The 570,432-nt window shown below is 42.7% G+C and overlaps 1 protein-coding gene and 2 long non-coding RNA genes across 11 annotated transcripts; 1 reads left to right on the top strand and 2 right to left on the bottom strand.

The window, feature by feature from the left end:
* Positions 1–109,562: 109,562 nt before the first annotated feature.
* On the top strand, positions 109,563–306,166 carry LOC106732876 (uncharacterized). 6 transcript variants are annotated; one of them, XR_012904900.1, is made up of 6 exons: positions 109,563–109,737; positions 117,957–118,026; positions 122,955–123,100; positions 124,111–124,217; positions 217,206–217,313; positions 224,133–225,439. It is a non-coding gene; the product is annotated as an uncharacterized LOC106732876 (long non-coding RNA). The 6 variants fall into 6 exon arrangements; XR_012904901.1 differs by lacking the exons at positions 217,206–217,313; positions 224,133–225,439 and adding exons at positions 296,658–296,740; positions 299,572–306,166 and having other exon boundaries at positions 109,564–109,737; XR_012904898.1 differs by lacking the exons at positions 217,206–217,313; positions 224,133–225,439 and adding exons at positions 202,588–202,666; positions 203,814–205,472 and having other exon boundaries at positions 109,567–109,737.
* Positions 130,461–456,314, bottom strand: LOC142829946 (uncharacterized). Of its 4 annotated transcripts, XR_012904895.1 has the most exons (6): positions 455,977–456,314; positions 442,023–442,095; positions 375,490–375,600; positions 337,527–337,591; positions 133,050–133,197; positions 130,463–131,502 (listed from the first exon to the last, which is right to left on the bottom strand). It is a non-coding gene; the product is annotated as an uncharacterized LOC142829946 (long non-coding RNA). The 4 variants fall into 4 exon arrangements; XR_012904896.1 differs by lacking the exons at positions 337,527–337,591; positions 375,490–375,600; positions 442,023–442,095; positions 455,977–456,314 and adding exons at positions 131,743–131,972; positions 241,195–241,238; positions 272,894–273,292 and having other exon boundaries at positions 130,461–131,502; XR_012904894.1 differs by lacking the exons at positions 337,527–337,591; positions 375,490–375,600; positions 442,023–442,095; positions 455,977–456,314 and adding exons at positions 241,195–241,238; positions 272,894–273,245 and having other exon boundaries at positions 130,468–131,502.
* A 45,180-nt stretch (positions 456,315–501,494) lies between these two features.
* Positions 501,495–509,357, bottom strand: PLK2 (polo like kinase 2). Its single transcript, XM_014579979.3, has 14 exons — positions 509,084–509,357; positions 508,368–508,475; positions 508,106–508,222; positions 507,800–507,929; positions 507,457–507,544; positions 506,998–507,093; positions 506,556–506,754; positions 506,318–506,465; positions 505,747–505,844; positions 504,963–505,086; positions 504,473–504,713; positions 504,236–504,365; positions 504,031–504,141; positions 501,495–503,897 (listed from the first exon to the last, which is right to left on the bottom strand). Exons 1-14 carry the CDS (start codon positions 509,312–509,314, stop codon positions 503,706–503,708), a joined length of 2,013 nt encoding a protein of 670 aa, XP_014435465.3. The 5' UTR covers positions 509,315–509,357; the 3' UTR covers positions 501,495–503,705.
* Between the last annotated feature and the right edge of the window lie 61,075 nt (positions 509,358–570,432).

Raw genomic sequence — 570,432 nt, 5'->3', positions numbered from 1 at the left:
GCTGAGATGCTTGCTGTGGTGGACTCCTGTGTTAGTGCCTAGATTATGCACTACATAATATTACATTGTTCAAAGATGGGAGCTAGGGAGTCCTGCTGTTTATATTACTCCTTCACTTTCATCCCTTGGAAATGAAGCACAATGAACAAAAGAATAAACACTAACAGTCCATGTTCGCTAAGAAGCCCCTCCTCCCCCATCTATTTTGTTAAAACTGTTTTGAAACTGCAACTGATCCATGCCAAGTGTGTTTCATGTGGAAAGGAGGAGAATTAAATGTAAAACGTGAGATTGTTGCATGTGTCAAAGAACCGGGCTATTGCATTTCTGGGCCAAAAAGGTATATCCTTCACTCCTACATTTGGGAGCCAGATAGATTAACAAAATGGCTATATCATTCCCCAGATAAGATTGTCTAGCCTGCAAAAATGTGGTTAGATCAATTTCCTCTGTGTTAAAAATACCCCCGAAAGCTTGTGTTTTCCTTGGATGTGTGTGCTACAGAAGTTCTTGAGAGATCAACTTCGCAGCACACTGCTCCTGCCACAGGAGATGGGGAGCACCGGAGAGGTGGCGCCAGGAATGGAGCAGTGGGTATAGAAAGCCGGAAGTTAGTTAGCTGAGAATGGAATCCAGATTTACATTTGGAACAGTGAATATGGAAATTAGATCTAATGATTGAAGCAGATTGCACAATCTGCAAAGTATTACAGCATCATTGGTAGCAGGGCTTTGCTTCATTAGCCCAGGATCAGTAAATAAGTTGAAAGGTAGAATTCAGCCCAAGAAATGGAAGTTCTGTAAGAGCCTAAGGTTGTTCTCATAATGGAGAACATATGACACCAGTAATTATACAGCTAATAAAATTATGGGCATTTTAAAATTGCTTTTTTGTGTACTAACTCTAATCTGCTATTTTTATAATGTGCTTTTGTTTGCTATCACAGTCTGATGTGATCTGGTCCCTGGTTGTATGTGAAAGGTCAGTTCTAACCACTTTAGGCAATTTTGCAGATATAGTTCCAATGTAATCCAGAAAAGTAATATTGCTACCCCTTGTTGTTGAACCATGCAATAGTAACACTACCCGCTATTTTGATATATTTGCACAGTCAGGTCTGCTCCTTCCATGGTAGTTAATAAGGGGGCAAGAGAGAGGCCCTGTTAGTATCTTTTAAAAAGCCCCTTTATATGTGTGCTAGGGATGTTAAATTTAGATTAATCGGCTCATAGAATAGTTGATTTGGTTTGCATTGACTATTCAGTCGATAAGGGCTAGTTCAGCCCTGTTATCCCACAGCAGTTGCTATACTTCAAAGGTGAAAGCACTGCGGGAAGCATGGGGCCAGCGAGGGACTCAAGCAGTCCCCCACTGGCTCTGTGCTCCCCAAGGCATTTCAAAGTGGCAGTGCTGCATGGAGCCCAAGGTCAGCTGGGGACTGATTGAGAGTCTCCAACTGATCCCGGCTCCACACGGCACTGCTGCTTTGAAGCACCCTCTTCACTTCCCCCTGCCTCTTTCTGACAGAGGCAGCAAGAGGAAGCGACTAGTCAACTAGTGTGCTTATTGGATAGTTGACTAGTCGTTCACATCCCTAGTGTGTGCATGTGCATAATATATGATGATGTTGTGCATTCTTGATATGCTAACTTGGTAACTCTCTCCTCGCCTCCCTCCCCCCCTTTGGTGACAAAGGTAAGTGATAGGGTAAAACCAGCATGTCAATATATGTCCAGAGTCATCTTTCCCTAATGGATCTAGAAGGATCCTTCTGTATCTGACTCAAACCAAGATAAGCAAAGCCTACTCTGAAATCTCTCCTATTGCCATTGCATTCCTTCATATTGTCAGAGAACATTAAATAGTTCTGGGTTGTAATGTCATGGTGTCATTTTGGATCATTCAATGAATGAAGGTTGTAGCCATACTAGACAGAAGGAAAATGAAGCAATATTGAGTTTCTCTGAAAACAAATGAAGGTTGTCACTTTTAATCATTTAACTGACTCCTTAACATTCCCTTTTGGAGATCTCACTGTGAACATTAGCCGTGATCTAAAAGGGTTGTTAGCACTTATTTGGCTAATACTCAGGTTTATATATGGCATAAGTTTTATCAGTTTGCATATTGCCCCTCTAAAAAGATCTGAGTAAAGTCTTGTATTTTCTTCATTCTAGGTCTCAATTGTTACACTCCCTCTCTTCATGTCATTTCTAGCCCTTTAAAATATGTGACTAATTACTGCAATTTTCTGAGTCCTGCCTCTTGAACAATTACTGTTCATTACAAGCATCAGTACCTCATTGAAGTAGACAGCCTGTGACTGTGTGCACTTAATAAACAGTGAGTCTTCATTTTCTGTGGATCCGATTGAAAAAGGCCTAGGTTTGTTGCCTTTCTAATGTTTCCTAATGACCCCTTAGGGAGTTATGAATTTTATATATTAAATACAACCCAACTTTTCATCATTTCAGTAGAAGCCACTACTGAAATGTATGTGTTTTATTTATTTTATTGCAAATAGTCTCAGTATTTAATCATGAGCACAAATTCCTCTGGAAGGGAATTCTTAAAAACACAGATTGCACACACACTACATGTTGGTAAAATCTTTCTTGATTCCTTAATCATATAATACAGATGCATACAGGTGTGCTCAATTTATTATTATTTTTATGATGTTTCGGTACCCTAGCATGTAGAACTTAAGACTGTAAACTTTTTAACTTATGAGTAACATTACAGGTCTGTATGTATGAGAGTCCCTCAAGAGCACTACTTATGGCCTTGCTACTGTACACATTTGTTTCAAGATCAGGGCTGGAGATATGAATGTCTTTAAGCCCAAAGTAACAATGCTGGATTTATGCACAAACTAAATAAACTACAGTTTAGGGTCTCAGATTATGAAGAGCCTCTAAATAAAAAAAAAAAAAAATTACTAGTTTTTAGTTGCATCCTTGCCTGTGTACTGGTATTTATGTAAATATAAAATTGTATTATTGCTATTTTCATTGTCATTACTGTTAGCATTACCAAAAAAAGTATATTAGTCTATGAGGTGTCTCATGGTATGTCCACACTACAGTGAAGACTGAAGCTGCTGCTATCAATCTTCTAAGATTCGAATTAGCAGGTCTAGTGAAGACACATTAATTTGAACTGAGAGGGGCACTCTGGTAGATGCCAGTAGTCCTGCTTTCACGAGGGGTAAGGGAAGTTGAAGGGAGAGTGTTTTCCCTTTCACGTCCTGCAGTGTGGACAGCGCCAAAAGTCGAGTTAAGTAACTTCGACTTCAGTTATAGAATTAACATAGCTGAAGTTGCGTATGTTAACTCGACCATATACCATAGTGTAGACTTACTCTTAAACTTGACAAAGCGTAGGACCTCATCATGTCTTCATCCACCCCTGAACTTCATTTTTAGAGACCCAAAAGAAAAGGTTCTCCTGCTAGGCATTCTACAACTGATAAGGAAATTTGTCCCTTCTTCCAGGGTACTTTAGGGTTATTGATACTGTCTGGACTTTCTTCTTTTGTTCAAATCTTCAGATGTGATATTGCCAGGTGACACCTCTAGGTTCAGATTTGAGTTTAGCCCAAACTGGTGGTGGTCCTGAAATTGAGCCAAGACTGGCAGGTGCTTTAGAAATGAGAAGGTTAGTATAGCTAAGGTCCACTTCAGTAAGATATTATTCATTCTATGACTGGTACTTGTAAATAAGGTGCAGTCCTCAGGCTGTGTTTTCTCAAGTGTTCTGACGAACTGTGTAGAGATTGGGAAGGCACATTTCATAGTTTCTCTTTGTCTAGAATAATTGCTCTAAAAATAAACATCAAGCTGTTAGGTTCTTAGGGGTTTGCTCAAAAGTTCTGGTTCCTGCATGCAGCTTCAATAACAGGCGGTGTGCTAGGGAGCTCAGGGTGGGAACAGGAAGGAACAGAATCCTGCCTCCAGCTCCTGGAACTGCAGAGGGAATAGATTGTGGCTGTTTCTAGCCACAGAGTAACAGTAGACTCTGCAGCCAGTGTACATGTCCCTCCCTCCATGAGTATGGCAGTTTGAAAGTCCCACATAGCTTCAGTTCTGCTGGTGATGTCACATTCCCATATCCCCAAAGTAACCCTGCATGCCACTGCATAAGGATACATACAGGACCCCTCCTACACTCCAGTTCTTTGTCCAATGTGAGCTTTATGCATCGGGCTCTTTCCTGTATAACAGGAACACACAATTTCTATTGTCTACCAATAGCGAGATGGAGGAAGGGTGGGGGTTGGATTTGCCTTTCAGCACATACATCTACTGTAGGTGTTTTTTGGCTTTGGTTGTGACCAGCTTACCATTTATATGAATTGTCTTGTGTATCTTTCAGACTCTGATTCTATCCATCTGTTTACATGATACCAGGATGTTCACTTAGACCCAAACTGCCCCTGGATTAGCCCATGCCTGCCAGAGGTGATTTGTTCTGTCAGAAAACCTCAGGACGGGCTCAGTCTGTTGCTGATTCACAACTCCCAACACCTTGCTTGTGGTTTGTCACATCCATAGCAGTACAGTTAAGGGTGTTCTTTATTTGTAAACTGCAACATGTTTCCAGTCATTGAATTTCACTTTCCATAAGCTTGATGACAAAACAGAGGCATTGAATGCAGAGGAATTACCTACAAGGTTGGGGGTGGGGAAAGGAGATGAGAGAAGGGAAGTAAGTGGGTAAATTAGGGAGCTGCACATAAAATGTCCTTTTTGAACTAGGAAAATTCTGTTTAGAAGATAGAGGCTGAGTCACCATCTCTGATAAAATTAACCCCCCCCAAAAAAATATATTTATTAAGGGCAAAAATAAAGGGAAGGTTTGTCTGTCCATACTGCTGCCCATCATTGTAGTGTTTAAGTGCCTTTTAAATAAAATGAATAGCGAAGGCCCTCATGGACTTCATGGATTCTCTGGTTCTTCCTCCTTTTTGGGGTGAAAAACTCTGTTTGGAGATGTTGTTTGGTTTTCATTGGTTGATTGACTTCTTTGTTACAGATTTTTATTTATCTTTCAAGGGAGGTACTATATGTGTCAATTCTTGTAATATGGAAAACTTGTTTGTGGTTTGTATTTTTTAATTTGGAGGAGGGAGGTTTTGCAGTGTTATTTGTCTGATCACCTCTAATAATTCCACTGAGAGTGCTTTTTCTCCAGCTGTTACTTGCTTTTCCAGGTAGGGGTATCAAATTTCCAGCCCGTGCGCCCTCCCTGGCTGTAGCAGTTGCACAATCCAACCCAGAAATCCCAGCAGGCTAAGGAGGGGCCTCCTCCCCTACTGCCTTGCCTCCTTCCCTACTGCCCCACCCTTCCCCCTCAGTGGCACCCCATCCCCTGAGGACTGAGCCTGGAGGATTACTGGGGGGGGAAGAGCCTGGCATGGGGTAGCAGCAGCAGTCGGGCCCCTTCGCATTCCCTGCGATGGCAGGAGCCATGGGGAACAAACTTGGTGAGTGCACTTGCTTCATTTCCTCATTGCAAGCACAGTGGAGGGGTGCTTCACCCCTGCTGCCACCTGAAGTGTCATTTGGAAGTAAATTGGAATTGTGGGTGCTCAGCACCTCTGAATGATAAGGATAAGGGAACTGCGTGTGACTGCATTTTGCAAGGTTTCCTGTTGTCTATAAGGCAATGATATATACACCATTGCAAAAATAAGGAAAAGTGGGATGTCTAGTGTCAATCAGTTTAGCTCGCTGGTCCACTGATTTTTGAAAGAGTGATAAAGATAACAAAGGCCAAAACAAATGTAAGTGTCTGGTAGTGGTGAAGGGAAGGCTTTCTGATGATGTTCTAAAGGTATACTGTGTGTAACACATTTTCTTTGTTTAATGGATCTTCTAGGATCCACTAAGAAATCTTAAAACTTTGCCTTCTGTGGGGAAAACACATCAGATATCTGAACCTTAATTGAAATCCCGACACTCAAAGGAAATGCCTATCCTAGCTCACCTTGGAACAAGAAGTGTTTCCAACAAACATGAGTAGATTTTTACTTCCAATTTTGTTCTTTATTAGCACTTGAATTCTTTAGATTGAGCGCGCGCGAGAGAGATTTAATATTATACTTTCCCCTGATACAGCTTTTTCCTTTGGGGAGAATCCCAGACATTTTAATAGCAACATTTCATAAAACACAATGAGAAAATATTGCTTAGATCCAGTCCTCTTCCTTTGTAGACTGTCTTGTGAATTGTTTATATTTTCAGACCTTTGTGGATATCTTCCTGGCTGGCTTTATTAGGACTAGGTTATTATAATTGCCCGAGTTGGAAGCAGGCTAATGCTGGGACTGTCTATGGACTGTTTGACAACAAATGATGAGTTTTACCAGCTGGCAAAGCTTATTTTGAGACAACGTGTAAATGATCCCCCTCTGCAGAGCACCTGAAGAAGGGCTTTTATTATTTTTTTTTCTATAACGCGTAACCTCTGGCACTTCTGCTATTAATCTTAATGGAGGAGGGATTTTCCTTTGAACTGCTTTCAGGAAGCTTTAGGCCCCTCTTAAGTCCCAGTTCATTACTAAAATGTGTTGGTTTGACCTTTTTTACTCTTCTTATACCCAGGCAGCAAGGTGTTTAGCATATGTAGGCAAGTCTGATCTAGAGATAGTAAAGAGAAAATATGTTGAAGACCTGCTATATAGAGACGGGTTTGTAAAAAGAAATACATTGACAGTTTTCCCTGAAAAGAAAGCTCTCTGTCATATGCTTCTAAATAGCAAAACACCATGGGTGTCTTCCATACTTTGAAGGAATTGGAATGAATGTCATTTTCATTTCTAGGATAAGTCTTTCATCACAGATATTGTCCATCCACATTATTTTTTCTCCACTCATCTGGACAAGTAGGTTTTGCCCACAAAACCTCATGATACTCTCTCCATCTATATTCCAAAATAACATAGTCTGTGTCTACACTACAAGCAGTTATTTCAATATAATGTTGCAATAATGTCGAGCTAGAGGACTTCTTACTCTGATTTCTGTAACTCTATTTTACAAGGAGTAAGGGAAGTTGGAGGAAGAGTTCTCTTTTTCAGATGCTTTAGTTTTATCTTTTGCATTTTAGCTAAAATTATGGGGTATTTTTATTAGAAGCATGGTGTATAAAAGAAATTGGCCATTTGGTTTAATAATGAAAAGTGAGACACCTGCAAAATCCTCTGAATACAAGACTTGGGTGATATTGGAGATTGCTTTCAAGGGCGCATCAGTATTAATAAAAATGTCAGTTACAGTATATGAAAGATACTACACATTCTGAGTAACTTGCTGCTCTCTACAAAACCAGAATTAATCCTGCAACAACTAGGTAAGGTATGGTATGAATTTCAACTTCCAGACCTCTACTCCATAGCCTAGGCTAAACTGCCTCTCAGTTGAAAAGAACACAGTATGTATTTTAATGTACTGCACATGCAGTCTATTTTTATAGTATTATATTGACTGACCTGTGCACTTATCTGGACTAACATGCTGAGTTTTGGCCATCTCCCATTGTTTCCTCTAATGCTTTTCGCTCTGTGCTGAACAAACGACCGCTAGAGCTTAAGTTTAAAGCCTATATGCAGGAGTGTTTCTCATTCTTCTTCCTCATTTTATCTAATTCTTCATTGTCTCATTCTCCCTGCTCTTCACCCTCTACCTCTACATCACTGTCACTCCCTGGGACCTCTTCACCCTGTGTCCTTCACTTCTTAGACTTGCCCCATGCTCCTCTTCAGTTCTCTTTCTGTGTGAGAGAGATGTCCTCTGTTTACATTATTCTTAATGTTGCTCTCAGGATGAGTGAGAACTTTAGAACCCCATTGTTCTGACCCCTTCCCTGTCTCTTCCTTCCTAGTAAGAGGAACATGAGGAGGGGAAAGAAGGTACCTACCTGGTTAAGGAAGCTCCTCTGAATAGCAGGCATTTCTCTGTATACCATATGTAGCAGCAGGCTACTCAGCTGCACATCAAAGGAATGGAACTTTGCACCTCATGGGGAAATTGTCTAAGGGTATGTGTACACTGCAGTGAGTTACCTGCATCTGGCCTGTACTAGCAGATTTGAGTTTGAGGCTTGGGCTAAGGAGCTGTTTAACTGTGGTGGAGGAATTTGGGCTTGGGCTGAAGCCTTGCCTCTAGGACCCTGGAAGCTGAGCCCGAACATTTACATTCCAGTTAAACAGCCTGAGCGTCTTAGCCCAAATCAGCTGGCATGGGACAGCTGCAGGTGTCTAATTGCTGTGCAGACATAACCTTAGTCCCAAATGAGTTGGGTGCCTAAGATCCATTGGCTCTCAGTGGAAGTTGGGCACCTAAGGCACCTCTTGTGCCTGAGAAAATCTCCTACTCTATCTTTTAAAAACCTAACTTCTAGATTGAAAAAAGGTCCACAAAATGGCTGTAAAGATATTTGGAAGTCTGGCCTCATGAGAGATTGTACAAGTGAGAGTCTAGAAAGGGAGAGGAGGAAGGGACTTAATTGATGTTGTGAATTCTGAAAGGCACGGTCAGAGCTACCGAGCCTCTCCCTTTGACCCTTTGTCAGAATATAAGAATAAGAGACTGTTATGAAATGAAAAGCCATTATATTATGAAGAGAAAAAGAAAAGAAAACATTACTGTATGCTATGTTTGGTCCCTGAACCTCTCTGGGATGAGTGGGCTAATTCTTCCAAGCAGCAAGTGGACACAGACCAAAATTGCATTTGCAATCCTATTTTTCATCTCAACTCAGGGATTTTACTGGAATTTAGTGCTCTTGGAAGATCGATCACTCTAGGATTGCTCCCCTGATAGAGAGAGAGGATCAAAACTGAATCCTGAAGAGGAAAGGGAGTGGTAATGGGATATGAAGCCTTTCACCTCTAGGTTTCTGGTTGAAATCTAGCCAAAACTAATAGTTCAATAAACTATGTGCAATCAGTTTTTCATCTCTCATTGCGTCTAACACCCCTGATTAGCCATTCATTGACTCATAAATAGCGTTTCCCTCCCTCTCTCCCTTCCTCTCCCTCCCCCCACCTTCTGTACTAAATCTGATTTGTCAGTTTAATAATGTGTTCACTTTTTTCACTGTATTCCTTTGGTATATATGGTCATGCCAATTCTCTTCCAGAATATGATCTGAAGAAGTGGGTCTGGCCCACGAAAGCTCATCACCTATTAAACCATCTTGTTAGTCTTTAAAGTGCTACATTGGTTTTTTTTTAAATGATGTTACTGATAGAGGAATAGTAATAGAGAGGTAGCCATGTTAGTCTGATCTTGCTAAAACAAAAGGAAAAACAATCACCAAAATCAGTATGATTGATACCCCTATTGGAGGTCTCTGCAGAGTGGTTAAGGATTGAAAATACAAGGGAGGGTGAACTACCTGCACATGACTAGAGGTTATACTTCCAGATTGGGAATGTGCTGCAGTGGGAGTAGCATGCTGTAATTCTGCCTGCTTTATGAAAAAGCAAAGGCTTCAGTTTCCAGGGATATTGGCCACTATCTTTGAAAGTACTAAATACTTTTTTTTCCTCAGACAACCAACCCCTATTACAAAGGGTCAGATGTATCAAGTTTTTACTCTGAGAAAATTACCAGTGATCTCAGTGGGAATTTTGATTAAGGACTGCAGGATTTGGAAAATTCTATTTGCATGTTTTGGATCAGTTCTTTTTGCCTTAGCTCTGAATTTCTTGGCTTTTGTTTCATATTTTGTGGTTTAAAAATACAAATAGGTTTGTATATAAAACTTGTATTGTTCTTTGTAACTCCTGGGAGACATTAGTGAAGTTAAAGGTCATCAGGAGAGGAGACTATATATGGAGTGTATCTTATTTGCTATCATTGATTATCAGAGCTTTGATTATCATTCCATTTCTGATCCAAAGCCTTGTGTATCTTGGGGAGAAGGGGGGGGGAGCATTATTTAATTGCTGTGTATACATGCACAAAGAGGCCTTGGCTTCCTGTAGAATCTGGCTCAAAATAACATGCATCTGCATAAGGGGCCAGAATCAAGACCATAAAAACACTAGTATTTCTTGACTCTTCATGAACTAGCCAATTAGCCCGTCATAAGAAGGGATTTTCAGGTCTCTCCTCCACGTCGGTCTTCTCTCCTGAGCCTCTGGTCTCTCGCTCCGTCTCTCTCTCTCTCTCCCCTCCTCCTCCTGCCTCCTTCTCTCATTGTCTCTTCTCCTTCTCCTCTTTCCTCTCACTCTCTCTTTCTCTTCTCCTCCCCCTCCTGCATGGGGAGCACAGAGCCCAAACGGGTGTTTGCGCTGCTTGCTCCCACACAGCAGCCCGGCTGAGTGGCTGCCTATGAGCTCCAGCTGCCCCCCTGCACCATTTCCCTTCACCCCAGCACTGATCCGGGGGTGCTGCATGGGGAGCGTGGACCTCAAATGGCCGCTTGCGCTGCTTGCTCCCGCGTGGCGGCCCAGCTGAGTGGCGCAGAAGTCAGCCGAGAACCACGGCAGGAGGCAACAGTGCCCCCCAGAGGCAACACCAAACACTGCAGTGTTACAGAGTCTCAGACATTGGGCTACTACATATATGATGCTTACTTTACACCCTCGGTATAGTCTTTTTTATATGGGTAATCTATCAATTCTGTGGAAGCTTAATCTGACAAATCATGTAAGTGGGTAGAAAACAGATACACAGGCACCAAAATCAATACCACAATATAGTTGGTGTTTCTGACTTTTCACTCACTCTGGGGAATTGGGGGGGAGGAAGGGAAGAAGCTATAAGTCATCCTTCCTGACTGGGACATGATCAAGAATCCACATTTTCATATAATTATTTTACTCATATAGATTCAGGTTTGTGTGTGTGCTAAAGCAGTGTTTTAAAGGTAACCTTCTCCTAGTGATGCACTGCATATCCCTTTGTCCAATTTGTCAAAGCTTTGAAAGAGACTGACCATATACAGGCATGTCTAAAATTTTGACGTTCCCTCTATTTCCCCCATTAACCCGCTGCCCCCATAAGAAGTAGGAAATAGAATCAAGGTAAATAGCAAGAAAATGTTCTCAAAGCTTTATCAGTTCTATCATGGATAATAATAGTAAGCACATCTGTATTTTCCATGACATTTCTGAATGTATAGATAATCTGCTGGCTATATAGAGCAGAGCCTTACTTATTAACCTGAAAAAAGGTATTAGATGGTTCTAAACGGTAATTATTCTGGACTATACAATTAACAGTTTATTAAAACTGTTATAATTTATTAACCTTTCATTAGTGGTGCTTTACAATAAAGTACCCATAAATGTAAAGAGATTCTGCAACTGTGTATTTTCTCGTTTGCCTCACATAAGTTTCTATACTGATCTAAATGTAATAAATAGGTTTTATTAAAGTAGAATCTAGTCAAGCAGCAATCAGATTCTACTGTAATAAAACGTGCACCCACATAGCTGCCTTCTTACCTATTAAAAAAAGTATAAAGTAGGCTGGGAAAAAATCCATATTGCTAAATGCATGTCTTGCAAATACACAGTAACTGCAAATAGAGACCTTTTCTTTTCAGACCCAAATTCCATGAAATTCCTCTACAGATGTGGGAGGCAAATGGTTTTTTTTCTAGTGAAAGGATTAAATTAGTATTAAGTATAATGTAGTTCAGAGAGAGAGAAAAGGCAGATTTCCTTTTTCTGTTTGTCATTCATTAATGATAGCAAATGATGGTAAAATAAAAACCCACAGGAAACAGTAGAAAGACAGGTTTTCCGATACAGTACATTAATGTCTTTTAGTCCCCAAATGAGTATCTACAAGGAATGAGAGACAGGAATGGAGATCTGTATTTTCCACCCTTTCTTTCTGCCTCCATTTTAAGCTGCTATTTGCATTGTTGCCTTGCCTTGGAGGGGACTGACTGCTAGATTTCTTGCTTTATGGAGAGCTTTCCCTGTTCCGGATGTGTCTCATTGGAGCTCAGCACCTGCTGGCTCCCAGGGCTCTGCAGAGTGCACTTTATTTTGCCCTCTGATAGCAAAACTCTGCTTTGTGTGTAATGAAACTAATTACTGCTGTTACTGGCAAGGTCAATGAACAATATACTGAGTTCTATGTTGATCATGCATATTGAGTTGTATGTTGATCAGCATCGCATATGGGTCAAAGCCTATTGTTTTCTAGCTTTGCTGTGTGAGTTCACTCATGCTTAACTAATCCTACTGGTTTTGACCCATATGAAGCCTTATAAAACAGTGAAAAACTCTTAAATATCAATACAAAGCAATCTCTCTCTCTCTCTCTCTTTTCCCTTTTATTTATTTATTTATTTAACAACTGAAGCAAAAGCTCCCTATCTAACCTTGGGCAGTCATCAGTCCATGTCAGTCATATTTCTTTCCCACCAGACAGTCCCTAGATTACAAGCTGCAACAGCTCAGAGGTACTTTCCATTATTTCCGCTATCAGGTTTACCCTTCCTTCTTTTGAAATCATTTTGCCTCTGTTATATTGAGAGCAAGGGGAAAAATAGGAACCATATGGAAATTTCTAAACTCTTTCCTCCTGTGCTAGCCACAACATTTTGAAAGGATCCATGTCTACTCCTGTGGAGATTATAAGTGAGCATATGGTCTGAATTAATGTTGGAGTGGGTTGGAAAGGGAGGGATGAAAGCCCTTGATCTTCAGCTTTTGGGTAGGATTCAAACCCATGTCTCTTTCTAAAATGGCACATTGGAAATGAGAAACCCCATATTAATCATCTGTGAACAGCTGGCCCTCTTCACTTCTAAGGGCTGACTCCAAAAATGTATTCTCCTCTTGCTAGAGGAGTTCAATAGAAACAGTGCAGGTGTCTGATTTTTTTAGCAGCACTTCAGCATAATTGGGTGAAGGGCTCTGAATGATCCTACCAGGTGTTTGCTTTATAGATTTCTTCCCCCCCTACCCCAGGCTTCTCTGCACAAACCAATTCCATTCTTGAGTGACTCCCTGCCCTCCTGTAGCTGGGTTAGCTTTCATCAAATGCCTGTCAATAGAGATCCTTGTCAGCTAGAGAGAAACAAGAGACACTTTCTCTCACTCAGATGTGTATTATAGATGGGTCTGAATGCATCTGGTAGGTGGATCCAGCTCTCTGTTGCTTGCTGCAATGGGGCCCAGTCAGATCCCAGATGACTCTCCCTCCTCCCCCAACTTAGACAAGCACTGCACTTAGGTACACCTCTAACAGAATGGATAGTTTCTGCAGCAGTTAGGCATGTTGCATGTAGCATCCCTGGCACAAAGCTGCAAAAGCAAGGCAAAGAAAAGTCCCCTAACAATATGTACCCTCATCTCCTCTATGCACAGGCAGGCACTCTTCTCTTACTGCACGGTGCAGATCTCGGACCCTACCTGTAACTCTGTCCCCTAGCTCCTCCCACGGTTTTTCATTGGACATATTTAGTGTGGTAGTTCAGTACGTGGCAGAAGATAGTCTGGTAATGGGGATTATGGAAGATAATCTGCACCTGCAGCAAAGTGGGGTTGAGGTTGTGGCACATGGTAATTTTGGTAGTGGCAAGGCATTTGCAAATTTAAAATATTTGCAGGCCATTGTTGTGTAGCTCTTTAATTTTTTGTCATATGTTCATCCCTCTGTTCCTTTCCTTATTTTTGTTGCTCTTTAACTTCTTCCTGTTTGTCAATATCTTTTTACTGTTGTGGTCACTTGAACATATTGCTCTCTGTGTGGCTGTCCAGAGAAAGACCGTGATTCTGCTTATGTGGTCCAAAAGTGGGAGGTTCCATGTGCTAGTATTGCATTGCAAACTTAGCTAATTTGTTGTCTCCATCTCAGCAGCCATATGGGGGCAGGAGAGGAAATCATAGGCACAAGTCATCACAGCAAACTGTTGTAACATGGTGGGAAGTCAGGCCCATTGTCAAATGGACTGGAAGAGAGACTTGCAATAAGTACTGCTTAACGGCATGCAATGTTTCCTCTTTCTCTGTCCATGTGTGGAATACATTTTATATGCATCAAGGTATGTGTGGATGTATACCACCAGTCAAAACACGTGCTGCCAGCAGTGGGTGCTGTGGGCACTTTGCTAATCATCTAAGCAGTATTTGAATCTTTCCTGGATGGCCGCCCAAACACTCAACTTGCAGGGTACACTTATGTCAAGTAACATTTGCATCACTTCTGTGAGTGACAGTGACACATCGTCACAATACATCACAACAACACACCCACCAAACCTTTCATCTCTAGCGTTTGTAATATAGAGTGATATGCAGTTAAGGTATAGCCTAGAGGCACCATCCAAGACTGACTAGGTACAATGCATAATAAGAAAGACTCCCTGCTCTGATGAGTGTGCAATCTAAAGAGACAGGGCAGGCAAAGTGAGGGAGGGGAAATGGGCCCAGGTTGCTAAAGAGACTTGTCCAAGATCACATAGGAAGTCAGTGGCAGAGCTGGAAGTTGGACCCTGGTACCGAAATCTTCATCTAGTGCCCCAGCTTCTGGACGATGCCATCTCAATCTTCGGTCTTCCGTAACCTTGCGATTCTGATAGATGTCACCCTCCGCTATGCAAGGCTGAATGTTGCTGGCCTTTGGGGTTCCCTTCCCATTCCATGGATTTAGAAAAGCTCACATTTAAAGTTAACTTACACTGACATTTAAGGAAACACATCTGATACATGGACCCCTTATTACAAACCACTTTCCTTCATCAGCAGTTTGGAATGACTGATCCCTTTTAAATTGTCTGGTCTGTTAGTGTCTGAGAGCTCTGCTTCAACGGCTGCCCTAATTACTGTGAGCCACATGCGCGAACGCCCCAATGTCATGGTAGTGACATTGGTCTGATGTATTCCCCTAAGAATTTTCAGCCTGAGAAGGGAGGTAAGGGCACTAAGGAGTTTGAGCATCGACTAGTAATGTATTAAATGGGAAAATAAAAACACATTGCAATACAAGGCAGAAATCAGCTGTAGAGAAATATTTGCTACAGGTGATGAGGTAGATGTGGGAGATGCACAGCCTGTTGGATGACTGCCAAGCAGCCTGAGAAGAGCACCTGTATGAATGATAAGCATAGCATTCCTTATAAGCTTATCCCTCCTTTTAATCAAGGGGGGAAAATCTGAGGGGAATGCACAAAAAGAAGGGAAGGCACATACTTGTGAAAATGGGTCCTTATGAGCCACTTCTTTTGGGTCAGAGTGTACCAGGTTGCCTTTACCCCGGGTCTCTCCCTGGCCCGGCACCCCTGGGCTCCGGGCCCTGCTCTGCAGGCCCTAAGGCCAAATCACTGTCCCCGTAGGCCCTGAGGCAAAATCTCTGTACTGCAGGTCCAGAGGCCTAGTCACTGTTGCTCCGCTCCGAGTCTGGGAGCTATGCAGTGAGGGGTTGGGTAAGGGGGCCTGGGCCCTCCCTCTCCTCTGGGCACCAGCCCAGGACCCTATCAATGGTGGGTGGTTCCCACCACTGGCTTGGTGGGGAGCTCTCCCTGAAACGCGCTGAGCCCACCGGGTCACTTCCTGTGCCCCACCCTGAGCTGCTTCCCGCCCCGTCCCCCTGGCTAATGCAGACCTTACCGTCATATCCAGGTCCCACGTCGGTGGCTGGGTTGGTTGGTCCTATGGCGATTGCGCGTGTGGTGACGGCGGCCAGATTAGCTGCAAGTCGTGGCCAGTGAGGCAGTAGAGATTGTCTCGGGGGCTGTGTTGGCGGCTCTGGCGGCAGTAGCTGCAGCTTGGGTGCTCTGGCAGGAGCTCTTTCCCCTCCCGAGGTCAGCCCCAACTGAGCTTTTCTGCAGGCTTTTATACCTAGGCTGCACTGGAAGCATACTCAGCAGGGTCGTGGGAGAGGGTCGTATTCCACCACATAGGTGTGCTCTACTTCCGCTTGTTCAGTGTGGGGCTGGCATGCCCCGTCATACAGGGGAAAATGTATGGAATGGGATTGATATGAGCGACTCCATGCCTCATTCTCAATGCACTTGTTTAAACCCAGTGAAGGAGGGTGCCATTGTGTGTGATGACTGCTGGCCTATGTAAAATGAGTTATTCTACTGATTTGGGGGAGCAAGGGCCAGATTTCAAAGGTATTTAGATGCTTAAATGTGCAGCAAGGTGTTTAGTGGAATTGTCAAAAGTGCCTACCTTTTTTAGACACCAAATACCCAGCTATTTTCATGGACATTTGGTTCTTATTCTGTTTAAGCACTTTGGAAAATTCCAGTAGGTGCTTACTGGCATCTTTAGGCACCTAACCGCCTCTGAACATCAGGTCTCTAGGGTTCTTTCAGTGGAGCACGGAATTATCTCCCCCTACAGATGGTCTAGCAAAAATAGGGGTAAGTACCTCACAAGGCAGTGTGGGAAAGGGCAGGGAAACATGCACAACTAGTACCTATTCTGTATCTACACTATGGATAGGGGATTTCGTTTCTCTTCACTGTCCGTCTAGTATCTTTTGTGAATACGAAACTCAGATAGAATTTCAAACAGATGAACATGTCTGATCACTTAACCAAGAGATGGGCCTGCTTTATTTAACCACACAACAGGTACTGCAGAGCATAAGTTTTTGACATGCTGTTTTTCCAATATGTCTCAACCCATTCTGGATGCTCAGAGCACCTCCACAACCCTCATAGTTCATGCTGTCTGCCCATTGCAGTCTGTGCTGGTGATTTACTATCAAGGGACACAATGTTCACCAAAGGCACTGAACAGCTATCAGACAGTAAATCCTCTGGAATTATTCTCATCCACCTTGTCTAGGTTCACAATGCGGACTTAGAGGCTGTGATCTTAAGACCCAATTACTAAACTCCAGGTCCCTTGATCACTGCATTCACCTAACGTTACATGCCATCTAAAATTAAATCAAGTGCAATAGAATCACTGGCTGAATGCTACCACATCTATTTAGACAATTCTCCATAGGTGAGATGGAAAGTGAGGACTTACAAGGGAATTGATTAGGGATAATTGCCCCTATTATGGCTTTCTCAGTCATACCTATACCACGTGCTAGAGGACAACATTCAATTTCTCCCAGCTGACTAATTCCCCACTGCTGGGGAGCTGGTACCTTTCTCAGACTGGTTCTTTTGTTTGCTTGCTGTAATGAGTGGTCTAGATCAAAGCACATTAAAAAATTGTTAGTGCACATCAGCATGTTCCACATGACAGTTAGATTACATCTACACTGTGGTATCCTGAAATAGTATTCCATGTCTTAAGAGCAAGCCTGTTATATCGAAGTTCACTATTCCAATGTCCCTGCACCTTGACAGCATGAGCCGACAGCATGAACTATCAGGGTCGTGAAGGTGTTCTGAACCTCCAGAATGGGTTGAGACATATTGGGAAAACAGCATGACAGAAACTTATGCTCTGCAGTCAAGGCCGGCTGGAGACATTCTTGCGCCCCAGGCAGCGAGCATGCGCTGCATGTGCAGCTCTGCCCCTGGGAAAACGGCGCATGCGTGGCCTCGCCCCCCAGTGCTCTGTGCACCTTACAGCTGCAATCGGGCGTGTGGTACCTGATTGAAGCTCTAAGGGGCAACACTTGTCCGGGTGTGTGGTGCTCCTTACAGCTGCCATCAGGTGCCCCCCATAGGTTGGCGCCCCAGGCAGCTGCCTGGCTAGCCCTCCCCTCTCTTAATCCAGCCCTGTTTGCAGTACCTGTTGTGTGATTAAATAAAGCAGGCCCATCTCTTGGTTAAGTGATCAGACGTGTTCACCCGTTTGAAATTCTATCTGAGTTTAGTATTCACAAAAGATGCTATCCCTTGTCATTGCACGAGGGATAAAGGACGTTTCAGAATAGCGCTTTATTTCTAAATTTGGCACTGTGTAGATAGCACTATGTTTCAAAATACACTATTTTGAGGCAATGGTGCTGTGTAGATGCACCCTTAGAGCACAAGTGCAGGATAGATTCACACTCCAGTTTGCTGCAAACTAAGTGTTCATGTGGACAAGTCCTCCAGTCTCTGGTTGCAAAGGTCAGGTGGCTCAAACATTGCAGTGACCAGGAGAGAGAGAGAGGACTGAATCCATTATTGGCTACTGAGAGCTTTCCAAGGCTCCAGGAGGCTTCCAGGCCAAATATCAGCAAATTTAGAAATTCCAAGTGAGGATACAAATAAACAGCCTTTCCCCCCCCCCACAATTGGAACCATTCATCCACAACTCCCACTAAACAGGTATGGCAGAGTTGCAAAAATTTTGGTAGTGCCCAGAGCCATACTTATGCTCTTCTTAAACCCTGCTTCCACTACCACCGGCCTAAGGTTCTGAGGCGTTTGGGAGGTGGAGGGGCACTGGGAGTGAGTTTGAGTGCTGAGAGCAGACTCTGGACTGAAACAGGGTACCGGGGGGCAGGAGGAGGAGCAGGCTACAGGAGGGAGTGTGTGTGCAGGAGGCATGAGAGGTGGAGCTGTAGGAGGGCTTGGGTGCAGGTGGAGGTCTGGGGTGAAGGCTCTGGGAGGGAATGTGGGTGCAGAGTGTGTAGTCTCTGGTTCGGGGTCTGGGGCTGATTCTGGCCTGTGGCATAGGGTGGAGGTCCTGGGTGCAGGCTCTGGGAGGACATTTTGGGGCAAGGGTGGGGTGAGAGGGTGCAGGCTCTGGAGGGAATGGTATGCACAAAAGGGTCTGGGAGGAATAGATGGAGGTGCCACACTTCCCTGGGGGAGAGTCTTGGGGTGCTACTGTCCCCACAAGCTCCTTCCATGCACTCCCCCATGTGTCCCTCAGCCCCACCTGCCATCCCCGGGCAAGTTAAAGCACTCAAGGGGGAAGGGAAAGGCCTGTTGAAATCACCAGCAGCACAGTGGGCTTATAGTAGCAGAAGTTGCTCTAACCATACTGTGCTTCTGGCACGCACAGGCGGGGTGTGGGGAAAGTGCATGGGACAGCAGGGAGCCAGGGGACGCAGGGCCAGGTGGTGAGTTTTGCTGGAGCCCCGCCCTAGGCTAAGAATATTCCTGGTGTTGGAGCACCATATAACTTGCTGCCTATGCCACTGAGTTCAACCAAGAGCTGCAATTGTTAAGCACCTCTGAAAACCAGCCTCCTTAATTAGACAATCTAATTTTAAGCACCCAGGTTTTGAGAGTTTTGCTCCGTCTGCATGGGACTCATGTCACTGTGGAAATGCAGCTTCCACTACAACTGCAAAACTTGTTAGCTGGAGTGCGTAGAAAGAAGTGATGCTGCTTTAGCTGACTTATGCTTGTAAACTCTTTGGCTATGTCTACACTGCAACACTATTTTGGGATACTGGAAGTATACCGAAATAGCTATCCCATGTCTTCACAGCAAGCCCATTATTTCAGGCTTGCTATTCCGACGTCCCTGTAAACCTCATTCTATGAGGAGTAAGGGACATTTCAGAATAGCTCTTTATTTAGAAATTTGATGCTATGTAGACCACATCAAATGATGAAATAAGCTATTTTGAAATAGCATCAAAATGAGATATGCAATTTGCATAGCTCAAATTGCGTATCTTATTTTGCTTTACAGTACAGTGTAGACGCACCCTTTGTGTATTTTATTTGGAAATGTGTGTTGAGAGTGCCCAGAGACTTGAAAGAGCACTTTTAATATGGAGTTAAGACTAAAATGTAAACATCCAATGTATTGAGAGAGGGGTGGAGGAAAATTTATGAAGCTGAGATTACAGGGGTAGCACAGCATGTAAACCAGTGCATGAATGTGTGAATTGGAATTTTGCTGGAATGGAATTACTCCTTTTCCTCTTGCAAATAGCACCATGATGGGATAGCTAAATGGTCAAGATCTTTAGAACCCCCTGCTCTTATTGTCAAGTATCCATTTAGCAGTCTGCTACAACATTGATTTGAAGGGGGCTAAAATGAACTCTGTTTAGATTATAAGCTCTGAACTATGGTGTTCCGTTGGCAGTTGGACAATCCAAACATAGAAATGTTCTTAAAGCAACACTTTTAGGAAAATGGCACAATATAAAGGAAATCATCTTTGAGTCCATGAGTCTAGATGTAAAATGAAATAGCAAAATTGCTAATAGCCATTGTGATTCTCACTAGCCCTTGCAAGAAGTGTAGATGCAAACTGGCACCAGCTCCCAGAGGTGCTCCTGAGAACCAGATAGAAATTTCCTTCAGTAGCACTGGATGTGTGAAAACACGAATAGTTTCCTGACAGCATGGACATATTCTGATAGTCTAGCCTCATTGATTTTTGAGGCAAAAAAAAGAGCATTGTGATCCTTGAGTGTTATCCCCTGCAATTCATGGACCTAGAATCTTACTGACCCATTCTTGCATCCAGACTAGGGATAATTAGCGAATAATTTACTAGTAGAGTAGTCGATGGAATTTCCATCAACTACTTGACTAGTCGAAAGGCACTTATGCGTTCCGCCTTTAAAATGTACAAGAGTCCCTGCTGGGGTGCATTTCGAAGTTGGAACGCTGTGTGGAGTCCAGGTCCAGTGGGAAGTCTTGCTGACTCCAGGCTCCACGCGGGCACTTCCGCTTTGAAATGCACAATAGCCACCGCTGGGAACTCTTGTATATTTCAAAGCTGGTATGCCACACAGAGTCCAGGGCAGGCTGGGGAATCCCCAGCTGGACCCGGGCTCCCAGCTGTTTTGAAATGCCTGTGGAGCCCGGGGTCATCTGAGGAGTCCCCACTGAGCCTTGCGCTGCTGCTTTGAAATGCTGGGGGGATCAGGGAGGAGCCCAGGATCAGCTGGGAACTCCCCAGCTGACCCTGGGTTCCACATGGCATTTCAAAGCAGCTTGGAGCCCGGGATTAGCTGGAGACTCCCCAGCTGACCTCAGGCTCCACACAGTGCTGCCAGTTTGAAACGCCGTGGCAGTGCTGCACAGAGCCCGGGACCCTGTGCGGTGCTGCTGCTTTGAAGCAGCTTTGAAGCTCTCTCTTTCCTCCCTCTTGATGCTTTTATTTGGTGGAGGCAGCAAGGGTGGGGGGAAGACTAGTCGACTAGTCCTTAACATCCCTAATCCAGACCATAACTTCTGGTGGGACTAGAGCATTTAATTGATATATATGTTAGTTTACAAGTGAGTGCAGCATCATGATAGCTCATGAAATGATGGCATTTGTTACTAATTGTGATTATGCTAATTACATAGTCTGCATCTCTTTCAATCCTATGCAAAAGCAAGACAGTGTGGTGCATGGAAAAGCCCTTTGAAATAAGTGTTGTGAAGTTGCATTTGGTGTTTAACTGGTTAGCTATTTATAGAGAAGACTCTGGCATCCTTGACTCATTTTTAGATTACAGATTAAAAGGCAAAGTGTCTTTCCCCTCCCCCCTATCCATAGGGTGAGGTCCACTCCTCACATTGAGGATGTACTCTTACAGTGAGCATTGCCAGCTTCCTGTCAGAAATGATTAGAGAGAGAAAAGGAGAAGCTGCCTTCTCCTCCTTCCCTGACGTTAATGGGGAGATAGAGGGAAATGTCAAACTCTGAAATGCATCAGCCTTCTAGACAAAGGGCAGGTCCTCAGCAGGATTTGCCCAAACACTTCATTTTCTTCTTGCATTCGCTCTCTTCACATAAATCATGTTCTTCCCTACTCTGCTAAGTCAGAAGGTGATTTATGGACAGTTGTGCTGGAGTTGGTAGAACAGGCTGCAGCACCAAAAAGACTTGCTATTTCCTAACTATGGCTGTCATGCTCTCTAGTGAAAAGATGAGCTTTGCTGAACTGTCAAGCTTAGGGAAGATCGGCACTTTGGATCCTGATTGGAAGATCTCTTCTGGGAGTAATTTTTTTTAGAAGTGCTGATAATTGGTATTATCACTAATGTTAACACCATGACATTATTCAGAGTGGGGGGACAAAATTGTCCAAGTCATTCATTGTGAGTTCAGGAGTGGAGAGATGTGTGTGGGGGGGAAAGGGGGAGAGAGAGTGGAGGGGGTGCATTTTACCTATCTGTGAAGTCATGAGTTTTTGTGGTAATTTAAAGTCACGTGTTTCTTTAGTACCAGGTTGAGAATGTGTGTTATCAACTTACCAAAAGGCATGTCCATTTTCTCACAGACTGAAAACTTTACTGAGAACTTTTAAGTCATAAGGTTTCTAGCCTATATAAACAGCATCGATGTAGCATATCTGGTCTAAATTCTGTGCTGGGGGAATAGGAGAATGGAGGGGAAACAGGCAAGTGGGGAAGGCAAGTAGGGATGGTGCTGGGAGCAGTACTCTCTTCCTAGAAGCTAAGTGTATGAGAGTGAATGTTATCTCTTTCTTACCCCCAGCCTTGATCTAACTAAGAGTGTACTACACATCTGGTTTTAGCATATGCCTATGAGCAACAGTGGAGAAAAACTGTTCCTGCAATGGTGTTCTGCAGGTGTCTGTGCCAAATGCTTCATTTGCATAACTGGTGGTATCTTCATGCTCTTCTGACTTCCTCTGCTGATGCACTATAGCTGGTGGTTGATATGTCCCTCTAGACAAACAGCATATGTGCGGACACTTCTGCTTCATTGCCATAATTACTACTTGTGTTATGACAACCCCTTTGGGTTATTCTGGTCATGGAATAGGGGTTCACTGTGTTAGGGGTTAGACAAGTACATAAAATGATGGTCCCTGTCCTGAGCAGCTTACAATATAAAAATAAGACAAGACGCAAGGGGTGGCTACAACAAACAGGGAGTACGAGATAACCAAGCCTAGGATTACTCCATAGCAGTTGTAGTAATACTGTGTAGTACAGCTAACTTTAAGTCCTACATACATCTACACAAGTGACATCATCACAGGACCTAACCACATAAGCCACAATTTCAGAGGCTCATACAACTTGCACATCTGTTAATGTGAATTGTGCCATCAAGTGCCAGCAATGCCCCTCTGCCATATATATTGGCCAGACTGGACAGTCTCTATGACAAAGGATTAATAGACACAAATCAGATATTCAAAATCATAACAGACAGAAACCTGTTGGGGAACATTTTAATGTGCCTGGGCTTTCATTGATGGATTTAAAAGTGGCTATCTTCTTACAAAGCGATTTCAGGAACCAACTAGAGGGAATGGCTGCAGAAATGGCCTTCATATGCAAATTTGACACATTTAGCCAGAAACAGAACAAAGACATTTCTTGTATGGGCCGTTATATTCAACACCCAAATGACATCAAAAGCTAAGTATCAGGCACTTACAGCTCACTCTATTAGCCTCATTTAGCATGGACACTTTAACTGGCAAGTATTTTTCTCCTCCCCTCTTCCCTTTTTTTTTTTTTTTTTTGCTTTATATGTGACCCTCTGTGTCTCTTGCTCCATACTTGTCATCTGAAGAAGTGGGTTGTGCCCCCAAAATCTCATGATACCATCTAAATTTGTTGTTAGTCTCTAAGGGCATGTCTACACTACAGTGTTATTTCGAAATAGCTTATTTCGAAATAACACATATAAACACAAAATGCATTTCGAAATAGTGTTTTGCTACTTTGAAATAGTGCGTCCACACTGAGTGGACACTGAATTGCATTGAAGGCTGGCCGGAACCAGGTCCAGCAGGGCATCAGGTCAGGAGTTTATTTGTGTGGCTGCTGCCTGAGTCTATCTGAGGCTTGTGCTTAAAGGGACCCCCATCCCGGGCAGCCAGTTCTCAGCTTTCTCTGTTTGCTTGCCTAACTCAATGAGGCACAGCAAAGCATTTGTGTCTCTGCGTGCTCTGGTTGCCCTCACTTGGGACACCAGAGCACTCTGCAACATGGAGCCGGAGCTGCCCCTGGGCACTCTGGTGCTTCTCGTGAATGTGTTGCTGCGAGCCTGGCTGCACTTTCTGCAGGCTGCCATCCAGGAGGTCCATCGGGGGCTGTCAGTATCCAGAAGGCCCTACGGGAGAGCTTCCACCCTGAGGAGCACTAAGAGCCTCCTTGGTCTGCCCCACTGGGGGCTTGTGTTTCATTCCTCCACCACATCGTTCTACTTATCCTCCCAGCCCCCTTTCCTGATGTCAAATAAAATACACATATTTTCATGAACACAAACTCTTCTTATTTAACAAAACTGGTGGGGGGTGGGAGATGAAACTGGTGAGACTGGAGAAAGGAGGTGGGAGAGGGGAGGGGGAAGCAAGGGGAAGAAGGGGGAGGGGAAGCTCAGGGTTGGGGTTCTTGCTGGACCAACTTGATTTTCATGCGAACCTGCCCCTGGGTTCCCATGTGGCCTTTGGTGGCCAGGCTGGCAGCTATCTTGCCATAGATGGCCACGCTCCTCTGTCTAGTGCGGAGATCATGGACATTTGGGGCATCCCCCCAAACCTAACTAAGGTCCACCCTGATCTCCACCTTGGACCAGGAAGGCGCTCGCCTTCTCCAGGCCCTGGCAGGCTCCAGGGAGCTGGCAGACTGCTCTTGGGGAGCGGCGGAGGGCTGGCTGCCAGTGGCTTGCTGGCTCATGTTTTGGGGCCACTAGGTCAGGGGCAGTGACTGCTGGCTCTGGGCCAGCAGGCTTGGAGCTGACACAGGTACTGTGTCCAGAGTCAACCCCTTTAAGGGCTCCAGGGAGGGGGAGGGAGAAGAGTGTTCTTGTTTGAGGCTGGAGTGGCCACCAGGGCACCCTGGGAAGGCTGGAGGCCCCCTATTTCGAAATACGTGTCTACACAGCACTTATTTACAATTTTAGCTATTTTTAATTTGGCGTTATTCCTCATAGAATGATGTTTACCAAATTAGAAATAAGTGCTCCACTATTTCAAATTTATTTTGAAATAGCGGTTTGGCTGTGTAGACACTAAGAAAGTTAATTTGAAATAACGGCTGTTATTTCGAATTAACTTTGATATGTAGACATACCCTTTGATGCTGCAGGCCCATTTGTTTTTTAACTTTTTGTAAGACCTACGTTATTATTACTCTGCCTACCACCTGTTAAAGCACCATACTGAGCGTAACTGTAGGAGGTGGTAAAAACCTGTTGTATAAATAAATGAATAAATATTGAACATTAACATTTCTTCCATCCCCCCTTTTCACTGACAAAAAGCTTCTTGGCGTGGGCTTTACATCTGTATCTGGAGCTCACTTATTGCTTTTAGAAACAAGCCCTGTGCCTCAATACTGCCTTCTAGCTGCTTCTGTGCGGCCTCAGTTAATAGACAAATTGGTACAATTGCTGTAGAGCCACTACTGTTCGTGACTCTTGAATGCAAGTTGGGTCTGTGGAGTGTCCCCCTCTTGGGAGAGTGTTCCTCCTAACTTCCCCTCTGCCATGGATTTTATTACTGTACTTTGGTGGGTAACACATGGTTCCTATCCACTTGGGCATTGTTTCCATTTTACACCAGAGCATCTCAGACACTTGTGCACAGCAGGTTGCTGTGATTTGTCTTAAAGCACATTAATTTGCTAAATGATAAAACATGAAAGATATCAACGACAGATGAATAAATCAGTCATTTTTCTGTATTGAGTGCCATATTTTCCCATGCAGACCCAGATGGGCTTATGGATTTAAAGCAGAAAATTTCTTGCCATTATTCTAACATCATGTGTCAGAATGATTTGGAGTAACATGGCTAGTTCTGGTGTTGAGACTTCGCAAAGGATATTGATTATTTGGAAAGGATTCAGAAAGTACTATAATAATACTGTCAAGGTCTGCATTATAGTGGCAGACTTAAGCATCTCACTCCACTTAACAGATCCAAGAGAAGGTTAAAAGGTGACTTGATAATGGTTTATAAGTACCTACACGGGTGATTTCTCATAACAGAGGACTCTTTATAAGCAAACAAAGACAGAACATGATCCAAAGGCTGGAAGCCAACATAAGGAAATAAATTCCAACTAGGAATAAAGTACACATTTTAACAATAAGTGCAATTAACCATTGAAACAACTTAGAAATGTGGCAGATTCTCCATCCTATGAAACTGTAAATAAAGCCTACATATCCTTCTAAAGAGAAGCTATAGCTCAAACAACGAGTTTATGGGCTGTAATAGACGAATTATTGGGGAAACTCTATGGCCTCTTTCACAAGAAGTCAGAATGGTCCTGTTTGGTAGTTGCAACAAAATAATGTCCCATTACCAGAATTCTGGTGGCTGGCTTCCTTCTTCACCTTAATTTTTGTATGCTTTTCAATAATTCTGTGTGCCACATTGACTTGTAAAATCTAACTCCTACACTATTCCATCTCTAAGTAATGTGATTTGGTTTATTGAGGTTTTTGTTAACCTGCATAGTCAAAACAAACAATGCAGAGTTATTTCCATTGATTCTGTAGCACCAGGCTCCTTGGTAGAGAAAAAAACATTTGAAATTTATTCTCTTTCAAAATCAACAGGGGTATCATTAACGTGGGGTAGAGGTTAGGAAATTGGACAGAACAAGGAGAGAAAATATTTAACACACACACACTTTTAGTTTGCAAAATTATTTTAAAAGTTTGTGATGCTATCAAAAATCCCTCACACTCTACCAGGATTGCTGATTTCTAATTAGGGGTACACTTTCTGATAAAATAATAATCATCTACAGCTGCAGTTGAGATTCAATCTTCTAGAGACAAATATTTTTTAGCATTTCCTTATTCTCCAGTAAATGTGGAAGTTTGTACAGTATACAATAAATGTGGAATTCCAAGCTAAAGCTAATACAAGATATATAATTTATTTTTTCCCTATTGTAAATCAGTGCTTATCTGATTGGATTTTGCAAAGTATTTAAAAGTTGGAAATAAATACATTTTTGGATGCATGTTATGGATATTACAGATTCCAGAAATGGAAATGTATTCCATTAAACTTCTGGCAATTTATAAAACAAGAAAAAATGTGGATGTAATGGTATCTCTATGCAGCCACCATAAAATGGAGACTAAAAGTATTATTCCTAATTTACTACCAGACAAGCGGTATACAAATAACCACCTTTGTTCAGCTTTGTAATTTTCAGTATGATGCCATTATTCTAGGACAGCAATGTGGGGTTATAGATGAAATAGCAAGTTGTCTGCATCTATTAATTTTCAGTAGGAATACTACAATCTTGATAAATCTGTGCGGAATCTCATGTGTAGAGTGGCTAATGTTTCCTAAATACATAAGCAAGACTTACATTTAATGTACCGAGCATCTTGTATTAGCATATCAAATGTCTGTGGTGCAATCAACTAGTCTTCTCTGTACAATGCACAGACAAGACTAATGCAGCCAAAGTCTAATTTTTTTGCAGAAGTTAGGTTGCTTCTAGGTCACTTCAGCTGTTATCAGAACTCAGCTTTTTAATCTTGACAAGAAAAATATAATGTGCTTTTATACAAAGGTAATTTTTTACAGTTGTCCGTGGTTAAAGGAGATGCCCCTGACAAGAATTTCATTGTTGCATGGGAAACAATATTATACTCTAGAGATTCATATGATGAATAGATATGGCCAGGAATGTGCTGTAATAAGTGAATATTGCACTTTGGGAACTGAGACACACAATAAAATGTTGTAATAAGGCACGCACTTGTACACCAGAGTGTCTGATTAGTCTTCTTGAGTTTAATGTATTTAAAGGTATGATTAATATCTGAAAGATCTTAGGTGGTGGTGATGGGCAGTCAGCATGATGACTTATGATTTAATAATGCTGGAATAATGAAATATTGTCAAGGAAATATTTGCTTGTCTATTGTTTCCCTTACAGAATCAGGGAGTAAAGTCCAAGCTGTTCACTTTGATCTTTGTTTTAATCACAGGAGCTTTCTCTCCTTTGACTCTGAGCACCTATGGAATCCTTTTAGTAACTTTCCAATTTATATTGTCAGGACTCCTCCGTGTTCATAAGGACTTAAAAATAAACAATCACATACAGGGCTTGTGAAAATTGCTAACTTCTGAGACATGGAAGCATCGGTCTGCATTAGGTACAATATGGCTAGTAACAGCACTGTCTTTCCTGCTAAGCTGCCTCCATCATGATTGGGAGAGACCAACTTTAGGCATGAGAAGATAGTTCTGTTTTCATGCTGATTTAGTCCTTGCTTTGTCTGCAAAGAGTGTCAACAAAGCTGCTACATTTTGAACCTCTCTAGTCCGGCATGCTCAGGACCTGATGGGTGCCAAACCAGAGAATGTGCCAAACCACGAAAATCGATATTGTCTGGCAGCATTACCAACACTTCCACTGCTTACTGGGCTCTTAGAAGAAATTTAGGGGTAAATTAGTGCTAAATAACAGCACAGAACAGAGATCTAGGACTGGGGGCTATAAACAAATGTTATGGGACTGTGGAAACTCGGCCACACCCATGGTAAGTAGACATCCAGCTAGCTAAAATCAGACTGGACCATGAATTTTGCCAGACCAGAGAGTGCTGGGTTAGAGAGGTACAACCTTAGTTATAATGGCGTATTTTTGTGCTATGAAAATTGTAATCAAATAGTCATTTGGGGATATTATTGCACTTCCCCTTCTGGAGTGAAGACATGGGCTGAAGTCCTGGTCCGATTGAAGTCAAGGTGGGTTTTGCCATTAATTTCACTGCTGGTTTCTATGTGGTTGTCTGACAGCTCTGGAGCCTTCCCCCAATGGCTACTTTTCATGAGTGCTAAATTTTCAATAACAATAAAACAAAAAATGGTGTGGTCATATTTGCACTAGGGAATTAAATTCTTATGTGTGCTACCATCAGTTCAGTTGTTTTGATAGCACTGGTAAGAACCCTACTGTAAAAAAAGCTCTGGCGGCTTTGTGGCATGTATATCACTGATCATGCGGTGGGATCCAGTACTGCAGAACTGTGTGTCCCTGAAGAATCCCATTGACTTCAGGGTTCAGGCTATGGTAATCATGAATTACTCCATATTCTGTGTTTTATCCCCTTGTACCTGTATATTGTGTGATCTTTGTGGGAGGTACCTGGTATTTGTTCAGTGGAGGTCATCTATTGAATAGCTCCATGCCTATGACAGTGTACGATGAAATGGATTAGAAAATGGAGAGGAGGAAAATAAGTGTCTTCCCCCTCTCCTGCTGCAGCCAATTATTACCTCTAAGATTACACCTGGAGAAAACATGAAGAATGTTCTAAAAAATGAGAGACGGTGTGAATGGGAAGGGAAGGGTGAGAAAAATCATTCTGAAGTGTGGAATATGGGGAAGAAAAGAACAAGAAGGATCCTAAAAAACAATAGCACAATTGTTCTTGCTTTCCACAATGAAAGGAGATGGAAGAGAAGAACCATGGAGAGACATGGGGAGAAAGTGGCAAAGACAAAAAGTAGGAGGAAAGAGAATAAAAAAAGAGGGAAAGAAAGCTATACTTCATAGTGGAGTCCTTGGGAGCCTTTCCGGAGTTAAGGATTACCGAAGCAGGCTTTCACGTATGTGTGTAGGTAGAATATTTCACACAGATATCTTGAGTCCTTTGATGTACTGTTCATTGAGAGGTAAAATGTCTCCTGATGCTTGCAAGATATTTGGAGATGTGAAGTACTGCATATTTCATATTCCTACCAGAATACCCCTGACCTCTTTGTGTTTATTAATAAGGAACTTCCATTTTTGCCAGCTTTTAAGAGTGTTTAGGAAACAAAAGATTCCAAAGACAGAAGGCATTTATTTCACCTTCTCTGTCATTGATACAATGGTGGAAATGAAACTTTGTGAAAGTGCTTGGACTGAAATTAGGATTAATATTCCTTACTATGATGATCTGTTGGAATGACTGGCATTTGTACAATGGCATATTTGTGTTGCTCAGTGTTTTGGAGTGAAAGAAGAAAGAGACAGTTTAAAGAAACAGTTGTTGCAACTGTAACTTTTGGTGCCCCTTCCACTGCTTTTGCAAGCATTTGCATTACATCAGAGAATATTGCAAACTGAACAAACTCCAAATAACTGTGGAATTGAATGTTGCTTTAGTCGCTCTTCCGGGATTCATATTAGCAGGCATAATGAAGATGCACTGATTCAAACTGAGAAGTTGCTCCTGTTGGCGCCAGTAGGAGTCATGAGGAGTAAGGGAAGTCAACCTCCCGCTGTGTGGATGGTGCCAAAATGTGGTTTAAGATACTTCGACTCCAGCTATGTAATTTTTTCTGTATATTTTAGGTCATTAATCATTTTTAGAAAAAATGTATGGTTCTGAGTTGCTCTATGTATATACAGGATGTTTACACTGAGATTGAACCCTTATTTCCCTACATGAGAAGCCATGAAAAAGGTTCTTAAAACTATCTATATCCTAAACATTATTAATTCTGCACATAGGATTAAAAAATGGAGACCTTATGTATGTAGATTCAGAGAGGTGGTGATCAGGTTTAGATATGGATGAAAGTTTGCTGAATATAACAATATAAAACACCAGTTAAGCCCTATGCCAAAATTCCAATAGAGTGTTTAAATAAAGCTATTTGATGCTGATAGCCCTCACAGCAGTAATACAATAGTTTTGATTGTTTTTTTTCCCCAGTGAGATTTCTGCTCACCATGTGTTAAAATTACATTGAAGTTCTTAGCATCTATAGTTTTTTCTTGGCCACTAAATCATAAAGACACTAGTTGATTTGATTCAGTTTGTTATGGATTATGTATCTGCACGTGACCAGTGTTGGTAAACTACTGTCTTGACATTCAAAACTTAGATGTGAAATATTGTTTCTCTGACAGCAGTTAGGTAGGTGTCCTGCCATTGGAAAGCAATAAACGTTACAGTGCTATGCATGCTCAACATTTTAAAGAGATTTAAAAGGCAGGCATTACAACTCTCAATGCAAACAATTTTGACAAATGCAATATGAAAATGATAGCCAAGACATGTCTTTGAAAAGAATTACATTATCTTCTACTAAACATGCTTTGCAAGGCTCCATTTGTTTTTAAGCAATAAAACAATGTCAGATCTGTTGGTTTAAAATCTATTTGTAATTATGTTAAGTCATGTTTTAATCACTCTGGAGGTGTATTTATCTCAGAGTTCTGTCCCTGCCTTTTTTGTAGCCTTACTTGGTTGTAACGTCTCTTGGGATAAGTCACACTGGATAATCTATCATGCATATCCATGACAGAATCAGTGGTGCTCTCTGTCTGTTCTTAATTCACCCTATTTTGGATGGTAACAAGAGAGCTGTCTTCAGAGCTTCAGGTCTCAGCTGCTCTTTTGCAGTTGAAACATGTCGTGCCCTGGAAAATGCTGTGATTGAAATTGGGCTTCTCCCTTCATCATATTACTCCAGGAATGCAGGTGGCACTGGAATTATTTTGGTAATCTCTTTGGGTGGGAGATCAGTGGTGTAAGTGAGCACTATCGCTTGCAGTACCTGCTTCTCAAGATTAGAACTGCAAATGTCTGGCAGAGCACTTTTGTTTGTCACCCAGAACTCTCTTTCGCCTACAGGAAAAAAATGAACCTCTAGCTCTTTATTTTTCTTCAGAGGAATTACTTTCATTTGCAGGGACTCTGGGGCCTTGTCATGTTAGTAAACTCTTTCGAGCACTTGTTGTGGTGGACTCAGCTTTTCTCCTATAAGAAGCATTGCCTGTTTGGAAACAACTTTGCAGAAATAAGAAATGTGACCTTTTGTTTTTAAATACAATGAAGTGATTCAGTCATTTTCACACACGCACGCACCATATGAGGCTGCTTTCTGATGATTGCCGCTCTCCATCTGCTAAAGGTCTCTGAGGGCTGTATCCTGAAAGAGACAAATCAACCCAGCTAGATAGAAGCACCTTTATTTTCTTTGTGTCCTGAGGTGCCAGGTCAGGTTTGCAGGCTGGATCAGTAATAACATACAGCTGTTACATAGCACTTTTCATCCATATTTCTCAAATAGTAAATTCTTAGTAGTTATCCTAACCCTAAACACCAGATCATCTCTTAGACATGTCTTTAACATCAAGCTGTACTCTGTTCTCTTTACATCAATGTGATTCAGTTGGCAATAGAGCATTGCTAGAAGATTGCAGAGGTTGAAAGTTATGTTGTCCACGACTGATGTATTTAAGGTGGTATAAAAAGGAGAAGAACATTAGAGAAACCCCCTTAAAACATGCCTTTTATGTAATAGCACTAAGTCTTCTTGGCTGTTAATGATCCTCTTTGTGATTTAATACAGACACAGACTTAGGTATGAACAGAGGCCCACCCAGTTAGTTTAAGTTAAAAAAAAAAAAAAAAAAAAAAAGCCCAACACAGCAATGCACAGTGGTAAGGCAAACAATTACTCTTCTGCCTTTTTTTTTATACCAGAAGTCTAAGCGTCAGGACGGGAATACAATCATGACTCTTCAGATTTAAAACCTGCTCTGACAGGAGCCTTTGAAAGCAAATCTGAGTTCACAAGTTCGCAGCAATCAAAAATACAAAAGACCCTTCAATAAGTTAAAATGGAGTTTTATGTATATTCTCTTGTCATGAATTTGTTTCAAGTGAAAAGGAACTTAAAAAGGAAAAGCTAGTTTAAAAAACAATCATACAGAATTTGAGCCAATGTGGTTCCCCCCCCCCCCTTATCTTCCCAAATTCTTAAAGGACTTAGAAGCAAGTGTCCTAGTAGTTCCCTCCTGCCCCACTCAACTCACTTCGGGATTTGTGCTCCTAAACACTGTAGGAATTTTTGAAAAAAGTCACCCATAGTTTTAAAACAGAGTTAATAGCAAAGTACAATGTGTAAAACAATATGCACAGGACCTAAACTGAAACCAATGGTAAAATTCCCACTTCTAGTATAGGAAGTACATATTTATCACAATTACCCCATTGCATTACTCATTTTCCCTAATAATTAATTTAGCTCTCTCTTCTGCAGTCACTCATGAAGGCTACATCTACACTGCACAGTTTTTTCAGAATAAGCTATTTCAGAATAGTTATTCCAAAATAGTTTATTTCAAAATAGCATATCTACACTGCAGAGAAGCCTCAAAATTAGTCCAAGGCAGGTTTCCCTAATGTAGACATGCTGTCTCTATTTAAAGCCCCAGAAGGAATAACTTCAAAAAAAAAACCTCACAAAAAAATCTCACAAAACTAAGTGATTGGGCAACAAAATGGCAAATGAAATTTAATGTGGATAAATGTAAAGTAATGCACATTGGGAAAAAATAACCCCAACTGTATATATAAAATATGATGGGACCTAATTTAGCTACAACTAATCAGGAAAGAGATCTTGGAGTCATCGTGGATAGTTCTCTGAAGAAGTCCACGCAGTGTGCAGCAGCAATCCAAAAAAAAAAAAAAAAAAAAAAGCAAACAGGATGTTAGGAATCATTGAAAAGGGATAGAGAATAAGAAGGAGAATATCTTATTGCCCTTATATAAATCCATGGTATGCCCACACCTTGAATACTCTGTACAGATGTGGTCTCCTCATCTCAAAAAAAGATAAATTGGCATTAGAACAGGTTCAGAGAAGGGCAACTAAAATAATTAGGGTTTTGGAATGAGTCCCATATGAGGAGAGATTAAAACGACTGGGACTTTTCAGCTTGGAAAAGAGGAGACTAAGGGGGGATATGATAGAGGTATATAAAATCATGAGTGGTGTGGAGAAAGTGAATAAGGAAAAGCTATTTACTTGTTCCCATAATATAAGAACTAGGGGCCACCAAATTAAACTAATGGGCAGCAGTTTTAAGACAAATAAAAGGAAGTTCTTCACACAGCGCACAGTCAATCTGTGGAACTCCTTGCCAGAGGAGGCTGTGTAGGCTAGGACTATAACAGGGTTTAAAAGATAAATAGATAAATTCATGGAGGTTAAGTCCATTAATAGCTATTAGCCAGTATGGGTAAGGAATGGTGTCCCTAGCCTCTGTTTGTCAGAGGGTGGAGATGGATGGCAGGAGAGAGATTGCTTGGTCATTACCTGGTCGATTCACTCCCTCTGGGACATCTGCCATTGGCCACTGTCAGCAAACAGGGTACTGGGCTGGATGGACCTTTGGTCTGACCCAGTATGGCTGTTCTTATGTTCTTATAACTTTGAATGGCCCTGGTGAGGGGCTATTTTAAAATAGCAGGAGTAGAGCATCTATACACATCTTATTTCGAAATAGCTATTTCGGAATATGCCTTATTCTTCGTAGAATGAGGTTTACAGAATTTGGAATAAGCTATCTGTATTTCAGAATTATTTTGAAATAACAGAATTGCTGTCTAGACCCTTGCATAGTTATTTTGGAATAATGGTTATTATTCCAAAATAACTTTGCTGTGTAGACACACCCGAACTGAGCTATATTCAAAGTGTGAATCTTCATATTTTGTAATAGCAATAATAATATTAAATACATGGCTCATCTGATTCCCATGTCTTAGGTACAAATAAATAATTCAAGTGTTTTAAAATGTGTAGTTCTTTCTATGTAAGCTCAGGCCTATCAAACATAAGTTTCCTAGTTTAATTAAAGCTGAAGGATATTATAGAGGAAATGGAAAACAAGAAAAGGTCATTTGTTGTCTTACTATTTGTATGATAGTAGAGCTTAAAGGCCTGGCCCCATTCTAAATATACTAATACTACACTGTTTTGAAGGAAAAAATTGGAAGACTTAAGTCTTCTGGATTCTGGCCTTAAGGTGTAAAATGATACAGTTCCCTTTGAAATAAATGGGGTACGCTGAGGATCTAGCCCTCTAATAGATAGACCAATTTTTTTCTGGGATATCTATTAGACTTCTGTGCAGTTTCCAAAATGGCAGGGTCCCAGCATTCTGGGGCCCAATCCTAGAATCCTCTGAGCACAAAATTCTCAGAAATCAATGGAAGCATCATGTGCATAAGGCTTTTAGCATAAACTCCAGCTTGACTACCTCAATGTAAAGACAGGTCAGTGCTAGCACACTGAAGTAATACCAGCTCAATGACAATTCGTACAGTACTGTGCTAATTCTACTGTTCCAACTTTCTAATCACACAGAACTGAACAACCCTTCCCCACAGCCCTGCCCCCGCCCCACTCTAGGCTGTGGCAGAGAGGTTCAAATGCTGGAGAGGGCTCAGTGCTGAGACAGGAGGCTGGAGGTGTAGCAGGAGGAGTGGGGTACTGGCTCTAAGAGGGAGTTTGGATATAGGAGGGGGCTGGGGTAGGGGGTTTCGGGGTGGGAGTCCATGGTCCAGGAAGGGGCTCAGGACTGGAGCAGAGGTGCAGGCTCTGGAATGGAGTTAGAATCGGGGAGGGGGTTCCAATCTTGGGCAGAGGGTTGGGAGGGTGGGAATTTGGGGCATGGTCTCCAGCCGAGCAGCACTTAAACTTCAGGTGGCTTCTGCCTATCCTGGCTCCATGTGACTCCCAGAAGTAGCTGGCATGTCTAGCTCCTAAGCGGAGTGGTCTAGGGAGTTCTTCATGCTGCCTGCCCCTGTAGGTGCTGCCCTCAAAGCTGGGGGCACAGGCAGCACATGGTGCTTCTCTGTTCACCCTTCTGCCTAGGAACCACAGGGACAGTCTTCTGGGAGCTACATGGAGTTAGGACACACAGGGAGCTTCTCTGAGCCCCATTACACAACCACTCAGACACTTTACGGCCCAGTCAGCGGTGTTGATCATTGCCACCAGTATCCCTTTTCAACTCGGTGTTCCAGTCAAAAATGGGATGCCTGTCAATCTAATTTCATCCCCATTCTTTCTCTGGCCAAAGTAAACTGCCCAGCATCTGTGTTGTTTGTGCACAGAAGGAAATTCAGATCATTGGGAGGTCACATTCTTAGACATGTAAATTCAAAGTGAGATTTTTTTTTCACTATGCAGTTAGTGAATAGAGTCCTCACCAACACAGTAAGTATAATGATGATCAACTCTTTTGTTGGATGACACCATCACTTCTCCACTAAATTATTATAGAGCTCTCAGGTTAGGCCATTGCCACAAAAGAGGCAACTGGATCTCTGATAGCTTAGTAAACAACACATATGTAGCTGCCCAAGACCTTGCTGCCCTTGTCTTGATTTTCCAAGATGTGTGCAATATGTGGTGTGAGCTAAGCCCATGAAAAAGAAATACTACTCCTGAGCTATGGGCCTCTATCTGATATTGTCTTATGTGACGTTGACTAAACCTTTCTGTGATTTCAGTTTCTGTTCAGCCACGCTTACTTTCCCCTGCAATTTGGTGTTAATATTTGAGCAGTGTGTATGGGCTGGAATTTTATAATTTACATCCTAATCTGTCAGCCCTGTAATCAGTCTCATTAAAGATTCATGAGGAAGTGCTATAAGCCCTAATTATTAAGTACTCCTATTAAAGGATATTATCAATTTTTTCAAATGCTTCGATTTCCTGGGACAATTACTAGCTAGGTATCAAAATAATTTCCTCCATTTTTATGGTCAGTAATGTGATTTGCAGGCTTAAACATTCTAAAAAATGTTTTTGCAAACTTCCAGTCTTATCTGTTTTGCAGGCTTCTGTGGTTTGTATACCCTTATTAGACCAAGCTGACAAAAAGGAAAACTGTGCCTTTGAGACACTGAAATGAACATCTGATTAGTTTTGAGGGTGCTCCAAAGTAGATAAACAGAATAGATGAGAAATGTTCTCAGGACAAAGATAAATCACTTGGAATGACCATTCCTATAGCAGTGCAAAGCATCTGACTGGAAAGTTGAAAAATATGCTGAGAAATGCTTGGATTAATAAATCAAACAAGATGGTTGAGACATGAGCTAAAACTTGTCTGGACTTTTTAGCTTATAGATTGCACTTGAAAAATGGAGAGTTTGATGAACTATGAAGTTTTAGCAAGAGATTTTTATTTTTTTCCTTTTTTCTTTCAGTACTCCCTGAGACACAGGATGTTTTTCCTTTAAATTATCTAATCAATATTTTCATTTATTTTTGATTAGTAAAATGGACAGCAATAAAAAGTATAGGGGGCTTTTTAGTTTAGCATATACTATTTAGCAATAGTAATTGATTTGTGTTTGACCACAAAAGTAATATAATCACCTTTTATTTCAAAACTGCATTTCCAGTTACTCACTAACTACTATTATTGTGAAACTGCCTTTTGATGAAGGCACAGCAGCAAAATGAGGAAAAGACACATCATGGAATTAAGCAGCAGGTCACAACTTTTATTAAACTTTAACACAGGGGAAGGATCCTAACTGCCTATCACCCAGACTCTCCTGTTTTAGGAATGTAATTGGTTCGACAGGGCTCCTTACTATATAACCCATAACTGGTGCCAGAGATACAGGGCTCCATATATATATATATATATATATATATGGCTCCATATATAACTAGTAACATGAGGTAGTCTCTTCTCAGCCTATGTCACCAGGATTCAGGTCTCTATAGGTGTGTCTACACAGCACAGGTATTTCAGAAATAATTTTGAAATAATTGGTGACATATTCCAATTTCTGTAAACCTCATTCTATGAAGAATAATGCCTCTTCTGAAATAGCTATTTTGAAATAAAGCATGTGTAGACGCTCCACTTCTGCTATTTTGAAATATCCCCTCACCAGGACCATTCTAAGTTATTCCTCCCCAGTGTCTCATGGTGCTCTAGATCTATATAGCATGTCTGCATTAGGGAAGCCTGCCTCGGACTAATTTTGAAGCTTCCTTGCAGTGTAGACATGCTATTTTGAAATAAGCTATTAGTTCCCATAATAGAAGAACTAGAGGACACCAAATGAAATTAATGGGTAGCAGGTTTAAAACTAATAAAAGAAAATTCTTCTTCACACAGCTCATAGTCAACCTGTGGAACTCCTTGCCAGAGGAGGCTGTAAAGGTTAGGCCTATAACAGAATTTAAAGAGAAACTAGATAATTTCATAGAGGTTAGCTCCATAAAAGGCTATTAGCCAGGGGATAGAAATGTAGTCCCTGGCCTCTGCTTGTCAGAGGCTGGAGATGGATGGCATGAGACAAATCACTTGATCGTTGTCGTTGGTCCACCCCCTCTGGGGCACCTGGCGCTGGCCACTGTTGGCAGACAGGCTACTGGGCTAGATGGACTTTTGGTCTGACCCAGTACGGCCATTCTTATGTTCTTATAGAATAACTATTCCAGAATAGCTTATTCTGAAACAACTTGGCAGTGTAGATTTAGCCTGTCTATTCTGGCACCTTTCCTGTGGTGAGGGGGACACAGGATGCCCCAGGGAAGGAACTTCTGCCTGTGAATACCATGATGTTACCTATCACATGAGTCCAAAGGCCATACTGCAAAATCTCAGGTCTTTCACTTCTGGGAACTGTTCATTTTCTTAAGTGCATGGAAGTGGTCTGAAATTTGCAATACATAAACCCCATTAAATCTCAGTAAGGTAGTAAGTGCCACCTACTCAAACCCCTGTGGCTTGCAAGTGCTGTAAGGAAGACAATCAAACTCCTTGTTCCTCTGTAACTGGCCCATGGAAGAAAACATTTCTTCTTGCCTGCAGGTGGGTGATTGGCTAGACCTGTAGCTTCTATCAGGCTGCATTCCCATTCCTAATTTGGGTGTCTAGAGTGAACTGCTGCCATGGAGCCGAAAGAGACTCCACATGGTCACTGCATTGGGGAATGTTGGCCAGTCTTTTAATACATTAATATGTTATCCCTACAAGCACCCATTACCTCTAGCTGACCAATGAGTTCCAGAGACTCCGAGTGAGAAGAACTACCTACTGTCCTTTGGCAAGTGTCTCCCTCCCTTGGTACTGGGATTGTGCCCCTTTTACCATAGTCCCATCAAGTTCCCCTACCTATTGATACGGGTAGGTGCCATTTTAAAATTGCAGATTATTTCTGGCCCTATTTCTGGCCATATTGCCAAAGTTTTCAGTAGTGACTAGTGATTTTGGATGCCTCCATCTTTGAATGCCCAATTTGAAACACCTCACAGAGACCTGTTTTAGAAAGTGCTGAACATCTACCTCTGAAAATCATGCCCCTTTAAGGTGTGTGAAACTGAGCAGCACCCAAAATCATGGGTCACTTTTGAAAATGTAAGATAAGAGGCCATGATTTCACCTATAGAAAGTTCTTGGGAATTTTGCCAATAACTGTAGTGGGGTCAGGATTTTACTCTGCGTGTTTAGATAAATACTTTTCATAAGTAGCTTATGCTACTTGAATTCATGTTTTGTTTGAATAAAAACAACTTATTTTTAAATTAGTTATTTTGCTAAGTTAAAATAAAATCTGAGTGGCTGTAATTATCCTACTGAAGGTCAATTTAATTACTCTTAATGTGTTCAGTAAAAATATAGGACAAAGAACATGAATTTAGTTTTAAGAGAAATTACTTGAGATTCTCCAATAAGAATAAAACAAGTGCCACTCTACTAGTGGTTCTAAACAGGATGAATTATGGAATGTTGTTTTCCCATTATAAACAGAGTGTGAGGCACAGAATTTTCTACATCAGAGAGAAGCATATTCTTTGTGTCCTGTATCAAAAAACTTACTCCGTGTTAGCTTTGATAGATACAGTCTATGGACAAATAGATTTAAAAAAAAATGAACGGAATGTTTTTAAAAGGATGAGCATCACTTGTTTGTCTAGAGCTAAATTATGCCTCCTCCCTGTATGTGTTAGTTGGGGAAATGGCTCTGGAATCCACCACCTTCCCATGTATCAGTGTATAATTGTCAGAAATATAATGTGGACTTGGATTAATTTACAAAGTACATGAGTAAACGAGAGTCCCATTATGTTCACTACATTCCCTGTTTACAGTGCATATGTATTATAGACAGGCTATATTCTTCCATAGCTAAGGATCCACTGTAAAAATTCTTTTTAGGCCCTGATTCAGCCAAGTGCTTACACACTTTAAACACTTGTTTTAAGCCTGTTCCTCTGCAGGAAAGCATAGGGTTATGTCCTGTTGAAGTGAGACATTGGCACATGCTTGTGTTTTTTGGCTCAGTCCTTTTATAGCAATACCTTGCATGAACTTTGCAATGCTGTGAAGAGAAAAATCTAACCAAGCCCTTGAGATGCAGCTTATTTAACAATAAACAGAACAAAACTCTATGATCTGAAATTTTGACATGAGAACATAGAAAAATTTCTATAGCTCATACTTTAGAGAGATCTTACTACAGTTCCCGTGGCAGAGACTTGTAGTTCTGTAACTTGGGGACCAAGGTTCCAATTTCAGTTCCACAGTGGTGGTGGTTTATTATGGAATGGGGATAGCCTCTTCATAGTTGAGGTTACAGCCATAGTCTCAATCTGTGGGTGACATTTGATCCATTTTTCTACTGCAGTTTCTAAAAGATCTGTTCAGCTTCAGAAAGAAGTACTGTAATTTAAAATCCTTAATCTCATAAAGGCCATCCGTAAGCTATTGTTTCTTTGTCTCTATCTGCCACTGAATTTGCATGCGTTTCCACAATTTGACACTTCTGGCAATATTGTGAGAAATATAGGACAATTTGTTTTAATGTACCTACACACACAAAATTATGAACCTATATATTTGTGTTATTGCATATAAGAGCCTCTTGATAATTACTTGAAAACATACTTACAATCCATTCAAATGCTCTTTAGTAGTATCTTGTGGGTTGCGGTTGAAGGACTTTGAATCCCTAGAATATAGGATCAGTAGTCACCCTGCACTAAAATTGAAGCATCAGTGACCTTCTTCCTATGATCAAAGTTGGATCATTTCTATGTGGAATGTAAATAGTACCCTGTGATTTAGGTGGTTTGTCACTCTTGCTAACGTATTGAACCATGAATCTAAAAAATTCAAAAGGATAGTTTTAATGAACAGTTCTTGAGTTCTCCAAAGACTGAAATTTACTTGAATTAAATATTAGTAGAAGTGCAAAGATAAAAAAATAAAATAAAAAAGAGCAACCAACTTATTTGCTGGGAATGTCCCCAGTCCTCAGGTCTTTGGCTAATTTGTAAACAGAAAAGGGCTGTTTTAATAATAATAATAATAATAATAATGTAATTGCTTAATAATTTCCTGCTTCTTCCAGTTCTAGACACAAGTCAAAATAAAACTGCCAGTAGAAGTCAAAGCACTCTCTTCTTGTTCTTCTCCTCCTCCTTCTTAACCCACCACCGCCCAGTTCACTATTCAGCTTGCTGCTTTGCTCAGATATTTTAAGGAAACTTTTGTGGCTCAGTTACACAGCAGGTGGATTTTCCATATAAGTTAACTATAGAAGACTCAATCTGTAGAAAAATCCACAATAGTCTACCTTAATGGAGCCAAGTGGGAAAACAGACTGCTGTTGCTTTTTTTGCCATCTGCTCCATATACTGTAAATATCTCTATCAACAGGGAGCTAATGTTACCACTTAAAATCTCTAGCTGTGCTTTATTTAAATACTTTCAACCAAATGAATATGTAGAAGGTGTGGCAAAGTTTGGGCTAAGCCTTGTGGGTCCTGCGCTTTCTGGTGGGTTCTTGTGGGTCTCAGAGGCTTGCAGTGTCACTAATTACTGCCATGAAGGCAAGAGTACCCTGCTACCAGAGCCTCTTTCATCATTGGCTGGTCCAGTGTCCTTCTTTCTCCAGTCCCTGCTGGCCCTTCCAGCCAGAGGGGAGGGTTGGGGGGAACCGGTCCCACCCACTTGCTCTGGGTTCCAGCTCAGGGCCCTGTAGGAGGGGGCAGCCCCAAGCAGGCCATGTAGCTTGGCCCTTGCCCCCTGAGCAGTAGCAGCCCCTCCTTGGGCCACTTCCCCAAACCCTCATGCAGTACCTTGTTCCTGATATCGCGGAGCAAACCTCCACATCAGCTCACTCAGGTGTGTTTTCTTGCTCTGGGCTACTCCCTTCTCCTTGAGTTCTCCTCTATTCCATCATTTTTCTCCTTCCCCTAACCTTGCCTGGGGAAGTGTTTTTATAGTGCACACATCTACCTTCCGGGTGAACTGGTTAATCACACGGGTCTCCAGGATCTCATCTGGGCTACGTATATCAGGGCGCAGCCACTTCCGGGTGAGATGTACCAACTCAAACAGCTGGCCCTTTGGGGATTTTCCCTCCTGTTATTTCCAATCCTGGTATCTCTGGGATCCAGCTGCAGTAATCACCTTGCAAGGGCCAGGATCTCCTCCTTCAGCCAGGGGTAGTCAGCTGCCACCTCATCTGGCAGATCATAGTAGGCTCTCTGGGCTTTCCCACAGAGGAATGGTGTGAATATGCTGGCCCATTGCCCCTCTGACAATGCCTCATGGTGGGCAGCCCGTTCAAAAGCCAGGAGATATGCCTCTATGTCGTCTCCCTGTGTCATCTTGGGCAGGCAATTAGCAATTCTCACTGTTGCCAAACCCCCTACCTCTTGGGGCCAGTCAGTGAGTACACCCAGCCGGTCCACCACTTACTGGAGGAGAGCTCGATCTGCTGCTGCCTGGTTCAGGAGCTGCTGGTTTGTCTCCCATTGTAGCCTGGTGGCTTCTTTCATGGCCTGCCCTGGCACCCGGATGGCCTCCTGCTGGGCCACTGTGGCCTTCACTAAGTCTTCCATGGTGCTCTGATGTGAACCCTTCACCAATCTGGACACTGTGTAAGGCGCGTGTGTGTGTGAGAGAGCCATAACCCCACCAGTGTGTTCCCCTTTCTCCTTCCAGCTTGTGGGTTTTTTTGGTTGGTTGGGGGGTTTTTTTGTTTTGTTTTTTGGGGGCAGAGGAGGTTGCAGACTACCCTGCTGTGCTATGAACCAATCCCACTTCTGACACCAGTTGTGGCAAAGTCTGGGCTAAGCACTGTGGGTCCTGCACTTCCTGGCGACTTCCCGCTGGCCCTTGGCTGCACGCAGAGTTCCGCATTCCTCCTTTGAAATGTACAAGACCCCAGAGGAGGAATGTGGAAGTGCCTTTCGACTAGTCAAGTAGTTGATGGAAATTCCATTGACTACTTGACTAGTAAATTAACCGCTAGTTAACATCCTCAATTTTCATCAGCAATGCCAGCAGTGATGTCCCATTTGTCTGTTCCTTCCACAATCATCTCTCTACCGTTTTTCATGCAACCTCTCACTTCCATATGTGGGTGGTCCTCTCTAGTCTTGCTTGTAACAACAGTGCCCTCTTTCTTCAATTAGGCCTCAATTCAGCACGATATTTAAGAGTATGTGCAGTCCCATAGATTCAAATACTTCAGTGGAACTATGCATGCATTGTAAGCACCTTGCTGAACTAGGACTTTATTCTACCTGAAAACTCACCTCTTTGTCTATCTGACTTGTTTTAGATATGCTTAACCAAAAATAAATAAATAAATCCAGAACCAGTACACCTTTTCAGTGAATGACCAGGATGTAACTTTAACTTCCCTCACTCATTATACTACCTGTGAAGTTTCCATATCTTCTGTGAAACACCTCACACATTTTAGGCATTATAAAGTGTAAGGAATAAAATATTTTTCATAAACGTAATAAAGATATAGGTACAGTTTACTGAGGGTCTGGTCCTGCCAGATGCTGAGCAACATCAACTTCTTTTTTTTATCTTGCAGCACAGGGCCCTAGGCAAAGAATCTGGCAAACCTATAAAAGGCCATGTAGGTAGTGGAGATATTGGTGTGAGCGGTACAAGGAAGGAAGGTTTCCTAGAAGGAAGTGGGTTTTAAGGTGGGATTTGAAGGAGAGAGAAACAGGAGACTTCCAAGTGGAGGTTTGCAGTATGAATGAAAGGGAAAGCTGTCGATTCCCTTCCTATTTCTCTCTTCTTCCTGGCCCCTCTGCCTCTGTCCCCACTCTCAGGAAGACAGAGCAGGAGGAAATCAAGGCAGACACAGGTAAGGATACCTTGGAAGCGATGACAAGAAATATTCAACAAGTGACTGGAACCCACTGGAGAAGAGGAATCAGGGTCAAGCTGTGAGAGAAGCAAAATGACTTTAAAGCAGTGAGTACATTGGAAAGGCAGGAGCAGTGAGAAGGAGAGCGGGTTTCAAGTGTTCAAAGCAAATGATAGACCAGGACAAGAGTGTGCACTTACAGTTGGAAAGGGCTGATTATAGGGAGGCTGAAGAGGAGTGTATGATGTGATATGCAGAATGTGCATATTAAATGTTGGAACATGTGAAAAGATCCCCTCTTGTCTGTGAAGAGACAGAAGAAAAGCTGAGCCAGACTCCTGAATAAGTAAGCAAAAGAATTAGCAGTTCAATTGGGGTGCCCAACCTTTGACCTGTGGACTATACACAGCCTACCAGTGCATTTCATAAGGCCCACAGCTTGCTTCAACACAATAGACTAATGTTTGATTCATTAGTGTTTTGTTGTTGTGTTTGCATCCTTTTAGTTTACACAAAGACAATACTGTACATAGGTTGTTTCTATCTAAATACAGGCAGTCCCCGGGTTACATACAAGATAGGGACTGTAGGTTTGTTCTTAAGTTGAATTTGTATGTAAGTCGGAACTGGCGTCCAGATTCAGCGGCTGCTGAAACTGACCAGCGGCTGACTACAGGAAGCCTGAGGCCCTGGGCTTCCTGTTGTCAGCCGCTGGTCAGTTTCAGCAGCGGCTGACTTGGGGACGCCTGGGGCAGAGCAGCTAGGGTGCTGCCGGGTTGGTCCAGTAGCGCCGAGGAGCGGCGCTGTGGGATCAACCCAGCAGTGCCCCAGCTGCTCTACCCCAGGTGTCATCGGCGAGAAAAGCCTGGTCTGCTGGGAGAAGGCGCACTAGCTGCGTGCCTCCCGGCCCCCCCCCCCAGCAGACCAGGGAGATGCGGGTGGCGGGACCGCCGAGACGCGCCGCGGTCCCGCCCGCATCCTCTGCGGCTTTGCTCCGCGTCTCCCTGGTCTGCTGGGGGAGGAGCCCCCCCCAGAAGACCAGGAAGACGTGGAGCAAAGCCGCGGAGCACGCGGGCAGCGGGACAGCCCAGACACGCCGCGGCTGTCCCGCTGCCGGCGTCCTCCGAGGCTTTGCTCCCTGTCTCCCTGGTCTGTTGGGGGGGACTCCCCCCAGTAGACCAGGGAGACGTGGAGCAAAGCCGTGGAGCACGCCAGCAGCGGGACAGCCGCGGCGCGTCTGGGCTGTCCCGCTGCCCGCGTGCTCCGCAGCTTTGCTCCGCGTCTCCCTGGTCTGCTGGGGGGAGCTCCCCCGCAGCAGACCAGGGAGACTCGGAGCAGCTTTTCTCGCCCCGGAGGACATGGGCGGCGGGACGGCAGCGCATCTGGGCGTCCCGCCGCTGCCGTGCTCTGGGGCGAGAAAAGTCCCGTTCGTAACTGCGGATATGACGTCAGTCGGATCTGCGTAACTCGGGGACTGCTTGTACATACAAAACAAGCTGAACTTAAGATAAAAACAAATACAGGTGATATTAAATCATACTAAAATATGTAGAAGCTGTCTTGCCCACACATGGCTATGCTTCGGTTTATGTGGCCCACTTGTGTAATAAGGTTGGGCACCACTAAATCAGAGAACAATTTGGTCAGCAGTGCAGTCAGGTAAATCATTGAGTTAGCAAACTAATATTAGAGTTAGGCAGAAAAGTGTGTATACAATATATCATAAATACCTTTGTGACAATGTATTTAACGCAAACACCTAAATTTGGGAGTGTGCTTGCATTTAACCCTATGTTGTATCCTGTGTCGGTTGACTGATCACGCAAGCAGCAAATAAACAACGTACTTCCTCAGCTCACGAGCCTGTGAGTGCTGGGTAGCAGGGAGTGAAGAGTTGAAGTTGACACTAAGGTTGCATATTCAGGAAATGACAGGAAGGATGGTGGAGCTGTCAGCAATGATAGATGAAGGAAACAGAGGAGCGGGATTACGAGGAAAACTAGAGTGAAGTGTGTTTTTTTAAGAGAATGAATGGCATTGGCTCTAATCCATGGAAACTAGACAATGAAAGGCAGCACCCTTGCTTTGTATAATTAAAAAACACTTCCACAAAACCTTCAGAAAATCCAGAGTTTGAATATACATGTAAGGAAGCCACACCCTCATGGTTCAGCAAATGTCAATAATACTTGGAATCACTTCAGCAGTTCAGTTTGTTTAATAACATAGCCCCTGTCCCATTGGCACTGCCTTCTTTGGAAATGCAAACCAAAATAAGTACTTGGTCAAGATTTATTTTTGATCAGTTCCCTTTATTCCAGGAATGTCAGTGTTATAGATTAGTGGGGCCTATGAAAACATACCTCAATTAGAACCATGCTTCTTTAAAATAAGGTTTTGAAGATTGTAGTTTTGGTTATTTTTGTTATGGGCTTTCTTTCTCTCTCTCGCTCACTCTGTGTGATTGCTTATTACTGACTTAAGCAGGCAACATTTTATCCACAAAATGTAATGGGAGTCTAAAGTTTATCAGCATTAAAATGATCAACTCTTTCTATAGTTAGCAAAATGGGAGCAGTATAATTTTCTAAGGGATAGATAGTAGACTATTTCCCAGTTTTCTCAGAGTTTTTTAAAACCTCATGCCAGAAATGATTTTATCTGGAAAATAGACGAATAAGTAATGATCTTCATATAAGGCCAACTCCAGACTGTGAATCAATTGCTGCAACTGAGGTGATAGCAAAAATTATTTTAAGCTTCTTTGTGCTTCCTGATCCAGATCCAGTACAACTCAGATGGCTGTACTGAGGGTTGGACCTTACGTACAAAGCAGAACAGTTTGAAGGCCCCAAGAGATTAGGATAACAGCTAGGGGTTGCATGGCAAAAGGATGTCCTGGCTCCGCCCCCTTTCCCTGGTGATGATTCCTGCACTAGCTGTATGTGGATGACTGATGCAGCAGGGGAAGCTGTTTTGGATTCAGTACCAATAGAAAATTGCTCTGTGTATGATTAAAGCTGGCTATAGGCAGCTTAATTAAGGATCTAATGTTGGAGCCCATGTGACAGTGTTGCTTGACTTGTACTACTGCAGCCTTCTATCAAAATGAAGGTTGTTGGTCTAAGAACTATACTGGTAGTGATGAGTAGGAAGGTAATTAACATCACAGCGTGGTATTAAGAACTGGGAGATGCTCCGTGAAGGCAAGAAGTTAGAACTAGTTGCAATGGGAAAAGTGCTATCTGTAGTGGAAGACTTTGAAGAAACTGATGTGACAGTCAGGAGAACCAGCGAGGAAGATGGCTTTGATACAAACTGATGTTCACTTGTACTGACCATTAATCTACTGATTTTTTTTAACCTTTCCAGCCACCAACATAAAACAAATCTTTGTGTGTTTTGTCCAGCTCTTAGACTAAACCAAATGTCTCTTGGTTGAAATGACCTTTTGGTGTTTGTTGATGATATGCTGTCTCTGCTGTTCGCTTGTCAGAACTCACATTGATATTTTTCTTTCAGGGGCTGCATACTTTTTAGCTGCCCTTTTCCTCCTCTTTTGTAATTGCAAATCATATGTGTCAGGCTAGAAATAGCATGTTGTTTTGAATTAGCATCCTCCTGATTACAGCCTCCCTTTGTGCTTACCTTAGCTTGCATCTCATCATCAGCTGACTAAAATTAGGAATAATATCATAAGGAATATAGTTGGGTTATAGAAGCCTTAGGTTAACTTAATTAGTGTCATCCACGAGAGTTTCACTGCCTAGTGCTTGTAAAACTGACTTGCCTTCATCAACTGCTCTGTGTTTTCTCTTAACAGCCCATATCAGAATGCAACGTGATACCATTGTCAGGTAAACATCCTAATCACTGGCTAAAATTCTGCTGCTCTTGGATGCTTTACACACCTTTCATTTAACTTCTATGTAAACTGAATATATGAAATACATAAGAATATTTTCTTCATTTTGCACTTGATGTGACAGCCTGGGCTTTATCTGACTTAATGAGTTTTAGATTCCTCTCCTCCCCTCATCGCTTATATCTTTTAAAAAGGTTCCTATCCTTAGCTGTAGTAACTTTTGCCATGGATTAAAAATACAGTCTCCTCACTAACCCTTCTGCCAGGTGGAGCCATCAGCAACAGGGTTAGGTTCAAATCTAGGGGTTCCTCTCCATTCATCCAAACCAGACCTGACCAAGTCCATATCTAGTAACCTGGGGAATTCACACACCACCCCTGGACCCCTCTGAGAGGCAATGCACAGAGTCTGAGTATAGAAAAGAAACTTCCCTTCCTTTTTATTAAAATTAAGTTGGCATGAGAGGAAAACACCACAAACAGAGTTCATAACCAAAACCATGAGTAACAGACCCGCCCCAAGTAGGTTGGGCAATGTCCTATTCCTCTCAGGTTCTTAAGTCCAGCAATTAAATGTGCCCTTCATGTGGCCAACCCTTCTGTGTATCTCACTCACAGTTGCTGCCCTTCGTCAGGCCAGACCCAGAGTTCAGAGGTGCCTCCACAGAGTTCACCTCCCTTCCTGAGTGGGGGGAGAGGAGGTAAAGAAGCATCTTATTCACTCTGCTGGTCACTCGCCATCCACCTGCTCGCTGCTTTCTGCCGCCGTCCTGCTGGCCATTCACCTCACCTCTCAGCCGCCACCCTGCTGGTCACTCATTATGCTGCTGCCTCTCTGCTGGCCGCTCATCATGCCCCCGTCACTCTGCTGGCCACTCGTCTTATCTCTCCATCACTGATCTATTGGCGCTCAGTCACCATCTGCTGCCAAGCACTTTTTGGCTGTAACTTCTGCCCATTGGTCTCAAATGATTTCAGCTCCCAGTGACTTCAACTTGTAGCAAGCAGGGTAGAAAAAAATCACAACACCAACACAATTAACAGAAGACAGGCACCTAATGATACCTATTGAGTTCTTTTAATTGAACTCTGATATTGATTTATATAAAACTAGTCCACGCAGAGGAAGCCATATAGTCTTCAGTCTGGAACAACCTTCCCTCACTCCTTCCTTCATAGAGCTCTGAAAGTCAAGCTCCTCCTGCATTTGCAAGTTTATTTCTGCTTACTGTATTTACATATCCAGGGTTTTTTTCCCATTCCAGCTAGCTGTAATGGAAGCATTCCTTTAGATCCTACAAACATCATTAAACAAAATTAGGCAACTTCTCCTCACCACAGCATAAGTAATCAAAGATAGCAACAACTCCTCCACTTTGACCCAAAATGGCAGCTTTTCTCATGGGTCTTCACAGTTGTTAGGGTGGAGCATTGGCAACTAGGAGCCAATCTTAGTAGTGCTTGGATGTTCTCTTTAAAGTCGCCCAGATTTCCGCATATAGTCCTGTGAAGTTTTTTTGAGGAACCACTGTTCCCAGTCCCTATGCTGCTCCCCTTGTTGCTAACTTAGGATTGTAACTTTTTTTTCAATGAAATATTTACAAGACAGGCTAGAGTTTGACATCATATAGGACAGTAAAATATTAATCCTTCCATTTTTGTGCTGTCAGACTAGCTGAATGCAGCTGTCACAAAGTTTAGGGCACTGTTGACATAAGGACTAAGCATTAACTCTCCTATTTGCTCAGTCACTGGGCATTTTCTTTGTCAGTTTATATAATATTTGCTATTGATGTCCTGACGTTTACATCTGAATTCTACAGTGGCTCATGTTCTCTTGTGTATGCTTGTCACTTTGAAGATTGTAATTTTTTTTTTTTTATTGACTGGTTTGTCCGAAAGGAGCCTTGGCAAAATCACAGCTATTTTAACATTTTCTTGCCAGTGCTTTAGTCTTGAAGTGCTCTAACGTCTACTTATTCAGTCTGAACCGCAGTGGTTCAGAAAGCTGATTTTTATGGTCACATCTTTAAACTCTGATATCTTAACCCCATCAGGGTTACTCATCCTTTTCTGATTTTGTTCTATGTTGCTCTGCTCCATCATCAATGAATATGGGTCCCATATGACTTCTCTCAAGAGCTTAGACTGGGTGGATGTGTGTGGGGGGGTGTCTTTCAGCTAATTTTCTCCATTTAGTGTGGATGACTCTGGGAAGGGGAAGGGGAAGGGCTGCTTCTTGTCTAAATTATAGAGCTCTATTAAGAATGTTCAAGTTCTGAAGTTCAGAAGGATAGAGTCTATTGTAGTTATCACCAACCCATAGGTCGGGATCTATTGGTAGATCTTGGAGCCTCTGACAGGTGATCCTGAATGGTTTGGCCAGGAAGCTATCAAGCGCTAGCACTTCAGTTGCCCCTCCACCCACTGTCATGCTTCTCCTGCCCTTTGCCTTGGAGTTAATCCTCTGGGAATCTCCTGCTTGCAGTATAGGTTGTGGAAGGGAGAAGGGTCAGATGCTGATATCAGGGTGTCTCTCCTCCCCCCATTTCTATACCCTATCTCCACACAGAGAGAAAGGAATGGAGGGAGCTGGCAAAGCAAATATCTGTCATGCTCACAAACACACACTGTTCTTCACTCTCATCTCCCAACCCAACATATACATGGGTGGTTGTTTTTATTTATTTTACTGCTTGCAAAGTGTGTGGTTTTTGGTTTTTGACTGGTCTATGCATTTCATAATTTTCATGTCTCTCTTACTCTTAAATTTAATTCTTTGAGCAATGAGTTCTAAAATGCCTAACCTGTCATAGCTGGAGTAATTATCCCTGTGGTAATTGCTGCTCCTGGAAGTGGCTGGCATGTCCCTGCAGCCCCTTAGAAAGGCAGAGCAGGAGGTCTCTACATACTGTCCTTGACTGCAGACACTGCTTCTGCAGCTCCCATTGATCAGTAATGGGGAACTGTGGCCAGTAGAAGCTGTGGGCTCAGTGCCTGTAGATGAGGGCAGCATATGGCACCATGGAGCCATCACTGTACATGCCAGCAGCTTTCAAGACTGGTGCAGACCCAGGACAGGAGTAAGCCTGCCTTACCCCCCCACTGCTCCACCACCTGGAAGCTGTCTCAGTTAAACGGTGCCAAGCCAGAGCCTGCTTCCTGAACCCTGTCCCAAGCCTGAACCTCCTACACCCAACCGCCTGCTCCAAACATGAGTGCCCACATGTACCCAAACTGAGGGTTACCAGGTAGCTTCAAAAAAAATACTGGACACACTTGATGGGGAGGGGGGAAGGGACTGGCTGGGAGGGGAGCGGGGCTGGCCAGGAGGAGGGGGGGATTGGAAGCAGGGCTGGCCGTGGGAGATTGGGAGGAGGAGAACCAGCCGGCAGGAAGCAGGGCTGGCTGGGAGTGGGTCTGGGGGAGCAGGGCTGGCCGGGGGGGAAGAGGGCAGCAAATCGGCTGGCAGGGAGCAGTACTGACCTGGGCACATGCAGATCCCAGGGTGCTGCCAGAGGTAGTGAGTAAAGGAAACCTAGGTTGGCAATTAATAATGGGTTCCAATGCTTAGAGATTTGATTGTAGTGTCAAGGTAAGTGGATCAAGATCAAGCCTCAGGTTAGGAGAATTGTAGTTCAGATAACACCATGGTTAGTATCTTCAAAATATCAAAGAAGAAAGAGGTGTGGGGGGAACTAAGTCCTTAGTTCGAGTTAACTGTTACACCTCATTCCACGAACTAGGGGGCTAGTGTAGACATACCCTGTGTCATGGCCCATAATGGGATAGGACCATTTTCCTTTGCTGTCTTTAACTCAAACTATTATTTGTGTGATGGTAGCATCTCTAGTTCTCTAGATGAGAAAGAGACTCTGTTGGCTCCAATGGACTCAGTATTTCATCCACAGTAAGAGACGGTTCTCACCCCCAAAAAGCATACAGTCTTAGTAGACAAGACAGAGAAGTGATTGGTCCAGCCTCATGTAGTGGGTGAATTGAAGAGTTGGGGGTAGCATATCCATTCTGGCAATGATGATTAAATGGGGGTGTGTATCTCAAATATTTTCCATCTCTAAGAGGTTTTTTTTTTAAATTCTGTTCCTATGCAGGGAGAGATGATCAGAATAAATATGCATAATGAATATTATGGATTCAAGCAGATGTATAATGAGTTGTCTAAAAGTTGTGATGTATTGGCAAAAGTGAGAGAATCATGCATGGCTAATGCAGTGCATTAATAGATCAGCTATTCAAGATGCTGTGCCAGGATCATCATTAAGGATGCATATTGCATGCATGATGCTTCTATCTTTGGCTGAGTCTGTTCCACGGGGCATTTATATATCTAGTGTGTACAGATAAAACAGTTGCCTTATTGCCAAAGTTGCCTTATTTACTGAGCTCCCAAATGTGCAAGTGTTGCTAAGGCTAATCTATATTGCACACCTCTTGTGGTGGCATATGGAGTGCCTGTAGTTACATACTGCAGTGTGTTGTTCCATGTGCCAGTGAAAGCCTTTAGGAGGGAAAGGCAGAGGGCGGGAGGTGTTATGCTTAAAAGAAGCACACGGGATCTTTTTCAGAGGGATAAGACAACACGCCACATTTATTGACAATATAACAAAGTCACACACACACATACCCCCGATGGAATAGTTACCAGTCTGTTGCTCGGCCCAACCTATTGGTCAGATAGGTCGGGTGCGAGGAAGGAGCCGGGTTCGTGTCAGTCCAGATTAATGCTCCTCTTGGTCTTGATCTTAGCAGGACAGAATCTGAAGAACCATACAAGACACCCCTTCTTTTATAGGATTTTCCTTTCATGCATTTTGCCTTGTCAGGCCTTAATTAGTCATTTAGCATCTCAATTAATCTTACTATGACATATGCTTATTGGGTAGAAGTTGTTCTCATAGTCATCTGATATCAGTATGCTGATGACCCCTCCTGGGTGTTGTCCTTCCTGTGAAAGCTGTTATTGGTTTCCTATCAAGGAATGCTTGCCACTAGCTTCAGGGTTCGTGAGTCTGCCCAGGTAGTCTGCATCTTCAGTGTGCTTTGATTATTATTTGATACTTCTGAGTCTCCGCCCCCCGACCATTTGAACATGCAGTGGCCTTCACACTTATCTCTCCTAAAACATTCTCTCTCTCATTCACACAAACAATACATTTTCAGAATTGCAGTGTGGGACAACGGGATACTTCTAGTTATTTTAACAAAGTTGCAAAGTCTTTCAACATTAAACTTCTTTCTATCTAACACTAACATCACTATGTATTACAATATTCCATCCCTTCACTTTAACATGCTAATAGCAAACAGAGCTGGAGCTAAATTAACAAAGCTGCCTGTCTGAGGCCTACAACTTGTATTTAAGTTTAATCCAAACCTTTTTTAGAACACAGATTTATTATAACTGACTTCTTAGTTACAAAATTCCAATTCCAATGCTACAGAGGGACCTGCCAGAGTCTTGCCCTGCTACCTGCCTCTGCCAGAGCCTTTCCAAACTGCTGAAGTCTTTGCTGCTGGATAGGGTTATCGGATGATTTCAAAAAAATACCAGACACACTCGATCTCAGATGGGGGGGAGTGGGAACCGGCTGGGAGAGGAGCGGGGCTGGTCGGGGGGAGCAGGGCTGGCCAGGGAAGATGGGGGGTGGAGGGGAACTGGTCCGGGGGAAGCAGGGCTGGCTGGGAGGGGGTTGGGGAAATGGGGCTAGCCGGGGGGAACCATCTGGCAGGGAGTGGGGCTGGCTGGGAGTGGAGCGGGGGGCAGGAGAGGGGGGAGTGGGGCTGGCCGGGGGGAAGGGAAGGAACCGGCTGGTAAGGAGCAGGGCTGGCCCAGGTGCACGCAGATCCCTGGGTGCTGCCCTTCCCACGCACGGTCTTGGCGGGGCGCACAGGCGAGTCCAGCCCCAGGGATTCCATCCCACCCCCGCCATCCTCCTCTCTACTGTGTAGTTGCGTACTGCCTGGCTGGTAGACACACTCATGCAGTGTGAGTGTATCTACCAGCCAGGCAGTATGCAACTACGTACTGATACTCATGATAATAATAATTAGCAAATACTGGATATTTATATGTCCGGTATTTTCTCAATTTGTTTCCTGTACAGAAAGCTAAAATACTGGCCTGTCTGCTTCAAAACTGAACACCTGGCAACCCTACTGCTGGAGCCCTTCCTTGACATGGGGAGAGGCTCCTGCAATAGGGAGCTGTGGGAGCTTTTGGGCCGCAGCAGCTCCTTGTTGTAAATGTCTTCTCTGCGGCAGAAAAAAACTCTGGCGGTGTGGAGACAGCAGCTTGCAGAGCGGAGAGCCTTGTGGAAAAATACATCCCACAGGGTTCAGGAGTTTCTTGACTAGTCTAGCCATGCTTGCTGTTTACCCTGCTCTTCATACCCTTGCTGCGGGGACGTGAAGTATGTAGTTTGCTCATAGAGGAAAAACTCTTTGTGGCCCCAGAGGTTTCTTGCCTTATGAACTTTAAGGTTATTGGGCTAAGGCCACTGCCTATCATACAGAGCAGTGTAGCCCGATCATTTCCTTTTATTCCTCCTGCAGTCTGTGCATGTCTATCTGTTGTCTTTTATTTCATACTTAGATTATAAACTGTCTGGAACAATGACCTTTCTTTTAATCAGTATTTGTACAGCACTTAGCACAACGAGGTCCTGAGCCATGACTAATGCTCCTAGCCTCTACAGTAAAACATACAATTATTAATAATACTAATGATCCTTGCACTTTGGTCAATGGGAAAACATAATACTAAGCCTGTAAAGACCCTGTTTGTGGTTTTAATACCAGATCAGATTCTGTTCTCAGCTAAATTTCTTGCAACCTAGTGATTTTTGTGTGGATAAATGAAGGATGACTGTGGCCCATAGTACATAATTTGGGGGTTGGGGAGTTTTGTTGGGGGTAAGTTTGTTGTTTAAAGTGTTACTACCTACTTGTTTCTTTTATTTCAGGAAAGAATTTGAGAATTTTTAAGTTTCTAATTTTACTTACAGATATTTCAAATATTTTCCCCTTGGTTAAATATTTTGCTACGGGGCAGAAAGCTGTGGGAACATTTGTTGTGCCCTAATGAACAATGCAGTTAGTTTTTTCAAGTAATACACAAATCACCAGGGTTTGTCTGTGTAAATGTCAGATATGTAAGGCAATTTTATGCTTATTTCTCATACTTATTGCAAGAGAATGAAGTCATGTAATATTATTGACTGGCAGTATGCAGCCCTACATGCTGAATTGTAAGTGCTTATGCTAAAATCTAATCATGGAGGTATGAGTCACTTGGCAGCCCTCTTGCCTTAGGGATAGACGTGGTGATGTAGATTCCCACAGCAGGACTGGGTTCAGACTGAATATTAAAATAGCAGTGCACGGGTAATGAAATGCTGTCCTCTTGGAAGTGCTGTCATTCAGATGAGATGTCAACCTCTAAATCCCAGCATGATGCCTTTGGTGAGCTCCTGGAGCTCCTTTCCAAACAGGCCATGCTACAATCCTTTGATTTTTACCTGATTTTTGCCCTGCTTTTCAGTTCTGTGTGGCCATACGCCTCCAGCTTTTTCTTGACTAATGACTTCTCCAGCTCTCTCTCCTCAGTCCCCTGCTTTATCCAAACACACTGCTAATAGCACAGAGCATGTGGCACCTTGCAAGATCAGGCCCTTGCTTACATTGATTGGACTTTAGTCACTCCTATTTGTGATCTTGTCATTTATCGACTGATTTTTTCATAAACCACAAATGTACAAAGGATATCATGTGCCTCTGGTCTTTTCCCATTGTACCTCCTATTTGATAATCCTTCAAATACACATAGCCATACCCTTACATTAGTGAAAGGTGGCAGCAGTCCCTTTTTGATATCTCCTGGGTGAAATTGAAGACATAAAATTAATTGTTGAATCAATTCTTGGTGCTCTAATTTTCTTTTAATTACATTAATGTTCTCCTTGAACTCAGATGATATGCAAGCTCACTGAGTTTACTTGATAAACATGGTTTCCCAAGGAGCTTTGGCTGTAGACTCTATTCTGGAATGTCAATAGCTTTTTTTCAGGCTGGCATTAATAAGTTGTGCAAAATACGAGAGCCAGGGTGCATTCCGAGAGTTCAGAATCAATACTCAGAAAGTGACTGGCATGCAGCATATATCTGCCATACACATATCTCATTTGCAAACCTTGATAAAAATGTTCTCGTCCTGCCTCATCAGGTCCTATGAAATGCTTTACATTTTTTCCCATGCCTGTTGCATTTGAAGTTTTTTTTTCTACTTTGTATGTTAGATCCGGATGATGTAGTGGTTATGAAAGGAATTCAGGGAGGTGCTTAATTAGTTAACAGGTATTTGTGCTGGCTTGCTAACAGCTATCTAACATTAATGTGCTAAAAATGCTCTTTTGTGCCAACACTTAGAATAGGAAAGAAAATGTGTGTGTGGCTGCCACCTCTCAGATCTGACCAACTGTGATTTTGCCTGCATTAGGAAGTTGTACTGGTCATCTGAAGAAGTGGGCTGTGCCCACTAAAGCTCCTGAAACCATCTACATGTTTTGTTAGTCTATAAAGTGCTACCAGACCAATTTTTTTTTCTGTAACAGACCAACTCGGCTACCCCCAAAGCTTCTTGGTTTTATATAGTTATACGAAACGTGGTACAACTCTCCTAATATGGAAGCACTTATGCCACCAATATAGCTTTTTCTCGTGAATTCCAGTGTACGCTTGGAAGGCGTTGATAGTGTAGTTATGCCAAAGTACTATACCACCAAAGCAGTCCTGGTGGGGATGCACCTTATACTGAAAAATTTTACTTTTGCCAATACAGTTTTTTCTAGCATCCACATCCACCTCCAGCCTCTGTGCAATAAGCTATATTGACTAAATAACTTCATCTGTGCTATGGGGCTTTTACCAATTCAGCTATATCAATCACAGCTACATCTCGTCACACCGCTGACCGACATTCCTAGCCTGGCCAAAGTTTGTAGTGTAGACCTGGGCTAGCTATATTGGTAAGTCAGTTCACAGTGGTATTACTGCTTCCAAATGGAACTTCCAAAGCTTGCTATATTTGGGTTAAAATCCCACCCTTAATTGAAATAGTCACACCAGTAAAACTTAAGTGTAAACTAGCCCAAAGGCGAAAGGGTGGGCCAGGAACAAACCCCATCCAATTCTTTAGCTTGGTCTATTCTGAAAAGTGTTATCAGCATAACTATAGTGTCCAGGGATATGAAAAAACCACGTCCCTGATCAGCAGCAGCTATGTTGATGGAAGAGGGCTTCTGTCAGTTTAGCTAGTGCTGTTCTGAGGGTGCAGGATGGATGTGATCCTACCCGGAGGAAAACATTCCTGTCTGTGTAGACTGCATCTGCACTAGGGGACTATATTGGCATAGCTATCAGCAGTTAATATAGTTGGAGTGTAGCCACTGCTTTTTGCAAGCAACTAGCAGCTATGGGGCATTAGAAAGGAGCAGGGCCTACCCTGTACTTTCTACCTATACCTGGCCATTTTAAATGGCCAGGGTGAGAAGCAGGCTTTTTTGCGGAGTCCCTTCCCATCACCCCTGTGTATCTACTCAGGAGTGAGATAATTGGTCTGATTTTTAAAATCAGAAATCTGGGTTAGATTCTGTTCTCAAGTAAAACATTGTAAAATATGTTGCATTAGGCTTACAATGCTGTAATGTAGGGGTTGACATACACTGTTACAGTGAGACATGCATTAATTTGATCACATCTGTGAGTGTTGTGAAGTGCCTGGAGTGACATTACAATACAATGTTACAACTTAGTTTGACAGATATGTTGTTTAATACTATGAATTTGTATGTGCTTACTATATTAGTAATTTCCTCCCTTTGCCCCCTCTCTCCCCGCCGCCCCTGCTTAGAAATTCTTGGCCATGCCATCATCCACCTCCCATGTATAGCTGTTAGCAGTGTCATAGAGATTGTTCAAATGATGATTTTGGCATTACGATTAATCACATTTACAGTAACTTGCTTGTATGCATCAAGACACCTATGACACTATAGCAACAATTTATTAATGATTATTGTTTGCTACACTGTTTTTTGTTGCTATCTAAAAAGTGACTAACCAGCAACATCCCATTCAATAATTTTGGTGTGTTAAACCTGTCACAACAGGAGCAGGATTTCAGACTGGCTAATAAGCAGTCTCTTATGCACAGCATTCTTTTTTAGAAACTTCCTTCACCCGTGTCCCTTTCTCAATTGCTTTGGCTGGAGTTAAGCGTTGGTCTTTTTTTTAGACCTGTGTGTGTGGGGGGGGGGAAGGGGGAGGCGTGGTCTGATAAGAGCCACATCTAGTGGCTGGGAAGCAAGGAGGCTTCTCTTTTTCAGTGAGAGCGCTTGTGTTTTGAATAGATCAGTCTGCTCTGCCACTGCTATATATGGTGGTCTGGGTTTTGAAAACCTTGAAAAAGCTATCTCCATTTTGGCCCCAATATTGCTGAATAATAGTTTTTCTAAGGGTGAATGTATACCCAAAGGAGAACAGTAGATGTTGATTGGTGGAGGAGAAGAGACGGATTAGATATGACAGGGATCTTGAGACTACACTAAGTAGTTAAGTAGGCCTCACATAACTACTTACTGTCCGGTTAATAAAAATGGGAGTTGCACAGCAAAAGCTGCCATATTGCATGGCACATGTGCTATCCCTGAGATGCTGAGTGCTTTCTCAAAAGAAAACAATCATCAATAGATAATGGGAGCTCTTGTGCTTTGCAGGGAATTTTAAGGAGGGAAATGTTTGTTCTTTAGCTGCTGATTTTGAAAAGTTTCTACAGGCTGGTGTGTGTATTGTATTTAGTAGGTGGGGAGAGTCAGGTAGGGAAGCTGGCTCTGTCAAGTAGTGTGAAATTAACCAGACACCTTGTATGTTGGGAGCTTTTATAATAATAATAATTAATAAATAATTTAAAGTATTTTTTATTTCTGGTCACCCTTTTGAATCTGAAATATATCAAGTTGCATTTTTACACATATTGCCTGAACAACCATTAATATAGAACTGCCTGTGAGTGCTGGCCAGTCCTGTTTCTACTTTGGTGCTTGTATGGGGCTCAGTCCAATCTCTCTTGTTCCAGTGTCTACCTAGGCTGATTGTTCTAAGTATCTCAGTTCCCAAGTGCCTGATGACACTTATTTTTCTTTTGTCTTTATAGAGCAGTGCATTGAAGCATTTGTTCCATTTCTAACATGTTCAGCATGACTACAAGAGCTGCTAAAAGCAAACCCAGTGCTGTTCTGCTACATGCACAGTTTGTAGATCCAGAGAGAGTGCACCGAGAGGTTTCATGTAGGTAATGTGCAGGATTCATGGTCTATCTACCACTCCAAAGGCAAATACCAGTGTAGGATTGATAAATCTGCCTCTTGCTATGTCTCTACACCCCCAGCCCAGGAATAATTCTTCTTATGAAGGTTTTGAGCTTAGCCTTTGTGCAAGCACTGCTGCAATGTAATTAATAGTTAAAGCGCCCTGGACTTCACAAGCAGGAATATAGAGAAAATGTTGGTCAAACCTTGGGTCTGCTGAGCTTTTCAGAAATTCTTTTTAAAAAGTCTGAATTTTGCTGTAGTTGCTCTTAGTCTTTACCAAGCCTCATGTCTCCTTCATATTGTGGCCTAGCAGCCCACAGTATGTCTATCTGATAATTAAAGCCACCTGTGAAAATAACAACTTTTCATTGCACTCCTGTAATTTTTACAATTGAGGAATATATAGAATTTTTTTTGAATTTGTTAAAAGTACATTGCTTCTTATATCCTCTGATGTCAAGTTTCAGATCTGAGACATTTTTGTAGACAAGATTCTAATCTAACATAGTTAAAAACTGGTTTGAATAATGGAAACACTGACCCAACCATAGCTGTGCTGTGCTATATTTGGAAATGTGAAAAAATGTGTTTTGACAGTTTTATTTAAATGCTGGAACGATAGCCATAGTGCTCCAGCAGAAAATAATTAGATTAAAAAAAATAAATATAAGGCTAAACTCTGATCTAAAGTACATGCAAGTCTGGAGTTACACCACTGAAATAAATGGAGTTACTCCAGACCTACACCGGTACAACCGAATGCAAAATTTGCCTTCTATCATATATCTAATAAACACCTCTTCATTCAGATGTCTTTCAGAAAGCATTTCTTGTTTTGTTATGACATGGGGGGAAATGTGAGGTGCATAATTACCATGACTATATACACATGTTATACAAGTGAGCCTAGCTAGCTATTTGTGCATCCTGTTGTTTAATTCATACATGGGATCTCTGTAATTATTTGTCATTAACTCGCACAGCTATCTGCCTATTTGTGTCAAAAAATCAAACAGTATGCATGCCATAGAGACACTAGCCACTTGCAACATGTCTAAAAGTTTTCAAAAATAGCAACCTAAAATTAGGCTTCTCAGATCCACATTTAAAGTTCTTTGGAACTTTTAAGTGCTCAGCACTTTTGAAAATTAGGGCAGTTATTTTAGTGACTAGGAATGGACATTGTGTCTTCAGCTGCACCTTTTCTGGAGGGAGATGGTCCCAATAAAGAGGGTACTATTGGCCAATAAAATTCTGGATCATCCACTTTTCTGGGGATATTTCCTTCATCCAGGGAGTTCTGCTACCCCATCCTTAGATGCACTCAGACCAAAGCCTCTGGAGCATCTCAAAGGGAGACAGGTTTATTTACCAATGCCTATTGCTTGCCATTGCATCACAGCCTGCATTGTCTATGAATCTGATGATGAACCCTAGGAGAGGGACCGGCCAGACACAGATCTGCTGCTCCCACATATAGAAAAGAAAAAGTAAGCTCCTCTAAGTCTACTTCAATCCCCAAGCAAGCTCAGAACTCTCAGGTTTAAAGTTATGGCTGCAGTTCAAAAAGCTGCCAGAGAATGTATCCAGAAGTATTGGCAAGACTTGTGCAAAAAAGATTCAGCTCTACTTTGAAAGAGGGGAAACTCTGTGGTACCAATAACAGAATTAAAGCGGCTCTTGGTCCACCTTGTAAAAAGATTGCAAACCTGAAAGCAAAAGATAGTATCTCTTAACCAATGGACTGAACATTATAAAGAACTCTATGAGTGTGCCATTATCCATGACACTTCCTTGGTTGCCATTCTCTTGCTTCCGCTAATGCAGGAGCTGAGCCAAACATGAACTCTAGAAGATGTAGAGAAGGCTACTAAAGAGGTCGTGTCTGGGAAAGCACCAAGCAATGATTAGATGCCTCTGGAGCTCATAAAGACTAGGGAAGAAAGCTTGCGAGTGACCTCTACACACTTTTCTATGCCTTTGTGTTTGGGAAGAAAGCCATATACCCCAAGATCTAAAAGATGCAAAATTACTCTATATAAAAGGATAGTGAGCAGGTTGCAACAACTGTTGAGGGATATCTTTGCTCAGTATGGTCAGCAAAGTGCTTGCAAGGGTCCTGCTGAAACAATTCTAAATACTTTCTGAAAGGAGTTTGCTCTAAGATTTTGTTGAAAATTGCTGTCCACAGGTGTTCTGCCTATACTAGGAGTTACAAAAGTGAATGAAGGTAACCAATCAGTATGAAAATGAAACGGCATAGTAGCTTAGAATTGATACTGGTATAAAGCAAGGCTGCATCTTATTGCCTACCAGCTTCGGTATCTTCTCCTTTATTCTTCTTAAATTCACCTTTGGAAATGGTTAGTTTGGTGTACAGGCAGTCCCCGACTTACGCGGATCCGACTTATGTCGGATCCGCACTTACGAACGGGGCTTTCTCGCCCCGGAAGTCGAGGTAGCGGATTGCTACCTGTGAGCTCCGGGGCGAGAAAGCCCCGTTCGTAAGCTGCTCCGGTGCCCCTGGTCTGCTGGAGACCGTCTCCAGCAGACCAGGGGCACCGGGCGGGTTCCCGCGCTTCTGAGGCTTTGCCAGAGCAAAGCCTCAGAAGCGCGGGAACCCGCCGCTGCTGCCGCTTGAGTCCCGGTGCCTGTGGTCTGCTGGGGACCGTCCCCAGCAGACCACAGGCACCGGGACTCAAGTGGCAGCAGCGGGCGGGTTCCCGCGCTTCTGAGGCTTTGCCAGAGCAAAGCCTCAGAGGCGCAGCACCCCGCTGCTGCTGCGGCTCTGCTTCCCGTGTCCCTGGTCTGCTGGGGGGGGGGGGGGGGCCCCCAGCAGACCAGGCTTTTGTTTTGGACCCTGGAGCAGAGCAGCTGGGGCGCTGCGGATTGGTCCTGCAGCGCCCGCTCTGGGCACTACTGGACCAACCCGGCAGCACCCCAGCTGCTCTGCCCCAGGTCCTGATTCAGCCGCTGCTGGTCAGTTTCAGCAGTGGCTGAATCAGGACGCCTGGGGCAGAGCAGCTGGGGTGCTGCTAGGTTGGTCCAGTAGCGCCGAGGAGCGGTGCTACTGGAGCAACCCAGCAGCACCCCAGCTGCTCTGCCCCAGGCGTCCCCAAGTCAGCCGCTGCTGAAACTGACCATCGCTGACTACAGGAAACCCGAGGCAGAGTTGCTCTGCCCCAGGCTTCCTGGAATCAGCCGCTGATCAGTTTCAGCAGCAGCTGACTTGGGGACGCTTGGGGTTCTTAAGTTGATTCTGTATGTAAATCAGAACTGGTGGTCAGTTTCAGCAGCGGCTGAATCTGGATGCCAGTTCCGACTTACATACAGATTCAACTTAAGAACAAACCTACAGTCCCTATCTTGTATGTAACCCGGGGACTGCCTGTACTAATTGAATGAAGAATGGACGGCAGCTTGTTTAACATCACGTGATTTCAGAGCAGAAGGCATGTCACCCAGCTTGCCATTCAGGGTCTGCTTCTAATTCACCTGATGAATTGCAGGTCATGATAAACAAGTTATCTGATACATGCACTAAGTTTGGCATGCTAATCAGTATCCCAAGGTACCAACATTTTACCTACAATCTGTGTCAATAATGACATGCTGGACTATGTGGATTGCTTCTGTTATCTCAGCTCAGTTCTTACCAGATCTCTTATCCTTGATAGGGAATTTGATGCTAGACTTGGCAAAGCTGTCACTTTTGGCAAATTTACCTCATGTGCGTGGAACAAGTGGCTAACCTTGAACACAAATGTCACTGGTTATCAGGCTTATGTCCTTAGTATCCTCTTTTATGCTTGTGGAAGCTGGGTTATGTTCTCAAAGCAGGAGTAGAGACTGTAACCCAGTTTTCACCTCCACTGCCTTACAAAAATGCTCGGAGTTACTTGGGGCCAGCAGATCCTCAGTAACAAGATCCATCAGAGAACTGGCCTATAGTGTATGTGGATTGATAAGTTTCGCTGGTTGTGATGTACAGCGTGCAGGCCATAAGATCATCTGCCAAAGGCTGTGCTCTATGGCCAACTTAAGAATTGCCTATGATGCAGAGGAAGGCCAAATCTCCAAGACAATGAAAAGATCAGGCGAAGTTTCAAGAAATTCTTCATTCCCACTTCATTCCCATATTCCTGCTCCCAGTCATTCAGTTTAGAGAAGCAATGTTAAGACTGGTGCAATCATGGTAGAGATCCTGGCTGAGGTTTGCAAGTGAGCCAGGAAGCAGAGTATGATTCAACTGCCATCTGGCGAGTGGACTTGTAGTCGCTGTGGGAGAGCTTGCTGCTCATGCAACGGACTCTTTGTCCATACCATTGCTAAGTACCGCTGATGGACTGGCTTTGTCATGTCTCCTTTCTTCTGTCAAGAAGTTGGAGGAATGGACAGAAGCCTAAAGTTGGGCTCATTTTTGAAAAACCTTGATCCTGGCGTATTGTTCAAACTGAAGATAATTCTGGATATAGTTCGTTGCCCAGATATATAGGCAGACAATTTTGAAAACACACCATCCTATCTGTAATTCTGTTCCTTAATGAATCTTGTGTACATTGCCAAAGCACCTTCCTGGACATGTGGTGTCTTTGTCAGGGTGATGATCCATCTCTCTTGACTATAACATCATTAAAGCTTACCTATTATTCTGTGCTTGGCTGCTATATTTGGTGATACTGTGCTTGGGCCTGTCTGGTATTAATAATTTTAAGCACATGTATGTTATGTCATGGTGAAATATTTTGTAAGCATGAAATCATCTTTCAAAATAAATTATGCAACCCCTGAATTACAACCAACCCAGAGAGAGAGAGAGAGATCGTTGTGCCCTAACAATCTTTGTCCAAATTGAGTAGATGCAATACATTCAGTGTGAAGAATGGGACACAAGCATGGAAAGAGATATGAACACAGTAAATGAGGGATGGAGGGTGAAACAAGAGAGGTGGTTTTCAGGACCAATTTGGAGGCTGGGGAAGAAGGCTGGCACTAAGGCAGGTGGAAGCTGTTACAAATGTAACCAGCAGCAGGAATAAAAGTGAAGAGGTAGGTGAGACAGAATCTCAGGAAAAAAGGGACTTGACAGAACTCGGAGCCTGAGAAGGGTGAGTATAAGAAACAAAGACTGAGATGTAGGTTGGAGCAGAGCTGTGCACAGCTTTGAAGACAAGAGCAAGGAGCTTGAATGTTATGTGGAAAGTGAGAGAGAGACTGATGGGATTTAAGGATACATATGGATATGGGTATATGAGAGATGTTGGGCATTGTGGCTAAGGCATATTTTACATTTGGTTAGGCTTAGGGGGAAGAAAGAAAGCAGTGGGAGCTGATGAGGTCAGGGAGGAGAGTGCAGCAAGGAGGGAGAGAACCAGAGCATAAACTGGTGACGTGCCATTTGGGACAGACAGCGAGGGGTGCACTTTCATGGTACTATCGAGGGGAGCTGTTGAGGTCCCAGGTATAAATCTGGGGCAGGGGAAGCTTCACTAGGAAAAACTGATGACTAATCATGATTGAGTAGTTTCCTGCTGAACTTATCTGTTTGTATTAACTTGCGCCTTCATTTGAACTGATTTGCTAGTGTCATCCTGTTCCAAATTGATGCATCTCCATCTAACATGGGCATTGTCAAGAGCTGAAATGCAACTATATTACACTTGTGTCTCGTTTCAGTGTTACTTGCATATTGAGAGCAAATGTCTCAGGTTTAATATACAGCATGAGCCCAACCCTTTTTTGAGACCAGGAGAAGATGTAACTTTTGTGTGTGTGTGCTGCTTCATACGAACTATATCACAACAATTATACAGCTAAACTTATAGCAGAAGGGGGTGACAATTAGGTAGTGTTGAAGGAGAAAAGGTACATTCTCAGCTGAGATGTGAAAGGGGATGGAGTGGTAGTGATGTGGAGAGATGCAAGATCACAGGAGCTGCAGAAGTAAAGGCTCTCAAATTAGACAGAATTGTGTGGAGGGATGGCGCGGTGGCTATTTTGACATGAGGAGGCAGGAATTAGAGGTAGGATTAACCAAGTCCAAGGGATGCTTTTTTTTAAGTAAGCAAGAGCAGATTTGAATTTGTTACTAATTTGGGTTGCTGGAGGATGTGAGTGGCCTTCAGGCTTTGACACCTGTCTCACAATTCACCTTATATTGCCATGGAGCTATTCTGTATGTAGGAATGCTACTCTGCAGGCCAATAGTTTTATGTCTCTCCCTCCCTTATCTCTTAGATTGTCTCCTTGGATGGTTTTGTGAACATGCAAGGGACCTGCCTTTCTTTCCTACGTATAAAGTGTTTATTCATATTTCACTGATGTGCATCCTATACTACTGAAGAAGTTTCCCAGACATGATGCTCTGCTTGCTAGAAATGCATACCGAGTATCAGCTGTGCAAGCTGATTACCTCCAGATCCCATGCTGCTCTGCTTAAATTTCTCCATGGAAATGGAATGCCATGTTAAGATTAAGAAATCAAATACTCCAGAGGCACAGTGAGTACCAAAAGCTAATGCAGGAAAGAAATCCAGAGCACAGACCTGGAGGGACTTCAGGTAAGGAGAAAGGAAGGAAAGAAGGGGCAGAAAGACACAGAGAGGGGAGCTGTCTTCTCCTAATTGTCAGCTATGTCCTTCCAGTGCTGTGCCAGCCTTTCAGGGTTAACTTTATAGTGCAAATGTTTCAGGAGAACATAGATTGGAATACAAAGACCTGCACAAAATAGGCCACGTTATATGCACAATCCCTGATGTAGCTTTATTGATTTTGTTAGTGATGCATTTGGTCTGGTATGCTTTTTTTTAAAAATGTATGAACATTCACTGATAGCTTCATTTTCTGGTTTAGCTGAGAATATTGGTGGGCAATTGGTGGGAAATTGAGGAGAATATGTAGCAATCGTAATTCATACAGACTGCACGTTTAAGGCAAGGTGTGTGGAAAGAGTGTGAAATCTAACATCACATATACCATATACAAGGGGACTTCATGACTTCACACCCTGGATTGGTTCAGGGAGCCACAATTTTCATTCTCTCGGTGCATTGAAAGTTAAAACCATTACTTCAGATTTGTGGGCAGTGAATTCTAAGGAGTCCTTATAATGTAAAGCTTTCTCACTGATGTTTACTTTTGTTCAGCCATGTTTACTCACCTCTCGTTTCTTTGTTTCTCTCTCTGTCCAGCTGGTGCATTTTCTCAAATTTTTCCCTGCTCCAATAGTAAATCACAAGCAAATACTGCACAATGTACACAGATGTTCCTTCAGCCCCCGTGGCAGCCTAGCTTTGTGGGCTAAATACAGGAATGAGCACATGGAACTCATTCTAATCCAAGCTCTGACACTGACTCTCTGTGGCCTTAGTCAAGCTCTTTAATCTCTTAATCTCAGCATCTACATCTGTCAAACACTGAAATAATACTGACTCCAAAACAGGAGTTGGGAGACTTATTTAGTACTTAGAAATCCTACTATAAAACAGGAGTGTTAATAGTCAGCAGCGTGTGCATACAGGGTTCTGGTGCCTCTTGCTTCCCACATTCCAGTTTATTTGGGAACTTCTTGTTAAAGTTTTCTAAACATTGGTGACTGTGCATGGTGTCCAGCACTTGCAGTTAGCCTCCACATCAGCAGCAGACACCTAGACATAAAATGAAGATCCCTCACCATCTGTCTTTTCATAGTCAGTTTGATGTTGGAGTGCCTTAAGGAATCACTGGGTCACTCCAATCCTTTGGGCTGCCCTTGTGCAGAGTGTTGTGATTTTTAGTGAGCAGAAATAATTATTTTTGTAGTGGGGGAGGAAGAAAGGGAGCAAAGCATTGCTATTCCAGCTCCCCAAGATTAGGGCTGGTTGAAAATTCTGTCAAAACAAGTTTTTAACAGAAAACTGGGATTTAGATTAAACAAAGGTACATTTTTCCCTTCTTTCCCTTCTTTTTAGTTGTAAATTTCTGGGTTCCTCTTATTCCTTTCCAGCTCATCTGACGAAGTGAGTTTTGACCCTGAAAGTGCATGATTCTATATGGTGTATATATATAGTATTGGTTAGTCACTAAGATGCCACAGGACTGCTCATTTTGAAAATTACAGACTAACAACTCGGCCACCCCGCTGAAACTTTTTATCATGAAAAGTATTTGTTTTCCATGGAAAATTAAATTTTCTTCAGAAAATAAAAGACTTTCAATTGAACACAAAAAACAAAATGAAAAAAATGGTCAGAAACAAAAGAGAATTTTTTCTTTCCAAGCATCAAAAAATGTAATGGAAGATTTTGACCACGGGGAAAAAAAAATCGCCCTACCCAACATATATCAAGGCCAGCCTTGACAGGAGATGCCTTTTGAAATTTATCCTGAAAAAAGTGAAGTCAAATCAGTAAAATGAAGGTAAATTTAAGGTCATTAGCATGGTATTAAATGTTGTTATAGTTGTAAGACTCTTTAGCGAAGGGGGAAATTAATCTAAAAAACAAATCTCTGTGTGTGTTGGTCTATGAGTAAAGAAGTGTATGTTGATGATATGTCAGAAAGTGGTCTCTCTTTACAGTACTGGAATATGCCAGACACAGACTGTGGGCTTAACTCTACACTGCTGCTCACTCTGTATGGTTCAAAAATGAATGTAAGATGCTACTATCAGGCAGTGGCAGAATTTTGTACACACTTGCTGTGTAGATTGCACAAAGAGTAGGGCAGTGGAGATGCAGGCTTTGTGACAGCAGCTTGTTGTATGGCTTGTTGCAGACTGTCCCCAGAAAAGAGTTCCTGGAGATGGCCTGTCATCATTTTCAGAAGAAAGAGTTGGAATTCATTCCCCCTGATGGTTAGCCACAGCTGGACTTTGATGACCTTTAGTACATGATGTAAGATGCAGCTGTTCAACTGAGCATTTTAATAACAGTTGAGATTTTTTTGGCTGTAGCTCATGGAGGTGTATGTGTAGTGTGGGAACTTGTCCTGTTAAATTATTTAGCCATTTTAATATATTTGATCTGTTTTAAAACTTTATATATTCCCCGAGATAGAGGTGGATTGAGGATAACAATGGTCATGGAAGGCGGGGGTTGGTCGCACTCAGAGAAAGAGAGAAGAAGGGTCAGTCGGCTCCTGAGAATAGGGAAAATGCTCAATATGCATGAGGGGTGTTGGTGAAAGCTTACATGAATAGAGTGATCAATTTGCTTGAGAATGAATGAGAGATGCAAAAGAGGAATCATATATATAGTAGCCCAGTGACTGAGAGTCTGTAACGCTGAAATGCTGGCTGTTCCCTCTGGGCGGTGCTGTTGCCTGAAATGCTGGCTGTTCCCTCTGGGCAGCGCTGTTGCTGAAATGCTGGCTGTTCCCTCTGGGCGGTCCGTGCTGCATGGGGAGTGTGTTGCCCAAACGGCGGCTTGCTCCGCTTGCTTTCCCGCAGTGGCCCAGTTGAGCGGCGCAGAAGTCAGCCGAGCGCCACGGCGGGAAGTGAAGGGGGGAGGGGCAGTGACGTGCATCATGACAGTGGCTCCAGGCCCCACCCCCTGGCTGTGAACGTCACTGCCCTGCCCCCTTTCGCCTCCCGCCGTGGCGCTTGGCTGACTTCTGCGCCGCTCAGCCAAGCCGCCACATGGGAGCAAGTGGCACAAGCGACCATTTGGGCTCCGCGCTCCCCTGAGTGAGAGGCAGGAGGGGGAGGAGAAGAGAGAGAGAGAGAGAGAGAGAGAAAGACAGGAGGCAGAGGAGGGCTGAGAGAGAGAGAGACGGCGCGAGAGACGGGGGGCTCAGGAGAGAAGACCAACGTGGAAGAGAGACCTGAAAATCCTGTCTTATGACGGGCTAATTGGCTAGTTAATAGAATATCAGTCTTATGAGGAAGTGAGCAGCAGAACAGGTAGGAACAATGCTGTGCAGAACCAGAAGGGAGAAGATCTCCCTCACCTGAAATTCATTGCACATACCCTCTGATTACTAATATTGCAATAGGTCTATGGCAGGGCTACTCAACTTTGGAAGCCCCAGGGGCCACAAAGATACTCTCAGCACATGCTGAGGGCCGCAACTTAAGTGTGGTTGCATATACATGCAAATAGCTTCTTTCACACTGACGGGCATGAATACAAAGCACTTCCCACAAAGGCCTGGTGATCCTGGCATCTCCTCCCTGGGGGCTAGAAACACCGACACCGTGTACCTGTCTCTTCCAGCCAGCCATCTGCTTGTGTCTTTTAATGCTTATCCTGCCTCAAAGATGCTTTGCCCTTGTGAATCATGTTCCCAGTGGAGACCATATTCCCACGGCTGTGTTGAGTGCTGCATAAACCCAAACCACACCGTGGGCCACTAACAAACAGGCTGCGGACCAATACCTGGTCTAGGTATTGACTTCTGAGAAGAAAATGTACTGATTTGTTTTAGGCCTGCTTGGGTAGTTGTGTGCCTCCTTTTTCTCCTATTTAATATTCTAAATACTATACCGCAGAAAAACAGTAAAAACAAACAGGTTTGACTGCATACTTGTGTGTGTTTCCTGCCTCTTTAAAGAATGACCATTGTTTGATAACTGAGAAACCAACCACTGAATGATAATGTGGGTCAAGTACACCTTGTCATCAGCATGCTCCTTCTTCTTTAGCACATTGTCACTTCATTTCAGCTGGGTGAGAAAGGAGTGAATAATACAACCTCCTTGTCTCACTCCTTTTATGTCTCACTTTTTGTGGGTGAACTTCATTTCTGTGTTGCAGGTCTGTACTAAGCATCAGCCCCACTCACATACTTAAGATGAGTCTTACTGGTGGAAAAGCCCTTTGCTCTGTGGATTTCATCCTAATTAAAGGTAGAGGCTCAGGATTGTAATCTGGCTCTCCGTTTGATGTAGCAACATAGTCTGTGGTTGAAACAGTAACTTTTATTCACAGTTCCCCTTCTAGTCAGGGAAACTTGATTTAATTACTTGGGTCAGCACATGGGTCACATCAGCAGACTTCAGAAGGATTTATAATTAATCATGTACAGATCAGGCATCGTTTTCAATTCATACTTTGCTTTGATCTTGACATTTTTTCTATTTCAGACAGTATCATTTACTTAATGAACAAATGGCAGATTCATCTTTTGATGTGGACCCTATGTTGTTCATCTGGTTTTACCGTTCCTTTAGACCTGTCTTTCTCATCACATCTTACTGTTACGCATTAGCATGGTCTACACTTAAAACTTATGTTGACCTAGAGCTGCTGTTGAAGGCTATGAAAAGTTTCTTGCCCTGAGCAGGGTAGCTAGGTTAAACTAGCCCCTGGTGGAGATGTGCATATGTCACTGAGGGAGTTCTCTATTGACCTCTCAGGGAGGGGTGGGGCGGTTAAGTACATCAACTGAAACAAATGCTTCCATTGATGTAGGAATGCTCTACAGCTATGCTATGGTGCTACAATCTTATGGCTGCAACACTGCAGCTGTGTTGCTATAGTGTGTAGACATACCTTTTGTCTTCACCAAGAAAGGTGAGTTTTCTTTTAACTATGTGGGATAAGCAATGCATATTAGCTGTCCCACTCTAAAAATGTGGTGGAGACGAAGCACTGTAGTTTTACCATAAGCTAAACTAAACAAAGGCAACCACAGGCAGCACAGTGGTGCTGCTGACCTCACTGAGTTACCTCATGGTAAAAACTATGGATCCCTTGTCTCCTTTTTTGATTTTGCAGTGGTAACTACAGTAGACTTCCAATAATCCGGCACCTTTGGGACCTCACCTCCCTGCTCGGTGCCTGGCAGCACCCCAGCTGCTTTGCTCTGTGCCGCTTTCCCAAGTCCGCCACTGCAGCTGCTGAAACTGACGAGCGGTGGACTTGGGGAAACTGCGGAGCAGAGCAGCTGAGGTGCTGCCAGGTTGATCCCGCAGCGCCACCCCTCACCCCCCTGCTTGGCAATAACTACTGCAAACTGGGGGGTGGGGAGCCCGCTCTCCTCCTGGAAACTCTCGGCGGCAATGTGGCACGTCCCCCGTCTTCCTGCCCACCTCCCACCCCCTGGCCAGTCGCAGTGCGGGTCCCAGCAGACACGGCACGGGGGTATAATCCCCTTCCCCTCTTCTCCCTTTCCTTTTCCCAGCCGTGAGTGCCCATGGGGCTCACAGCAGCTCCAATTGTCCAGCTGGCTGGAGCACTTCTGCATTCCAGTTGGTGCCGGACTATTGGTAGTGCCGGACCACTGGATGCCGGACAATTGGAGTTTTACTGTATCTTCCATTTTGTTAAAAAAAAATCCACCTTTTCGCTAATGAAGGCAAACCAATAGCTCCCATTAAGAATTACTGTAGAAATTATTGCTCCAGGCTTAGACAAATCTTCAGCTGTAAGTCCAGCTTAATTGAAAAATGCAAAGGAGGCAAGCTTTCCTTGCCTCCTTAATTTATTTATTTATTTATTTATTTATTTATTTATTTGCTGTGTTCAGGAAAGCTACACTGTTCTCATTATAGTGTTCTACTTTGTGCCTTTGTACATAATTCCCATTTCTCTTCTCCTGGGCATATATTTCCTATCTATTGTTGGCTTGGTAGGAGTGACATGTAACTAACCTCAAAATAAAGCACCAATGGCAGCTGGCTGCTGGTATACTGGCTATCCCCCCATTGCGTCCTTTTAGTTAAGTGAGCATTTCCATGATGTGTGCAAGAACAAACTCCTGACAACTGAAGCAAAATATTTTTTGTCTGGAAGCTCAGGACTACAAAATTTTGGCCTGGACAAATGACAAATGCTTGCTGCCTTGCTGACCAGCTTGTAAAAATCCAGGGACACTGACTAACTGGTTCATCTAACTCCTGGTTTTAAATGAACTCTAGCTTTCTACCTCAGTCTCCTTGTAATCAACCACTGCCCAAATAGTAGAAGAAATAGTTTTCTTCCATGGCACTTGTATTTCTAAAATTACTCTCTGGCTCTGTTCAGACAGTTGCTTTCTAGTTGCTCTTCAGGAAGACCATGCATGGCTAATTACCTGTGGCTACAAAAAAGTGTATGGGGAAGAGCCTTCTTAATACATTATCCAAGGATAAATGATAATGAGGCACATAGGAACTGTCATACAAGATCAAACCAATGGGCTATCTAGTTAGGTTGTCTGCCTCCACGAGTAGCCAGATCTGGAATTTTCAGAGGTAATCTTAATAGCCCATATTTGATATATAATAACAAATGAATGATCTAAGTTTCTTCTTCACATTGTGCAGTTAATGGTCAGCTTGTATCCTGAAGAATGTGGATTGATACCCCTTATAAATGTTTCTCTTAGCTATTGCATCTGCAAATTATATTGTTCACCTAAATAACTCCTTTTAAAAATTCTACTATTTCTGCTATGTGTTGTCATGAATCTCTCTAGCTCAATTATGGTTTGTTTAGAAAGCAATACTTCTAAAGCTAATAAAGATTTTAAAGTCATCAGGTGTCTCCTTATTCTTATACTAGGAGAGACAGTAAATGGAAGCATGTACCACTTACTATTTTATAATAGCATACGACTCTCTTTCATGGATCCCCTATTATTTATTGTCACTCTTCTAAATTAAGATGTTTGTCTGATCTATTTATTATTATTTTATTATTTGTATGTATGGCCTAGGAACCCCACCCTTTCTAGAGGGCATGTGCATGTAGGTAGATGTTGGTTTTTGCCTTAATCTACTTGCATGTGTGAGGTAATAAAGGATTAGGAGGCAGGAATCCTGCTTGTTTCCTAGAGAACTTATGGTTGTGTAAAGGTTCAATTTTGTGTGTGTCTAGTTCAGTGCACACATCAGATTGCCGTATCCGTATACAAAATACAATAATTCAAATATGAGGAAAATCAATTCCACCTTATTTTTTCTAATGCTAGTCTCTCTCAGGTTTGCATTAAATTCCCTCCTGTTCAGCCTTTCATGCTGTGCATTACCATAAACCAACATTGTATCTGCCAAACACTAGAAGAATTGTAGAGTAATTACTTTTGTTGCATAAATAACTGAACGATAGACAGAAATGGCATTGCTACCATTACAATAAGAACATTGATCTTGGCTGCATATGCTACCAGCTTGAATATGAACCAGCCGATAAAATAAGAGTTGGCCTGAATCAATGAAATCTTACATTTGGATTGAGAGGGAAATACAGACTGCTTTATGAATAGAATTGTTTTTAATGTTACAAAAGATTTTACAGAGGCTACGTAGCTGAAGAAAATATTTTTATTAAAATATTTTAGTATTTTTAAAGAAGCCTAGGACAGCTGGACAACTTTCATTTTATTTTGTCACAGTTCAGAGTCTCATTTAAAGAGGATGGAGAATATTTTCTCTCCCATTGCTCTGAATTACTCTGTATGGAGGAAACCTAAATCAGACTCACAACCTATATTTGCTTTGCTTCCTCCCTCATAACTGAGATGATGCTTATGTTTCAAGAAGTTTTACATGAAAACTGGTCCATGAGATGGAGGATGATATATTAATGAGGTAAATTGCAGGACACTTTGGGGGCCATATTCTGATACCAGTCTCCAATCCTGCAAATCCTTATGCACAGCGGTAACACTATCTACCTGAGTAGTCTCAGTAAATTCAATTAGACTGTTCGCCTTCATAAAGTTGCTTATATGTGTAAGTGGACCTCATCTGCACCAAAGTGGCACCACATTTACACTGAAACAAAAGAAAGGACTAAGCAGCACTTTATAGAATCATAGAATACTAGGACTGGAAGGGACCTCGAGAGGTCATCGAGTCCAGTCCCCTGCCCTCATGGCAGGACCAAATACTGTCTAGACCATCCCTGATAGACATTTAGCTAACCTACTCTTAAATATCTGCACAGATGGGGATTCCACAACCTCCCTGGGCAATTTATTCCAGTGTTTGACTACAGTTAGGAACTTTTTCCTAATGTCCAATCTAAACCTCCCTTGCTGCAGTTTAAGCCCTTTGCTTCTTGTTCTATCCTCAGAGGCCAAGATGAACAAGTTTTCTCCCTCCTCCTCCTTATGACACCCTTTTAGATACCTGAAAACTGCTATTATGTCCCCCCCAATGTTCTCTTTTCTAAACTAAACAAACCCAATTCTTTCAGCCTTCCTTCATAGGTCATGTTCTCTAGACCTTTAATCATTCTTGTTGTTCTTCTCTGGACCCTCTCCAATTTCTCCACATCTTTCTTGAAATGCGGTGCCCAGAACTGAACACAATACTCCAACTGAGGCCTAACCAGCACAGAGTAGAGCGGAAGAATGACTTCTCGTGTCTTGCTCACAGCACACCTGTTAATGCATTCCAGAATCATGTTTGCTTTTTTTGCAACAGCATCACACTGCTGACTCATATTCAGCTTGTGGTCCACTATAACCCTAGATCCTTTTCTGCCGTACTCCCTCCTAGACAGTCACTTCGCATTCTGTATGTGTGAAACTGATTGTTCCTTCCTAAGTGGAGCACTTTGCATTTGTCTTTATTAAACTTCATCCTGTTTACCTCTGACCATTTCTCCAAATTTTCCAGATCATTTTGAATTATGACCCTATCCTCCAGAGCAGTCGCAACTCCTCCCAGCTTGGTATCATCTACAAACTTAATAATCGTACTTTCTATGCCAATATCTAAATCGTTGATTAAGATACTGAAAGAGCCGGTCCCAAAGCAGACCCCTGTGGAATCCTACTTGTTATACCTTTCCAGCAGGATTGTGAACCATTAATAACTACTCTCTGAGAACGGTTATCCAGCCAATTATGCACCCATCTTATAGTAGCCCCATCTAAGTTGTATTTATAAAATTACCTTACCCATTACAAAGATAGCTTCCCCAATTATCACCCCTAGTATCATTATCTCATAGATATTAGCCCTTCCCTCCTACCCCCCTTCTGGTCTAAATCTGATTTGTCAGTTTTATAATGCGTTCATTTTTTTTTTCATTGTGTTCCTTTGGTATATATGGTCATGCCAATTCTCTTCATGAATTTGATCTGAGGAAGTGGGTCTGGCCCACAAAAGCTCATCACCTAATAAACCATCTTGTTAGTTTTTAAAGTGCTGCATAGTCCTTTCTTTTGTTTCAGCAAGATCAGACTAACACGGCTACATCTCTATTACTATTCCACATTTACACTGTTACAGTTGAGATCAAGATCTGGTCCAGGGTGTTGAAAAGCTAGCAAAAACCATTTCCCTGACCCTGCAAAAAGAGAAGTCTGCAGCCTGATTCCCCACTAAGGTCAGCAGGGACCTGCGTGGATTTGGGAGACTGCCTGTATTAATCTATGTGTAGATTTGTGGCTCATGTTTGTCTAACCTGCAGACAAGACTTTCACATGAGGCAGTGTGCTCATTAAAACAGTTCCAGTGTAATAATTTCATTCTTACAAGTTCTAGGTGGAATTTTTTTCTTCCATATCATAGTTTCAAAAACCTTTCTTTTTCATGTCTGATTTCCTTGTATAATGTTTTTCTGTTGTCATTTCTGAATCCTCTTTAATGAAAGAGAAACAAATGTTCTCCTTGAGACTGACACGTTATTCCAGGAAATCTATTACAGACAACTTCTTGCCATGGAATCACATTTCACAGGAGATTTTATGCCAAACAGATGCCTACAACTAAAATATCTTAACTGCTGAAATAGTGTTTTATCTCCGTTGGCAGCTCTTCCCTTAATACCCAAAACCACGAAGCTAAAAAGCTTTCATAGGCTAATGTTTTATCTTGAAAACATTGTCAAGTTTCCAGAGCAGTGGCCTATCTCTTTGTTGAAGGTTTGCATATATTAGGAATAAGTGAACTGCCCCCGTTATAGTTTCACTAGACTATGCTTACTAACATGTAGTAGGGAAAGCACAGGCTACAGACATGTGCAATCTGTCACTTTCAGTGTGGTAATCTTAACAGATGATGTTCAATTGCCGTCTGCATGTTATCTTTTGTGAAAGTCCTCTTTTGGCAGCCCAAGCCAGACCTTTGTTTAGCTTGAATAGTATGGCTTTGAACAAGAGGAATATGGTATTTGCTAAAAAGACAAGATTGCTAAGTTGTATTTAGAAAGAGGGAAGTACTGTGCTCAAAGTAGTCCATGGCTGTCTCATCTTCCTTCAGGGCCGGGGCACCTTTGAAAACATGTGTGGAGCCAAACAATCTTAGGTGCCGACTTCCCCAGTTCCCAAGAGGAGCTTGACTTCCACTCGGTCCCAGGCTCCCACCCTCACTTCTCCTTTCCCTTCCAAGTCCCCCCACCTCTTCCTGCTCTGCCACATTCTGCCCTGTTTAAATTGAAGTCACTCTTTCTGCTCTGCCCCATTCTGCCGTGTTACCTGCCTCTTCCTGCCCCCACTCCTTCCACATTCCCCCCAGCACTTCTTGAATGCCACTAAATAACTGATCACCACAGGTGTAAAGCTCCAGAAGGGAGGCAGGAAGAGAGAGGAGATGATCAGCGGGCCTGCCAACAGGTAGGAAAGCTGTGGGGAGGGAGGAACTGATCTGTGGGGCTGCTCACGAGTCCTGAGCACTTACTAATTTTTCGCCATGAGTGCTCGAGCCCCAGAGCACCCACAGAGTTGGTGCCAAGGTGAGCAAGAATGAACAAGGTTTGTCTCTACATTTGAGCTCTCTTCCAGAGTGGAAGATGAAATATAGAATGTAATTAATGTTTTTCTCCAGATTGTTTTAACCAAAAATTCATTTTTCTGGGTTCTGAAATGATTTGTGAATTCACATCAAATTTGATTAATAGTTTTAGAAAAAAAGTTGTAAAAAAGCAAGGGGGAGACTTAAGTGTAAATGTTTAGATTCAACTATTTTGTTTCAAAATGATTTGTTTTGATATCTACACTTTGCATGCAAATTTTGGCCATACAGAAAAGGATGATTAACACCTACAGCCAGCCAAATCAAAATGAAAAATTAGAAAAGAAATAAAATAAATGTTGAGTTGACTGAAACGTTTAAAAACAAAACTTCTTTTGAATAGGTAGATTTGAAATGATTTTTTTTCAATTTGAGAAGAAATTGTGGAGGTGATAAAATGGTTTTGGTTCAACCGGAACCAGATAATTACAGCTGACAGAGCAAACTGAAAAACTAGGTGATGAACTGCCTGCTCACCCAGTCCTAGCCCTAGAATGATGGGGAAAGAGACTGACCTATAAGCATAGACATCTACAAGGGCCCCCAAAAGTGCTGATTCAAAATAGTCACTTGCATTGCTTGTGACTGAAGGCTGCCTTGATGCACACATGGAATTCCTCTTAATGCTAGTTAGGGTTAAGCAGGGAGCAGGGGACAAATGTATACCTTCTATAAGTGGTCATAATTCTATAGTGACATCCACTTGTAGCAGGGCTGAATTTCCATTTGTGGTTGTTTTTTTCCACATGTGAATTGTGCACATAATGTTCTACATTCAGATGATTTGTGTATACAATTATCTAGTGTAGTTCAAAAGCAATTTATAGAAATTAGGTCCAAAAGACAAAGCAAAGTAAGTTCCCTAACTTCCTGGTTTTGCTACAACTTAGTGTTTTCAGACCCCAAGGCAGAGGTAACCAAACTATTTTTCTCTCCAGATGGTATCAGGAATAAATCAACAGGGGCATAGCTCATCTATTTGAGATAATAATGGTAGTCCGTCGTGTCCGACAATGACTTCTTGAGCTTGCACAGGCTCATCAGTTGTGGACTCACATGTGGCTGAGGAGTCCAAGCCTTGAATGACATGGGCGTTCACAGTGGGGGCAAAGGAATTGTCCTGGCTCTGTTAGTGTGGCTACTACTGTTGCTTTTCTCCTCTCGTGAGCATCAATCAGGCGTATGTGTCACTGCTCTTCCAAGTTGTCATACGCGTGTCATACAAGAGTACGCCAGCCTGTTCGGTCTTCTGCATGTTGCTCTAGCTGCTTTGGCTTTAATCCAGCATGAGCAATATTGGCCTTTATGCAGTCTTTATACCTCTTGCGAGGCCTATCTTGATTCCTTTTGCCTTGGGAGTGTTCACCATACAGGATTTGTTTAGGAATTCTTGACTCCTCCATTCGAATGATGTGCCCTGTCCAACGAAGCTGGGCTTTCAGAATCATGGCTTCAATGCTTGTGGTTCTTGCTCTGTCAAGGACTTCCAAGTTCGTGATTCTGTCCTGTATTTGGCCAGCTATTAGTCAGATTCCAATGTGCATAACTTTTAAATAATTCTTTAGAACTCAAGGCATGAATTGAATTTCTTTCACAGCAAGAATGTGCATGAACCTAATTACATGCCTGTTTTTATAGACTTTTATTCAGTATATTGGCAGGAATTGTATTACTTTTGCATCTGCTAAAAATTCTGGACTGGTATTATGTGTCACACTTGTGGGTAATAGCAAACTATCTGAAGGTAAGAAGGTAATTTGACCCATATAGTATGTGGGAAAAGTCTGCATTGTTCTATCAGGATCTGCTCTTTAACTGTGCTGTGGATATTTTGGCACTCTGTGAAATTAAGCTGCATATTGTTAGATGAAAGGAGACACGTATGCCAAGTGCACAAGTGGAATACAGATAACGGTGCTTTCTAATTCCTACTCAGCTGTGCCCTTTACTACAATATTTAATAGATTATGTCGACCACATTTTCAAATGCTATAGTTTCTAAATTGTGACTACAAACATTGTATGCTAGACTCACATTTACACCTGCAAATAGGACAATAGTTGTCAAATTACCAAGTTTACATGTGTATTATGTTCATCAATGATATGAGATATGTATCTTTATGGGAGAGTGCTTAAGATCTTAACTGGGAGGAAGGCTGGTGGTATAAAAATGCAGTATAATTCTGGAGAAGTAACTCTAAAACATTAAAGGAATGAATAGAGAATGACTTTTGTACATTTTGAACCATCCTATAGAGTTCCGTGACAGGGAATTCCGTTCTTTATAACATTTTGTAAAATAATTTTATATATTTTGTTGACATTTTTCTGTAAGGGCAGGATGTGCTTTATATTGTCCTTTTAAACAATATCTTTATATTAAATACATTTTTAGGGTGGAAGTGAAGCGCTGTCTGAGAATTCTAGTTCAGTTGGGGTTTTCAGACATGTAAGGCTATACTGTCAAATGCTAGTACTTACATTGCACCTGCAGCAAATGCACATTTATCCATCACACAAGCAAAATCTATGTTTATTCACACACAATGGATAACTATATATTTTCAGGGTAGTTGTCCCACCTCCTGCCCACACCCAAACTAACCTTTTCTACTAGTCCTGTGAAGGCCAATGTGGTGACCAGTTCTACAGTGAGAGGGACCTCTGAATGGCTTCTCAGGCAGCTAACTCCCTGCAGAGCCCTGTGCAGATCTGAAGTGGAACAGAGGCCTTTATGCCATCTCTCTGCCCTGGGAGTGAATGTGAGTTCTCTGTGAATAGGGGTTACATATTTGGGCCCTTAACATATAATGGCCCATGCATGTAATTATGTAACTGCCCAGAATGGCTGCACCATCCTCATGAAATAATTCACATCTAGCCAATGAAGACCCTGGCAGAATATATTTTGGGATGCATCCTGTTTACAGATCTCTGCTAACCCTATTAGTCCACTAATTCTGGTGTTGTTTATTCCTGGGTATTGTAGTAACCCACTAATTTGTCTTTCTCTAATAGGAAGCAGAGATGCAAGCTTAATACTCTGATTAGGAAATTATTCTGACTTTCTCTAGCAATTTTCTCCATTAGTGCAAATAGTTGTAAATCAGATCCACGGGGCCAGGCTGAAACCTGGCTGACGTCATAGTACCTGGGCTTAGTTTACAAACATTAGGAGGAAGTTTGATCAGCACAGATGTGTATCTTGCACTTAGCTTTGTGCAATTACAAGTGTCAGGGCTCTGGGTTGTTGGTGTTTTCTGGGAATGTTATGTCATTAAGCTGAATATGCCAAAATGCAGGCACACTCTAGGGCAGAGTGCATATTGGCCTAGTTTGACCAGGGTGGGGAGAAGTACAAGAACACTTACACCCCCCACCCACTTCCCTACGTACACCTCCCAGATGCCAAAGGGCAGCGTGCAAGAGTAGTGCAGCCCCTGTGTTCTGGAAAGTGTAGTGCTCCTGACCTGTGGGAGCCAGGTGGGCAAAAGGGAGTATAGGGAAGGAGGGGGCCGTATCCTTTCAAGGAGCTGTTGTGATCTGCAGCGCATGACCAGCCTGCTCATAGCTGGAAAAAATACATCCTTCTAACAGCAACTAGTAGGGAGGGAGGAATTCCTTGCCAGTTCCTCCTGGGACACTGCAGCTCCACATTGTTCCCTGCTGGGCCAGAATCCAGCCCTATATCTCCATCTGAGTCAGTTGCTTCCCTCTAACTTGCTGCAGAGAACCTAGTGACCTAGCAAGGCAGGAAGCACAAAGTCTGTGAAAGGGCAGAGTCCAGCAAGTAGGGTACGTCTAGACTACAGGCTTTTGTCGACAGAAGTTTTGTCGACAGATACTGTCGACAAAATTTCTGTCGACAAAGAGTGTCTACACTACATTCAGTTCTGTCGACAAAGCAAGCTGCTTGGTCGACATGGTAGTGGAGATGCAAAGGACAGTTTACATGCAATAACACCTTCTGTCGACAGAAGGTGTTATGCCTCGTAAAATGAGGTTTACCAGCGTCGACAAAACTGCTGAGTTCTGTCGACGTTATGTCGACAGAACTCAGCGGTAGTGTAGACGCAGGTATAGTTTTGTCGACAAAAGTGGACTTTTGTCGACAAAACTCTGTAATCTAGACACACCCGTAGTGTGGAGGGATTCATTGCTTAACCATATCGAGCATGTGCTGTTCCATTGCTTTTCTAGTAGCTTCTCTGTGCCAGCTTCTGGCCAGCTGCCATGTTCCTTTGCTGGTTCACTGGAAATCCCATGAGACACCAGGATGTATCTTGTGCACTTGGAGCCGTACAGGAGAAATCTAGCATGTACCTGTAAGAGAGCCTGCAGTGAAACAGTTAAAAATGAACCCAAAGGCACGACTATAGTATTTTAACCAATAATATTCTTGTTAAATAAAATGTGATCATATAGTCACATCAGTGCTATAAAACTGTCAATAGTTTCCCCATATGGCTTTCCTTATACTTTCATTGTAACAGTAGAGTGAGCATGGCCAGCAAGGCGGGGAGGAAGGGAGGGAGAGTGTGAGTGTATGAGACCAAAACACCACAGGCCTCAATTACATGTTTTTTTCTAAAGGAAAAATTAGTGTTGCTGTGTTCTTCCTAGCCCCTGTCTAACTAATCTTCACCTGCTCAAATACCTATGAAAATAAGTCAGCTTACCTTTGTACTAGATGCCTGAGTGTCCAGAGGGACAAATGCATTGCAAGTGTTTTGTGAGTTTTCTGATTGGGGCCTAGTGGGAAATATGGCACCAAGAGAGCAGGATTCTATTTTTTTACTGTCTCGCAGACCTGCTGTGTGACGCTGGCTAAGTCTCATAACTTCCCTATATCTCTTTTTCCCCTTATTTAAAAATGAGGTGGTAATGATGCCTTATCACATAAGAGCACTGTGATGCTCAGTGCATTGACTTTCCCCTTCAGTGCTTTGAGCTCCTCACATGAAAGATGCTATAGAAGTGCAAGAATTATTATATTGTCATTATAAGTGGTACACATGAGAGTAATTAAAATCCTGTCTGTTGCTTTAAATTCTCTCTGCCAGCAGAGCATATGCTACAGTTATATTCCAAGGATATTTACCTTTTTTACATTGCAGAATGCCACAAGGCAATTTCCACTGATAAAGACAAATCTGCAGCTCTTTTTGTTGAGGGAAATGGTGACAAAAGGGATTGTTGTTGTGGTATTATTTTGTTAGGAAAATATAAATGTCTATTAGTCAGTATGTTTAATTAAATATTTAGAACTATAGGCCACAGCTTTTCACTGGCTACTATATTTTTGCAAGAAAACTAAACCCTCTCTTTCTCTCCTTTGCATTTACATGTACTTTTCTCTATCAGATGATGACACTATCTGCAGAGCACTTAATAGGAATACACATAATCTATACATAGGGAGACATTCGTTGTAACAATTTCAAATGACTAATGGAAAATAATTGTTTGACTATAGAGCATTTCATTTGAGGAATGAGTTTTGTACACCCATGCAGACTTTATATTACTAATGTAGTCTTTTAGGGTTGCTAATAGTGCTTGTGTCATTAGCTCAGACCAGGACAGTACTTGTAACTAGCTTGCACCAAGTAGACTCAAAGGCTAGGGAGTTGAATTAGGCCTCTGCAAAACAGACAAGTACAGTTTGGTCCTGAGCTAAGTAGAAAATCAGCTTTCCACAGTAAAGAAAAATTTGAAAGCAGAATTGAAGAAAGGTGCTGTGTTTGCACGTCTTTGAAAGGGGGAACAGAAAAAGACCCCAGAAGCTATACAGCCAGCTACCTAGCTTGGATACTTTGAAAAATATTGGAAAAATGATTAAACAATCATTTTGTAAGCACCTAGAGGATAATGGAACAAATCACGCCAAATCGAGTTCAGTTCCTTCTATGACAGAGTTCTTGCATAGGGCAAGGGTGGAAAAATTCCAGCTAGTGGGCCGTAGTGGGCTGGATTGGTCTGCAGGTTTAGTCCCTGGTGGGCCCCTACCATGTTTACCTGCACCTCCGCAGGTATCGGAGGATCACGGGCTCTGATTGGCTGAGAATCACTGTTCACGGCCAATGAGAGCAGTGGGAAACATAGCTTCCTGCCACTCACATTGGCCATGAACGGCAATTCATGGCCAACCAGAGCTGTGATCCTCTGATACTTGTGGAGGTGCAGATAAACATAGCCAGGAACTAACCCTGTAGACTGCTGTTTTTTTTATTGCCCACCCCAGCACAGGGAAGCAGTAGATGTGATATAACTTCATTTTAGAAAGGCTTTTGACATAGCCATACAAGACATTCTCATTAGCAAACTAGGTATATGTGGACTAAATTAAATTTCTGTAAGACAACATAGAACTGGTTGAAAGACCCTACTCAGAGTGGTTATCAATAGCTTGTTGTCAAACTGTGGAGTTCTGTAGGTGCCTGTCTAGTAGTCAATATTTCCATTAGGGCTTGTCTACACTACAGAGAAGATTGAAGATGCCACAGTCTTCTTGGATTTGAATTAGTGGGTCTAGTGAAGACACGCTAATTTGAACATAGAGGGCACTCCCGTTGATGCCGGTAGACCTGCTCCTCTGAGAAGTAAGGGAAGTTGAAGGGAGAGTGTGCTCCCGTTGACCTCCCACTGTGTGGACGGCCCCAAAATGCTATTTAAGATACTTCAACTCGAGCTACGCAATTAACATAGCTGGAGTTGTGTATCTTAATACAAATTTATCCCTGAGCATAAACCTAGCCTTAATGACTTGGACAGTATAAAGAGTATGCTTATAAAATTTGTGAATGTCACCCTGCTGGTGGAGGTAACTTTGGCGGACAGGGTTAGAATTAAAAAAGTCATTGACAAACTGGAGAATTGGTCTGAAATTAGTCAAATGATATTCAGTAAAGACAAATGTGAAGAAATACACTTAAGAAGGAAAAAAAATCAAATGAACAACTAAAAATAGGCAATAACTGGCTAAGTGGTAGAACTGCTGAAAAGAAGCTGGGGGTTATAGTGGAGTAACCCATGTAATGCAGCTGCATAAAAGATGTAATATCATTCTGGAGTGCATTAATAGGAGTGTCATGTATAATATATAGTTGGTACTTGGCTCTGATGAGACCTCAGCTGGACTATTGTTTCAATTCTGGGCACCGCACTTTACAAAAAATGTGGATAAAGTGGAGAGGATCCAGACCAGAGCAACAAAAAATGGTAAATGATTTACAAAACCTGATCTGGGAAGAACAGTTAAAAGAACTGGGTGTATTTATTTATTTTTTTTTTGAGAAAAGAAGATGCGGGAGGCGGGGGGGAGGGAGGAGAAGATGACCTGATAATAGCCTTCAGATATATTGAGGAGTTATAAAGTGGATGGTGATCAGTTGTCCTTCATATTCATTGAAGGCAGGACAAGAAGTTAATGTGCTAAAGCTCCCTCAAGGGAGATGCAGATTAGATATTAAGAAAAGCTTTCTAATATAAGGGTAGTTAAGCTCTGGAACAGGCTTCCAAGGGAGGTTATAGAACATATTCCTAAAAAGTGCCAGTTACAGAGTGCTCATGCAAACATATTTCAATGTCAAGTGGTACCAGAAAACCCCAATATCAAGAATGGTACAAAACATCCCCCAAGACTAACAGAAATACATTGACCCCTGCTAAAAGATAAGGTCAGAATAACAATATGTAGCAAAATATTTTCATTATTTGTCATCTGAAGAAGTGAAAATTCATGGTGCTATTTATATATTTTTGTTAATCTATAAGGTGCTACAAGATGATCCTTGCTTTTTTTGAAGTTTTTTTAGTTATAGACTAACACAGCTACCCCTCTGAGACTATCAAACCAATATGTACAAGGTAATGTCAAGTAACTGTCAGAGAGCCAGTACTAACTTGTTTGAATTGGGGTATAAAATATATCTCAAAGGAAGTATTTTTATCTAGGGAATGGACATTACCAACATTGTCATGGGTGTACATATTTTAATCTTTGTAGAGTCCGCCAGGTGCTACGACTGTGCTTCATCAACAATAAACCAGGCCTGGTGCTTTCATCCCTTAACAGATCTTGTGGTCACTGGGTTTCCATTCCAGATGTCTGTTCAGGGCTGGAGCAGCACACAAAGAGAAAACGCATGCAGCCAAACATCTGCCAACATCTCATCACAGCCACCACTGGAGTTTTTTTAAAATAGGTTGGATCTGTTAGACCTGTCAGGGATGTTCTAGGTCTATTTGATCCTGTCTCTGCACATGAGAATGGATGAGGTGACCTTTTGAGGTCTCTTCCTGCCCTACATTTCTATGATTCTATGACTGGAGGGAAATAGGACAGTTAGGAGAGGCAAATTCCATGGCAATTGAGAAGATTGGAGATGAGGTGCTTGAAGGACAGGACTACTTGTTTTTGCTGAAAAGAACTAACACGTCTAACCCTCTGTAACTTGAAGGTCAGACTGACTTCTGAAGAAACAAGGCACCTGACCAAATCATTAACCTGGCAAAATAAAAAAAGAAATGTAGGCTTCTTTTAGGAAATCCTAGAGTAATGCTGCTTATAACCTTTCCCCTGTTGCTGTGCTTTATTTAATCTTTTAATTTCCATTAGTTTCACTACAAAGTACTTTCCCCTAGTGGAGAGGCATAATGCATGTACTTCTACCCTACACACCACTAAAAGTGACTTTTAAGATGCCTTTAAAAGGGCACACCTGCCCCATAGAACCCCCATCTGCACAGAGGTGGCTCCACAACACCCTGCCACAGTCTGGCTCTCTCCCCCCCTTTTCAAGATGTTATAAGTGATCTTCACCAGACCAGAGTCCTTGAAACATTTTCCTCCTGCAGCAAATTAATTTACATAGACTTCACACACTACTCAGTCTCGGGTCTTCTGGCAGAAGACAAACCTCATCTCCCTTTCTATGTGGAGTCTTCCCCAGCTTTTCACAAGCCACTCCTAGCCCTGCTTGGCTGGAGTCTTTTGGTCCCCTTTTGAAATCTCAGATTCTTGAGTAGCAGCCTTCTGACTCTGCAGCATCACTCCACTGCTGTCCCCCTCTTTATAAGGACCAGATGCATTCGTTAAAGCCCAACTAGGCAACCGGTAATCAGAAAAAGTTAATTGGTCACAGGTGTTGTAGGCTCACTACTTCCTCTTAAGTGGGACAGTCATCCTGCAACAACGTTATTTGGGAAAAATGAAATTTATAATGAAAGATCTGTCATCTCATAACAATAATCCAAAATATTAAGATATGTGTAACCTTCTTAGGGTCTGAAGACCTCTGCAGTCTTGTGGTACACACCTTGTTGTAATATATTGCTATGCCACATTCATTTGCTGTACTTTTCAATAACAGTACAAACCAGAAGAGGCTGTCACAGGTTTATCAGTTACTAATTCCCAATTATGTTCTAACCAACTATGCTTCATCTGTTGGATCAGAGAGAAGGAAAAGAGAAGCTTTGCCACCAACATCCCCTCTGCTCCCAAACTGCACCTCTTTCTAAAAGGAAATCTGAAGATATGCTTTAGTAATTGTCATTGAAATAGAGTGAAGTCTCTGGATTCTTTGTGTTGTTTTCTTCCCTAATGTTAATATAATTATGTGGAAATTGGAATGAGTACAATAACCCCCTACAGACTACACTTCCCTCTAACATCCCCTGCAGCATTACATCTCTTGCTGTAACAGCCTCTTCACACCTGCTGCAGACAGCCCTTAAATACATTTTCTTTCCATGTGACTTTGGCAGGGATGTGTATGCTGACTGGAAAATCATTCAGAGTCATCCAGAATTACCTTCTTCAGTAGTTGACTTTAAACTTTTTGTTAAAATAAATTACATATTGATTATTTGGTCTACATGCTACAGAACAAAAGGTAGCTGTGACAGGCTGCATATGGCTACTCAGTCAACCATTTTACCCTTCTGATGTTTTGTATCTAGTCTTGTCTTCAAACTGCACTAGCCGCTGGAGTAAAGCAAGAATCACAAATCAATATCGATACCTCATGGCACACAAAACAGCCACAGCAACAAAAGAAAACAAGCTGGAGAGGAGTTGGTTGACCTGAATATGATTTAGTATAATTGCCGATTAAACTTGGCCAATATGGTAGTCATTTCACTGTTTCCATACTGGCATGTTATGTAGGCGCCTAGAGCATTTTCTTCTTTGTTTGAATGAGAACTTCTCTTAAAACTGACAGCTGCAAAAGCAAGAACAAACTTCTCATCCTTCACAAACTCATTAGCAGTCAATTGTGCACTTGGCAATATAATGTAAGGAATATAGTTGGATGCAAAGTACCAAACGTAGTCTTTTAACCCAACTAATGAACCTTTTAGCATAATCATGTATAAACATGAAAGTTACTTCCTCCTACTCAATCACATTGTGCCCTGTTTAATCATTATTAAGGAATGTTAGCATAATTTCACTTAATTAAAATAGCACCTGCTAGTGCTGCTCCATGGGGGTTGTGCACAACTCCATGAAAAGCACAGCTGGCAGCTACTCTGGGGCTACAAGGCACTAGGCTTTCACTCTATATAATTTCTTAGGTTAAAAACCCATTGGGCAGCTGACTTATGTTCTCAAGCTCTGCTCCGCCAGAACATGGGGGAGATGTTGGTAGCACTTTCTTCCTCATGGTAGAGATCTACAGGGCAAAGGATCGTGTCAGCTTACTCTTTCAATGGAATAAAAATCCTAGGAGGCTACTGATACCTCTTTTGCCTCTGGCCCCCATTGACAAAAGCATGAATTGAAGTAAATGAGACTTAAGACATGCTTAGCATGTGATCACTGCTTTCCTGAATCAAGGCCTCTGGCAGCAGGAAACCTCTTCTCACAAGCCCCAAGTCTTAACTCCTTTTCTCTTCTGTTGCCAGAGACTAACCTTCTTTTACTGTATTGAACACAATGAGCTGCCTTTTCAGTGCCACTGGGAATTAGTGTTTGTTATGAATAATAATGTAACCTATCACTTAAATCAGCCTTTGTAACAGATGACTGGGGGGTAGCTAATGTGACATCAACTTTTAGAAAGAGGCTTAAAGATGATCCTACCAGATACAGGGCAGTAAGCCTGTTTTCAGTAGCAGGCAAATTGGTTGCTATACCAAAGAACAGAATGATCAAACTTCTAGATGAACACAATCGTTTGGGGAAGAGTCAACACACCTTTTGAAAGAGAAATCATGCCTCACTAATTATTTGGAATTCTTTAGGGGTATCATCAAGCGTGTAGACAAGGATGATCCAATCAACTGCCAGAAAGCCTTTATTAAGGTCTCACATCAAAGGCTCTTAAGCAAGGTCAGTGGTTACTGGATAACAGAGAAGATCCTCTCATGGATCAGTAAGTGGTTAAAAGACAGGAAAGAAAGAATAGATGTTCAGTTTTCAGAATGGAGAAAGGTAAGGAGCAGTGTCCCTCAGGTATCTAGACTAGGACCTGTGCTGCACAACATATTCATAAATGAGCAGAAAAAGGATATGAACAGTGAGGTCTCAAGGTAGCAGACAATACTAATTACTCATGTCCAACACTGACTGTGAAGAATTACAAAGGTATCTCACAAAACTGGGTTGCCAGGGCAACCAAATAGCAGAGGAAATTCAGTGTTGATAAGAGCAAAATAATGCACTTTTGGAACAAAATAATCCCTACTAAACAGAGAAAATGGTGTGATCTAAATTAGCCATCACCACTCAAGAAAGAAGCAAAATGCAGGACAATATAGCACTTTAAAGACTAACAAGATGGTTTATTAGATGATGAGCTTTTGTGGGCCAGACCCACTTCCTCAGATCAAATAGTGGAAGAAAGTAGTCACAACCATATATACCAAAGGATAGAATTTAAAAAATGAACAAATATGAAAAGGACAAATATTTGTTCATTTTTTTAAATTCTATCCTTTGGTATATATGGTTGTGACTACTTTCTTCCACTATTTGATCTGAGGAAGTGGGTCTGGCCCACGAAAGCTCATCATCTAATAAACCATCTTGTTAGTCTTTAAAGTGCTATATTGTCCTGCATTTTGCTTCAACTACCCCAGACTAACACGGCTACATTTCTATCACCACTCAAGAAAGAGATCTTGGAGTCACTGTAGATGGTTCTCTGAAAAATCAGCTCAGTGTGCAGTGGCATCAAAAAAGCTAACAATGTTAGGAACCATTAGGGACAGATATTAAGATAGAAAATATCATGCTATAAAGATATATTCATGCTACTCTCACTCCTTGAATACTGTGTGCAGTTGTGGTTATCCCATCTCAAGAAATGAGAGAGGTGGAAAAGGTATAATGAAAGGCAACAAAAATGATTAGGGACACGAAACAGTTCCCATATGAGGCGAGATTAAAAGAACTGGGATTGTTCAGTTAACAAAAGGGAAAATTAAAGAGGGTGTGGGGATGAGATAGAGGTCTACAAAACCATGAAAGGTGTGAAGAAAATCAATAGGAAAGTGTTATTTGCCTCCTCATATAACACAAAAAGCAGGAGTCACTCAATGGAATTATTAGGTAGGAGGTTTTAAACAAATACAAGGAAGTACTTTTTCACACAATGCACAGTTAATATGTGGAACTCATTGCCAGGGGATGTTGTGAAAACCAAACATATAATGGGGTTGAAAATAGAACTAGTAAATTCATGGCAGATAGAGCCATCAATGACTATTAGCCAAGATGGTCAGAGATGCAACCCCATGCCCTGGATGTCCCTGAGTCTCTGACTGCCAGAACCTGAGAGTGGATGACATGGAATGGATCACACAGTAATTGCCCTGATCTGTTCATTTCCTCTTAAACACCTGGCTCTGACCACTACTGGAGGACAGGATACAGTAATAGATGAATCTCTGGTATCCTTTTATGATGTTCTGAACGGTCATATTTGTCCATTATGGTAGTAAAGCCAAGTGATTTGATGCAGGATTTTGGTTCCCTTGGCTAGGCACAGTACAAACACAAAGACACAGTCCCTACATTTACAGAAGCAGCAGCATTTTCCTCTCAACTGAATGTTTCTATTAATTATCACTCTCTTGTTTTTTAAAAAAAGAGTTTGTGACTTGATTATGTTTTTGCATCTATGAAGGAACAGCCACAGAGAAAGTTTGTGGGTACTCAGCACGTGTAAGTGCCACTTCTAGGGACATAAAGAATTCTCTGCTCTCTTTCATACAGCAGAGCCAGCAGTGAAGTGGATCATGTTCCCGATGGCAGATTCACCCTCAGTTCTTACACATTCTGAATCATACAAGTGCAGGAAAATGTAGCCATGTAGCAGTTCCAGAGATGAGCAGTAGATAATGGACACCAGTATCTGCTTTAGAAAGTTGACTAGAAATGCAAGGAAGAAGGAAGGCCGAATCCTGCTCTTTTGCAGCTGCAACACACTTAACAGAAGGGTGGTTTGTGGTTAAGTTACTACACCGGATATCCTGTGTGAACTTGGACACGTCATTTAGGGTACATTCATTGGCACTGGGAGGTGTGATTTTAAGTTTGTGTAGCCAGACCCACACTAGCTCTGCTCAAAGTAGTGCCTAAAATAGCAGTATGTCCATGAAAGCTTGGGACTAGCTGCCCCAAGTACATTCCCACTCATTCCTACTCAGACGGCTAGCCTGAGCTTCTGCCCATGGTAACATGAACACACTGCTATTTTTAGGCATTAGCGTGCGTACAGTCAGTTACATGAGCTGAGAATAAGCTCAAATTTAGACATGCTCTCTATCTTGGGAGTTAGATCCCACCTATAATGCCTACTGCCTCACATCTTTTGTCTGTTTTGTCTATTTAAAATGTAAATTCTAGGAAAAGGGCTGGATCTCATTACATACACACATAGGCTACGTCTACACTGGCACATTCTTTCGCAAAAACTCTTTTGTGGAAGAGTTCTTCTGCAAAAACTCTTCCAGAAGAGAGCGTCTGCACTGGCATGTGCTTTTGCACAAGAGATGTGCTTTTGTGCAAGAGCATCCATGCCAGTGTAGACGCTCTCTTGCTCAAGAAAGCTCTGATGGCCATTTTAACCATAGGGCTTTCTTGCGCAAGAAATTCACGTTGCCTGTCTACACTGGCCTCTTCTGGAAGAGCTCTTGCACAAAAGGGCTTCTTCCTGAGTGGGAGCGTCAGAGTTCTCGCGCAAGAAGCCCTGATTTTATACATTAGAACGTCAGTTTACTTGCGCAAGAACACGCGGCCAGTGTAGACAGGCAGCAACTTTTTGCGCAAGAGCAGCCGCTTTTGCACGAGATCGCACCAGTGTAGACACGGCCATAGTGATTGGGGACTACTTGGTGCTATTGTTATGCCATTAATAAGAATATACCAAAAGGAGTAATTTGTACTTTTATAACTTGCACAACATTGTTGAATGAACTGGGCTATTGTAGGCGGGAAGTAGAGAATTTGGCTCATTGTCCCAGATATATGCTTGGTATTGATCATGGGTGAATTTGCTCCAAATATGTCATCTTCATGCACAGAAATTTTTTAAAAATTGATGCGATATGCAGGTTCCATATTTTGGACAATTATGTATGTGTTCTTTTACTGTAGCATGTTGACTTAAACCGATCAATCTCACTGGCTATTTACACCGGTATGAGTAATGATTAGTGTGAGGACAGGTGCTATGCAAAACCCTAAAATACGTAGGGAAAACTTAAATGTGACATACACTTGTTCTCAGAGTCCTTCAAAGGACCAAATGGTCAAGGACATCAATGATTTTCACATTTTCTTAAATTATATTAAAAATTCAAATGGTAAAAAGCTACAGCTAAGAAGATCTGGTAGCTTTTGCTAGTGACTCAGAGGACATTGTGTGAATGAGAAATTCAAGTTCAGAATGTTGTTACTGTTTACATGATGGTCTGTTCTACCTTGTACACAATAGCTGCTCAGAAGGAAAATCCTGGTCTGTTTTTTGATACAGTGTATTTTTCCTTTTACTGGTAGAAAGTGAATCCTATAATTTATGCTAAGAGTTTTCCTTGCATAATCAATGTACCTAGTGAAACAGCTTCGGAAACTGAACTACGTGAAGCAAAACAGAATAAAGATGATCTGGAACACTAAAGCTAGCCTAAACCAATCCCAATTTAGAATATATTTTAGTCTTCATCTCCAAGGTAAATACTAATCTCTTTCAAGTGAGGATGCTTTAGGTATATATCTGAAATTTGTTATGTAATTTATGTTATATACTCATGAGCCACCTTGTTAGCCACTCTACTGATGTATTGGAAGGATGTCTCGATATGGGGGAGGGCTCCTGAAAACCTTGTTAAAATTTTACCACCGAATTTAAGGTAAACTTTAGATGATTTCCCTGCTCCTAATGAGTTCTCTCCTTTCTTGGTACAGCAAAATCTTTCCTTCTCAGAGATGGCTTATCCAAAGGATTCATAAAAATACTTTCAAAGAGCAATTTCATTTCTTTTGGGAATGGGCTGGAATGCACCAAATAACCAGGTGAAGGATTTCCCATCAAGGTCTTCTCGTAGTACACCAGACACAAACGATATTACATGCCTGGTCTAAACCACAGAAGTAATTGGAGTCGTTCAGTTGACTTGAGTGAAATTGGATCTGGCCTCATTAGGAATATGTGCTGAGATTCTTAAAGAAATTTAAAGGGAATTAGGTGCCTAATTCTCCCACTGAATTTCATTAAGATTCAGTCACCTAACTCGCATGGCTCCTTTAAAAATTCCAGACAGGACTATGCAGCACTTTAAAGACTAACAGGATAATTATCACCCCTAATTTCATTATCTCATAGACACTAACCTCCCCCGCCCTCTCCCTTTCTAAAATCTGATTTGTCAATTTTATATGTGTTCACTTTTTTGATTGTATCCCTTTGGTATATGTGGTCATGCCAATTTTCTTCCACAATTTGATCTGAGGAAGTGGGTCATCACCTAATAAACCATCTTGTTAGTCTTTAAAGTGCTGCATAGTCCTGTATTTTGTTTCAGCAAGACCAGACTAACACGGCTGCATCTCTATTACTATTAAAAATCCCAGTGTGAGTTTCAAGAACAATGTTTAAGCCTTCTTAGCAGAAGGCCAGCTACTATAGTTTGTTTTGCCTCATGGTCATGACAGAGGGATTTTGTTGTTGTTAAAATTGGACAATATGTAAATAGTTTTCCCAGCCCTTCCCTACAGTTGTCTGTAAACACACACATCTCAGGTAGACAAGGTTTATCACAGGCAAATGGGGAAAGGATAAGATTTATTAGAGTCCCTTGTTAAATTATTGGCGGCACATAACTGAGCAAAGTACATATAGCGAAGCACTTTTCAAGAATAACTATGTGCTGTCTAAACAGTGTTTAAAAGAAAGGCAGTTGATAACATAAGGAATGAGTGAATTGAAATACCCCAACTGCACCGAAACGACTGTGATGCATCATGATGCACAAACTGATAGAAGATCATTAGCAAGGCATTCTTGACTCCTGCTGTGAGCTATCTGGGTGGTTATTATAAATGGAAAAAAAAAGAAACCCTCTGATTTAACACCAGCTACCCGCCCCCAGACAACTGTGGACTATTGAATGTTTTTTTTGGCTAAGAAAACATATTTCATTAACCAGTAAAACTTTCATGAATGTACTTTCTTCCTGTTAAAGAAACAGACTTAGTAAAGCAGAGTTAAATAATTAGCAGCCTGCCTTTGTAGGTTTTGTTTTGATCCTTATTAGCTGATTACTAGCAGTTTATCTTTCAAGATTTAAAAGGAAATTCAATTGCAATTTTAAAAAAATAGATGTTTTGAGGATTCAAAGGTCTTGATAAGCTTTGGAAATGTTATTATTTATTATTTGAATTGCAATAACACCTAGTGACCTCAGTTTCACTGTGCTAGGTACTGTACAACATATAACAAAAAGGCAGTCCCTGGTAAAGAACTTACTGCTTTAGAAGTCTCCTCTCATTTCTAGCCATATAATCCCATATCTTCTGATAATGACTCCTTTTTGATATACTATACAAAACATTGTGTGTATTTTGTTACTGTATTTAGTCTGTATAGTAGTTCAGTGTAATTCACATTTATATTAACATCTTTCTCTTCCTCTAATAATGGAGGAGGGAAACAACAGGCTATCAAAAAGACATTCACAGTAATAATTCATTCTTTGCACACCCAAAGAATTTCACCGACTTCAGTGAGCAGCATGGGGTGACAAGAATGCAGAATTAGGCCTGAAATCTGCATAGGCTCACCTTGGAAGTTGGTGCGGATGATGTTTTCCTACGGTCTCCTCAGTGAGACACATTCAGAACTATTCCACAGTGATCAGCAACCTACAATGTATGTGAAAAATGTACAGCAATAAGTACATGGGCTTTTAACTAACTATGCTGGGTATATAGATTGGAAGTTAACCTCTGGGCAAAATCCAGGACTGCATCCTGCAAAGAGATTCATTCAGATGGATTTTTACACCCGTGCAGACTTTCATGAAGGTCCATGGGTTCTTGTGTGACTATGGGGGTATGTCTAATTAGGGATGTAAAAAATTGATCAAAAAGGTAACCGTGTAACTGCTAAAAATGTTAGCGGTTACACGCACTGCGGGCTTCGTGGTACAAAGTGTAGCTTTATACTGCAGAGCCTGCAGCGAAGCCTCCCCAGGAGCAAGGCTGCCAATTCCCAGAGAGGAGGCTTCGCTGCCACCCATCCACTCCCCCCCACCCTGATCAGGGCCATCTGAGCCACCTGTGCAGAGGAGCCCTGGCTCACCCACAGCTGCACTGCACGTCCTTTCCCCTCTCTTCCCTGACCCTAAACTTTCCATAGTCTAACAATGTCTTTTCCTAAAAGAGCTTTTGATATCCCTATGCAGGTTCTGGGGAGGCATTATCTGCTACTCATCTACATGGCTTCATCAGTAATCTGGAATCCAGGGAGATTACTGATGAACCCAGGAAGCTGAATAGCACATAGTACCTTCCTCAACCACCCTGGAACCTGCATGGGGCATAATGAAACAAAGGCTTCCCCTGCCAAACTTGCAAGCGGGCAGCTGGTGACAGTGGCAGTATCAGGTGAGGCTGGCCTATTATAACTGCTGCCCATGACCCTGGGGCTAAAGCAGAGAACCACAGTAATTTCAGTTGCTGTAAGGGCTGAAAATCACCAAGCAGGCAATATGAATAAGAAGCATAAAGTTATTAACCTTGCAAAATGTAGGCAATAGGAAGACAGCTTTTTGAATTTTGGTTTTGTGTGTTCTGGAAGTGGAAACATACACACTGCAGCTGAGGTAACTTGTGTGTAAGCGCTATCCAATGAATGGTTGAAAACCTCCAAATTGCAGAGACATTTAATCACAAAGCATGAAATCTATCAGTTCAAGTACCATTCATTTTTTGAGTGAAAGCCAAAGAACTGCTTGTTAAAAAATCGGTAATGAAATGCACAATTACTGCAAATAAAAATCTTTTAAGGTCATTTTACATAGTGGCACAGAAAATTATTAAAACAGAAAATCCCCATATGAGTGGTGAGACTTCGATAATTACATGTGTTATTGCACTAACAAAGGAAGTATCTGGAGAGGAGAAGGGCAAGGTACTAACAAAAATACTGACATCAGTGTACTGATCGGCTCTGTGACAATAATTTTATTGTAAACTAGATGAATTCACAGACATTCATTTGCCTGTGTTTGGAATGTGTAGAATAAGGAAATAAAGGAAGACATTTTATTTAGCAAAGAGCTCAAAATAACAACAAGCCCAGATGATACTTTCAAACTGTTTAAATTTTCTTATTTCAGCAGAATTGAGTTGGACTGATTTCCCTCATTGCAATGACCTGAAAGCATTCTGGTCTGTGCAAAAACTAAAAGCTGTTGCATGTTGTGTTATTTGGACACATGGCTTTTTACACCAAGAAGTTCTTGCTGAAATATATGGTGAACCAGGTCTTCATAGGGTTCTGAATGCTGCAGTAACAGTTGTTAATTTTATGAAATCCAGAGCAAAAAACTCCAGGGCTGTGTCTAGACTGGCTGCTTGAATTTCTGCAAGAACACTGACGATCTCATGTAAGAAATCAGTGCGTCTTGCGGAAATACAATGCTGCTCCCGTAGACCGCTCAGATTTGTTATGCGCAAAAAAGCCCCGATCACAAAAATGGTGATCGAGGCATTTTTGCGCAAAAGCGCATCTAGATTGGCATGGACGCTTTTCCGCAAAAAGTGCTTTTGCGGAAAAGTGTCTGTGCTAATCTAGATGCTCTTTTCCGCAAATACTTTTAACAGAAAACTTTTCCGTTAAAAGCATTTGCGGAAAATCATGCCAATCTAGACGTAGCCCAGGTATTTTGTTGCACTTTGCGAGGAGTTGGATACAGAGCACCATTTGCTTATGCACACAGAGTTGAAATGTCTATCTCAAGGCAGAATGCTTGCCCCTATATATTTAATCTCAAGGAAGAGTTATGTAGTTTCTTAGCTGATAAGAGAACTGAATTTGTGGAATGCTGAAAAATGATGTGAGGATGGCTAACCTGGGTTACCTCGCAGTCATGTTCAGTGAAATGAATAACCGGAATAAAACTGTGCAAAGTGGGAACACTAATTTTATTGCCCAGAATGAAGGAAGTGAGGCATCAAAAGAAAACTACAGATCTGGAATGTTTGTGTATGTGGAGCAGTGGACCCCAACATTTTGGGGCTGCTGGGCGCCAGGGGGCAGGGCCGCTCACGCGCTGCGCATACGGGGGCAGGGCCGCTCACAGGCCACGTGACTGGGGGCGGGGCCAAGCATGCGACGCACACCCGAGGTCGGCACCGGCATGTGCTGCGATCCCGGGTAGGGAATGCCCAGGTTCCGCGTGGCCGGGGCCGGCGCGGGCATGCACGGCGCCCCCGGGGCCGGGGCCAAGGCCAGCAAGGGCATGCGCAGTGCCCCCGGGGGCGGGGCCAAGGCCAGCGCCAGGTCTGGCAAGGGCACGTGTGGCGCACCCGGGAGCGGGGGTCATTGAGAGAGTGTCCTTTCTGGTTAAAATGGCAAGAAACTGTTTTTTCTTTGTGACTTAACCACCTGCATTCTGCTACAAAGACCTTTTACATCTGCACTTGAAAGGGAATCCTCTGAACTGTCATTCATGTTAAAATTCGACACTCTCCGGGAAGGAATGAACAAATGCTCAAACTATCTTACCCATTACCAAGATAGCTTCCCCAATTATCACCTCTAATACCATTAGCTCACAGACATCCCACTCTCCCCACCTCTAATATCATCAATTCACAGACACTTATCCTTCCTTCCTTCCTTCCTTCCCCCCCCCCCCCCCCCCGCATTCCCCTCCTGTTCTGAAATGTGATTTGTCCTTTTCATATGTGTTCATTTTTTTAATTGTATCCTTTGGTATATATGGTTGTGACTATTTTCTTCCACTATTTGATCTGAGGAAGTGGGTCTGGCCCATGAAAGCTCATCATCTAATAAACCATCTTGTTAGTCTTTAAAGTGCTACATTGTCCTGCATTTTGCTTCAGCTACCCCAGATTAACACGGCTACATTTCTATCACTATTGATATGAGTGTTTCTTTTTCCTTCTTCTTATCCTATCCATTCCTTAATTGGTTCCCAGTTCACAATCCTTATCACAGAAGGCACCTGCAGTTATAGCTCTCAATCCTGAAACAGAAATCAAGATGGCATACATGAAAATAATGAAAAGGACAGGGAGATTACAAGTATGAAGATGGATGTGTGAAAAGACTGGAATGAGTTCTGTTCCACTTTGCCACAGGCTGCCTGTGCCAGGGTCGGCAAATCACAGGAGGCTAAATTTCGAAGTTGATGGGTATCCTCAGGTGCCAGTGATTTCAACTGGAATTCTGGGTGAAAGTTGTATCTGTCTTTGCCTCATTTCCCCATTTGTCAAATAATGCTTCTGTATCTGGCATTTAAGGCTAAATCCATTAATGTTTGTGAGATGTTCAATAAATACAGGATGGACGACATAACCTCTCATGCACCCTTCTTCCTCTCCACTTCAGTGACTCAATTCAGTTCTATGACACAAAGAGAAACTCAGAAGGAAAATCCAGAATCCTCACAAATTTGGAACTTTTTTGTTTGAGAGGCAATCCAGGATTGTCTTTTTAAAAATTTATAGAAACCTACCATACTTTTGCTTCTCATGTTTTTATTGGAGACCTTTTTATTTTCCTCTCAGTTTATAGCAAGGAAGGCTGAAGTATTTTGTTCCCAATTTGTGCATTGTGCAGCAGAAAATAAAATAACACTTTTTAAGATTCTCCCAGCTCTTTCTTTAAAGCTGTTGATTCAATTTGCATTTGTTAATGTGTTCCATATGGGTGGAAGGTTTCTGGGTTTCTCGTGGCTCTTATTCTAACTCATTTCATGTAGATCACTTTCTTTAATTTATTTTTAATACAGGTGGATTGTGCCTGAAGGATAAGGGATTGGGGACAAATTTACCCAGCCTGCTGGGTCTGCTGTTCAAATGTATTAAAAATGCAGAAATTTATAAAATATAAACCATATGGGTACAATTTCAGATAACAAAGTTATTTTTGCTATGACATCTGAAAATGTTCAATTATTTACTCTTTTACAGGCATCAAGGAACCAGTTTTCAGAATTAGTTACTGCCAAACATTTTACAGAGCTTATAATTCAAGAAAAGACAACAAACATGATCTTACTGATTGCTAACAGCAACTATGTTCAAGCTGTAGCCATATGTTCTTTGCCTGCATATGGCAAAAATCCTATCTCCTTTTTCAAAATTAACTGGGGAAACTTATTTACATTCAGGGTCTGCTTTTGAACTTGGATTTTAAAATACATTTATAAGCATGGTTTTGAAAAACAGTCAAAAAAATAACCAAATAATGGAGGAGCTCACGGGAAAGTATTATTTGGCACTTATGACTGCACACTTCAGGTGGTCACCCTTGGTACGTTGTTTCACCTCATTCTATACCTCTAGGCCAAGGAAGTGATCGAAGACCAGCATGAGGCAGAAATCACTTGTTCAGTACCCGTGCCCCCAGAAGCTATTTATAGAGCTGTTGTTGGATATGGATGGTGTTAGCTAGAGCACGGGTTCTAAACTTTTTACCTTTGTGACCCCACTTTGAGACTTACTGTTTTCTGTGACCATAGATAGCAACAAAGCAAGTTAACAACAAAGGAATTCAAGCAATTGACACATTAAGTCAGGGTTTCCCAAACTATGGGTCGGGACCCAAATATGAGTCACCAATACATTTCAAAAGGGTCGCCAAGCGTCTCCCCAGGTGGCTCTGCCCCCCCTTGTCACCCCATTTTTGAATTGCCTTGGGTGATCAAGTCTTCCTGAATTGTCAAAATGGGTCTCCATCTGGAAAATGTTGGGAACCGTTGCATTGAGTATTTTATTTAATGCTTTCTAATGTGACACAGTCTTGCATGTTGCAACCCAGCTTCTTGAAGTCTGGGGCATAGTGCAAATTGCACATCTAATCTATGTGACATCAGCAACTGATCAATATAGAGACTTGAGGGACAGAAGTGTGCTGAATTCAGTTTCACGGAAATACATGCTTAAGCGTGGCAGCATAAGTTTCACAGAACATGTTAAAAATGCAAGATGTTCATTAGTGACAGTGAATAAGAACCCCAGGAGAGAATGCTGGGCCTATGCTCCTCACAAGAATTGATCTTGGGAAATTTCAATGTGTTGTTCAATTTCAGCTGCTTGGCAAATCCATGGCATCAGGCTTGCACTGAATGGGTTTTTGCACCCCATTATGGCACCCTGGTCATGACAGAGTCAGGGAAAAAGGATGTAAACTGTACCTCCTTCTGGCTGAGATGCTTAGCAATCACTTGTGTGGGAGACTGAATGATTTCATAGTCAGCCAGAAGTTTGCAAAGCTGTGGGAAGGATTCATAGTTTGTCTTCAATAGAGTATTCTACCAGAAAACAATGTTCCTTGCAGACAGACCTGTATTCTGTTAATTCAGTTCCCCAAATGTCTCTGTGACATAGGCAAGAAGGCACAACTTTCTTTGGTCACAGAAAATCACCAGAGTCACTCTTTCCCCAGACTATTGCATAGGCATGCAGCTCAGCTCTCACACTGTAAAATCATCCCAATACTTTTCCTTTTGAGAACCATTGAGCTTCAGTGTGGTAAAACAACACCTCATGATTGGACCCCATGATTTCATATGCTTTCACAAACAGATGTGCATGAAGAAGTGGAGTCTTGATATATTTTACAAAATTGTAGAACTTTACCTGGTTCTGGGTTCAGAGCTCTAGAAGTCAATTTTTCTCTATGAATCATACAGCGAGTCCATATACCAGATGGAGGAACTTTCTTTACCACAACCTTTTCGTGGCCTGCCATAGACAAAGCTCCATCTGTGCAAAAGTGTACTATGTTATCCCACAAGTTACTTTTGTCTTGCATATAGCACATGGAGCATTCTTTGTGCTGTCTCATGTCCAGCAGGAAGAAGACAGAACAGAAGGTCTTTGACAATTGCATCCTCCATTTGTATTTCACAAAAGCCAAGAAACATGCATCATAGCACTCAGTGCTCACATGAACCTGAAGAGCAAAAGCATCCATGTTTTTCAGATGTGCCACTAAAATGTTTTCCTGATCTGCTGCTATTGCCTCAATCAATTGCCTTCACTTATTGTTGGTGGGCGATATGGCTGTTTTCCCATACATTATCTTCAACATATCAGTTGTATCTGACAAAATCAAAGTATTTCCAGTTGTGTAGGGGTCTTGGGCTGTGTGTGATGTGTTGACTCACCTCAAATTATGCCTTTTGAGTATGGTCAGAAACTGACTTGGCTCTCTTGAATTGTGCTTGTTTGCCCAAAAGTTCTTTTTTTCTGATGCTGGAAAAATTACCTCGGTTTTCCTGTGTATTTCTTGTGAACGGTTTCCAAGTGCTGTTTAAGTTTATGAAGCTTCATTCTTTCACTAGATAACACTATGGGAGATACAGTAGTAGAATTTTGGCCTTTCTTCATTCTTGACAAAAACACTGGTGATGTCATACTCAAAGAAAGCCTTGTCATAAATATGAACATCTTTCTTGCACTCTTGTTTTTGTTCATAATTGTATCACTAAACTCACTGCTGAAGGCTGAAGCAGATACTCTACGGATAAATCACAGAAACATAGGACTTGAAGGGGTCTCGAGGTCTTCCAGTCCAGTCTCCTGCATTCAAGGCAGGACTAAGTATGATCTGCCCAACCCCGAGAGGTGTGTCCATGGTGCCTCTTACCACAAATTGGAAAGAGGAATTCATTGGTAAGCAAATTAAACCAGCTTTTAGGATACCACATGATACTAGGTCAGCACAAAGACAGTCACTTACATTGATTTTTTTATCATGTTGCCAATAGGGTATTCAAGATATGAGCTCTGCCTTAAGCTACTGCAGATTCCCATTTCAGAAAATTCTAGCATAAGCTCAAGCTGCTACTCAGAGGTAAGGATGTTTTGGATTCAAATTCTCTCAGGTAGATGCTTTCACAGCTAGATAGCACACATGGCAAAATGGCATCTGCACAGCTATGTCTGGACCTGCTCCACGAATGTTTTGCCAGGAGGCCACCATTTTACAAAATGGCTGTCTCTGCATAATGTGATGTTTCACGCACGTATGGTGTGAGAGACAAGTTAATTTTGTGATTTACAAAATGGTGGCTTCTGTGTCAGCTCATGTTATGGGGGAAGCTGCCATTCTGTGATTAAAGTATTAGTTTTCTAGCATGATGCTTATGAAGAAAGTCCTGACACATTGGGTTCCAGGTAGCATCATCTCACTGGCCAAATCTGGCCCAATGAATTTACAACCTTATGTGCTGATGGTAGTAGGTGACAACACACAGTATGGGAACTGCTGACACAGAAGTATTAGAATGACCATAGTCAATTCACTTGCTTCTAGTTTGTTAATCATTCTATTCAGGTTTTTATACTTTGCTCATTACCATAGTATCTGAGTTCTTTCTAGTACAGGCAGTCCCTGGGTTACGTACAAGATAGGGACTGTAGGTTTGTTCTTAAGTTGAATTTGTATGTAAGTCGGAACTGGTACATATTGTAGGGGAAACTCTAGCCAAACATTTCTCCAGAGCTCAGTTTTATTCTCCAACACCTCTCTTCCCTCAGTCCTTTATTCTCAAGCGGAGGTGTCTGCTGAGAAAAGCCGCTCCGCGTCTCCCTGGTCTGCGGGGGAAGGGGACGGGGACGGGACGATAGCTTCGTGTCTCCCTGGTCTGCTGGGGGGAAGCAGCTAGTGCAGGGTTACCTCACCCCGTTTGTAAGTAGGGATCTGATGTAAGTCGGATCCATGTAACCCGGGGACCGCCTGTAGTACATTAAGCAATGTAATTACATTTCTATCACATGTTGTTCTCTTATCCTCTCCACAAAGGTTAAAAAGTGTGCAGTGGTGTCTCTTGTTTTGGTAGTGTATAGGTGTGTGTGTGTGTGTGTGTGTGTGTGTGTATGTGTATGTTTATGTTTAAGCCACGGGTCATGCAGCACTTTGATGATAAGGAATGAAACCTTGAACTTGATTCAAAAGTCTATGGAGAAGCTAGTGTAGGGAGCAATGTCTCCGTGTTATGCTTGTAAGAAGCACATGGGATCTTTTTAGGAGGAAAGGCAATACACTGTGTTTATTGAGAATACAAAGTAAAAAGCATACTCATTCACACTCGCACAAACACCCACATGCACACCATTCTATTGTTGTAATAGTTACCAATCTGTTGCTCACATCGACCTAGTGGCCTGCTATGTTGAATGCGAGGGACGAGCCAGGCTTCTGTTAGTCCAGACCTATGTGCCAATTTTAGCACGATAAATACCCAAAGAACCATGCAAACACCTCACTTTTATAGGAATCTCTTATTCAAATCTATGGATTTTGCTGCATCATGTTGTAGTGGGTTACTCTGCAACATATGTTTGTCTGGAGATCGTTTTCCTTGTTGTTTAATATCAATCTGCTGATGGCTTTTCTGGATGTTGCCACACCCTGATTTTGATAAGATTTGTTATCGTCACACATTGGGGCTGTGTCTAGACTGGCCAGTTTTTCCGGAAAATCAACCGCTTTTCCAGAAAAACTTGCCAGCTGTCTACACTGGCCGCTTGAATTTCCGCAAAAGCACTGACTTCCTACTGTAAGAAATCAGTGCTTTTTGCGGAAATACTATGCTGCTCCCGTTCGGGCAAAAGTCCCTTTTGCGCAAAAGTTTTGTGCAAAAGGGCCAGTGTAGACAGCTGAGATTTGTTTTTGGCAAAAAAGCCCCGATCGCGAAAATGGCAATCGGGGCTTTTTTGCGCAAAAGTGCGTCTAGATTGGCTACGGACGCTTTTCCGCAGAAAGTGCTTTTGCGGAAAAGCATCCGTGACAATCTAGACGCTCTTTTCCGTTAAAAGCATTTCCAGAAAATCATGCCAGTCTAGACGTAGCCTGGGAGTGCTCGCTTCTAACTTTAGAGTCACCAATCTGCCCCTCATCCATCACTGAATACTGTGAGCACACTTGATAGTTCCTTTGCCCTTCCTTTGATCATCTGCTTGCTGTGTTGGTCTTCATACTAATCTCTTTTGAAAGAAACACTCACATTCTTCACACACACACACACACACACACACAAAATTAATTGCATAGCTGCTTCACACAAGTAAGGATTACACAATTGCTTTTGTAAAAATATTCTAAGATTAAAGTTACTATTATTATTACACATTTTTCAGTAATACCAAAAACATTATACTCTCAATGAAGAAAACAATCTAAGGAGAAAAGGATGACAATAGTGAGTAACAAGGACCCTTCTGGTCTGTTCCTGCCTTGACATTAGGCTATTTAGAAAGGATGGCTAGTATGGTCAACTGAGGCATATTACACTGCATAAGGCTAGACGGCTAGATCCTCATATGGCAGCCATTCTATATCCCTGTGTGACGGGGTGGGCATACTCCGCACTAGAACGGGAGGGATGAAAACCCTGTGGGTGGAGGAAGTCCCCCCCCCCTTCAACTGGACTGGGCATGCTCCAAGTGCTGGGGCAGTATAAAAGGCCAGGGAGCAGCTCAGGCTGGGCTGGCCAGCAAAGGGGAAGGTCTCCAGGCGGAGCTCCAGCGCTGTTACAACCCGTAGTCCAGATACAGGGAACTGAAAGGCCGAGAGGCAGTGACTGCTCAACTCCTATGGAGATCCAGGGAGAAACCATAGCTGGGGAATGGTGTGACCCAATGGCTAGGTGGGGGGACACCCCGATGGGGCCTGTAAGAAGCGAGCCAAGGAGAGTGCAGGAGCTGCCCCTCACACCTAGGTATCCTCGGTGTGTTTTGGCCACAGTCCCTGCCAAGAGGGAGCAGTAGGCAACCCCTACGCTCATAGGGCCCTGGGTTGGGACCCAGTAGTTCAGGGTGAGCCTGGGTCCCCCTACCAGGGGCAAACCGCCCTACTGCCCTGCAACTGGGGGCGCCCATTGACTCTGGATATTAGGCCCTACTGCCCTGATGCAAGGGCGCTTACTGATTCTGGCTGTTAGGCCATATTGCCCGGGAGCTGGGAAGGCTTATTGACTTTGGCCAGTAGGCCATTCTGCCCAGTGAGTAGGACTACTCATGGAATTAGAGTTGCGTAGGGATCAAGAGACTTCTGGTCTATCAAGACGGCTGCCGGTCCAGTGACCAATCAGGCAGTGAACACCCCTGGAATCATCCCATTTCTGTGGCGGGGTGGGCATACGCTGCCACACCCTAATCATTTTTGTTGCCTTTTTCTGAATTTTTTCCAATACCAAGATCTCCTTTTTTGAGATGAGGTGACCACATCTGTACACAGTATTCATGATGTGTGCGTACTATAGTTTTATATAGGGGCAGTAAGATCTTCTTCATCTTATTTTCTATCCCTTTTTAAATAATTCCAAGCATCCTATTTGCTTTTTTGACTGCTGCTGCACATTGCATGGACGTTTTCAGGGAACTATCCATGATAACTCCAAGATCTCTTTCCTGATTAGTTGTAGCTAATTAGCCCCCATCATATTGCATGTATAGTTGGGGTTATTTTATCCAGTGTGCATTACTTTACACTTATCCACATTAAATTTCATTTGCCATTTCGTTGCCCAATCATTTAGTTTGGTGAGATCTTTTTGAAGTTCTTCGGTCTGCTTTGGTCTTGACTATATTGAACAGTTTAGTATCGTCCACAAACTTTGCCACCTCACTGCTTACCCCTTTCTCTAGATCATTTATCCTATTTTCATTTATCCTGTTATCATTATCCTATTTTCACTCCTATTGTAGTCTAAGGTAAAATTCCCACGGATTTCTTTGGGAACAGAGTTAGGTTAATACTGAACACTTTCAAAGACTTTACTCCTAAGAAACTGGAGGGCAAGCACTTCTAAAATGGTTTGTGTTAAAAGCATGACAATAATCAAAGCCAGTGGGTGTTTGATAAATAGATCAAGGTTTGAGCATTAGAAAGTGTTAGAGACTGTCTTTTCTTAGTTATGCATGTGAAGATAAAAAGGATTGCATGAAACCAGGAATATGCTGAATAAAATAAAGCTTGGGCTTGAGGATAACTGTTGTGAACAACTTTGTTATTCCATAAAATAGAAATTGTGTATGTATCCATATGAACTGCAAACCATGGAAGCACATGCATAGTCCCATTGAGTTCTACGGGCTTTTTCACATAAAATTAAGCATGCATGTGTTTGCAGGATTGGGGCCTGCCTAATGCATGTTAGGGAAGAATAAAAAATATATTCTTTCAGCAACGTCTTTTACAGAACAATACCCATTTTCCCTTCTGCCAACTGATAGCAGAGGTCAGAGTGTTGCAGGTTGGGTTCCTGGTGAAAAAGACATCTGTAACATTGACTTGGGAGTATTCATAGTGCAACTTGTTGCTGTTACACACACCACTTATTGGCAGAGATGCGTATAGATGGCATGCAGCCAATTTCCTTTTTCAGGAATCCCAGCAATAAATCAATGCCCAGTCTATAAAGGTGTGTCTACACAGCAGGGCTTACCTTGAAATAAGCTATGCAAATTGAGCTACATCAATTGCGTAGATTATTTTGGAATATCTTATTTCAAAATTGGGAGCGTCTACACAGCACTTATACCAGAGGTACCATATCCTGAAATAGCTACCCTGCATCTACACAAGCCATCTATTATTTCTAAATATTATTTGAAATAACAGACAGACAATTGCACGAGGAATGAGGTATGGCTTGAAATAGTGCATTATTTTGAAATACGGTATTGTGTAGATGTACCAAGTTTCAAAATAAGCTATGTTGAAATAGATTTAGGATAAGATACGCAATTTTTGCTATGCAAATTGCGTCTCATTTCGAATTTAGGGTGCTCCAGAAAGGCACCCACAGTGTCATTTGGTTATTCCACCACTGCATCACTTTCTTAATAAAATACTGCTGAAGCTACTGAGTTAGGGAGATTTGTGTTTTTGTCTGCATTTGCTGCTTTGGGTTTGTTATTAGGTAATTGTCTACTCTCTATTCCCGCTGTGAATGAATTATGAATAACACCACTAAAACCTTAATAAAAATTTGATTTACAAAGTCTATTTTGCACTTTGGATACAAAAGAAAGGACTGATTTATATTATTTATGCTCATTCTGGGTTTGTAAAAAAAAAAAAAGCCCTTAGGGAGTTGAACTAGTTTATTTTATGGAGATTTGCAAGCTGATGAGGAACACTGTAAAAAGAAATTGTAGATCTAAGCCTTTATTCATCAGCTTATTCTAAAGCCCATCTTAAATCTCTCCCTTTGCCCTCCTAAATAAGGACCAACAATTGAACAGATATCCTCAATTTTTAAGTCTTTTATTCAGTGTAACTGGAAATCCATTCCTGTTTCTCTTCAGATGTAAAGGTTACCCATTTATGTTTTAAATTAGCACTTAGAAATTATAGTGCTCGATGAAATGTTCTACACTAAATTATCTTTTATATAGTTATTATAACCATAGTAAGAGACTTCCGGGGTCGTCCAGTCCAGTCCCCTGCTATAGCAGGCAACCTTGCCATATCATCTGGTTCATAAACATATCAAGTTCCATTCTAAGATTAGTTGGGTTGTTGGTTCTTTCTAAAGTAACCTTCATGTTTGATTTGACTGCATGAGACTAGGGGCCATATTCTAGTGCAGGTCTGCATAGCGCCACTGAAGTCAATAGAACTAGGCCCACTTCCACTAGCAGCGGATCTTAAAAAGTTGAAGGCCTCCACTCTCCATGATAGCTTTTTATATTTAAAGCAGCAAAAATTAGAGATTGCATTTTTACTAGGAATGTATTTTAATTATCATGATGAGTCTACATTAAAGAGACAGTGTGGGGGGCTGTTCTGTTGTTCTCAGCCAGGAAGCATAGTGTAGCTCATAAAAAGCTTTGGACATCAGAGCTCCTCTAACAGAGGGGATGTTGGGGAAATCCCAGTGTAAAAGCACAGGCTTTAGGGATGCTTTAACCTGAAAGTGATAGAAATGTAGCCGTGTTAGTCTGGGGTAGCTGAAGCAAAATGCAGGACAATGTAGCACTTTAAAGACTAACAAGATGGTTTATTAGATGATAAGCTTTCGTGGGCCAGACCCACTTCCTCAGATCAAATAGTGGAAGAAAATAGTCACAACCATATATACCAAAGGATACAATTTAAAAAAATGAACACATATGAAAAGGACAAATCACATCCCCCTCCTGTTCTGAAATGTGATTTGTCCTTTTCATATGTGTTCATTTTTTTAAATTGTATCCTTTGGTATATATGGTTGTGACTATTTTCTTCCACTATTTGATCTGAGGAAGTGGGTCTGGCCCACGAAAGCTCATCATCTAATAAACCATCTTGTTAGTCTGTAAAGTGCTACATTGTCCTGCATTTTGCTTAACCTGAAAGGTGAGACATGGAAGTCCTAAGTAATGCATCTCAACTTGTGGCACTTCTACAGCTCCCAGCCAACCACATGGACCCCTTTTGGCATCATAATTGTGTGAGCTGGTTCACTTTGAATGGTTCGTATGACGTATTTACCTTCACAACAATGTCATGTGTTCATCAGAAGGGAAATCATTGAAAGACTCTGTGCACTGTAAGGTGGCTCTGGCATGATGTTGTTGATAGTAGAGAGATTGAGGAAGTGCAGTAGTGATATCAAACACGTTGGGCAAAAAAAAAAGCATTTAAAAACAAGTCTGCAAGTAGCAAGGTTAACAAGCATGGTTTTCACAGCTTGCTCGCTAAGAAAAAGAGCCAGAATGTGGTGGTCCCTGTGCAGCTATACAAACAGAGGCATGGGACATACAGGGCCTTCTCCCTTGTGCTCCTTTAGAGCACAACTCTCAGTGCCAAGATTCTGAGAATCTAGCACAGCTGGTGCAAGAGTCTTGAAAAATGGGATGCTTCCTGTGGCCCAGAACCCCCTTTAAACACCAGTCGAGCCAGCATACGTGCATGCAATGCACTAATGTCAAGGTGGTTGCTGCAATGTACCTCTCCTGGCCACCACTAAAGAATTCCAGTGAGGTCAGCCCTCATTCTCCTGGGATCAGGTTTGGCTACAGTCCCTCTCTGCACAGGCTCTGTGGTTTACTAGACAAAAAGAATCAAGTTTCTGTTCTGATACCACAAATGTATTCTTCTATGTTTTTGAAATCCTTTGCCAACTATTTGGATGCAGATAGTAAAGCTACTGCCTCAAGCCCTAGAATCAAAAGGGTCCAACATTGCAGGACTTGGTGCACAGAATTGTTCTGGCTTTATGAATTGTATAATTTGTGGATGGTTCATCCTCACCATCTGTGAGTTTATCCACATCTTTTTGTAAAATGTTATTGTTGTCATGCAAATTTGCAGGTTTGAGAAACTGAGTTTTTAAGCAAGACATGAAAAGAGGAGCACACTGTTGTGACAGATATGGCAATATCTTTGGGAGCTTTTACTGTATCTTTGTGCCGAGAATTGTCTATAACTTGGTGACCACAGCTTTTCCAAGAACAAAGAACAGTGGGGGCTGATTAGGAAAATTCACTCAGGCTGTAATACCTCCAGAGAAGAACCTTGACCTAGTTCAATCAGAGTTCTCCAGAGTCCATTAGACAAAGAAGAGACTTAGAATAAATATCCGGAGTTTAAACTGGTCTGCCTTCTTATCCATCAAATGGACAGGACCTCCTGTCCACGGGGAGCCCCAATCCCTTCTGGGAAAGGCTGAAAGGCCTTTGGCCTACTGAGATGCAATAAAACTGGTGTGTGAACTCTAGTAAGCTTTTAGCATATGCACAAAAACTTTCATTGTTTTACATGTTTGTCTCTGGAATACTTTGATCCTAAGAATAAATGTACTTGCCTATAAAGAGCTGTGTGGTGAATTGTGACAGCTGACAATTACAGTTGTTCATAGCCTTCTAAGAGAAAGCAAAGGCAGTATGGATTGCTGTGGTAGCACTGCAGGAACTGTGCAAAAAAATCATGCAGAGAGGGAATTTGAATCTATGTCTCTTTCATCTTGGATGAGTGCCCTAACTAGTGGGCTACAGATTATTTGTGGTTGCATTGTTGTTGTCTCCTCCTGTTGTTCAAATCCAGATTTCCTTTGCTTTTTGCTAAAATTGCCCAAAACAAAATGTTTTGTTTGACACCAAACAAAAATTTCCAACTATAGTTTGTGGAGGACAGACATACCAGGAGCTGGGTGAATGGTTTTCTGAATAAACTGCCAGAGACTGCTGCCATTTAATCAAGGCAAGCAGGCACCTGCAGCTAATTAAGAACTTACCTAAAGCAGCAGGCTAATCAAGCACCAGGCTAAGACTTGGTGGGCTATTTTCAAAGGTTTCCATCAGGCAAGAGAGGGAGAAGGAGAAGAGTGAAGGACTGAGAGGAGCATTGCTGGAGACAAGAGGACTTCAAAAAGGAAAGAGTATTTGTGCTGAAGCAGGAAAGATTTGCTCAGGTACTAGGGGAGTGACTGGGGAAGTGGCCCAGGGAAAGGCTGTTTTATTAGGGTTGAGGAAAAATCCCATCTGTTGCCACTATTTAGGGTCCCTGGGCTGGAACCTGGAGTCATAGGCAGGCTTGGGTTCTCTCTCCCCCCCCCCCCCCCCCATCAATAAAAGTCTGTTCCTGGGAAGGGAAGCCAGGAATTATGAGAGGGGTTTATCCTAATCCTTTGACTTTGCCAATGATGACAATTGATCAGTAAACTGTGACCCTGGCCGCTAGAAAAGATAAGAGGCAGTATGAAGGATCATAGCAAACCTCTGAGGCATCTAACAACTGCCTAGAAGGGCAGGGACATGGCTGGAGCTTTGCCACACTATATATTCATTTTTTAAAAAGGAACTGATGGTGAATCAAAAAGTCAGTTATTTGCCTGGCTCTAATGCCAAAAGTTAAATTTTTCAATTCATACAGCAGATCTGTATATTTGTTTTTTAAATTTGCAAATACTTTAACTAAAAGGTTGGATGCAAGCTACTAAAGCTTTAGACTCCCATTTAAGGTTTTTTGTGCCACAGCAGACTGCTTCTCTTCATAAGTCACAAAATCACAATCATGCTTTAGCATTGGTCTCTGCTGCCCTTTCCCTCATTTATTTCTAACTCTCCTCTTCCTTTCCTTCTGCTTAATTGCAATAACTTAGTTTGCCTGTTCATTCTTTTCCCTACTGTTTTGTGAAGGGACCAATGATTCAAACAGCTCTTGGAACTCTGCTTGAATGTTAAGGTTTATAGAAATATGTCCAATTTTATGGCCTTCAAATCCCAATAATTATTTTTATTAAGATAGCATCTACAATATGCTGTCCAAATACATAGGAAGACTGTTCCACAGAGCTCATAATCTAGGAAGATGAGGAAGGAGAGCTCCTAATCTAAGAGCAGTGGTTCTGAAACTTTTTGGCCTGCAGCCCACCCCATTCAATGCAGACCTTTCTGTGGGCCACCAGCCAACCACCCATGATGACAAAACGTATGCTGGAAGGTGTCAGAGGTGGGCTATCTGGGTGGGTGGAGGAGTGCAGGAGTGAAGTGAGGGTGGGGGGGTCTCAGCAGAATGAGCATGCGTGAGGGAGAAAGGGTACAGGATCTGGGCATGAGGGAGATGGAGAACCCTAACCCACTCCCATTACCTGGCTCCATGCCTCCCAGTACTCCTAGTCAATGCACCCTGTGCTATGATTCTGGCCAATGAAAGCAGTGGCAAAAGCCTCCAGGCAAGTGGTTTCTTGTGCTGCTGTTCCCCCAGTGTCAGCACTTCCCTGGCAAGCCAGATCCAGCCAGTGAGGCTTGTCCGTCCCCTGCCTTCCACAGTGGGAAGCTGGCACTGGCATTCCCACCGTGCAGGGGGAAGGGATGCAGGGCTAGAACGCCAGCGCAGGCTCCCCACTGGGGGGGTGAGCCCCAAGCCCACATCCCACCTGCAAGATGGTCATGGACTACTAGTAGTCAACAGACCACACTTTGAGAACTACTGATATAAGATGGATAGGGAAGAGGGATACAACACAAAATCAATTTAAAAATACACAGCAGAGCCTCAGAACCTCTTTGAAATGAAAGTTGTTTGTAACTCTGAAACATTTGCACAAAACACGGTTCTTTCTAAAATTTAAAACAGAACAATACAGCTTTGAAACTTTATTATGTAGTTTAAATTTGCTTTGCTCTGTGTGTGTGTGTGTGTGTGTGTGTCTGATGATGTCTGATAATGCATGTGATTAACTGATCACTTTGTAATTCTGGTGTTTGTAACTCTGAAGTTCTTCTGTATATACAAACAAATATCAGAACTTTCCAGCTGTCCCCTCTGCATTGGTAGTTTTAGCTGTCTAACAGTGTTTTTGTAGCAAATTAGGTCCCAGGACATTAGGGAGGCATGGTGAGTGAGGGAATGTGTTTTACTGGACTAACTTCTGTTGGCAAGAGGCACAAGCTTTTAAGCTTCTCTGAGCTCTTTGAATCTGGGAAAGGTACTCAGAGTGTTACAACTAAATAGGTGTGGAGCAGGTTGTTTAGTATAAGCGTTTAACACATTCTAAAAAACCATTCAAGGTGAATAGGCTAATTAATACCTCTGTGGACATGGGATTGGGGAAAAAAGGGGGAATAATGGGTTACACATTGTAATAAACCATAAATCCAGTTTCTCTAAGTTTATGATTTTTAGAGTTTAGCAAAGTTATGAATGAAAGTGCCCAGGCTTGTCTCGTCAACATATTGTGTAAGTTTCCTTTGAGGATGAAGACTGAAGTTCGAGTGTGAGCCTTTTTTAAAATGTTTGTCCAAGTGAGATGTTTTTGACTCTTATAATTTTTGTGAGTTTTTGAGAGTGTACCAATTGTCTTGTTTCTCCCCATCGTTGGGACATTTAGTGCACTGGATGAGTGCACCAGGTGTAGGACCCATGGGTCCTGAAAGGTTCATTGTGGGGAATATTGATCATCATAGAAATGGAAAAATGCAGGTTTTGCATCTGTTGTTGGAGGATCTGATGCTATTTTCAGTTAGTGGGTCCTGATCAGTGAGAACTTGCTTCTGATGATGAGCTTGGAGTTATTCGAAGGCATGAAGTATAAGTTCAGGAAAGATTTATAACAGGCAGGGCCGGCTTGAGCCATTCCTGTACCGCGGGCACGTGACGCATGCATGGCCCCGCCCCCCGGTGCGCGGCCCACCTTACAGCTGCCATCGGGCGTGCGGTGCCTGATGGCAGCTGTAAGGGGTGCCGCGTGGCCCCCGGACACATGGGGCCCCTTACAGCTGCCATCAGGCACCCCCCCCCCATAGGTTGGCGCCCCAGGCAGCTGCCCAGCTAGCCCCTCACCTTAATCCAGCCCTGATATCAGGATGTGGTTTCTTTCGAGTATGGGATTCCAGTGTAGGGTTGGAGGTAACAACTAGGGCTGTGTAGTCAGATCTTTTTGTTGGTATTGAAGCAGTTTGTCTTGGAGTATTTGGATGGCCTGTTCTATGTTGCAATCTAGTCTTCTGGTGGAGTGTCCTTGTTTGATGGTGCCACAGGACCCCTGTTTGATGAAAGCAGTTAAGTATGGTACGGTGAGTATCCTGGACTGTCTGCTCAGAGCATATTCTGTAGTATTTGAGTGACTGGCTGTAGATATCAGATTTCTTGGTGGTTTTGGGCTGGTTACTGGATCTGTGAAGTTAAAATTGTAACTGAAAAATTATGACTTGCTGAATGATTATCCTATTTGTATGCATGTACCAATCTGTATCAGAATTTAGGAATATTGACTAAATATCTTAATTTCAAATGTAGTCACACCTGAGTAAGGTCCATTAGACAAGGTACTTTCAGACTGTATAGCTGGTAAGGAAAGGCCTATTCAGGGCAATGAGCCAGTCTTAAAAAAAAAAAAAAAAAAGGCGCCTGAGGCCCTTAGGAGGAGCTTATCTCTCATCTGGTGAACCTTCCTATGAATGCCCCAAACAGACTGTGAGTGATAGCTGCTATGGCTGTACAAGGACATGTGACCAGGTCACATGATTCTGGACACCATCATGGAATATCAGTGTTTTTTCCACAAAATGCTTTGGGAACCAAACTTTGAAACAAAGGCTTCCTGCCATATGCACAAACTGTAAAAGGCAGGGAATGACATCATCTGTGGCTTTTAACTTCCCACCTGAGAAGACTCCTGGGAACACTTGAAGAACAAAGACTGAACTGGGTGAAGCACTAGATATGGGCCAGTGGGGTTTCTAGCCTGCATATGAAAGATATGGAGATTCCAAGCTGCAAAGCAAGTACAGCTTGCCCCTTAAGAATTTGCAGCTTGCTTGTATCATCTCTTAGGGTGTGAATCTGTTCATATTTAGTACGTTACGTTTAGTTTAGAGTTGTTAGGTAATCTGCTTTGATCTGTCTGCTATCGCTTGTAGTTGCTTAAAATCTCCCTTTTTGTAGTTAATCTAAACTAGTGAGTTGGAGTGAAGTGGTAATCCGTAGTTCAGGGGGAAAAGGCTGTTTCATGTTCCCCTCCACACTGAAGGAGGGGGTGAATTTTATGAGCTTTGCTGTGCAGTGCAAGATGGTGCAAGTTTGGGTGTATATTAGAGACAGGAAAAATGCCTGAGAATGTGATAGTTACCCTAGCTATAGGGTTCCTATGCAGGGGCTAGGCAGAGAGCTTGCATGTAACTGCAGCAGGGTATGTCTCTACCTGTATGTATTCTGGTAAAAGTGCAGGCTGGGGGGCTCTGCAGCTTGTCACAGCAGCACAGTGTGAGAGGGAGCCCAGGCTGGTTGAGTCAGGGAGGCTCAGAGAGAACCCAGGTTCAGGTGGCACTCTGGAGAAACCCGTCCCATAGTTGCCAGTAAGGGTCCATTGTTAATACTGATTGTTGTATTTAGAAAGTTGATGAGGGTGTGGGACTCTTCAAAAGAGGCTTGGATGGATGGATGATGGATGTTGAAGTTGTGGTAGAAATCTATAAGGGACTTAGGTTGTCTGTCCAGAGGATGAAACTATCAGTGTCTCACAGGCATATACTTGGTTTTATGGTGCATTTGTCTGGAAATTCTTCCTCAAGGTGCCTAGCTGATTCAGCTTGGTACGTGAGCATAATCTAATAGTTATTAGTATGTTTGTGCTATCCTATTCCTTTAACTGAATGAAATAGGTGGGTGTCCTAAGAGATGCACACAGGAGTTTGTGGGACATGTATGAACTGAATGGCTTTTGTCTGATAAGTCTGTAGCAACGTTATTTTATATGCATATTCTATTCGTATTGGCAAAACTATTACCATGCTAACCCAAGGTCATTTTTTCAGAGCTGAATGGGACTAATAGTTGAATTGTGTCCTTGACTTTCACTGGTTCAAAGTATAATTAAATAAAAACAAATGGGTGCATAGAGCTTACTGACAGGATTAAACAAGGTACCTAAGAACACAAATGTCCAGAAGTACTTAGAACAGACATGAATTGCAGTAAGCACAGTGTAGAAAGATCAACTTTGATTAGACTAGAAGAGTCAATTAAATTGAGAGAGAAGGATAGTACAGTTAAAATCCGATATAGTCTATATAGCAAGAAGCCTTTAAATACCACAGAATGCCTCGCTTGATTCAAAGGCCAACACTAGTGAAAAAGCCTTAAACAAGATTTATCTCTGTAAGCCTCAGAACTAGAAGACTGAAATGGAAAGAGAAACATTCTGTCCTCCTCATCGGAGAGAGGCGGAAAAGTTCTGGCAGGCTTAATTGACATGAATGATGATGTTGCATTTTCATATAATGGTTTATGATGTGTATTGTTAGAAATTTCTTTGTTTCTGGAAGTGATATTAAGTGGCGGATATAAATGCATTTTTGAAAGGAATGTCTGGAGAAATTATTGAAAAGTATAGATTAGGGAAAGTTGGGTCATCCTCAACTATAGTAATAAATTCAGTTATGCAAGGTGACTAGAGATTCTTCCAGAAACCAGAGATTGTTTTCAGGGGGTCTGGCTTTGTTTTGGGTTTCCCACACAGAGATTCTAGACCCTGACTAACGTTGTGTGACCTAAGCTGGTATCTATGGAACTCACTTCACCTAGTCACAATGGAGCTGGTGGATTTGACTCTGTAGAACCAGATTAGGCATGAGCAGAGTTTGAGGTGCTGACTTCACTAAACCCCAAACTTGCAGTAGCAGCTGAGTAGAATGGGTCCTGGTGATGCAGATATCACAGGACTGAAGTATATGGGCTGAGGTGAGTCACCTTTTGGAGCCCTCTTTATCTAGGGTGACCATACTTCATACATTGTCAGGGTCAGTCCCCTTCTTAAACCACGATCATCTGTTGACAAGAGAAAAAGGAACAAATATTCAGTTTTGTCAAAATTTTCAGGGGGCACAGAGTAATGTTTTGGGGGGGGCCAAATGAAGATGTGAGGTGCTGGTTGGTGCAACTTGGGCTATCATCCATGTGTGGTCTGGGACTAGACCTGGCAGGGCTTAGGTGCTCAGCCCCAGCCTCTGCTGATGAGGGCAAGTACTGTTCTGGGGAAGAGGGGCTCAGACCAGCCCTGCTTGGGAGACTCAGGCAAGTGTTGAAGCCAGATGGCTCATGCCTCCTTCATGCTATGTCCTATTTTCACGTTGGGAAATATGGTCACCCTATCTTTGTCACATTTGCAACTAACTCAGTTTGTGATGGGAATGATTCTGCAAATAAGAATTCTGGTCATTAACCAGCCACACAGTTGCTGATTAGGATTGTGGACCTAACATTGCTGGCTTTTGCTAATTTCATTTTTATGTAATTACATATTTTTTATTAGGGAAAGAGAAATATTTTAAATTTCCTCTGGCCCAAGGGATCCCGAGTGCTTGAGTGGGGAAAAAAGATTCTTGGGGGAGGGCTTGAAGCAATTTATTATTATTGTAGTCCCTTTACTAAAGGGTCCTCTGTTTTATTCTAAAAAGACCCTGTGTGCTGCAATCCAGACTACAATTCCCATGAGCCCTTGGAACAAAAGAGGTAGGAGGGACTCTTGTGAGAGAGAGGAGGTCTCTCCATGTGCTTGAAGAAGAGGCCTAGCAGTCTGGGACTCTGCCTTGCAGTTTGGAACCAAAGGGGGAGCCAGGCTGCTGCCAAGGACATTGACCCAGTGCAGGGGCTGTTGGAGTGCAGCTACTACATGCCTCTTGGAACTGGGAGTTAGCAGGCTGCTTCCTATAGGCACAGCATGAGGCAGTAAGTTTGGGCCTTGCTGGAAGAGTGCTGCCTGGGACAGAGCTGCTGTTTAGCCTGGACCAAATCCTCACTACAGCTGCAACATCAGCGCGCCAACGCAAGCACGTGTCTGGGACTGAGTCTAAGGGTGTGCACACTCTGGGGTGGAGTAACTGTTGTCTAGCTATATAAGCTTCAGTTATTGTTATGTGTTAATGCTATTCCTTGCTAATCTGTTAATCCCTGTTTAGTTAAGTAAAGATGGTTTATTTTCAAGTATTCTATTAGATGTATATGATTTGTAGTTGTTCTGGAATTAGATCCAGCTTTATGTTGGAATGAGTATATTCCTGGAGGCTCTCAAGGCACCAGTGTGTGTACAAGGCCAGCCAGGTGGAGGCACCGCCACTTTACATTCATTGCCAGTAAGGGACTGCAGTAAGGGGGTGGATAGGGCTTTCCCCAGCTAAACACCATCACCCCTGGGGTACTCAGGATCTCTTTTGGGTTAAACACCAGGCGCCCAGGCACACCTATGAGTGTGACCTGCTCCCCAGTAACCCGGGGAGGAAAAAGGGGTTACATTATTATTATTATTATTATTTATTTAAAAGCTTCCTTTAGCTAGCTCGCTCACTCACTCACTCATCCAGAGTATTGGGAGGGGCACATAAAGAGTAAACTAAAAGTACAACACAAAGGGTCATAGCAGCGAGTGACTAGCACAAAAACTAAGACTGGTGGGGACTCTAGTTTGTTGCTGATGGAAAGCATTGGACCTTTATTCTGTGTTTTTTATTTGTCTTTCAAACACTTTGACCTTGTAGCATGGAGAGGAAGGAAATAAAGTTTTTCTCGTGTTAAGAACAGGAGGGTACATTACAAACTGCTGATGGGTCTAAACAGGAAACATTTAGCTAAACCATCTCATCCTCTTTATGATATCCCTCTCAACTGTCCTTTATTTTGAGATTATGCCACTCATTATAATTCCCCCAATTTATCCCTTGTCCACAAAAAAGTTGATTGAAAGTTATTTGCATCACATAACCCATAAAATAGCTTCAGAGATTCCAAGGTCAGAAGGGACCATTGTGATCATAGGAAGTCTTATTTATACTAAAGAATTAATCTGACTTGATTTTAAATTTTCTTCAAAATATTTTTGTTCTCTTCATGTTGGGGTCTTATGTCACACATTGTGTCCTGCATTTGGGCCTTAGCAGAGTGAGATGGAAACTGGTATCTGCAACCAAAGTCCTGGTTTTAGAAAATGAAGCCAACAAGGGTTTGCAAAGCCACCCTGATTTACTCCACCTTTAATGGTATCATGAGCTTTCGTGGGCACAGCCCACTTCTTCAGATGACCAGAGTTATGGCATCTGAAGAAGTGGACTGTGCCCACAAAAGCTCATATCATCTACATGTTTTGTTAGTCTTTAAGGTGCTAACAGACCATTTGTGTTGTCTTTTTCTGTACAGACTAACTCAACTACCCCTTGAAGCTTCCATGTTTGTCATCCCCAAATTTGCTACTGTCTGTGGATCCAAGGTAAACCAATGAATATCTTTGGTCCAAATTAGGTACTGTCCCAGGTTTTATACAAATACACTGATTTCCCTGGGTTTGAGGGAGATTGTCAGTGGAGAGTAAGGTCCTCTACCTTTTAGCTTGCCTTTCAATAGATGTTATTGCAATAATTACCTACCTCATGGAAGGATTAGAAGACTTAATGTTCCGAGTTACCACAAAATTCAGGAAAGTGCTAAGTATTATGTACAATCCTATTAATAGAATTGTTAGAAGATAGAAAATATGTTCTTTTCACATTTCTTTTTTGCTGAAGAAGCAACACCTACAATGAATAAAATCAGACAGACTAAGTGCTTTCTGAATGTGGGTCGGTCGTATATACGATATTCTTGCACACAGATTCTTTATCATTGCAACATGCTTTCATTGCATATAAGAAACAATAAAATCTCCCTCTGGTGGCTAATCTGACATCTGCACGTTCCTACAGTTGCTATGAGGGTATAAATTATTAATATTTATCTGATAGTGGAAACTAAAGACACCATCAGCTGAAACTAGAGCCCTGTTGTGCTGGGTGCTTACCAAAGAACTCAATCTAAATAGACAGAGTGGACAACCAAACTCTTTGGCAGAACTAGGAATGGAACCCAAAGCTCGGATTTCCTAGTCCACTGTCTTAAACACATGGACAGAAACCTGTAGAACTGCTATGGCTCTAGTGTGCATGGGCACAGTTTAAGAGGGTGTGAACACCCCTGTGGAGGGTAAGGATGGGCTGGGAGAGAGATCACCCCTATCTTTTCAGCTTCTCCATTGCACTCTCTCTCTCTCTCTCTCTCTCTCTGAAAATACCAAGAACACAGAGATCATTCCCTTATTTATAGTGTTACTGTAGCATCTACTCATGGACCATGAATCCACTGGTGGTTTCAAAAGGAGGCTGGAGACCATCTGTCTTTGATCGTTTATAGCATTGATTTTCAAATTTTTCTAGACTATTTGTACCCATTTCAGGATTTGTCTTGCATAAAGTTTCACCTCTCTTATAACACTACTTGCTTACATAAAAATACAAGTGTCACAAGCACATGGTTACTGGAATATTGCTTGGTTTCTCATCTTTACTATATAATTGTAAAATAAATCACTGGGATATAAATATTGTACTTGCATTTTAGGGCACAGTATACAGAGCAGTATAAACCATTGTACAAAATGTTAGTTTGTACTGACTTATCTAGTACTTTTAATGCAGTCTATTGTTAAACTAGGTACTTATCTAGATGTGTTGATGTGCCCCCAAAAGACCTCTGCATACTCTCTGGGGTACACATCCCTGGTTGAGAACCACTTATTTAGACCCAACAAATCCTGCAACTTGGACAGGGGGATTAGACTAGATCGGGGGGTGGGAAATAATTTTGGAAGGGGGGACACTTCACAAATTTCAGAAGTGGCCGCAGGCCTCAGATGGAAGAGGCAGGGCCTCAGGCAGAAGGGGTGGGGTTGAGAACTGCCCTGTTGGGAGATTTGCTTGGCCTGGGGACCCTGCCCCTGACTTTTGGACAATGGAAGGGACCTGGGGCAAATGCGAGGGTGCTGGGGCCTAGCTACCTCCCAGAGTTGTCTGGAGTGGAGGCTTAGAATTCATGTAACACGGCTGGCACCTCCTGGCCCCACTGCTAACCTGTTGCCTGGAAGCTACCCAGAAGGCACAATTCCTTTGAATAGAAGCAGCTGAAAGGGCTCGCCCCTCCTGGGCAGCTCCCAAGCAGCAGGCCAGAGGAATGGAGAGTGGCGAGCCCTTTCAATTGTTTCTGTTTAAAGGGCTTTCACCTGAGGGGTGGCTGCCAGGAAGTGCAGCCATCCAGCAAACATGAGCCCTTTAAATGAAGTAGTTGAAAGGACCTGCGTGTCTCCAGCTCCCAGGCAACGCACTAGGGCAGGGGTTAGCAACCTTTTAGAGGAGGAGTGCCAAGATTTGACTTATTCGCCTCTGTGTATGGGTCCATGGGCTGGTGATACTTTTCCAAGTCAATAATAGTCCTACTTATAGCAGCTTCATTAATTAATAAATTAAACTGCAGATTTTACCTTTTAGTGCAGGGGTTGGCAACCTTTCAGAAGTGGCATACTGAGATTTAACTTATTCACGGATCTGTGTGCTGACGAGAGGGGAGGCAAGGGCAGGCTGGGTGTGGTGACCTTATTTTCTGAACCAGGGAGAATGATTTAATTCAAATTATGAAACAGATTAAGCTTTTAAATTTCTCACGTTAGTTTATCAAACTTAATTTTAAATAAAACTATTATGTCCTACACAAGGTTTCAGTGTTTCCTTTGTTAGGGGTGGTGAACCCTTTTCGGGTTCACAGACCTACAGAAAAAATCATTTGGGGACCACACAAGAAGCAAAAAATTCCCATCACTCACTGATATGGCCCCAACTGAGACACCTCACTTCCCCAGCCTCGTGAGGTGAATTGAAAGAAAGGGGAGGACTGAGGTTCAGGAATTCCCATAGACCAGATTTACTTTCCTGGGGTTCCAGAGTTAGTGGATATTATGGACCTCCTTAGGCTCTGGGATAGGGACAAAAATGAGGGGTACAGTGAGTGAGACAGGGCTGCCAGCAAGTAGGATAGTGATGGAGTGCAGGATCTGGGAGGGAGGTGGGGTGCAGAAGCAGGCTGGGAATAGGGTGTCTGGCCAAGTGAAGGGAGCAGGCACAAGGGAGGGTGCAGTATGTGGCTAGGGGAGGGGGTTTAGGAACAATGTGGATGAAGGAGCAGGGTAGGGTGTCTGGCTAGGAGTCTTCAAACAGACTTCAAAGAGAAACTGCAGAGCTAACAATTCATCTGCAAATTTGATACTATCATCTTAGAAGTAAACAAAGACTGTGAGTGGCTAGCTAACTACAAAAGCAGTTTCTCCTCTCTTGGTGTTCACACCTCCACATCAGCTGCTAGAAGTGGGCCTCATCCTCCCTGACTGAATTGACCTCGTTATCTCTGGCCTTACTCTTGATTGGAACTCTTTTCTTATGCCTGTATATTTATACTTGGCTCTGGAATTTCCACTACATGCATCTGACAAAGTGGGTCTTTGCCCACGGAAGCTTATGCTCCAATAAATCTGTTAGTCCATAAAGTACCACAGGACTTCTCGTTGTTCTTGCAGATTCAGACTAACATGGCTACCCCTCTGATACTGGCCAGGAGAGAGTGTGCAGGAACAAGGGAGGGTGTCAGAGTAAGCTGGGGGTGCTGGTTCATGGGGAGGGAAGTGAGAGGATTGGAGTAGGAGGGGTCTGGGCATGAAGGGTGGGACCTTACTTGTTTCGTGCCCTCTTATAGCAACGGCTGCAGCCATGCTGGCCATAGCCAGCCCTGGAAACTAGAGGTACCGCTGCCGCAGCGACTCTGCCCCAAACCACATGGCCACAACAGCGGTGCCTCCAGCCACTGGGGCAGCCCCAGAGCATGTGGCTGCAGCACCTCCAGTCCCTGCTGAGGAGCCTCAGCCCCAGCGCTGCCTCCTCCCACCGCAGCCTAACCTGCTGGAGGAAGGAGGGGAGCGCTCTCTGGCCCCTTCTCCCCTGCGTAGCTGCTACACGTGCCGTAGGCTGCCGACACCTGTGCTAGGGGGTGGGGTTTGGGACTGCCTCATGGGCTGGATCAAAGAAGGCCCAGAAGGTCTGGGAAGACACTCAATGGCGTACCCAAATGTGGGCTGAGCTGGTGCAGCAGGGCCAAAACATATGTGCCACCACCCATGAGATGATGGGGTACACTGCTCCTGCCATGCCTATGCCCCCGACCGAGCTCCAGTCCTCCCTTCTGCCTACCCCCCTGTTGTCCCTGGCCCCCATCCACCCCCGAGGTCACCAAGGTCCCCAGCCATGAGGCGGAACTTCCAGTTGCACCACTTGCCACTCCGGGTACGTCTAGACTACATGCCCCTGGCGACAGAGGCATGTAGATTAGGCTACCCGGCATAGGAAAATGAGGCATACCTGGGAGGTCGACAAATACCTTTGTCGACCACGGAGAATCCAGACTACTGCGCTGCGCCAACAAACAGCTGGTCGGCTCAGCGCGGCAGCCATGTAAATTTAAATGAAGCGGCGATTATTTAAATCGCCACTTCATTTTCCTATGCCGGGTAGCCTAATCTACATGCCTCTGGTGACAGAGGCATGTAGTCTAGACGTACCCTCCCAGTCCTGAGCCTTCCTCCCCCTAGCCAGACTCTGAGCCCCTCTCTTCCCCAGTTACTCTTATTGAAAAACATTGTTTTTATTGACTGTACAGAGAAGGGAGGGGTTGTTGTGGGAAAGGCATAGGGGCGCAAGGCACAGGGCCCTAATGGGGAGGCTCTTGGGAGAGTTACTGGAGTCCATGGATGTGTACCCCCACCTGATGGGCCTGGCGGATGGCAGCTGTGTGTGGCTGCTTGAAGGCCCTTAAATGGCCTCTGCCCTTCCCCCCACACCGGTAGGAAGGCCTCCACATTGCTCTACACAATGTTGTGGAGAACGCAACACATGGAGACCACTTCGGGGATGTTGTGCTCCCCCATATCGAGGTGGGTGAGGAAGCACTTGAACTAAGACCGTTAAGTAACGGTTAATTGACTAGTTGGAATTTCTGCATTCCTTGACTAGTCGATAGGCACTTCTGCATTCCTCCTTTGAAATATACAAGAGCCCCCAGTGTAGCTGGGGTCAGCTGAGAACTCCCCAGCTGATCGCAGGTTCCGCGTGGTATTTCCCAAGAACCCGGGGTCAGCCGCAGCGGCGTTTCAGATGTGCTTTCCAGCTCAGCTGTGTGGTGCTGTCCCTTTCAAATGCTGAGGTGGCCTTGTGGTTGATGTATTGGATGGCTCAATGTTGTGGTGCTCAGATGGGAATATGGGTTTCATCTCTGGTTTCCCCCCTGCAGCTGGGGAAGCCCAAAGCAGCAAATCCAGCCATGGTGGAGTCAGGTCTCCCAAGCAGATGACTCTGCTCAGCAGGACAGAGTTGATGGCCCTCACCACCGGCAGAAAGAGAGACACAACAAATTCAGAGGGGGTGCCTCAGCCCTTGGTAGGTCCTCAAATCTCCCCCCCCCCGCCCCCCCACAACCCAGGAGCCAGCCACTATGAGGTTGTCTCGCCTGCAGAGCTGTGTGAGGGTGGGACTGCAGAACCCCCCAGGGATGGGGCTTCCCCCCAACCTCCCTCTGCACCCTCATCCCCCTTTCCCTGGGGTCTCCCTCTTCTCCAGCAGGGACTGCAGCCCGAGAGTACCTTACCTCCATGAGGAGGGCCCTGATGGTGGACTTTACCGTGCCAAACTGGTTGTCACAGACCGGTAAATGTCTGGGGTGGTGAGCTTCCAGATGGCGATGCAACCCGCTTCTCCAGATGGATGGCAGGTTGCATCTGGGTGCCCCATCGTTGGAGGGCAGGGGCAAGCCAGGGACACAGCTCCATGAAGGTGGCCTGCCGCATGTGGAAGTTTTGGAGCCACTGCTGGTTGTCCCACCACTCCATGACCAGCCGGTCCCACCAGTTGGAACTGGTGTCCAGCCTCCAGAACCTTCTCTCCACTCTGGGGTGTTGTTGCAAGGGTCTTGCTCCCATACACAGGGAAAGGGTCTCGATGACGAGCTCGGTGTCGAGCTCGGGCAGGGCCATGAAAGCAGCCTGCACAAACTGCAGCAGAAAGTGCAGCATGGCAGTGTGGGGCCATCGCATGCCCAGAGGCAGCTCCGGCTCCATGGCTAAGGTTGCCAGGTGTCTGGTATTTTTGCTTCCTGTCCGGTTAAAAAAAATTCTTGAAATACCAGACACCTAAAATGCCCGGTACTTTCTGATTTCCCCCTCTTTCTCTCAACCCCCCCCCCCCCCCCGACCAGGAGGCGAAAATCCCGGGCTGTCCGGCTTAATACAGAGGCAGACTGGCAACCCTAGTGCTTACCGGGTTCCTCAGGGGAGCTGTCTGGCTCCTCACAGGGAGGTAAGATGGTGGGTAGCCGCCGGCAGCCAGTTAGGGCCAAAAAGACTCACAATGCGTTTTTTGCTTAACAACTCTCTCGGGGTCCTTTGTTTCAGAAAAAAAAAAATCTGGGAACCCTATCTGGCAAGGAGTATGCTGTGCTGTCCAAAATAGCTGGGCATCCAGAGCATGCACTGCAAAAGATGTGCTGTCCCTCGGAGATGTAAGCAAGCAGAAGAAACAGAGAAATGGCTTTCCAGGAAGGTACCTTTAAGCACACATCTCAGATAGCCTTAGGCAATACCACTCAGAAGCAACTGCTGACCTAATGCCTGGCCTGAACTGGTTCGGGGTGGCCTTAAATGCAAGACATCATACACACTGATTGGATGCTATCTTTTGTAAAAGCAGATCGCTTTTTCATTGTGCTTTTGCCATGTGGACACTCTCCTTCAAAATAAGCTTTTCTGGAAGAACTCTTCCAAAAAAAAAGCTTATTCCAAAAGTTTGCAGTCTTCATGTAGCCATAGACTGAAGTCAGCTGTGTGAGAGGACTCACCCAGCACTCACATGCACACTTTTTGGGGACAATACGGTCTTGTACTGTATAGAAAGATCTGCACAGCACAAGCTCATAATTCATGCTCTCCCTAAGTGTGGAAAGAGGTATTCATAACTTCTTGTTCCCCTTTCCCTAAGATATGAATTGCACAAAATGGATTGTTATAATTAAATACATTTATTAACTACAAAAGGTAAATTGTAAGGGATTAGCAAATGGATTCAGGCAGATTAGTAAATAAACAAAACCTGCAAACTGATCTTAGCACATTGGATAGATAGGGTGAGAATCTGGTAATGAATATACTGAGTGATAAACAGGCTGGCAGTCTTAAGGCACAAATTGCTCTGGCTTCCACAGGTTTTCATACACACTCTAAAAATCCTGTCAGCATGTGACCATCAGTTCAGTCTTTGTTCCTCAGTGTTTCCAGATGTGGTGTTGTAGAGAGAGTGAGGGCCCCCCCCCAATATGTCATTGGCCCCCTTTTATATTTACTTTCCACTTGCTGAAAAGCTCTTTTCCTGTGATCTGGGTCAAACAGTTCCCATTGTGCATCGCTATCGCTGAGCGGTTTCTATTGCACACAGTTCCTGGGGCAATCCTTGTGCGTGTGTGCATTTCCTAAATAAGCCATTCACATTTTTTGGCCTTTTTACTGTTGTACCTGAAAGGCAGTTAGTGTTTTCAACCTCACTCCATCTTTCAGTAACACACACATAGCCAACTTCATAACTTCAAGATGCTACAATCATACAAATAATATAGTGCTATCAGCTCAGGAGCATGAGATGGTAGTATCACAAAAACATTAACTACTTATTATTTGTATGATTGTAGCAGGTTGGAGCCCCAGGCCTGGACCAGGGCTCCCTTGTGTTAATCAGCCCCTAACTAGGTTTGAATCTGGCCTATAGAAGGACCTTAAAACATTTGCAAGCTTGACTTTGCTCTTTCCTACAATGGACAGAAAACCAGGGAAACCCAGGCAATCAAATACCACATCTGGGTGTGGCCTGAAGTACAGGCCAAGGTATTTGACCACATGTGCATTACCCCTGGGTAAGTAAAAATGATTGTGAGATGCAGTGGCAGGTCACACAGGATTTTATAAAGGAACTTGTGATGTGGTAAAACTGGCTAGGTGTAATGGCAGAGGGGTAGGCTAATTATGGCATAGCCATCTGTGCTAATGATTGCATTTTGAAGGAGAAAGGGTTTCTTACAAGTCCTGCAGCAACACTGAGTCTGCTTCAGAAGATGGGTGTAATAAGATTTTTTTTAACTCCTAATAAGTTCATCAATCATGCATGTATTATGTCCTGTCATCTCTGCCTAGTCATTCCTAGGTTAAGAACTTTGGATGCAAAGCAATATAGGAAAAACCAGGTATTGTATTACCACACCCACTATCATGCCACTGAGTGCTCTGCCCTCAGCTGGAGACATCATAATAATAGTGGAGTTCATTGGATACTCTTTTACCTCATGTAAGGATCTTCCCTGGCTTTTCCCCTTTGCCCTTAACAAACCATAACAATCACCTTAAAATACTATATGGTCACCTATGAGTCACACAGTAATGAAGAAAAATGTTCCCAGGTAGATAGGTAGTGCTAGGAGCTATGCAAGGCCTGAATTGTTTTGTGGACTGCTAAGAATTACTGGGGGTATTCTGTGTAAATCCCAGACATTCCCTCATTGCAGCTGGCAGTAAAATTCTCCCAGCCTGTATGGAGCTTGCCACATTTGCTAACTGTATGGCCACCACGGGGTTAAGAGACCATGACAGTTTCCAGGGTCCTGTCACTATGTAAGCAGCCATTAGCAAGTCTGAGAGCCCAGGTTGACAGGCTCAGCTACAGAACTAAAAATAGTTCTGTAATGAGGTGACTTGGGATAGTGCTCAGGCTCCAAAGCCCCCCATTTCCTAGACTTCAGCATTAGGCTCCAGAATGGCTATTCTTTGTGCTATAGTATGAGTCCAAGTCAGTTGAGCTGCTCTTTGAGACTCACTGCCACACTCTGTGCATGTTACCTACTCATCTCCTTCTCCTTACGTATGGTTTGTCCTTATTGGCACCTTTTGCTGTATAATTTCACTTCTACAATTAAAATATAGGAGAAGCAGCACAAAATGCACAGATCAGTAGGAGGAAGGGGTTGAGGTGGCCTGGCGCCCTCCCAGCCCTGGGCTTTTCTGAAGCCACAGTGTATTTCTAGACATGGCTGAGCACCTGTCTATATTACAGTAGCGTGTTCCTATTTGCATTTGGGATACAGAACTCTCTAGAATCTCTGCATTGGGGGGACTTCACTGTCCTGCCCCTCTCACTCGCCTTCCCTGTGCCAGGATTTGTATGGGGGTTCTTAGAAGATAGCCAGACATCTGAATTCTTCAATTCCTTCATTGGGTGAATTGTCCTGAGAGGATCTGGGCCTCTTTTAGCAATTTCCTGCCACTCCAATTTTCTGGTGTAGTAGGATTGGATACAGGGTGAGGTGCTCACCCCAATGTTTAAGGCCACCTTGTGCCTGGTAACATGCTCACCAGCTGCTGCCTCTTTATACCAACCAATCTGAACCTTTAATTTTAATGTACCCAGGTTGTATTATGTTTCTCATTTGCATGTGCAGATTTTTTTTTTCATGCACTATTTTTGCATAAACACCTATTGCCCCTTTTGAAAATATGATCTTGTCCTTTTTAAAGATGGGAAGAATTACAGTCTTTAGTTCTTCATATTTTATCTGAATATGCAGTTCAAAACTGAAGTGCATGCCTCTAGAGGTCACTGATGCATAAGGGTTTGAGACAGAAAAGGGCAAGAGAAGAAATGTACATGTGAGTGAAAGGAAATGTTAGCCAAGTGACTAAGATTTTGGATTAATTTTGCAACCAAGGAATGAATGAATAAATAAATTCACTTTTTCTGCAGGCATTTAGCCAGAGAAAATGGTTAAAGAGCCATAGAAACTGAGCTGTTTTCTGGTGAATACTTTGAGAGGCTAACTAGTGAAAGCGCAAGCAAAATTAGTGCTATAGAGCCTTTCTCTATGCAAAACTGATCCAAAGAATTTCTTCCTAGTACCAACACTCCAGGAATCAAGGAGCAGTAACAAACCACTGACACATAGACAACAATGAATACTGAGGAGGATCTCCTACCTCCAATGACTTCCACATAACTAGTCTATTTTGAAAAAAATTTGAATTAATTTAATCATCAGGTCCAAAATCACATTTTTCTTTTGGCCATGTTCCCCACATTGATAGTTGGAAATGCAATGTTGTGGATGGACAGACTAATTGTCCCTAAAATCAGAAATACTGCAGCATGGGAAAAGGAAAACTCATTTGTATGGTCTCTTCAACTCACCACAGCAGTGTTAGCTGATTTGCTGTGGGGTGTTTTTCTGGGGTTTTGGTTCCTCTCCTATAAGTCAATATGCTATGAAGGCAGATTTCCTCATCAAGAGCATGTCTAGCTCAGAAAGTAGAGGATGATACCCTTTGCTCTCAGCTGCTCACAACACTCTTCCATCTTCTGCGCGAAAAAACAAAACAAAAACCACATCTGAGAGATGAAAGAAACTGAGTACGATATACTGATCTTGGCATATATAAAACTCCCAATGGGCAAGATTAATGTGGCTACAAGGTTTCTGGCAAGTCCTGTGTAGATTGACATTTGTGAGGAATGGCACCATTGTCATTTTTCATTGCTGTATTATTTTAACTTCTTAAGCTAATTCTGTCTCCATAATACATTTCTCCACTACAGCCTTAACATTCTGCAATTAAATAGAGCTCAATGATGCATCAATGTTGTTGAAAATCCAGGCTATGCTGTGGGATACCATTGGTGCTGAATAATATGTCTCTCCCCACTGACCTGGGTGTTGCCTACCAGCCTTTCACAGCATTGTTCCTGCTGCTCTTTGAGCTTTGCAGATAGGAATTCCTTCACTGAAACTTTCCCAGTGCTTAAATGCTAACTTAGAGTTGACCATCAGGAACTCCCCCCTCCTTCCTTGCTTCTTCCTGAGAGTTCCTCCAGCACTGGACTGATTACCTTCAATCAACAAATCTGCTGGGCTTCCCTAAAATGCCTCCTAGCTAAATAGTAGAACACTACTCATTACTAGTGCTGATTTTAAAAAAATAGAGTTTTAAAGTGCTGAATGTGTTGGATCTTAGCCTTTCTTCAAATTGCACCTTATATGTTAATATCCCAGCAATTAGCTTTCTTTTCATCACTTTGTTTATATTTCAAAATTTCAATCTGCACTGTACATCTTCAAAGAACAGATTATTGTAGCCACTGAACTCAGAGTACTACTGTAATTTGACAAAATAATATGGGCTGTAGTGGCAGCGAGTTCTTAATTTTGTGATGGTCAGACACCGTAGAAATTTTAATACAGAAATATTTAATTTAAAATGTTATATAAAGCTTCTGCTCTTTAAGTCTGTATAGTTTAAAAACAAAAGTCGAGTGTTGTTTAAATATTCACTTTCTAGGGTTCTTTCCAGGTACTTGTACAAGTAATATACACATAAAATATATCCACAAAGACTTGGATTTCAGGAAATGGTATTATTTTCTATACAGTGACAAATATCCATATTTGCTGCAGTGATGTTACACAGGAAGTCTACCATGCAGGTCCGGCCAGTGTGTGGGGCCCAAGGCTGAGCTGGGTGGGAGGGGCCAGGAGCAGGGCAGCATGGGGTCCTGAATGCTCAGAGCCCAAGGCAACTGCCTTGCTTGCCTTGCCCAAGGGCCAGGTCTGCTACCACGGTTGATGCAGAGTTTTATTGTGAGTGTAGGTTCCTGAGTATATGCTGCAGGGAAATATGTAGTTACTCAGATAGGGTCTAGTCCTACAAGATGCTTTTCATTGCCTGTGGGAGAACTGAGGGTGCTCTTGCACCGCTTTGAAAGCACTCAGCACCTTGCAGGATCAGGGTCATCCTGAATATATATCAAGAGACAACTTTGTATGTATGGCTAGAGGTGGCATTAGTTTGATTCAATTATTGTTTGTCTTTGATAATTTGTATGTTACATGCAACTTTCTGACTACACCCCAGTCTCACCAGGATTGCAACAGGCTGACACAAGCATTTGTCTGTTTAATCCGCTCATATTTTATTGAGCGGCAGTCAAATTCTAAAGTTTTCTTTTGTGAGTCATAATGTATTTCCTAACTGCTGCTGCTGCTATTAACCAGAATAAATAGCCATAGAGATAGGGGGCAAGGGAGAGTCTTCCACGATAGACATACACAAGCGGTGATCTTTTTTCTGAAACTCTGCTGTATGTGTGACCAAAAACTTGGGGGTATTGGACAGTCCAACTCAATGTGTGGATCCTACAATGTTTGCCAGTGTCTGCTCCAGGGAGTGGTTTGAATTGTTTTGCCTGGTGTTTGTGGCGTGCTAGGTATATGGATTAGCATTTTTGGTTTGCTGCTGAAGTCTATAAGCCGGATTCTGACTCTCACTATTATAAACAACAGCTTACACTAGAGTAAAACTAGTGTAGGTGAACTCAAAATCGGTTGCAAGTCTGGGCTGCGCTATAAAGTTAGGTCAACATAAGTAGGGCTCAACAAATAATACAGTCTACTCGCCAGAGGCGAGTAGATTGTAACCCGGAAGAGCCGAGTTCGGGTGATCTGCGCATGTGGAACATAAGTCACTTTGGCTATGTCTAGACTACATGCCTTTTTCGACAGAGGCTTTGTCAACTTGGGGACGTGCAGATGCCGGTGTGCATAGTGGCTGACGCAGCCTACCTCCTGATGCCATGGCTCATGAAGCCCTACACTGGCCACTGGATGCAAGCAAGGAGCTTTTCAACACTCATCTTAGCCAAGCTTGCATCCAGGTGGAATGCGCCTTTGGCTGGCTGAAAGAGAGATTCCGTTGCCTCCCCATACGCTTGGAGATGGGGGAATGCAACATCCCGGAGGTGGTGGCCACATGTTGCATTCTCCATAACCTGGTGGAGAGGAAAGGGGAGGCCTTCCTGCCGGGGTGGGGGACAGGTGCTGATGGCGAGGGACAGGCCATTTCAGCAGCCCCGGATGGCTGTCATCTGCCAGGCTCACCAGGCTGGTGTCCAAATCTGAGAGGCTCTGAGGGAGAGATTCTCAGAAGGAGCCCACTGACTTCCCCAGGGCCTCTCCCATGCGGGGGTTTGGCCTGGCCCACCCCTACCTGTCCCTCCACTACCTTCACCCTCTTCCCATAAAGAATACATACACACCCGGTTTTCTTTGTACACAGACATTCGTTTTTTATTAGAAACGCTATCAGTAAAGAATGTGATGTTTAAAAAAAAATTCTGTGTACTGTTCAAATGTGTAAAAGTAAATCTTTCACTCAAAGATTTTGTTATATAACTGAAATGACCTTTAACTGGGGTATTAGGGGACTGAAAACTTGGAGGGGGGAGAGGGGCTCAGGTAGGCCACTGCTTCCCTGATTGAAGGGCCCTGCTGCCTTCCTATGTCCTGGCATCACCACGGCCTTGGGATCGGGTGGCGTGAGACCTAGTCCTGGTCTGGACAGGAGGGGTGGGGGGCCAGCTGTTGGGCCTGTGAGGGCTTGGGAGCAGGCGGGACTGGGGAAAATGGGGGAGTTGGAGGGCAGGGCGTGCAGGAGGAGCAGTGGCTGTGACAGAGGCAGGCAAGATGAAGAGCTCCCTCATTGTGGCACAGATGGTAGTGCGCTGCTGGACCAGCTCATCCATCAGCCTGGTGAGCCTCTCAGCCTCTGCCTCCGTCCTCTGCTGGAGGGTCCTGTTGAGGTCCTGCAGGGCCACAACATGCTTCCTCAGCAGGTCCGTGAACACCCACCAGTGCCTGCGGGTGCCACGGGTCCGGGATAGTGGTGGGGCAGGTGTGATGCTCCCTTGTTGGGTAGAGGGTCTGTCTGTGGGGGAAACGAGGAGGAGACAGTCACTGTCTGTGTGTACCCCCGCTGTCCTGAGGACATGCCATGGCTGTAAGGGGCTCTCCTTTGGACAGGAGACTCAGGGGTGTTACACGTGACACTGCATATGAGTTGAGCAGCGGCCTGAAAGCCTCCCAGGGGCCCCACAGTGTCAATGAGGCTAGCTAGCCCCCCACGCTGCCAACCTGCCCATGTGTGGTGACCCCTCAAAGCAGTCACCTGATGTTCCTTCCCCGATGTCTACAGATGCCTGGGAGCCCTCTTGGGTCTGAGTCCCTGCTGCCTCCTCTTCCTCCTCCTCCTCCTCCTCCTGGTGCAGCTCTCCCACCTCTCCTGCCTGGTCTTCCTCCCTCAGGGTGGGTCAGTCCACAATGTGGTGGGGTAACCCGGACTCCACCACACGCAGTGGAATCTGGGCTTCCCCACTGCCTAGGATCTGCTCCAACTCCCTTTTAGAGAAAACAGGTGATCTGGACAAGAGCAGGACAGGGCAAAATACGGTCCGCCAAGCCACTGGATCCAGCCTGCGGATGCCACAGGAAGCCCCAGGCAGGCTCCCTACTTGCCTTGCCCCACGCACATGCCATTCAGAAATGCGGCTGGGGCAGTTTCACTTTAAACTCTGAACTGAGAGGGAAGGGGGAGAAGCTTTAGGAGCTCCCACCCCTGGGACAATCCCATTGGCCAGCTTCTGGCCGAAACTGGCCAATGGGAGCTGCCTGTTTCAAAAACAGACAGCCATGAAGCAAAAGGGGCTCCTAGTGACAGGCAGTCCCCAACTTATGAAAGGTTTATGTTCCGAACATCTGGTCATAACTTGATTTGGTTGTAGCCTTAAACACGCTGCCCGCACTGTTCGAAAAACTTAACGTACATGGTTCTCAATTTGAAAATATTATAATGGGGTTAATGGGAGGTTGGTCGTAAGTCAGTGTGTTCGTAAGTCGGGGCGTGGCTGTATTCACAGAGCACATGGCTGTGGCCTATGTGGGGATGGGGCAGGCAGGGAGGCTGATTCAAAATCAGCTACTGGCTGGTAAGTCTCCTGGACAGACACTGCATCTGGCACCCCAGCCCCTCCCTTCTCCAACCCTCTGCCCCCCACTCCTGCCCCCGCCCACTCCACATACCCAAATCCTTTGCTCCCCTCCTGCACCCAGATCTGACACCGCAATCCCCTGCCCCAGATCACATTCCCCTTCTACCCTAGCTCACAACCTCCTGTACCCCAATGCCTTGCCCTAGGTCACAATACAATCCCCTGCAACCTAGTCCAATGCCTCAGGTCACAGCTGCTTCCTTCATCCAAATTCCCTCCCTTACCCAAGCTCCATTCCAGACCCTGCACCTCCTCCATTAATATCATGGAAGAGTGCAGCCATCAACCACTTTCCAAATTTTTGCGTGGCTCCCCATCAAAAATTATTGGTCACTCCTGGACCCGAGGGATTTTCCCTCTTGCTACCCCCCTTCAATTCTTTCCCCTTTTGTTCATGTTATGTAACATTTGTTACAGCCTTTGCTACCTTAGCTCTTGTCCCTCTTCCTCTGCTGCTTTTGCTGGATTATGACCGTGAATCAGTTGGTTTTCTGGAGGCAGAGTCTTCAGCCCATTCATTTCAGTGATCATCAGGAGGCCAGAAGTGAGGACTGCAGCTTCCCATTGCACAAAGCCTTCAGACAGAAACAAATGACAAGTGGTGGATTTGTGGCAGGAGAGCGTGCTCTGAATGCTCTCCTGGGCCCCAAAATTCCTCTATCTCTCGCTCCCCATGCTGTAATCAGTCTGTATCACTGTGCTGAGGTACAAAAACAGATGGCCTCATTGTTGATGATGTTGCCACAGTGTCTTTAAGAAAATTGTCCCATGCAATCTATATGTTTTTAGTGCTTCCACAAGTATAGGGTCAATACTTCTACACCTAGGGCTGTTTCCTGAGCCACTTTTCAAAGGAAGGTGATTACTTTTCCATAACTTGATCAGACTGTGAATCACGAGGATTTGCACTTAGGCTGATCAGACACACGCACAGCTAAGAGGAAGAGCTACAAGATGGCATGTCTGATCAGGCTCAATGTTCCCTCTAATCTTTTCCATCCACATGTGGGTTTTTTTCCATCCACGTGCAGAATTAATGTTTTATGTGCACTGAGGAATGTGTGAATGTGCAGCATCAGTAGAAACAAAAAATCTAGTTCTAGGTGCTCTGCTAATCATCTGAGTGGCTTTTAAGTCTCCCTAAATGGCCACACAGTGATCACTCTTTATAATTTTTTTCATCGATATCTCTGACAAGCCATCATTATGTGTGTGGTTGGTGTCAGGGAATATGGTTTTTAATTTATATGCCTTTATGCATGTGGGTGTGGCAGCTACATCCTTCTTTCTGAAACATCACCCTGGCTTAGAATGGGAAGTGGTGAATCTTAACAGGAGTGGTGTGAGCAAGACACGAGAAGTCCTTCTTCCTCTCTACTTTGCACTCAGTTGGAATATTGTGTCCAGTTCTGGGCACCACATTTCAAGAAAGATGTGGAGAAATTGGGGATGGTTCAGAGAAGAGCAACAATAACAATTAAAGGTCTAGAGGACATGACCTAGAATCATAGAATCATAGGACTGGAAGGGACCTCGAGAGGTCATCGAGTCCAGCCCCCCTCCCTCAAGGCAGGACCAAGCTCTGTCTACACCATCCCTGACAGATGTCTATCTAACCTGTTCTTAAATATCTCCAGAGAGGGAGATTCCACCACCTCCCTTGGCAATTTATTCCAATATTTGACCACCCTGACAGTTGGGAATTTTTTCCTAATGTCCAATCTAAACCTCCCTTGCTGCACTTTAAGCCCATTACTCCTTGTCCTGTCCTCAGAAACCAAGAGGAACAAATTTTCTCCTTCCTCCTTCTGACACCCTTTAAGATATTTGAAAGCCGCTATCATGTCCCCCCTTAATCTTCTTTTTTCCAAACTAAACAAGCCCAGTTCATGAAGCCTGGCTTCATAGGTCATGTTCTCTAGACCTTTAATCATTCTTGTCGCTCTTCTCTGTACCCTTTCCAATTTCTCCACCTGTGAGGGAATACTGAAAAACTGGGCTTGTTTAGTTTAGAAAAGAGAAGACTGAGAGGGAACATGATAGCAGTTTTCAGGTATATAAAAGGGTGTCACAAGAAGGAGGGAGACAAATAATTGTTCTCCTTGGACTCTGAGGATAGGACAAGAAGCAATTATACTTCAGCAAGAGAGGTTTAGGCTGGACATTAAGAAAAACTTCCTAACTGTCCGGGTGATTAAACACTGGACTAAATTGCCTAGTGAGGTTGTAGAATTTCCATCTCTGGAGATATTTAAGAGCAGGTTAGATAGACATCTATCAAAGATGGTATAGACCATGGGTTCCCAAACTGGGGGGTGTGCAAAGAAATTCCGAGGAGGGGGGGCACGAGGTGACCCAGACCTCTCCTCCAAATCCCCCCCCTAAGTTTTTCTGCTATTTTTGTTTTTTAGCCCCAGTCAGTTCCTTTTTTCCCCTCAAGTTTTGCTGCTATGGGGGGGAGACTGAGGATTTCTCAAAAATAAAAAAGGAGGTGTGATGCTGAAAAGTTTGGAAACCACTGGTCTAGACTCTAGGCTGTGCTTGGTTCTACCGTGAGGGCAGGGGACTGGACTAGATGATCTCTCGAGGTCCCTTCCAGTTCTAGTGTTAGAAGATCATAGAATCATAGATGACTATTAACACCAGGGCCAGCCTTAGGCCCATTTGACCGATTTGGTCAAATCGGGCCCTATGCCTAAGGGGGCCCCAGGCCCCTGAACCTGGAATTGCCGGCCGTGTTACAATTCAGAGCTGGGGGCCCTGCTCCACCAATATGTGGAGTTGGGTCTCTCCCCTGGCTCTGTCTGGAGTGTGCCCCGCCCCCCCTGCTGATCGCCCCATACGTTCTCCCACCCCGCCCCCAGAGCATCCCCCGAGGCCCCGGAATGTCCCTACTGTGCGTGGCTCCCCCTCGCCACCTACTGCTGCCATGTGTGGAGTTGCAGGTGGACGGGGCCTGGATGTAATGTGATGTCACATCCGGGATTTTAAAACTCCTCGGAGGCACGTTGCGTGGCTGCCTCCGGGTTTGGACTCCGGGGCCTAAGCGCAGACTCCGGCCCCACAACGTGGAAGGCAGAAGGTAGGGAAGACGCTTGTGCAGCGGGGGAAAGGGAAGGGACTTGTGAGGAGGGGGAGAGGGAAGGAGCTTGTTCAGCGGGGAGAGAAAGGGAAAGGGACTTGTGCAGTGGGGAGTGGAAGAAAGGGGAAGGCACCAAGAGACAAATGGCAGGGGGCCAAGTGCAGACAATGAGGGAAAGGGTAGGAGGGGAGGTATCAGTGGGAGGGGGGACAGGGTGATGCTGGGAGAGGAGAGGAGAGGGGAAGGGCATTGGGAGCTAGAGGGGGAGGGGAAAGTGCTGGGAGAAGACTTGAAAGAAGGGGTGGGCATGAGAAAGGTGGGGATGGAGAAAGTCATGTGTGAGGGCACAGAGGGGCAGGAGGCTAATGGGGGAGAGAGTGGTGAGGGAGTTGCTATCAGGGAAAAAGAGGGCAAAGGGGGCAGAGGCAGTAAGGGAAGGGGGAGACACCAGGAGGATGCAGGGCTAAGGGAAGGTGCAGGTGCCAGGGGATTCTGGGGTGAAGCAGAAGGGCAGACACCTGCAGGGGAGGGACCAGCACCAGAGGAGAGAGGCATGGCAAGTGTGTAGACGGAGGTGTTAGAAGAGGGGATGAAGAGGCGTAGCTCACTTGATCAGAGTGGGGCTACTGGAGGAGTGGGCACAGGGGAGTGAAGGGCTGGTGGAGGAGGGCTGAGGGCAGTGAGAATGGCAAGAGTCAGGACAGCAGAGGAGGGTGAAGAGTTGGGGGGCAGTAGGCACCAGGGGAGATGATGGAGCAAGGAGAGGAGACATGGCAGCAGAGAAAAGGTAAAGGTTTAAAAATATTTATTAATAACTTGGTATGCTGCCCACGGCCAGTTTGTTTGCGCCCCGCGGTGCAGTTTGGGTTTATGTGGGGATCAACATGTGGCCAGTGAGTGGGAGCCAAAAAAAAAAGTAGTCAGTGTAATGATCTTCTGTTGATATGCGTTTTAGTAGTTAAATTCTTGGACTGTCATTGCTAATGACACACTTAAGTTGATGTCCTCATCATGTTCTTTAATTATCAGTGTGGTCCCTGGGGCTTCCAAAGTTGAGTTGCCCTAGCTCGTCCCTTACAGGTGTCTGTCTAACCTGGTCTTAAATATCTGCAATTTAAGCCCATTGCTTCTCATCCTAACCTCAGAGGCCAAGCAGAACAATTTTTCTTCCTCCTCCTTATGATACTCTTTTAGGGTATGTCTACACTACCCTCCTAGTTCGAACTAGGAGGGTAATGTAGGCATACCGCACTTGTAAATGAAGCCCAGGATTTGAATTTCCCGGGCTTCATTTGCATAAGCGGGGAGCCGCCATTTTTAAAACCCCGCTGGTTCGAACCCCGTGCAGCGCGGCTACACGGGGCACGAACTAGGTAGTTCGAACTAGGCTTCCTAGTTCGAACTACTGTTACTCCTCGTGAAATGAGGAGTAACGGTAGTTCGAACTAGGAAGCCTAGTTCGAACTACCTAGTTCGTGCCCCGTATAGCCGCGCTGCACGGGGTTCGAACCAGCGGGGTTTTAAAAATGGCGGCTCCCAGCTTATGCAAATGAAGCCCGGGAAATTCAAATCCCAGGCATCATTTGCAAGTGCGGTATGCCTACATTACCCCGCTAGTTCGAACTAGCGGGGTGGTGTAGACATACCCTTAGATACTTGAAAGCTGCTCTCATGTCCCTTTTCGGTCTTCTCTTTTCCAAGGTAAACCAGGCCAATTTCTTCAGCCTTGCCTCATATCTCATGTTCTCTAGACCTTTCTTCATTTGTGTTGATCTTCTCTGGACTTTCTCCAGTTTCTGCACATTTCCTGAAATGTGGCGCCCAGAACTGGACATGATACTCCAGCTGGGGCCTAATGTAGATGGCTCATTCCCTGCGTAGGGGATGTGAGAGTGGGCGGGTTAATTTCCAATTCTCCTGTTTGTTCTTTTCCCAAGCCAGGAGGGCACAGTAGTTCTGATGGGGGTTGGAGAGGGGATGGAAACCAGCTCCAAGATCAATGAGCCCTGCGAAGTGGGCCCATTGAAAGGAGACTGGACCTGTGGATGGCTTGGGGGTCAGCAGCAAAGGCCTGCTTTGGGAAGCCCCCTCTTTGGAGGTGAATGTGGCAGTATTGAGACACCACCCAGAAGCAGGCACCACAGACATTAACTTCAGATTCATGGGACGGCTCTCACAGATCTTGCACATGCATAAGATGATAGATCTGCAGGCGGGGGGGCAATGGTGTAGTGAGGGGGTCAGTTGCCCTTGGGAGAAAAATAATATAACATTTAGCTAAAAATAGATGTCACACGTTTTTAAAAGGAATACCATATCTCCTACCTTTTGTCTCTTTAGGTCCCCAGTTAAAATTTTCAAAAGCACTTGAGTGACTAAAGTCATTTTTGATAATTGGACTTGGAAATCTAAGCTCATAGTTTCAAAGGTAATTAAGCTCCTAAAGAGAGAGTTGCCAACTTGGATCTTCAAAGATATCTATCTGATCTTTACACACCTTTGAAAATCTGGTCATAAGTGTCCTAATCAGTTCTGAACGTGAGCTGTAGGAGCCCAGTCCTAATTGCTTCAGGCTTTTTTTTTTTTTAATTTATCTACACTAATTTACACTACACTAATTTATCTACACTAATTTAATTTATCTACACTAATTTGCCTCCTTTCTCTTTCACTATCCAATAAATGCATGGATCAAAATTATAGGTGTTTTGTGACTATGCTGGCATGAGTGGAAAGATTTCATATTGTCATGTATGATTCCTGGCAACCCATTTCAAATATGAAAAACTAGGTTGATACCTGTTCATATCAGGAGGTCATTTCCTCATTTGAATTCAGTTCCCCATTTGTAGTATCTCATTAGGATGTTTAGCGGAGAAGATATTGTGGTTTTTATTTATTTATTTATACTGTGGGCAATGCATAGGCTCACAAGAATTCCTCCATTGTTTTACCATGATTCTCAAAACATTTGGTGTTTTTCCAAAGGCCTGGAGTCAACTGATTATGTAGGAATCTCAGCTTTCATTTAAAAAAAGTTCTCTATTTCTGGGCCTTACAGCTAAGGACAAAAGCTTTAAAACAAGAACCCTAAATACTCACTAAACAAAAGACTAGTAAAAATCCAACATGTTTTATTTTTAAAATATCTTGTGATTTGTAGATCATTCTCATAACTTTGTGTAGGCGTTCCTTGTGATTTTTGGGTTGGCAATACTGCTCTTTGATTGGTGAATTTAGAGAGGTCTCTCCCTTCAGTTTCCCTTTCCACCCTCCTTTTTTGTCACAGGTCATCAGAGAATCATAGACACAATGGAGAGTAGAGTGAGTCCATGACTATGGTAATGACTGGTAAGAGTGACTGACTATTATCAGCCAGTGGTCTGAATGAGCTATCTACTGCCATATGTTAATCAACTGTAGGAAAAGGCTTCACGAGCAGACTTTATTTATATAGACATACCTACTTTGCCACAGTGTCAAGGTGCTCAATTTTGGGCTCTTTTGGGTCGAAATTCACTAAAGACTTGGAGCTAGGAGAATGAAATGTTGTAATCCATATTGTATGATTAAAAGGTAAGAGACCTGAACTTAATATAACCTGGCTTAGGGTCTATCACAACTTGAACACTAAGCAGAGGATAGTGAGCCACATCGAACTGAAAGTCACAGAAGATGAAAACAGGTTTTATTTCTGGTGGTGTAGAGTCTATTTGGGAGTCCTCAATTTTATCTGGCACTTTACATCCAGTGTTTAAAGGCAGAGCTGATTAGAATCAATTGAAAGTCCTTGTCTTGTTTCAGTGATCACTTGAGCAAAAACCATTGATAAAATCTTGTGTAGACTGACCTTGGACTCAACATGTAGGCAATATGTGTTGAAGGACAGTGCAAAGGAGGCAATGGTGGGGAGGTACTATATTACCTAGTGAAATCCGTGGTGCTGAAATCACTAACGACTGGAATTTGACACAGAACTGACACTTTCTTAACAAAGACTCCATTTTTGCTATTTAAAAAGTAAATCAATGTAACAGAAAACTGCAACGCTCTCTGGTAACTTTTTAAAAATCAAACTTAAAACTTTATTGAAAAGATTGGATAGTTTGCAAATATTTGACCTACACTTAAGGCAACTGATTTAATTTTGTGTAAAATTTTGCATAATAAAGGATGGCATTATTTTGAAAATGTTCAACTATATTGATATACATTTTGATCAGCTCTACTTCTGATGTGATATTTGTGTGTGTGGTTGTGGTTTGTTGTGTGGGTCCATTATTCTAATGCTTCATCAAGGGCTTTATATTAGGAATGTGATAGGATAAAGTTCACCGGTTAATCTTCACGGTAACACGCAACCCTCTCTCCCACCACGTTGCTGCCTATGTATGAGTGTCACTACAGAGGCAGCAGCCCAGGGGTGAGGGGGGTGCTCAAGAAAAAAACCTGGGTGCGGAGGCCCCGCCAAAACTGTTCGAATTGGGCCCCACACTTCCTAAAGCTGGCCCTGATTAACATAGCTGTGTGTCCTCACAAGAGACCTGCTTACCTGATATATACTACCACTGAATTTAAAGATGCATCAGAAACTGATTTGTTACATGTCAGTCTTCTAAAGATATTGCAGTATTAGCACCAGACTAGCTATCAGATTCTGGCATGCACTGTATCAAGTACTTTTAGACGTTACTATATTTTAGTAAAGGTGGTCTAGAAACAGCAGCAATCTGACAAGTATTCCAAGGATTTTTCTCTGTTGTATATTTTTATTTCCATTCTTAGTTAGTTATATTTTTCTGAAGTGAATTGTGTTGAAGTCACTCACCTCCATACCCACCCAAACTTAACCATAACAAAATGTTACTTTGTTTTCAAATTATAGTTATTATTCAACTATTATTATAGTTCTCATCTCAGATATGAATTACTGCAAAATTATTTTCTGTGGCCTTGACAAATGCAATATTGTCCTGCTCATATCAGTTCAGAATGCAAAGATCATTCTCCCAGTCCTTGCTCTGACCAAGTCATCCCTCCTTTTGAATCCCTTTCAAGGCCAGTTATGGCCTGTTCTCACCCTACTATTGAGTGTCATTTACTATCAAAACAACTTCCACCTCTGATCATCCCGTGAGACCAGCCTCCATCATCTAGTTGTTACATTTTCAAACAAGCACCTTCATGCCATCTTCCATGCTGCCTTCATCTTTGAAAGGAGCTTCTTATAGACATTCTCAAAGGTACATCTTGCTTCTCTTTCAAATGCCTCCTTAAAACCCTGCTTTGCTGGGATGCTTCTGATGCTGGTTTCCTTCAAATCTGTTTTTGGATGGGGCATTTTGATAAATTCATATAGATAATCTGAATCTTTGGAATCCTTGCTGTTTCTAAAATATGACACTTTTATCTATGCTCAAATCCCTCTGTGGTCTGAGTATGAGTAGCAGAACGTTGAAATGCCTTTCTTCTGTTCTCTCCAGAATCCTGTTTATTGTAGACACATAATTTTAAAATTATTTTTTCAGTTCAGTTGTCTTCCCCTGAGATGTTGGAAGAATTGTTGGGTGCCATCTCTCCTCTCCTCCATCCACTGCTGCTGATACCCTCTGAGCGTTCTGAGTCTGGCACCAAAGTTTTTTTTTTGTCAATGCCTGTGAGGACCATGAAGGAAATGATGGGAGAAGGAAGGAAAGAGTGAAAGCAGGGAGACTGTCTTGAAGCTACATTGGGGCTGTTACAATACTGTAGTGGCAATTACCTGATTGTAGGAGTCTTGCTCACTTCAGTAATTGGAAGGTGTTGCTGTAGTGAACTATGATTCTGTCTCAGAAAACTACAAGGGGAGAGCTGAAGCAACTGCTTTACTAGACCTTATTGGTTTTGCATCACTCAGCAGGTACTGTCTGTGCCTGTTTAGTGTCCCCTAGATCTCTGGTACTCTAACAGATATTGCATTATTTTCCCTCTTTGCCACTGAATATAGCAACGTGGTAGCAAATTATCACGTAGTTCATAAGAATATTCCTGCTGTGTCTGAAGAACAGCAGCCTTTCCAAATTAAGCACTTCAGCCTGACACACCATTTCAATTTCTATGCTCCATCCATCCCACTCTCTTACCTCAGGGGCCAGTGCTAGAGGCTTCAGAGGAAGAGGCAAGAAACCCTGCAGTGGGAAGATGTGGCATAATTAACCCTCCTGCCCATAGTGAAAGATTGACTCAGACTCTGAAACACAAGGCTTTACATATTTTATAGCACACAAAGGGACATTGAGAGTTGATTTTAGGTTGCAAAGTCAAACATTTGGAAGTTAGGGAATACTAGATTTACAGTTGTTCATGAAGCCTTAATGGCCTTTTGTGTGTCCATCCTGTGTATGTCTCTTTCAGCGGTCATTCGATAATGAGAAAGATGTCTTCCTGTCACTCTCCTATTTGTGGATCTGTTGATGCTGACCAGCCTGATTCTTTATATGCAGATCTTATTGCAGAAGGGGCAGGTGTTGGAGGCTGTTGGAGGGATGCGGGGCAGTTTTTGCCACTCTTTTCTCCTTCTTTGCCTCTTCTCTTCTGCGCTGTGGTGGGACCTCTCAAATTGCGCCACCCCCTCACAGATTACCACTCTCTACTGGGATGGTCCTGGGCAAGGTTCTCCCAAGTGTCGACACCGATGCTGCACTTTTTCATGTTTGCCTTCAACATGTCCTAAATCTCTTCCTCTGGCCCCCAACGCTCCATCCTTCCTTCAGGTTGGAAAACAGAATCTGTTTTGGGAGGTGCTGAGCAGGCATCTGGACCATGTGACCAGTCCAGCGAAGTTGTTGGTAGATGATGATAGCTTCGATGCTGGTCTTGTTTGACTCTTCCACGATGTACATGTGCATGACATGAAGACTGTATCACAATGCATACTGGCAAAGGGAACCAGAAGTTATGAGGCCAGTTGAGAGTATGGCCACTAAAAATGGCTCACTAAGCAAAGGGAGGTGAGGGAGGAAAGTGAGATTAGCTGGAAAACCAGAGGGCCTTAGAGGCTGACTGCCACTGCTACATTACACAATACTTTGCTGTTGTTAATACCTCCTGAAAGGGTCTTTCTTTATGCTTTGTTTTTAAACATTGTTAAAATCTTCAGAAATTAAACTCCAAGCAATGACCACTTAAGACAAACTCCTGCTAGGCTTTAGTGGTTGACTTTGCTAGGCTACAGGCTCTTTGCCAGAGAAACGCTAATCACAGACAGCTCTGAGAGTTCTGAGTTACTTTGACTGTAATTGAAAGTCCAGTCATTGTCCTTGCTAGTCTCACCTGCAGGCTCATTCTAATTATACCAACACTGAGTGTTTATTCTTGTCTCCTGTGAAACAAATTTTCTTTCCTACACATCTGTCTGGGAGTGGAGTCAGTTCCTTAGGAAAGTCAGGGGATGGCAATGCAATTTTGACTCAAGGGGGTAGCACTTGTATCCATTGAAAGACATGACAGAAAGACAGAATGGAGGTTTGTTATATGAGAAAAAATTCCCCATTGCCAGCATTGCACATCTTCTCAGAATAGTGTATTAGGAAAGGAGGGGTTGCAGACATAAGGCAGTTATTGGAAAAATAAAGGACTGGAGTTGACCAGGCTGGTCAGAATGTGTCATTTTTATTAACTTTCCCACAGCCAGGTCATATTTCTTATTTTGTTCCACTCCCCCTCTTTCCAATGAAAGCACAACTCACTCAGAGAAAACAAAGTATGTTCAGTAGTGCTTGAGGCTCACCTGCAGCCTGATCTGTGTTCAGGATAACTTGTTGCAAGCTAACTTCACAAGCCAGCATAGAAAGGATTTGCAGAGTTGAGAGCTGGAAGAGCGTGTCAGGCAAAGGATGTATTATCTTTTCCATGGAGCGGCTTCCATACCTGTCTAAGAGTGGTCTGTATAGTAGCTATGGCTGAGAAGAGCCCCTGGTCATATGGCTTCAGCGCTGCCTTGAGTGTGGGGTGCTGGAGACCCTGTTCAGACACAGGGCTTCCATGCAAATGCTTCCGACTTCCTATTGATAACCTAGGGATTGGGGGCAGGTCCAATAGACTTTTCCACCTGCTAATAGAACTCTTGCTGCCAATGTGGATCCTCACGAGGAGATCTTTACCAAAATGTCCTCCCCTAACCTTACTACTCCTAGGGCAGATTGGGCAATCTATCCCTAAAACATCAAACCTCTAGGTGTTGTACTCTAACCCTGGACTTTGGGGCAGTTTGACTTTGTCTCCAGTCCGGTTCAGCATGTTGTGACTCAGGCCCATTTATACCGTTGAGCTGAATTAATTCATTACCTTATGGGACGAGAAAGGAAGAAAGAATTTTTAAAATCCAAGTATTGTTGTTTATCGAGTCAGACTTTATAAAAAGGACTGCTTTGAGGGCAGCTGTCTGTCTCTCTTCATCCTAGAGAACCAGTGTCCTCTCACAGGGTGGCTTACCCCTTTCAGGGAAAATGGCTCCAGCCTCACTTCTCTTCATGTGGAGAGATTGAGTAATGTCACGTAACAGGTGGGCCATGTTTCTAACTCAGGCCTTTGGGGTAGATAAAAGAAGCTATAAAGGTCAGGGGAGAGGAGGCATTAGATTCTCTCAAGAGAAAGAAGGGAGACATCAGGTTGGGAGTATGTTGCTTGATAAGGAGCAGAAGGGTGATGTGAGCAGCCCTACACACAGACTCTTTTTAGCTCCCAAGGGCAGGGCCTGAGCCAGTACCAGCAGCACTGGAGTGCAGGAAACAAGTTGGCTAAAGAGAAACCCCCAGTTCAATTTTCCCTTTGAACTTGGTTGTTAAACTAAACTTCCTGGGAGTGAAAACTCTGAGAGTTATCGAGACATCCAAAATAGAAACTGAGACATCAGTGAACAGAAACTTAGAGTAAAGCAGCATGATACACCCCTTCACAATGAGAAGGACCCGTAGGGCATGTCTACCCTAGGAAATTATTTAGAAATAACTAAATTCAAAATCATAACTCCCAAAATAACTATTTTGAAATAAACTTATTCCACAAGGAAAACAGGAGTACAGATTTTGAAATAACGAGGCTGTTATTTCAAAATAATGAAATTATTTCAAAATAAGGGGAGTTATTTCAAAATAACTCCCGAGTGTGGACCAGGCTAATTGATCAAGCAACAATGCTTATCTTAATTCAAATGTTACATATTTCTAAACAAGAAAATAGCTTCCTTGTCTCACTCTACTGAAGAGGTGCTTTGAACCCTCAGTGAGGGTTCACTGTTGATGACAAGCTGTCTCCTTCTAGAAACACAATCCCTATCACAGCTGGTTGCTATCTTTTTAAGAATGAGCATTTTTGTTTGTTCTGGACAGAAAAGAACCACTTCCTTTGAGAGAGCAGGATCTGCTTTCATTTATTTCACTTTTCTGCCTCTGGCTGAGTTTCAAGGTCTAAAAACCCAAAGTGAATGGCTGACAGCATTACTGATCCTGAGATGGATGTAGTTTCCATAGTTATATTTTGGGGCATGTTTGAAGTTTATTTTGTATGTGCACTGATACACTGAGTTGTTGAGTTTCTGGTAAATGTCCAATTTGAGAGATGAGTGGCTGGCTTTGATCAATGGTCTTTATTTTCTGATTTATTATGGATCTGCCAGCTGTTAAATTCCCTGAGATCTTCCAGTAGTATTAGTCTTTCTTAAAGTTTTCTTCTTTATTCATATTAAATTTCCTTGAGAATCTGTAAGAAGCAAAGTGGTGTTTGACTGTGGATTACATTGCATTTCTAGAGAGAATTGTTCTTCTGGCAACACTGCTCATTTGATTATCCATAAGACTTTATTTCATCTACATTGTTATCACCGTTATGATGTGTTTTGTATTTTTGGCATGTTCATTATTGTGCTTTGATTGACTTGCACAATAGATAACACCGAGTCACAGAAACTGAGACAGGTCCAGTGTGTCTCAGCCATTCTGTCCAGTCTATTCTTAAAAACCTCCAATGATGGGGATTCCACAACTTGCCTTGGAAGCCTATCCCAGAAATTATTTACTCTTCTAAGTAGAAATATATGGGGGGGGGGGATACCAACCCAACATTCTGTTCTGAACATTCTGTGCACGTTAGGTTACCTACTGAGATGCAGTCTGAATTGTGGCATGTCACAGGGAATCTAAATCCTCTGTTCAGTTGCATAGAGGAATTCCCATAAAAGTGGCATGAGAAGAACAAGAGACAATCAGCTCACAGAGCTAAGATGTGTTATTCTCTGTTCCCGTCTTACAGTGGACATTTTGACTTTCAAATTTGTGGGCTAAACCCAAGGGTTCAGACCTTCTACCTCCTCCTTCTGTCCAACTTGTCCCTTCAGATTTTATTTACTCATTGTTTTCTCACAGTAATGTTGGAGTTTCTCACCTGACCTCATTTGGAAAAAAAATCCTGAAGACAGTTTTTCACATGTGTAAAAAATCAATATTTTCATGCAGCAAGTGCTTCCCTTTAAAACTTGTGCTATAAATAAGTAACGGTTTAAACCACAGAGCTGTGCATTAAAGAAAAAGTTACGTGACTGATCCTAGCAATAAATCAAAGGCGTGGGTTATTTTTTTGTAGGGGATGGGGGAGAGAAGATGTTTTTGAAATTGCTTTATAAATAGCATTGTCACATTGTGTGTGTGATACTTAGGGTAACACCTAAATTAAATATTTCCAGAGATTTGCTCCCTATGCACATATGGTGGTGGGGAAGAAACACATTAGCAGAAATCTTCTATATATTTGAGAGAGTTTGTCTGTGAGCGAGCAAGCGAGTCTGTCTGTCTGTCAATTTGTTTGTTCAAGAACTCCTCCTAAATGGTAACAGCTAAGACCACCAAATTTGGTATGCAGCTTCTTTTTATCACAACTTAAAGCAAGGTCAGGGTTTGGTTGTGCCAGACAAAGGGAGGGGGCTACTAGAAGGGATAGTTGTACCGTGTGATGACCATAAGAGGTAGCAAGGGGCCAGATATGGGGACTGGGACAGCTATAATTCCATTGGGAAAGCAGCAGGCAGGGGTGAAAGTACCAGACACGCCCGCCCAGCCAGCACAGTCCCCACTGCGACCAGCCCTGGAAGTCTCTGCCCAGCCATCAGGACCCCTGCTGGCTCTTGCACTCCCCCACATCCAGCCCCCTGCTCTGATCCCCCTTCTCATTCTCCAACTCTGACACCAGTACCCCCAACACACACAACACCACTTTTCCTTGGGCCCCTCACAATACTCATCCCTGCCTCCTGAACCCCTATGGCCTACAGATCTCTGCCCTGAGCTCTCCACATCTATAAGCACCTGCCCTGACTCCTGCACCCCCCACAGCCTGTCCCCCCTACCCTGAGGGACCTGAGCAACAGTGGGTAAATCTTCTAGTGCTTTTATAAAATAACCGTTTCAGGAGAGGGGATGAGAAATTGTTTAGAAAGTTGATGTCATTTTAGATCATTTTAACAAATAAGTCTCACAGGACTCCACTTACTGCTGGCATGAAGTGGAAGCAAAGACATTGAAATCTAGTGTGCTTCATTTTCCATGCAGTCCTGAGTTGATTGGCTGAACATCCTTTACATTTCCCAGCTCAGTCTCTAGTGAGACTCCTCTGACTTTCAACATGCATCTCCACTAGGGTGCGAATGAAGGTCCTACGCAAATAAGGGCGCTGACCAGTGTTCCCTGTAAGTGGAGCACTTGGGCAGCCACTCAGGAGAAAGTCAGGTACCAATTCAGATTGGGGGGGAAAGAACAGTTACCCCCAAGGTCCTCCCCCACTCCATAGCAGGTTGGCAGGCAGGAGTCCCCAGCACACCAGCAGTTCTCTGGAGCCAGCACATTGGGGGGGGGGGGGGGGGGGGGGGGGGAGAAAGTAAGCCACACCTGCAGAAAAACTGAAGAATCTTATTTTCCCTGTTGGGTGAAAGGAGAGCTCTAAACCACGACTCTGTTTGGTTCACATCCTATTTCTGGGGAAGAGCTGTTATGTGCTGCCTCTCATTTCAGTTGGCTGGTAGGGTTAGCACCTAGCCTACAGAGAGTTTCTGATTGGTTTTCTCTATCTTGGTTGGTACAGCCTGCTTTCCAGCTTAGCTTTTAACTTCCTTACTATTTTCTCCTGACTATCAGCAGAGCGGTTTGCACTTTGCAGGAAGGGGATACCCGGCACGTCCTGAATCTAATTCCAACCCATTGTTTTACTTTGCTACTGATAGGGTGATATCCGGTTATACAAAATCTGGAGAGTGCAGCTGCAGAGTGGCTAAACTTTTGACTGTTTTTGCATTGAGGTAGCTAACTAGATATTCTGATGCAAAATCCTCCTGGAGACAAGGCATGGAAGTGTAGCTAGTTAAGATCTACTATATATTCCTTACATCTGAGGTTTACATTGACTAGCAACTTTGAGGTCAAAATTAAAATGGCTTGTCTCCAAAGGATTTTACATTAAGGTACCAATCCCAGGGTATGGTTAGACTACAAGTTTTTGTCAGAAAAAGGCACACAAAATGCGCTCCGCATTTTGCGTACCTTTTTCCGATTCTTTTGTCAGAAGAGGCTTTTCCAACATTTGGCCAATCTAGACTGGGCCAAATGTCGGAAAAAAAATCTCTTTCAAATGCCCCCTTCTTGCTTGTAGAACAAGGAATACAGGGCTTTTTAAAGAGCGGTATGCTCTTCTGCAAAAACAAAGAAGAAGAGCAAATGTGTTCCCTGGACGCGGTGGAGTTTTTTCGGGATACCTCTGGTATCCCAAAACCCCCTCTGCAGTCTAGCCATACCCTCAGAGGGGAAAAACACATCCTTTTCAGTGAAGGCAGCCTGTAAAGGAAAATATAATTGCCATTAATTTAAATTGTGTTTTGTTTGACAGTTCCATTCTGTCTTACATAAAGGATGCAAATCAAACTGATTTTTTTAAAGTTGCGCAGTCATTTTCTGATTAGTGATGGATGGTCCAGTTCAGAAGTGACGAGCAGGTTGATTCTTAACTCAAATCTTGATCCCAAATCTTTCTTTGTAGGTATTCCTTTTCCACATTTCTGGTACTAAGTGGGCCTGCTACCTGTACTGAAGTGCCTGGGATCTCAGCTGGGCTCAAAGTCTTAACTAGACTTGCTATTGTCTTGTGATTAGAACCAGTAAGTATAGAATTCAGCGGACCGAGTATCAGAACCAGACTTCTACAGTTGTATTTTGTGTTTGTAGAAAGGGGAAATCTGTAGGGAAATCAGGGAGAAGATCTGGCTGTAGTTCAGTATAATCCTAAATAAAAACCTTAGAGCTAAACACTTCCTCCACTCTATTTAAAATTCTTATATTGCACCCACCACCATGAAATCTTAATGCATCACTCTTATATTGGAGGTTGTTAAATATGGCAGAATCTGAAACTTTCCTAAATTTTAGAAGTCTGATTTTCTAAATTGTTAGAGTTTTGACATGTGAACTCAAATCCACAGTCCGAATTCAGACCCTCTATTTGGGATCAGGCCACTTGGATTAGGAAGAGGGGAGGCAAAATAATGAATAGGGAGATCATAGAGTTCAGATCAGCCTTCAAACATCTCCAGATTTATCTGATATGAACCTACTGATGTTTGTCCTGGCCCATAACTAAAGTTGTGAATCTCATGGAGGTTGTGAAAGCAATTTCCGCAGCTGCAATGGCCACTGTGGTTGAACCCAAGGCTGTCCTGGCAGGGCTGCTGACAGAATTATTGGGCCATTGGGCAAGGTGTGCAGGGGTGGCTTTGGACTCTCCCTCAAAGGGGAGGCCTCTGGCAGAAAGTGTGGGGGTAGAGGCTAGCCTCCCCCAGCCAGCCCTTCATAGCAGCCTGGCTTGAGCCTCCCAAGGCTCTGGCTGCTGCTGTTCCTGCTGTAGTTAGGTGTAAAACTAAAAAAGTACCCATACATGAACAGGCCAAAAAAAGAAAGGCCAAAGGCCAAGACAGGCCAAAAAAAGAAAATAGAATTCTACTTTTCATCACCTACAGTCCACAGCTTAAAACCCTTCAATGCATTATCTACAATCTACAACCTATCCTGGAAAATGACCCCTCACTCTCACGGGCCTTGGGGCAAAGGCCAATCCTCACTCAGACAACCCTCTAACCTCAAACAAATTTCTTTCCAATAACCAAGCAACATATCTCCATCATAATCATCCAGGAAGCCACCACTGAAATCAGCCTTGGTGCCTACTCTGCCCACACATCTACACCAGCAATTTCATCACTGGACCCAACCACATCATCCACCAAATCAAAGGCTCATTTAACTGCACATCCATCAATGTGATCTATTCCGTCAAATGCCAACAATGCCCCACTGCCATGTATATTGGCCAAACTGGACAGTCTCTGCAGGAAAGAATTAATAGATACAAATCAGATATCCAAAAAGGCAATACGCAAAAAAACTGCTGGAGAATACTTTTTAATCTACCTGGGTACTCATTAATGGATCTCCAAGTCACTATTTTGTTTCAGGTAAATTCCACAAGCCAAATATACAGAAAGATTGGAGCTTAACTTCGTTCACAAGTTTAATTCTTATGCAAATGGTATGAACAAAGACATCAGCTGGGTCACACACTACCTTCCACATCCTATGATTTAACCTACCAACCAAATAATTGGTGCTAATGGTTCTTATCAGCCTCTTGTAACTATTGAGTCTTTACGGTACTACTAGACTACTTGTTATTTTTAAAGTTTTTCCTGTTAGGGTACATCTAGACTACAGGCTTTTGTCAACAGAAGCTTTGTCAACAGATACTGTTGACAAAGTCTCTGTCGACAAAGCATATCTAGACTACAGCCAGTTCTGTTAACAAAGCAAGCCACTTTTTCGACAGAGTCCAGACTCTCTCTTTTGAAAAAGCACAGTGTGGATGCAATAGTGTCTTTTGTCAACAGAACTCTGTCGACAAAAGGCGTTATTCCTCATAGAATGAGGTTTACCGCCGTCGACAAAGCTGCCATGTCCTGTCGATTTACTGTCGACAGAACACGGCAGTAGTGTAGACGCATGTATAGGTTTGTCAACAAAAGTCCACTTTTGTTAACAAAACCCTGTAGTCTAGACACACCCAGACTAACTCGGCTACCCCTCCGAAGCTTTTAAATGAGCTATGTAACTCTGCCTCAACTGTATAGCTTTTAACATAAAATCTATGTTTTGCAAACTCAGTCTGCAGACGCAGAAATGTATGTGCCTGTGTGCCCATGCACATTGGTCAGTCACACGTGAGAGTTACAGCTGTGAAAGTGTTAGTGCATGTCTACTATATGTGCCTCTTAGCAACCTTTATATCATATTTCTAGAGTTTAAAAAAGCCAATCCACACAGCCAAAATGTCAGTAGTATATTTCTCATTCTGTAACTTTATTGCCTACTTTGACTCACAGAATGAATAAAGAGAGAAAAATGATAAATGACGATTGCACTTATAGTGCAAAGCATCCAAAGGAAGATTGTTGAAGTGGCAGGTTGAATAATTTGTGGAGGTATCAATGAGCTGGTAACCATACTGGGTGAAATCCTATCCCTATTTAAGTCAAAGAGAATTTTTTTGTTGATGTCAGGAAGAGGCCCAGATTTTCAGCTGCCACTGGCCTTTACTCTTATTGCCTGAGTTTCATGTGCAGTAAAGCCATGATGGGTAAGTAGCTAGCATGGGTATTTGTCAGAGGCTGGGAATGGATGACAGGAGAGGGATCACTTGATCTGTTCGCTCCCTCTGGGGCATCTGTGGCCACTGTCGGAAGACAGGATACTGGGCTAGATGGACCTTTGGTCTGACCCAATATAGCTGTTCTTATGTTCTTGTACCACTCTGGGAGTGTACCAGAGACCTTAAAGCAGGAGTAAATTTTTACATATTTTTTTAGTTGTTCTTATAATGTAAGAGGTCTTAAACTAATTTAACTATAAATAAGAATTAGGGCCTTTGAACTTAATCGTATCAAAACAATAACAAAAAAGAATGCTGGAGGGGTAACTGGGAACAAGTAGCACATGAGTCTGAAGGCAAGTGAGAAAGTGAGGTATCCTGTATGCCGTCTGAGGCAAAGGATGAAGAAGAGTAACATTTAGCACAGTGACATAGTGCTTTATCAAAATAAATATTCTTCACGTGAAAAAATTACTGAACATGGGTGACATGGGTATATCAGTGATGCCAGTTCAGCCAAAAACAGGCAGAAAATCAGCTTGTTTCAGGCTGAGTTGGCTCCAGAACAGTGAGGTGACAAAATCTGCAGATGGTACAAAATTACTCAAGATAGTTACAGCCAAAGCAGACTGTGAAGTAGGCCAACTGACCAGGAGGAGAGGGGGCAATTACGATTTCAGAAGGGTCTGGGGGTCTGGCCCCCCACCACTGCTGTAGTAGCAGCAGTGTCGGAGCCCCAAACCCTTTAAATCGCCACCAGAACACCATGCCAGAGCACCAAAGCTGCACACACTGAGCAGCACTAAGGGTGGAGTGAGTAAGCCAAGCTCCAAGAAGCACAGAGGGCTGGCTGTCCTTGGCCCTGTCTCTTCCACTCTTGGCCACATCCTTTCCAGAAACATGGAGCCGCCACTCCTTCATTGCCCAGGCACCCACACGGTTGGCTCCGCTGCTGTAAAAAGTTGCAAAGAGATTTCACAAAACCGAGTGACAAGGCCACAGAATAGCAAATGAAATTCAGTGTTGATGTAGGCAAAGTTATGCACATTTGAAAACATAATCCCAACCGTGTATATAACATGATGGGGTCTAAATTAGCTGTTACCACTTAAGAAAGAGGCCTTAGAGTCATTGTGGATAGTTCTTTGAAAACATACACTCAGTGTGCAGCAGCAGTCAAAAAAATTTAACAATGTTGGGAATCTTTAGGAAAGGGATTGATAATAAGGCATATAAAAATATATTGCCTCCATATAAATCCATGTTATACTTGAGTATATACACGAGTATGCTGTACTTATCTTGAATACTGTGTGTAGATCTGGTCAGCCCATCTCAAAAAATATTGGAATTGGAGAAAGTATAGAAAAGGGCATCAATTAGGGTATAGAGCAGCTTCAATATGAGGAGAAATTAATAAGATTGAGACTTTTCAGCATGGGAAAGCGATGACTAAGATTGGATATGATAGAGATCTATAAAATTATGATTGGTGTGGAGAAAGTTTATGAGGAGATGTTATTTACTACTTCTCATAACTCAAGAACCAGGGAGTCATCAAATGAAATTAAAACACACAAAAGGAGATATATCTTCATACATCACACAGTCAACCTGTGGAACTCCTTGCCAAAGGATGCTGTGAAGGCCAATATTATGGCAGGGTTCCAAAAGGAACTTGATAAGTTTATGGAGGAAAGGTCCATCAGTGGCTATTAAGCAGGGTGGACAGGGAAGCTTGATTCTGCCAGAAGTTGGCCAGGAGCAACAGGATGGGTCACCTGTTCATTCCGTCTGAAGCCATTTTTGGAACACAGGATACTACGTTAGCTGGACCTTTGGTCAGACCCAGTATGGCCATTCTTATGTTCTCAAGTCATGCATAAATGTTTGTATTTGAATCATTGAAATTAGTTTCTTACTGTGCACTTGATTTTCTTAAAATTTCCATAACAATATTTTCAATGTCTTAAAAATATTACGAGGCAGAAATATTTCAGGTACGCTATCACATTTGTCATGTTCTTACCTTTATATTTCCTGGGCTTATTGTGATTTATAGGTCTTGCTATTGCTGCAGACTACAGAATATACATAACTGAAGGCTTTATAAGCCATACTTCTCAGAGCAATCAATCTGCTGAAGAAATGCCCAGGAAAAGTTAGACCAGGAGAGAGCCAGTTGTTGTTTGTCACTAATCATGTTCCTTAGCATATTCTGATACGTCTGTCCTAATCAGTTCACTTCAGCCCGAAATGTCAGAGAGAATAAACACCATTAGTTTGCTTCCAATAGACTAATATCCTTTCATTCTAGGGCTATGTCTAGACTGGCATGATTTTCCGCAAATGCTTTTAACTGAAAGGTTTTTCCGTTAAAAGCATTTGCGGAAAAGAGCATCTAGATTGGCACAGATGCTTTTCCGCAAAAGCACTTTTTGCGGAAAAGTGTCCGTGCCAATCTAGATGCGGTTTTGCTTAAGAAAGCCCCGATCGCCATTTTTGCCATCAGGGCTTTTTTGCGCAAAACAGTTTTCAGCTGTTTACACTGGCCCTTTTGCGCAAAAGCATTTCCGGAAAAGGGCTTTCGCCCGAACGGGAACATCAAAGCATTTGTGTAAGAAGCACTGATTTCAGACAGTAGAACATCCGTGCTTTTACGCAAAATCAAGCGGCCAGTGTAGACAGCTGGCAAGTTTTTCCGCAAAAGCAGCTGCTTTTGCGGAAAAACTTGCCAGTCTAGACGCAGCCTGGGGGTTTTATTATGGTTGCTGTGGATAAGAAATCCAGTGTCCCTTCATCAGTATAAGCCAAAAGCATTAAATAACCCCAGAGAATAAGCTGTTATCCACGAGTCCTCACTTAAGTGGATGCCAGTAAAATGGCTGTAACAGTTGGATTTGAATGGAGAAAAAGATGGGCGGTTTTCTGTAGAAACTGCTACAAATTTAATTAAGACCTTCTTTTCTGATTATCCTGTGATTATAGGGAGCAGCTTCCTCTCTTCCCTTTCTTTGATGCTACTTGTTTGAGAGGAATGTGAGGGATGGGTGTGATCTTCCCAAACAGAGTGAAAGGAAGTAACATACCAAACAGATGATGGCATAAATGCTGTGGAATCTAATTCTGCCTCCACCCTATGGGTCACCACTCAGCAATATTTCTAAAGATGAGTTGTTAATAACAATAAACCCCATACAGGAATTTTCAATATTAGGAGTTAGGGTAACTAGAATTATTGATCCATTGTGTGTTCTGTTTACCTGGGAGATGAGTTGTGTTCAGCTCAGCAGTCTGAAAGCTCAAACGATCAGGAGCATTTTTGTGCCATGAATAAATTATGACGTGCTGACATCTAGCCAGTTCAGTTCAAGTAAGAATGCCTGACCCATTACCCATTCATGGTTAAACCAAGCAATATTCTGAGGTTGAAGAGCATTTGATTAACCATCCCCTTCTCCAGTCCACTCCTCGAAGGAAATTCTGAAGATATAAGACCATCCCATTCACCATTGTTGTTTCTGGTGCAGCAGAGCTAAGGCTTCCTTCCTGTCTTGCTCCATGCAGTGCTTCACCTGGAAGCAGCCTCATGTCCCTGCAGCATCTGATGGGGGTATCTCCATGCACTCCCCTACCCAGAACACCAATTGCAATTCCCATGCTTAGGTCTCAGTTACTTTGTGAAATAGGAATGGACTATGTTTATTGATGTCTTTGGGTCTTTGCATATTGTGCAAAATTAAGACATGTGGAAATGAGAATGTGCCTGTATTGCTGAATGAGCTAGCCTTAGTTGTAAGTGTCATCCATAGATTCATACAAAGGTGAAGGCAACTATCTAGTGCAGTCAGGTTTTGCTGAATATGGTGATGGTTGTGCATAGTAGTGCAGTAGTGGCTAGAGGGCCCAGTCGTGGATTCAAAGCCCCAGTGTGTTAGGTGCTGTACAAACACATAAGAGAGCTCTTTCATTTTGTCTAGTCACTGTGCACAATAGTTACATGGATGCATGGAGTTTGTCATCTTTGTATGGCTGATGTGGAGCAACAACTAAATGTTTATGTTTAGGTGGTTAAGCAAGATAATTTTCAGGAGTAGTGGAGTATATTACTATGATGCCTCCTTCGTATATGTGAATTGGCATTGAAGTGCGGATTATGACTATGGTTTTGTCTTTATTAACTTCCTCTTGGGGAGAAGTACAGTCCTTCCTAAATTAGACTAATTTGTCTAAATTATAAGAGAGTTATATATATGCAAAAACGCAATGTCACAGGTACAGAATTAAGCACCCAAAGATAGCAAATGCTAAAATTAAGGTTGAACATATAACCTTAAATCTGTCCCCTGGCATAGGTACGTTATGACAGTGTTAAATTTCATGGTCTTTTGTTTTTTAAAATACATGTATCCAGGAATGCAGAAAAATCTATATTAATTACACTAAATATGATTTCTACATAATCCTAGATTCTCTTCCAAATGCTTACTTTGCTCTTTAAATAATGCCTTCAGTCCCATGTTTATACAGTCCTATAATATGGTGTGCATGAGTGTTGAAAGAAAATTGATAAAAAAAAATTAAATAAAGGTGAAAAACACATTGAAAATGTCCTGTTATATCAAGAGGAAATAAAAATGGGTTTCATTAAGCAATATTAAGGTGATTGTACTGCTTCGGGTGACCCATTTGATTCAAGTGGTTCCCAGACTTTTTGGCATTACGCCCCCTTTTTTGATTTTTGAGAAACCCTCACGCCCCCCCCCCTTCTTCCCCTCCCAAAAAAGGAATTGACTGGACCGAAAAACAAAAATAGCAGCAAAACTTGTTGAAAAAAATAATAAAATAAAAATAAAAAAAGGAACTGATGAGGGCCAAAAACAGTCACAGCCCCTTTAATTCCCGGGCCCAGTGTAAGAAAAAAAAAAAAAGGTGCTGGTGCACCAGGGGAAAAGTTGACCAAAAAAAAATTTTTTTTAAAGGTTGCCCTTTTAAGGCAGCCATTTTGAAGTCTGCCAGAGATGCTCCATCCTCTCCCCACCCCAGCCAGCCTGAGCTGCACATGTTCCGGTGGACGCCTGAGCCAGGAAAAACAGAAAATACTGGACATTTCACATGGTATTTTCTGAATGTTTTTACTGGACAGACCGGGCTCTTTCTTGGGGGGGAAGAGAGGGGAATTGACGGGGGGAGGGCGGCAGGGTCGCCTTGTGCCCCGTCTGGAATTTCTTTGCGTGCCCCCCACTTTGAGAACCTATGAATGTAATTTAATCTCCATTTGGGACATATGAATAATTGTGACATGCTCTGAGGTAGCAAAGGCAGCAATAATTAGGACTGGGATGCTTTTGCTTCTGGAAATTTTAGCTCATGGCCCAGTATTGGTGCACTGAAATATTGTGTAATAATTTGCTTGCTGAATCAGTGGGAAGATGACCTATAATATTTAATCATTATTGCTTTGATGTGTGGAGTGGTTAACATGCTTGGTATATCTGATTCAACTTTAACTTATCCTTGATGAAGCAGCTATTTTATTCCTTAAGCTTTATTGGGTTTTGCCACTGCAAAAGGAGCTTGAACTTATAACCTGAGTAGGTAGATTTTGGTGTTCATATAAATATATTTAAGTACCTTTTAAAATGTAGTTCTCATAGTGGGGAAAAACAATCAAAGAGGTCTTATTTTGTTAGTACACCAGCCCTATGACTCATTTTTACCTAATGTCATTCCAGCAAGTCATAAGGGTTTCTGAACAAATATTTGTAGAATGCTAGAAATTCATATTTTAATGACTCCAGCTTTCCATGAGCTTAAAGTAACTGATTGATTAGCTGATGCTAATATCATTTTTTTACATAACTCTACACAAAGTACAAGGCTATGAAATTGCTCACATTTCTGCTTAATAAGTAAGTTAATGAAATAACTTCATCCTGTTACCATGAATGACTGGCTATAGAAAATGGCAAGTAGTGGCCAAGAGGCAGAAGTAGCAGCAGTATTGCTAAGGGCTCTAGTCGTGACCCAGGACCCCTTGAATCAACTGCCTTGAATTGTATGTACTTAGCTATCCAATCTTTCTCCTAAATTGCTAGCTGAAATTTTTTACTTTGGTGTGCTTTTAGAAAGACTGTCTTTTTAAAAAGTTATATATTTGTCTTTTTGGTCTTAAACTTAGTGTGTTTCCACTAGTAAAAACTGCAAGGTTCTTGCCAGCCCAGTGCTCGGGGACAGTGGGAAAGAGCAACCCATTCTGGCTCGGGGTCAGCTCTGCTTCCAGTCTGGTGCTCTGGGGGCTCAGCTCCCACCGTCTCCTCTCCCTGTGCTCTGATGGCTCAGTCCCTTCCTTCCTCTTTCGCTTCCCTCTCTCTGTGCTCTGCGGGCTCAGCTCCCACTATCTCTACTCCTCTCTCCATGAGGTGCTGCACTGAGCCAGGCCACATTGGCATGTGCGCAGCAACGGTAAGTTGAAAATCCCATGACAGACATACAAGAATCGTGGCCACTTAATAGAAAAATTGTGTAATAATATGCTCTTTACAGAATCTTGTTAGCAGCCTGTATGCCTCCTATCCCCCATGAAAACAGACCTTAGTAGATGTCAGTTTCCCCTCTGTGAAGATAGTAGGGAAGGTGGCTTACGTTTGGCATGCCACCAGAAAAGTCTAATAAGCTTTCAACGTGACTGGAGGCTCATGTCTTCTAAAGCACAGCTTTCAACGGTCTTGACCTGTTTGCTCCTGAAGGCTCATTGTGCCTAGCATCTGGAGTTGGCTTCCATTGCCTGTTTCAGAGGCCTGGCATTGTCTTTTGGTTATTCCTATTCATCTTACTAGTGCTTATCTCTGCCTCTCCAGCTTGCTTTTTATTTTCCTCAAAAAAGACTTTGGTTATTTCCACCTCCTCTAGCATTTCTCTTGGATTCTCAGGTGTATTTTTCATCTGCTAAAGCTTAACATGAATCTCTAGCTACTTCCATATCTATCTGGAGTGAATTGTCTGTGCATCTTCCCAGAGCTTAGTTCTCTGGTACAGCACATTTTAGTTCTTCCAGTTTATTCTAATTTCTCCCCATTTACTTTGGTATGTTTTCTATCTGCCTATGTATGATACTTTACCTCCCTAGCCTTGTTTTCTAGTATCTCATTTCCTTGGCTTAAATGAATTGTTCCAGGATAAGCTTGTATCTCCCATGAGCCATCTCTTATCATCTTCTGCTTTTATTAATCATATGCAGCCATATTACCTCCTGCCAGAGAAATCACATTCTCTTCCTAAAGACTCCTCACCATCACAAATTACGTATAATGGGTGAAAACATATACTGGCCTAAATGACGTACGGAGGGCATTTATAAGGTTCAACACCAAGACTTTCAGATCCTGAAACCTTCATAAAACCACAGGTGTGCAGAGCAGAGGCCAACCACTTTGGACAGACTCCCAGCACTCAGAATATCAGTTTCAATAGGCCAAGAAATCAAACACTGTTTCTGGCTGCAGCTAAGCATTAAAGGATTATTTGCTACTTCTCAGTAGCATTGAAAAAAGTGAATATATTTTAAAGGAAATATACTCAATTTGTGTGGGCTGTCAATTTACATTGCTTTTTATTAATAACTAAAAGCTATGCATCAGTGGTATTTATGCAGATGAATCTCTTCACTAGCATATACAAATTATATCCACAAAATTGGATATTTTAATGGTCCTGAGAATGATTTTCTAATCAGAATATATGAACAGAATAGCCCTGCAATAATCACAGATTAATATTTAGTCCAGAAAAAGCTGTTTTATAAAGTTAAGCACAGTTTATTTTTAAGTGGAATCTCTCGTTTGCAATAAGTTACCACGTTGGTCTAGCTTTTTAATATAATAAGGGAACTAACTGCAAAACACAATGCCTGATGCTGGCCAGTTGGATTAACAAACAAGAGTTGTATACTTGGAGCCAAACAAAATACAGCAAGCAGAAAATATTCAGCAACCTTTTGCTGATATCAACATTTCCTTTGGCAGAATCCCAATGCACTGACTGCCTCTTGCTCTGTGCTGTTCAGCAGTCCACCATACAAGTAGACCTGTACTTGGAAAGCAGGTTTTACATCTGAAACTGCTATCCTAGCTGTCTAATTTATTGACACAGTTATAAACTCCTACTTGGAGGCCCTGTCTCCTACATATACCACCACACCTCCAGAGTTCCAGGAAGCTTTCCAAAGAACCTTCTCTGAAAACAAATAGAAGAGAGCTGGCTGAAGACTTGAGGCCTTCACGCAAGGTAATTGGCATTACTATTGCAGAATACCAGTGTTGTCTTCAAGTCGTCATTGTCAAGTCTAAGTCAAGTCTCAAGTCACTACAGTTCAAGTCTCAAGTCGAGTCTCGAGTCCCTAAAGTCACTTTCGAGTCAAGTCCCAAGTCGAGTCACAAGTCTTAATTTAAAAAATGTCAAGTCACTTTTGTATAAGCCATCAATATCGGCATTTTGGGACAATTTTTTCACCAAGTTGATTTAACAAAATTAGCAAGTCTCAAGTTGAGTCTCAAGTCACAAACAATGAACCCGAGTCGAGTCTCAAGTTGTGTCACCTAGGCGACTTAAGTCGGACTTGAGTTCAAGTCGTGGGACTCGAATCAACAACTCTGCAGAATACAGAATTAGAACAAATAAACTACAGCAGAGCATTGGCTCTGAAATTATCCCTAAATAACTTATTTGGAAGCCACATTCAGGGAGTGATACTACAAGATTCCCCTGCTTGCTTCATTTCAGCCCCACTTTCAGGAGACCTCGAAAAAACCTAACTTGTCTCCATGGGGTGCAATGCAGGTGCTGATATGCAGACCATGATATGCTGATGTAAAAATATTGGTGTGGCAATAGAATAAAATGGCAAAAAGAGCAAAGCTTTTTTTTTTTTTGAGGACCACTTCTATCAGTTGTTTTTTACTGCTAAATAATAGTCACAATAGTACAAAGGTTAAATATGTTTCCTTACATTCCACATCTGTCCCCAAAATATATTTGGGCCATACTAAATTCACAGTCCATTTATTTTGGTCAATTTCACAGCCATAAGCTTAAAAATAATAAATTTAATTATTTTAGCAATTTAAATCTGAAATTTCATGGTGTTGTAATTGGGCGATGGATTGCAAGGTTATAGTAGGGGGGCTGTGGTACTGCTACCTTTATTTATGCACTGCTGCTGGTAGCAGTGCTGCCTTCAGAGCTGGACAACTCAAGAGTGGTGGCTGCTAGCCAGGAGCACAGCTCTGAATGTAGCAGCAGCACAGAAGCAGGGGTAGCTAGAATGATATTGTCACCCTTTCTTCTGCACTGCTACTTCCAGGGTACTGCCTTCAGAGCTGGGTGTTGACCAATAGTCACCGCTCTGCAGCCACTATTGTGTGCTGTGTGATGACAGCACAGATGTAAGGGTGGCAATATCATGTGTCCCTCCCCCCCCCCATAACCTTGTGAGCTCCCCTGCAACTCCCTTTTGGGCAAGGACACCCAATTTGAGAAAAGCTGGTTTCCCTTGTGAAATCCGTATAGGATAGGGTAAAAGCACACATAAGACCAGATTTCTTGGGAGGAGGTCAGATTTCACAGTTTGGCTGTGTCTACACAGCAGCATTATTTTGGAATAATGTCAGTTATTCTGAAATAACCTAGTGCATGTCTATACAGCAAGCCCGTTACTTTGAAATAAATTCTTTGTATGAGGAGTAAGGGAAGCCGGGGGAAAAAGTGCTCTATTTTGAAATAACTGCTGTGTAGACAGCGCCAAAATTCGAAATAAGCTATTTTGACTTAAGCAATTAGCATAGCTTATTTTGAGTTTAGCCCTGGTGTGTAAACATGCCCTAAGTGACATGTTTTTATGGCTATGAATTTTGTAGGCCCTATCCATATTGTAAACAGCAATTATGCCCTTGGAAGCAGCACATCTTTCCATCGCAACTGTATTCCTAAGTAGAGAAGAGAGAAACTTTTTGGTTGAAGCTTTTTTCAGGGGCGGGGGTGAGGGGAAAACAGATTTCAGTGATAGACATGTTGGGAATTTATATCAGCTTTGTTGCATCATTTCAGTGCAACCAATACCCTATCTTCCCCATCAGACTGAGCAAATGGAAGTTTTAGATATTTTTAAAGGTCTGTGCCACTTCTCGCAGCTCCCATTGTCTGGGAACAGTGATTCACAGCCAACAGGAGCTGCACGCACCCATACATGTAGAAGCACAGATGAATATAGTGGTGGTGGGCACACTAGGGACTAAGTCTGAGGAATTGCTGCTGGTTTATTGCCCACCTCTGCTTTAATGGATACCCTGGGATCTAATACTTATGGGAACATTTTCTGTACAAGGGGCAGGATTCCTACCCTTATTCAGATTCTGGATTTGAGAGGATAAGATGCAAAGGGAGAATATCGAAGGCTTTCCTCCTGTCTTCAGAAAACACAATTTCCCCTTCCTAAATATCAGCCAACCTACAGGCCTATCCTTCAGCAAAGCATCCTTCAGAAAACTATCTTCCATCCAGGATCATCAGGGACTACTGTTATTTCCATAACACAAATCCCTATTTCTCCCCAAAATCATGACTAGCACCTCTATAGTGCTACCAGCTCCTTAGAGTTTGATGACTCAAACTTTGAGCCTTATGTGGCTGTGCAAACTGCTGACTCTGGACAATATAAACATACCCTCTGCCACCATATTTCTATAGACATGATAGGATGGAGTCTGTGCCCTTGGATATTTTGATTTTTACTAGTTCTTTATCAGTGCTAAGCCCTTTATGAGCTGGGAGAGTCCCCTAATGCACAGCCAGTACTGGGTGTATGCCACTTCACCTATTGTCTTGGGGGCCAAACATTTCATCACCCCGGCATGTTGCAGTAGTACATAGCGTAACAGTCAGGAACACTAGTGAAATCATGCAACAGTGAGAGCTCGTTTAAAAAATGCAAATTATATCTATTTCCAAGTGGTGCATTCTCCATAGTTCACAGCCATTTACCAGTCTGAAAAACCAGCATGGTGAGATTAGTACAAATTCCTACCTATTGTAACATTCACAGTTGAGCACAACTAACCTCACACAATGATTAGAGGGGTAGCCGTGTTAGTCTGAATCTGCAAAAGCGGCGAGGAGTCCTGTGGCACCTTATAGACTAACTGAAGTGTTGGAGCATAAGCTTTCGTGGGCAAAGACCCACTTCGTCAGATGCATGTAGTGGAAATTTCCACTACATCCATCAGACGAAGTGGGTCTTTGCCCACGAAAGCTTATGCTCTAACACTTCAGTTAGTCTAGAAGGTGCCACAGGACTCCTCGCCACTCTCACACAATGAATTGATCAAACTTGGCAGGAAAAACTCAACACCTAGTCCTAAAATTTTAGAGTTGCTACATGGCCTCTCTGAATTGTGTTGGAGTGTCTCCGTCCTGTGGATTTCTGAAAACATAGAAAGTAGTTATAAAGGGGATTGGCAGAGGAGAGGCTGTTCTGGTGATTTGTGCAAGAAGCCAAGGAAGGCTAGTCTCATTAGCTGCAGCCTATAATATGAAAGAATTGTCATGTTCCTCTGTGGGGGAAAAAAAGGAGCAGGGAGAGAGGCAAGAGCTCAGGCAGGGGACCCCCCTCAAAAGTGCCAGTTCTGGAGGAAGTTCAGACAATAGTTGGTTTGGCTACTCTTTACATTCAAATAAAGAAAACCCAGAAAGTGGTTCACTTAGCATGAATGTGAATATGTGTTGAGTCAGCATGAGCTGGACAAAACTCATCAGAATTTCCAGTTTGTGGGAAATCGACATTTTGGAACTTGTGTTTCATTCTGATTTGAATAGAAAACAAATTTCCCGTCAAGCAAAATGACCATGATATTTTGATTTTTTTTTTTAAACATTTGATTTTGAAGTTCCCCTTTTAATTTTATTTTATGGATTTTCAGTCTTTTTTACATTTTGTAATTTTACAATTTTGAAATATTGTATTTTTAAAATTGAAGGCAGTGTCAATTCAGATCTTTTAATCAATACTAACTAGCAGTTGTCCTTTTTATTGAAAAAAAATCAAAATAAGCTATACTATGTCAGTAGTAGTCCAGTATGCATTATTACATCGTGAAATACTGTGACGATAGTAATGAGAAAACCAAGAAAATAATACAGGACCATTCATTTAAGTGTTTTTTTAACTTAGACTAACACAGCTACCCCTCTGAGACTGTCAATCAGAAAATTCAGTTCTCTCTTACTGCTGCTGGTAAGGCCTTTGCCTAAAGTGTGACTGAGTCAGTGTTTTCTAGCATAAGACAATTAAGAAGGTGTCATTCACCCAATTTCTCCTTTTTTCCCTGGAGAAAAAGGCGTGTCTGCTCTTTCAATCCCTCCAGGACACCTGGGAGAAGAGGTTCATTGCTAGATCTCCTTATCCCTTGCACTTCAGTCTCATAAAATTTCCAGGAAGACACCCAACACTTAATATCTCTGAAAATAAAAATCTGATAATTTCTCTACAGTAGTATTAAACCAAATCTACATAATTAGCAGAGCGAATAGCATTTTATTGCCATAAATAATGAAGCCTATGAGTTCTGCTTCTCATATAGAATGGTTTTCAATTTTCCCAGGATCAAACTACATGAGTCAGCCTATAGAACATACACAATGAAGCAATGTAGATTTTACAAAGATAAGTATGAGATTAGTTTTTATGTGCAATTGAAAACATGCACACAATTCATGCAGTTTCCTCCATACATTATTCAAAACAAAACACACTGGCATTCAAAAGTGTGGTGATTGAATGGCTATATTTCTGACTAGAATCTCTAAGGAAATGTAAGAATTTAATCTAAAAGAGATTAGAGTCAAGTTGTAAGACTTTACTATTTTATAGATGTACAATGCTAAATTCTGCCCCTAGTCACGTACACACAATTATCAGATATGTCAACCGAGGTTACATAGGTGTATTGTATCAGAGGGGTAGCCATGTTAGTCTGAATCTGCATAAACAACAAGAAGTCCTGTGGCATTTTATAGACTAACAGATTTATGGGAGCATAAGCTTTCATGGGCAAGGACCCACATCGTCATGCTTCTGATGAAGGACCAAATCTGGCTCAATATATTTTGTGATAGGAAAGACCCAAAAAACTCTGTAAGAAGAATCTTTTCATAAACTTTTCTTTCTGCAACTTTTAACTGTGGTGAAGCTTTGTCCATTTCTTGTAGGAAGAATTAATCTTGTGTTCTCTTATGCCTGACTAAGGTATTGAAAAATCTAAAGAAATCATTTGTGGTCTCTCCCTCACTCCAAATAACTCACATCTAGCATTCCTCTCATGGAACCTAGTTTCTTAAATCTATTTTTATTTTAATCATGAATAGCATTTTCAGGTGAGTCAACACAAACTGTACATTGTAATACAGAAATAGCCTTGCCTTCTTAGTGGTACCTCGTTATGCAGACTTACAGTTAGATAACACTGCATTCTTAATTTTCATATGAAACATTCCTTTTCTTACTTATTGTAATCTAGCATTGCAATGGGTTAGCTGTAGCTTCTGTTGTTAACTCACTGTCATGGAATTCTTCTTCCCGACACCCAAGTCTTTCTACCTCTGTCTCATCTGACTTTAATCCATTGAGTGGGTGTTTTCCTTTCATTTTGAAACATCTTTAGACGCACTATCAGAAACCATCTTTAAGTCATCTGCCACTTCTCCAACTTTTCTAAATTCTGGCCAGTACTGGAGCTGGAAATTCCATAATCATAGATGCTTTTGTTGTATTTTGTGCCCTGCCAGAAGCAGGAAGTACTTTATTGGAGCTCTTACGGAAAAAATGTTTGAGATTTCCAGCTCAGTTTTGCAGTCTCAAGAAAATCAGAGTTCAGCTTGGTATCTAGGCTTTTGAATATTTATCCAGTTCTCCTAAAGGTCGCTCACAGAAGGTATTTCCAACAGGTCACACATGGCTCTGTAAAACTGACAATTACCCACTTCTAAAATGACTGCCACCGACTGCATAGGAGAATGGAATCAAAAGCATGAGTATATGTTTGGTGCATGAAGAATGAAAGAGAAATCTGATGTGACAATGTTGGGAAGAACACTTAGCAGCAGCAGCAGCACAAATGTGACAGTCTTGCGAAAACTTTGATGCAATGAACCTTTCTGTTTTTTAAAATATATTTTATTTAGCCTCAACACCTAAGTCTTTTAATTCTACCCCCTATTTCTCTAAGTGAAATGAACATTGGTTACATGACATAAGTTGCCCTTCCCACTTTTCCACTGACACCAAGTGCTCTTAAACTGTTGTGAAAGTGATCTACAAATGTATTTTTATTCTTTACACTTAAGTTGATAAAGCCACCGATGCATTCCTCCATTTGCCTTGATACTTATACAATAAACAAACAACTTCCAACTGATGCAGTGAAGGCTCAGATTCTCTTGAATAATTTCTTCCCTAATAGGGTTTCTTATGCTTCCCTGTTGCAGAGACTCCAGCAGTTTCTCTCTAAAGATTTCCCTGCAGCTGCCAAGGCCTATCTCAGGGTTTCCTCGCTCTGCTTCCTGTGGGGCCTTTTCCTTTTGCAGGCCCCCAACTCAAGCATCTCTGCTATAGGAACCTATCCTGTTCACTACAGGTGCCCCAGTCTGATTTCCTGAGACTCTCTTATGAGAGAGAGGAGCAGCACCCCTTGTTTCTCACTACAGGACCTCTCCTGAGGTCCCATCTGTATTTCAGTAGTTCTCTCTCCACTTCCCCATTGTAGCTGGGACAGTCTTTCATCTATACCCATTTGGGGTCACTAATTAGCCTGTGTGTTTACAGTATATCTGTGTGATGGGGAGATGGCTGCTAAATCATCTACAAGGCCAAGCCCAGCTTGCTTAAAGGAGGGCAGCCAGCTTGTCTCAATGGTTTATGAATATTAATGAACAAGACATTCCTGTTTATTTGTGGGCTAAGTATTAAAGGGTCACACATTTTGTTATTCTGTAGGCCAAGCTTCGTACGCACGCGTGAGCTCTTTGTTTCTGGAGGAATGCAATCTGTGCTACCCTCCCATTCCCCTCTATTTTAGGCACTCTAATCCCCCAGTATCCCTCATTGTCAGCCAGTGTCTCTGTATGACCTCTCCTCATGGCAGCAACTGTGTATCCCCATTTATTTCTTCTCCCCCATGCCAGGTTCCCAATAAGCTCCCCCAGACCTCAAGTCAATGGGACTTAGGAGCCTTAAGTCATTTAAGAGCTTTTGAAAGTTTTACCCTAATTGATCTACCCAAGGTCCTCAAGCTTTTTAGTGAATTTAGGCCACTTTGAGTTCAATTTTTGAGTCTACAGGGAAACCATGACAATTGGTTTGCAGTGTACTTTAGAAGGACAATTTATTAGTGTCATTTTTCTAACATTTTTTTAAACTGGAATGTATTGAGGGGAACCCATCACTTTTTCTAGATTACATAAACATCAACTACTTTGCTTTTGGTATTTGGGAAATCCAAATTCTATTTTGCTGTCTTATCAGAGTGGTAGTGGTAGTGGGGGAATCATAGCTAAAGGAAATAGTTATAGGGTGGCCCATAGAAGATCTTCACAGTAGGTGGTTTCTAGACTTGGAACAGGTGGTAGTAAAGTGTGTGTGTGTGTGTGTGTGTGTGTGTGTATACACACATACATACACAAGGGGAGTGTGGAACCAGTTTTGGTAGTAGGAAGTAGGCTGCAGCATATTTAAGGGCCACTGTTCTGTGATAACAACCATTCAAAGAGTGGCGAAACTACTTAAAACTGAGTTCCTGCAAATAAAGTTTCTGGCCAAATATCATGGGATATCTCACAGATTACATATGACTTCAGTGAACTTGGAAGCGTGCTGAAGAAGAAGGAAAATACTCAGATAGTGTTCTCTCAGATCCTTCTTGTCTCACAAGCAAAGGCAGAAGATTTTGGAAGCACACCGCTGAGTGTGGGTTTCCAAAGTAAGTAAGCAAAGTAGCATTGGAATGTAGAAGGTGGATCAATGGGCAGAGAGGGACAAGAGGCGAAGGTAAATAAGGACAGATATTAACACAAAATCAAGGTGTTAAAAACAAAATTAAGCAAGGAACTGAAAGACACAAGGGGAAGAAATTCTTGAATTGCCTATACACTGATGCTGGGAGCCTGAGTAACAAACAAAAGGAATTGGAATTGCTAAATTATTAGCATACATTTGATCTAGTTGTAATTGTTGAAACCTGGAATGGGTTGATTTTCATAACTGAATATTAACAGCAATGGTTATAAACTATTTAGAGAAGACTGAATGGGGCAAAAAGGGAAGGGGACTGGCACTCTCTCAAAAACGGTGTTACCTCTCAAACTGTTTTAGATTTGCAGATAACTCTAGTGAGAATTACCTTGCATACTTATGGATCAGTGCCCTAACAGATAAAGCAGAAAATGAGGTATTGTTTCATGTTTGTTACAGAGCACCAAATCACATTAGGGAACAGGATGACCACCTCTTTACTCAACAATAGATATGTAGGAAATAAAGTTGTGTGATCAAATTGTATTTCAGTTTGAATGACACATGCTGGAAGTCTCATGCTACTATTACTAAGGCATCCTCAGAATTACTAAATATACATGACAGTTTCCTAGTTCAAAGTATTGCATTCAATATGGGTAAATACTATATTAGGCTTTGTCTTGACAGATAAAGAACTGATCACCCAGCTACAAATTAATGGTAGCTTCGGTACAAGCAATCATGACTTGATCGCATTTATAAATAGGCCAGTAATATGGTGCTTTAAAAAGGCCATTTCACAATACTGAAAACAATTGAGCCAATTCTGAGGTTTACAGAGGAAGTGATGGGAGAAAGGAGAAGTTGATAGGTAGTAATTTTAGAAAATTAATATAAGGGAAGCAAAGGGACAGAAGGAGAAACTTATAAAATGGTAGGATTATCAAAAGTAATGCAAACAAGGCAGGCATGTTCCATAAATATTTCTCTTCTTTATTTGAGAGAAAAACAGATGATGCAGTCATATTTGACAATACTTCTCATTCTACTACCGTCTCAGGCAGCCATTAAAACCATACATTTTAAAAATCAGTAAATCGTGTAACTTGAATCCAAGATTTTGAAAAGAGCTGGCAGAGGAACTCACTGGATCATTAATGTTGATTTGCAATAAATCTTGAGATACTGGGGAAGCTGAAAAAGATTGGAAGAAAGCAAATGTTGTGGCAATATTTAAAAAAAGAATAAATGGGATGATCTGGGTAATTATAGGCTTGTCAGCCAGACATCGATCATGCTCAAGTCAACGGTGTGGCTGATGCGGGATTCAATTGTTAAATAATGAGGGGAGGCTGTAATGCTTCCCAATTGGGGAGCATAGCCTAGTGGTCACAGCTGCAACTCCTGAGTGTCAAGTGGATTGTGGGGAGGGGAGCCCAAACCCTTCCATTCCATTGGGCACTGATTTAGGACCCTTTGGACAACCAGTAGTGTGGCAATGAAGGCTGCTTGAGGTTGTTTTCTTCCTTTTGTCAACCCTCTCACCCTTTGTTCTCCCTCCCTATTCAGCTTAGGAAAGGCTTTCCCATGGTAGGGAAATCCAAACAATAGGTAAAAGGGGTTACTGAGATTCACAGGGTATTTCCCTCTCTGGCTGTATCTGGGATGGGGCCCTCTCTAGTTGTATCTGGGGTGTGTCCTCCCCCTTTCCTCAGGAAGGGCATCCTTTGGCTTCCCTCTGCTCGAGTTGCATGCAACAGATCTGCACAACTTCAGCTCTGCCACACCAAAAAGCTAATTCTTTGCCTTTTAATTGCTCCAGTTGATGGAGCATTTGCTGTAGGTGTGGCAGATTGGGACTGGCTGAGCCCAAATTAACCCCTCAACTCCTTGTTGCCTAGTGTGGGACTTGTACACCCCATCACAGAGGGTAATACAATTAATGCCAATCAACATGGATTTATAGAAAATAGACTTGTCAAATTAAGCTGATTTTTTTTATGAGATTACAAGCTTGGCTGATGAAATTAATAGTGTTGCTTTAATGTATTGACAGTTCTCTAAGGCATTTGACTTGATATCGTACAACATTTTGAACAAAAATACTAGAAAGCTATAAAAGTGGTATGGCACCAATAAATGGATTACAAGCTGGCTAACTGAAAGGTCTCAATATGCAATTAATAATTTCTCATTTATATTGAGTAATAATAGAAATGTAGCCGTGTTAGTCTGGTGTAGCTGAAGCAAAATGCAGGACAATGTAGCACTTTAAAGACTAACAAAATGGTTTATTAGATGATGAGCTTTCGTGGGCCAGACCCACTTCCTCAGATCAAGTAGTGGAAGAAAATATTATTGAGTAGTGTGTTTCTAATAAGGTTCTGCAGGCATTGGTTGGTAGAATTGTAGAATCATGGTTCTTGGGCTTGTGCTGCTTCATATTTTTATCAATGACCTGGAAGAAAAAATATCACTGCTAAAGTTTCAGATGACACACAAATTGGGGGGAATGGTAAATAATGAGGAAGACAGAACACTGATACAGAGTGATCTGGATCAGTTGGATAACTCAGCACAAGCAAACAGTATGGCTAAATGTGAACATCTATGTTTAGAAACATCTGTGTCTAGGAACAAAGAATGTAGGGCATAAATACAGAAAGGGGGATGCTATCCTCAAAAGCAATGACATAAAAAGATTGCAAATGTTGGTGGATAATCATAAGAACATGAGCTTCCAGTGATGCTGTGGCCAAAAGAGCTAATGTAATCCATGGAGGCATAAACAGGGGTATCTTGAGATTATTTTATCTTTGTCTTTGGCATTGGTTTGGCCACTGCTGGATACACTACCCAGTTCTGGTGCCCAAAGTTCAAGAAGAATGTTCAGAAGTTGGAGAGGGTTCCAAAAAGAGCCAAGAGAATAATTAAAGTATTGGAAAACATGTTTTATGGTGATAGATGCAAGGAGCTCAGTCTATTTAGCTTAACAAAGAGAAAGTTAAGAGGTGACTTCATTACAAACTGGAAGTGTCTACATGGGGAGCAAATGTTTGATAATAGGCTCTTCCGTCTTACAGAGAAAGGTACAACATGCTTCAGTGGTTGGAAGCTGAAGCTAGACAAGTTTGAACTGAAAATGCTGCTTCGTTTTTAACAGGGAGGACAATTTGGTGGATTTTTGGCAATTTTTTAAATCAAGATTTTTCTAAAAGATGGGAATTATTTTGGGAAAGTTCTTTGGCTTGCATGTGTATACAGAATAGATAGTCAGTCTAGATGATTACAAGGGTTCCTTCTAACTTTGGAATCCGTGAATCTATAAAATACCTGGTTCGGGTGTTTTCACATCCTTCTTTAGAACAACTTGACATAGTTAAGATGTTAATAAAAGTATTGTGTATGGATAAAAAGGAGGGAAAAAATGTCAATTGAAGTTCAATAAATGAAATAGGGCAATTGTATCTATGTGGCTTGATGGTAACAATAGATAAAGTTTCACTTGGATGGATGTTCCTTTCCCTTTAAATTCTTAATGTTACAATTCTAACTATGGAAAATATTAATGTTAACTTTTCATTTGGTTGTCATAGTCCAATAAAAAGTAGAGAAGAAAAAGTCCAAAATAATGAGGTCATCTAGTCCATCCAATGGGTGGACTGTTCCCTACAGTGAACAGTAGGGAACAGTCCACCACTCTTGCTTTGCCCAGTTGATGTAGAAATCCAAAGGATGGAGCTTCTAATTTACAGCATTCCTTGGCAGGGGATGGGGACAGTGTGAAGGGGGCTCATTCCAGTGTACATGCTCTCATTTTCAGGAAGACTTCCTTGATATTTAAGTCCACATTTCTAGTTTTGAGATGAAGGTACATTACAACGGGACTTTGTTATATGTGGACCGTGTCAGACATTGGTTCTGTTCTGATTTCCAGGGGTTTTCCTTACAATAACATTGTTCCCAGTAGTGTTTACTGTTGACTGAATTAAACCCCTGCAGTGAAGCTTTGGTCTCTTAGGGCACGTCTACACAGAAGGGCTAGACCTGAAATAAGCTTCATAACTTGAGCTAGGAGCTGAAGTCAAAATAGCTTATTTCAATTTTTGGCACTGTTTACACAGCAGTTACTTCGAAATAGAGCACTCTTCTCCTGACTTCCCTTACTCTTCATACAATGAGGGTTACAGGTGTCAGAATAAGAAGTCAGCTATTTCTAATTTATTTCAAAATCACTGGCTTGCTGTGTACATGCACACTAGGGTACGTCTACACTTGCTCTCTAATTCAAGCTAGGGATCCAAATGTAGGCGACCGAAATTGCTAATGAAGTGGGGATTTAAATATCCCACGCTTCATTAGCATGATCTCGCTGGCGCGTTACTCCGCTCAACAGCTGATTCAAACCAGGAAGTACATGCTGGGACGCGTTAGTTCGAACCAAGCCCCTTGGTTTGAATTAACATTACTCCTCATTTTCTGCACAACCCCTGCAGAAGCCACCTGTGGTAAGCGGTGCCCAGCTGGAGCCCATGTTCTGAACCCTGGCCCCAGTCCTGAACCTTTCCTGCACCCCAAACCCCTGCCATAGCCCTGAGTCCCCCTGCATCCAAACTCCCTCCCAGAGCCTGCACCATGAACCCCCTCTTGCACCTCAACTCCCTGCCCCATGCTCAAAACCACTTCCACACTCCAAATCCTTTAGCCCAAGATCAGAGTTCACATCTCCCTCCCCAGCACTTCTGCTCTCTGACCCCAGCCTGATAAAAGTGAGTGAGACTGGGAGAGGGAGGATGGAGTGAGCAGGGGCTGTGCCTCAGAAAAGGGGTGGTAAGGAGGCGGGGCAAGGGTGTTTGGGTTTGAGAGAGATCCTGAATTGCACTTAAATTAAAAAAGTGATCTCATGCTTAAAAAGGTTGTAGACCACAGATCTAGTCTGATTGCCTGTGTAAGCAGGGGCTGAACTACTGCTTGCTATCAGCCAGCAAAAAGGAGAGAGCTGCCCTGGGGGTGGGGGTGTTCACTCAGATTGGTTAGCTCTGCAAGATAATTAACTGTTAACTGTTGATATGTAAATACAGCTCATGCCGGGATGGAGAAGGAATCTGGGGTGTGATTATGTAAATCTAGTTCAGCCAGGGCTGATGGAGGATCGGTTATTAGAATTGAATTTGATGTATTGTAACTAATTTGAGCTGTTGTGGGGGTCACAAAACATGCTACCCCAAATGTGGGAATTCTAAAATATGACACCATTGCTTGTAGGAGAGACACCATCATTGTAAGAGGTCTCAGATGAACAAGCCTCCCCCTTCCAGAATTGAGTGAACTTAGTTGGGGGGAAAGGGCTTGAGCCAGCCTGCTTCCTGCCTGCCAGGCATGAGCTGTAAGATTGGTTCAATCTGCCTTCCCCCCTCTCCACCCGTTTGTTTTAAGGATAGACCTAAAGCAGACTCCATCAGGAGTCTTTTTGCTAGTCCAGTGGAAGCTGAAATCTTTTGCCAGCCTAGGTGGTGGCTAAAGAGTTGAAATCACTAAGAGCTGAAGTCACTGGTTTGGCCTGGAGCCAGACCCATTGCAACTAGCAAGATTTCTTGCAGGAGTGACTGGCAAGCGGCCTGTAGGAGTCGCAGCAGGTGGCCAGCAGAGCAGCTGGCAGGCGGTGGATAGGAGCAGTGGCAGGGGGCACCAGCAGGCCACACGAACAGCACAAAGGTGGCATGGCTTCAGGCTCAGTGAGTGGAGTCATCAGGGTGATGTGTCAGGGTCCGTACTGACTGGACAGAGCTGTAAGCAGGGAATTTGAAGTGGGGCACGGAGAAAGTTTGGGAAAGTGAATGGAAATCTTATATTGTTGGACTGGTAAGCCTGAGGGGAAAGGACATTGCTCGATCCATTTGAGCTGGGACGGTTACTCGTGGGGGGTTTGGAACTATGTTTGTGGTATTTTTCCAAGCTAATGCCATGTAACTTCTTTCCCTCTTTCATTAGAAGTCTCTTTTCTACACTCAGACTCTGTGCTTGAGAGTAGGGAAGCATTGCCTCTCAGAGGTGCCCGGGGTGTGTGAATTTCCCAGGCTACTGGGTGTGGGCTTGAACTGGTTCTGTGTGAGGTGGATGAAAAGGGATCCCTAGATATTAAACCCAGCCCTGGGTTCTGCTGGCACTACCTGGCAGAAGGGTTACACCCGTATAACCAGGAAATTTTAGCACCAACTGAAGCAGGACATTTGATTTAGTAGAGTTGCATCTAATTACACTCCATTTGAATCTAGACTGAAGTTTGGTTTCTCTGCAGGACCCAGAATGAGCAAGCATATGAATCTCCCTTAAACTCTTTCTTTGCTCCTACCTCTTTCACCCACAGCAGTGTTTTGCTCTTTTTATTTTGTGCATACCCATTCCAGTTGTGTGTTTCAACAGAGCACCATATTACCTCAGATTACAAGAAGGAACTATTTAATTGGCCAATTTTAAAGATCTACTGAATACAATTCTGATTAGTTCACACGGTGTTAATATATGGTGCATTTACCTTCAGGACAATTATTACTAGCAGATATTGCTCACTCCCTTTTCTGTAGAAGCTCAGAGTTACAACATAAATTGCAATACATTCCTCTTTTGTTTCCAAACTCCTGGAGCCACATCCTTAGCTGGTGTAAATCAGCACTGCTCCCCTGAAATCTGTGTGGGAACAGACATCTTGCTGGTGTGCATTGGCAAAGCACTAGGTGTCAGGTCACTGGTATTTTTCTAGGGAGCCCAAACAAACAAGGCTTACTTTTTTTTTACTTAACGTTTTTGATGCAATTTCTTTGTCACCTAAATAATACCTGTGACCATCTATTTAACATTTCACAAGGAGTTCCAAATCAGTTTCCATTGCTTTGCTTGTCTTTCATACAGTAGAGATCACATGACGTAGCTGTGAAATATAAGATCAAAGTTTTGGTTTCATCAGACAAAAGATACAGGAAATTGCATAGTGTTTAAATATGTTCAGGACTTACATGGGGCTAAACTAAATATACACTTCTGCATGTGTGCACTAGGAGGGTATATGGCAGGGGTGGGGAAACTTTTTTGGGGTTGTCGGGCGCTGTCTCACAGAAAAATAAGTTGGGGCCCCCTCACAAGTGAGAAGCAAAACACCCACAAACCCTCAGTGAATGTGGCTCGTATCTGAGAAGGCAAAAAACACTTCCCATGTTCCACTTGCACACCTGCGCCTAGGAGACCCAGCCTAGTAGATTTTGTGTGATCCTGCCCTGCAATGGGAAGGCAGGAGGGGGGGGGGGGGAGAGAGGGTTGGAGTGCCAATGTGGGTTCTTCATTGCTTCCAGGCAAGCCAGGGCTGCCACATCCAGCCCCTGGGCCTTAGTTCCCCACCCGTGGTATAGGGAGATGCAGTGTCAAAAATGCAGGTTTAATTTTGGCAATTGAGAGCAAAGAGGCTGGCTGTTTTTACTACCAGAGCTAGTCACTTTTGAAGGTGGTAGTGAAGTGGATTGAGGAAAAAGGCATGCTCCCTACCCTAGTGTGTGAGCAAAGAAGTCCTTGGGGAAGCTACAGTACATCTTTCTTAAAGATGCAATAAGAGTGACTCCTCTCCTTGTTTTGGAGATACTACACAGTGCATCTGAATCTGCCTGCTGCTTGTACATCAGACGTCTGCAGTAGACTTATAGAAGTGTCTTCACAGTCTGAGATTTAGCACAGTGGTACAGGCAGTCCCCGACTTACGCGGATCTGACTTATGTGGGATCCGCAGTTACGAATGGGGCTCCCCCGGAAGACACGGACTGCGGGACCTCGCGGTCCTGCCGCCCGTGTACTCCGGGGCTTTCTCCGCATCTCCCTGGTCTGCAGACCAGGAAGACGTGGAGCAAAGCCGTGGGGGGGCTCGGGCAGCGAGGCAGCCCAGGCGCGCCTGGGCTGCTCCGCTGCCGGCTTCCCCGAGGCTTTGCAAAGCCGCGGGGGGGGAGGGCTCGGGCAAAGCCTCGCTGCCCGAGCCCCCCCGCGGCTTTGCAAAGCCTCGGGGAAGCCGGAAGCGGAGCAGCCCAGATGCCCCGCGGCTGTCCCACTGCTGGCGTCCTCCGAGGCTTTGCTCCCCGTCTCCCTGGCAGACCAGGGAGACTGGGAGCAAAGCCGCAGCGGACCCAGGTGGCGGGACCGCGGTGCGTCTCGGTCCGCCGCCCGCGTCTTCCTGGTCTGCTGGGGTGGGGAGGGGGCGCAGCTAGTATACCCCCCCCAAGCAGACTAGGTTTTTCTCCAGATGCCTGTGGCAGAGCAGCTGGGGCGCTGCCGGTTGGTTCCGCAGCGCCGCTCTGGGTGCTACTGGACCAACCCGGCAGCACCCCAGCTGCTCTGCCACAGGCGTCCTGATTCAGCCGCTGCTGGTCAGTTTCAGCAGCGGCTGAATCAGGACGCCTGGGGCAGAGCAGATGGGGTGCTGCTGGGTTGGTCCAGTAGCGCCGAGGAGCGGCGCTACTGGAGCAACCCAGCAGCACCCCAGCTGCTCTGCCCCAGGCGTCCCCAAGTCAGCTTCTGCTGAAACTGACCAGCGCTGACTACTGGAAGCCCTAGGCAGAGTTGCTCTGCCCCGGGCTTCCTGGAATCAGCTGCTGATCAGTTTCAGCAGCAGCTGACTTGGGGACGCCTGGGATTCTTAAGTTGATTCTGTATGTAAGTCAGAACTGGCTGTCAGTTTCAGCAGCGGCTGAATCTGGACGCCAGTTCCGACTTACATACAGATTCAACTTAAGAACAAACCTACAGTCCCTATCTTGTACGTAACCCGGGGACTGTCTGTACTACAGGCCTCAGAAGGTCTGGACCAAACATTAGGAAATGTACATGGTGCAGAGTAGCGGGGTAGCCACATATAAAATTCATATTAATGTACAAAAATAAAGGAAGGTGCCTCCAAGTTCCTTCATTTTTCAACCTAACTATGGAAAAATGAAGTCAAGTTAATGGACTGAAAATATCTTAAGCTGCTTGTCTTCTCATTGTGCTCTCTTCCACCATGTGTGTGAACAGCTGCCTCACTGCCCCATACTCACACCGCGAAGATTGAACTATGGCCATGAACTATGCATTGTGGCAGCCACATTGGCTGTTCCAGTCAGCAGGCTGTTAAACCTAATCCAGTATCTGTGTCCCATGCTGCAAACAGGTAGATAGAAGCTACAGCTTCAGCATGCTTGTTGGCTCATGTTCCTAGTGTGGCCATCAGTGAAAATATCATTGAATATATTTGATCTTTCAGCCTGTGTTCTGCAAGCAGATGTCAATAGGAGTTCAGTGTACAGGGTAGCAACAGAATTAGGACTGCAATTATCCATGTATAGATATACCTGGTGCATGAAGGAAATGATTCTTGCCGTTGGACTTTTCCTGCAATGTCCCATTGAGAAAATTACTGGAGTTGAAAACCTTGTGGCAATTTACAGATTTATACCACATGTTATTCTTACATCATTCACATTAAAAATATGCCGACTCCTAATTTCCAGCTAGAAAGGCAAATGATACAACTACTGGAGAGGAGAAATATGTTGCAACATAAGGCTGCATATCACAGGTTATCCCTCTGTTAATCTTTGAATAAGCCCTAAAATCTTTGGCTTTGTTTTGGAGGAATCTTTCTTTGAACACTAAATGCCAGAGAACTAAAATGACAATAGATATTTCTCTTTCCCAGTCACACCCTGAATAAGGCTTGCATTGTATGACTTGGCTCAGGAAAAAAGATCTTCAACACAGGTATATTTTCAGAGTGAATTGTTTAACAAAATACTTCTGCAATCTGGCCTTGTTCACTGGCTTTGGGGTGGGAGAGTTTGCTTTCTCTCTGGAAAAGACCTTTTCTTGTATCAGACATAAACTTGTGTTTCTGCTGGTTTTCCACTAGAGCTCTCCACCAGATCACATAACTAGTTGCTTTGTAGTTATGATTACTGGGTGTTACTCTAGCAACTAAAGAGGATGTGACTTTCCCTTGAGGCCATTGGCAAAGGTGGAGTTGAAAGTCAAAGGAAAACGATTCTGTGAACATTTTTCTCAGACAAATTGAGGCTTATCCAAGCAGGTGTGTTGTGAGAAACTTAGGAGGAAGGAATTTTTGTACCTTGAAGCGATGGCGCACAGATGGCAGGAGTGCTATAAAATAATGCATGTTTTACAGTATTTATAACATGCACATGGAGAACTTGAAAGACAGCTTCCTTTACTGAACAGGTCAAAGTTTGTGTGCAGCCATGTTTAATTTGAGGCATAATTACAAAAGTGATACCACCTTGTTTACTTTTCGTAAACTGTAGGAAATTAAAATGCAATTTCTGTATTGCAAATTTAACTTCTTGGAGTGAGGATTGGCCTTCTAGAGTAGCCAAAAATCTAAAACAATGCCAAAGACAGGACAGCTAAAAAAACTGCACTAGCCATCACCCTGTAATAGGAGTTTCTTTTCCATTGATTGCAAGTTGATTGCTCAGCAGAAGTACATAACAACCAGGGCCGGCTTGAGCCATTCATGCACCCCAGGCAGTGGGCATGCGACGCATGCGTGGCTCCTCCCCCGGGTGCATGGCGCATGTGTGGCTCTGCCTCCCCAGCGCACGGCGCACCTTACAGCTGCAATCAGGTGCACGGCACCTGATTGTAGCTCTAAGGGGCGCTGTGCGCCCGAGTCTGGGGGCCACATGGTGCCCTTTAGAGCTGCCATCAGGCCCTGTGCGGCCCCCGGCCCCGGGTGCACGGTGCTCCTTACAGCTGCCATCAGGCGCCCCCCATAGGTTGGCGCCATGGGCAGCCGCCTGGCTAGCCCTCCCCTCCCTTAATCTGGCCCTGATCACAAACATTTTGATTGCTTCAGAGCTTTTCTGGTGTGAAGTTCACCTAATAAATCATCATCAGGCCAGCTGACGGGAGGGTTGGAGGGGAGGCACCCCGCAGACTCCAATGTAAGAAACACTGATCTAAGCAAAGAGTCTGAATACCATCAGAAGATGCTATCATCTTGCAGTAGGGATTTTCACAGCATTCTGTACACAGTTTTATTGCCTCGGGGTCCATTACAATCTCATGCTTAGATTTAGCTATCAGCCAAATCAGTGACTATGTGGGCTAATTTAAATTGCAAGTGAAATTAATTCAGTGGCCTTAATTAATTAATTCCCTGGGAGATACACACACTAAAAAATATAAGAGTCTTTTTCCTCTTCTTTTCTTTTGTTGTAAAGCAGCTACCTATAGTATTGAAATAGGAGTTATGCCAAGGCAGGATAGAGATGCAGTGGGTAGTATTGTGGAGGAAGCCTTGCATTGCATTGACTTGTAGAAGGGATGGCTCTAGCTTGTACTGTCATTTCTTCCTAGGAGTGCTAAAATGTTGCTGGATTCACTTCCAGATTGTAACATGTTTATAAAGAGTGGGTGGCTGTCTGCTTAGATAAATGCATATAATATAACAAATGCAAACACCAATGAAAACTAAATAATGGAAATTGGCACATGCACAAATCTCCAGTAGCAGAAGCAGGTAAATGCAGCAACACACAGAATTCAACTTATCTCTTCATCCTTGATTCACACTGGGATATCTGAGTCCCAGAAGTTCAGCATAGCTGTGTAGGAGCTTACCTAACAAATGTGCTTTACTGCATGGGTTAAAGTGAAGAGCAGGCTGTTTCTGTGCTTTGGCCAGTTTCACATAAGTTTTCTTGTGTATTAATGGAAATGAGCTTTAGTTGTCGAAACATTTTCTTTTAGTTATTTTGAACTCTGTAGCTAAGATTGAGCTCAGTGATATTGTCAGTGATAATAATAGGAAAAGGGATGTTTACAGTAGAAAATCAAAACCCTTCATCTTGGCCCAAGAGCTGCGCGCACTGCCAGCAGTTCACACAGTAGGACGGGAACTCCTACCCACTCGAGCAGTTTGGCAGAAAGCCCAATGAAACTACTTTTGTTTTGGTGGGAGAGGTGACCTGCAAAGAATGTGTAAGCATGCTGCACTTAGAACACAGGTTATGCTCTTCTCAGGCTCCTGTTCACACTAAAATGGGCTTACACAATTTCAGATATATAACTCTCTCCAGAGCCATCTCGTCTATAGGATGAATTGCAGCAGCTTTTGGGAGCCCCACAGTGGCCACCTCAACTGTCCTAGGGATGGAAGGGACCCTGGAGATTATGGGGGCCTGGCACAGGGTGACAGCAGGGGTTACCCCCTCACTATGTGGGCAGCGACAGCCAGAGTGGCCCCGCAGCCTGTTCCACTCCACCCTCTAAGAATTCAGTGCTTGACTTCTCCACTGCAGCAGGAAGCAGAGTGCTCCAGTCCCAAGGTACTCTGTTTCCTGCTACCATGTAGAAGTGGGGCACAGTGGGCTGGGACAGGGCAGCAGGGCAGAGCAGGCTCTGGGCCTCTCTGGCTCTCACCACCCAGTGGGGAGGGAAGGAGGGAGGAGGTAACCCCTGCTCAGAGGTGTAGCAAGGGTGTTATGCACCTGGGGACAAATGAAAAATATGCGCCCTCCCCCCCTGCCGCCGCCATGTGGCATGGCCCTGAACCTGGTGCATAGCTGAGCCTGACCCTGGGAAGAGAGGGAGTGGGGAACTTGTACTGCATCTTCCCGTGCCCCCTCCAGTTTGGGGCCAGACTCCCGCATACACTAACCCTCCGGCGGAGATGGAGGAGGGTCGGGTTAGGAGCAGAGAGGCAGGGAGGAGGTTTCAGCTGCTGGCGGCAGGCGGAGTAGGAACAGGCAAGCTGAAGGATGACAGGGAGCAGAATGGGATTAAACTGGCGCCTCCTTAGCATGGTGCCTAGGGGCCACTGACCCCTCCAGCCCCCATGCTGTGCCACTGCTCCCCCCTCCTGCAGATCTATCATCTTATGAATGTGCAAGATTTGTGAGAGCCATCGCATGACTCTTCAGTTAGTGTCTGTGGTGCCTGCTTCTGTGGGGTGTCTCAATGCTGCCTCATTCACCTCCAAAGAGGGGGCTTTCCAGAGCAGGTCCTTGCTGCTGACCCCCAAAGCGTCCACAAGTCCAGCCTCCTTTCAGTGGGCCCACTTCCCAGGGCTCATTGGTCTTGGATCTGGCTTCCATCCCCTCTCTAACCCTTGTAACTGCCTAGAGGTGCTCGCCTTCTGCCTTATCCATTCACCTCACAGGGACAGTCTCTACTTCATTTGTTTTAGGGACTGTTCTACCAAGACGTAATACAAAGTGTCCATGTAAAAGGACTCGATACAAAGCTAAAAACTTCAATGAGAGAATGATTAATACACAGACATGTCTACATCTGCTGTGGAGAGGCACCTCTGCCTGTCTCCACCCCTCTCCCCCAGAGTCTACAGCCCATTGCAAAGCAGGGGAGGGGGAAGAAAGGGGCTGAGGCCTGTTCAACGGGACTGAAGTAGTCATGAGCAAGCCATGCCCGGGAGCCATTCCCCTGTCCAGTGCTGGTGCTGTGTTGCTTCAGGCACGCTGAAATGCAGTCACCTCTGGGGTGGGCTGGACAGCTGTTTCACCTGCACAAGGGGTTTCAGGCAGGGAGCAGTGTGGGCTGCCTTCCTGCAGAGCCCCCATCAGAACCACTGTGCCCTCCTGGCTTATGAAAAGAATAAATAGGAGGATTGGAAATTAACCCGCCCAGTCTCACGTCTCCTAGGCAGGGAATGAGCCATCCACATTAGGCCCCAGCTGGAGTATCGTGTCCAGTTCTGGGCACCACATTTCAGGAAAGATGTGGAGAAACTGGAGAAAGTCCAGAGAAGAGCAACACAAATGATGAAAGGTCTAGAGAACATGAGCTATGAGGCAAGGCTGAAGGAATTGGCTTTGTTTAGCTTAGAAAAGAGAAGACTAAAAAGGCACATGAGAGCAGCTTTCAAGATAAATGGTTCTCCTTGGCCTTTGAAGATGGAACGAGAGGCAATGGGCTTAAATTGCAGCAAGGGAGGTTTAGGTTGGACATTAGGAAAAACTTACTGCCTGTCAGGGTGGTTAATCACTGGAATAAATTGCCTAGGAAGATTGCGGAATCTCCATCACTGGCGATATTTAAGAGCAGGTTAGACAGACATCTGTCAGGGATGAGCAAGGACAACTCAACTTTGGAAGCCCCGGGGGCCACACTGATACTCACACAATATGCTGAGGGCTTAAGTGTGGTTGCATATGCAAGCAAATATATACAAATAGCTTCTCTAACACTGACAGGCATGAATACAAAGATTAAGGCAAGACTACACAACGCACAGGCCCCACTTAAGTCAGTTTTGCTGATATTAATAAAAGGCAACATTTACCCGATTTCCACCCATGTGACAGCACTTTTCACAAGCAATGACAGTCCAAGAGACTGAACCAGAGCCAGCATCCCCTAGAGAGGCCCTTTAGCCTCCTGTGCACCAGTGGGATTTTGGTGCCTGGCTCCTTCCTCAAGTGGATCTCTTGAACTGGGGGTCAGGTCAGGCCCGGCTCTGTTCTCTCCGACACTATGGGATCCCAACGGCCAGGCCCTGTGGTGCCTCTAGGAAGGTGTTGCAGTGTGAGGGGAGTGAATTGGCTAGGTCTGAAGCATTCCTCCCACAGGGCTCAGCAAGCCTGGGGGTGGGGTGTGTTTGGGGAGGGAGAGAGCTGAGTGGATGGGAGAAGCAGGGGCAGGGGATGGCTGCCGGGTATCAGTCTCTGCCCCTCGGTACCATTAGTTGGGCTGCACCGTGGGCCGGCGGGCAGCTCCCAGAACTGTCTCCTTTGAGCAGGGGTGGCTTGATTGCAGCATGAGCTAGCCAGGGTGTGATACTCGCGGTTGTTCCCCACATTAGTCAGATTGTAGAGAGCTGGGTTATGCCGAGTTGTGCTGCGGTCACATCTTTGCTATCTGTGTAGACAGCCCCTGAACCACTGGAAACTGAGCTTCTAGTCCAGCCTGGTGTGTGACCTCAGGCATGTCACAGTGCCCACCATGCCTCAGTTTCCCCAACTGTAAAATGGGAACAATGCTGGCCCCCTTGGAAAAGCCCTCTGAGTGCTACCAATGGGGAGAGCAAGGGTTGGAGAGGATTAGCCTTGCCTTGGTCATGTGGGCTTGGTATTGTTCCAGCGGGCAGATGGTGCCATCAGTTGCTTGACAGTGCTTTGTGTCCATATGAAATCAAGTGAGGTGGTCCAATGACAGGTGGGCAAGTGGCTGAAAGTCAGTGGGCAGGGAACCGGGTGCCAAGTCACTGGCAAATTCAGCGTATGGGGAAGGGGGCTCCCCACACCTCAGTTCCCAGCACTTGCAGGCAGAGTTCACAAATTACAAAGCTCTTCTTGCTTCCCCGCCAGCCAAGGCATCACTTTACTCCAGGTCCTTAACATGTGCTGTCCCTTGCCTTGGCTGAGCACTGCTCCGGGGCAGGCCCAGCTCTCGTAGCCCAGAATCACAGAAGTGCCCAAAAAGTGGAGTTGGGGGGCAAAAGCACCTGGACCCGTGATCCCCCACCCTGCTGTTCTTGTTCCAAGGCCCCATGCACACACTGTCACCCCCGCCAAAAAATGCTCCTGAGCTACCTCTTCCTCCCACGACCCACCCCCTTCTTGTGCTCTCCCCAAATCCTCCGGGCTCCATTGCTCGGGGGAGGGGACAAGAGAATGGAGGTTCCAAAGAGGATGGAGAAAGGCTGTTCTCAATAGTGATGGATGGCAGAACAAGGAGCAATGGTCTCAAGTTACAGTGGGGTAGGTCTAGTTGGATATGAGGAAAAACTATTTCACTAGGAGGGTGGTGAAGTACTGGAGTGGGTTATGTAGGGAGGTGGTGGCATCTCCATCCCTAGAGGTTTTTAAGTCTTGGCTTGACAAAGCCCTAGGTGGGTTGTTTTAGTTGGGGTTCATCCTGCTTTGGGCAGTGGGCTGGATTTGATGACCTCCTGAGGTCTCTTCCAGCTCTATGATTCTAAGACTGAGCAGGAACATGATAGAAGTTTTCAAGTATCTAAAAGGGTGTTACAAGGAGGAAGGAGAAAAATTGTTCTCCTTGGCTTTTGAGGATAGGACAAGAAGCAATGGGTTCAAACTTCAGCAAGGAAGGTTTAGGTTGGACATTAGGAAAAACTTCCTAATTGTCAGGGTAGTTAAACACTGGAATAAGTTGCCTAGGGAGGCTGTGGAATCTCCACCACTGGAGATATCTTAAGATATCTATCTGGGATGGTCTAGACCAGCCCAGTTAATTGGGCTTGTTTAGTTTGGAAAGGAGAAACTATTTCAGTCTTCCTACATAGCTCATGTTCTCTAGACCTTTAATCATTCTTGTTGCTCTTCTCTGGACCTTCTCCAATTTATCAACATCTTTCTCAAAATGTGATGCCCAGAACTAGACATAATATTCCAATTGAGGCTCTACTCAGAGCAGAGTAGAGCAGAAGAATGACTTCTTGTGTCTTGCTCACAACATTCTTGTTAATGCATCCTAGAAGCATGTTTGCTTTTTTTGCAACAGCGTCACACACTTGACTCATATTTAGCTTTTGGTCCACTATGACCCCTAGATCCCTTTCTGCAGTACTCCTTCCTAGACAGTCACTTCCCATTCTGTATGTGTGAAACTGATTGTTCCTTCCTAAGTGGAGTACTTTGCCTTTGTCCTTATTAAACTTCATCCAGTTTACCTCAGACCAGTTTACCTCTCCAGTTTGTCCAGATCATTTTGAATTATGACCCTGTCTTCCAAAGCAGCTGCAACCCCTCTCAGCTTGGTATCATCTGCAGACTTAATAAACATACTCTCTATGTCAATATCTAAACCGTTGATGAAGATATTGAACAAAACCAGTTCCAAAACAGGCCCCTGCAGAACCCCACTTGTTATGACCTTCCAGCAGGATTGTGAACCATTAATAACTACTTTCTGAGAACAGTTATCCTGCCAGTTATGCACCCACCTTATAGCAGCCCCATCTAAGCTGTATTTGCCTAGTTTACTGAGAAGAAGATCATGCAACACCATATTAAATGCCTTATTAAAGTCTAGGTATACCACGTGCACCACTTCTTCCTTATCCAAAAGACTCATTATCCTATCAAAGAAAACTACCAGATTGGTTTGACATGACTTGTTCTTTACAAATTCATGCTGGCTGTTACCCATCGCCTTATTTTCTTCCAGATATTTGCAGATGAATTCCTAAGTTACTTGCTCCGTTATCTTTCTTGGCATAGAAGTTAAACTGACTGGTCTGTAGTTTCCTAGGTTGCTCTTATTTCCCTTTTTATAGATGGGCACTATATTTGCCCCTTTTTCCAGTCTTCTGGAATCTCTCTTGTCTTCCATGATTTTTTAAAGATGATAGCTAGAGGCTCAGATACCTCCTCTATCAGCTCCTTGAGTATTCTAGGATGCATTTCATCAGGCCCTGGTGACTTGCAGACATCTAATTTTTCTAAGTCATTTTTAACTTGTTCTTTTTTTATTTTATCTTCTTAACTTACCCCATTCCTCCTAGCATTCACTATGTTAGGCATTCCTTCATCATCAGACATCTTGGTGAAAACCGAAACAAAGTTGTCATTAAGCTCCTCTGCCATTTCCAAGTTTCCTGTTATTGTTTCTCCCTCCTCACTGAGTAGTGGACCTACCCTGTCCTTGGTCTTTCTCTTGCTTCTAATATATTTATAGAAAGTCTTCTTGTTATCCTTTATGTCTGTAGCTAGTTTGAGCTTGTTTTGTGCTTTCGTCTTTCTAATTTTGCCCCTGCATACCTATATTGTTTGCTCATATTCATCCTTTGTAATTTGTCCTAGTTTCCACTTTTTATATGACTCCTTTTTGATTTTTAGATCATGCAAGATCTCCTGATTAAGCCAAGGTGGTCTTTTGCCATCCTTTCTATCTTTCCTATGAAGTGGAATAGCTTGCTTTTGGACCCTTAAATAATGTCCCTTTGAAAAACTATCAGCTCTCTTCAGTTGTTTTTCCCCTTAGTCTTGCTTCCCATGGGTCCTTACCTACCAGCTCTCTGAATTTACCATTGCTTTGTTAATGTTGAGTAGAATATTATTTCAAGAGTGGTCCTAGTGACCTCGCTGGACCATGTCATCAGGGAGATTAAAATCTGACTGTAAATGAACAGTTCTGGTAGTGCAAAGAATAGAGATGGTGACACATTTCTTGTCCTTTGATATTATATTTTCACTTTTCTTTTGTGCAGCTGCTGACTTTTCCTTTCACTACCTGCATGTGGTACTATTTTGTGTAAAAATGTGAAATGTAGGAGTATGCTATTGCTTAGGCTTGTGCTTCTTTTAAAGCCATAAGGTAAAACAAATCAATTTTTTCTTTATATCTAAACTAGCTAGTCTATTACACACATTCTTATATAACTTTTAAAAGAGTAATCAAAGTTTCAGAACCGTGTCATTATGCAATCATATAAATCATACACAACAATCTAGTTCTCAGTTTTTCACTGTCAAGAATAGCTTTGCCATGGGGCAGTGTAATTTTTAATAGAGTTTTTAATGTTATATAGTAGAGTGCCCAATGCTGTGATCTTGTCACACACCCCCTGTATGCCTTGTAATTGAACACTAACAGACCAACACTTTTAATAAGTCACCTGGTGGTATGCTTTTACCTTCTGGAGACTCTTCATATTCACTGTGCTAAATGCAACTGTGTAAATGGTGCAGAAACAAGACTAGTTGTATTAATAAAAATGAGTTTTTTGCAAATGAGTCTGAAAAATAGCTGTGCACTGCCACAGGGAAGTGTGTCTTAAGAAGGGCATTTCACTCCCATCCTCCACCTTCTTCACCACACACACAGATAGAACTTGCTATAATCTTCAACATAGGGAGTCTTTGCAAATTCAGGCGGTTGTTTATGTAAAGTGGAAAAAACCTAGAATCAGCTTTAGCTCTGATTCACACTCTGACACATTGAACTATGAACATAGTCTATACACCTGTGGTCCCCAACATGGTCCCCAACATTTGTCTGCGCCCGCCAAGTGCTCAGGGCTGGCCTGGCCCCGGGCACGTGGCGCACGGTGAGCGCCAGCCCCGGGGGCGCCGCGGATTGACCCCCCGCAGCTCATGGGGGAGGGGGAGAAGAGAGCGCCAGCGCCGGCTCCAGGCGCGCGGCGCTTGGGGAAGGGGGGGAGAGAGCGCCAGCGCCGGCCCCGGGCACGCGGCGCTTGGGGGAGAGGGGGAAGAGAGCACCAGCGCCAGCCCCGGGAATGCAGCTATGGGGGGGGGCCCCGCTCGGGGGGGCCCTGCCCCCCCGGGCGCCCGGCGGGCGAACGGCCACGCCCCCTGGCGCCCGGCAACCCCAAATGGTTGGGGACCACTGCTATACACTTTGGCTATGTCTAGACTACATCCCTTTTTCGTAAAAGGGATGTAAATTAGACGTATCACAATTGCTAATGAAGTGGGGATTTAAATCTCCCCCGCTTCATTAGCATAAAAATGGCTGCCGCTTTTTTTCAGCATGGAGCTTTGCCGGAAAAAAGCACCAGTCTAGACGCTGATCTTGTGGAAAATAAAGCCTTTTCCGAAAGATACCTTATCCCTTATTTCGTAGTCTTTGTGTTATCCTATTGAATTTAAATAATGTAATTAGTAATTCTTGCATACTAAATCAGTTACTTAGTAAAGAGCAAACCTAATACTTTCAGATGTTCAGAAATCTGCATGCTCACTCATTTAGAGCTTTATCTGGAACTTCATTATTGGGCTGGGGAATACCCAAGAACAACTTTCATATAAAACTTCTGATATTTCTTGTTTTGAGTGATCTGGAAACAGAAAGTGGCAAGGCACATGGAAATGAAAAATAATATTAAGCAATTCAGAGTTTCTTAAACCTCAAAAGATTATATTCAACTTCTGAATGAATATTTTATTCATTTCAGATTACACAACTCTAATAATTATGCTTGAACTGTTTGTGGTATTCAGCCTGGAAAAGCAGTTTCTATTCTGATTTCAGGGGATCTCTAGAAGAAGTGCTCAAAGGAGAAAAATGATTGCTTTTGCAAATGTTGAGCATGGCTTGGACTGCCTATGGCATTTGTCAGTCTCTGTAGTTGCCAAAGGAAAGGAATGGCAAGGAACCCAAATTATGTCCTCACTGACTGTCAGTTGTTCATGAAACTTCTCCCAGCACTCAGGGTACATCTAAACTACATGCTTCTTTCGAAAGAAGAAGCTTTTTGAAAAAGCTTCTTTCAAAAGAGATCTTCTAGACAGCTACCACTTTCTTCAAAAAAGCGATCTGCTTTTTCAAAAGAGAGCCCCCAGGCAATCAGGATGCTCTGTTTTGAAAAAGCCCTGTTTGAGTTCAAGAACTCCTTTTTTTTTTTTTTTTTTTTTTTTAAAGAGCTCTTTCGAAAAAAGGCATTCTTCCTCGAAAATGAGGTTTACTGCTATCCAAAAAACCTCTGCTATCTTTTGATTTAATTTCAAAAGAATGTAGTGGCACTCTAGACGCAAGTGAAGGTTTTTTTTTTTTTTTAAGCCACTTTTTTCTAAAAAACCCTGCAAGATCGTTACCATTATGCCCAATGCTTCACTTAACTACAGGCACTTATATTAAATCTATAATTATTTCCAACGTTGTCACTGATTTTTCCTCACTGATGGAATGTCTATCCTGGAAAAACAAAATGTAATACCTTCTTTTTAGGGGGTTAATAAGCAGATGCATTTGAGAAATGTGATTAATTTTGTATGAGATGGGTGGCCCCTTCTCATATGTAACAGTCTGGTTGATTAGCACTGAATCACAGAAGTTAAAAAGACCCAACAAGATTCTGTATCATTCAGTTTATGTGATTGCTAGAACAGAACTGTTTCAGAGCATTAATGTTTTGATCCAGAGCAGTATTAAAAATCTCATGTAATGGGGTTTCCATGATTTCTGGTGGATGACTTTTCCACAGCCTAGTAGTGCGTAAGAACATTTTTGTGATGTTCAGTCTAAATGTTAGTTTTACCCCATCATTCTTAGCCATCTGTTAGTTTTACCCCAACATTTGTAGTTACACTGACATGTGAAACCTGAAGGCTGGGATCCTCCAATCTCCTTGAAGGAGTTAGACCCCAGAGTCCAGATACATTCCTTAAGCTTATTTTAAAATGTGGACCTAAATGACTCCTATTTCCTTTCCTCTTTTGTGTCTTGTACCCTCAAATATTTGTAATGTTTTACCTTCGTGGCATCTACAATATCCCAGTCACCAATTAGTTAAACCATAATATTGACCTCTAATCTTTCACCATAGGTCAGATCCTTTCACCCTGATCAGTTTGAACTTTTTAACTTTCTGGTATTGTGATATATCTGGCTTGATTACAAGAAATGCATAGAAAGAAGGTCTGTGTATAGAATATATGTATGCACAACATTAACTATCTTGTACCATGGAAAATTTGGGCCCAAAAGGCCTAATAATACTATAGCTTTTCCTATGTAATACCTTTCTTTTCATTGAGTGTCAATGATAAGAGAAACTTTGACAGGTCTGCAGCATTAGACAAGGTGAACAATAGCTTGACCTACTTTAGTCATCAGTTTCTATATGTGTTCTTTGTGCTTCCCTTTTAAGGATGCTCTTTGGCATGAGTGTATTGGTTTGTAAAACTTTTCGTTGATGAAAACCAAGAGCCTATCAAGTTTGGAAGAATGGTCACTGTGACCTTATAAAGCCAGATCAAGTCTAGGTAATTAGAGCTTTCAGCCTGGTAGAAGTGAGGCTGTGTACAGAATAATTGAACTTAACATCAGAGCTGAAGACCAGATTCTGGTCTCAATGACACCAGCATAAATCCACGGCAATTCTGTTAGGCTGTGTCTACACTCGCGGCTTCTTGCGCAAGAACGGCCATACTTGCGCAAGAAGCCACAGAGTGTCCACACCGCCTGCCTGCTCTTGCTCAAGGAAATTTACAGTACGGCGTGGTAAGAGAGGGCTTCTTGTGCAAGAGCTATGCTCTTTTTTAACAGGTGTAAGCCCTCTTGCATAGGAGCTCTTGCTCAAGAGGGCAGTGTGGACGCTCAGCAGGGATTTCTTGCATAAGAAAGCCCTATGGCTAAAATGGACATCAGAGCTTTCTTGTGCAAGAGAGCATCCACACTGCCATGGGCGCTCTTGCGCAAAAGCATAGCTCACACATGGCAGTGTGGACGTTTTCTTGCACAAGACTTCTCGCACAAGAACCCTTGCGCAAGATGTTCTTGCGCAAGAAGCTGCCAGTGTAGACATAGCCCTAAAGTCCATAGAAATAAGATGCTTTAAAACTATTCTACATGACAATGGAATGGAGCTTCAAAATAAGCTCATTTTCTATTTGATTTTTATTCCGTTTCCTGTCTTTCCCTTGAATGGATCTGCCACAAATTCCTCTCCCTTTGCTTTGTCTTTTATTATGGATTTAAAAATAATGTTCAGAAACTATAACTTCATCCCTATCTTACAGGCAACTTTCTCTTGCTTTAACCATTAGGTTAGACTGAGTCTAGTCCCAAAACCCTAAAGTCCACCTGTTCTGCACTGGAAGCTTTAAACAACAGTTAACACATATTTTAAGATGCAGAATAAGGTTGTGAAAGGTAGACCACACTATATTGGTTCAGTTCATAAATAGAGACATTTTTCCTAACTGATAGCCCTGCAAACCTGGGCTCTGACACTGTAGCTGAGTTGTTTGACTCTCTGTAATTATAATAGAGATTTTGTAATCAGAGCTTGGGATAATCTTTTGTTCACTACCACAGGTGCATCGAATACACAAGGGCTACGTCTACACTGGCACCCTTTTCCGGAAATGCTTAAAACGGAACAGTTTTTCTGTTATAAGTATTTCTGGAAAAGCGCGTCTACATTGGCAGGATGCTTTTCCGGAAAAGCACTTTTTCCGGAAAAGCATCCGTGCCAATGTAGACGCGCTATTCCGCAAAAAAGCCCTGATCGTCATTTTCGCGATCGGGGCTTTTTTGCGGAAAAGACTACTGTGCTGTCTTCACTGGCCCTTTTCCGGAACAGTTTTTCCGGAAAAGGACTTTTGCCTGAACGGGAGCAGCATAGTTTTTCCGGAAAAACAATGACGATTTTACATTAGATCATCATTGCTTTTCCGGAAAAGCAAGCGGCCAGTGTAGACAGCTCGCAGCTTATTCCGGAAAAGCGGCTGCTTTTCCAGAATAAGTGGCCCAGTGTAGACACAGCCAAGGAGAAAGAGGCTGCAGTTCATTCTTCTTGCCTGTGCAATACTCTGGGCTTAAAACTTATTTTTTCTTATTAAAGTTAACAGATGAATACACTAACCATCTTTCAAGCTGAATGGCACGTTAAGCACCCATATCAGAAACAGAATATATGAAAAACTAAAAATTACAATGAACACTATTTATAACAGCCTTCTTACCCACTGGAAGGAACATCTAGCTGTGCATAATTGGTTGAATCTATACACTAAAATGGCTTTGGATAGTAAATGTAATCTTAAGTCTTTTGATACTGCAAGTGAGGATTTAATAAGCCTATGAGCATTACAATGCATGCTCTGTTTATAATAATAACATAATTCCTCTTTTAAAACTGATTTCAGCTATGTAACTCTGGTGTACAGTGGTTGCCATTACGAAGTCAGTATTTGCCAATTTAGACCATACAAGAAGGTTTTCAATACCAATGTCATTTTCTGTTCAATCTCTTATGTCACGGTGAAGGAAACGCCACTTAATGTTAACTTTAAATGGTAATCACTCTGACTCTTTTTTCTCCCTTCCTGGGTGAAGTAGCCCTGGGTCACCCTTGAAGGGGCAGGACCTAGATGGGACGGAGTGGGGCTACCCCACCCCCAGGCCATGATTGGTGTAGGGGTGGGAGAGCCCCTTTACCCCCCTTCTCACTAGGCACCCATACTCTGGAAGAGGCTTGGCACGCTTCCCAACCCCTAGGCCAGTCAGGGCCTGGGAGTGCGGGACGATTCCTCCTGCCCTGCAAGGCGCACATGGGCTCCTCGCAGGGCCGGGGCAAGTTAAAGGGAAGCTTCACGCAGCTCCCCTGCCCCCAGGCCCTGATTGACCTGGGAGCAGGGGACCACGCGAAGCCTCCTCCCATCCTGCCAGGAGCACGTGGCGCTTTGAAGCGCCGCACGCTGCTCGCAGAGCGGAGGAGGGGGGGAGATAATGTCAGCTTGAGCACATTTGTGGAAGCAGTCGGTGTAGAAATCAAGACTTTCGTTACGTCTGTTAGTGGGGGTCCACACGGAAGCCTTCCTCTTATGGGATTGGTGGCGGGAGGGGGAGCAGTATGGTCAGTGTGTTGTACATTGGTGTGTTGGAAATATTCCTTCAGGCAGAGGCAGCGAAAATAGGGTTCCAGATCCCCAGAGCCGGCTCAAGCCATTCCTGCGCCCCGGGCAGCGGGCGTGCGACACATGCGCGGCTCCGCCCCTGGGCACATGGCGCATGTGCGGCCCCGCCTCTGGCGCGCTGCACACATCATAGCTGCAATTGGGCGCGCAGTGCCCGATTGCAGCTCTAAGGGGCACCGCGCGGCCGAGTGCGCAACGTCCCTTACAGCTGCCATCAGGCACCCCCCATAGGTTGGCTCCCTGGGCAGCTACCCGGCTAGCCCCCCCCCGTAATCCGGCCCTGCAGATCTCCACAGAACTGAATCTTATTTGTGGGTGTAGTGGGGCAGAAGGAGAGTCCGCGGGACAGGACAGATTCCTCTGCTGGGCTGAAAGCTTGATTAGATAGATTGGTGGTGATGTTGGGCGAGTTGAAAGTATCTGGAATAAGAGATCCTGAGGCATATAGCAGTTTGGATAGTTTATTGTCCTTTTTCTTCTGAAGGGAGATGAAGTGGTCCTTGTAGGTGCTTTGTTGAAGTGTAGTAAAGTCTGGAGAAGATTAAATGTGTGTGTAGGCTTCTATACAAGCGAATTCATCACTGGAGCCAACAACATAAGCTACCAAATCAAAAGGTTATTTGACTGCACATCCAGTAATTTGATCTATGCCATGAAATGCCAGCAATGCCCCACTGCTATATATATTGGACAAACTGGACAGTCCCTATGGGAAAGAATCAATGGCCACAAATCAGATATCCATTAAGAGAACATACAGAAACCTGTTGGAGAACAGTTCAATCTACCTAATCACTGTATAAAAGATCTTCAAGTGGCTGTCTTGTCACAAACCAATTTGATTAGCCAAATACAAAGGGAGGCATTGGAATTACAATTCATCCACAAGTTCAGTTCTCATGCTGATGGCCTCAGTCGTGATGAGGGATGGTTGGGACATTATCAACCTAACATTCAATGAAGGTGCAAACAGCTCTTTGTGTAGATGCCTGTGTGTTAGTATCCTTCCTATCTATTGCCTTTGATTCTTATCTGCTTCGTTTTACCTATCTAATCTTCAAGTGCTTACTGATTGCCAGTTCTGCCTTCCTGTTTTTCCCTTTGATATTTCAATACTCTCTGCTCCTTGTTTCCCGCCCACCCCCTCCTTTTTTTCCTTCCTCCCTCTTCTTTCTCCCCTATTTATTTTGGGTCTGCACATCCTAAACTCAAAACTCTGTCATCTGAAGAAGTGGGTTGTACCCACAAAAGTTGATGATACCATCTGCATAATTAATTAATTTGCTTTGTGTTATAATTTGGTTGCCTCTAATGTGGCTGACACACCAAGAACTGAATCAGAGACGTCCAGAGGTAAAACACGAATCTTTACTATCTGAGCTAAAAATCCATATGCTCAATATAATATCTGTAACAAACACAGACCTTCTGTAGTCTGGACACAGAGTAGGCCATGTACCACAGTGCTGGATTACATGAACCTGAATCAAGGAAAATGTAGTTGACATTAAAATTGATTACAGAGCTGCATTGATGGGTTTTCTACAGCTATTCAACATTCATTTGGAAACCAGTGACTAGAAAAAGGGTGAAATTTTGGGATATTATGGCATAGTGTATTATAACTTTATCATGTTTTGTCATGCCATGTGCATTTTGTGAGCCAGCCAAATATTTATTAGTATCACAGCATAGGTGACCAGCTGTCATCCTTAGCAATCTTCAGTCTGGGAGTAATTTTGAATACTTGTTTTTCTTTTCTCCATTACACTTTGTGTGGTGAGCTTTACTTTGCACTCAGTGTTTCCTGTATTCTGTGTCTTAGCATATGAAGCAGGTTGTAATAGCAAATTCTGAGAGAAAGCCATGCTGAAATTCTTTCATGATTCCGGATTTATATTTTAGACAAACATTTTATTCACATGGGATAGGCATTGGGTTGTATTAAATCATAAGGAGGGGAAAAAATTCTAATATGTCATCTGAGATAATTGCAATAATTCAAGCAAAATGGTTCAACAAATGTTCTTGCTGTTCCCTGGAAATGTTTCTGTCCATATCCACATCCACACATCTGAGTGGGCAGCAACCAATTTCATTCTGACACAGTAATTTAGACTTCACTGTGTGTGTCTCATAGTTGAATAATAAAATCAGGGTTCAGAGTGGAATGCAAAGAGGGGGTTGATGCAAATGTGGCAATTCATTGAACAACAAAAGTGAAGAGAGGATCACAATTTGAGACTATATTGCTGGAATCTTACAGCACATAAAACTACCACAATGAACAAGCAGCACTGTGTGTGCATTTACAAATGGATTTAAAAAACAAAACAAAACCCTTTGTATTGTTTCTTACAGAATAGTTACAGAAAAGCCTTAAATGAGAGATATGAAAGTAAGTAAATACATTTAAATATAAAGAATTAGTCTTCCATTCACAGATGTTTCCTTAGTTGCAAAATGTGTAAGTTACTAAAAATGTACAGATACGGCTATTAGAGAACTGGTTTCCTTATCTGGTCTATTAATCTTATGGGGAGTAATATGATTTCATTGCAGGTATGTGAGACATATTCTAGAGATAAATTGGAAGTAACTAATATGTTCTCTCATTTTTTTCCATCGATGTGCAAAATAAATTTTATGTGTACCGAGGCATGTGCAGATGTGCATCTCCCATAGAAACACGTGCTGCTGGCTATGGACAGCTGTGAGCACTGTTTTGCAGATTTTGGAAATACCCCCTCTATCTGTACTGGAAATTAGAGGACTTCAGATGACTTCCCCTCAGTTTCCCTCCTTGCATCAAATCTGGTTCCTACTTGTTTTCTTTCCCCATCCTTCTTCCACAATTTATTATATTTCATTTGTCAGCTCTAGTAGTTTTCCACATGAGAGTGTTGGGGTGAGAACAGCAGGCTTCCTTCTTGATCTGGATTTCAGGCCGTGGCATGGTCTATTGGGCTCACAAGTGGACAGTTTCTCATCCCAAATGGATTATTCATGGGACCAAACATAACTTGTTGAAATGCTAGGGAATGCAGTGGGCCCAACCAAGTCCTTGGATCTATGAGTTCCAGCATCCAGCATTTGCCATCTTGGAGAAACTATTTTGAGTGAACAAGAGCACCAGAACACTCATTATGGGAAAGCTGGGTAAGGTACCTTGCAACAGCTGTGTTTGTGGGCCAGGCTGGAATGGTCCAAGCTTCTACACTGTACGATTTGAAGAGAGATTTGCAAACAGTGTCAGTTAAGTGGGCATGCAAGGACATTAGCAAGAGATCTCATAGTGAAGCCTTATTTACCATTGCTGGAAACTCTCTTGTCCAGATAATTTCTCTCTTGGATATGGGGGTCCATGTGTTTAACATGGACATGGATTTCAAGCATGTTGCCTGTTGTACTGGTTGGGTATGCAAGGAAAGCACAAAGCTGGAAGCAAGAGGAGTTAATTTCTATTTTGTAATTATGCTGCAGGGATGGGGGACTGATGTATGCCATCATCTTGTGAATGAGGCATCAGTCTGCCATCTGTGTAGACCAGGATTTCATTGATAGGAGAGCCTGAGCTCTTGTGGCAAACTGGGTGATTGCCTCACGCCATGCAGTACCTGATGGGGCTGTGAACCTTCTTTAGGCAAGGGAATTATATGGGCCAGTAGGGCCTCTTGTGCAAGGAACTGGTGAAGCCCAGGATTTTCTGGTTTTATGCATGAAAAAAAGGAATTGCTGGTGACTGCTCGGCACAGTTGTTTACTCTCACACACACACATGCACTCTCCCCTTTTCACTGCTGCCAGGACTGGTTGTTTGACAAGAAAGGTTTAGTAAATTTGTGTCAGCTTAGCCACAACTTTCCAATGTTCTAACTGGCCCCATTTCATGGCAAGATACTGTTTGCACATTCCCTGAGCAGGTGCTGCCACTTGTACTGGTTTTCTAATATAGTAAATTGTCTGTTTCATTTTAATCCTTATTTGCCTGTTGTAAAATGTAACTGAGCTTTTTAGAGAAATAGGCCAGTACCTAGGCCAGTGTTTCTCAACCTTTTTTTATAAAGTACCCCCAGTACCTACAGTTTTCAGACACATTTTTTTTCTACCTTTGCAACACAATTGTTTAAACAGCTTAATGGTAGCCGGGGATGGCTGATGAAATTTTTGTGTGTAAAAAGTACAAAAATAGTAAAGCACTGTAAAACTTAAAACAAAAATTCAGTTTTCTCCAAATGTCAGTTGTGTTGACATATCCCCCAGATTTCTCTTAAGTACCCCTAAGGGTACTCGTACCACTGGTTGAGAAACACTGCTGTAGGCCAATATCCTTTTAGGAGATCTTTGGGTTTTTTCCAGGTGACACATGGGCCAGGTTATCCCTAACACAGTGCATCTGAGCACAAGTACTGAAGCTCCCATATCAATCTGTTTGATACAATCCTTACTAGGTTATAGTATATAGGTATGGTATAGAAATATCTGGTGCTTTTATTAGAGAAAATAGATGTGAAACATCTTGCAAACATGTTTGTTACATCTATTTTCTCTAGTAAAGGAACCAAATATCTCTGTACTATAGGCATAGTATAGAATAGAGATATTTGGTGCCTTTAATAGAGAAAATAGATGTGAAACATCTTGCAAACATGTCCATTACATTTGCTATATGCTACAAAAATATCATGGCAAAAATGAGGTGGAGGAAGGAAAAAGCACATATACGTGCTGAAAGCTAAACCTGGCTCACCACAAGAAAACTGCTTGTATTTTTCCAAAAGCTTATTAATTTCCTGCACTCTTTAAAGATTATATGAACTCAGCATGACCCTTCAGCATCCTTAAAATGCATTTGCCATGGAAAAATACTAAATTCCTTCAACTAATTAGCACAGATTGCTACTTCCCCATTATTCCTTTGAGCATGACAGTACGTTAATGATATCAGAATAGCTTTATATTTGAAGTTTGGGGTTTTTATTCTTATTATTTTACTTTTAAACAATCTTTCACTTTCTGCAAAGTAATGTAGCTAAAACTAAGAAAAAAAGATTGTTCTTGATAATAACTTGTCAGTAATTCTTAAGAGTCTTAAAGTTACAACTACATAGCTGTTTTCAAGAGCAACATATATCTCATGAATATACATGAGTGGTGCATCTGTTTTTATTTTATTTTATTTTAGACCCATGTTGGATATTTGATACTTAAATAACAGAATTATAGAAATGTAATGGTGTAAGAGATGTTGCGAGATCATCTAGTCCAACTCCCTATGCTGAGGCAGGACCAAGTATACCTATACCATCCCTGATAAGGACAGGTTAGACAAATCCTAAAAGCCACTAATGATGTGAATCCCACAACTTCCCGCTGAAGCCTATTCCAGCGCTTAACTACCCTTCTAGTTAGAAAGTATTTCCTAGTATCTAACCTAAACCTCCCCCATGGGAAATTAAGCCTATTGCTACTTGTTCAGCCTTTAGAGCACATGGAGAAAAACGTATCCCCATCCTTTCATAACAGCCTTTAACCTATTTGAATGTTATCAAGTCTCCCCTTCAGCCATTTTTCTCTAAGACTAAGCATGCCCGGTTTCTTTCCTCAAAGGCAGATTTTAAAATCCTTTTATCATTTTTGGTGGTCTCCTCTTTCTCCAGTTTGCTCACACGTTTCTTGAAGTGTGAAACCCAGAACTGGGCACAGAACTCCATCTGGGACCTCACCAGTACAGAGCAGAGCAGGAAGAGTACTTCCCACATGTTACAGATGACACTTCCACTAATATAACCCAGAATTATATTGATCTTTTAATTTATTTTTTCCCCAGATCACTTCCAGGAGTATTACTAGAGCTCTGCACTAATACAAAATGTGTATATGTATCCGCAAAAATAAGCCACAGATACCCACATTGACATCCAGAGATGGGGATATCCATGGATATAAAGCCAATATCTGCACATTTGCAGGGTTCTAGATACGTTATTTGACTCTGAATCCATATCTGCAAAAATGAGCTGTAGGTATCTGCGGATATAAAGCAGGTATCTGAGGAGTTGCAAGACTCTAAGTATTAGTACCTAATCAAATATTCCCCATTTTGCGTTTCTGTGTTTGATTGTTCTTTCCTAAGTGTAATACTTTGCACTTGTCCTTACTGCAGAGGCAGATTAGGGATCTGCGGGGCTCTGGGCCAGAGCCAGTTGTGCACCTTCCTCACCTCATTTTTCAGTTCCCCATAACTCCTCCAGTGCTCCTGCTGGAGAAATGGGATTGGGGCACAGGGGCTTTCCGAACCCATCTGCCCGATGTTCTGTGGGGAAATAGCCAGGGTGAGGGGGCTTGCCCAGCTCCCCAGCAGGAGCATCAGGTGGGCAAAGCAGGTTGGATCAGGTTGTGGGCGTACACATTTTTCTGGGGATCCCCCAATTGGTTGGAGCCCCTAGGCACAGTGGCTAATTTGCCACTGCTTTACTGAATTTCATCCTGTAGATTTCAGACATTCTCCAGGTAGTAAAGATGTTTTCAGTTCTAACCCCTCTCCTCCAAAATCAGATGTAGGTCATTGGTATTGGCTTGTGTAGTTATGTTGAAAGAAGGTGTCTTGTCCTGCTAAAGCATTTTGTCTTGTCCATAAAGCATTTTATGGCTTTATGACACTCTTCATGTATTTAGGAGCGCCAAATGCAAATCAGAGGTACTGTATGGCCCTTGAGGTACCTAGTATTGAAAGTACAACTTTGGAGCTTGCAGCCCCAGTAGACTTAAACAGCAACCACTGTGCAATTCATAAGTAGTGGCATGTGCAAACAAACATTCCACCTGTGAATGGCCAGTGGGGCCGACAGACTCGCTGGCCCCCTGGGCAATAAGGGGGGAGTAGCTCCGCACCCTAGAGGGATGGGGCTTTGGGCAGAAAGGGCGGGGCTGGGGCTAGCCTCAGCACCACCTGGAGCTAGCCTCCCACCCTTGGAGCTAGCCTCAGCACCACCTGGAGCACACTGTGCAGTGCTCCATTGGTGATTTAAAGGGTCCAAAGCTCAAGCCACTGCTTCAGTAAGGGAGCCCCAGACCCTTTTGAATCACTGGGGCCCTGGGTGTTTGTTCCCTTTGCCACCCGCAGTCAGTACACATGTGAATGGTACATAGGGTTGTCAGATGGTTTCAACAAAAATACCAGACACACTTGACATTACATCACAATCGACATTACATCTTATTTAGAAAATACCAGACATTTATATTTTCTAAATTTGTTTCCTGAACAGAAAGCTTAAATACTGGACTGTTTGGTTCAAAACCGGACACCTGGCAACCCTAGTGGTATGGCATGTTTGGGAAACATTGGTGGCACAAAGTGAGTGTGTGGGAGTGTTTGCCCATGTGTGCATGCTACAAACTTAGTGGAATCATTTGCCCCACAATTCCCTTTAAAATTTCACTGGGATTGAGAATTCTTTCAACTGCTTTGTGCCCCAGGAATATTTTGGTATCTCCATGTTTTACAGAAATGATTGTGGAAATGCTTGTGTGTTTGTATCTACTGTTCCTATGGCAGTTTCTGCTGCAGTTCTAGTCATGTGACACCATTCTGAGGATTTGGTAGTGCCTTCTGCCAGCCATTGTCAGAAACCGAAGCCCCCTTGCAAGCCCACTCAGCTTGATGATGAAGCCTTTTGAGCTTGGGGGGAGGGGGAGTCACATCAGAAAACAAATGTTTAAAAATAACAAAAGATGCCATAGCAATTTATTTTAAACATTAAATTACACAATTATCAGATGCAGAAAATACTAATATTAAGACAGTTTTAGTTCTTTCATTTTGTAAGTGGAAATATTTTTATTTATGGTGCTATATGTAGATATATACGTTTTTTGTTTTCTGTGTAATTCACCTTTTAAGATTCTAAGAACTATTCCTGTGTGCAGAGTTGTTTTTAACATAAAACTAAAGTGACAGACACATACTCTGCTATCTGTCATGGAGTATTTACTATAATACCTGTAGTTCATTAATCTAAGACAAGTAGTTTTTTTTTTTTTTTTGCCAGAGCCTTCGTTTTCTGCCATTTTGTGTCTGGAAACATAACATGTCCCCTCACAGAGAAATTTGTGTGGTCTAACTTAAATGATGTTTGGGAAGCATATAGGAGCAAGCATTTATTAATGCCAGCCAGTGCAGAGTTGGGAACAAAACTCAGTATCTTCTGACTTCTAATCTTGGGCTAATTCTACTTCAGAAAGATTAAAGAAAAATACCCCCATCACTAGGTTCTTCCAATAAACTCTTACCCCTCCATCCCACATTCAGTACCAATTTTGTAAAATATCTGAACTTCAGGTTCGCAAAGCAATATTACCTGAGCTGGTGAAAATGTTTGCCTATTTTATTATGTCCTGCCTATCAGGGTTGTAATTCTCTAGTTCTGAATACAGACGCTTGGAGGCTGAGAAGCTGGATGGATTTTTTTTTTATTGACTCTGCCCCCACATGTTGCACAAGTGGTGATTTATCTTTTAAAAGACTTTGATAAAATAACACAAGATAAAGCTGCAGTACAGAAAGCCTGGGTCCATATTATTAGTATCTGAGCAGTTTTCCCAGATTGCCTCAAGACTGCCATGATATTTGCATTTAAATTGATATGTGCTATGTAACACTGAAAATGCTAAAACTCACAGTGGTGGATGTTAGCCTTCATTTTTAACAGTTTCTGGAAACAATAAAAACAAATGTTTGTAACAAGCAGAGCTGGTCAGAACATATTTATTAAATGTATTTCTCTCCCCCAAATATGCTGTTTTGTCAAAGCCAGAATGTTTTGTGGAGATTTAATTGACTTTGAGGAAGTTAATATTCAGAAGGTTTGTGCGCTCCAAAGCTATCTTATCCTTTCTGATAGAGATGTAGCCGTGTTAGTCTGGGGTAACTGAAGCAAAATGCAGGACAATGTAGCACTTTAAAGACTAACAAGATGGTTAGTCTTTAAAGTGCTACATTATCCTTTCTGGAGAGGGAAAATCTGAAAACCTGATCACTGAGTAGAAGATGGACCTTTTGGAATAAATCCAACTCTTGAAAATGTTAAAAGGATTTTCGGTTTTGTTCCAGTGAAGAACAAAAACAAATTTTGAAACCTCAAAAGTTGTCAGGAAATGGAATTGTCATCATCTGGCCAAGGAAACAATCCTACAAAGACTGCTTGTTGAATCAGACCCACCCACGTGGATGCTTCATACATGTGCAGTCCAATGGCACTAAGGTTCACCCTTAAAGAGCTGAGTGACAGATGATGTCTACAGTGTATACTTCTGTGACAGTGGTTGCATTGCTCTGAGTTGAACTAGTCATGAAACTGTGTATTATATACAATGCTAGTTGCAGTGTTAGGCTGAAAGCAAGAGTCCCAAATGTTTGCTGTTCAGTGAGCATGTATTCCTTTTAGTACAGATTGGATCTTCCTAGTCCAGCACCCTCCCTGACCTGGCCCCACTCCCACCAGTGATGGTGAGGCCGGGGTGTTCAGGCACTCCAGCCCCACTGCCACTGAGGATTCCCCAGGTTCCCTGGCCAGGACTCCCTAACTGCCTGGCTCTGCTACCACTGAAGGTTCCCTGGTCTGGGGCCGCCTGTCCTCTACCGTCCCCACTACCAGAGCCAGTCCCGCTCCAGCCAGGGGTTCCCCGGCCCTGGGATCACCTGGCTGCTGCCTGGCCCTGCTGCTGCCAGGGGATTCCCTAGCCAGGGCTGGGGCTCCCCATTTGCCACTTGGCCCTGCTGATACCAGGGGCTCCCTAAGCCTGCAAGCCCCACTGACACCAGAGATTCCCTGACCTGGCCAGGGCTCCGCAGCCACTGCCTGTCCCCGCCAGACCTCCCCAGCCCTGCATGCTCCCATACCTGGCCTCCAGGCTCATTGATCCAGCATGGACATGGATGTTGCTGGACTAGAGAGTCCTGGATTTCAGAGGTGCATCCTGTATTTTGGCTCATTTAGGCTCAATAGAGCAAGTTAATAAAATAGAACATAGATGATCCTGAAGATGGATTTTTAAAAGTTCTAGATTAAAGTCCTAATCAGATTATTAACAAATATAAATACAACCCCAGATCTAGCAAAGACCCCTGCACACAAATCCCTTCTGGCATCAATGGGACTACTCAGTGTGTGAGGTTAAGCATGTGCATAAACCTTTGCTGCATCAGGGCCAAAATGACTTGTCCAAGAACACATAATCCTCTCAATTGAGTTGGGGCACCTCCATTTTTCCAGGCAGAAAATACTTTCCTATAACAGTTGGGTGGGTGTTGTGATCCTTCATCTATTAATGATGGAAAGCACTTTGAAACTGTTGAATAGAATATTATACGAAGGTGGATAGTCTTCTCATGAGGAGGGGTAACCAGATGGTGCTGTTACATGTGGTCTTATAATTTCTTTTTCTTACCAAAGAAGCAGGTTTTCAACCTCTGAGAAAATGAAGTTTTGTATGCAATATATGGGTATGTCAACACTGCAGCTGAGAGAGTGCTTCCAATTGAAAGTAGATACACACTAGTTTTACTCAAGTTAGTATACTGAAACTAGCAGCATAGCTGTGAGTTGCACAGACCTCAGGTGCATACTCAGATGTCAAACCTGAGCAGCTGCCTGTGCGACCACAGGCTATACCGCTACTTTAACATCGCTAATGTGTGTTGTCTGTCTACCTCCCAGCTGCTGTCCAGATGTACCGGATGGGTAAAATCTGACCCCTGCTGAAGTCAATAAGAGTTTTGCCATTCATTTCAGAAGGGTAAGGATTTCATCCTGTGTTGGCAAAAATCACCTGCTCAGAGCCTGATTTAGTAAAGGGAACAGCAGGTCAGGTTATGGGTTTGACTGCTGAGGTGACAAATCTCCAGTTTTGAAGGTACACTATGAACTTTCTCTCTGGTTGTGGAAAGAGATGCAGCAATCACATCATTTTAATATTTGAATAAACTGGAATACTGTGTTCTAATTCAGTGCTGATTCTTAGGGTTTGTCTAGACTACATGGCTGTTGACAGAGCCATGTAAACTAGCTTACCCGACATAGTCAATGAAGTGGGGATTTAAATAATCCCCTCCTCATTAAATAAAAATGGCTGCCGCGCTGTGCCAACAATCAGCTGATCCGGCACAGCGCGGGAGTCTAGACACAGATCGGTCGACAAGGAAAGCCTTTGTCGGCTGCTCCTGTAAACCTCATTTCACAAGGCATAAGGGAGCAGTTGACGAGACTTCCCTTGCCAACCGATCTGCATCTAGACTCCCGCGCTGTGCCAGATCAGCTGATTGTCAGCACTGCGTGGTGGCCATTTTTATTTTAATGAAGTGGGGGGTTATTTAAATCGCCGCTTCATTGACTGTCGGGTAAGCTAGTTTACATGTCTTTGTCGACAGAGCCATGTAGTCAAGATATACCCTTAGTGTCCTATAACTTACCTTTTTAAATGCAACTTCTTATTCCTTCATGGGTTTGATTTTTCTCTTTTTGTGTAGTTTGGATTCTTAAATAAGTGTTATCTTTGTACCTGTTTCAAAGACTGACTTATTTAAGAGCAAGGGAGACACAGAAATGTCTAGGGTTCCGTTTAAGTATTCTACTCTATATTTATACAGATGATGCAGAGAGATGACCTGTAGCCTTGGAAAACATAAAACACTTATATTGAGGATAATTTTCAAGCACCAGAAACCTAATTTATTTTATTCCTTGTTGAGAAGATCTAACAAGCTGCATTGTGGAGCCAGCTAAATTGTTAAGCAGTTAGAAATTGTCAGTTTCCTTATACACATTTCCTCCTACTTTGCTTATGTATGTATGTATAATGGGCCCAATTCTTGGACTTAACTTGTTTTATGAAGTCATCCCTCTGGTATTTCACCTTTGTTAATAGTTCATGCTTTCTGTTTTAGAATGTATGAGTTCCAAGGAGAATCCAAGAAGAAGTTTTGTTTTCATAACTGATACCTCCCTCCGAACTTGAAGATAGCGCCACTTAAAACATTCTGCCATCCTAGGATTGGTTTGAATTTCAAGCAAATCTCTGTGTGTTTGGATGAATTTTGATTTAAGTAGAACAGCTCCCTTTCCAGCAACTGGATTAATATTGCAAGTGCTTTGGGCATGATGAGTCATGCTCATGCTGGCACTGGAAACTGGCTTTTTAATTTAAGGCTGCAGAAAACATGAGCATGCCTAGGTCTCTCTCCTCTCTGGTTATGCTTGGAAAGAAATGCCTCTGAAAATGTTGAAAAACAGCGAGTGATTTCAGCAGGCTAATGAGCGTACATTATTATTTGTATCTCCCCTTGAGCCATACTAAAGGCTTGCACTAAGGTTTTCACTTTCCTAGTAGCTGTTTGCATGAATGTACAGGTCTGTAGTGTGACAAATATTTGTCAGCCACATCTAATGAAGATTTGGCTAATTCCCAAATTACTTCATAAGTCTCACCTCTTAATTACAACCTTGATGCAGAAAAGTACTTAAACATGTGCCTAACTTTAAAAAGCAGAACTGTTCACATGCCTCAGTAAGGCTGAATTGCTGAATCAAGGACTAAGATCTTCTCAACTCCTGGTCCCGGGGGAAGTCCTCCTTCATCTCCAATAAATGAGCCATAAAAATGTCTCTGAAATCTCCCCAAGATTATATTCCCTTGTAATTCACAGGAGCTGTGTTTAGCAGCTGACCTTTTGTTTTATATATGAAGAGAACTTTGTGTGAAATGAATAAAGAAATTATTATTACAATTCTAAAAAGTTAGTAGATAACTGCTCACTCAGGTCAGTATATGTAATTTGCATTGTAGAAAGATAAAAAAGCATGGATGCAATATTGTTTTGATTTAGGGCTTTTAGACAATGTGTTTGTCATAGCTTTAGGACTACCCTGTCCTGTTTCAAGGATCATCATCATTAATATTGTTAATATTCAGCTGTTCCCAATTGAATATTGAAACAACATCCTCAGTTTTCCACTTCAGCTCTGCAACCTGACTAATGCTGATTTCCTGACTTCTGGGTCAAAGTGACTGTAAAGATAATGTCTGTGCTGAAGTGATAGGTGTTTTGCAGCAGAACTTGTGCAATCATGCTAAAATATTTCACAACTAATACTTGTTTCCTTCCTCTGCAATAGTACCAGATGTACTATAGGTTTGACTGAGTAAATGCAATGTTTCTTCTCATTAAACTCCTGATCTTCAAATCAGTATTTTCCTCAGTGAGCAAAAGTTCTGTAACTCACAAGTGCAATAGAAGGAAGGGATCTTAATCCGGTCTAAATGACCTTCGATACTGGGAGACATAAAATCACAGGCATATCATAGCATTTGTGATCGTCAGCAGAAGTGTCTCATATTGCAAGTACAAAAAAGGTCTTTATCTTACTCTTTCCGTATTACATTTCCTCATGATTGTGCCAGGGCTTTTGAATAAAGAAAACTTTTATATTGGATTAGATACTAGGGAAATATTTTTGGGGAAAAATAAAGTAAATATTTCCTTTCAATTTTAGTCCATTGGTGGCATTCAGGTAATTCTGGGGATTAAGAATTCATGGGCAGTTAGTGTTTGGATGGGGGGCTCTTGGTTGGCAAGATATTCCGTGTTTTGGGATAGGGCATCAGCAATCTTGTTCTGGGCCAAGCCAAAGCACTGAACAAGAGGCCACTTGGCTGGATTCTGTTCTTTACTTCCTTCAGTTTCAAAATCATGTACAGTAAAACTCCATTGGTCCGGCATCCAATGTTCCGGCACCATCGGGAACCCGGAAGTGCTTGGCAGCCTAATCATTGGAGCTACTCTGCCCCTGGCTTCCCCGATTCAGCCGCTGCTGAAACTGACCAGCAGCTGAATCGGGGAAGCTGGGGGCAGAGCACCTGGCCTGCCCCGTTGGTCCCGCAGCGCCGAGGAGCGGCGCTACGGGATCAACCTGGCAGCACCTTAGCTGCTCTGCCCCAGGCATCCCTCATTCAGCTGCTGCTGAAACTGACCAGCGGCTGACTCCGCTAGCGGGAGAATGCTGGTGTCCAGGACACACAGCCTAAAAACTTTTTTTGGGGGGGAGGGGTAGGGGAGGGTGAAGGAGGTAATGTTGGTTTTAGCTGTAAACAAAAAATGAGTATCTTTGAGGGTCAAATTTTAAAAATGAGGGCTTGGATTTTTCAAAAGGAGCATATGAGATTTAGAAGTCCAATCCCCATTGACTTTTAATATGATTTAGGGGTCTAACTCCTTTAGGTTGTTTTGAAAATTCTAACCTTCATGCCAAGTAGCATCCTACACATTTGTGCGCAAACACACATTAAATGAACAAACAAATTATACATTTGTACATTCAAAATGAATAATTATGTACAAAGGCAAATTTATATTTCTTAAACACATGCACAAATGTGTGTTTTGAACGTGCCTAAATATATATATATTTTCCAGTACTTGAATCTTTAACCTGAATATTGCTTTGTACAATTCCAGAGCATATAGGAATGTCACAGGGTCAGGAATAAGGCAATGGGTACCTTTTGAAAATATAGTTCTTGGAAAGCTATCAAATAGTTGCATCATCCTCATCAACAACCATAGGCACAATGCCTGTTGGTGTCCAATGCCTCCCTCACTATTTCCTTCTATCTTTCCCTGTCCACTGCTGAGTGGCTTAGTTTCTGTAGACTAACTCTGCACCAATCTACTATATCATCTAACCATTCTCTGTGGGGTCTGCCTCTCCTATTCAGACCATCCATTATGCCAAACACCAGGGTCTTAACTTTTTGCTTCTCAATAGTTGCATGGTTATGTTTAATTTTTCTCCTCCTTTTTCTGATCATTAGTGGGCACATCCTAGATTATAAAAGTTTTGGATCATAGTATGTATGGGCTGAGTAACAAATAAGATTGTATAAGAAAACAGTCATGCAAAATAATTTTGTCTAGTCATATACAATTATTTCAAATAGGCAGATGGAATGTAAATATCACTAGAAAAAAATATAATCCCCAACACTAATTCCATGAATTGCTAGAATGTTTGATATTCAGCAAATAAATGTCACACCTGGTCTAGAGGTTATACTCTTCCATTTTTTGTGAAAGAGGTTGACACACAACTAAAGCATTATGTACACCTCAAACATATTTCCATGGATAGTCACACCAGTGAAAAACTGAATTCACTTTGGCTCAATTTGCTTTTTATCAATGCATAATTGTTGGCAGAAATATTTGCAAACCCCAATGGCTTAAGTCAAAGTTAGAAATTATTTGTGGAAGGAAATTATCGAACTGAAGGAGGCTGACAGAACTGCTGGGCCCCTTGGTAGAGGTGGGGGGCTTATTCTGCACTCCCAGAAAAGATGGGACATCAAGTAGACGGGGCGGGACTGGTGCAGCCAGCCCTCAGTGCTGCCTCAGCCACATTGTGGGCCTCCCCCCAACCAGCCCTTAATGCAACCTGGAGCAACAGTCAGGATTCCTGGGACCTTTTGAATCATCAGGCCCTGGGGCAGCTGGCTGCTTTGTCCCCCTGGTCAGCTCCTAACAATACCCAAATCCATACACTGAATGACAGTTCAGTAATCAAAATGTTTCTGATACCATAGAGAAGCACTGCATTATGTTTGCTGGCAGGAATTCCATGTCATCTCTCAGAACAGCCGACAGTTGTTACCTACCACCCCTGTGCTCTTGGGAGTCATTGAGTGACATTCATCAAAAACCATCCCCCTCCCCTTCTCCTAAGCCTTTGCTAGAATCAGACAAAGCAATGAAAAGGCCTGGGAAGACACACCTAAACTAATTAAGGAAACACCCCAGCCTCATCTGCATTGAAGGTAGAACTCATTAGCATACAGAATAGAGACCAGCTCTTCCAAGACAGGAACCGCAGTGAACTATGGGATACCGAAAGCAGAGAAGCACTGCCTGATGGGAAATCTCTACTCCAGATGCTACTGAACCGAGGCCTGCTTATATCCAAATTAGTCATTATCAGACCAATTCTAGGAACGATCCTATTGACATCTAAAATACTGAAACTGCCTAGTTGCATTGTGAGCTCGTTCAAGGAACATCACCCATAACCAGGGGTGATCAGTCTCTATTGTCTCACCTCTTTCTCTTTGAACTATTGTCCTACCTCTATAAAAACTTCTATCCTTGCCCCAAGAAAAACTGTTCTGATACCTGGATTTAAACTGCATCAGTTCCATTGAGACTTCTTCGTCTCCTGTCTGATCATGCTGGGGGCTATGCTCTGCTTGTCTCCTGCCCTCTGGACCTCCGGCTACCATTATCATCTGGGAACTCCGATCAGTGCAAGCTCCATGGAGTGGTGAGGTCTCCTCTCTCTCTGTCTCTCCCGCCCATCAACTACCTCTAAGCACAGCCTGCTGACCCTGCCCTATGTAAACTGTTATATGGTTACCTAACATTTGTAATAAGTTTCAATTTAGATTTAATATCATAACTGTTAGATTTAATATTGTAACTTTTTTATATCTAGTCACTACTCAGAAATAAATAACTTTAATTGTTAAGCTGGTTGCTTCTCTCTCTTCCTTTCTCTTTTGCTCACTCTTCTTTAAGTGGTGTTGTTTTGGCTTCCCCATTCGCTCTGCAACAACGCTTCCTGTACCCAAGCTAAAGATCCCTGTAATGCCCAAAATCCTGTGGGGCTTGCTCATCATGTGATTTACCAGTGAATGACTGTGGTGTGAAAGTGGTGATAGGGGGTGCTGAACCTGGGGGCTTATGAGGAGGAGGAATTGGCAGCAGGGAGAATTCAGCTCCATATGAGAGCACAAGCAGCACACTGATAGAATTGTTAACCTTCCCACAGTCCCATAAGAGTAACCCTGATAAACGAGCATACCCCAGAGTATTGGGCAAATCTTGTAACAAGGTTGTTTCTGCCTCCTGCCAGTCAACATGATTATAAATGGTGGGTGGGGTGGGAGAGTGGGACATGCCTGCTCAAGCCACCTTCTGCCACTCTACTAAGTTATGGCAGATTGAGTCTGTTTTCCTCAGCAGCTTTCTTCTCTGTTTCACTCACTTCTTTGAATAGTGATGACTTCTGATTGTGGAATGTGATGACTGATGACTTTTTTTGCTGGAATGTTTTGATGTTTCCAAATTTACATTTTTCAAATTTTTCAGTCTGTGTGAAATTTCAACTTTTTTGTCTGGTGCAGAATACATTTCAAAATACCAATTGTCTGCAGAATGGAAAATAGAATTTCTAACAGCTCTTGTTGCTGTATTAAATCTGGGGGGAAATGACCCTCCTAAGTAAAATACACATTTGGTCCAAAATTTGCTTCTTACAATTGATATTTCTGTATCTGAGACTAACCTCATGAGAAGAAGTGATGACTTTGAGTGGGAAATTAGGTATGAGACAACAAGAGGGGGATGAAAACATTGGCTGTCTCCTTCGATGTATTTGTATAGTCCATGATAGCCAAGTGTCTCCCGTTGTTTAAGTGCTTTTCATTACTCATTCATTTGCAGCCTCTATTTCCTCACACTTTTTTCCTTCTAAACAAGGCCTATGGTTTTTTGTAACATGATGAATTATTGATTAAATGAAAAGTTTCCCTTTGTTTTTGTGAAAGAGGAAAAAAAGTTCAGTATGTGAAATTTAGGTAACTAAAAGCTGTTAATACTTACACAGAAAACAATGCAAATAATGCCAGTCCTTTGATCAGGCAAGTCAGGGAATAGACACAGAAGACAAAGGGGAGGATGTGTGACATACTGTCATTATGTAAAACATGCTAAGTAGTGTATGTCAAAGGAGAAGCTAGAAACAGAGAACATGGAGTGAGTAAACTGTATAATTTCACATTTTACTAGAAATAAAATCTTATCTTTGAATCCTCCCTCTTGTAACTCCTGCTGGGAAGTAATTTCATTCAGAAGTCTTTATTAAATGATACCCATGGCACCAGCTACAGAGTTAAAGTTATCGACTAGTTCCAGGAGCAGTGTTAGTTCAGTTTATCGCAAGAACTGTGGGAAATGAACTGAAGAGAGCTTCACTTGGAGAAAAAATAACTCCACCCAAAGACACCAATTGATTTTGCTGTTCAGTAGGCAGTATTTATCTTCCTTGTACAGCATCCTGCTATGTGCATCTTCTATGTTGCACTTTTAGTCTTCTCTCCAGAAAGATAAATTGAAGATGAAAAAGCTGTGTGATGTATGTGACAGTGAGAAGTTTAGGTTCATTTACACTCAGTAGGCTCGTTAGGAGGAAATATTACACAAAGTATCACACTTTGTCCTACTTCAAGTGAAATTGGGCTTGAATTAAAGAAAATCTACTATAAGTAGAATTTATTTATATCCCTCACACAGCATGGAGATAAGCCATGCTATCAGGTGGATCTGTTACAAGCCTTTGAGTTAGCAGCTTGACTACATTAAGTAACTGTGCCAGTTGTATTTCAGTTTAGGCAAGCTCCAAGACGAGAAGAACAAAGGTCATTTATGGGAAGGCTGACAGGTAACACAATACTAATATATATTTAGGTTTATATCTATTTTCAATGTCTGCCAAGAGTGTGAGAGAAGAGATCTAACATAAAAGTATACTAGTGATGTCTGCAAACTAAAATCCTTGTTCTGGAAACCAATGGAAACCAAGCAAGTTTGGATCTGGCTTTAGGTTTGCAAGCTGGACAGATGGCCTTATACTCTTGTGATTACTGGATTCTTTCACAATTCTTTCAGGCTTAGTATGGATTTCCCTTCTCTGAAGCATTAGATACTTTTACAAATAGACAGCAAGAGAACAGATTAGATGAAGCAGTGGTCTGATCTAGCATGGTGATGCCGAAAGTTTTATGATTCTTCTCATATGTGCAAAACAGATACTGATTCAGCTCTCTCAAACCAATTCAATTTATTTCAAGTAAGCTATATTTCATTTATATCAACAAAGCAACAGCAGAATCAGGGCCAAATAATCTACAATATTCATTAGAACAAAGTTAAATGAAACACCCTAGATTATAGATAATGGTTAAAGATCAAATTTCCAAAGACAATGTAATCTGATTCAGTCTAGCAGCTGTTAACAAAAAATACAACTATGGAGAACATGGTTTGAATATCACAGGAAGAGCCCTGCAAATCTGTGGATATCCACATTTGATATCCGAGAACCATGTTTGCAGATCACATGCAGATATAAATTTTGTGTCAACACAGAGTCTAATTATATGTGCCTCAGTTTATGAGATAGATATTCTGCCTATCAAAGAAAGCTGCTAGGGAAAAACAAACAGGAAATGAAACAGCCATGCTCTGGCTGGCTGAGGAAAGGATGGGGCTGATTTCCCTGCTTACTTGGGGGATTGTGTGTGTGGGGGTGGGGGAGGTGTGCTGTCATACCCTTGCAGTCCACATTTACAAAAAAAGCACACACCCCACACAGAAATTTCTGCGTATGGGCCTGGCATTTTATGTGTAGACAAACTCTGAGAGAATGCTACAGAGACAGTCTATCCCAAACTAAAACTGAAGACTGCCTGGGCTAATCAGGGCTGATCTAATGTCCAAGTAGGAGCAAAGCTGAAATGGCCTTATTAAGGCAGCCACAGTGAAAATCAGGGAGCTAAAGTTTAGGGACTCAACCAGAGAGTGGCACATTCACGGGACTTCTCAGAAGTGCTGGAACAATCTGTATAGAGGGGATGCTGAGAGCCAATGAACCAAACTGAAAACTCTGTATATGATGGAAATCACTAAGCCACAGGTTATGACAGCATTGCTGGTTCTAGCACTTATGGACTCCCTGGAGTGAAGTGAAGGGCTTATTACTAGGATGTGGGCTACGCTTAAAGTTAGGCTGACATATCTTCCTGGTGTAGACACTAAGACAGTTATTTCGGAATAAGCTATTCCAGAATAGTTATTATGAAATAGCTTATTTCAAAATAGCATGTCTACACTGCAGGGAAGCCTCAAAATTAGTCCATGGCAGGCTTCTCTAATGTAGATACGCTATCTCGATTTAGAGCCCCAGGAAGCACTGGAGAGGAATAATTTAGAATGGTCCTGGTGAGGGGCTATTTAAAAATAGCAGAAGTGAAGTGTTTACACATGCCGTATTTCAAAATGGGCATTATTCTTCATAGAATGAGGTTTACAGAAGTCAGATTAAGCCATTAATTATTTCAAAATTATTTCAAAATAACAGAATTGCTGTGTAGCTGCTCGCATAGTTATTTTGGGATAACAGTTGTTATTCCAAAATAACTTTGCTGTGTAGACACACTCTAATACACATAGACAAATAAGAATGACAGTTAAATGAAACACAATATGAGTTAACATTTTAGCAAAGTTTTTAAAAAAAATTATAAAAATATCTGGGGATATTTCTGTCTATTCTTTCCAGACCAGTTCACTTTAATATTCTAATCCCAAATACGATAATCATCACCCAGAAATTATATAAACTCTTTTACAAATTGGTCTATAAAATAATCTCTCACTAGGTGAGATTTTCAAAATCCCCTGCATTACTCAGGAACACAAGTCTCAATGATTTTAGGAGAACTTATGCTCCTGAGTGATTTAGGAGCTTTGGAAAATCCAGGCTTCCTAATTGAATACAAATAAAGCCCAAAATGCATTACAATACTACAGCACATTCAAAAAGTTTTCACTTTAACAACTAATATGTATTTATTCCACTAGAAACAAATTCCATGAGGTCTCTTTCACCTTCAGACTATACTGCCATGTGTGTTGTAAGCAAAACTCGTGAAGTCATTCTGCCACTCTACTCTGCACTAGTTAGGCCTCAGCTGGAGTACTGTGTCCAGTTCTGGGCGCCACATTTCAAGAAAGATGTGGAGAAATTGGAAAGGGTACAGAGAAGAGCGACAAGAATGATTAAAGGTCTAGAGAACATGACCTATGAAGCCAGGCTTCATGAACTGGGCTTGTTTAGTTTGGAAAAAAGAAGATTAAGGGGGGACATGATAGCGGTTTTCAAATATCTAAAAGGGTGTCACAAGGAGGAAGGAGAAAATTTGTTCCTCTTGGTTTCTGAGGACAGGACAAGGAGTAATGGGCTTAAAGTGCAGCAGGGGAGGTTTAGATTGGACATTAGGAAAAAATTCCTAACTGTCAGGGTGGTCAAATATTGGAATAAATTGCCAAGGGAGGTGGTGGAATCTCCCTCTCTGGAGATATTTAAGAACAGGTTAGATAGACATCTGTCAGGGATGGTGTAGACGGAGCTTGGTCCTGCCTTGAGAGCGGGGGGCTGGACTCGATGACCTCTTGAGGTCCCTTCCAGTCCTATGATTCTATGATTCTGGCATTTTCAGTGAGCAATTTTAGCTTCTCCTGTGGCAAACTTCCTGTTTTAAAGAAATAAATCTACGGGTCAGATTTTGGTTTCTGTACTATACTACTGACTTCTGCTCTACTATACCATGCAACTTTCCTGGGCTCAGCTTACACCCATGAACTCAATGAAGCTGCTTTGGTTAAAGTAAATAATTTGCCCTGCTGTGGCCTTTTTAAATATATTTGTTCTTTCTTTCTCCTTTTTTCCTTTCCCTTATTCTGCTTTTCTAATATTTATAGCTTAGTGCCCCCTTTGCCTTTTTCAGGATCTGTTTTAGCTTAAGAGGAGCAGATTGCCTGCAGTTACTCACACAAGTATTTCCACTGACTTCCCATTGCTCATCAGTGTGATTAAGAGTTCACCATCTGCCCAAATGTTGTATCGATTCCTCTAAGTTCTTCCTGGAGATGCACTGATTTTCTTTTTGCTATCTCTCTTCCCTTCCCTTCCTTCCCTTCTGAACTTAAGAACTTTTTCTTTCACTATACCTGAAGCAAAACCTGAACAGTTTGTTCACTCTAGTGATTATGAATCACCCATCTTCTTTTATCAGTATATTTCACTGAGTAATTTTTCATATCACATTTTCTTTAAAATTAAAAAAAAAATACACTGCTATAGATGGGCTAAATGTTGGAAAAGCCTCTTTTGGAAGATATGCATATTGCAAATGTGGTTGGCAATATGCATATCTTATTCCGACTTTTCCTTGCAGTGTAGACATAGCCTTAGACCTCTGATCTGTTTGACCTCCATGAAAGTAGGTCAAAGACAGTGTTAAAGAAATATATTATTACAATTGCAAGCTGAGAAATAGAGATCTGTTCCCCTCCCCCATCCCTGCAAAATGTAGATGGTTCAATCTTTAATGGAAAAGCAAAATGTTTCTGCCAGAAGCTTCAAGATTTTGATTCACAAATATTGTATCAGACTGATGGGAGCAACAATGAAAAAATCATTTTGTACATTTCATGGAAATAAATTATTTTGTAAAAAACTGAATATTATTAACAAACAACAAATTTTGATAGGTAGAATTGACTTAAAATTTCCTGTTACGTTTTGTACCGTATTTTCCGGCGTATAAGACGACTTTTGATGCTAAAAAACATCCCCCAAAAATCGGGGGTCATTTTATACGCCGGGTATACAGGCGCCCGAGCTCCTCCGTGGCTTTGCAAAGCCTCAGGAGAAGCCGGCGGCGGGGCATCCCAGGCGCGCCGGGGCTGTCCCGCTGCTGGGGCGTCCTCAGAGGCTTTGCTCCCGGTGTCCCTGGTCTCCTGGAGACGGTCCCCAGCAGACCAGAGGCACCGGGAGCAAAGCCGAAGCGGCGGCGGGGTGCCGCGCTTCTGAGGCTTTGCTCTGGTCTGCTGGGGACCGTCTCCAGTAGACCAGGGACACCAGGAGCAAAGCCGGGGAGGCGGAGGGGCACTGGGATATAAGACAAAAACCTTTTAACTAAAAAATTAGGGGGTCGTCTTATACGCCCAGTAGCCTTATACGCCGGAAAATACGGTATATTCTTTACATGTCAATCATAGATGGGGTCCTTCAAAGGGATAGCATGAGGGATCACACGGGTGTGAAATATAGGAACTAGAATTGTTTCCACATAATAGGGAGCTTGTGATACCAGTAAAGTTAGAATTAGTGTTTGGGATACATCCTGAACATGACTCTTTTGGTTTTCTATGCCATCAGTCAGAAACATGATGAAAACCTACCCCCACTCAACTTCTGTTGCTGATTTTTATTTAAATTGATGACTTACTGAAATGTGCTTTTATTAATTTAATTGAAACATAATTACAATATAAATCTGATGGATGCTGAAGGAGATGGTGGGTAGCGGAGTTGGCTGTATGTTATTTGTCAACCAAGTTTTTAAGTGAGTTTTTTATGTTTGCACTGTAATTATCTGATAAAGAATGCCTTGCATTAGTCAATCAGTACATGCTTCTCGCATGTTATTCATCAAATAATTGATACCACAGATCATGTCATTTGTTGAATAATATCTGCAAGGAATTTTCTATTTTCTTAAGAGCATGGTCTCTGAAGAGGTATTTATAGGAGAAGAGTAAAACTCATTGAAGTCAACAAGTGTCTTTCTACCGACTGCAATTAATTTTGCATCTGGCTCATATAATCTACTTTTACATTCTCAAACTCACCAAAAAAAAAGAAAGATAATGAGACCCTGAACATTCACACACACAAATTAGGGTTTGAAAACTTTAGAGGATCTACAGAACAAAGTTGAAATAATATAAGAATGCTGGAAGAATTCTGTAGTTTGCCTCACTATACAAAAAAACCTCTGCCAGGTAGCTGTCAGGCAACCTTTTTAGAACCTTCAGAAAGATTTTCACATACTTGTAGAGGAATTTCATTAGGAGAAAATAAAACAGGAAGCAGAAGCAGTAAGGCTATGTCTATACTGCAAGCTTTTTGCACAAGATCAGCTGTTCTTGCTCAAAAACTTGCGGAGCGTCTACACTGCATGTGCATTCTTGCACAAGTAAATTTACAGTAAAGCGTCAGAAAAGACGGCTTCTTGCACAAGAGTTATTCCTCTCCCCATGAGGAATAAGCCCTCTTGAGCAAGAGCTCTTGCACAAGAAGGCAGTGTGGATGGGCAATGGGGGTTTCTTGCGCAAGAAACCCCTATGGCTAAAATGGGCATCAGAGCTTTCTTGCACAAGAGAGCATCCACACTGCCATGGATACCCTTGCGCAAAAGCATATGGCAGTGTGGACGCACTCTTGTGCAAGAACTCTTGTGCAAAAAACCTGCAGTGTAGACGTAGCATAACAGTTTAATGAACTTCTCAAAAAAGAGAGAGAGAGAGAGAGAGAGAGGGCATCTTGTGATAAATGGCTTCATGTTAAGCAAGCCTTTGATGATAAGTAGAACAGACCTGTTTATTCTAGTCACTATACTAGTATACTTTGGTATCTTCCCAGTCTTTTATGTTAGACTTGTGGATAAAAACAAATTTTACTGCCAGGAGCATTGCAGAAGCATTTTAACTATGAAACAGCCAGCTGTGTTCTTTGTTACTTCATGAATCATTAATCAAATTAGCCAACTTATGATCCCCTAAGATCTTGAATCCCACCAATTTCAGGCAAGAGTAAATCCTTACATCATCCCATGTCTCCCTTCCTACTCAGAATGACATGAAAAAAACCGTATATATTTACCTTATGCTTAACACAGCTGTCACTATAGTCAATGGGATTTTTTCCATAGACATTAATTGAATCAGGATTGGAAATATTAAATAGAAGAATGAATAAGAAATGGAAATCCTTGATTCTCTCCTTATCACTAATACACATCAAGGATTTTTTTATATTTTTTTGGTTTGGGGGTAAAATAGGATAAAGTTATTTTGGGAAGCGAGGTTGAGATGATGAGTGTTCGAGCATCCTAACTGTACTAGTTGCCATGGGAGATGACTGAACTCTATGTTGCCTTTGTGTTCTAACTGAAGTGGTTAATTTATTATATCCAGGTTCTGATAGCCATATTCTACAAATAATCCTACTGATATCAGTGGAACCAGTCTTGGAGTAAAGTAGTATTCAATGTGAATATGGGTTTCAGAAACTAGCCCTTAGAATTTCACAGCAAGTGTTCTAACATTCCCCTATTCTACATAGATAATACATTTATAGTAAGTTGAAGTTTTGTTATTTTCTGCCTTACACTCTGTAATATTTTTATTGCTACATATTAAATTCAGTTTGCCTCATTTAAGATGGGAAATAAAGTATCTGAAATACTGTATATGTTCTTAGTTACACTTGGAAAAGGTGGTGATTTCTGTCTTTGTCTTTACTATTTGCACATGGGTTTCTTGTGACATAAAAGCATCCAGTGAATACAATACAATAATTACTTAATTCTTCCCCCTTTCCAGCACCAATAGCCCATTCTGAAACCCGCATCATTCCTCTGCTGATTGATAGCAGATGTCTGAACTCTTGAAGATAACTATATCGGTAGAGGAAAAAGCAGAAATATCTGGGTATGTTCAAGATGTTACTTATTTTATTTACACTAGTCCTAGATCCCCGATGGTTACAAACAGCATGCAAAGCAAATTCTTCTTTCAATAATCTATTGAAAACCAGTGCCCAGTTCCCACAGAGCAGCTCTGCAACCAAACTGATTCTAATCAGCGATCAAGGCAGAGAACACACTTTCCTGCTGCTCACACAGCCACTTCTACATGGACCACTGTCTCCACCTAGAACATTGAATGACCTAAATCAAATACAGCATGTTTGAACATTTGCTCGCTAGCTAAGAAAAAGAGCTTGGAAGATTCTTTTACTTTCATATTAAGATAATTCTTTGAATATTTTGTTCCTAAAAAAGTGTTCTGTATATAATTTGTAATGCTGGTGAAAGATATAAGATTGACAGACACATGGTTCAAGTTTTCTGTTTCTCCACAAAACAGGTAGATCACAAGTAACAACTATGCATGCTTCCACAGATTACCCCAACATTGTCTCCGAGTCCCTTAGACTAATTACTCCTAAGAGTCGTTTATTGTCTCTTCTTGAGCAATCTCTGTTTTCTCTGCCAAGGCTGCCAATAAGCTACCAGTTAATGGCCATTATCATAGGACACTTTGCAATGTAGGAGTAGAATTGAGCCAGTGTAACTCATTCACATAGACTGATGACACCACCCTTCTTTAGCCTCATTGGAAACCAATTTTATGATGTTTTCCTCCCTTCTAAAAAATTGTTTTTTATTCTCTCCCACATGGAAATTAGCAGTAAGGTGACATGTAATGTAAAGCTGCATTAGTCACTCTGCATTCAGCACATAGTCTCTCGCCAATCCTCCTCCTCTCTCTTAGCAGGGAACACAAAAATGATAAAGATGAGAAGTGAATCAGAGATATTACTCACTCTGCAGAAATATTGCTTTTAAAAAAAGCCTAATTTCTGGCTATGAATTTTCCATCAGTGATTACTTCTGCTGAACTCCAATTCAATACTGTCAAAATGTCCTGTGAAATGAATGAAGCCTCGCATAACAAAGGGAAGAGGAGGGACTGGAATAGAGACTGAAACCAAGAGAAACAGTCCGGAAGTATATTAATAATCTTTAGCATGGTCCCAGTTCATTCTTCTCCAAGAATATTTACTTTCACAATCAATATATCTCCCATCACTTCTCATTGTGCCATCCAGGATCTAACAGACTCTTTTAACATATGCTCTTAGTGCTGCTTACATAAACTCTACAATTAAATTTGGAAATTACACATAGACACATCCTGTTTTTCCTGACCAGAAAAGTCACCGCACCGCCTGTTGTTTATTTTTTAGTCTCTTTTGGCTTGCTAGCCATGAACTTGATTTCTATGGGTGAGACTCCATGCTACCTTTACTTCTGCACTGCTGCCTTCAGAGCTAGGCAGCCTGAGAGTGGCAGCTGTGACTGAGGGCCCAGCTCTTCAGGCAGCAGTCAGGAACTAAGGGTAGCAATACCATATCATGCCATCCTTAATTCTGTGCCAGCTGTTGGCAGCAGCTCTGCCTTCAGAGCTGGACTCCTGTCCAGCAGCCACCAGTCTCTAGTTCCCCCACTCTGAAGGCATTGTTGCCACCAGCAGCCCCACAGAATTAAGGGTAGCAGTGCCTCAGCCTTCCCTACAATAACACTGCAACCCTTCCCAACTCCCTACAATTACTATACTGTGACATTTCAGATTTATGTACCTCAGGTCATGACATTTATCATCATGAAATTGACCAAAGTGGGCCATTGACAAGGCCCTAGTCATCGGCAAATCTCACCAATTTGTTCTTCATATCCGTCTGTGTCATTAATAAATCATGGGTCCCCTTGCCCGCTCCTGGGCCACTCCATTATTAACATGGCTTCACTCTGAGGACTGACCCTAAGACTCTGTTTCCTATTACTTAAGTTAATAACAATAATACTCTTGGCCCTTTTTCTGAAACCAATATCCCATTGTTACCAGTGGAGTCACCCCTCTTCCAACAGGTAGCAGTAGATGCCTGGGGTCTTGCATGTTGGCTTCCCAGTGAAGGAGAAATCAAGTGACATGAAGTCTGGGTACATTCTAAGTGCAGTTTACTTTATTTACTCACCTACATTTGTCCTGCGACAGAAGCACTGTAACAGTCCATTTTCCTGCCAATAATCTCAAACCCAACTAATGCCTGTTTCCCAGGATGCTACAGGGAGCTAGCTACAAGAATAATTTACAAATATAGAAAATAAGGCAGAGAGCAAAGTGTCTACCTATAGGTTAAAAATTCCAGCAACAACCCTGCAATTTACCTGCATTACGAGGCCTCCACTGCTACAATGGTGGAGCTAGTGAAAGCAATTCCAGGAAACTGGAGGAAAAGAGAGTCTAGGAAGGAGAACTTTAGCTCTTAATTTAAACATTCATTCAGTCCTCTCAGCAGCATGTCCACTCTGAAAGATTCATCCCCAATTCCATTCCCAATCCAGTACAGCACAAAAGTGTACTGGTCCACTGACTGTAAAGAGGTCATTTGTGTCCTTAGGTGTATGACTGAAATGCCTTGCTGGATTTGGGATCAGAATTCTCAGAGAAGCCTGGGACTTTACTTCCACATCAGGCCAGACCGCTTCCCTTATTTTCCTGGCTCGTTTTCACAAAATATCTCAAATGTATATCTTGTGAGTTTCCTTTCATCTGTCATGTGGCCTGCATAATGTTCTCTGGCCTTGCCTATTAAACACAATAATTCAGCTACAGAAAAAATTAGATATGGACATTCAAAGAGAACCAAGCACTTAAAAATCTAATAAGATTGTTGTCAAATTGTATCTGATGCAAATTTTCAGAAAAAAATAAAAATAAAAAAGCTATTGTACTTGCCAAAAAATAATACTGTGAATATTGAATAACAGAACAATAGAGTGAGCAATATAAATTAAATTTGAGAGACAAGAACAGTTCTATTTTTTCATAGATAAAAGTCTGGTAAGACAAATCTTGAGGCATGTTAGGTAGCTTTGCACCAAAAATTGAGTGAGTGACTAATCTGTAGTTAATTCAGGGAAATTAAGTAGTTCTGTTTCTGTGTCTCAATAAGACAGTCAGCACACTTTAAGAAACAGTTATTAGACCTTTACAGTTCCAGAGAAACATTGTTTTATGAATTACACAGTTGACTATCTGCCTTTTTTTTTCTGGCTGCTAAATGGTGATAAGTTTTTCAGGCATGCTGACTTTCATCATTAATCCTGCAATTGACATTAATGTGATTATTTTTTTCTCAATATGCATTTCAGCCAATACAGAAAAAGATATTTGAGAGTATATTTAATATTCCTTACTCACCAACAATAAAAATATAGTTGGGACAGTAGTAAGCTGACGTGATAAAACCCTCATGGCTAACCTGGGCACTTTCATCATTAATTATTTTGCTACCTGATGAAATTGACGAGTTAAATTAACCATTATAAACAAACTACAAGAAATAGTCCTCCCCTTCCAGCAAGTATGTTCCCAGCATGATCCTTCTAATGCTCTTGTCAGTCTGTGGAGCAAGTCAGCTATTTAAATCTAAGATCTTAGACAAAAACTTACTTTGACTAAAACGTGTGATCTGAATTCAGGGCCATTTTGTGACTACTCTGTAGTCATTTGCTGGAGATAAATGGTCTCAACTGAAGTACTAGTAACACCGAAGAGCATTCCCCTTGCATGGGTAAATTCTCTTATGACACACCATAGCAGCTCACACTCCTATATCCCCTGATTTCCCCCATCCCCCTCCACACACCCTGCAGTCTACACACACATGTGTACCTGCAGCCTGATGAGAAAAGGGCTCATGACTGGAACACACCACAGCAACCATTGTATCTCAAACTGCTTTATTCTGTACTAAATAATGGGACAGGCACAGGTAACTGTAAAGATAGCTCAAAGTAACCTTCAATTTCTCTCCAGCACAGCACTGAGCAGGGTTTGACTAGATCAGAAAATCAGCATCTGCAAAGAGTGATATTTTCAAGAGTTGTTAGTCATTGCTTTTATTAATCATATTAGTTCCCTCCAATGAATTTCATATGCCTCTACTTTTATGTTCATACAATATTGCTGCTGATTCAGCTAAAGTGGACAAACAGAAAATAACAGCCAGATAAATATTGTAATCATAGATTATATTTCTTTAAAGGTATCTGAACATTTGCCAAAATGTTGGACCCTGGAGTATGGCTATTGGGCCATTCAGCCACTGCTAGTAGAGAGTTTCCTTGACTATCCCTTGAGTCTATAACAAAATGAACCTGGAGCTAAACTCATGCCTAATAGATTTAAGCAAGCACATTTCTTAACACTCCAAAAGTCAGAATCCCTAAGGAATCTATGCATCTCAGAAATCTTCAAGTATGCATGTGCTTAATCATGCTAGAAAAGTGCCAACATATTTTCCACTTAAATTAATATAAATCATATATTATAAAGTGAGGCTAGAACAAAGACTTTGGCCTATCTATAACACTGTATCCAAATTTTTGTTTCTAATTTTCACATTGCATCTAAGCAAGATACTCAAATTTAAATTTTCCAAACCGAGATTGTCTCACTATTAGTTGAAATATTCCTTGTGAAATGAACTTGGTAAGCTATCCCTCTTGGAAAGTCTTTTTATTGTTAGCCACTTCTAATTTTTTTCTCACTTTAATGTTTTTTGTTCAAATATACCTTTTTTTCCCCTTTTAATCTAGTTAGACAGGGTCAATTTCGGTCATGAAATTAAACATAGCGAAGCAAGTATTTGCAATTGCCAGAACTACAAGGAAAAAAGCTTAAATCTGATTTGTTTTTTTTAAAATGTTTCTCTTTTCTGTTCATTAACTATGTTAATTTATTGATGAGGTATTTATGGCCCAGAACTTTTGAATAAGACTGAAACATGGGGGGAAAAAACCCGCATTTGATCTGCATGCTTTTGAACACACAAGGACAATATTGTAATAGAAAATTCCTAAACTGTTTCATACCCAGGGATCAATTAGACTGGCTTTGGAAATGAATGCTGGAGCTTGAACAGCAAAGATCATTTGCGTATCATCAACAATGAAATCTGTTTTCAAACAGATGAAAACATCCTTATTTGCCCATAGTGAAAATCTATGCAGACATGATGCTTTAAACAAAAAGATATCACTATAAGTCTCAAACTATTGACCCACATCTTCAAAATACCACATGTGCATATTTTGTATGTGCAGATATTGTGATTGCATATGCTAATGTGATGATAATGTGTGCAGACTCTCAGAGGTCATTTGTAGATGCAAAGTGTGCATGTCTTCAATTATGAAAATCTAGGCCATCACAGCCTGGTATCTTTAGAACTCTAGCATTTTTAGACTCCACTATTTAACTTTCCTTATACTATTTTCACACGTGCCTTTAAATTAATCATAAGGATCACATGATTGCTGTTTCCTGCAAACGTCCTTTAATCTCACATCCTCTGGCCCCATTAAATCTTATCTGTGACAAAAGATGGTGCCTAGCATTTCCTTCCCACTTGGGATTTAGTCCAAGACCTTCCCAGGAAACAACATGCTTCACGTCACCTACAGAGACCACTAAGCAGTAACCAGAATCCCGCTAAAGGGATAAAGACTACTGATGCCAAAGGTCACTGGGCTTTGCTCAGCTAGAAACAGAAAATATAGACCAGACATTTCTGGAGGAATTATTTGCTGGATGAGAAGGCTGGGAGCAAAAGCTGTAGTAGTGGAAGTGTACCTGCCACCAGGCAGATTTGAACCTGGGACACTCTGGAGCTTAGTATAGGAGCATCTACCCTCTGAGCTCTTAGCCCCTACTGTAGAGGTCTTTTGTTCTTATTTGCTGCTGTGGTCTAGGTGCCTCTGCATGGGACAGTGAACCACACTAGGGCTACATCTATACTACAAGCCACTTGCAGAAGAGAAAATGCAAATGGAGCGCTCATTTGCATACGTCGCACTCTCATTTGCATTTCCTCTTCCTTTCCCTTTTGCACAAGAGGTTTTTGTGAAAAAAGGCACTGTGTAGGCAGCACCTTTCTGCCAAAACCCCCCTTTTGTGCAAGAGCTGTTCTTCAAAAAATGAGGAAGAACGGCTCTTGCGCAAAAGGGTTTTTTTGCACAAAAAGGTGCCGTCTACACAGCACCTTTTTGCTCAGAAATCTCTTGTGTGAAAGGGAAAGGAAGAGAAAATGCAAATGAGAGCACAACCTATGCAAATGAGCACTCCATTTGCATTTGCTCTTTCTCAAGAGGCTTGTAGTATAGACGTACCCTAGGCATGTGGGTTACACAAGGTTATGTATATGTATTGTTCCCTCAGAGGATGTATTACTATGCCATACTTAGCCACTGATTGTGCTGTAACCCTGGCTGAAATGTAAGGATAGGTCTACACTCTAGCACGTTTTCAGAAAAAGCTACACAAGTTGCATAGCTTTTTCTGATTGCTTTTCTGGAGGAGGCTTTTCCACCATTTGGCCCCATCTAGACGGAGCCAAATGGTGGAAAAGCCTCCTCTTTCGGAGTAACCCTTATTCCTCATAGAACAAGGTATACAGGCCTTCCCGAACAAGCGTGCTTGCTCTTCCACTTTTTTTTTGTGTGGAAGAGCAGACATGTTCCCTGGACGCGGTGGAGTTTTTCCAGGATACGTCTGGTACCCCGGAAAACCCCCACGGTCTAGACATACCCTAAGAGTGGCTAGACACGTTTTGAATGTCAGTCACTGACAAATGCAGTCCATGTGCCATGATAAAAATGTTTTTTGTTCTTTTCCCAGGTCGACTTTGGCTACAGTACTATATGCAGAATGATCCCTTTGCTACAGCAATATCACAGCTTGCATCTGTGGCATACATTAATGAAAACTCATGTTCAGATAATTAGGATTTGCAGTGTTCATAAGAACAAGCTGTCCTCATCACAGCCATTTTTATGAACTCTGCATTTATGGTGTAACTACCCCAGCACTCCCTCTGTTAATTAGTGAAATTGTCACTGTGTGTGATTTTCATTAGCCTGGAAGCACACATCTGCAATTCAGTGTCTATTTTACCTTGTCCATGCTGTGAAAAAGCAAGAGCTACCTTTTGTGCTTCCTGTTGTCCAATGCATTTAACCATTAGGTTATAAATTTGAGTCCCTGCTGGAAATACTGATTCCTTTTGGGAGCCTTCTTCTTCCCTCAACCATATGAAAAAGTACAAGGTCTTGACATGCTTGGGAACATTTGGAAGAGACTAGGTGGATGATAAAATCATGAATCTTTCTAGTCATTAATGAGATTTATGTACATGGGTTCCCATGCACTGCTTCAACTCTTCTACCTTCCCCAATGCTCATAAAAGGCTGGAAACCATAGAAACTGCCTTTGGGAGAAATGGCCAATTTTTTTCTCTGAATGTGTTGCTCTAACACAATTGTTACTGAAGGGTTAATGAAGGCTAAGATTTGAAAATACTGGGGCATAGGCACTTCATTGTAATATGTATATACGGGCCATTAAAAAGAAACTCCAAGAAAATATTGAGACACTGAAGTCACAATATGCTATACATAAGTTGCATAACCCTGACACTGAATCCAGATGAACTTGACACCTCTTTTGCACTTCCTCAATGCTGAGGCTGCCAAGGGCTGATTTGGGTCCTAGAACAAGTTAGAGCAGCCTCAAGGTTTGTTACACCATGTTGGGACAGCAAGAGCCCAGAAATACCCTGTACTCACCCCTACTTTCCCCCTGCCATATCTTCCTATGCCTCCTACTCTCGGAGTTGAAAGGTAGGGTGTTAGAGAACTGGCTTAAGAAAATGGCAGAATATCAAATGAAGGATGCAAAAGTAACAGGGAACCTAGTGCATTACCCATTGTTAGTGGCTAATGTCCCATTTACAAGGGTGATACACCTACTGCAGAGCAATAAAAGGTGAGTTACAGGCAATCTGTGCCATGCAGTTTCTGCAATTTATTTCACAGTCTGATACGATATAAAGCAGGCTCTGTTCCATATTGGAAATAGTTGGTCCTAATCCTGAACTGGTGTAAATTGCTATCACTCATTGACTGCAAGAGAGAATGAAATCAATTTACACTGGTTGAAAATCTGGCTCGTTGTTATTTTCTTGTTTTCTATGTGAAAATCAATTTTTGGCTAAGGAAAGCTGTTTCATGTATAGCAAAATTAAAGTGAACAGCAAACTTGTTTTATGCCATTGACAAGCCCACTTTTCGTGTGAGCTGTGTTATGCGCAAACTCGCTTATGGTGCTCTGCTGAATTGTAGTGCTATTTAACAATTAGAATGCCTCAACGTTGACTTAATTACTGTCAATGTGGAGAGAAGATGCTTTTTAAGAACTTTATTCGCTAGAAATCAAGATTACCATTCAAAGACTGCAGATGCTCTCAGGTAAATGTTGTTCCTTGGGGTCTAAGCATGCAAAATCAAAAGAAAAACAAGTAAAGGGAGATTGTGCTTTACTGGAAGCGATGGCAATTTTATTAAGAATTTTTTAACCCTGCTAATTTATGCAAAGCTGTGATTCAGTGTGGAACAGAGAATCAATTAGAATCAATTATTTCTTGTTTAATTACTTCAGTCTTGGTGAAAGGTGCCAAGTGACCATCACAGGAAAGTGAACATAAGAACAGCCGTACTGCGTCAGACCAAAGATCCTTCTAGCCCAGGATCCTGTCTAGCGATAGTAGCCAGCACCAGGTGCCCCCGAGAGGGTGGACCGAAGACAATGATCAAGCGATTTGTCTCCTGCCATCTCTCTCCAGCCTCTGACAAACAGAGGCCAAGGACACCATTTTAGCCCCTGGCTAATAGCCTTTTATGGACCTAACCTCCATGAAATTATCTAGTTTCTCCTTAAACTCTATTATAGTCCTAGCCTTCACAGCCTCCTCTGGCAAGGAGTTCCACAGGTTGACTACACGCTGTGTGAAGAAGAACTTTCTTTTATTCGTTTTAAACCTGCTACCCATTAATTTCATTTGGTGACCTCTAGTTCTTCTATTTAGGGAACTAATAAATAACTTTTCTTTATCGGCCCTCTCCATACCACTCATGATTTTATAGACCTCTATCATATCCCCCCTCAGTCTCCTTTTTTCTAAACTGAAAAGTCCCAGTCGCTTTAACCTCTCCTCATATGGGACCCATCCCTGATCATTTTAGTTGCCCTTTTCTAAACCCTTTGCAAGGCCAAAATATCTTTTTTGAGGTGAGGAGACCACATCTGTACACAGTATTTTAGATGTGGGCGTACCATAGTTTTATACAGGGGCAGTAAGATATTCTGTGTCTTATTTTCTATACCTTTCCTAATAATTCCTAGCATCCTATTTGCCTTTTTGACTGCCACTGCACACTGCGTGGAAGTTTTCAGAGAACTGTCCACGATAACTCCAAGATCCCTTTCCTGATTTGTCGTAGCCAAATTAGCCCCCATCATACTGTACGTATAGTTGGGGTTATTTTTCCCAATGTGCATTACTTTACACTTATCCACATTAAATTTCATTTGCCATTTTGCTGCCCAATCACTCAGTTTGGTGAGATCATCTTGGAGTCCCTCACAGTCTGCTTCTGTCTTGACTATACTAAACAGTTTGGTATCATCTGCAAACTTTACTACCTCACTGCTTACCCCTTTCTCCAGATCATTTATGAATAAGTTGAAAAGGATTGGTCTCAGGACTGACCCTTGGGGGACAGCACTAGTTACCCCTCTCCAATCTGAAAAGTTACCATTTATTCCTACCCTTTGTTTCCTGTCTTTTAACCAGTTCTCAATCCAAGAAAGGACCTTCCCTCTTATCCCATGGCCACGTAGTTTACACAAGAGCCTTTGGAGAGGGACCTTGTCAAAGGCTTTCTGATAATCCAAGTATACTATATCTACTGGATCCCCCTTATCCGCATGTTTGTTAACCCCTTCAAAGAACTCTAATAGATTAGTAAGACAGGATTTCCCTTTACAGAAACCATGTTGACTTTTGTCCAACAAATTATGTTCTTCTACATGCTTCACAATTTTATTCTTTACTATTGTTTCGACTAATTTGCCCGGTACTGAAGTTAGACTTCCATTTACTCACTGGCATCTTTCATACTGAAGTCACATTAAAACCTGGCAGAGCATTAAAACCTGGCAGAGCAAAGGGAATGGAAGTCACAATTCTCCATGCCACTCTACCAATATCCCTCAGCACTGCTGTGGTTTAGAAGGACCTTTTTGAGGGATGAGGAGGCAGCTGAGGCTCTATGCCCATGACATACTACATAATTTACTGCACCAGGATGATTGTATTACCTAGGAGAGATTTTTAAAGGCACAAAGTTGCCTAGTTCTTCTTGATTTTCTGTGGGAAAAAGGTGCCCAACAGTCCTTTCAACCTTTTGAAAATATCCCTTAGTCTGAAAGGACTTGCTGTTTATTTCATATTTGTTGTTTTCATAGTTCTATGCAACACAAGTCCAAGTATTCAGAATTGTACAAACAAATGGCTAGGTTAGATGTTCAACTAGTGGGTGAGGCTTTTTTTAAATAACTAACAAAATCATCCCAAGCACACAACTTTGTGATAATAAGGGACTTCAATTAGCCAGGCATCGGATCAGAAATAACACAGCAGGACACAGATTATCCAACAAGTTCCTGGAATATATTGGAGACAGTTTTTTTATTTCAGAAGATGGAGAAAGCAACTGTGGGGAGGCTGTTCTAGATTTGATTTTAACAAATAAGGAGGAACTGGTTGAGAATTTGAAAGAGGAAGGCACTTTGGGTGAAAGTGATTATGAAATCATAGAGTTCATGATTCTAAGGAATGGTAGAAAGGAAAACACCAAAATAAAGACAATGGATTTCAAGAAGGCAGACTGTAGTAGACTCAGGGAGCTGGTAGGTAAGGTCTCAAGGGAAGCAAGACAAAGAGGAAAAACAATTGAAAACAGTTGGCAGTTTTTCAAAGGGACATTATTAAGAGTGCAAGAGCAAACTATTCCACTACATAGAAAAGTTAGGAAATATGACAAGACACCACCTTGGCTTAATCAGGAGATCTTGAATGATCTAAAAATCAAAAAGGGGTCCTATAAAAAAGTAGAAACTTGGTCAAAGAACAATTGATGAATATAAACAAATAACACAAGTATGTAGGGGCAAAATTAGAAAGATAAAAACACAAAACAAGCTCAATCTAGCGAGAGACATAAAGGGTAACAAGAAATATTCTACAAATATATTAGCAGTAAGAGTAAGACCAAAGACAGGGTAGGACCATTCCTCAATGAAGAGGGGAAAAACAATAACAGAAAATGTGGAAATGATAACGGTGCTTAATGACTTCTTTGAATCAGTTTCCACCAAGAAGGTTGGTGGTGACTGGATGCCTATGTACAGTTGACTTCCGATAATCCGGAACCTTTGGGACCTAGGTGGTGCCGGATTATCGGATATGCCGGACTATCAGGAGGTACTATAAGCTGGTTATATGTATACTGTATACATTATATACTGTATATAAAGTGTTCTTAACCCTTTTTATTGTACATACTGTATACAGTATACTGTGATGTTTTAGTTTTTTTAACCCTTTTTGCTCAGTTCAGCTGCTACCGCTGTTGCCTTGTGACTCGTTTTTTGCCAAAGCTCACTCACTAGGCTCTTGCCATTTTGATGCCGGACTATCAGGAGTGCTGTACAATTGGATGCCGGACTATTGGAGTTTTACTGTAATATAACAGGTGGTCTAGGGCACTGCTGAGAGGGTCAAATCAGGGTAAATTGCTTATAACCAGGGCTACTTACAGACCAAGACTGGGGCTTCCCCTCTATAAGGCCCCAAACCAGTCACAAAGTACACTTTGGCTGCCAGTTGGGTCAGTAAGAAGTTACAGAAGCAATCCCCTTAGACACTCCAGCGTTACCCGTGCCACAACCAGCCCCACACTTTACATATGTAAGAGGTTATAAAACTAATCTCACCAACCCTGAGCAGGTTTTCCCAGTCCCAAAGGACCAGCCACAGTCTCAGGTCAATTTATACCTCAGAGCCTACCCAAAAGAGCACAATGTGCCAATTCTTTAGAAACTAAAATCTAAAGGTTTATTAATAAAAGAAAAGGTTGAGAGTAAGATTGCTAAAGAAAATACATTACATACATCAATTACCAAGTTCTTGATGCAGGCTATTAGCAGGGATGTAACAAACTGCCAGGTTATAGGTTGCTGGTTTACATCCTATATTAGGATAGGTCCACAAATCCTTCTGAGCCCTCTTTTCTAGGCAAAGGTGCATCTACAGAGGAGGGCAAGAGCAAAGACAAGATGGAGACACCCTCAGGATACTTTTATAACCTTGCCCATATGATGGGAAAATCCCTTGTTCTCCTGGGTGCTGGTTCCTCCCAAAATGGGATGATCGCATGACCACCAAACCAGTCTATGTCCTTTTTTAGCCAAGGAGTATTCAGATGCGTCAGGCAAGGGGACATAGTGTGCTCCTCAGGTGTCAATTGACATCCTGAGAGCCATCTCCCATGAAGCATTGAGCAAAGGCCTCTCATAGTAGGTGGTCGACACCTACTGTACCTCCCAGACAGAAAACATTTAAAATATGGATACAAAGCCTATATTCATAACTTTACAACCACAGATTGTACAAGTATAAGAGTAGCCTCGGCAGCACCAACATAGCATTAACTTTCATTTGACATCTCACATTGCCACTTTGTACCAAATTTGTGGCAAACACACAAATTTGGGTACAACGCTGCTCTTCATTAAAATCCAATAACATGACAGTCTAACACAATGAATGCCAGTGAAAATGGAGGTAAGTCCAGAAGTTGAAACAAGAAAATAAATTAAAAATTACTTAGCTCAGCTATGACCCTTCCTGGATAAGAATGACTTGGCTACAGTGATTCATGCTCTTGTCATATCCCGACTGAATTATTGCAATGCGCTCTATGTGGGGCTGGCTTTGAAGAGTTTTCGGAAGCTTCAACTGGTCCAGAATCCAGCTGCTCGAGTTTTAACTAATACTCGTTACACGGAGCACATTATGCTGGTGCTCCAGCAGTTGCACTGGCTTCCAGTATGTTTCTGGGCACAGTTCAAGGTCTTGGTTATGACTTATAAATCCCTAAATGGGTTGGAAATGGGGTATCTGAAGGACTGTCTCATCCTATACAAACTCACCCAGGGATTGAGGTCAGCTGAGGAGGCTCCGCTCTGTGTTCCTCCACTTATGGAGATAAGGCTGGTATCTGTGTGGAGCAGGGCCTTCTCAGCTTTTGCCCCTAGGCTATGGAATTCGCCTGGCACCAACGTTAGCACTGTTTCGGTACCAGGCCACGGTCACCCTTTTTACTCATGCTTTTATTGGTGTTTAGTTGTGTGTGTGTGTGTGTCCCCTCCTCATGAGGTGTTTTAGCAGGTTTTATGTCCCTCCCCTCTTTGGGGTCCCATATTTCACATTTTATAGTTTTAAAAATGTTGTAAGCCACCTCGAATATTTAAAATGGAGAGGCGGGGTAAACATATTTTAAATAAAGAAAGAAATAAATCACAAATAAAAATAACACAATCTAAACTGTTATAAAAGGGGAAGTGTCCATCATGCCGTCTGTCACAGAGAACATTTTAGAATACACTGGAAGACTTGAGTTCTAGAAAATGCCAGAAATATTATTCTGACAGTTTAGGGAGCAGACTGCAGTAACCTGGGGAAAGGGGACAACTCATTCACTTTAAATGGGCAGGAGGCTCAGTCAGATCGTGCCTGGGATCACACTATTTCCGGCCCCCTCACTATTCCCCCCCCCCACACACACACCTTCCTGAATGTCTATCATCTTATGCATGTGCAAGATCAGTGCGAGCCGTCCCATTACTCTGCAGTTAGTATCTGCCGGCTTCTGGGTTATCTCTCAATGCTGCCACATTCACCTCCAAAGAGGGGGCTTCCCAAAGCAGGCCCTTGCTGCAGACCCCCAAAGCATCCACGGGTCCAGTCTCCTTTCAATGGGCCCACTTCCCAGAGCTCATTGATCTTCGATCTGGCTTCCATCCCCTCTCCAACCTTTGCAACTGCCCAGAGGTGCTCACCTTCCTCCATATCCATTCTCACCTCATTCACCCCACAGGGACAGTTTCTGCCTCACTTGTCCTAGGGACTATTCTACCGAGATGCAATACAAAGTTTCCATGTAAAAGGACTCAATACAAAGCTAAAAACTTCAATGAGAGAATGATTAATACAGAGATGTGTCTACATCTGCTGCAGGGAGACACCTCTGCCTGCCTCCACTCTTGTCCCCCAGAGTCTACAGCCCCATTGCAAAGCAGAGGAGTGGAAGGAAAGAGGCTGAGGCCCATCAATGGGACTGAAGCAGTCATGAGCAAGCCATACCCGGGAATCATTCTCCTGTCCATTGCTGGTGCAGTGTTGCTTCAGGCACGCTGAAATGCAGTCACCTCTAGGGTGGGCTGGATAGCTGTTTAACACCTGCACAAGGTTTCAGGAAGGGCGCAGAGCGGGCTGCCTTCCTGCAGAGCCCCCATCAGAACTACCGTGCCCTCCTGGCTTAGGAAGAGAATAAACAGGAGGATTGGAAATTAACCCACCTAGTCTCGCGTCCCGTAGGCAGGGAATGAGCCATCTACATTAGGCCCCAGCTGGAGTATCATGTCCAGTTCTGGGCACCACATTTCAGGAAACGTGGAGAAACTGGAGAAAGTCCAGAGAAGAGCAACACAAATGATGAAAGCTCTAGAGAACATGAGATATGAGGCAAGGCTGAAGAAATTGGCTTTGTTTACCTTGGAAAAGAGAAGACCAAAAAGGGACATGAGAGCAGCTTTCAAGAATCTAAAAGAGTATCATGAGGAGGAAGAAAAATTGTTCTGCTTGACATCTGAGGTTAGGATGAGAAGCAATGGGCTTAAATTGCAGCAAGGGAAGTTAGGTTGGACATTAGAAAAAACTTCCTGCCTGTCAGGGTGGTTAAACACTGGAATAAATTGCCTAGTGAGATTGCGGAATCTCCATCACTGGAGATATTTAAAATCAGGTTAGATAGACACCTGTCAGGGATGAGCTAGGGAAACTCAACTTTGGAAGCCCCAGGGGCCACACTGATACTTACAGAACATGCTGAGGGCCTCAACTTAAGTGTGGTTGCATATGCAAGCAAATATATACAAATAGCTTCTCTGACACTGACAGGTATGAATACAAAGATTAAGGCAAGACTACACAACACACAGGCCCCATTTAAGTCAGTTCTGCTGATATTAATAAAATGCAATATTTACCCGATTTCTACCTATGTGACAGCACTTTTCATGAGCAATGACAGTCCAAGAATTTAACTACTGAAACACACATCAACAGAAGATCATTACACTGACTACTTTTTTGTTTCGGCTCCCACTCGCCGGCCACGTGTTGATCCCCACATAAACCCAAACTGCACCGCGGGGCACCAACAAACTGACCGTAGGCAGCATACCAAGTTATTAATAAATATTTTATAAACCATAACCTTTTCTCTCTGCTGCCATGTCTCCTTTCCTTGCGCCATCATCTCCCCTGGTTCCTGCTGCCCCAAAGTCCTCACTCTCCTCTGCTGTCCTGACTCCTACCCTTCTCACTGCCCTCAGCCCTCCTGCAACCTGCCCCCCTCCACCAGCCCTTCTCTCCCCCTTTTGCCCACTCCTCCAGTAGCCCCACTCTGATCATGTGAGCTACCCCTCTTCTAACACCTTTCTCTACACACTTGCCCTGCCTCTCTCCTCTGGTACTGGTCCCTCCCCTGCAGGTGTCTGCCCTTCTGCTTCACCCCAGAATCCCCTGGCACCTGCACCTTCCCTTAGCCCTGCACCCTCCAGGTGCCTCCCCCTTCCCTTACTGCCCCTGCACCCTTTTTCCCTGATACCAGCTGTCTCACCACTCTCTGCCCCATTCCCCTCCTGCCCCTCTGTGCCCTCACACATGCCTTGCTCCATCCCCAACTTTCTCATGCTCACCCCTGTTTTCAAGCCTTCACTCAGCACCTCCCCCTCTACCCCCAATGCCCTTCCCCTCTCCTCTCCTCTCCCAGCATCACCCTGTCCTCCCTCCCACTGACACCTCCCCTCCTGCCCTTTTCCTTATTGTCTGCACTTGGCCCCCTGGCATTTGTCTCTCCTGCACACCTGTCTCTTGGTGCCTCCCTCTTCCAAACCTCTTCTTCTTCCACCTCTCCCCCTCTGCCTCCTCTCCTCCGCCCAAGCCCCCTTCCTTCCCCTGCCGCCGTCGCCGCACGAGCCTGTTTCCTACCTTCTGCCTTCTCCATTGCGGGGTTGGAGTCTGCGCTCAGGTCCCGGAGGCTGAACCCGGAGCCAGCGAGGCCCCGCAATGTGCTTCCCAGGAGTTTCAAAATCCCATTCCGTGACGTCATGTGACTGCCCGGGCGTCCTCCCCACCCACGTTCAGCGCCGCGCATGGACAGCAGCAGGCGGCGAGGAGGAGCTGCGAGCGGCAGGGACATTTCAGGGTCTAGGGGGATGCTCTGGGGGCGGGGTAGGAGGACTCGCGGAGGACCCGCTCCTGGCAGAGCCGGAGAGAGACCCAGCTCCGCATAGTGGTGGAGCATGGCCCCGACTGTAACTTGCTGGCTTTTCCGGGTGCAGGGGCGCGGGGCCCCCTTAGGTGCAGGGCCCGATTCGGATGAATCGGCCTAAGGCTGGCCTTGGGAGCATGGAGGCTGAACATGTGGCACAAGGAGGTCTCACAATAGGACACGACATTGAGCACTGGGATGACAATGCAAGGACCCATGTGCCTTATTATAGCAGCACTGCCTCTTCAACAAGGCAGAGATATCTCGTGCTGCTGCTGCCCACCTTTGTGGCTGCAGCAAGGCCTCCATACTGCCTGCCGCCAGGAGCGCACCTCTCCCACTGTCCCAGACTGGCACAGGGCTTCCCGCTTCCATGCGCCTTTTACCTCAGCTACTCAGCCACCCCCATCTCCTTCGCCCCATCCACCAGGGAATCTCTCAGGAACCAGATCCCATGTCCCCCATGTATCCTGTCACCATCCATGGCTATCCCCCTGTGCGGTCAGGCTCCTGCAGTTCCTGCCACGTTCAATGCAACTACTCAAAATGGCAGCCGTGCCCGAGTTGGGCCTCGCGAAGAGTTGCTGCTGGCCACCAAGAGGGGGCTCACAGCTTTTGGCACTCTCACCCCTTGCCCACACCCGTGCTCAGGGGTGGAGGTGTCTGTCCATCCCCCGGGCCCGAACTACTGCAGCCACCTCCTCCAGGTCATCCGGGTATGCTGGGCTGTGGCTAGTTATAATAATAAAAAATAATAATAAAGGAGTTTGTGGCACCTAAGTCTAACCACCTACAATATACAAGGTCTTTTGTTTCAAAGGAAACAATTCTAAAAGCAATGTTTATTTTGAAATGTTCAAATAAGTTTTCTTCTAAGTGAAAGACAAAGAAATCAGGAAGAAAAAGTTTCTAAACGGATTTTTTTCCTCCAAAACAATCTGCAAACAAATTACCTTCATCAGCATTTCCAACATGTTCCAACCTATTAGTCAATCAGTGAGATTCTTTTATCCTTCACCTAATGAACAAACGTAGCAATGAAGTATTTCACTGCATCAATGAGGAGTTTGCAATCACTTGAAAATGTACAAGATGGTTAATAGCAATGGGGGCTTAAAGAAGGTCTCTGAAGTGTGTGTGGCGGGGGAGAGAACTAACATGAACACACTCGATAATTCAACACCCTGTGCCAAGAGAAAGCTGATGTCAGCTCTTACCACTTTAAAGAACAGTCCTGCAGTGGAATTTGTCAGCAGTGGGTGTCACTCTGGGCACTGGAATGAAGAATGTGTAGGGAAGGGTTTTGTTTAAACATTTTGGGTGACATCATGGCTCCACAGATGTCAGTAGGAGCTTTGTCAGTGATTTAAATGAAGCCAGGACTCCCCCCTGTAAGTTTTCATAAAGTGGAGTAGCTAGCTATTTTAACTTAACATTTAAATACACCTGAAACTATTCCCGCTACTATATTTCATACAGCCAATGTACCTTATTACTGCAGATACATGAAAAATATTGTTTAAAGAAAAGCTTGTAAAAAAGATCCCAGATGACCATTTCAGTCTGAACAAGTGGCAAAAGACTATGTTTAGTGTACCGAGTAAAGATTAATGTTTTAGTTATTTCAATGCCAAAACATCCCAAAGGTATGTTGATACTAATTAGTACCTCTGTGGATTTCTGGTGTGGAGTTGTTGCCCAGCTTTGGCTGATGTACAGCAAAACCTGCAGATCTCCAGTCGTATGACACTCCCTTGGATTAGCTACCACCATGATTAGGTCAAGACATGTCTTGCAAATCCCCATTTGTCTACTTCTACAAGTTTGGGACCCTTTATGACTGTTTTCCTTCCCCTTTGTCCATCTCGTTTTTGTACAACTGCAGGGGGAACACCTAAAATGGGCTTGCAGCTAATAGCACGTGTAGAATTTTCCTTGAAAAAATAATGAAAACAAGTGCCTGATATGTTTGGGGGAGGTTCTTAAATTGGTACCAAGTGGTAAAATGGGCCAATTTATAGTGTGAGGGTAGAAATCATCCAAATCTTATTGGCTTTGACCAAAGGTCAGGAACATGTGGCAGTTTCATTGGAGCAGTTGTTGCTGTTATATGAAAATAAGAATGAAATCAGAATTTGACCCATCATTTCTAATTTACCTTTAGTTTGGAAGTGATAAAACCTGTTCCTACATTTTGGGCCATGTGTCAGGGGAAAACAGGCTACTTGCTCTAGACCAGCTCGGAAGGAAGTTCAGCCATCTTATATTGTGACTTCCCCTTGGGCCATACTCCCACAAGGACAAACCTGTGTTGGTGCCTCCTGGGTATGACCGTGGCACATTCAGTACTCTGTTTCATGTCATGAGCTCCCCACAGCAGTGAGTCCATCTGAACAGGACATTTGGGGAAGCCTCACATGCCCCCCCGCAAAGAGGGTGTGTGCCCTAGTTTTCCACAGTCAGCAGTGACTCACATCCAAGGTTGTAAAATAAAGGGGTTAATTACTCACATGGGACACAGAGTAGAGCAGTTCTAGTAAGCACAGAAAAGAAGGAAGAGTCAGCAAAGTCCAACTGGGGAAGATCCAGAGCCCTGGTCTCTTCCTGTGAGTTCCAGACCAGGAGACTGACTAGCTGCCAGCCACCTACCCTCAGCCAAGCCCAGTTGCCTTTCCTCTGTCTTTTGTCTCTTTCCCAGGAAAACTGGTCACTTATTTTGCCTTTGTTCTCCAGCTTCAGTTACCTTGAAGAGGATGGGCCACGGCCATCAATTGCTAAGATATAGTGGGTCTAGTCATTGTCTGGGCACAGTCACGCTTACCCTGTAAGCATCTCTGCAGTGATTACACACCCTTGTCCCACCTCCTACTGACTTGTGCAACATACAAGGGAAATTGAGGCACACATTTAAACACAAGATTAAAAATGGCTCACTTTGTCACACCATTCGCTATAAAAAAAACAAAAGATTAAACCCATGTATTGACTCCATCCCTGCATGTTGCTGCATTTTGTATTTAATATAGTTGCCAGCTTGTGTTGCATTTGGTATACTAAAAAGTCTTTAAATCACAAGCTACAGACATTCATAAACAGATGCCTGAGGTACATTCTTCGCATCAAATAGCAGAACTTTGAGGAGCTTTGGAACAGAGCAGGAAAAGAACCACTTGACGTTCAAATCAAGCGAAGAAAGTGGGGATGGCTAGGCCATATTCTCAGAAAACCATCTTTCAGTATAGTCTGTCAAACTCTCACATGGAACCCACAAGGAAAACGCAAAAGAGGAAGACTTCGTACAATGTGGAGAAGATCTACTGAGATTGAAGAATGACAATTGGAGTATTCCCGGAGTTGGTTAGAAGTTTTGTCTCAAGACAGAGTGAAGGGAGGGGACTTGTAGATGACCTATGCTCCATTTGGAGTACAAGGTTTTAGTAGTAGTAGTTGTGTTGCATTAGCACATTAAAACTAACAAGGCTTAGTTATTTGGGGTTTTCAGTGGTGCTCAGCGTTAAACATGGCAGTGTAAACTAAAAAGGTGGGTTCAAATAAGAAAATGCACAAATTTTACCCGTATCTGTTGTATAATTGAACTCCTAAAGGTAAAAGAGGTTTAAGATGTGGGAGGAGGGCGAGGGAGAGCTAAAGGGCATTTTTCTGCTTGTGTGGGTCCCAGCTGCAGATGGGAAGTGGGATTTTGCCCTTACATGTTATAACTAATAGCAGTTCATAGATTGTTTAATCAACAGTCAGAGTGAGCAACAAAGAAAGGAGGCGATGCAATTATTGTGCTTCGTAATATGACTAGCATTCAATGACACATTGCAGAAGCAGCCAGAAATAACATGGAAAAGGTTGTTCACAGAACAGATTGCATCGTGAGCTCCTGCTCTCAAGCTTCAGATGCTGCAACTCAAGTCTCATTCCCGAAGTGAGTTCCCTGCACAGATCCTGGCTCCCACTTAGGCTGGCAAGCTCCCCTACCCCTGAGGATAGGACATGTGTGTATCTTGATATCCACCTACTTGCTACCAACAGGAATAGACATTGGGGGATCCCTGAGGGAGTGATGTGGTGCTGTTGTAGTGATGCCTAGGTAGTGCAATTGTTAATGGGAGACCCATGCTAGCACTGGAGTCATGGTTGTGTGATGAAGGCTCCAATGTTTTTCCTGGTCTGTTATTCATGTTTAGCACCATGCATCCTCTCAGACATCTAGAACACTTCTGTAGGGAAGCCTTTGTTTTTTGTATGTACACTTGCCTGTGCCCATTCCCTGCAGATGCAGGCAGCCCATGCATGCATGCCCTTTAAATAGTGTCAGCATTTTAAGCAGATTTTTTTACACCAGGTGCAGTAGCCTGCTTGTGAAATTGGCATATGCAGAGATGGAGGCCAGGTAGAAACCTGATTGGAAAGTTAGCCCTTAATCCACAGAGGGCTCATATTTAGGATTTTTTGGCGGGAGAAGGGGATGTAAAGATAAGTGAATATAGGAGCCTGAGTGATGGAGCAGTAGATATTTGTTCATTTCATCTGCTAACGGTCACTTCCAGGCTCATTTTGAGCATAATAGTGATATACTAAATTGCAAAGGTTTCAGCCTTTAGTTTATACACAAAAGGGCTCTATTCTGCTCTCCATAGCTTGCCCCTAAATCTGTCATTGTATTTCACAGGTATGATCAACTTTAAATGGAGCTACATATGTGATCAGGTTCTGTACAATGTACGACTGCTTTGGTGGAGCTATTCAGATGCTTTTCCCAGTAAAACATTTTTGCTTAGTTGATTGCAGCTTAAATCAAGGTGCATATTTTGAATAGGTGCTTCCCTTTGAGATTCAAATAAAACCTTGGTTTAAAAGGAGAGGACTGACTATCTTTGAGCAACAGATGAGAGAGCTATTGGAAAAATTCTCAGGTAATTAACTGCATCAAAGAGGCCTAATGTACCAAGTTAGTGGCCAAACCATTCAATGCCCAAGTACCACCTAGGATTGCCAGCTTTCTAATCTCTGAAAACTAAACACTACAGCTGGAGTGCATCAGACTGTCCCTCAGCCCCCTGTGTGGCCTCTTCCCCTCTTAGGTCCTCACTGCTCTACCCCTGGTTCCTGAGGCCCAGCCCCTGCCTTGTCCTCACTCTGTCTCTTCTCCAAGGTCCAGCCCCTACTAACTTCTGTGCGCTCTTCCCCCTTGTTGCTCATGGCTCTTCCTCCTCCCTTCCTCATCGCTCAATCCCCTCCACCTCACTCCTTCATCCACAGCTGGGCTTCTGCTGTTCCAGGGATGGGATGGGATCAGTAACTGCTGATACAAAGCATGCCTGCCCATGAGAGGCAGAAGTGGCCCCAGCTGAGTAGGAGTTGGTTCAGGTTGATGACCCAATGCTTCCCCCTGCTCTCAGTAATTAGACTTCTGGGCTGTGTCTACATTGGCACCCTTTTCCGTGAAAGAGATGCTAATGAGACATTTCGGAATTGCAAATGCCACCAGGGATTTAAATATCCCCCGCGGCATTTCCATGAACATGGCTTCCGCTTTTTTCCGGCTCGGGTTTTTGCCGGAGAAAAGCGCCAGTCTAGACAGGATCTTGCGGAAAATAAACCCTTTTCCGCAAGATCCCTTATTCCTAGTAGGAGTTCCTAGTAGGAATAAGGGATCTTCCGGAAAAGGATTTATTTTCCGCAAGATCCCATCTAGACTGGTGCTTTTCTCCAGAAAAACCCCGAGCCGGAAAAAAGCGGCAGCCATGTTCATACAAATGCCGCGGGGGATATTTAAATCCCCCGCGGCATTTGCAATTCCGAAGTGTCTCATTAGCATCCCTTTTCCGGAAAAGGGTGCCAATGTAGACACAGCCCTGGTGTCCAGTCAGAACATCTGACTGGCCAATGCCAGGTTCCCAAACAGGACTCTTGGCAACCCTAGTGCTGCCTCATTTACCTCGTTCAGTTTGACTGATCTCCAAGCGTCCCATGGAATATTGGTACGTGAAGTGATGTCACTGTGCCACACTGTAATATACAAGTCATCACAGTGGAGTTACTAATAAACAGCCTAATCTGACTCCCCTTTTACTCTCTATATTCTGGATGATAAATGTTATAAAGAACACTGCTATGTACTTTTAGAAGATTTTGCTAACAAGGACTTAATTTATGTGCATCAACTCAGGTAACTTGGATAGGAAGGCATGAGAACATAAGTCATTTGCACACTTCACCAAGTTTTCCTGGTCTCCATCACGTTTTTTTCCATGTACCTTGCTTTAAAATTTGAATATTCCCCAAGAAAGAATTGTTTCCTTTGTATGACATTTAAAACCAAAAAAAAAAAAAACCCATCCCTGTGTACACCTCACAAAGACAGGCTGGAGCCTACACTATTATTAGTTTCTCCAGATGTATTTAAAAAACCCTGTTTTGCAGCTCTACTTTTTTTGTTCATAAGAATGAAAATGCAAAATGAGAGAACAACCAGCATCACCACATGCAAATTCTGTGTCAATGGACAAAATAATAATTTACAATAGACTTTTTATATGGAAAGTTTGTAAGCTATGTAACATACAGCACAGACTGGGATAGACCCCAGCCTGTGCTCTGAGTGGAAAGCTACCTTAACAAGATGTCTGAGGGTAGAAAACCTGTGCCTCCTCACACCTACCACAGTCCCATCCCAGACTGCATAACTGAAAAAAAAAGATACCTTCAGTTTAGCTAAATTATTCTGAGTGCTGACCTGTCTGCCACAGACCCAAAAATTTGGAGAGTGCAAAGGAGGCTTAAAGGTGCCTTTTGACCCAACTGCATCAAATGGTTCTCTGGCACAGCTGAAGTTCCAGCCCTGAATATGTTACTTATATTTCTTTTCAGCACAAATTATTTTAATGTACACCTGATCACCGGCAGTAAAGGCCAGAAGAGTAAGTGTGGCTTTTGGGTTAGCATCAAACTTAACAAAAACCATCCAGCTCTAGGAAGTGAGGGCTCTTCCTACTGGACAGGACCATTTCCTCTCCAATTCTATGGCCATTTATTTTCTTCCCAAGAAAGAGCAGCAGCATTACTGTTTCATTATTTATTCAATAATTGTAAAAAAAAAAAAAGTTAATGTTTACAGTATATAGTATATAGCCAAATTTCGTTCACAAATTCAATTTGCCGGCTTTAATAAATCACAAATAAAGCATGGAAAAGGAAGCATACTGTACCTGTGCCCTCCTTGCCGATTTAAAGTGACATTCTCATATATTTCCTAAAGCAAAAAAGGCAGCTACTTAACATTCTTGAACATCAGCTCACAATATAATCAACAGAAAGACTAACAAAATATATATACAAGTTCATGAGTTTTTGTGGGCACCACCCACTTATCAGATGAGTTGGATACCACTGGATTGATTTCTGTGTGAAGTATACAGTGGATCATCTGCAAATGGTAGAAAATAGGCAATTGCCTTATGTTAATCTATGTAGCTAATTACCAGTGATGCTCAGGAAGTAGGCCTACTTCAAAGTCAGGACAATTGCCTGTTCAGCTAAGGACTCCAAGCTGTCAAAAGAAGGTCTGGAACTGTCTAAAAAGCTGGTGGATCCTGATCCTTTTTATCTCAGAGCTGACTGATGCTTTATGCAGGGGAAGCTTTAGTCATAAACCTGATACATCCAGTTCCATCTGGATCACATTTGATATGAACATTGAATTATTATCTATGGACTAGTTCTGAAAGAACCTTTTGCAACTACAAAGCTTTACCATCACTACTAGGAAAATGATCTTTGAACTCTAATCATGTCTGCATGTATTTTGATCTTTTAACCAATATTCTCTCTTTTCTTTTTTCCTAGATTTTAGTTTAGTTCATGAGAATTGACCACAAGCCTGTATTTTAATATGATCTAATAAGAATGTTAATTAACCTGGCATATAATGCCTCCTATATTTTGATATTGGTAACACTTTCTTATATGATGAATAAAATTTTCAATAATCATCATATTTGCCTTAGGTGTCTGGATGGAAGCCCAAAGCTGGGTTACTTTAAGGGAATTGTGTTTTGACTTTGGGGTAATCAGCTGGGTATGTCTGCATAGCAGAGCTAAAGTCGAATTAAGCTAAGCAACTGCAACTATGTCAATTGCGTAGCTTAAGTCAAAATAGCCTAACTTGGCTTTTGGCATTGCCTATACAACAGGAAGTTAAAGGAAGAACACTCTTCCTTCATCTTCCCTTACTCCTTGTGAAATGAGGGTTACCGTGAGTAGGAGTAAGAAGTCCTCCAACTCAACATGTCGAAATAAAAGCTTGGAGGGAAGTTAAAGACTAATCGACTATCCAATAAGCATTTGCTTATTAGATAGTCTTTTGATTAATTGACTAGTCAATATTCCCCCGCCCCCTTGCTGCTTCCATGATATAGAGGCAGCAAAGTGGGGGGGAAGGGGTACTTCAAAGTGGCAGCTGACTCCGGGTTCCAGGACTGCCCAGCTGAACTCGGGCTCCTAGCGGCATGCAGTGTAGCATGGAGCCATGGGTTAGCGGGGACTGAGAGTCTCCAATTGACCCCAGGCTCCATGTCTTTGAAATGCACAAGAGCCCCCGCTGGAGACTCTTGTGTATTTCAAAGCAGGAACACTGTGTGCAGCTCGGAGTCAGCGGGACTTCCCCCTAGCCCTGGGCTGTACGCGGAATTCTGCATTCCTCCTTTGAAATGTACATTTCAAAGGAGGAATGTGGAAGTGCCTGTCAACTAGTCAATGAACCACATTTTAACATCCTGGCTGTGTCCAGACTCAGGGGTTTTTTCGGGAAAAGTAGCCTTTTTCCGAAAAAACTTCACCTGCGTCTAGACTGCAGCTGCGTTCTTTCGAAATTAAATCGAAAGAACGCGGCTTTTCTTTCCACGGCGGTAAGCCTCATTTCACGAGGAAGAACGCCTTCTTTCGAAAGTGCTTCTTTCGAAAGAAGGCGTTCTTGAATGTAAATAGGGCTTCTTCAAAAGAGAGCATCCAGACTCACTGGGTGCTTTCTTTCGAAAAAGCGGCTTGCTCTTTCGAAAGTTCCGCGTGCAGTCTAGACGCTCTCTTTCGAAAGAGGCTTGCAGTCTAGACATAGCCCCTTAGTGTAGACATGCTCTTTTGTTATTTCGGAATAATGTTAGTTATTCCAAAATAAAACTGCTGTGCAGATGTACCCTTAGGTATTATAGAAGCTGTGTTGAGTCTAGCTTGGTGCATCTTAGTACTGGAATGACCACCATCTTTGGAGCTTATCTAGCCCATTCTTTGCACCTTGCCCGTACTGAGTAACTTCAGTGTGGCCTTCTCTGAGACCCTGGTTACACATAGGTTTGAAATTTAGATTCTAAGCAGAAAAGTTAAACTTTAACAACAAACTCAAGCTTCTGCTGAGACATGTATACTGTATTTAGATTATTGAAGTGTCCAGTTTTCAAAAAAATCAAACCTATACATTAACTGCACTGTAGCTCTTTTGATTTTAAAATCAGCATATAAATGTTATTGAAGCATGAACCAGGAATACAGTTGGTGCTTTAAAAATGAAAAGTAATCTAATCAATCCATTTGTTTTGTGTGATGAAAATCTGAGCTCCAACTGAAATTCTGAACTTCACTGACTGGGATAAAATGCCAGTACAAATCCTCCAATTGCAGTTATGGTTTAAACAGATGCTATGCATTTAGCAAAACTCCTTTCATGATGACTACAGACACAAAGCATTGATACAGCAAAATATGGTCCAGGGGCTGGATCTGGCCCTCCAAACCACCAGATCCGGCCCCTAGAGCACCCTACTGGGACCCTCAGGCATGCAGCTGTCATGGATTAAAGCGCAGTCCATGTAGGTCACTGCTCTGCAGGCAGGGGAAGCTTTGTGTGATCTCTCTGCCCCCAGCCCAATCCTCAGCTCCTATTGGCTGGAAACAACCAGCCAATAGGAACAGATTTGAACCAATCTCTCACCTCCTATTGGCTGGAAACAACCAGACAATAAGAGCTGAGAGATTGGCCTGGAGGATGGGGGCAACGCAAGCCTCTTCCCCTTCCTGGAGCTGAGAGCCACGTGGAGGGAATAGTCTGAAGTTTCAAGCAGTCTGGGGCTGCAGCAGGCAGGGAGTCTAGCCTGCATTGGCGGTGCCACAGGGTTGCTGGCCTGGAGACACTTATGTAAGTGCTTCCCAAGAGAGAGATCTTGGAGTCATTGTGGATAGTTCTCTGAAAACATGCACTCAGTGTGCAGTGGCAGTGAAAAAAGCAAGTAGAATGTTAGGAATCATTAAAAAAGGGATAGAGAATAAGAAAGAAAATATCTTATTGTCTCTATAAAACCATGGTATGCCCACATCTTGAATACTGCATACAGATGTGGTCTCCTCATCTCAAAAAAGATATATTGGCATTGGAAAAGATTCAGAAAAGGGCAACAAAAGTGATTAGGGGTTTGGAACAGATCCCATATGAACAGAGATTAAAAAGACTTGGACTTTTCATCTTAGAAAAGAGGAGACTAAGGGGGTCACCAAATGAAATTAATAGGCAGCAGGTTTAAAACAAACAAAAGGAAGTTTTTCTTCACTCAGCGCACTGTCAACCTGTGAAACTCCTTGCCAGAGGATGTGGTGAAGGCCAGAACTTTAACAGGATTCAAAAAAGAGCTAGATAGATTCATGGAGGTTAGGTCCATCAATGACTATTAGCCAGAATAGGTAGGAATGGTGTCCCTAGCCTCTGTTTCTCTGGAAGTGGGTGACAGGGGAGGGATCACGTGAGGATTCCATGTCTTTATTATTTCATCCATGTCTTTATTATTTCCTCTAAGGTGAATCAATGAAGTGACCTAGCCGGGCTGTGTATGAAGGTCAGTTGAAGTTTCAGCCAACACAGAACGCAGTAGCCAAATTCCATACTAGAAGTATATGATTTCATTTATACAAGTGTCTTACAAACTGAACAGTCTTTTATGCTGGTGTTGCATGCTATCCAATGTATTGGTTCTACTCTACTTCTTTCAGAGTCTGCCCGTGTCTCTTTGTGATGGCTGAGATGAGTCTAGATATTTTTGCTGACAGTTCCTAGTTGCCCACACTGGGGATGTTAAGGGTGTCTTGGTGGAGGGTCTCACTATGAATCTTCTCTCCCTTTGGCAGCTGGTGAGAGCTGAATTTCATGTTTATGAATCTTCAGTGCCAGATACAAAACAGGCCTCTTGCAAAATAACCAGCCAGGCGGGCAGAATACCTCGAGAGACATACATGCACCAGGAAGCATATCAAGCTAATCACTGGGGGTATGTCTACACTAGCCACCCTAGTTCGGCACGGGGTAGGTAGTTCGAATTAAAACTCTTAAGTTGAACTACCATTACTCCTCCTACGTGTAGCCAGAGGCAGGGAGTTCGAACTACCGGTCATTTAAAAATGGCGGCGCCTGGGAACATGCAAATGAAGCCCGGGATATTTAAATCCCGGGCTTCATTTGCAAGTTCGAATGACTACATTAGCCACCCTAGTCCGAACAAGGGTGGCTAATGTAGACATACCCTGACATATGTGTTATGTGTTGACAATGACACAGTGGTCTATAAGAGAGTCATATCTAGTCCCTAACCAGCTAGTACTTAGGTTTTTACCATCTTCATTAGCAGCAGGCCAATGTGTTTTATTCTTGTTCATAGTAGCTGCAGAATATACCCTTAAAACAGGCAGAAGCCCACCCTATAGATTACTGCCTTGCACCAATGAGATTAATTGTGCAGGGAATTTCTATTCATCCTTTTTGCCCTTTCTTGTTGGAGCCAAGACACTGTTTATTAATAAACTGTAAAATGTAATGAAACTTGCCAATAACAGACAACCTCTCTAACATGAACCACTCAACAAAATTGGTGAAGAAAGCTTGTCAAGGAAACCTTTAGGAAATTGATCTGAAGAACACTGTTTTCCTGTTTTGATTCATTCCTCCAGTTTCCAATTTGTCTTCCATTTTTAAGCAAGGTCTTCTATAGTGGTTGGAAAGCTAAAACTAAATGTGTGCCAAAGTCCCCAGGATTCTCCAGCAGACTGGAAATTCTGCAGCAGCTACAGGATTTTTTTTAAAGACGTTTTTACTCAATTAAATATGAAAATGAATACTACAAACAACCCAGTGTTACATGTTGTTAATACTACATTCCATTTATTTTACTCTTTGCTTTTCAGTTTGCAGTGTTACACATTATTTTTTCTTGATAACAAATAACTTCTCTGTAGAAGACAGAGAAAAAGCTAGAAATTTTGACATGCCCAAAAGTAATAGAAAAATAAACATGGATAAAGTTTATTATGGACAGTTCTGCTAAACAATTATCTGGACAGTTCTGCTAAACAATTATCAATATTAAAATAGTGAATTCATGATTCAGTTTAAGTTAACAACTCATTGTTATAAATGGAGCATTTCATAAATCTGAGGCTATGTCTGCACTAGCCCTTTTGTTGGTCGAGTGTAGGGAGAGAAAAACAGGCCACTTATTGGGGTGGTTTAATTGTGTGGACAGGAGATCTCTCTCCTTTTGCCATCAAGTGGCTACACAGGAGATCTTACAGTGGCACAACTGTGCTGCTGTAAAGTCTGTAGTTTAGACAGTCTCAGTAATTGTTTCAGGCTGTCTATAGAATCAGAAAGATGTTACTGAACTTCTGAGGATGTCTGATGATTTGGAAGGTTTTCTCCACCTGTGTAAATATTAGCAACATTTTTTGTTACTGAACATGACTGCCTTGTGTACACTGCATTTTTAGCTGCTCATGCAGCTGTTTTGCAAACCCCTAGGCTGTGTCTAGACTGGCAAGTTTTTCTTTTGTGCAAAAACTTGCCAGCTGTCTACACTGGCAGCTTGATTTTGCGCAAAAGCACGGATGTTCTACTGTCCGAAATCAGTGCTTCTTGCGCAAATGCTTTGACATTCCCGTTCGGGCAAAAGTCCTTTTCCAGAAATATTTTTGCGGAAGAGGGCCAGTGTAGACAGCTAAACACTGTTTTGCGCAAAAAAGCCCCAACGGTAAAAATGGCGATCGGGGCTTTCTTGCGCAAAACCGCATCTAGATTGGCACACACGCTTTTCCACAAGAAGTGCTTTTGCGGAAAAGCGTCCGTGCCAATCTAGACACTCTTTTCCGCAAATGCTTTTAACGGAAAAACTTTTCTGTTAAAAGCATTTGTGGGAAATCATGCCAGTCTAGACATAGCCCTAGTGTAAATGTTCTGGTGTACACCATGATTTGACCAATGTTGTTTACTCTGGTTTCACGCTGTAGCACAAGTCTGCAGCAAGAGTTGATTTCTGCAGCATCATGAGGTAAATGATACTCTATTTATAAGCAAAACTTCCTGTCCCCATAACAGCTCCTCCCCCCCTTTTTTTTCATTATCTGTTGACATGTTCAAAACCTGAGCAGAGCCATTTCATTTTCCAGCTGGTCATGTCCCTCTTTTACCCATCCTACCGTTATATAATCATAACAATCACTTTTTAAAGTGCCTGATGCTAATATTTTTGCACAAGATTGTGATGTTAGGTATAATGCAGCTTCTATCCTCGAATAGCCTGCATACAATTTTCAGTAACCCGTTTATGTTTCTTCTGTCTGTTTTCATATCCCTGTGACGGATCCATAAATATGTAATTTAATATACTGAACAAAAGGTAATACAGTAAAATGAAACAGAAAACATACAAAAGCAATAAAGAGGAACCAATTCTAAGAAAACTTTGTTATAATTTTATGTAACTGCTCAGTCACGTTGATGCTTTTACCTTGGATAATGGCCCCGGGCTACATGCAGCGTGCCACCGTTGAAATGTACAAGAGTCCCCAGCGGGAGCTCTTGTGCATTTAAAGGTGGAAATGCCCTCATGGAGCATGGGGTCAGCAGTCCCTCGCTGACCCCGGGCTCCATGTGGTGCTGCCACTTTGAAACGCAATGCAGAGTCAGGGTCAGCTGGACTCTTCAGCTGATCCTGGGCTCCGTGCATCATTTCAAAGTGGCAGCAGATCACGGAATCCAGGATCACCTGGAGACTCCCCATCTGACTCCGGGTTCTGCGGAAATGCCGCACGGAGCTTGGGGTCATCTAGAGAGTCCCCAGCTAACCCCAGCCTCCACGCGGCGTTGCCACTTTGAAATGCCACCTCAGCATTTCAAAGGAGCAGCGCCACATGGAGCCCGGGGTCAGCTCCACGCGGCACTGCCTCTTTCAAATGCCATGGTGGTGTTTCAAATGGGCAGTGACACGTGGAGCCTGGGATCAGCTGTGCGGCGCTGCCCCTTTGAAATGCCGGCATGGTGTTTCAAAGCAGCAGCGCTACATGGAGCCCGTACCCCAGGCTCTATGTGGTGCTGCCACTTTGAAGTATCCCCTTCTGTCCCCTTTGCTGCCTGTATCTGATAGAGGCAGCAAGGGGGGGGGGGGGGAAGCGACTAGTCAACTTAACTATCCAATAAGCATTTGCTGATCGGATAGTCGACTAGTCCTTAACATCCCTACTCTCTATGGGTATGTCTACACTACCCCGCTAGTTCGAACTAGCGGGGTAATGTAGGCATACCACACTTGCAAATGAAGCCCGGGATTTGAATTTCCCGGGCTTCATTTGCATAAGCGGGGCGCCGCCATTTTTAAAACCCCGCTCGTTCGAACCCCGTGCAGCGCGGCTACACGGGGCACGAACTAGGTAGTTCGAACTAGGCTTCCTAGTTCAAACTACCGTTACTCCTCGTGGAATGAGGTGTAACGGTAGTTCGAACTAGGAAGCCTAGTTCAAACTACCTAGTTCGTGCCCCGTGTAGCCGCGCTGCACGGGGTTCGAACGAGCGGGGTTTTAAAAATGGCGGCGCCCCGCTTATGCAAATGAAGCCCGGGAAATTCAAATCCCGGGCTTCATTTGCAAGTGCGGTATGCCTACATTACCCTCCTAGTTCGAACTAGGAGGGTAGTGTAGACATACCCTATGTGAGTATGGGCAAGTCTCATTGGGCTCTAGGATGTCTAATTTGAGAAACTTATAGAACAATTTTCAGAGGTTTTCCAGAAGCTGGGGATGGAAGACAACAGAGGGATCATTTGATGATTACCTGTTTTGTTCATTCCTTTTGGGGCACCTGGCACCAGGCACAGTCAAAAGACAGGCTACTGGGTTAGATGGACCTTTGGTCTGACCCAGTATGGCTGTTCTTATTTTATGTTCTTGAGTGCCATGTATGCATAACAGCCATTGATTTCAATACATTTAATTTGGGGTAGTAGGTGGAGTGTGGTACAAATGCCGACCACCAGACACTTTTGAATGGACCCCTATATCTTCTTCTTTAATTAATATAATCTTTTGATAATTATTATTTTCTCTGAAATCTGGACTTGATTATACCCTAACCAAGACATGTGTACCTTGAGAAAAACATAATTACTAATAAGTGCACCTGTTAATTCCTTAATTAATCAGCTAATAGGATTTGTGTTTGTGCATAGGAGGGTTCTCTGATACATTTTGTACAAAACTTTTTCAGTCAAACCTGAAATTGCAAATCTTGCATTTCTGCTTTGCACTGAAACCCTGTGAAACTTTCAGTTTTGTGAAACCAGTAGAAACTCAGCATTTTTTACTATTTTCCTTCAAGATTTTGAATGTGTTGAATCTTAGGATCAAAGGCAATTCTTATGAAGAACACACTTTGAAGAACTGAGACATGAGAAAACATTCACATAAACATCTGTAAAGCAAAACTGGTGCATTCTACATAGTGCAAGTATAAGCAAATCTGGACGAACAGCTGAGTTAGAACCTGTAATCTTTAAAACTGAAAACATCTGGTAATTGACAGGCTCATTAACTTTTTATATGGGGCAGTCACTATTAAGAAACAAAGCCCCTCACTCATTTGGTCTGGTCTATACTAATACCCATTGGATTATAGGATTACAAAGGGATAGATCCAGGTCTCATAGAAGTCAGTGGCAAATTTACTTTTGACTTCAATGGTACCACTGTTAAGACTAAAGTTATAGTCACTATTCAGCAGATAGTGCATTCCTATAAAAAACTGCCTCTGTTTTTCTGTCTTAAATCACCTTTTCTACTTCCTTTGCCTGGCAATCAGGAAGGAATAGGTGATGTGGATTCTTTTATGTTTTTTGCTGTTAGTGGTTTTTTTCTGACTATTTTGTTTACTGCAAAGGCTTACAGAGTTACCATTTATATTTTCTTCCTCCAGTCTCTTCTTTAGTCCACACTGCAGTTTACGTATTAGATAAGATCTGTAAATTTTTAATAGAAGCTTGTTGAGCTCAGTGCAAGTTTAGGTATTCCAAAGGTCATAGAAACCTAAAAATAGGAAGATTTGCATAGTCTGTATGGTACTAGGGGCTCACAATGCTATCATAAATACACATCTGGAAAAAAAACAAGTTCTTAAAATCTGCATTTACTGACTCAGGTTCATATTTCTTTTGGCATAACACCACTTTTTAAGTCATTACCCTGGCTTCACACAATGTCCATTGGAATGATCTATTTCATATAGAATGTCACCTCTACAAAAACGCAATCTACATTATTTTGGAATCTGAACTCATGCTTCCATCCAGCAGTGCATAAAACAGAGTGCAGTACATTTCCTTTCCAGGTCTTACAGACCACAGAGCCACACATTTTGAATATTCAAGGTAGTTTTTTTCTCACATACATTTTCCCAATGGAGGATTGTTCCCTAATATATACACAATGGGCCTAATTTTGCTTGTTTTTCTCTTGCTGAATAATACCCAGATCCACAAGCAGTCCCAGTGATTTCAATTTCAATCTCAATAGAAGTTCAGGTGATAGACTCAGATCCTAAGTGTTTTCTACATTCCAGTATCTATAATAAGATTCTAGGAATGTCATTTGTCTGTGTGTCACTCTGAAGCCCATACTGTTTACTGAATCAGTGTGAAATGATGGAAATAGATACAAGCACAGTGGAGGACTGTTTTTTTTCAGAATTAGCACCAGGTTCAATCTCCCTGAGATTCACACCTGTTGGCATCCCATTTGTAAGTTTTCACTTTACAAATTGCACCTGTGTAGTGTACAGCTCTAGTAAGGCTATGCAACTGCAATTCAAGTCCTAGGCCTTTGTAATATCAGATGTAACTTAACCAATCATTCCCCTTACTCTATAGCTAACTTGCATGGCACCGCTTCATTCATTGTATGCGGGAGTTTGCACAGATGGTGGCTAACTTGAATCACCTGCTACACCCATCTGACAGCACTGCCTTTTAGATATTAGTTCAAATGTGGAGCTTCAACCTCTGCTCGTAGCAGACTGTTCTACAGCCAAATAGATTTTAATTACATTTTCTTATCTTGAATATGTTTATGTTTTGGGGATTTGGGAAATTAATAAATGTTGGGGAGATACAGTGGAGGCCCCAGGAATCTGAGTAAGGGGCTTTACTGCATATATCCCCCAAAACTGTGCTGCTTAGTTTTTTTTTCCACCTCTTCATTGTAGAAACACTGGGTAACTCCCTCAGTTCTCTTGTTTTCTTTCCACATTATGACTTCCCTGAACTGTTATCCTGTACTTTGTCTTCTGTTTATTTTGTCTGTCAGGTGGTGGGATCTTTGGGTCATGGAAAAACCTTTACCCTATATTTATGGAAGTAGCCTCACTCTTTTTGCATGAGCCTTTCCTCAAAAACAAGGGATGAAGACAAACCAGACATAATCTGTCATGGCTAAATAAGTACATAAATAATTGAGAAATTAATAGCAGCTGCTGATTCAAAGAGTTGGGAGAATCTGGCCTACTAAGGGCCACATTACAAACCCTTAACACTGTGGAACAATTGCTCACTTGACCTCAGCGGGGATACTTGTGTGTGAGAGCTGGCTCACCAGTCGAGTAAGTGATTCAAAATCGGGCACCTAGTGGGACTGTACAAAACACAAATGGAAAGCAAGTCCCTGCTTGAAGGGCTCACAGTCTAACAGCCAGAGAGATAACACACATTGAAACAACCAGAGGGTACCGATTTACTGACGACGCACAGATGCCAGTTAATACAGACTGCCACTGTCTGCCTTCTGTGGCTTAGTCCACTGTTAGCATATCAGTCTCATGCTCATGCATCTGTTGTTGCTGCCAGTTTAAGGCTTTTGGTCCTAACTTCCAAAGAAATTAACAAATCAAGCTGCGTCTACATTACAGAATGATATTCAGCCTATGAACTGCTGTGCCATTGTGCTTCTCTGCCACAATGCAGATTGCAAATTCCAGGTTGAAGCATGTGAAATCTGGGGACAAAGCATTCTTTGCCTAAGAGATCTGACTATGGCATGAGCTTCCAGAGATCAAGTGAATCTAAAATCTGAGCATCTTTAGGAATGCTGCAAAGCCTTTGTCTTGGAAAAGGCCTCCTCATCATAAGAACAAAACAATGTGAACACACCCTACTGCCCTGTAGCCCCTACCAACAACAATAAAAAGCCAACAAAGGGAGGGAAAATAAAAAAACAAATGCTACTCCAAGCAAAGGGTTTAAAAAACAGAAGTGTCAGAGACTCCATTAAACCCACTAGGATCTTCACTGTTGCTACTAGTTTTACATGGAACGTACTCAGTGAAAGCTAAGCACCTAACTACTTCTAATATTCTAGCCCTTAGATACCACATTGATTGATGACAGTATAAAACCCAGGGGCTATGTCTAGACTGCCCCCTCTTGCACAAAAGAATATGCAAATGAGGTGAAGCGTGGAATATTGCTGTGCCTCATTTGCAGAATTAATGAGACTCCATTTTTGTGCAAGAGGCTTTTGCACAAAAAGCAGCCGTCTACACAGTTCCTTTTTGCGCAAAACCCCCCCTCTTGCGCAAGAGCCATTCTTCCTGAAAGAAAGAGGAAGAACAGCTCTTGCACAAGAGGAGGTTTTAGTGCAAAAGGAACCATGCAGATGGCTCTTTTTGTGCAAAAGCCTCTTGCGCAAAAACGAGCACCTCATTAATTATGCAAATGAGGCACAGTGATATCCCATACTTTACCTCATTTGCATATACTTTTGTGCTAGAGGGGCCGTCTAGACATAGTATAAGAGTATATCTACACTGCAATACTATTTTGAAATAACTAGCGCTATTCCAAAATAACTTGGTGCCTGCACAGCAGGCAGTTATTTGAAATAGTGTCAAAATACTGTCAAACTGGAGGACTTCTTACTCTGACTCCTATAACTCTCATTGTACGAGGAATAAGGGAAGTCAGAGGAAGAGTACTCTATTTTGAAATAAGTGCTGTGTAGACACTTCCTATTTCAAAATAAGCTATTTCAAAATAAGATATGCAATTGATGTAACTCAATTTACGTAGCTTATTTCGAGTTAAGCCCCATAATGTGTAGACGCATCCTACTAGTCAGAGATGTTTAAAGTCATGAAGTTGAGGGTGGGCGAAGGGGGAAGGCATTTGACTGCTGTGGGTCAGTGTTTGTGGATCTACTGAAGAAATAAATCTTCTAGAGGATATAACTAGGCAGGAGGAGGAGGAGTTGTTTTATGAATAGGAGGAAAAGGAAATAAGAGAGTTTGGTGAGGTGGATATCACTGACAGGGAGAACACTTAAAGCTGAGGGGAGCTCTCTTCTCTTCCAGATTTGGGAGAAGCTGCATTCTCTACCAGCTTTCTCTAACTCCTTGGCTATTGCAATGAAAGCTTGTCCTCTTTTTTCCATCTTCTTTAGCTATCACGAGGCTAAAGGGCCAGTTGGAGCAATGAGAGTTTAAACATAGGTCAGACATGAGGAATTTAAACTTGTTACAGTAATAAAGGAGGGGATGAGGAGGGATTCAAAGACAGAGACTGAGGAAGACAGGTGCTTGTAAAATATGGTGTGCATTTATGAAAAGCTACAAATGACTATTATTTACAGCTCTTTCTTATTAGATTGACACTCTCACTGTAACTGTCTAAGACTGAGCAGGCATATACAATGCATATAGCATTAAGCCTTCCCTTCAGCAGTGAGCAAAATGGTGCCTAAAACTTCATTTCTCAACAATGGTAAGCATGCAGCAAATTATCCCACGCTTGAGCCGCAAATACACTGCACACCATCAAAGGCTTTTAATAGGTTTGTCACTTAGCTAGTTCAGAAAATGTTTTTATATTTCTGCAGCTTGTTCAGCTGTGAATGTGGCAAGCATCCAGTTGTTAACAATAGACTTTAGGATATGATTCATCATAGGAAGAAAAATCAAAAGAATAATGTTTAGTCACATTGGTTTGAATATATTAGTGAATAAATGAAAGTGACCCTGTGACAAGGCATACAAACCTTTCCCACTATGGAAGGAGTTAAGGAGGCTGCTCTTGGCTAGCATGGCCACATCTATCTACATGGGAAAATCATTCCAGCACTGGAGGAGGAGTTACACAGAGGGAATTCCACTCAGATGGGGGTCACAGGTATTGAAATCCCAAGAGAGGTTTGCCAGCCAACAGAATGTCTGCCCTTGCAGAAAGCAGAGCATAGATCCCTGGGCTGAGAGGAGGAAAGAGATTGAGACAAGGTGAACTCATGGGGTGGAAGAGAGAACTGGGGTATACCCAAGGCCTTTTGAATTAAGAGAAGACAATATCCTGCCTGTTCATCTTGCAATATCCTGCCTGTTCACCTTTAATATCTATTGCTTTTCCTTTATACTTTTATTAAACCTAATTTGCTGATTGCACTGCTTCGTTTGGCTAAACTGGGACTCCTATGGGGGAAAGAAACAGCAAGAAGGCATCGGTTGGAGTGCAGAGTGCTGGCCCCATTAGATTGATGTACCCCAGAGCTTAGTGGAGGCAGCTGGACATGTGTACTTCTGCTCCCCAGATATCTCCTTTAAGGGGTTGCTGCCAAGACAAAGTTGTGACAGAACCTTTAGTATTTACTCATGCAAAACTCCCACTAACTTCAATCAGAATTTTGCCCAAGCAAATGTTATTTTCAAGTTCACCAAATTTGGAGCATTTTCACAAACAAAAATAAATTAAAATAAATAGATATAATCGCTTAACAATACTATTTAGTGAAAAATATTTCCCATATATTCTCTATGGCTTGGCTGCGGGCCCCTGTCTAATAGACTTGGTATGGGACTAGAAGGCCATTTCACTTATTTCTTCTCATCCTCCAACTCCCCTATGTAAAATGGGCACAGTGATACTTACCTACCCCACAGGACTTCTGCAAAGCCTAATTAACCTTTGTATAATGGTGCATCCACACAAACTATGAGTCAGATAAGTGAGCAGCAGAAGTGGGAATAGAACCTAGAAGATTATAGGTCCCACCCTTAGCTAAGCTGCATTACATTTAGGTTGCTAGTGCTTTCACATGTGTGAAATGGTCTGGGGATTAAAAGCCTAAATCCTTTTGTAAATTATATTTAGGCCCCTAAATCAATTAGACAATGCAATGCTGAGCTGCAATGCCTAAATATTTTTACAAATCTGGTCTTTAATCTCTCTGTATCAGATTTGTAAATGGTGCCTAATGCTGCAGATAGGCACGTAACTGGATTTCCAGAAACACCTATGAACCTAATTTCTAGCTCATTTGGAAAATGTCACTAGGTATCTGCATCCTTATGCACTTTAATAACTTTGGAAATCTGGCCTCTGTGCCTCCATTTCTCATCTGGGAATTATGAGATTTCTTTATCTCACCGGAGTGCTATGAGTATAAATATATTAAAGACTACGAGACACATCAGTACTACAATAATGGGGTTCATATAAGTACCTAATGTAGTCAGACGTGTGTGACGTCCTCCAGATGTCACAAAAAGGTAAACTTGGAGCTGGAGTTTTTGTTTAACATCACACAGAACAAACTGGGGAGACTTTCAGTGTGAAGAATGGTTTGCTAGTTTCACTCAGCTCAGTACTATTACATTATTCCTGCTACAAAAGACTTTTCTTCCAGCAACCCATTAAAAATACTTTTGTGGAGCACTAAGTGACAAGCAGTTTCAAATAACGTTGCCAGGTGAGTAGGGTTGCCAGATGGTTTCAGAAAAAATACCCCCCCCAAAAAAGGACCCCAAGAATTGTTAAGCAAAAAAAAAAAACCCAGCGTGGCCCCTTTAAGAAACGCATGGTGAGACTTTTTGGCCTTATAAGGCTTCCGGTGGCTGTCCGCCATCTTGCCTCTCTGCGTGGGCTGGACAGCTCCCCTGCAGAACCCGATAAGCACTAGGGTTGCCAGGCTGCCATTGTATTGATCTGGACAGCCCAGGATTTTCACCTCCTGGCTGGGAAAAAATCAGAAAGTACCGGAAATTTTAGGTGTCCAGTATTTTCTGAATTTTTTTACCAGACAGGAGGTGAAAATACTGAACTTTCCGGTTCAATACCAGACACCTGACAACCCTACAGGTGAGCATACCCTGCAATCTTATCTTGAATGTGTAAATCCTGCTGAAGTGAATAGAACTTTTGCCATAGAATTCCATGAGGCCAGAAAGTCAGCTAATTCTAGCAATGGTGTTACCTCATTCAAATTCCACAACTTGAACACAATGTTAGCAATATATTCTATGTGTAAACACTTCAATCAGTTGCATTTAATATGCTTGTTTGCAAAGCCGTGTCACCTTCTTCCCCCATTGTGATGGGGGCTGGTAGCTCGTCACACTAAATTTTACCAAAATATCACAATTAGGGGGATAGGAGCGGCAAAAGTAACAATTTTCCAGCACCATAGTTATAGGTCATATTATTTTAATATCTTTCATTTTGCAATACAGATATTTACAATATCATACAAAGGCCCAGCCAGAGTCCTAGAGAGCTCACAATCTAAACCATTAACAACATTATACAGCTTCTTTGAACTATTAAAATGCTATTCTCCCCCACAGCAACAGCAATGCAGGAAGATAGGTGAAGGGAGAGAGCTCGTGCTGCATTTGCTTCCCTTTATCAAACTGTGCCAAGGGAGGAGTAGCAGAACCTGGACAGATACCTTTTTGCTAAGGCCACATTCCTATTACTGCCAGCATCCAGGAAGAGGGCTTTGCAACTGAGGTTTCATGTGGGTGCAGTAATCCACCCACCACCATAAACTGCAGGGTCAGGGCCTACCTCTGTAAACCTAGAGCTTATTTTGATTCAAACCCCGGAGAAATAATGAAATATCTAAAGCCTTAGACATTCTATTTAAAACACATAGAGTCCATGACTGTCACAAAAATGTAGCTTTGATTTTGGCTATCGGTAGAATCCCCAGCTCTGGTCTTTTCTGTGTAAGTTCTTATATCCCCTAACCTCTGACTCTGCAAACATATGTGCCGTGGAACACATAGTTTATTTAATGCTAAGGAAGTAAAATCTTTTATTACAATATTGGCAGCACATCACTGATTGATTGTCAACATCCAGACTCTTCCATAAACTTAATCCCCTTTGAAACAGTAGCACCTTTTACTCTAAAATAAACTGGCAACAGCAATTACACTGTAGCTGAGAAATTGTTCTCTATTAGCATGCATGGCTGCAAGTGTCAGGGTTTAATAATCTAACAGTAAGATAGCTGAAAGATAAATTGCCTAATCAACTTCCTGACTTGTAACTTTTGACTGCTAATCCCCTATGTAACCCATTTCCAAGGCTTGTCAAACTAAATGATAAAGTAATGTAATACTAGTCTCCTTTTATTCTAATATTAATGAGATATTTGAGAAATAACTCAAATGTTACCTTGTTGCATCATTTAATTTGTGGTTAAGTATGATTACTGATACCAAGAAAGTGACCCCACTATTCCCAATGACATTGGGTCCATGGCCGCAAATCCTTCCTCATGTCAGTGAAACTCTTCTCATTGCACTACTGACTACTTACATGGGGAGGTGTTAAGAATTAAACCCTGTAGGTCTAGAACTGGCCTACAGGGATGATGAGTAGAAATGTGCGGAGAAAGGTAATTCCATTTAATGGAGGATTTAGCTATTTCAAAATCCATTTTGATTTCTGTTAGGATCCTGGAAGTCCTGTGGTCCTTGGGTTCAGGACAGTTTGCATCCACTGTCTGCTCCAGAGCCAGGGACCCTGAAAGTCCAGGTTGCCAATGAATTATGTGGGTAAGGTAGAAGGACACCTGGCAGATAGCGTTCTGTTAGAATTTCAGCAAAATCAGAACATTTCTGGGACATGTTTCAGTTTTGCAGAATCAGCAAATACTGATGAAATGCTGTTTAATTGGAATTTTTCTAACCAGCTCTAACAACTACTTTACAGGATTGGGAAATCACATCTTTTCTATCATGTATGCTGTTTTGTACTCTACTGATTCAATGGCTTGCTGAAATTAGCTTAGACTAATGGAAGGGGACTCAAGAGAACTGCTAGTTGAAGGTTATTTTATTCATACCTGATTGAATTTAGGATTATTTTCCTTTTACATTTTTGAGTGCCTTTAACAAAGTTCAGATGTAAGCCATATCTACACTTACAAGCTTACAGAAGCAATAGGAGCTGTGCTGCTGTAAAATTGCTCATGCAACCACATTATGCCATTCAAAGAGAGCTTTCCTGTTGACATAGTAAAATAGCTCAGCCAGTACCTATTTCAGCAAAACATATTGCTCTGTGTGTGTGTATGTGTGTGTGTGTTTCACACTCCTGCATGACAAAAGTTTTGCTGACTTAAAGACATAGTGCAGATATGGCCTGATAGCTCTAATGATCAAAATGTTCCGTCGATCACAGAATAGATGCAGTATATGAAATGAAACAAACTTCTTCAGTGCTCCTATCCTGGTGGGACTACATCTAGCAGTGAGTTCACTACACACATTAGAGCTGACCAGAGGAGAACAATTCCATTACACAAAATCTTTTTGAGGTTTCGAAATTTATTTGGGTTCCACACTGGAATGAAACCAAAACCTGTCACAAAATGGAACTGCAGTGAAATGTTGGTTTTCAGATAAAATCTGAGGTTTATTTTCTTGGAGAAGTGTGCACAGCCTGGAAGGCCCAGCTCCAAGTCCCCGCTCTGCCTGATCTGGAGCAGAATTTTTCATCCATGCTCATTCTGAAGAAGGCGAAGGATGGACTTGAATCTGGGTTTTCCACTTACACTGTCTCTTCCTGTGCCCCATTTCCATGTTGAGAAAACCACATATTTTACTTAAAATGTTCTGACCAGCTCTACTTTACATCCCCACTTGAGGTTTGGCAATTATATGGGTGATTATTATAATGTACAAACTTGCCCGCTGGACACTGAATGGAAATTATTGACTCCTTTATCATTAGACACCATACAAGTATAGCAGATGGTAATATGCCTCACTTTTCAAAAAAATAGCCTCAGTTTTTGGGCATCCAGCTTTCAATACCTATGTGTATGTACCTATGGGTGTGTATTGCATGTGCATAACAGAAATTGCGATATAATTTATCACTTGCCCTTCTGAAAATGTGTCCTGTATATAAGTTGACCAGGCAACCAGGATTGAAGGGCATGGAGAGAGATGTTGCATCTGTGAACACTTTGTAACTACTCACATTTTTAGAGCATTACATGCTTTTCCAGAATATGCCACAATTACATTATTTGAATAAATTGAGGAACAAAGAGAATGGTATAATTGCTGAAAAAGTCAGAAGAGCAAAAAATAACTGATTGGAGATGTTCTCATCAAGACAGGCAAGAAGTCTGAGGCGTGAAGATGTGCAGCAGGCAATGCAGTTGTCAGAATACAAGCTCCCACACACTACTTAGTTCTGGCAAGACGAATATATCTCAGAAAGAAAAAGAATTTCCATGCATACCTAGGCAACAGTCTATGAACTGTCAGACGGATCCTTAGCTGGTATAAATCAGCATAGCATAGTTGACTCAATGTTGCTAGGATGAGTTATATCAGCGGAGGATCTGGGTTTTATTCTTACCCACACCTCTAGCAGTCAATTCATTGTCAAATGCTTTTAATCTTGCATTACCTTTTTTATAGATAATAGCGATTTCTTCTCTGACTGAACCTAAAATGTACCGAAAGAACAACCATTCACCTATTTTACTAATTCACCATCTAGTTAGCTGCATCATTCACTGCAATCAGACCATCTGATGTTAAAAGCTAGATATGGTTGTTCCAGATCAGTACGTGGACGGGTGACTTCCAAGGAGCTGCAAGCAGCAGTAGCGGTGGTGACTCATGCATGGCATCCTTTTTTCTAAATCAGTACCAAACAAACAAGAACCTATGCTGCTGAAAGTAGCCAATCTCTACTCAGTCCCTTCCTATTTTAGTCTCAGCTGTGGTTCCAGATCAGTACAGAGCTCATTAAGAACAACGTATGTCACGGTTAAGGGGAAAACAACAGGCGAGCAGGCACTTCCTCTTATGCACCTTTCTTGGCCCTGATCCATGCATTTTGGACCCTCTCCATGTGCAGAAATATAGTGTCGGGTGGGGTACTAAATCAAGTGGTCTGTCACTTATAAATCAATGGTACACATTCACTGTGAAGTGAGACTAGCAGGCTTAGGTCCAAGAGTATTCAAAAGTAAAGAAAATTAACATGGGCCATTTTTATATTATAGGGATGGGCTATTTAATCTATTGTTCCACAAATGTAGATTAATTTCTTTAATAAAAATGGGAGCTTCTTCAGTGCAGAATGCAGACTGCTGGTAGTTTAGGCCAAGTGAGTAGCAATTAATTTTCATTTATGTTTTTAATTTTAATTTGGCTACTGTGATTAACATTGAGGTAATGTTCAATCACTCATTATAAACTAATGTAATAGGCAGCTAACCTGGACAAATAATGCATAAAAATATTGATTAAATACTTCTTTGACAAATAAAGGATCCATTCAATCAATAATACTATCCATTCAATATTATTTCATTAGACCTGATAGATATTATCCACTCTGAAGGTTGCTATAATTTTCTAGGACTTCCACTTCTGAAATCATGTGTGATATTACAAAGCATGTAGAACAATTGCCACGGTCATTCTAGATAACCTCACTACTTTTGAGTTCAAAGAGATAGGCCTTCAATGCTGAGAAATATAATACCCAGGAACTCCAAGCTTGGCCTTATGCAATCTCCTTCACGTAGCACAACAAAGAACAATTGTGTGAAGCTCAATGACCTCAGATGCTTGAAAACTCTCAAGCTATTTATGAACGTGAAGTGTACAAAGCTAACTGTGAGATCAGGATGAGGAAACCTTGACCAGGCAGAGCCCATTTTAGCAATGAATTATTTTTTCTATGAGGAAGCTTCAGAAGGAAACAAAGTGTAAATGCAGTCACTCTTCATTCAAAAGAGACACAAAGCAGCTTTTGTGTGAGGTCTGGTAGAGATTTTGTGCCCCCTCATTTGACAGAAAAATAAAATTTAATACACAGCTCTTTTTGAAAATATTTGATATTAGTTGAACGGCCTTTTATAGGCCCAACTTAGCTGCTCTGTGAACTCATAAAGGGATCTGACCTACTAACCATTGTTGTAATAAAAACAGATAAGCTCGAGTTTATGAATTCCTAATTATCTGAAGAAGACCAGCGATGCAATATTTTCTATTTGCAGGTAATTCTCCAATGCACTTGACCTCCTGTCATGTGCAAAAGTGTGTGTGTGTGTGTGTGTGTGTGTGTGTGTGTGTGTGTGTGTGTGTGTGTAAGTAAAATATATATACATTGTAGGCTGAGAATGTTTACAGCAGAATTTATGATCCAGGCCAAACAGGTTGTTTGGGCTGCTTGTACCTGCCATTTTCTGTCTTTCTGTAACCAAAAGCTAGCGTGAGTCACATTTGTGACAATAAACTTGTAAATGAGGAAGATTCAGCATCTACTCTCAAGTGTGTATCATCACTGTTCATGGGTGAATGGCAACACTCTCTTCATCTCCCACAGAAACACTCATCCCTGTGTGCTTCAGCTTTGTGAATGTAGGACATGAAGGCACAGGCTCAATAGAGACAGGCAGAAAACAGCTGTCAGTGATTTCAGGGGAGGAAAAACAAAGAGGAAAGGGTGTACACAGAAGGTGCTTCAGACCGGAGAGAAATAACTTGGGAGATGACAGCATGGAGGTGACAAGGAGAGAGGACAAGGTGTAGATGGCTTCAGATACAGTTGGAGCAGATCAGAGAGCTGTATGTAATTAAAACAGACAAATATTAAATTACTGTGCTTCAAGTCCTTGCCAGGACTTTGTTGATTGCATAACCCAGTGCTGTTTGGCTTTGTGAAGTCATAAAGACCTTGGGATGGAAAGAAAGTCCTTGAAATCACAGTTGCTTGTAATTTGTTCTATTTACAAAATGGCTTTAGAAGTGTTCAGATCATGGAGCTTTTGGGCTAGCTGTTGTTGATTTGATCTTTAATTCCTGTAATACTCACAACAGAAACTGGTCTGATTCTTTTCCTTAGTTTTATGAGTGACATTCATTTTGTAGTTGCAATAAAGTGTTCCAGGTTGTGAAAATCAGGGATGTGATTGGTATACTTGTAGTTAAAGCCATTCAGCCTTCTGCCCTGTAATCTCACTCAGGACATGCATTAATCATTCTCCATTGTTGTTGCCACTATGGGTACATCTACACAGCATCCTAAAATTGAAATAAGATACGCAGTTTGCACTATGCAAATTGTGTATATTATCTCAAATCTATTTCAAAATAGCTTATTTTGAAATTTGGCATGTCTGTAGAGCGCCATATTTCAAAATAATGGCCTATTTCAAGCCTTCCCTTATCCCTCGTGCAACGAGGTTTACCGGGATGGCGAAATAACACACCTTTTATTTTGAAAAATATTTTGAAATAATGAGTGGCTTGTGTAGACGTGGGATAGCTATTTCAGGATACCTCCGGTGCCCAGAAATAGCAGTGCAGTGTAGACATACCCTATAAGAACAGCACCAAGGGCATATCATGGATCTATACAGAGGTAATGTGATATTTTCAGTCTTAGTATCAATACCTTTCCTAATGATTCCCAACATCGTTAGATACTTTTGACTGCTGCTGCACACTGAGTGGATGTTTTCAGAGAACTATCCACAAAGACTCCAAGATCTGTTTCTTGGGTGGTAACAGCTAGCATAGGCCCCATCATGTCATATTTACACAGTTGGGATATTTATATTCCAGTGTCTATAACCTTGCTTTTATCAATACTGAATTTCATCTGCCATTGTGTTGCCCAGTCACCCAGTTTTGCAAGATCCCTATGTAACTCTTCACAATCTGCTTTGGACATAACTGTCTTGTTTTGTATCATCTGCAAATTTTGCTATCTGTTTACCCCTTTTCTCATATCATTTATGAATATGTAGAATAATATCAGTCCTGGTATAGACCCCTGTGGGACACCTTTATTTATGTCTCTCCCTAGTACTCCTAGGGGAAGACTTGGCCAATATAAAATCTTGGAAATGTTATAAGCATTAAAGAATTTTAAACCATGTACCAGACAAGAAGTCACTTTTAAAACAAGATGATGTGGGTTTCCTAGGAGATACCCAGAGAAGGGAATGCAAATTCTTATCTCTGGACCCAAGCTTTAGAAGCTATGCCCAGAAGGGAAACTATTGTCTGGCTGACTATCTATTCATGGTCTTGGTAGATCACGTAACCAAGCTGTATAAAGGAAAGGATAATGTATGAATATGTGTTCTTTTTCTGAGAAAAGGATATTATGAAGTTCCAAGCACAGAAAAAAAAATCCTATGTGGGGTTTGAATGATTTTTTCCTGTCAGAGCCCTGGTTGGAGCTAATAGTCACCTCCAGTAAGCTTAGGTTGAACTTCTCTAGTTCTGCACCCTCAGGACCTTACCAGGGCTGAACCAGAGAATTTGCCAAACCATGGGAGGTCAATATTGTCTAGCAGCATTACCAACACTTCCACTGCTTGCTGGGCTCTTAGAAGACATTTGGGGTAAATTTGAGTGAAATAATAGCAGAGAACACTGAGAGCCAGGACTGGTGTCTGTAAACAAACTTTATGGGACTGCTGAAAATGTCACCACATCCATGATAAGTAGACATCTGGCTAACTAAAATCATGCCGGCCCACAGATGTTACTGGAGCAGAGAGTGCCGGACTAGAGAGGTTCAACGTGCACCATGTGTGTTGCTTCAATGAGTATGTTTTCTCTGTAATACATTGACCTTAACAATAAATGTGCTCACTAAAAACAGCTGTGTTCTACCTTTTAGCTGTGGGCAGCTGTACTTTTGTAGACTTTGAGGAGAAAGCAAAGGCCTGCGTAGTCATTCTGACTTGCTGGGAAATTGACAGTGCAGGCAGGGAGAAAATCATAGCCTGGAAAAATTCACGACATGAGGGAAAGAAAGACACATGCCTCTACTTGAGATGCAGAAATGAGAGCGAATGGGGATCTGCACTTGGGGAGAGGCAAATCCTCTACAGCCTCTGAACGTAGCACCACTCCCAGGCTGTACTCTTGTAAAATATGCACAAGGATTTCTATATGCACCATATATGAACAACAAAGCTCCTTTTCTCTTCTCCTGTCCCTTAATGTGTGCACACGTGCATGTGTGTACACACACACAAATTCAGTCCCCAGGAAAAAAGAAACAATTCTGTGAAACAATCTAATACAAAATAAGACAATGAATTCTCAAAAATAGACCTCAAGAATGAAGAGGAGGAAATTATTTCACATTCAGCTTTACCCAGGGGGGTGCTATTTCATAACCCATTCAGATAAAACACTGTACTTACCAGATCCCATTACAGTATAAGGCAGAATTGAAAGCAGCATTAGAATGTGGTTTAAAGCAGACGGTATGCAAAGACAAACATATTACAAGGAACAAGAAACACCTTTCTCACTCTCTCTTGCTATGAACAGTGATAGAAATGTAGCCGTGTTAGTCTGGGGTAGCTGAAGCAAAATGCAGGACAATGTAGCACTTTAAAGACTAACAAGATGGTTTATTAGATGATGAGCTTTCGTGGGCCAGACCCACTTCCTCAGATCAAATAGTGGAAGAAAATAGTCACAACCATATATACCAAAGGATACAATTAAAAAAAATGAACACATATGAAAAGGACAAATCACATTGCAGAACAGGAGGGGAATGCGGGGGGGGGGGGGGGGGGGGGGAGGAAGGAAGGTAAGTGTAAATATCAATTCACAGACACTTACCTTCCTTCCTTCCCCCCCCCCCCCCCGCATCCCCCTCCTGTTCTGAAATGTGATTTGTCCTTTTCATATGTGTTCATTTTTTTTAATTGTATCCTTTGGTATATATGGTTGTGACTATTTTCTTCCACTATTTGATCTGAGGAAGTGGGTCTGGCCCACAAAAGCTCATCATCTAATAAACCATCTTGTTAGTCTTTAAAGTGCTACATTGCTATGAACAGACTAAGGGTTTCTAAGGTGGTTAACAATGGAAGCCATGATGTGGGCGAGATAAAGAAGCCAGATATCCCAGCCTAACAGCTAAACTTGTTCCCACATATGCAGGTCTGATGACACCGGAAGAGACAAAATGAATCAAGTCTTTTAAGGCAAATTAAAATATAAAGTGAGCTAGGGACAGCACTTGAGTTCTCTTAACTCATATTTTAGTTGTATGGGAAAATCATTTTCAGCACTATCTGCTGGGTTAAACATCTTTCCAATCGGATCTGAACTAAATATTGTGAGCATAAATTGATCAGACTGGTTTGATGTATCTGGCACTTCAACAGTTTGATGAGCTTACTAGCTATAGCAAATTCTTTATCAAAATGTCCAGATGCTTAGGTTGTGTTGCAGACCATGCACATATATCCTTGTAGTGGGAACTAGAGGTTCTCTGCCATTCTGAACCCTGGGCCGTAAAAGGTCCCAAGTTGGACACTCTAAAGCAGAGACATCTACATAGTAGGCACTTCTGAAAACACTGACCCCCAAATGTTTACCTAAAACCAGGTCACCCCATCACACACATGCTTATTCAAACACTATTGGCTCTATTGTGGCATTAAGCTCCAGCTTAATGTTTTTCCACAAGACACACTGCCCCCCAGGGGCATACTGATCCCTGTGCCATGCAACATGGGTGCTGTGTCAGTCCCCTCATGCAGGGCCAGCTGAGTCATAACCCCACTTCCTTTCCCACCCTTATCCACTTTCTTTGAGGAAGGGAATGGGGATTAATTTTTCTCTCTCCCCATCTTCTGTGCACACCTACACAGAGGAGGGGAACAAATAAGCCCATGTTATCATATTACTTCTTGTCAAAGAACAGCAAGAGTATCCAATGCGGCAACAGAACAACCAGCCTTTGAAACCCAAACCTGTTTTCTAACGCTCAATTATAATTCATTCCATAACTTCTTCTGTCAGCCTCATGAATTCCCTTCTAAGATACACGGTCACATTGTCCTTAATGGAAAAATTATCTTTCTTTTTATTGCTTAAAATATATAGTAGAGCAATGGATAGCAACGAATTACTCCAGCTTCCTCTGGTAAGTTGCTTCATTGATTTCTAAAATGATGAAGAGCTTGTAATTTATCTATAAATAAACCCATTAATGCAAGGATTACTCATGACAGCAGCCAGAATCTGAACTTTCAGAGTATCATAAAGATTTCCCTTCGGGAGCAAAAGTATGACACATCACCATAAATTCAGAAAAAAATATAAAATTCATGACTTTTCTGGTTCCACTCGTTAACAGAATTCACTATTGGGCTATGATTTGAGTTTAATATTTTCTCTGATCAGGTGAGAGAAAATAAGCATCAATGTGAACCTTTGTCCAATACTGAAGTGAAACCCAAGTTGAACCATTTCTGGGGCTCAGAAAAAGCCCAATAGCTTAAATGTATCTGCATTAATTTGTATTTTCCTAGTCTCTGCTCTTAGCAGTCAGGTCCAGAGGTGGACCTGATAATAGTGAGAGAGCTTGCTCTGGTTTTGTATCCAGTACAATAAAGAATAAGAAGTGACTAGGAGAATTAAAATGAGAAATGATGCTCTTGTGTTCCCTGTAGCTTAACAAGAGGCTAGATAACTTCAGAAAAGCACTGATCCAAAATTATCCAAACATATGAACTTTCAAGGGACTTTCAAATACCACCACTATGGGGCTGGAATAAAGATTATACTTGTGATGTCAATTTTTCGAGAATGTACTATTCTAGTTCAAATAATTGTTCAGCATTCCAAATTATTTAATGGGATTTAGGTGTGATGTATTAGATGCTAAGTGTCCTCAATATATATGAATTTAAAAGGAGCCAGGTAGTTTTCCACACCATATCAAAATGCAATCAACATTAATAGGCTAAAATTTCCATGAACTGTTTTTTAGCTATACAGTCTATACATGGGGGGTATGTCTAGACTACACCTCTCTGTTGACAGAGAGATGTAGATTAGGCATGTTGAAATTGCTAATGAGGCATGGATTTAAATATCCCGTGCTTCATTAGCATAAACATGGCCACCGCTTTTTTCTAAACAGAGCTTTTTTGAAAAAAAAAAAAACCCTACAGTCTAGACACGGATCTGTCGAAAATAATCCCTTTTTCAAAAGATCCTGTAAACCTCATTTTTTGAGGAATACAGGATCTTTTGAAAAAGGATTTATTTTCGACAGATATGCATCTAGACTGTTGGTTTTTTAGAAAAAGCTCCATTTTGAAAAAAAAGTGGCGGCCTGGTTTATGCTAATGAAGTATGGGATATTTAAATTTGAGAAATTTGGCATCTGAAAAAAGATAAATCAGATAAATAATTTAACAGGAATTGTTTCCCCTCTACTAGTTAATAAACAAACATCACTTTTTGCTAAGGAAGAGAGCTAGTTGATGAAAAATGAAGATTCAAATAATGCCTGTGCTTACTGGTCAGATCAATTACTTTCATGTCTCTTTTTGTGAGCAATGTTGCACCATACACATTGGTAATGGAAAACAAATTTGTTTCTGTTTTGTTTTTTATGCTACCCACTTTCAGCAAAGAGAAATTGAGCATTAGAAAGAGGAATGTGAAAATACCAAAGGAATGTGACTAAATTTATCTTAGAAATTCTCATGCATAACTTACGTTTGATTTCTTTACATGTACTATTTGATCTTTAAATAATTAAAATATGAATGTATATTTATTCTTAAGACTATATTTGGAATGGCAAATTTACACAAGAGATTAACAGTTTACATACTGAGCTCCAATTTCTCACTGTGTTAAAGAGATCTAATTTTCTCTGCAGTGTCCAGAGTGAGCAAAAGCAAACTGAGATTATTTAAACAAACGGACTGTACTAAATGAGTACATAAGCTCCTACACTATGTGTGGCCTATTAGAATCTTGTTAATTGTTGCTCATAATTTGGCAATGGTTTTGCTACTGTTGGCTTTCTTGAAAAGCCCCCTTTCCCCTCCCCCCCCCTTTTTTTTTGCTTGTGGATGGGCCCTTCATCATGCTGTACCTTATTCTGTCCATGCACCTTATTCTGTCCTGATTTTGTCCATTAACCAATGCTAAGAGAATTCCCATTAGCTTAATGTGTGACTGAACAATTAAGACTGTTTTGAGAAGAAGTGTCTGCTCCTCCCTTCTTTCTAGTCTGTCTTTTTCATTTGGAGTCTTATTCATCACCATCTGCTACAGAAGTTTCAACCCCATAAGGGTGATGTCGTGGTTATGGGAAGTACTGTTGAAGGGTTTGGAACAGATGTGTTTGGAAAAATTCTGATGAAACAATTTTGTCAGAATTTGCCAACTCATCAGAATTGAAACATTCCGGACAATTAGAATCAGTTAGATTTCGACCTTGTTCTAACGTAATCCTGTATGGTTTTCTGCCAGCTTGCCTGCCCGGCTCCTTAGCAGCCCGCCTGGTGGACAGATCAGGAGATGAAAGCCTATAAGCCCCAAGAATCTTGGTGCCCAAGCTCAGGAACAGCCTGGATTTTCACAGCTGGGGATGGGGCTACACTCCTTTTCACAGATAATTTTGTAATATTTGGTTTTCACTACAAATCAGAATTAAATATCAAAATCCTCCAGGAAACAGAATGAACTATATCCACCCACCTCCAGTATGGAGATATTTATGCCAGAACAACTGAGTGCCCAATTTATTTTCTTTTACTTCCTTAGGTCCCTATCCTATCTGGAAGGCCCATGTCAGGTTTTTGTGGATACTGCTCGTTATTAACTCTCTGAGGAAAGAGGAGGATTGAGCTGCTTCTTAGCTGCAGAAAAAGAAAGGACTCTTATTGCTGCCCTGTGAGAACAAACTGTGGGAGAACTTCCTTTTTACTTGGGAGCCTTCAAGGATGGCATTCAGGAATTGGAAGGTCACATTTTCAAACGGTCTTCAAGAGTGTGCCTCCAAATTGGAGACTCATGGAGAACACAGCTTCAAGACTGGCTTTCCCTTCCTTTTCTCCGACAAAAAAATAACTGCCATGCTTACCCCTTAACAATACCTGGTGTTTCCATTGTACTGCTCTGGAAACTGAAATGGTCTAATAAGGAAAAAGTGGGTTCCAAGTCAGACCTTAAACTCTTGGGTGTTGGTCTACTACTACCATACCTATAGGATGTGCTTACTGTATGAAATACCAGAAAAGCAACACCTCATAACAAAACTTTCCTCTGCATCTGGGGGTTATGCTAACTTCATAATACCCTCATTATTCCCTCTTGCAGTTAATAACTTCTCTAGAATCTTAATGGAACATACACTCAGATCCTCAAAGGTATTTATGTGCCTCTTTAGATGCCTGTCTAAATTACTGCCATTTAAACATCACTGACATTTTCAAAACTGCCACTCAGCTGGTGTATAATCCCATGGATGCCTAATTTCTTAAGGCACCTACATTTCCACCAATCAGCAATTGCGTTAACTTAATGTGTGACTGAGTCCTGTGCTACCCCACAGCTAATCAGCAGCTCAGAGGTCTTGCTCAAGCTGAGGCACCGAAGTGGGAGTCTCAAAGTAGGTAGGGAAATGCTTATCTCATAGATAAAAGGTGGAGGAACAGCATCCACATAAACAGCAGCCAAGAACACAGGGAAAATGTACGGGAAAAAAGTGAAAGATTTTCAGGTGTGTGCAGGAGAGACAGAAAGCTGCAGCTGCTAGGGCATGGCCTACCTAAATGTTTGACTTTGCTTTGGGATTAACTCCAGGCATGGGTGTGCAGCTGAAGAACCTGAAAAAATGGAGGTACCTTTCTGTGGCCAGTCAGCCAGGCACACCAAGTCAGCCACATCGGTATCCGAACCTTTTTGCCCCCCTCCTCAGCATTTCACTCCTGACTCACAGTGTGAGAACTGCTACATTAAAGTGAATGTAAACACAGTACACAGGACCAGCAAGTACAAAAAGCAGCTGTCCACTTCAGCTGTTCTGGCATGGTGTCCCAGTGCCTGCATTAGATCATGCGCCACTGCTCATTATGGGCTTTGGCCCTAATTTTCAAAGCACTTAGTGTCTCAAGTACCAGCTACATGACATAACTTGAGCTAACCACCAGCATGACAGTTGTATTGCTTGGGACAATACAGGTCACAACTTCAGAGTAGAGAATGTATGCCAGGATCAAAGCATTTTCATTTGAGAGGATTTGTCTGTGGGGGGAGATTATATGGACTAAAATATGATCACAGAGAGGAAATTATATGAAACTGGCCTATTTGATATTTTCCATTATAATCAGAATGACCATTCATACCACCACCCTCCCCCCACTCCCTAGCCATCCTCTTAAGAACACCAGACATTGCAACAAAAGAAAGACAAAAGAAATTGATCAACAAAACATACCCCAAACCTCCAACCCAGCAATCTATAAACTGATATGAGACAAGTGCCAGAGACCCCAAATATCCACTATGGATTTTTTAATTTCCAATCTAGCATATGAGGAAGGCGCTCAGATACAACGTTGATAGGGAACAGTGCAACATTCTCAGAGAGATGGGTGAACATTCCTAATTGTTTGGAAATTTATTTATCACTGTGGTAGCATTCTCTGGTTTTTTCATCATGTAGAGAAGACAAACAGCAACAGAAATTACATAGGCCATGGCAGGGGCTAGCTGCTCTGCTTATCTATGACAATAGGAATGAGCAATTCCAAGATGGAACTACAGGCAGTCCCCGGGTTACGTACAAGATAGGGACTGTAGGTTTGTTCTTAAGTTGAATCTGTATGTAAGTCGGAACTGGCGTCCAGATTCAGCCGCTGCTGAAACTGACCGCCAGTTCTGACTTACATACAGATTCAACTTAAGAACCCCAAATCCCCAAGTCAGCTGCTGCTGAAACTGATCAGCGGCTGATTCCAGGAAGCCCGGGGCAGAGCAACTGTGCCTCGGGCTTCCTGTAGTCAGTGCTGCTCAGTTTCAGCAGTGGCTGACTTGGGGCCGCCTGGGGCAGAGCAGCTGGGGTGCTGCTGGGTTGCGCCCCCCCCCCCCCAGCAGCCCAGGGACACGGGGAGCAAAGCCGCAGTGGCGGGGTGCCGCGCCTCTGAGGCTTTGCTCTGGCGCGGGACCCGCTGCCGCTGCGGCTTTGCTCCCGGTGCCCCTGGTCTGCTGGAGACGGTCCCCAGCAGACCAGGGGCACCGGGAGCAGCTTTTCTCGCCCCGGAGGTCGAGGTGGCGGACCACTGCCTGCGAGCTCCGGGGTGAGAAAGCCCCATACGTAAGTGTGGATCCGACATAAGTCGGATCCGCATAAGTCGGGGACTGCCTGTACTCCTTATGAAGGACAACATGTTGGCTCTCTACAACATGTCACAGTTCAGTAAAATTAAGTCACAATGACTTGTATATATAAAAACATAGAGCCAAACAGTGAAGTCCTTTCCCATCTTGTACTTATTGGTAAATAAACAACAGGATTATGTAGCACTTTAAAGACTAACAAGATGGTTTATTAGGTGATTTTGTTAGTCTTTAAAGTGCTACATAGTCCTGTTTTTTGTTTCAGTTACACCAGACTAACACGACTACATTTCTATCATTATTGGTAAATAAACTGACTGTGAGTGTGGTCTGAGTAAGGATGTGAAGAACTGGCTCACAATAAATTGTTAGTCATCTAACTAGAAGAGCCTAAAATATATCAAGAAGACACCGAATGGAATAGGAGGTTCTGGTCTTAGATAGCAACATTGGAAACATCAGATATGTATAACTTTCATATTCCTAAATATCAGTGCATGCTTACATGATTTAACTGCATAGTTTTAAAGCCCTGCTCACCACCCACCTTAATGTAAAATCTATGTATGCATTACAATGTGCATCAAAAGCTGTTGTTGCTGTTGCCATGGTTCTCTTCCCCCATGTAGCATTGTGTTATTTATACTCTTAATTAAATGTATTTCTCCAAGTGAGTATTACAATGATGAAACAAAGGCTGAAGCATTAAACTCGGCCAGGGTGATTACATTTGTGGTCAGTCTCCAAGTCATTAGCATTAATGCTTTCATTATAACTCTGACAAGATGGTAGCAAATTAATGAAGGTGTGACTTAAAAAAATACATATTGATCTACTTCCCTCAGAGGAGAAATGTGGGTTGAAGGCAGAAAGCAGCCTTTATATTTTCTGCTCCCTGAGTGCTCATTTAAAAGATGCCATTTTCCTCTGCTTTCAGGCTTCATTAGTTCTGGATTATCTGAATTATTGTTGTCTCTTTGTAAACATATAAAATGACAGTCCTTAGTAAAAATTATTTTGTTGAATAACTTCCTTAAATTCTACAGCCTGCTCTTTGAATGTAAAAGAAATCAATGGTGAGAGACTCCCCCTCCCACCCTCCGCTCTCCCGCACTTACCTTCGAGTAGCGCAAATATTTGCCGACCAGCAGTTTAATAATTCCTCAAATAGGAAGTTGTGACAGTGCTTGCTGGGTTTGGTTTTGTCTGTCTGTTTGCCTGTTTCTCTACAGATTACCCATTTGAACACAGAGATGAGGTTCAAAGATCAAAATGCTGCTTCCCTAACCTGGAGTGTCTGCCATTTGTTAGACACTCAACATAATTCCTCCATTAAAACAAAACTCAGAATGTTCAGTCACACAAATAATAACTAGATCTAACCAGTGTTCCAACCTAGAACCTATTCAACGTAAGGTATTTTTGTTGAAATAAGTCATTGTATGAAAGTTGAGCTGTTCCGTTCGTGGAAATGTACTAATTTCAATACCATGTTGGTGGAAAAATTTCTGACCAAAGAGAGCGTGAGGCCCAAATTGAAAACCTGACCTTTTAGCCTCAAAACAGATGTTTCAACACAATCATTGTTTGCAGTTTCAGGTTTTTTTCCAATTAGGAATGCAAACATATTTAGAAATTTGAAATTTGCTGTGAGCAAGATGGTTGTCCTCTGGCATAGGCGATGGATATAAAAGGCAAGGGGAGGCAATGCCTTCCCTGGGTCTTCATGTTCAGCCTTTCCCCTCTTCTTATCCTTATTCTGACCTTTTCTGCCAGCTCCCACAGCAAGCTGTAGAAGCATGGTGAGTCTTCCTCTGAAGTGGATCTAGTAACTTGTGAAAAGCCTTCCAGCTTGCCAGACCTTTTAGCATAACATTAAACCTGTGAAAGAGCCATTAAGTGGTTATGTAGTTATTTAACAGGCATGTGCCAACCCAGAGGTATATACTGTCAGTTTCTGAATTTATTGACAGAAATAATTGTGCATTGCTGTAATATGTCTACTTTAGTTTAAAATTTACTTGAAACTTTTCAATATTTTGTTGCTGAATATTATAAAATCACATCTCTAAAAAATCCTTGCATATATTTTACATGCACAGTCTGAGTATTCAGCTTAATGATGTATGTGACTAATCAACTAGTCAACTACCTGATAAGCTAAAGCTTATTGGATAGTCAACACACTAGTTGACTAGTTGCTTCCCCACCTTGCTGGTTCTGTCAAAAAGAGGCAGCAAGGGTTGGAAGAGGAGGGGGTGCTAGAAGGGAGACAGCTTAAAAGCCAGTTCCCCTCAGCTCCGTGGGAGGGAGCAGGGGCACAGCGGCAGCATTCCACCTTTGAAATGTACACAAGTTGCCACTGGGACTCTTGGACATTTCAAAAAGGAAGTGCCGCATGGAGCCTGGGGCCAGCAGGGATCAGAGTCTCCTGCTGGCACCAGGCTCCCTGCAGCATTTCCAGTTTGAAATGTACAAGACACCCAGTAGTTGAAATGCTACATGTAGCCTGGGGCCAGCGGGAAGTCCTGCTCACCCCGGGCTCCATGTGGCATTTCAATCTTTGAAAAGTACAAGAGCCTCTGTTGTGGGCTTCAATGCGGAAGTACCACTTGGAGCCCGTGGTCTTTGAAATGCACAAGAGCCCCCTTATATATTTCAAAGACAGAACGTGCTGGTTTTTATTGAGTAATTGAATAGTCAATGGAAATCCCATTGACTTTTTGATTAGTTCATTAATCGAAATTTAACATCCCTAATTCAGCTTTAGCCTTAAATGCTTGTATCCTTTGACGTATAGTTTTTAAATACATTATTTAAAAGATCATCCTTATGTAAAATACACGTTTTATTTTTAATTACTATGTACAAAAGCTTGCTACCAAAGTCTTCCTGTCATTTCTGTTTATCACTGTGTGCTTTCACCACTTGGTTGAAGAGAGTCCTTAAAAGGGACAACATCCTTTTTCTTCCAGAGAGCTAGACAAATGAGTTTCCCTTCTGACTATTTGATGAACTAGTTTTAAGAGAACCCTCCACCAAAATCAGTGTCTTAGAAAGATATAAAATCCTTCGTTATGCCTAAAATCTTTGGAAACATTTAATATAAACATATGGTGAAATTTTATGAGCATTTATATTGTTATGGAGATCACGCAAAATAAATTAGTGTTTCCTTTTTCTAAAAGCAATGAACATTGTTATGAACACACTAACCTGCTCTGACTAATTAATTTAAAATAATGTCTTTGTTTCAGGAATGAGTATGTGGTAGTCTGGAACGATTACTTTATGAAGGCTTAAGAGTATATTTCAAATAAAATATCAGCTTAGAAATACTGATTAAGAAAATGTAAAACAGAGAAGAGATGCATCATATATTCTATAATAATTAAGATTGTATTCAGCAGGACAATTGAATTGTCCTTCATACAAAGATTTTGCAAATGAATCTCTGATAACCTTTAGGGTATATCAAAAAACCTGTGATTGACATTTTTTTATTCCCAACTAGTGCTCTCAATTAGCTACCTTCTGCATGTTCAGTCTTCACAATCTGGAATGCAGTGGAAAACATGCTCCATTTTTCTTTAGAAAGAAATTTTATGAGGTTTTTTTTCAAATGTCATTTGCTACATTTGGGTTTAGGGATTTGGTTGGAATAGGTGAGCAGAGAGGGGGAAGGAAGAAAAAAAGGACACAGTGGGATGGGCATGGGGCTTGGGCAGAGTGGGGTAGGGGTTATGTGGAGTCACAGGCTGGGGAGTTTGCTTCCCCAAGCAGCATCTCTCCTAATAACCATTGTTGTTTGGATTACAGCAGCAACTAGAGACCCCAAACGAGACCAGTAAGAGACTTAGGGAAATATTATGTTCAAGTTTCTAAATGGGCCTTACCAACAAAAGGGAATCAACACAAAAATTAAAGCTAATTATTTAGTAGCGCCTTGAGTTTTCATTTCAAATATAGTGCCATGTTACCCAGTGAATTTTCTGCATTGGATCTTGTTCGATAGGATCAGCTGTAATTACAGTGAGAGCATCCAGTTGTCGAGAGTGCTTAAGTAACCCCAAGGTCCACATCACAGTCCATGAATGCGAGGAAATCACAAAGACAGAAAGCAGTTGTAACTTTTCTTTCTCTGGGTGATCAATTCAGTGTCTCCCTTTAGCAGATTCTATCAGCAGGCCTTTTTTAAAGCTACTATCCCCTATTGGGACCCTCCAAGAAAGTTAGGCAGGAGAACCCTGACCTGCTCTCCTAGAGGGTGAACCCTGAGATTGGCACAATTGAACAGAGTATTACTGTGCAATGAAATTACCCTTCTTGGCTCAGGGTCTCTGGGTGAGAGAATTCAATTTAGGAGAGTTGTCCTGTAAACAGGTGATATACAACTCAATATAATGTGCTTATATACAGGAACCCTCCTACAAGCTGTCACTAAAGTGGGGGAAAATAAGAGAACATTTTCCAGCATTAGATATAGGGACTCTGGCAGAAGGGAAAACTAAGGAACAGAGATGGCGTGGAAGCAATAAATAAGGCAATTAGACATGATAAAGGTAAGATATTCAGCCAACTATCTGCAGAAAAGGGATAATGGAACCATATGTACTGGGAAAGTCAGTGGGAATTAAAGACAAGATAAAACTATACTAAGTGCAGTGTATATATAGACATACCCTCTAATGTAATGGGTGTACTCTTTCAATATAAACTCAGAGGGGGAAATTGCATGGCCAAAGTGAGACATCTATGGCAGGTATGAAGAACAGAATCTGTTTTCCCTGATAAATGAATTTGCAAAACCATAGCACAAACCTGAGAAATTAACAGTGGCCAGACTGATTGTCAGGCAAAGAAAACAAGCTCCACCCTTTACACTTGCCAGACATTTGCAAACTAAACTGCTGCATGGCAGAAGGCCATAAAAATGAGAAAGACAAGGAAACCCGAGCATCCCCGAAGAAAAAAATATAATCCAGTAGTCAATACTTAAAGAGACAATAAAAACACCAATCTGCTTGAGATTACCACTCTTTCTATATCTAGGTGCTGTGCTGAGACCACTCGAGGTGATCTAGCTTACAGAGTTTAGATTTGCCTGCAGATTGGACATGTTCCCTCTACCGCTGGTCTGACAGAATTTTAGTATGTTAACTTTCAGAGCACCAGATAATTCACAACCATGTACTATACCTGGAGGAGAGTGACTGTGATGTACAAGAAGAGAGCTATTATTATTAACAATTTGTATTGCATTAGTGCCTAGAGGCCTCAATGAGGGTGTGTCTAGACTACATGGTTCCGTTGACGGAGCCATGTAAAATAGTTTACTCAACATAGTCAATGAAGCGGGGATTTAAATAATCCCCGCTTCATTAAAATAAAAATGGCCGTTGCGCTGTGCCGACAATCAGCTGATCCGGCACAGCGCGGCAGTCTAGACGCAGCTCGGTTGACAAGGGAAGCCTTTGTCGACTGCTCCTATAAGCTTCGTGAAAGACCTCCAGATAAGCTGCTAGAAGTGGGCCTCATCCTCCCTAATAGAATTTATCTCATTATCTCTAGCCTGATTCTTGCCTGCATATTTATACCTGCCTCTGGAAATTTCCACTACATGAATCTAACGAAGTGGGTCTTTGCCCACGAAAGCTTATGCTCCAATACATCTGTTAGTCTATAAGGTGCTACAGGACTCCTTGTCGCTTTTGCAGATCCAGACTAACATGGCTACCCCTCTGATACTTTTCTATGAGAGATGATGTTATTGGATTTAAACTCTTAACTGCTGCTTCTCTCTGTTACTTTAGCCATCTCTTACTTGCACCACTTTCAAATCTATGCTTCATTTTTATAAAGGGATTCTTTTAAAATACAGTAACACACAACAAATTAATTTAGTAAAGGCTATTGGTTATACAAAATTTGAATTGTATATACTTCGCAATTAACATTATATAATAACAGTTTGGGGGGATGTTATTTACCATGGCCCTTAAAACCTTATTTCAAAATCCTGAAATTTTGTCTGATAACATGTTCCCATTTAAATTCCTCTAATAACTCGTGCCTTATTATGAATATGAACATGGGATGATTGCCAGATTAGATATAAAGTTTAAAGTTTATTATCACAAAAATGGCGTTAAAGGTGAATCTAAAACAGGACAAAGAGGTAGCCTGCAGATGAGCCTGATATGGTTATTTTATATGAAGACATATGAGAGAAAACAGGAATACAAAAATCTCCTATGCAGAGATAAACATCTAATTTAAAGCTTCAGGGGGTAGCTGAGTTAGTCTGAACAGGATAAACTTATAAAACAACAAATGGTCTGGTAGCACTTTATAGACTAACAAAACATGTAGATGGTATCATGAGCTTTCGTGGACACAGCACACTTCTTCATCTGATGAAGTGGGCTGTGCCCACGAAAGCTGAAGAAGCTGGCTGTGCTCATGAAAGCTCATGATACCATCTACATGTTTTGTTAGTCTATAAAGTGCTACCAGACCATTTGTTGTTTTTTAAGTTTATCTAATTTAAAGGTTAAACTCACCCTCAGACCAAACAAAATCACTTTACAGTCACAGAAGTAATTATGACTTTCAAAACCTCTAAACTATGCAAAGACTGCAAACAGCATTTCATAACGTAGAATCACTAATCACAGAAGCTATTTCATTCAGTCACCCATGCAGGTGAAAATTTGGATGTGACCAAAAAAATTCCCGAGGTCCCACAATGCAGGCATATATAGCTTCTTTTGTTGTCACTGTTATAACTGCCAACTGTATAATACATGCAAATGACGTGGTAGAAAAATGTCAAAATTTGAGGCCCCTTTGTCTTCTTAGGCCCAGGCCAAATGGACCTCCTGGCTTCCTCCCCCAGCCTGATAGGGCCTGAGAGTCAGACTTGGGATACAATTAGACTTAATAGGAGGGATTGGAGGGCAAGGGCACAAAGGATCTTTCTGTCACCCTTTCCCCCGGCTCTCTCTGCTTCTATATATGGATCACTTCAGAAAGAGAGCCAATAAAAAAGGTAAACGTGTGTAGCGGAGCCTGGACTACCCTGCCTTGGCAATAAATGGTGATGTCTGCCTTGTCCAAAGTGAGGATTTCTGGCCTATTTCAAGTCTGGTGCAACAAAGTGCATAGGCAGGGCCCGAGAGTCAGGAAATGTTTTGCATAACAATGCAGATTAAGCATGGCACACAAGACCACATCTAGAACATAGGACAAGTTGCCTTATACTAGTACTTGTTTCTGTTAAGCAAAAAGTAGAGAGGCAGCCATGAAACTGTCAACTGCGCACATAGCAGTAACATCCTGAGTAGCAGGATGTACCCCAAAGAGGGGCATTGGGCATTTTACATATCCTACACAATACATAATCAATTGGTAGATATTATTAGAATGACCAAGTTTCACTTCGCTATAAATTGGGCTTAGTAAGAACAATTAGAGGGAGGGAATGGGCAGGATTGACCCACATGTCCTGCTCAATATAACTAGAAGTAATTAGGCCCTTCCCACCAGCTACCCAGTGCGTGGCTTTCCGTTGTTTGGGAAGAAACGGAATCATGACCTCCTGCCTGGCACTGTAGGTAAGCATATGTGTGAAGCGTAAGTGAATTAGGCTTTATTATTGTATATAGTAGATCTTTTAGTAATTGTTTTTGCATTGCTTTGCGCTGTAATAATTGCTTTCGAATTTATAAACTTAAAAAACAACAAATGGTCTGGTTTATCCTGTACAGACTAACTCGACTACCCTCTGAAGCTTTAGAATTTATAGTATTTATGGTTTAAATTGCATAGTAATTTTGCTTAAGGCTTGTCAAACTTAACTGTATTAACTGCTTGAAACTTGCAATAAATAAGAAAGTGGGTAAGTAGCCCTGGCATGTATTGGGTTTCTCTTGGATCTAAAATAAATCGAACCACATGACAACTTGAAAAATCCCGCTTGGATTTTTTTCTTTATTTCCCCCCTTTCAGCAGATTTCAGATAGAGCAAACTTTCACAATGGAAAAGGCTGACAGTCTTTTAATTCTAGCAGCACTGTTAGTGGGCCTCTCTATAAAGTAAATGCTAAATTTTGAAACTTAGTGAATGTAGAGTATCTTCCATGTTAGATCAACTAAATGAAAAGTTTGCACGCCTGTGGTTTAACTGTCATCCTATTACAGTGTTCATTGGAAGTGATTCTACTGAGCTAGTTTTGTTTAAACCTGAAATCCTAGATATGTATTTGATAAAGGAGGGACACAAAAGGATTTAATATCTTAGATGACACTGAAGCCATAAACAAATACCCAACAAAATTGTTCAAACCAGGATGATATACTTGTAAATTCTCTGTGAGTAACATATTTGAGCTGTCCACACAGTGCTCAATGTTGTTAATAGTTCAACTATATTCATGTTTTATTTTGCCTGTACATATAGGTTGTACCCTGGTATGCTCATTCACCAAGTACTTCCTCTTAGTGCACCAGAACCACAAATATTTCTTACATTCTTCTTCAAATACTTCACCCAGGATGTGGTGAGATGAACTATGTAAAAGGCAAAAGGCAGCAATTATAAATCCTGTGCCACAATTATAAATCCTATGGTATTTCAGAAATAAGGGATTAGGTTTGGGAAGTATCTGCATAATGCTAAATGTTTGTAACCATATCTTACTATAACCTCTAATTAAGACTGCCGTAGGGGCCTCTCTGACACTTTAAACTCAGAGTCTATATTGCATTAATGCCATCTCATTGAAAGGCCTACGGTGAGTGAGATTTTCTGGAGACATGATCAAACACTTTTAAAAATATGCAGATTTCTGCAGGTATGGCAAACTTGCAGTACTTCCCCGTTCCCATTGCTGCAGCCCACCCAGGACAACCCAGAGCCCAGATTGTTGGCTGGCTATTCAATTATGAGATTTTACAAGTTTTTTTGATTAGACTATTTCATGGCTGTTTTAAGATTCCCAGTAGAAACCCAAATCAAGGGTATGTCTACACTACAGCACTAATTTGAACTAACTTAATTCAAATTAGTTAATTCGAACTAAGCTAATTCGAACTAGTGCATCTAGACCTAAAAACTAGTTCAAATTAGCATTTTGCTAATTCGAACTAGCATGTCCACATTAAGTGGACCCTGAACTGAGGTTAAGGATGGCCGGAAGCAGTGCCGGCAGGGCATCAGATTAGGACTTAGAGCGTGGAGCTGCTCTCTCAGGCTAGTCGAGGGCTGTGCTTAAAGGGACCCGACCCCCACCCCGGACAGACAGTTCTCAGGGGTTCCCCGCTCGCTTGTCTAACTCGATGAGGGACAGCAAAGCAGTCCTGGCTTGGAGTGCCCTGAATGCCCACACTCGGCACATCACAGCACTCGGCCATCAGCCCAGCTGCACTTCCCGCAGGCTGCCATCTGGGGGGGGGGGTGTGCAATGCTTCTCTGTGCATATGCCCACTGCAGCCTCCATCATATGCCATCTGCAAGGGAAGTGTTAGTAATTCATAGGGTAAAACCTTTTGGAACCAACCCTCAGCACCAGCTGCAGAGTGCTTGATGCAATTGAATGTGGGCAGGAGATGGCTTTAAGTTACCGTTGTACCTTATCCTGGGGTTGCTTACCCCACGTGGCCTCATGAAAGCTGCTCTATTAAGCCTCCTTTCCTAGCACCATGCCTGGAAACAGGTGACAAAGAAGAGAAGTTGGCAAGGAGCTGCAATGGCAAATCTACACTACGTAAGAATCTTCCAAAAAAAAAAAAAACCTAACTAACTTCTAGGTACCTTTGCTCTGGGAAAATGGCGCACCGCTACCCTAACACAGGAAGGAGTCTTGCCTTTGCTTTGATGCTGTTGCAAAATAACAAACCCAACCACCACAAAATGATACATGCAAACCTGGGTTGGCTCCTGCTGAGCAAGGTGAACCATATATGGTAGCCTTTTGAAATATGAGGCCTCATTCAGGATGTGAGTTCAGTGCTTCACAAAGCCTTCCACTACCAAGATTAATTAGTGCCAAAGTGTGAGATAAGGAAATAAATACATTTTTGGAATGTCTCCAGGACACCTCTAGGGAAGAAGTATCATGCTGTAAAAATGTAACCTATACGGAGGTACAGTCGAGTCCGCGTTTGTAAAGTTTTGCCGAGGTCCATTTAATCTTTTTGAAGTTCAGCAAAATTGAACTGGCAGATAGAGCTTGTAGACAAAACCCTCACAATGCTGCTTTCCAAAGCAGTCACAAAGTTTCCCTTAGAAAGTAAAACTTGCACATTAGGCAGCTCATCTGAACATTTACAAGGAGGTAAAAAAAGAGCATATCACATTTTCTTGCAAAAACCTTTTTGTACAGGGGGACATTGTACTTTCAGAAACATAAAGGAGGAACTGGGAATGGTGGAGAACCATTCTTCAGGAGCAGAAATCAAATAAATTACATTTAGTTTAAAACTTGCATTGATTTTAGTAAGTCTTTTAATACAGGTCCACATGACACACTCAAGTAAACTAGGAGAAAGCAGTCTAGATTAAATTGCTATGAAGTAAGTGCACAACTGATGGAAAGACAGTATTCAAAGTTACCACTGTCAAACTGGGAGCAATCTCTGTTGGTTAATAGTACTTCTGACAACATTGTGGAGGTTACAGTAGATGACAAATTGAATATGAGTCTACATAGGAGTGACACAGTTGTGAAAGAGCAGAGAGCAGGAAAGATACAGCCCACGGGCCTAATCTGACCTGCCAAGCCTTTCAATCCAGCCTACTGCCCACCCTACCAGGAACTTCAGGAATGGAGCAGCCCCACACTGCTCAAAGCAGCTGGTTGCTCCATGTGGCTCTCTGTACCATATGTGCAGGGGTGAGGGAGGCTTTGTGCCCTGTCCCTGCCTGCATGCACAATCTCTCAGCTCTTATTGATCAGAAACCAGCCAATGGGAGCTGAGAGATCGTGGTGGAGGTTGAGGCAGTGCAGAAAGCCTCCCTCCCAATGTATAGCACAGAGAGCCACATCGAGCAGAGATGAAGCCTGCCTGAGGCTATGGCTACAATGCCGTTTTTTTGCAGAAGAGGATATGCAAATTGCACTCACATTTGCATATCTTCCAATTCTTTTTGCGGAAGAGGTTTTGCGGATAAGAAGCCCTGTGTAGACAGAGCCATTTGTCAGAAAAAAAACAACCCTCTTTTGCAAGATCCTTTATTCCTCAAAAATCGAGGTTTACAAGATGTTGTGAAAGAGGTTTTTTTTCCAACAAATGGCCCCATCTACACTGGGCTTTTTATTGGCAAAACCTCTTCCACAAAAAGAATCGGAAGATATGCAAATGCGAGTGCGACTTGCATATCCTCTTCTGTAAAAAACCAGCAGTGTAGCCATAGCCTGAGAGTCCTGCTGGGTTGCTGGTCAGAAGCCACCTAGGTAAGCAACTCCTGTCAGAGCATGGTCAGAGCCTGCACCTGGCACCCCTACCCCAAATCCCTGCACCAAGTCACCATCCAAAATCTCCATCCCCCTTCCCCACATCACAACCCCACTTCCAAACCATGTACTCCCTCCTACATTCCTACCTCAGGCCAGAGCCTTCTCCTGCACCCTTCTCGTCCCCAAACTTGCACCCCCTTTTACATCCCAGTTCCCTACCCAGGTCGCCACTCAAGTCATAAGGAAGTATTTTACTTGCGTGGCCTCTCACTCCACTGATGATTTTAGTGGGCCCAGGCATGAATTACCTACTTAGCACTTACTCTGGCAAAATTCCCATTGACTTCAATGGGAATTTTGCCAGTTTGCCACAATAAGGATTTCCAGGTATCATTGAGTAAGCAAGCTCCAGTGACGCACTGACAACATGTTTCATCCTAGCTCTTTAACTCCACTCTTTATCTTTGCAACCCTTAAGGTTTTGGGAAATATAAGTCATTATTACATTAATTAACAAAATATTATTTGTGCTTTTGGCCTATTTGGCATGAAGTGAACAGTCCCATGTGAAATACGATCTGCGCCAGCTTTCATCATAAATGGAAATTGCAACAGCTTTGCAGTAGGTGCCAAATGTTTACGGACAACTCTACAACAACATGTGTTACTCACCTGGAGCAGAAAATTTGCAGGAAAGCAAACATCTGTAGGGGATGATTTTCAGAGGGTTCAATGGGATTTTAGCCAGATGACTCTTTAACTGATTGTGTCCCGCTACTTCCTATCCCCTAGTTTAAACAGTTAACTATGGTGCAGCTGCTGACTTGTTGGCTTGGGAGGATTGCTAGGTATAACTTATATTCAATGGCACAGCTATGCTTCTGTTATGTTGACGTGTTGGTTTTTTTTTAATGTGGGTGTTTGTAAATTCTGTCTAGAAAGCATATGGCTAGGTGTCCTTTGCAGTGCACTAAATCTAAACAAATACAATATATTTAAGGGGAAGCAGGTGGCTGCAACCCCACACAGCTCTCTGAAACTGCCACGGTTAGGGCAAATGCATCCAAATTCTTACCAAATAAAGGCCAATTGCCAGCAAACTGGAATAATGTATTTCAATAGGACTTGATGCTGAGCCCATTGAAGTAAACGGAGAAACTCTCATTGACTTAAACTGTTCAAGATCAGGCTCATAATGTGGATCAGACTGCAGTCGGCTTCTCTTTATTTTATCACTGCAGGAACTATCTTTTCACTTTGTGTTTGAACAGCGCCTTGCACAGTGGGGTCCTGGCCCATTATTGGAGCTCCTAAATGCTGTGATAATGCAAGTAATAAACCAAAGCAAAGAAACTAAATAAATAAATAAATAAATAAATAAATAAATAAAGTGGAGGAGCAGCTTGCAGAAACTATGCCATGCATTACTCCATCTTAATATAAAAAAATTAATCTCTAATGCTGGGACCTTTAATCTTTGAGAGTCCCACCTGTACATTAAAGTCATATGAGAGCACCTAGGAGATTGCACTGGATGAACAATCTGCATTTTAGCTATCCTGGATTTTCCACCTCTGTGGCTTCATTCATGTTTATCTGGCCTCTGTGATTGTGATTCAGTGAATTATATGTGCAGCATTAGAGATGTCACTGGGGAAGGGACATGCAAAAGGGCATCAGATACATGTTTCAGCAGTGCTCCTCTTTACATGGATAAGAACACCACCTCTTTCCTCTAACATCACATCTTTTGTCCATAAGTGTGATAGTCAGTCAGCGAGGGATGAGGAACCACTGTGTTTATTTATGCTGACTTGCACTGCTACCACAGCTGCACTGTCTTTATTACGAGTGTGTGCATTAAGGAGATATGCAGGTGTTCATTTTATGATTTGTCTATGGAATGCTGAAAGGTCATTGTTTTCCCAGAGGTTATGCAGTTCCCAAACTTTTAAGACATTAAGAAATGTGATGAAGTCAGATTGCCTCAGGAAAGACCGAATGAAAATAATTCTAACAATAAACAATAATCAATACTTAGTAACTATCTAATGGGAAATCCTGGATCCAGTGAAGTCAATGGAAGTCCTAACCCATTACAGTCATCAGTGAATTACTAAGCAGGCATTGGTAGAAAACCAGAATACAGCAGCTGACTTTAAAAATACAGAGTAGCTTTATTAGAGCTGTTCAAATTGATACAGCTTCACTGGCTTCCATTGTCACATAACAATGAGCAATTCTGTGGCATCGTGAAGGCTAACAAATATTTGTTAAAAATTTAAAAAACAACAAATAGTCTGGTAGCACTTTAGAGACTAACAAAACATGTAGACGGTATCATGAACTTTTGTGGGCACAACCCACTTCTTCAGATGACTTTCAGATGACTTCCAACACTCCGGTCATCTGAAGAAGTGGGCTGTGCCCATGAAAGTTCATGATACCGTCTACATGTTTTTTAATCTTTAAAGTGCTACCAGACTATTTGTTGTTTTTGAAGTTTTTCCTGTTACAGACTAATTCGGCTACCCCTCTAAAACTCTTAAAAATGTGTTAGTCTTTAAGGTGCCACAGGACTGTTTACTGTCTTTAAATTTACCCTCCTGAGGACTGTCACATAATGTCTGTCTTAATTATCTAAAAACGATGGTAAATGCTAGATTAACGCTGTGTTATGAGAGTAATATTGTTAGTTAAGTCCATTAGCATAGATAATTTCTATAAAGTATTTTAAAAATATCTGAGAGCAACCAGTTATAAAGCAATTATAAACTTTAAATAGGGTTGCCAGGTGTCCAGTTTTTGAGTGGAATGCCCAGTTGAAAAGGGATGCTGGTAACTCTGACCAGCACTGCAAACTGAGCTGTTAAAAGTCTGGTTGGCAGCACAGGAGGGCTAAAAGCTGCTGTCTCCCCACACCGCTCCCACGAGCAGCAGCATGTCCTCCCTCCAGCTCCTATGCATAGGCACAGCCAGGGTGCTCCAAACAGTGCTCCCATTCCAAGTGCAGGCTCTGCAGCTCCCATCAGCTAGGAACTCTAGCCAATGGGAGTTCCGTGGGCAGCACCTGCGGATGGGGCAGTACACAGAGCTGCCTGGCTGTGACTCCACTGAGGAGCCAGAGAGTGAACATGTCATTGCTTCTGGAAGCTGCTTGGGGTAAGCATTGCCTGGAGCCTGCACCCCTGAGACACTCCATACCCCAAACTTCTGTCCTAGCCTGATCCCCTCCTGCCGTCTGCACCCCTCAACCTGAGCCTGCAGTGCTCTTCTATACCTCAAAACCCTCATACCAAGTCCTACCTCAAAATCTGTACCTTCAGCCAAAGCATTCATCCCACTCCCCACACTTTAACCCCCTGCCAGAGCCCTGAAACCCTCCTGCATTCTGAACTCCTTGTTCCCAGCACAGAGCACCCTCCTACACCCCAAATCCCTCATTCCCATCCCCACCCCAGAGTCTGCACCCCCAGACAGATTCCTCAACCCCCTGTACCCCAACCCTCTTCTTCAGCTCCCAAACCCCTCAGCTCCCCCCTTCAGCCTGGAACCTCCTCCTGAACTCCAAACCCATCATCCCTGCCCTCACCCCTGAACCTGCACCCACAGCCAAAGCTCTCACCACCCCCCACATCCAAATCTCATGCCTCAGCTAGAGCCTCCTCCTATACCCTGAACTCTTAATTTCTGGCCCCGCCACAGAGACTGCACCCCCAGCTGAAGCTATCACTCCCTTCCATAGCCCAGGTCCCCTGAGCCTGCTCAGTGAAAATGAAAGGGTGAGTGGGGGTGGGGAGAGTGCACAGTGTGGGGGGGGGGGAGGGGAGTAAGGAGGGGTGGGACCATGGAGGAGGGGCGGGGCAATGGTAGGCAAGGGTGTTCCATTTTGTGTAAGTAGAAAGTTGGCAACCCTATCTTTAATACTTAATACTATTATGCTGTCCATGTCCTGGGAACACAATTTATAATCATGTATTTCATAATCCTTTCTTTTCAGATGTAGTGAGCCATTCTATACAGGCTGTTGTTTTCTTTAGATTAGACTATTGTAATGTACTCCACGTGGAGCTATATAACTAGGAGTTTGAAGGTAGTGCGGCAAGTAGCAGCTCATCCTCTCAGCGGGACATCTCTTTGGGAGCACATGACACTCGTGCTTTGGGATCTGCACTCAGAACTCCCTGTTGACCTGTGAGTGGAAATCAATGTGTTGGTTAAGACTGAGAATGCCCTGTGAGAGCTGGGTCCAGCATAATGGAAGGACTGTCTCTTCTGCATTAAGAGGAGTCCCACTGAAATCAGCAAGACTTCTTTTGGGTGCATGTGTTTGATCAGAGTGCAGGATAGGAGCTCACAGCAACATTAGTGTCTGGAATTCTTTCTATGCACCATGTGTCATTGCATGATATAGTAAACTTCTCTGAATTTGGAATTTATTATTTCTGATCTAGTTTTAAAATAACCATTTGTTTTAAAAGACTGTATGATTGAACTCACATTAGAAATAGCTCTTTTATTTTCTTTGTCTGTCTACACTAGGGAAATATGAATAAGTGGTGAAGTGAGATCATTTGCAAAGAGAATTAACACTGAGGAACTAAAAATATTTTTTAAAAGCTGTAGGAATAATCCCCATCTCTTTAACTAGGAGAGGTTTCTTTTAATAGCTTCCTAATACTAATTTTAATGAATTCACGAAAAGAATGGAGAACAGGTTATGAAAAATTCATGCATTTGATTTAGCTCTGGTGTGGCTCATCCCCCTAACACATTTTTTCACTGTGCTTCATCTCTGAGTGTGGTTGTATTTTTGGCACATTCTTGCTAAAACTTATTTTGATTCTCAATGGTGTATAATATTGATCTGTGAGTATTAATTGAGGTAACAATTTGATGCTGTCTACAGTACCCACCTAATAAAAAAGAATCACAATTATTTTCCTTTGCAGACATCCAATGAAAGAGATAACATGATTTTATCATCAACATTCTCTATCACTAAGGCAAGATATATAGGGCAGAATAAGATGTTTCTGTACCATCTAAAACTGTAAATAAAAATTAGATTCTAGAAAGCAAATGGACTGTAGACCTTAATGTTCTTTTGATAGATTTTTGTGCGAGCAATATTTTATACAATTGCAAATCTAATTCAACTCTCTGCATTTTCCAGATTGCAGAGCACAGACCATAAAAGGAAGGCATGTTTCCAATTTTTGTTCTGAAATTTCGGTGCTGAGTTGTGGTTAAAATTGTTTCCTTTCCCTATGATGCTCTGGGACCAGGAGCTACACATTATTTTTTAATTTCATAAACATAAGGTGCTAGAAGGGAGAACTAGAAATAAAAAAACCCTCTCAGCTCAGTGTTATCAATTGCAAAGTGACAGTTATGTTACCATAGAGATAGAAGCAGGCTAATAAGCTACTCGCACTGCATGCCAATTAACGACTCCAACTCCTCAACTCGACTTTAAGTTGCTGCAGGAATTGTGTTTATACTAATGGTTCAGGTTATCAACATTAATTACATATGGTATCTAAAGAGTCATTGTTCTTGTGGTTTCATTCATCTCATCAAGTTTTCTTTTTAAATCAGTCATGCTAAGCTTGACTATATATTGCAAATCATGTAGCATGCAAGCTAAGGACCAGATATGTAAATCTAGAGTAAAGCTGATTACTTCAGTGGCAGAGGCAGTCTTGTAGGACAGGGGCCACTGGCAAAATCTGGCTTTCTGTGAAGAGATATTAGGTTTTAATAGTCATGTCACTTGGTGTCTTTGAGGATTATCTTCAGCTGTAATATCTGGTGCTGTACATATCAAAGAACTAAATCTTCATTCTGATGTAAAAGTCATCAGTTAACACTGTAAGACATAGATTCTCAGTTACATGAGGCCCCTTTATACCACTATTGCCCATGTTCTAAATTATGATGCTACATCGCTGAGAACTAGAGTAGTGTAAAAGGACTCTAGTGTAAATGAGAACCTGGCTTTATATTATGAATATAGAGACACATCTCTGCAATGCTACACACAATACATTTTGTTCAAGATAAAGCACAGAATAAAAGCCTATTATTTTTCATTTTTCCTTTGGCACCAGTGGTCTTTCCTCTAACATCAGCTCTCAAAACAAGTAACACTTGGTTTGGAAAAAACAAGTAACACTATTTCACACAATTACAGCAGTTAAAGAGGGCAACACTCTGTTAGATCATCCCAGTCATCTCCCAAGCAATGAGGAATTCTTGCTCAGGTTGTTGTGCATTTTATTATTTTGTGCAGTATGATTTTTAACACCTCAACTAATAGGGCTTTCACTTAGGAGATGATCTGGTAAACAAATAGACCTCAGTAGGGGCAGGGAGTTGAAATCACATCCTATTGCAGAAGGAGTTGACTCTAAGAAAACAACTCCTGAACATTTCCCTTCATGTATTTCCCCCCAAAGTATTCTGTGGGGCAGGGATACTATCTGTTCTCCAAACCAGGCAGGAGTTGGCTCATAATACATCATAATTTCCTCATTATCTATGAGGATCTTGGCGGTTTACCAGGAGAACAAATCTCCTGTTCTCTCCTGTTGCCTGGAAGTCCAAATTGCTGTCCTTGGAACCTCCCTTTTATGTTTTTCAGCATGGAGAGGGCTCACCCCATATTAATGTAGTAGCACACATTTTAGGAGAAAGAGCTCAATCACATACCTCTGGTCTACACTAGACCAGGCAGGTCCACTTAAGGTACGCCATCCAGCTACACGGTTTGTATAGCTGGAATCGGTTTACCTTAAGCTGAGCTGCTGCAACGTCTACACTGTGGGTGGCTGATGGGAGCGCCCATTCCTGTTGGCTTCTCCTTCTCCTCGCAGAATGAGTAGTACTGGACATCAGTGGAGGCTGCCCTCAGCATTTGAGTTGGGGGTCTACACTAGACGCGCTAAATCAAACACTAAAAGATCGACCTCCCCCTTATACAACAATTAGCCATGACTTCAATCTTCATTAAAACATCTGACTGAAGAAAGTGTGATTCCTACTGACTGAGCGCCTAACATGCCTTTTACTCAGTAAATTAACCAACCTTATTCTGACATATTTTGTATGGACTAATGTCTCCTACTGTGTAGTATAGGGGTGGGCAATAATTTTTGGTGAGGGGCCACTCCAAGATTTTTGTAAGTGGTCAAGGGCTACACTTTCCTGTGGAGGGGGAGTGGGGTCTAGGATGGAGGCTGGGTACAGAAGGGCTCATGGGGTAAGGGACTGGGGTACAGGAGACAGTGTGGGGTCTGAGAGGGTGTTTGGATGGAGGAGGGGGTTGTGACCTGGGTCAGGAGATTGGGGTGTAGGATCAGGGAGGGAGTGTGGGTGCAGGAGAGGGTTGAGGCCTGGGGGAGGGATGCAGGAGGGGGTACAGGGTCTGGGAGGGAGTTGTGATCTGGGTTAGGGGATGCAGAGAGTTTGGATGGTGATCTGGGGGAGGGAGTTGGGGTGCAGGAGGGGCTGGGGTGCCCGAAGCAGGTGCTAGCTTGCAGGAGTTTAGCTAAGTGTCTCCTGGCCATCAGGCTGCATCACCCCCAAGTCAGGCTGGCCTCCCTGCCTGCTGCAGCCCCGGCCTGCTTGAAAATACAGGCTGCTCCCACCACATGGGTCTTCAACTCCTGGTGGGGGAAGAAACTTGCACTGCCCCAGTCTCTTAGGCCAATCTCTCAGCTCCAATTAGCTAGCTGTTTCCAGCAAATAGGAGCTGAGAGATTGGCTGAAGTCAGTTCTTATTGGCTGGTTGTTTCTGGCCAAAAGGAGCTGAGTATTGGGGCTGGGGCTGGGGCTGGGGCTGGGGCTGGGGCTGGGGCGATCACACAAAATCTCCCCCTCCCCGCAGAGCATAGAGCTTCAGGGACTGTGTTTTAAATCGCAGCTGCTACATTTCTGACGGTCCCAGAAGGGTGGTCCATGGTCCAGATCCAGTCCCTGGGCTGTATTTTGCCCAGCCCTACTGTAGTATCAGTTCTATCCTTGACAGGACCTTAACAGTTGAAATGTTCTGAAGCAATCTGGTGGTTAAGTCCTTTATTCAGAACCAGTCTATTTATTTTTATTTTTGACCACCTTCCACCCGACATCCTTTTTCATGTATCACTATTTCAGCTCTTTCACACAGAGGGCATGATTTTCCTATACAATAGGACAGCCCCTCCACCCACTTAGAAACAGCGTCGCCTGCTGCTGAATGATTTCCATTACATGGGGAATTTTTCAGTGGCACAGAGTAGTGGGAATGTGACTGGGGAAAGTGTGGCATGATTGGGCCTCTCTTACACCCTGGATGCCAGATTGGACTGTTAGCAGCTGAAATAAATTTGGGAGTGGAATGTCCCCTGAATGGCTTTGGGATCAGGGTAATATAAAGGCATAGAGACATGTTTGCACTATCTTCTCCCTTTTACCCATCCACTAAAGCTGCACTGAATGTTCCTTGGCACAGCTCAGAAACTGGGTATTCCTCTTGCATTCCAAATCCTTACTTCAGCAGTGAAGTGTGAAAACTCTATAGGCCTTTGGTGTTGACTAAGTTGAGGGTGCTCCTACCCAATTGGCCAATAAACAGTTGGCATTTTATAGCATCAGGCCCTGTTTCAGCATAATTCACTTTTTGCATTCTCCATTCAGTCATCTATGTATAGATGTCACAATTGTGAAAATATTTGTCTTTATGCTGCAGAACTGAGGCAGCACATGCCAGAGAAGTGACTCAGTAAAGACATTCAGACATTAAAAAGAGACTAAAGAGACTGGGACTTTTCAGTTTAGAAAAGAGGAGACTGAGGGGGGATATGATAGAGGTCTATAAAATCATGAGTGGTGTGGAGAGGGCTGATAAAGAAAAGTTATTTATTAGTTCCCATAATAGAAGATCTAGAGGACACCAAATGAAATTAATGGGTAGCAGGTTTAAAACTAATAAAAGGAAGTTCTTCACACAGCGTGTTGTCAACCTGTGGAACTCCTTGCCAGAGGAGGCGGTGAAGGCTAGGACTATAATAGAGTTTAAAGAGAAGCTGGATAAATTCATGGAGGTTAGGTCCATAAAAGGCTACTAGCCAGGGGATAAAATGGTGTCCTTGGCCTCTGTTTGTCAGAGGCTGGAGAGGGATGGCAGGAGACAAATCGCTTGATCATTGTCTTTGGTCCACCCCCTCTGGGGCACCTGGTGCTGGCCACTGTCGGTAGACATGATACTGGGCTAGATGGACCTTTGGTCTGACCCAGTACGGCCGTTCTTATGTTCTTATGTTCTTCTTATGTAAATAACCAGTTTTCTCCAGCCTCTAAGCAGTTCTCTCCCTATGACAATTCTGCTTTTTCTGGAGTGGCAAATAGTGTAGCAGACACCCTTTACATACTGAACTTGGATATATCCAGACTTGGTTGAGGTAAAGGATTGGTGTGCAATTTGACATGAGGAACCTGAAGACACAATTCTGACAGCTTACTTTGACACTTCATAAACCTATTTTGCTAGTGTGTGGACATCACCTCCCTTGTGCAAAAAATATAGAAAAGAGAAAATAGGCACAAGTCAAATTACTCAAATTGAAATATTAAGAGCTCATATTATGATTGGGAAATGTAAGCTGGATTTTTTTTTTCAATTTCATAATGAAAAGCTTTTAGAAGAAACGTATTGGTCTGTCAACCAGGAAATATTTTATAGGCACATACAAAAAATGGTTGGTGATCAATTGTGTAATGAATCCCAGTTGTAACATTTATAACAATTTTGGGCTTTCATGGTAGTCTCTCTTAGGACATGTCTACACTAGGAAATTATTTCAAAATAAGTTATTTCAAAATAATAACTCTTGAAATAACAATTTTGAAAGTGCGCTATTTCTCATTATAAGAAGGAGTTATTATTTTGAAATAAGGCCGTTATTTCAAAATAACGGGCTTCGTAGTGTGGGCGTTCTGCTTGCTATTTTGAAATAAGGCGAGTTATTTAGAAATAACTCCCTATTGGAGTCTGCGGCTTAGAGTACTTATGATTAAATTTATTGTATTTGTTTGTTTGTTTATTGTATAAGTTGTACAATACAGATACGTTAACTGTGGGGGACTCACTGCAGGTGATGCAGATTAATGTCAGACAACACCAAACTAAGATGTCCTAATTCACAGTCCCCCTGACTTTAGGGGTTCATTAGGTAACATTCCATTCCTTTCAATCAGCATATTTACAATTTATGTCTGGCTTGTTCTAATGTAAATGCTACTTGTCAAGACTGTTCCCCACTCTGACACTTTTGGGATGCATCTACATTTCAGGGCTTAACTCGAAATAAGCTATGCAAATGAGCTACATCAATTGCATTTCAAAATAGCTTATTTCGAAATAGGGAGTGTCTACATGGCACTTATTTTGAAATAGAGCACTCTTCTTCTGACTTCCCTTATTCCTCATACAATGAGGCTGTGTCTAGACTGGCCAGTTTTTCCGGAAAATCAGCAGCTTTTCCGGAAAAACTTGCCAGCTGTCCACACTGGCCGCTTGAATTTCCGCAAAAGCACTGACTTCCTACTGTAAGAAATCAGTGCTTTTTGCGGAAGTACTATGCTGCTCCCGTTCGGGCAAAAGACCCTTTTGCGCAAAAAGGCCAGTGTAAACAGCTGAGATTTGTTTTCCGCAAAAAAGCCCCGATCGCTAAAATGGAGATCGGGGCTTTTTTGCGGAAAAGCGCGTCTAGATTGGCCACGGACGATTTTCCGCAAAAAGTGCTTTTGCGGAAAAGCATCCGTGCCAATCTAGATGCTCTTTTCCAAAAATGCTTTTAACGGAAAACTTTTTCGTTAAAAGAATTTCTGGAAAATCATGCCAGTCTAGACGTAGCCCATGGGTTACAGGAGTCAGAGTAAGAAGTCCTCCAGCTTGACAGTATTATGACACTATTTCAAAATAACTGCCTGTTGTGTACATGGGGACTAAGTTATTTCGGAATAGTGCTAGTTATTTTGAAATAGTATTGCAGTGTAGACGTACCCCGAGTGCAGAAGGTGGAGACCCTCAAGAGATATTAAAATACCCTGCCACAAAAGGCTCCTGCTTAAAAACTCCCCACGGTCACAGTTTCCCTGTCCTTGGATAGTACGCTGTCACCACCCAAATGCAAAAGCCCCTTTGAAAACCCAGGAAGATGCACATGGGAATTTCTTTCTGTGGGGCACTCCCATGCTTTTTAACCCTCCCTCAGGAGAGAGCTTGAAAAAAAAACCTTTCATTTCTTAATAGCTAACTTTTCAGTCTCAGGCATGTCATGCACATGGAAACTCCTCCCTTCTAGCATGCAGCTGTCAGATCATAGTCTAAAAAAGGTGATTTTCTTAATGAAACAAAGAAGATATACTTGGTAAAGCATACTTGGTTGCTAGGTGTTATAGAACCACTGAAAAAGGGCAGATTAAAAACACAGAAATTGCTTCCCTGGAATTTAGTTTAAAAGTTATAGAGCACAGGGGGAGTACATGGACTTAGCACAGAGGAGTTCAATAAATTGAAAATAAAGAAAATAACCTAATCATGTCTAACTAAACATTCCCTATTATATGTACATCTCTGTTGTTCCAAGGTTTAGCCTGGGAATTCCATGCCTTGCTCCTGGCTTAACTCATCTCTCCTAGCTCTTGCTCTACTCACACAAAAGAGTGCAACAGGATAGTCCTACTTCTATTCAAAACTCACACTCTCTTTTGATTGGCTTTCCTGGCTTCCTGCCAACACTTCCTGGAGACTCTTAAGGACCCACTGTCTCTGGGTTTTATCCCTTACGCCTTACAGGCAATTTAGTTAACTGAATGGCTGGGGTGTCCAGAAAAGGGTAGTGCCTCTCCCATTCATCACACTATTATAAGAGGATTTTATGTGTCAGTAGCTACTTCACTCTAGAGGAATTACTTCCAAATATTTTGTCACCTCCTTTTGAAAATAGAAAATTGAAAGCCCCAGGATTTATAAGGATAAACATTAACCAATATTAAGATCTATGAACTTACTTCTCACACCTTTGAAAATGGAATTCCAATCCTCAATAGGGAAATAAGTTACTGAGATGGAAAAGAAAGGTTTCCTTATAACCCCGGGGTTTTGCTAATTCCACGTACAACACTTATAAAGTGGGCTTAGAGATTGCATCACTGAACGTTATGTAGAACAGAAAAACAGATTTCCCAAATGAAACATTCTATTCAATTTGGAAGATTGTTTTCAAGTTATAATGGATGGAAATGTCATTTATAAAGAATGTCATGTCTTCTATGAATAATACTTACAGCCCAGAAGACATTTAATTTGACAAATATATGGAGGAGCTATAGGCTAGTGCAGAATTGGATTCCCTAAAAAATAATCTTCCATAAATTCTGTTAGCATCCTTCAGTTATAAAAACTATTTTAAAGGCTCAATTCTTCAAGGTGCTATGTGGCACTTTGGCCCAAATCCAGTAAAGCACTTAAGCATGTAGTTAGGCATGTGATTAGTCTCATTGACATCAATAAAACTACTCATGTCCTTAAAGTTAAGTACATGCTTACATGCACTGCTAACTGAGGGCCAGAATGTTCAGTGCCTTACAGGACTGAGCTCTAAATTATATCTGGCCAGTCACAGAAGTCAATTAAGTTACTCCAGATTTATACCAGTGGCAGTGAAATTAAAATATTAGTTCTTAGAATAGCTTACAATGGAATTCAAGCAGTTATAAATGGAGGTGACTTACTGGAAGTGCTTTGAGATGTGTGGTCCCTATCTGTATTCCACTTGTAGGTATGCATGAATGCCATGTACCTGAGTCCAGAGATTCTTAACAAGCAGTGCCTATTGATTCACACCCCTGCAGTTGCTCTCCTCATACTTCAGACCAAAGGCATAGGAGGCAATGCAGGCTGATGTCTTTCCATTTCCTCTTCCTACTACTAACTACTTCCAGTTACAGGTAAATAACATCCACTTCTTCAGGTGCTGATCTCTAAATGTATTCCACATGTAGGTAGTTGACAAGTATTCAGACTGGGGAAGGGTGGTACAAGGATGCCAGCAGCAAAGCTGCTTGAAGAACTGCAGTCCTTACCACTACATCTCATGTGTAATGTTTTGTGAACATGTGACTGTTTCTCCTGGTAACTTCTCTGTATAGGTCCAGTATCAGTAATTCCTGTAGAGATGCTGCAGAAGCAGATTGTGCTCTAGCCCAGAGAGCTCAGACCCTACCTGGGGGTGAGATATGCACTAATTGGTAGCACAGGATGATGCAACCAGATATCCATTGAGAGATTCTCTGAAAAGATATTGCTTGCCATGACCTTTTTTGCTCTAGTGAGAAATAGTTTTGATGATTTTCTGATTGTCATGGTCCTTTGCAGGTGGAATGCCAGAGCACATCCGACACCCAGGGAATGAAGTCTTTTATCTTCAGTGAAAACACATTGTTTCAGGAAGAAAATAGGTAAGTAGATAGGTTGGTCAATATGGAATTCAGAAATTACCTTAGTGAGGAACTTAGGATGAATGAAAAATAGTACATAGTGGATTACCCACAAGTGCTCCCATCTTATTCACCGTTCTGGATAGAATCATAGAGCTGGAAGAGACCTCAGGAGGTCATCAGGTCCAAGGCAGGACCAATCCCAACTAAATCAACCCAGCCAGGGCTCTGTCAAGCCAAGACTTAAAAACATCTAGGGATGGAGATTCTACCACCTCCCTAGGTAACCCATTCTAGTGCAGTAATAGCAACTAAAAATGTGACCTTCATGGAAAAGTGGGACATGTAGTATGTGGCCAAATATTGGTCTGGTAAGTACTGACAGGATGAGATTATGGTCTCTTTGAGGCTTCACCATAGGCTGAAAGACCCTAAGTAGGTTCTTCATGATTCTAACTGTTGTGGGGTGTAAAAATAGAATGTCTGTCTACTGGAGGAAGGAAAGCACTGATTGCTGTTAAACGGAACTGCAGTGAACTAATGGAAAGATCAACATTCTTCAATGACAAGAGATAATCTAATATGATGAGGACATGTGTGGAATCTGAGGAAGATTGATTGCACTGTGCCCAGGTAGAGAAACATACCCATTTAGTTAGGTAGCAGTTCCTAATGAATCTTTCCTACTCTGATTAAGAATGGTCTGAAAAGCTTCCACACATGAGCATTCTAGATCTAATGCCCATCCAATAAACAGGCTATGAGATAGAATAGATCTGGATTGAGATATCTGATTTTGTCATCTTCCTGAGTTGAAAGATCTAGGAATAGACTGATCCTGAAAGGAGGATGAGTTGACATTCTTAGAAATACCAGGAGCCAAAAACTATCTGGACCAGTTGGGTGCTATGAGAATGACTCTAGCCCTGCCACGATGGATCTTTCTGAAGACCCGTAGTGGCAGAGGGTTGGGTGGAAAGGCATATCTGAAATGGTCTTTCAGTGATAACAGAAGTGTGTTGCCCTGGGAGTCATGGCCCACACCTGCTCTGGAACTTTATGGGGAAGTTTCCTCTTCATTTAGGTTGCCCACTAGAGAATTCTGAACACCTGGTAGGTATATGATTGGCTAGTGATGTGGTATCTAATGCACCAGTTCCAAAATCTGACTGCTTCCAGGCAGAACTTACAGGATGTTATTCCACCCTCATTGTTTACATTAAAGATGATAGTAATGTCCAGTATCATTTGGATACAGTGTTAATGTCTGAGAGAGAGGAAGTCCCTTCAGGCCAGGCAGACTGTTTGTCATTCCAGAAGGGTGATGTGCAGTGTGAAGTCATATAGGGTCCAAGTGGCCTCAAGTGAGCACCCCAACACAGAAAGGATGTATTTTTTATAGTGGTGATACTAGGGCTGGGAGCGTAGAAGGCAACTTGCACTTTTTCCAACTTTGACTATGACGGAAGATAGGTGATGACCCTGTCAGGAATGGTTGCTCTAGTGTTTGTGTGGTCATTCATCTGACCTGCATGCAGCACAGATGAAGTCTGATGAATAGTCACTGAAGTACACAAGCCCACATGACTTAGTAGAGAAAGGTATACTTGGACTGTACCTTCTGACTTGCAAATCATCGGTGTTATCAGGATGCTAACTGATTGAAATCTTTCAAAGGGGAAGAAAACTCTTGCTGAAATTGTGCCCAGGATCACTCTGATAAAGTTTATCACCTCTGCTGGGAGTCTAAATGAACTTATCTTTGTTCATGCAGGCAACTAGTGTTTCTAGAAGATGGAGGAGGAACAAAGTTGCTGACCTGACCGCATGATTGGAGATACCTATTTGGAGCTAGTCATTCAATGGGAGGACTGTAGCCATGATGTCTTATTTGGGACTACCACTACAGAGAAACATTTGTGAATACAGGCAGTCCCCGAGTTACGCGGATCCGACTTATGTCAGATCCGCACTTACGAATGGGGCTTTCTCGCCCCGGAGCTCGCAGGCAGCGGGACCGCCCAGAGCGCAGCGGTCCCGCCACCTCGACCTCTGGGGCGAGAAAAGCTGCTCCGGGTGCCCCTGGTCTGCTGGGGACCGTCCCCAGCAGACCAGGGACACCCGGAGCAAAGCCGGGGAGGCGGAGGGGTCCCGCGCCTCTGAGGCTTTGCTGTGGCAAAGCCGGGGAGGCGCGGGACTCCACTGCTGCTGCGGCTTTGCTCCGGGTGTCCCTGGTCTGCTGGGGACCGTCTCCAGCAGACCAGGGACACCGGGAGCAAAGCCGAGGCAGCGGCAGCGGAGTCCCAGAGCAAAGCCAGAGCAAAGCCTGGAGGAGTGAGGAGTAACGGAATGAGGAGTAACGGTAGTTCGAACTAGGAAGCCTAGTTCAAACTACCTAGTTCGTGCCCCGTGTAGCCGCGCGGCACGGGGTTCGAACCAGCCGGGATTTAAAAATGGCGGCGCCCGGCTTATGCAAATGAAGCCCAGGAAATTCAAATCCCGGGCTTCATTTGTAATTGCGGTATGCCTACATTACCCCGCTAGTTCGAACATACCCTATGTAAGTCAGACATATGTAAGTCAGACTATGTAGTGTAGACATACCCTATGTATGTCAGAACTGGCATCCAGATTCAGCCGCTGTTGAAACTGATCAGTTTCAGCAGCGGCTGAATCTGGACGCCAGTTCCGACTTACATACAGATTCAACTTAAGAACAAACCTACAGTCCCTATCTTGTACGTAACCCGGGGACTGCCTGTATATCAGTATTGGATGAACACTCATGCCTGAGGGTTGGAGCAGAAAGGGTTCCTATGTTTAAAAAGTAAATTCTTCTACTTCTTCCTTAGGAGGACTGGGCTTGAGAGAAGAGGGAACTGAGGATAAGGAAGACAGATATCCTCCAGTGAGACATGATTTGGGGCTTTCTGGCCTTAAGACTGATGGGTCCAATGTGCCCTGAGATGTTGTGGGTGGCCAGTACTTAGAAGGGTGAATCAGTACTATCAAATAGTTAAGTTCAGCACACTTGGATAGTACCAATAGATGTTTAAGAGTCAGAGTCACCGATGGAACCAGTAGATTCTTTTTCTTCCACACTTTATCCTTCCGTTTGGGGATCTTAAATCATCCCGTGGTGTCTAGGAAGTGGATCTCTCCACCTCCAGATCAGCGGCACAGCCATGGGTACACGCATGGCTCCACAGTATGCTAACATCTTTATGGCTGACCTAGAACAATGTTTCCTCAACTCCCGTCCCCTTTCACCCCTTCTCTACTTACGCTACATCGATGACAACTTTATGATCTGGACGCATGGCCAAGAAACACTGGAGATATTCCACAGAGATTTCAACAACCTACACCCCACCATCAACTTCAGCCTGGACCATTCTACACGAGAGATCCACTTCCTGGACACCACAGTACAAATCAACAATGGAAAATTAGACACCACTCTCTACAGAAAACCCACTGACTCATACAGTTACCTACATGCTTCCAGCTCCCATCCAGAACACACCATACGATCCATCGTCTATAGCCAAGCCCTTCGATACAACCGCATCTGCTCTAATCCCACTGACAGAGACCAGAAGCTTCAGGATCTCTACCAAGCATTTATAAATCTCAACTAGCCATCCAGAGAAATAAAAAAGCAAATTGAAAGAGCCAGACGAATACCTAGAAACCATCTACTTCAAGACAGACCCAAGAAAACCAACAATAGAACACCACTTGTCATCACCTACAACCCCCAACTTAAACCTGTCCAACACATTATCAATAAACTACAGCCTATACTGGAACAGGATACCATACTCCAAGAGGCTCTGGGAGACAGACCCATAGTCTCCTATAGACAACCACCTAACCTCAAGATGATTCTTACCAACAACCACAGGACATACCACGCTAATACCAACCCTGGTACCTTCCCTTGCAACAAACCCCATTGCCAGCTTTGTCCACATATTGATTCAGCTGATACCATTATTGGACCTAACCAAGTGAGTTATAAGATCAAGAACACATATTCCTGCGCATCCAGAAATATAATTTATGCTATCATGTGCCGAAAGTGTCCATCTGCTATGTACATTGGGCAAATGTCTCAGACACTTCGCCAAAGGATTAATGCCCACAAAACAGATATCAGACAAGATCACAAAGAAAAAACTATTTCTTGCCATTTCAACCAGAAAGGACACTGTCTCAATGACTTAACCACCTGCATTCTGCTATAAAGACCATTTACATCTGCACTTGAAAGGAAATCCTCTGAACTGTCATTCATGTTAAAATTCGACACTCTCCGGGGGGATTGAACAAAGACCCCAACTACCTTAACCATTACCAAGATAGCTTCCCCAATTATCACCTCTAATACCATTAGCTCACAGACATCTAACTTTCCCCACCTCTAATATCATTAACTCAAAGACACTTACCTTCCTTCCTCCCCCCCGCCCGCATCCCCCTTCTGTTCTGAAATGTGATTTGTCCTTTTCATATGTGTTTTTTTTAATTGTATCCTTTGGTATATATGGTTGTGACTATTTTCTTCCACTATTTGATCTGAGGAAGTGGGTCTGGCCCACGAAAGCTCATCATCTAATAAACCATCTTGTTAGTCTTTAAAGTGCTACATAGTCCTGCATTTTGCTTCAGCTACAGCAGACTAACACAGCTACATTTCTATTACTATTTTTGAGCTTAGTAACTCTAGGATCCACTCCCAGGCTGATGCTCAGAGAACAGCTAGTTAATTGGGGCCAATATGCAAGGGATTTCTCCCTGGACCAGATCAGAGTAAGGTATCATAACCTTCTCCATAAAGTGTTTCCTCAACCATGGTTCACAACCTTTGGGTGTTGATGGGGAAAACAAATGTTTGCATCTTACCCAAACAGTAGAAACTTTATAGACTAACAAAACATGTAGATGGTATCATGAGCTTTCGTGGGCACAGCACACTTCTTCAGATGACCGGAGTTTGTTTTTTGTTGTACAAACTAACTCAGCTACCCCCTGAAGCTTCCAAACAGTAGAGATAGCTTTGATGGTCATCGCTCACAGAGAAGGAGCAAAAGCAAGAGATAAAATTCTTGAACTCCAGGACTCTGGGACCATGGAAAGGCACTCCCAACTAATGTAGAACACAACACTAACAATACTGTAAAAATCTAACTAGTCTAATATAATATCCATTATATTACAATATCCATTTACAGACTATAAGAAGCTGGAGATATCTGTGGACATAGGATTCCAACCACTCTGGGTATGTCTACACTACAGCACTAATTCGAACTTAATTCAAATTAGTTAATTCGAACTAAGCTAATTCGAACTAGTGCATCTAGACCTAAAAACTTAGCATTTTGCTAATTCGAACTAGCATGTCCACATTGAGTGGACCCTGAACCGAGGTTAAGGATGGCCGGAAGCAGCGCCGGCAGGGCATCAGATTAGGACTTAGAGCGTGGAGTTGCTCTCTCAGGCTATCCGAGGGCTGTGCTTAAAGGGACCCGACCCCCACCCCGGACAGACAGTTTTCAGGGGTTTCCCGCTTGCAAAGCAGTCCTGGCTTGGAGTGCCCTGAGTGCCCACATTCGGCACATCACAGCACTCGGCCATCAGCCTGGCTGCACTTGCCACAGGCTGCCATCCGGGGGGGGTCAATTGGGGGGCTGCAGGAGAGCTTCCACCCCGAGGAGCCCGCAGAGCCAGCCCAGTCCTCCCCATTGGGGACTCGTACCCCATTCATCCCTCACCTCCTTCCACTTACCCCTCCCTAGCCCCCCTTCCTGATGTACAAAATAAAGGACATGTGTGTTCAAAAATAGAAACTCTCTTTATTGAACAAAACTTGGGGAGACTGGGAAAAGGAGGTGGGAGAGTGGAAGAGAGAGCGTGGAAGAGGGGAGGGCAACTAAAATGATCAGGGGTTTGGAACAGGTCCCATATGAAGAGAGGCTAAAGATACTGGGACTTTTTAGCTTAGAAAAGAGGAGACTGAGGGGGGATAGGATAGAGGTCTATAAAAGCACGAGTGGTGTGGAGAGGGTGCATAAAGAAAAGTTCTTCATTAGTTCCCATAATAGAATGACTAGAGGACACCAAATGAAATGAATGGGTAGCAGGCTTCAACTAATAAAAGAAAGTTCTTCTTCACAAAGCAAATAGTCAACCTGTGGAACTCCTTGCTGCAGGAGGCTGTGAAGGCTAGAACTAGAACAGAGTTTAAAGAGAAGTGAGATCAATTCATGGAGGTTGGGTCCATGGAGTGCTATTAGCCAGGGGGTAGAAATGGTGTCCCTGGCCTCTGTTTGTGGAAGGCTGGAGATGGATGGCACGAGACAAATGGCTTGGTCATTGTTTCAGTCCATCCCCTCCAGGGTCCCTAGTGTTGGCCGCTGTCGGCAGACAGGCTACTGGGCTAGATGGACTTTTGGTCTGACCCAGTACGGCCATTCTAAGCTCAGGGCTCAAGGTCGGGGGTCTCACTGGAGCACCCTGATTTTCATGCAGATCTGCTCCTGGGTGGCCAGGCTGGCAGCTATCCTGCCCTAGAGGGCCACTTTCCTGTGCCTAGTGCGGAGGTCATGGATGAGGTCCACAATGTCTGCACTAGACCAGGTGGGCGCCCGCCTCTTGCGGACCTGGGCATGCTCCCAGGAGCCGCCAGCCTGGTCCCGGGAAGAGGCGGAGGGCTGGGTGGCAGCGGGTGGCTGGCTCGTGCCGTGCCAGGTGCAGGGTCTGCTGGCTGGGTGCTGGCAGGCTTGCACCTGGCACGGGCACCGTAGCCAGCCCGTGCCCCTTTAAGGGCTCCGGGGCCGGGAGGGGGGCAGAAGAGTTTCCCTGGTGGTGCCCAGAGTGGCCACCAGGGCAAGCTGGGGAGGGCTAGCCTCCCACTAGTTCAAATTAAGTGGCTACACAGCCCTTAATTCGAACTAGTTAATTCGAACTAGGCGTTAGTCCTCGTAGAATGAGGTTTACCTAGTTCGAATTAAGCGCTCTGCTAGTTCGAATTAAGTTCGAACTAGCGGTTTGCTAGTGTAGCGCCTATCAAAGTTAATTCGAACTAACGTCTGTTAGTTCAAATTAACTTTGTAGTGTAGACATACCCTCTGTATGGAGGCAAGAAGGAACTGGAGAGGCATAAGCCTGAATGGCCTTTTATGCCCTCAGCCTGGAGCCGAAGGAGAGTAACTGCAGAAGTGTGGGCCAATGGGCACTGCTTGGTAAGACTCTCTGAACTCAGGGTCATGCATACCTATGTGTGGAATATACAAAGGGAGCAGCACTTGAAGTAGAGTAAAACTTATTGGCTTAATTGTTTCTTTACAAAATATTGCTTTTGTTGTGGATTTTCATTTCTCGTAGCAAGCAGGCCTGCTAGTTTTATTTTATTGTATCTTTTGTTATATTGACATGTCACATTTTCAACAGTGAGTTTCAATTATTTAGTGTTGTATATGTTACTACTGTACTTTCCACTGTGAACACCAGATATTTCATCTAAGGGTCCAATCTTGCAAATACTTACACATGTGAGTTATATTTCTCATGTAAATAGTCCCAATGGGACACATTTATGTGTAAATATCTGTGAGAACAATCACTATTTGTGTATCATACCTGCTTGTTCCTTATTGTTATTCCTCTCTCTCTAACCTTTGTGAATTGCTACATCTTTTGACAAGGACATTAAGCTTGATCCTTCAAGGACTTCAGTGGTAGTTTTGTTTGTGTGAGTACTCCAAGGTGGTACATTTTAATGATGGAGGTTCCACAAACTACATTCACACTATCCAAGAGTGTAAAGAAAACACAATGTACATTTTATCTACCTACTACATCAGCAGGTGCCTGTAATATAACGTTTCCTAATTACAGGATGAGTTGATATGTATGAAATAATAAAGATTTGCTAGGGACATTTTGGACAAAGTTCAAAATCCTGTTAGTGCTAAATCGCTCCATGCAGATCTCCTTTCCCCTGCTTGGAAGAAAGGAGAGTCAGCCATCTCCATGACACCATCCTCAACTGCAAAGATATTTCCTTCATCAGAGGGATTTTTTCTTGGGTAGGGATTTTGAGACTTTGTCTTATAACAACCACCTTTCCAGGGGTATTTTGATAGTTCATCAAAATTAAACTTTGTCCAAGTGTGGATATCTTTTAAATAAAAGCTAAATCACCTTTTTGAAACATGTTCTGACTGAGATTTGAGGGCCAGTTTGGTTTTGATTTTCATTTCATTCAAATCAATTTGATTAATTTCTATTCTCAGCCCTTGCTTACACATAGATATTCCTGTCCCAATTTGTTCCATGCTTCCCCTGATAAAATGGGCACGGAAAAATATCAGTCTGGGCCCAGATAAATCTAGCATAAATACACATTTATACTTGTGAGGCATCGATAATTGCCTGTTTCTCCACTTTTATTAAAGTGAGTTTGAGCTAAGCAGAACCTGGGGTGTCTCAAGATAGGCAGCCATTATAGATTTTCCAAGAGCATCCCAGAATACATCTTCAAATGTCTTCCTTTTCCTTCTGTCCTGCACCATTTTTTGGTTATTTTTTTTTTAAATGTATGGGGGAATGAAAGGGCACCTCAAAGTGAGGAATTAAAAGCAGTGACTAAAAGCTGTGGTGAAGCTTAGTTCCAAAAGCTCTGTGAAAGCACCTCAGACCTCACCACCACCACAATTGCCGTTCCAGACCTGTGTGCATCTTGAGCAAAGCCAAATAGTGTGACCGTTTTGTGATGCCAGCAAATGCCCAATAGATCCTTGGAGCCATTGGAATTTTTCCAGTGACTTCCAGGAGTTTTAGACCAGGCTTATGAATGAGGTCACCAAATCCATTTTGATTAGTGACCTGAAGCACAGTTTGTCTTAGTTCTTCAACAGAAAGGGACTGATGTATTAAGCAGCTGAGATACCTAATTTCTGTCTGGGAATAAGTTTAATTGCCTGTCTTGTGACTTTTCTGCTTACATTCTTGGATAGAATTATTTTTTCTAAGAATTTATTAAATTTCCCTCCTGACCCCAAACTCCACAGTTCTTCACATTTCTTCTGGAAATGATGACTTCTAACTCCCATTATAAAATGTTCCTTTGAAGATTGTTTACAGTTTCCTAAAGCCTTTTTACATAGTGGAACTGGGTTGGATGACTATTACAATGTGCCTTTAGCATTGTGTGTGTGGTTATATTGTTGCTATTTTGTATTCCAATAAACATACCAGAAAAATTACAGCTGCTACAACACTGGTAAGAGACTGAAAGATAAAAGAAAATGACTTTTGACAAAATCTCATCCCATAGGATTTGATTAGCTAGCCACAGTAAGAACATCAGTAGCTTTAAGTTTTCAGAGACTTTTATAAGCATATAAGAATGACACAGTGAAGGGGAGTTTGAAAGTAGAGGAATAATATTATTCTTTAATAAAGCTTTACCAGGAAAAATAAAATATATTGTGGTACGAAAGTATTCATAAAATTAAGAGTTTTATATAAATGTTAAGATACTATGTAATGTATTTCAGGCATATTCAGGGAATTATTTCTCTTAGTGCTGAAATGAATGACGACAATTATAGTGCAGTCAATTTGGCTAGGTTTTGCAAAGATGGCTAAGAGAACTCCACATTCAACTCCTGTAGTTTCTAGCTGAGGGGGGAAAGTAACAGTTGTACAGGTTTCCCTCCTGGCATTCATAAGATCAGTCTCCTAATCAACCAGGCTGGTAGAATCAGTCAGCTTTCTGGCTTTATAATAAGCCTTTCAAACTTTGAAGGGTCATCGTGGTTTAAATCTGGTAGAAGCTGCAAATCAGCTCCATTAATCTAGCACCTGGCAGAGGTATTGTGACAATAATGTAGAAGAGAGAGACTGCAGAAATTTTCCAGGTTCCGAATTTAATCTTGCTCCCTTTCAAGATTTAATAGTATCTGTCTGTCTCTCACTGATTCATTTCTCACTCTGCCTCTCCTCCCTTTCTGTTATTTATTTCAAGAAGTGAGAGACATCACAGAGTGGATCAGACTAAAATCAGATGTGTGATTACAAAACTCCCTACAAAACAAAGTCCAATTATTAGGGGAGAATATAAAAATTATTAAATTATAAAATGAATGAGAGAGGTGGGGGAGAGAGCACAGTAGGTTGTATTACTGAAAAGGAACCTGTATAGATATAAGTAATATTTTGCCATTCCATATATAGTCAAGTTCTATCAGGCTGAATTCTCAGCTGCACCTATTATTTGCTATGTGCAAGACAGCTAAGGGGGAATTCTCTCTTCCCTGAGCCATTTTTACAATGGTGTTTATATAATCTTGGAGCTGCTCTAAACTGCACCTATTAGCTATGGGCCCAAAGGGCTAGCACACAAGGCATGGATAAGCAGCACTATAGCATTCTTGCCACATTGGTCCCATTTTCTTCTTCAACTCAAAACACGAAGATTCTCAGCTGAAATTAATATTTATAACAAACCCTGAGACCCTGATTAAAATTAATAGGTATTGTTTGATGTTTGCTCACAGAAACAAAAACAAACAAATAGATCCATTTTTTAAAATTAGACATACCAGTATTCTGATCAGGTTTGGTAAATTACAAGTTCCATGTAATGGAAGAGATTGGTTTGGTTTTGGGGGGGAACAAGTCTCTATAAATAGACATACCATTCAAATGTCTAGTTTAAGAAGGCAGAACACGTGTAGATTTAGTGCTACCTTTGTGCTAATTCATTCCCTCTTACACGTGACATGAGCTGAGTGTGTTGGCATAAATTCATTTCGGCTTATCCTGTAATTATACTTCCCACTACAACTGAAAAACCCAGCATGTTTTGTCAAGAGCTGCTTTTGTAGCATTCCTTAATGACAAACTGAGACAGTATCTGAGAAGAAAAGAACGAGTCAAACTGGAAGCACTTTTTCTGCAATCAAAATCTTTAAAGGTCAATGATGCAAATCTATTTCTGCCAATTTAAAATGGGAGGGAGGTGCTTCCTCCCCCATTTAGCTGCCATTAAAGAGAAATTAAAAGGTCATTTTCGAATATCAGGATTTGTCGTTTACTCTAGGTACAGGCTAGGTCTACATTACAAACTTTCACCACTCGAAAAATGTCAGTCGGGGTGCAATGAAGTGTGACCAACACAGATGTGTTGGCAAGAGCCCCAGTTGTACTAGTGAAATTGTGCTTTTATTAGTACAGCTTCCTTCACTCAGAGATCTGAGATCAACTATGCTGGCAAAACCTCAGTGTTGCCAATGTAAGCTGTGTCTCCCCTTGGAGTGCTCCGCTGTTATATTAGACAAGCTACTAAATGCATTATGTTTTCAGGAACTATTCCTGGCTCAATTAGCACTGTGGAGGTAAATTACAAAACCAAAGGGATGTGTGATGAACGGGGAAAAGGTCCTTTGCCATTATGCTGGTGGAGAAGACAAATCTGAAAAATGCAAGAATTTCTCTCTGGTTCTTGAAGGAAGGAACAAAGATGTCCACAGAAATTGCTTTAAACAGGCAGCAAGTGAGCCATTGTTTGACAGAGGAGCACTTTCTGCACTTGGTAGCTGATAGTGGGATTATCCCTGATTAATTGATGTGTGTACATCAAATGGGATGATTTTACTAAGTCTGGATCCTGCCTCACACTGTACAACACTGCAGAAGCCAGACACACTAGCAGTCCCTGAATTCAGGTTAAGGTGGAGTCTGTTCTCTTCATGTACCTGCGGGCATGTCATGCTACATAGACAAGAAAGAGGTGGAGTCATGGCCCTGGCCTCTACCACCTACTCTCAGTCACAAAAGTCCAAAGAGATGGCTACTACCTGAGGGGACTCTACCACTTCACAGACAAGGAAGCCGGGAGAGAGACTGCACATATTCTCCAGAAATGTGACTACGTGGCTGCAACAAAGTTGAGGTCAGTAGTTACCTGAGCCAAAAACCCTTTTATTGACTTCAGTTGGCTTTGGGTCTGGCCTAAAGTCTCATAGCAATACATTTTTTGCTCTTCGGCCTTTTAAAAAAAAACAGAATAGAAGAAGTTATACGTGTATTTTGGGAGATAAATTGCTAATTTGAAATGTCTCACAGCTAGGGCTAGAGTTGCAAATGCATGGGGATTGACTTGATGATTCAGTCTGTCTCATCAAAGCAAGCTGCTGAATAAATCTCAGGGGTTAGCAACACATCACAGTCACATACCCCCAAGAAAAGTTGATGAATGAAAAATAAATGAGAAAATGCTTGGGTTCGAGTTGATCCTGCAGCCCGGAATAAAATGTTTAGGAGGCCTCAAGCTGAGATTTGGAAAGACATCTAACTCTAGTACATACCAATGGACTGCTTTGAAAATTAAAAATTACCACAATTTAAAACAAATCTTACAGATAGGGCATAATAGATTTTTATGAAGATTATTTTTGAGCTTTCAATATTTACAATGCAATGAAAGAAGCTGTACACCTGATGGATTATTAATGCAAAGTAAGGACAAGGACTATAGATACATCAAGTGATCACACTCCATGATATGGACAATTTCAACTTCAAAGAAAGGGATGGCTGACTTATTAAGGAGCTCAGAAAAGGTCTGTTCATCACTCCAATCACATTATTTTCATTTGCCAGAACAAGCTTACACAACCATCTGTTGAAGAACAGGGCTACCCAGGATGCTCACAGAAACCTGAAATGTGGAACTAATCTTTTGTTGACTGCTGGGTATTAGTACAGCAGACAAACTTTATTTATGAAGTCAGATTTAGGGAGCTGACAAAAGGGCAACTGGGAGCGAGAAGATAGTGAGATGAGAATAAGTACATGGAAAGGATAAAATATTGTGCTAAAGAACCTTGAAGGCTGGTTCTGCTGGAATTAAATCCTCAGTGTCTAAGCAGATTTTGAAATTAGGGATATAGAGAACCATGGGCCAAGAGAGAGGTCACTGATGGTGTGAATTCCAAAATAACTATGTGAGCGTTTACAGAGCAATTCCGCTATTTTGAAATTATTTTGAAATAAACCTCATTCTATGAGGAATAAGGCCTATTCTGAAATAGCTATTTCAAAATAAGGCATGTGTAGACATTCCATTTCTGCTATTTCAAAATGGCCCCGCACCAGGGCAATTCTAAGTTATTCTTCCTGGGGCTCTATGTGGAGAGAGCACGTCTACATTAGGGAAGCCTGCCTCCGACTAATTTATCACATTAGAGGTGATAATTGGGGAAGCTATCTTTGTAATGTCATTACCTCACATAAACTTCCCCCATTATCACCCTTATTGTGATAACCTCACCTCCACTCTGTTTTAAAATTTGATTTGTCAATTTCATGTGCTCATTTTTTTGATTGTATCACTTTGGTATATATGGTTGTGCCAATTTTCTTCCACAAATTGATCTGAGGAAGTGGATCTGGCCCACGAAAGCTCATTGCTTAATAAAGCATCTTGTTAGTCTTTAAAGTACTACATAGTTCTGTCTTTTGTTTTAGCTACACCAGACTAACACGGCTGCATCTCTATCACTATTCTGTATATGATCTACATTCTCTTGTCTTCACCTCCACTTGTCATCCCATTTATTCAATAAATATCTTTCGTTCCTACTTTTCTCTTTCATAGTCTTCCCTAATGGATGGCAAACAATGATTTTGAGTTAAAGCCGAATTTCTCACCACCCTATTAAGTTGAGTTCAAAATTAGGCAGCATGAAAGCTCTCCTCCAGAATTATTGTTGTGAATTTGAAATAAATAATTAAACCAGTTACATGTTTTACCTCTCTTTCTTATTTATTTTATTATGCTGCATACCCTTTCCAAATAATGTAGTCTACTCCACCCCTATCTGAGACAGAGTTATAATTACTTCTCTTCAGTAATGTAAAAAAATGCAGAAGTTGTGAGTTATAATCAGTGTGATTTCTTCTTTTAATTGAATAATCAAGTGTTTAGTGAGCCCTCAGATGGACCTCTCTGTTTTCTCCTGACACATGTAAATGGTATTTGTAAACTAGGTACATTTGTGAAAATGTGGTCAATGTACCCCTGAAAACTTTGATGTGAAAACTGACAGAGTGCTTGTAGCCTGGAGTACTGGTTACCCAGCCTTGTAGAAAAAAGGGAGGATGGTGAATGATAATCCTATATCCAGACCACATACACATTTTGGTGAGCCTATTGTAAGTGTGCCAAGGTTCCTGTGGTGCAACCTGGACTGTGGAGTCATTGAGCCCTCTGTTGCCAAGGTACAAACCTCAGGCAGGTACTGCCTTTACAGACATCCACAGGCAGGGACACATCCACTGAGTTACGTGAAAGCTTTCCCTAGCATCTCATCAAGACGCACCAGCCAATACCTGCCAGCTTCCCAGCCTTATATCCCCAAACAGTATTTTCTTGCCTTAGAAGCCTGCCCAGTGTAAGTTCATTATCTAGACTGTGGAATGGATGCACATTAGCCTTTGTAAACTGAGCTGAAATTTCCCAGTCACTTCAACCAAAATATACTTTTAGGTAAAATATAACATGGACTTTTTTACTACAGAAAGATAGATTTTAAATTATTATAAGTAGCAGGACTAGAGATCAAAGTTGGTTACTTAAGAAATAATAGTAAAGTCGCAATTCTACATACAAAACGAGATTTGAATCAAGCAGTGTTTCTCCCTGATGGATGGAATAGCCCCTCAACAAATTGTCTGGACTTTTTTCCCAGCCTGGGACCAGCCAGCCCAATTCAAAGTCCTTGTCCTTCAGATGCGTTTCCAGGTGGTGAGTTTTGTGGGGAGGGAGTGAGGTCAAATTATGATGTCACTTCCCCTCTTTTATAGTTTTTTCCAGCATGCTTGACTTATCTTTTGCTATGATGTGGCTGAAGCAGTCTCCATTGTACATATGCACTCTGCGTAGTCTCCGTTGTACACAGTTCCTAGGCTTGTGGGTTCTTTCCTTGATGGGTGGTGATGAGCCAATAACACTGTCTGGCTACTCCACTGCTGTACATGAAAAGCTAATTGTGGGTGAACCCAATCCCACAACGCATTCCGGTAACACACACATAGCAAAACTTCATAACTTCACATACAGTGATAGCATCTACAACCCACTGGTTAGTAATGTTCAGCAGATCAAAACTTTTAAAATGTTACCTCACAAGACATACTTTATACAGTGGATATCAGAGGGCATTCACCACTGCTATAGGTGAATATGGGGGCACCAGGATGATAGATAGACAAAGTGCCACAGTAAGCAACCTGGGTTGGCTTAAGTTCCTCATTTTCTGTAGCCCCTTCCCTACCATGGGTCTCTTTCCATTGGAGTGGCCATTCTATCTCCGTTCCCATTATAGTCTCTCAATATACATCTTGCATGGTAGTCACTTAATGTTTCTGAAATATTAGTCCCTACTTTGGTCCTTTGATTCACTGGCTTGCAATTTTGATTGTAATTTCTAGCACCATTGAACAGTAGGTTCTTATTTTTCATTGAACTTCCATCATGTCTCTATCTTTCTTAGTGTGTTCCTACGTAATGCCAGCAAGTTCACACTGACCTGAGCACCTTTAGCTTCAACCCCATTCTTCTAAGACCACATTTCACAAGCGGATTCCACTTTCCAGGTCTGCAGGCACAGAGATGTCTTGCAATTTTCTTTTCTTCAACAACATGAAAAGCTATCCTAAGTAACTTCCTTCAGATTTATTCCATTTTCTTAAATACACAATAAAACCAAGCTCATGTATTTTAGGAAACTTCTCTTAATGTTTCATTCTGAAGCTCTCACCAACAGGCATAAAAATAATTTGCAGCTGTTGTACCAGCTACTTCATTAATCAGGTCCATGTCCAAGTCCAAAGTATGCTGATAAAATAAAAAAGCCATCAAGGGAAATAAGCATGCTTTTATATGTTTAATCCAGAACTAGATTTTACAATAATGTGGCATAGACCCTTTTTTATAGTGAAAATGAAAATAAGGCATTCTTTCTTCAGGCTATGTCTAGACTGCAAGCCTCTTTCGAAAGAGAGCGTCTAGACTGCACGTTGAACTTTCGAAAAAGTGGCTTGCTTTTTCGAAAGAAAGCATCCAGTGAGTCTGGATGCTCTCTTTCGAAGAAGCCCTATTTACATTGAAGAACACCTTCTTTCGAAAGAGGAACTTTCGAAAGAAGGCGTTCTTCCTCGTGAAATGAGGTTTACCACCATCGAAAGAAAAGCTGCGTTCTTTCGATTTAATTTCGAAAGAACGCGGCTTGAGTCTGGACGCAGGGGAATTTTTTTCGGAAAAAGGCTACTTTTCCCGAAAAAACCCCTGAGTCTGGACACAGCCTCAATGTTTAAGTCTAGGAAATGATTTCTCCATCAAATAAAAATCTCAGGAATAAACAGCCTATTTAGAGCAATTTCTGCTAACACATTTTTCTATTATTGTTATTAGAGACCTTTGCATGAAAATGGCATTATTTTTTTTTCAGAGTGCATCTGTGCTTCCTGTTTATTACTCTGCATTGAAGGCATAATGTGCTGTTCCACCCTATAATGCAAGAGGAAGGCTGGGTTTTGTGTTAAAATTATGAGTAAGAGGCAGGCGATCGGGGCTCTATTTTAGACTCTGTTACAGACTACCTGTCTTACCTATGGCAAATTGTTCTATACTATTGTGTTCAGCTTCCTCATTTATAAAACACTAGCACATTTACCTTAAGGAGGTAAGCATAGGGTCAAGATTGGGGAGGAGGGATAAGCAGGGACCCTAGGCAGGAGACTCTGTGTGTTTGTGTTTGTGTATGGGGGTGGGGAGAGCAGGAGGGGCCAAAGCCCCCACTCTGAGATTTGTACCAGGGCTGCATTCTTTTCCCCTTCCTGTCACTGTCAGGGAGTGAGAGCAAAGTGCAATCTCAAATGCCCCCTGTGCTCCTCAGCCTGGTGGGTGGGGGTTACCCCAGTCCAGCCCCTTTCATTGGCCTGGTGATTCTCTCTCTTTTGTGTATAGTTTTATAAGAAGCAGCCCCATTCCAGGCACATCCCATTTTCTGGTACAACCAAACCCTGACCTTGCTTTAAGTCAAGGATGGGAAACCTGAGACCCAGGAGCTGGATGTGGTCCCTGGCTTGCTTGGACTTGGCCTTCAAAGCTCATGCCCTCCCCAATATTGGAGAGCCCATGTTGGCACTCCAGGCCCCTCCCCCACTGCAGGGCTGGAACACTCCAAATCTACTAGTCTGAGCCCCCCTAGGCTCTGGTGTGTGAGGAGAATGTGGGGAGTGTCTTTCTCCTTCTCAGTCAGGGGGCTGCATTGGTGAGGGTTTAGTTTTTGTTTTTGCCTCTCACTTGTGTGTGGCCCCTGACTGATTTTTCTAAGGGTCAGCGGCCCCCTACCCCAAAAAGATTCCCCACCCTTGCTTTCAGTTATGATAAGAGGAAGCTGTACACTAAATTTGGTGGTCCTAGCTCTTACCATTTAGGAGGATTTCCTGAACAAACAGACAAATAAACAGATAATCTCTCTCAATTATATAGTAGATGGAGAACAATGCTCACCAGGAGTATAACTTGTGAGGCTTCATTAAATGTTGAAAATCCTTAGCTGCAAAGTACCATTACCGCTGGTTTCTGTGTTGTAATAGGTATTTTGGGTGCCCATACATTTGCTCCAATAAAGTGAAAAGAATACAAGAAATCAATTATCCAAGAAGCTGAATGAGCTTCATTAAATGAGACTAGCGGAACTCCAGCCTTTATTTCACAAATCCATTATTTGTATCAGTGCCGCCAGTCACTCCTACTATATCTCTTCATTGCAATCTACTGATTGCATGACACCATTTATATGGTTTAGCCTCTTATCACTCTACAACATTCTCTTTAAACTGCATTACTTTAAATTAAGCCTCCTCTGGCCATTCAGCATGCTTCAGTGTTTTATATTACATTAATGGTTTCCAGTACAGAATAGAATGATGTCATATTACAGCCTGCCCTTCTCTCCCTTCCTCAGCAGACATAATAAAAAGGACTAATAAAAACAGAGCAGCCATGTCTTAGGAGATACCCATATTGACTTAAAATGAATGGGAGTTACCTCTATGTAAAATTCTCTGCAAATTGATGAGTGGGCTTAATAATAGCATAATGCCGGACACAAAATTATATAGACATAGATTACACAGGGCATTTAATTCTAATGCACAAAGCTACCACCTTATCACCCGAATTGAGATCTTTACTTCTTGCTGGTTCTTTGTGGTTAATTCACGGTTCCCTCAGTAGAAGAAGGGACCACTGACGCTTTGTGCTGTTCAATGCTACATTGTACTTTTAATCTGATTTGCAAAGTGCCGGCACTCTGACCCAGGATATAAATATATTGAGAGAGGTTCAAGGTTTCTTTTTTTAAAGTGAATATGCCCTTGGATTTATCAGTGCTGCTATAGCAGTCTATAAAGTATAGATGGCGTTATTCTTTTGGAAGAAACGTTCCACACATGTGCAGGAGCTGGAATGAATAAACTGTGCTAAACTATCAAGCTGTGTATGCAGTCATGCTTTGTCTATATGCAGCGATTCAACATTTTCCCCTCCCTCTCCCATGCCTCCTGAAATATAGCTCTAGGGTTTGTGCTGCAGAGCTGGTGCTACTAGAAGTAAAAGTGAAATGCTGGATGGTGTACTCCACTTGTTACAAATAGATCAGTTATTCTTTGTGAAGGCCCTGTGAGCAGTTCCGTAGGGCGGGCTTTTCCGCATACATAAAACTTACATTTCTGTAAAGAAAACTTTGAAGAATCCAATTAAACCAAATCTATGGCCTAAAAATTGGATCTCAGAACTGATAAAAAGTTTAGCCTTTCCCGTGCCTATCAATTAATGGACTGCAACCACTATACACCAGCTGAATGCAACAGTTAAGCAAGTGCCATGTTTACAGAGAAATAGATTACACTATACGTAACATACCACCTATCCAAAATACTGATGAGCTTTTCATTTTGTGCAATTACTGTGGTATAAATAAATAAATAAATAAATCTCATATTGGGCCAAATGGGTAAAATTACCAATTTAAACTATTTAAAATGTTGTCTTTCTTTTTAAAAAACAAACCCCTCACTTCCCTCCTCCACACACACATACAACTAACCCCTCCCAACAATTTAAGACCTGCACTTATACCTTTGTAGTCACCTAAATTAAGTACGAAAATCATGAATTTTCATGCACAAATAGCCATTTAGACACTTATGTTGCCATGTACGTTCAAATAGTCATTTTACAAGTGTACAATAGGTATGTACACAACAAACGTACTCATTTTTAAATGCAGAACTTTGAAAGCTAATTTTAAATTATTTTAATTAATTTTAAATCTTTTTCTGAAAAAAAAAAAACCCAGAATAAATCCCTGAATTTGATAGTTTGAGAAATCAGCTATTCTGGTTATATGAGATATTTTTGTAACACATCTAATGATATATTTAAGCTCAACACTATTTAAACACAAACTTCCCTAGTGAAAACTTTTTCAAATAAAGCAAAAGACATATAGAAAATTATTAGGCAGAAGTTATGGAGATGGAGGAAAACACAGGGAGGAGAGAAAAAAGCTTATGAAAGAAACTAAGAGCACTGTGAAAAAGAACATTTCAAGTCTATGAATCGGAAAAATAAAGCTGCAAAATATGTTTGCCGTATGATAAAAGCATTGAGGTCATTCAGCTTGAGCTTTCTAAATCTTTTAATATCTTTCAGTGTTGGGTGCAGTAACCTCCAGTTTTGTATGTCTGTGGTGATGGGAGAGTAGTTAACTTTATTTTAATGAAACATCTTCCTCATTTCATGGGAAGGGGATTTTCAAATTGATGTTGGGTCCCAAATTCCCATATGACTTGTATAGACAATTGCCATCTATGCCTTTGAAAGTTTCCCTCCCTGTGTTTATTGGTTTGTAGGCAAGAGTTGCTGGCCCAGCTCTGGAAATATCTAGCACAGCACTCATCAGAGCAGCAGCAAAAGGGCAGTGAGAATTCTGCCAATAGAGAAATCCAAGAATGTGGTAAGACTATAACAGGCTGGACCACGTATGCTGCACGGGAGTCACAAAATTCCCAGCTGCTGTCTAACCCTCTTCTTGCCCCTCCCACAATGTGTCTCACCCTTCCCACAATGTCATACTGGAACATGGACTCAGCCTGTTTCTTCTTCCCTGGGTACTGTGCTAGAAATTTTTATTTCAGTGCACTATACCACTCCAGTGAGCTGTCTCACTGATGTCTCAGGGCTCCCTTTGATTACATCACATTCATCCTTTTTTGGCAAATGTTCTATCCCTCCAACTGTTCCCAAGGAGCCAGCATAGTGAGCGGACAGGGAATGTCAGTGTCTGAAGCCCTGATCTGGCAAAGTACTTCATTAAGCACATGCTTAACTTCAATGGGCAGTCAATGGAACTACTACATGTTTAAGAGCTCTGTTGAATACGGATGGAAATACCCAAGTACTTCAGTGCTGGACTCAGTCAGGGCCTCAGTATTGTGCCCATCACCACGCTATCTTGGCACCTCCCAGACACCAAATACATACGTATCAAGAGGTGCTGCCTCCTCATTCCAGGGTGAAAAGTCACATGAAGTGTATGTTGGGTTGCTTGCTCGCAGCATGAGTGACCACCACATGACACATGAGCTATCCAGTCATTGACCACGTGTTCCTTGTATTTGAAATGGGAAATATCTCCTTCACACCTCATGCATGTTGCCTACATCCAGGACAGGTGGGGATGTAGCATGAGTCAGGTACACTAGCTCTGTCCCAGCTGAGCACTTCTCCAGAACAGGGCAATTCTAAATCTACTTCCTTTTGGACCTTTTGCATGCCACAGCAGCGTGCTCCATCCATGCTTCTATGTCTCAATTGGAGGAGCAGCCATTATAAAGCTAGACTGGTTTTATGCCAGCTAAGGATCCCCTCGCACTTGGTAAACTTCAGTAACCTGTTTGATGCAGCTTTATCTTTAAGTCCCCTTTGTGCAGCTGGAGTGGTACAAATGGGTTTTAATCAGGGACAAGGATCTGGCCTACAATCTCTGATGAATGATTAGAAGTACCTGCTTATGATGTCATTTTCCATGACCAATGAGAGGAGATAAAACTTGAATGTTATCTAGAAAACATCCTTCTTTTCAAGTCTTCTCTAGAGAATTTCTCCGGCACATATATATCTCTGTCCTTTTACCTATAATACTGTGCTATATTGTTCATACAGACTGCTCATAATTATGCTGTTTTCAGCCTGTCATAAGTCATTCCTTGTTTTGGAGCATGATGTATATGCAAGACACAGCTTTTCCTTTGGTATATCAGATGTTTGTTTTTATCCATATTCCAAGTTTGGTCTATTTTAACAGAAATTCCAGGGCCTACAATTTGGTTTGTTTAGCAGAGGTGATATTATCAGCTTTTCCTTACTGGTTGCATACTTGTTTGCTTATATTTCAATTACAGGAGGTTTTGGCCTCCATCCCATATCCTCATTCAGATAATGACTTATCAGAGGTTGTCCCTGGAATTTCTCCTTCTTGCTCTATAAAGACAAGTTTAAAGTGTACAGTGTTGCCACATTTTACATTTGTCATAATTATTCGTTGATTCACTTGTAATAATATCTTAGATGGTTATTCTAACATCATTCTAATATCATTCTCCTATAACACTCAGCCCTTAGGATAGTATTAATGGATTCTAAGGCCAGGGTGGACCACTATGATCATCTAGCCTGACCTCCTGTAGAGTGCCATTTTTAAATGCCGGCTAGTTCGAACCCCATACCGCGCGGCTACACGCGGCACAGAGTAGCTAGTTCGGATTAGGCTTCTAATCCGAACTAGCTGTACTCCTCGTGGAACATTCCATGAGGAGTACAGCTAGTTCGGATTAGAAGCCTGCCGGCTTCATGCAAATGAAGCCCGGGAAATTCAAATCCCGGGCTTCATTTGCAACTGCGGATGACTACATTACCCCCGCTAGTTCGAACTAGCGGGGTAGTGTAGACATACCCTTATAGACTAACTGAAGTGTAGGAGCATAAGCTTTCGTGGGCAAAGACCCACTTCGTCAGATGCATGCGTCTGACGAAGTGGGTCTTTGCCCACGAAAGCTTGTGCTCCTACACTTCAGTTAGTCTATAAGGTGCCACAGGACTCCTCGCCAATTTGTGAAGGAAGAATCTAAATCAGAGGTGGGCAGTAAGCTAGAGGATGTTCGGGCTGCTGGTGCATTATTTACCTGTGTACACACAGGTATGGTCACTTGAAGTTCCTGTTGGCCGCAGATCGCTGTTCCCTCCTGTACCTTGTCTCTCTCGTACTCTGGGATCAACACTGCCACAACATAGCTTGACTAAACCACTCTTTCAATAGCAAATATTTTTAAAAGAAAACAGGTAGGATATAATCACTAAGCCTTTTCCAGTCCCAAACAATATGCCTCAAACCAAGAATAAATGCACATCTCAAACAATTACCTGGAATCTCCGTTTTAGGCAGACATAAGTCAATTACACTAAGATTATTTAGCAAAAATCTCTCTATACTGTGAAAGAGGGATTGGCAGGCTTTGGCACACAGCCCATCAGGATAATCTGCTGGTGGGCTGTGAGACAAACCGCAGCCATTGAGATCTGTGGTGGGGAAGGAGAAGGACTCTGCCTGTGGACAGTCAGTGTAAACAAAATGTCTCACAGCCCACCAGCAGCTTATCCTGATGGGTTGCTTGCCGAAGGCTGCCAAGCTCTGCTGTAAAACAATAAGGCATAGACTGTTACAATTTGGCATATTCATAATTGTTTGGAATGTTTAATAGTCATTTCAGAACACTATTTCATTTTAGCCCAACTTGTACTCACAGCAACTGCAGTAGTCATTATTTAACATTTAACTTAAGTGACAGTCCTTTCCACACAGAACATATCGTCAAGCTTGTCTTCTGGATGGGGTAATGGATAGTACAGCTGTGTGATTTCCAAAGTGCACTGATATGTGCCACACGTTCTTTGGTCAACGTAAACCCTGACGATGCAAAGTAAAAGTTCCCTACTGAACTTTAATGTTGTGCACAATTCTGCTTTAAACTGCATTAGGGAACTTTTTGTGTGAACCAATAGGGCCCACGTGCAGTGAGCATGAAATATGTTAGAAATCACAGCCCCTATATTGTGCATTTCCCCACCATGTAGACAAACCTAAGATGTTATGGAATATATTCAGAGTTCACCTGTTAAACAGGCAGCCTGTAGTCATTGCCCACTTAGTGACTTAGTTTCCCCAACAGTAAACTGAGATAAATGATACTGGCCTCCTGTGTGACCTCATAAAATGCTGTATAAAAACTAACTTTTATTATTATTGCCAAAGATTATCACACTGCCACATAAGAACTGTCTATAAATATCTGTAATGGCTATATTTTAAGAAATGTTCATGGTGTACTAGAGTAAACTGCAAATCTAGAATTATTTTAATTTATTCATTGTTACAGGGGCCAAATTCTCTACCGATATAACTCCAGTCAGCAGAGAATTTAGCCCACAGTACAGAGAATCTGCTAAGTCATGAGGCCCTATTGGATGATTTTTAGCCCAATTAAGTAGAACTTCTTATGCACAACATGTCTTCCTCAGCTCCCGAGAGACAACCAACAAGAAGTAGAACTTCTGATTTAACAGAAGATGAAATGATTACTGCTGGAGAACTGTGGAGATCCTGTCACATCATGATAGACTGTAGAGGAAGCACTATCTGCTCTTGGATAAGCACTCAGCCTGCTGCCTGACTAAGGGTCAGAACAGCTGTCAGATATGAGTATGTTATATGAAAGGAGCAAATGGACAATCACCTCAAGCAACAGCAAAGCATTCTATCATTTATATGTGCTTTCCTTAGGTATCCAAGGCAAGGAAGAACTGAAAAGTGTGGCCACGAGCATACAGAATCAGGAAGAGACTGAGACATAAAAACCTAAGTACCACTAAATCACCTGAAGGCATCATTACAATTAAGCATAATTACTGTCCCCAACAGGCAGCAGTTATTACCATTAGGTGTGACTAGGTTTAAAATAGAGATAACAAAATTAGAGTCAGAAGGGGGTTGCTTCTGTAAAATATTGGTCAAGTTTTGTTTTGAAAAGGGTATTTTGAATCCAGATCCTATTTTGTTGAGAACCTCAGATCATGGAGAACGATTTGGTGAAGATAAATATTTCCATTTTGGGGATCTTGGAAAATTCATGGAATAAATTTACACCAAATAAGGCAAGCTATGTAAGCACTGATCAGTGGGATTTTTCACATGCTTAAAATTAAGCATATGCTTCAGTATCTGGTATATGTGAACTTTTATTGTATATGCTGAAATCAAATAGCTACTAAAAATTGCCTTGTTATACTTTATTTAAGGTTTTATAGGAATATACTGCATGTTTGGTAAAACTGAGGAAACCACCAGGCCTGGGATACTTTAATGGGCTCAGTTGCCTAGTCACACTGCAGAAACAACATAGCCAAAGGAATGTTAATGTCTCTGACCTAACTATTTTCATAGTTGCAACACCAAGTTGCCGCTGAAATAGTTTCACTGACATTTTCACAGGAGTGGGGCGGTGCTATTTCAAAATCTCCCTGACTATATTCCTACTGTTGGCCATAGCACTGGGAAAACTGCAGTGCTGACTTCTGGAACCCCACCCCAGAGTCAAATACCAGTGTGCTGACACTTATGTATAATAATAATGATAATAATAATAAACATATAAAATGCCTTTTCAACAGTGACACCCAATTGCTTTATGAGCTGTGCAAGTTTCTTTTATTTCTTAATAATGGAAATCTCCTAGACTGTGTAATATGTTAAAAGGAGCCTGGTATCAGGTGATAGCGAACATTGGAAATGTTGGTTGGTTGCCTTCGATACTAACGTCCGCTTGGATCAGGCAGCATTCGTGCAACATAAAAGCAAAATACTAAGCCATGTTGAGAATGTTGAAAGATTTATGAGGGGGGCATAATTTGCTATGCTAACTCTCTAAGGGTATGTCTACACTACAGCGCTAATTCGAACTAACTTAGTTCGAATTAGTTAATTCGAACTAAGCTAATTCGAACTAACGCACCCAGACTAAAAAACTAGTTTGAATTAGCATTTTGCTAATTCGAACTAGCATGTCCACATTAACTGGACCCTGAACCGGGGTTAAGGATGGCCGGAAGCAGTGCCGGCAGAGCATCAGAGTAGGACTTAGAACGTGGAGCTGCTGTCTCAGGCTAGCCCAGGGCTGTGCTTAAAGGGACCTGACCCCCACCCTGGACAGACAGTTCTCAGGGGTGCCCCGCTTGCAAAGCAGTCCTGGCTTGGATTGCCCGGACTACCCACACTGGGCACATCACAGCACTCGGCCATCAGACCAGCTGCACTTGCCGTGGGCTGCCATCTGGGGAGAGTGGGCAATTGGGGGGCTGCAGGAGAGGTTCCACCCCCAGAAGCCCGCAGAGCCAGCCCAGTCCTCCCCATCGGGGGCTCGTACCCCATTCCTCCCTCACCTCCTTCCACTTACCCTTCCCTAGCCCCCCTTCCTGTTGTACAAAATAAAGGACAATTGTGTTCAAAAATAGAATCTCTGTTTATTGAACAAAACTGGGGGAGACTGGGAAAAGGAGGTGGGAGAGGGGAAGAGAGAGGGTAGGAGAGGGGAGGGCAACTAAAATGATCAGGGGTTTGGAACAGGTCCCATATGAAGAGAGGCTAAAGAGACTGGGACTTTTCAACTTAGAAAAGAGGAGATGGAGGGGGGATATGATAGAGGTCTCTAAAAGCATGAGTGGGGTGGAGAGGGTGCATACAGAAAAGTTCTTCATTAGTTCCCATAATAGAAGGACTAGAGGACACCAAAGGAAAGGAATGGGTAGCAGGCTTCAAACTAATAACAGAAAGTTCTTCTTCACAAAGCAAATAGTCAACCTGTAGAACTCCTTGCTGCAGGAGGCGGTGAAGGCTAGACCTAGAACAGAGTTTAAAGAGAAGTGAGATCAATTCATGGAGGTTGGGTCCGTGGAGTGGTATTAGCCAGGGAGTAGGAGTGGTGTCCCTGCCCGAAGTTTGTGGAAGGCTGGAGAAGGATGGCATGAGACAAATGGCTTGGTCACTGTCTTTGGTCCATCCCCTCCAGGGTCCCTAGGGTTGGCCGCTGTTGGCAGACAGGCTACTGGGCTAGATGGACCTTTGGTCTGACCCAGTACGGCCATTCTAAGCTTAGGGCTCAGGGACGGGGGTCTCACTGGACCACCTTGATTTTCATGCCAACCTGCTCCTGGGTGGCCAGGCTGGCAGCTCTCCTGCCCTAGACGGCCGCTTTCCTGTGCCTAGTGCGGAGGTCGTGGACGAGGTCCACGATGTCTGCACTGGACCAGGCGGGTGCCCGCCTCTTGCGGTCCTGGGCAAGCTCCCGGGAGCCGCCAGCCTGGTCCTGGGAAGAGGGGGAGGGCTGGGGGGCATCGGGTGGCTGGCTCGATCCGTGCCAGGTGCAGGGTCTGCTAGCTAGGTGCTGGCAGGCTTGCACCTGGCACGGGCACTGTAGCCAGCCCGTGCCCCTTTAAGGGGTCCGGGGCCGGGAAGGGGTCAATAGAGTTTCCCTGGTCTTGGCCAGAGTGGCCACCAGGGAAAGCTGGGGAGGGCTAGCCTCCCACTAGTTCGAATTAAGGGGCTACACACCCCTTAATTCGAACTAGTAAGTTCGAACTAGGCTTAGTCCTCGTAGAATGAGGTTTACCTAGTTCGAACTAAGCGCTCCGCTAGTTCGAATTAAGTTCGAACTAGCGGAGCGCTAGTGTAGCGCCTATCAAAGTTAATTCGAACTAACATCCATTAGTTTGAATTAACTTTGTAGTGTAGACATACCCTCAGATCTTGTCTGTGGTTGGAAAAAAATATTACCTTTTTTAAATTTTATTTTTGGATCCCTCAAATTTTCAAATGGAAGTGCAGACCTCTTTGGAAATCTTAGAAGTAGTCTGTAAACCCACAGGGCTCCAATGGATCACATGCTGAAAACCACTGCAGGTGGATCTACACAGCAGCGTTATTTCAGAATAACGGCCGTTAGTCCAAAATAACAATGTGAGTGTCTACACAGCAATTCCATTATTTTGAAACACTGCAAAACAAATGGGAATGCAGGTACTCAGAGCCCGTTAGCATTTTGCACCATATTTGCAAAGGGTACACAGAAAACCAATAAGTTGCAGACACATTTCCTTCCAATAAGCATCAGAGCATCCCCTGCCAACTAGCATAATTTATTATGAAAGCTCTACTAGTGACATGACAGGCTGTTGGTATTATTTCTAGGCTGATTCTTATTATTTTTTTAAATGGAAGTACTACAATCTGGTCAGGCAGTTTCAACAAAAATGTTACCCAGAGATTTGTGTGTAACACACAGAAAAGTCCTTTTTGATTTCTCAAGTAATCAAGTGAATGAGGGAGAGAGAGAAAAAAAAGGATAATAAAGGTTTGAATAAGAGGCTAACACTCCCTATTAGTTCTGGGAGGTAGTGGTGGTAGCTGTGTGTGTGTGGGGGGGGGGGCGGGGGGGATGAGAGATTAAGCCCACCCAAGCAGACACTTGATTATCTCCAAGTTATTGACAGTTTTCTAAAAAGGGTCCATATTAATTGCCCTTCAGATTTATTAATATCCCAGTAAATATTTCAATGTGTGTTTTTTTTAACATAAGTGCATTTACCAAAATAGATTCTTAACCAAGGGAGCAAAATCATTCCAATTTATCAAATAAATGCAATAAACTCAGCATCAAAATGCATGCATGGTAATATGTAAACACTGGGCTATATTCATATCTGTGCAAAGCATTACACAAGGCCATGCACCACTTAGGTCCTCAAAACAGATCTTAAGTGAGACTTGAGTTGTGCAAGAACCTTGATTTTTGATCTCTTAATGGGGGGTGGGGGAGGGGGAGATGAGGGAGTCGTTCAGTCTTTAGGAATGCTCAAATATCCATGAAGAGATTTTAAAATATTTACTTCCTTGTGTGAGTCTGTGTTTTATGTGTTGTTCAAAGACAATGTTTAGACAATGGTACGATCACTGACACAATAAAAGCTGACAAAAGCCAGGAAACTCAAAGGCTGAGAATCAAGTCTGTAAACATTAAAAGACCTGAGTTGAGGAAAGTCTGTCTGTCTCTGAAATTTGACCTTTTGCCAGTTTGTGTGTATAGTTATCTTTTAATAAAGTACAGGTATTTGTGACACACAGCTTTTGTCTGGGAACACATTCCCTCTCCCCTCAGCAACTTTTTGTCTGTCTTTCCTGTTCCACCATCTGTCACTACACACATTGTTATAGACAGGTTGACTCTAAAAGCCTAAAGCTGCATGACTGACAGCAGCTGCTACTTCTGTGAGCACTGAACGAGGCATCGATTATCCAAGCTATATACACTTCCCGCAAGACACTGAGCACTGCGAATTTCCTGAAATGGGAACTGAAGATGTCAGCTCCTTACAGGATGAGGTCTTCAAAGGAATAGGAGAGAAGCAGGAAGGACTGGGCTTTTAATCAGCTGACCCATTTCTCTAAATCTATAGATATTACTCCATACATGAGGCAGAAAGGAAGGGGAAAGAGGAACAGGAAGAGGAAGATAATGGCAGCAGACAACAAAGAGATACCATATACTTGCTTTTCCTCTTGAACTAGAGATTACAATACTGCCTCCCTGAGAGATTTTTTAAAAATCAGTAGCAAAAGGACAACAAGAATAGTTGTATTATTTATCTAGACGCAAATTATTTTCACCTGCTTACAAATTGTCATTTATGTTTATGTGACTCAAAGTTCCTGGTTAGTGGTTCTAATTAGCATTGGGAGCAAAACAATTTCCTAGCTCCAGCTGCATGGTTAGTATTTACATATCTGAACAGAGAGGAAGAAATGTTTCTTGTAGATGCATGCACAGCAACTTCAGCATGTGTCATGCATGAGAACTAACCCTAAGCTTCATGTTGGATGAAACCAAGTAGTTTTTCCAGACTAAGATAACTACACAGTTGTTTATAAATAGAAACCCCTATGAAAAAAATGTTCAGTGCTTTCTAACCAATCTGTTCTCATGCAGCTATTTTTGCAGCTAGTAACATGCAGACTTGCAAAAATCTTGTCTAGATTAGCATTGAAACTAACCTATTGTAACAACATCTTTTGATGAGAGTTGGATAAATACAGCTAAACTGTATTTATTTTAAGTCAGTCCGTCTGTCTGTCTTTCTATTGTGTGGGTAAATCTGATTGAGAGAGAGAGAGACTATGCACTGGCTGGAGCGAGGCATGTCCTAGACATGCAAATGGATCAATACAGTTCTAACAATACAGATACAGGCAGTCCCCGGGTTACGTACAAGATAGGGACTGTAGGTTTGTTCTTAAATTCAATCTGTATGTAAGTCGGAACCGGCATCCAGATTCAGCGGCTGAATCTGGACACCAGTTCTGACTTACATACAGATTCAACTTAAGAACCCCAGGCGTCCCCAATTCAGCTGCTGCTGAAACTGATCAGCAGCTGATTCCAGGAAGCCTGGGGCAGAGCAACTCTGCCTCGGGCTTCCTGTAGTCAGCCGCTGGTCAGTTTCAGCAGCGGCTAACTTGGGGACGCCTGGGTAGAGCAGCTCGGGTGCTGCTGGGTTGGTCCAGTAGCGCGGCCGCTCCTCGGCGCTACTGGACCAACTCAGCAGCACCCCAGCTGCTCCTGATTCAGCCACTGCTGAAACTGATCAGCAGCGGCTCAATCAGGACTCCTGGGGCTGAGCAGCTGGGGTGCTGCCGGGTTGGTCCAGTAGCGCCAAGGAGCGGTGCTGCGGGACCAACCGGCAGCGCCCCACCTGCTCTACCACAGGCCCCAGGCTTTGCTCCACATCTCCCTGGTCTGCTGGGGGGGGGGCACTAGCTGCGTCCCCCCCCAGCAGACCAGGGAGACGTGGAGCAAAGTGGCGGAGGACCAGGGGCTGGACCCGCGGCCGCTTCCAGATCAGCTGGAAGCGCCGCGGGTCGGACTGGGTCCTGCGCGGCTTTGCTCAGCGTCTCCCTGGTCTGTAGACCAGGGAGACGCTAAGCAAAGCCACGCAGGACCCAGCCAGACCCGCGGCGCTTCCAGCTGATCTGGAAACGGCCGCGGGTCCGGCCCCGGGTCCTCCGCCACTTTGTTCCCCGTCTCCCTGGTCTGCTGGCTCCCGCAGCAGACCAGGGAGACGGGGAGCAGCTTTTCTCGCCCCGGAGGAGGCGGGCGGCGGAACCAGGCGTCCTGCCGCTCGAGTCCTCCGGGGCGAGAAAATCCCCGTTCGTAACTGCGGATCCGACGTAAGTCGGATCTGCGTAACTCGGGAACTACCTGTAATTCCTAACCTACCACACCCATGTTATTCCGATCCCATTTGTCCTTTGAACAGAGACTTTAAAATTGTGTGGTAGTTTTGCAATCTGCTTGCCAAACAGAAAGCACCATGAGATTAGTGAGACTCTTGACTTTTGTCCGAAGCCTGCTTTGGTCTCAGGTCTCCACAGATATGCTAAAATAATATGCAATTCAGTTCTTCATGCTGGTTGTTTCGTTGCATAGGCGATGAGGCAAGAAAGAGAGGCACCCAGTTAATGTTTTTTGGCTGGAAAGGATATTTAAGTTTTCCATGTGGGAGTGAGTACCTGGCTGACTCCAAATTGGAAGTAGGATATGGTCACTTCTAGACTGTTAGCTCATACTGAACTCAGGCCAGCTGTGACTAGAAGATGACAGCGAGAAGGCTGATGGAAATCATAGCCTATCTCTACATAGACAAGATAATAAAAAATAAAAAATGTGACAAATTGGCAGCACTGGTGGAACTGCATTAATGCTAGACCAAGAATTGTCTAGAATTCTCACTATATCCTGATATAGAAGAATAATAGATGGTATTTAGCATAATTATTTGGTAAGTGGAGCAAAAAAGAATGATGGGAACTCTACTGTGGAAAATTATATTTCATATACGGAGAGCTATAAAATATTTAAAAATCAAGAACAGTTTCAATGCTGATTATTTTATTCATCATCAAAATACCTCTTCAGATCCAGCACTTTGGATAAACCCAGGGAGATTCTGGTTCCCATATGCACCCCCTCAGTATTGAAGTTGTAGAGTAGAATCCTTATCTCGACCTTGATTACTATAAAATGTTTCCTGTCAAACTTGAACAAATCTTTAAACCATTCTCCCCAGTTCTAGAACCCAAGAATCGGAAATGCCCATTCTAATTGAAAGGTTCTGCTCTACTCCCATCTGTGTTCTATAATAAGTATGAATTTCTCAAGCATCCATGGAAATTAGCCACACTATTTAGCTCTCATTTAGATTTCCATATTTGTTATAAACAAACAAATAGTCTGCCAGCAAAAGACATAAAAGAGAAAGTCTCCTATCTCCACATTTACTGTGACTCAAGAGGCTACTATATGTTAATGTTTCATTTTCTAGCTTTTATTGGACTATAAGACTATTGATATCAATTATTTCATAAAACATCTTTCAATTAACTAAAACACAAAAAATTCTTTCAATATCTTTCAATTAACTAAACCACAAAAAATTCCTCTGTTAAATTATAGGTTGATGAGCATTACTACTAACTATTTCAGTGTTAGTTCATGCACCTGGTAGCAAAATGCACTGCCAGTTCTGCCCCATAAACCAGGCACATCACTCTTGAGTTGGCAACATCCTACTTCAAACACTGTAGCCACATTTTCACTGCACCAGGAGCCAGCAGAGAAAGGGTTAACATGGGGCTGTGGTTTTGAAGGCCTTTCAGAGCATTGACAGCCATGCTGTGGGATGACTGGTAGAGCTGGAACATTTGCTGCTTCTACTACTGCAATATTATTATTTCTATGAGACTTTTTAATCTGTGGCTTGTGGCATATTCACCACCTAAACTGCATTGCTGAAATATTCTATATCCAAGTGGGGACAAATATAAAGAATGAAACTCAAAATGAGGCAATTACATTTAAAACAAATTTCCAGCTAAAAACTCAGGTTGGACAAAGGGAAAGGGGCAGGTGACATGCAGGAACTTTGTGGACTTGCCTTATAAATCCCAGAAGAATCTTTGCTCTCTCCTGCAACCCAAACCTCTCATCTCTGGGCCCCATCCCACAGCTTGCACCCCCAGGCTGAGCACTCACCCCCCTCACACCCTAACCCCTTGCCCCAGCCTGGTGAAAATGAGCAAGTGAGGGTAGGGGGGAGCAAGTGACAGAGGAATAGGGATGGAGTGAACGGAGGGCATGACCTCATAGAAGGGGCAGAGAAGGGGACATAAGAACATAAGAAGTTGGCAACCCTAGAACATAAGAACGGCCGTACTGGGTCAGACCAAAGGTCCTTCTAGCCCAGTATCCTGTCTACCGACAGTGGCCAGCACCAAGTGCCCCAGAGAGGGTGGACCGAAGACAATGATCAAGCGATTTGTCTCCTGCCATCTCTCTCCAGCCTCTGAAAAACAGAGGCCAAGGACACCATTTCTATCCCCTGGCCAATAGCCTTTTATGGACCTAACCTCCATGAAATTATCTAGCTTCTCTTTAAACTCTATTATAGTCCTAATCTGCGTGCAGCCTCACTGGGACAATGTCTGCTTCCCCTCCTCCTTCCCTGCATTTGTTCCAGTCAAGCTAATATCCTGCTGGCCTCTGAACTTCATGGTCTGTGGCTGCTATGCAAAAATAAATAAAAAGGAAGCCATTTGAAAACTTACAGCTAGGCCCACCGGTACGGGGGTGGGTTGGCGGGATTGGCAAACTGGGCAACTGCCCCGGGGCCCAGAGATTCAAAGAGCCCAGATCTCCTAGCTGCTAAGCCCTGAGGTCCCCCTTTGAACTGCTGCTGAAGTGCTGCTCCCCATGGCTCTGAGGCTTGTTGGGGAGGTGGGGGGAAGTACTGTGGTGTGGGTGGTGCTAAGGGCTGACTGCCCTTGACTCCACCCCTTCCACCCAAGTCTCTGCATCTTGGCCCCATGGCCCTGCAGTTGCTGTTGGCCCATTGCCACATCCGGGCTCATTTAACTGCACATCTACTAAAGTGATCTATGCCATCAAATGCCAGCAATATTGGCCAAACTGGAGAGTCTCTATGGGTCCATCTACATTGCATTCCTCTTTCGAGAGAAGAAAGCAAATTCAGCTTAGCAAAATTGCAAACGAAGTGGGGATTTGAATTTCCTGCGCTTAATTTGCATAATCGTGTACGGCTGCTATTTCGAAATACCCTATTTTGAGATAAAAAATGCCATCTAGATGCAGTTATTTCAAAAGAAACCCCTTCTTTCGAAATAACACTTACTCCTTAAAAAATGAGGTAAAACAGTTATTTCAAAAGGAGGGGTTTCTTTTGAAATAACTGCACCTAGACGGCGTTTTTATCTCAAAATAGGGTATTTCAAAATAGCGGCCGGATGCGATTATGCAAATGAAGTGAAGAAAATCCAAATCCCCACTTCTTTTGCAATTTTGCCTGGCTTCATTTGCATTCCACTCTTGAAAGAGGAATGCAGTGTAGACAGACCTTATGGGATAGAATTAATGGACACAAATCAGATATCTGAAAAGGCAACACACAGAAATCTGTTGGAGAACATTTTAACCTGCCCAGGCACTCATTAGTGGATCTCAAAGTCACCATGTTGTTTCAGGCCAATTCTACAAGATAAATACACAGGGAAACCTGGGAACTTAACTTCATTTACAGGATTGGGACCCATCACAAAGGTATGAATAAAGACGTTACCCTGTCTAGCACAATACCTTCCACATCCTAATGATTTAAAAAAACCCAAATAATGGGTACTTAAGAACAATTTTATCTTCTCTATTAGCTGCATGTAACATGAACACTCTAATTGACATTTTTCTCCCTTTTTCACTTCCTTCTCCCCCCTCCCATCTCCTATTTATTTTGAAATTGGACTTTTAATACTCCATTCATCTGAAGAAGTGGGTTGTGCCCACGAAAGCTCATACCACCTGTACATGTTTTGTTAGTCTTTACGGTGCTGCTAGACTATTTGTTGTTTATTAAGTTTTTGCTTTGTTAGTATCATCCTGTTGCATGTTGACTAAGGCTAGGCATACTCCAATGGTTCTGGGGTGAGTCTTCACTGGTTTGAAGGTATTCACTGAATTGCCAGAAGAGAGAGAACTTACTAAGGCTATGTCTACACTGCAGGCTTCTTGCGCAAGAAGTCTTTTACACAAGAGTTTTTGCGCAAAAACTTCTAGCGCAAGAGCACATCCATACCTCAAAGTACATTGCAACAGTGACATGCTTTGGTGCAAGAGAGTATCCACACTGAATGGATGCTCTTGTACAAGAAAGCTTTGATGGCTATTCACATAATGGCCATCGGAGCACCTGTGCTTTTTCCTCTGGAGAGTCAACACTTGCCTTTTTGTGCAATAGCAGTAGTGCAAAAAGGAGTTATGTCTTGTAAAAGGAGGTTTATTTACACCGGCAAAAGCCCTCTGTTCTGCTATTTTATTGCTGATTTTCTTGCATAAAAGTGCATTTGAGGTGTGGACGCTCAAAAAACCTTTTTTTTTGCACAACAACCTTGCAGTGTAGACATAGCCTAACTAACTGTCTCTGTCTTCTATGCTCATTTGTGGCCTTTCCGCTGTTTAGAAGTGTTTTCTAGTATTTATCTCATTCATGGGGTTGTTATGAAGATTAATTTCAAGGAACGTTTAAATTTGGTGGTAACAAAACTTAAACAACAAACAGTCTGGTAGCACTTTAAAGACTAACAAAACTGGAGTGTTGGATGTCCAGAACCAAATCATCCAACACTCTGTTCATCAGAAGTGGGCTGTGCCCACGAAAGCTCATGATACCATCTACATGTTTTGTTAGTCTTTAAAGTGCTACCAGACTATTTGTTTCTATTTAAAACATAAATACATTCCTAATGTTTCCAGATCAGCAAGTGGTTTGCACAGGGACATTAGGGGATTGGGAAAGGAAGGTGCACAACAGACAAATCTTTCTGTTAAAATATGGGGCACCTTAATAGGGGCATGCACAAAAGGGCAAGCAGAGTACAGCCCTCCTAATCAGTAGGCGCACAGAACTCCCTCAGGGCAGGGAGAGTAAGCTCCTGCAGCCCAAGGGGCAGCCACTCCACTGGTCCCAGGGGTGAGGTAGGGAGAAGCAACTCCTCTGGCTGTGGATGAAGGCTACAGAAAATGTTCCTCCAAACGTGGTCCATTTTATTCCCAGGCACACCCCTGCCACTGAGAGTTTGATGATCACTGTACTAGTCAAAGGGGCCAACAGTCACCACAGGTCCCAAGGCAAGGTGTGTGTGCAATGGAAAGAGAAAAATCTGATCTTAAGCCAACTTTCATTGTGCATGGAAATCCTTCAGTGGCATGGAGCCCTCTGATCAGTCACCAGTGCTGAGACCATAGCTAGGGGAAAGGGAATGATGCTTGTGGGCCGTGGGTAGCTGGTGTGGTTTAAAGCATTCTTCAGGCACTTCTAATTGATGTCTGGGATGGCCAAGAGCAGCACTATAGCGCTAGGACTGGGGGAGCACAAAATTGACTCAAATCAGTCTCTGAAACATATTGCAACTCAAGATCCAGTCTTCATTAGCTATGTTGAGTGAAATACAAAAAGTAAACCAACAGCATCAGTAGTGAAAAGTAACTTTCTTATGACACTCTTTTAAAATGAATAATCTAAGATGTTATCCAAGTAACAGCTAGAAAGTTTGTTGCATTTTAAATAATTATAGCTTCTCTTTAATAGCGGTAAATCCTTTGAAGTGTAATATTGCTATTATATAGCTGAGGAATAGCCCTAGGACTGGGGGAGCACAAAATTGACTCAAATCAGTCTCTGAAACATATTGCAACTCAAGATCCAGTCTTCATTAGCTATGTTGAGTGAAATACAAAAAGTAAACCAACAGCATCAGTAGTGAAAAGTAACTTTCTTATGACACTCTTTTAAAATGAATAATCTAAGATGTTATCCAAGTAACAGGTAGAAAGTTTGTTGCATTTTAAATAATTATAGCTTCTCTTTAATAGCGGTAAATCCTTTGAAGTGTAATATTGCTATTATATAGCTGAGGAATAGCACTATTGCCGATAATCATTTTATAGTACATTCTTTATTACTTGACTCAGAGCTAAAGGGCATAGTCTCATTTCTTGTACACTAATTCCTACCCTTATATGATCATATATCTGTAATAGGAGGATGTTTCTAATTAGAAAGGCTGAAAAGTAATTCAAAACTGTTATATATGTAATATCTTTTACTACTCAACAGCAAAATGGAATAATTTTCAAACATTTTTGTGCCACATTTCTATCCAGTTATCAGTGATATATGAATTTCTCAAAACACAAAAGTGTTTTTAAGAAGTTGGGAAAGCTGTGGCAAGAGTTTATTAAGCTCATAATAGAGTTTTACTTTTCTTTTTCAATAACAGAAAGATATGAAGCACAGATAATTAGTTATGTATTCTAAAGCAAACATCACTTTCAATAAGTGATTGATGTGAATGTACTACTGTATATCAAACCTACATAGAAAAGTCCCATGTATCTGATAAGAACAAAACTGACTACTGAAAAATCTCTGATGTTCTGAGCGCATCTGGCATATTTGATCAAGTCAGTTTCACTCATCCTCTTTAATGGTCCTTTCTCCAAGTCATCCTTAAGAAAACAAAGTCTCCACATATCAAAAGAAAGAGAACTCAAAAGTACTATATTCCATTTGCCTTTGATTCTCTATTTTCCTCTCAGATATTTGTTCTGTAGAGGGAACAGAATGTTGGCTTTCCTTGATTATCGTAAGAAAAGTACTTCAAAACCACATATTCAGAACCAAGCTCTGGGCATATGAGCCCCATGAACTCAACAAGAAAAGAGAAGTGTTTGTTTACTTGTAATCTTCCCCATACCAGCATGCATCCCAGGAAAGGCACACAAATCAGAGAACAATTGACTCCCACCTGAGCCACCGTAAGTAGCATCACTCCAATGTGGGCCCGAGTTATTATTTTGGGGGAGGGTGGAGTCTGAGAAGCTATCATGAACCTTTCAAAGATGAGCTACAATTGGATTTGGCCACAAAACTGGACACAGTCTGTCTGGTTGCACGCATATCACAAACATTTTGCGCTTCTTCATATGCATCCTGAGAACTAGAATATAAACTCAGGTTTATGTATGTGAAAGGTTAATGCCATCTAGCCCCCAATCATCTTATTCATGAAGGGGACACTGAAATCAATAGGACCTATGAAATAAGGGGCAACTAGTCCTGGCTGCAAACTGTTTGCTTAAACTACAAATGTCATATATTTAATGAATTATGTTTGTCCTTCAGAAATCCCAGTTAGTGGATGTTCTAGAGAGGGAAAATCATTTCATCAATTAATTATATAGTTATATTTTAAGATGAAAGAGTCAGAAGAGTTTTGGTTTGTTTTAAAATTGGAATTAGTATCAGCCTCTCATTAAGACCCAACCCTGCAAGCATTTGTGACCAATAAGAAAGTTTACTGCAAGTGAAGTGGTCTTTAGAGCAACTGGATAACCCACAGTGATAAGCAGTAAGTGGATACTAGTAAGCGCTTGCAGGGTTGTTTTTTTAGAGTGGCAGATTCACAAAAGCCTAGGAGTTATGGTAACCTAATTTCAGGGAACTGGATTCCTGAGTCAGATGTCTGAAAATGGCAGTTTTTGTAACTGTGTTAAGGTTACCACTTTTCCTCCTTAACATATTATTCTTAGAAATAAGAAGTGGCATCTGGGTGAGTGCACATGATGAAAACATCTTCATATGCAGTTACAAGGTCAACAGGAGATGGTCACTTGGAGGCTTTTTTTGTTTGTTTGCTTTTAATTTTAACTGTCCAAAATTGTGCCCCACAGGAATACTGTATGATTCTGTGGTATAAAGAATTGTACTAATCTCTAAATGTAATGCTGTTCATCTGGCACCAGTTTCAACACTGATTTAGGTTTGTGAAAATATATTTCCATGATTTACATTTAACAGGGTTCATCTTTGATCTACTAAGATTTACATGCTCTTATTGAGTGTATAACATTATCTACATTTTTTAGATGTAGTCAATGACTGTGCTCTTTGCCTAATTAAAAATTATAATTCTAAATCTCTGTTATATCCAAGTAAATTTACCTTCAGGGAATACTGGTGCTTTTCAGTTTTTTCAGTTGTTTTTCTTCTCTTTTTTGTTTTCTTTAATGAATACATAAATAGTTCTTGTATTTTTCCATTCTAAGAAATGAATGACACCACTCTGAGGCTACGTCTATGATTTCTCATGGATCAACACTTTAGAGGTTGATCTTCTGGTGTTCAATTTAGTGGATCTAACAAGGACTCACTAAATGGAATGCTGAGGGTGCCCCCATCAGCACCGGTACTCCTACTCCTTGTGAGGAGTAAGGGAAATTGACAAGAGCATTTCTCCCATTGACCTCCTGCTGTGGGGATGGCTCAAAGTTCAGATTAATGTATGTCAACTCCAGCTACACAATTAGCATAGCTGGAATTGCATATCTTGATTCAAACTTATCTCCTACTGTAGTCCTGGTCTAAGAGAACACATAGCAAACAGTGTTTAGTGTGAGAAACAGGGCTCATAAAATTCAAGTGATGAAAACAAATGATCAATAACTATCTTTTAAGAGAAAATCCCTTACAAGGTAATGAATTCTGTCGTTTATTTTTACATTTTATATAGTGCCCATTACTAAATGCTGTATCAAATGTCTTGCCAGCAAGCCAGAAGGAATATCACACAACAGGAGGTAAAAAATAAATTAATCCAAAGCCACATGACCAAAGGAACAGTTGGCAAGACTGGTGAACCTTCCTTAACCGAGATTCCCTGTTCCAGCAACATCGGTGGTCTGGCATGGACCACTGATGTTCCTGCATCACAGAGCTCAGGAAAAGGGAGATCTGGTGGTGGGGCAGGAGCACTGTCATGGGCACAGGCCATGGAACTCAGCCAGGAACCCAGAGGGTTGAAGTGGGGGAGGGAGGGATGGCATGGCAGGGAGTTCTGGTCCCAGTGGAGCTCTCTGATCCCAGCAGCCGGGGAGCTGTAGTCTGTCTGTGGCCATTGACCTCTGGCCCTGACCAGGGAGCTCCTATCCCAGCAGCAGCCAGGGAGCTCTGGTCACATTCTGGCTCCAGAGGCCAGGCAACTCCAGTCCCAGTCCCAGTCCCAGTCAGGGAGCTCTGGCCCAGACCACAGAGCTCTGGTCCCAGCCACAGAGCCAGGCAGCTGTGGAGCTCTGCCCCGGATGTGGAGCTGTGCCCTGGGTGCATAGCTCTGGCCATGGTGCTCCAGCCCCAGCAGTAGTGGGGCTGGGAGAGTCCTGGGGGCCTGGGGTAGCAGTGGGGGCAGGCTGGAGCCGTAGCCCAGTGGCAGCACAGCCACAAGGGGAGGGACCTTCCCTGGTCCGGCAAATCCCCTCATTAGGGACCAGTCAGGTCCTGAGGGTGCCCGACTAGTGAGATCCAACCTGTAGCAGAAAGTAATGGAAAAGAAAGGGAGGAGAACCTCGGAAGAGAAGATAGTTACGGTGGTGCATGTACTGGAAGGTGGCAAAATCAGATAGGTGGAGATCAACAACTGAGAAGGAAGAGAGGAACTAGATAGGAAGAGAGGAGAGGATACAACAGTTTAAAAAGTGCTGGGTGAAGGGCTCACTGGGCCATTACCAATAATTTTCAATAAGCTTTAGGGCACTGAGGATGTTGTAGAACATTGGAATAAAGCAAATGTTGTACCAATGTTGAAAAAGAGGGAAAAGGATGACCCAGTAATTATAGGCCTGTCAGTCTAACATGGACCTCAAACAAGGTAGTAGAGCAGCTGATACGAGACTTGAATAATAAAGAATTAAATGAAAACTATATAGTCAATGCCAATCAACCCATGTTTATGGAAAATAATACTTATAAAAATAACCAAATTATTTTGATGAGTTTACAAGTTTTCCTGATAAATATCATACTGTTTATGTAATATACTTGGACTTGTATTACACAATTGATTTGGTACTGCATAATATTTTGATTTGAAAATTGAACAATATAAAATTAACTCAGCACACATTAAATGGATAAAAAGCTGGGTAACTGATAGAACTCAAAATGTAAATAAATGAGGAATCAAGCAGGTGTATTTCTAGTGGTCTTGCAGAGATCTGTTCTCTGTCCTATGCTATTTAACAGTATCAGTGACCTAGAAATCATCACTGATAAAGTCTGTAGATGCCACATATATTGGGGGACTGGTAAAGCAGAAAGAGGACAGGTCATTGACTCTCAGTGATCGAGATAGCTTGTTGCAAACAATCAATATACATTTTAATATGGTGCAAATGTATACATCTGCAAACAAAGAATGTAGGTCATCCTTACAAGATGGGGGATTCTATCCTGGGAAGCAGTGACTCTGAAAAAGATTTGGGGTAGGGTGGCTAATCAGCTAAACAAATTCACTGTGCAATGCTGTGGCAGAAAAAGCTAAGGTGATACTTTGATGCACAAAAGGGAAATATAGAAGTAGAGAGGTTATTTTACCTTTGTATTAGGCACTGGAGCAATCGCTGCTGGAATACTGCCTCCAGTTCTTGAGTCCACAGCTCCTGTAGGATAAATAGGAGACTGTTCAGAAAAAAGCCATGAGAATGATTAAAGTATTAGAAAACTTGCCTCATAGTGACATAGTCAAAGATCTCAATCTATTTAGCTTAATAAAAGGGATGGTTAAGGAGTGACTAGATTAAAATTTAAAAGTACCTATATATGGAATAAATACTTGACAATGGGCTCTTTCAGAGAAAGATATAACAAGAGCCAATGGTGAGAAGTTGAAACTAGATAAAGTCAGACTGGAAATAAGGCGTATATTTTTAACAGTGTGGGTAATTAACCACTGAGACAATTTACCAAGAGCCATAGTCGGTTCTCTACCTCTGGCTATTTTTAAGTCAAGATTGGTTGTTTTTTTAAAGGATGTTCTCCAGGAAGTTTTTTGGTAGAAGTTATATAGCTTATTATGCATGAAATCAGATGAGATTATCACAATGATCTCTCTCAGCCTTGGAATCTAAGGCAAATGAAAAATAAGCTTATACACAGAATAAAGAGAGAGAGCTGAAATAAACTCTTAGGCATAAACAGATTAAGTAATTGTTTAGGGTCCTGAACAGCTCAAGGGGCTCCCCTATTAATGATTAGCAGGCATTGTAGGGAGTGTTGTGGGAGGGGAGGAGGGGGAGAACACCAAAATATTCCTGCTTAAGGACCCCAAAGGCCTAGCAACAGCACCAGATGAGTGGCTGAAATTACATTGCCAAAGGTGGGAACACAAGCTCTGAAACACACTAGATAACTCAAGTTTTAATATAAAAATGTATAATGTACACAGTGAGGAATGACAGAATACAGAACATAGCCTATTCTATTTTATATCAGCCTCTGACCCCAATTACCTAGTGCTTCACAGTATGCATTGTCATCATCAGCACTCAGATGATATCATGCTAGGGTTGTAAAATGAGGAATGTGCAGGTTTTGCACTTCACTAGAGACACTTCATTAGATGCTACATTTCTGAGCCCCAATCACTGCATGAAGCCGTTCTCTATTCAGAAAGCCTGCTCAAACACTCTGTACCATAGAAGTCCCAATTAAGAATCTCAAGATTTAAGTGAGGCTTAAGTGATGCACAGGCCTTTTGCTTGCCCTCTGCATATGGTCAAATTGCACCCCTGGTAACTACTAACCCAAAAGATTCCCATCTTGGCACTTCAGGATTCATTTCCCTCAAGCACGTCCCTATTACTAGAGAGAGGCCTGAATCGGTCCCACCACAATCTGAACTGCAGGGAAGATATAGATATGGACTTGCCGCTTATCTGTTGATAGGCAGAACACTTACAATTATTAATGAAATGGTAACTCTGTTTCATTGGCCTTCTCAGTGGGAGGCACTTGATTGGTATTTATCTGTAGAGTTTATCTGTCCTTTCTAGTTCCACACCCCTACTGTCACAGAGGTTTGTCTCTCCTCCCACTGCACAAGTTGCACACCGTGAGCTGTGCTAGCCTGATCCACATTAGGGGTGATCTTCCTCAGGGTGACAGGTGGGCAGCTTCAAATTTCCTCTGTCAACTCACACAGCTGCTCATCGCTCTATAACTTGAGCCAATGGTCACATGAGCTGACAGCGGAACTTAGAGAACAGTTCCTGTGCACGAAGGGCTGTCAAGTATTAAGAAGAGAGAAGACAAAGGTGGACAAGACATGGGGTTTGCATGTGGAAATAAGGATTAAAACTGTGGAATCCTGGAGATGGGTTCAGAAACCAGGAGCTTTGGATAGCATATACTGGGAAGAGGAAAGGATCAAAGATGATGTGGCCATGACCCTCAGCGGAGAAAGAGGTTTTCCCGGTGTATTCTATCCAAAGCAAAAAAAAAGGGAGGAAAAACTAGAGTCTGATCATAGAACAAGGAACAAAACAATAAAGATGTAAGGGGGGACAAGAGAGAACTAGAAAGATGGTGGAACCAGGGAAGCATTCACGTCAGAGAGAGAAGAGGCACTGTTATAAAGATTAAAGAATCACATGGGAGATGAGATGAATACAAGCAATTCACTAGAAAAAAAAACACAGATGGAAATGAGAGAGTGAAAATGGGATGGAAAGAAAGGAAGGAATAAATGAAAATAACTGGAAAAAAAGCAAAAAAGAAACAAGTCTCTTTATCCAAGCTTTTACAGTTCATCATTTCATAGCCCTGGCTTAAAAAGGGAACTGAATAGAAGGTGCCATTCCAGTTGCCCTTTAGTTAGGGTGAGGTGAGTTTGAGACTCTCCAAGGTGACTGTGGTCTTGGGGAACAATGTTCATTTTTCCATTTAGGGTAGTGCAGTCCTTCCCGGGATGGATAGAGCAATGTTTGGGAGGCTGAGTCATACAAACACTGTTATGTATAGAAAGGTTAAGACTCAATCACACAATGCCAGCAAAAAGAGCAGATCTAGATCAAGATTTTCGAACGAGCCTGAAGCAATTAGGTGCCTAGCTCCCATTCTAGTTCATTAGGATTTGGACAAGTAACTCTCTTAAGAAAGCCAGCCTCCAAAGTAGAAAGCACCATGTGTTGTTCCAATTACAGAGCAGGTGAAAAAATAGTAGCCAAATTATTTTGCTTCTTTTGCTATTATTAGAGCAGATTTTTTTTGACAAAACACTGCTGAGTAGATAAATTATTCTCTAGCACTTCTAGCTGAAACCTGGATGGATTTCAATCTTAGCGTCATAACCAGAATTCCGGTAATATACACATATGACTGTTTGTAATCAGTAAACTGTATCTTCCCTTTGAAGGTACCGCACCTATCAGGTTATACTGAGCTAAATGGTTTTCCTTTTGATAATTTCAGAGAAGAAAGAGAAATCATTATTCAGTGTAAAGTCTAACTAGCTGGTGCTTTGTATTCTACTGCGTGCTCATCTTTTGAAGTACAGAGCTGTAGGAGCTTATGGGAAAAAAACTGAGAGCCTCAGTTCATCTTTTCAAACATTTCCAAGAAAAATAATTAGCTTAATCTCTGCTGCATTAGCATTGCTTTCTCTAAACCTTTAAAATATTCAAGAGGAAATGCTCTGAAAGCTCTAGCTTCACTTTCACAAAATCTGAAGAAGTAAGCTAGCTATAATTAGTACATATCCAAATAGTATGTTTCAGATGCAAGTTTGCCACTTTCTTTGGAGCAAGAGTGCCTGCACTGATGCTAGGGACACGTGAACCAGTTCAGATAAAATGGAAATCAGCTAAAATCTCCTCACTACTTTTGAACTGAACATTTTTTGAGGTTTCTAATAGTTCACTCCTCCCAACCCCCGAAATTCCAGATGCTAAAGTGCAAATAATCTGCCCTGTACTAATTATGATATTTTCCTGATCCTACAATTAAATAGAAGCAGTAGAGATCTTACGAGAGAACCTGTTCCTATGTGATTTCCAGCATAAATCTGCTTGTGTCCAAATATGGATAGCTTGCAGGAAGTGCCATTGCCTATTTGCTCTGCTGTTGACCAAAGCCATCACCTCTCATTTCATGCATGTTCTGCAAAATGCAGCAAGTCAGCATTAGACACTAAACATCATTATGAGTTAACATCTAGCTTTCAGGGCAAACTGCACCATCACCCTGTACTTGCCAAGTGTCTAGCTGAATCTGGGTATGTCTGCACTGCAATTAAAAACTGGAGATTAGCCTGTGCCAACGGTCTCACAGGGCTTGGGCCAACGGTCTGTTTAATTGCAGTGTAGACTTCCAAGCTCAGGCCAGAGCCTGAATTCTAGGACCCTGCGAAGTGGCAGTGTCTCAAAGCGCAGGCTCTACTCCGAGCCTGGAAGTCTGCACTACATTAGACAGCCCTGCAGCCTGAGCCCCAGAGCTGAAGTCAGCGGATACAGGCCAGCCATGGGTGTCTAATTCCAGGGCATATTTGGCTCTCAGGTTTGTGTAATCAGGGTTTAAGTTAATTAACCATATTAAAAGTGAGTGTATGGACCTAGAAATTTAGTTAGGATAGGGACATCCTTAATGTCAATACTCTTCAATAGAGAGTTCCCCTATGTCCACTCCTGAAAAAGCTACAACTTGTGCTAACTCTTTCATCATATGTGTTGCTTGGCTTCCTTGTGTGCACATCCTGTATTCAGCCACTAATATCACACCATTATTAAGCAGCACCCCTTGATAGGTTGGCGTACAGGGAGGAGACAAAACAGACACAAAGGTCCAGCTAGATTTCAGCAGCATTAGCAGAAAGACCCTTTCAACAGATTCCATCAGTCCAGAGTTTTCTATAAAGTAGGAATGTGTTTGGGACAAGGTGGGGAAGATGAAGGTTTGAGCCCTACAATCAAATATATAAGACCATATCACGCCCTCAGACTCCATGCACACCTCTTTTTCGTGTCAAAGGGAGTCCTCTGCACAAGAATACAGGAGTCAATAGGCAGTGGAGTCCTGGATGATCGTTGTTGGAAGATCAAAGACAGTGGTCTTCACTCTCTTCTCTAGGCAAAGCCAGTTGACCCATATTTCCTCTCATTCTCCCATTCTTAAGTTTTTGACCTTGTACTGAACAATCTTGCAAAGAAAATCATATGCCACAAAAATGGAAGCTACCTGCAATAATTCATTCACACTTAGGCTATGTCTAGACTACATCCTTCTTTCAAAAGAGGGCTGTAAATTAGACGTACTGAAATTGCAAATGAAGTCAGGATTTGAATTTCCTGTGCTTCATTTGCATAATCGCATCTCTGCATTTTTTCAAAAAACGCTATTTTGAAAGTGAAATCGTGGTCTAGACATGGTTCTTTCAAAAAGAAAAGCCTTTTTCTAAAGATCCTGTACTCCTCAAAAATATGAGGTTTGCAGGATCTTTCGAAAAAGGCTTTTCTTTTCGAAAGAACCGCGTCTAGACTGTGGCTTCACTTTCAAAATAGTGGTTTTTGAAAAAATGCTGTGACGCAATTATGGAAATGAAGCACGAGAAATTCAAATCCCAGTTTCATTTGCAACTTTGATAAATCTAATTTACATCCCTCTTTCAAAAGAGGGATGTAGTCTAGATATAGCCCTAATATGGATTTCTGTGTATTGAGTACCATAATAAAGTATTTTAGGTGAGCCACTTTAACTTAATTTAAATGCTCTTTTAGGGCTAGAACATGGGTTTCAGTCTGAAGCCATATATTTTCTGAGGATAAAAGATCCAAGGATGAGAGGTGACATTTATGGCCACCCTCTCTTTATGGCTAGGTAGAAGGGGAGTCCAAAACCTTTTATTGTAATGTAGGACATGATATGGAAAAGGTCAAGAACCTCTGAGCTAGGAGAAGCCCAGATGAGTTTAAGCAAGAAACCAGTCAAAATACGTGCTAAAACAAAGCTGGAAGAGATTATATAACTAAGATAAACATGAAAAAGATTAGCAGGAGAGATAAGAGAACCAGTCTAGATATAATCTGGGTCCATCTGAAGATTGTTCCGTTTTTCTCTCTTTCACACCTTCTCAACTTTCGTACTTTGGCAGCAAAAGGAAAAAAATAACCTCAATAAACAGCTCTTATTTTGAATAGAGGAACTTCCCTTAATGAAAGTAAATGCACAACAATGGAGCTCTTCACTATGGATATGGGGAAATGGAAGGAAAATGAGTTTAAGCCAATTTATAAAATAGTTACAATGCACTAATTTGGAAAGGCAATTTTATAAGCCATTTCATGTTTATTAGAGGTTCATTCACAACTCAGAAATTAGTTAAGTGCTTTGAGACCACAACAGCAATAATCACCCCATATTAATTTGATACAGTAAATCTGAGCTTCAAGCTTGAAATCAATTGCCTCTGCCCACATTTTATTTCTACGTGTTCTAGATTCCCATCTAACTGTTATTCTGATGCTCACTGTACCAAGAATTCATGTTTTTTACTGTGAAACAAATAGTATTAATTGTACATCCTAAAAAATCTGTGTTTTTAATTTATTTGAGCCTTTAGAGATAGTGTGTATATGGTTTTGGTATGGTAGAAATGGAACCACGTTGCAAAGTTAAACACTAGATATGAATGTGTCATAGTTTATATATGTATGTTTAAGAGAAAGTAAGTGTGTGTGTGTGTGTGTGTGTGTGTGTGTGTGTGTTTAGAAGTTTTGAATCAAATGAGAAAAAGAAATGGCAAATGGCCTAGTAGCATTTACTCCTGATGATGAGTGTTTCTAATTCTCACTTTATGGTGATATTTACAAGGCTACAGTACATATTTCTAATCTCAATTACAAGAATGGAATGTTTATGATATCATATCTTTTATTATATAATTAAAAACCAGGCAACTCATATATAAAGTCAGCTTCTTTTCTTCCTTTGCTCTTTAAAATAAAGTGGGAATTTCTACCATTCTTGAATTACTTCAATCCAAAAAATGGTTGAAGTCTTGTAGACAAGATATTTGCTTGTCACTACCAGGGAGGAACACTGCTACACCTTTTGGTATGCAACATGAGGCACAAAAACAGTATTGCTTATGCCACTAAGGAAAGCTTTTTAGCAAAAACTATAAACCAAAAGAGAGTTTTCAGAACTTGAAGTTGATAGTTTCTCTTTTTGAAAAATTAAATGCAAGACGTTCCTATCAGTATATCTGGAATGAAACTGGAACGTGCCTAATCACATCGAATGATCAGACATGCAGGACATTCACTTTGCCAGAGGACATTGTCGGCAGCCCAATCTAGGCTGCTCAGCCTAAAACCAGAAGGAAACTTTGATCTGCATGGTAGCTGTTTACTTTCAGCAGCAGATATCATTGCAAAGTTCTGACACAGCTTGCACTACTATGAAGTGGAAGTGAAGAGAGTGACAACACATTTTCCAGATATAGCAGTTTGGAACCTTTTGATTAACCCTTGGTGCTTTTCTAGCTGAAATCCTAGTTCTAGAACATACAAACAGTGTTAGGATTGGTTATGTTTTGTGTTGCCCAGGAAAAATTACCTCATCTGAAAGACTCAGAAACTGCGTGGAGGAGGTTCAATATTTCAAGGGCACACAAGTAAATTGTGCCCCCAGACAGGCATTCAAACACGCTCGATGGGTAACTTGGCATATTGTTGCACATTTGGGCAGCATTGCAGGATTCACAGATAAAATTTAGCCACTCACCTATGAAAATTTCACCTAGGTGGTTTCCATAGTTTTGCTAATGCCTTTTCTAAAGATGGGTCAGAAAAGAAAGAATTTTGCTGTAACCCAAATATTATCTACCAGATTCTTGCAGGAACTAATTGGAGCCCCCAGTTCATCACCATGCTTATACTGCACAGCAGACAAGACAAGATACAGAGATGTCTTGTGTGCCATATATGCTTGGTACACAGGACCTCCCACTATCCCAATGGATCCATGATCATAATATGGATACACTGCAACAGTCTTGATAAATTGTCTGAAGATCTGCACCAATGCTACAGTAACAACTTATCAACTGAAAAGTTTACAAAAATCACAATAGTGAAAATTCAGAGAAAACCAGGAGTTGGAAGGAATTATTTTTAAAAAATATCCAAAGAGAAACAGTTCCTGTCTTGCACAAATTACTATTTCAGTTTTTTTCTACCTACACGTACACAGGAAACAATTCCTGTTTCTGTCCTTAATGTCTAAGAGTTATGATAGCAACTGCAATTAATGAAGTGGTCATGTACCAAAAATAACCTAATTGTCTCATGGTCAAAGGAAACAGTAGACAGGTTTTTTTCAGCAGGAGTACTTGGCTAAATGATATGAAGTTATAAATTTATTTCCTTCTAGGTTGGATACAGAAATTTCCTGGATTTCTCTGACTTCCTGCATTCCCCACTGATCTGGTTTTAGATCTCTATACGTGCTACGGAGACAGCACTGGTATATTTGATAAACCATCTTCTTTAGATGAAGAACAAAATTCTAAGTTGAATGCATTAGACCTACGACAGCCTTTGATTTAGTTGACTACAGTAGATTCCTTATAAAGATTGCAGAATTTGGCAAGTTTAAGAACCATAGGTATTCAAGGTTCTATTTCTGAAGCTCGGAAGGTATTGTTGGGTAGCTTTTTATTGGTGCAAGGAGTCTGCAGATATAGGGAGCACTGAGATCCATTTTGTTACTTCTGTGCAGCAAGAATAAGGCTACTAGCGGAGATTTAAAAAGTTAAATAGGTAGAGCAATATTCTCCCCCTCCCGCCCCCCCCCCCCCACACTGAATTCAATGGCAAAGTTTCCACTGACTTTAATGGGGTCAGGATTTCATCCATATAGGCTGGCTAAGAGCCTGGCACTAGTCTAGCTGAAATGTAAACATTTAGGAAAGAGAGAAATGAGTGTGATGTACAGAGGGTATAACTAGGCAGAGTAGGATAAAAATACAAAAAGGGGAAGTTTAGGTCAAATATCAAGCAAGATTGAATGATGGAGCCATAGACCCTTACAAAGGAAGTAATAGAATTTCTATCACTTGGGCTGTTAGAAATTAAATAGGTCAACATACTAAAAAATGTACTATTGTGAGCAATGCTGCACTGGCAGGGGAATGGAATGGATGATTTAATAGGCCTTTTCAACCTCTAGTTTTTAGGTACTTATCATAACCACACCTACAACTCAAGAGTCATTGGTTACTAATGAGAATATCAACAAATTAACTGTGACTAATTGTGGAAACAATGAGGCTAGAAATGGAAAACTCCTATTAGGTTGTCACCACCACATCTTTGACAAGGCAGCAATATAAATATAGTCAGAAGAGGGAGCATTCTCTGTCATTTAAAGCACAGGGCTGGTAGTCGGAGGACATGGATGGTGCAGCTATGCTGCACTGTGGCTTGAAATAAAAAGATATGCAAATTGAGCTACGCCAATTGTGTATTTTATTTTGATCTTATTTCAAAATAGCTTATTTTGTAATTTGACACTGTCCACACAACACCAAATTTTGAAATAATCTGTTATTCTGAAACATCCCTTACTCCTCGAGGAATGAGGTTTACAGGGACAACAGATTAGCGAGCCTGATATATTTTGAAATAACGGGCTTGCTGTGAAGATGCGGGATAGCTATTTTGGGATACTCCAGTATCCTGAAATAGCACTGCAGTGTAGACGTAGCTGGAGTCTGCTACAGATATTACTTGTGGCTTACTGTCTGGCTATGGACGAGTCACTTGACCTTTCCTTTGCCTGTGCTTGACCATCCATAAAATGAGTAAATTTTTAATTGATTTATTTGCTTACCATTTCCATCACCATTCTTTGGTATTTTAAGCACAGTAACTAGGGAGGGTGAATTTTAATATTTGAAAATGTCAGTACAAAAAGAACTTACCCTTAAATTACTGATTTTATCTTCATTTGATTTCAACGAGGAAAGTGCTTGTACTTTGTTTAATAATTTGACAATATTTTGCCTGGTTGAATTAGATGCAATGAACCAGGTACTTTGAATTAAATATATCAGTTGAGCCTTAAAAATCATAGTTTTTGCACTGAGCTTTTGCTTTGTAAGTGCTGACAAGACCCCCCCCCCCAAAAAAAAACAGATGCAATAGGAAATCTTCATCTATTATATTGATGATTTCCTTACTAATGTAATTATACACAGTTGCTTTACTTATCTCATTTTATCCCTGCAGACTACATGGCAATGTTGTTATAATAAAATATTGTTCCTGGACATTTTCTAAGAGCTTCATTTTTAGAAAAATATATTGCTGAGATTTTTATCTCAAGAACTGGACTGAGCAGTATCTTTGCAATTTTACATGACATTGTACTGACATTGCATCCTATTAAGCTAATAAAAATATTATCATTAACACTATAGCTCTTAATTCCAGTTTATTGGCACTGTATTACAGACAGTTGATATGAGACAGTGCTAATGCAGAAAATGAAAGAAGTGTGTCATATTTGTAATACATAGAACTTTGGTTTCTTGGCAACCCCCCCAGTTTTATGTCATTTAAACACTGAGTCCTTTGGACAAAACTCTAAGAATACATTGTTTGAGCAGGTGGAATTGTTGGAGAGATCAGGATGACCTAGGTGATCTTTTCCATTTCTACTTTTTGATTCTATGGAAGCCTAATTGTGTAAAGACAAATGCCTAAAAGTGTATAAGGCATCTATATATCTTTGGCTTCCTTACACAAGCGCATGGGTAGTTTGAGGGACATATTGCTATAGTTCAACCAAAGTCAATTGCATTAAAGCAATTTGTGCTATCTTTGAGTCTGTGAATTCCTTCCATCTAGATTCAGTTTATTATATTGGTTCTAATAATTAAAGATTTCCAAGGCTGCAGCAGATATGTATATTTCAGTATATAAGTAATCAGAACCTGCTGTGGTTGCTTAGGTCAAAAATAGGCTCAGTGAGAGAAGTCCAGTTCTGAATCTTGGCAATTTTGGAATGAGAAGAATGGATTTTGATTTTGCTGCCAGTCATATTATATATATACACACACATTATTCATCTAAAGTTCTTTTTAGATCTACCTATCATTGTTTCACATTTTCCACAATTGAGATTTGTCCTTATGCTCTCTCACTGGAAACTGTTCATGTAACACTGATAATACAGCAACAAAAGGGAGCTCGTTCTAGAAAGCAAGGCCCAAATTTTATAAGAAGATTTTAATGACCTTGTGTCCTGGCCAAGCTACATTGAATTCAATGGGAGCTGCATTTCCATCATTATTTGCACCCAGAGGCACTCTCAAAGCTGGACTCCAGACTCTCAAGATAGTAGCATTCTACATAATTCTATGAATTCATTTTTATTATTTAGAAATACACTATGAAAGGAATTTTTAATGATGTACTCCTCTCTGTAATTTGATGTAATAATTAAAGTCTTGCACATTACAGGTTTCCCTTTGAAAATCTAGTCATCTATCAATATGTTTCCTGAGGAAAGTAGGGAAGGCGGGTTGTATTTATAACTCCTGTTAATACTAATTCTTGTAGATAAATCCTTATTTATCAACAAGATCATAATGACCAATGCTGTATTTGAAATAATCATTCAAATGGACTGAAAAATACAGTAAGTACAATAAAATTGCAACTGCATCACTCAAATAATTGTTGATCATGTGGCACCTAGAAAACACCCATCTATTAAATGAAGACACAGCAACAGAGCAAAATATTTGTGTGACCTTGAGCAATTAAAGGTTTAACTCTGCCCAAGTCACATTAAATAGGATATTCTGCGTCACAGACTTTTTCTTTAGGAAGCTTAAGATGTCAACGCTTATAAAAGCATATATGAGAAAAAGAAAGTATGTACAATATCTTATTTCTATGCAATTATAAAACTATATATAGAAATAGTAGGTCCAAATTTTTAGTCTTAATATTTTACACTAAACATTCTAGTAGTGGGTGGTATGTTTTGTAATTAAAATACAATAAAATGTTGCACTTTAACAAATTAAAATTGCAGTAAATCAAATATACCCACTGCTCTTTGAACTGTTCAGTAATAAGCATGTATACAAGGATGAGCTTTCAGATTAAGAGAAAACAAAAACAAGGCTTCATTCTTTTGTATAATAATATGGTCATACAGGTGACATTGCTGTGTTTGTATGAAATATTCTAGCAGCAAGACATTTCAGAGGAGAACTGAAGGAAACTAGCTATCATAAATAATCTCTAGAAGTGCAGTCAGTTGTGCCAGACAGAATTAAACTTCAGAAGATCCCTGCAATTTGAGGTTACATGTATTTCTGTAGCACCCATTTCTTCAAAATCCACATGCTAATTCTGCAACCTGACATATGATAGGGCTATAGGTAGTTTCACATTGAGTTTAGGAAATGAATTTCAGTTGAAACTGACCTGCTTTCATGTCCAAACCATTGAGTCTGTGTTATTCCTATGTAAACTACAGTTATTCCAGACTCAGGGACAGTTTGCTCAAAATGTTTGTGAACCTTAAGCTTTTCAGCAAACACAGTCTGAGTTTGGCATTGTAACAATACTCCAAACCAAGATGGAATCTCCTGGCTTTGGATTTCCATATGGTTCCATAGACACTGTAGGTGCCTATGAACCAATAATTACCTTTTTTATTTCAGGAGAAAAAAAACTGAAAGCACATTGGAGCTGCATTGCTTTGTTATTTATATACGTACAATACACCAGTGAGTAAAATCTGACAATGACTCATTTACATTGGAAATTGTAATTTCAGGTTTCTTGTGATGCCAAGTTATGGAGAGAAGCCCCTAAGATACCACTGCAGTTTCCAGAGGACATTAATTCAATGAATTCAGAGGGCTGGAAAAATAATACATTTTATGAAAAATGTATTTTCTATAAAATGGAATTTTCAGGAGAGAAATTCAGTTTATGGATGTTTTTCATCAAAAACCTAAAACCACAATTATTTGCTGCTTTTAACTACCAAAGAGACAAAACCAAAACGTTTTAATTTTCTTCCATTTTATTTTTGGGAAGAGGGGAAGGAATGGGGAATCCTCTATGAATGAACAACTCTGGCAAACAAAAATACGTGTAGCTATTAGATAAAAAACAAAGAATAAGGAACCACATTCAGGATTGGTGACCTGGTCCTCCCTTATTTGGGGACTGGAGGAAGCACTTCAGGAGCCTCTATGGGCCATTTCAGGACACAGGTTCTCCAGGGCTCAGATCTGCCCCAGCCATGTCCTCTTCCCTCCTCCAGCCAGATTGCACTCTGACTCCAGCCCATTCTGCAGTACCTCATTAGGGAGAGGGTGTTTCTATGGGAACAGCACAAAGGCTACTGAACACATTTAATTCCCGGTGGAAACTTCTACTGCCTTAAGGATTCCCTGGGGGAGAGGTGCATACCTGCCTTCTGACCCCATTGCACCAGCGTAGCTTATGCAACTTGGCTTCAGGGTAATATTGAAAACCAGGCCCTATGGCTCTAATCCATTCTAAAAGTAACACTGGAATAAATAGGGTCCACACCATGTCCTTTTTGAATGAAGATAACATATGCCAGAATGCTCCTCTGTGAGTAACCTCTATATAGTCATAGGAGAGAAGAGAGAGACTCTCTCTCTCTGGATATGCAGTGCCAGATTCCTCATAGGATGCATTTCAGAAGCCCAAAGTCACAAGGCAAAACCCGAGTTTTCCTGTGTTTTTCCCGGGCTCAGGAACCATTAAACAATGTTAGGTGGTGACACTCCTATTGGCAGCATAAACACAAGCAATTTCCAAATGCAATTTGCAATGCAAGTGCTTGCAGATTTCCATACATTACGTCCTGTAGTGCTGAAAAAGGCAGAAACATTTAAATAATATTGTTTATTTTTCTCCTCTCTGTCATAGTCCAGAGTTTCATGTGGCTGGCTGGATGAATTAAATATGCTTTTTCAATATCTCAACAATTATCTGAAAAACAGCCACATAGAAGTACATATAAAACAAATTGAATGAGTGGAACATTCTAACAGCAGCAGCTAAATTAATTTGTTTCCTCTTTTATATTTGGCACATTTAAGGAGGAGGCAAAAATCCTAACAAGAAACAGACATATTAAAGAGGAGCAAATATATCTAAAAGAAACCTCCTAGTGAGGGGATGCTGAGGCAGGCACCAATTTTAACTCTAGGAGTTTCCCGCAGTGAAGCCAATGGCATTTCCAGCAATCTACCACAGCAGGAAGTGAACATGTAATTTTGAATAATAGGACAATAACCAGCACTTTCCATTCAAGGCTTTTTAAAAAGCAAATATTAGTCAAACAAGGTTTCACATACATGCCTACCTCACTGGGGTTATTATCCTACTTTTCAAAAAAGGGAAACCAAGACACCAACAGGTTACGTGCACAGTAACTCTATGGCAGTACCAAGCTGCAGCTTCTGACACCAGTGCTTAATGTGTGTGAGGGCTTGTTAGTGCTCAAGTTATAGCAATGGCACCTATGGGCTTACTGCATCAGTTATGAATGCAAACAAAAAATGGCTTGAGCCCCAGCACCCCTTTCATGACAAATTAAGCACTGCCTGACACCTGTCCAAGATGTCTATGTATAGGGAAGAGCGTGTGTGTTCATGCTGCTGTGGAGTGGAAGGGGAGGTGGATAGAAAGGCACCATGAGGCTTGACATGGTGGGGAAGCAAGAGCATGGAAGTGTCCACACAGGTGGGAAGTATGCAACTGCCCCAGTGTTTGTGTGAAGGGCTGAGAGCCTGGCAGAAACCTCCACCCATGCACATAGGTGAGAAGTGGCTGTGGAGAGGAAAAGAATGTGATGTGAGAGAGTGAGTACCTGTGTATTGTTACAGGACAATGTCAGTGGCAGAGCATGCATCTCTATTGGACACAATACAGAGGGGGAAAGAAAGAAAGAAAGAAAGAAAGAAAGAAAGAAAGAAAGAAAGAAAGAAAGAAAGAAAGAAAGAAAGAAACGCACGCACGCTATGGGAGGAATGAGAGAGGCAAAGGAAATTTTAAGCATAAAAAGGAAAGGAGAGAGAACATGGGGGAAGAAGCAGGGAAGAACTGGGAACTTGGGGTATGTCTACACTACAACATTAATTCGAACTAACTTAGTTCGAATTAGTTAATTCGAACTAAGCTAATTCGAACTAACGGATCCAGACTAAAAAACTAGTTCGAATTAGCGTTTTGCTAATTTGAACTAGCCTGTCCACATTAAGTGGACCCTGAACCGGGGTTAAGGATGGCCGGAAGCAGTGCCGGCAGGGCATCAGAGGAGGACTTAGAGCGTGGAGCTGCTGTCTCAGGCTAGCCGAGGGCTGTGCTTAAAGGGTCCCGACCCCCACCCCGGACAGACAGTTCTCAGGGGTTCCCCGCTTGCAAAGCAGTCCTGGCTTGGAGTGCCCTGAGTGCCCACACTGGGCACATCACACCACTCGGCCATCAGCCCGGCTGCACTTGCCGCAGGCTGCCATCTGGGGAAAGGGGCAATAGGGGGGGCTGCAGGAGAGCTTCCACCCCCAGAAGCCCGCAGAGCCAGCCCAGTCCTCCCCATCGGGGGCTCATGCCCCATTCCTCCCTCACCTCCTTCCACTTACCCTTCCCTAGCCCCTTTTCTTGATGTACATAATAAAGATAACATGTCTTCCAAAATGGAATCTGTCTTTATTGAACAAAACTGGGGGAGACTGGGAAAAGGAGGTGGGAGAGGGGAAGAGAGAGGCTGGGAGAGGGGAGGGCAACTACAATGATCAGGGGTTGGGAACAGGTCCCATATGAAGAGAGGCTAAAGAGACTGGGACTTTTCAGCTTAGAAAAGAGGAGACGGAGGAGGGACAGGATAGAGGTCTCTAAAAGCAGGAGTTGGGTGGAGAGGGTGCATACAGAAAAGTTCTTCATTAGTTCCCATAAAGAAGGACTAGAGGACACCAAAGGAAAGGAATGGGTAGCAGGCTTCAAACTAGTAACAGAAAGTTGTTCTTCACAAAGCAAAGAGTCAACCTGTGGAACTCCTTGCTGCAGGAGGCTGTGAAGGCTACAACTAGAACAGAGTTTAAAGGGAAGTGAGATCAAGTCATGGAGGTTGGGTCCATGGAGTGGTATTAGCCAGGGGGTAGGAGTGGTGTCCCTGCCCAAGGTTTGTGGAAGGCTGGAGAGGGATGGCACGAGACAAATGGCTTGGTCACTGTCTTCGGTTCATCCCCTTCAGGGTTCCTAGGGTTGGCCGCTGTTGGCAGACAGGCTACTGGGCTAGATGGACCTTTGGTCTGACCCAGGACGGCCATTCTAAGCTCAGAGCTCAGGGTCGGGGGTCTCAGTGGACCCCCTTGATTCTCTTGCACACCTGCTCCTGGGTGGCCAGGCTGGCAGCTCTCCTGCCCAAGCCGGCCACTTTCCTGTGCCTAGTGCGGAGATCGTGGACGAGGTCCACGATGTCCGCACTAGCCCAGGCGGGTGCCCGCCTCTTGCGGTCCCGGGCAAGCTCCGGGAGCCGCCAGCCTGGTCCCAGGAAGAGGGGGAGGGCTGGGGGGCATCGGGTGGGTGGCTCGATCTGTGCCAGGTGCAGGGTCTGCTGGCTGGGTGCTGGCAGGCTTGCACCTGGCACGGGCACCGTAGCCAGCCCGTGCCCCTTTAAGGGGGCCGGGGCTGGGAGGGGGGCAGTAGAGTTTCCCTGGTGTTGGCCAGAGTGGCCACCAGGGAAACCTGGGAAGGGCTAGCCTCCCACTAGTTCGAATTAAGGGGCTACACACCCCTTAATTCGAACTAGCTAGTTCGAACTAGGCTTAATCCTCATGGAATGAGGATTACCTAGTTCGAACTAAGCGCTCCGTTAGTTCGAATTAAATTCGAACTAACGGAGCGCTAGTGTAGCGCCTATAAAAGTTAGTTCGAACTAAAGTCCGTTAGTTCGAACTAACTTTGTAGTGTAGACATACCCATGGAGATTAAGGAGAGAGAATACAATTTAGAGGAGGTTTAGAAAGCAAGGAGGATAGAAAGCAGCCCAAGAGCAATGCCACAGACAGATGAGACTGAAAGAAACACAGCTAAGCAAAGGAGATCGAGATGCACAGATGTGTCACTATAGATGGGAAAATGAAAGACTGGAGTAAAGGAGAAGAAAAGGCTACAGAGAATAAAAATGGAGAGACAGATGTTACTAAATTACAAACAACTTGTTCCAAAATATTTAGATATAATGTGTGTCTGGATTTGTATAGATACACAGGAGCCTAGAAAACTGACCCGGGGGGGAGGGGCTATTTTGAGCGCTACTAGAAAGTATTACAGAAGGTGCTTTTTCTTCTCAGTCCAGGCCTGCTCTGGCACTCCTACTCCCTCTAAACTGCTCCTCCCTGGCTCCCCATACGTTTTCCAACTTTATAATAGCAAAAAAACCCTTTTCTCTTCTGCAATGCCCCACCCCCATGCTCACTCTATCCCCTCTCCCTCCATCACTTGCACTTCCTCACCCTTGCTTATTTTCACCAGACTAGGGCAAGTAGTTGGGGTGCAGGAGGGGATGAGACCTCCAGCTGGGGATGCAGGCTCTAAGGTGTGGCCAGAGATAAGGGATTCAGAGGGTGGGAGGCAGCTTTAGGCGGAGGGTTTTGGAGGGTGGGATGATGCTCCAAGGCAGGACAGGTGGTAGGGGTTCAGGGTCTGGGAGGGAGTTTGGGTGAGGCTCCAGGTGATGCTTACCTCAGGTGGCTCTTGGGAAGCAGTATCATGTATCTTTGGCTTTTAGGCAGGGAGTAGCCAGGAGGCTCTTCCCAATGCCCATGCCCACTGGTATCTTCTCCACCACTCCCAACCAATAGGAGCTACAAAGCTGGTGCTTGGGCATGGGCAGGTACAGCACACCAAGCTCCTGAGGCCTCCCTGAACTGGAGGGATATGCTGGCTGCTTTCTGGGAGCCACATGAAGCTGGGCATAGAGACTGCCAGCCCCTCTACATAGCTGACTGGACTTTTAACGGCCTGCTAAGCAGTGCTGACCAGACGTCTTAGGGTCCCTTTTTGAATGGGTGCTCTAGGACCTCTGACAACCTTAACTAAGTTCTGGACTCTATTATTTTTCTGACGTCTCTAATTCTTAAATCCCATTCTGTGTATAGAAGGGAGATACATGGATTGTAAGATCTTCACAAATATCTCCCCCCATTTCCAGGCAGTGAAGCAGAGGGAAAAAAAGCCTAGGAAGATGGAGGTAAAGTCAGATTTTTCTTGCTCTTCTCTTTAGGGAAGATGGTTTGCTGTTTGGCAAAGGGACTTCGGTGGGGAGGGGGGGGAGGAGCTTGTATTTACAGTGTTTACAGCTGAGGCCTTTAAGTTGTTTCAGCAATTCAAATAATTGCTAATAAATTGTAGTTATTAGGTATTTAATTTTACACAAAAAGAGTGACTGCCCCCCTCCCACTCCCACCCCACAGAGCTCTGCAGTGTATCCGGGGAGGAGGGGATGGGCTGATGAAATCAGGAAAATTGTTTGAAATGTTCTTTGCTTCAGCTTCTTTTGGAAGTAGGAGATTTTAAGTTCTGATATCATTTGGGGCAATTTCGCTCTCTCTCTCTGTGGTGTTGCCAATTGTGTTACTTGTGCAAAACACTTGGGTGTGTGGTGATTTCAGTGGAAACAGGGCCAAGATAAGCCATACTGTCTCAGCAGAATTGCCTAAGAATCTGGCAATGCAGTGCTCCCTCCACCCCTTTCTCCTACCTGCCAATAGTACAGGTGAAACACTAAAGGCATAAAGCTGTTAAATGAGAACCCCGCCTTTTAGATGGTGAGGATTCTTCCATCTTCCTATCTGACCAGGAGAAACTGCTGCTCAATGTAAGCTACTACAAAGAAAAAAATCTTAGCTTTGCACCCCTGTGGATGTGGTGTTCCCTCCTTCTCTATTAAATGCCTTCTGGCTGATTCTGCTCTTGTTGACTAATACGTTGGAACTCTCGAAAAACACTCAGCCTGAGCAGACTGCTTTGGATCCAGAGGTCTCCATGCTCACAGCTGTGCAATTGGATACTGTCTGAATCACAGAAGAAGAATCAACGGTAAGGGCAGTTTAGTGAGCATCTCGTTCATAGCATGAGTTCAACACAGTATAATTCCAGTTATCTGAATTCTTTTTATCTGGAAATCCCAGTTATCCGAATCAACAGTACATCCCCTGTGTAGCCCTATATTAGTTAATAGCACTCCTCTTTATCGAAAAGCCAGGTTATCCAAAAGTTTTAGATGTCCACCAGTCAATCTGGACAGCTGGAATTATACTGAGATTATAAAAGCTCTGCTGTTGATGTAAAGAGGTGGGTTTTGTTTTGGTAGAGGTTTTTTTTGTGGGGGGAAGTTGGGGAGAAAAGAGGGTTGGATTTTGTAAAATTAATCTCTGTTTAGTATGTTTGATTTTAGTAAGGGAGCTGGGCACATTTCTCCCAGGAGGTTTGAAAGGCTTTTCTGTGTGACGTGATATTTCAGGGAGATTAGGCAGTCACTTGAAATCACATTTCTCCTTATGGCATGTAATGAAGTGGGTCTGCTGATTCAGTCCCAGGAGACTGCTACATTCAGCTACTCTCTTTTCCTGCATTTCAGGAGATGCCAGCAGAATGCTTTATCTCCCAGAAGAATGTTTCCAAAAATGAAAACATTAGAACAGAAGTTTCAGTTTCTTGGGATTTGTTATAGGAAAGAAAATACACTGCAATCAGTGGTCTTGCAACATTATACTTAACAGGCACTCAAATGATTAAGCCTTGTACACACTCTTAACATAGCTTTGCTAAGGCTAAAACAGCTTTAAGAACAAGTATTGAAGAGGCAAAACCATTCAAAATGATTTTCAATACCATTTCAGTAGGCTAGCTTCCAGCAGCTTTCAAACACATTTCCTGAAGTGGTTTTGTCTGGTCTATGATAGTGCTGAAATTCTTTTGGAAATTTGGACATTGCCAGTACATCTACACAGCAGTGTTATTTCGGAATAACTAACGTTATTCCAAAATAACATAGTCTACATCTACGCTACAAGCAGTTATTCCAACATAATGTTGAAATAATGTCTAGCTGGAGGACTTCTTATTCCGACTCCTATAATCCCCATTTTACAAGGAGTAAAGGAAGTTGGAGGAAGAGTACTCTACCTCAGATTTCCTGCTCTGTAGACAGCGCCAAAAGCCAAAATAAGCTATTTCGACTTAAGCCATGCAATTGACGTAGATCAAGTTGCGTAGCTTATTTTGGCTTTAGCCTTGCTGTGTAGACATGTCCTGAGGCTGCTTTACTTAATGTTACTAATGTGTGCCACGTTTTCTAGTGCAGACTAGCTCACAACAGAAGCACTTTTATTGAACAACCTGAATGATTTTACACATTACTGGATTTTTAATGCAAATGATTGAAGGCAGGGACTCAAGGGTAAAGCTGTATCCCTTGGCATTGCTATTCACAAACAGAGCAAGTATAATAGTTCCATTTAGTCTTTTTACAAGCTTTAACTTTTTTTCAATTTTTGGAAGAACATAATTGCAACCTTTCCAGAAGAAAGATGCCATGTTCATATCAACATTGTGTTATTAATGGCAGTTGCATGGCTAAGTTGTTGCAAATGGAGATAAGAATATAGCCCTGGAGCTATATGACAACATCAGTACTGTATTTACTACTAACTATAGCATGTGCTCTTTTAAAAAATCAGCTGTAAATTCTATTGTTTTAGTTATCCTCATTTTATTTACACTTCCATCTCAAAACTCAGATCTTGACATTCAGATTGGAGAGTCAGGAAGTCATAGACTCATAGAACATTAGAACTGGAAGGGACTTTGAGAGGTCATCGAGTCCAGTCCCCTGTCCTCATGGCAGGACGCAGTACTGTCTAGACCATCCCTGATAGATGTCTATCTAACCTGCTCTTAAATATCTCCAGAGATGGAGATTCCACATCCTCCCTAGGCATTTATTCCAGTGTTTTACCACCCTGATAGGAAGTTTTTCCTAATGTCCAACCTAAACCTCCCTTCCTGAAGTTTAAGTCCATTGCTTCTTGTCCTATCCTCAGACGATAAGGAGAACAATTTTTCTGCTTCCTTGTGACACCCTTTTAGATACCTGAAAACTGCTATCATGTCCCCTCTCAGTCTTCTCCTTTCCAAACTAATCAAGCCCAATTCTTTCAGTCATCCTTCATAGGGCATGTTCTCTAGACCTTCAATCATTCTTGTTGCTCTTCTCTGGACCTTCTCCAATTTCTCCACATCTTTCTATATGACATTAAGTAATATGGTAAAGGTGACTGCTCAAGACTTTTCATGTAAATATGTGAAGTGTCTCTCTCTCTTTTTTGGGGGAGATGGGGTGAGGGGTGGAAAGGAGGTGTTGGAAGCTGGAACTTAAAACCCTAAGAGCTACAGCACAGATATAGTGTATTTTTGGATCTGACACAATTAGTTTTAGCAGAGTGATGACAGGCCTATTTTTATGCTAAAGCATTGTACAATTTCTCAGATGCTCAACTTTTGTGTAATTCTATTCTGTGCTGAGTCCTTTTTCTTGACCCACAGTTTTATAGCAACCAAACCCTTATCCAGAAATTCTGCTATCTTTAGTGAGAAAGAGCCCAAGAAGTCTCCTGCTCCCCCTCAATGAAATGGCAGGAACGTAAGAGGTTATGGGCATAGGCATTGGAGCACCCACCAGCTACAACTATTCACTTGCCCCACCCATCAGCTGATGAGGGGGTACAGTGTCCAAACATCAGTGTTTGGTGGCTCAGGGTGGGCTTGGGTGGAGAACAGAGGGTGGGCAGGAGCCTTGGGGAAGTGACAGAGTGGAAGTGGGAAGAGAAGGAAGGGTGAGACCTTGGGGGAGGAAGCAGAGTGAGGGTAGGGCCCCAGAGGATAGGGCAGAGGCGGACAGGGCCTCAGGGCACCTAGAGAAAAGAAAAAATAGGCACCTGTGGTTATGAACATGGTGTTTCCTAAAGCAATAGGCTGGTGGCTCAGCTAATGTGCTCCACAGAGTCCCTCGAGCAGTAAACATTAAGTCTGGGTCTACACAGCAAGTAGTTATTTTGATGTAATGTTGAAATAATGTCGAGCTGGAGGACTTCTTACTCTGACTCCTGTAACACTCATTGTACGAGGAGTAAGGGAAGTCATAGGAAGAGTACTTAGCTCAGACTTCCTGCTGTGTAGACAGTGCCAAAAGCTAAAATAAGCTATTTTGACCTAACCGACACAATTGACATAGCTCAAGTTGTGTAACTTTTTTCGGCATTAGCCCAGCCTTTGTAAATGTGCCCTAAAAGAGCCAAACACAGATAAGCCCCTCTTTGAAGCAAAGTAAGGAATCCTGCTCAGAGTGCCTTTCCTTCCTCCACATAACCCATTTGAGCAAGAGCTGACAGATTTGTCTTTATTGGCTGTATAAAATTGCTTTTTCAAGTTGTACAGTAGACTTCCAATAATCCGGAACCTCTGGGACCTAGGAGGTGCCGGATTATCAGATATGTGGGACTATCAGGAGGTACTATAAGATGGTTATATTATACACACACACACACACACACACACACACACACACACACACACACACAGGGCTCGGTGGCGAGCCCCACTCGCCAGCTGTGCGGTTCTGCATTCTGTTCATACGCACATTGCTCAGCGCTGACTCTTCCGGGTTGTGATTTACTAGCCATGGGCGAGTAGATTACATTATTTGTCAAGCCCTGGATATATATACACACATTTTGTATACAAAGTGTTTTTAACCCTTTTTATTGTAGCACAAGCACTGTGCAGCATCACACAATGCCAGTGGCAGACTGACTCGGTCCTGTCCGGTTTCACTCGGTTCAGCTGCTGCTGCTGCTGCCTTGTGACTTGTTTTTTGCCGAAGCTCATTCACTGGGCTCTTGCCATTTTGATGCTGAACTATCGGGAGTGCCGTACAATTGGATGGCGGATGTTTGGAGTTTTACTGTATTTTTTTTTCCACTCTCTGCTTGCCTACTCCAGATTTACATCAGTGCAACTCAGTGAAGATACTCCAGTTCTAAATCAGAGTAATTTCACTGAGTTATGACGACATACAGTTGGAACAACTGTGGTGAAGCATGCCTTCAATGTTTAGGTAGGAATTGATCATCGTGTCCTGATTTAGGCCTGAACTAAATTACATTGGGCTATTATGTGTGTAGAGTGATCAGATAGCAAGGACAAGGGACATTGGAGGGGGGAGGGAATAATAGGCACCTATACAAGACAAATATAGGGACTTTCTCTATAAAAACTGGAACATTTGGTCACCGTAGCTATGTGTAATGTCAGCTTAGATGATATCATAGGCCAGCTAAAAACCTGATGTGAAACCAGATTTCTTATAGCAACTGTAGAAATCTTTTTCTGAGAGATTTGCACAACTCTGCTTACCAATAACAAGACATCTTTACTTTTGTTTTCCCCTCTTCAGGAGGAAAGGCACAGAAAGGAACTTATCAGCCATATTTCCAAAGGAAGGAAGCAAACATTTATTGCCCCAACAATGCCTGCGCCTGCGCCTATAAATTGAACAATTGTCCATAGGTATGCAATTTGCTGCTCAAGTTCTCAGTGTCCAATATTTAGGGGTATACTCATGACACCTTCACTGCTTACTCGTGGTACCAAAACAGACCCCCCTAGTTCTCCAAGATGCTTAAGTATATGCTTAACTTTAAACAGAGAGGTAATCTTTTAGAAGTCAAAGCGCTAGTCCCCATGCTTAAAGTTAGGAACACAAGTATTTTGCTAAGCAGAGGCCTACAAATGCATCACGGATTCCATAAGGACTGCAATAATGTCATGGGCCAGATCCCTGCCAGGTTTGTGGTAGTTTTTAGGTGATTGTCTAAAGCGTAGAGGGCTTTTAAAAATGTTATCAGTACTAGATGGTGAGTCAGAAGTAGATAAATTACATTCACATAATGTGGGGTTTGATCAACAATCCTAAAACTGAGCCTAATCTTTGTCCTCCAAGCTTCATGTTTACTTTGGCTATCAGTCTGTGGAGAGTGTTTATGTGTACAACTGTTGAAATCATTATGCCTCAGGTTGCAGCATAAAAGTGTACTGGCCACCGGCATTTGACTGCAAATGCTCAAAATGGTCTTCAGTGAAGTAGTTATAATGAATTAATCACCCACACTGGATAGGTGACTGAGACAAAGAAAACCCAGTACGGGTATGTATACACTACCCTCCTAGTTCGAACTAGGAGGGTAATGTAGGCATACCACACTTGCAAATGAAGCCCGGGATTTGAATTTCCCGGGCTTCGCTTGCATAAACGGGGAGCCGCCATTTTTAAAACCCCGCTGGTTCGAACCCCGTGCAGCGTGGCTATACGGGGCACGAACTAGGTAGTTCGAACTAGGACAGCGCTGCGGGACCAACCCGGCAGCACCCTAGCTGCTTTGCTATGCAGCTTCCCCAAGTCCGCCGCTGCCGCTGCTGAAACTGATGAGCGACGGACTTGGGGAAGCTGCATAGCAGAGCAACTAGGGTGCTACTGGGTTGGTCCCGCAATGCCGCTCCTCGCCCCCCTGCTTGGCGCCCGGCAGCACCCCAGCTGCTCTGCTCCGCAGCTTCACCAAGTCTGCCGCTGGTGAGTTTCAGCAGTGGCAGCAGCAGCAGACTTGGGGAAGCAGCGCGGAGCAGCTCCAATTGTCCAGCTGGCCACAGCACTTCCGGGTTCCAGTTGTTGCCAGACTAGCAGGGGTGCCGGACCACTGGATGCCGGACAATTGGAGTTTTACTGTATTTTCAATATATTTTAGCAATTAAAAAAAATAATGATATTGATAATGCCAAATTAAATTTCAGAGTGGATCTGAGGAAGTGGGTCTGGCCCACGAAAGCTCATCACCTAATAAACCATCTTGTTAGTCTTTAAAGTGCTACATAGTCCTGTATTTTGTTTCAGCTACACCAGACTAACACAGCTACATTTCTATCACTATTCAATTGTATTATGTTTGTGTAGCACCTTTTTATGGCTTACTCAGTACACGTGCACAAGAATATCTGTTCTGATTAACAAGCTGGAACCACTGCAGTGAAAATTGTATGAGAGCTTCGCTACCTTTGGTGGGTTTTGCTTGTGGCCTCTGCGGGCGCCTGGGCAAGGGGGAGAGGCAGCTCTGCGCTCCCAGAAGGGGTGGGAACTTGGGCAAAAGGGGTGCTGCCCCCTCCAAGCCCTTAGTGCTTCCCACAGTGTGGTGATGTCCCCCTCCCTCCCCAACCCTTAGCGCTGCCTGAAGTTGCAGTGCAGTGCTCTGACAGCAATTTAAAAGACCCAGAGCAATAGCCTTTTTTGCTATCCCTCCTTTATATTGCAGGCTAACCATTACAGCATTAACTCACATCCTCTCCAGGTACTGAAGCAGTCGATACACAGCTCTCATTCTGTATGCCACATTCTCACCAATACCTGGAGGCTGATCCACATGGTAGTGGCAAGTGCTATTCCAACCTGCAACCACTTTGGAAAACAATAAACATAAGTGGTCAGCTCTCAGGTCCTATATCATACTCTTGTCAGGTCTTTGTTTATTTGACTCCCCCAATTTTCTAATTAAACTTCTATTTCCAGGACACAATCAAGAAGTTGCCAGAGTTCTACGGGCACCCAGGAGTATTTCTGTTTAGTGCTTTCATTTTGGTACAACTAGATTCCTGAGAAATCCCATTTCAGTGATGTATGGCCTCCCCCCACATGCACGCACTGCTTTAGTCCCAGAACTCAATCAGTTGTCATAGAATCACTAGCTGTGTTCCCTAGCCAGGAGCTTTTAGAATGGACCATACCCCTGTTAAGAATACAAATAAGAGCAAAAGGACTTAGCAATGGACCACCTATATAATATACACAAATATGTATTCCGTGTATTTCACAATAGGAGACTGCAGATGTTCCAGGTCGCAATACAAATTGCAAGAATGATTTAATATTCCATTTGCATGTGCAGTTTATGCTACTTTCCTCTAATTTCAGAAAGGTGAAAGTCATTTTTAAAAGACTTTGCTGTCAATTTGACTTTAAAAAATAAGACTGTATTATGGAAAGGATTTAACACCTAAAATGTGCAAAGCCAGTGGCATCTTTAAATTCAATAGAGAATGGTCATGAAACAGACTAGATAAAGAACAGATTTGCAAATTTTGCAGGTTTAGGACTTACCCATTATGTAATGGGATATATATAACTTGCAAATGCCCAGCAGTTTCCTCCCCCCCCTCCCAGTCTCACCACGGTCATTCTAATAATGCAAAAATGCTATGTATTATTAGCATTAGGAACTCTCAAAGCTCTTTAAGAAGCCATAACGATCTCCATTTTACAAGTGAGGAAATGGAGGCACAGAGCATCCAAGGGACTGACCCAAGCAGAGCCAGGCATAGAAGCTAGGTCTCCAGCATTCTAGCTCACTGCTTTATCTCAGGCAGCATGGACAGAATGCCTCAGCATACTTGTACAGGTCAGCAACAAAAATACTTCATTTGTCCAAATAAGACACAGGATACATTTTACAATATTTCAAGAATTGGCTTGTATTTTTTCAATAATGTATCTGGATTTAAACTTAGACAGTGCTATATCCAGCATGGCCAACAGTGTCGCCGGGTCCCTGGGCAAAGTGTATGTGAGGGGGGCCTGCTGTGCACCCTGGGAAGGACTGGGACCTCAGGTGAAAGGGGCAGAGCAATGATTGAAAGGGTCCAGGGTTCCTGCTGCTTTTGAATTGCCATTCCTGGGGACAAATGCCCCCTTTCCTCCCCCTATTGGCAGGCCTGACTGTACCTTCATGATAACACATGGATTAAAAAAAAATTAGTAGGGTTGAGATTTATTTAGAAAGAATTGATTACTGTTTCTCATTTCCTTTCCAACTGGTCTGTGTTGTTGCTAAGACTTACTCTGTTACAAGGTTGCCTCTGGTCAAACTGAGCCTTGTGTGTCTGTGGCAGACTGTCACTCAGATATAAATTGCTATAGCAAGAACACAAAATCATTTAGTCTACCCATGTATCCCTCAGAGGGGTACCTGCTGACCACCCAATGCAGTTTTATTGATACAGAAAAAAGAAAATACAGGAGAACCAACAATCTGGGGCAGAGACTCACAAATACAGACTTTGGACCTGGTTCCTGTTGCCTTTAATTCAATGGAAAGACTTTTAACTGCATTCACTAGGAATTAGAATAAGCCATTAAGGATTTGAGTAATCTTTCCACTGACAATCGATAAATTGTTAAGCAATAATATTAATCTAGAATAATCCAGGAGTTGTTTCAGGGTGTCTTGAGTATCAAGTATGACCCTAAATATTTAGTGTACATGTAAAAAACTATTTTCTTCATGAGGTTATATCACAACTTCTCTTATCAACTTATTTCAAAGAGAAGAACAAAATATTTTCTGAGAATTGTTATGATTGCCAAAATATTTAAGTATTGGAAAAGCCAAACCAAGTAATACTTTAAAAAAAATAGTGGCACATAGAAAGATAACTAAGCAGCTAAGATCCTCCAAGAAAATTCCTCATGGCACAATCACAGGAATAACTATGGCTATGTTTACACAGCAGCATTATTTCGAAATAACAAAGAGTGTGTCTACAGTAGAAGCCTTTATTTAGAAATAATGGTGAGCTGGAGGACTTCTTACTCCAACTCCGGTAACCTCATTTCTTCAACTTCCTGCTAGGAAGCTGTGACGGGCGGCGGGGACTGCGGAGGCTAGCCCTGCGCCCTGCACTCAGGCACTGGACGGCCCAGGGGCTGGGAAACCCGAGCGGCTCTGCCACGCCTGTTCGGCGGCGGCTGCCGGTGCAGGCACAGGAGGTTCCCCGATGGGTGCGCCAGGGGAGGGGCAGAGGGCCTGGAACGCATGCGCCGGCATCCCCAGAAAGGGGCTTCAAAAGGCAGCTCCCAGCCAGGAGCAAGGGAGGAAGGAGGTAGCCGCCCCGGACCAGCTGGGACGGGGAACGGAGCCGTGGGACGGTGGCGCCCTGGGACAAGTCAGGACCAGACCGGACCCGACAGAGCACCAGAGCCGACGGAGGATCGGCTCGCCAGGATGGGGTGAAGATAACCGCCGGACCTGACAGGGACGACTGGTGGCTGGCCGGAGAAGAGGAAGCAGCCCAGGATGGGACCAGGGAGGACCTGGGGACCAGTGAGTTGCAGCAGTAGCCCCCCCGGTCAGGCAGGACGTCCACAATGCCTGTGCTTAGGGTCCTGGGCTGGGACCTGGAGAGAGGGAGGGCCCAGGTCCCCCTCCGCTCTCGGCCGGCGCTGGAGCAACAACCCTGGCTTTTACCACGGGAAGGCGACGGCAGCCCCCGCAAGGGGAGCCTCGACGGGAGAGCTAAACCCCGAATGGGGAGGAATGAGTGACAGAAGCCAAAAGCTGAATTAAGCTATTTTGACTAAAGCTACGCAATTGACGTAGCTCAGGTTTTATAGCTTAATTCAACTTTAGCCCTGTTGTGTGCACATACCCTATGACAAAAGAACCAAATAATAACAGAAAAATGATCCAACAAAAATAAGCCCTAAACAGCTTATTCCTTTTTTTGTATGATCTTCTACTTCCTACTCATACCCTGACACGTAGGCTCACAGTAAGTGCCAAAAACAATTGAATAATTAATCTTTTTTCCCCTTCTACATAATTGTTTGCCAGTACAAGTGTCAAAACATGCTTATCTTTGAAAGAAAGAAAAATATATTAGTTAACTTGTAAACAAAATGCAATGAAGAGGTCTTTCATCTGTTTCACATTAGGAGGGCAATCACCCTTAACAGACATATTAACCTCTTACTCACAGACACCCAGTATGTCTAGCTTTTATTGCTGTTAAATGGCACCAGCGTCATAATCATACTTTGAACTTAGATAGCATTTCTCATCCTAAAATTGTAAATTTTGTATGTAATTAGATTGTAATTATCTTAATATATTATCATTTTGAGATTGCAAACTCTTAGGGAGCAGAAACAGCCTTTTTATTCTGTGTTTATAGCATCTAACACGATAGGGTCCTGGTCCTTGATTGGATTTCTAGGTGCTAACAATATAAATCACCATAATACCACAGCCTCAAGATACTTGACAAAGATGCGTTATTAACGTCTCTCTTTTACTGATGCAGGGGACTCAGGTGCAGGAAGAGGAAGGACAGGTTTCCTGAAGCAAATAGCAATGCGAATCTTCCTATGGGTGCATAATTCAGGGCACAAGTGGGATCTGCATTCATATGGAAATTTCAAAAGACATGCTAAAGGATTCATGCACTCCAGACAGTGAGAATAACCATTTAGAGGTGTCCACAGCTGCTTCCAGAATTTCAGGGGGGCAGCATAGGCTAATTTAGATACGTGCCAATTAGTGGGGGGGAGGGGGAGGGAAGAGGGGTGGTCCCAGTAGGCATAAAACTGGGAGACACAGGAAGAAGTGAGCTGCCATTAGAACATTAGAATGCAAGCAGAGCTTTAAAGTTCAAAAGAGGAAGCTGTTGAGGGGAAGGGGCCTGAGGAACAATCCGCTGTGCTGAATGTACAGGTATAAACATCTACCTAGGCCATGTAATGGCACAGTTCCCACTTGCCTTGTGTTTAGTTGACTCCACCCACATGCCTGTGGGTTCCCAGGTAGCATAATACAGCCTACAAAAACAGGAAATCCACTTAGTCCCCAACATGTTGGCTGACTGAATGCCAAGCAGATCTTCACTGGTATGTTGGCCAGGTATGCAGGATCCTATCGTGACTCCTTTACTCAAAGGAATTCAAGCCTGCTAAGGCTCATTGAAAACTGCACAATACGGGCAGGGTGGCTACTGCACGTAGTACTTTACATAAACCCTTATGCATCTTCAGTGTTTTCCCAGGATACACCCTGTCATTTACAGGACATGGGTTTACAGTTTCCAGATCCCAGCAAAGCAGAATGACAGTCAGGCCTCTCTGTAGGTAATCTGGTAACGAGCCGTTGGCATGCTCAAGAAGTGGCTCAGATATCCTGTTTAGTTTGCTGGGTAAGTCAATTAGCCTGGCGAATGTGAAAGCTACAGATGAGGCCATCTGGAAATTCTGTCAAACCATACTTTAAGCCATTCATAACTGAGATCAGACCCTGGCGCTTAGATACCAAAAGACTCAGTGCTCAAGATGTGGGATTTATTAAATTAGGTTGTCTGATTTCCCTCCTTGCCCAGAAATCCAACATCTTGGACAATGTTAAATCAGGAGGGTGGAGCTTTTTGTGTTTGTTTGTGTTGGTTTGGCAATTGCAGAAGTGTTTCTCTGAAGTTTGATCAAATTCTAGCCTAGACTTTGAATCCAGGTTCTGGACATTAAATTAATTGACCTGTCTGTGTCATCCTACTTGAACCTGTTTGAAAGATTTTCCACAAAAAAATGCCTAGTTTGTTGTGCTCTTTGATTTGTATCTGCTGCCTGGAGATTATTAGGGAAGAAAGTCATTGGCGTTAGAGTCGTTTATAATGCATTTGGTTACCTCCTTGTTATCAATCAATATTTATTCTTCTGTCTCAAGAGCTGTAATTAGCAGAAATTATAACTTGTCAAAATACTGGCAAATGTTATTCAAAGCAGGAGTGATTAAGATTGATAATTTGCTTTCTCAAGCTATACAACAAATCTAGTATTTAAAAAACCACACATCACCAAAAGGTCCTTCTCACCTCCTAGTAACTTGCTTTCTAAGCAATAAATACTGCTTGCTTTTTTAAAGTAGCATCAGCTCGCTTGATTTCTGTCATAAGTAATTTTGCATTTGTTTGTTCAAATACTTAATTTTTTAAAAAGAATCATAAGAATGATCGCAGGAAATAGTTCAGACAAACTTCTGTACATGAAGTGTATTTAAAATGTGAATACAGTAATTCCTCATTTAACATTATAGATATGTTTCAGAAAATGATCCTGTTAAGTGAAAACGTGTTAAGCGGGGTCAATTTTCCCATTGAAAATAATGGAAAAGGTGGGGGTTGCATTTCAAGCAGTGGTGTCTGTTGGGACCGGGACATAAGGTTGGGGGAGAAAGGAGACTGGGTTACAGCAGGGAGGAGAGGTGTTTGGCCCTGGGGAAGGGAAGGTGAGGAGAGGGGAGGAGGATTGGGTTGGGAGTATGCCCCTGTGACGAGTCAGCTGGGACCTGCTCTACGTCATGCGAGGGATTGTTGCCGGAAATGGCACGGCGAGCAGCGAATCCTCTGCCACTTTGCAGGTAGGGAGGGAGGGAAGCCCAGCGCAGCTTGCAGAGATGGGCCATCTGGGGAAACCCAGCTGCCAGCCTACAAGCGGGGGCGGAGGACAGTGGCGAGGGGGAGTCAGTGGGGAACGGCTGGGAGTATGCCGAAATTGTGTTATTCCGGGAACAGTTGTGTAATTCAAAAAACCTTCCCTAAAAAAAAATTGTGCTATTGCAAAAATGTGTTAAGCGGGCACACGTTAAATGAGGAATTATTGTATAAAAAAAGTCACAGCATTGTAGATTAATTACTCCACGAATATGAGAAAATCATATATTCCTCTATTGGAGAAGCTTACTGTAAGATTTTATATTAACAGGTTTAGTAACATTTTCTACTTACTCCTGTTTATGTTACAAAAAAAAATCTGAAAAAAATGTAGATTAGGCCAAGTTCTATAAAAATAGAAATTTGTGGCTTTCTGCACCTCTAAAGTTTGAACATTAACTTACATGGGTTTATACCGTTAACTGATTTCAGACCTTGTTCCTCTTACCATGGGTAGAGCCTTGGGCCTGCTGAAGACAACAGCAAAACCTCCATTGACTTCATGGGGTTTAGGGAGAGTTAACGCTCAGACTGTGGCTCCTCAAAAGGAAAAAAGGCACTGCCTGAAACTCAGACCTTGTGGACGGCTGCCCCTGCCATTAGCATCAGCCTTAGAATGCATGCTGATTCTCTGGGTACCAGGATTGAGACACCTTGTTACCCCAGCCTCTAGTGAGAGGTAGCTTTGCCCATGTAGCTGGGCGTCCATTCCCCAATGCGCCAGCCTACGAGCTACTAACTGCCCCTTGTGCATGCGCCTTGTCGGGACAAGGCAGCTTGCGTGTTCTTATGATCCCAGGAGATACGTCCATGGGAGCTTAGTGCTCCTGGTAAGTTCAACGAAGCCAGAAAGGAGGAGCCAGACTAAGCATGCACACTGATCCTCCAGGATTTGGGGTTTGGCTCAGGACTAACAACCCTGACCCAGAAAAAGCGTTTATTATGGAAGCAGCAACAAAGAATTCCTTCTCAACTGTGTGTGATGGCCTTCCAGAGTCACTTACAGTGACTTGTAGAGGCTTGTCAGAGACAGACAGAAGTGAAGGACCTTTGTTGCTGCCCTATAGGCCAGTGGGCATGAAGGGCAATGATGATGATGATGAGCTACTAAAGAACTCTCCTTTGTCTGGCAGATTAACAAGTCAATAGGTGCACTCTAGCCTCTTTGCATCATTCCCCTGTGACATCTAGCTCCTGTCATTAGCTACTCCCAGAAATCCCAGATCCTCTGCCCCCAAGGGAACAGTCTTTTCCAATTTGTTAGTTTTACCCTATATTACTAGATCTAGGAAATAAGTTTGTGAGCCCATGAGTAAACCTACTTTTGTTTTATTAAATTAAGAACAGTCATCTTGAGACAAGAGTGGCAGAAACAAATGAATACAATACAAAATTTTGAAATGCAAACCGGGGCCCACCCTTAATGAAGCAGGTTTTCTTTTTATGTCCTTGGGTTGCTTTGGCAGGTAGGAGAGGCCTATAGCTGCAAAAAGAGGAGGATGTCATGGCTCTTGATGGCCAATCCTGGGATAACTGTGGGGGTTTTTTCCTATTAAAGCAAAAGCCCCTGAGTTTGGGAACAATATTGCTTAATATGTAAAATGTAGTAATGTCAGAAGCCACTCAAAGAGAAGAATCAGAGGGGTAGCTGTATTAGTCTGAATCTACAAGAAGTCCTGTGGCACCTTATGGACTAACAGATTTATTGGAGCATAAGCTTTTGTGGGGAAAGACCCACTTTGTCAGAGGCATGTCGTGGAAATTCCAGAGGCAGGTATAAATGTACAGGCACATGAAAAGAAAGGAATAGCAATCAAGAGGAAGGCCAGAGATAATGAGGTCAGTTCAGTCAGGGAGGATAATGTCAGTGCAAATTGACACTATCAATGTAGGATTAAACAAAAACTGAATGCCTAGCCAACAACAAAAGCAGTTTCTCCTCTCCTCACACCTTCACACCAGCTGCTAGAAGTGGGACACATCCTCCCTGACTGAACTGACCTCATTATCTTTGGCCTTCCTCTTGATTGGTACTCCTTTCTTTTCACGTGCCTGCATATTTATACCTGCCTCTGGAATTTCCATGACATGCATCTGACGAAGTGGGTCTTTCCCCACAAAAGCTTGTGCTCCAATAAATCTGTTAGTCTCAAAGAGAAGATGATTTTACCACTAGGGAGGCTGCCTCACCTTTTTAGAGCTTAACACAAAACAGAATGGTGTTTCCTAACTCCTCATTCGAAAGCATAATCATACCTTGTATATATCTGAAGTACTAGCCAACACACACCATTTCCCTGTTCCGCTGTTAGACTATGTCTAGACTGCAGAGCTTTTTCGGAACAGTTTCAGAAAAACCGGACATATTCTTTCAGCATCCCTGTATTCCTCCGAGTGAGAGGAATAAGGGAGGTTCTGAAAGAGGAGTTTTTTCTGAAATTTGGACCCATGTAGACAGCCAAATTTCGGAAAAGCCTCTTTCAGGGAAAAAAAAAGCAGAAACTTTTCTCGGCAGTCTAGACACAGCCTTAGACTAGAGCTAATCATTCATTTTTTCCTCTAGCATGAATGGAGAGATGAGAAAAGATGTCTTTTCTCCACTGACCCATGATTTTAGGACATTTAGTCCATGTCTGAGAGGGTAAAATAGCATAATTAACACGGATTTTCAAAGTCCTAGTTTATGGGTTTGGAAATGGAGCAACTATCAAGTTCTATTGTAAAAATTAGATTAACTGCAGAATGGGATTAACAAATAGTGATCTCAGACTTCCACATTTAGACCTTGGATGATTGAGAGCTCTGAGCATTGGAACATAGTATGCTTTTTAAAACAGCAGCTAAACATCAGACACAGTCCGGAAGCTAAACTGCAGCAGCATGCTACATGGTGGCCTATTAATGTTGACTGTTCTGATGCTGTGAGGGAATATTGCCTTAACCCTGTTCTGCCCCCATTTACACTTCAACCACTAATTTTCAGTAAAAGATTTTTTAAGGGATGTTCTGTCAGAATCAGCCACATATGGAAAATTAACCTTTAATAAAGATCACAGATTTATGATGTGAAACATTTTAAAATCTATCCTATTTTAGAGTTTTCTACTGCTGTCCATCAATGCAGTATCTAAGTCCCTTCCATATAAAATCATGTTTGATTTCTTTGTACATTCACCAGAACAGCAGGTGAGGGCTGAGAAAGGACTGGATGTGTGTTATGGTTTAGAGTGGGAACATTTCTGAATGACTAATTAATAAAAAGCTTGCTTACAATTTTTTTAAATTGACTATTTTCATTTTCTCATACTGTGCTGTTTCTCTGGTGCCTTGAATAATAATGTCATAGGACGCAGGCTTCTGGTCACGTATTTGATTAGCTAATGTTTGCTAAATTGCTTCTTCAGCACAAGCACCTTAAAAATTTAGACAACTGGATTAACCCCACCCTCAGCGCACACACACACAGATGCAATTACTCTGAAGAGCAATTTTCCAGAATCATGGCAGTTTGCCAGGGGAATACCTGTGCAGTTTTTGCATTCAACTGAAAAATATGATTGCAAACTCTGCTCACAATGGTGCTGGTTGTGACGGGCCTATATCCAGACTCCCATTTTGTACCCACAAGTTTGCAAGTGCACATACATTTAGTTTTGATGGAACAAGCATCTGATGCCAAATGCCATGTCCACACTCTAACCACTTGATATTCCTGCATAACCGGGTAATTAAATGTGCGGATGACATCATGTGCTCCTCAGTTCATTTGCTCCCTCAATAATACAGATAGAAGCCACTTCTCAAAGTCAAACTGACAGCCTAAAATTAAAAAAATAAACAAAAACAAAAAAAGTGTAAGGAATTTAACTGTTTATATAGTGAGTGGAAGCAAAACTGCTTGTGATAAACTTCACAACATGAGAACTACCTGAAGAACAACTGGCCATTCCCGGAGTGACAACCATCAAATGTTTATGAGCTATAGGCCAACTGTGTCCAGAAATTTAGTGGGATTCTGGTGCTCAAGTGTATGCTGCACATTATTTAACAGAAGCCAGATACCTTACATCCCAAGTGGAATTTTTGCCCGAGTGAATACACAGCAGTGGTAATGAAGGATAAAATGATACAGACCTGTCATTTCTCATAGTTTTACAGTGGGCTTTGCTGAAAGGTCAATAAACTTGCTTTTTTTTCCCTTCTAGAGAATGTCAACAAGTCAATTGTTTGAAATATACATTTATATGGTCACTGCATAATATTTATGGTCTGAAAACAATCATGAAATGCTTAGCTATAACTTTTTATTGACACAGCCTTCCTGTTTCTATGACTAGCTTCCTCTGAGGAAAATGGGACGTGTTGGATGATTTCCCAGTTTCTGTTTGTAGAGGAAGTGTAACCACCAATCAGCAGTGCTACTAATCTGCAGTCAGGGAGGAACACCCACAATTGAACACCTAGTTTGTTCTACTGTGCAAGATTTGCAGCTATCAGAATAAATTGTTCAGCATGGAATGAAGTTGACATTGAATCCTGCATGAACAGCCTCACTCCTATTATATATAAAAACTGCATAAGGAGAGACACTAACTAGAATTCAAGTGTGGGTCTTTTTCATTCTAAATAGAGATTAGTGTCTTGGAAATGAGAAAGGAACAACTGAGGTTAAGATGGAAAGACAGAATGATACATTTTGCTCTAATGTTGGCATATGACAATAAGGCTCTTAACATTGTAGTACACAGCTTGAAGGTAGCATTTCCCCCCTCTATTTTCTGAGTTGCACATTTGGCAGCACACTGTCCACTTCACGGTTCTCTGACTTTATGTACTCACTCAGTTTCTCCCTTGTTGAAAAAGACCCCTATAAATATCAATTGAGAAGCAAAAAAATCCTTAAGTGTTTTATAAGGATTGTCTTAAATTCAGAAACTTCTTTAAAAATCCAGTTTTGGAAAAAGTATTTGGACTGGTCAGCTTAAAGGGACTACTTTCAGTGGATGCACACACAGCACCTAGCACAAGGCACCCTCAACCCTCTGTCCAGGAATTATCACATTGCATGGGCAGTCGGGGCAGCTGGGACTAGGGGAGGCAGGCCCCCAATCCCACCTACAGCTCCACTCCCTCTGCTGAGGCCCCACCCCCATCATCAGGATGGGAGGAGGCAGGGCATTGTACTAAGCATACATGTACCACCCCCACGGGGAGGGGAACAGTGCACACCCCCTAGCTTTCCCAGAGCACTGGGGAGGGAGAAGACTGCATGGCCTGAGCCAGCCCGAGCCTCCCCAGTCTCCTGGAGCACTGGGGGGGGGGGGGGGGGGGGGGAAGGGGGAGGAAGCTACACGGCCTGAACCGGCCTGAGCTTCCCCAGCCCCCCAGAGCACTAGGGAAGGAGGAAGCTGTGCAGCCTGAGCCTCCCCAGCTCCTGGAGCACAGGGAGAGCAGGTGGCATGTGTCCTCAGCTTCCCCGGCCTAGGCAGTGGGAGGGCAGGTGCTGTGGGCAGCAACACTCTGTCCCCAAAACGCCTACTACAGGCATTCTGGGAGCAGAGTGTGGGTGAGGCCATGCCTGGTGGTTTGGGAAGGCAGAGCCTTCCCCCACCTAGCATACCGGACGCCCATGTCCCATTAATATATCTACCACCACACCACATCGCAAGCTTGCCAGCACAGTACTGCTACTGGCCTGGACTTACACTGCTTCTTCCGACAGAACTACCAGTGCAGCCAGTAAAATTGCATGTTCAATTCGTTTCTCCTGCCCCGCTGCCTTTTTAGGTAACATTGTGATTGGTACCACTGGGATAGCTGTGCCTGAATGGCCCCTGCTGATGCAAGCTGAATGTTTATAGTCCAGTGACTGTGCCAAATGAGGCAGCTGTGTTTTAGGACTATTCCCACAGGGGAGGGCAGTTTTAAGTTATAACCAAGGTTTCATAGAAATGGCCAGCACCTTCCATTTTGGGAAATTATGCCATCTAGCTGCAAGTCACCATGTGATGTGAGTGGTGGTCTCATAACCTCCCATTCTCCATTTCTGAGCAAAGTTTCAGCTGTTGAGGGGCCTTCATTAGGCTTGCAGAGATCTCAGAGTTATGGAAGCTTCCTGTGTGTTTTGCAAAAAGAGAGCTTACAATCCAGGTTTGGGGAGCCTTTTTAAAGTCAAGGACCACTGAGCTACAGACAAATCAGTTGGGGTCTGCATGAGAAGACAAAAAATCCCCACCTCACTTAGATAGCCCCCAATTGAGAAGCAGAAACCCTTGCACCTCACAGCTTAGGAGGACTTGGGCTAGTACATTTTGTGGGAGGAAAGCCTCCAGGCAGCACTTTACTGTGCCAGCCAGGGGGAGGGAGAGCAGCACTGTGTGGAGCCACTTCTTCCCCCCGCCGGACAGAGCCCGTGGTCAGATCTAGCTCTGGCTTACCTGATTCCAGCCCACGAGGCACAGCGCTCCTCCCCCACACAGTGGAGGACATGACAGCTCCATGGGGAGTGCTGTGGGGGAGTGTGTGGGCTCTCCAATGCTGGAGGGTGGGGGGCAGACCAGGCAAGCTGGGAGCTGGATCAAGCCCGCAGGTGTTAGGTTCCCCATGCCTTACATAATAGCAGTGATAGCACATAGCAGCCCCAGTATAGAGTCAGAGGGTATGTCTAGACTACAGACTTTTGTCGACGGAGGCTTTGTCAACAGATACTGTTGACAAAGCTTCTTTTGACAAAGAGCATCTAGACTGCATCCAGTTCTGTCGACAAAGCAAGCCACTTTGTCGACATGAGAGTGTAGACGCAAAGGACAGTGTAGATGCAATAACGCCTTCTGTAGACAGAACTCTGTCAACAAAAGGCGTTTTTCCTCGTAGAATGAGGTTAACCACCGTCGACAAAACTGCCGAGTTCTGTTGATGTTATGTCGACAGAACTTGGTGGTACTGTAGATGCAGGTATAGTTTTGTCGACCAAAGTCCACTTTTGTTGACAAAACCCTGTAGTCTAGACACACCCAGACTGGCCACCAGACCAAGTTTCAAATGAGAAAATAATGCACCTTAATCTGTAGCGTGATGCTTACCTCTCTGACAGTTCAGGTGAAATCTTCAGTAGTCCATGTATGCTAGTGCCAAGGATCCAGTAATTCCTCTCCATGCAGAGAAGACGGTAGGATACAGGGTCTACTGTGGTTCTGAAGGGAAAGACACAGTGCATGCAATGTGTGTGTTACAAAGGAAAAATGGAGAAGAACTGGGTCTTTCGTGATCACCTCTCCTGTGACTTTGAGCATGCACTAGGTGCCTACTAGGGATGCTAGATATCTGTTAACTGACTAGTCAAGTAATCGCATGAATTCTTATCAGTTAGTCAACTATTCTGTAGTCCCCGGGGGCAGGGCCAGCAGCATCATGGGGTGCCAGGCAGGAAATAATCCACAAGGGGAGCCAGTTTAAAAACCAGCTCCTCTTATGGATTGGCTGCTTGTTGCCTTGTGCTGGTGCCTCTAATAAAGAGGCAGCAGTGTGGGGTGGCAGCAACCCCTGTCTGGTGGGGGTGGTCTGTGCTCCCAGAGCAAACACGAACCAGAACTGAGCCTGGCTGCCTGCCTGCTCGGCTCCTAATACACTTTAAATGCAGAGCTACAGTGGGGGTAGGTCCCGGACCCGGCATGAGCCAGAACTGAGCCAGGATGCTGGCCAGCCTGCTAAAAAATGTACTGGTGGGGGAGAGAAGGTAAATGCGTGTAGTCTATAGCATTAACCTATAAGGTTTTGCTTATCGGTTAATGGTCTACAGTATTACATCCCTAGTGCTGACCCAGAAGGTTCTGATATTCCTTATTACTAATTAGAATGCTACTAGGTTCTATCCCTCTCATGCAAGCCTAAGAAGGCGGGCCAGAGACAGACATTCAGTGGCAGCTGGAGATGAGGAGTGCGATCAACTGAATCTGTCTTTGAAAGTTAGAGAAGAGCAAAGCTGCTCCGTGACCTCATTTAGCAGCCAGAGTCTCTTCTGCAACATTACTCTCCCGGCCCACAAGGGTAGAGTTTGGTTGGTCAATCTATATAATTAGTGGATCCACTAGCTAAAGTAGAAGCCACCAGCCCCGTCCACCCCACCCCAAAACACTGCTCTATTATAGCATGGATGGTGCCCCCTCAGCTGCATAGTGCGTGGGGTGCTGATCTGCTCCCTAAAACTTTCTACATCTTTCCATCTCTGCTCTCTCCCACAGTAGATATGCATTGAGTTTCATTGTACGTTAGGACTGTTGTGCTAGGAAGGGGCAGGGAGTAGAATTTGTTCCCAACTTCTGTTGCAAGTTTTGTTCCCTATTTAATTAGCATGGTGAAAATAGTAATATAGTCCTCATAGGATCCAATTAAAGACAGACCTAGAGAACAGACAGGTGCCTGGGAGTTCCCAGAAACACATCCACAACAGATCTCATGCCACCCAGGCGGCAGCAATCACAGGCTCATCAGAAATCCTTGCAGAACTATTGTACACACTGTGCCAATAGGACAGCTGTACACAATAAAAACAAACCCATTTGCAGAGTTTTTCATACCAGATGACCACATTCCAAAAAAGGAATGTGCTTGAACCACATGTTTACACTGCTACATATCCATCTCATATATGTGCAAGTCATGTTTATTTCTCATGCCTTTCCATCACCATCATATCCAATACCATCCAAACAGGTTCTGTGTCATACTTTACCCAACAACAGATAGGCAGCCTATATGGTATTTTCCTTTCAGTGTTAGCCTACACATTCCATGTCATGAATTTAGTATATCATGAGCTTTTAAAGGATAGTGTGTTATTCCTATGCAAAAGAGCTGTAATTTTATTTTGATATGTTTTTAAGTCTATACATGCACAGAATACTGCTGAGATCTAGGTCCTCTGGAGCCATCTTTGCTCACATGTTTTAGGACTGTCTTAGGAGATAATCCTTTTGGCTAGAAGTATACGGAAGAGTTAATATGATAATGGGTACCTCCCTGAAAAATTACTTCCCAGAACTGTGCTATCCATCAGCTTGGAAACTCACTTACTCGAAGCTTGATACTCTAGTACAGAGCAGTGCATATAGCCAAACAGCTCATACTGCTGAAGTGGAAGAGCAAACTGCCTCCAGGCATAGAAGCTTGGCACTGTGAGGTGGCTAATTTAGCAGCTAAAGAACAGGCAACATTCCAGAGAAAGAGACATCAGAAAAAAAGTTTGAGATTTGCTTAGACCTTTTAGAAATCTTTGATTAATGACTAATAGATGCAAACCAAGAAATCATTGCACTTTGCCCTCTGCCTCCCCTTTCTCTTCCTTTCTTTTCCCCCTTCATTCCATTCCCATACTTTCTTTTTTTGCTTTGTGTCTTTGTTCTCCCCAGATTTTGTAGAAAAATAGAAATAAAAAACCAATGTGAATCATGTGTCCAGTTGGACTGCACTCTATATATGTAAATGATATATTTGCAATCTGTGCTCAAGATGACCTTTCAGAAGATCATCTGCCTTGTTCACATTTTCATCATGCAAAAGACAAGCTTGGAAGTAGAAGCAGAAATTCTAGTGTGTTCAAAATGCCTTGTGGACCAAAATAAGTGCAAGAGCATGATATATCAATATCCTACGCAAATCCCATAGTTGGGATGAGAGAAGGATATGTATGCCTGACAATGTATATTTTAAAAATCTTAGCTTATATAATAAATAAATGTTAATATTCCATATGCTATGCATGCATCCATTCTGTATTTTACATCACTTTTACTTTTACATGTATTAAAAGAAATGTTTTCCCCATGTGGGGCCTGTGGTGGAAACGTGCCTTATCAAATAAGGGGAAGGAAATTACCCGTATGGTGACATTTAAGCCTATCATAGCATGGAATGCAGAACTGTCTGTTCAGAAAATGCAGGGTGTGTGTGATGGCCACAGGGCCTTCAGAGGGAAGCCTTTGACTGCTGGGTTACCAGAAAGGATACAGCAGAGAGGAGCATTCCAAAGTGGAGCTGTCCTCTGAATGCATGCAAGCCAGCTAGCCATTTTGTAGAGCATATACTAGAAGCGGGAACAGGGGGAATTTGAACATAGGAAAAGCATTAATGAGACTGAGGACCTGATTCTGGTAGCCAGACTTCATTTTAAAAAGTTGTGAACACTGTGCTAAAATAGTGACCAAAAAAGGTATAGGAAGCAGCATGCCTCAGAAAACAGAGCATTGGATTGGGAGTCAGAGTATCAAATCCTGTGTTTACCTCTGACTCGGTGTAGGACATTGGGCAACACTTTTGCAGCTCCCTGCCTGGGTTGCCTCATCTGCAAAAGGAGGGAGAGTGAGGTTTATCCACCTTTGTGAAGCATTGCACCATCGGCAGATGTAAAGTGCTGTTATCAAACACCACACAGCTGGGTACCCAGAAATATTCTGATGTGTGTGTGTGCGCGCATGTCTGTGTGTGTCCTTGCTGCACCAATAAAGCACCTGTTCAGCACAAAGACTTATCTTTCCTTAAAGACTCTTAACAATAGCCTCAGGAGCCAGGCACAAGGTCTTATCTCCATCCTGGATCAATTCCTTGCAAGTACAAATGCCCTCCACTCCCACTGCAATTTGAAGAAGGTACCCCTTGTGGCATCAGCCTGTTCCTGGTGGTTTGAGTGGGTCTGATCTGAGGTGAACACACACTGACAAACAATTCAGAACACACACAAGAGCTTCAGGCCTAGTCTTCCAAGGTTGTGTAAAAAAGGCACAAGGCTTCCTCTCAGTGGAATAACCTCAAACAGGGCTAGTGAACAGGAGGTGGTACATTTTTTTTAGCTATAGATGCTGTGATTCAGATAGAGGAAGTTTGATTTTTCTTGCACCCAGTTGGGAAGCTGCCAGACAAGAGAACAGGACTGCATGGAACCACAGTTTGGAGCCCAGAGGGGTTGGCACAACACTAGTTTGGTATCTGTGATGTCAGTGTTGTGGCCAGGAGACTCCTGCTGGTCAGAGTGAAGATGTTGTAGAGGTGGGACTCTTAGGGAGGAGCATGGCAGTGCCATATTTCCCTGCACAAATCCATGGGGCTCCTGTGTTCAGTGGAGGTGAAGATTGCAGGGTAGACACTGAGGACTGGATAAAAGATGTACAGTACCTACTGGCAGCCACTGACATTCCTGAGCCTTTGAAATGTCCCACCCTCATCAGATACCTAAGGGGGGGTGGAGGGCTTGTAACCTTAATCTGCCATCTCAGGAGTAGCTTAGAGCAGAATACAGTGACTGTCATTTATCACGGGACCCCATAACAGACTTATGAGAGATGCCAATGCCTTGAGAGACAGCCTCATCCTGTGCCATTGAGTTAGAGGCCTTACTGCAGGTAGAAAAGGAGAAGATCCGAGGGGGGCAACTTTTCCCTGATCGGGATTATAAATTGACCCGTGTGGCCTCACTACATAGCATTGTGACAGTTCCAAGGAGAACTGAATCAGTTGGCCTGGGAGAGGAAGAGGATAGAATGGATGGTCCAGCCCAGAGGATAAACAGCCTGCAACAGGCTGCCTTGTCAGACAGTGCTCTGCAGGCTGCTCCTGAAGTGCCTCCACCCAGCAGTGCCCAGATCGTGTGATGCTGGAGGCAGTGAAGGGCCTCACGTGGCTAGTCCAAGAACTGACTCTCCTCCAGAAACATAGCCATGTGAGAATGGGACAACTGGGGGCACAGGCACTACAGCAAGGCATAGTAGTGAGGACAGCACCCCAACATCCTAGACGAGGAAGTGGTTGAAGTGTCCCTGCTGTTAGTATCCATGGTGCCAGAGGCCATTTCACATAACACCATTGTGGACAAGAAGGCCACATTGGGGTGACAGCAGCCATGGTCTCTCAGCCTCACTTCATGAGGCCAGGGCAAGGCCAGCATCCCTCTTCTTTCAGCTGCTAAAGCCTGATGGTAGAAGGCAAGGGAAGAGCACAGAGCTGCTGTGCACAGAGCTACTGTGCATAATCCCTTGTGCATAATTTCCCAGTGTACTCTACCAGCCACAAACTGATATTCTGGCCTTGTGGGGCCCTTGAACGAGGAAGCTGTGGAAGTGAATGGTATCCTGTGCAAGGCTCTAATTTATTCAGGGTCACAGGTCACAACCATCACAGAGGATTTCTAGGGAATTCATCCTATCTTGGGAAAGTTGCATCCTATGCTGGTAGATATCATATCCTGGGAGCCAGGATTGTCTCCCGCATGGCTAGAGTGAGCAGCAACTTAAAATACTCCCCAGGGCAAAAACTGAGGGAAGAGGCAGAGTTCAATGCTGCTGTGCCAGAAGTAGACCTGAGTCTCATAGCTGTACAGGACCCAGCTCAACTGAAGATGTTGGAAGAAATGCTGAAGTGGAATGCAGATGTATTCTCTAAAAATAATCTCAACTTGGGCTGTACTTCCACAGTCAAGTATGAGATACACAACGCATATTATTCCTGTGAGACAACCCTATCAAAGGATACCTACAGGACAATACCAGGAGGTCCTGTTTGAATGTAATCAGTTGCCTGTTGATGTACAGAATGCCCCAACTACTTTCCAAAGGCAGACGATACATGTCTTGGGGGATTTATACTTCTCAGCAGTATTGATTTACCTTGGTGATGGCATAGTGTTCCCCCATACTTTTGAGGAGCATCTGCAGTACCTGGAAATGACTTTTGATAGACTGTCAACACAGGCTCAAACTGAAACCCAGGAAGTGTAGCTTGCTATTAACAGAGGTAGGATACCTTGGGAACATAGTGTCTGCCTAAGGCATTGCAACAGATCCAGATGATATACAGCAGGTGAGGGATTACAGGATCCCTTCTCAGAAGATCAGAGATGATCTAAATGGTGCTGTGTCCTGCCAGAAAGGGGACTAGACTTGATCTCTCGAGGTCCCTTCTGGTTCTAGTGTTCTATGATTCTAAGAAAGAAGGGTTACAATTTCTTGGATTCACTGGCTACTACAGGGGATACATCAAGGACTATTCCAAATTGGCAGCCCCATTATTCAGAGTAACTGCAGGGGAGACCTAGACCAGAAGGAGAAATTGGAGGGCCCCCCCCCAAAGATACCCAGTTTTGTTTGGATGGGGGAATATAATCAGGCTTTCAGGGAGCTGAAGACAAAGCTGACTACTGCACCAATACTGGGTTATGCTGATTACAGCTTACCATTCGTGCTTCAGACAGATGCATCTACGCAAAGGGCTAGGAACTGTACAGACTCCATCAGGAAAAGAGCTTATGCTGCAGCTCCTTTAGAAAAACTCCCTTAGAAAAAAATTCCTACCCATAAGCTAGAGGTTTTGTGTTGAAATGAGTGGCTGTAGATAACGTTTGAGACCATCTTCTAAATCATCAATGCTCAATGCTAACTGACAACAATACACTGACCTATGTTACTACTACTGCTAAATTGGATGCAACCAGTTAAAGCTTGTTGGCAAAGCTGGCAGAGTTCAACTTCAACAGGAAGTACCAGCTTGGGAGAAGTAATGCCAATACTGAGTGATGGCCTGTTTGAGATAGCCAGGGAGGAGGTGACTACCATTCTGAATGCTGGATGCAATGTGTCCTTCGTAGCAATGCAGGGTGAATGCCAAGGGATGACAACAGACAGAGATGAGACATTCCATTGGCCAGGCATAGAATTAATCCCAGGTCTGCCTCAGGAACAATTGAAGAGGCTGCAGGAAATCTCTTGAGTAAAGACCTACTTACCCAGGCAATGGATACCCTGTGCTCCAGAGAGGCAGAAAGAAAAACCCGTGAGGACATTACTGACTCAATCGAAGTGAGAGGAAAATTCAAAGCTCTGCACACAGACATGGGATACACAGGCACTGACTGTACAGTGTATTTCTCATCTGTACTTGGCTCTTATTGGCCAGGCATGCAGTCCACCATCCAGAAGTGGTGCCTCTTCTGCAAAAGGTGCTGCCTAAGGAAGATAGGCATCTCTGAAAGCAGAGATCCGCTTACCTCAATCCATACCATTAGGCCCCTGGAGCTAGTAAGCATAGACTCTCTCACCCTGGTACCATCCTGGGTGGCATCCAAAATGTCCTTATAGTCACTGACCATTTCAGTTGCTATGCTCAGGCACACTCCATTCCATGGGTGAGCAGACCCCCAATCCCACCTACAGTCCTGCCTCTTCTGCTGAAGCCCTGGCTCCCCACCATGGGGAGGAGAGAGGGTGAGAGCATGTGTAACCACCACCAAGGTGGATTTGAACCTGGGACCTCAGGAGTTGACTCTAGGAGCCTCTACCCACTGAGCTAAAAGCCAGCTGGCTCCCAGCCTATGTTGTAGAGGTTTCTTGATCTTAACTGTTGCAGTGGTCTAGGTGCCACTTGCAGTACTCAGTAACCACACTAGGTGTGTGGGTTACACATGCACCCCCATCTCCTCGGCCCAGAGCACCGGGGAGGTAGGAAGGCATGTGGCTCCAGCCTCCTCAGCCCCCTGAGTATCATGGAGGGAGGAGGGTGCCTGGCCTCAGAGCACCAGAGATGGAGGAGGGTGCGCAGCTCCAACTTCTCTGGCCCTGGAGCACAGGGACAGCAGGCATTCTGAGGGTGGAGTGTGGGTGGAACTATACCTGGCAGTTTGGGAAGGCTGTGCCTTCCCCTTCCTAAGCTACTAGTCACTCATGCCGTACTCATGACTAGTGGGTATCTACTGTGACCAAGATGATGTGGAAACAGTTCATCTGCCACTGTTTTTTCCCTGAAAGGATACATATGGACCAGGGAAGAAATTTTGAAAGCAACCTCCTGCTCCAGCTTTGGAAACTGTTGGAGAACTCAAAAGCAGAACCACGCTCTATCACCTGTAGGGGAATGGGACTACAGAGTGGTTCAACCGAACACTCATGAATATTTTGGGAACCCTGTGTCCAAAGCAAAAAAACCCAACAAATGGTCTGGTAGCACTTTATAGACTAACAAAACTTGCAGATGATATCATGAGCTTTCGTGGGCACAGCCCACTTCTTCAGATGCCCATGAAAACTTGTGATACCATCTACATTAAGTTTATCCTGTACAGACTAACTTGGCTATACTCTGAAGCTTCTGACTCTTGGAGACAGGGTGCTAGTAGCCAGGGAAAAGAGAGAGACAGAAACTGAAGGACAGATGGTAACCAATACCCTACATCTTGATCAGAAGACAAGAGAACTTGCCTGTCTATGTCATGCAGCCAGAAACAGGAGGAGGGGAATGGATGATACACCATAACCAAATTATGCATGTTTCTACCTATCTTTGGGGTAAATTAATCAGCAGGCAGGGAAGTAGAAATGGAGGGAACCAATCCAGGACTTGAGGGAAACTTCCCATTGGAGGCAAGGGCAGGGAAGGAACTTAATGGCAGCTCTATAGGTAGACCAGGCTGCAATGGGGAAAGAAAACTAATAGGGAGATGACATACACAGGGGATACCTGGGACACAGGGGGTGGATAGTACAATGAAGGGGAGCTAGGGCAACACTGTACTGCAGGGATGGGCAATAATTTTAGACTGGGGGCACTTTACTAATTTTTGAAGTGGCCCTGGGCCACCCCAAAAGGGGTGGGGCCTCTAGCAGAAGGGGCAGGGCCAGGACACTTCCATGCTCCCCCTCCCACAGACTCCGATTGGCCTGGTATGGGAGAGCACGTGACATCTTTGCTCCTGCCCTCCCTTCCTGCCTAGAGAGAACTACTAGCTGCTATGAACAGCTGGAAGTTCCTTTTAGACACCTGCTCCCTTGCAGGGCTGGAAGAGACTTAACGCACTCCCCCTACCCCAGGCCAATAAGGGCCTGTGGGTGGGAGGAGTGCACAGTCTCTCGCTCCCTGCCCTGCAAGGGGTACGCAGCATCAGGGAGCGAGACACTTCGTGTGCTCCTCCTGCCCCCAGGCCATGATTGACCTGTGGGCGGGGGAATGGCAGGGCATCTGTGAGCTCGATCCACCCACTTGGTAGGCCTTATCCAGTCCGTGGAGGCCCCTTTGCCTACCCTTTCTGTAGTGAGTTAGCAGACTCCGACCCAGATCATTTTGACTCATACCCTCAGTACTATAACCTGGAGAAGTCTGATGAGACCATGGGGACCATGGAGGATGAAAGTCTGAATGAACCTCATTGGATTGAAGAAGGGCAGACAGCGTATGGTCAGATCAAAGAAGCGCCCAGAGACAGATCACCAGCTCCATGGCACTCACCAAGACAGCGCAGGGCATTTGTTCAGCTCGATTTGGAACAGAGGGCTGCCCGATGGAAGAAGAGTCAAGACTGGGGGTTTTGGTCAAAAAGGTTCACCAGAATTTTAACATGGGTAAAGGGTATTGTCCCAACCTTGTTATGAGAAATTAATATCCACTGTGTCAGAAGTTTTCAAAAATCTCCAGCCTGAGAAAAAAGTTTGGCATGGAAAATTCCTGCCCTCATTTGGTAAAATTATAAACAAAGTGAACACATGACCTTATAATGAGAAGTGTCAAATAACCTTAATAAGTGGTGCTACTATCCATGCCTATTAGGTATTTTGCCTTTTCATCTCAACCCCTCATGGCTAATAGCTGAGCCTTGCAATCTCCCCAGTATGTGCCATGGTGAGTATAATTGTGATACGTGCATTTCCTGCAGTCACAAAAACTGGATAATTTTAAAGACGTGTAACTTGCAGCCTCTGATTTTCTTGGTAAGCAGATCTGCTTCTCTTGCCTTTCCTCCAAGCAAAGCACATTATCTAGCTAAGGTTGAAGTGCTTGCTGTGTTTGTGAACTGATGCTTACTTCATATCTATGGTAATGGGGATTTGGCAGCTCTAGTTCATGCATTAAATCTATTAGTATTCTTTATCCCTCAGATAGGCTGCTCTTAATTCATCAAGGCCATGATCTCTTGCTTCAGTTAACACCAATGGGGAAAATCTGGCAAGGTGCTACCCCTCAGTCAGGCTTTGATTTCAGTGTTGCCATGGAGGCAACAGATCCATAAAAAAAAAAAAAAAAAAAAAAGGAAACAAACATTTCAAATGGCCCATCACTTCAATTTAAGCCCCTTAGCAACTGTTACAGATTTCATTGCGCAATTTGACTTTGAAGCCCCCTTAGCACGGACCATTGTAACGCTTGGCTAAAAAGCTCAGGACACTTCAAAGCTCTGCAGCTGGCAATCCTTTTGAACACACTCAGCAATGGGTTTGACATGAAATATCTCTATCATCCATCTCTCCCCAGCATTGCCATGTGTTGCAGGGAGTTTTGAAGAGGCAATTTTAGGATGCAGCAGATTGTTGCCAAAACCAAATCTGTTGGGAGGGGGAACAATCACCTCTGTTTGATGGGCTGCGTATGACAGGTACATGTGGTTACTTAGCAATGGACTAGTTTAAATAAGCCTTTTCCTCACCATGCCTTTGAAAAGATCTTCCATTCACATCGTGAACGATATGCTTTCCAGCCTCTTGAACAGTGTAACACTGATTATAGCCTGATGGAACTGACTCTTCTGGAGTAAATATCCCATATAGAGCTGCTTGGAGAATAAAAAGCACTGTTGAAAAAATTGTAAAGACAAAAGAGTGATGTTTGTCTTCTTTTTTCACAGAAACGTTACCATTTTTAGTGGAAATCTCAAACACTAACATTTTGGGGTTTCAAAAACTGTTTTTAAAACTAACAATGTGTTTGGCTGCTTCAGCCAACAAAACATGGAGCTGGTATCATGAGCTTTCATGGGTACCACCCACGTCATCTGAAGAAGTGGGTTGTGCCCACGAAAGCTTATGATACCATCTACATGTTTTGTTAGTCTTTAAGGTGCTGCTAGACTATTCTTTGTTTTGTAAGTTATTCCAGTTACAGACTAACTCGGTTACTCCTCGGAAGCTTTTCAGCCCACAAAGCAGCCCAGAATCTCAATGGCAAAAAAGCATCTTAAAGCTACCTTCTACCCTGTGGTTTGTCCCCTCTATGCAGTGCTCCACCTTTCCCCTCAAAACAGGGGAGGAGGCAAAAAGAAAGGGTGAAAAACAAGAAGATTAATTTGCTTTTTCTGTTCCTTCAGTGAATTTAAGACTAGAATGCCACAGTTCACACATGACTTCATATGGTGTGATCAACACCTGAATACTGTTTCTTGCTGTGGTTTCCACATTTGAAAGAACAAAAAGGTGAAGGTGCAGGAAAGAACCAACTAGACTATTCCAAGGCTATAAAAAGAGACAGACTTTGGTAACAATGGCAACTGAATGAGATGTAATGGCCACTAGCCTGTCATATTCAAGAAAGAAGAATAGATGAATATTTGACTAAAGCCACCTCATTCAAAGTAAAATTCAGAAGAATCCCATTTTTACAGTTTACCCCCTCCCCCCACCCCCGATGAGCTCATAGATTACTTGGTGTATGCATGTCATGCAAATCACACTTATTATTTTCTCTGTAGTGTTGACAAAAGCTGAAGACACAGCTATGAGACTGCACTGCAAGGATCCAGTCATTAGACACAGTCCATCTTCCTACATGCTTTAACTAAAATAAACCAGATATGAAACAGTCAGGGGTAACTTTGGTGTTCTGATTCTTGTAACATAGCTACTATTGGTTTCCATGGCAATAGGGCTATTTAAGACAGATTTAACCCAAAATCAAAGGGGAAAAAAGTGGGGGAAGGGAAAGATTGTAACGGGAAACGTAAAGAGCAGAAGGGAAATTCCCTCTTTTGCTTGGAGTACAAGTCTACCCTGAAAGAGCAGTATATAAAAATAGCACTTTCTGGCACAGTACATCTGCTTCCTGTGAAATTCCAAAAGCAAAAAAGCGTCTCACCTCTCAGATCATTTCCCAAACCCAAGCACTTGTTGCCCATAATCATTCTTGTTCAACATCTCCCATTGCTTGTGAAGGAGATGCTATTCTTAACAAGATAAAGGAATGCAGATTTCCTGCTCCACCGCGCACAAAAGGAACATTTTGCATGCAATTCAAAGAATCAGTTTAAAGTCTCAATTTCTAGAAGGACATACTTACATTAGTCAACTTTTTTACAACATGTTCTACATATAACCTTAAATCTGAGAGCACGTGGTTCCGCATCCTTTTCGGGAGCAGGGAGGGTGAAAGTTACAAGCAAGATCAATATCAGACTGTTTCTACTAGAAGCAGTTTAATGAATACGGGTATTTTATACCAGCAAAGCACTAACAACATGGACGCAGCACTCCACAAGTGAAACAAGCTATACTGGTAAAAGTGCAGTTTTGCAGATATAACTGCAATTACACTGGGGAAGGGAGTTGTTGGCACAATGACTGCCATCAGAATGGAATCACATCACTGACCTACATAGCTATAGCCAGTCAAAGCTTATAGCCTAGATATAATCTTAGTGTCATCACAGGATCCCAGATACAGCTCAAGTATGAAAAGCCTGCCATTGCTCTGTACAAAAACCACACATGCCTACAGAACAGGTATTAGTACCCTGGACTGGCAGTTGCAAAAGTATATTCCTCCATTAATTTCAGCTGCTTGATTGATTTTGTTTTATAAGATGCAAGTGCCAGAAGAGATTGAGAAGGAACTAGCCTGTCCAAACAGACCAGGAGTAGGTGATGTACTTGATTTTACTAATGAAAATGTTTCAAACTTTTGAAAAAACTCATAGGTGAACACTCAAAATTAAGAAATTCACGACCCATTTGGAGAAAATTCCGGAATGTTGGATCAGCTCCAGAGGCACTACATGACATTTGAAATGCCAGTATTATTGTTCACCAAAATTTCAACTAACATAATGGTTGCAAAAACTTTATTTTTACCCCACCTCTAGTCCGCACTCCAAGCCAGGCAGCAAAGCAAAAGGGAGTGCTCCCTCTCCAAGAGTGATGTGTTCCCTCCAGCTCAGATTTGGCAGGGACATCACAGAGGCTTCCCCTCCCCCCCACTCCCAGACAGGACAGATCTATGTCCCATAGTCTAGTCTGAAGTACAGGGTATCAGGTTTTACTGCCACTCTTAGCCTGGATGCAGCAACCTGTGGTGATCACTGAAAATGTAAAATTGACAGCCTACACACACAATGGCAGCAAAGGAAACCCCTTCAAGTCCTCAGCTGCCAAGAGCTTAGAGGAAAAAGAAAGGAAATAGACATTTCCTAGCACAGGCTAAGCAAATGTAAACCTATTCGTTACAATTTAATTAGCTTGTCAGGAAAAATGTAAAAGGCAAAACCCACTAACTCCTGACTAATGCATGCTGGGTAGGGAGCAAAAGGACCAAAAAGATTTCTGCCAACTGCCTTTGCCATTCATTCTGCTGCTCTTTGCTGAGTGATCTAATTAAGCAACTCCACCAAGTTTCCTCTACGTCACTCCCGAAGTCTGTTTCCTGGTCACCTTGGCCTCTGCTGGAACTTGGCAAACCTCTTCTCCATGAGGATGCTTGTGTAACAACAAATCCCCCCTAATTTCCACCCACCTCACACCCATGTAACAAATGTGCAAAACTGACACAGGATTTCCCCCATAGGGATGGGCAGCAGGTTTTATTGACTCTGGCACCTCTCTCTACATTTCAGAAACATACACATGGCCCGCCTTTCTAAACAATTGCTCCAGCTGTTATACCAGAGTCAGGAAAGAACCCTTCAGTAGTTCAATTAGCTGTTGTATACAGATACCATATATAAAGGGATAGTTCCCCATGCTGCCCCACATGGATGGGAGCCTGCATTCACTGAGCCAGCCCTCAAAGTGTGGAACACTGCAGTACCACCTCCAATGCATCTTTCACCAAGCACTACAAAGACCCTCTACAAGAGCTCTTTAGGTATGGAAGAGACAGAGCTGGCTATGTTGGATGCTTTCCTAATCAATCTACTTCAAAAGACTCATGGTCAAACCAATAGTACCACTGAGCCAAATCCTGAGGTTCTTCCCCAGGAAAATCTCAAATGGACTTCAGTGTTCTTTAATTTAGGGGCTGAGGGAGGCATTTGTCCCTAGCATAGAATCATAGGACGCTAGAACTGGAAGGGACCTCAAGAGTCCCCTGCCCTGACATCAGGACCCTGTACCGTCTAGACCATTCCTAATAAATGTCTATCTAACTGCTCCTAAATATCTCCAGAGATGGACATTCTACAGCCTCCCTAGGCAACTTATTCCAGTGTTTAACCACCCGGACAGCTAGGAAGTTTTTCCTAATGTCCAACCTAAACCTCCCTTACTACAGTTTAATCCCATTGCTTCTTGTCCTATCCTCAGAGGCCAAGGAGAACAATTTTTCTCCCTCCTCATCTCACCCTTTCAGATACCTGATAATCGCTATCATGCTCCCTCTGTCTTCTCCTTTCCAAACTAAACAAGCCCAATTCTTTCAGTCTTCCTTCATAGGTCATGTTCTCTAGACCAGTGTTTCCCAAACTATGGGAGGTGGCCCGGTACCGGGCTGTGGGAAAAAAAATACTAGGCCTCAGTGTGGCTGCCGGGAGGGGAGCAGAGTGGGGCAGGCTGGGAGGAGGTATGTGTGTTGGGGGAGCGGGGAACCGGCTGCCGGGAAGCAGGGTTGGGGGCAGCAGGGCTGTCCTGCAGGGTTGGAGGCAGCGGGGCTGTCCCGTGGAGATCCGGGCGGGCAGCGGAAGCAGGGTTGGAGGCAGAGGGGCTGTCTGGTAGAGATCGGAGAGGGCAGGTGGCAGAATCAGGGCTGGCCGGGGAGCCTGGCTGGTGGAGATCAGGAGGAGGAGGATGGAAGAACCAGCTGCCGGAAGCAGGGCTGGATGGGGGCGGTCGTCGGGGGAGATTGGTGGGGGCCGGGGGAACCAGTCACCAGAAGCAGGGCTGGATGGGGGCAGCAGGGCTGGACTGGGGAGATCGGGAGGAAAAGCGGGGGGAGCGGGACTGACCTAGCCACATGCAGACCCTGCAGACCCTGGCAGAGTTAGTCTGGCCGGGGATTCCATTTTGCCCCCTTCCCCCACATTCCCTCCCTGGAGTAGTTGCGAACTGCCTGGCAGGTAGACATACTCAGGCAGCATGAGCACATCTACCAGCCAGGCAGTTCACAGCTAAGGACTGATACACCGAATTATAATAAAACTTACCTAATTAGAAAATACCAGGCATTTTATATGTCTAATAATTTCTCAATTTGTTTCCTGGACAAAACCCTGAAATACTGGACTGTCAGGGACAAAACCGGACACGTAGCAACCCTACCCTTCCTTGCACCCTCCCTCCTAGCCAGATACCCTAACCTCAATCTGCTCCTGCTCAGCCTCCTGGAGTACCCGTGTGGCGCCGGGTCTCCCAAGCCTTATCCCAGGCTGGGCGAAGGATGCAGCCGGGTGAAACACTGAAAATTTATTCATTTTTCATTCTTTTTTTATATGCGTTTATATTTTTGGGCTGCAAAAAACAGTACAGAAAAAAACGGGTTCCAACTAAAGTAAAAAGTTTGGGAAACCCTGATCTAGCCAGTTTTCTATCCATCTTACAGTCCATTTATCCAATCCATATTCCCTTAACTTGCTGGCAAAAATATTGTGGATGACCATATCAAAAGCTTTGCTAACGCTGGCACTGGCGGCTTTGGAAGGACCAGAAACAACGTATTTGAACATTCATCATTTGCTTAATGAATATGCAAATATGCAAATGAATGTTACCAGTCCTCCAAAAGCTCGTGAATGAATTTACTGGTCCCTTTATCAAAAAGTTTGGGAATCCCTGCTCTAGACCTTTAATCATTCTTGTTGCTCTTCTCCGGACCTTCTCCAATTTCTCCACATCTTTCTTGAAATGTGGTGCCCAGAACTGGACACAATACTCCAATTGAGGTCTAATCAGCGCAGAGTAGAGCGGAAGAATGACTTCTTGTGTCTTGCTCACAACACCCTTCTTAATGCATCCCAGAATCATGTTTGCTATTTTTTGCAATAGCGTCACACTGTTGACTTATATTTAGCTATGGTTCACTATGACCCCTTTCTGCAGTACTCCTTCCTAGACAGTCACTTCCCATTCTGTATGTGCGAAACTGATTGTTCCTTCCTAAGTTGAATACTTTGCATTTGTCCTTATTACACTTCATCCTATTTACCTCAGACCATTTTTCCAGTTTGTCCAGATCATTTTAAATGGCAGCTAGTGACTGCTGTTCCCCACGTAAAAGCAGAAACAGGACAGAAATGTAGCACAAGACCCTCAAATCAAATCTCTGAAAAATGCTAAGTTTGGCTCAAACTCTCAGTTCACGGCTGTAGCGCAGGTTTAAAGACCACAGCGTATCACCATGAGCCACCTAGTGACCATGATAGGCTGCTTGGAAACCCTTATTCTTTAACAGATGCCTAATCTTTGTGTACATGTATATTACTATTTTAAGTGCCTCAGTTTGGCACTGTGGACCTGAACTGGCTAAGTTAACTCTGAATAACTTCTTCAGAATAACCACTCTGAAAGGACAGTAGGAGCCATGCACAGTGAGGTATGTCCTAACATTTTTGTGCATAATTTTGTTAAAGTGTTGGGGGTTTTTGCTGAGGCTATATTTTAGATCACCACCAATATCCAACATCCCCAGAGGCCTGAAAGAGTCAGCATCTGGATTTAAAGCACTTAGAATAGTCCATCTTCCAACAAAGACATTCTTATTCTTAACAGTAGCAGAGCATGTGATCTGCTGGGATAAAAATAAAGAAGGGGAACCTGCTAATGAGATCAGAGATGCTAAAATTAGGAAAGAAAAGACCTGAAGAGATGCAGCAAGATAATTGATTTATTTTCCTTAAGTTTCAACTAATTTATTTTTGTTTATTTTTTAAGTTTGATATTAGAGCGCATTAATTTATGACTGGCTACTTATTTGAGGAACCGGCATAAAGACCAAGACTCTCGATCTCAACAGTGAAAGACTTTACTGGATGATATCCAAAATTATTCTGAACAGTGAAAGCCTTGCATATGTGCTAGAAACAGGTCCTAGCTACAGAGATCAGATTCAAGGGCTGGCTCTTACAAAATGCTGAGTGCACACAAATTTCATTGCCTTAAGTGGGAGTTGAGGTCAATCAAAGGATTGGGGCCCTAATGAGAAGCTAAATTTGACAGGAGCTGAGGATTTTATTTGGACACCTTCCAGTCTTTACTAGTTTACTAGATTGATATCTTTGTTGTGCATTGTATCTGGAATGTACTAGTGGGTGATAAAAACAAATTTGACAATGCATGGCCTCCTAATCAAGAGACCTTCTTATGAAAATAGATGGTGACCTAGACTCAGTCTGAGAAAAAACTATTGAAACCTGGTCCTAGCATAACTGTATACTTTGCTAAAGCATATTCTTTTCCTACTCATATTGGAAAGTAAAAACCATTCTGCTTAAACCCCTGAGAACAAACTGCTGTGATTAAATTCTGCCGGACAAACTCCTATTGGATGGAGAAAGGAAGAAAAGGATAAACAAACTAAACAGACTAATGAAACTGTGGCTCAGCAACATATAGATTGAATACATCCTGCAATGGAATATTTGCCATCTCTAGGACAGAACAGCTGTCAGCAAAATAGTCATTCTGCAAAGAAATAATTTTTAGAAATGTCAGACATCTGTTCTGGCACCAGCAAAGCATTACTGTCCATGGGTCTAAATAAACACAGTATCAGGCTATAATTTTGCTGTGAACATTTATTCAAGTTTTGGAAATGTATATAAATTTGAGCAACATTTGGGAACCAAGCCCCTGAGATCCAAAAGAATTGAACACAGTACCCACAGCATGAGTGCCCTAATACTCTGTAAAGTTCAGTAACCGAACTACTAGCCAATCCATTTAATCAAGCTTGGCTAGGCTGTTTCCTGAGGGGGGCCAGGTGGGGATTTTTCTTCCAGCAAACAGACAATAGAGGCTTCTGGAATCAAGCAGGAAATCTCACCCATCCCTAAAAGACATTTTCCTAATCAAAGGAATAGAGATGTTGGCCCAGAGCAGTGTTGGCTGTACAGGACTCAGGGGTTCCCCTAAGAAACTGCCTGGTACACAACACACTATTTCTAGCTCATCCGCAGTCTTTTGCCACATAAGTTCAAGTGCTCCAGTCTGCTTCAAAGAGTGGGAAGGGAGTATAAGTCCATAAATCTTGACAGGCTGGCCACAAGAGGGGAATCAGGCCCACACACTGTACAATCTCCATAGAAGGCCTTCCAATGGCTCTGAAAATGGAGTTCCTGAGATCTAGGACTGAAAGAAGCACAACAAGGAGAGAACTGCACTCTGCTTAATCCTTGCATAAGCCCCATCTCACCTCTAATTGCACAGTTCAAACCACCACTGATAAGTAAGAACAATATGAATGGTTTACCCCCTAAGTGCTGTGAGTAGTGGTCACTAAGGTCTTGTCTACACTGGCAAGTTAGCAGTAAATCATCTCCCAGAGTTGTAACCCTAAGGTGTCCACACTGGCAAGGTATGCACAGTTCCTGCACTCTGGTAAACCCTTTCAATGAGAGACATAGAGCTTTCTTGTAGTGGCTACAGCACTAGGGTGCTGGTATAAACACTTTAATTGTCTTGTGTGTGGCAAATGGCCTCCCAAAGTGTCTCTCAATTCCTCAAATGGCCACTCTGGTCATTGTTTTGAACTTGACTGGCTGCCTTGCAGGCATGTGCACATCCATCCAAAGCTCCAGTTCTGACAGCATGCGTGTTGTGCTGCTCTGCTCTGGGACACAGAGCAAACTATTCAGGTGGAACACTCATGCTGTTGAACAGAGGCAGATAGGTAGGGGAGATGCGGGGGCATGCAATTGCTTTGCAGAGAGCTGAGATGGGAAGCAGGGAGGGGCTGAGGTCAAAATTTCCCCCACCACTTGCCTCAGGATGTTGTTTCCTGTTGCTGTCTGAACTTACAAGGCAGCATGCACAGTCTCCTCCCTCATACAAACACCCCCCTCCTCACACTCACTCCCATACTTCAGTTGAAAAGCAGCTGCTAATGAAGCAGGATGACCATGGAGCAATGGGATTGGGGAAACTGCATCATGCATAGAAAATAAGACGGAAAATATCTTATTGCCCTTATATAAATACATGGTACGCCCACATTTTGAATACTCTGAATAGATGTGGTCTCCTCATCTCAAAAAAGATAAACTGGCATTAGAAAAGGTTCAGAGAAGGGCAACTAAAATGATTAGGGGTTTGGAACATGAGGAGAGATTAAAGAGACTGGGACTTTTCAGCTTGGAAAAGAGGAGACAAAGAGTGAATACGATAGAGGTCTATAAAATCATGAGTGGTGTGAAGAAAGTGAATAAGAAAAAATTATTTACTTGTTCCCATAATAGAAGAACTAGGGGCCACCAAATGAAATTAATAGGCAGCAGGTTTAAAACAAAAGGAAGTTCTTCTTCACACAGCGCATAGTCAATCTGTGGAACTCCTTGCCTGAGGAGGCTGTGAAGGCTAGAATTACCTTACCAATTACAAAGATAGCTGTGATAATTGGGGAAGCTAATATCATTAGCTCACAGACATTTACCTTCCCACCCCACCCCCTTCTGTTCTGAAATTTGATTTGTCCTTTTCATGTGTTCATTTTTTTTAATTGTATCCTTTGCTATATGTGGTTGTGACAATTTTCTTCCACTATTTGATCTGAGGAAGTGGGTCTGGCCCACGAAATCTCATCACCTAATAAACCATCTTGTTAGTCTTTAAAGTGCTACATAGTCCTGTTTTTTGTTTCAAATTTGGACTCTGATTAATCGAGGTGGGACCTTCCAAACATTCTGGGAAACTCACCTTCTCTCGGGCTTTATGTAGCATGCTCAACTTCTCCTTAATCTCTATATATTTGTTATCTCTGCTATTGAAAAAAAAAATACCCTAAACTTCATCTGGTTGATAAGTTGTCTGAACTAGTACTCAAATCCCATCTTGCTCAGAACTTCAGAAGCTAAATCGTAGTCTGTTACACCAGGATGACTCCAGAGCAACTTCAATGAAGCTTTCCTGGATTAACAAGTGACAGAGCAGAATCCATTTTAAGTGTGAATTTCCACCTGGTTCCAAGCTTGTATGGCTCCTGCCCTTGTTAAACTCACATACCACATATTACTTTGGGGCCATATGAGACTTTTCTATATTATTACTTCTCAGGATCTCAATTTAAAGGAGCAATACTATGGTTGAGGTGAGCATGAATTGGGACAAAATTAAGTAAGGGACATTTTAGCAGTGTGGCAATGATTCTGAAATGATCATGCCAGAAAAGCTTCCTGGCCAGGACGTCTCTTAGATTGTGGAATAATCTCCCAAGAATAGTGACAGAAATCTCATTTTTTAGGACAATTAAAAAGAGGCTAGACTAAACATTGGAATATGTACTGTAGGAAACATTCTTGAATGGGGAATAGATCAGATGACATAACAGGTCTTCCCAGTCTCTCACATTTACACTGAGTACAATATTAACATCCTCAGTGAAATGCCAGGTTTCACTTTTGGGGTGTTATAAAAAAATGAATGTTTTAAAAAAAGGCTAATGGATACAGCCATTGTGACCCCCCTTCTGCTGTATTTCTAGTGCCGGATCCTGTTTTTCATGTATCAACGTGCTCCAATGTTAATTCTTGGCACAACTATCACTTTTTATGGAGGGTATGTGTGGGTGTACACACTTTTTTTATATATAAAAAACCCCACCAAGATCAATGATTGGAATGAGAGCCAAAATAAATATGATTTTATTTCTGGCAACTATGCAAGTTTTTAAGATACACTTCAGCAGATTTCTGCTTGGAACATCTGCCTTGAGTGAGCAATAGGTTGGGTAAGATTGTCACCCTTCCGAAAGGAATTCCTGTTTCCCTTCCTTTCACACAAGTACAAGCTGCTTATCAGGCCATCTAGAGGGACACAAAGATCTGTGTGATTAAACAAAAAATCCTGTCACTCACCATATCCGTGAGCCTCAGCAGAAAGGAAATTCAATTTAGTGTGGACTAAGATGCATTGAAACTGAACAATAGCCACCCCACAGCTGGGTTTCAAAAGGCCTGATGACAACACTAAACACATTTTTATCTCATGTTAGACTTATCCAAAACGTGATGGGCTTGATTAAAAGAGACCACAGATAAAACAGGCTAATTCAGCAAGAGGTATAAAAGTTGTGTAATTGAGAAGATCAGTCCCTTTACTTTTTTTTACTCCTCAAGCTTACTTGAAGTATTCTCAAATATTAGCTCGCTGATAAATAATTGATTGCAATAAGTTTTGAAGTGAGAACTTTTCTCTTTTATATCAGAATGAAAACATTTACTTTTTCCCTAGAAACATCTTTAATCTCCTCCCAGTTACGTGCTATTTGATTTAATGCTTAGGTTAGGACATTGTTGCTTTTAAAATGTCATCAGCATAAATGATTGTTCATCCTCTCTTAAATACCCCCAAATGATAAGCTTTCTTTTTACAATATTAATGCTCCTGAAGAAATTAATCAACTTCCCATGTGTTTCAGAGATGATCTTGCAATGAGCGAGTTCTGTAATAGTCAGTAACAGTCTGTATGATCTAAGTGCTTTTCATTTCTGCCACATGGAATCTTCCTGTTTACTTTCAGCTCCCACACTATTCTTCTGTCAGAGGAAATCCAGGTGGCTAAAAGCTAGGGCTACCCATTTGCAGTGACTATTATGCTAATGTAGAGGATGTTATGTCCTCTGAAGAGCATTGGCAAGTAATGAGCAGTCAGGATACTGGTGCTGACCTTATGAATACAGACGCTTCCAAAAGAGAAAGCTAAGACCCTCTTCACAATATCAAAACCCAGTGTACATCTCATTCACAGACTGCTGGAAGTTTCTGCAGACTTTCAATAAAACACAATTATTTCTTAACAGACATTCCCACCCTAGAGCATTTACAATGCTAAGGAAAATTGCACAATACACTGCCTTTATGGGGTAACAGACATGAACCCATTTCACCATGAGGGCATTTTTCCTCATAAAATGGAAAACTATGTGTATTGCTACACTGCAATGTAATCCCATGCTTGAGCCCAGGTGTAAGCATACCCCCCCCCACTCACATTCACACTACATTTGTGCTAACCCAGAGCAAATGCTCAAGCACAGGGCTCCTTCACATGGGTCAGCTGACTCAAGCCCCACTAAACGTGTTCTTACATTGCAGTGTAGACATACACAGTATTGCATTTTTAACCCCATGAAAAGGTTTTTCTAACCAGTGCTTGAACCTAGGGCTCTGGCACCAAACTGCAGTGCACAGACATGAGTCAGAAGTAACCATACCACAGCACTCTCCACCCATGAAATGTGATTATTGTAGTCCTAGGACCAGAGTGTGTCATAGGAAAACTTTACTGCCTACTCTGCACATGATCAAAAAGCAGCTTGCTTTGCAAATGGCTTGATTGGTTCACTCACCATTGCAAATCTAGGATGCTCTCTGATAAGGTGCTTGCAGATCGGTGATCAGAAGAAAATGGATTAATGCCAACCTGAGTTGTTGCTGTTTTTAAAGGGGAGGGGGATGACTTCAGTTTTCAGTAGAGTTGATTGAAAATGATGTGGGTACAAAGGTCAAAGGAAAATCTTCCATGGAATTGTGGGATACTTCTAAAGGACTCCTGAAACCAGAGTCAACCAGAGTTGTGACTACACTGCAAAGCAAAAGGGCTCAGACCCATGGTCTTTGCTTGACTTGAGCTTGAACTGTCCGGCCTTCTAGTATCTTAATTCCCAGTGCTGGGTTAGCACAATTATGGCATAGATGCAGGGAGGAGCGGAAGGTAGGTTTGAGCCTGGGCTTACATTACAGTGTAGTCATATACATAGACACTCAAGCCAAAGGTTCCCTGACACCAGTCAGCTGACTCAAGTCCCACTCACCCTGGTCTTACAGAGGATGTTGACACTGATGTGTAGGTCAGAGGGTTGGTAATGGATGTTTTTATCATTGTTCCAATCCAGCCCAAGTCACTAGAGACTAAAATATATCATCTGATGGTTGTTTAGTTGCTCATATCATGTAAACTAAACTGAGGCCTTACGCCATGGAGTCTGGGGAATACAACTCAGAGACAGTGCAGAGGTACAGAGATTCCCTATGGAAGGCCTGTGTCTCTTTAAATACATGTGGGACTTCTGAGAACTAAGAGAAATTTACAGTTTCTCTGGGCCAGCCATTCTGTGCAATCTGCATTAGAGGAAAGATGCCCCCAATGAGAGAATAGTGACACACACAAATACAAAAACTTATGAAGCAACTAGTCTCAGGTAGATGGAAAGTTAGCTGGTAAATCCTTGTCCTGTAAACACAACCATCAGCATATAACTTTACACACTGAGTCACCCCATTGACTACCCATGGTATTTAAAGTATGTACCTAAGTCTTTGCAGCATTATTCCTGGGTATTTTAACATGGTGAATTAAACTCTGAGGACATTGAAAGCTGAATCTATGGATATTAGAATGCATCCAATACTACATCAATTTTTACAAATTTAAGTGTCTTAAGTTATGACAAGGCTCCTTTCAAAGACCCATGAACAAACAAAACAATACATTCTGAAGCATGAGGTAAGCAACATGCTTTTGCCTCCAACATTGTGAGGTGTTTGATAATGAAGTAAAATGAATTCCTTGACGTCTGAATGTGGTTATTCCATTTTCAAAACCTACAAATTAAAATTTACTAGCATTTTCTCCCAGTTCTAGCATATAGGTTTCATAGAAGAATGATACATCTAAAAATACCCGAATTCACCTGCTTAGACAATGAAGTGATGGTAAGTGTGGGCAGAAGGTAATGCCTGCAATTTGTAGGTGCAAATAGAAAGTCCAGCTTCTGAAAATCTGGCTCTAAAACGTTCTATTAAACTGGAAGGAAAATGTCTTGGGAGCAGGAAGAGGATAGTGGTAAAGCAAAGTAATGAAAGATTACTTAGCCATATAGTTGTCACTTTGACTTAGCAAATTTATGTTTCTTGAATACAAATGTTACGAGTAATAGCAAGCAAAGCCAGCTTGCAACTATGCTATCTTTCCACAGACAGTCTAAAATTGGCGACCACTGGCAGTAGACAGTGTTCCATGGATTGACAGTGTGAGAGCAGCAGCTCCTGGATGTCCGGTAAAATGTGCACAATGTTCATGAAGAACTTCCAAAGGTATATACTATAATTGACAAGCAACATAGTTCTCTATTTTGTGACCTCATGTAAATACCAGTGTTTATGACTTTCCCAGTACTAATATATAAAGGAGAATGTTTGTATGTTTGTGCGCTAATAACTTGGGCACTATAAGAGCTACTGCAACCAAACTTTGAAGGTTTTAAGATTCTTCCCGCACTGCCAAAAGTAGCAGCTTCTCGGGAGAAGCGGCAGGGACAGTCACTCACTAAGGCCGGTGGCGGAGGCACTAGGGGAGGGGCGGCGCTCCAAGCAGCAGCTGCCCCACTCGCCTCTACCAGGCTGTTTCACTGTGCAGGCATGTCCAGGGCAGGGGAGCCCCCTCCTCCCTCCCACCCGTGATGTCACTCAGCCTGGGCTCGTCCCCTCCGGCGCTGGCCAAGGGTTGCCAAGCGGCAGGCTGCAGCTCGTGGCTGCCACTAGGGGGTAGTTGCGGGTGCAGCGGGGAGGTGGCGGCGGCGCTAGGAGTGGCCTAGGGTCCGGTGCAGCTTCCTGGTTGCATAGCAGGGAGCCCGGTACCTGCTCCCCATGACCCGTGGGAGAGGGGAACCCCTGGCACAGCCCCATGGTGCGGCAGGTAGTGGGGCAAAAGTTTCCGGGCAGGCAGTGGAGTCATTGCTCCCCATGGCACCTGCAGCCCCAGGCATGAGCTGGGCTGCCCCACCCACCCTAGGTCCCATGCTCGCCCCTTACATGGGGCACCCCTAGCAGGACCCCACCATCTGCCCAGAGCAATGCGGGTAACTCCAGCTGGTTATTTATATTCGTGAAAAATTTGCAATTTACATATCACCTAGACAATGAACAACTTATTGTCTGTTAAAGAAAATATGGCAAGGCCTTTTAAATTGCACACAATTATCCTTGAGCCTGTGAAAAAAAATGAACTGCAATAATCCTGAATGTAAATCAGTAACCAAAGAAGCTTTTGAAGGGCAAAAGCTGAATGTGTTTATGGACGGCATGCATGCTAAGAATCCAGATATGCTATCATCATATGGAATAACAAACATTCTTCAGCTGAGACCTCACAACATTTGTTCTATACCTGGGAGACTCAGTGTATCTAACAATTACCTCATAATGACAACACACATCACCATGCAGCCATAAATTACCATTCTTTGCTATTACAGGATCCAAGGGAAAGCGAGATTGCATTCCAAAGAACAGCAAGGAAACACTATTTTTGGACATCTTATGGCAGGCTTGCTTCAGTTTCCCACTTCAGAGATCTCTTTTCATTACAGGGGGCCAGTTCCTCAGCCCAACTTCAGCCTCTTTGTAGAACAAAGTAGCCTTAAATCTAGCTTATCTGGCACCTTAAAAATTCTTCTTTTTTAGGGGAAGCCTCAAATGGCATGGAACCAATGAATGTTGCAGCATGGACAAAATCCTTCTCTTGAAATAACCCTTATTCCTCATGCAATGAGGTTTACCAGTTATTTCGAGAGAGAGGTTCTCTCTCGAAATAACCACGTCTTAAGAGCGTCTGTTATTTCGAAATAGTGACATAACTCGATTATGGAAATGAAATGCGGGATATTTAAATCCAGGCTTCATTTGCAATTTTGAATGTTTTCAATTGCATCCCTCTCTTGAAAGAGGGTGCAAGTATAGACATAACCTAGGTTACTACCATTCCATTCTAGAGCCTGTGGAGAAAAAATAAAGGGTCATGTCAGGTATTGTTTCCATTGTTGGTTTTATAACATATTGCCCGGAATGTCAGATTGACCTTTATATACTTTGAGAACAATACATTTTTTTAAAAGGCAGAGAAAGGATCATCTCATTACAACAGCAACCTATTTTTTGGACTATCAGTAGCATTTATAGGGCAACTGTCATCCAGAGATCCTAAACTGCAGAAGCGTTGCATGCAGCATACAACCTCTATTTGTTTGTTACGGCAGATGGAAGAAAAGCAGATGAAACATTCATGTGGCCATAAACTGGTCACAGAAATTATATATATTAATATGGTCCTTTTTAATGAGATTGTCTCTCACCTATCCTGAAAGTGTAGTGACTTCTGCAGTACAATGCAGCAGCTGTTCAACAACGCACAGCAACAGAGAAGGGTGAATTTCCACCACACTGACCTGCAGGGCTCAGCTTGACTCAATGGCTAGAGCAACCTAAACAAATCCCTTAAGGGTGGTTGATGCAGGCAAGAGCTGAATATTATACCAAAGAGATCCCTATAGTGCCATTTGGTAGCCCTGTAGCCTGAGCCCATCAGTTGACCCAGGTCAGCCACACATGTTAGACATACCTGGTATTATACAACACAGGACCCAACAGACTTATTAACATGGGACTCAAACTACACACCACGTGAGTTTTCAGGACAAACCCAAATGTAAAACCAAACCAGTAAAACTTAAAAGCAAGGAATAGTTCTGGGGCACCTTAGAGATTAACAAAAATACATAGAATCATGAGCTGTCGTGGGTAAAACCCATCTCTCATGCCAATCTCGATACATCAAGTAGGATTGCTTCCAGCTTTGTAGGCCTGAAAACGTTTGCTGCTAAACTTGGTTGGTTTGCAATGTATGCATGTGTTCACAATCAGGTGACCGTCCTTAGTTTGGAGTTTCACAATGAAGAGTTTTACCTATGAAAAGTTTCCAACCTTAGGCTTTATGCTAAATAAACCCTTTATATAGTAATGACCATCTTGAAGGAAAAAAGAAAAACTAGAAAGTATAAAAGGGAACAAATGACTAGTAGAAAGTGAACAGTGATCAGTACAACAAAAATGAGCGGCTCAAAATCAGATTTCTAGGACACTACTAGTGGATGGTCTCTTTCCTCTTCCCCAGGGAAATAGACCTCTTCTTCACATATGATTGTCACTGGAAAGTGATAAATGCTTCCCTTTAAGTTTTGAATGGGACTTTAATTATGCTATTATTGTTTCCACCACCCCGGTTAGACCAAGCAGAGCCGTTTCCATGAAAGTTAAAATTGAAGACATTGGTGTATTCATTCATGTAGTTTTGTTTAATTATATCAAACTAGCTGGAGTTACCTGGTGTTGCTCTGGGCGGGTGGTGGGGTCCTGCCGGGGGTACCCCATGTGAGGGTACTAAATAGAACTTGAGCCCACTAAATCTTCTATAAAACTTCTATAAAACTGGAACATTACGCACAATGCATGTTCTATTGGAAGGAAAGAAATAAGAGACGTACTGCAGGTACGTACTCCCTCCCATAGCCAAACTCCTCAACTCTGCCATACATCCCTCCCATCCTCACTCCTGTAGGTTATAAACAGACACCCACTTCCTAAAGATGCCAACTCCCAAATCTACATGGTTAATAGCTCGTGATTTATAAACCGGCAGCAGTATGCTAGCTGTTTCACATGCATGTTGGCAGACACGGGTCCCACTGCAACAGGCTTAAAACCAGAAGCCTCATTGCTGCATTCTATGCAGGCGGGCTCCTGAGCAGAACTGTAGCTACACTGACTTCAATGGGGCTCTATGCACCAAATTCAGAACAGGACCAGGCCTAAACGGAAAATGCCTGACTGGAGAAGGGGATGGATTGGAATGAGAGGCAGAAGGATGGAACAGTGTGGGTTCATATGCCTTGGGTTAGTTTCATGATCTTTTTAGGCTGGAATTTTCCAGTGAGTCTAAAGGAATTGGCCACCTGAATCCCAAAGAAATTCAATGATGCTGAAAACATCATTCCCTTAAGCTCTGTTGAAAATACCTGTTTTAGCATGTTTCCATTCACAGTCTTTTTCTCTGTTCTAGTCAAACCTTAGTAAAATAAAGTAGCCATTTGTCTAGTATGTGCATTCACCAGCCTATACTGTAGTGTAAAGAAGTCATCTAGTAACAGGGACATGAATGCAGGGCCAGACTGACCCCACTAGGCCCCCTCCCTTGCAAATAGAGAGGGTGGGGCTGTCCACTACTTCCATATCACCAGCTTGTCTTTACAGGAGTACAGGTAAAGGCCCTGCTTGCTGACAGGCAGACAGGCAACCAGGAGGCAGCTCAGAGGCATGTGACCTCCACACAAATCCAGTGCACCAATACCAAACCCTATGCCAGTTCCAAGGAAACAGCTCGCCCACCCCATCTTTCCTCAATAGAAATGATTCAGTGTGGGGAAAAAGTCATGCCCCCACAGGATTTTGAGCAGTAGGAAGTTTTATCAATTTTCAGCCTTTCGTTTTATCCCCTCTTGCCCTTTTGCCCTCATTGATTTAATCCTGTATTGATTTAGTCCTCATATTTAATCCTTCCCCAGTTTATGACTAGATAGTTAAAAGCTCCCTTGCTACCACAGTAGTTTGTTGGGTTCATAAATCTTTGTGTGAACTGCTGAGGAAACAGCAGGAGGAAGAACTGATAGGAGAAACCTTTCTTGTTTTCAACTTATTCCATTATAACTAAAATTAGGCCAATGGTTCCACAGTGCCAGTAGCTCCTCTGAAGTCCCCTATATCTATTACTGCTGAATCTGCCTCTCCAGATACTAGCTACTTGGCATGCTACCTGTTCAAAGCACTGTACCAACATTAAATGCATTAGCCCTCCCAGCTCCTGTTTGAGGTGGGTAAGCATCAGCACCACTCTCATTTTGCAGATCAGACAACTGAGATAGGTGAAGTGATTTATCTAAGCCCATAGAATGAATTGCTGCAGAAACAGGTTTGGAATTCAAGACCAATATTATCCACCCAGTAGGCTATTTTGCCTCTCAGTAATATATAGTTGGAACATATGTAATGGCCCATCTTACCCCTTCCAGCCTCTTCTGGAAGGTCTGTCACTCACTGTTTACCTGGAAAATGTTCACTTGCCCACTATATTATAATTGAATCAATTATGATGAAGCCACTTTATTATATGTACAGGGGCTATTTTCTCGATCCTATTCATCTTCAACCCTCCTCCCACTTATATAGAAGCACCCTGGAAATGTACTAAGTTTAAAATGACCAATCCTATTTTCTAAACTGATCCCCTAATTTTCTTCTCCCTTCCAAGTGTTTTGAAAAGTTACTTGAGACTAGTCTATACAGCAATGCCATATGTACTAGAAACATGCTACAATACTGCACAATTATTTACTGTTTGTTATACTTTAATACTATGCAATATATATATACTCTATCACACACAAAAATACTACCTTAAGAGAACTATAATGCTTCAAAATCCAGCACACTAATGTTCGGAAAGGGCAGAATTAGGGTTGTCTGTGCAGAATGGGCAGCTACTCAATATTTTGTTTCATTCTGAGTGATCAATGTGTAGCCTTATCCCTTATTTACTGCACACTTTGAATACAGCATTATTCATTTCTTCCAAGGCTTTTCTACAGTGCTCATCACTGTACCATGCAGATTCTTCACAAACATTAGTCTTTAGAACACCATGCTGAGATGAGGCAGTGGTATTATTCCCATTTTACAGGTAGCAAAATGAAGGGACCAAGTTTATAGTCAAAAGTCTCTTTTCATTTTGGGTGCCCTCGTACCTGCTTACTCCTTTTCCCTATCTACTCCCCTCCTGCTACCTTGAAGGTTCTGCTGTTGTCTCCTCTGTCTCAGACTCAAGCAGCTTCCTCCTTCACATTGCATGGTCCCAGCAAAGATGGAGGAGGGGCAGGATCATGTCACTGACAGCTTGGACCTGAACCCAGTATTGTCTGCAGCAACCAGACAGCAATTGCAGGGAAAGACCTGCTCAGCAGGAGGCTGCAGCAAGCCCACTGCAGACAGAATTTGGGGGAAATTGAGCTGCTAGGCTGGAAGAAGTCTCACTAAATCTTTTTTTTTTTCAAGCTTTTTTTTTTTTTTTGCTCATGACCCAGTTAAAGAGAATTGTTGATGCACAACCCATCATACTTTTATCTTTTGGCTAGAGTGCGGTCTCTGGGGTGGCCCCAGGAATGAGAGGTGTGGGTGAATTCCAGGTTTGGTGGGGGCGGGTCTTAGAGCTGGGACAAAGGATTGGGATGTGATCTTACATCCAGTGACTCCTAGCCAGCATTGCAGAGGGGGGTGCTAAGGCAGGCTTCCTGCCTGTCCTGTCATCACAAGCATGCTACACACTGGAAACAGCCAGAACAGGTCCAGCTCCTAGACAGAGGACCACAAGTGGCTCTGAACACTGCTCTCATCTGCAGGCACTGTCTCTGAGCTTCCAACGACTGGTTCCTGGCCAAAAGCAGTACACAGAGCCCTGTTCCCCTCCACCCCATTCCTAGGAATTGGGCCTACTACTGGCTGGGTCCAGGGAGCAGCACATTCTGGGGTTCCAGGACAGAAAGAAAGCCTGCCTTTGTACCCCCATTAGACACCTAGTCAAGGCAACCCAGTTCCTGACATTCCATGACCTAGCACGCAACTATACTTTGAACGCCACTGCACTAAGCACATGCAAACTGACTTTTAAAAGTTGGTGGAATGTGGGCTGATTTTCATAGGGACAGCAAAGGACATGTTCCTGACACAAAGGCCATGCCCCTTGACAAATTTCAAATCTCTGGTCCAAAGAATGAGGGTGCTTAGAGGTGTTCAATGAAAAGTCCCTAGAATTTTATAATATCAACAAAACATTTTCCCTCATTCTTCTCAACAACTACATTGTTTTGAAGGGAATTTTCCGGGAAAAAAAATAGCTCAAGGAGGTACCCAACATGACAAATAACAGTTCAAACATTTAAATCTTGCAAAATTATAAGCAAGTGAAAATAGGGCTTTAATGAGAAAGGTCAGGAAACCTTCACCTTGCATGTTATTATCCCTGCCTTATAACAGCAATATGGGAGGCTAGATCCTACTCCCACCAAAGCAGAGACTGATGGGAGCAGCACTGGTGCCATGATAACTGCCGTAATCCAGGCAGTCCAATACAGACTAGACACAGAACACTCACTGATCTGCACCATCATCCATAGTCACAGACTGACAAATACAGATGTCTTTGTATCAATAGTACATAGATTCCAAGGGAAACCAATACTGAGGTGACCTCTGTCTACTGTAAATAACGTGCTACAAAACTGCCAGGCTATAAGTTGCTATCTAATTAAAATCAATAGTGGCCATAAGCCCTACCTACAGTAAATTTAATGCATTTCCAGTTACATTGTTTGTATTGAGATAGAGTTAATTGGAGCAGAATGTCTGATATAGGTTACTGGCAGTGTTTGCTGATGTGGAAGAATTCCCACTGACTTCAAAGGGGTTGGATTGGGCTCTATAAGAACAAACAACTATATAGGACAGGTAACACTATGTAGACAGACCTTACGTAGAAGGTTGATTGTGTGCTTATAGCCCTGGACTGGGTTTAAGGAGATCTGGATCAAGTCCTGGCTTAGCTGCAAAATCCCTGTGACTCTTTGGAAAGTTGTTTAACCTCTGTATGCTTCCACTTTGCATTTGTAAAATGGGGATTGTAACAGACATTCAGAATCTAACATTCAGAATATTGTCAAGGAAGGTAAAGTAATAGCTTTTATTGGACTTACTTATGTGGGTAAGAGACAAGCTTCCACACATAAATTAAGTTAATTCAGGATATTGTATTATGTTACAGCTTCCTGAATTAGTTTTAATACCTTTGGGGTTGACCATATTAAAACTGTAATTGCATACATGTTATGTGGATGTTTCTTCCCTCAGAGGCTGACTAATACAATCTCTGGAAGATATTCAAATAGCTTGTTGGATTAATACCTGAACAGTGAATTCCCTAGAAAGTTCCTAAGGGAATGCAAGCACACTTAGAATCTACCCCTTTGAAATTATATCCTCGGGAAGAAAACTCATTGTCTAGTCCAGTGCTTTTCAAACTTTTTTTTTCCCATAATGCAGTTGAAGAAAATTGTTGATGCTTGTAACCCAACAATTTGACTGGACAATGGGCTCTGGAGTGGGTCTGTGAGGGAGTGTAGGAGAGGACTCTGGCTTTGGGGTGGGTCAGATGTGGGGCAGGAGGAGCTTACCGTGAGCAGTTCCTGCTCAGCAGTGCAGCATGGGTGCTAAGGCAAGTTTCCAATCTTTCCTGGCACAATAGACCATGCTGTGTCCCAGAAGCAGCTAGCAGCAGGTTCCCAGCCAATGGGAGTGCAGAGCTAGTGCTCAGGGCAGGGGTAGTGCATAGAATCCTGTGCATTCTCCCTCCCACACATAGGAGCTAGGGTTGCCAGGTGTCCGGTTTTCGCCAGACAGTCCGTTATTTCAGGCTCCTGTCCGGTAAAAAAAACAGAAAATACTGGACATTTAAAATGTCTGGTATTTTCTGTTTTTCTTGAACAGAAGGTGGGTGGGGACATTGTTCTCCTGCTGCACCTGGCATGGGTGGGAGGAAGCAAGCAGTGCAGGGATTCTTAAAGGCACAGTGACTTTTTTTTTGGCTCTTTTTTCTCTCAACCAAATTTTTTTCCTGACATGTCCAGGATTTTTGGTTAAAGCATCTGGCAAGCCTAGTAGGAGCTGAGCCGGCTGCTGGGATGTAGCGCAGTCTGCGGTGCCGGGACTGGCAGGTAGCCTGCCTTAGCACCCCCCACTGGTCACCTGATCATGCTGCAGCCATGAGACCCAGGGCCTGACATTCCATGATGCAGTACTGGGTTGTAGCCCATTCTGGCCTAACTACTGCTAATGGAAATGCCAGATCAAAGACTCCTAAATTATATAAAGGCTAGATTAAATATGGTATGTGTGCCTATTTTGAACAAAAGCAGTGATGAACTTGTGACCACAAAAGGAAATCCCTTGGATGTGGTGAAGTGCAGCTGAGCCCATGTTAGAGTATGCTTATTAGCATATATGTAGATACTTGTTTTTAATATTCTCTGTCCTGTTTTTAAATCTTCAGCATGTAATAGGCTTGCATAGAAAGCACTGTGTGGTAGTGACTTAACTGTTGATCACTTAGTTATCAGTCTCTGAAGAAAAACACAGTGCTTAGCCTGTGTTTGCTAGGTATAACACAATTAAAATTGGACGCAGTGCAGCTTGGAAATATGCTTGTCAGAAGGGAGCAAGTCATAGCTTTCATCCAAGAAAGGTAACTGCTGGGGCTCTGGAAGCCTGAGGGTAGTTGCCTTTGCTGAACTACTAGGGCCAACAGATGTGCAGTTACTCAGAACCATAATAGGGATCACAATATTTCTTTTGTCTATTTGGACAATAACAGTGAGATTTTCCAAAAGCATTTAAGCAGCACCCTGCAAATCCATGGATATTTGCTTTATATCCATGGGTATCTGCATCCGCAGATGTGGATATCCCCGGCTCATTTTTGCAGATGCAGATACCAATGTTGTATCTGCACAGGGCTCTACATTTAAACACTTCAGCACCCCTAAAAATCAAACTTCCATTGAAACATGACCAAGTTCTTCAGAGCTATGCTCATCTCTTACTACACACACACACACACACACACACACACGATTCTCCATTGTATGAAGCATTGAGAATACCTACAGTAGTGAGGGGGAACACACGTCATGAAAAGGAAGCTGAGATTCTAGCCGGCTGGAAGAAAGATATCCAGAGTGGTCTTAGCTGTTTTTCCACTTGTCTGGTTGTGATGGAAGAGTAGCTGCATTTCCTACATTCAACAGCACAGTTTGGGAAGGTCTCAGCTGCATGTGATCAAGCCAGAAGATCTTTCAGGGGTAAGTCTAACTCCACTTGCCCCAATTTCTTTCTAATGTGTGGCAATCAGGTTCCTATCAATATCATTTAGCCAGAGAAGAACACAACCCTATGTTAGGATTCTGTCTTTAGACTGAGCATCTAAAGAATGTCACTCTGTTGCATATAAACCCAGAGCTGGATTGCAAAATCGCTGAGATTGAATCCCCAAACTGAAACCTACGCTGACTGAGGTAGAGAATATCTTAACAGCTACACTAGGCATTTATCTCCATCCATTTAAGGATCACAAAATGCTTGAGAGCTTTACAGACTGTAGTGTGTTCTAATCAGGGAGAGATTATGTAAATGCAGCATCACCTGGAATAGAAGCATTGGCAACTTAACTTGAATATAAAAATGCTACCCATGCAATCCTGACTGAAGTGATAGAGAATGGAAAGACAAGAAGAATGTCTGAAAGCCTCCTAGGGCATCATCTCAAACTTTCAAAATACTTTCATCTTCTAGTTGTTTTTGACCAGGAAACTGAGGCTAGAACAGGTTACAGAAACAGCCATGGCAGGTTTTACTGTCATAAGAATGTACTCAGAATCCAGCTCTCTCATATATGGAGATGAATACCTTAGTGACACTGATACTATATTATCACTGTGCTTTACCATAAACTACCTCAAAGAAGGCCCATTGCCAGCAGCTGCCATAAACTGTGGTAGCTGAATCATTGTTAGATAGGCAGAATGGATTCTTGCTCCTTTACTCTTACATTGGCTAAAATTTAAAAAATTCTGTAGCCAGCCAAATTTGTATAGTGTTTGTAAATAGCCTTCTTTCAGAATGCAAAAATATGTATTTGCACATAACAAAATGTGTAATTGAACTGAATTTAGACAAGACTTGGAGATTCAGGGGAAATATTTTCAGAGGCTTACTGAAAAACTGAGCCTTCAAGTGTGCAATGTACAGAATCTGTATCTTAGATTTGCCCTAAATCACACTGAGGTCAATGGAAAGAATTCTATTGAATTTAATGAGACCTGGGTCATGTCCCTTGATCATATGGTACTGTCCAAAAATACTTCCCATCTTCACCCCAGACACTACAAGCAGTCCATATCTGTTTGTATTTGACTCAGGGTCTGTAGATTGTCCTCCATCTTGACCTTAGAAAATCCTCAGTTGTCTCCTCATTCTGTGCATGCCAACTCCAGCCTCTCAAAAGCCACAGAGTCGTCATGAGATTTTTAACGAAACAGAATGTGTATGGGGAGAATGGTGCCAATTTCCATCTCCCAGGATTGTAAAGATGTTTTGCAATTCTGATACTGAGGGGTAGCCTTTTCCTTTTCCTTGACAGGAGAATCAGTTATGAAACACATTCCAGGCTAGCACTGCATGGGACAAGATGTGCCCTGCCTTTGATGCTTTGGATGATGCCCCTGATGTGTGACATTACAAGCTAAACTCAGTCCACACTGACCCAATAGAAGGGACAGAAGGAAGAGGAAACCCCAGTGAAGATCCAGCATCAAATGCACCCAGGGTTCTCAACATTCATCTTTGTGGTCCTATGCAAAATTACCTGTTAATATTCAGATATTGAACCAAAAAACAGTATAAAGTGTCACAAAGCTGCAGAGAAATGAGCAGCAACTATGACACTTATTTTCCTCATGTAAGCAAAACTGCTTTATCACACCCATAAACAAATTACAGCTCCTCTTGGCAAATAAATTCATTTTAAGCAGTGACACTTTCTGGATGTGATCCTACATTGTTCCTGACAATTATACTAAATTTACTGATAGTAGAGAACAGCATTCGACCTGGGTACTTTGAATAGGGAGTGGAAATGAAAACACACAGGATTAGGTTCCTCCTCCCCCTGCACTCTCTTCCCCTGACATTTGACACAACCTGACCAAAAAAGGAAACAAATGTGCCTTTTCAAGCATCAGGACCAAGTAATCTCTGGTAGGCACAGTTCAGCAATATCCATAGAAGGAGTAAACTCCAAAGCAACACAGTCTTCTAGAAGTCCAAATCTAGACACATTTATACGTGTCTGAATATGGAATTGCTAATCCTAGATGACTACTTTTTTAACAAAGTTACTACACATTTATTCTGTTTTGGACAATCAGAGATTGAGGTCCACTGGATTAGGCACTGTAGAAATACCACAAAGACATTAAGGTCATATTTTGGAATTTAAATACTGTAGAGGGGTGAATATGTTGTCAACAAGTGGGAGCAGAGGGAAGACATGGAACAATGGAGGCAAGTATATTTGCCTAGAATAGTCACACTATATAGAATCATGAGATTACAAAAGATTCTATTGGATTAAGGATGCTCATGAGGCACCCTCTGGTTCTAGGAGCAGTATAACATGCCCATTTAGGACCTGATCCTGCAGTGAGATGTGCTCGGGGGGATCCTTGGACTCAATGGTATGCCACAAAATACAAGAGTCCCTTACGTATAATTTCATTGAAAGACTGGGGCAATGGACATCCAGCACAACGCCACCATAGTGATAAGAAAACTATTCCCTTGGCACAGAGGCTGCCCATCAAGTATTCAAATATAGAGTATATACATTGAATCCCTCCCATTTGTGCACAGTCTTGCACTGAATTAACAATTACTTTTGAGTTTCATTATACTAACTAATGAAAACATTGGTCAGAATGAGGCATTCCCCACTGTCCCTGGCCCAGGGTGTATAGGTCTATTACAGTTCTTTGCTTGGGAGTCTGATTTTTGGGGAAAAAAATCCAACCCTCAAGTAGTAAGTTAATCCACAGGGCCACTGTAGTAACCACCATATCAATATTCCTTCTGGAAGCATGTAGGGAGATAATCACCACTATAAAAAAGGCAAATGTGTTTTCAAAAATAAAAAACTGGGACACTTGGAGACTTTCGGGGTCAATGTCGTAGGAGAAACAAAATGACACTAAGTGTGTTCCGGTATTGCTACTGCCAGATTCTGACTCTGTGGCAATATCTATACATTTCTTTAACTGGAAAAAACCCTCCACTCCTTAATATTCTGAAAGCTTTTCATGGAACACTGAACAGGTGTCAATGTTCACCACGAGCATAAGAATAGCTTTGATATGTGCATTCATTTGACGTCTTTGCACCAAACTTCATCCGTCACAATGAACACTTGGACTGTTGTAAACAGAGAAAGTTCTATCTGGCCTAGCAATGCATCTTGAACATTCATCTTGCAGTTATAAAAACAAATTCATTTCCCTGATGAAAAGATAGGACAGATGAAAAATTGGCACTGTCCCAGTAAAACCAGGACTTATTTTATGTATACAGATGGTGAACATGTTCACCGCTGAGACTGCATAAATAAATTTGCTTTGCCACAGTATCAGCAGCAGAGCTAATACATGGCAGAGACTTCAGTCCCATATGACATGCTAAGTAATTCTTTAACAGCCTTAGTGACAAAATATGGGACTTTAATCAAAAAAGGATATCTAGATTGATAAGATCCATTTTCCATAAAGCCATGTTGACGTGCATTAATTTTATTACTTTCCTTTATGAATAAAGTATTAGATTAAAAGTTAGGTTGATAAAAGCAATAGTGAGGACATAATGTAACCCACACACAAAGACTATGTCTATACTGTAGCCTTTTTGAGGAAAAGCATAGGCAAATGAAGTACAGCATGGAATATCACCGTGCTTCATTTGCATAAGCAGGGCTTGACAAGCCACAGCGAAATCCACTCGCCAGCCCCACACCGCACATGCGCCAGACCCGCACTGCACATGCATGCGCCGCCGGTGAACGGGCGACCGGCTGAAATCTACTCGCCACAGGTGAGTAGATACATGGATTTGTCGAGCCCTGCGCATAAGTAATGAGCAGCCGCTTTTGTACAAGAGGCTTGTGCACAAAAAGGAACCGTGTAGACAGCTCCTTTTTGCACAAAACCCCCCTCTTGCGCAAGAGCTGTTCTTCCTGAAAAAATGAAGAATGGCTCTTGCGCAAGAGAGGGTTTTTGCACAAAAAGGAGCTGTCAACACAGCTCCTTTTTGTACAAAAGCCTCTTGCACAAAAGCGGCTGCTCATTACTTATGCAAATGAAATACAGTAATATTCCACGCATTATTCCACTTCATTTGCATATGCTTTTCCACAAGAAGGCTACAGTATAGACGTAGACCTAGTGTGGTTCACTGTTCTACATAATGGCATTTAGATCACTTACAGCAAGAGATGAGAACAAGGGAGCTCTACAGCCTAAACTGAGAGCAAGCTGGCTTTATAGCTCAAGGCTGTAGAGGCTCCTATACTAAACTCCAGAGCTCCCAGCTTCAAATGCGCCAGGTGGCGGTTACTGTAACAGACTCCTGTAAGGTGTTTGACATGATTTTAAGTGACATTTGATTAAAAACCAAGAATATAAAATTAACATATGTTAAATGGATTGAAAATTGGCTAACAGATGCATCTCAAAGTGTAATGGTAAATGGAGAATTGTCAAGAGGTCATTTCCAATTGTTTCCCTCAGGGACTGACTCTTGTTCCAAAGCAAACTATTGAGCATTTTTATTAATGACCTGTAAGCAAATCACTGATAAAATTTGCAGACACACAAATTGGGGGAGAGGCAAAGAAAGGTCACCAATACAGAATAATCTGGGTTGCATGGTAAAATGGGCACAAGCAAATATGCTGTTTAATATGGCTAAATATACACATACACAAAGGAGGGACTTTATCAGAGTCCTTTACTAGGCTAAAGATTTGGAGGTTGTAGTGGATAAATCAGATGAAGCAAAAAAAATATTAGTGCAATCCTGGGGTGCATTAGGAATTGTGAATAAGAATAGAGATTTTACTTCTCTATTTGGCACTAGTACAACAGCTGTTGGAACATTGTGTCCGGTTCTGGAGCCTACAATTTAAGGATTTTGATAAACTGAAGCGTGTTCAGAGAAGAGAGTCATGAGAATGGCTAAAAGATTGGAAAAAAAACCATGCTGCATAGTGAGACTCAAGCAGCTCCATCTATTTACCTTAATGAAAAGGTAAAGAGGTGACTTGTATACAGTCAGCTCTGTATGATGAACAAGTATTTAATAATATGCTCCTCAATCTAGCAGAAAAATGGAATTACATTAGCCAATGACAAAGTCAGAGCTAGACAAATTTAGGCTGGAAATAGGGCATACATTTGACAGTGAGGGTAATTAACCACAGGAACAATTCATCAAGGCACAGGGGATTCTCAGTGGGATGTTTTTCTTAAAAAGATATACTCTTGCATTTATTGGGGAAATTCTGTGGTGTATATAAATATGATAGGTCAAATTAGATGAGCACAGTGGTCATCTAACAGGCCTTAGAATTAATGAATCTAAATGGTTGCTAGTCCCAAATTCATGTGCATAGCATGAAGAACCATCTCCACACTGCAGTGTTCCAATAGTGGGCCTACACTGTGCTATTATTTGAGTGCTATGAAGTTAACTGGAAAAAGTCACATGTATATTGCAAGATGTGGATGCTCCTTTTTCAAACAGTGATGTTTCTTAGTGGCAATACTTTATCAATTACACCCACTAAAAGGCAAAGTGACACTTGTAATTGTTACAGAAAACAGCTCTAGCAAAAAATTCTGTAAAGAAATTCAATTACATGCCTCAGTCTTTTTACATTTGCCTACAACTGTAATGGGTAACTGCCAAAAATATTGAGGCTTTTGTGACTAGCGTATTTTTAACATTTGTACCTGTGCTAGTAGGAAACCTTTGTTAGGGATGTAAAGGTTCAGCTGATTAACTGTGAAGCACTCCCTTATTGGCACAGCAGGCGGTTAACCAATTAAACCCATAGTTTAATTGGTTAACAATTTATAAGGGATTTTACATCCCTAATCTGTAGTACTATGTCAAAATCAGTTCTGTTTAGCACACACATCAGGTACAGATAAGTCATTAACTTGGAACATTTCTTTAAATGGCAAACTGTCCTCTGAACAGCTAAAGAAAGTCAGCCAGCCATTATTGAAATATCTGGATGACCTTAGAAAAGGTTTTCCTGCTATGAGATCACTGTACTCTGGAATATTTTTTTCTGGTAGTATTTATCTCCAAAAGAAGATTGTGATATCAGGAATTTTTCTATAGTGCCCTAAGGTTTGTCTTTTAAAGAAAACATTTCAGTTTTCACTGACTGATTCACATAGCTTCAAGAATGTGACAGATTTTTTTTTAAAGTGTTAGTTCAACTATGTTCTAGTGACAATCTGCTAATGCAATCTTTCACAGAGAGGAAAGGAATGGACTCTGGAGAATTTCAAAACTGTTTGGAAATTATTGGTTTGCCTCAGGAAGAAAAAGTGAAGAGGTAGTGTGAGGAAAAACGACAGCAATTTTGAAGATTATGTGGTTGAGTTGAGACGATGGTGGCTAGAAGTTGAAGGGAGGAAAACAGGTTTCAGGAGGGGAGAATTTGGAGAGACCACCAGTACATACAAAAGATTTGAATGTTAGTTGCAACTGTGGCATCACCGTAATACAGTATGCTAATAAAGAGCCAGTTTGTTTTACATGCATAAAGACCTCTCAAACTACCCAGCATGCACCTCACGGAATGTAAGAAACAGAAAGGAAAGATCTTGAAAGGAGATAAAGAGCTATGGCCTACAGAGAGTTTTCCTCTATTTGCTTTAATGAATAGGGAGGTTATGGTGACAGAAAAGACAGACAGTTTTGCCGTGGAAATCTGAAAGAAAGATGGGGCATGGAAGACTAAGAAATTTAGGAACACTTTTCTTACCTATGATGGACAGGAATGAAAATACTTCAAGCTATAACTCACTTTCCCTTCTTCTTTATACATACCCTCATGAGAGCCATTACAAAGTTGTATCCCTTTGGGTCTCTCCCAGTGTGCTCATTAATCATGAATTAAAGTGTTTGTAAGTGAAGATGCGCCCTACATATCCCAGATGGGAAGTTCAAAAATAAAACAAACATACACTGGGGAGATTCAGAACACATGCAGTGATGCCTACTTCAATATCAAACACTGCAAGAGCCACAGGTGTCATTTACCTACTAATTCGCCTGTGTTTCTGATGTTGCAATATAGGAATGAGAGCCAATATTGCAGCAAAACAAACTGCAATAGCCAGCCACATGCTGTGGTCTCTTTAGCAAGCAGGAGGGAACTAGGGAGTATGTTTAGAGCTGCCTTTAAAGATCTGTGACAGTATCAATTAGCAAATAATCTCATTATTAGATTCTCTTTAAAATTAAAGCCTATTATGTTAAATAACTCTGTAGGTTTTAGTAGCAAAGGCTCAGAAAATTCTTTTACCATGTCAAAGTTTTGGTCATTTCTTATATATGGTAGAAAAATATAATTCTGTACATGTTTAGTCCCTGAAATTTTATATATAAAGAGAAGTTAGAGATCAGAAGGAAAGGAAAAAAACCTAAGAATTTGCTATGCTTTCCATTTATATTTCACTTTGAGAAAGCCACTAATGGCATAATGTCATCATTAAGTTTAACTTTATTAAAACAGAACGTACTTGCCACTTCCAGACTTGGTAAATTGGCTCTGGAGGTTCCAGAGAGCAGACATATGTTATCTATATATGCTTTTTAAATATTCATGGTGAGCAGTCTGAAAATTGCCTGTATAGAGAGTAGTTCTCCCCCTGCTTTGTCTAGTGTAGTTAATGCCTGTTCAGAGTTTGAAGTGCATATAAAATTCTTCACTCTTAAGCCCTATCTATAAACCACACTCACACCAGTTTAACTAAAGTTATATTTCCCTAATTTGTTAAGATCATGACTGAATATCAAATGCTTTACTGAAGTGTAGGTATACAGGTTGAATCTCTCTAATCTGGCACCTTTGGGACCTGACCAGTTCCAAACTAGAGAATTTTCTGGACCACAGGAAGTCAAAATTGTTTAGGAGCATTACCAACACTTCCCTACTCATTGGGCTCTTACAAGACATTTAGGGGTAAATTAGAGCTAAATAGCACAGAATATGGAGAGCTAGGACTGGTGGCTGTAAACAAAATGTATGGGATCACGAGAAACATGTCCACTTTTCTTGGGTGTGGCCATCTGCTTAATTAAAATCATTCTGGATGATGGAGTTTCCAGACCAGACAGTTCTGGATTAGAGGTTCAACCTGTACCACATCCACTGCTTCTCCCTTATCCACAAGGCTTAGTTAACTTTGACAGGGTAACATCAGGTTGGTTTGACACAATTTGTTCCTGACAAATCTACACTGTTACTTATCTTCCAGATGTTTGCAAACTGATTCCTTTATTATTTCATTTTTGTTGGTACTGAAGTTAAGGACAATCCAGGAAACTACAGAGCAGTCAGCTTATTTCTCTCTTTATAGATGAGTACTCTATTTGCCCTTTTTTGATCAGTAGTATAAGCTCTTCTGGAATCTCTCCCGTCATACATGACTTTTCAAAGATGTTAGCCTCAAATATAAATTTCTTCATTGGCCTTGTGAAAGACACTTAATTGTTTCTCCTATCCTGTAGGCATTTACCTACCAGAGTGCTGGGTCTCCAGCAGATGTAAATTTGAACTGCATGTAGAAAACCCTCTCATTTGTATCAGCCGACACCCTCTGCTTTCTGTTTGGGTACTAAGGTTTTACACTTTTGCAAAATATTAGAACATCTTTTCAACATACCTTATACAAAGTAATGACAGAATCCTGAATTCCTATGTATTCCCTTCCTCTCCATTCACAAGGAAATACTGACAGTGCTATTTAAATACTAGCAACAAAAGCCAAATTACTTCAGATAAATTATCGAGCTCTTAATATACAGAAAAATTGGGTGAAGACAATGCAGGGCATTTTCTACTCAAACAAATATGCAGAAAAATTTAGGAAATCAGAATAAATCAATTTAAAAAAATCAGGATTTTTTATTTAAGTCAGATATGAGTTTTGATACCAGGAGTGGCTCCATCATGTATTATGCCATATTTTATTTACACACATAACAAAGTCAATCAATCAAAATGAGGAAATGCTAGAATTTAGAATTTGCCCACTCTAGTTAAAAAAAAATACAAACCACTGAGATCAGGGTCCAATAAGGAAACTTAAGCAACCCCAACTTTAGATGGGAAGCTAGCAAGGCCATCTAATGTGTGAGGCATGGCAACCTCTAAAATGTTTGAAAACAGTTAAGTAACATTAGTTAATCCTGCAGTCCTTCATCAAAGGTCCCATTAATTTTAAAGGGATTTTTAAGCAGCTTTAATAGGAACGAAGTCCCCAACAACAGCAGAATTTGCTCTTTAAAGAGCCTATTATAGACGACTATTGATCTTGAATCGGTATTCATCTAATTGTACTAGTCAACATCAGAAAAGACAGGGAGGGGAGGGGGAAGCAGGAGATGACATATCCCCAGGCCTCAAAAAACCTTCAGCTAGGGTTTTAAGAATACCCTGCTATTTGATATAAACTAGTTCATTCCTGGGGGGGGGGGGCGGGGGGGGGGGGGAAGGAGAGAAAGCTCTTACTGAGCTTCAGGGATGAGCTCTGACAGAGATTATTTACCAGCATCTATCAGAGACAGGAAACTCCCTTCAGCCCACACTTCATTTTTAATTTTAATAAAGGGAGTCTGAGAGCCCCTGCAGGATACCACTGTGGCTGCTTTGCCTTGCAAAGCATACGTCTTGAGGGTTAACGTTAATTAGCTTTTCTTCTTTCCAGGTCATTGGCTACAGATTCTTAAATGCCCATTTTTCATTTGCAGTTTTATGAATCTAGCACAGTACATGGGCTATAATCCGTAAAAGCACATCAACACCGTGCCCTGTCGACACTGGAGTTAGAGCCTGTGCAAACTCTTACCGTCAATAGGGCTTGCATAGAGAGTGTGAGGGTAGGATTTAATCCAGAGTCATCACCACAAATCCATTTTCACTTTGTAATCACTCTATTTCAACAAGTTTTGATTGTATTACAAAACAAGTAGAAATTATCCTAATACCCAAATCCATGTGGGGTAGATGGGCATGTAACAAAATACTACTGCAAGACTGGATCTCCCCATGCCTGAAGATTCCTAAACCAGTTACTGTCTTTTTTCTACCCAGAATTCATTGATAAGAGAAATCTGTTAAAATAACCTCAAATCCCATAAGATTGGAGAAGATGAATTAAGTGCTCTGATGCCAGACAATCATTATTCAAGGTTTGGGTCTGTGGGTATGTCCTAAAGCAGCCACTAATCCTGCTTAGTATAATGGCATAAAGCTTGATAGACTACAATGGACTCACATTTGGGAAGCTTCAGTAAACAGAAGAGCTAACATTTGAACTGCCTTAGGGTGAGATATTTAATTTTTCCTACAGGGCAAAAATGTACAGTATGACATCGGAACAGATTTCTGTCATGGGCAAGTTTATGCCTTGAGGATTCCTTTCCTTAAATCTAGCATCGACGGATGCAAATTCCTTTAGCCTTGCTGGTCAAAAACTTCTAAGTACACACTATAGGTGAAGTTTCAACGAGTAGGGGGGACAGTTTTGAAAAAGCAATGTGAAAACATGAGAGCTGCTTTCTGACAAAAGAGATGGGAGAGCAAAACTGGATGTGCCAGGGCGCTGCAGTTTCCAACATAAAACGTGCAATTGTTGAAATGGAGAGAAACAGAAGGTAACGGGGAATATGCAGTTATCAGACCATTGCTGAATGAACTCCCCACTTGGTTCATTGACTCACTTGTGGCTGGGCTCAGATTACTGTTATAAAATTAACATAATGAGCAAAAAATTGCAGAGCTAAACACTTGGTCTTGATGACAGCAAATTAATTGAAGCCACTCAGACAACTACAGAATTATTGTGAAAATGTAGCTGTAGAGGTAGTGTCAATTTCTAAACAGAAGAAATATCAGTGCCTGTGGAACTAGCTGACAAGTCCACAGAAAGAAGAAATTGTTCAGCTGTGAAGATAAAGTTATTTATGATGCAGAAGGGATTTAAATTTGACTTCAATATTTTATATAGGAGCTATTCTTTTGAAGCTGGGAGAATGCTTCGAATTATTGTGAGCAGGGCCTCTGATGGGGGGCAAAAGGGGCAGCTGCCCCAAGTCCTTTAAATTGCTGCCAGAGTCATGGCCCCTCAGCACATGCCTTGTGGCCCCAGTGGTGCTGAAGGAATCTAGACCCAGCCCTGCCCCTTCTGCCTGAAGCCCAGTCCCTTCTGGGGGCTCCAGAGCAGTTCTCTCCCCCCCCCAAGTTTCTGATCAGCCCTGATTGTAAGAGCACATGAACGTGTTTGTGTTCCTGTGTAATGTGAAAAACATTCCAAACTTCTTTCCATCAAGGGAATTGGAAAAAAATGTGCAGTAATCTGGACTCTGCTCTGGTGAGTTCTGATGGCAGTATCCTGGATGTAGACAGTTATGACCCAGTACATCAGCTCCAGTCTTTCTGGTGGAAAAGATCCAGAATCCATTTGCCAAAGCGTGAGGATGCATTTCCTCAGGCTTCGGCAAATGGACTCCACAGTTGACTACTGATTGTATGAAGACAAATCAGTTATTCTTAGAGCTAAATCACTGCTTGTTGACTAGCCAGTTCTCTGGTTACAGATTTTGCAGGGGATCCTTGAATGTGGCACCTGGAATTTCTCTGATACTTTTTAGCACAGATCATTGCTGTCTGATCTGTGTCCATTGCCTCTGGGCACTGTGCAGAGAGTGCTATGGTGCTATCAGTTCACATCCCACTGTTAATCTTTGGTAGCAACATTCGGCTATGTGCACTTTAAACAATCCATGCTATTGTGTGTATGAAGCATGGTATTAATGTCAGCCAGCAGACTGGGAAGTCAAATATCTGACTATTGAACACACACCATATCTGTTTGTTTTATGATTTCATAGAGCACTCTACAGCTAGCCAACGTTCTACTACTTGTAGTTCTGCAAGAGGGCAAATTATTTGCAATACAGTACAGTATTGTAACTGAATGCTTAGAGTCAGTGGGGTAAGACAGACAGTGGGGGTCTCATACATAGAAAAGCAAACAAAGGCAGGAGAGGTGGTTCTGTCACTGACTTGCTGAGAGACAGTAGTCAAGTCACTTGACTTGAATATTCCTCTAAACCCTCTTCTTCCCTTTGTCATCTTTGCTTTTTAGATTGTAAGCTCTTTGGGGGCAGAGATTGTCTATGTGTCTGCAGAGAGCTAACAATGGGGCCCCTATGCACTACTGTAATAATAAAAAAGTAAAGAAGTTTGAAGTTACAATACTGTTGTAGAATTATGCCTGGACAATTATTGGATATTTCAGTACTACCCTATCTGTAGTATTAAGCGCTGATGTAATCTTTCACTTTTTGGTGGTGGGGTAGGAGATCATGACTATAAACAAAATTCAATTTCCTTCATTGAAAGGAAAAGGAGCTTTTTATTTCTTCTGATGCCACATGTAATTGTATTAAGCATTGCCTGTCAATCCAGAGGATTTCTTTTTAGATACCTGAATCTTTCTGTATTAAGAATGCCAGCATCTCCTCCCAACACCTCTCTCAGTGCATGGAGGAAGGACTGTAGATAGACAACTGAATCTGACATTCCAGCTTTGTAACTATGCTACAAAATTCCTATGAGAGGTTGAATAACTCATTTAAACTGCATACAATTAAAAAAAAGATATTTCAGCACCTAATTTCTTAGCCTATAAAATGGTGATCATACTTTCCTATTCCATGTGAGCGCTTGGCTCATTAACAATTGTAAAGTGCTTTGATAGTCCAACATAGAAAGCTTGAGAGATGCACAAAAAAGTAATATTCTTGTTTACATTCTCTTCTGTGCCACATTCTTAGAGAAGACAAGCGTTAAAGTAATTACCAAGTTATATCTTGTGTGCCAAAATGACTTGAGACAAATACTATTTAGTAATTAGGTACAACAGAACTGCTAAAAACAAGAGATTGTGTGTATTGAGGATATAAATGTTAATATTCTGGAAACTATGTGCTGCCTCTACTTCAGAAATAAAATGCCTCACTGAAGCAAAATGAGTATTTTCTGCCAAATGAACTCTATAGTACCCCCAAACTATACTATATTATGAGACTGTGACACATAAAGGAGAGTTTCTTGTGTGCACTCACTTCAGTATAAATCTTTAGATACAACAAATTTAATTTGAGACTGTGGTTCCTATTTGCAGATTTATTGCAGGTTTGAATGTACGTATCATCTGGCTGGATTTATGTTAAAGGGTTTCAGAATTACAATGCAAAAGAAAATGCAAGTTATATTTTAGTCATAAGACCTCACTGATAATTAGCAGACTTTGTACAGTCTGAGAGTTAACTGGCTGTACATGCAAGTAGAAACAAGTTTATTAAAGCACAAGTTTAGTGACAAGATGAACTAAAGTTGACAACTTCATGTTATGTTTTGAATGCAGCATACTTAAGAGTATAGCTCATTTATTTTGAATCTAGTAATACACAACCTTGGACTTATCATGATCCATGACCATGATATTTTATATGGGTTTTAAACCATTTACAAATGGAACTGTAAAAAGAAGGTTAAAATATATAAACATCTAGCTATCAGTAGGTCAGACTGTGAAATTTTCTTCTGAAGTGGTAAGTGTGGTTGGAAGCAACCTATTAACCTGTTGGACTTGTCACAGACAATTTAGTAGTATCTATTACCCAGTTAGTAGATGTTTGTAAATGGAACCCTAATATAAAATTTGACCCAATCATGCTACTTGGAGTTGTGCCTATGGATGGGGGGGGGAGGGGGGGAAGGGGACTCCAAGAATTTGGTAAGTGGTCAGAGGTGGTGCAGGGTCTGGGATGGAAGTTGGATGCAGAAGGGAGCTCAAGGTAAGGGAATGAGGTGCAGGGTGTGTGTGGAGTCTGGGAAGGAGCATGGGGGCAGGAGAGGATTCTGTCCCGGAGCAGAGGTGCAGGGAGTTTGGGTTGTGACCTAGGGCAGGGAGGTGGGGTGTAGGAGTGGGTGGGTTGCCAGGTACAGGCTCTGGCCAAGATGTTCTTACCATAGGCAGCTCCCAGCCAGCAGCCCAACAGGACATGCAGGCAAGCTCCCTGCTCGCCATGCTCCACCCTGCTCAAAGTGGTTGGCTGCTGGAGCCAGCGTGTGTGTGTCTGCACAGCATGCACAAAGGGAGAAGAGGGGCTTCATGCTCTGCTTGCACTGTAAGCATAGCCTAAGCAGCGCCCATTGGCCTGTCTGGAGATGGAAACTCCACCCATAGGACTTGCAGCAAAAGATGCACATGGCCCCAGTAGCAGGCTGCTTTGAGTGGCAAGGAGCCATGGCAGGCAGGGGGCCCGCCTGAGGGCACTGTTGGGTTACAGGACAGTGACACCCCAGAGGATTGTGGTGGGCCAGATCCAAAGGTTTGGCAGGCTAGAGCTGGCCTACAGGCAATATTTTGCCTTATCCTGCTATAAATCAAGGGCAATGTGTGTTTCTAAATGCAGATTTAGAAAGTGGGAATACATGAAGTCAGAGTTGGTCCATTTTGACACAGCAGTTGGAGCTAGGACTTAGCACCAGGAGATCTGTGTTCTATTCCTGATATTGTGACTTGTCCAAAGCCTTACGTAAGTTTATTTAAGCTCTGTTTTCTGGTGTTTCCCCATCTGTATTACAAATTGAACCTCTCTGGCATGGAGGCAGGGGAGCCTGGCTATCTTCTAACAGACCCTAGAAGAGTTCAGAGTCTGACAACAGAGGGGCAGCAGACCTCCTCTGGTCCAGCAAACTCCCTTTAAGGGGGCCAGACCAACTAGGTTCAATGTGTACTATTTGAATTTTGATATACTAAAAAAGTTATCCAGTTCTATGTTCTAGTCATAACTATGCATCCATTTTTATAGATAACCCACTACACACACCCTACAACTAATTCCCCTTCTCCCCTTTCTGCCCACACTCCCCAGCCTTTCAGTTACAAAGAGAAAAAGAAACTCATGCATACCTTGAAGTTCAGATTCAGGATATTTTGGACCGGGAGTAGGAGCATGGAGTGAATTCCAGACGTATGGGTCCTTCACAGAACTCCTGGGCAGCAGCCCCTACCACTGAAGTGAGGATTTTTTTTTTTTTTTTTTTTTTAAAGAAAAATACACATATCCACCTATGCAATCAGTTTGGAATTCTCTGGTGAAAGATGCTATCAAGTCTGTTTGTAGATTAGGTAGATACTGCTATATAGCTATCATGTTACCAAGACATTCCTTTCCTGGCCTTAGCTTCTCAAGCAGGAGGGCTTGGGAAAGAATAGGAAAGGAAGGATATGGCATGGGGAACTTCATTCCATTTTGTAACAATTTTTGAAGTCATTCAGTATTCATCACACCAAAAGTCACAATGAACTGCTTGGGACTATATTTGGAGGACTGGAAAAACCAGTCATTAATTATGTGATTTCTACTCTTCCCGTACTTTCAGTTTCGCACTCATAGTCACTCCAAACAAGCAACTCACTTTTTCCAATTACATGATTAGGAAGTTTTCCATTAGTTTAAATATAGTTTCAGTCTTAAGGGCCTGAGTTTCCAATCCTAACAAATATAGAAGGATGCATCTGACACTAGCTTCTCCTTGTTATTAAAAACAAAAATGAAACAATCCACTGTGCACTGAGTACTGTAGAAGAGACTAACAAATTAATTTAGAAGCTTCAGGGGGTAGCCGAGTTAGTCTGTACAGGATAAACTTTAAAAACAACAAATGGTCTGGTAGCCCTTGATAGACTAACAAAACATATAGGTGGTATCATGAGCTTTCGTGGGCACAGCCCATTTGGTTCAGGATTTCAAACAATGGCACAAAAGCTGCTTTGCTCGCTATGATGAAGCTACATAAGCTGCCCACATGATTTTGTGGCCCCATTGCACAATAACCTGCCCAGTAATTACACTCTTCTGTAATCAGCCTTGGGACTACAAAACTACTGCTGGTGAACACACGTTCTTGCTACAATAGGATTAGCCCTGCACCACACAGTCTGAAAAACTCCTCTGCATCTTTTAAAAGCAACAATTTGAAGGGACTTTTCAAGTCTTTTGTTCATACTAATCTTTTTGTAGATTCCCATTGTGTTATTTAGTTGATAAATATTGTTCCTTCTCCATGCTGCTGCTATAATTCTGGAACAATTTGTTTCCATTGGCAGATTTTGCTGCAGTTGCAGCCTAATCCAATTTAACTTCCATCATTTGCTCTGTTGTTCCCCCAGATAATGCCTCACACAAGAGGTTAACATATAAATGAACTTTAAGGGAGAAAAGCAAAAAGGTAATGTGATAATGCTTCAAAAGTGCAATGAATTGAGAACCTGATACTCCCTCTGCTCTCTGGGATTATAAAGTATATCAAACTGTCATAGGCAGGTGAAGAAAATAGCAGCCAGCAATATACCTTTAGCCATCTTCCCCCCTTCCCCCCCCCCCCGAAATAGCAAAAAACCTTCTCTTGTTAAGATCCTTTTCCAGAAAAAAACCTTACAAATAAAACCTTATATGTCCACAACTGTAACAAAAATACCCAAGAAACAGAAGTGTCAAGATGTTCCATAGATAAAGCACACTTCATATTAATTCAAAGCTTTCATTCTGCTCCTCAGCTCTACTCCTTAAGGGAAAACTGAATGAAATGGACTGAGGAGAATCCAAAGAGGAGGAGACTGGTTGCTGGACCTGCTCCATGTTGCACAAAAAGGTATCAAATACAGTAAAACAAAAACAACAAAAACAAAAACAAAAACAAAAAAATCTCAGGAGAAAACACTACTGCTGAGAATCCACCGTGGAAAATATTTGCCTTCTGAGGTAGCCAAGGGGAATATCATGACACAAGATATTCTTTCAGTCCATGAATCCAGCAGTAGGGCTATTTTAATAGTATTTTAAAATTAAATGCTTTCTAGATGCTGGGACATGTATTTGTTCTAGAAGTGCACATTACTGTGGGGAAGGGAGATTTAGTTGGACCGGACATATCCAGCTGCACTAGGCAACATGTTTTATGAACAAACCTAGTGCACCTATTTAATTAAGAATCAGACAGTTGGTTGTGTGCTAATTTTCTGACATTTCAGATGCAGAAGCATAGAAGAGCATGAAAACATATTGCTCAGTTCTGACAAATGCACTCATTACATCATATAAATTGTCTGTCAAATATTTCCTTGCAGTTCAATGCATAATTTTCCCCTGCCCGATTCCCTGCTATCACAACTCATGGTCTCCAACTCTGAATAAAGGTTTTTAGTTTTTACCACTACATTTGATCCACATACAGTTTGCAACATTGCTTTAGCTTCCCAACCTCAGTGACTAGGACCCCAGGTTGCTGATGTGAGGCAGGGAAAAGGGGCCAGATGATGCCCCAGGGCCTTATGATTTGAGGGTCCGGGACTCCTGACCACTGCTGCTGCTAATTTGGCAGTTGTAGCAGCCAGAAACTCAGGGCCTTTAAATTGCCACCAGATCCCAGGGTGAGGCATGCCCAGCAGCATGATAGAACTATCTAGGAGAGACTAGCCCTCAGCCATACCCCTTCTGAAGCCAGTGCCCTGCCCAGGCCAGGAAAAGTCTATATGGGATCCCCGATCACATACCTCCCTGTCCAGACCATATACCTATGGGACTCTGAAGTAGCTATCAGTTACTTTACTAGATGGAACCAAAGGGGCAATACTGCTAATTGCTAGATCCTTTCCCATCTAGTATATTAAACACACAAAAGGAAGGGCTCATTCAGCATCAAGTAAATGCTCAGCTCCACCAGCACAAAGCAGCCAAAAGGCAGCTACACTTGCTACCCAATGCAGGCAGAACTCCTAACTGATGGAGGATCATACAGCTGAATCCATTGTCAGTTACTGCCACAGATTAAGGGAGCTCAGATTGCTCTAGCCTGCATTAGAGTCCCCTTAACAGTTACAATATCTCAGTGCTGAGCTCCTCTTTGGCATGCTGATGAGAGGTAGAAAAAAACAAACCAAATAGAACCCACAGGCCTTCAGACCTACTTAGGCTTCTGCATGCTCCTTTCTCTTCAGTAAGAAGTCTAAGTTGGTTTAATTTACACTGAGGAGCCAAGGGTGTAAGAAAACAGAAGTTAAAGTAGGTCGACTCCAACTTTAATTTTACCCTCCTCCCCATACACACACTTAGGCTGTGTCTACACTGGCGCGATATTGCGCAAGTAAACTGACATTCTACTGTATAAAATCAGGGCTTCTTGCACAAGAACTATGATGCCCGCACTCAGAAATAAGCCCTTTTGTGCAACTGTTCTTGCGCAAGAGGCCAGTATAGACAGGCAACATGAATTTCTTGCGCAAAAAAGCTCTATGGTAGAAATGGCCATCAGAGCTTTCTTGCGCAAGAGAGCATCTACACTGGCATGGATGCTCTTGCACAAAAGCACATCTCTTGCACAAAAGCACATGCCAGTGTAGACGCTCTCTTCTGGAAGAGTTTTTTCCAGAAGAACTCTTCCGCAAAAGTTTTTGTGCAAGAAGCTGCCAGTATAGATGTAGCCTTAGGGTACGTCTACACAGCAGGGCTAAAGTGGAATTTCAATTGTGTAGCTTAACTCAAAATAGCTTAATCTGGCTTTTGGCACTGTCTACACAGCAGGAAGTCAAAGGAAGAACACTCTTCCTTCGACTTCCCTTTCTCCTTGTGAAATGAAGGTTACCATGAATCAGAGTAAGAAGTCCTCCAGCTTGACATTATTTCGAAATAAGGCTTGTAGTGTATACGTGCGCTATGTTATTTTGGAATAATGTCAGTTATTCCAAAATAATGCTGCTGTGTAAACATACCCTAAATTCCTCATATTAAAGCCACATCAACTCAATTCTTACCTTGGCCACAAGGCTGGACATCAAACCTGATAGAAGTACAGATTCTTTCCATAGAAAACAGCCAAGGGCTTAATAGTTTGATATAGTTGAAGTCTGAATTATGCTATCCCAAGGCAGTTTTTCCGTAATCCCATGTTTGAGTGATCCCATTATTCAGCTTTACATCATTTGTTTCAGATAAGTTATAGTTCTGAACTGAGTTTCCATTTCTACTTTCATCTTTGATGTAATTTCATCTGTACAGTTTTCCAGTACCAGCTCTTGAATTGTACATTAGTTTGAATGTAGTTTATTTTTCAGGATTATAAGAAATACTTTCCAGCAGTCTTCTATTTCAAAATAAACCCAATGGAATGTTACACGGTGATTTATAAAAAATAAGTCTTTCAGACCCTTAACGATATTGTGATATTATAGTGAACATACAGGGACACAATGGCTGGTAAAAACAGTAACACACACAAGCTGCCAATCGTGGGAGACTCGCGCTTTACTTCTATTTTACAGTGGGCAATGGAAGGCATTTGGTGCAGTTATCCAGTGTACTAGCACCATATATTCACTTCAGAGTCAGATAATTCAGCACAACTGGCCTTCTTCTTAATAGAGGCCCAGGACTCCAGGGTGCAAAATGACCGTGAAATAAGCAGCAGAACTGGGTGACAGTTCAGTTTTTAGTATGTGCCATTATAAGCTGAATTTCCTCTAAGCTGCGCATCCATGCAGGCACACAGCCACAGAAGCCTTGAGAGCAGAGAAGTAGACAGTGAGGGGGGAACAAGCTGGGGGCATGCAGGACTGTGCAGGCAGAAGCACTTCACCCCTAGCTGTAGCCTGAGGGCTGCTGCAGTGGGGAGAAGCACCCTACAGTTCTCTCCAGCTGCTGCAGCAAGTGTCCCAAACCCCTCATGCTCTTACTCAGAACTCACCCCCCCCAACACACCAAGCCTCTGCCCCCACCCTGAGCCCCCTTCCACACACCTGCACATCTGGTGCACAAAGGCAACTTCACTCTGCACATGGATTTAAAAAAAATGGAGGAAACATTGATTAAAGCTATTGGAATAAGTGAGCAATGCTTATGTTCAGCCCACTAAGCTACATCATTTCTTCTGCTCTTTTTTTTTCCCTTCAGAATTTTACTACAGTCTGTCATGGGGGTGTCTGACCCTTTTAAGAGGGAGCCAGATGCATTGCACCTGTTACCCAGTTGCCTCCCAGGGAGAGAGAAGGTACCTGGGTAGATATGGGGAGGTGAGGAGAGAGCTTTCTGAGAACAGAAGCAGTAGCAAAGACTTGCCAGAGGGTAAGAGCTGCAGGAGCCCCAAAGGAGGGTAGTAACTAAGCTGCTAGTGGTGCATTGAGGGGACTTGCTAGACCTGGGAAACCATGACAAGCAACAAGGCAGCTTATGCAGGAGCCCCTAGGTATGAAGGAAAGCACCAGTGTGGTCTATGTAAGCTAGGCCCAGAAATGAGAGTTTTGTTCTATAGGTGAGGTCACCCAAGAAGGGGTAGGACACACCTGTGAACACAAGAGTACAAGGAGCCCTCTCAGGAGGCCAGGTTTGAGGCTATGGGAGAGGACTCATAGAAGGCTTGGTTCTCTACTGGGGGAGACCTGGCCCACAGGAATTGTTACAAACCAGTTAATAACTGTGGAGTGGGTATGCTGGGAATGGTGCCTTTTTAATAGTATTGAAGAGCAGCTGAGTTGCAAATTTGTTAACTACCTTACCCTGAGGAAACAGCAGGCTGTGACATTTAACACAAGTCAAACTATTTGCGTTTTCTGCAGAAACAATATTTACTTGTAGAGATGGAGAGAATGGAAGTAGGTCAACACCTGCAAAACAGAGATCAGCTGCAGGAGACACTTGTGTCAGTCACCCGATGGGTGGTAGAATGACAACCCTTGAGATCACAACCCTCTGTTTAGAAATAGGCTTCGTCTAGACTGGCATGATTTTCCGCAAATGCTTAACAGAAAAGTTTTTCCGTTAAAAGCATTTGCGGAAAAGAGCGTCTAGATTGGCACTGACGCTTTTCCGCAAAAGATGTGGTTTTGTGCAAGAAAGCCCCAATCACCATTTTTGCCATCGGGCCTTTTTTGCGCAAAAGTTTTTAGCTGTCTACACTGGCCCTCGTGCACAAACACATTTCCGGAAAAGGGCTTTTGCCCAAATGGGAATGTCAAAGCATTTGCGCAAGAAGCACTGATGTCGGACAGTAGAATGTCAGTGCTTTTGCGCAAAATCAAGTGGCCAGTAGAGACAGCTGGCAAGTTTTTGCGCAAAAGCAGCTGGTTTTGTGGAAAAACTTGCCAGTCTAGACGCAGCCAGCAAGTAAACAGCACAAAACCCCAGTACAAGTTTCTTCACCAAGGCTACCAAAGACAAGTTAGAGTAGCAGTAACACCACAACTTTTTTTGAGCTACTCCTACTGGACCCACTGTGCTGTTGTGTTTGGATCCCACATGCTAAACCAGTGTGCTTTTAACTTCCGGAATCCAAGCTGGGTGTAGATCCTCTTTCTCGCACTCCTTTCTGAAAGCTGGGACCCTGCAATTCAACTGCCTAGCCCCTGAGACTTGTGCCAGCTGCCTACAATTCAGATTTTTTCCCCCCCACGATCTCCAGGTTGGCGCACTGGCTCCCAGAGCATCTTCCCAGGAACACTGAATGCGTGAAGCACAGATGTGCTAAACTAATCACTCCTTATCCCACACAAGAAATACAGGTATCTTGACCGGCACATACAAATACTGACCTTTCCTCTGCTCTAGCATTCTAAGGAAACAGTCACAAGGATTTGGTCAGTTCTCTAGGATGTCCAGGCTCTCCTCTCCCCTCCATATCGCTGTTTCTCTGAGACTTGGAATGCCCACTTGGCAGAATCAATTTTCTTGAGTTGGCCATATGCTTTAGCATGCCCACTGAATTACTTAGATCGGGGTGGGCAATAATTTGTAATGGAGAGCCACTCCAAGATTTTGGCAAGTGGACAAGGTTGCACTTCTATGGAGGGATTGTGGGACCTGGAACGGAAGTTGGGTGCAGAAGGGAGCTTGGGGTAGGGGACTGAGGTCCAGGAGGGAGTTTAGGTAAAGGAGGGAGCTGTGATCTGGGGCAGGGGCTTGGGGTGTACATTCCAGGAGGAGATTCTGGCCTGGGGGAGGATGTAGGAGGTTCTGGGAGGAAACTGTGACCTGGGAGAAGGGGGAAAAAGGGTACAGAGGGTTTGGGTGGTGGCCTGGGGGACACCGTCATAGGGGGAGGGAGGGAAGGGAAGGGGTGCCACAGGCAGGCTCTGGCTGGGAAGTGCTTATTGAGGTAGCTCCCAACCAGCAGCACTGTAGAAACCTGAGGCATACTGAGGCCACTCCAATGTGGCATGGAATGCAGGCTTCCCACACTATCCCTAGTAAAATTTCTCAGCTCCTATGGGCCGGAAACTGGCCAATGAGAGCTAAGACATTTTGCTGGGGGGGGAGAGGGGGGAGGGAGGGAGGGCAGAGGCAGCATGCAAAGACTTCCTTCCCAGAGCAGATAGCGGTTTAAGTATGAGCTGTTCTCTGCCTCAGAGCTCTGGTGAGGCAGTGTGGTGGGCCAGATCCAGCCTCCTGGCTACCTCTTACCCACCCCTGGCCTAAATAGATCTACTGAAGTATCAGTGAGGCTTGATTGCAGTGTTTTGGTTGGAAGTGTGATACACTAGTCCATGGCTCACCCATCTCCAACTCTCAGCAGGAAACTCTGGAAAAAGCTTTACTGGTTTATGTTAGGTAACAAGCAGCACAATAGTCCAGAAGTAAACAGTCACATGTACTAGTTCATAAAAGTAATGTAGAAATCTCATTCTCTACAGACATAAGATAATGCAAATGGCAATGGCGGATACTGGAAAGTGCATGTTCATGCACGAATTTGATTGTGATCAGTTTTTCCCCCAAAGAGATTGCATGTGATCTCTGAACTTGTGCTGGATATGAAGGTAAAAAGACTATCCCATTCAGTTATTTGAGCCCATCCAGCCCATCTATTACTTGGCTTTCTTTGTTTGAGCAGCTTTTGGGAACTGCTCTTGCATGCTCAGAAGGTTATGATTGGCTATTCTTGAATTGTTTCATATCACTCCTCTTAGGGCTCATCTTTACTTTGTTCATTTGAGTCCTGCCCATCAAACCCCTTATCACTCACTCAAGTTGATGAGCATACCAGGTAGTCTGGGCTACAGGTCAATTTTCCTCAACTCCACAGCTTCTAACAGCCACTCTGTGTAGTTGAGTGGTGTTTTGATGCATAGATATTGCCATTTAAGCTAGATCAATGCAAATTAACCTTGTAAAAGGCAAGCCTTTCAATGCCAGTTCCAGCACTAACAAAAAACATGACTATGTAAGCACTTTAAAGACTAACAAGATGGTTTATTAGGTGATGAGCTTTTGTGGTCCAGACCCACTTCCTCAGATCAAGTAGTGGAAGAAAATTATCAGCCATATATACCCAAAGGATACAATTTAAAAAATGAACACATATGAAAAGGACAAATCAAATTTCTGAGTCAGTAACCAGAACTTGATACCTCTAAACAGAAGATGCAAAAGCCAGGAGAAATACAGCATTATTGAAAGTGAAGTTTTCCACAAAATTAGTGACATTTAACAAAAGAGGTTGATAACCCAACTTTTGGTAATCAGAATGGTTTTCAGAAAAAAATTAAATGTTAACAGTTATTGAAATTTTTTAATAGGCCTTTCTATCTTGTTTGTGATTTTCTTTAACTAGTGCCATGGGAGAAGGGAGGTTCATCAGTTTTCCCACAACTGACTAACACAACCAGTCATGTATAGTCCTGTAACCTGGCTTTTTGGATGACATGACAACTGCAAAGTATTATCAGCAACTTCTCTGATGCTGACTAAACTAGTTCCTTCCTCAATTAAGTTTGCTGTGGCTAAAAATGCATGCTATATTACATGAAGGGGAGCTGTTCAGATTTCAGAAGACAAATTATTCTTCTAAACCATTAATTAAAACACACAATAGCTTTGTTGAATCAGATTTGGCCTGCTCTGTTGGTTCTGTGACTAGAAATGGAAGTGTTTGTTGGCAGCTGCAGGCAGCACATGAAAGATTAGGACATAAAAGACCAATTTCAAGCTCATCACATGGAAATGCAAAATTATCCACTCTAATGAACTAAACTCACTGAACTGTTTTTAGCTGTACTGTGGCTAAGTAGTATGTAAGAAATAACCCAACCCCATTTGAATGTCAGCCTATGAGAATCAGTAGCACATGTAGGTGTCCCAGTGAAGGCAAAGCAGTGAAAAAGTGTCACAGAAGCGGTCAACTTATTGTTTGCTACTGAGAATAGCCAAAGCTCAGCAGCTGGATGAAGAACAAATACTTCCAACACCTTACTTTGACACAGGATAGGGATACATTTTCAGGTTGGAATCCAGGATGTTCAGCTTCTCACTTTTATTAATGCAACCTGAAGTTACCCCCAGGAAAATTCAGCATAGTAGCACCACATTTGAAAACATGCACTTCCCTGGTTTTCAGGTATCTTTGTGCTGCTTTACATAAATACCAATGTACAGGCAGTCCCCGACTTACGCGGATCCGACTTACGTCGGATCCGCACTTACGAACGGGGCTCTCTCGCCCTGGAGGTCGCGGATTGCTACCTGCGAGCTCCGGGGCGAGAAAGCCCCGTTCGTAAGCTGCTCCGGGGCCCCTGGTCTGCTGGAGACCGTCTCCAGCAGACCAGGGGCACCGGGCGGGTTCCCGCGCTTCTGAGGCTTTGCCAGAGCAAAGCCTCAGAAGCGCAGGGAACTGCCGCTGCTGCCGCTTCAGTCCCGGTGCCTGTGGTCTGCTGGGGACCGTCCCCAGCAGACCACAGGCACCGGGACTGACGCTGCAGCCGCGGCAGGGTCCCGCGCCTCTGAGACTTTGCCAGAGCAAAGCCTCAGAGGCGCGGCACCCCGCTGCCGCTGCAGCTCTGCTCCCCGTGTCCCTGGTCTGCTGGGGGGGAGGGGGCACGCATCTAGCGTGCCCCCCCCGCCAGCAGACCAGGCTTTTGTTTTGGACCCTGGGGCAGAGCAGATGGGGTGCTGCTGGGTTGGTCCAGTAGCATCGAGGAGCGGCGCTACTGGAGCAACCCAGCAGCACCCCAGCTGCTCTGCCCCAGGCGTCCCCAAGTCAGCTTCTGCTGAAACTGACCAGCGCTGACTACAGGAAGCCCGAGGCAGAGTTGCTCTGCCCCGGGCTTCCTGGAATCAGCTGCTGATCAGTTTCAGCAGCAGCTGACTTGGGGACGCCTGGGGTTCTTAAGTTGATTCTGTATGTAAGTCAGAACTGGCAGTCAGTTTCAGCAGCGGCTGAATCTGGACGCCAGTTCCGACTTACATACAGATTCAACTTAAGAACAAACCTACAGTCCCTATCTTGTACGTAACCCGGGGACTGCCTGTATCTCCATTCTTGCATAGCTCAGCGAAGACTGCGGACAAAGTGTTGCCAATAATCATAGGGCTTATTTAACGAAGTGGCCCCTATGGTGTTTATGCCCTGCCTGACATGAATTTACTGACATGAATATTCACCAGAACTGTGATTTAAGCAAATATAAGTATTCACAGAAATCAAGTTATGCTATGTTAATTAGAAAAACCAAACTAATGGTCCCACAGCACCTTAGAGACTAACCAAAATATAGATATCATGAGCTTTTGTGGGCACAACCCACAGCTACACCTCCAAAACTATTTTAATAGAGTTTGCAAGCATGACTATTGTTCATCCACATTGCACAGTCCTTTGAAAAAAAATTCAACGTTCTCCACAGACAACCTTCACATTAGGCAAAGAACTGGGAATAAATGTGAATGTTGAGGTTTGTGAGCTTTTTGTGGACAGTACACAAGCAAAAAAGGAGCTAAACTAATTCGACCCTTGATGCTAGTCTTCCCTAGACCCTAAATCTTCAGTATAAGGCCCTTATAACATTAAGAAATTCTACAGAATATTAACCCTTTGATCAGCTTTTTTTTTTGGCAGTGTAATTATCTTTTGCCATTCATATCTATTCTCCAGTGGTAAGTTAGCAATAGAAGAGACCTGTCCAATCAGCTTGTTCATATTTGCCCTACCCATGTAGGGCTCGTATATCATCTCTAGGCTGCCTGCATTTGGTGTAAAATGAGTCCAGCGATGGGAATTCTACCACGACTTTGGGGAGATTTCCTAGTGGGATAACTTCCCATTAAAAAAACATTTTCCCCTATATTCAGACTTTTTTGTGCGGCATGAATAATTTTAATCATGCAGAGCCCACTGCTGAGCATGTTTCTAGTTGAGCAGCAACAATCACTCTGTATCTAAGTACAGTGGAGTACAATGTAAGAGCTTCAGAGCTCAACCCTTACAAGTGCCATAATGTATAATAGAGAGTCTTTGTTGATTGAACTCTTTACAAAGCTAGCCCAGTACATATTTTAATTTGTCTGAACTTGCCTCAGCCAATAATGCAGCAATTAGTTGAGGAACAGAGGGGAGGGGAAGGAGTGTGCACGTTTTTCCATGTAGCTCTGAATGCTCTATGTTGTGAGACTTTGCATATTTCAGTCCATTCTCACCCCAACCTGAACTTTTTTCAACTGTAAAAAACTGAAAAGATAGATAATGGAATGTCTAGATCATGCATTTTAATATGAAAGTGTACAAGTTAGGAACAGTAAGGAATTTGCCTTTAGTTCTATGGAGCCATTAATAATTAATCTGTTGAAAATGAATCTGCTTGTATTCAGTGACATTCATGTACTGAGGCACTTTAGTGCACAAAATACCACATATGTAAAAACTCTGAATTGGGGGAAAAAAGAAAATGTGTGTTAGTCTGAGCCTTAAATCAGATGTTATGTAGATGCATTCCCATACTAAAAGGTTTCAGAAATAATTATCACATTTTCTGTCTCTAATAACATTATCTTACAGTACAGAACAACCAACTGGTAAGGGCCTGTTGTGCTAGGATCTATAGAGAATAGCGAGTCAGCTTCTATTCTGAAGAGTTTACACTCTATAAACAAGACAAGTGGTAAAGGAAAGGGAAGCAACATAAGCAAAACTAACAGTTGGTCTGCAAGTGGTATGTTAATACCATTAATTTTGTCATTTAAGTTGGCAATCTAACTGGAGAGATTGACACTGAAGGCAGCACAATAGATGCAGAACATGAATGGTAGGTGGAGCAAAGCAAAAGCAAAGAGATGAGAAAGGCATTAGAGGCAGTTTAAACAGTCAGTGAAGTGGGAGAAAACATTAACTGTTTTAGAAAGCCACTGCTGTGTAACCCTGACAAGGCTGCCTGTTCATCCCAGCCAGCTGTTAGTTCTTACTTGGATTGTCTTTCACCAAGCCCAAAGCTGTACTCTGCTATCAAGGTTTAAGAGCATGGACTGAATGATTTCAGGCTTCCAGCTATCACTTCTCTAGGACAGAGAGCCATGTCTCATATGTTTGAGATTTTTTTTCCCCCCACATTGTAGGCAAGGAAGCCAGATACCTAAACAGGACAGGTTGTGTGCTTTGCTTTCTCTCCAGAGCCTATGGACACCATAATGGCCTGCAACTTTAACTTACCATGCAGCTCTCTCAGCAAGCATGTTTGTTCTTAAAGTGAAAGCATTAGATATCACATGTAAAAATTAAAAAAACCTGTCACCATCAGAAGTTGGTCCAATAAAAAGACATTAGCTCACTCACCTCATCTCTAAGCCTACTTACAGGCATTTCACAATAAGTAGAGAGGCAAAGAACCCTGGGAATTGGGTGGAAAGGTTTTTCAGACTATTTAGTAATGTGCAACCCAGAGTTGCACCACCACTGTCAGTTTTGCAAATCGAGACTGGGTTTATCTAATCTCTGTAGTGGCAAAACAAGAGAGTTTTTATTCTATCATCTGAACTGTGCTAGTATAGAATGGAACCCAGTTTCTACAACTCACTTCTGGCCTGCAGCCATATCACATGAAAAACTTCCATTGCAATCAGTGGGGTCTCTTCCCCTGTGGAAGGCTACAAGTGAGAGGAAGCATGGGAGTAACAAGAGGTCAAACTGGAAACCTGGAAGTCAAAAGAAGCAGTTGGAAATATATAGAATTTGTACTGGGAGTTCTCTCTCTACATACTTAAACACATGGTAATGGGGCATCTCCTTTTTACCAGTAAGATCTTATTTGTTGGGAGTGACTTCGGAGCAGCGAACTAGCCTACCACTTCAATTCCATACTTCTCTCTCCTTTTTCCTCAAATGGTCTTATACTAAGAACCTCTGAGACTTCAGCTACTCTTTCAAAGACACACCATCCTAATGTCATGCCTGTTTTATCATGTGCAAACTATTAGCAATACTCAGTAAACAATCAAAATATCAAGTTTTCAGAGAGAATTCTTGGGTATAGTTTGTAGATAGCACAGAAGTGGAAACTTTCTGCATTTCTCTGTCAAATATGAATATTCAAGGGTTCTATAGCAATAAACAATGGTAGTAAAAGTGTGGCAATAGAGGTGAAGTGATAATGACAGGTATGGAATTAATATAGCAGACATGACTAGAAGTCTAGCTTCCTGCAGTGGCAGAGGTTCCCAGAGGTGGGTGTGACCTAGCCTCAGGAGCAGCCTCTGCCGGGAAAGAGGAAATCCCAATCTAGCAAGGACTACTAGCTGGAGCCCAGTGCATGATAGAAGGCCCTGGCTGGAGCATTACCAGAAGCAGGAGGAAGACCAGACACCACCAGGGAAATCAGAGTTCATCGGAGACATTTTTCACAGCCATGCATTTGGTAGGGTCCTGTGCATCAAGATTAGAAAGAAGAGACCTGATGGAAGTCACTGAATAAGCCAGTTTTATTGGCAGCCTCCATCTAATCAAATCAAGCCATCGTTTAGCCAATAACTGAGCTTATTTCTAGAGGCTCATTTAAGTTATGCTGCCACCAGACCCATCTGCTGCTTCAATAAGTGACTCTCAGGCCAATGGTGTTGTCTCAGATCCCTTTAAGGGTCAGCAGAGAATGGTGGTCTGCGTCTGAGCACTCACTCACTGCAGGGCTCCTTTCTAGTGCCCCTACCAACGGCTTTCTAGTTCTGTAGTGGCCTGCCTTGTCTTGAAAGACAGCCCCCCCTGCCAAGTCACTTAAGTCTCTCCAGCGCCAGGGTATCTAGCATACAGTTAAAAGCTCTTAACATACCAGCACAAAAGTCCTGCTACACCTCCAATGGCTACTTCTTGGCCTATCCTTGATGCTCAGTTTTCATGCACATCCTAGACTCAGTTGTCCTTCCATCAGGCTTGCACATCCCTTCCTTGATGCTAGTAGGAGAAGCCAGTGTCCATTTGATCTGGATTCCAGCCCTGGACCCTGTATTTGACCTAGTTACTTGTTGATTCAGATTGGTAGAAGTGGCCCAGGAAAACAGCAATATCTCTGCCCCTTTTGCTGCTTCTATCCCAAGTCTCCGGTTTCTTCCCAGGTTCTTCTGGGTCCTTCTTTCTCTGCTGGAAAACTTCACCCTCCAGGACTGCAATTCTATGCTTTTGTCCCCTTTCTAGGGGACATAATTAGAAGAGAAGAATTCTCATCCAGTGGCTTTCTTCAGTTTGTCTTCCCAGAGAGAAGTAACACCCTACCTCCACTCATGGATAGTCTCTGTAGTCTCCATTTTCTTCTTTTCTGCAGAAAATACAAGTTGAGGAGGAGCTGGATTGAACAAGTCAAGCCTGACACCAAACAGATGCAACTTGGTGGGCAAAATGAGAGCTCAGACTCCTGTGAATCTTTTGTTCATCTGTGTGAAAGTAAATGAAGCCCCTGACAAATTCTGTCTGGTCCTTTCACAAGTGTTCACGGTGAGAGGAACATGTCTAGTCTCATGATGTCTTCAGAAGTGCCTGGCTAAACAATCTCCGCATTCTGGATAAAAATACTGGGTCAGGCCTAAGATCCATCTAGTTAAGCAATGTCATTAAAATGCCTTTGGAATTTGTGTTCCTGATGTCTTGGTGACATTGTGATTTCACCACATGGTTATAGGCTTCCTGTAACAGCCACTGAAATCCTGATCCCTGTTGCCATGTAATGGTTGCATTTCACCTTGTGACAACTGGGACTAGGAAGCAGTTCAGTCTTCTCAGCAGTCATGTACCACTTTTGTTGTAGTAATAGCCACTCTACTTTTCTGGTACATTTTGAATAGCCCTCAAATCACCCTCCCCCCCCCTTTTTTTTTTTACACGAGTGGGGAAACCAAGGCACATAGGTGACTTGCCCAAATAACCCAGGATGCAAGCAGCATAACCAGCAGTAGAATCTAGGTTTCCTGAGTTCTATGCCAGTGATCACCACTAAGCAACACTGCCTCCTGGTCAAAATTGCTCTAAAAGTGATGTAATATAGGGACAAGAGTCACTCTGGGCTACTTAGGCTTTTACCAGATTCACCAGGGATTTTAAGCCTGTAATGAAAGAGTCCAACAGGGGTTAGAGGTAAAATCTGCTACAAGCCCTTTGTCAAATTGGATCCCATTCTCCAAAGCAGCAATGGGAACTCACCACACACACACACACACACACACACACACACACACACGACTTCTCTGGGAACTTACTGCTTTATTCAACCCTACCAGAAAGGGGAGGAAGGGGACCACTCCCACTAACAAAACAGGAAGTGAGGGAGGGATGGCTGGAGCAGAACTCCAACCCAAAAGTACTCAAGTAACCTAGTTAACACCACTGATGACCACTGCTCTACACTGCATTGTACATACCAATTCAGAGCACAAGATATTAGTGAGCTGGCTCTTCTGCATGAAAATCTTCTGGCACTTCGCTGTGCAAAATAACTTCTGTGTTCACACCATACGGGACCTGGGTCCATCTATACAGCTTGTGTGGTCAGTCCTTGAACAGATGTTGGGTCATACATGGATCTTCCTTAGTACCATATGAGTTACCTGATGGTTAGTCTGCTTTTTACAGCAGGTACACAAAGAGCAGCATTGAACATTCTTCTTCTGCACCAAGGCTTTAAAAGTGATCTGATGAAATATGAATAAGTAATTCTTCCCATGAAGAATGAAGAACGGATGGTTAGCCACAGCAATGATGGAACACCAGACCTATTGTCTGGCAGCAACAGCAAGAAGTTTGACACACAACCTGTCAAAGTCAGGAACAACTGCCAATGTTTGACAGTTACAGAAACAAAACAACAAAAAAACCATACATTTTGTTCCTTGGTAGTTGAGAGCCCAGGACATGCCCCAGGCATTAGTTTAGATAGTAGAGCACCTCGAGGCATGGCAGTTAAAGCCCTAGCATCACCATCTAGACTTCACACAGCTGCCACTGTGAATTGCATTCAGTGTTCATGTTTCTTTTTAAACAACTCCAGGTGGAGAAGTCTGATACTACATTCATACAGATAGCCAGTGAGTGCTCTATTACTTCCTGCCAAGTTACTCTGAGTTATGCCAAATACTAGATTCACTCCAAGCCTGCCATTTTAGTGAACTGGCTTTGCAAGATAGATATTTGCCAAATTCATCTTTTGGTGTAAATCTATGACTATGTATGTATGTTGGGGGGCACTAAAAGGGCAATCAGATTGAAATTTGTAATTTAACAATGGCACCAAAGGAAGCAGAAGCTGAAAGAAAATGTTCAAGTGCAGTGGCATCTCTTCCTTGCTGCTGATGTATGGAGCTTTTTAATATACCTTAATGTTTGCCCTCTCAGACAGAGAGAAGAGAAACAACAAAGACTTAACTGTATTTCCCCCCTTTCACTTAAGCCATCTTTGCATGCATCATATTCTGGTGCTCTTCAACAGCCACCTAGTCCCCCACTCAGAATAACTTATAGCAGCCCTAAAACTATGTTCAGTTCGCTCTTAGCAACGTGCAGCAGCAGGAAGACACAACAGTATCTGGGCATAGAATGGAGAGTGGATCCTAACCAAGCAAAGATCCGGATATGTACCTCAGATTAAAGTGACTGCATCACCATATTCAGAGCTTTGGAGGTTTTACAGTACAGGGGTGTATTTATGATGTGGTTCTAGTTATGCACTGTTTGGGCAGCATACAGAAATTCATTCAGTGTTTAAGAGTGCATGATTAAAAAAGAAGTCAGAATGTCCATAAATGATTGCTTACCCACGATTTGTTACTTCTGCATATGCATTTTTAAAAACACTCACAGCAGTATCTGAGCAAACCATAAATGAGCTGGAAATACATCAGATTCACAGAAAAAAATAATTTCCCTCTCAATAAAGACCTCTTACTTAAAAAGAGAAAAGTTCCATGTGAGAGCCATCCAAGGGATAATTCCCAACTAGTTCTCTAAGTGCACTAGGAGAAACCCTGCACAAGTATATATGGATCGCCATTCACTCTAGTCCCATCAAGAGCACTGCTCCAGCAACTACCTGGCTAACATCTGTGATGTTACTACCTATATTAGATATACTGTGACAGTCTGAGATAAATGTTCCAACTCAGCCAAGACCTTAAACATGAGGATCTTGACTACAACTTAGAATAAAATGTGTTCAAGTGAATTTTAAGATATTAAAACTAAAATGTATACAAGCATGCATTTATTCAAGAAAACTTCAGATAGAAAAGCTAGCTGATTCTTAAAGAGTGCAGTTACAACTTACTTCGCTTCTTGGATTGATGATTTCCCCAGTCATTTGGTCTGCACAGAAGCTGGTCACACATGGATTCCAGATCCTGACAAATGAAACTATTCATTAAATTCTGCCCAATTACTGCTAATTAAAATTGGAAGTAAGTCACTGTTAAGTGTTAGAAGTTCACCCAATGCTTATAAAAATGCATTATTATTTACTGCCATGCTAATAGATTCAATTCTGTCAGACCCCAGTGCCAATTCAGCTATTGTAATATTTCTGTAGTCCAAGTTCTTGGAAAAGGGACTCTTGTGTCTATCTTAGGATAATCAAGACAGAGGTAGACTGAGGGACTCCAAAAAAATATCTCACCAAACTGAATGATTGGGCAACAAAATGGCAAATGAAATTTAATGTGGATAAGTGTAAAGTAATGCACATTGGGAAAAATAACCCCAACTATACGTACAGTATGATGGGGGCTAATTTGGCTATGGCAAATAAGGAAAGAGATCTTGGAGTTATCAATGATAGTTCTCTGAAAACTTCCACACAGTGTGCAGTGGTGGTCAAAAAGGCAAATAGGATGCTAGGAATTATTAAGAAAGGGATAGAAAATAAGACAGAATATTTCACTGCCCCTGTATAAAACTATGGTACACCCACATCTTGAATACTGTGTACAGATGTGGTCTCCTCACCTCAAAAAAGAGGCAACTAAAATGATTAGGGGTTTGGAATGGGTCCCATATGAAGAGAAGTTAAAGCAACTGGGACTTCTCAGTTTAGAAAAGAGGAGACTGAAGGGGGGATATGATAGAGGTATATAAAATCATGACTGGTGTGGAGAAGGCGGATAAAGAAAAGTTATTTATTAGTTCCCATAATAGAAGAACTAGAGGACAGCAAATGAAATTAATGGGTAGCAGGTTTAAAACTAATAAAAAAGTTTTTCCACACAGCATGTAGTCAACCTGTGGAACTCCTTGCCAAAGGAGGCTGAGAGGGCTACGACTATAACAGACTTTAAAGAGAAGCTAGAGAATTTCATGGAGGTTAGGTCCATAAAAGGCTATTAGCCAGGAGATAGAAATGGTGTCCCTGGCCTCTGTTTGTCAGAGGCTGGAGAAGGATGGCAGGAGACAAATTGCTTGATCATTGTCTTCGGTCCACCCTCTCTGGGGCACCTGGTAGTGGCCACTGTCAGCAGACAGGCTACTGGGCTAGATGGACCTTTGGTCCGACCCAGTATAGCCGTTCTTATGTTCCAATAGGAACAGAGCATATATTTCAGTTAAAAGTTGTCGATACTATGTATACACACACAATTCCGTTACCATGCCAGAGAAGCCTCTTATCTCCTAGGTAAATAAAAATATTTTTCTATTTTATTACCTATGTTGTTGAAAGCAAAAAAAAGTAGGTGCTATATGAAACCACTTTCAGTTCTAGCCTGGAAGTGTCCTTGATCTTGAGGGTGTGAAAGTCAGACATTCCACTTTGCTTAGGCACACAGTTTTGTAGCAATGGTTATGAATGATGCTATTCTACAAGGAACTCCCAGTTAAACATCTATTTTGACAAGATATTTTATGTATAGTGTTGTATAGCCATGTTAGTCCCAGGATATTACAGACAAGGTGGGTGAGGTAATGTCTTTTATTGGAGCAATTTATGTTGGTGAAAGAAGCTTTCAAAGTTACAGCGCTTTTTCAGATCTTTATCAGGCTGCTATGGATTAGGTCATTAAGGGCAAATGTTGTACTCTAGTGAAATGAAAGCACAAGAGCAGGAACTGCCAGTGTTTTCCCTACAACTAGGGTTTTCTTTGTTTTGCTAATTACTTAGAAAATACTGAAGTTCTACAGGCAACAATAATTGAACTCATTAAGTTTAGATGAGTGTAAAAAAGGTAATATGGATCAATGGTTAGGACACTGCTCTTAGAGACAGTGGAGACTAATTACTGGTTCTGCCACTAGCTCATTTTGGAACTTTGGGAAAGTCACTTCACCTGTTTTTACTCTGTCTCTAAACTAATAGCAAAATGCAGGACTATGTAGCACTTTAAAGACTAACAAGATGGTTCATTAGATGATGAGCTTTTGTGAGCCAGACCCACTTCCTCAGATCAAATAGTGGAAGAAAATAGTCACAACCATATATACCAAAGGATACAATTAAAAAAAATGAACACATATGAAAAGGACAAATCATATTTCCCTGCATCCCCCTTCTGTTCTGAAATGTGATTTGTCCTTTTCGTATGTGTTCATTTTTTTAATTGTATCCTTTGGTATATATCGTTGTGACTATTTTCTTCCACTATTTGATCTGAGGAAGTGGGTCTGGCCCATGAAAGTTCATCATCTAATAAACCATCTTGTTAGTCTTTAAAGTGCTACATAGTCCTGCATTTTGCTTCAGCTACACCAGACTAACACGGCTACACTTCTATTACTACAGGCAGTCCCCGAGTTACGCAGATCCGACTTACGTCGGATCCACAGTTACGAACGGGGCCCTCCCTCTCCCTGGTCTCCAGCAGACCAGGGAGAGGAAGCAAAGCGGTGGAACACGCGGGCAGCTGACAGCCCAGACGCGTCTGGGCTGTCCTGCTGCCCGCGTGCTCCGCGGCTTTGCTCTGCTTTGCTCCCCGTCCCCCTGGTCTGCAGACCAGGGGGACGGGGAGCAAAGCAGAGCAAAGCCACGGAGCCCGAGGGCAGCAGGACAGCCACGGCGCATCTGGGCTGTCCCGCTGCCCCCGTGCTCTGCGGCTTTGCTCCAGATGCCTGTGGTACAGCAGCTGGGGCGCTGCCGGTTGGTCCCGTAGCGCCGCTCTGGGCGCTAGTGGACCAACCCGGCAGCACCCAAGCTGCTCTGCCCCAGGCGTCCTGATTCAGCCACTGCTGGTCAGTTTCAGCAGCGGCTGAATCAGGACGCCTGGGGCAGAGCAGCTTGGGTGCTGCTGGGTTGGTCCAGTAGCGCCGAGGCTACTGGACCAACCCAGCAGCAGCCAAGCTGCTCTGCCCCAGGCGTCCCCAAGTCAGCCGCTGCTGAAACTGACCAGTGGCCGACTACAGGAAGCCCCTGCCCCTGGCTTCCTGGAATCAGCCACTGATCAGTTTCAGCAGCAGCTGACTTGGGGATGCCTGGGGTTCTTAAGTTGAATCTGTATGTAAGTCAGAATTGGCGTCCAGATTCAGCCGCTGTTGAAACTGATCAGTTTCAGCAGCGGCTGAATCTTGACGCCAGTTCCGACTTACATACAGATTCAACTTAAGAGCAAATCTACAGTCCCTATCTTGTACGTAACCCGGGGACTGCCTGTATTCTAAACTAATAGAGACCCCCAAAAGAGCTTAGACTGGGCCTAAAATAGTGCGTCTCCAAACCAAAGAGCCTCTAGTAACTAATAGCTAATTTTAAAAAGAAAAGGTACATAAACAAATTCAGACAACACATCTTCTGAGCTGCAATTTTAAAAACCGCTAAGTTTTCTATTTTAGCTAGAAAGTTAAAGTCATTGACAGTTGGTTTCCACTGGTCTTGCAGTGTTTTGTATTGACTAGAGCATATGACTGAAAACTGAGAACAAGGTTCTAGTGTAATTCTGATGCTGAATAATGTAATACTTCTATTCCATTTCTCATCTGGGTTGTCCTGGGTAAAAGGGATATCTTTTTCTTGCAAAATCTCTTCAAAACAGTTTGATGTTTCCATTTAAGTGTTAATTTTGCAATAGCTGAGATAATGTATTTCTACTTTAACATTTGTATTATTTTCTTCAAAAAAGTAAAATAGACTACATAAAAATGGTTTCAGAAAAAAAAGACACTATTGACAAAAAGATTGGGCAGAATTTTCAAGCCGTTCTAGTTATGAGGCTGTGTTAGTATTTGCCAAATTGTGTAAGGTGCCTTAGAGTAAATGGGGTGACCCAGACAATTATAGGCCTTCTCACCCTGACATTGTTCCATGCAAGATAATGGAGCAGCTGATACAGGGCTTCATTAATAAACAAATTACAGGAGGGTAATATGATTGTCCACAGGGGTTTATGGAAAATAGATCATGTAAACTTGATGTCTTTGATGAAGTTACAAACTTTGGTTGATAAAAAAATGGTATTGACAGACTTCTGACTAATAAGACATTTTGATTAAAAAACTAGAAGGGTAAAGAATTACCACTGCACATATTAAATAGATTAAAAACAGGCTAGGTCTCAAAATGTATTTCAGAATTATCAGGCAGGTGCATTTCCTCTGGGTCCCAACTAAAATTTTATCCCTGTACTATTTAACATGTTAATCAATGACCTAAGACGCATCTAATCAATGATAAAGTTTGCAACGGATATGCAAACTAGGGGAGTAATACAGAATGAAGAGGACAAGTTATTGAGTGTGACCTGATCTCACTTGATAAACTAGGTGAAAGCAAATGAAGTTAAGCATATACATCTAGGAACAAAGAATATAGAACATATTTACAGGTTGGTGTACTATATTCTGAAAATAGTGACTCAAAGATATTTGGCCAGTTGACTATCCTTTATGATGCCCATGAATTCCCTGTATGACACTGACAAAACACCCCACCCCCAAATGCAGTTCTGTGGTATCTCAAATAGGAAGAACGGTTATTTTACCTCTGCATTTGCACTAGTGCAACAGCAGCTGGAATACTATATTGAGTTCTGGTGCCCACAAGTCAAGAAGGATATTGATAAATTGAAGAAGGTTCAGAAAAAAAGCCATGAGAAGACATACCTTAGTGACAATGCAGAGCTGATTATTTAGCTTGAGAAGGTTAAAGTGCTACTTGATTACAGGCTATAAATATCTAAATGGAGTCTAACAATGGACTCTAGCAGGGAAAGGTAGAACACAATACAATAGCTCAGACCTTAAGTTAGACAAATTTAGACTGGAAATAAAGAGATAAATGTGTGGCAAAAGTAATTAACTATTGGAAAAATTACCAAGGACTTTGAGGGTATCCTCCATCACTAACAATTTTTAAATCAATATTGGGTGGTTTTCTAAAAAGATTGGCTTTGGGAATTTTAGGGAACTTATATGGCCAGTACAGACAAAGAGAGGGATTTTGCACCATTATAACTTCAAGACTGCATTTGGAATCACTTTGATCTTATTCTTCTCCAAGGGTACGTCTATACTACAGCGCTAGTTCGAACTAACTTAGTTCGAATTCGTTAATTCGAACTAAGCTAATTCGAACTAACGCGTCTAGAACTAAAAACTAGTTCGAATTAGCGTTTTGCTAATTCGAACTAGCAAGTCCACATTGAGTGGACTCTGAACAGGGCTTAAGGATGGCCGGAAGCAGTGCCGGCAGGGCATACAAGGAGGACTTAGAGCATGGAGATGCTGTCTCAGGCTAGCCGAGGGCTGCGCTTAAAGGGTCCCGACCCCCACCCCGGACACACAGTTCTAAGGGGTGCCCCGCTTGCAAAGAAGTTCTGGCTTGGAGTGCCCGGAGTACCCACACTGGGCACATCACGCCACTCGGCCATCAGCCCGGCTGCACTTGCCTCAGGCTGCCATCTGGGGAGAGTGGGCAATTGGGGGGCTGCAGGAGAGCTTCCACCCCCAGAAGCCCGCAGAGCCAGCCCAGTCGTCCCCATCGGGGGCTCGTACCCCATTCCTCCCTCACCTCCTTCCACTTACCCTTCCCTAGCCCCCCTTCTTATTGATGTACAAAATAAAGATAACGTTTCTTCCAACATTGACTCTGTCTTTATTGAACAAAACTGGGGGAGACTGGGAAAAGGAAGTGGGAGAGGGGAAGAGAAAGGCTGGGAGAAGGGAGGGCAACTAACATGATCAGGGGTTGGGAACAGGTCCCAGATGAAGAAAGGCTACAGAGACTGGGACTGTTCAGCTTAGAAAAGAGGAGACGTAGGGGGGACAGGATAGAGGTCTCTAAAAGCAGGGGTTGGGTGGAGACGGTGCATTCAGAAAAGTTCTTCCTGAGTTCCCATAAAGAAGGACTAGAGGACATCAAAGGAAAGGAATGGGTAGCAGGCTTCAAACTAGTAACAGAAAGTTGTTCTTCAGAAAGCAAATAGTTAACCTGCGGAACTCCTTGCTGCAGGAGGCTGTGAAGGCTACAACTAGAACAGAGTTTAAAGGGAAGTGAGATCAAGTCATGGAGGTTGGGTCCATGGAGTAGTCTTAGCCAGGGGGTAGGAGTGGTGTCCAGGCGCCAAGGTTTGTGGAAGGCTGGAGAGGGATGGCATGAGACAAATGGCTTGGTCACTGTCTTCGGTCCATCCCCTCCAGGGTTCCTAGGGTTGGCCGCTGTCGGCAGACAGGCTACTGGGCTAGATGGACCTTTGGTCTGACCCAGAACGGCCATTGTAAGCTCAGGGCTCAGGGTCGGGGGTCTCAGTGGACCCCCTTGATTTTCATGCACACCTGCTCCTGGGTGGCCAGGCTGGCAGCTCTCCTGCCCTAGACGGCCACTTTCCTGTGCCTAGTGCGGAGATCGTGGACGAGGTCCACGATGTCCGCACTAGCCCAGGAAGGTGCCCGCCTCTTGCGGTCCAGGGCAAGCTCCCGGGAGCCGCCAGCCTGGTCCCGGCAAGAGGGGGTGGGCTGGGGGACATCGGGTGGGTGGCTCTGTGCCGTGCCAGGTGCAGGGTCTGCTAGTTGGGTGCTGGCAGGCTTGCACCTGGCATGGGCACCGTAGCCAGTCCGTGCCCCTTTAAGGGGTCCGGGGCCGGGAGGGGGGCATAGAGTTTCCCTGGTGTTGGCCAGAGTGGCCACCAGGGAAACCTGGGGAGGGCTAGCCTCCCACTAGTTCGAACTAAAGGGCTACACAGCCCTTAGTTCGAACTAGCTAGTTCGAACTAGGCGTTAGTCCTCGTAAAATGAGGTTTACCTAGTTCGAACTAAGCGCTCCATTAGTTCGAATTAAGTTCGAACTAACGGAGCGCTAGTGTAGCGCCTAGGAAAGTTAGTTCGAACTAACGTCCGTTAGTTCGAACTAACTTTGTAGTGTAGACATACCCTAAGATGTTATGTTGGCTGCATGCTTGTCTAATACCACTTACTGTTTCTTTTAAAGTTTATTTGAAGCTGTAAGAAACTGTTCACAATGGTGGGTAGAGAGTTCCAGAACCCATACAGCAAAGTATTGTAAACAATTCAATACATTTGACTTTGATCCCTCAGTTGCTAAATATTTTATTTCCAAAGTCTATTAATTTCCACCTGTAATAGCCCCTGTGTAAACTTTCAAAGTAAGAAGAGCATAAATTCCTTAAACCAAAGTATATTGAACATAAATTCTTAAAACATGACAGATTAGGAGTAATCTGTGTGATAATTCACGTAGAGTGTGCATTAGACATAGGGCCAGAGACTAAATGCCAGCATAACCTATTCATCAGAATCACTCCATAATTTAAGCCCTTTAGCGACTTACATATTTCAGAATACAAATTCCCACAAGAACAATATTTAGGAGTGAAAGAATAAGGGAAGCAGACCCGGAAGGGTTCTTCTAATTATAGTTTCACTTACATAAGAACGGCCGTACTGGGTCAGACCAAAGGTCCATCTAGCCCAGTATCCTGTCTACCGACAGTGGCCAACACCAGGTGCCCCAGAGAGGGTGGACTGAAGACAATGATCAAGCGATTTGTCTCCTGCCATCCCTCTCCAGCCTCTGACAGACAGAGGCCAAGGACACCATTTTATCCCCTGGCTAATAGCCTTTTATGGACCTAACCTCCATGAAATTATCTAGCTTCTCTTTAAACTCTATTATAGTCCTAGCCTTCACAGCCTCCTCTGGCAAGGAGTTCCACAGGTTGACAACACGCTGTGTGAAGAAGAACTTTCTTTTATTAGTTTTAAACCTGCTCCCCATTAATTTCGTTTGGGTTAATTTCATTAACTCATATTGTGCATTATGTTCCATTTCTCGTGTAGTTACCCTAATAATGGCTGTGCACATATCCTGCATGGATTAGAAAGGTAAATAATGCTAGACAATGTTATACTCAAACTACTATGGAGGTGTGAAATTCAGTTGTGAACTCTTCACAACTCAGTCAGATCACCCCAGTTTTCAGGTAAATCCTGCAAGGCACATTTTCTCCTGGAGCACTTTCTCTGCCATGTTTTAATCTTTCTATTCACAATTGGCACCAGATCTGTTTGAGGAAAGCTACAGTATTGTGCGATGGGGAGAATATTTCAGATATTGTCAGTCGGTTTCTAAGATTTGTGCAAAGAAAGTCATGTTTGAATGTAAGCCAGTGAAAGAAATCAAGGGGGTTGTCTCTACCAGAGGGAGGCTACTGAAGTGGCAGGCCATGCAGGGGACAGTGGATCTGCCCCCCTCCCTGGAAAAAGGTGAGCTAATGAGCTACAAGATAATGAAGCCATCCTAAATGCAATATGATCTGTAGTCTCCTGTGCTTTACATATAAAGACCATATTGTCCGATTGCACAAAATGTGTTGACTTCACAGCTACTGTGTTCTCTCTGGGTAAACCAGAAGCTTCACACTTTTGAGTGGAATTGAACACACTCCTTTCTCTGTCTAAGTCCTGGGGACTCTGCAGGGTCAGTGCTTTGCTAGAAGGACTACACAGGGGATTCCAATACTTGGATGGGAGGGGAATGGGTTTTCAATATGTGGGCAGATAGGTGGGATCTGAGGAGGCGGCGGCCTGCATTCAAATAATGAGTCTTGCCATTACCTCAGTTTTGGGAGTCCATAGTCAATTCAGTTTGCAGGAATTTGAAATGCTCCAGGGGCCCAAATAACAAAGTTTGGATTCCCTTTACAGCAATCTTATAGAAGGTGCTCATTAGGATCTGAAAACCAGGTCTGGCCTACATCAGCCAGAGATTTTTCAGAAAGTGCACCAGAGTTTCTAACTGCTCACCAATCTTAGCTAGAGCAAACTGAACTTTTAATCATCTTTGTCAGTGTAGCTGCTGGGGCCCATTTTAAATTATTTACTTTTGAAGTATGTGGGCACCCCAGTCATCATTTCAAACTCATTTTGTGTGAAATTAGTTTTCTAGTCAAATCATCCTCCATTGCTGTAGCATTGAACTGTAACAGACTTTGCTTCTCAAAAACTGAAGGAGATGAGGAAATCACAGCCAAATGCGGTTCCTATCGGAGTTGAAGGCAAAGCTCCCTTTAGCGGGGTAGGCCTAAATACGAAAACTTGTGTGGCAAGCCCTGCAATTCTTCCTCGTTCTCTCCTTTGTCTCCTTTCTAGGCACCAGTTGTTGCTAACTAAGCATTCTACTGCTGGCATCATGGCTTTGCTTACATCCCTCCTGGTTTCTTTCAATTTAGGTATCTGACTCAAGGGGGACAAAACTAAACACAACCAGAAAGCTGAGAAGTAAATATAGCTGGTAGCCTCAAGAACTGTAAGAGACCTTTCTTATTGAAACATTTGTATATAGTAACATGACGTCCAAGTTTTAATAAATCAAGAACTTTCCCAAAAGCATCTTTTCCTCATTCCTGCTCTACCTGGTTTTGAATTTAACGAAGTCATTCCAAGTCAAGAGACAGGGGAGCCTTAGAATCAACTTTAGCAGTTTGTGGCGTGTCAATCACTGAACTCTTTCCAAATTCTGAGCCAAAGGAAGACAACAATTGATTACTGTGACCAGGTGCTGTCTGCCCTTCAGTTGTGAGCTAAGTGGGCACTCACTCTGCCTGCTTATCTTTCTTGGAAATGCCTAGCACATTCTGGTATCAGGAGCCCACAAAAGCTCCTGATACCATCTATGGTTTTTGTTAGTCTCTAAGATGCTGCAGCTTTGTTGTTTACATTTTTTTAGCACATTCAGGGTGATACCCTAAATAAATAATGGAAGTGCCCTATTAGATGCACCTCTTCAGTGTGCATGGTCTCATTAGCAGAAGTGGCCAGCTGAACTAGGATTGCTAGATGGTTTAACCAAAAACACCGAACACCCCTCTCCCCCCCCCAAAAAAAACACCAGGGAAAAAATTCTGTTGGGGGGGGGGGGGAGGAGACCAAAGTTGTTGAGAAAAAAAGGACCCCAAGAGTTAAGCAGAAAATAAAAATAAAATAGCACGGCCCCTTTAAGTGCATGCAGAGTCAGAATAGGGATAGGAAGACGAGAGAGGTTGAGCACTAAGACCCAGGGAAGACATTGCTTCCCCTTGCTGCATGTCTTTAGACTTTTTGCTGGTGACCTCATTGTTTTCTTGATCGAGTCAGAAGGCAGCTTCCCTGTGGAACCAGCTAAGCGGGGAGTTCGGGGACGGGGGAACCAGAGGCTGGGCCCAGTTGCTGAGTGTGTCATAGAGTTGCCAGGTATCTGGTATTTTTGCCTCCTGGAAGGGAAAAAAAACCCAGAAAAATACTAGACATTTTAGCTGTCTGGTATCTTCTGAATTTTTTTCACTGGACAGGAGGCAAAAATACCGGACTGTCCGGATCAATACTGGACACCTGGCAACCCTAAACTGAACTAAAGAGACAGGGCCATATAATCCCATCAAGTCTAAAACAGAGCTTGTCTTGCTCAGTTTTAAAAATGCACTGCCACAGAACTGGTTGCTTTTAAGTTGGTTAACCACCGCTCCCGTCTTAATTGTGGAACATGCTGTCCCAGTTTTTCCAATCCAGCTATTTATCTAAAGCCAGTGTTACCAGTTTGCTAGAAAGACTTTTCCTGTCACAGCCAATAGCTTACTACCTCTCCTCTGATTATCATTTAGGTCACTGAAAATTGACAATGCAGAAATTCCAGGCAATGGCATAGATTTAGGGGCTTCTCAATATTTCTTGCAAAACGTTAAGACTGCCCCAAAGACTCAATTACACGCAGAATCTGGGCTAGATTCATCCTTTTGCCTCACACCACACCCAAGGTGTGCACCAGATGCCTTCTAATGAACACCCTGCTTCACTGCTATAATTAAGTACTACTCGATGTCACCTCCCTTCTGCTGGGCTAGTTTGACAGAGATACTATCATTTTGCCTTGCAGTCTCAGACATCATCACTAACCAAAATAAGGTTATCATGGACAGCAACATTGAAAGCAAGAGAGAAATCAGAGATAGTGTCTTGAGGCACTATCAGCTGCTGAGGGGATGTAAGATGAGATGGAGTATCTGTATATCACCAACTGTAATGATGGGGGCAGGGGGAGTGGTTGTGTTGGTTTATTTTTCTGCTGTCCAGAAAGAAGTTACAGTACTAGCTACAAATAGAAATGGTAAGAGTTTCCTGAAGGGATCTAGGGGAAATAACTAGAAAATCCCTAAGGAACAATACTGTACGTAAAATTCTGCTTTATGTTGATATAAGTGAAGTACCACCATAGAAATTAAATCCTATCTAGTCCTTTGAATTCACAATTCCTGTTTAAAATTGCATAATTGTGCAAAGTTTACATTGATTCAAAAATAACCCTGTACGAAAACCAAAATAACCTGCTAAGTGAGTCATGTGTATGTTTGATTTTACATAGGCTTGATAAGATTATCTTTGCCAGACACATGAAATGTCTGGTATTTTCTAATTAGGTACGTTTTATTATTATTAGGAGTATCAGTATGTAGTTGTATACTGCCTGGCTGGTAGACACACTCACACTGCATGGCTGTGTCTACACTGCACCCCTTTTCCGGAAAAGGGATGCAGATGAGACAAGTCGGAATTGCAAATGAAGCAGGGGATTTAAATATCCCCCGCTTCATTTGTATAAACATGGCTGCTGCTTTTTTCCGGCTCAGGGCTTTGCCAGAGAAAAGCGCCAGTCTAGATGGGATCTTTTGGAAAATAAAGCCTTTTCCGAAAGGTCCCTTATTCCTCTTAAAATCAGGAATAAGGGACCTTTCGGAAAAGGCTTTATTTTCCAAAAGATCCCATCTAGACTGATGCTTTTCTCCGGCAAAGCCCCGAACCGGAAAAAAGCGGCAGCCATGTTTATATAAATGAAGCAGGGGATATTTAAATCCCCCGCTTCATTTGCAATTCCAACTTGTCTCATCAGCATCCCTTTTCTGGAAAAGGGGTCCAGTGTAGACACAGCCCATGAGTGTGTCTACTAGCCAGGCAGTAGGCAAATACAGTGGAGGGGGTGGGGCCAGGGTGGGAGGGAATCCCCAGGGCCGGACTCGCTCATGCTTTGCCAGGACCATGCCCGGGATCTGCGTGTGCCTGGGTCAGTCCTGCTCCCCTCTGGCCAATTCTCTCCCCCCAGTCCTCCTCCCAGCCAGCCCATCCCCCCCAGTCTCCCCTGGCCAGCCCCACTGCCCCCTACAAATCCCACTTCCCACCAGCGGTTCTCCCCCCTCCTCCTCCCAATCTCCCCCCAGCCAGACCTGCTTCCCGCAGGTCCTATCCCCATCCTCCTGCCTCCCCCCCCCACCTCTCCCCCTCCCCCAATCTCCCCTGGCCTCTGCCACCAGCTGGTTTACACACACCCTCCCTCCCTCGGCCAGCCCCACTCCCCTTCCAGCCGGTGTCCCCGCCTCCATCTGAGATCAAGTGTGTCCAGTATTTTTTTTGAAGCCATCTGGTAACCCTATTTGAAGACTGGAGTCATGGTGATCCATCTAATGCTGGCACACAGATATATGAAAAGCCCTGCCACCAAATCGTACTGCTCCTTGTCCAGTATATTGGTTTGCACACTGCAATTGTTACCTCATTATAGTCTAAAATCATAACTTCTCTTCCCCAAAATGGATAAAGGGAATCCTGAGACTAAAATTCACAGACAGAAAACAAGGAAACAGAGTGCATAAGAGGACAGAGTGGATATGGAGCAAACATCAGACTGGTAAGCACAGAAAAAGACTCAACTGACAACCTGATTTCATCTAACTGGGAAGAGTGGAAGGAGTTGATCATCAGCTTGAAAAACATTCCTTGCTGCACCCATTGCTTCCCATGGGTGAGACAGATGGACAGCACCAGGCTATCCCTTTACTTCTAGTCTACCCAGCCACAGTATGGGGATATGCTCTCACACACAGCCACAGGAAACATAGAACACACAATTGGGATATAAGTGGAGAGAGAGAAATTCAGCACCATACAAAACAAATCTCTCTAGCCTCAGAGTGAGATTCAGTGTATGTGCCAGAGAATTGCTGACCCCACCATCCACAGCTGAGACTTTTAGAAAGAGGTGTCAGGTGGGATCATGACCTTGTGGTGTACAGTTCTGTTTCCTATAAACCATTAACAACCCAGAACACTAAATAGCAAGAGGGCAACACCTCTTATGCCTACAAGTTATTCCATGTGGAAAGCCATCCACACCTGCAGAGACACAGTGGTGAGACTCTGTGTGGGGGCAGGGTTCAGCAGCTGTGTAGAATGCATATTGAAAGCTGTATTAGTTTTAAGCTACCATTTTAAATGCTTGGCTTGGGGTGGGGGAGGATTACCACCAGCCTTAGCTATGGGCTAGGGGGTGGTGTGGGGAAATATGCAGTCTAGGTAGCAGCATTCAGTTATGCTTATAACTAGCCTAGAGTAACATGGCTTGAGTGTGCTTTTTCAAGGGCAGCCTGCTATGTTTCTCTCTGTTGAGGTTTATGTATGTTTCAGTGACCTAGCCTCTTTGAGGCCAGGTCACTATGAAAACCATAGTGCAAATTCACCAAAATAACTCATTTATCACTTCAGAGCATATAATTTTTAAAGACCCACAACATGACACAGTGCATGCTAACATCTTCTATGCCAGGTGGGCTCCTAATGAGTCCACTTCTAGGCCTCTGCCAGGACAGCTACCCCAGGCCTTTCAGCTGGAGGGCAACCTCACACTTCCCAAAGGAAACTCCCACAGCTTTTATGCTGTCATAGCATCTTCACCAGGGAGGCATCCTTCAGTCCCCCAGCTCTCTCACGGTTCCCCAGGATCCAACTTTCCAGCATGGAAATATTACTGGGTAAACCCAGTTGCTACTCACCTGCTTTCAGCCTGCTCTGGCTAGAGGATTCAGCTCTTCAGCTGAGAGTCAGACAGCATCTCCCTTCACTGCTGCTGCTCCTCCTGCCCTAGCTGGGGGAAGTCAGCCAGCTAACTCCTCTTGCTACTCTCCTATCTTCAGCCTTCTCCCAGGAAACACTTTTTGGCTCTGTCAACTCTCATCTTGCCCTCCTCTCAAGGAGCCTTCACTTGTTAGGCCTCACCTTCTGCCTGAGCCATACAGCTGACTCAGCACATCTCTCCAATTCCCATGCCCTGGAGTGTTAAATGGATTATTTTGGAGAATTCTAATTTGCTCTATAGATTTAATATTGACCTGGCCTCACAAAAGAATATCACTGAGGTGTAAGAGCTTTCAGTAGACTGCTTGGTCCTTTATAGCCTTCAGGTGCTGGCCCACCTCCTTAATTGGCTAACGGGAAGCACCTGTTCAGGCGGAGGGGCTTAATCCTACTTCATTTACTGGGTCAGCCTTTCACAGAGACCTGAAGAGGTTAAGTGACTTAGTAAAATACTAGCAAGTCAGGGCAGAAGGGTACTTGCACTCTGGATGCTAACTAGCAGACCTCTCTCTAGAGAATAAAATGCAGGTTCTTGCTGATTCTTGATTAAAGCTTTTCTACAAATAAAACACATTGTAATAGCTTTAGGTCATACTCTGAACTAGTGATGCATATGGTTGTTTTCTTTAAAAACTGGAAGCCTTTATTTTGGAAGTGATGTGTTAATACCAGTCAGAAGTGAAAGCTGTACATGATGATCACACCATAGGTGGGATTCATTCCAAGCTAAGTTAAGAAAATTCCTTTTTACATGCACTAGTTATGGGAATTAAATGAGCTCTAACTTTTCATCCCATCCTGGACTTCTCAAGAATTCATAACCAAAGTTGTGCTTCTTTTCTCACATCTTTCAGAAAGGCCCAAGTGGGCATGTTGAGTGAAAGCAACATCCTTTGCCTCAACAAATAAAGATGTTGTAAGTTTAAAAATACAGAGGAATTTTCCTAGGTTAGCTTGTAGTTAGCACCATGTGTGTGTAAATGTTTCACTGACATAGCATTTCAATGGCACAGCAGGATTTATTATGATATGATAACTAAACATGCACATACCTGAGGCAGAGGAAACCAAGCTTCAGATTCTTATGTATACTGTGATAACATCTAGATACTCCAATTACTGTTCAGGGCTCCATTATGCTAGAGACTTGCAATTTTTTTTTAAAAGAGGCAATCCTTGTTTGAAAGAACTTAAGAACCCACACAAGACAATAGCAGCAAAAAACTAAGAGGAAATGAAAAGGGGATACATTTACAGCTCACCAGGTGCCTAGCCATCATTCAGTGTTTTGTAAGCATCAAGCTACAGGTGACTTTTAAGACAGTCTGGCTGTGTCTAGACTGGCCAGTTTTTCCACAAAATCAGCTGCTTTTGCGGGAAAAACTTGCCAGCTGTCTATATTGGCCACTTGAATTTCTGCAAGAACACTGACGATCTCATGTAAGATTGTCAGTGTTCTTGCGGAAATACTATGCTGCTCCCGTTCGGGCAAAAGCCCTCTTGCGCAAATCATTTGCACAAGAGGGCCAGTGTAGACAGCACAGTACTATTTTGCGCAAAAAAGCCTCGATGGCTAAAATGGCGATCAGGGCTTTTTTGCGCAAAAGCGCGTCTAGATTGGCACGGACGCTTTTCCACAAAAAGTGCTTTTGTAGAAAAGCGTCCGTGCCAATCTAGACGCTCTTTTCCGAAAATGCTTTTAACGAAAATTTTTCCGTTAAAAGCATTTCCGGAAAAATCATGCCAGTTTAGACGTAGCCTCTAATTTTATTGTCATTAATCATTAGACATGGAAAGATTCTGCCTCCCCATTGAAGGCTGGGATTCTGATGCCCAGTGCTAAAGCAAGGGGTAGATTATTCTGGAGATTTTGCAGCCTTAGAATTGCAAACTGCATGAGGTGCTGGTTGTAACCAGAAATCCTGAGCTGGAGTAGAAAGAAGCAACACAGCAAAAGTTTGTAGCTGTTACAATTAATTCACTACACACCTGGCACAGCATAAGCCACTGCAGCTTTCTGACCTAAGCAGCACTGCTTGAAATAAGAGTGCATTTGCTGAAAGAGAAGAACAGCCTCATACATCATCTCATTTGCTGGAACTCGCTAGGTGATTTCATTTGCATATTATCCATGTGGTAGATGCATGGGGCTATATAGGTAATTCAGTGCATACTAAACAGTGGAACAATTATTCTCAGAAAAGGAACATTCATAACAGAAAGGAAAATCACATCATTTAATTATGATTGGAAATAATTAAGAAAAGTCAGTGATAAGAAAAAAGGTCGCTTCAGGAATTCAAGTCTGTGTTAGGTCACACTTGTGTGTTGTGTTACCAGGGCTTTGACACTGTTTACATCACGGAATGCTGAATGGAACTTAAATCACTGCTTATTAGTATCCACCTTAAAATGTGATCTCATAATAGAAGGTGCAGAGCACGTCACACCCATGAGAATTCCTTTGATCATTGCACAAGAAAATCAAGACCCATCCTAGAGACTGGAAGCAATAAATAGTGCAAAGCTGTGCTGTTCATTTACATTCTTACATATCATTGGGGACGTGTTTCTAATCCATAGCCACTGTCTAGAGCCACTTTACTTAACAGTCTTCTGAACATGGTTCTGTTGTAAAGGGCTATTTTTCACTGCTCACCGAACCAGCCATAAAAATTCATGTTAGTCTAAAATTTGGCACAAAGTGCCAGCCCATACACCACACTGAGAATCGCCATTTTAAAAAACTGCTACCATAAAAAGGACCTCAACCAACAAACATGTGACTGTTAAAAGTCTCTGCTAAATTTACGAAGGCAAGTCCAGAATGAACAGAAAACCAGGGGTTCATATCTTAAAATAGATCTTTGTATCACTTCTAATGCTTGGGTGCTAAAGAGTCCTCTTCCAGAGGGTTTCCTATTGCTTCCAGTTGTAACTATCACCCCAAACACATGGACTCCAGTGTTCCACTGCTGTGAGGGAAGGAGCTATGTGGAAATCTCATAGGGATGTGTGGTTATATGCCAAGCTCCTCTCCTGTTTCTCCTCTGGATCCCTAACACACTTCCCAGCCATGACTTAATGGCAACACAGCAACAGGGCCGACCAACCATACTATAACTACTGAAGGAGAGTTGGGAAAATAGGGGCTGAGGAGTACAGAGGAAGAGCTTCACTTTCAACTACAGCAGGAATCAGCAGGGCTTAGGAACTGCATTGACCAAAGCTGTTAAATGTAGACCTAAACGTTTTGTTCAATTGGAGCCTTTAGGTAGGTTTTCCCATAGATCCTTGACCTATGCAGCCAATCAGGCCATGCCTCTCCCCCTTTTCTGAGGGCATCTGATTATCAGAATCATAGCTGTTCAACTTTCAGGTAAGGCTCCTTGCATGCCTACTGTTATCTGAGAAGGGGAAAATGGGACTAGAGAGAGAATGGAACTCCAGGTATTATTTAAATAAATGTAGAGGATTATATTTGTCAGCTCAGATAATATAATTGCTAGCTTAATGCATATGGAGATTCTGGAAAAGTGAACTCATTCATATATTGAAAATATTAATTGTAATTAAAATATGCCTAATGTAGCATATTCTTAAAGTGCCCCAAGAGCTATATAAATGATCTTTAATAATATAACTAAAGACTGGATGTGAATAAAATAAAGTTAAAAAAAACTAAAAAAATTCCAGAAATGTCTTGATTTTTGGAAAAAACTGCTACTTTTGCCACAAATAAAGATTTATTGTATAACAAAACATTACATTTAAATAACATTTAGATTGCAGAAATGTGACTGTGGCAGCCTCAGGGACTGTAGTAATTAGCCTGTTATCATTTTTATAAATGTTATCTACAGGATCAGTCCATGACCCATAGTGAAGGGCAATGGAGGCCTCTCTGCATTACAAGTGGTTTCTGGAGAATGAATGTATAACTGTTCTTTTACTGGTTGAGACTATTATGCCCATATTAAAATGTTTAAGATAAATGTAGATAATTTCAATATTTTTAGAACAGTTATTCCATACTCACCCACAAGTTTTATTTTACTTAAAAAATACGAAGGGGCTGTGCCACCTGCTTGCTATGCTTGCCAACCCCCTTCTCCCTGGCCACTACATTCACCAACCCCCCTCTCCCTGGCCACTATGCTCACCAACCCTCCTCTCCCTGGCCACTGTGCTTTCCAACCCCCTTCTCTCTAGCTGCTACGCTCACCAACCTGCCTCTCTCTAGCTGTTACGCTCACCAACCCCCGTCTTTCTAGCCTCTATGCTTGCCAGCCTGCCTCTCTCTCACTGCTGCACACACCAACCCCACCCTCTCTTGCTGCTATACTCACCAACCCCTTTCTTTGTGGCACACAACCCAACTTCTTGAAGACATTCACCAACTTTCCCAGTGCCTCTCCCAGAGGCAGGGGTTAGTTGTGAAACGTCCTGGGGGACTTTTCCCTAGCAAATGCCGGGTATTAGCAACATATGGCAATGAGCAATTAATAAACACATCCTGCTTGTGTTCATAGCCGTGCACTTTTCAGACTCTTGGGAGTCCACCCTCCACCTGGTTTCACTTGGAAGAGCTTCCCAGTCATTGCAACTAGGTAGGGTCACAGCAGAAGTCCTGGTTTAATGGGAATGCTCCCAGTACTCAGGGCTGTCTGACATAAGTGCCCATTACCCTGCAACCCATCCTGATTTTTCATACTCGCTCTCTGGTTACCAAGCCACTGCCAACCAAGTCCCTGGCTGCTAAAAGCAGCAGTGAGCTCCCAGCAGCAGGGACTGGAGCCTTGGAGACCCAGCAGGAGCTGCGGAGAGAAGCCCAGTAGGGCTGGAGAAACGCGGACGCCCAGGTGCTCACAGATGGATCAGGCACTCTGGGGTGCTGCACTCCTGTCCCTGCCGTGGCCCCTGCCCAGCACCAACCTCCCTCCGTAATTTTGCCAATTTCATAACAGGAAGGTCTGTTGTTACTGATGACGATGATGATGTGATGACATCATTCTGTCACTTGGCAGGAACATTCCGTCATCCGGCAGGAAACATTTTCTATATGTATGTATAGAGAGATAGATCAGTGAGCGTTAGGAATATGTTTTCCTTTGACTGTGTAAATGAAACACCAGTTAGCATTACCTCTGTCTGGGAATTATTTTGCTATATAGTACATAAACAAAATAATCAGTACATCTTAGGAGATTCTGGGGCCTCACTGAAACTTCTGGAATACCTTCTATTTCTTCAATCAGCCAGCAGAACATAAGAATATAAGAACGGCCATACAGAGTCAGATAAAAGGTCCATCTAGCCCAGTATCCTGTCTGTCAACAGTGGCCAATACTAGATACCCCAGAGGGAGAGATCACAACAGGTAATCCTCATGTGATCCCTCCCTGTCACCAATCTTCAGAGAAACAGAGGTTAAGGATACCATTCTTACCCATCCTGGCTACTAGCCATTGATGGACCAAATCTTCATGAATCTATCTAGCTCTTTTTTGAACTCTGTTAAAGTTCTGACCTTTACCACATCTTCTGGCAAGGAGTTCCACAGGTTGACTGTGCACTGAGTGAAGAAAAACTTCCTTTTGTTTGTTTTAAACCTGCTGCCTATTAATTGTCTCTTCTCCTTCATGCTCCAGGAGCAAAAGAAATGTATATGTCTGCTTATATGGCAGAATGCTCTGTGAATGATATAACATGTGTAATGGCACAGAAGAAGCTCCTCATGCAGTAACCAAAAAGTTGTAGAAATAAATGGAAAGCTCAAGGAGATCCTGTTACCGAGAAATGGAGCCGACAGGTATGCAGTTCTATGTTCAGTAAGACTCATAGGGGCATGCGGGTGTTTGACCATTAACTGAAGTTCACCCATCGCTATTGCTATGGTCATCATTTAGAATAAGATTCACCCAATTGCAGAAGTGCTTGTGCAAGTTCTCTGCATACTTCAATTCCACAGTGAGGCCATGGGCAGCCAGGTTTATTCTGAGGCTGCCATTGCCCCTACTTCCTACACACAGAGAAGACAGTTAGTGCCAAACCTAAACAGCCTAGCACTGAGACAGGGGCCGCATTCAGGTGGATCTAGAGGCTCGAAACCTCTGTCTTGCTCGCACAGAAAGTCTGGCCCATCACATAGTCATTATTCAAACACTTAGCCCCAGAACAGGAGAAAAAGTTCCTCTTTCTTTACTCCCAAGCCTTGAAGAGTTTTCCTCCAAAAACTCAGTTACTCTAATTTTGGGGAAGAAGAAAGGAAAGGAATTTCACTCTTAATTATCAGTGTAATCAATGTTATCCTTCCATTTCCACAGCTGGAAAGAAGCACGGTTAAAAGGCTTTAAAGAAAATTAGTACAAAAAGTCGGATTTTAAATGAGTTTTTATTCTAAGGAAAAGATATATAAAATAAAAACTCGAAGTGGTTTAGTCATTCCTGGAAAAATTCCCAATCTTCTCTGCTAGTAATCCTAACACACTGACTTCCAATGGGATGATTAGCAACAACCAGGCAAAGCACATTTTGGCAGAAAATTACTGATCTATTCTTGTAGTTATATACTAAACAAATGTCTGTTTTTATTATTTCACTCTCCGCTAAAGGCTCTGTAAATAGCAGCCTTTCTACCCAACATATTTTGATCTGTAAACTAACAGCTGCCACAGAGAACAGTCCAATTCCAGCCCCCTTGGAAAAAGGCTATTAATGAAGCAGGTGCGAACTGGGCTACCAAAGCTCCTGAGTGGGTGACAGTGTATAGCAATATGCCATTTCCTTCCCTTTTTTTGTAACTTATGCTGCCATCCCCTAATCACAACTTTTAGTCTTTGAAAATGACACACTTTGGTCTAGAATTTAATCTGCAGAGAGTAAACCTGTGACACTCGGGTGGCAGACAGCTGTTCCTGTGCCATGGCCACACCAGCAGATTTAAAGCAATGGATGTTTGCCAGTTTCACATATCAGCATTTGCGGCTGCCAGGTTTTAGTTACACAGGGAGAGGGAAGAAAAGATCCATTGCAAAGAGCATATGAGATAACATCTCGGTGAGTGTTACCATTTGAGCCAGCTAAAGTGACCTGATACTAGCATCCTTTCCCCTTTACTCGCCAAGTGGGTCACTATATGTAGTTGTCTGTCTAGATGTTAATCTCTTAGGCCTCGATCTTACAAACACTCATGCACGTTATTAACTTTGGCTACTCCCAGGCATGAAGTGTTTACAGGATAGGGTTTGGGTTTGAATTTATTGTGACAATATAAAGGAGAGGGAATCTTAGTGGTAATATGCACCAAATGTATGACAACTGATAAAAGCAATAATTGTATAGTCGATCCTTTCAGCAGAACAGATTCTGACACATCAGACCACACCAGGAGCCCATCCTATGAAATGGCTGGATCAGATGCTTCAAAGAAAGTACCATAAATTCAGTAATTATGAAAAACATGTCCACAATGGAATTTTCTTTCTTACCCCAGGGAATTCACAGTGAATTACAACTTGGTATTTAAATGAAGTTGCTCAGGTATACTGGATGGTACTTGGACCACTGTTTTAGTTTCAGGATTGCAATAGTTACACTCAGATAAATAGCTTGCAAAATTGCTCTGTTATTGATGCTCTGTATCTTGCCCTTTTCATGTGACAATGGTATTGGTATTTAGTAAATATTGTGTTTTCAAGATACCTCACCTTGCTTACTGTCATCAGCAAAACCTTTTGTTTAAGGCAAAGGTTAAGATTTGCTTTTATGGACTTAACTGGGTAGAACAAATTAATTTTTCTATTTAATCTTACTGTAAAGCTTTACTCACAAAGGGAAGAAGAACTGGGCAGCATTTTTTGAAATATCAGTTGAAAATAGAAAACATTTTCTACAAAAGTGTCTTCCCAGTCAGTTCGGTGATAATGCACCATAACATTGCAATGAGAATCAGAATTTAGAAAGAACAAGGAATACAACTATAAGAAAAATGAGTAATTATTTATTACTAGGGGGCTGTGCTCCCTGCTCACTATGATCACAAACCCCCCGCTCTCTGGGTGTAGGCAACCTCAGCTGTCCCCCCGGCTACTAGGGAGGGCCGTGCCGTGCCTGCATCATCCCTTTCTCCCCAGCCATGGCGGTGAATAATCACTTACCAGACACTGCCTTAAACTGAATTATCAATTGTACTATGAATAGAAATCTTAGTACCATGAGCAGAAATGTCTCAAGAAAGTAGAGGGCTTAAAGCTGAGAGACCCAAGTCACATACTAATATTATGAAGTAAATTGTTGACAATGCCACAATTCTATTTTACTGTAGGCCCCAGTCCAGCAAAGCACTAAAGCATGTGCTTAACATAGAACTTGGACAGGAGTGGTTCTATTGCTCAAGTGTTTTCCTAGATCAGGGCCTTTGCTATCAATAATACATGTTGTAAAAATGCCTAGGATAGCTAGACTCTTTACACTCATGCTATATCCAGTTGTATTGTGGGAAGGGGTGCAAGAGTAGCTTTGTAATCTAGGACTTCAGCCTATCTCTGCTTCAGTTTACAAGGCACTTCCAAGTTTTCCACACTGTTCGATAGCCCAGTGACTACTTGCAACATTTCTTCAGAGGGGTAGCCGAGTGAGTCTGTAACTGGAAAAACTTTAAAAACAACAAATAGTCTAGCAGCACCTTAAAGACATGAGCTTTTTTCATCTGAAGAAGTGGGTTGTACCCATGAAAGCTCATGATACCATCTACATGTTTTGTTAGTCTTTAAGGTGCTGCTAGACTATTCGTTGTTTTTTAAGTTTTTGCAACATTTCTGTTCAGCTCATTGGCAGCTTCTCAAGGGGATACTGTCAATTGCCAGTGTTAAAAAATATCTACAGAATTGCCTCTCCTTGGGTCTGCAGTAGTCACCCATCTCTCCAATGTCAGCCATCAAGGTGTCCCAACAATCCACCTCATATTCCTTAAATGTCATTGATTTTTTTTGGCTTCTTGACAGGTGTGCATAAGAGATGATTTTTTGATTTTTCTATCATTTTATTTTAATATTTATTTATTTATTTGTTTTTGCTTTTGGCCAAAATTTCCACAACTGGAACAGCAACTTGTGACTGAAAATTGCTTATTTTCTGTCAAGATATAGCCTGTCCCTTTTTTTAAAAAAAATACAAAGTTTACCTGGGCTGCAGCACTAGTGATTGCTGAGGTGTGTGCACACACAGTTCTTTTATATAATAACTCTACTACATGTGGACTGAAGGGGTATGTCAACACAACAAAGAAAAATGTGCTGCTGCCCTTTGTCAATCAGCATGGGCTCACACAGCTTGGACCTTGGGGCTATTTTCCTGCCATGTAGACATCCAGTCCTGAAGTCCAGGCTTTTACCAAGGAGTTGGACAAGTTCCTAATGTAAAGTATATTACATTAGGGAATATGAATAGATTTCTGCCTCTTTTCCAGGACTGAAGCTATTTATCAATTTTATAGTTTGATAATGCCACCCATTACCATATAAAATCAATAGCAGTAGTTAAGTCCTCAGTGGACTTCATGAAGTCTCCAGCACATCTTTCCTTGTGGGGTCCAAGTTCTGCATGGGGTAGGGTTTGCTTGGGGGCACTGACAGGGGCTGAGAAGGGAATATTGTGAGTGTTCGTATTGTTACTGTTATGTATGCTGGAAAGGCTTTCTCAAAGAGGAATGTTTTGGAAAGTTTCCTAAAGATAGGAAGACTCTGGATTTGCCTGATCTCCAGTAGAAGATTATTCCATAACTAGATCCCCAGAGTAATGATTCCCTTTTCTTCAAAACTTTACCTCCAAAATGAGCTTTGTCTCATAGCAAGATTTTTATTCGACTTTGTGGAGCACTGGACCATTTGTGTTATGCAAAAGGGACTTCAAAAATGTTGATCTATGGATGGTCCCATGACATAACTCATCTAGATATCAGTGTCCACAGTGCATCAAACACACCCTTTTGTGTGTCCTGCTGTCCTGACAGGAGCAGGCTATAAAACACACCCTTTTATAACAGTTTACATTAAGTGTTTTTGATTCCTGACTGGATAAAAATCTCTACAGAGGCTCTGCATTTTAAATATACAGAGCATTCCTGCAAACAGCACTAAATAGTTCAGACAGATGTACTTTATTACACAGTAATGCCTAAGCTATGGCATAATGGAAACTTTGGTGAACTATTTCACATTATTTTTCCAGAATGCCACACAGCAAGGTTTTGTGCAAATATAGCATTGATCAATGGAAACCTTTTGGGCCCAAATGTTTGTATAAAAATGAGTTGATCCATCTAGTCCAGTATCCCATATCTGAGAGAGGCCAACACCGGATGCTTTTAGAGGAAGTTGGAAGAAATAGAATCATAGAATCGTAGAACACTAGAAGTAGAAGGGACCTTAAGAGGTCATTGAGTCCAGTCCCTTGCCCTCACGGCAGTACCCAGTGCTCTAGACCATCCCTGATAGATGTCTATCTAACCTGCTCTTAAATATCTCCAGAGATGGAGATTCCACAACCTCCCTAGGCAATTTATTCCAGCGTGTTAAAAACCCTGACAGTTAAGAAGTTTTTCCTAATGTCCAGCCTAAACCTCCCTTGCAGCAGTATAAGCCCATTGCTTCTTGTCCTATTCTCAGAGACCAAGGAGAACAGTTTTTCTCCTCCTCCTTGTGACACCCTTTTAGATACCTGAAAACCACTATCATGTCCCCTTGCAGTCTTCTCCTTTCCAAACTAAACAAGCCCAGTTCTTTCAGTCTTCCTCCATAGGTCATGTTCTCTAGAGTTTAATCATTCTTGTTGCTCTTCTCTGGACCTTCTCCAGTTTCTCCATGTCTTTCTTGAAATGTGTGCCCAGAACTGGACACAATACTCCAATTGAGGCCTGATCAGTGCAGAATAGAACAGAAGATTGACCTGGATGAGGGGATGGACTGTACCCTCAGCAAGTTTGCAGATGACACTAAGCTAGGGGGAGAGGTAGATATGCGGGAGGGCAGGGATAGGGTCCAGAGTAACCTGGACAGATTAGAGGGTTAGGCCAAAAGAAATCTGATGAGGTTCAACAAGGACAAGTGTAGAGTCCTGCACTTCGGATGGAAGAATCCCAAGCATTGTTACAGGCTGGGGACCGAATGGCTATGTAGCAGTTCAGCAGAAAAAGACTTGGAGATTACAGTGGATGAGAAGCTAGATATGAGTCAACAGTGTGCCCTTGTAGCCAAGAAGGCTAATGACATTTTGGGGTGCATTAGGAGGAGCATTGCCAGCAGATCCAGAGAAGTGATTATTCCCCTTTATTTGGCTCTGGTGAGGCCACATCTGGAATATTGTGTCCAGTTCTGCGCCCCCCACTACAGAAAGGATATGGATGCATTGGAGAGGGTCCAACGGAGGGTGACCAAAATGATCAGGGGGCTGGAGCGCATGACCTATGAGAAGAGACTGGGGGATTTGGGTTTGTTTAGTCTGCAGAAGAGAAGAGTGAGGGGGGATTTCATAGCAGCCTTCAACTTCCTGAAGGGAGGTTCCAAAGAGGATGGAGAAATGCTGTTCACAGTAGTGACAGATGGCAGAACAAGGAACAATGGTCTCAAGTTACTGTCGCGGAGGTCTAGGTTGGATATTAGAAAAAACTATTTCACTAGGAGGGTGGTGAAGCACTGGGATGGGTTACCTAGGGAGGTGGTGGAATCTCCATCCCTAGAGGTATTTAAGTCTCGGCTTGACATAGCCCTGGCTGGGTTGATTTAATTGGGATTGGTCCTGGCTTGGGCAGGGGGCTGGACTTGATGACCTCCTGAGGTCTCTTCCAGCCCTAGGATTCTGTGATTCTATGATTCTAAGATTTTTTTTGAGTGGTTATAGCTAAATTAGTCCCCATCACTTTGTATGTGTAGATGGGATTATTTTTTCCAATGTGCATTACTTTGCATTTATCAACATTACAATTCATTTGCCATTTTGTTGCCCAATCAACCTAGTTTTGTGAGATCCTTTTGAAGCTCTTCACAGTCTACTTTGATGTTAACTATCTTGAACAGTTTGGTATCATCTGCAAATTTTTCCACCTCACTGTTTACTACTTTCTCCAAATCATTTATAAATAGGTTGAATAGGATTGGTCCCAGGACAGAGCTTTGGGAGACCCCACTAGTCATCTCTCTCCATTTAGAAAACTTACCATTTATTCCTACCCTTTGTTTCCTTTCTTAACCAGTTATCAGTCCATGAAAGGACCTTCCCTCTTATCCAATGACAACTTACTTTACTTAAGAGCCTTTGGTGAGGGACCTTGTCAAAGGCTTTCTGGAAATCTAAGTACACTATATCTACTAGATCCCCCTTGTCCACATGTTTGTTGACCCCCTCAAAGAACTCTAGCAGATTAGTAAGGTATGATTTCCCTTTTATTGAAACCATGTTGACTTTCCCCCTACAAATTATGGTCATGTATGTGTCTGACAATTTTATTCTTTACTATAGTTTCATCTAATTTGCCCAGTACTGATGTTAGACTTGCCGGTCTGTATTTACCAAGATTACTTCTAGATCCCTTTTTAAATATTGGCATCATATTAGCTATCTTCCATTAGCTATTAGTCATTAGGTACAGAAACTGTTTTAAAGGATTGGTAGCAAACCACAGTTAATAGTTCCGCAGTTACACATGTGAATTTTTTCAGAACTCTTGGGTGAATGCCATTTGGTCCCAGTTACTTATTACTGTTAAACTTTAAGTTTATCAATTTGTTCCAAAACCTCCTCTAATAACACATCAATCTGAGCTAATTCCTCAGATTTGTCACCTAAAAAGAATGGCTCAGGTTTGGGAATCTCCCTAACATCTTCAGTGTTGAAGACTTAAGCAAAGAATCTTATTCTATTGTCTGGTGAATGGTAATAGTTAGTTAAAAAAAAGATAAACTACTAAGCAAAATGTCAAAGACAAGAAGCAAGCAGATCTTTGCCATCCATATTGATATTTTAACTTACCTTCATGCCTATATAATTAAGGCAATGTTTGTCACCATGAAGCTATGACCACATGTTGAACTGAGAAGGAACGACGGCTTTGTTATATAGGATCAGTGTTTCCTCTAGGCTGTAGCAAAATGCAGGACAATGTAGCACTTTAAAGACTAACAAGATGGTTTATTAGATGATGAGCTTTCGTGGGCCAGACCCACTTCCTCAGATCAAGTAGTGGAAGAAAATAGTCACAACCATATATATCAAAGGATACAATTAAAAAAAATGAACACATATGAAAAGGACAAATCACATTTCAGAACAGGAGGGGGATGCAGGAGGGGGGGAAAGGAAGGAAGGTAAGTGTATGAGGAGTAATGGTAGTTCGAACTAGGAAGCCTAGTTCGAACGACCTAGTTCGGGCCCCGTGTAGCTGCGCTGCACGGGGTTCGAACGAGCAGGGTTTTAAAAATGGCGGCGTCCCACTTCTGCAAATGAAGCCCGGGAAATTCAAATCCCGGGCTTCATTTGCAAGTGCGGTATGCCTACATTACCCTCCTAGTTCGAAACTAGGAGGGTAGTGTAGACATACCCCTAGATAGTATCATGAACTGTTGTGGGCACAACCCACTTCTTCAGATTGACCCCAGAAGAAGTGGGTTGTGCCTATGAAAGCTCATGATACTATCTGCATTTTTTGGTTCTCTCTAAGGTGTTTGCAGGATCATTTATATTTTTTAAGTTTATCCTGTAACAAACACCCACACAGGCAGGACTTTGGTTAAAAGAACATGCCTCAAATAAAGAACATTTGCTTATGAGAGAATTCATTTAATCTAGTGCAAAACAAAAGAAGTGTTGCTATGGACAAGTGAAATTTAATGAAGGCTCCTAATAAATGTTACCTGTGAGGGTGTCATGGGGGTACATGCCACACGTCCCTTTGGGAGGCATAAATATGGCCTAGCAGCCGAGTCTGCACTGCCCCCTGTCTGGGGGTCAATATGGCCAGTGGCCTAGACTGTACTGCCCTCTGTATGGTGGGGGGTGGGGAGGTGATATGGCCTGACTAACGAGTCAGTATCACTTCTAAATGGCTCCCCTCTCTGGGGTGTCAGGGTAGGGGGGAAGAGGGGCCTCTCCACCAGGCCCCAGCCCAGGGCCCTATCAGCGGCAGGTGGCTCCCACTACTGGCTTGGTGGGGAGTTGCCCCCGAAGCACGACAAGCTCTCCGGGTTATCTCCTGCCCTGGGCTGCTTCTTACCCCCTGCCTGCTGGCTGGCCCCATCCCCACCTGGGCTGGAGAATGCGCTGGAAGCTGGGCGTGGCATGGTGTCGGCAATCAGGATGGCTGTAGCTGGCACCTTAGTATTTGGCACTGCAGTGGTGGCAGTGGCTTGTGGCAGGCGCAGTGTCCATGGGGATGGCTGTGGTTACTGTGGCTCCAGCTGGTACGACAGCTCTGGTGGTGGCTGTGGCTCTTGCTGGTGCGGCAGCTGCAGTTCTGGCTGGTGCAGCCACTCTGATAGGAGCTCCTTCCCCTTCAGTGGTCAGCCTCGACTGAGCTGTTCCACTGGCCTTCATACTGACCCTGCAGCTGGGGCCTTCTCATCCCAGCAAGGCTGGTTAACTCCTCCGCTACCAGTGCGGGGTTGGCACACCCCATCACAGAGCGTAAAGAAAAGAAATATCCCTTTGTATTGCTGCAAGAGACTGAGCTATGTAAATGCTCACATTGGCACCAAGGGGCAGACAGTACATAGAAGGTGAAGATTTTTCTTCTTGTATTGACTTTCCTTTGACTGCTAAGAACAAATCTCCGTTAGAAATATTTCATGTCCAAAAACCTCCCAAGCTGTTGGTTTCTACAATGTACTGGTTTAACTTCTCTAGTCCAGCACCCTCAGGACCTTACTGGTGCCAAAACAGAGAATTTTCCGAACCATGGGAGGTCAGTATTATCTAGCAGCATCTTCAACACCTCCTCTATTTACTGGGCTCTTACGAGACATTTGGGGTAAATTAAAATAACAGCACAGAACACTGAGAGTCAGGACTGGTCGCTGTAAACAAACTTTATGAGACCACAGGAATCTTGTTCATGCCCATGATAAAAGTGGACACCCGTCTAATTAAAATCATGCCCTGGATGTTGCTAGGGCAGAGAGTGCTGGATCAGAGAGGTTCAGCCTGTATGTTTATATTCATCCAACAGTAGTCACAGTTCTTCATCTTCTTCTGTTTATTATTTTCAGGTAGGAGCTGCAGAAATTCCCAAGCTCCATGGCAAATGGTAATAACAAGGCGGGAGCAACAGAGTTTAGGAGAACAAAGGGATTTAGGAAGATTTTATTATTTTAAGCTGTTGCTTTTCAACTTGAAGGTCGTGGGAGGTTTAATGATGGAGTGATAAAAAATGTTCTGAGATTATATGAGTCATAACATGCTGGTTGTTCTAAAGTTGATATTTATGTTCCAAGATTGATGGCTCCAGATTGTCACCAATGTTGATACCGTGCTGTGTGTGTGCAGAATATTTTAGATTGTGATGTTCTACAGAAACAAAATGCTATATGTGCATGGGGCAAGGATTCTGGGTAGTTTTCTTCATTTTATTCTGTACCTTTCTTAAAAGGTCAGTACAGTATTTAGGATAGTGTAATACTTTCTTTACTCAAAACCACAAGGACTCTCAGTGTAAGAATATGTAATTAATGTAAGGAGCACTTGCCATAAGCTCTTGAAAAAATATGTTTCCCAATTCTGAAGACTTGCAATGACTTCTGGAATGGAACACGGCCATATGCTGACCAACAAATGAACAGTGTTTACTTGATTCATCGGAGTAAGAGAGCTCAAGGCTGATGAAGTGAATGAAATGGGTTCTTCTGCTCAGAAAAGCATAGTGTGTTGTGACGGGGCATCTGCCCTGCACTGGCTCTTTAAGGGGTTAAAATCTAGTTGGGGAGAGGGCGAGCTGTGGATGATATGAGCCAATTAGGGCCCAGCTGAGGGCAGTATAAATAAAGGCTCCTGAAGGGATGGAGATAGACTCTCTCTTGCTGTGGAGCAGGAGGGACCTGGCTGCCAGGGAAGCTGGTGGCTTCCTGGGGCGGGGCAGGGCGGGGCAGGGGAAGGGAAGGGAAGGGAAACTCTAGCCAGATGAAGCTCTGACCTAGCAAACTCTCCAGCTGCAGGCCTGAGGCTACTAGGGTGCAGAGAGGCAGCAGGGGTAGGCAAAGGCAGCAGGTCCACACCGCCTTGCCAATGATGAATGGCCATTTCAGACTGCTGTTTGCCCTTGAGACACGGGCTAGATGAAGACTGGCAGGCAGGGTGGATGTAGGGGGTTGGGGATTCCCAGAGGGGGAGGGTGGGACCACTGAAGGTCTATTGTGGCAGGGCTGTACCCAGAGGAAAGATGCCACAGTCTGGGAGCGACGTGGGTCCTAGCACAGAGATGGAGAAGAATAGGTAACAGCAGGTGTGACACCTGCCAGAAGGGGACACTCCAGCACCAAAGAGCTAATTCCCTGAGTGACCAGTAGGAGGCGTCCAGACTGGTGAGGCCCACCGCATTACACGTGTTTTAGAAAATGGAGATGCATGAGACTATGATAGGGTGAAATCCTGCCCTGTCTCTACAAGCTGGCTATAGCCATTACTTCAGTCTACATACTGGAGTCGAAGTCATAACTCATCTCGCCCTACAGGGAGATTTCAGCTTAGTGACATGGCTGCCAGGCCTCACTCACATACTTCATGGGAGTCAAAAAATGCAGGCCATTTATCCAGGGGATTAAGTGGCGCAAAGGGCCTTCTATGAGGCTCCCCATTAACCCTGCATGGCTAATTATTTTTAACAGCTATTACTGGACAAGATATTTAGAGACAAATTCTAGGGTCTGTTTGACATTATTGGGGTTGCACATGTGTAACTAAAAACTGTGATTACATGCTCTGTACAGAAGACCCATGTTTCATGTTTTCTTTCATTTTCACACATAGCCTTTTTTTGGTTTAAGAATTGCTGTAGAATTTTTAAAGAGAAATGCAGTGAATTCTTGTTTGAAAAGGTAACTGTCTGAAAGGATACGTGTGTAGAAATACAATAAGCACCTTTGTTTTAAAAAATCATTACCAGCTAATGGTAGTATTTGGATTCTCAATGTATTGACCCTTAATACCAGAAGGGCAACAATGAGCCACCCTTTTCACATTGTTCTCCTTGGTCTCTGATGATAGGACAAGAAGCAATGGGCTTAAATTGCAGCAAGGGAGGTTTAGGTTGGACATTAAGAAAAACTTCCTAACTGGTAGGGTGGTTACACGCTGGAATAAATTGCCTAGGCAGGTTGTGGAATCTCCATCCCTGGAGATATTTAAGGGCAGGTTGGATAGACATCTATCTGGGATGTTCTAGACAGTGCTTGGTCCTGCCATGAAGGCAGGGGCTGAACTTGATGATCTCTCGAGGTGCCTTCCAGTTCTAGTATTCTATGAGTCTATTCTATGATTGTTCTGCTAAGATTAAAAATCTGTAGAAATAACAGCAGCTTGTTCGTTTCAGTGGATAATTTTAGCTCTTTCAAGTGATTTCAATGAAGTCAGCTGAGAAATACAGTACTAAAGGCACAAGGTAATAATGTAATCAGGAAATTATTAAAATTACATATAGTTTCAACAAAAATGATTTTTCAGAGCTAATTTTCAAAAGCTGATTTAAAACATTTAAATAAACAGTGATAGTCCAAAACAGTTAATTCACATTTCTAACACACAGGCTATGTCTATACTAGGAGTTTTTGCGGCAGAAAATATGCTAATGAGGGATTCATTAGCATAAGTCGCAATCTCATTCACATATTTTCTTCCAATCTGTTTTTTCGCTAGGGGTCTTTGCGCAAAAACAAGTAGAGTGAATGTTTCCTTTTTGTGCAAAAACCCCTTTTTGTGCAAGATCAGCATACCTCCTTTTTTGAGGCATAAGGAACTTGCGCAAAACGGGGTTTTTGCACAAAAAGGAAATGTCCACACTGCTTGTTTTTGTGCAAAAATCCCTAGCGGAAAAATGAATTAGCAGAAAATATGCAAACAAGATTGTGACTTATGCTAATGAGTCCCTCATTAGCATATTTTCTGCCACAAAAACTCATAGGGTATGTCTAGACTACATGGCTCCATCGACGGAGCTGCCACGCTGTGCTGATCAGCTGTTTGGCAGCACAGTGCAGTAGTCTGGACGCTCCGCGGTTGACAAGGCAAGTCCTCATTCCACAAGGCATAATGGGGCGGTTGACAAGGGCTTCCCTTGTCGACTGCGGCGCATCCAGACTACTGCACTGTGCCACCAAACAGCTGATCGGCACAGAGCAGCAGCCATTTTGATGTAAATGAAGCAGTGATTATTTAAATTGCCGCATCATTTCCCTATGTCTAGAAACTTCATCTACATGGCTCCGTCGACAGAGCCATGTAGTCTAGACATACCCATAGTGTAGACGTAGCCACGTAACAAAGAAGTTATGGTAGCAGGCTTCAGATGTGTAGACCTAAGATCTCATGTAGAATTCTTTCTTCACATTGGCTACCACCTCTCAGGGATGTGGGATTAGCTACTGAGACAGGAGAATCCCTTCTGATGATGTAGGCCAGGACTACTCAACTGTGAAAGCTCTGGGGGCCACAATGATACTCACAGCGCATGATGAGGGCTGCAACTTAAGTGTGGTTGCATATATGTGCAAATAGCTTCTTTCACATTAATGGGCATGAATACAAAGATTAAGGCAAGACTACACAACACACAGGCTCCATTTAAGTCAGTTCTGCTGATATTACTAAAATGCAATTTTTACCTGATTTCCACCCCTATGACAGCACTTTTAATGAGCAATGACAGTCCAAGAATGTAACTACTAAAACGCATATCAACAGAAGACCATTATATTGACTTGCCAGTATGGAGCGTGTTCCCAGTGGAGGTCATCTTCAAAGGATTCCACCTGCAGGTCACGTGTTGAGCCCCACATAAACCCAAACTGCACTGTGGGCTGCAAACAAGTGGGCCGTGGGCCTCATGCAGCCCACAGGCTGCGTGTTGATTAGCCCTGGTATAGGCAGTGTCTGCACTGACACACTACAATGCAGACAAGTCCTAAGTTTCTTTACTATTAGCTAGTAGTAGTAAAATCTGCTTACAGTAATTTATCTTCATGATAATAGTAGGGGAATGATCCCAGAGTCCAGGCTGCAGCCCAGGTATCTACACTGCAATTAAACAGCCTAGTAGCCCAAGTCAGTTGACACAGTAATGGAATTGCTGTTTAGATATGTCCATGGGTGTGGAATTGCAGTGTAGATTGCTAAACCAAGACGTATAGACTCCCTCCCAAAGACATACTGACCCCTAAAGCCTGGTCTACACTGAAAATTTGTATCAGCACAACTATGTCAGTCATGGATAAGACTAAAAAACACACACCCTTGACTAATATACCTATGGCAACATAACCCCAGTATAGATGCAGCTGTGTTGATGCATAGCTAATTTCATGTGGTCTCCTCACCTCAAAAAAGATATTTTGGCCTTGGAAAGGGTTCAGGAAAGGGCAACTAAAATGATTAGGGGTTTGGAACGGGTCCCATAGGAAGAGAGGTTAAAGCGACTGGGACTTTTCAGTTTAGAAAAGAGGAGACTGAGGGGGGATATGATAGAGGTATATAAAATCATGAGTGGTACGGAGAGGGCGAATAAAGAAAAGTTATTCATTAGTTCCCATAATAGAAGAACTAGAGGACACCAAATTCAATTAATGGGTAGCAGGTTTAAAACTAATAAAAGAAAGTTCTTCTTCACACAGCATGTAGTCAACCTGTGGAACTCCTTGCCAGAGGAGGCTGTGAGGGCTAGGACTATAACAGAGTTTAAAGAGAAGCTACATAATTTCATGGAGGTTAGGTCCATAAAAGGCTATTAGCCAGGGGATAGAAGTGGTGTCCCTGGCCTCTGTTTGTCAGAGGCTGGAGAAGGATGGCAGGAGACAAATCGCTTGATCATTGTCTTTGGACCACCCTTTCTGGGGCACCTGGTGCTGGCCACTGTCGGTAGACAGGCTACTGGGCTAGATGGACCTTTGGTCTGACCCAGTATGGCCGTTCTTATGTTCTTATTCAGACAGATGGTGTTCCTATACTGACAGAAAAACCTGTTAAATCAGTGCAGGCTGCATTGCTGTAGTGTAGATTTACCCTGAATGAAAACTTTGTGATACACCAGCATGCAGTCATTAACACTTTAATATATAGTCTTTGTGTCTTTCTGTTGGTACTTTATTGTGCTATCCAACTAGATGAGGTTATTTACACTTACCTTTTACTTTGTGGTTTTCCTTTATTTGCTGACACCAAATAAAGTTTTTTATTTAATGTAACTGAAATTGCTTATCTAGTCAGGGCAATCACTGGAATTAAAACTTTCGGTAGGCACATCTGAGAAATAGACAGCAACTTCTAATCCTAAGAAGAAGGAAGCAAGAATCAGGTATTCAGCTCTGAGAGATGGCCAAAGGCTAGATACTTGGATTCTCTTTTCCTAATAGTGCTGTTAGGAATATTAGCTGAAATCCGTGGCCTAGGTTCTCTGTTACTTCATTCCCATGGTACAGGAATTCAGGGGAGAGGGAGCAAAGATGATTTTAAAAAATCTTTGTGATCTCTGAACACTGGAAACAAATACGGGCCTCACCAACTGCCAGCAGAACAGCCCTAAGGTTGCTCAGACATATACTCTGTTCTCAGGCCTTCCTATGTGGTCTCAGAAGTACACAAGAGCAGGAGAAAAGCAGCCCTCCAGCCAGGAAGCATACCTCCTTCCCTCATCCAACATGCAGCTACACCAGGGGCTGGCAGAAGTAGAGGTGAAAGTAAGGGGGTGCACCCGGGTGTGTACCTCCAGCAAGAGGTGGCTGAGCTATAGCAAAAGCCAGGAGGGAGCCATTTAAACAGCTGGCAGGGACCTGGGTTGCAATAGGACAGTACCTGTAAGACATTTTAAGTTACTTTCACTCCTGGGCAGAGGTACCATTTTAGAGCTGCTCCTGCAACCCTATGTCAGCTGAAGACAACTCTTAATAAAAAATACTCTGAGGGCTGGGGACATTTCCTCCCCTTTTATGCTTCAGAGTAAAGAGACTGGGGAGTAATAGAAAACTGGGCCCAGTGTGGGCAAGCAGGGTGATGAAGAGGCTGGTGCCAGGCTCAGTTTCATTTTTAATAGGTCATGTTCATGCCATGCTATTGAAATAAACGATTGCAAAAATGCCTTCACTAGCTATTCTCATTGTGCCAGCCCAGAGCACAGCAATAAGATTTTCAATTACTTGTGGATAGAACAAAAAAAGTGTATTAGCATATTTATCATTATACTTTAAAATAAGATTGAGTACTCATTAACCATGAATAAAAGAATGTAAAGGAAATTAAATCCTCATACACAATTTTCAAAAAGTGAGACCATGCCATTTCACTCAAAACTTTTCATCATGGAGCTCTTTGGAGATTAAACTTTCATGTAATTTGATGCTTCCTAACTGCATTTAGCAAATATATATATTTTCAAAATAGTTAGCATTATGTGTGCCTATTAGACTCATCTGTGCTGCTGCCTTTTCTTCCCTACAGATTAGAAGGTGCATGCACGGTAAATAAGCATGCAAGGTATCCATTGCCTATGCTAACAGCTGCTCTCCTATTTGAATTTTTTAAAATATATATCAGATATTTGCTAATGCAGATCATTTATTGCCAGGTAATTTACAGTCAATCCAAAAAACTATGGGCTCATTTACAGAGTAATTTCTTTTCTTTTTTTCTGTTTGGGAAATAAATTCATTATGCTGTTTCAAATGATTATTGTTAGAGACAAAATCTGCCCTGATACCATGCATTTCCGAAAGCTGGAACAAGTTACAAGTTTCAAGATTTGTTGTTAAATCTTCTTGTTATATCTCCTGTCTCCCAGTTAAATCCAGAAGTCAACAATATGTTATTATTGCTTGTTATTATATTATTAATAATTATCATTATATTATTAGTGATGTTTATTATGGTAGTGCCTAAGAACTAGCCTAGAGTGGGGACTCAGCATGCTAGGCACTGCACAAACACAGAGCAGTAGACCAGCCCTGCCCTAAGTTTACAAGACAGACTGTGAGAAAGAATAGAACACACAAAAGTAGAGAGAACAATGTGATGGCAGCAAACATTATGTTGGTTCCATAGTTATTTTTGCGAATGGGTTTTCTTGAGTGGGGGATAAGGTAAATGAAAAGAGAAGGGAAGGAGATGAGAGGATCAAGTCAGAAGAGAAGAAGGTATGAGGGTTGGGGCTGAAGCTAAGGTGAAGGGAATGTGATAAGAAAGGGAAAGAGGCAGGGTTGGAACAAATAGCCAATCAGAACAGGGCAGAAAATGTCCCTGGGGTATATGATGATATGAAATTTAATACAGGTAAAGATGAATTTCCTGTCCTGTTCTCAGCCCATTCCCCAGGAGACCACTGCACCTGGTGTAATTTAAAGCAGCTTATATTATGTTAGCAGCTGTTTGAGCCCCCAGCTATCTGAGGAACAAGGGAGCAAAAGGTGCCACCTTTCCACCTCTCTCTCCTCAGTTGCACCACGTTTTCACTCAGCGCAGCTGGCAAGCTGGCCCTGTATATTTAGCAAATGTAATATATCCTGTATATTTGCTGTGGGCCAACTCTCTGACTTCAGTGGGAGCTTTGTTAAATGAAGATAGGTTACAACAGGAGAAAGGATGTAATGATCTGGTCATATGTAAATGAAGAATAATTGCTGCCCATGTTTATTTGAGTGAGTAGGTCTTGATCTTTGATTAGAGTGTGTTTTAAAAATGTTTTGTTCATTGTTGCAGTCTGAGCATTGGAATACCCATGTGATTGTGTAAAAGTGATGAAAATTGATGCCCACTTCTTTCAGTTTGCACCACAGATCAGATCATGTACTGGATTCTTTTCCTATAAAATATGAAACATTAAACAGTCTCTCTCTGCATGACAGATAATGCTTATGTAGATTGTGGTAGAAGCAACAGCAAGATACAGGCAGTGACAGTTAAATGGGTCAGGAGGGGTGGAAAAGTACAGTATTGTTCTTGCTGCTGTAGAGGATTAGCTGAGTGAGGCACTCTTCATTATTCATGCTGGCCTCACTTCCACACAGGGGAACTGTCAAATGTGTAATCTGCTCCACAAACCTGCGGTAAAACATGAGACAGCTTACATCTTCCTAATGAATAATTATACTTCACTAAGCAAAATCACGCTATTAGGAAGAAAACAATCAGTATTTGCAGCATTACAGTTTGGGAATATTTGTTTGGTACAGTTTGTTTGTCCTTAGTAGGACAGTTTGTGAAACAAGGGATATGTGTATGGGTATTGGACAGGGCAATCCAAAATAGATGCATTTACTCAGATTGTAAAGTATTATAGATGGTTTCACCTTGCAAATACAGTGTGTGACGTTTTGTTCTTTGCTTATTGCTCCTTAAAAAGAACCACAACAACGCTCATTAAAAGGTATTATAATTTCTAATTTGATTATTTTGAACACTCATATTATATCATCAAACCCCCAATAAAGCAACTTGGAAACCAGTAATTAGAAGTCAAATGAAATTAATATTCTTATTCTAGTATGAATGATGCCTTTTTTCAGAGGACAGACCCAGGGTATGTCTACCCTACAGAGTTTTGTCCAAAAAACAGCCATTTTTCCGACAAAATCTGAGTTACGTCCACACTGCATTCCCATTCTTCTGAAAGCAAATCAAAAGAACAGAGGGGTTTCCCTGGCATTGGTAATCCTCTTTCTACGAGGAAGAAGCCTTTTTCCGAAAGAGCTCTTTCGTAAAAAGGTGTGTGTGGACGGGGAAGAGGGAGTTCTTTCAAAAGAAGAGGAAAGAGGAAAAAGCACAGGTGCCCTGGTAGCCATTCCATCCATAGTAATCACAACTTAAATGTGAGATAGCATCCATTCAGTGTGGATGCTATCTTTCGAAAAAGCAGCTCACTTTTTCAATGTGCTTTTGCAGTGTGGACATTCTTTTGGAAGAAGTTTTTTCAGAAGATCTCTTCCGAAAAAAGGTTCTTCCAAAAGAAGCCTGCAGTCTAGATATAGCCCTAGTAAGAAATGCAACTTCAGTGAGGAAAATGCTAATTAAAAAAACAAAACAAAAAAAACCTTTACAAAATCCCAACTTTTCTCAAAATTGCTACACTCTGTGTTATATTTGCTAGATGCAGCTGTTCATTTAGCTAAAAGGCAGTTGCCATTTTAAAATACAATTTCATGTCACAAAGAGTGAAATATGCCATCTCCCCACACATTTGATTAACATAAAATTATTAATTGACAGTGTGCAAAGAGTAAAAACTGTGCAAATCTTCTCATCCTTATAGATATTGCTGCCACTTAAATCTCCTGGATAGGATACATCCCTTTCCACATGGGATTGGGGCTCAGCTACGAGTCAGGATGTCCCAAATTGCTGAATATTTGCCTTGGAATAAAGAAACTCCAACAACCTTTGGCAAAGTAGGAATTTAACCAGAGATACCTACAACACAGAGATATATTCCTGCAGTTTTACCAGCCATGTGTGGCTAGAACAGAGCCAGAACTTCAGATGCTTAACAAATAATTTAACTCAACCAATCAACAAAGAGTTTAAACAGCTCCGAGCTAGGTTCTAACTCCATTGCTAGGCTCTCTGCTGATCAGCCGTCTGGACTGGACTGGACTCTTCCCAAGAGCCATTTCCATCCTTCAGTTGGAGTAGGAGCTAGCAGCACAAAGTCAGGAACAGCATTTCCTGTTAGTTCTCCAGGGGAAAGTGGTCAAAAAGTTACCTGAGTTACCCAGAGCATTATGGTTTGTAGCCATAATATCACTCCTGTACTTCCTAGTTAGTAAGTGTATTTTTCTCCATTCTATTTTGATATACTGTAGCTGAATAAAGCAGCACATGCCCAGCTTGCAATACTAAAAGGCTACATCTACACAACAAGTTTTTTCGGCAGATAATATGCTAATGAGGACTCATTAGCATAAATTGTGACATCATTAGCATACTTTCTGCCATTTCTTTTTGATCCATGAGAGGCATAAGGATCTTGCTCAAAACGCGGGTTTTGCACAGAAAAACCCCATCCACACTGCTTCTTTTTGCGCAAAAACCCCTTGCGCAAAAAGAAACGGAAAAAAATATGCTAATGATGTCCTGACTCATGCTAATGAGTCCCTCGTTAGCATATTTTCTGCCAGAAGAACTCGCAGTGAAGACATAGCCTAAGTGACGAGTCGGTCTTGTACACCAGACAATCCCTTTACAACTGACAACAAGGAAAAACATAATGAGGACAATTTATGGTAAAATTGGGGAGTTTAATGCAAATGAAGATTGACAGCGAGAAATTAAAAGAAGGGCCCATTATTTACTTGTAATTAAATAAGTTTTAGAGGACAAACAGAAAGCAATTTTCCTCAATGTCTGTGTCAGCAAAACTTCCTTCCTCATAAGGAGTTTGTTATAACCTCAGAAATAGGTTGATAAAAGTTTAGAAGACCTGCAAAAGCTCTTAACACGCTCAAGCCAAACATTATCGTTGAACATTTCAAGTTTCATAGTAGAGTGAGGAGGCAGAGTGAACCTGTATATGTAGCAGGGATGGTCCTTAATCACAATGTTGCTGATACATAGAGTGACACTCCAACTCTCAGAAGACCTATGGGATCCTGGCACAGACTGGAGATAGGAAAGGAAGTGCAAGCTGAGCAGGTCTGCAGGAGATCTCAAGCCTCTGTGCTTTGGGGAAATAAACCACATGCTGTATCCAGGCTTGTACAAGTCCTGTGGCCAGGAACTTGAAATTCTACATAGGTAGTGTAGCAGCTGCTGTTCCTGCCCTCATGCTAATTCCTATAGAATGAGGGCAGGAGGTGGAATCCATTCTCCACACCTTGACTTAAGCCCAGATCCCAAAAGGAACTTCATAGATGTTGGGATATATCTACAGACTGTGGCTCAGCTCTCAGACTAAAGCTCTGTTTCTCGGGCTTTGTGTGAAGAAGGGAGGTAACTTTGTATCTTCCAAACTTCACTCAACTTGTAAGTAAAAGAGTTTTCTTCGTTGTCTCCTCTTACTTTTCTTTTGTAAACATTGTTTAAACCCCCACATATAAACAAGAGACACTGTTCTGCTGCCCAGCTCTAGAAATGTAACATCCTGAGATTTCCTCTTCAATGCCTGACACACATAAATAACACATCAGCTCGGAGTACATGACTCCACTAAAATATTTACATAGCATGAAGTAGCACTGGATAACTCTCAGCATTGCTTTGATTATTAGATCTTGCAAGTTTCATGTAAGTTATATTTTCCCACCCATGAATCTAAAACGCACTTGCACTTAAAGGATCAAAAGATAACGTTTATTTTCTGATCCTAGGTTGACCGTATTTCAAGGGGAACTGCAAAAGCTCATGCTAAGCAGTTTGCCCTCTGTTATCATTAAATGAAATTCCACTTGATAGTGCTGGGTAAACCAGCTGTTCATATTAGATCAGTACCCCTCATAAACATCGCAGAGTGGTGCATAATTTTAATATGATTAATGTAGCCTACTGCATGGGATTTAATGCACGTGCAGAAGCCTCTGAATGCTACTTAAGCTCACATAACCATTTCACTAGTGACCTAATGCTAAAGTCACATAAGTGTGTCAATAAAGCTGTTGAATTGAGATCTAATTATGTTTATTGTTTCTCATGAAATCCTCTCAACATTTCTATGAATGTATAAGAATAAACATTATATTAGCACTTCCTTTCCTAAATAAAAACCCTTATCAAACCTCATCAAGTTTACACTCCAATTATTATACGTTTTGTGTGTATGCTGTGAAAGAGTTTAGGAGAGTAATTACAGAAGCACTCTATCTGAAAAATATCATTGTAGCCATCACCTGTATGACTACTTAGGGATGTAACACCATTGGGCCAGATTGTTTCCTGCTTAACAGAGTGTGAGCCGATGAGCTGTACAAAGGAGAGTTCAATGGAGAATTTTCTCCAAAAGCCTCAGAGCACCAGAACAGCAGCTCCATAGCTGTCAATGAGTTGCAGCAGAGGCCATGGAGGATGTCCTAGCCAATAGGTCAGGGCAATTGCAGACCCTCACACTGAACTTCCATCTTCCAAAAACGTAAAGTTATCTGAACAATGGCATGTACGAAGTGACACAGGCCCAGTGCATAAGTGAGAACGATGCCCTGAGCAGGATCTCCATGGCTTTCATCAAAGTGGACTTTCATTTTCCTTTTATTTTGTATAGGACCTTTCAGACAAGACGTGGCTCACCCTTACCTAAGCAAAACCAGTGTTATTATAGAAATACAAGTGTACAGTTGATACCAAATTTTGCAATTTGGCTTATGCCCATATGGAACACCTAAAATCATTCCATCTGCAGGATCACCAGAGCATATTGTGCTCCAGCCCCATGCCAACACACCCTTTCTAGTCCTCAAACTTCTCTTAAGCCAAGGGAGGGTGAAGTCTGTTTTGTACTGCATTGCACAGACTGAGTAACTGAGATTTGATAATCCCAACCATATTCCTGTCATCAGAGTAAAGACATAAACACAAACTGTGATTACACTGTAGCAGGACTGGGAAGTCAGGCAAGAACCTGTAATGAAACACATATTTCCAGTAATAACAAAGGAAAAACTATTCTGTTTTCATTTCATGCAACTGTTCCATGCCAGACAATTTTCTAATTCCAGAAGTGTTGCAGACAACATGGCGGTGGAGGGTTCTATATTAGACTTTGTCCTAACAGATTAGGAGGAATGAATCAAAGAACTAAAAATTAATGGTATTTTAGGAGTAAGCAATCATGACTTGATCACTGTTATAATGGGTAAGTGGAACATAGTCCAGAGTAGTAATGTATATAGTTGGTGCTTTAGCAGGGCCAGTTTTACAAAGCTGAGAACACTTATGACCCAAATTAACTGGAAGGAAGAATTTAATCAGAAAAGTGTGAGTGATTATTAGAAATAATTAAAAGACATCTTGTTGGATGCCCAAAATCCACAAACAAAAAAGGCCATATTAGTTTAAAAAAAAACAAACTGACCTGGCTTAGAGAAGAAGTGAAGGCAGCTATAAAAATTAAAATATAGATATATAGCAAATGGAAGAAAGGGAAAGTTGATAGTAATGAATATAAAGTTAGGAATTGGGAAAACTGAAAATGAAATCAAAGGCCAAATGAGAAATCTATGACTAGTATAGATAAGGACAATACAAAAGGAGGTTTTTAATGATTATTAAGAAAAAATAATCCTAACCTATTATTGACCTATTACTAAATGGAAATATTAGAATTTTCAATAAAAATGCAGAAAAGGCAGAAGTGCTCAGCAAATTTTTCTCTTCTGCATTTGAAGAGAAAACAGATTATATAGTCCCAATACCTGGTGATAGCAACATGCTTTCCACTCCACTGGAGGATTTTCAATAAAAGCTACTAATGTCAGACATTTTCAGATCAGCAGGTCTAGATAACTTGCATGCAGGAATTTTAAAAGAGCTATCTGTGGAGCTTGTGGACTGTTAAAGTTGATTTTCAAGAAAGCAAACATTGTGCCAATTTTTAAAAAGGGTAAATGAGATGGCTCAGGTAATTATGAGCCTGTCAAATTAGCATTGACTCTGAGCAAGATAAGGGAGGGTCTGATATAGGATTCAGTTAATAAAAAACTAAACAAGGGTATTGTAATGAATGCCAAACACGTATTTATGAAAAATAGATCCTTTCAAATTAATTTGATATCTTTTTATGATTAGATTGCAAATTTGGTTGATAAAGGTAATGATGTTGATGCAATAGACTTTTCTAAGGCATTTGATTTGGTACTTCATGACATTTTGATTAAAAATTAGAATGATATAAAATGAACATGGCACACATGAAATTGATTAAAATTAAAAGAATGTCAGCCCTACATTTAGGATAGGGCACTGTATTCTGGGAAGCATGCTCTGGAAAAAAAATCTGGAGGGTTGTGTTGGATAACCAGCAGAACATGAGCTCCCAGGATGATGCTTAGGGTTGCATAAACTGAGGAATCTTGAGAAGGAGCAGAGAGATTATTTTACCTCTATATTTGTCACGGATGAAACTGTTGCTGGAATGTCCAGTTCTGGTGTCCAAAATTCAAGAAAGATATCAAGAAATTGGAGAAAAGTCAAAGGATGGTTAATAAGTTAGAAAATATACCTTGTAGCGATAGACTCAAAAAGCGCAGTCTATTCAGCACAGAGTTGGGGACCTTTTTTGGGCTGAGGGTCACGGACCCACAGAAAAATCACTTGGGGGCTTCGCTTCACACAAGTGAAAAGCAAAAAACAAAACAAAACAAAAAACCCCAAACACAAAAACAAACCCTCAGTGACATAGCATCTGACTGAGAAGGAAAAAGGCATTCACCCTCACACACAAGAGTGGGGTGGAGGGGCGGGGGAGGGAGGGATGGGCTAATAGATTTTGTGTACTCCAGCCCTTTGGTGGGGCAGTGGTGAAGGGGGCTTGAGCACCAGCACTGGCACTCCAATGCTGGGTTGGGAGCTCTGAGCCTTGGGGGCTGAATTCAGGCAAGCCAGGGGCTGGCCCTCATGCCTTAGGTTTCCCACCACTGATTTAACATGACAAAGAAAGAATAAGGGGTGACTTGATTACAGTCTGTGAATATCTACATGGGGAACAAATCTTTAATAATGGGCTCATCAGTATAGCAGGGAAAGGTGTCACTTGATCCAATGGCTTGAGGATGAAGCGAGGTAAATTCAAACTGAAAATAAGGCATTTGATTTTAATGGTGAGAGGAATTAACCACTGCAACAATTTACCAATGGTCATGATAGATTCTCCATCATTGCCCATTTTTAAATCACGGTGGGATGGTCCTAGAGCTATGTTCTAGAAATTATTTGGGAAACATCTCTGGCTTGTGTTATACAGGAGGTCAAAACCAGGGATCACAGTTCTGCCTTCCGGCCTTACAATCTGAGAACGTATGAAAAAATCTATGACTATGTCCAGAAATGTTGTATTACTCTTATGTACAACAACCTGTTCCGATTGCATTCAACATGAATCTCGATCCCATTATTTAGCGACCCACCCACTGGGACTCCCTCCCCACCCCTCCCAAAAAATTAACTTTAATACCCTTCTTCAGCATTACCCTAATATATCTGTAAGGTTGGAATTGAGGGTGCTTGGTTCATCACATGACTGGTCTGTGTCTCTATAAGATAAATAATAAACTACCACTTAATTTATAAACTACACATTTAGCTGTGTTTGTATAGAAGGATTGTACTGGCTTCTGAAGTATCCAGCTGTATTTAGTTTGAATGGTGACAAGATTGGGCCTTTATCACACTCAGGTATGGGGTATAGGGTAACTAAATGGTGTTTTTCAGATGCAATATATATTCATAGAATCCTGCAGGTAGCAGATGGAAAAAACCTTTTTGCTCTTCTTCCCAGTGTGGTATTAATTCTTCCTGCTGTTCCTGTGAACAAACAGAAAAATTAAATTACAATATGCAAGAGAGGATAAACAATGAACTAGGGAAACTGGCTAAATGGATTTCAGTGTATTCAGTCTCAGTAAAAAGTGAATTTAAAAAATAGGATTGAAGTGTAAACCCGGGAAACAAATAGGAAATATTTAATATGTGAAAAGTAATGGGCTTTCCATCTGAATAGCTACTGATAAGCAAAACAAAACAAATGTTAAGTTATTTTCTAGTGTGATAAGGATTGGCCCATGTTTTCAAAGGTGAATAATGATTTTGGATGCCTTGGTTTTTAAATGTTCACTTTGAGACACCCGAAAAAGTACCTGATTCTCAAAAATTGCTGAGCACTCTCCCTCTGAAAATCATGCCATACTTTTCATGGTGAACTGCTTGATTTGAACTGTAAGAATACTCAAAATCAGCATTGGTATGCATTAGTATTGATATAACTGCATTTCTTTATTGTCTTTGTGCTCTCTGCAGAAGCATTTAGCAAACTATCTGTGAACAGTGTCAGGCTGCTAGTTGCCATGTATATTTTGAGTCTGACTCTCATTTGCTGTGTTAGGTCACAGTGAGTAGGTTACACAAAGGAGGTCACAATTGTTTTTCCTGCTTCCTGGTTATATGTCAACTTTCTCCTATATTCCTACTGCAGCTCACTCATCTCATGTGATCATGAGGGTCAATTCTGCTCAGCAAAATCCATTTTACCTTGGTTTCTCATAGAAGCTGTGTTTAATTGATCTCTCTGATCCCATGGAAAAGTCATACTGAATATTTTCACCTGATCTTAGTATACATTCAAAAGTTAAGTAAACATAGCTACACTGATATGAAAACTTCACACACCTGACCAATGTACCTCTGCCAGAGTAACCTCTAAAATACCTGCAGCTAACCTTATAGAAGAATGCTTCTGTCAACATAGTTACAGTTGTCTGGGGAGGTGATGTTCCTATAGTGACAGGAAAATCCTGACTTTGCTGTAGGTTATGTCTACCTGATGAGGTTATGCTGGCAAACTACTTTTATGACGTAGACATACCCTTGATGCCCGGTTCTCTCTGACTCTGGCAGGCAGTGAGAAAGAGGCAGAATTACAAGTAGGAACAAAGGAGGAAGAAATCAGATAACATTGGGAGGTTTTTGCCTGTTTTTTTCTTTAATCAAAACTTTACCTACTCAACTTGAGATGTATTCAAACTATTGGCCTGATTCTTATCCAACACTCAGTAACGAGACGCAAGAGTGACTTTGTGGAAGCCAATGGAAGTAAACCGATGTAAAACTGGGGAAGGAGTAAAACGAGACTTTGTACTGCATCTTTAATGAGCGTGCTAATTAGGATACAACAAGAAAATATCACTAAGTAAACCCTATAAAGCCTATAAACACTATAAATTTCTTTGTCTAGGCCTATTCATTCTTTTCAAATTGATGGGATTTCAACGACCTCATTATAATTATATATTGTGACAATAGTTATAACCCACTTTTAGGGTTTGTCTACACTTCATTCCTCTCTCTCAAGAGAGGAATGCAAATGCAGACACCCTAAATTGCAGATGAAGCGGGAATTTAAATATCCCACGCTTCATTTGCATAATTGCGTTATGGTGCTATTTTGAGAGGAAAAACAGGGTTATTTCAAGATAAAACTCTTCCCTTTAAATAACCCTTACTCCTTTGAGTAAAGGTTATTTCAAGGGAAGGGTTTTATTTTAAATAGCGCTATTTTGAGAGGAAAAATAGGGTTATTTCAAAATAGTGCCATAATGCAATTATTCAAATGAAGCGTGGGATATTTAAATCCCTGCTTCATTTGCAATTTTGGATGTCTGCATTTGTATTCCTCTCGAGAGAGAGAGGAATGAAGTGTAGATATACCCGTGGGGTACGTCTACACTGGCCCCTTTTCCGAAAGGGGCATGCTAATTTTACAGGTCGTAATAGGGAAATCCGCGGGGGATTTAAATATCCCCCATGGCATTTAAATAAAAATGTCTGCCGCTTTTTTCCGACTTTTAGAAAAGCCGGAAAAGAGCGTCTACACTGGCCCCGATCCTCCGGAAAAAAGCCCTTTTCCGGAGGATCTCTTATTCCTACTTCGAAGGATCGGGGCCAGTGTAGACGCTCTTTTCCGGCTTTTCTAAAAGCCGGAAAAAAGCGGCGGACATTTTTATTTAAATGCCGTGGGGGATATTTAAATCCCCCGCGGATTTCCCTATTACGACCTGTAAAATTAGCATGCCCCTTTCGGAAAAGGGGCCAGTGTAGACGTAGCCGTGGAGAATGTGTTTACCTGAAATGGAATCCAAAGGGTACATCAATGTCTGTCCCACATGCCATCCCACAAACCATTGAGAATCTGTGCAAATGGATATGAGTCTACCCAACCCAAATCTTGCCTGTTCTCAACAAGGTTAAACCGGGGGGGAATTTGTCTGTTTGCTTATTGCTTTTATGGGTTTGGATTGCCTGCCGACTTCAGACAACTTGTTCTTAAACTGAAACATGTAATGCTCAGTTCAAATAGTGAAGAGAAAAGAACTGGCATGAAAAATCACAGAAGAGGTGGTAATAATACCAACAAAACATCTCTGTCTTTTTTTAACCAACACTTAACTTACTTCCTCACAAGACAGCATTATTGTTACAAGAAAATGAGTTCCCAGATTCCTTTCAAGACAATGATATTTTTATTTTTTGCCACATATTTTTTGACAATTATTCCTCTGAATTTTGGAGTGTTTGCCTCAGTTTCCCCACCTTTAAACTAGCAGACAAATGTTTCTCTCACTGGCATTAGAACAAAATATATGAGGTGTGCCAAATTTGCACTAGTGTAAGTAATATTATTTCTAAAGATTACATACTACACACAAGATGACAGGTTTTTCAACAGTTCCCTTGGGAGTCATAATTCTAACTGTATGTAACATACTAATATTTCACAACCCAGAATGAAATCTTAGCTTGTGAACTAGCTCTCTGAATGTTTAAAACCATGATAACTGGGAATATTCTTTGACGTGTATTCCCAGAAGAAATGCATGAATGAAAGTTTGTGCTTCAGAGAGCATAGTTAGAATGATCTATTTGCTGTGAATTTAAATGCTACCTGAAACCCTCTGGATCTGGAACCATCCATTTCAATTAAGGTGCAAAGTTAGAAGATCATGATTATAAGCTTGATTATTAAAGTTAAATGGCAAGACTCCTGATTTCTACTGTGCATGATCAAGCCAGATTACCACTCCAATACTACCTGCCTCTTTCTACGGATTCAGTTATGATGCCTCTCACTCCCTTCTTCCTCTGTGTGCAGATGATACCAAGCTGGAAGTAGTTGCAAGTGTTTTGGAGGATAGGGTCATAATTAAAAATGATCTGGGCAAACTGGAGAAATGGTCTGAGGTAAATAGGATGAAATTTAATAAGGACAAATGCAAAATACTCTACTTAGGAACAATCAATTTCACACACACAGAATGGGATGTGGCTGTCTAGGAAGTAATACTGCAGAAAGATCTAAGGGTCATAATGGACCACAAGCTAAATATGAGTCAATAGTGTGACACTTGTAAAAAAATGCAAATCATTCTGGGATGTATTAACAGGAGTGCTGGGAACAAAATATGAGAAGTAATTCTTCCCCTCAACTCAGTGCTGATTAGGTCTCATCCAGTTTACTTGTCCAGTTCTGGGCACCATATTTCAGGAAAGATGTGGAGAAATTGGAGAAGGTCCTGGGAAGAACAACAAAAATGATTAAAGGTCTAGAAAACATGAGCTATGAAGGAAGACTGAAAGAACTGAGTTTGTTTAGTTTAGAAAAGAGAAGACAGAGGGGACATGATAGCAGCTTTCAAGCATATAAAAGTGTTAGAAGGAGAAGAGAGAAAAGTTATTTTCCTTAACCTCTGATGATAGGAGAAGAAGCAATGGGCTTAAATTCCAGCAAGGGAGGTTTAGGTTGGACATCAGGAAAAACTTCCTGCCTGTCAGGATGATTAAATGCTGGAATAAATTGCCTAGGAAAATTGTGAAATCTCCATCACTGGAGATATTTAAGAGCTGGTTACAGACATCTGCCTGGGATAATCTCTAGATCAGTGCTAATCAACATGTGACCCATTTGTTTGAGGCCCATGGTACAGTTTGGTTTTACACAAGGCTTAACACGTGGTCCATGGGCGGGAGCCAAAACAAAAAAGTAGTTAATATAAAGGTTGATATGCAGTTTAGTAGTTAAATTCCTGGACTTTCATTGCTCATTAGAAGTGCTGTCATATGGGTGGAAATCAGGTAAATATCGCATTTTATTAATATCAGCAGAACTGACTTAAATGTGGCCTCTGTATTGTGTAGTCTTGCCTTAATCTTTGTATTTATGACCATCAGGGTGAAAGAAGCTATTTGCATGTATATACAAACACACTGAAGTTGCAGCCCTTGGCATGTGCTGAGAGTATCATTGTGGCTCCTGGGGCTTACAAAGTTGAGTAGCCCTGCTCTAGATGGTGCTTGGTCCTGCTGTGAGAGCAGGGGACTGGACTTGATGACCTCTCGAAGTCCCTTCCAGTTCTAATATTCTATATTCTTGCCTTTAGCATATAATTGGAAAATAAATTAATTAGAATGCAAATATTGTACTTGCATTTCATAATATACTATGCAGAGCCAGCCCAAGCTAAGGGCTGATGGGGCTACCGCCTGGGGCACCGCATGGGGCTGCTGCACATGGCCAGGAGCGGCACCGTGCTCCGGGGGTGCACAAATCGCTGGGCCAGCCGGGCTACTGCCCGGGGATAACTGCACAGGGCTGCCACACATGCGCCGGGTGAAGGGCCACGCATGCCCAGGCACAGTACCATGCTCCTGGGGTGCACGAGTGGCTCAGACCAGCCCTGATACTATGTAGAGAGGTATAAACAAGTCATTGTATGAAATTTTAATTTGTACTGACTTCACAGGCACTTATGTAGACTTGACGTATCCTTTGGAAGACCTTTACTTAGCCTTTACGGGTACACACACCTCTGATAGACAACCACTGCTTTGAAGGGTTTTCAATAATCATTCAGTTACAGTATAAATTGTTTTAATGTTTTGATGAATAAACATATTGGAATTAATGCTTTGGGGGGGTTGTCAAGGAACTGAGTAAAACCAAGCTCTTTGTATGAATAACAAAAACTAAATATCACTGTTTTAATGTTGCACAGTGAAAGTTTAACATCCTTATCTCTTTTGACCTTTGAGATCAGTACAAATATCTTCATTTTCAGACATTCACCAGGTGAAAGGAAATTGTTCTCACCAGAAGTCACTGAGCTTGGTTAACAACTGAATGTAAAACTTTTACCAGTTTCCTTTTCTTGGAGAGTAATAACAAAACAAACATGCAGTAAGTCATGATGCAGAGCATGAAATCACATTTTTCATTTAAACCTGATCAAGACTTATCACAGACAGATATTCTAAAGGGGTTAATGTTTTGCTCTCTCTTCGTTGTTTTCCAATTATTCCAGACAGGTTTTCCTTTGCAAAACAAGTTAAAATAAAAATTCGACTTAAAGGACATTATATGATTATTTTAATTATCTGTCATCTTTCTTTGTTTCATTTACTTTTAGTATTTATCTGTTCATCACTAAATACTTAAATGTATTCTGCATGCTCTCTATGCCTATTGAAAACTTTAAAAACATTCTTTAAATTATTTTAGAAGACTTAACTGTTTTACAACTGTTCACTACTAGATAATACTGGATAGACAAATTCTTTTGCTCTATCAGCCTTGTATAAGCATTCTTAAAATTAGAAATACTAAAATGTTGATGCTTTAGCTATCAAAAAGGATGGATTTAATGAAATTTCTAATGTCTCAAACAGCATACCGCACAGCTGCAATCACCTTTTCCCTTGTTTGCTATGGCCGCAAAGTTCAGGTTGATTACAGTACAAGGTGTGTCTCTCTCTCTCTCTCTCTCTCTCTCTCTCTCACACACACACACACACACACACACACACACACACACACACACTTAATAGAAGACTAAGGTTGTCAGGTAATGTATTCAAATGCCTTAATTTTGACATTTCATATCTGCACCAGCCCCCTTGTGCATGTGAATTGTGATCACCTTGATTGATCCTTCCATTAGCCCTTACAAAGAGAGTGCTGATCACTGGTGTTATTCTTGCCAGTTCTTCAGTCACCCACTGGCCATGCTGTCAGCAGCACCAGATAGTCCATCAGCATGAGCATAGTGCATCAGAATCCCCTAAATCATACACCAGACTCAGCCTCCCAAACTACTGCGATTGCAGACTCACACCACCACATCCAGTGTGAAATGATATAGTGTTTAATTACAGGATCCCATTCTGGTTTTTTGCACAGGACCTCACCTCATTATTTATAGTTCACTATTTTCTACCCGAGTTGTTATTCTTGTATTACAATGTTTTACAGCATCAAATTAGAGCAGAAATACCATGTGACTAAAATAAATACAAACTGAACATATCAATTAAAATTCCAACTAGCTGACATATTTCTGAAAAACAAGTACTTTTATAGAAATCAGGCATTGTTCCCATTCTTTTAAAACTTAAATTTGTCAAAATTGCTGTAACAAACAATAAAACTTTAAGTATAAATTAAACAAAAAATAATTTCAAGAAATTTGTTAAAATGAAAGCACTTTGGTTTTTTAAAATATTAGTAAAAACAAAATGGTATTTTTCTACCATGTTGCATTTGTCTGTGTATAAATGTAATGTACTTTGTGCATCAGAAGTAATGCTCAGAGAGAGGAGTAATCGGCATGAGATATAAGAGGGGCAGATAATATCCCCTCAGGTAGCAAGCTGTGCTGTTCTGAACCAATATCTGGTTTCTTCCTGGGACAGGAAAGGAAGGATTTGAGGCCAAGTCACAATTTAACCTAATGTTGATTTACTTCTCTTATCAGCAATGCCAGGTATACACAATACAAGAAAGTTAACCTAAGATATGCAAGTACAGCTATGTGAATAGCATAGCTGGAGTCTACGTACCTTAAGTGAAATTTCTACAGCATCCCCATTGCAGGAGGTCAATGGGAGAAACTCTCCCATCGACTTCCCTTACTCTTCAAGACCCCATGAAATAAGAGGATTGATGGGGGTGCCATCAGCAATCTATTTAGTGGGTCCTTCCTTTACCTGCTCAACTGAATCCTGGAAAGTTGTCTGTGAAGCATTAATCACTAAGTAAGTGTAGATCTGGTCTTATTGTGAGTGGAGAGCAATTTCACATTGCTACTCACATACCTGCAGTCTGCCTAATCCTAATTGTATCCCTCTGTTCACCCATTTAAAATGTTTTTTTTGTTTCAGATTCAATATGCTAAATTTACAGTAGTCTGAGAATGTTAAAGTACTCATTAAGCATAGTGCATGCTCAGTGTCACTTGATTAGCTCATATAATGAGTTATCTATGTGTTCAGTTGCAGGGATATTGCATGAGAAGGCAAAGTCAATAAGCAAGTGGCAAACCAAGCAAGAATTTTTTTTTTAAACCACACTAGTCACACCCAATTTTCTTTGGAAAAGCCTACGTCTCTAATGACAATGTAATTCTTCAGCTATGTGATCCTATAAGAAAATATAAATAATCAATAAAAGAAATAACCCATTAAAAAGCACCTTTGTCCATTTGTGATGGTTTGAATACAAAGTATATCAGAATTGCGTTGCTATCATATTTAGAAGAAAAAGTACCATGAAAAACAAATTGCAAAGTGGCTCCTAAAAACTGAGGCTTACAAAATCAGCAGCCACTTCTAAAATGTTGGTATGGCAGTGTAAGTTTCCTTCAATTTCCTTTGAAATGTAATCAACCCAGATCTGACCTGCAGTTAAGAGGATACTTCAGTCTCCAAGCCTGTTTTTTAGTTTTTCCACTGAAACTTCCAGCAAGGATGCTAATTAGTACAAATAGCTTCTAATTAGCAATGAAGGTTTTTGTAATGTGGATAGCTGCTCACTATAAACTGGAATGAACCACTGATTCATTTCACATGGTCCATAGATCAGCCATTGGGTGGTGAGGATTTGCAAACACTAAAAGCTTATACCAGAATAAAACTTGTGAGTCAGACATGCAATACTTTTATCACTAGTCCTAAAGCCATCACCTCTTTTCTAATCACCTGCATTTTATTTAATCAATAACGTGAATGTTTTCTAAACAGGTGTCATAACCATGAGATATTTCCTTTGTAATGCATCTTCTAGAAAATCTTTTTCCATCTCATAAATGCTTCCCTTGACCTTGACATTCTGTTGTCTCCCCTATTCAAAGAACAGTGCTCCTTTAACCCCCATTCTGGCTTAGCTAGTTTGATCTCCCTTTTCTCTATACTTCCAAACACTTCTTGAGCATTTTGTTTAGTCTTCATTGCTGACCCTCTACTGCACCCTCTTGCTTTTGCTCTCCATTCCAGTGACAGTAAGCACATAAAGGCCACTAATGACCATTTGCTGGCTACTTTTAAGGTGTCTTCTCTATCAATGGCTTTCTTGACTGTACCACATTCAACACTAGAGAAAATCGTGAGAACATCTTTTGTTGGACCAACTTCTGTTGGTGAAAAAAGACAAGTGTGTTCCTTCACCAACAGAAGTTGGTTCACTAAAGGATATTACCTCACCTGCTTAATCTCTGCAATATCCTGGGACTGACAGCTACAACTACACAGCAGGCAGCATTTAATACTGTGCATCATAAAATCCTTCTTGATTATCTGCTCTGGGAGTTCGACGACATTCTTTTCTTACCTCTTGAACCATTGTTGCAGTGTCTATCCCTTGCTAGGTTTACCTCCTCTTTCGGTTCTTGGGGGTTCCACCTGTAACACTTCCATGTTGTTAGCACTAGGCAAAGGCACTGACTGTGGATATACCAGGGTTGAAGTACCCACGGGGAAAAATTAGTGAGTGCAGAGTATCTGCCAGTGACAAGCTTCTCCTTGCCCCCCTCCCCCACCCGCAGCTCTCACAGGCAATCCTGCACTTACCAATTCTTCACCCTCCCTCCCAGTGCTTCCAGAGCACTGTGAATAGCTGATTTACAGCATTCAAGATCTGGGAGGGAGGAGGAAGAGGAGGACGGGAAGATGCAGGGTGGGGACTTGGAGGAAGCAAAGGAGTGGAGGCAGGGGGGTTGAATACCCTCTGGCAAGATGAGAAGTTGGCACCTATGTGCCAGGGTGATATACATGGTTCATCGCTTCAGTTTTCTTCTATTATCTGCAATATCGCAGTGCCTTTCTACTTCTTCCTGAACCTTGCTCCTTCCCTTTACCTACCCCCTTATGCCTCATGGTAAAATGTGTTTCCCTCTCTCTCCCTGATGATAAAATCATTACCGATACCTTGTCATTTCCTGATTAAAACACTCCTTCTCTCAAACCCACTTGATATGTAACTCTCACTTGCAATATAAAACAATCTTGCCAAAGTCGTCGTCATCTTCTCTCAGTCTGAGCCCATCACATCCCTCCTCCCACTTAGATTCAGCAACAGCCTCGAAATTACATTCATGTTTGGAGAGAGCAATTGAAAATCCTTGTCTTTGCCCTCAGGGAACCGTGTAGTGCTGCTCCCACCTATATCTTAGCTCTTGCCATGCTCCTGTTCCACCTCTGCATCCCATACATTCATATTCCTTCACTCCTTTGTTTCTTTCTCCAAGAAAGATCACCATCTCTCCTCCACGCTGGTTGCTACTCTGTAAATACTCTCCCTGGTCCAACCAGATAAGACTAGATTATCACAATGATCCCTCTTCTGTCCTGTTTTTCAAATCACTTTACAAAACCCACATTTCTGCACATCCCCTTTGACAATAGCTTACTCCATTATGCCACCCTCGTTACTTATTAAAATAATAAAAAGGAACTAATATGCCCTTGTGGCCAGACATTACGGTGATAAGCACAACAAATGCTTACAGTCACTGAGCACCATGTAAAATTAAGCAACATCATCATATTTTGTACATTCCTCTTTCCTTCACCCTTGTCTGACGTTATCTTCCACTATGTCACATTATGCAAAATCTAGCCATGACTGCAAGCAGATCATTGGCTTCAGTCACAGCTGCTAAGCACCTGATGCTCCCATTGACTTACTGTGTGGGTGCATCTCAGTAATTTGGAAAAATCAGACCTTATGTCTTTATTCTCTATGTGAAGTACAAGCACATTTTCTACACTGTATGCTAATGTTATCTAAGAGCATTTACATTAGCCTGAGCTTGTCCTAACTACCACATATAGTGTGGTAGAGGGCCTAGCCTTTAATTGTTTTGATCTACTGCTAGTCATTTACTCTAACCCTGACACAGACTTTACTGGGGTGCCATAAGATTATAGCTTAATTCAAATGGAATGCAGAAGCAAACAGCTGGCTTTGAAGTTGATGGGAAAGCCGCTGCACTCTACAGGAAGAAGGAAGTTTGTTTTTATGGTATAGACTTATTCCCTTTCTTCTGAGCTCATCAACTCCCCTCCCCCACACACATTATCAAATCCCACTTTTCACAACATTCCCATAGTAGTAAAACAAAATATACACTGAGCCAAAAAAGCTTACATCTGTGCCCGTCAGTAGTGCTTTTTGTTGCCATTACAATTGTGGCAAGTGTTGTGTGAACTGCTGTTAAAGGTAATCTACAAAAGGGAAACATATGCTCAAGCCCTGTATGGTTTCTATGTGATATGCCAGAATTCAGAAGGGTGGAGAGGGGTTTAGAGGATTTATATTTTTCTAATTCTTTTATCGTAGAAATAACAGGAATGTTAAGCCTCACCATTTCTGTTACTATTCTAGAGTTCCCTGAAAATCTAGAACATCATTTTTCAGTTGAAAGGACATGTGGAGTTTGACTCTTCCACAAAAAACAGCTTTTCATCCAAGAGTTTGTCTGGAAGTTGAGCTATATAGGGGATAAATATAAAAACAAAAAACAGTGTTAAACAGTCTGACTCAAATCCCTTCCTGTCAGTTTGAACATCATAATTATGTTAATCTTCCAGCACTCCCTGTTTTTCCAGGAGAGCAAGACCTGCCATTTCCATCGTTTAAAACAACAACAATCTTTTTGCACTATATAATTAGCAAAAAACCACCTTTTTATTTCCCCTATCATAGATCAATAATACTGTACAAATGTTTATAAAACCAAGTGGATTTTGACTTTCTGCTCGCCATAGACAGATCACTGATATGGCCTGCTCATCTTTATTTTCCAGTCACATGTCATTGTGACTATGGTTATGGTCATTTGAAGTCCACAAATATGGCATTTCCATGTATTCTATACATTTAACACTTTTTAAATTCCCAGTGTTTTGTACATATTGATTTGCTTCTAGCTACCCTGGCTACAAAGCTATTGTTTCAAATGATAGTTAAGTCAGTGCTTTCTGTCTGTAGACAGTTTAAAAGAATAACTAAGATTGTGAACTGGTCTCACTCATCTTAGGGTATGTCTACACTGCAGAGAGTTGTGTTTTGTTTTTTGAAAAACAGTTGTTTTTCCAAAAAAAACAAAACAAAACAAAACAAAAAAAAACCTTCACTTACGTCCACACTGCAATCATGTTTTCAAAAAAACAACAAAGAGGGTGTTTCCTAGATTGGTAAACCTCTTTCTATGGGGAAGAAGTATTTTTCCAAAAGACCTCTTTTGGAAAAAGGCATGTGAGGGAGTTTTTGAAAAAAGAAAGCAGAAAAAGCACAGGTGCTCTGGTGGCCATTCCATCCATAGTAATCATGTTAATGATGTTGGTGTAAATGCTTATCACAAAACTTCAGAATTAACTATAAGTTACAATAATCGTAGAAGAAACTACAGTCAGGGTCCATTGAAAAAATAGTCCAGAGGAGCAAGGCTGCAAGATTTAAAGATCTAAATAACCTAATTTTCTAACTTCTCAGTGTAACATTGAGGAAAGAAAACAGAGAAAGATCAGAGAAGCAGAGATGGGAGCTCTACAGGAGTAAAGAGGAATATTTGAATAATAGTTTGATCTATAGAAGAAAGTCTAGACCCAAAAGCTCTCATGGAGTTGAGCTATTCTTTAAGATAAAATTAGTTGAAATAAAAAAAGATTTCAAAACAAAATCTATTCATTCAATAGGAAAATGAGGGCCACATTGTATAGTCAGTTCCAATTATCTTCACAGGATACAGATACTATAAAATGTCTTATTTTTTTCGCATCTCTGGTGTGAAATCATGATACAAGACACGCCTAAACCTAACTGCAAATCCTTGATATACCTGAATCCTTCAAATCAATTTTGTTTTCATACAAACCAAATTACAAGGATAAATCCCAGAGGCTAAATCTTTGTATTCTATTAAACTAAAATTCCAAATATTGATGAACCATGATATTAGATTCTAGTACCATATATTTAAATAGGGTTTTACTTAATTTGGTATAATTTAATTGTGGCAATTCAAAGAGGTTTGCCACTACAGAAGTTAATAAAGCATTAAAAAACCCATGAAGACAGTCAGAAAGCTATGCTCTAACTAGTACCTAGCACCGCTCATGGCCATAATTATAGTTGATTGCACAGGTATTCATTTAACTCTGCATTCTTAGTTAGCTATGGATTTGTAAAAGATTCAATGTGTACATCTAAAAGGCAAGATATTCTTTAAGAAAGGACAGTGCTGTAAATGCCATTAATGCATCAGTCACCACCTGCATTTTTCACTTCTGAATATTCTGGACCAAGTTAGAGTACTTGTTAACCAGATATTGCCAGTCTTGTAACACTAATCCTCAATACAGTTTATCCATGCTGAAAGTATGTTAGGCTTCATAAAAATCAGCTTCACCAATCTGTATGTGTATTGCAGAACACCAAGGAATCAAATGGCTGGTCACCAAAAGGTGTATTACAATATCACAGGATCACTTACTATAGGATTTAAGTATTTTCTTGCCTTACTTGTTATAGACATAGCTCCTCTGCCTGTCCAAATGTACTTTTTATTGCACATATACACCGCTAAAGGTTTGAATTTAAACTAGAACAGAAATTAATTTTCTGGCCAACATGTCATCTTCATGACTATTAGCCATTGTGTGAGTGCTCTCCCATTTCTAACTATCCCCTTTCCCCCTTCTTTAAACCTAGTTCAGAGGCTCCCAAACTAACAGCTTGCTATCACTATCTTTGTTTTCAGCAGACAAAAGCCAGGACATCTGGGAAGAGAGGATTAGAGAGCAAAAGAACAGCATGATTAAACTGTTCAAGAAACCTTTTCAAAACATTGATCACTATAGAAGGTAAGCAAGAGCTCATCTAATATTCAATTTCCATGTAAGTAATTACAATAATGAGGTTATGTGATTGTGAACACAGGGTCAAGTAGTGCACCAGATACTCTGATTTGAGACAGGGTCTACCCTAGGAAAGAATTTTAGAATCATGCTAGATGAACAGGGTGAAGAAGTGTCATATTTTAAGTAGGCTTTTGATTTAGCCCCCTCACCTATGCATAAATCTAGGACAGAGCTCAGTTTTCCTTTTTCATATAAGTGCAAGACTACAAGACATAGATCAGAACAAAACAGTTCACAAAGACGTAAATACAGACAAAGCAACAAGTTTCTTGACATAACATTGCTCTACACTAAGTTCAGTGATTTGAATGACACGTTCAGTTATAGGTGTGCATCACAGATTAAAACTTCATCCTACTCTACAATTTGAAATCAAAAGGCATCGACTGTGTAACGGCAATAGGAGGGACCTCTGGAGCTTAGTGCATGAGCCTTAACATGAACTAAAAAAAAACTTAGCTGGCCCTCAGCAACGGCTGTAGAGAAAACACATTCTTCTAAGTCAGGGCTACTCATCTTTGGAAGTCCCAGGGGCCACAATGATACTCACAGCATGTGTCGAGGGCCACAACTTTAGCGTGGTTCAATGTGCATGCAAATATATATGAAAATAGCTTCTTTCACACTGATGGGCATGAATATAAAGATTAAGGCAAGACTACACAACACGCAGGCCCCATTTAAGTCAGTTCTGCTGATATTAATAAAAGCAATATTTACCCAATTTCCACCCATATGACAGCGCTTTTAATGAGCAATGACAGGAATTTAACTACTAAAACACTTAACAGAAGATTGACTCGCCATTGTAGAATGTATTCCCAGTGGAGGCCATGTTGAAAGGATCCCACCCGTGGGTCCGGTGTTGAGCCCTGCATAAACCCAAACTGGACCATGGACTGCGAACAAACAGGCAGTGGGCCGCATGCGGCCCCATGGGCCACATGTTGAGTAGCCCTGTTCTAACTGCTACTACATGGGACAGTGAACCACACCCAGAAGGCATGTGGATTACACTTGCTCACACTGACCTGAATTTAGGCCATAGCTAGATGTCAATGTAGAAGGTATAGCTTCATAAGCAAAAATTTACTCCTCCTCCTACATATGCCTATAACTATCCAGTAATGGCTATATAGCACATCTATTGTTTAAGTAGTGCTGTTATATTGCACCTGTGGGCTTGTTTTTAAGTAAATCTTTCTTTTTGGAAAGCCAGGAGTTACAAGTTTCTACATGTGCAATTGGAAGAAAAATCAATCAACTGGGTGTAAAATCAGTCATCAACATCTCCATTCTGGGAAACTAGAAGGTCCAAATTCTGTTCAACAGCAAGAATCTAACTCCCATTGAATAGCTGAAGTAACATGTGTCAGCCTAAAAGCTCAATCAAGTCTTCCTGTCTAGACTGAGACTAAATAAACATTACTCGATGCACAATAGGCAATAAGAGCAAAAAACTGCATCAGAAGATTCAGATTAGGTTTCAGACAAAAGCTGGCTGACACTACAAGTCTCTGGAGACATTAAGTAAGGTCCAGTCTAATTCCCATTCATGAATTTTAATTGCATATATAATTTGTCCTGTCTGCATTTTGTTTTAACAGACTTTCCATACTCTGCTGTCAACTGGATTGGTCAACACATAGGATATAAGTGTGTTTATACTTGACTTTCCATATAGATATCACTGTTCTAATTATTCAGTAAAATAACAGACTGGATTACTGGTTGCTATGTTAAACAATCGTTAATGGATCACATTCTGTTCTTACATACCTCATGTGCAACCATAGCAAAGGCAGTAACAAGTCAAGCCTCAAGATGACAGGCACAAATAGATCTGACGTTTAAATGAACCCAGAAAACATATAGCTTGTACTACCCTCATTGAATGTCATCCTACTAGACATTCAGCCTCCTGTGCTAGTCTTTTTGCCTTACATTGACAAATCATGATCTGAGCTTTTAATTGCTCCATTGTTGTAATAGATGATACTGATATTTTTATCTAGATCGGATTGTTAAGAAGCAGGTCAAATCTAGTGTGGTCCCTCAGCCATATTGGAGTACTTAGTGAAATGTACAGAACCTAAGATATGATGAAGTCAGATACTACATATGCAGCATAATTTAAGACACCAACTTCAATATGGCAAATTTGACATATAAAAGTTGGTGGTTAAAAATGTTAGCTGCATTGTTAATTTTGACAGAGTCAGCCAAGAAGTGCGTACTGAAGTTTTATGCTCAAGTAGCATGTACCTCCTACAACTTTGTTAGGCACTTAAAAGGGTTTTTGTTTTTTTTTTTAAAAGTTAAAAATAGCCATTCAAGCATGATGCAAGAGAAATAAGTCTAGTCACATCTGAAAAAGCTAAGTGACATACATGGGCAAGACATTCTAGTATTTGAGTTCAGGGAATAATTCAAGCCTTCTTCCCTCAATACTAAGAGTCTTCAGCCATTATGAATGAAGGGAAATTTACACACAATGAACTCTAATGACTTTAAAGAGCAATGTACAATTCCACTGAGCACCCTTCAGAGGAAGATTTGTTCTAATTAATGGCAAGAATTCATTTAAATTCCTGGCATGATGCCTTTTGAAGACTCATTTCATTCCTGTTTTAGTTATACTACTAATGTAGAAATATAGCCAAGATTTGCACTGATATTTTGCAACTCCATCAATGTAGCTTCCAGTTATACCTGACGTCTGCTGAAGAGTGGCACTAAAATTTACCATTTGACAGAAAGTGTAAGTATACAATCATTTTCTTTATTTGGATGAATAGTTTGCCAATTTCATGCTCACTGTTATGGCTTAGTTTTCAGCTTTTGAGACAATTAAGGCTCAAGTTGGTTTATTTTTCCTGGGTAAATAAACAACGCAGCAAGCTTGTTTTATTGATGCAGAGCAGAGATCCTAAATTGCATGTTAAAGAAATGGGTAGAAATTTTTTTTTTTTCCATTCTCTTTATTGCCAACAAATTTATATTTAAAATAACGAGGTCCAAAAAATGTTGTGTAATAAATACTTCACTTTAGGCTGTAATAAATAAAAAATTATTAACAAGGAATGCACTTTGCCAGCCACGAGTGTGGCTAGTTCTTGAAAAATAAGGAAGAAGTTATGGCCATAGTTCACAGTTTAAGCAGCCAAAACCTGCTCATTACAGCTATTCCACAACATGGAGCTCTCCCTACCCTCCCTTTCAAGATGCATATTCACAGTTTGAAGTCCTCCATCAAAACTGCTCCCTACAGAACTAGAAGTCATTCTGCTGAACTTTAGTCAAGCCTTTAAACATGTGTGAAGCAAGAAAGCTACACTCCAAAGAACTCCTTGTCACACTGTTTCTTTAGTCCAACAAAGTAGAATTAGGTCTCAGTCTGGTCCCAGCCCAGCACACTAAGAATAATTTCGTACCACCACTCATCCATCAATCAACATACTAGTCGCTCCATAGCCTCCACTGTAGATTTCACAGTGAAAAGAGTCCTTTGGGTTTAAGAGTCAATCATTTAGTTACATCTTTGTAGCAACATATTCAATGCATATTCCATTCTGTGCTTTAGTTCCAACGAACATCCTGACATGAGAAGTGTTGTCAGACGAAATGTTGTTGATATCCTATCTTCATTGATATAGGTAAGGAGATACTCCTCACTTTGGTTGCAGATGATTATTTTTGTGTGATCATGGTAAAAGTTCACCTGCAAAAAAGATAAGTATTAGATATTGACAGAAAAAAGTCTTTAGATGCAGACATCTAAAGAAGTCACAGGCTTCTCTGTACTAGAGTATAACAGGAACCCATTCATGCAGTACCATCTGAAGAATGTTTACCTGAAGCGTGCCATCATTGAAGAGCATCATTAATGCTTTATCAGACTTTAGCCACTGTAAGAGGTAAAGCCTGGGTCTGCGAACATCAGTTACACTGGGCAGATCCCCTCCCTAGAATAAAACAGAGCACAAAGCCACCTGTCAGCTCATGTATACTGCAAGTTTATTACTTTCTGTGACCTTTCAGAGTTGGAGTTGCACTTACATCCATGAGGTTCTCCTCCATGTAGTGAGAGAAGTATTTCAGAACAGTTACTTGGCTGATAAATTGTTCAGGGGCATCTGTAGCTGGAAAGACTGAGCACTGGCCTAGCTCAGCATAGTAGTGAACAGTTCTGCAGGACAAGGGGAAAAAAACCAAACTTATAGGTATGTTCAAGCATAACATTTAAGGCACACAGTCTAATGAACTGTCAATTTCCAATCATTTGAAGGTATTTACTTTTTGTCTGGTAGGAGGCTCATGTGTGCTCCATTGTTGAAGAGAACACCAACAGTGTGGTCTGACAGCTGGTAACCGAAGCCATATTTGTTAGAGTAGTCAACCCATTTTGTAACCCATTGGAAAGAGGCTGTAAGTTGTTCCTTGGGAATACTATCTGCTTCTGGCATGTTCTCAAGACATCCTCGCAGTACCCTTGCAACTGTATCAGCAACACTTCCCATGGTACTGTCTTCCAAACCTTGAAAAAAGAGCAGAACAGGTACATTATACAGATGGTGGGTGGGTTGCCAAACCCTGAACTACCTACACCTCAGTCTAAATCAATCTAGCCTTAGCCTCATAAGTTGTAGCTTTTTTCAGAGTGAAGAATTGCAACCAACAAAGAATGGAAAGGCTGAAATCCACTGTTTTGTCTGAGGTTTGTTTTTACTATTATGCATGTATGATGTGACAGAAAAAAAACTAACTCCATTAACATTGTACTTACATTCACTGCTACTGCTGCAGCTTCCTAAAGTTCCTCTAACTATCATTCGAATGGCATCTCCAACCTGTTTAGTCTCTGCTAGAGTTCCAGGTTTGGCTGCTGTAATGTTAGGAGGCTGGGTATCCTACAACAAGAAATCATGCATTTAAGAATCAATAAGTTAGTTCTGAGGGCTTTCGTATGGCTCATTTTGTTCCCAGAATCAATTGTCAGCTAAATAATTTTAGGAGATCTGGTGTCTGTTCCTAATAATTATGAGGAGACATTATCAGGACAAGAATATAAGTTTGCTAACAGTTTAATTAACATGTTTATGCTGCTTAGGTCTTGCAATTCTCAAAACCTGGACAATGTAGCAAAACTGGTTATTCTTGTTCTCATGAACCCACAAAATGCTGCAGCATTTGGGTTGCACACACTGCATGTGAGCATTACAACCCCAGTCATTTCACTGATATTCTATGAAGACTTATTTTTGTAATAACCAAATCCTTATATTTGGTGTATTGGGAAAAATGCCTGGTAGCATCCCCTTAAAAACTGTGCCAAATGATGCACAGGAAGATGCATTCTAGAGGATTTGAGTAAATTCTGAAGATGTAGGGAGACACTGTACAAGTACTAAAGCCAACTCCACACCAATGTTGCAAGACACACCTAAGCCCTCTTAGGGTTACTATGATATAATTTAAGCATGCCTAGGCAATATCAATCTCAATTATGAATGCATGGCAAGTAGTTAGTTATTACTACCCCATCCCACTGTAGTTCAGTTTGACTATACCTCATCAGTCCTATGTCTGTGCGGCTGTTGGGTTATTGATATCTTTTTCAAATCATGTCTAAGTTTGTAGATTTCTTCATCTTCTTTAGCTAGTCGATCTGTAATTTAAAAAGCCAAACATCATCACCATATCCAAAATTGTTTACAATATCTAATACTATAAATATCCTACAACATTAGTTGCAAGCAAGGATGGAATGTGTAAAAAACTCATTCTCCGTCTTGCAGTGTACTCATGGCAATCATTAAGTATAATGGCATTTCTGCCTTGAGACTAAGAGTGTAGTTAAATAGAAACTGTAGGTTTGGGACCAATAAAAAGCTTGCTGGTACATTACATGAAATGTTCCTTATACAAGTTGAAGTTATAGACTACAGGCTACATCTGCTTACACCTACTAGTAAGTAGCTCAATATGAATACAACCATGACAAGACAGCTCATTAATGTAAATTTACAACTTGCAATATCATAACTTGGGTAAATACATATGCTTTTTTTACATTTGTAGCTGTATCACCAGCTGACGTTTAATAAGCTATATACATAAGTATAATTTTACTGTACTTACTATGTGTATCAAAGTATCTTGCTTTTTCCTTTTTACCACCAAACAGAGCAGCAGCTGCCTTTTTGAAAAAACTCTTAGCTGGACTTGACAAGTGGAAGTCAGGAACAGTGTGACAACAGCTAGAAGAGAGTCTATCTGGTGTAAAGCCCTGTGGAAATTAAATATAAGTCAATAATTTGAAGACTGAGCTGCACTTAGAATAATAGAATGTTTAGGACAAAAAAGTCACAGTACAAACCTGTAAAAAGAAGTCATGTCGAATTATATCATCTAAACTGGGCCGGTCCTCGGGATTCTTTGACAACATGCTAGCTATTAAGTGCTTCGCAGGTGCTAACAGAGATGATGGCAGAGTATATCTTGCTTCCCTTATACATCTGTAGGTTTCTTTAAGGTTCGTAGTCTCAAATGGAGGTCTTCCTAACAACATTGTGTACCTGTTTAAGAGGAGTAAGAGGCACTCAGTACTTAAGTAAATGCAACGCTTCAAAATCTTTTAAAAAAAGATTAAAATTAACCCATTTCATAGGCAAGAAGGTTGCTCTGATAATTCATATATGACGTTGGTAGGTTACCCAGACTTCAGGTATTGTGTTAACCCAGTCATTGCCTCCACTTTTGAACCCTAAAGCCATTTCAAGGTTATCAAGATAGCTTAGAGTCTTTGAAGTGATACTTACATTACACAGCCTAAGGCCCATATGTCAGATTCACAGCCATGTCCTTGTTTGTTCAGGACTTCTGGAGAGAGGTAATTTGGTGTGCCACAGATTGTTCTGCAAACCAAAAAGATCAGTAATCAGATATCAATCCAGAGAAGAAATTGGGCAGGAGATTAGAAACCCTCAAGAAACAGCGTGAATCATGTTTGCACTGTTAACATTCCTATTTAGTATCTTCAGTATTCCAGGATATGCCATACTGAACACCTTGCTGCAACACTTAGTCAGACATCCTGCCTCTGGCATTGGCCATCCTCTAAGTGTCCAGAGACAAAAGCCACCCTGCACATATTACAGTACTTTTATATGAAGAAAAGTTCTGACCCCTGCAGCAGTAAGCTAGTCTTAATGTTCCTCTAATTTTTAAGGTCTTGCTCAGAATTAATGCTGTACCTTAGACATTCTTTAGACTCTTACCTCCTTCTGTGTTCCAGTGGTTCCAACCTTGCTGCCAAACCAAAGTCTCCTACTTTTAGTTCCATGGCTTCATTAATGAAGAAATTACCTAGACAAAAAAAGGGAAAATGAATTCCTTCATTGCAAGATAGGGATGCATTAGCCACTAGAGCTGAGTCACACTAATAGAAGCCAGCAAACAGCCAAGCTTTTTTTAAAATGAATACTTAATATCATTACTTAAGTGCTCCAGGCTTCCATTGTAGAAAAAGACTGAAGGGATTCTATCAATTGAGCTGTCAGTATGCTAAGTGCCCAGTGCTGGAAACAGTGCAATTTGCAATCAATGAGAAAAATGACTTACCTAGTTTAAGGTCTCTGTGCAAGATTTCCTGTTCATGAAGATATTTTAGTCCAGACACTATCTGCCTGAGGTAGTATCGCACTTCTGGTTCTGTCAATACCTTCCTTGCTTTCAAGATATGAGCCATAGACTGCAAAAAACAAAACACAAAGAGGTGAATTAAAGGTCTCAAGTAGGTTTCACTTTATAGAGAAATGACCACCTAAAAAAAAAAAGCTATCAGAAATACCTTTCACATATTATACATTTACATTAGCTGCAGTTCCCAGGTAAGTGAATACTGGATTTCTCCCAGTTGATGCTCACCCTTCTACTGCAGTACTCCAGAAGAATGTAAATATTTTCTTTGTCTTCAAAGTAGTGGTAAAACTGCACAACATGCCTGTGATTAAGCATTCTGTGAAGCTCAATCTCTTTATCAATCTAAAGAACAAGACATAAGAAAAACATATTAGTCTTATAGCTCTGGCTGAGGAGTCTGCTAACACCAGCAGGCATTTCTAAACAGGGGAAAGGCCATGCCGCACACAAAGAGATTTTTTTAAGAAAGAGTCACTCATGCACACACCTTTTCCCTTTGATGAGGTTTAGCCACTCTGGTGTGAGGAATAATTTTTGCAGCATAGACTTTGTTGGTCGTTAAATCTGTCATCTCATAACATTTGGCAAATCCACCCTAAAGAGACATACCAAAAAAGGCAATTAAACATGGTATGAAAGGTTCCACATTTAATCAGTCATCTACTGGGTGCATGATTCAAGAGGCTCGAAAGAATAGAGAGTCTTTGTGATTGCCTCCGCCTTGGGCATTTCTGTAGCAGGCAGACCCCACCTCGCTGTGTAGGGGAAGGGGGAGAGGAGAGAAACCTAAACCATTTTTACAGACACGGCTGAGGGAACACACACTTTTAGGGTGGGAGGAAGGGCCGATCCAGTGGTGGGGCAGAGAGGGCTGTGAACACAGTATGCTCCACGCGGCGCGTTTACACAGACAAGGAGATCCGATCCACGTTCAGACGGGGCGGCACAGGTCCACCGCGCTCATCAGCGAGCGAGTCCAGCCAGGCACACCGGAGGGCCTGGGGCTGCCGAAGGGACATGCAGCAGGTAGCCACGCGAACGGCCCCCGGCGCAAGGGGCGGGGAAGGACACTCCTGCCCGGCTGGAGGAAGGACCATGCCGCGCGAAGGGAGCAGGGAGAAGCCCGGGCTGCTCCCCGGGGCGAGCCATGCGAGTCGCTTCCAGGAGCCCCCTGGGCGGCGGAGGAGGCGCCGGGTCCTTTACCTTGCCGAGCACCTTGCCGCGGCAGTAGCGCTTGCCCGAGCCGGGGTCGGTGATAATCCGGGAGACCTCGGGGGCAGCCTGCGAGTGATGGTGCTGAGGCTGCTCCTCCGGCGCTTTCTTGCGCCGGGCCTCCCCACCGCAGGCCCTGCCCAGCGCCGGCTCGCCCCCCTTGGGGCCGCCGCTGCTGCTGCCGCCGCCCGGCTGGTGAGCGATAGTCCGCAGTAAATCCATCTCCGCTCGGTCGGTCAATCAGCCCCACTGCGCGGAGCGCCGGCCCGACTGGCCCCTTATATCGCAGGAGGCGGCGGCCCCGCCCCGAACCTCTCGACGTCACAAGGCACCGCCTTCTAGCCCGCCCCAGCGTCATCTGCTGTACCCGCGCGCTCTGGCTCCCTGCGCGGAGCTGCCCGCCTGGGGCTGCCGGGTCGCTGCTGGCAGGGCTCTGCCGCGGGGTGTCACTAGCGGCCCCAGATCGCCCTTCTCCCGCGGGGGCGGGCCCCGTCCCTCAGGAGCGTGCACTGGGGGCAGGGACAGGGGCTCACTCCAGGACCGGTGGGGGCGCGATTCCCCAAGCGATGCAGACTCCGCAGCCCGGGGCCTGGAGCCGGCGGGTGCAGGGCTAGCGGGGGAAGCGAGCCCGGGTAGTACCTCTACCGTGGCTCAGGCGCCTTCCGTGGTGGACTGATAAAGTTGCGCATCCCCGGCCCAGCAGAGAAGCGCGGAGTCAGTAGACCAGTAGGGGACGTGTGTCCCGCAGGGGCGCAGGGACAGAAACTGCGTCCACCGGGTTGAACACGCCCAAGGGCAGTTCCCGGGTTGATTTTTTCCCATCTAACGCCTGTTGGTCTGAATAGGTCGTGAGGGCAATGCTCACAGGGGTAAGGTCACATGCCCCGGCTGCACCCCAACCAGCCAGTTGCAGACACATCTCCTTACACCCCCCCCCCCCCCACTCTCCTCTGCTCTCAAGGGCAAGGACAAGAGCCCTTGTCACTTCCCCAACTCTTCCTCTTGAGGGAATGGGACCCAGTTGGGGCTAGGAAGCATGCCATGTGAAACACCTATGACAAGACCAAACTACTTGGAAAACAGATTTTTCTTTGAACATAACAGTGGGTTCAGTTTTATTAAAATGTCACAAGGATGCACACACTTTAGGGGAAAAAAGCCAAATCAGGTCCCTTCCTAAGCCAAAAAAAGGGGGGGCATATGTAAAATGAAGATCGCTTTGGCTGAAACCATGAATAAAATGAAATTTGACTGAAGGAGGGGGGATACCACACAAAAAGAAACAAACGTTTTCAAGGAAAATTCAACATTTTTCTGAATATCTCAGGACCAGAAAGAGACACATTTGTTGCCTTTGATCCATATCTTACTGAGAAATGTTCTCCATTTAGTCCATTGGCTACTGAAGCAGTGTTCATCAGTGATGAAACAAGTCTCTGTGAAGGACCTAGCCTGCCAATTAATAATCACGCCTTGGATTGACCTCATTGGGTACAATGTTGTATTAATCTGCTGCAGGTCTGAGATGGGAGAAAACAGTTTCTCCTTTCCCAGGGCAGAGCAAAAGGAAACCCAGAGCGACACCTAGCGGAAAATGTAATCAGCACAAAGGGCTGGGGGGGGGGGGGGAGGGGGGAATTAATGGTAACTAGCCTATCACTGCAGTTCTGCAAAATTCAGTTTGAAGGCCTTTGACTACAATGGAAAATTTCAGTTGGATATTCTTCAGTTGGTGTCGAAAATATGTTGTGCAGTGTTACCTGCATTATTAAGTAGCTACCACATGTCTCTCTAGTTATTCTAGTTAGGCATGTGGATTAGAAACTGATTTACTAGATCTTTTGGTAGTTTATATAGCTGTGTGTATATATTCATGTCTTAGGACTGTGAATTGGTAAATCTAAGAATACTAGAGAGGCACATTTTAAATATTGAAATGAATAAAGTGCTTTGTGTTGCCTCATTGGAATGAAACGTGATACATATATGTATAATTACACTATTTCCTCAGTGGATCATACTTATTTTAGATTTTTTTATTATAGTTTGAGGATATTTTCTCTGTCCTTACTGGTGATAGATCTTGTCAGTCATGTAACCTACAACATCAGTTTTCAGAGCATATAATTACATAAGTGGTTTGTGTGTCAATTCTTGAGCCTCTCCCTTTCACACATTTAACTAGAGCACACAGCAACAAAATGTTTGTTTTCTAATGCTCCACCATGTGGATAATAGAAAAAATGCAACAGGAAAACATTTAAGAAGCCGTATGTGTTTATTGTGTTTTACTATGGAAAAACATTGATTTTTATCTCAAATATTTTTAGGTGAGCATATAGGAATGAAGTCAATGTTATTTAGTAGTTAGATTGACAGGCAAACAGTTCAGAGAGCAGGGCTTTGTTCACTTTTATAACTGATGTGGTGATGTATGACCTTGAGCACCTCGCTTAGATCTGTCAGGGGCTTAGTTCCCCAGTCTGTTTCCCTTATAACTCAAATACTTTAATTTCCCCCCCATCTGATGCTGGAAGTTTGAATTATACTCTAAAGAACAAATGACTCTCCCAAACTTTGTAAACTGCTTGGTACACCTCTGGTGAAAAATACTAAATAAATGTAAAATATTGTAGACTACAGCCCGCTCCTGGTCAGAATCAGAACTACTCATGCTAATGAATTAATTTTAAAATATCATAAGCTGGACCCCATTAACAGCTAATGGAAATTCACTAGTTTCAGAGGGATAGCCGTGTTAATCTGCAACTGAAAAACTTAAAAAATAACTAATAGTCTTGTAGCACCTTAGAGACTAACAAAAACGTAGCTGGTTGACTTCAGTGGTACTTAAGCCACATTCAGTGGGACTTAAGTACCTGCTTTAAAATCAAATACTTAAGTGTTTCACTTAATAGATACGTGTGCTTAGCTGAAAGAAAGTTTTGAAGCAGAATAATCTGAGTTCTGCCCCACTGTTCCCAAGGAGTTCAGAAGTGACAACTGTGAAGCCCTGGTACTAGGCAATTGTACAGTATTATTTGGGAATGTTTCTTTAGCTGAGAGAGCCGTGGGTAAATGTACTAGCTAAACTTTAAGGTGTTGAGTTCATGTTTAGATTTAGTAACAAGTAAAAGATATCTGTTTTCAAAAGGATCAAATCTCAAAAGGTTATAAGATTTTGTCAGTTTAGTTAGTAAAAGCCACAAAAAGATTGTAAGCAATAAACAAAATTCATAGAAGCCTCCAACCTGTCTATTATTAAAAATAATGGCACAGTTAGTAAGGGGATGACGGAAGTCTCAGCCCCATAGTGCGAGGAGAGAGAACCCCAGCACTTCCCACAGGAATTGCCAGCTCTGAAGCCACCCATCACCCATGGCACATGAGTGTTCTGAGCCCCGGCCAGCCATGGTGGTTCAGTCAATTAGCAGAGTTTTTCCCATCTGTTGAGACATTGAGATGGATTTAATCAAAATTAGAAGTCTGTTTAGTATCATGGAAAAGGAAGGAAGTTCCTTATCTGAAAATTTACAAACTTTTTTTCAATTTTTTGGAATTTGGAGCTGAAGTTTGGGGCATTTTTTCTTTATCTGAACAGGTTTGCCTGGCTTGTATGTTTATGTGCTTGTGACTCTGTACCTCAAAGCAGCACCCTGGAACCCCCATATTCACCACTGTCATATAATTATGATAACATAACTTGTGAAGTGTTATTTTAGAAGTCTGAATCTGCTGAACACTAAAAACCTGTTGAATTGTAGGTGCTATCATCATTGTATGTGAAGTTATAAAGTACAGGTTCAGTCTCTATGGTTACACTGACCATATGGCCTGGAAAATCCGGGACACTCCCAAATTTTAATGTCCTGTCCCGGTGCCCCGCACAGCTCTCAAATGTCCCAGAAAAGGTCCCTAGGCTCCAAGTGCAGGAAGAAGTGGCAGCTGATTCCCCTCCCCTGGCTAGGGGACGAGTCAGGAACACTTCCCAGCTTTTCCTGCAGCTGGGGATCTAGCCAATAGAAGCAGGGGAGACATTACCTGTTAGGAGCACGTGGAACACACGTAAATGGCTGGCCTGGGGGCTGGGGTGGACAAGCAGCACGGGGCGTAGGGGGGAAGGACTAAAGAGCAGCCCAGCTGGGCAGGGAAGCTGAAGAACGGGACCGTGGCCTGGCCCAGCTGGCCCAGGCAGGTGGCACTGAATAGCAGCCCACGGCCTGGCTGGCCCAGGCAGGGGAGGCCAAAGAGCGGCCCACAGGCTCGCTGGGGTTTGGGGAAATGGGAGTGGCAGGAAGCACGGTATGGTGGGCAGCAGCAGGGAGTCTAAAATGACCTCCCCTTATCTGGAAAAATTCCTCATTTGGGACCAGTCAGGTCCAGAGGGTGCTGGACCAGGAAGATGCAACCCCTATCCCACAAGTATGCTCCTGCACACTCCCTCTTGGCCAGACACCCTCCCCCAGTCTGCTCCTGCATCCACCATTGCTCCTGCACCCTCCCTCCTGGCCACACACTGCACCATCTCTTGCTCTTGCTCCCTCCATCTAGCCAGACACCCTACTCCCATCCTGCTTCTGCACCCTACCTGCCACCCAGACATTGCAACCTCTCTCTCTTCTGCCCCCCACCTTCCTCCCAGATCCTGCACCACCACCTCCCGCCATCCCATTCTCTGGCAGCCCTGTTACATACACTAAAGTTCTCATTTTGGTCTCCACCCCAGAACCAAGGGGGCTCCAAAAAATCCACCAAAAAAGTAAATCTGACCAATGGGAAGACCTGAACCTCAGTCCTCTCTGTCCGTCCCCCTTGCCCCTTGAGACTGGAATGCCAGAGGAATGAAGTGTCTCAGTTGGGGGCCACCTCGGCAAGGGTTGGGGCTTTGAAGAGTTCTTTTGCTTTTAACTTATATGTTCCCCAACTGATTTTTCTGTAGATCAATGGCCCTGACCCAAAAAATGTTCCCCACCCCTGCCATAAATAAAGAAAAATTGAAAACTTTTGTGTTGGTGTACAAGGGGGGACCCCGCCGGCCCCCGTTTCGGGGTCCTCTGACCACGTCCCGTTTGGACTTGATTCCCACTCAGTGCCTAGTCTTCCTGCCTTCAAGGCGGTGAATTCGAGTTGTCGGTCGTGCTTTATGTAGCCGCACGGCCGGTCCCTAGCTCACACGTTTCTCCCTCCTTAGGGAGGGGGAGGGAAAGGGGGGCCCGGGCTCGCCCTCACTCACGGGCCCCAGCCCAGGGCCCTAAGGACACGGAGATATTTAGCTCCGGTCCGGCTGACGGGGCTCCATGCCGAAACGCGTCAGCCCACCAGCTCTAATGAGCTCTGCCCTGGGCTGCTTCCTTTCCCTCCTCAGGCGCCCTTCCTCCCCCTCCTCGGGGCGGTCACCTTTGGCTCGTCCGTCAGGCTGGCGGTCGGGCGTCCGTATGCCCGCACCTTGCTCTGGGCTGGCTCCACAGCCCGGAGGACTGTCGTGGCCGGGCTCAAAGGGAGGTGGTTTCTCCCAACCTCCGCCTCTTTGGCAACAAGCCCGCTCGCGGCTGCCGCCCGACTCCCCTCTCCCCCCCTCGTGAGCGGAAGGGGGTCCATTTTAAATTCCCCGCCGGGCGCCCGCCTCTGCCTACGTCACCGGAAACGCCCGCCCGGTCTCCCCATTGGCCGGCTCCCCTGTCACTCCAGGCGGGGAAATGCCGCCCCCGCTATCGCCGCGCCGTCCGCCACGGCGCTACCGCTTCGGGGGAGGGGGCGGCCGGCTTTCCCTGCCCCGGCGCGGCTCGCGTGCACGCCGCGCAGCCCCGGCAGGGCCCCCCCTTTACCCCCAGGAATGCCTGCTCGGCGGCGCCCCAGGGACGGGCGGGGGACGCCCCGTCACAGTTGGACATAAATTTTTTATTTTATTTAAAATGAAGTTTGATAAACTAACGAGAAAGTTAAAATGCTTAATCTGTTTAATAATTTAAATTAAACCATTCTCCCTAGCTGCAGCACTAGAAAAATGGCTCAGGTGCAATGATGTAATTAACACAGAGTTTCCATTAGCAACTGGTGGTTCATTGAAAGGTTTACATTGAGCCAGAGGATCCACAGGCCAACAAGGTTGAGAATCACTGAAATAGAGGTACCCCTGACCTCTCCCTTCCAGAGACTGCCCCAGGCTCCCTGTTGCTCTAGAAGAGCCCACAGAGAGATCAGGTCTGTTATCACGGTGGTGAAATCATCGTGTCACTCAGGTGTGGATGATGGACAGACTTTTTGTGAGTTTTCCTCATCCAAGCAGTTGATTATTTAAACACCATGTTAAGATGCCACGTGAAAATACTTGGTGCATCCACAGAGAGGCAGGATGTATCATCTCTCTTCAGAGTGGGTTGTGTCAGGGTGAACAAACCCTTTGTGAGCTCTGTGAAGAGGCGAGACATTTTGACTTCCAGCTTCAAGGGATTTGTTCTTCTCTCTTTGGGCTGCACGTTGCCTAGACTTGAATGGAGTTAGCTGTCACAACGCATTTCTGAATTATTCTGACACACAAAGTGAGACCTGTGCTAAAGACTACACATCCAGTGAGAGAAAGCACTGCTGTCAGAGGAAGTAAATTCAAAGTCTCTCCAATTTTCTTCAAAGATCAGCTCTACCAGGCAGTGGGGCTTTGACTGATTGGTCCTTTATATTTTTGAAGGGTGACTAAATATTAACTGAATCTTCCTGGGTAATATCAACAGATTGCTGTGGGCCCAATCCTAGCTTAAAATTTAATCGGGTGCTTTGTAAGTAGGTTGAAAGTGGTCTCATTTGGCAATTATTCTTAGGTATTATTTATATAACATAGGCATTGCCATCATGGTATTGACATACACATTTCTCAGTAGCTTTACATATAAAATAGCCCAGCCCCATTGATCTCCATGGGAAATGAACCTTTCACGCCATGGTGGTGAGGGTTAGTGATATGGTCTTCTCCACCCAGTAACTGTCATGGTTAGTTCAGTATTGTTACTCTAGCTTTTGGAAATGGAGGACTCTTGATAATTTTGCAGTAACTCAAAAAAATGCAATTGCAATACATTGCATTAGGGATGTAAATTCCCATTCATTAGTTAACCGGTTAATGTTAGGTCATGCTGGGGCTGCCACCGACTCCCAATCGCCTCCAGACCAGCTCCTGTCTGCAGCAAGCTGGGCTACCCACAGAGAGAGGCTGCTCTGGACCCTGGCGCAGTCCTTGCCTTTGGGGCCCCCGGGTTTCCCAGAGACAGGGGTTGCTCCAGACAAGAGCAACCCCTGTCTGCAGTGGGCCCTCTGTGGGGCTGGAGCAGCCCTCTCTGATTACCAGTTAATTGGAACCGGTAAGCATCATCCAGTAAGAGGACTAAGGAAGTTGTCCCATGAAATTGTGGGATAGCTCTGGATGATTCCAAGGCCCTGAGTCAAATGGGGCTGCATCTACAATGCAAAGTAATAGGTCTTAGATCCTGGATCTCATCTTGAATCAAGGTTGGACCCCTAGCACAGTAGCATAATGGGACCCTAGGTCTGGACCCTGGGTTAATGCAACTGCAGTATAGTTGCATGGGGGGGGGGTCTCTTGTGGGGTCCAAACCCATCCCTATTGCTGGAGGATGGTGGGAGACATTTTTAAAGGGGTCATGTGGCACCCTTTACTTCCAGTCATGTGTTCATCTTGATCCCGGAAGTACTATCCCAGGGGTGGGACTTCCAGGGGCAGATGGCCGGGACTAAGGGCTCAGGGGCATGGCTAGTGATTTCAGGGAGTGTGGCTAAGGTGTCCCTATTTTTAGTTCAGAAAATATGGCCACCATATTTATGGTCTGTGGTCTGGCATCCCCTTAGGTTCTCCCAGGATGGAGCATTCACAGGCACACTCAGCAACTCCTGCCCTGCCCTTCCAGAGCTTCAGGAGCATCTCAAATAGCTTATTTGCTGTGCTCAAGCTCAAGGAGGGAGGAAGGGGGAGGGGAAAGGATGGGAGATGCTCGGAGAACCGGCAGGGTGGCTGCACAGCCCAGCAGCTGGTGGTAGGGGTGGGAGCCATCCCTTCAGCTGTGGGGCTCCATGCATTCCCCAGGGGGCTGCATTCCTGGGGCTCCACTTCCACCTCACTTCTTCCCCCAAGTGCCCCTCCCATTCCTGGCCTGGTCAATGCCGGCTCTCTGCTGCCACTGGAGTAGAGCCCCACAGCTGATGATAGCAGAGGGACCAACATCAACTTCCCCTGGTCCAGCAGAATCCCTGGTTGCAGACCAGTTGTGTGCTGAAAGTGCTGAATCAGGGAGGTACAACCTGTATTGCTATGTTTGTGTTACTGAAATATTTTGTGCAGTTGGGAACACCCCTAACCAGCTTTCCAGTTACAACAAAGGAGGAGCCATCACCTGCCAGACAGTTGTTAATGGTTCATCAACATGCAATTCACTTTGCCAGAGGCTTCTCTGAGACGCACATATGCCATGGGGGCTAGCTAGCTCATATCACAGCAAAGATCTTTCTAGCAGCTGGAAAAAAGTATGAGAGAGAATGACATCATCACTTGGACTCTCCTCTCCTTCCCTTCCACCCTCACCCCCACTTCAACACCTGGGGAAACATCTGCAAGAAAAATACTTTGAACTGGGGAAGGTTGGTCCCAGCTGGAAAGTGGTTCAATCTGTGTACTGAGGAACTGTAACCATCAGTTAGGGTGAGGTATTGTTTGATTTCAATCTGGCTTTTTAGGCTGTTTTTCTATTTTGTTTCTTAGGTAACCAACTTTGGTCTCTAAGCCTGCTACTTATAATCACTTAAAATCCATCTTTCTGTAGTTAATAAATCTGTTTTATATTTTACCTAAAACCAGGTGGTTTTGGTTGAAGTGCTAAGGAAATCAGAGCTCAGATTACAAAGTGCATGTCCACTTTCCTATAAAGAAGTGGTAAACTAGGTTTACACTGATCAGGGCAATGCAAGACAGTGCAGTTTTGGGGTGCAAGACTGAGGAGCATCAGGTACTTGTCAGATACCTCTCTCTCTTTTGCAGTTTCATAAATGGCTAGGAAATCATTCATGTGACTTGGGTGTGTCCCTGTCTATGGATGTCTAAGAGCAATACCTGTAAGAGGTTTGTAGCATGACATCAGCATCACAGTGTGGGAGAAAGCCCATGATCAGTGCCGCAACTAGTTAATTTTGCGCCTGAGGCAAGAATATAAAATTGTGCCCCCTCATGTGTATATATTCATAGAAGTTATTTAATAGAAAAAGGGAAAATACATAAACAACAACAACAACAATAACAACAACAACATTTATTTATTATAGTTGAGATCTGCATAAACAATCAATTAATACATATATACATATAATTATAAAATATCACCATGTCTGGTACTATTAGGTATTTGTTTATTTGTACTTTGTGTGCTTTTAATGAGGCAAACTCATCAATAATTGTGTTGAAATTAATATTATTTGCTTCTATTGATAAGATGGACATATTTGATAATCTCTCCTGACCCATGGATGCTTGAAGGCAGTTCTTAATTAATTTTAGTTTACTAAAACTTCTTTCGCAAGAAGCCACAGTCACTGCCTTGTGCCCTTGGTTTGTGTAGCACATTTGAAGCACTTGGCACAGGCAGCTCAGCAGCATGGGCTCCAGTTTTTGGAGGGGAAACCATGACTCCAACAGGCTAAGGGCCTGGACCCCAATCTATAGAACCCAGGGATAGTAGATCCCAGACCCCCAGCTCTAATCACATACCCCCAAGACCTAGAGTGACTCCTCTGGCAGAGGTGAGACAAGACCCAGGAGTCCTGGCTCCCAGCCTGACACCCCCACTTCTCCTCCTGCACCTCTGCCACTGTGTAGGGCAATCTGAGCCCCTTCTTCCCTGCCCCTGCACACCGTGCCTGGGAACTGCATTAGGGCACCTTAAGGCAGTGCTTGGCATGGCTGAGCGGGTGCCCGGCCTCCTACGCGGCTCAGAAAAAGCTGATGCACAGGATGACCGCCAGGGCTGGTGACTGTTGGATCACGGAGCAGCAACGTGCAGCCTGACATGTAAACTGCGGGTCGGATGATGCTAACGGGTGAGGGAGGGAATCACCACTATCTTAAAATAAGTAGCTGTCTTAAAATAATTAGTTTTCTATATTATTTTTCTGCACCCCCTCAGCTATGCACCCGAGGCAAGTGCCTCACTCATCTCGCCCTTGTTATGGCCCTGCCCACGATAGTGCATTTAGAGGACTCAGCTGTCCCATAGTCCAGGTTGTATCCTAGGGACTCTGTCATAGTATATCAGCAGCTTCAACCTATAAGCAGTTAATGATAAACCATTATACAAATTCACACATTTATAAGTCTTCTGTCTCAGGCCTTTTACCTATTTCTCTTCTGCTGGTCCCTCTCCTTTTCTTCAATCTGCAAGTTATGTTTTTAATGTTTCCTAGTAGCCTGTCTTAGAACTCCCTCTGCTGGCAATATATTGTGACACAGTCAGTTTGCATTCTAGTTAAAATCATTGACTGCTGTGGTTTTGTCCCTTTTTATGCTTAAGATACCTTCTTTTTGTCCAGACTGCCTCACGTGTGTAAGCAGGGGAATGATCCCGCTATTGTGGGGAACTTTCCTGGCTTCTATACCACCCGGGTGAAATGAACCAGCAAAAAGATCTGAGTCCCCGCTCCCACTTCCTATACCCCACGGCTCCCCTGTTCCTGAGGGCTCCCCCTCCACTCTCCTGAGTAGCAGAGCCCTTGAAACCCCAACAAGGCTGGGCCCAGGTTTCCTGGGGCTTAATCCCCGACCTTGTAGTCACTAGGGGAAGGAGTTAGGATGTCTCCACTCCGAGGTGCTCTCTTTACTCTGCAGGCCTTCTTGGCCCAGTGATCACTTCATAAGGTTTAAAGCAAATACAATTTATTAAACATCAACTCATTAAAGAGAATAGAATAAGAAATGAGAATGGTTAAATGAGAACACACAGCCCTGCTCTGTAGCACAGGGACATCAAAACAGCAGCCTGCAGAGTGTAAGGACAGTCCACAGTCTCTTCCTTAGAGGCCCCTTAGAGGTCTTGGATGTGCTGCGGGGGGGGGGGGGGGGGGGGTGCAGGCTGGACACGCTTGCTCTGGCAGTGACCACACAGCCTCAAGCTCTAAGTGGCCAGACCCCTCTCCCAGTCCAGAGCCTCTCCCCACACTTTGCAGTTCCCAGCTGCTCACCACATCCAGCTGCAGGGTGCTACTTGGCCAGTCTCTAGCTTCTTGCGTTGCTTCTCTGTTCCTTTTGGCTCTCTGAGCACTGCCAGTCTGCTGCTCAACACAGGATCTGCGCTCCTTGAGCAGTGTGTGTCAGGCTCAGCTGCTGCAAAAACTGCCCCTCAGCACACAGCTTGCACTGCTTGGGCTGTGTCTCAGCTCTCTGTTTGCTCAGAGAGAGCCAGAACAATCCCAGCTCACAGGGAGGACGGGGCCTGGCCTCTCCTCTTCCTCACTGGCCTGTCCAACCTGTCAATCAGGCTGAGCTGGAGTGTTGGCTGCTTTCCATTGTCTCTGGGGTCTGTCAGTCTCATGAACCCTTCCCCTTCTGAAACTGGGAGCTGGCAAACCAAAAAACTCCCACAGAGTTTTAGTAAGGGGTAACAGTCCCCTTACACATGCATAGAAGTAAAGATTTGATATTTTTAAAATATACATTTTTCAAATGAGCCAATTGCAGCTTCTCATAACAGAATGGCAGAGTTATATGTTCACCAATATTCTTTAACATTTGCTTTATTTACTTTCATGATTCCAACAAATTATTTGTTTTTGTCATTCTTACACTGGAAGACAGAGTGATTCTTTTGATCGGATGCACTATATTAATAACCATTTCACTTTATTGTCACTACATTTTCTCAATATAGATAGGAGTATGCATATTGAATGGCTTACTATGCATTATTCTGCATAACGTCTCAGAACTACTGTAAATGACTATTTCCATTGTAACTCACTCATTTTATTTACATTGAGTAGTCCCTGTGGCACCTTAAGCTAGGTCTACACTGCACGCTTATTGCAAAATAGAGTGCGCATCTACATAGCAAGCCAATCATTTCAAAATAATGGGCTCCTTACTCTGACTTCTCTAACCCTCATTTCACAAGAAGTAAGGGAAGTCTCAGCCAGTGTGTTCTTCCTTCAAATTCCTGCTGTAAAGACAGTGCTAAAAGCCAATATAAGCAACTTCGACTTCAGTTATGCAATTAACATAGCTGAAGTTGTATATTTTAACTCAACTTTAGCCCGCAGTATAGACAGACCCTGTCAGACTAACAAAAATACATATACTATGATCTTTTGTAGGCAGAACCCACTTCTTCATTTGAGCTCAACACTTGGGATATGTCTAGACTATATCCCTCTGTTGCCAGAGGGATGTAAATTAGACATACCGAAATTGCTAATGAAGCAGGGATTTAAATATCCCGTGCTTCATTAGAATAAAAATGGCCACCGCTTTTTGCCACCGCAGCACTTTGCCGGCAAAAAGCAGCAGTCTAGATGGGGATCAGTCGACAAGGAAAGCCTTTTCTGACCGTTCCTGTAAACCTCGTTGCATGAGACATAAGGGATTGGTCAGAAAAGGCTTTCCTGGTCGACCGAACCCCATCTAGACTGCCGCTAGTTGCCGGCAAAGTGCCTCATTGGCAAAAAGCGGCGGCCATTTTTATTCTAATGAAGCACGGGATATTTAAATCCTCACTTCATTAGCAATTTCGGTATGTCTAATTTACATCCCTCTGGCGACAGAGGGATGTAGTCTAGACATACCCTTGGAGACCAATAAAATTATTTCCACAATTTCACTTACATTGGGCTGCACATATTTAATTAGTGCCCAACAAACAAAATGGAAGGAACAATCATACCTCCCCTCAAAGAGGGCATCTGAAACATTGTACCTTGTGCAAAAATCCCTAAATTTCTTCCCAAATTGTTTTAAAGGTAGTGCAGCAAGGCCTGCTCATGATTTCTGCAGATCGCTGGGTTATACAGGGAGCATTCCTCCCTGAACTCACCCACTCTTATTGCATACTTCTCCTGGCATCTTTTGGGGGTGATTTGCATCTCTAAGGATGATAGCAAGGAGCAGTCCCTCCACAAGGATACTGTTCTGAAGCACACTACCTTGAGGAGTTCTTAGAGCTGGTTCATAAAGTTGGGGATACTGCATGAGTGCATCACTGTGTTTTGTCTATTTTTTTAAACAGAATATGTAAGCTCGGTTCCATTTATTCCAGGCAAAAGAAAGCCCTTTCTGTAAGGTGAAGTTCTGGTGGTAAGTACATATCAGTAATTTAAGGATAAAATCCTTACTAGAGCAATCTGGATCATTAAAAATGTTTTTGAAGTTTCAAGCAAATTTAGAGTTAAAGTTGAATTTACCAGTCCCCAATATATTTGAAGGAATAGTTACCATTATAGAAATTCCAAACTCCTTCAACTCAGTCTCCACAGCCTTGCATGGAAATAAATCTAAGAGTATGTCTACACTAAGACCAAAACACTAGTGCAGTGGTTCTCGACCTTTTGTACTGGTCACCCATTTCCAACAACAAACCTCTGAATGCAACACCACTCCTTCCCCCTCCTCCCTGCATTATAAATACTCCCGCTCACACACACTTTTTATATATTTAACACTAGTATAAATGCTGGAGATGAAGTAGGGTTTGGGGTGGAGGCTGACATCTTATGATCTCCCCATGTAGTAACCTTATGACTTCCTGAGGGCTCATGACCTCCAGTGTAAGAACCCCTCTTGATTTCATTCACCCATAGCAAAAAATTCAGTCTTGTCAATGATTGTAAGAACCAGATTCTCTCTTTCCTAACCATGCAGGGATTGTGCCTACTACTGCTTTCTTTAAGAACATTCACTCTAGTAAAAAACCCTACTTTACATTTGCCTAATGAGGCAATTAGCATACTGAAGTATACCATTCCACCCTCCTCAGTTCTGCAAGGTGCTTGGTACTCCAGAGGATTGGGCCCTGGGATTCCACGTAACAGCCAATTAGACAAGTGTCAACTACATTTCAACTGTGTTACAGCAACTGGCTGTAGGAAACAAGACTCAAACCAGACAAATAGTTGGAGACTTGTTTGATAATTATATATCTCTGAGGTAAGTGTTTTCTTTGAGTCAGGTCAGGTGCCTCATTTCTAATAATCACTAGATAATGCTTAATAAAGCCAAAGCTCAGATCAGATTCAGATTCTTGGTCTGTCTGTGCTGGATTAACCCGCATGAATAAAGAAATGGTATTTCAAAGGAGATTTATCTTTAATGTTATAAAGCAGTGTGATTACTTCTTTATCATTATACAGCTTTGATTTTCCTTCTTCCCCCTCAGGAAGGCAGATTTCACAGTAGGTCAGATTCTGACCTACATTAGGGTCAAAGTAACCAGCCGCAGAGGATTCCTCCTCACACAATAAGATAGTGAGGTGGTACCAAGGCATGCCCTGCGCTACTTTCCCTCTCTGCAGGCAGAGAAAGGTGTGGGGTAGGGGACAAATTGCAGATTGTACTTATGCATCAGTAAGCCCTAAACTGGCAGTTGGCACAACTTTGATATCGCAAATGCCAGGCAATCAAAAATCATGAGTCAGCCCTCCCCCTCCTAAAAGAAACCCCATCAAAGTGTCATAAAATGTATTATATATTTTAAAACTAGTAAGGGATTATTTCTGTTTGATTTCTTGTTTGAGCTATTCAGGTGCATTTAGATCACATGTTCTAGCTGTTCTCTGCTACACTGAGGGCTACAAATGTGTTTATATTTGGTTTTTTAACCAGAACCAGAGATCCTCATGCAATCTCTTGCTTCTAGCTCTGGGAGCTTTGAGAAAAATACCAAATATTGTGAAATTTTCATTAAAATCATGGGACTGGGCAACAACTTAGAGTAGCCGGTGGTTCTAAGATGCACCCAGAGATGATTAAGCAAGGTGGGCTTCAAGTCTCCTTTAAGCACCAATCACCTTCTGAAGCTATGTCTACACTATGGGGTTTTTCCAGGATACCAGAGGTACCCCGGAAAAACTGCCGTGTCCAGGGAATGCATCTGTTCTTCCGCTTTCTTTTTGCAGAAGAGCAGATGCACTCTTTTGGAAGCCCTGTCTTTGTCCTTCCACATGGAAGAAGGGCTCTTCCGAAAGAGGAGGCTTTTCTGAAATTTGGCCCGGTGTAGACAGGCCAAATTTCAGAAAAGCCTCTTCCGAAAAAAAAGATTGGAAAAAGATACGAAAATTGCAGTGTGCAATTTGCGTACCGTTTTCCGATATATCAGTGTAGTAACCCCTTCTCCTCACATCTGAGGACCTGGACCTTCCAGTGTCTTGTTTCCACTTACCTTATGCCAACAGTCATGTCTTTAAAAGTGCTGTCTAATCTGTCTGTTACCAAAGTATCTAGAAACATAAACACTTTGAAAATGTATATACACATCTCTTTAAATGGTTCTTAGAGGAAAAAATAAATATTAAAAAAGTATTGGAAGTACATTGTCATTCACATAGACTACATTACAATGGCACATTTAGTAAGAGACTGAAATGTGATAGGTCAGTTCACGCAGATCCTATATTTTTAAATCTCTTTCATCTTCAAAATCTCAGCCAATTTAGTTATAACTTTCTATCTAAGCCACTAAGCTGCACTGCTTTCAGTGAAAAAAGGAACAATGGAGCAGCAAGGATTCTCATCTTGGTCTGACTTTTTCGGCTTCACAAACCTCACATTTGAGCACATCAACTAATGGGATGCGTACCCTAGCAAAGTGCAGACATCATGCTAGGAAAGCTGCTGGTGGCATTTGGCAGATAGTTGAAATGATTAGATGAGGTATTGGGAATCTGGAGATAAATACCTGGCATCCCATCTTAAATATATTAAATAAATCCTCCATATCACAGAGCTGAAGTGAGGACCTTGTCTGGGAGAGGGAGTGCGGGTGGGGAGGGAGCTCAGGTCTGTAATGCTTGCAAATGTCCCTTTTTCTCCACCAGCTGATGTCTCTAATTTTGCACCCCTGAAGTCTATCACTTCATCCCTTTAGTCCCCTCTCTGGAAGCCTATTGGCAGGGCAGCATGATTCAACAGTCTCAGGATGACCCAATGGTTGAAGTCTATAACTCACCCCTATTGGCAGGGCAGCACAGTTCAATAGTCCCCACACATCCCAATGGTCAAAGTCTATTTAAGGGGCAGTAGATAGGGGAAAGGTTTACCTCTGGGGGCTCCAGGCCCTCCCACTCTACTGGACCCCAACTCAGAGCCCTATTAGTGGCTTATTCTAGCCACTGAGTAAGTGGGGAACTTCCAACCGCAACACATTGACTTTCCGAAGGCAGCTCACTCACCCTGTAGCCATCACCATCCCTGGGCTACTTCCTGTTTGCAATGTCTTCGCTTGCTGGTGGCTCTCCAGTTCCCTATCTTCATCTGAGACCTGGCTGCCTCCACTTGCTTCTGGAACGTAGGCGATCTCTAGATGTGTCCAGTCTCCCACCTCTGTGGTAGCATCTCGGCATTTGGGCAGTTACCAGGAACATCCTCTCTCTCCAGCTGCCAGCCCCAATGGAGCGGAGCTGCTCTCTTTATAGTAGTGCAGCCTGAGCATGCCCAATAAGGGTAAAAGGGGATTGGCCTCCTCAGCTCCTGCTCAGTGTGGAGAGAGTACATCCTGTCATACTCCAGTACACACTTATGCAAGGATAGTCACATTTAAATGTAAAAACAGATGTTACTTGGACCAGCAAAGCATTGGCCATGTCCCCTTTCCTTAGATGTGACCATACACATACCAGGAGCAAGGTGGCATAGTAGCCCCATGAGGGCTGTATGCCGGTGGTGGAATTCCCCATGTAAGTACTGTTCTAATTGACTACAGAATCAGGACCTATTTTTATTATGTTCCATACATATATATTATGTTCCATCGCTCGGCCTGCTCAGGCTGGACATCGTGCTGCAGTCCATGCACATGGAACCACATGCAGCATTATTGTGTGCCACACAGACACAGCAGGCAGACTTTGAGCCCACCCAGGCGCCTGCTTTCAGGGGAGGCCATGCACATGTCTGGCCCTGGGACGGGGACGCCCTCCCTCCACTAGACACCGCTGAAAGCAGGCTAACCACAAGGGTGCAGGCATGACCCCAGACACACCAAGGAGTGCCGCACACAGGTAAGTCTGCACATGCGAGGCACCACCCGCTCCAGTGGACTGAGCTGCGAGGTGCAAGTGTGTGGGGGGGCCCCAGGGAGGGCCAGGAGGCTCTCAGCTCCTCTGCTGCCCATGGGATCCTACTGTGGCTGGACACTTCCCTTGCCTTCTTCTCCATGGGGGAAGGGTGGGGAAGCAGCCAGCCTAGCTCTCGGGGCCCCTGTGAGGCAGTGCCTGCTGTGCAGGCCACACATGACCTTGCTCCAGGGACATCCCCTTCCTCTGGCCCAAAGACGGTTGGTCGCTGCTCATAGAGGAGGACGTGGCCCCAGGATGAACGACTGACTACCTCTTCTGCATGGATGACTGACCACCTCTTCCTCTTTGTATTCTCCAGTGGGACCAGCTGGGACTGAGGTGTGAGCCACAGCACCCAACCCATTCTGGCCCTGTCTGCACTAGGACATTTTTTCGAATTTACTAAATTCAACTTAAAGACTCCCAATTTAACAAATTCTAATTTGCACATCCTCACTACAGGGAAGCATCAATATTAATTCAAGTCAGGCTCTGTTAATGAGGATGTACTACCTTGGACTCAGAGCTTCAAGAAGCACTCTGGTGAACTACAAGAGGCCTCCCAGGCTACATCTAGACTGTATCCCTCTGTCCTCAAAAATGAGGTTTACAGGATCTGTCAAAAAAGGGTTTATTTTCAACAGATCCGCGTCTAGACTGCAGGGTTTTTTTCCGAAAAAGCTCTGTTTCAAAAAAAAAGTAGCGGCCGTGTTTATGCTAATGAAGCGTGGGATATTTAAATCCCTGCTTCATTAGCAATTTCAACATGACTAATCTACATCTCTCTGTAGACAGAAGTGTAGGCCTCCGGGGCAGTGTCTAGACAATTAGTTCAAATAAGCAGCATGGGAGCATCCACACTAACATTATTTTGGACTTACAAGTTTGGGCATGTCTACACTAGGAAATTATTTCAAAATAACTACATTTGAAATAATTCCCAAAATAGTTATTTCAAAATAAGCTTATTCCCCAAGAAAAGCAGGAGTACAGTTTTTTAAATAACCAACCCATTATTTTGAAGTCATGGGCTTGGTAGTATGGATGCGCCACTTATTTCAAAAAGTGTAGACCAGGGCTATGATAGTTGCTAGTCACCCAACTGCACAGAATTCACCTGAATGACATAGCAGAGGCCACTGGGAATACTGACTCCTAGGTAGCAGTCTCAAAGACTTCACACATTTAGCACTGTCACGCTCATACCAACATTACTTTTCATTTGCTTAGTCCCTTTGACTGATCACTTGACACCTGCTGTCATCACTGACAGAAATGGGCAAAGCAGAAACAGCAGGGGTGTCATAAAAGTGACTTAGCATATTTATTTTTGAAGAAGTTGATCTAAAACATTTGAGTCCACTCTGTTCTTTAAACTGATTATTTGTTCTTTGAAAAGGTGCCCTGATTGTTTTCTGTGTCACAGTCTTATAAAAGGAAACCTAGCACATTGTGTTAACTGCACAAGTACCACCCATACCCAAGGTTTCCCCTGCAGCTTTTAGAAGAGTGTTTGTTTTTTTAACTATTTTATGTATACAAGTGGGTGGTGGGTTGTATTCAGAAGCTTGCTGTGTGAAGGGGTCCCCTGACCAATACAAAATTTGAGAATCACTGGTAAAGGGGATCAGTGAAAACTTTAATATGAGTTTCTTAATAATCCAAATCAAAATGACAAAATTATCACTTTCCAATAATTAACCCTCAAGTACCCAATATTTCAGATATGCAGTGTTGTTGCAGCTGTGTTGGTCCCAGTACATCATCAGAAGTCCATTCCACTTGTCCTCTCATTGATTGGAAGGAAGCTTTGCAACTTGTGAATCTGCATAGTCATGAAGCAGTTAATGGAACAGGCAGACACAACTGAGTGTCCATGATTGAAAGCTCTTAACCCTGTCAGGGCCTGACCTAACTCTTGCATCTCTCCTGCTGAGGTTACACTCCTACAAACTTAACACAGCCAAAGTAGAGCTCCACATCTCACCTACAAGTCCTCTTCTTCTGCCACATTCTTTGTACTCACTGAATACATCACCAGTAACCCACTCACCCAGAAACCCCTCAGACAGAGTCATCTTTGACTTCGCTCTTTCACCAGCCTAACACATTCAGGCTATATTTAAATATTGTCACTTTCTTCTCCATTATGTTAGCCCTTGGACCAAATCAGTTAGCCCTAAAATTGTTGACCTCAAAAGAGGTTAAGCTCAAAGTCTCCATCCCCATACGTATTTAATCATTGGCCCGTTTCATTAATGATCTAAAACATGACTAGTTGTTGAGGTGTAGACAGCTGGGTTTATGAATGAACACAGGGGTACAAGTAAACAAGGGCCCTAAGCTTCCATGAAACAGAACAAAATTGGCCCTGAATGCCCTTACAGAGACAACAGGAAACTCAATGGGAATAACAAAGGTCACTACACTATCATGTCTCATTGGCAGGAACATGTAGGCAGACCCTAAAGCAGTGGTCTCCAACCTTTTTAAACACAAGATCACTTATTTAAGTGCAATGTAAAATCTACCTCAAATACCCTGCCCTGCTTCCTTCCTGCCCATTCTTTAAGGTCCCACCCCTGCTCAACCCCCTTCCTCATGGCCTCACCCTGCTCACTCCCCCCCCCCCCCCCTGCCTTCCCCATCCTCACTCACTTTCATCAGGCTGGGGTATGGTATTGGGGTACAGACTCTGGTCTTAGGCCAAGGGGTGTGGAGTGTGGGAAGATCTCTGGGCTTAGCCCAGGGCAGGGGATTGAAGTCCGGGGGTGGGGATCAGGGTGCAAACTCTGAGAAGGAGTTTGGATGCAGGGGATGAGGCAGAAGGTTGGGTGCAGGAGGAGGTTCAGAACTGGGACAGGGGTTCAGGATGGAGTTTCTGGCTGCTCACCATGTAACTGAGATGACTGCCGGATAGTGCAACAGTGGAGTTAAAGCTGGCTTACTTCTGCTCTAGCCCTGCACCACTCCTGAAAGCATCTGGCACGTACAGCAATGGTACCATGTGCTGCCCCTCATCCACAGGCACTGAGCCTACAGCTTCTACTGGCCACAGTTCCCTGTTATTGATCAATGGGAGCTGCAGGAGTGGTGTCTGCAGGCAAGGACAGCATGCGGAGACCCCCTGCTCTACCTCTCTCAGGAGATGAAGGGACATGCCAGCCACATCCAGGAGCAGCAATAACCACAGGGATAATTGCTCCAGCCATGACTGGTTAGACATTTTAGAACTCACTACTCAAAGAATTAAATTTAAGCATAAGAGAGAAATGAAAATGATGAAATGCATAGACCAGTCAAAAACTTGAAATAACCCACTTTGCAAGCAGTCAAAGTAGTAACAACAACCCCCCATGTATGTGTTGGGTCTGGAGAGGAGAGTGAAGGACAGTGTGTGTTTGTGAGAAAGACAGACAGTGTGTGAGAGTGATAGATTTTCATTGCCAAGCTCTCTCCATCCCCTTCTCTCTGTGTGGAAAGAAGGGTACAGGAGTGAAGGGAGGGGGGACATTCTGACATCAGTGCCCCCCCTTCTTCCTCCCATACCCTGCACAGCAAGCAGGAGGCTTCTGGGAAGGGGGGGGGGGAAGCTCCAAGGCAGAGGACAGGTGCAGCATGACAGTGGGTAGATGGGCAACTGAAGTGCCAGTGCTTGATAGCTTCCTGTCCAAACCAGTCAGGATCATCTGTCACAGGCTTCAGGATCTACTGGTAGATCCCAATCTACTGGTTAGTGACCACTGCCTTAAGGCAAACAGGGATCAGGCCGACAGGATGAGGACAGGACCACAGGACTCTGAATAGGGAATTTGGGATAAGGCACTCAGGAGCCAGAGGAGCCATACAACTAACCACACAATGGTCTTCTGCTCTTGACTCCTCGTCATTGTGTCTGTGTGTATGCAGGCTAACAAGTGATAGTTACAGCTGTGTGTGTAGGATCCAGATGGAATCAGGCCTGCCACTAGGGAGGAAGGGGCTCAAAGGAGGCAGCTGCCCCGGGACCTAGCGATTCAAAAAGGCCCAGTCCCACCCCTTCTGCCTATGCCCCACCCCTTCTGGGTGTGTGAAGCCATCATCTCCACCTTGCCCTGGGGCCCAGCAAGTCTGGATGGAATCGATGGAATGAGTTGACGTCTTGTAGCCCTATCTTAGTTTAGGGCTTTTCTAGCAACTGTGCTCTTATGCGGGCTACTGGACTGCTCCTCAGCTTAGCAGCCGAGGGAACAATTGGACTATTACCTGGGCAAATAACCCAAGGAAAAAAGCTCTGAGGGATGGGTAAATATCCCTTAACTTCATTGTTACTAGACAGACTTCGAGTCACCTGCCTCTCCCACACTTTTGGAAAAGGGAGCCCGTTCTGACATAAAGAAGGGTACCAAATATGAAGGCAACAAAGTGAAAACCAATATCACTAACACAAAACCTCATAATTGGACATTCTTGCCTAATGATTATATCTCAAAGATATGGCCTTTTCTCTCACCTAGTACCTTTCTATCTCCTGTCTTGACTATTAGAATTTCCTCTGCTCCAGCCATCTCGATACATCCTTTCCCCATTCAGGTCCATTCAAAATATTACAGCAGTGTTTCTCAAAATGGGCCATGAGCACACTTTGAGAAAACTGTTAATGGGCCATTCTGGTTTGTTTACTTAACATCTCCACATCCACAAAGCCTTGCAGCTCCTCTTGGCTGCAGTTCACTCTTTGTGGCCAAGGGGAGCCGCAGGAAGCAGCAGCCCTTTTTCAGATCATTTATGAATATGTTGAATAGGACTGGTCCCAGAACAGTCCCGTAAGGGGCACCCCTCTGCATTCTGAAAACTGACCATTTATTCCTACCCTTTGGTTCCTATTTTTAACCAATTACCAATCCATGAGAATACATTCCTTCATATCCCATGGCAGCTTACTTTGCTCAATAGCCTTTCGTGAGAGACCTTGTCAAAGACTTTCTGGAAATCTTAAGTACACTATATCCACTGGATCCCCCTTATCCACATGCTTGAAGACCCCTCAAAGAATTCTAGTAGATTTGTGAGGCATGATTTCCCTTTACAGAAATCATGTTGACTCTTCCCCCAACAAATAATGTTCATCTATGTGTCTGAAAATTCTGTTCTTTAGTATAGTTTCAACCCATTCGCCTGGTACTGAATTTAGGCTTACTGGCTTGTAAGTGCCAGGATCACCTCTGGAGACTTTTTTAAAAATTGGCCTCACGGTAGCTACCCTCTAGTCATGGGGTAGAGGTGCTCATTTACAACTATTTAGTAGTTCTTTCAGAACTCTTGGGTGAATATCTTCTGATCATGGTGACTAATACTGTTTAGTTAATCAGTTTGTTCCAAAACCTCTGTAGGGGGTTCACTCACTTTTTGCATGGCTCTTCCATGGCTTTTGAGGAATTCACCGGTTGCTCCGATGCCAACACTCCCCTTTGGGTGAGGTGTTCTCTTGGTCCGTTCTTGGTCCGCACCCCCTTCCGGGGGAGAGGGGAGTCATTGCTGTTCTTTAGTCCAGGGTCCCCTCTACTCCTTAGGACCCCCAGTTCTTCTGCCCTGGGAACACCCAGTTCCCTCCACACTGTCCCAGCCTCAGTGGCCCACTGCTAGTCCCTTAATAGCCCCTTTGGGCAGACCACAGTATCTCCAGTCCCCTCCTCCCTGGCTACAAGCCCACCTCTGCCTGCCCGGTTGCCTCCTTCCCTGGCCCAAGCTCCCCCTGTCTGCCACAGCTGCCTCCATGCTAGCCACAGCTGCCTCCTTTGCAGCCCAGACTTTTAGGGCTGCCTCCATGCTAGCCCCAGCCCTTTATGACCGCCTCCTTGCAGCGCCTAGGGCCTCAGGCTGGGTAGCCTAGGTTCATCCTGCCATAGCTTCCCCAGTCCTGCCCTCATCCAGGGAGCCTCTTGCTTCCCTGGCAGTCAGGTCTCCACTACTCTCCCTCCCAGGAGCTGCTTTTATAGCCCTCAGCTGGGCCCTCCTTATCTGCCTCAGCTGGGCTTCCCTCTCTCCAGCTCCTAGTCCCTTAAAGGGCCAGTTCAGGGCAACATCCTGCCACACCTCCTTCAATAGTACCTCAGTCTAGAACAAGTTCCTTAAATCTCTTACCTAAAAGGAATGGCTCAGATTTGGAAATCTCCCTAACTTCCTCAGTCTTGAAGACTGATGCTAAGAATTCATTTAGTTTCTTTGCAAGGGCCTTATCATCCTGGAGTGGTCAGAAATTGCATACAGCCAGTCTCCGACTTACGACCACCTCCACTTATGACCATCCGCACTTACGACCAAAGCGGTCGTAAATGCGGTCCCCGAGTTACGAACGTGATCCGCACTTACAAACAGCACGGTCGCCATGTAACTCAATGGGATCCGAGTTACGAACACTTCGAGTTATGGCCAAGTGTTTGGTCCATAACTCGTTCGTAACTTGGGGACCAGCTGTATTTACACTAAGATGAGTCAACAGTGTGCCCTTGTATTCAAGAAGGCTAATGGCATATTAGGGTGCATTAAGAGGAGCATTGCCAGCAGATCCAGAGATGTCATTATTCCCCTTTATTCGGTTTTGGTGAGGCCACATCTGGAGTATTGTGTCCAATTCTGGGCCCCCCACTACAAAAAAGATGTGGACGCAATGGAGAGGGTCCAGCGGAGGGCAACCAAAATGATTAGGGGGCTGGAGCATATGACTTATGAGGAGAGGCTGAGGGACTTGGGTCTGTTTAGTCTGCAGAAGCGAAGAGTGAGGGGGGATTTGATAGCAGCCTTCAACTTCCTGAAGGGAGGTTCCAAAGAGGATGGAGAGAGGCTGTTCTCAGTAGTGACAGATGGCAGAACAAGGAGCAATGGTCTCAAGTTGTGGTGGGAGAGGTCCAGGTTGGATATTAGGAAAAACTATTTCACTAGGAGGGTGGTGAAGCACTGGAATGGGTTACCTAGGGAAGTAGTGGAGTCTCCATCCCTAGAGGTGTTTAAGTCTCGGCTTGGCAAAGCCCTGGCTGGGTTGATTTAGTTGGAATGGGACCTGCCTAGAGCAGGGGGCTGGACTTGATGACCTTCTGAGGTCTCTTCCAGTTCTATGATACTATGATTCTAAGATATACTAAACAAAAGAAAAAGGAAGGGGAATGGAAGGAAGCATACAAGAGAGAGTATGAAAGATTAGTACCCAGAAGAAAGCTTAATGCCAGAATGCTAAACTAAATAGATGTCCCTTCAAAGTCAAAATAGCTAGACCTCCGGGGTAGGCGACTGACTCGTGATTTCAGTATCCACATGAATTTTCCCTTGCAGATATGTGAAAAACAAAGTAGCAGCACTTCTATTCAGCTCTTCTGAGGAAGTACATCAAGTAGCATTTACTGAAGCAAAGGGGATTTAGGAAAAACACATTGGTCACAGAGAGCAGAGCACTAGAGACACAATGTACTCAACAGCTGAAACACAAACAGCAACTTGTACAGAGAGCATTAATTATACAGAACTTTATTACGGGTGTGCATCTTTCTGAGCCTCAGGGAGCATTCATCATTTCAGTGTGGGTACAAAGAGTACCTGTGAAAGGACATGGGGAGACTTTATGAATAAAACAAAAAGCGATGAAAAAGCCTATCAGTCACAGCATGATCTCAACAGATCAGACTTGTTAACATGTACACTAAGTATACATAGTCTCCATTTTTTAGTCTTACAAAAAATGAGGAGTAAATTCTCTAACACTGACTACAGAAGAGAAGTGGGAAGGGGAAAGAGAGATAAGTACTAAAAAGACAAAAGACAGAAGAAGCAGGGCATCTATACTTGCATTTTGTCCTAGGCAGCACCACCTTAAGAAATGACTTGGGCACTGGAAAACAAAAGGGTAAGCCTGGTATTTCCACAATCCTGATGGCAACCTGTGGTGTTCGTTTCAGACACACCAAAGATGGATCCAAAACCAGCCTCCTGATTTGAACAGCCAGTTTGAACCAAAACTCTGATTTCAATCCATAATTCACAATGTTATTTTTCTATATAGTGTTATGAATTTGAATGTAAACTTTAAGGGGTTTAAAAGATAGCTCTAAATCCAAGTGGTTCAGCTAGGGCCAGGCCCATCTGCCATTGTTCTCAAACAAAGTATTGTGATTATGACTGGCTACTTTATAGATTCAGAGCCATGTGCATAGTCATTGCAATGCGACACAGTTCAGGGCTAGCTGCACCAAGAATACAAGAACAGAGATTCTGGGTCAGACCAAAGGTCCGTCCAGCTCAGTATCCTGTATTCCTACAGTTGTCAATGCCAGGTGCCCCAGAGGGAATGAACAGGACAGGTAAACCTCTACTGTCATCCATTCCCAGCATCGGACACACAGGCTAGAGACCCCATTCCTGCCATCCTGGCTAATTAACCTATCCTCTGTTAATTTATGTAGCTTTGTTTTTTAACCCTGTTATGATCTTTTGAACCCTTTCCCTTCTTCTGGTCTCTGAACGTATCTTCTCAGGTCTTAGTCCCTGAGGGTATGTCTACACTACCCCCCTAGTTTGAACTAGGGGGGGTAATGTAGTCATACGTAGTTGCAAATGAAGCCCGGGATTTGAATTTCCCAGGCTTCATTTGCATGAAGCCGGCTGGCGCCATTTTTAAATGCCGGCTAGTTCGGACTCCGTGCCGCGCAGTTACACGCGGCATGGACTAGCTAGTTCGGATTAGGCTTCCTAATCTGAACTAGCTGTTCGCCTCGTGGAACGCCTACCCTGTGTTCCAATGATATTTGCTCAGCAGAGCTGTCTGGGGTCAGTAGCTATGGTTCTTCCCTTCAGGAGCAGGTTGAATACAGTGACCCCAAGCAGCCTTCTTAAAACCAAGTACTGTTTACTTCTAACAAGTCACAGCAAAACATAGCTTAAAAATAGAGATTTTTAAATAAATAAACAGCCTATACACACACATTTTGCTTACAGGCTTACGGGGGGCTTATCTTGACCCTGGTCTCAGGTTGTAAATGTAAGATTGCTGCTCACCAGTCTCTACCTGAATCTCCCTGGTAACTATCTCCTCAAAAGTTTTACCCTTTCAACCATTCTGAACCTTGTTGACTCTTCCTTCTTTTTGCAAAAGATGAGTCCCTTTAATGGGGGAGAAAAGGTGGGAGGGAGACAATTTGCATTTTCTCTATCAGCTTCATGTGGCATGAAGACTCTAATTGGCTTCTTTCCCCATTTTTCCTTCTTCCCCTCATCCCCTATTTATTTTGGAACTGGACATTTATTAACTCCATTCAGCTGAAGAAATGGGTTGTGCCCACCAAAGCTCATGATACCATCTACATGTTTTGTTAGGGTACGTCTACACTGCATCCCTAGTTCGAACTAGGGATGCAAATGGAGACAACCGAAGTAGTTAATGAAGCGGGGATTTAAATATCCCGTGCTCCATTAACATGATCTCGCCAGCGCGCTAGTTCGAATCACAGCTGATTCAAACCAGGAAGTGCGCGCCGGGACACGTTAGTTCGGACTAAAGCCCTTAGTCCGAACTAATGTTACTCCTCAAAAAATGAGGAGTGTAGACGTACCCTTAGTCTTTAAGGTGCTGCTAGACGTAGTGTAGATGCAGTGTAGACGTACCCTTAGTCTTTAAGGTGCTGCTAGACTATTAATTGTTTTTTAAGTTTTTTTAGGATTCAAAATTAATTGATTTGCATTGTCCTTCAAGTGTTTATACAAAGGGCATATCAGGATTCAACTCCCTCTGCTGCGGTGCATTTCCTAACACTGTGGCTGTTGAGATAACTCAATACATGCATTCAGCAGGCACCACAATCACCTGATTAGGACACAGCCTTCATAAATTAGTACAGGCAGCTCCAAATCCCTCATACAGCCACATAAATGCCCGAGTTTCGATGAATCTATAGCTGGAAGATCAGGAAGTCCTGCTCTTCAAGTATAAATACTGGATTTTGTGAGCACAATAGTTGCATGCACATTTTGTAGGGTAGAGTCATCATGGTAGTGTTTGAAAGTATGTCCCTCAATGTTCCCATAGTGCTAAGTAGAAGGGTATAGAATTTTATTTTCCAAATGATCAGTGAACCATCCCTTTAAGTTCTTTCCTTGTCATTCCAAAGCCTTCTGGTGGTTTCTCACCCCAGAAATTCATTCCCAAAAGCTTCCCAGCTTCCAGACCTCACAGAACTTCTCTCCATCTTACCAAATAGAGACAACAGGTTCCCTCTTCTCTTCAGGGTGCAAAATAACAGCCTCCTCCTTTTCTACTAGCTTTTCTACTTGGGAAGGAAATCAGGCATCTTTCTTTCTTTCTCTCTCTCCTGAGAAGGTGGTAACTGGAGGAAGAGTTAGCCTCACAACAGGGACAGCATGCTGTGCTGACAGTTTTCTGCAGTAGTTGTAGGTCAGCAGTGAGGGTTCCAGCTGAGTAGACCATGATCTTGCAAAGAATAATGGTAGAATAAAGAGATGCAGAAAGTAATAAGAAATAAGAAAAGCCAGAATGGTGATGGAAAATAATCCTTTGGAATAAGCAGTTGCCACTAGTAGAGCCTCCATGGTAGAGGCATTGCAGCCAGTCAGGAAGGTGAGAAATGTAGCTTTAGATTAGTTTTACAGGGAGTTGGTTGAAAAATTGCCCTCAACTTGCCAGAAAGAAAATATATCCAACTGTGGAGAAAAGAAACAAGAGAAAAGAAGATGTTGTGTATACACCATTTGGAAAGGATGCAGGGAGCTGAGCACATGTGACCGGAGACACGGTAGGTAATCAATGAGGAAAATACCCTGAGGATGTACGTAATGATGAGCATATTTTCTATGATACACTACCGTCATGTGAACCAATAATTACAGATTTTGACCTATGAGTACATACTGCACATAGAAATAAGTATGGGTTGGTGAACCAATTTACCTAAACCAAGACCTGATTCTGACAAGATTTTGCTCCATGTCTTGAAATGAATCTAAACTAGTTTGGTCAAAGATAATTAACTTGGTTGCTTTGTCACATACTAAACTACTTCCTGGATTTCCACAAGCCAAGGTCACTCCTCTCTACTTATTAGCCCCTACCAGCTCTCCCTGTTCACAAAGCTCCTTTCCTTTTTCACACTCTCATTAGGAGAAAAAAAAGCACACTGGATGCCTCAACTACTTCTTCTTCCCCTTTTCCCAGTTAGCTCAGAGCAGTCTTGTCCAGGGTGCACTACATATGACTTTGAATATTTATCTGGCACCATGACCATGTACTTTTAGTATCTAAATATCCAAAAAGAACACCAGGCCTGATACAGTCTTTGCATAGGGATTCACCCTAAGAGGAGGAACATATGGAGGTGCATTGAACACAAAAAGAGGAAAAAAGAGAGAAGACAGAGGCCACAGAAACAAAGCAGTGACATCTACTAAATAACAACTATGGAAGATAGAAAAAAGCCCTGGAGGATCACTTTTCTGATAGGTAAGATGCTTGTTCTAATGGGTTCAGTTGTATGATGTAGAGCTCATAAAAAGAAATGAATAATGAGATGAATGTTCCTCTTAGCATGACTATTGAGAAGAGCGCATATTTTGCTACAGGTTCTGGAAAAGCAATTTGCAGTTCACCTTTAAGCCATAGAACAAGCCATTTCTAAATCCTTGTAAGAGAGTTCATTTGTATTGAGATGCACTCTTACCAGACACATAATGCCTCCAGTAACTGATGTCATCCCATTAGGCAACTGGCTTGCAGAACAACAGAACTTCTTGAAAAAGATGCAGTCACAAAACTCCAGAATAGGTTCTTTTATTTTTAAAGGATGTGTTGTAAGTGATTGCACTACTTTGAGGATTAATCAGTTATGGCTAGATTATGGCATTAGCCACAGACCTGAAAAAGACTGTGTGTGTAAGTGCTCAACACACAAGTGATGCATAACCTACCCAGGTCATTTTAAATAGTCTTTAAAAACATTTTTCTGTGAGACTCTGTCCCTAATCATGCAAAGCTCCCAGTACAATCAATGGTAATTCTGACCAACTAAAAATGGCAGGACTCTCCTCATATATCTAAACAGCTTTGTGAATAATATGTTTAATATTACATAAATCTTCAAAAATGAAGATACCAAACCTCTTCACATCATTTTATGGAGCAGGAATTCCCCTTAACATGGTTTACTTGTATTGTTAGAAACAACAAGTAATCCTATAGCACCTTAGAGACTAAAAAAATTATATATATAGTATCATGAGCTTTTGTGGGCAAAACACACTTTTCAAATGAGCAGTGTAGAGAGAAAAGGGGGAAATTCATGATACTATGTTTAGTTTTTGTTAGTCTCTAAGGTGCTACAGGGCTACTCGCTGTTTTTAAAGTTATAGACTAACACAGCTATCCCTCTGATATTTGTATTATTGTTATTATTTTATCATTTAATGGAAAATCTCTCATGCTCAAGAGATACAAAGATAAAATTTCTTGATGCCTTAAATGAGTGCTTCTTGGAGCAGCTGGTACAGGAACCCACAAGGGGAGAGGCAATTCTTGATTTAGTCCTGAGTGGAGAACAGGATCTGGTCCAGGAGATAATTATTACAGGACTGCTTGGGAATAGTGACCATAATATAATAACATTTAACATTCCTGTGGTCGGAAGAACACCTCAGCAGTCCAGCACTCTGGCATTTAATTTCAAAAAGGTGAATTTTGCAAATATTACGCAAAAATGAGTAGGTTAGTTAAACAGAAATTAAAAGGTACAGCGACTATAGTTAAATCCCTACAAGCTGCATGGAAACTTTTTAAAGACACCATAATAGAGCCCCAACTTAAATGTATACCCCAAATTAAAAAACATAGCAAGAGACCTAAAAAAGAGCCACTGTGGCTTAACAACCATGTAAAAGAAGCAATGAGAGAGAAAAAGGAATCTTTTAAAAAGTGGAAGTCCAATCCTAGTGAGGTAAATACAAAGGAACATAAACTCTGACAAATTAAGTGTAAAAGTGTAATAAGAAAAGCCAAAAAAGATTTTGAGGAACAGCTAGCCAAAAACTCAAAAAATAATAGCAAAACATTTTTTAAGTACATTTGAAGCAGGTAGCCTGCTAAAAAACCAGTGGGGCCCCTGGACGATCGAGACACAAAAGGATCGATCAAGGACGATAAAGCCATTGCGGAGAGACTAAATGATTTCTTTGCTTCAGTCTTCACTGCTGAGGATATTAGGGAGATTCCCAAATCTGCACTGTCCTTTGTGGGTGATGAATCTGAGGAACTGTCCCAGATTGAAGTGTTATTAGAGGAGGTTTTAGAACAAATAGAAAAACTTAACAGTAACAAATCACCAGGACTGGATGGCATTCACCCAAGGGTTCTGAAAGAACTCAAATGTCAAATTGTGGAACTATTAACTATGGTTTGTAACCTATCCTTTAAATCAGCTTCTGTACCCAAGGACTGGAAGACAGCTTACATAACGCCAATATTTAAAAAGGGCTCTAGAGGCAACTCTGGCAATTACCGACCTCTAAGTCTAACGTCAGTACCGGGCTAATTAGTTGAAACAATAGTAAAGAATAAAATTGTCAGACACGTAGAACAACATAATTTGTTGGGCAAAAGTCAACATAGTTTCTGTAAAGGGAAATCATGTCTTACTAATCTATTAGAGTTCTTAGAAAGGGTTAACAAGCATGTGGACAAGGGGGATCCAGTAGATATAGTATACTTGGATTTCCAGAAAGCCTTTGACAAGGTCCCTCACCAAAGGCTCTTGTGTAAATTAGGTTATCATGGGATAAGATGGAAGATCCTTTCATGGATTGAGAACTGGTTAAAAGACAGGAAACAAAAGATAGGAATAAATGGTAAATTTTCAGAATGGAGAGGTGTAACTAGTGGTGTTCCCCAAGGGTCAATCCTAGGACCAATCCTATTCAACTTATTCATAAACGATCTAGAGAAAGGGGTGAACAGTGAGGTGGCAAAGTTTGCAGATGATACTAAACTGTTCAAGATAGTCAAGACCAAAGCAGACCGTGAAGAACTTTGAAAAGATCTCACCAAACTGAGTGATTGGGCAACAAAATGGCAAATGAAATTTAACATGGATAAGTGTAAAGTAATGCACACTGGAAAAAATAACAAGGCATAAAGGATCTGACGACAAAGGGATCTGAGGTTGGCTGATCCCCATCTATACTACTGCGTTGTACCGACAATCAGCTGATCAGCACAGCGCAGCGGCCATTTTGATGTAAATGAGACGTCAATTATTTAAATTGCAGCTTCATTTCCCTTTGCCGAGTACACTCATCTACATGGCTCCGTCGATGGAGCCATGTAGTCTAGATACACCCTGTTTGTCAAAGGCTGGAGAAGGATGGCAGGAGACAAATTACTTGATCATTGTCTTCGGTCCACCCCCTCTGGGACACCTGGCACTGGCCACTGTCGGCAGACAGGATACAGGGCTAGATGGACCTTTGGTCTGTCTCAGTATGGCTGTTCTTATGTTCTTATGTTCTTTGATAGACTATATTGGCATGGCAGAAACTGGTTCACGTGAACAGTTTATTTAGAAGAGTAATGACAATGCTGTAGACTTTAATGTGGTATGGAGCAAATTCTTTATCTAAAGGTAAGCACAAATGGACAAATAAGAGGTACATAAGGAGGCACTGTGGGATGAGGCTATGTAGCAAATTTGCAGTTTCCTTGATTTGTACTGTTTGATTAGTGTTATTTGCTGTGTTGTTCTAGCTGTGCTAGTCTCGGAATACTAGAGAGACAATGTGGGTTAAATAATATTTTTTCTCCCAATAAAAGATATCATCTCACCCACTTAGTACTTAGCATTGTTATCATGAATAGGTTTGTGTGACTGTTAACAGGGGAATTTTTACTTTTAAAATGCTGTAATTCCAGTAATGGAATTTTTAATTAAAAACTGTGTTCAGTAAAGCATTTTAATCCAAGCTATAGGACTAAAACTGATTACATTTTAACTTTAAGTCACAGAGGGACCTCCTTCTCTGAGGATGTATCTAAAAAGCACAGATGCTTTTTCATCTGCTATGGTTAACTGCAGAAAAGGTAGTGGCATAAAATATATGGTCAAAAGCAGGTATTGTCTTTGCTTGATGTCAAAAGGACGTTTAACCATCACAAAAAGAGAAAACCACGATCTATTAGCAACTAAAACTAATTCGTTCCTGTCCACTATCTGCTGAGCTGATTACTGGGACAGCCTTAGATATTTAACTGAATATCATATAGCAAACTTTTTCAATTTAGTCAAGGTAAAACTGCCTTCATTGTATACCACATCAAATATAGTCAGTTCTCTAAATAGGTATCAATAAGCATTATGATGGTCAGCTTAGCTTTTAATTTTATTTCACCTTTTAAAAAGGCATGAAAAATTCCAGAAGCAACAATAGAAACTTGCTTCTGTAATAATTTCATGGACTAAATTGAGAATATGCAAGATCATAAAAAATGTTTGTTGGAAGTTGCAAAGGGGCAAAATAATACAATAATTACAATCTGGTTTGCATGCACATGAATTTTGTGAACCAGGGTATGGGTAAGGTTATAAATTTTGCTTTACCTCCAGAATATAAAAATGACCATACCAGGTCAGACCAAAGGCCAGTAGCAAATGCCAAGTGCCTCACAGGGAATGATCAGAGCAGGTAATCATGAAGTGTTACATTCCCCCAACCCTGTTGTCCATTCCTAGCTTCCGGCAAATAGAGGCTAGGCACACCATTCCTGCACATCCTCATTAACAGCCATTGATGGACCTAGCCTCCATTAATTTATCTAGTTCTTTTTTGAATGCTGTTTTAGTCTTGGCCTTCACAACATTTTCTGACAAAGAATTCCACTGGTTGACTCTGTATTGTGTGATGAAATATTTCCTTTTGTTTGTTTTAAAACCTGCTGCCTATTAATTTCATTTGGTGACCCCCTAGTTCTTGGGTTATGAGTAAATAACACTTCCTTATCTACTTTCTCTACACCAGTGGTCACCAACCAGTAGCTTGGGATCTACTGGTAGATCTTGGAGCCTCTGACAGGTGATCTTGACTAGTTTGGCCAAGAGGCTGCCTCCTGCCCCCACTGCTGCTCAGCTCCTGCCCTTTACCTTGGAGCTGCCCCTCCCCCTGGGAGCCTCCTGTTTTCTGAGCAGGGCAAGGGAAAGAGAGGAGGGGTGCTGATGTCAAGGTGCTCCCTCCCAGTGTATCCTTTTCCCACAGAGCAGAGAGGGGGCACAACAGGACTTGGGATGGAGTTTGCTGGCTGCTTTAGGGAGTGGTCCAAAGCCAGGGCTGGGGTGAGCCTGCCTTAGCCCCACTGTACCACCAGCCAGGTGCCACTCGCACTGCCACTCGCAGTGCTTAGCTGTCAGTAAGATCTGGAAGCATTGCCATAGCAGCACTACCAGCAGAGCCACCAACAGTGGGGAGCAAAAATTTGGCCTTGTGCAGGTTGGGCTGGCAGCCGGTTTATACCGGTGTGTGGCACTGATCTACTTCCATCTCTGGTCTTTACTACAGTTTCAATCAATTTGCCTATGTCCTGAAGTCAGGGTGATCAGCCTGCAATTGCTAGGATCATCTATAGAATCTTTTTTTAAAATTGGTGTCACATTAGCTATTTTCCAGTCAACCATGGTATGCCCACATCTTGAATACTGCATACAGATGTAGTTGCCTCATCTCAAAAAAGATATATTGGCATTGGAAAGAGTTTAGAAAAGGCCAACAAAAAATATTAGGGATTTGGAATGGGTCCCATACGAAGAGAGATTAAAAAGACTTGGATGTTTCAGTTTAGAAAAGAGGAGACTAAGGGGGGATATGATAAAGGTCTATAAAATCATGGCTAGTGTGGAAAAAGTGAATAAGGAAAAGTTATTTACTTATTCCCACAATATAGAATGAGGGGTCACCAAATGAAATTAATAGGTAGCAGGTTTAAAACAACAAAAGGAAGTTTTTCTTTACTCAGTGCACAATCACCCTGTGAAATTGTTTGCCAGAGGATGTGGAGAAGACTAGGACTTTAACAGGGTTCAAAAAAGAGCTGGATAAATTCATGGAGGTTAGGTCCATCAATGGCAATTAGCCAGAATGAATAGGAATCGTGTCCCTATCCTCTGTTTGTCTGTCAATGGGTATCAGGAGAGGGATCACGTGATGATTACCTGTTGTGTTCCCTCCCTCTGGGGCATCTGGCATTGGCCACTGTCGGCAGGCAGGATACTGGGCAAGCTGGACTTCTGGTCTGACCCAATATGGCCATTCTTATGTTCTTATTTTGGTACAGAAGCTTATTTAAATGACAAGCTACAGACTGCAATTTGTAATTCTGTGATTTCACATTTGAGTTCTTTCAGAACTCTTGGGTGATGACCTATTACTGTTTAAGTTACCAATTTGTTCCAAAACCTCCTCTGATGAGATCTCAATCTTGGACAGTTCCTCAGATTTGTAACCTAAAAAGAATGGCTCAGGTTTGGGAATCTCCCTAATATCCTCAGCTGTGAAGACCAATGTAAATAATTCATTTAGTTTCTGCACAATGGCCTTCTCTTTTAGTGCTCTTATAACAGCTTCATTGGTTGTTTAGCAGGCTTCCTGCTTCTGAAGTATTAAAAAAATTGCTATTACTTTTTGAGTCCTTGGCAAGCCATTCCTCATATTCTTTTTTGTCATTCCTGCTATTTTCTATTTTCTTCACTAGAATTTATCTTCCACTTTCTAAATGATGCCTTGTTGCCTCTCATTCCTTCTTTTACTTTGTTGTTTAGCCATGGTGACACTGTTTTTTGTTTTGTTTTGTTTTTTAATTTGCGTATACGTTTAAGTTGAGCCTCTATTATGGCGTCTTTAAAAACTTTCCATGCAGCTTGCAGGAATTTCACTGTTGGCACTGTACCTTTTAATTTCTGTTTAACTAACGTCAATTTAGTGTAGTTCCCTTTTCTGAAATTAAATGCTACTGTTTTGGGCCGCTATGGTGTTTTTCCTGCCATGGGCGTGTTAAATTTAATTATATTATGGTCACTATTACCAAGCAGTCCAGCTATATTCACCTCTTGGAATAGATCCTATGCTCCACTTAGGACTACATCAAGAATTGCCTCTCCTCTTGTGGGTTCCAGGATCAGTTGATTCAAGAAGCAGTCATTTAAGGTTCCAAGAACCTTTATCTCTGCATCCCATCCTGAGGTGATGTATACGCTGTCAATATGGGGGACAGTGAAAATACCCCATTATTACTGAGTTTTCATATTAATAGCTTCTCTAATCTCCCAAAACATTTCTCAGTTACTATCACCATCCTGGTTACTAGTTGGTAATAGACCCCTACTGTTACATTCTGGTTATTAGAGCAGGGAATTACTATCCATAGAGATTCTATGGTACCATTTGAATCATTTAAATTTTTGACTTCATTGATTCTACACTGTTTTTCACATATACGCTGCTCCCCCACCAGCATGACCTGTTTTTTCCTTCTAATATATTTCGTATCTTGGTATTATGTCCCATTGATTATCCTCATTCAATGATGTTTCTGTGATACCTGTCATATCAGTATCCTCATTTAATGAGGCACTCTAGTTTACCCATTTTGTTATTTACTCTTCTAACACTGGAATAAATAAGCACTTTAAAACTTGTCATTTTTTTAGCTATCTGACATTGCACGATGTAGTAGAATGGGTCTCTTTCATTTGACTGTTTCTGATCAGATCCTGCCTGTATTTTATCATTTTCCTTCCTCTTCTCCTTACTAGGACATAGAAAATCTCCATTCATAGATCCTTCCTTTGGGGATCTCTCTGTCCATGTGCTCTTCTGCACCTGTCAGCTTTCCATATGCACTTAGTTTACAAACTGTTTTGCAACCTTTTAATTTTAAGTGTCATCAATCTAGTCCCATTTTGATTTAGGTAGAGCCAATAAATCTAAACCTCTCCTCCCTACACCATTATCTCATCCATGCACTGAGAACCTGCAGTTCTGTCTAACTGGTCCTGTGTTTAGAACAGGAAGCATCTCAAATAATTATTCTGGACTTCAGTCTCTTTCCTAGCAGCCTAAATTTGGCCTCCAGGACCTGTCTCCTATATTTCCTTATGTCACTGGTACTTACATGTATAGGGTCCTACCAAACTCATGATCCATTCTGGTCAATTTCACAGTCATAGGATTTTTAAAATGGCAAATTTAATGAACTTGGATTCTACTTCCTTAAGCAACTTGAAGGGCAGAAGGAGGAGTGGACCCAGGCCTATCAACTACCCTGAGCTCACTTGCTCTCAGTCTCATCACCCATTACTAGCACCTGCCTTTTTTCCTAATGACTTAATTCCCCCCACTCCCCAACCCAGGTGTCCACAGTGTGAGAGGATACCACAACATCATCTAAAAGGAGGGTCCCAACTATGAGATTGTTCCCTTCCACTCTAGTTCTCCATTCCTGAGACTTTCACCCTTCTCCACAGCACTGAAAGAACCATGTGGTCTGTATGTTTGGGGAACTATGTGCTGACCATGTGTGTGCCAGGCCTAGTGGCATGATAGGCAAGGCTGAGAGATTCTTAATAAGGCTTTGATCCCTAATCCAGAAGCAGTCAGACCAGGGGTAAGACTGTTCTACAGTGTCTTCGGAAGTCTCAACTATGTACCTGTCTTCCATAGCTCCTACAGTTCAGCTAACTTAGTCTCCAAAATCCATATGTGGTCTCTCAGGGACTGTCTTCTAAAACTCATTCCTTTATTGTTGTTTTATATCATGACTGCTTTTAACTTCAAATTAAAAAAAAAAGTTGAATGTATCTATGCCACACCAACACCTTCACAAAACTTCCCTGATAACTGCTCCTGTTTGCTAACTCCTCTGGTTGCTCAGGAGTGGACTTTTTAAAACCCTGGTATTCCTGAATAGCACTACCTCCTTGTTAAGGATTATTGGGTGCTAACAGGCTTAGCGATCAAAGGCTATGTCTACACTTCACCCATTTGGTGCAAGAAATATGCAAATGAGGCAGAGCATGGAATATTGCAGTCCTCATTTGCATAGTTAATGAGGCTCCATTTTTGCATAAGAGGCTTTTGCACAAAAAGGAGTTGTCTACACAGCTCCTTTTTCCACAACCCCCCCCCCCCCCACGCCTTGCACAAGAGCTGGTCTTCCTGAAAAAAATGCAGAACAGCTCTTGCGCAAGAGAGGGGATTTGTGCAAAAACGGAGCCTCATTAATTATGCAAATGAAGTGTGGCAGTATTCCTTGTTTTGCCTCATTTGCATGTTTTTGCACAAGAGGCTATTGTGTAGACATAGCCAAAGTCTCATTAAGAAGCTCTCAGGCTTGCCACCTGGCAGCACTTGAACACCTTAGGAACATGTAGATGGCAAAGGTGGCCAACACATCTGCTTAATATTTCTACAGCAGTAGGTTACACTGGAGTTGCATTTTTTAAATTAATAGTGCATGTAGTATGGCAAAGGCCCCTCTTCCCCTGGTCAGCATTTGGGTCAGCTGACTTTCCCCCTTTGCCAGGGGTTGGGGCTTGCAGCTGGTTTCTGGGGTAGGCAGCCCAGCCACTCCTTCTGGCATTCCCTCCCCTAGCTCTATAATTGTTGGTACTCATCTCTGTCTCCACCCCCATCGTCTAACTTGGGAGGCTTTTAAAGGTTTCCAGCAGACTGAAGTGGAGTCAGCTGGCCCCAATCTAACTGGGTCAGCTCTCTGCCAGCTGCTCCTAATTGTCCTGTAGCCTTTTACCTTTTTTTGAGCTGCCTTTTCCACCCCTTTGGTCTGACCTTGTTGCAGTGGTTTTAAATGAACTAACATAAATTGAGCCCTTTGGCTCAAATCTTGTCTCCAGCCCACACCAAGTCAGGAGTGAGGGCATACAGCAGCAATGTTGTCCCATAACACCTACTGCATCCTCTGGCCTGCAATAACCCATGATCTGTTGAGCTCCCTCTACATAGGCAGGAAAGCCTGGTAGATGCACTGCCTATCATTGTGTTCCTACATCAGTGTACCTGCCCCCCAAACCACTAGATAGGCAGGTTCCCATTGCCCTATGATGAAGGCACTGCTTCCCATCCCTCCCCTCTCTCTCCACAGTACTGCTGCATCATTTCACCACACCCAGGGCCCTCTATACCAGCAGAGAAGAATTTGTCTCATTTATAATGAGGGCCTCTGAGGACCTGTCTCCTAAAACTTGTTCCTTTGGGCTACGTCTACACTGCCCAGTCTTGTGCAAGAACATATGAAAATGAGGCATGGCGATGAATATTGCCACATCTCATTTGCATACTTAATGAGCCACCATTTTTGCAGAAGGGGCTTTTGCACAGGAGCTGTTCTGCCACTTATTTTCAGGCAGAGCGGCTCTTGCACAAGAAATGGTGTCTCATTAAGTATGCAAATGAGGCATAGCAATATTTATTGCCATGCCTCATTTGCATATGTTCTCGTGCAAGAGTGGGCAGTGTAGACATAGCTTTTATGTTTTAATATCATGAGTGCTTTGGCTTTAAATTTAAAAAACGTTAAGTGTATGCACACGTGTGCATGCACAGATCCTCATAAAACTGCCCCAACAACTGCTTCTGTTTGCTAACTCCTCTGGCTGCTCAGGAGTGGACTTTTTAAAGACCTAATCTTCCTGAGTAACCCCATCCCTTTGTTAAAGAATGATGGATTGAGTGATTAAATTTTTTCTGCATTTAATAGAACTGGTTTGCCTTGGGTCTCTTCCCCTAGTTCACAGCATCCATGTGAATTTTAACCTAGGGAGAGGGCCAAATTAGTTTTACTGGTATCTTGCTTAACCTCGCTATTTAAATAGTGAGTACTTTTTTATTGTGGGTTTTTAAAAAACCTAGCTAAAACTATGGATAGCACAGAATTCTTGGAAGGTTTTAGTAGATGTGAAATGCTCCCTGAACCTGTCACCAAGCAAAAGTGCTTCTGAAAAACCAGTCAAACCAAGTAATAGATAGACCAATGGAAATGTCCCCTTTCTTATGAGAACAGCTTGATAAGTCACTGTTGCTGAATAAGGTATTAAACAAATTTCACAATACTTTAAAATACATTATTTTCCATAGTCTGGAGGATTCCTGTTTGGCTCAAAGAATATGGCTCTAATTCTAAAAGGTATTTAGGCACTTAATTCTCATTGAAATGAATGGAAATTAGGTATCTAAATATCTTTTGAGGCTCTGAGCCCACTTTCTTTTCTGGTTCCCATTGTTTTCAAAGGGGTCTCATGCCAGCATTTCAGACCTACTGAAATCAAGGTAGAAAAACAAGAATCCACCTACATTAAGTGTTTTATCTTTTTTTCAATAGTGGACCATTACACTGAAAAAGTATCCTGGCTTAGAGGGCCAGAAGTTGTCTAAATGGGGCATAAGCAACACTTGACTGATGCATAGGTGCTGTGTTAGACCTATGCACAAAGCAGAATTTCCTCTCATAACGGGAACTGGAACCTAAATGGTAATCTGCATGGCTATGTCTAAACTGGTGGGTTCTTGCACAAGAACAGCCATTCTTCCACAGAGCATCAATGCTGCCCACCCACTCTTGCACATAAAGATTTACAATAAAGCATGGGAAGAGAGAAATTCTTGCGCAAGAACAACACTCTTTTCTAACAAGTGTAAGCTCTCTTGCGCAAGAGGGCAGTGTGGATGTGCAGCAGGGATTTCTTGTGGAAGAAAACCCTATGGCTAAAATAGCCACCAGAGCTTTCTTTCACAAGAGAGGATCCACCCTGCCATGGATGCTTTTGCACAAAAGCACATCTCTTGCACAAAAGCACATGGCAGTGTGGACATGTTCTAGCGCAAGAGTTCTTGCACAAGAAGCCGCCAGTGTAGACATAGCCACATGAGTGTAACATGCAGACCCCAAGTCAGAATTGGGACCACACTCAAAGAGAAGTATTGAATTGGGGTCATATAGTGCACAAAAGATTTCAAAGTATTAATTTGAGAAGGATTCCTGTTACAGAGACTATTTAAAAGACGGAAGGTATAAAGAAAAATTAAGAAATTTGGCTGTTTTCCACGTGTAGATGATAGCTGGTAATTCAACTTCCTTGCTTTTTGTATTTCCTGCTACACTGTCGTCTCCATTCTTTTTAGCTGCATAATGAAGAACTGCAAACAAAAATAAAAAGCATCATGTGTCTCATATATTGAATGTGAAAGGACAATATTTGGAAAAAAATTGCTTTCCATGTAACCGCTTTGTATCTTAACAGCTGTATCATATTATGCAGGCACTCCATCCTCTAAACTTCAAGTCTTAGATCTCTCCCACAATGTTGCAAGTGTTACCATATAATTTCCTTCAAGATGTCAAGGTTTTTAAAAGTCTTTACTTTGAAAATAATAACCTTTCAAAGCTCCCACTATCACTCCTGAACAAAGTTTTAGAAAAAGTAACACTAGCTTGCAAGTGTTAAATTGACATCTAAAGCAGAGCAATTGATTCACAGTAGCTAAAAGTGGGAATACAAGTATTGCAACAAAATATAAAACTTGTGAAACAAGCTTTGCAGGAGTCTTCATGGGTGTTAGCATCCTGTTAATCGTATTGCTAAGTGAAATGAGACTGCTGGGGTGATAGTAATGTTTTTTCACAGTCAGCTCAAGAACGCTGAGTGCATTGCATGTGAAACAAACAAACAAAATGATTTCAATGAATCACCGAAGTTACAAATAAAAATCTTACATGTATCATTTCAGGGCAAGACACTGCAGATCAGATATGCAGCATGAGCTTTACTGAAGAGAGCACTCAGGGAGAAAATAACCTCTGCAATAGAGGTTATGAAAATGTGACCATTGGTCCTCTGGACTCTAATGGTGAAACAGTCATAGAAGAATCAGAGTGGGTGCGTCTAGACTGGCAAGATTTTGCGCAAAAGCAGCTGCTTTTGTGCAAAAACTTGCCAGCTGTCTACACTGGCCACTTGATTTTGCGCAAAAGCACTGACGTTCTACTGTCCGAAATCAGTGCTTCTTGCGCAAATGCTTTGACGTTCCCGTTTGGGAAAAAGCCCTCTTGCGGAAATGTTTTTGCGCAAAAGGGCCAGTGTAGACAGGCAGCTAAGACGTTTTGCGCAAAAGCAGGCTAAATGGAAAAAACCCCTAGTGGACGCTTGGAGGCTCCATAGCCACAATCAGCTCTTGGACTTCCTGGTAACCCGAGCCTCCTTAAAGCAGATGGAGGCTGCTGAGGTCACAAGGCAGGAGCCCTCTGGCCACAGCTCTGCCACGTGGCCCCTGCTGACCCCTCCCCCCAAGCACAATGGCAGCTCCAGGTGGAGATCAGCCACCCGCACCTCCAGTACAGGAGGCCCCCAGGGCCAGAAAAAGAAGGGCCCCATCCTGGTTCCTGGGGGAGCTGGAAGCCCTCCTGGACCTTTGGCAGGAGGAGGAGGAGGCCCTGCACGAGACCCACTCCCGGCACTGGGACGCCAACATTTTTTCCCACATGGCCCAGGCGCTCACCCAGCAGGGCCATCCAGCCCAGACCCTGGAGCAAGTCCGGGCTAAAGTAAAGGAGCTGCGCCTGGGCTACGTCCGGGTCAGCTAGGGCCATGGGGCAGGAGCCGACACCTGCCCCCATTACCAACGGCTCCAAACTATCCTGGGCCAGCCAGCACCAGAGGCACTGGATGTCCCTGTGGACAGCAGCATGCGCCTTCCCCGCCCCCCCCCCCCCCCCCCCCGCCGCTGTCACCAGGACCACCGAGGCGGGGGAAGGAGACAGCAGTGCATCGGAGGACGAGGCCACCACTGCCACCCTGCAGACCTCCTTCGGCAGTCCTGATATCTCCCATGCATCCTCAGAGGCCAGGGAAGGATCCACCGGTGAATGTTGCAAGGGCGGGGGGGGGGGGGGCGGGGAGCCAGGCACTCAGAGGGGGGAGGGGAACAGCATGTCACTCAGGCCATGTGAGCTGCACGCTGTGTAGCATTAGGCAGGAAGCAGCACATGCCGCCTGGTGACCGAGTAGGCAGGACCAGGGGGAAAGGGTTGATGCCGGCTGGAACCAGCCAGGGTTCCAAGGACTCAGGCCAGAGCCCGCACCTCCGCAAGGGTGCAGCACGCAGAACGGCAGGCACACTGTCCCATGCCTGGCTGTGAGGCACAGCCAGCTGCTCCTGGGAAAACCACAGCATCACAGCCCTGTGAACGTGGCTCCCACTGAGCTCCTCGCCTGCTCCCAGTGCCTTGGCTGCTCCCCCCCCCCCGAGGGAAGTCCCCACTGCGGCCACACATGTCCCTTGGCTACGTGTGTGAGGGCTAATGGGAGGGGGAGGGGGGAAGCGCTCAGGCTGGCCCTAGGGCCGCCTGAGTTTTGCTGCAAGGATGGGACACTCCCCAGTCACCTCTGGTTCCATCCAGGAGACATCCCACGCAATGGGGATCTGAGAGCCCAGACCACGTCTGCCTAATGTGCTCCCAGGCACTGTGTGGGGATTCATCTCGCTCTCTGTCAAACACCATTGATTAGCCCAAAGCCTCACAGCCTCCACCGGCAGGGAGTTCCACAGGTGAACACAACACAAGCACCCTCCCACCCTCCATGGGGCCAGGACACAGGCCAGTGGTTACAATACATGGAGGAGGATCCTACTCCAGGAGCACTCCTGTATGCAAACATACAACACGGGGGGCAGGGGAGTAACTGAGTGGGCCCAAGCCACACTACTGTGGTGTCACCTGGGCTCAGGCGGGGAGGGCATGAGGTGTGGGGACAGTGGCCAGGCTGCCTGACTGACCCATCCTTTCTTCTCTTCCCTGCAGCGGGACCAAGCACAAGTCGGGGACCCTCAAGTGCTACAGCAGCAGCGGCGGCAACAGCACCCCCAGCCGCCCAACCACCGAGGCAGCGGCTCTGCCACCGGGACCAGCTCCTTCGGCGCCACGTGCAGGCCGTCAAGCGCGTTGAAGCAGCCATCACTCGACACGTGGAGGCGGAGCTGCAGTGGCGCCAGGAGGCCTGGGGCGCCTTCCAGGCCCAGTGCGTCTGCATGGCGGATTCAATTGCCACCCTCACTGCCCACATTGGCCATGCCATCCATTATGGCATGGCCTTGCCCCATGCCCCCGCCATCCCTCCCCTAGCACTGCCCCTACCCCCTCCTGCAATGGCCCCTCCTTCCCCTCCTGCTCCTGCCTCTCCTGCCCACCTCCCCATGCACCCTGCCCTGATGCAGCCTGCCCCCCATGTGCAAGTCTGCCCCCACAGGAGCACTCGCAGGGGCCACCCCTCCAAGGAGTAGCTCCTCCCCCTCCCAGTTCAAGATCTCCTCCGCCCCTCCCCCTTGTAAATAAAAACATACAAGTTTTTTCTGTTCAAAACAAAACTTGTGTTTAGTATTTATTGGGAGGTAAAGGGAGGGGAGGGGAGGGGAAAGGGGAGCGGATGGGAGGGAGTTGACAAGGGAGACCGAGGCGACCCTACTATGGGGCCTGGGCGAACATGTTCATTAGGACCTCCTGGATGCGCACCCCATCCTGGTGCACCTGGCGGATGGCAGCTGTGTGGGGCTGTTCATAGCCCTGGCCCTCGGCTACCATCCTTGCGGGGAGGAAGGCCTCACCACTCTGCTCCACAAGATTGTGGAGCACGCAGCACGCGGCCAGTACCTCCATGGCATTCCGCTCACCCATCTTGAGACGGGTGAGCAAACACCAGAAGTGGGCTTTCAAGCGGCCGAAGGTGCACTCCACATGATTGTGGGCCCGGTTGAGGCGGTCGTTGAACCGTGCCCGGTTCTGGTCCAGCCACTCCGTGTAGGACCACATTAGCCAGGGCAGCAGAGAGTAGGCCGCGTCCCCGACGACACATATGGGCATAGGCACATCCCCGACAGTCAACTCCCACCGGGGGAAGTAGGTGCCCACCTTCAGCCTGTGAAACAGTCCGGAGTTGCGAAGGATGCAGGAGTCGTGTGCCCTGACAGACCAGCCCACATAAACGTCTAAGAAGTGGCCACGGTGGTCCACGAGGGCCTGGAGGACAATCGAGCAGTACCCCTTCCTGTTCATAAAATGGGCCGCTCAATGTTCTCTGGCCCGGACGGGGTTGTGAGTTGCATCTAGGGCTCCCCTGCAGTTGGGGAAGCTTAGGGCAGCGAAGCCGGCCATGGCAGCGTCCACATCATGCAGGCGGATGACTCTTGGCAGCAGAACATCATTGATGGCATGGACGACCTGCAGGAGGGTGCAGAGAAACACAGGGGAACGTATCACATAAGGCAGGGTGAGTGTGTGCTCTCTTGGAGCCCCGCCCCATGATGCCCTCTGTGCTCGCTCTCTCTCTCTCTCCCTCACACACACACACACCAGGGCCCCCTCGTCCCATGCCCCCCCCCCCCCAGCAGGCCTGTGCAAGGGACGGACAGTCCATACCCCTGGGTGACCCAGCCTGGAGGCTTGGCTGCCCCTGGGCATGGAGTGCAGCACCCTCCCCCCACCCCACTCTCCACTCCCCCTGGGACTTACCTCCATCACGACAACACCGACGGTAGATCTGCCCACCCCGAACTGGTGTGCCACCGATAGGTAGCTGTCTGGGGTGGCCAGCTTCCATAGTGCGATGGCGACCCTCTTGTTGATGGGGATGGGTGCCCGCAGCTGGGTGGTGGCTCTCTGGAGCGCAGGGGCGAGCCAGGCACATAGCTCCAGGAACGTCCGCTTTCGCATGCAGAAGTTCCGGAGCCATTGCTGATCGTCCCATTGCCCCAGGACCAGCCAGTCCCACCAGTCCATACTTGATCTTCCCTGCTTTGAAATGGGAACAGATAAAAGCACACTAAGGAACTGGTGATATGCCTCGGCAAGTCCACATAGATAGAGTAGCAGGCTAGCATGTGGTAGAGTCACACTCCAGCTTGCCATGAACCAAACATCTGAGTGGACAAGCCTTTAATCTTACAGTGTTCATATGAGATGTATAAACAGCAATCACTATGACTATCAATTGAATGCAGCCATCTCTATGCTGGGACCTAGCAGCCATTTTAGTGCACAAATATGACAGAATTGGAGTCACATGCTGCCCCCACTGACTTTCTGGATTAGAAACCAGTGCAGAATTAGGCCTTGTGCATCGAATTCAATTTTGTGCAATTTAGACTTTGGGGAGCTCAAGTACCTATACTTCTATTCCTCAGTTTCATATGCCGGGGGGAGGAAAGGGTAACCGTTTCCTCTGTGTGTGTATGGTAAGAGAACTGAGGTGGAAGAGATAATCAGGTTCTGAATGTCTATCACATACATCCTAAAAACAGTCCATTGCTTGAGCACTAACACAGAGATAAGGATTTGTTGTTGCAAGACATGCACACATGTGCAGCAGCTCTGTGTTCATTTTGTACCTTACATTGGTCAATATCAGCATCTTTTTAAATAACATTCTCCAGGCTGTTTACTCAGCTCTTTCCTTTCCAGCTTTATCTGTGATTAACCACAATTTGAAATGATCAAACTCAATTGTCCAAGCAGCTCTTTCCAGCAGCAGGCTTTTTTCCTGTTAATGCCAGTCACTTGGAGTTGCACAAGCTCTGTATAATACCAAATCCTGAACGTTGCTCTTAGTAAATTAGGAACAGAACAGTGTAAACCAAAAGCAATGCCTTATCTAAAAGATTATACATTAACAAAACCAGGAAGAGGTTTTTCCATACACTTTCTGTAATTTACAGCATGTACCAGGGAAAGGGAAAGTAATTATAGCAGCACTGCAGTACTCCATTGTTGTCTATAACAGACCCTATTTGCTCTCTGCATAAAATCAATCAATCTTCTACTTGTTTAAATGCAGACCGATAAATCAATTTCTTTATGGTAAGAATGTTTGTTTTATATAAGAACCAAAGTAACAGAGTGAGTGTGCCTATTACGTTTCTGTGAAATTTTAACTTCAGAGCACAGTTACAGAAGTGCTTTCTATAGAGCCTACTTATACTGTTATACTTATGTGTCTTTGTTTCTGCTGATTTCCCACTGGTAAATATTTTGCAGGTTTAACTTTGGCTCTTTCCTTTTAAATATTTACTGCTAATAAAAACTTCAGCCTTGGATATTGATGATCCCTATCTAACCCTAGAACAGGTACCACATGTGTAAAAACAATGCATGCCTCCTCACCTGCTGGCCTCAACTCAAACCTGGATCTAAGCTAATTCATGCATTATCACAGTATTTGACCTTCCAGGCACCACAATCTCTACCCACCTAAGTTTTTGCAGGCTAGTACAGTAGTTCCAAATAGCACCTGGAAGGACAGAATGTAGCTATGAATGTCAGAAGGTAAGTGAAAGGTGTTAAACAGAAATATCAGCTGAGACTACTACAAAAGTTAACTGGAACAGTGATTCTGATGCCCACTAGAAAACTATTCTGCGATTGAGATCAAACATATGTCTCAGATAGATTAACAAACAAATGGTAGCAATATTCAGACATTAATTTACTTGGGCTGGATCAAAGTGGCAACTTTGAGGTTGACAGCACCCTACCTTCCAATCACCAGTAGCAATACTCTGAGCTACATGAAACTTCAGAAAGAATCTGAGGTAGGTAGAATGTAATTATCCAAATCCTGCCCTATTTGCTGTGTCTCTCATAACAGATATGATTGATAGCCCATAGTTTTGTGTCTCAAAATTAAGATGACTCACAGCCCTGAGATAGAGAGGATGTTCATGTCTACAATGTTATTGTTCTGTGCACGTTTGGGAGACACTGAAGCAGAATAAGCATGTCAGATAGCATATATTAAAGAAATAAAAGGCTTAACACATTGGACAAAGCACACTAAAAAATATGTATGTTTGTTATATGAATAATTGTTCCAGTAGAATTTTGCTGCTGCAATATAGGTACCAGGGTATTTCCAAAAGCTTGAAAGATAAGATACAGCCAGATCATGTCTCCTGCTGTTATAAGAAACCAGCTTACTTTATGGACTTAGGATGTAGGGCTTTGTTTCATATTCAGATACTAACATAATGCATGCTTCTGGAAACCCATCTCAGACCCAGTTCATATGTGGCCTTTAGTAAATGAGAGCTCAGCCCATAGCCAAATGTAAAGGAGAAAATTGAAAGACCGTCCTAAACTGTGCTGAGTCACACCTCACATACTTTATTCACACTGATCCAAGGGGCATAGATCAAAACATTAGCGCTAAAGACTGCTGCTTTCCACATAGACTATGAAACTAAGGTCTTTAATTTAATACCACAAGCAGAAGCTTTGTGATGTGTACAGAAAGCCATTGCAGCTGTAGCTTTAACTTTGTTTCTTTGGACTCAGATGAAGGTACTCAGGTGAAAGTTCTACATTTTAAGCTTTCCAGGATTAGGAAACATCCCTTAGGAAGATCAAAGTTACAGAAGATCCAAGCACACATTGCTTTAGGAAGTCCAAGTTGTGACTCAGCTGCAACTGATCAAGGGTTCATTAAGGTTTGTTTTATATATGGCAAGAAGTGGGTACAGAAGAAATAGAATAATTTGGATTACCTACTGCTTTGTTAGAAGTTAGGCCACAGCCACAAAACTGAGATCCTGGCCTACATTTTGAACCTCTCAATATTGAGGGTGTTCATCCCCTCAGCATCTGGATTTCTTTGTATCCTATGGAAAGGAGAGTTTTGCTTCTGCAGTACTGTCCCTTTCTTTGTCAGTACTCTCTAAACCCTGCCTGTGTGGTTCACCCTTATAGAGACCGCTGTGGAATATTGGGACACAAATGAGAGGTGCATGAGACCAGCTGTTCCCCAATGACCCTCAGGATTTCCACTCAGAACTATAACAGGATACAACTGCATTAATTCCTTGGTAATAAGACATGTACCTCCCATGATACCTAGGAAACATGCTGCTGGAGGGAAGGAGAAAGCAGAGCCACACATTCCCATCCCATGCAGTGCTATATGTCTTCATGCCTCCCAGCTCATAGAACCTCTCCATCCTTTCCATTTCAGGGGCAAAGTGAGTACAAAGCAGCACATAAAATCTACCCTTCTGACGTGGTAGCACTTCACATTCATTTTGCACACTGCACAGGAGTATGGCCATACAGTGTCAAGCCCAAACTACTGAGGCTCTGATGGGGATTTTCAGAGCAGTGTATCAGGAGCAGGCTGATGTTAGTGCTGCACATGCTACTGACACCCCATGATGTTCTGGGTAGAGAATGGGGGAGTTGTGATTCAGTACATGGCGGGGAGCTGACATTGATGCCACAGCAAAGGTGGCCAATGAGTACACAGAAAGGGCACTCTGAGGTCCAATGCAAATAATGGTGTATGTAACTAAAGAAGATTAAAGTATCTGAAAACAAAAGGAAATTATTTTAAGCTGGTTGTGTGCTTTTCTTCTGGGGACTATGATGAGTTTGCTCGCACAGTCCTTGGGTACAAAATGTCCTAGATGTGGAAAAGCAGCTGTGTGCCCAAGGAGTGCAGGACGGAGCCTAACATGAAGGGCATCGTTTCCAGGAAGTAAATTTATGTTGATGTGAGTTCTTGCCAGATACTGGGCCATATCTTGTCCTCCCTGATCAAACCCAAGGGAAAACATTCCCTTTGTCAGGCAAGCTGAACCTTTTGAAAGTGACAGGCTAATATCTGGTTTTTTGATGGACTCTGTTCATTGCATTAACTCATCTTTCCTCCAACCCCACTCTGATTCTTTCATCCACCTGTTTTGTTCTATTCCATGTGGTGATTTAGGTATTTGATGGACAGAGTTTTGTTACTTGTTTGTGTAGTCTGCAGCACTGTGGGGCATTAATCATTGCTTGGTCTATATAGCAACTCTCATAAAAATAATAGTTACTTAACTACAACCTATGGATAGTTTCATTAAGTGCTTTATTGGATCAAGGCCCACATAGAATTGAGCCCTTATGGCTGACTCCTTTAACTTGCCTTGCATAAAATTTGTTTGTGTCTGAAGCTGATTAGAAGATCAGTGGGTCATGATCCTTGTTTCATATATTTGTGCATAGCCAAGCACATAGTTTATTCAATTCAGATAATTAGGTGGTAGACTGGGAATGAAAAACAAAACTGGGAACCCAGCTTTCATTTGATATCATTATGTTGTTGAAGTGGGTCAGATACTTAGACTTTTATAGCATGTATTCAATTAGGTCAGAACTTTTCAACATGGAGGTCAGACAACCCAACAGGTGTTGGGGGAGGGAGGGTGGTCACACAATCAGATTAGACCAGCAACTGCTGTGAAAAAGGGTGAGAACCATTGAAGTAAACAATGTTTGTCTAGACAGAGTTAGGTAATGACATTTTCTGTGTCTTACAATTTCAAATAATACTTACATTTTCAAGTACAACATATTTTCTTATTATATTATTTCTACCTAAATGAAACATCATCTGCTTATTTATATCTTAATTACACAATTAGAAAAACCCACCAGAGAAAAGGCCAATTGTCAGGAAATAAATATTGGTAATGAGTGCTGTAATATAAAAAATCTATTTTAAAAGCTACCATGGTGACTTAGTGCTTGTCTACATGGTGCCACAGTGTGAACTAGAAGGATGTGAATTGCAAAGTACTCTATTATGCTGCTCTCTGACTGTTGTAGGTAAACCCTGCTGATTCAAACTAAAAAATACTAATATGTGGTGGTGGTGTTGTCCCATTTCAAACAAGCCCTTAGTGTTAAGTGCTCTTTACTGTTAAGGGGAAGAGCCTGTATTCAATTTCCCAACTCCTGTACATTATCTGTGGCAGGGCATGGTAGTACTGTAACTGATAACATACTAAGACCTGATGTGGAGGCCATTTCATACTGAGAATGAGAGTTCTGTGTACAGAGTGGCTGTAGAATGCAGTTATAAGGGCCTGATCCAACTCCCATTAAAGTCGCTAGAAAGGCTTACATTGGCTTCAGTGGCAATTGGACTGGGCCCCAAGTGTCTGGACAGCAATTCCACACAACTAGTCAAGGATTGGGACTGGTGAACTTTGCACAGTCCTTCTCAGACAAAATGATGCCAACATCAGCAATTGGGGTGAGGGTTAGGCAGATGTCTGAAGGGAAAAAAAGATAATCTTCTTTTCAAGCTATCTGCACTTCTCTGGCCTTCCTCCCAACTCAAGCAAAAATCTATATTTAAAAAATCAGGTATCTTTCCCAATGCTAGATCTCAGGAATAGGGAAAGTTACAAAGCTAAAATGAAAAGCCAAGTTAGCAGGTACCACCTGAATAGATGGATATAGCATCATGTTTTCAATTTAGCAGCCAGAGTTTGTGAAATCTGGAAGTGCACTGCAAATACGAATGAATGAAGCTTCTCTGTAAGGTAGATCTTGGATGGAATTTAAGATTTGCTAATATGAGTGGAATTTTTTCTGACTTCCTGTTGTCTTTACCACTGCAGCTTGGTAGAGTGAGGCCAGGGTTCTCTAAAAAGAAAGAGGATGGGCTTATGGACAAAGCACTACATGATGACTCATAGAATCATAGAACCATAGAGCTGGAAGAGACCTCAGAAGGTCATCAAGTCCAGCCCCCTGCTCTAGGCAGGACCAATCCCAACTAAATCAACCCAGCCAGGGCTTTGTCAAGCCGAGACTTAAACACCTCTAGGGATGGAGATCCCACCACCTGCCTAGGTAACCCATTCCAGTGCTTTACCACCCTCTTAGTGAAATAGTTTTTTCCTAATATCCAACCTGGGCCTCTCCCACCACAACTTGAGACCATTGTTCCTTGTTCTACCATCTGTCACTACTGAGAACAGCCTCTCTCCATCTTCTTTGGAACCTCCCTTCAGGAAGTTGAAGGCTGCTATCAAATCCCCCCTCACTCTTCGCTTCTGCAGACTAAACAGACCCAAGTCCCTCAGCCTCTCCTCATAAGTCATATGCTCCAGCCCCCTAATCATTTTGGTTGCCCTCCGCTGGACCCTCTCCAATGCGTCCACATCCTTTTTATAGTGGGGGCCCAGAACTGGACACAATACTCCAGATGTGGCCTCACCAGAGCCGAATAAAGGGGAATAATGACATCTCTGGATCTGCTGGCAATGCTCCTCTTAATGCACCCTAATATGCCATTAGCCTTCTTGGCTACAAGGGCACACTGTTGACTCATATCCAGCTTCTCATCCACTGTAACCCCCAGGTCCTTTTCTGCAGAACTACTACTTAACTGGTTGGTCCCCAGCTTGTAACAATGCTTGGGATTCTTCCATTCCAAGTGCAGGACTCTGCACTTGTCCTTGTTGAACCTCATCAGATCTCTTGTGGCCCAGTCCTCCAATTTGTCTAAATCACTCTGGACTCTATCTCTGCCTTCAAGCATATCTACCTCTCCTCCTAGCTTAGTGTCATCCACAAACTTGCTGAGGGTGCAATCCATCCCCTCATCCAGATCATTAATAAAGATACTGAACAAAACCTGTCCTAGAACCGAACCTTGGGGCACTCCGCTAGAAACCGACCGCCATCCTGACATCGAGCTGTTGATCACTACCCGTTGGGCCCGGCCTTCTAGCCATCTTTCTATCCATCTTACCATCCATTTATCCAATCCACATTTCCTTAACTTGCTGGCAAGAATATTGTGGGAGACCATATCAAAAGCCTTACTAAAGTCAAAGTATATCACATCCACTGACTTTCCCACGTCCACAGAGCCAGTTACCTTATCATGGAAGCTAATCAGATTGGTCAGGCACGACTTTCCCTTCGTGAATCCATGCTGACTATTCCTAATCACTTTCCTCTCTTCCAAGTGCCTCAGAATGGATTCCTTAAGGATCCCTTCCATGATTTTTCCAGGAACCGAGGTAAGACTGACCGGCCTATAGTTCCCTGGATCGTCCTATTTCCCTTTTTTGAAGATGGGCACTACATTTGCCTTTTCCCAATCATCCGGGATTTCTCCCAATCTCCATGACTTTTCAAAGATAATGGCCAAAGTCTCCTCAATGACATTTGCCAACTCCCTCAGTATCCTCGGATGCATTAAATCCGGACCCATGGATTTGTGTATGTTTAGCTTTTTTAAATAGTTCCTAACCTGTTCTTTACCCACCAAGGGCTGTCCATCTTCATCCCATCTTGCGTCATTTAGCACGAGTCCAGGAGCCCACCTTGTCCGTGAATACAGAGGCAAAGAAAGCATTGAGTACTTCAGCTTTCACCACATCATCTGTCACTAGGTTACCTCCTTCATCCAGTAGGGGCCACACACCCTCTCTGATTACCTTCTTCTTGTTAACATGCCTGTAGAAACCTTTCTTGTTATCCTTCACATCCTTAGCCAGTCGCAATTCCATTTGCACCTTTGCCTTCACGATAACCCCCCGGCATTCTCAAGCTATACATTTAAACCCCTCCCTTGTCATTTGTCCAAGTTTCCACTTTTTGTAAGCTTCCTTTTTGTGCTTATGTTCACCAAGGATTTCCCCTATAAGCCAATCCGGTCTCCTACCATGTTTACCTCTCTTGCTATGCGTCGGGATGGTTTCTTTCTGTGCCTTCAATAAGGCTTCTTTAAAATACTGCCAGCTGTCCTGGACTCCTTTCCCCTTCATGTTAGCATCCCAGGGGATTCTGCCCATCAGGTCTCTCAGGGAGTCAAAATCTGCTTTTTTTAAGTCCAAAGTGTGTATTTTACGACTCTCTTTTCTTCCTTTGGTCAGGATCCTGAAATCTACCATCTCATGATCACTGCTTCCCATGTTGTCACCCAACTCTACTTCCCCAATTAGTTTCTCCCTGTTTGTGAGCAGAAGGTCAAGGTGCACATGGCCCCTGGTCGGATCCTTCAGCACTTGTGCCAAGAAGTTATCCCCAACATTCTCCAAAAACTTCCTGGATTGTCTGTGTGCTGCCGTATAGGTTTCCCAACAGATGTCAGGGTGATTAAAGTCCCCCACAAGAACCAGGGCCTGAAATCTGGAAGCTTCTCTCAATTGTCTGAAGAAAGCCTCATCTACCTCATCCACCTGATTCAGTGGCCTGTAGCAGACACCAACCACAACATCACTGCTGTTGTTTGCTCCTTTAAACTTAACCCATAGACTCTCAACAGGTTTTTCTCCCTCTTTATACTGGAGTTCAGAGCAATCATAATGCTCTCTTACACATAGTGCAACTCCTCCTCCTTTTCTCCCCTGCCTGTTCTTCCTGAACAGTCTATACTCTTCCATGACAGCGCTCCAGTCATGCGAGTCATCCTACCAAGTCTCTGTTATCCCAATTAAATCATATTTCTTGGACTGGGCCAGAGCCTCCAGTTCTTCCTGTTCGTTGCCCAGGCTTCTCGCATTAGTGTACAAACACCTCAGATAACCACTTGATCGCCCTATCTTCTCCATTCGAATCAGGGGTCCTCCTTTCTTGCTCGTTCCTCTCTGCATTTCTTCCCGGTATCCGACTTTCCCACTCCCCTCAGGGTTTTGGTCACCGTCCCCCTACGAACCTAGTTTAAAGCCCTCCTCACTAGGTTTGCAAGCCTTCCTGTGAAGATGCTCCTTCCTCTTCGTTAGGTGGATCCCATCTCTTCCTAACAATCCTTGTGCCTGGAACAGAGTCCCATTGTAGCCAGACACAAAACCCCATCTTGTTTTTCCACGAGCCCCATCTTGTTTTACCCCCCCCAGAGAGCAAGAGAAAGGCAGTCAGCCTTTGATGCCCTGGGAACACAGGTTTGCTACCTGTCCCTGACTCTACCATAAACAGAAACCAGACAGTAAATGGGCTAGCTGACGACCCGGGGCCTCCCGTCGCCCTGATGGCTAGTACCAGTAATTGACACGCCTGCACTGTCCCAGGAGAGGAATCTTCGCCCATCACATACCAGAGGTGCCCATTGTCTGCATTTTCCCAGGTGTAAATTATGCTTTGCACCCTTCGTGGGAAACTTGGCGTTCAAAGCCATTTTTCCTAATTGGCCACTTGAGCCCAGGAAGAAGCCTACATGACCCAAGGGGTATAAAAAGAGGTTCAGCAGCCCACCCTATTTGAGCTCCAATCATCTATACCTGCTGGCAGGTATTGATTGTCTCCCGAGGTCTGTGGGACGCCCAACCTCGCCCTACTTCTTCCCGAGGGATTGAGAGAAAGACGCTGGCCACGCCAAGTCTGGAACGCAGGGGTGAGAATATATACCTGCTATGTGTCTATTTTGCATGCATTTAATAAGAGCTCAGAGAACCAAAGGGTTTCATGGTACCTGTAAGTCTTATTAGTGTAATTTCTGTCCTGTCCTTTGTAGTGTCTGTGTTATCTGTAACACAGTAGTAGCATTTAACAACTAAGTTTACCCTGTAACAATAAATAGTAACTGTTTAAGCTTTAACCTGACTCCTTCAGTTGCTGTAACAGAACCAAGCACAATTTAAAAGAACTTCAGCCGGTAATAAGGGACTCACTGCCCTGACCGTCGGCTGACAGAATTGGCGTAGTCGGCAGGATTGTGCTACTGGTTCACATACAGCAACATGAAGCCTGTCATGATAGACATGGATTTTAGTGGTATAGAGAAAGGGTTTGCCCAGGAAGGTTGGGGCAACCCAAAATGGGATAGAGAAATGTTAGAAAAGGATTGGGGAAATCCTGAGGAGTTGTGGGTGCACTTCTGTAAGTATAGAACTGCCTGCAAGCTAAAGAATGGGACAAAGCCTGAGTCTGTGGAAAGGAGCCACTTTCCATTTAGCAAGAAAAACAGGATCAGGCCCAGGCAAGCAGGCAGAAAAGGAAAACAGGATCAGGCCCAGACAAGCAGGCAGGTAACAGATAAGATTGAAAGCCTTGTGGAGAACTGAGAAAAAGGCTGTAAGTACTGGAAATCTAAATCCTTAAGCATACTTACAAGAGTAATATCTGAAACAAGGCCAGTTTTTATTTTAGAGATAAGAAAGTGTTTTAAGAAAAGAGAAACAGAGAATTTAAACTCTGAAGAGAATGGAGAGAATTGAGCAGTTGTGCAAATGCTAAAATGGTGTAGATAGAAAACTGTGGTTTCTTTACAGTCATTCTGAAGGGAAAATGGGCCCTTTTTCCAAAGGAATGTCTGTAAATAATCCAGGCAAATTTGACTCAAATCTGTACATTTGATTAGAGAAACTGCTAAAAGAACTCTAAAGGGAGGAGGTTCTATTGGAACTGAACTACCCCAATGAATAAAAAGGGAATGTAATTGTTGTATAGCTATGTAGAAATAGTGTAAGAAAGGTTCAGAGAGAATGTATGTGTATCTGTGTGTAGATATATATATATATATATATATATATATATATATATATAGTGTAAATAATATGAAGTTTTCAAGGTCCAGTAATCTTGTTTGTTTGTAGGTTTAAAACAAATTGGTTTGGTAAGACCATTTTAGTCCAAGTTGTTTAATGAAGGTACAGGAAAACTGTAAGCATAAAGAAAGAGTTACACTATATGCAAAGTTTAATGTGGCTAAGTAGTGTTGTAAACAAAGATTGCACATTTTCCTGTAAACTATAGAATGAGTAAAAACTGCAAACAGACTAAAACGCTGTGAAAGCTCCAGGAGCCACACCAGGTTGTGATTTCCTTTGTGGTGCAAATGCCCTAGCTGGCAGCACAAAGAAGCTTTGCAGGTAATAGCTAAGTTTGATTAGCAAACTACCTGCGACCAGAAAGTTCAAATTGTAGCCCTCCAGAAAGAAAGAAAGAAATAGGAGGTTGGGTATACTAGGAAAAGTTTAAATGTAAGCAGTCTTTTGAGAAGGCAGAGAGAAGACTGAGAAATTGGCATTTGTAAAGATGTTACCCGTTTTGAACAAAATCTTGCAAAGGTTCGAGCATAGCCCTTGGTCTGATCAAGTGTTAATTGCTATCCATACAATTTCAGACCTAGAAGACAAATTGACTAACTTTGTGGATATGTAAACCCTCAACTTCAAAGGAGAGGGAAACAGCTGCAGCTTTTGTCTTCTATGGAAAACCTGTAATGAGGTGTTCTTCAAAACTGACTGAATAAGAATGCAAACATGAAACTGGAAAAATGTAAAAGCCTCTGCTGCAGAAGTGGAGAGGTAGAAATGCATGTCCCTCAGTACCCAGACAGAGCAAGATTCCCTTAAGGATGGGTGCTGAGAGTTAAAGCAACTCTCAGATGTATTTATTTTTCTTCCCTCAGGAATATGCTTAAGAAAAGGACCAGGAGGTATGAGGCTTAGGGAACAAGCTCACCCTCCCTTACCAAATTAATAGTAGACAAACATGTGTCATTGTAAAAAGTCATTTAGCAGGAATTAGGATGGACCATAAGAAGGGGAAGGCAAAAAGTTTGGAGCCCTATAGGCATAGTTGAAGGAATAAGGAAAGTAGAGCAAACATTGGAAAGTTACTAGGAATGAGAAACGTTTTTCTTTGAAAGGACAAAGCAAGTGATTTGAGGGAATGTAAAGATAAAAGGTGGACTCCATGGGAGTGTGGAAGGAATTAAGTGATGGTTGTAATATGTGAAGGGAAATCTTGTTTTAAAAATGACACCTTGTTTCTTTGCAGCCTCTTCCTTAAGCACTGTGCAAACGATCTATGCAAAGAAACAATCAAATGTAAACATTTTGTCTATGGACACCTTTGTTAAATCTGCAAAGGAAAATTAAGGATTCTACTAAAACTTAATTGGTTAACTGCATAAAGGAATGAGCTCTATATATTGTAACTCTATTTTGTGGATTTCAAATGAACTAGTTTATTTTGTTTTGGATAATGTCCTCTTGCTTAAAATTGCAAACAGACAAGGCACAAATTAGTTAGTGCTTGTGTTGGGCATTCAACTTTTAAGGTTAAATTTAACTTTCTAGAAACCAAATTATTAGTTTAGAAACTCAAGCTTTGAAACTTAACTGTCTCTTTCAAGGCTGAGTTGATAACACTTTTGGCTTGCTTTTAAATTCAACATTATATGTAAGTACAGGCTGCCTGGTTATTTCAAAGGAAAGTGGACAGGGAAGGCTGTTGCTGTTTCAGCAGACATATCCACTGCACCCCTGACCACAAACATAGAAGGAACAGCTCAGCTTGCAGAGCTGGCAGCAATCAATTAGCTTGTGAGGCAGGGGCCAGTACCATCTACACCAACTCCTATGCTGTATGGGCTGGAGCCATCCAGTGGATAACTAATTGGAAGAATAATAACTGGGAAATAGGAAAGCCTGTTTGGAGATTGGAATATTGGAAATGGATATACCAGTATGCAACCCAAAATGCCTTAAGCATAGGTCATGTGGCAGCTCACCAAAAGAATAACACCCTGACTGCATAGCTAAATAACCTAGCAGATGCAGCAGTACAAATTTTTGCTGCCCAGGTGGATTGGGAATGCCTGTACATTTGGCTACATGAAACCTTGGGACACACAGAGAGCAATAAGCTGGTGTGGCAGGCACATGCCAGGGGGTGGCCTATCACCCACAAACAAGCCAGAGATCTGGTACAAGCTTGCACCCTATGTGCTGAACTCAGGAAACATATAACAGAAAGGCAATGATTTGCCAGGCTAAGAGATGGAAAAATACTATGGGCAACCTGGCAAGTAAAATATATTGGTACACTACCCACCAGTAAGCAAGGGTGGAAGTATGTTTTAACTGGAATGGAAATTGTTTCAGGAATTGGTTTTTGCTTACTCAACCCCAGTGGCAACAGGGTTGTTTACAGTCATGGGACTAAACCACTTAATAGCCCTGGTCCCAACACCCCAATTTGGGAACACAAACCCATGTACTGCACTCCTATAAGGGAAAAGGAGTCTGGACAACTGCAGATGCTGGGCTAACACCAATAACCATTACTGAGGCTTGGATTGTATCCAAGACCGGCAAACCTTATGTTTTCTTACAGGAAACTGAGGCAATAGCCCTAAACAGTGCTCCAGTGGGACGGATCCCTCCCAATGCTGGTGTGGATCTGGGAAACCACCATGAACTTTTTGTATATATATACCGCTTGCTGTTGTAGCGCTTGCAACCACTGTTGTTAGTTACAGACTATTGAAATGAGACATGGTACTCCAACTCGCCATGGTCTTCTTCCTCATCCCAACTGCTACTGCTGTACCAGAACACCTTACTTGACTCCTCTACTGGACTGGGAATCGAGTTTGTCCCTCTCAGCCCAAATGACTGGTGAAACAAAGTGACATCTTCCGATGGGGACCGGTATGGTTCGATGACAGCGACTACCGCAATCCTCTAAATAACTCTGGGGGGAGATTAAGGGGGGAGGCAAGGGAAGTGGCAACAAACGGTATGGGATAAGACATGCTGTAACTAAAAATGTAAAGCCTCATGGCTAGATTGTCTAGCCCAACACCTAGGACTTTCGTTAACTCCCTTCCTTCACTCTATTGTAAATACTATATTAACCATTTTACTTGTTGTAATTGCTTGCTGCATGTTTCTATGTATTGTTAGGCATTTTGTGTACACTGCTACCTCCTCTGCACAAATCTGGTATATGGCGTTGGGAAGTGATCCTAATCAATCCCTTGATCCAAATTATCTGATCAGACCCTGCTGATAGGGCGATTTTAGCTTCCTCCAAGGAGGGCAAAGGGTGCTGGCATCACCGCCATCTTGCGTTCTGGGACATAGTGAGGCGTGTCAAGGGGGTGGAATGTAGCCAGACACAAAACCCCATCTTGTTTTTCCACGAGCCCCATCTTGTTTTACCCCCCCCAGAGAGCAAGAGAAAGGCAGTCAGCCTTTGATGCCCTGGGAACACAGGTTTGCTACCTGTCCCTGACTCTACCATAAACAGAAACCAGACAGTAAATGGGCTAGCTGACGACCCGGGGCCTCCCGTCGCCCTGATGGCTAGTACCAGTAATTGACACGCCTGCACTGTCCCAGGAGAGGAATCTTCGCCCATCACATACCAGAGGTGCCCATTGTCTGCATTTTCCCAGGTGTAAATTATGCTTTGCACCCTTCGTGGGAAACTTGGCGTTCAAAGCCATTTTTCCTAATTGGCCACTTGAGCCCAGGAAGAAGCCTACATGACCCAAGGGGTATAAAAAGAGGTTCAGCAGCCCACCCTATTTGAGCTCCAATCATCTATACCTGCTGGCAGGTATTGATTGTCTCCCGAGGTCTGTGGGACGCCCAACCTCGCCCTACTTCTTCCCGAGGGATTGAGAGAAAGACGCTGGCCACGCCAAGTCTGGAACGCAGGGGTGAGAATATATACCTGCTATGTGTCTATTTTGCATGCATTTAATAAGAGCTCAGAGAACCAAAGGGTTTCATGGTACCTGTAAGTCTTATTAGTGTAATTTCTGTCCTGTCCTTTGTAGTGTCTGTGTTATCTGTAACACAGTAGTAGCATTTAACAACTAAGTTTACCCTGTAACAATAAATAGTAACTGTTTAAGCTTTAACCTGACTCCTTCAGTTGCTGTAACAGAACCAAGCACAATTTAAAAGAACTTCAGCCGGTAATAAGGGACTCACTGCCCTGACCGTCGGCTGACACCCATGGTCGAAGAAACCAAAGCCCTCTCTGCGACACCACCTGTGCAACCACACGTTTAGGTCCTCAATTTGATGATCCCTGCCCAGTCCTTTCCCTTCAACAGGGAGGATGGACGAGAACACCACTTGCACTCCGAGTTCTTGGATCCTTCTTCCCAGCGCTACATAATCCGCAGTAACCCGCTCAAGATCATTCTTGGCCGTATCGTTAGTTCCCACGTGGAGAAGCAGGAAGGGGTAGCGATTCAAAGGTTTGATCAGTTTGGTAAGCCTCTCGGTCACATCCTGAATGCGAGCTCCCGGTAAGCAGCACATCTCTCGAGATTCCAGGTTCGGACAGCAGATGGATGGCTCAGTCCCTCTTAGGAGGGAGTCCCCGACCACCACCACCCGTGGTTTCCTTTTGGGGGTGGTGGCTATGGAACCCTCATCCCTAGGACTACAAATCCTATGCCTTCCAGTAGATGGTGTTCCCTTCCGGTTTCTTCCTTGTGAGGTCCCTTCCAAAGCATTCAGCACTGCAGAGCCAGTGGAGAGAGCCTGAAAGTGATTACTTACCTCTATAGCATTGGGGGATTCCCATGCTGGCCTTTTTCCCCTTCTAGAAATTACATGCTGCCAGTTCTCTTCCTGGTCCCGTACTGCCCTCTCTGGCTCTTCTGTCTTCCGTGCTTGAAGGATTAAACACTGCCTTCTATCGAGGATGTCTTCATCCTCTCTGATCGAGCATAGGGTCGACACTTGGGCCTCCAGTCCTCTAATTTTTTCTTCCAAAATGGTGACCAGCTTGCACTTCGTGCAGATGAAATCCATTCTTTCTTCTGGGAGGAAGACAAACGTGGCACACTCCATGCAGGTAACAACAGCAGACCTATCACCATCCATCACTGTTGTCCCGGAGAAGGGATTTAAAAAGAAAGAAAGGCAAGAGAATCTCACGCCCTTCCCAACTCCCTCTCTAAACTCCCTGTTAGCACTCACCCGTTCGCAAGCTCCTTGGTCGCTTGCCCACTGCCTTATAAAGACCTGGAGTGCCTGAAAGTCCCTCCCCCTACCAAGGCTCAGCCAATCAGGAGAGGCTTCTAGAATTCAAACTTTAATTAGAAGCCAACAGTTTCCACCTGCCAATCACGGCACACACTCCATAAAGTGGAAGGGGAGGGCAAAGGGGAAGTGAAGGGGGGAAAAAAAGCAGCTTCACTCACAAACACAGGGGGAAAAAAACAAAACAAAAAAAAACCCACACACCAACCCTTACTCACACACACAAGCTCAGCACAAAGCAAGAAAGCCCTCAACACAACACACACTTCTCTCAAGAGTCCTGTATCTGCTTCTCCTCTACCTGGAGAACTCCTTCTCTAAAGCCTCACTCACAAACACAGAGGAAAACACACACACACACACACCCTCACTCACAAACATAAGCTCAGCACACAGTT

The sequence above is a fragment of the Pelodiscus sinensis genome, chromosome 6, assembly GCF_049634645.1.
Source record: "Pelodiscus sinensis isolate JC-2024 chromosome 6, ASM4963464v1, whole genome shotgun sequence".
Lineage (NCBI taxonomy): Eukaryota > Metazoa > Chordata > Testudines > Trionychidae > Pelodiscus > Pelodiscus sinensis.
The sequence above is the reverse complement of the archived record's forward strand: the minus strand, read 5'-3'. Positions and strand labels throughout refer to the sequence as shown.

Excerpts from the sequence above, each read along its gene's own strand:
- PLK2 (XM_014579979.3), bottom strand. The coding sequence starts at position 509,314 with ATGGATTTACTGCGGACTATCGCTCACCAGCCGGGCGGCGGCAGCAGC. Across the intron at positions 506,466-506,555 it reads GACATGACTTCTTTTTACAG|GGCTTTACACCAGATAGACT; the intron begins GTTTGTACTGTG and ends TAATTTCCACAG. Across the intron at positions 505,845-506,317 it reads AAGATACTTTGATACACATA|ATCGACTAGCTAAAGAAGAT; the intron begins GTAAGTACAGTA and ends TTTAAATTACAG.